Source organism: Cyrtonyx montezumae, unplaced genomic scaffold (genome assembly GCF_038088225.1).
Source record: "Cyrtonyx montezumae isolate F1298 unplaced genomic scaffold, pur_monq_1.0 scaffold_8, whole genome shotgun sequence".
In the NCBI taxonomy this organism is placed as follows: domain Eukaryota; kingdom Metazoa; phylum Chordata; class Aves; order Galliformes; family Odontophoridae; genus Cyrtonyx; species Cyrtonyx montezumae.
In genome coordinates, this window is record NW_027072089.1 from 103055565 (window position 1) to 103632280 (window position 576716).

The 576716-nt window shown below is 42.2% G+C and overlaps 13 protein-coding genes across 29 annotated transcripts; 8 read left to right on the forward strand and 5 right to left on the reverse strand.

Moving 5' to 3' along the window:
• Nucleotides 1-11986: 11986 nt before the first annotated feature.
• On the reverse strand, nt 11987-18399 carry METTL6 (methyltransferase 6, tRNA N3-cytidine). 2 transcript variants are annotated; one of them, XM_065753500.1, is made up of 6 exons: nt 18325-18399; nt 16670-17063; nt 15886-16020; nt 15381-15551; nt 13949-14090; nt 11987-12499 (listed from the first exon to the last, which is right to left on the reverse strand). In XM_065753500.1, the coding sequence occupies exons 2-6, from the start codon at nt 16949-16951 to the stop codon at nt 12336-12338; spliced, it is 894 nt and encodes a 297-aa protein (XP_065609572.1). In that variant the 5' UTR covers nt 16952-17063; nt 18325-18399; the 3' UTR covers nt 11987-12335. The 2 variants fall into 2 exon arrangements, with proteins under 2 accessions (XP_065609572.1, XP_065609573.1); XM_065753501.1 differs by lacking the exon at nt 18325-18399 and adding an exon at nt 18100-18119 and having other exon boundaries at nt 16670-17053.
• EAF1 (ELL associated factor 1) lies at nt 18330-39488 on the forward strand. The gene is made up of 6 exons (XM_065753502.1): nt 18330-18555; nt 21778-21872; nt 25174-25310; nt 28014-28180; nt 35952-36182; nt 37807-39488. The coding sequence occupies exons 1-6, from the start codon at nt 18453-18455 to the stop codon at nt 37851-37853; spliced, it is 780 nt and encodes a 259-aa protein (XP_065609574.1). The 5' UTR covers nt 18330-18452; the 3' UTR covers nt 37854-39488.
• An 8958-nt stretch (nt 39489-48446) lies between these two features.
• MTURN (maturin, neural progenitor differentiation regulator homolog) lies at nt 48447-311889 on the forward strand. Of its 2 annotated transcripts, XR_010623201.1 has the most exons (4): nt 48447-48608; nt 52538-52660; nt 57391-58679; nt 311877-311889. XR_010623201.1 is itself a non-coding variant. In XM_065753215.1 (3 exons), exons 1-3 carry the CDS (start codon nt 48447-48449, stop codon nt 57499-57501), a joined length of 396 nt encoding a protein of 131 aa, XP_065609287.1. In that variant the 3' UTR covers nt 57502-60328. The 2 variants fall into 2 exon arrangements, 1 of the variants encoding a protein (XP_065609287.1); XM_065753215.1 differs by lacking the exon at nt 311877-311889 and having other exon boundaries at nt 57391-60328.
• Nucleotides 100498-155951, forward strand: ZNRF2 (zinc and ring finger 2). 3 transcript variants are annotated; one of them, XR_010623200.1, is made up of 6 exons: nt 100498-101108; nt 129677-129772; nt 147990-148095; nt 148834-148911; nt 150058-150688; nt 155824-155951. XR_010623200.1 is itself a non-coding variant. In XM_065753211.1 (5 exons), the coding sequence occupies exons 1-4, from the start codon at nt 100682-100684 to the stop codon at nt 148889-148891; spliced, it is 687 nt and encodes a 228-aa protein (XP_065609283.1). In that variant the 5' UTR covers nt 100498-100681; the 3' UTR covers nt 148892-148911; nt 150058-150812. The 3 variants fall into 3 exon arrangements, 1 of the variants encoding a protein (XP_065609283.1); XR_010623199.1 differs by lacking the exon at nt 155824-155951 and adding an exon at nt 150936-151199; XM_065753211.1 differs by lacking the exon at nt 155824-155951 and having other exon boundaries at nt 150058-150812.
• Nucleotides 159730-184720, reverse strand: NOD1 (nucleotide binding oligomerization domain containing 1). 3 transcript variants are annotated; one of them, XM_065753185.1, is made up of 12 exons: nt 184643-184720; nt 177104-177451; nt 175105-175279; nt 172094-173897; nt 170411-170494; nt 169247-169330; nt 168248-168331; nt 165924-166007; nt 163769-163852; nt 162678-162761; nt 161368-161451; nt 159730-159918 (listed from the first exon to the last, which is right to left on the reverse strand). In XM_065753185.1, the coding sequence occupies exons 2-12, from the start codon at nt 177314-177316 to the stop codon at nt 159846-159848; spliced, it is 2853 nt and encodes a 950-aa protein (XP_065609257.1). In that variant the 5' UTR covers nt 177317-177451; nt 184643-184720; the 3' UTR covers nt 159730-159845. The 3 variants fall into 3 exon arrangements, with proteins under 3 accessions (XP_065609257.1, XP_065609258.1, XP_065609259.1); XM_065753186.1 differs by having other exon boundaries at nt 177104-177439; nt 184643-184716; XM_065753187.1 differs by lacking the exons at nt 163769-163852; nt 165924-166007; nt 184643-184720 and having other exon boundaries at nt 177104-177765.
• Nucleotides 186232-191844, reverse strand: GGCT (gamma-glutamylcyclotransferase). The gene is made up of 4 exons (XM_065752233.1): nt 191721-191844; nt 190557-190702; nt 188364-188499; nt 186232-186661 (listed from the first exon to the last, which is right to left on the reverse strand). Exons 1-4 carry the CDS (start codon nt 191832-191834, stop codon nt 186512-186514), a joined length of 546 nt encoding a protein of 181 aa, XP_065608305.1. The 5' UTR covers nt 191835-191844; the 3' UTR covers nt 186232-186511.
• Nucleotides 214853-231700, forward strand: ENTPD3 (ectonucleoside triphosphate diphosphohydrolase 3). Of its 2 annotated transcripts, none has more exons than XM_065751981.1 (10): nt 214853-214923; nt 216532-216652; nt 221297-221414; nt 224203-224353; nt 225121-225280; nt 226588-226818; nt 227212-227484; nt 227581-227691; nt 229110-229247; nt 231328-231700. In XM_065751981.1, the coding sequence occupies exons 2-10, from the start codon at nt 216533-216535 to the stop codon at nt 231559-231561; spliced, it is 1536 nt and encodes a 511-aa protein (XP_065608053.1). In that variant the 5' UTR covers nt 214853-214923; nt 216532; the 3' UTR covers nt 231562-231700. The 2 variants fall into 2 exon arrangements, with proteins under 2 accessions (XP_065608053.1, XP_065608052.1); XM_065751980.1 differs by lacking the exon at nt 214853-214923 and adding an exon at nt 215675-215788.
• On the forward strand, nt 233286-236105 carry RPL14 (ribosomal protein L14). Its single transcript, XM_065753214.1, has 6 exons — nt 233286-233344; nt 233761-233862; nt 234314-234408; nt 235086-235185; nt 235394-235447; nt 235996-236105. Exons 1-6 carry the CDS (start codon nt 233342-233344, stop codon nt 236080-236082), a joined length of 441 nt encoding a protein of 146 aa, XP_065609286.1. The 5' UTR covers nt 233286-233341; the 3' UTR covers nt 236083-236105.
• On the forward strand, nt 241892-251829 carry GASK1A (golgi associated kinase 1A). The gene is made up of 5 exons (XM_065752689.1): nt 241892-241978; nt 246997-247878; nt 251073-251195; nt 251385-251488; nt 251619-251829. Exons 1-5 carry the CDS (start codon nt 241976-241978, stop codon nt 251827-251829), a joined length of 1323 nt encoding a protein of 440 aa, XP_065608761.1. The 5' UTR covers nt 241892-241975.
• On the reverse strand, nt 266586-332653 carry POMGNT2 (protein O-linked mannose N-acetylglucosaminyltransferase 2 (beta 1,4-)). 6 transcript variants are annotated; one of them, XM_065753200.1, is made up of 5 exons: nt 332562-332653; nt 330600-330739; nt 314718-314826; nt 313211-313342; nt 266586-268649 (listed from the first exon to the last, which is right to left on the reverse strand). In XM_065753200.1, the coding sequence occupies exon 5, from the start codon at nt 268555-268557 to the stop codon at nt 266824-266826; it is 1734 nt and encodes a 577-aa protein (XP_065609272.1). In that variant the 5' UTR covers nt 268558-268649; nt 313211-313342; nt 314718-314826; nt 330600-330739; nt 332562-332653; the 3' UTR covers nt 266586-266823. The 6 variants fall into 6 exon arrangements, 4 of the variants coding, with proteins under 4 accessions (XP_065609272.1, XP_065609271.1, XP_065609273.1 ...); XM_065753199.1 differs by having other exon boundaries at nt 314718-314829; XR_010623197.1 differs by lacking the exon at nt 266586-268649 and adding an exon at nt 302125-303157 and having other exon boundaries at nt 313068-313342; nt 314718-314829.
• A 14502-nt stretch (nt 332654-347155) lies between these two features.
• Nucleotides 347156-382272, forward strand: SNRK (SNF related kinase). 4 transcript variants are annotated; one of them, XM_065753193.1, is made up of 7 exons: nt 347156-347360; nt 356065-356163; nt 357393-358086; nt 370538-370679; nt 372962-373174; nt 374263-374397; nt 378377-382272. In XM_065753193.1, exons 3-7 carry the CDS (start codon nt 357498-357500, stop codon nt 379593-379595), a joined length of 2298 nt encoding a protein of 765 aa, XP_065609265.1. In that variant the 5' UTR covers nt 347156-347360; nt 356065-356163; nt 357393-357497; the 3' UTR covers nt 379596-382272. The 4 variants fall into 4 exon arrangements, with proteins under 4 accessions (XP_065609265.1, XP_065609266.1, XP_065609264.1 ...); XM_065753192.1 differs by lacking the exon at nt 347156-347360 and adding an exon at nt 347631-347927; XM_065753194.1 differs by lacking the exon at nt 356065-356163.
• A 2884-nt stretch (nt 382273-385156) lies between these two features.
• ANO10 (anoctamin 10) lies at nt 385157-493718 on the reverse strand. The gene is made up of 13 exons (XM_065753198.1): nt 493691-493718; nt 492099-492248; nt 491294-491476; nt 490393-490527; nt 489292-489411; nt 486308-486877; nt 484614-484669; nt 483287-483361; nt 482224-482406; nt 477158-477349; nt 474636-474764; nt 420165-420281; nt 385157-387110 (listed from the first exon to the last, which is right to left on the reverse strand). Exons 2-13 carry the CDS (start codon nt 492235-492237, stop codon nt 387075-387077), a joined length of 1935 nt encoding a protein of 644 aa, XP_065609270.1. The 5' UTR covers nt 492238-492248; nt 493691-493718; the 3' UTR covers nt 385157-387074.
• Nucleotides 493719-510199: 16481 nt separating this feature from the next.
• On the forward strand, nt 510200-538284 carry ABHD5 (abhydrolase domain containing 5, lysophosphatidic acid acyltransferase). 2 transcript variants are annotated; one of them, XM_065753210.1, is made up of 7 exons: nt 510200-510308; nt 526315-526400; nt 526654-527026; nt 529742-529896; nt 532743-532854; nt 533408-533594; nt 535932-538284. In XM_065753210.1, exons 1-7 carry the CDS (start codon nt 510223-510225, stop codon nt 536019-536021), a joined length of 1089 nt encoding a protein of 362 aa, XP_065609282.1. In that variant the 5' UTR covers nt 510200-510222; the 3' UTR covers nt 536022-538284. The 2 variants fall into 2 exon arrangements, with proteins under 2 accessions (XP_065609282.1, XP_065609281.1); XM_065753209.1 differs by lacking the exon at nt 510200-510308 and having other exon boundaries at nt 526160-526400.
• Nucleotides 538285-576716: the final 38432 nt, after the last annotated feature.

Sequence of the window (576716 nt, forward strand, 5' to 3'; positions counted from 1 at the left end):
AATTCTTGTTACATTTCTCTGGGTTCATACATGAAGTGAATGGTTTGGGGGTTCTACCCTCTCCCACAGTAATGAGCAAATAGGCATCTGTTCAACAGCTCCCTTGTTGATTCCCAGGCATAACCCATCTGCTTGCCCCTACCCAGACTTCAGCCCTAAGTTAAGGAGATCTTCACAGATGCTGTAAATTGTTTAACAAACTGACCCTTTGAAAACAGTCTCTAATTCTTATATCACCATTTTTTGCCTTGTCTCTGCAGTGGGTATACCCACATGAGGAGGTCAGCAATTAGATGAGTCCCAAACTCACTAGCAATTCCTGCCCTCCTCCCTCTCACCCGCAAGAAAACTGTAACAGTGCCAAATCACAGCGTACCTAGATACTCCTTTCATATGTCTTACCATTACCACTAAAGGTTTATCTGTTTCTCCTCTGGCTTATCAACACTCTCAATGTTGATATTCCTGTTGATGATGTTGTACTGGTCTGTGCCCCAGAGGCTAACTCTCTGTTAACACATCCTATTTGCTTTAGAGAAGTCAGTCTACATAGCTTTGGCTGCAGCATTATTTACTTTTCCTTCCTTTCTGAAGCTCCCCACTTTGCAGTCCACACTACATGCAATGTTGGCACTAGCAAGTAATACAATCCACATGTGTTCTTGTATTCTTTCAAAAGCTGCATTTTCTTGGCTCAAAATGTTCACCACCTTTTGTTCTGTGAGAATCCAGTTTTGAGTTCTGGCACACCTTTTTGTGTCAGATCTCCATCCCTGCAGTACTTGTAATTTTCATTTTCTACTGCATCTACAGTGTTGGAGATTTGTTCATCCTTCATAAATTTCATAATTCGGTCTGGGCACTTTACTCCAGCTTGCAAATTGCAAGTCTACATAATTGTTTGGTTTTGCATTCTCTACTAACCTTTCTCCAGTTGCTTTGTCTCAGATCCCAATCAGTGTATCAGGGACTACGTTAACTACCTCAGTGGGAAAAACTGGTTTCTGAGTTTCTATTTTTATTTTGCATTCCCATGCTACTTCTAGTACTTGAAGGGAGCTTATAAGCAGGAGGAAAACCAGCTTTCTACACAATGCGATAGTGATAGGACTAGGGGGAATGGCTTTAAATCTAGAAGAGGGGAGATGTAGGTGAAGATTAGAAGTTAGAAAGAAATTCTTTACTCAGAGAGTGTTGAGGTGCTGGCACAGCTGCCCAGAAAAGCTGTGGTCCCCCATCCCTGGAGGCACTCAAGGCCAGGTTGGACAGGGCCCTGGGTGGCCTGATTGGGTGGGTGGCAGCCCTGCCCATGGCAGGGGGTTGGGGCTGGGTAGGCTTTAAGGTCCCTTTCAACGTAAGTCATACTATGATTCTACATTAAGAATATAAAAATACCTCCCTCTTATCTTTATTTGGTTCCAGACTTGAAGAGTGAAGCATGCCTCAAAATTCTGAGACATCTCAAATGATTCAGAACTATTGCCAGAAAAAAAAAAAGGAAAAAAGTATCTCATGATTGTCTTTGTTTTGGCTGCATAAAAGACCCTGTCAGTTGGCCTATTCCCTTCCAGAGAACGTCAGCTGTGGTGGCATTTTTAACTTTGATGTTTTCCCCGCTCAGAACAGTTTCTTAATTCATTATACTCCAGGTACCATCTGCTGAGCAAGTCACATGTGGCCAAGATGCCTGGACACAGCTGCCTTTACTCAGTGGATGTGCCCTAATTGCTTACCTGGAACAACAGGAGCCACCACATCACACAGCATCCAACTCCAACGGCTTGTGCCATGGTTTCTCAAGGCTATAATACCCCAGCACAGTCTCAGAGGCAGCTGCGACCACCGATTAGTTACGACACAGAACAGACATGCTCCCATTCAACTTCTGTGAAAAGAAGAGGGAGCAGCCACTCTGTAAGGCCTCCAGTTGCCTTTTGTTCCCAGTTTCACGCTAGGAATGCAACCATGAGGCTGGGATCCAAGCAAAGCACTATCAGAAAAGGACATATGGGGTACAGATTGTTACTCGTTCCACTGCCCTGTCTGGTGACAGGGAGCGCTGGAGGGGCTATAGAATGAAGGTTGGGATAACAGTGCTATCCCTAGCTGTGTTTTGGATGCAGCCTCAGTGAGTACATGCCAGGATAGTACAACTTGTTAAACAAAGGGTGGAGGACAGCTTTAGTACCACTCTTTCAGGTTTGTATGGCTGTTGGCTCTTAGTAGCTGGCATAGTGCACACACTGTGGAAAGCAGGTTTCATCCTTCACCCCTGCAGGTTGGCTGCTCTGAGATGCAGGCAATGACAAGAGAAATCTGCCGACAGAAACACTACAGTCCAGGTACCACTCAACATCCCTGCTCTGGTGCTGCTTCAGTTCTTACCAAAAAGAGATGCCAAGGCTGAACACAAACATGGTACAAATGAGGAAGTTCCATGGTGCCACAGCTCTGTGACACTCTAGCAGCCTGAGTTAACCTGAACAGGAATACCTTAAAACCAGCCCAACTACACCAGCACCCTCTCAGCTGGTTCTACCTCTTGTTCTGCTGCTCTCCCAGCCCGTACATGTACATGAATGTGCTTAGGATCATAGAATGGCTTGAGTTGGAAGAGACCTCAAAAAGAATCTAGTTCCAATCCCTGTGGCATGGGCAAGATTGCCAAGCACTACATAAATCACTGCATCAGACTGCCCAGGGCTCCATCCATCTTGACACTGAATGCCTCCAGGGATGGGACATCCACAGTTTCTCTGGGCAGCCTGTGCCACTGCCTCACCACCCTCTCAGTAAAAAGTTCTCCTCTAATATCTAACCCAAATCTTCCCTTTTTTAGTTTAAAGCTATTCACCCTTGTCCTATCACTATCTACCCATGAATGTTGCTGGATCCCACTCTATTGTAAAAAAAAAAAGTTAGTCCTGAACCAAGAGAAAAGAAAATGCAAGACAGGCACAGAGGGATCTGCTTCTCTCTCTCTCTCTTTTTTTTTAAACCAAATATGTTTTTGCAGTGCCAGATGATTAGTGTTTACAATAATTCAGATATTACATATCCAAAGGAATTACTGTTGCATAAAATGCGGTTGAGGCAGTTTTACATGTAGCTTATTAGTGCTGCCTGGTAGTGATTACATTAAACGTACAACGTTTAAAATGAGATGTAAAGCCAGCAAGAAGTAAATGAAATATTATTCCATTCTTCCTTTTAAGTGAGAGGGTTTGCTGGAGACAAAATAAGGATTACTACAGTAGCAGAAACTGCAAAATGGCAAACAAAACTACAGCTGAGTTCAGCACAGTAGTTAATGAAAGATATTCAACCTCTCTGGTCACCTGCATTTTATGTCACACTGAAGGAAGAAAACAGACAAATTTCTGTATGAATTGTTCCTAATATCTTTGAGGAGTTAATAAAATGTAATATTAAGGCACTGCATTTCAAAGCTTTGAAAGCTGTTATCTTAAATCACTGCAGTTTCTACGGTAACGGTTTAACAGGCATCAGATTACACAGAAACAACCTGTGAGTTGTCAGTGCAACAGATCACTGCCTCATAGGTAGAGGTAATTAGGATCCCAGCTGCCGTTACCAGCTGATGGTATTTCACTTTAGACTCCCTCACACTGTGCTAAGAACATTATCTCTCAGTAACAAGCATCGCTAAGATACTACTGTATTTTCTTTAAATGCCATTCGCCTCCTTTCTTGAAGACCCAAGAGCTATTTAAGTAGAGAAAAAGATGACTTAACCGCATAGACTAGACAGCTCGAGCCTTTTCGTATATGTAAAGCCATTACCAGCTCTTCCTACCGCCGCGTTAAATGCCGGCACGGCAGCAGAGAGCTGGGGTTAAGAGGAAGGTAGTGCTGTGGTTAGTGGCTACTGCCACCTTGCGACCAAAATTCCAAATGCCATTCTTGCACTCAGTAAAACTATGTAACGTAGCAGGTCGGGAAAAAAAAATCCACAAAAGCCCAACTTTTGCATAAATGAGTAACTTAGTGATAACATCTCCACATTTAGGCACAAAAATGACCTCTGTCCAGGCCAGATGGGAGTTTAACAAAACAGTCTACAGAGAAAGAAAGTATTTTACTAGTGGTAAGAGAAGCTATTCCTTCTCCACTGAATTGCAGACTATGCCCAGCATTAACCTTACTCAAGGAATATTCACCATATCATCTGCATGTTTTACTAACACTAACAGGCAAACTTTCCTTCCTTTCTTAAGACAGTTTCTTTCTTAAGACATACTACTTCTGTGCCTGGAGTTCAAAGAGCAGTGCAAGACAGTGTTGCACTAAAACTATCAAATATGAAGGAGCTTAAAGCTATAAATCCACACAGGCTTCACCAACTCTCTGTCCTCCCTACAGGTACTGGAAGGTTGGATTTGCTACTGTTGTGATCAGGAGTAGACTGGAAAGGAGAGATCAGATGAAGAGTAGCATTTCCTCTTCTTGTAATATACTATTTTTATAGCATCTGCTCCTGGCACCAACTGTTAACTAAAATACTTCTGCTGAAAACTGATACTTATTTTGTAGCCCTCATCAAGGCACTTTTTTTCCTATATAAATAAAGTCACATGGATTTTGAGTGTCTACTTCATAACTGTAGCAGAAATAAAAATAGAAAGACTTAGTATTTACACCAAAACTACTTACTGGTTTCCTATCACCATTGTTTTATTCCGATCATTCTTCCCTCCCCGCAGGGCAGAAAGACACATCCAGGAAAACAACAGCAGGGTTGGGAACAGTACTTGTCTTTTAAATGCACAGACTAGCAGGGTGGTTTGGTTTAGAAGGAACCTTGAATACCATTCAGTTCCAACCCCTTGCCATGGCAAGGGACAACTCCCACAAGACCAGATTGACTGAAGCCCCATTCAGCTTGGCCTTGAACACTTGATGAGACATTCACAGCTTCTCTGGGCTACTTATTCTAGTGTCTCACCACCCTCATAATGAAGAATTTCTTCTTAACGACTAATCTAAATTCACCCACTTTTACTTTAAAGCCATTACGTTTTGTTCTATCACTGCACTCCTTGAGTCCTTCCCAAACTTTCCTGTAACCCTGCTGAGGTCCTGGAAAGCTGCTATCAGGTTTCTTCTCCAGGCTGAACAAATTCAGCTATCTCAGCCTGTCTCCATGGGAGATGTGCTACAGTCCTCTGATCATCCTCATGACCTCCTCTGGACCCACTCCAACAGGTTGATGCCCTTCTTAAGCTGAGACCCCAGTGCTGAATTTAGTATTCCAGGCAGGATCTCATGAGGGCAGAGCAGAGGGAGACAATCACTTCCCTTGCCCTACTGGTTACCATTCTTCTGACACAGCCAAGGATCTGGTTGGCTCAGAAAGGTTGCAAGTGTACCTTGCCAGCCATGTTAAGTTTCTCATCTTCAAAGACCCCCACAAGGCTCTCCTCCTCAGGGCTGCTTTCTATTCACTCACTATCCATCCTGTACCCATGATGGAGATTGTCCCAGCCAAGGTGCATGGCCTTGCACTCAGCCTTGATGAACATTACGATGCTCACGTGGGCCCATTCTCAAGCCTGTCGAAGTCACTCTGGATGGTATCTCTTCCATCCAACGTCAGCAACATCTCAGTAACATCTCAGCTTGGTGTCACCCACAAATATGCAAAGAGTGCACTCAATTCTATTGCTCATATCTCCAATAAGGATGTTAAATGGTACTGGTCCCAACACCAACCCCTGATGAATGCCACTCATCACAGGCATCCATCTAGACATTGAGCCAACGACTACAACTCTTTGAGTGGGACCATCCAACCAATTATTTACCCACTAGGTGGTCCATCCATCAAATTTAACTCCTTTTCTGTTTAGAGACAAGAATGTCATGTGGAACAGTGTCACACAGCAGTGCTGAGCCAAAATATGGGAAATTATTTCTTCAGTTTCATTTTCACAGTAACTTAAATTTGAAGTAGTGAAAATATTGGTCTATATGCCTTAGTACAAGTGTGATAATGTCCCTTCTTCCTCTGCTTACCCACCTTGCATAATTGAACTGTTGTAATTTTTAGGACAGGATTTGTTTCTTTATCTCCACGCTTATAGATCCCAGAAAAAATATTGTCCCATACTCAGGTCTCCAGATAATACCACAAGCACACAGTAAACCTTTTTTAAGGGATTTGTTCAAAAGAATCCTCTTTGGATGATGCCATATTTTAAAATTGTCATTTGGTCTCCATTCACCCGGGTTTCAGGTACTCTCCTGTAGTCCTGTACAGTTTACCATTTTAGCACTTTATGTTACTTTCCACCTTTTGCAGTATTCAACACATTCACCATAAAAATCAATAGCAATAAAAGCTGTGCTAAAGGAAGGACTTAGAATGTTAAAGGCTCCAGGAAATGTCAAATCAAGGCACAAAAGCAAATTTCTCAGTAAGATTCATGCCTTATTCATATTTATGAAAGTAGTCAACAGTAACATATTTCCAACAAACAGCAAGGCTTCAGGAATCAAAACTGTATGATCAGTGCAGTGCACTTACACTACTTCTACCTGGGCTGCAAAGCCATTTGGCTGTCCCCAGAGCAAAGTCTGGTATTGCACATCTTCAGCTTTGTTTGTTGTGTAAATATCAGTAATGCCACAGTTGCAGCTACTTGCAAGCTTGACAGTCATACAATCTAGCACACAGTCATACAATCTTACATACAATCTAGCTTCTCTTACTAAATTTTTGCAAGTTACTCTTTTTTTCAAAAAAGAATTGATATCAATCTTTGGATTATTACTGCAGTGCTTCATTACACTGCCTGACATTGCACCACCTGCCAACAGATAGGCTGGCCTGGCATACGAAGAAATCATATTGCTGCTAGCGTTTACAGAGAAGTCTTGCTGCTTAATTTGTCACTGAAATTGCAGGAATGAATATTCAATCATTCACAAGATGCCTTTCTTTCATAGAAGTAGTAACACACCTTAGGATCTGTTGTAACCAAAATTCTCCCTTACTGATCTTCTATTGCTGACAAAATCAAAGAGCTCCCACAAGCAATGAGTTTGTATGGATTAAATACAAACTGTGTATTAGGGAATAAGATAAAAACTATTGGTATCAATTGACAAGCTTGTCTGGTCTTCAGTTGGCCTCTGTTTAAGGGATGCAGGTACTTTACGTTGAAGTCTATTTGTGGTATTTCCTTTCAGGTTATGTTCTTTTTAAAAACCCTTTATTTAGTGGCTTGGAAAGAGTCCTTCAAGTAAAATGAAACACTAATATTATTGTACAGAGAAAAGTCTGTCTTGAAGAGGAAGATTTTTCTGTATTTCTAAATACTCTGTTTCTCTGTCAGTCTCACTCAGTGCAGTCCAGGCAAGCCCAAAGGTTGGATGTTCATGCACTGAACCATGTCCCCAGGTGCCACACAGACACATCTGTTAAATCCCTTCACGGAGCAACAGCTGCACATGGCAGCACCAGCTCTGGTTTGGGTAAGAATGATACTTTGCCCATGGAGAAGTCTTTGGGTTTTTTAGTTTATTATTTTATCAAAAAGGAGTGCAAGCCATGCTAAAGGTGCTGGGGGGCATCCTCTTGAAGGGCTGACTCTCCTTCTCAGCACTGCCACACACACACCACCAAATGTATGGCACATTACATGTGTACTGCCAGTTGGCAAGTAGTATAGTGATTGCCAATAATATTTCAACCCACCCACACTGTGTGTGCCTGTGAAGACAAATGTGTTTAGTTATTGAGCAGAAAAGCAAGCTTTTGTATTTAATTATTAAACTTGTGCTTGTGTTATTTCATAAAACAACTTAATAAGCTAACATGTTCACTGTGGAAGAAATATCCAGAATACTTGCACAGTGCTGACAGATTTTGTAGTTTTCAACATCTTCAAGATGAAAATCATTTGTGCCATGTTTCAAATCATAACAGCATTCAAAATAAAACTGAAATTATGGCAAGCTTAAGTGATGGCAAATAATTTCATGCATTTTGATACACTGACTTACTGCAGTCCTGTTAACAGTGAAAAATAGGCAGTTGTGCTTTCTGTTTTGATCAAGAAATTCAAGAATAGATCTCAAGATTTCAAGAAAAAAGTACCAATTTTTTTTTTTTTTAGTATTTGCAGCTCAATTTTCAGTCAACAGAAATACATTACCTGCAAATTTTCAACTGGAACATATAGGAATGCAATCAGATATTTGATTCAAAGGAAATGCTGATCATACCACTCTGACCAGTTTTAACATCTGATTAAATGTCACCTTTCACATAAAAGCCTGAAGCCAAAGCTTGAAAAAATAAAAGATAGCTAGTAAAAAAAAGTAGGGCAGTAAAATAAAACCCTAAAGTATCAGCTGTACAACAGTCCCTCAGGTATGAAGTATTATAATCTACTGCAGACAGTTAAGGGTTGAGAAAAGGTGATTGTAGAAAAACACCAAATGGAGCCTAGATAGCAGGCAGGCTCATCTGCCCTGTGAATTTTCCTTCAAGTACCCTCCATTATTTCAGATGAAAGTTCACTAGAATACAGATGCTGAAACCTGAACTGGTGTTGATAGGGCACATTTAGCTCGACCAATAGCACAGCACAGAATGGCAGGAACTCTGAAAAAGCACTGAAGTGACGGTGAAGTATTAAGCATCTTACAAGTCAAGTGAGAAGAATAAACCTGGATTATTTTTCAGTCACACAGCTGCCTTTCTAAATCTTTCACTTCACGTATTCTACAAGAATATATTTGGCTATACCTGTGCCTTTGGCAAAGGCCTTTAAGAACAAATTTTCTTAAGACAATACTTACGACTTACAGAGGGGTAGATGTTCCTAACCTAAGGTCATTTAAAGAGATACACAAGATCAATAGTCCTCTGGAAAAATCACACACACTTTTCTAATGCCCTTGTGCTCCCCAGTTTCATAGCAGCAGTGTTTCTCCTCAATGCAAGCACAATGAATAGTGCCATGAGCTTGGAAAGTAGAGTTCTCTAATGAATCATCTTACCTGGCTAATAGCTTGTATCTGTGCAAGCAACATCTCTGTGCGCCTCCCCACGGTAAAAGCTCGCTGTCCGCCTTTGCTCTAATAGATTCGCTTAACATGTGTTGTTCAATTCCAGTAGAAGACACTGGAAAATCCCACAGACAAGAGTGATGTTTAGGATTCCACAGCTGCAGGAAAATCTTTAACCAGAGTCCACATTACTTACATCTGCCAGATAAAGCATCTAGCTCAGTTTAAGGGAAACCCAAAAGGAAGGTTTTCTGCAGGGAATTAATTCAGCCTCAGCAGTCCTCACTGACTAAAGACAACTTCAGCCAAAGAATGATCTATTTATTCATTACAGTAATGGCACAGTAGCTTGTTTGTGCAAGGTGAGCACAATTCAGTGCATGTAAATTTTTTTTTGTCAAGTCCTTACAAGACTATTCCAGGTACATCTGTCCTTATCATGTGCTGCCTCTGGTGAGCTTGCATGGGCTTGGTAAGGCTGAAGCGATCAGTGCATAGTGCTTTTTTCAGCACAATAGCAGACGTGCATCCCATCAGTTACCACATCTCATGTGATGACTTCTCAAAGCTCCCCCAACTTCCTCAAACTTTACCACAGTTAAAAATGCTTGCAATGATTTGGAGTGCATTGAAGGAGAGGTATAGAGACCAGTCACCTCAAAACAAGCTCTGCATTATGACAACTATAGCTGAAAGTCTTAGTAGAGTAGTGTAGTAATGAAAGCTATTCTATTTTTGAGGTCTGTCTGGAGATGAGACTAAATTACAAAAAGAAATACTACTACTACTTTCCTTTGAATGTGTCCTATACAGAAAGTGACAACAGTTCCTTCAGCAGAATTGTACTAAAATACTGAAGCTACAGCCACTAAATGGTGCTTTGTTGTTCAGGAAATGCTTAGTCAGTTCACAGAGGAAGTTAATTATTGTCTGCAGCTATGTCTTAAGATTTGACTCAAACTTGAAACTTCTGACTAATACTTTTTTAATATATGCCTATTTTTCAGTTCCTTTTGAGGAATGCCAAAATGCCGAGAAAGCACGGAAGGCAATCCTCCATCCTCATTTATGTGCCATGTCTCTAAAAGGACCAAGCATCCAGCCCTATAGGACATCTGGAGGTACAGGGTCCAAAGTGTTCTAAAGCTCAGGCTACATCCAATCACTTCAAAAGTACTGCACTGAAGATGAACATTTGCTGAGGGAAGCCACAAAATGATGACTGTTCAGATTATAATAATGCTTTCACTGTTATATACCCTACTAATATATATATTTTCCAATGTTACTAGACATTTATTACTCACAGCAGAAAATACTGATGGTATGCACAGTGGAGGAGTCAGTAATGCAAAAATCCCAGGATGATACTCTCCATAAAATAACGAAATGCCATATAATAACCATCCTCAAAGAGTCGTAAGGAGAACTGTGTTGCTTAATCTCTTTTCCCACTGAGACCAAAGTTTGACTGATTATACAATAAATCCAGCTTTGGGCTCATGGTAGCAGATAAGAAAAGAAAAAAAGAAAGAAAAAAAGAAGAGAAGAGAAGAGAAGAGAAGAGAAGAGAAGAGAAGAGAAGAGAAGAGAAGAGAAGAGAAGAGAAGAGAAGAGAAGAGAAGAGAAGAGAAGAGAAGAGAAGAGAAGAGAAGAGAAGAGAAGAGAAGAGAAGAGAAGAGAAGAGAAGAGAAGAGAAGAGAAGAGAAGAGAAGAGAAGAGAAGAGAAGGAACCAAAACGAACTAAAAAAGCTGTAAAGCCCTGAAACAAAGCAATGATCTGCTGCAAATTTATTTAGAACCATCTCAACTGTATAAGACCTCTGACAGTTCCCATTTGTTCAAAAAATCTGACTGGTTAACTTTGTAACAGTAGTAGGCTTTAGGCTGAAAAAGAAATTACTTCTTTCTCTCCATGCACAGAGCCTGTGTAAGTGCTGAAAAAAATTCATCATCACACAGGTAGTTTGTCAAAGATAAGCAATCACTTTTGATTCATAACAGATGCGTGTGACATCTAATAACACACAAGTTGAGTGGAGCAACAACCTGAGTAATTTATGCCACAAGAGATCAAATCCCTGCTTAGAGCAGAGCCACTCTCAAACAGGATGCTCAAGGCCTTGTCCAGTCAACTTCTGCATATTCCCAAGAATGGAGGTTCCTAAATTCTCTAGCCCTGTCCCAACATCTGCCTGCACACACATTCTCCATTCCTCCCACTGAAAAAAAACCAACAATGTAGTATTTCACTGAAATTTCCCTTCTTGCAACTTATGTGCATTGCATTACCACCTCTGCCAATTGCACAAGTCACCAGATACTTCCCCTGCTGCAGAGCAGCTGTTCAAAATGCAAGTTAAAGCTGCAGATGTTTTTGAGATGATATCATCCAAGAACAAGTGGCTCTGCAGCATAAGGGCCATCAAAGGGAAAAGAAAAATTTCCTTCAGGCAGTCAAGTCTGTGGCAGGCTGAGGCACAACATCAGTACACCTTTCAGTAATAGAAACAGCGAAGACCAACACTTTTCTGAGAGTGACAGAAGAGTTAAGACCTCTGCTCAGAAAAGGAGAATCAGAATACACAGTCAGTGTAAAATTAAGTACTTCTAGATTACAAATTTTTGTTCCAAATGGGAAACTGATCTGCAAAACCTCGACTGCTTTGGCTCAGCAAAGGAAGAACATATGAAATTAATTAGGGGTAAAGACAAATTGTTTCTTTAACGATTTCCTTCGAGCACAAAATTAGGAACGTATTTTAAATAAACATACATAAACATATCCAAATGCTGAGCACATTGAAAAGATCAAAACACTGAAGCAACTTAAAAAATAACTCTCACTCAGTCCATTTCATCTTGTACCTGATAAATTCTTGAAAAAAAAAATACTCAAAAGTCCTGCAAAAGAAGATGAAATACATTAAGAAGCCAATCATGAACAGAAGTGATAGAAAAAGAATGCTTATTTAAAAATAGCTTTTAATAAAAATGGAAATAACAACAATTGTGTCAGTTACTAATAAGAACTAGAACCTAAAATTAAACATATTTAAATCTATTTCATCTGATATTCCAACAGTGCTGCAGAGAATTTACTTTAAAAACAGGAATACAAGTACTCATTAGGTTTCCTGCTCTGCAAAACCGTCACACACTTTAATTAGAATTAGCATTAACATTTGTATTTCATAGCTGAGGATGAAAACCAACAAGAGAATACAGTCGTTTATGGTTTACCAAATAGGTGAGCACCCATAAGTAAACACTATGTACTATCACTGATGCTATTGCTAGTCAGCAAGAACGTATGTCTTACTGAATGGCTTTTGAAATTTGCTTTGAAGAAAAACTCTTGGAACACGCAAGTCTTCTTTCCTATTCACAGTTTCTCGATGCACATATTCATTGACCACTTCCTCATATCCCTCTGCCCTGAAGAGCTGAGACAGGAACTCTAGAAGAGAAAGAAAAATATTAAACAAAAAATTGTGTTTCTGCTGTTTTTAAAACACTAGCCAATGTTTTTACAATCTAACGTTCTAATGTGTTAGGGTATGAAAAACCACACCTTTAGATTTTAGTGCCTGTAGATTTCAAGCTGCTCCGTGCAAGCAGACTACTGCACTTGTACTGAATAAAATCAGTATAGGAGTCTTTTGGAAACACTGACTTAAGCAGAACAGCCCACAAAACTGTGACTTAACTGTTTTTTTCTAGACCTTCACACACCACTGCTCAGTAGAAAAAGGAACAAAATGGCAAAGTGGTTCTAGCGGTACCCAGTCTGCATTAAGTCAAACTGAAGGCATTTCTCAAAAACAAAAGACCTCCACTCAAAGCCTATCTCTATTTGGGATGGCAGAAGTGCCTCATAGACAAGGTGATCTATGCAACAGAGAGGGTTGCCTATACTACTGACTTGTCATGTTAGCTACAACCCAATATCCTTCTTTTCCCATCTTTTGCTTCATTTATTTCAGGTACAATTCTTCTGGAAATTTAAGCCATACTAAACTTGTGCTACTCAGTAGAAAACAAAGGCACACTCTCTTCTTCAGTACACAGGTGAATAATGGGCTTGATAATATTGCTGATCATGAGACTTAGGAGCCCCAGCACTACAAGAGGTGATGTGTTGAGAAGGGGAAAAGAGACTATCCACTTCAGCAGTAATGCAGTTTTATGTCAACCTAAACCCAACAGGAAGCCACATGGACTTGCCGTAAACAGTGTGTGTACATTTAAAATAGGGAACCCCCATTAATGAAATACTAATAAACAGCACTTCCTTGTGCATCAATTGAAATTTCATATGAGTAAACTGAATGTATCCCATGAAACAGAATTAGAAACATGTATTCCTTCCCAAATTCAACATTATTTCAAACAGTGGAAGAATGAATTCATTGTCATGGAACATCAGCGTTGTTAACTGAGGCCAGATACATTACAAACAGGCATTGTTCAAATAATTCTACAAGCTTCTCAGCCCTTCAGTCATGTTTCTGCTCTACAAATTATACACTTCATTGGCAGACTTCACCTTCCACACCAGGAATAACTTCAACATAAGTGCTTCACAAATATTTTTTATTGAATTTTTACTGAATTTTGTTCTTTTTGCCTTATGCGACAGATCTGAATAAAATCTAGCAAATTTAGAAAGCACTGCTCTTGTTACATGACAGAATATACATGAAGCTTGTAAATAAGTAACAGCTCCAAAAAGTCCTGCCAATCCTATAAACAATCTCCCATAAACAGCAACAGAAAGATATGGCAAATGAAGCACACCACCAATTGACAGTCACCTGTGCAAAAAAAACAACAAATTTCTGTGGGCATGTTAGCAATTCTCTGAATCAAAGTTAAGCTGAAGACCACAGAAAAGAAAGCATCTTACCTGCAGTAAAAAAATATGATCTTGTCCCATCTTGTCTAACATAGAAGTTTTCTCCAAGTTTGCTGCCAGATTTAAACCTGAGCATCGCATGATCATACAGTCCGTAGTCTCTGAACAAGACACACTTGCCTGGTTTTAATATCTGTCATGTGAAACATATAAGCTTTAATAAGATAGATGGATTTATGTATATATGTTTACATTTGCATGTAACTAAGACAAAGTATCCTAATACACTCCATACACAAGCAATATATATTTTGAATTCACTCCCAAAGTGGATTGCTACCTTTTAAAAGAATTCTTCCCCAAGAACACCACAATATGAATTGTCTTTAGATACCCATTTGGATACTGAACAATTGAATAAGCTTTTTGCAACACTCTTCAAACACAGAGGAAAGAATAACCTATACAGTGCAACAATAAAAATGAAGTCCTAACAGGGCACTTTATTTGCTGGCTAGTGTACTGCCTAGCACAGAAAACCACAATTATTCTAATGTAAGAAGGAAAAGGTGCAATATAAGAAAAAAAAAAGTGACAATTTTAGGAAAATGGGTTGCAGGTTAGGTGCTTGGGTTTTTTTCTTTAAAGTCCTCTTTGATAAAGGAGTCAAGCTGTAAAGAGATCAATATTTAGAAATGTGCAATCACAGCCCTTTCTGACTTGTGATATTTGATGCACGCAACCTTTCTACCTCAGCGATACCAGCTGTATTTGTTGGAGGAGAAAATGAATATTTGCAACTTGCAAATTTGTACAGAAACCTACAAGTGAGTTAAATGAGCCAGACATTTCCCCAGTGAAAACAGTAATTAGCCTTTTCAGGTACACGAGCTATGAACCAATCTCAACTTCAGAAAACAGCAGGAGGTACATGAAAAAAAAAATTGAGTAATTCTTTTTTTTTACTACTGATAATAAAATGAGCCCAAACACACATGTACATTTATATAAAAAATATGCATGTTGACCATGCCACTCAACAATCAATGTATGACTCAAGATCATCTTAGGAATATAAAATCGTTTGAATTGTGCTTGTTTTGAACTGCCCTGTAGATGGGCCTATCTTTGCCTATCAGCCAACCCAGGGCGTTGAATCTCTCTAGATTAATGATAATCTCTGGGCACTCCATTTCCAGGTCAAGTGGGTTTAGTATTAACAATAACATTCTAACTGCAAGTCACTCTGTATTCTGGAAGTCAGTTACGGTTTGCTCTCACCTATACCTCATCACCAGACATTTCAGCTACCCATGAACATTATTTGTACCACACAACCTGAAAGTCAAACTCACAGCTTTGAGATACCATTTTGTTGTGTTCGTAACATATGTTAGACCAGGATCCAGAATAAAATCATACTTTCAAGCTAAAGAGAATACAAGAGCTTTAAAGGCTGTAAAATAAAGTGTTAAAGAATTACCTTGTAAATGTTCTTCAAGACAAGATGCATTTTGTCAGGATGAATGGCAGAAAGCACAAATATAAGGGTGACAACATCCACAGAATCTGCTGGTATATTTTCTAGAAGATCATCTTTGGTAAGATCACACTGGAACACTTTGCATCTTTCAGTATCATATAAGGCATTTTTCTGTGGGAATGAAAAGAGCATGCTTACACGGAAAATTAGCAGCATTGCATCAGAAAAAGCAAAGAACAAATACCAAGGGAAACTTCCATCCCAGAGAAATTTTGCTTGTACTTCATAGCCAGCAGAAACATGGGATCGCTCCCAAAAAAGAGTCTTCAAAGCATTCATTCATATATACGATTGCAATACTACAAGTTGACATGGAAAATGCGGGTCTTGAATAAACCTGTTCTACTCTTCTTATAAAAAGGCAAGGGAAGCCTGTCACCCCATCATTTGTAACTCTATACATTTCTAGGGACGTCCTAAAAGTAGTTCCAAATATCACACCAACCTTCACGTATTCAACAGCTCTAGGAGAGAAATCACAGGCATATGCAAAAATATTCACATCTTCTTCTAAGAGTGGAAACAAGCAGTTTCCAACCCCACAGCCCGCTTCCAAAATGGTCAGTTTCTGACCTACAAACTGAGGGGGAAGAAAGAAAAGAAGTACATCATTTTTGTTTTCCTTGTGATGTCAGCAGAGTCACTGTTCAATCAGTACATAAAAAGCAATGATCAAGTTAAACTACCATTGATTCAGAAATTAAAGCGGCCATCCACTGGATGACCCTGAAAGAAGAGGAATCTTGATTTTTGCAAAATTACACATCTTTTTAGAATGGCTTAATATTTCTTAATTAACTGAGGGGTAGATGACTAAACAGATATTGCACCATTTCTGTCTTGTCTCATTCATATATAAAGAACAACAGATGCATATAACTATTCCTCTTAACAATGTTTTGCAATCAGCCTGTAATTCTGTGTGCTTTTCCTTAAAGCTGTGTTTTGAAGTGCTCCTACTTTAAACATCACATCACAGAGATAAGCCATCTGTTTAGGGCACAGAACAAGTGTTCTAGATTTCATTCTCAGTATCCATGTGGGTCAACTTTAAATTGATCTGATGCATCTGACTCTGAGGTGGTATTTTTGATATTAAGAGGGACTGCACAGAGCACTGCACACATAACATCTTAGAGTTTCCAAATTCATGGTTTAATCAGAAGTGTCATCAAATCATTTGAAAACAACTGATCCCATCTGTTACAGAGGAAGTGCACAAAGCTCACCTCCCGACATGCTTTTAATTCTTGAAACTCTCTGGTTGTCCAGTGTCTGTCTTTGAAGAAGTTGGTGCTGTTTCTTTTGTAAAACAGATCCCAATTCCTCTGTGCCTCTTTTTCCAGTTTCAGCTGTTTGAAGTCAGACACCAAAATCTGATCTTTCGCCAGTCTCTCTGCCTCTTCTGGGCTAAGGATTCTTGTATTATGGCCTTTTGATTGGAAAGCACCATCTTCAGTAGATGTTGTTACTGTGTTTAAGCAATCTGCTGATGTGTTTTCACGGGACATCCTAGAACCTTCAAACAGATATGAATACCAAAGACTCGAGAGTGGCTTTCTTCTCTTCAGTGTACATTTCTATCATTTAACTTAGGTAAAATATCCAAAGACCTAAAAGCAACTGAAAAAAAAAATAAAACAGGAAAAGTTATAATGCATATTTATTAGGACTTTATGGTAATCTATCTTACATGGTAGACCACAAAGCCATCTGATTTTTCTTAATTTCAGAACTCTTCCATGCAAGCTAATACCATGTATGAAATTCCACTGATGTAAAAATTAAAAAGAGATACTTAAAAGAGTCTACAGGTCTAGTTTTTGCATTGTAGAAAGCCACCTTCCAGGAGAAAGATGGTGCAGCTATAAACTTTTTGCACTAAAACTGACTTAAAAGGAAAGCCTTTGTTCTTGTGAACTCCAGCAACCAACACCTAAGAAGAATGTAAGTGATAAACAGATGACAGTCCCATTCAAGATGGTAAAACAATCTGTACCTGTGTTAGCATTTTTCCTTCCTGTTTTCACCTCAGTGAGAAAAACATCAGCATTTATAGCACTGAGTCACTTGGGCAACAGAGCAAAACCAGTGTGGTGATGAGAATGCCAGCAGCCAGCCTGTGTCAGCACTCCTTCCCTGCTTCTCCCCATGTATACACACCCCTTTTAACCATCACTGTTTGGCTTTTGTTTTGTTTTGCTTTTCCCAAGAGTTAAGAAAAACGGAGCAATGAAAAGAGCTCTGTGTAGGCTGGGGAGGGACCCAGACCCTACCCCTGATCATAGACTCACAGAATAACTCGAGTTGGAAGAGACCCATGGGGATCATTGAGTCCAACTCCTGGTTGCACACAGGACCACCAAAAATCCAAAATCCAGTCCAAAAACGTTAAGCTAGCTTTAACCTCTGCCCTTGCTGCAAACATCCAGAGCCAGGATGGCACAGTGAATTAAATCCAGCACGGCGAGGGAAGCGCGGGCAACGCAAGTATGTCAGACATGAATGCAAGCAACCCTAGGCAGGAACTAGCATCCATTTTCCAACATGGAAGTGAGAACGGAGCAGCAGCGCCTAACTTAACGCAAAAAGAAAAAAGAATAGAACGCTTCGCTTAGGCATCGTCTGTGACACAAACACAGCCACAAAGGAAACGAACCACGCGCAAAGGAAACCAAGAGCTGTCAGAACCCAGTCCAGCCTGACAGCGCTCAGACCGCGCATCCTCCTTCCCCTCGCCTCGTCCCGGCGCCCGCCCGCGTTACCCCCGTGCTGCCCTGCCCTCCCGAGGGCGGAGAGCGCGGGGGACCCTCCCCCGGCCCCGCTCTCCCCCCCCCAGGGTCCGCGGCCCCGCTCGGTCCCGCGCCCCTCGTCTCGCACCCACCGCTGCCGTTGGCCCCGGAGCGCTTTCCCGGCTGCACTCGGCGCCCGGAAGGGCGCGGGGCGGCAGCGCGCACTGCGGGCGGAGGAGAGGAAGGGACCGGCCGGGACGGGACGGGCGGGTGCGGGGCCATGAATGGCTCGGCGAACCCGCTGCTGGACAAGGAGGAACACCCGCTGCAACTGGGCGAGAGCTTCGAGCGGCGGCCCAAGGCCTCCTTCCACACCATCCGCTGTGAGCACCGCCCTCCCTTCCCCTCCCGCTTGGCCGCGTCTTTCCTGCCGCCCCTCCCGCGGACGAGCCCCCTGCCCTCCTCCCGTCCTTCGCGGTTCCCCGCCGTGCTCCCGGGGCTCCCTCCCCGCCGTCGCCCTTCCCTCGCTGCGGCTGTGCCTCCCGCCGGCACTCCCCACCTTTCTCCCTTCTCTCCTCTGCTCCCCCCCCCCCCCCCCCCCCCGGCAGTAGGGTGATGCTGGCTTGGTTGAAGGCTCTCTGAAGTTTCCCTTGGATCCAGCGTGAGTGGACGGCTTGCTGCTTGTGTCCCTGTATTCTCCCTAATGGCACCGCGGGCCCAGCTCGAGGAGCCGCAGCCAAAGAGACGGCAGTTTGAATTTAAAGTTCGAATGGAGGTGGTTGCTGCAGTGAGGAGGTGACATGTAAGCCCGCGACCCCTCCTCTGGTGATCTAGATAAGAAGTCACCTTCCTGGGAAGCAGGGAGAGATGGCTCAGGTGCGCAGTGTTGCCACATACGCGTTAGCTCTGAGGAATAGGAGAAATGTTGAGGCATGGTCTCGGGCACGAACAGAGCTTTAGAATAACTGAGACAGTCTGCCATTTCTGAAGCCACTGGAGGTTGTTCCAACTTTTCTTAGCGTTGGGCGTGTTTTGTTTCATGTTAAGGAGATGGTTTTGGAGAGGAGCTCATTGGATTTCTAGGGACAAGAAATTGCTATTTCATCTCCTATTCATCCCCAAGGAACTGCTATTGCATCCTTGCTACCTACTGCGGGGTACCTGCTTTAGCAGAGAGTTGGACTTGTTCATCTCCAGAGGTCCCTTCTGACCCCTACAAGTCTGTGGCCTAAAATGAGTAGTTAATCACCAGCAGTAAATGAGAATAATGCTGAAGTTGTATTTCAGTTGCTTTGTTTTTGGGTAGGAAATTTGTGTGATTAATAATACGAGTCCTGGTCCTGGGTGTGCAGTCTCGTGGCTTTATTTGTGTACTGTGAGTGCGTAATTTCAGTGAGAACTGGAAGGACAACTGTCCAGGTTGAGCTGGTCCTCTAGAAGATGATCAGTGCTTGGAGCAAAGCCATTTCCCCAAACAGAAGTCTCTGTCTGCTTAAATTTTGCATGGTTCCCCCCTCTGATCATACGTAATTCACCATGTTGAAGAACACCATGCCGTACGTCTGGTGTATTTAGCTGTTTACTTGTACCACTGAATGCTTCTAGCCAGCTCTACCACACCAGCAAATCCCCATTTATAAATCAAAGTTTTAAAATAGCCCAGCCATCAAAGGAGTGAGGATGCCACTGTATAGTGCACGAATTAAACTCAAGCCATACCCAGATAGCGACGCAGTGTATTTCTAAAACATGAAGTGCTTTCATAATCAAGTTCTCAAGGGGTTGCAAAGCCAAAGCACTTCAAGCTACAACCGAAAGAGTGTGTTTTTATTTCAGAAGAGCTTTTTATGTGCTGTATTTTTAGTCAGTGACATTCAAGTGAAATCTCTCTTGATTTTCTGGCTATACCTTTTTTTTTTTTTTTTTCTCCCCTCCTAATTGTTGATCTTGAATGATCTGTCTGGGAACTGAGCATTATATCATTCCTGTAATCCTCTTCATGCAAACTGCAGTAAGAGGATTTTGCGGGCTGGATTTGCCTCTGCCTCCTTAAAATGCCTTATTGTTTTCTGTAATGTTTATGAAATCCTGTACTGAAAAACTGGGTTGGAAGAGACATCTAAAAATATTGGACTTTTGGAGGAAGGATTGGGTTTTACAGCTGGAGAGGCACACGTGCACTCCATCTACAGCAAATCTAGTCAAGCATGTGCACCTACTAAGCTTTCTGAATGAAAACAATTTGTTGCACGTTTGCTTGGAATAAGTGTATTTTACTGATACCTCTGAAAGGAGCATGATAGTGATATTTTTTCTTTCATTTAGCAACTGTGCCGTTGAAACTCTTGATCCCTTTTTGGCAAAGATGCCAGCTCATCTACAGCTGGTTTGTTTTATTTAGCAAGCCTGCACATAAAGTAGGTGGGAAACAATAGCTAGAAATAGATTGCGCAGATGAAAATGAAAGATGTGATTTGGTCTGGCAGTTAAGGCATGAGGATTAAGTCAAGTGTGCCTGATTCCGCTTGTTGTGCTGTCAAAGTGAAACTCAATTAGACATTAACATCCCCTTAATGAGAATTTATTACAAGCTGTTTTCTTTCCCTAGCAAATGTGGTTTTCATAGTGGAATTAAAAATTATTTTTTTCTAAGATATTAATGTCTTAACTAATGCAGTAATTAAAAGCCTTGGTTGTGAGTGTAACTGCATATCCATAGATTCTAGAATCGAATGGATGCCTGTTTGAAAGAAATAGCTATCTGATCTTATTTCATTTCATCTAAATCCTCTGTCATGGTGTTATATGTTTTTTATGGCTCATCGCCGTGACAGAAATACAGAGGGGAAAATACTTTGAAGTTGAGGGGAAAATACTTTGAAGTTAAAATGTTCTTAGTTTGAATAAATACACTAAACACAAGCACATTATTTGGAGGAGAAAGCATTCCATATAATGCAGCAGGAATTCTTTAAAGTGAGGCTTGTTTAGAGCTGCAGCAGTTCCTGACTTCAGTGATGGTCTCCATCTGCAGCAGCTTTGGCCTTGCATGGAGCCTAGGGAAAGAAATCAGCACCTCCTTTTTTTCCCCGTAGGTTGAAGTCAAGGTCTCCTCTCAAGTAGGGGTTGTGGAAGCAGGATGTCTGTTAGTAGTCAGAAATACCACTGAGATTAAATGATCTGCTCTCACTAAATTAGCCTTCGTTGCAGATGTTGCAGGAGTCATCAGGTTTGGAGGTGGCAGGAGCCACTCGGGACCCTAGGTCTGGAACCTGGTACTCCTGTGGGATGTTTGATACACTTTTATACCTGTGTGCGACATCAAACTTCAGGAGGAGCTTGCTTTTGGTCTTTCAGACACAGTCTGGTGATTTTCTTCCACTTTAAAAAGCAAATTTCAAAACTGTTGTCATCAGGTGGCCAGAGCTGTGAGCATTAAGCAGGTTGTACTGGTGTATTATTCCACCCTGGGTGCAAACTACCGTATATTTTAACATTTCCTATAACCACCATGAATGTGCAGTACCTTTCTGTAGAGGAGAATTCTAAAGGCTCCAAATTCTGAAGATTCCCAGAGACATAATTGCTATTGTTTTCCTCCTTAGATGATTTTAAACCAGCATCAATTGATACATCTTGTGAAGGGGAGATCCAAGTGGGTAAAGGAGATGATGTAACAATCACTTTGCCGCATATTCCGGTAAGTAACACTGTCTCTGGTATTGGGTGTATTCCTGTTGACTCTATAAGAAATGTGCAGTGTGGTTCCAGTCTGCCCTATGTGTTATTTTTACTGCAGTCTTCTGTAGAAACAGGTGGGCTCAGTATTTGAGCAGCTAGACTTGCAGGATGTTGTGCCAAGGAAAGGGCAGTATAATTGAGTCTGTGTTGAGGGTCTCACTTGTAGGGCTCAAGTTTGTTCTTTTGATTCCTTCCTTCTTAGTGTTACTTTTATAACAAGACGAATTCTTTTAGCTATAGCCCTCTACCTGATTTCCTTCAGTTTTTTGTGCTACATCTTAAGAAACAGAAGCAAAGTAACTGTGGTTACTTTAGTCAAGATGTGATGCTCAGAAGCCACAGCTAGGCCTGTAGGCTTGTTCATGTAAAACATGCACAGATGGTTCCCTGCCTTTAGCTTTATCAATGGAAGCAGGAGGGAGTTTTCTAGTGAGCAGCAATCAAGTAGTTTCTCATCCACTTCCTCCTCAAATTATGCCATAAATATCTACTGGGTGAGGATGATGGTCAAATAGTAACAAAACAAGTGTTCAAACTGTTTATAGATGCAGCTGCAATTGAAAGTTTAGAGGTGGTTGTCTTACCAAAACAACAGTGATGCTGGGACTGGATTTGTTTACTAGCTGAAGATAATGCTATGTGTCAAGCTAATAAACAAGAATTCACAGGTACAGGTCAGTTTGGTGGTTTTAGGGCAGCACCAGTCACTTTGGAGGCTACATCTGAGATCCTTGTGGGACTGTTTATTCTAGCACATTGGTATTTTTAATCAGTAGCTGATGGCACTGTGATAATTCCTGCTGAATAAGGCTTTAGCCTGCTTCCCCTGCTCCTGTTTTTTGTATGGCTTTGGTCACGTTTAGGAGTTTGCATGCTTTCATTTGTCTATAAAAGTGGTGAGCGCAGTAGTGCTATTTGGGAGCAGGCAATGATGTGATTAATAGCTGTGGTATTTATCTTTGATTGTCTGGGAACTGTGCTGTTCATTCAGCTTTTGTGTTGAACAACATCACTTGTAATGCCCCTTTCCAAATCTTTGCTCTGATGAATTTGATTGTGTTCCCATGTGTATGAATGGCTTTCAGCTTGTGGTGTGCTCCAGAGGGGCGGGACCTAACTGCACTAACTGCAGCCACGGTGTGTATGTTGTTCTATGGAGGCATTGCCTATGCTCCTTAGAAACACGGGATATAATGAAGAGGAGTGAAAAATTTTGAGATCATTTCACTCTCACAAGGTTTACTGAACTTCTTGGTTCCTGCTTTCCTTCTGAGTTGTGCATCAGCTGGATTCAGATTCTAGCTTGTTTTTTGAAATTGCCTGTTCTCTGAGGATGTCTCTGTTGATTTGTTTAGTGGAGTTGGTTTTGTGTCCCTTGACTGTTTGAGTAATTTGGAACGCTATTTCTACTTGTGGATTTAGCAGCTTTAATATTTGATAAACAGTCTTGGTTGGGGAAATGAAGAATTTCTGTTCTCAAGCGTGAGAGTTAAGCAGACAGCTCTGGCTAATGTTACCTGTTTCATCGACCTTCTTCTGTCCTGTAATCAGCAGGATCTGGAAACCCCATGATAGGGATGAGTTAGGTAGGGCTTCTATTTCTGCTCATTTTTTCAGCACAAATCAGTCTTCTGTGAGTTAAGAGGTTCCTGGATAGCAGAATGATGGCCAACAAACTTTGATCAGCTTTTGTTAAATTTCTTCTTTGTTTCCTGATTTATTTGTCAAAAGGTAGCAGGCTTTGACTTTCATAAATGTTATTTTCCTCACTTAAATGTAGGAATGATAAAAATGTAAAATGCTTTTGAAGATGAGACTTTCATGAGACTTTGATGTTTTCTGAATCATACCTGTACATCTTACAGTGTCTTTGTTGGAAATTATCATTTTCCACCCTTACTGTTCTGAAGCCATTTTAGATTGAAACATACTCTATTTATGAACAGTGTTTGGAACGGGAATTCATTATGAATTGATAACGTTTGGTTGTATGCTTTGGCACTCCAAATAAATTTTATTCCCAATTTTGTTTGCTTTCCTGCCATTAATGTGTGAAGATGCATGTGAATAAACATTTGTAACATTTCTCTTGTGTTGAATAGCTAGCTGAACCTTCCAGAGAAATATGAGGACTCATAGCTGAGAATGTATTTCTGTATGTCTTGTAATGTCCTGTTTTGTTGCGATCAGATGTGTACCCATGCTGCTGTTTGCAGGTAGACCATAACAGATTCTGCCTCCTGTAACCCTAAAGCAAGGAGGATGAGCCAGTTTGTGTTTGAATAAACCAAAGCAGAGCAAAATCTCAGCAGTATCTGTTAGCCAGTGTGGAAGGCCATGTGAATTTGTCTTTATTTCTTCTAGGTCTAAGCTGTTAGATTTGTGTGGCTTTATGTAGTGTTGTGTGGGTTTCTGGAAGGAGTCAAAAATAATGCATTAGTTTATGAAAATATAATCTGGTGTAATTACTTAGCATCCACGTGCTAATCTGAGTTTGAAGAAGGCAGCTGTTCCTATGTAGTTTGTGACAGTTGCTTGTAATCCATCATGAAAATATTGCCATTTATTTTTAAAACTCAGTAGAATAAATATAAAGCACTTTAAATTGTTTTCAATTGTCTGTATATTTCTTTAGGTCATAGTTCTACTACTTGAATAGAATGAATCTCTCATTCAAAGCCAAGATTTCTAGAACAGAAATATCTGGTGTTCGTCAGAGCCACCTATTTATGTTCAGTTATGTTACCATTTTGGGAAAGAGAAATGTAAATAATGGTGCATGGGAACTGTTGAATCGTGGCCTGAACCACTGATTGATCACCAGAGGTGAGCACAGTGGGAACACTGGTGAAGGCAATGCACCTGTGTGACAGGAAGAGGTGGAGTCTGACTCCACCTCTCCCAGACCCCATTTAGAGGCTGACCATTGCTGGGGAAGTAATCTTTCTGTACATTATATTGACTACAATACCATTTGGCATTATTCATTCTGTTAACCATACAAATGGCAACTATGGAGAAGGTGTTTTTTGTCACTGTAGAGACGCATAAAATGATGAAAGGCATATTGCTATGAGGAAGCTGGTTGTACTGCATTAACTGTATTTTTCCCTTTTCATGAACAAGTATTTTCTATAGGAGCTGACCATTAACTGCTTAGTCTCCCAATCTGAAGAAATACATTCATTTGTGTTAGCGTTTATAAACTTTTGGATAGGGTAATATAACCAAACAAAAATGTGCTCTTTCTTTGATACCAGGGTTCAACTCCTCCAATGACTGTTTTTAAAGGAAATAAAAGGCCGTATCAGAAGGACTGTGTGCTTATTATCAATCATGACACCGGGGAGTATGTTCTGGAAAAACTCAGTAGCAGCATTCAAGTCAAGAAAACAAGGTAAAGCTGGTGACTGGTCTGAGTTAAGAGGGTGAATTCTTGCTGAAATTTCCTGCTGAGACAGTGTCTTTCAAACCTGGTCTCGATTATCTTTTATTTTTGAATAGTATTTGCTTACTAAACCTTATCAGCTTTATGCAGCCTATTATCTTGCCTAAAAATGCAAGTACCTGTTGGGAGCATGATTCCAAGAGTAAAGAATTTGTAAATTCTCCACTGCTGAAGGGACATAATTATAGTTTGCAGTGAAGCATCTCTGATGATTTGGAACTTTGGAAGCTGGCTGAAAGATGGAATGTGTTTCAGGATTCTCTGGTTGGTTGAAACAGATGATGAAAATACTAGGCTGTCAAAAGGACTGTTGGGCTTTATGGGCTTGTTCCCTACAGCTTCTGTGGGAGTCACGATACTTTAATAATACACTAGTAAGGTACAAGAAATGCTTATCACTGTATTGGATCAGTGGCATACTGAGTGGAGCAAAAGTCCAAAGCTACAACTTAAGAGGGAAAAAAACCCAAAAAACTGAAGAAATAATGGTTGTGAGATTTTGCCTGGAATTGCTAAGGCCAGAAATCTCTCTGACCCAATATTCAGTCTTGCTGCACAGATGCTACAAAGTGAGCAGCTGGAACGTTTTGGTAACCTTGCTGTTTTGTAAGTGCCTGAAACCTTTGGATTGTGTTCTTTCAGCACCACTGGACAGCAGGATATTAAGATCTAAAAGCAACTCTTAAACAATTCTGCAAGTATGATACTTTCTCTTAAAGAAAAAAACACTTTACTGCACTCTAAAGCTTTTAGCTGCCATAAGTAATAGGAATGTGGGTTGCAGCTTGTTAGGAATAGGATGGAAGATTTCCAAAAAACACCTTGAGTTAAAGGTAAATGGATGATAATGCTCCTCTGAGTCAGTAATGTAAACTCATGCATGTGTCACTCAGACTTGTCCAGTGGATAGGAAATCTTATATATGAGATTTGGATTCCCAGCAATTCAAATCCTGTTGACTTTGTCCAGATGAACCTTAAGTCAGAGAGGAGCCAAAGGAGTACCAGGAGGGCTTGTGTTCAGTGTGCTGTTTAGGATGCACTGAGTTTTGGCTCTGTCAGGGTTTTAACATTTTGGCTTTTCTTCAACAGAGGCAGGGTAGGAAAAAAAAGTTGGGGACCTATGTTTTGAGGAATTATGATTTTCAAAGTCATTCAGTATTCTGTCTCAGAAGTGGCTTTTTTTTTTTTTTTTTTCATGGCTACTTTGATTTTAACAACCTGTGGACACTCACTGGGAGCAGAGTTTTTAGGGCTAATATCCTGATTACATTCCTAGAGGAGTAATTGCGTTTTGTGTACATACGGTCTTCTGTAGTTCCAAGAATATAATACTGGAAACGGCCTTTTGCTTTTACCTCTCTCATGAAACAGTAAGTGTGTCCCCAGATCATGGAATAAATCACTAAATCATAGAATGGTTGGGTCCCTTCTAACCCATAATGCTCACCTGCCATGGGTAGGACTGCCACCCACCAGGCTGCCCAGGGCTCTATCCAGCCTGGCATTGAGCCCCTCCAGGGATAGGGCATCCATAACTTCTCATGGGCCTCACCATCCTCTGAAAATTTCTCATGAATGTCTATGTAAAATGTATTGATGTGATATGTGAAGGCTGTATTTCAGTGAGGAAGGGGTGGCTCTGTGCCTGTTTTTTGTGGTCACATCAGTGATTCACTGTAGCACACTGATTCTTTAATCAACACTGAACACAGTGAGTCAGATACCTGAAGGTTTAGGTGAAGTTTCAGTAAGTTCCACATGAGCTAGTTTAGCTTGTTTCTGGGTGGGATTATCTCGCAGGCACAAAATGTCACATTACTGAGCTGGGACCCTATTGAACCAAAATTGAGCTCTTGTTATTCAGGTAAACTGTTTCCATGCTAAGCTACATAGAGACATATTCCCAAAGGTTTTGTTGCTTTGTGATAAACACACCACATACTTAGACCTCGTTTCGGTGCCTCACAGAGGGACCTGAATTTGTTTTGTTTTTCTTCCAAGGGTATTGGCTGTTCTGTAGTCTGAATAATATTGCTGATTCAAAAAAGGAAATAACACCTGATTGGGATTGAATAGCTAAGCATGGCATTATCCTATATACAATTTCCCACTAAGGAAACATACTAAACTGTTTTTCTTAAGGGATAATAGCAGACGAATGAAAAATGGGAAATAAATGTCGGCATGCTGTATTTATCAGCAAAACAGATTGCTCCAGTCAGGTTGATGTCTGAGAGAGTTCACTTTGAAACTGTACAGTCACAAGTGAGAAAAGCATTTCTTTTGCTATGATAATGTTAAGCAGAGCTTTGTTATGAGTGATTTTTTTTAATTAATATAGTTGTTTTAAATTAGTGTGATTGCTAGTGCTTTTCTAAAATTACAAATATTGATTGCTAAATGAAAACCTTTATTATTCTTCAGCTAGTGAATTTGGCACCACTGAAACACATCTGGGTTTGAAAATGCATTTTTTAAGGATGTTGCAGCGTGTATATTTGCTGCTGAAAGCATGTGTTACTACAGAAACCTGTCACTCACTGCTCAGCTTAATGAAATGATGCTGTTCAAAGGAAGTCACACATGGATTAGCACAAAGATGTTGAAAAAGCTGAACACAGATGCACAATGTCTCTGGTTATTGTTTCAGAGCAGAGGGCAGCAGTAAGATCCAAGCCCGAATAGAACAACAGTCTGCCCGAGCATCTCAACCTCCTCCACAGTTCAGAGCTCCAACCAAGCCAGCAACTGGACCTAAGACTTCTCCTTTGAAAGATAATCCTTCACCTGAGCCTCAACTGGATGACATTAAGAGAGGTAAAGAAGGGTGTGTAACTTCCTGGGCTTGGATTGTCTTTCTTCTTTATAATAAAAACTATGGCATGTTAGTAATGTTTGGGTATTATAAGCTGATTCTTGACCATTGGTTTGTTGTCTCTATATCCCATCTTAAAGTGGATTATTTATTCTCTTTCGCCACCGTGTAGGTATTTATACTGCAAGGTTTTTTTTTTTGCATGAGAGAGCTTCCTCCTTGTAAATAATTCTCTCTCTTCCAAACTGTTTCTCTGATCTGGAAAGTCAACAAAATAAGTGTGAATTCAGAAGGTAGAAGTTACTGCAGCTGAATGCTAGACAGGCTGAATGAATGTCTTAGGCAACAGCAACAACAATTGCTGATCCAAGGTCTACTAAGGTGATCAAGTGACTTGAAAAAATAGTTATCCCTTTGTAGAGCAAGGTTGGGACCATTTACCAGGGGGATGGAAAGGCTCAGTGACTGTGTCCCCATTACAGGAACTCTTTGCCACGTCAGGCAGTGCTATTAGGGGAGGGATGAGGGAGAGAACAAACAAGCCTACTGCTTGCATTGCCATGACTCCTCTGTAGCTTTTATCACACCTGCCATATAGCTGCTGTACTTACCCTTCAAGTAAGTATCCTGATGCATTTCAAGGGATTATTGCTTCAACTGAGCTTACGCAGTGTTTTCTCTGTTTTTCACTGTGGGCAGGGCTCACTTTCTTTGCCTAAGTCCTTCCTCTCATGCTGGTGTTATTTCGCTGCAGTTAATACTGACAGAATGAGGAAGATCTTAAATATAGATTTTATTTGGTTCTCTTGGGCATCAGACACAATTATATTAATTTAGGGCTGTTCTTTTGACTAGTATTTTCTCTCTGGATCTCTTCCCTTATCCCATGTAGCTACTTCTACCTTTAGATTTAGCCTCACTTAATTTCCGAGCCTGTATGTTAATTACTTACTGGGGATTTTTTTTTTCTTTTCAGTTCTTGATAATAAGTAGGTGTCACTTTTATAGCTAAGCTGTTTGTGTAGGTGCTGACTGGTCTCAGTCTTTCACAGCAGTAGTGTTTTCAATACCTGGATGCTAGTCAGAAGACAGAATCAAGTCTGAGAGTCTATTAGCTACCGTTCCCTTAGCTGCAGTGCCATTTTTATTCCCCATTTAATAGGTAAGGAGGAAGATATCAGGTTATATATAAATTTTAAAAACTGAATCATTTGTAAATTTTAAGTGTCTTTATTTATGATGTATAAGATACTTAACCATGGGGACACACTTCTGCACATATACAGCAATTTGTAAAGGTCATGTTCTTACAGCAGAATAATTATATTTGTTGTGACATCTGTTCTGCAAATAACATTTTTCTAGCAGTGTAAAAATGTCTCATAATTTAGAACCATTCTGGTTTTTTTTGTTTTTGCCAAATGATTGTCTTCTATTGAAAAGTACCTCCAAACAAATAATCTGTTGAATTTGGTTTCCAAAATCAAGCTGAAGAACACCTGACATATACAAAAAATAGGATGCTGAATCGGCGTTTCATACAGAGAGTCTTTAAGGCTGAAGAGAAAGAGAGCAAATTCCTGGTCAGTTTGCTCTTTTTCTAAGCATTTCTCAACTTTTCAGCACTTAGTATCACTTCCACCATTGATTATCTAGAACATGGGTGTCCAGCTTGCCTGGGCCACATTACATGAAGAGGAACAATCTTGGGCTGTGTATAAAATACACATAAAGTTATATAATATATAAGTAACAAAACTTTTATTTTTATATATTTATATTAAAACAAAAAAGGGCAACAAAAACGTAAAACTAGTAGGATATTCTGCCTTGGTTTTGTGAAACTAATACATCAACGTCTGGCTTAATAACAGTGGTTGCAATTCTCAGTGAGTTCTCAATGTGTCCACCAGAGATTTTTGATCTAATTTTACTCTTCCCGAGCTTCATCCTTGAAAATAGTTGTTCACAAATGTATGTACAGCCAAAAATCAATAATGTGAAAAAGGTGTGATTATGAGGTGAGGAGTATTTCTCTCCGGTCAGATAGAACTTACAAAAGTCTACAAAAGAGACAGGATACAATTTTGTCTTTGACTGGTTGCAACTCTATATATTTCACTTGTAAAAATTTGCAGGTAATGAATTTATGTTGACTGAAAATGCAGTTGCAAATACACACACACACACAAGATTATTTTTGCAATCTTGAAACCTGTTTTCAAATTCCTTTATCAAAACCAAAAGCACAGCTACATATTTTTCAATGTTCACAGGACTGTATTTAGCCAATATATCAAAATGCATAAAATTATTTGCCATCACTTGAGCTTGTCATAACTTAAGTCTCATTTGGGGTGCTGCTATGGTTTGAAAAATAGAGCAGATAAGTTGGTTTTCACCTTGAAGACACGTGTTTAACTCATTAAAATGAGTGGTCAAATTCACAAAAAAAGAACAAATTGCAAACTGTTTTATATCTTTTGTGAACTTTTTGAAACAATGAAAATTACAAAATTCATCAGCACAGCTTGAGTATTCTGGGTATTTCTTCCAAAGTGAACATGTTAACTTATTAAATTACGTTACAAAACAACACAAGCCCAGGTTTAGTAATTAAATAAGAAAACTTAGGCGTCTGCTTAGTAAAACACATCTTCACAGGCACGTGCAGGTGGGTTGAAATACTATGGGCAATGACTGTGTTATGCCAAGTGGCATACACTTGTAATGTGCAATATGTACAGGGTTCATGTTGACTCTGTGTTTGAGGCAATGAGAGAGGCAGAGTTAGCCCTGCTCTGCACCCTGTGCAGTGTTCCATTGTTGCCTACTCAGTCTGTGCTTGAGCTACGTGCAGTCAAAATTGTGTGAAGTATCTCTAAAAATCAGATAATAATGTTAGAAGCTTACGATCTTATAGAGCCTCATTACTGGCTGTTCCAGGCCACAAGCAGCCTGCAGGTTGGGCACACCTGATCTAGTGCATCAGTGTTGCTAAACCATCTATTTAATGAGAAAGTACTTGGGAAAGGTAGGGCTAAAGTGATTCCACTGTATAATGAAAACAATTAAAAGAACCTAAATGTAGAAGCTGTAAATAGTCTTCAGTCCTTTAATGTGAATTTTTATGGCCAAAGACTTTCAATTTTTGAAGAGATTCTGTTCTTTCCATTCAAGCAGTAGCTTTCCCTGTAGTTGAATTAGCTCCTGTGTGTGAAACAAAACACATAAGGCAGAAATTCTATGTTTCTTCTTCAGTGGACACAGCACAGAACTTAAAATCCTCACAGGAGGTCACTGAAAACATCTCTGTGGGACTATGTCTGTCCCTTCTCCCAGTATGCCCTACTCAAGGGTGTGGTAAGACACGCAGCGCTAGTGATGTTCAACAGTAGTTTTAAGCCAAGCTTGGTGTAGTTTTTTGCTTACCTTCACTATCCTCAGCTGTGCAGTCCTTCAGCTCCCATTACAAATGAACAGGGAAATGGACTTCCAGGTCAGTCAGTCCTTGCATCCATCCCATTACGCAGCTGTCCAAATAGCAGTGCTTGAGGACAGAGCACACGGGAGTTAAACCAATCCTTTCCTGCCAGCAGAGAGGCTTTTGGGAGGCTTTCTCTAGGTTCCTGCACTAGGTGAGTTTTGCTGTGCAAGCTTTTATCTTGCCTTCCTGCCTGAAAGGAGGAACAGAGAGGGTAAGAGCTTATTGTTTTGAATACGTGGCTACTTATGATCAAATATCATTAAGCAGTGAATGTTTGCAAAGGTGCACCATGATAGTCATTTATGTACATTAAATTACTGGCATTTATGAGACATATTTGACCACAACAGAAATGTTTTTAATAATATTAACATAATTAAAGCATGCATTAACTGAAAAAAAAAAACAAAAAACCACACATAAATGTATATCTGGTTCGGAAAGTATGATTCAGTGCTTAAAAATCTGAGCAGATACTGTTTATTTAAAAGGCAGCTGTTGCCATGTATTATGCCACAGAACAGTATTTGTTTCTCAAGGACTTCTCGACCAAAATTGTTGCACTTCACTGTGAAGTACTGCCTCTTCTAGCTGCCATCTCTGCATATTCAAAATGTCAATGTCAAGTTGATTTCTCTCCAGCTTGCATACCATTATTAACAGTGAATATTCTGCTATGAACGTACGGCCTTATTCTCCCTAATGCTGAATGACACTATTCCCAAAGGCTCGAGGTATTCTTGCAGCCCGAGTTTAAGGCTTTAGTTAAAAATCCTGTATAGCCTATAGGATTTGAGTGAAGAGGAAAGAACCTTTAGCTGTGATTACTGGAAGAGATTAGGGCATTTGTTATAAAATGCACAAAGAGCCCTGCTGAGAAGGGCTGTTGAATGATTTTTTTTTTTTGCATGGACTGCAAGATAAAACAGTAAGCCATTTTCTTTTCCTGAAACCTACAGCTGTAATGCTAGAGATGCATAAGATTCCCCTAGCAATGTCAGCCTTTTCAGATGATGTAGACTCAATTAAGGCTAATGTTCAGAAGTATACTGTATGAAATGCTTCCTTAAAGCTAACTGCTGCACATCATAACTCTTGTCATCTTTTAAGCCTTGAAGGCTCATCAGCATGAGGAGCTTGATCTTGAGGCGGAAAAAATGGTCTAGAAAAGGTCTGACTTTTTCATTGTTCAGCTTAGTGTATAGGTACACGTATATACACACGCAGGTATTCTAATTGGAGGCACCACAAGGAAGCATTTAGCTGAAGGGTCAGTACCTGTAGCTGCACTAAGCATGACAGGCAAATCGAAAAATGCAAAATCTGACATTTTTAAAAAGGTTTTGATGTCATCATTGGCTCAGCCACATTAATGTAAACCATTACTTTTTTCTCATCTACCCAGAGATAAGACACTTAGAATTCTACATTCAAAGAACTAAGAGACAGAGTTCCTGAAAGGAAGTACAACAGCCTCTGTGAGGCAAATGTTGATTAGAAAATGGCTTTGAGCTGAGTTTCCACCCCTAACCACTGTCACTGATAACACCCTTACCTTTGCAGTCCTTACCCCTCATGGTGTTGGTGATGTTACGATTTTCCTGTGTGTGTTTGGGATGGTGCACCTTACTGCTTCTCCCAAGAGGTCATCTCTTTCCCTCCTTGTATTCAGAGCTTTCATGTGGGCTTTTCCTGGTCTCTTCCTCCCTAGCAGAAACCCCCATCTACTGCTACTCATCTCTAGGTTAGCTAGGTTTATCTTATTTTCCCAACCGTCAGCCTGCATCACCTCCCTCCTTCAGTTTTCTCCTCACCTACCATAGTGAGTTCAAACTTCTTGTTAAGACTTCTTTTTTCTTCTCTAGACTCTGGAGTGCACTTCTTGTTGCAAATTTTCCCTTTCACCACCTGTGTCTCTTGGACTACTTCACCATCCTTTTCTGTTGTTTATTTTCCCACTATTTTGTATGCTGCTTTCTGGATTGGTATGTTCTTTTCACATGTGCATACCAGGACACTCCTTTTTGGCCACAGACTCTGCCTCATAAGTGTATGTGTGTAATTCTCATTCATCCTTCTACACACCTGTAGACTCTTCTTGCCTCCTTGCAAACTGCAGTGTGTATGTGATTGCGCCTGCTATGATCCAGAATAGTCTTGCAATATGTTATCAACATTGTAACTTAGAGCTGACAACTCTTATCATTATTAAAAGTATGTATCAAGAAATTTTGTATCAAGAAGGCAGGGAAAAAAAGTATTTAAAGAAGTGCTTTTATTCCTGTTTTCTTCTCCCCTATGACTTTCTCAGCCTCCAACACAGAGAACATTTATCATTTGAAATCTTAAATAAGAGAAGGTAAGAACAGTGACTTACCAGTGCTAGTTTCTACCTGTATCAGACTCCAGCCATGAAATGGATTTTTAAAGCTTGTAAGACTGTTGGGAAGGACTGAGGAAGAAAGTCATTACAGTAGGAAATAAAAGCTTCTGTTGACCTAATCACGTATTTTTCTTCCCTCTTCCAATGGTCTCTCATGCTACATCTTAAAGATGAAGAAGTAAGTTTTGCTTGGCATACTAATAAACCACAAAAAACACTGTTGGTCGAGTCAGGGATCTAGCCTCAGGAAAAAGGTTTGAGGAACAACCCCATTATCACTAAATACCCAGCTGGAGTTAGTAATACAGTTGTTCTCTTTCAATGTGCCTTCCTCATCTCTAATTCAATATAGATGTAGCATTTGAAATTGAGCTCTGAACTTCGAAATTGAAAATTACCAGCTTCAAAACTGGCAACAGAAAAGTTAATTTCTGAAACCAATACCTGCTGAGCTAGGTGAACTCCTGCCAGCAAATAATGTGCAGACTGAAAACTTAGCTGTTACTGTAAAGTGTTAAGTAGCCCAAGAAAAACAGGTCTTATTAAACAACAGAATCACGGAATTGTAGGGGTTGGAAGAGACCTCTAGAGATCATCAAAGAGTTCCATTTGCTCAGATTTACTCTTGGGTGGGCTGAAGATGATAAGAATTAAAACTCCCATTTTCACATGAAGGGAGGGACTCATTTTGTATGCTCTGGCTTTGCTGTATCAGGAAGGATGTCCCTAGCTGTGCTTCATCTCAGTCTGAGTAACTCACAGGACTCATCTAAGGTGAATTACTCCTAGTGTTGGTTCTCCATTTGTTGGGTAGACATAACTGTGCTTGTGTTGTTTCTTCTTTCATCCTTGTTTCTTTGAGTTCTCCAGGGCAAGCAGTGAGTTCTTACTTTGTGGGTGTAGAACTGGTAGCACAATGAGAGCCTAAATTTTGATTGTTTCTTATACCTTGAATAACATGTCTGAATATTGTTCCTTCCCAGAAACGTGCGTATGTGAAGTAAGTAGTTAGATACACAGCTTTGTGGAAATCCTCTAACATGGTTTAGGACACTTGTAATCACAACAAATTTAACAGTGTGGAATGCTTTGCAACTCATCTTAGTGGCTGCTCGGTAACTGGTTATTTAGCCAGCACCAACTGTCATAGTATTCCACTATTCCTTTGCAATGGTAACTGTAAAGTGAGCCGTGACTGACTTGAATAACTTCCCAGTTTCAGAGTAGTCCATTTCTCCTGACTACTCGTTAGCTCTGTAGCAGGCTAAAGTACTGTCACCACTCCCCAGCGTGTGAACGTTCTCATCTGTTCTAGTCTGTCCCACTGCTAAATTATCTGATGTCATTTATCTGTTTCACAAGTTTTTTTAAAATGAGCTGTATGACTTTGTGCTGGAGCTGTTTCATACACTGTCTTAAGTCAAGGCAGTTTCTGTTGTGCTCATATGCCTGTTTTCCCCCTCTCTCTCTGCATTTAACAAAAGCCTACATGTAAATAGTGTCTAACAGAATTCAGATTCCTGCATGTTTAAATGCTTTTTTAAAAAATGGGCTTGTTGTTGGCCTGTAAAGCTCAATCAGAAAACGTGTTTAGTCTCTATATAAAGCACAACAATTTGTGGGAAAATAATGAAACAGGATGTGCTTTCATAAGTCTAAACTTTATAAATCATAATAACAGAAATGAGGATTTTATGGCACTGAACTTTTCTGTTCTTCAAATTCAGCTGGGTTGAAAAATGGTCAGGATGGTTTGGTCTTTCTTTCCCGACTCTCTCTTTCATATGAGCTATTCTGGTGTTATAAGTTGTACTTGACAAGAGTATTGCATTTTCATATTCTTTTCCAAAATTCCATGGGGCCTTATTCATGGTTCCAACCATATGAATGTCCTTTATTTCAGAGCTGAGAGCGGAGGTTGAAATTATTGAGCAGATGAGTAGCAGCAGTGGAAGCAGCTCGTCGGACTCAGAGAGCTCATCTGGAAGCGAAGATGAAAGCTCCAGCAGTGAGGGGGAAGAGCTAGCACGTGTTTCCCCTTCCCAGCCACCTCACCAGCAGTATAACAATAGGAATGCTGTTGCTAACGGCACCAGCAGGCCACAAGGAAGCAATCAGCTCATGAACACGCTACGTAAGTAAAGACTTCTGCCTTAGTACAGTGGGAAGCTGCTTGAGACCACTTATTTAGTAATCCTAGGGAGGTGTGCTGGCTGAAGCATGTGAACAGATTTTTTTTTTAAGAGAAGGACAAGATGTGTCTGAAGTTGTGGGAGATTGCTACAGTCTGATGTAAAGCCCGTGTGCATCAGTATGGTGGCCCCTGTTGAGCATGCTGAGCCTCATCAATTCAGGCCTCCAAGTGGAAAGAGTGGATGGCATAACATTAGTGCAGGTGGATATGGTGCACCAGAGGATGAGAATTATTTTAATGTGAAAACACAGATTAGGCTTTGTGCTGGATCGGGTTCGGTGCAGTTAAAATACTACATTTACAAGAAACCAAAACTTATTATTATATATATATATATATTTAATTTCTCCTGGGGCATGTTGGAGTACATCTCTTGGCATCCACACAAAGGAAACTAGTGGAGTTCAAATGCAGGTAAACATAAGGTTTCCAGCTTCAGAAGACAAATTCAGGTATCATACAGATGATATTGAAAAAGGCTTGCTGGAAAACTAGCAAAGCCAGTCAGTGTTTCTGCCAGTGGTGAATGCCTGAGGTGACGCTTGGGTGAAATCCAAAGTTCAGCAAAGTCAGCAGGACACTTTCCATGACCCTGTTTCTGGTTGTGAGCTGCTTCTTCCCTGCTTCTTTTGGGCCAAGGCTACAAAAACTGCATAGGTCATTGAATTTCCAGAAGTCTCTGACCCATGTAGGATTTGGGGGCTGTAGCTCCTTTTTTTTCTGCAGTGATTTCTGCCCTGATTAACATGACCTTGAGTATTCAAGTCACTGGTGACTGTAACTCAAATTTCCCCCAGAGTGAAAAAGAGATTAAGAAATCCAGGGTGTAGCTGTTGCATGGCTGCTCTGCAGAGGACTTGTTTGGGGCAGGGTCTTGGAAGAGCACCCAAAGGGCTGGGTTCAGTAACCCAGAACACAGGCATGATTACTGAACACTTTTACCCCATTACCTTCCCAGATTACAAGTGCTCTGCAAGACAGGCTCTATGACTTTGATCCACTTCCAGTCCTTCCTGTGTTGGATCTCTCTATGCACTTTGGAGGGCTGCCCTTGGCCTTCCTTCACCTTCACGCCCTGTATCAGCTGATTTCTGCCAGTGCCTTTCAGTTGCAATGGCTCTAATGTTATTTCTGGCTTACTGACGTGTAGAGGCCTTACACTGGCTACCCTATCAGCCTTAAAACAAAGAAGTTTATTTTAATAGGGTTAAGAAAGCCAGGGAATTCCTCAGTGCCTGGTCCCAGAGCTGTATACAGGAGCTTGGTGGGTGGAGGCTGTGGAATGCCTTCTGCAGCTGCTAGCAAGGGGAGTGCTGTCCTCACACTGGGGAGCAGATTAGGTGGCTCTGTTGGGCCTGAATCAGGCTATGTAAGGGCCCTGTGCAGTTCTTACTGCTCTTGGGCATAGGAAACAATTCCCTTAGACAGAGATGTCGTTTGCATTCGGTTCTTGTGCTTATTTAAATCTTCTAGCATACATGTGGCTGTACTCTGGTTTGATTGCAATTAAATGTGAGTTAATGCCTACCCACTTCTTGTGCTCTGTTGTTTTTGTTTCCCATAGGAAATGACTTGCAGTTGAGTGAATCTGGGAGTGACAGTGATGACTAGAGGCTGAGCTTTTCCTGCTTCTCTTATGTGTACATGAAGAACTAAATTACCTTCAAGTGATCATATCGCTTACAAAAGAGGATCTGGCACAGGAGTACTTCCATGTGTGGAATTTTAATAGAAGGAATGTGTAACTCTGTAAAATACCAGATGTTGAGGGCTGTTTTAATTTGCAAATTGAGTGTATATTTTGTGTATATTCTTATTCTTTAAAAGCTTTACGTAAGTATGTACAGTGGGTGAGACAGCATATGCCCCTATGTTCTTATCTGTTCATCATTTGTAAGCTTAATGTGTAACTTTATCATGTCATCTGAAAATTTCTTGTTTGTAGAAGATACGCAGTCCATAGTGGAAGATATTCATCCCATTGTGTCTTTGTTGGGGGGCTTTTGTAATATAGGGTGAGCATGAGCCAACAGTGAGTTTAAAAATACCCAACCATGCAGGACCTGGAGTGTGCACTGAAATGGGACTGTTATAAATTAAGCTTCAACACTAAGTTGATTTATTTGATTTGGGACTTCTCCAGTGTTTTTTTATTGCTATTTATGATTGATGTAATGGACATACTTTTCAATAGTTGGAAAGGAGAAATCATAAAACCATGTTCATCACAAATCTTGCTGCACCAGTGCCTTATAAGCAGATCTTTACGTGGAGCTTCCTGCCACCTCTCGTATAGGGAGCAATACTGAAACCTCTTCAGATTGCTTTTACAAAGAAGAGCTATGTTTCACATACAGGCCAACTGTACTCTAAGGGCAGTTACTCTAGCAAGATACAGGATACACGTCAGTCACCTGAGCACATCCAAGTAAGAACCAGATCAGCATTTTCTCATGCAACTGAAGCATCTAATTTAATTCAGACATTCAGTCTTAGAAATATATAGGAGCATGATTGCCAATGAAACTGTGATGTCACAAATAGGAGATGATGGACTTGGTGAAATGGTAAGACCCAGAGCCTTGTTTGCAGTTTCCTAAAGGATGCAGGAGGAGGAGATGGCTAAACAACCGTGAACTGCACAAGTCTCTCTCCCACCACAGTTGTGCAGGAAGACTTTAGTCCATACTATTTGTTGGACGGGATCTCCGTGCTGGGCAGAATTACACAGAACAATAAATATTTGCCTACGATGAAATTCACCCCTGTTTAAAGGGGTTTAAAGGGTGCTCAGCTGGATTATCATTAACTTCTTGCTCCAATGGAAACGACTTCTAGGGCAGCCTCTTAATTTTGAGCACAAGGCTAACTTTTTATACCCCAAATTCAAGAGATACAGGCTGAGGGACACTGCGGTTGTGGTGTAATCCAGTCAGAACTTAAACTGGACTGGATGCCTCTCCATTCTTAAATGTCTGCTTTGCACTGCTCTTGTCTGTCTAATAGTTTGTGTTGTAACTCCTGTTTGTTTACTGAACTCTTTTTTTTTTAAGGTATTGAAGAGCAGGGTGTCATTGGAAGGGAGATTTTATCAAATGGTTTATTTTTTTGCATTCGATAACATATTTAGGCATATTTTTGCATTCTTGTATATAATGTTTAAAAATAATTGTTTTTTAAAGTGTTTTATGATGTGGGTACATATTTTAACATACAATTATGAAATATACTTGATGCAAAGCTGCAGCTGATGTGTTTTGCTTCATGGGTTTTTTTTTTTCTGCTGCTCCTCTCCTGAGAGAAAATGTGCTCTGCTCTCGCAAGCTTCAAGCAGACTGAAGTTTTACATTTGTGAGGGAGACCTGCATGCTCGTTGGCAGTGTGATCAGTGCTAGGTCTGCTCCTGACTTCCCAGCTTAAGGTTTGGATGAGCAGGGAGGCATTTCTGTTACATTTCCCCATTACTGGCACTTCCTGCTGCGTTCTGTTGGTGCTATTACTCGTGCTTACGTGGAAAAGCAGCAGTGTAACGTTTTCATTGCCTCACTCACTGCCTGCACAGACACTCTAAAATCCAGGACGCGTCATAGGAATTTTACTAATTAGACATTAGTAAAATACATGGAACTTAAGAGGGTAAGACAACAGTGGGCTACACTGATTTGAGTCATCATTTTAACTGTGGTTTAAATCAGGAGGAAAGCTTCATTCATACAGACAGTTTCTGCCTTGCTTTGCATTTGTGCTTGAGGTCATGGTTTAGCGTTACCCCTCCCACTTTCTTCCCCTCCATGCCTATTGGCAACCACAGCAACATATTTCCACGCAGATACCTATCTCTGCAACATGACATTCAGTCACCCTTTGTGTCCCCTGGAGGTGCATTGGGGTGACCCATTTACAGCTTGTGAGCGTTTCAGCCATGTGTGTCACACACCCATACTGCAGCAAATGGCCGCACATTGGGCTAGTGAGAAACACAGTGACCCACAGCTCGGTCGTGGGTGTAAGCCAGTCCCTGTGTGTGGGACCAGCCTGTCCCCTCCCTCCCACTGTCACAAGTGGCTCCAGGTATCTTCTCTCTGAGAAGCTTTCTGGAATCTACACTGCTTGCAGGTACGTGGTGCGTTTGATGGAGTCAGCCCTGTGGAGATATTAGTGGGCAGTTCATAGAAGGCTGGCTGCCCCCTCGTTATGTGTTCCTTAATGAATATCCTTGTGTGTTAAAACTATTGCCAGCATGATGTTTTGACTGGGGCTCCTAAAGTTTGATGTCTCATATGCTGAGGAATTGTAAATGTTCCTTATCTGTTGGTGATTTGCAGTGAGTTCTATTCAGATGGAAATAGGAATGGAAATAAGTTGCAGAAAAGCAGTTCTTTAGAATTCTTGTAATTAGTTGACTGGGGTTATCTTTAACACAACAGAGAAATAAATTGACTAAAATACATTTTGATAAAACCTCTTAATGGAGCAAAGTGCTCCCAGTGTGTTCTGTTAGGTGCTACTCCTGCAGGATTTTAACACTAGCAGATCTTAGCACCTCAGGCTATTTTTTTACTCATAAAGTAGAAACACTTTGACAATTAGTTTAAATGTAAATACACAATGCAATAATCAGAATGGATTGAAATTAGTAAATATTTCTTCATGTTCATGAGGGAGCTGCCCACTGGCCTATGCCATATGCCTGCTTGTGGTTATCTACAAAAATAATTTGTTGGGCAAAGCTTTATAGTCTTCTTTCCTACTTCAAAGTCTATTTATGTGAATAAAAATGAAGTTCAACAATCCATGCATGTATTTCTTCATTTTTTAATTTGGAAAGTGAGAGAAATGAGGCCTGGAATTGCATGTAATTGAGAATATTTATTTTCAGTAATTGCCTGAGTTACTCAGGTTCAGCTGGTAACAATGAATGATGATGCATTGAATCCACCTGGTTATTTAGAGGTTTTTACTACCTTCACGTCCCCCAGTACATGGATAGGAAAGGAAAATAAAAGTAGTGTTGAAACAAAAGCTGAGATGTTTGGGAATTGTTGGGACAAACAAGTAAATTTAAAGTAGTTGAGTATCAGTATACTTTGTACACCCAAATCTTGTCCTCGGTAGATAAGCTGACAACCTAATTCAGCTTATGTGAGAAGGGTGGATATGAGGAAGAAGTTTGTTACAGTAAGGGCAGTGAGGCACTGACATGGGTTTCCCAGAGGTGTGGTAGATGTCCCATCCCTGGAGACACTGAAGGTCAGGCAGGACGGGGCTCTGAGCACCTGATGTAGCTGTAGGTGTCCCTGTACAATGCAGGGGAGTTGGACTGGAGGGCCTTGAAGGGTCTCTTCCAACTCAAATGATTCCATGTGAAGGGAAAAGCCCTTGAGCTGCTAATGCTTCCTGTGAGGATGTTCTGTCACTGGGCCTCGGCCTGCACTAGCTGAATGCACTTAGCATCACTATTACAAATAAAATTCACTGCTATATTGCAGGCCGTTAAAAACGTCTTGCTGAAGGGATGTGACCAAGAGTTTTGCTGAGACATTTGATGCTTCTATTTCATTTAGCACTGCCAGTGGGTTTCTGCATGCCCACATGTGACATTTTGGCCATTTGTAGGTGGAAGCAGGGGCTGGAAGGAGGCTGAGTTCTTTTTTCTGTGTGCCGTTGGATTGCAGTTGGACCATGTGTTTTAAAACGGTGCTGACTAAATGAGTGAGACAAATTATGGGATTTCTTGGAAGAAATCTTGTGTATTTGGCCGGAAATCCCACTGATTCTGTAAATTCTGGTACATCTTCTGGTGTCATATAGCAAAATGCCCCCAGTTGACCAAACTTTTTGCGCTTAAGGTCTTTGGCCAAAGTACTGCCAAATCAGAGCACTGCTGTACCATAAGCACCAAGGTAATGGCTGAAACTGCCTCAAACACAGGAGAAAGGATGCGCTCCTCTAGTTTAATCTGGGGGTTGGAAATGTTCCGATTTTCTTCTGTATAAACAAGGCTATGATTCCAGCTACTTTAACAAGACTTAAAACTTTCTAAATAACTGCTGCAAATTGGCTTTCTAAGTCACAGATAAGTAATATTTTCAAAAGTAACCATATCTAAGTTCCAAGGAGACTGCACTGACAGCCCAGAGCAAATACATTTGCAAATGACTGTTTCAGTCTGCCAGAAGGAAAAGGATCATATCACTTGGTATCAGCTTTGAGATTAGGTCTCAGAAGCCTGGATTTTCTGGCCTCAGGTTCCATTTGTGAGTCCATGTGTGTCATCTGAAGAGAGCAGGTTAGGATCATGTTGACACTCAGAGAAGCATGGGCTCTTAATTCATTTGGGCACCCTTGGACATCTCTCTCTGTTCCTCTTGAGTAGCATTTCCATTCAGAAGTTTAATTTGGGTGCATTTTTGAATCCCCATCATCTCCTTTCTGATTTTAATTCTCCTGAACTTCCATGAATATAGGCCCTTCTATAGGTGCCCGTGTGAAAACCTCCTTACATGAAGCAGTTTTCCACATTCTGACTTGAAGGAAAGCTTTCCCTGTGTGTTGCAAATAAGATATAATTTTCCTCTTCCACACAACCACGGCCAACCTCTGAACTCTGCCATGACCTCTTTGTAACTTGGGGGTTGGCTTTTTCTTCAGCATCTCTGACACCTCCTTAGCACTCTACTACTCCACCCTTTATAACCCTTCACAAAAACAACCAAGGGCATGCTCAGTCATGGTCCTAAGACAAGGGAGATCACTACATCCCACTGGAGGATACTGACTGAATCTGGCCTCCAGAGCACTCACTTCCAAAAACAGTTCTGCATTAACCCTGGCTTACTGCACACTGGCTTCTTCAGGTTTATGCAAGAGCATGCATGTCCAACCTTGCCTGCACTGCACTGAGCAAAGAGGAATTGTCTTGGGCCACGTATGCATAGGGTTCTATGAAAGTAATGCCTCCTATTTATTTCCATGGAAACTACAACAGATATAAGGAGTATAACTACTCATGTCCTGGTTTCAGCCAACACAGTGTTAATAGCACACTGCTGTGTAGTTGTTGTTGGGTCAAGCTACTGCCATGATGGCACGGGGCAGGGAGTAGCTGCAGGATGGGCTGGGCCGGGCCACGCTTGGGACGTGGCTGGGATAAAAGTTAAAATCCTTTACCTTGGGAATGGTGCCCAATTTCTTTCTGTGCTTTGGAGGCTGAAAGCAGCATCATAAATAATTAGGTGTCAAGAAAATAAAATCCCTAATTCATTATTAGCCAGTCAAGACACTGGGTCTTGCAGTTAATTAATCCAGCTCATCCACTCACTTTCCAAATGCCATCAGGAGACTCTGAGGTGGAGTAAATACACTATAGCTGTGCTTATGCTGGTGAGCAGTACAGCCTGGGAGTGTGTCCATAATGCAGGAGAGTGCTGAGTCTGCACTGTTCTCACCATGTGCCTTTCATCTGAGAGGAATCCACCCTGTGTGCCCTTTTCATGATGTAAACCAGAGCGTGGTAAGTGGGGATGACTGGGGCATTCTCTGTGTAAGTGCTCTATAAGACTGAGCCAGATCCTCTGTGAAAATGACAGGAGAAGATGCACATTAAGAAATACTGCTTAAGCCCAGGAGCATGACATTAAGCTTCATAGCCATGGTATTAGTATATGAATCATTCTGAATAATAACATGATTAAATAGCTGAGAAACTCACATTTTCACAAATGTTAAAACATGAACAACATTCCTGTGGAATGTGCACCAATTTCCATCTGACTGCTATGTGAGACACAAAGTGATTGCACCAAAGCCAAAGGAAGGATCCAGAGGTAGAGCTATGACCAGGTTAGCCACATATTTTCTTATTCCCTCCTATTACTGGCCTTGTATCCCTGACATCAGCCAAGGCTTGCCATTGCAGGAATTGCAGATAAATGCTGGATGCTTTGTGCTTTCAGCTGTTCAGGCTGCATTGCAGATGGACACAGCTCCTTTTTCTAAGGGATGCTCTGCCTTAGAACCACAGAATCACAGAATACCCTGAGCTCGAAGGGCCCCACAAGGACCGCTGAGTCCAACCCGCTGCCCTGTGCATCCTGTTCCATGCCCACTGCCCTGTGGTGCAGAGCCTATCCCTAACTCCCAGCTGCCCCTCCCCTGACACAGCTCCATGCCGTTCCCTCGGGCCCTGTCGCTGTCACAGACAGCAGATCTCAGCACTGCCCCTCCACTCCCTGTGAGAGCTGCAGCCACCATCAGGCCTCCACTCAGCTCCTCTGCTCCGTGCTGAGCAAACCCGGGGACCACAGCTGCTCCTCACACCTTGCCTTCTAGACCCTCCCTCATCTTTGTAGCTCTCCTTTGGGCACTCTCCATTATTTCTATGCCCTTTATGTCTTCCAATGTGACAGCAGTCACTGCTGGCACTCTGTTTTGCATCACTTCCCATGACCGTGTCCCTGTGCTGCTGCGACAGAAATCCACACTGTTTGATATCATTGTGGGCCCTACTGCCAGAGCAGCTGCAAGACGAGCTTGGCCAAGCTTGGGCCAGTGTCTGTGCCTGAGACAACACCCTCAGGGTACAATGTACCAGATACAGACATAGCTGTGTCAGTTTACACCAGTGCTTGCACTGGTAAGTTTTTTTTCTCTGTAGATAATACAGTCAATTTTCCTCTACTTCTGCCTTTAGAAAGAATGTAAATCACCATAGTTAAAATCACAAGGCCTTGTAAAAACCTGCCTGTGCCCAGAAAGCCAAGCGTCGGAGATTGCCTGGAGCTGAGGAAGAAGTGGCATCTTTTTCAATAAATTTACATCTCTAAATAGATGATAAGTGTTGAATCAATTTCCATATGTTTAAAATAGCAGAGCATTAAGTATTCTGGCACTTCAAGCAATCAGCTAATTTGGGACTATTATGAGAGTATCTTTTATACCAGCAGAGCAATTCATCAGAAAATCAGGGACAGTCTGCATATCTGTGCCCTTTCAATACCATAAAGGACAGCAAATTGACAAGAAATGTTATTTGTTTGCCTGAAGAGTCTATGGCATCTTATGACATTCGGGTCTTCACAAAATCCACTTTCATCTCTTAATAAAGCAAGTGATAACATACCCCAATTTGGCCACACAGGCTTCACAGGTCCAGTGATAAGTGATAATCAAAGTGTAGCCAACGATAAGTGAGAGCAGTGCAGCTATATGCTTAATGATGAAAGCAGCAGGAGCTGAGCCATGCTAACCTCTTTGCAGGAGGCAATGTGTGATGGCAGGTGCTGCCTGGTTTCTCCACACTTACCCCTGAGCTAGGCTGCCTCTGGCCACATCCAGCTGGTCAGCTCTGAGCACAGCTCACAGTTCTCTGCTCCTGCCAGCATGTTTACAGCTGAGATGAAAGAAATATTGTTTTCCAAAGGTCACCGAGTATTAAAGGTGCATGCAGCCTGTGCTTCAGAAAGCCTAAAGGAAAGTGAATGTCTTTTAGAATCAGTGTTTTTGACCTGGATGAGGGTAGGATGGAGACCTCACAATGGACTTTAAAGGTCAGATTAAAGGGAAGATGGATGGAAATATCTTCAGAGCTTCCAGTGAAGTGATCCACAGTGTCACCCACAGTTCGCTGAGTAACTAAATGTTTCCACTGCATTCCAGCACGCTGCTCACAAATGCAGTGTGCCATGCATTTAATAAATGCACAACACCATGCAGCCTGGAGACACAGCACTGACCTTGCACCACATTGCCTCAGCGTGGTACAACTGCATCATTGTATTCCCCCTCACATTTAGCACACCATCCTCCAGGTCCCAAAAAGCAGGGACCTGGAGGAGGACAGATTCAGGGTTATTTGGTGATATGTTTTTTATTTAAGTTCATGTCCTAGAAAAGCCAGCACCACTGGGGAAAGCTGCTCAAGTGGAATTTCCATAGCTCAGATCTTTGCTGTTCATCAGCTGACTTCTCACTGCCAAGTAAGTTCAGCCACTGACTCCAAAGGGGATGTCAGGATTTGGGGGAGCAGTGGGATCCTTATTTTCTACAGATTTTTTGCTCTTTTTGGTCATTTATAACTCGGGAAACCACACATTTCTATTTCACCATCCCTCCACCATTCGCTGGAGCTCACCCCCTTGCCCTTTCTGCATTTAGACCACAGCAGAAGGGTGAATAATGAGGGCCACAGGAGGACAAGCGGGTTACTACAGCTGGTCAGGCAAATTAATGCAAATTACTTGGCAATTCACCAGAAGTAGGCCAAAGAGGGCTCTTCATGAGAAAAAGAAAGGAAAATTAATCTTGGAGGTGGCCAGTCCACAGTCTGAATGTGTTGGATTCCAGAACTGTGGGAGCCTTCTGTTTCTTCAACTTGTTCAGCTTTCTGCCCATATCCTGAATCTTTCCCCCAAACCACTTAATGTCTTTGTGTCCTGGGAAGAACAAATCCCTCGCAAAGTGTTCCCTTCCCCACACTAAGGGTTGCTGGCTGTCAGCCTTCAGGGCCATGACCATCACCAAGGGGAGGGTTGAGGTTTTAGGTACTGGATCCTTTGCAAATCTCTCTTCTTCACCTTTCCAGTCCGTGCAAACTGCAGAAAATTGGTTTCATCACTCACTATTGCTGCTGTCTTGCACCTTTCATCCAACACATTGGGAACTGTGCTCTATAGTATTGAGATCAACACTCTTTAATACCTGCATATTGTGTCCAGTTCTAGGATTCCCAGCTCAAAAAAGACAGGGATCTACTAGAAGGAGCCCAGAGGAGGGCCACAGAGATGATAAAGGGCCTGGAGCATCTCCTGTGTGAGGAAAGGCTGAGTAACATGTGTCTATTCAGCCTGGGAAAGACAGAGGGGGGATCTGATGAATGTTTATAGATATCTAAAGGGAGGTGGGAGGCAAATGGATGAAGCCAATCTCTTCTCAGTGGTGCGTAGCAATAGAACAAGGTATAATTGACCTAAAATTTGAATATAGGAAGTTCTGTACTAACATGTGAAAGAACTTCCTTATGGTAAGGGTGATGAAGCACTAGAACAGGATAACCAGAGGGGTTATGGAATCTCCTTCTATGGAGATATTCAAGACCCTACCTGTGTGACCTGTTGTAGGATACCTGCTTTAGCAAAGGGTTGGACTGAACGATCCCTTGAGGTCCCATCCAACTCTTGCTATTCTGTGACTCTAATTCATCAGTGACATCAAACTAATGATGTTCAAGTGTAGGATTTTTCGCTTTGGTTGCGGTAATCCCAGATATGTACACAAACTAGGAGAAGAACTCTTTGAGACTGTCCCTGTTGAGAGGGGGCCTCGGTTTGATGAAAAACATAATGTGAGCCAGCAATATGTTCTCGCAGCCCAGAAAGCCAAACATACCCTGGGCTGCATCAAAAGAAGTGTGGGCAGCAGGGCAAGGGAGGTGATCCTGCCCCACTGCTCTGCTCTGGTGAGGCCTCCATGGAGAAGAGCATTCAGATGTGGAGTCCTTGGTACAGGACAGACATGGACCTGTTGGAGCTCATCCACAGGAGGGCCACAAACATGATCCCAGGGATGGAGCACCTCCCCTGTGAGGACAGGCTGAGAGAGCTGGGGCTGTTAAGGCTCCGGGGAGACATGAGAGCAGATGGGTGCCAAACCAGGTTTGGGAGGGTTGTGTGCACGCAAGCCCCAGCCCCATCAGCACCGTGCTGCTGTGCTCACATCGGGGTTTTCCGCTGGGCCCGGTCTCCTTGGGCAACGGCAACGGGACGGGGGATCCCTTAGTGTGCATCTCACCCCGACAGCACCAAGCCCAGCCCGGAAGAGCATCACAAACTCAGCGAGCTGTGGAAGCCGGGGCGTCACGTCAGACTTCCCGGCGTCACGGGCCGGGCAGCGCACCGCGTCGTGCGCCCGCTGCCAACCGGAGCCAGACGCACCGCTCGGCTCTGCGCGCCTCGCGTCCTCCCGAGAGCCCCAAACCCTGGATCGGCGCCGGCGAGACACAAGGAAACCCGAACAGCGATCTCGGGGGGGGGGCGGCGTGCTACGAGGCGCCCCCTCCCTCGCAGCCCGCCGGGGGGCGGCCAAGCCCGGCCCACCGCCCGCCGCCTCCCTTCCCACCCTCCCCCCCCCCGCTTTCCCCGCGGGCCACCCCGGCACCTCGGCGGGGCGGGGGCGCGGCGGGGGCGGACGCGGAGCGCGGCGGCGGCGATGGCTTTCGAGGCGCTGGCGGAGGCTGCGGAGCGGTGGTGCGCCCGCACGCCCTTCCAGCTCATCGCCGCCGAGGAGACGGAGCGCCGCATGGACTTCTACGCCGAGCCCGGCGTCTCCTTCTACGTGCTGTGCCCCGAGGCCGCCTGCGGAGACAATTTCGTGAGTGACCGAGGGATGGCGGACTGGGGGGGAGGGGGAAGAAGTCTTCGGGGCTTAGGGGGAGGGGGGCTGCGGGCCGGGGGAGCCCTGCCTGCCAGCACCGAGAGCTGCAAGATGGAGTCCTTGGCCGGTGTGGGGCGGCCCCGCGGGCAGGGGGCGGTCAGCCTCCCCCTTGCCCCCCCGTTCTCCTCCCTTCACCCCCCCCGGGGCGCGGGGAGTGATGCCCCCCCCCCCCCCCCCCCCCCCCCACGGACACACACCGCAGGGCTGTGTGGCAAATGGAGAATGGGCATGGATAAAATGGAGTCGGGATGACAGCAGGGCCGCCCCTGCTTGCACGCACCCCGGGCAGGTGCGGCTCCTCCCGCCGAGTTGGGTGCCGAGTTGTGGGGCCGGGGTGCCCGCTCCCGGTTCCCCGCCCCCGATGGGGAGAGCATCCTCAGCGCTGCGGGCTTCACGCAGTCGGGGAATAGCCCGACTTGGAAGGGAACCGTAAGGAACATCGGGTCCAAATCCAGTTCCTGACTCGCGGGTGAAGAGCTCCGGTTGGGCTCAGTTAAAGCACCGCATCTCCGATAGTTCCCGGCAGAGCGTTGCAGCTCCTGCTCATGCTCTTCCCGCAGACACTTCCCATGATCGGGAAATACTGAAGAATTCCCAGCCCGGCAGGTGAGTGGAGAGGGGTCGATGAGACAAAGAGCAGCCGAGTAGTTCAGGTCCTGGTGAGCGGGATGCGTGCTTGCCGGGTTGGGCCCTGAAGGAAGAGACCGAGGCTGAGCTTTGCATCTGTCCAGAGACATAAGGGACCCCTGTGCCAGGACAGCCCCAGTGTGACCTGTGCCCACCTGCAGTGTGGGCCCTGTGTGAGTCTGGCAGCAGGACCGGGCTGGTTGGGAAGGACCCCCTGTCTAAAGCCAAACCCAAGCAGAAGGGCTGCATTTCTGTCTTATGGCACTTTTCCTACTAACAAGACTTTGAAGGTAGGCAGATAGGCCTTGTTTAATTCTTTCCCTGTTGATGGTGTCAGTGCAATTAAGAACTGCTGATAAGCTGGTTCACCGTCGTTGTTCACCAGCATCATAGTTTATGCTCCAAGTGCACTGTGGGGGTCAGTTATGCTCCCAGCTCAGCTATCTTGATTTGCTGCCTTTTTGCAGTTCTACCCTACCCTACACTACCCTACCCTACCCTTCATGTTCCAAAATATCTTTTCCTTCTACACGCAAATACAAGCTGAGCTTCATTTTAAGGAGACTTAAAGTGGACCAGAGGACTGATTCTCATTTGTACCTGAGCCCCTTGAGTTGCATGGCTCTGGTAAGATGGAAGAGAATGACAAAGGAAATAATACACTTTGTGATCTTTCAGTCTTACAGGTCTTACAAAGGAGCCTCACATTTAATCAACATCTGGTGCCTGTTGTTCTCATTCTTTATGCCCTCATTTCATAATAATGTGACTTAAAAAGCTATGTAGGAGGTGCCAGTGAAGTCCGTGATAACTCACTTGTGAGGAAGAAATGATGAGCATGCTGAGTTTAAAAGAGAGGAGGAGAAAGACAGGGAAAGGTTGCCAAGAAGCAGTCTGGGAGATAAAAACAGGATCTTGTATAAAACCTGAGATCACAAGGATCATACGATTTTAATTTCCTGGAAAGGTGTCCATGGGCTGGGTCTCTCAGCATGCTAGGGGTGCAGATGACCCTTTTAGAAGCCCGCAGGCCCTGTCAGCACCTCCTGGATGCTAAAACTCACTGAATCAGCATTTTGGAAAGGTGAAATATGAACAGTTTAGCTCCTGAGGTTCACGGTGTTCCCAGAAGATTGATTGGACTCGTGTAGCTGTAACCAATGCGGGTGAGGGTTGAGGTGCAATTCCTTGCAGTCTTGTCATTTGTTTTGCCACCTTGTTATTGCTGATATTCAAAGTAGCCGATCAAGCAAATAAAGACATTATGCTACCTTGTTACAAGCTTTCCTGTAAGTATTTTGGAGCAGAGGTCACTAATCTAAGTTATTTTTCCATAAGCTGGTGGCAGGTGAAAGATTTCAGTGTGTTTGTGTTGCCACAGCCGAGGTTTTAAATCTGCTGGCGTGGAAATCGGTGGGAGCCTTCCTTGTTGCCTTATGATATCGTACGTATGTCCCTTCAAAGGCTGAGTGATGGATTTCTCAGGCTTCCTCCTTGTGCTTCATCATCTTATTCTCAGCTACTGCTGGCACATCCCTGCTGGAGACTGAAATGGGGAGACTGCAAAGTGAAAAAGACTCTGTAAAAACATGATAGGATGACGTGTGGTCAGCTTTCCCTGGGAAACAAACTAGCTATTAGTTATAAAAGGGCAAGGCGTGATTTTCATGGATATGGAAGCCCCTGTGCATGGATCTCATAGCTGAAAGAAGCCACAATCTAAACAAGAACCAGGATGTTAACAGTCATGATCATTCTGATCATATAAACAATTACAGCAGTTTAGCACAAGACACAAGCTGCTGACCTGTAACATTGAGGCCTCACATTTGGCACTAAGATTAGAAGTAATAAAAAGGTTATTGCTCGAACGTTAAGAAATTGTGAGCCAGACCTCCAAAATCTCCAGGCTGTTGTTACAACGTTGTAATTTGGAAAAGAGCTCATTGGTATTTTTGAAAGGGTTCATTTGAGTCCATTTAATGTACTTCCTGCCTTTTTAGGCCATAACAATCCCAAAGCCAGACTTTTTTATTTTTTTGAAGCAGGAGCTGCTTGTATGATTGTAGGACTGCAAGGCCCGTGGCTGTGAGATGGAGTGGGGTGTGGTGAGACCTGTGGTATGTGTTTCTGAGGGCTCCCAGACTGTCAAGAGATAACTCTGGGTGCGTGGAACAAGTAGAACCTAGTCTGTATGACAGGGATTTTTCTTAGCATACCATTTCCCTGCGGTTATGCAGGTTGAGAGAGGTCAGAAGCGATTGCTGCTTTTGCCTTAAGGACACAACTTCAGTGAAGTTAAGTAGTGTTTTCTTTAGACAAATGGCTAACTGTATCCCTGGCTCACTGCTGAGCAGGGAGGCAGCATGCAAGCCCTGTGTTGGGGATGGGTGTGTGTGGTTCTTGCTCTTTCTATGAGCATTAGTTAAGCTTCAGAGAAACGCTCTCCTGTCCCCACTGAAGCATAACCTACGCTGTTTATAGCACAGTAAAAAGCTGCACAGCACTTTGGGGAAAAGAATTGCCATGCAGAAATAGAGGTCTAAGTGTCTCCAACAATTCTTGCAGTATGACACTTCTCTTTGTAAGATAGTTCTGTGCTCCAAGACTTCACATTAAGAGCACGCATTAAATTGTTCTGTGAGCCACACTTGTGAGCGAGGAGCAGTGTTGTCAGAGGGTTCCCATCCATCAGCTCTCCATTTCAAACAGCTGCAGAGCAGAAGCAGCAGCATTTTGGGGACAGGCTTCACAGAGCCAGGCTGAGGAGCTGGCTCCTCTCAAGCAAGAGCAAGTGGAGAGGATTATCCCAAATGGGTTTATATGTGGCTGCCAAGGCCTAGAGTGGACAGACCTCTAGGAGAAGATTCAGCAGCAGGTTATGCATAGGAAAAGAACACCCAATGTGACTTCTGGGTCTAAACAGGACTAGTATCAAAGAAAACACGTCTGCTTGTAAAATGTGTTTGCATGCAAGGCACGCACCCTTTGTTGCCAGCGAAGTCATAAGGGATTTTCTCTCCTGGATGGATTTCCCTGCCTTCCATTTCTTGGTGTCAGTAAAATCAAAACTCCCCTCCAGAAGCCTGGCTTCTGATCCATCCCCCAGTGCAGGTCTGAACTCGGGGCCACGGTGTACTTTGGCAGATGTTTGTGATCCATCGGCTTTTAAAAACCCGTGGAGAGGCCAGTGTGGGCCCCTGTTAACGCCTCTTTCTTGTGCTGCTTTTGGCTTTCAGCACGTCTGGAGTGAGAGTGAGGACTGCTTACCTTTTCTCCAGCTCGCACAGGATTATATCTCTTCCTGCGGGAAAAAGACACTCCATGAAATACTGGAAAAAGTCTTCAAATCCTTCAGACCCGTAAGTGCCTCTGTTTTACTTCCAAGTGTTGTCAGTTGTCTGTGACTGTCAGTATGGCAACACTGGATGGAGAAAAGACACTTTCCTCCTTCAGCATCTTCTGTCATATACTGGGGTGTTAGCATGTCAGCCTCTATCAGACAATTGCAGATTTTAGGATGAGAGGGAATGGCCTTAAATCATGCTGGGGAGGTTCAGGTTGGACATAAGGAAGGGTTTCTTCTCAGGAAGAGCAGTGAGGCAGTGGCACAGGCTGCCCAGGGAGATGGAGGAGTCCCCATCCCTGGAGTGAAGAACCGTGTAGATGGGGCACTGAGGGAAATAGTTCAGTGGTATGGTGGTGATGGGCTGATGGTTGGACTAGATGATCTTAGAGCTGTTTTCCAGCTTTAATGACTCCTTGCATCTGTTCTGTGCTTGCGAAGAGGCTGAAGCAGAAGCTGGGTTCTGTGGGAAAGAGGCTTGTGTTTGGCTGGTTTGCCACTACTCAGTCTTCTCTGTCCTTGTGTAACACCAAGGTTTGGGTCGATGCCTGGATTTTGTCAGAGTGAAGTGACTTTGTTGGGCTGGCCACTGTGCTTCTTTTTTTTTTGCCAAACCCTCCTCTTGCTTAGTCTCTCTTTTGGTAAGGGTTGCTTAGAATAATTACAGTAAATTTAATAATTAAATACAACAATTGAAGCTTGACTGCTGGTAACTCGCTGATTTTTATGTGATTTGGGTTGTTTGTCTGAGCTGGTGCAGAGAAGGGTGGAGCTTCATTTCCAGGCCTATGCTTCACTTGATGTCCATGGCAAAGCTGATCAGAAACTCAACATGCAGGCAGCTTTCCCTCCTAAGTTTGTCTGACTGGCTAATCACAAAGACTGAGAATTCACTCCAGGTATTTAGAGTGAATGGTGTTAGGAAAACATGGGACCTCCCCATGTTGTGCCCCTTCATTGCCATGGAAAGCCACAGCTGGCTGACATGAAAGAGCTTGATTTCAATCCTTGAGAGGCTGGAACAGATGCACACTTTTCTTAGAAGAGACTGGAAATCTGATCCTTCAGTACAGCTGTTTATAATTGTGAAAACATACAAAAGTCTAAATATTCTTCCCAGAAACAATATTTAGCTCTCTGTTATTTTCATGGCTGTTTTCTCCCACTCAGAAAAGCTGTGTCTTTGAGGAGAAACTTGCATCAGTTTAACTAAGGAGGACTTCAAAAGGTCTTAATTGAATTGGTACAGATCACTTGCTTCATTTTAAACCGCATTTATTTCAGTGTAGCTTAAGTTGCTGAGAAATTGGCTTCAGTCAAACCGAGTTAAGCTACTCTTTAGGATAAAGAAGTTCAAAGCCAACGGAACCACGATGCTCGTTTAGCTTCATTAGCACGCCAGCTTTTACCCAGTGATTCCTGTAGCCAAGCTCACAAGTGGTAGTTGAACATCACATCTCTACCAAAGACATCCAGTCTTGATGTGAAGACTTCAGGTGACTGAATGAGTTCAACACTAATGGGCAGTTTTTCTTCTGATGATCAGTTATACTCTCGTCCAAAAACTCTTTTATTTATAATCTCATTTTTTCTAGCATTGCTTGCTATCTGTTGAATTTCACTGTGCTTTCATCTGCTCAAGAACACCCTCCATTACCAGAGCCCTCTAGTGGACTGCAGCCAAGTACCTCTTCATTTTCTCTGGCCTGTGCCACTAAGATTGTTCATGAGATTCTCCTTTGACTTAAGTTAGCAAGAGGTTTGCATCAGTGTAATGAAACTGGTTTTATCATTCAGTTTATGGTTTGTGTGTTGACAAGACTAATGAGAAATGCTTTTCCCTTACTGTAATTATTACAAATAGCACACACACAAAACCAGCCTTCACTTAAAAAGTGAAGTGTGGGATATATGGAAACAGTTATTGTGCACCTTCATGCCTTTGTCAGAATGAAACCAATCAGTACTGGGAAATATCTTTGGCACTCTTTCCCCTCATCCCCTGTCCTGTTTTGTTAACGAAATAGCCTTGCTGTGAGTGTAAAGGTAATGGTGCATTTGCATTTCTTCCCCAGTATCCAAGCAAAGCTCACTGTAATAGGAAAGTCTGGCAGATTTCAATTTGAAAGGCAGCATTTTAGGGAAAGCTGAAGATCAGACTGTGCTTTTCTGAAGCACCCCATGATCTTGGGTGAGATTAGCCCCTGAGAGGCTGAGAAGGAAGCAGATTTGTGGGATCTGGTAAGCACTTTCTTGAGAGGTTCTTCAGTGTGTTTCCAGCTGGACATCCAAGGTGATCAGGCAGTTTTAAATGCCTTTGGCAGGGAAATGAGGGAACAGGCAGAGGTGTCCATGCTTCTAAGCACATCCACCTGGAATCCTGTCACACTGAGCTGCAACAAGCACGTCACCTCTGTACAGCATCTCTTGGTGTGCTAAAGCTCTGTAGTGTACTTGGGTTGTTTTTCACTGTTTGCATGTCAGCTTCTGGTAGAAGGTATTGCTTGTTTCATGAGTCTGAGATATAGAAGCTGCTAGATTATTTTCATTAGGGTACTTAGAAAGAGTTAAAAAAGACATAAAGAAAAAAATCCCTGAGGGAAATGGCACCAACATCAAGAGCTTGCAGAGAACCAAAATGTGAGTCGTAAAACTTAGCAGCAAATTGCTGGACTCCTGCATTGTGCTGACCTTTGATCTAAAAGTCTGTGTCCAGGGTGGGGAATCTGCCATGTAAAAGCCAGTAGGAATAAGTAGCTTTAGTTCAACCTGTGCTGCTGCTGCTGGCTGTTGTTCTTATTCTCTCCTCTCTGCTCTCCTGTTTGTTCCTTTTGCCTACCTCTTTCCTCCTTGTTTTTGCTCTCCATTAAAGTCCTTTCCGATCAGCCATGTGGTAGACGTGGACCAGAAGCAAACAGGAGAATCAGTCTGGGATCAGCTCACACCACATCTGTCATCCTTTATAAAACGTGCCTAAGCTGAGTGGCATCACCCCCGACGTTTGCCACGCCAGGGAGGGGAGAGCTGTGTGTCCTCAAGGCAGGAGGAGGGATGCATGACAGACAGAGACCTGTAGGCTTGTGCACATCCTTTTGGTTCTCTTGTATGCTGTGGGGTTTTGTGCTAGTTTTACATACCTAAAAGGCTTCTAGTATCCATAACACCAAGATGGGGCTCTCACTCCTGTAGCTCATTTTCCTGCAAATCAGGGAGGAATTATAACTGGAGCTGGGCAAAAAATGTGATCAAAGTGCTTTCTGCTGGCTGATGTAAACAGAGCAGTGCCACACACAAATCTAATTTGAATGCACCAAATCAGTTGAGTGAAAATAATTCTGACAGATAAAAAAAGTCTAGAGGCCTTGCTTTTCCATTTGAAAAAGTGTTTTAATTTTAACTTCAAAATGAAAGAAAACCCCCACATCCTGAAAATGAACCGCATAGTTTCACATTCATGTTACACAGCTGAACATAAGATTTGAAAAATAGGTGTGCACAGAAATATTTCCTGTTTGTTCTGCTCTGAAAGCAAGAAGACTGGGGTCTCTCTGTAGATATTTTTAACATGCAAAGGAGGGGGGTTAGTCAGCAAATTCTCTTTCCATTTCACTGCCAAGAAGCCCTGCAACTGAAAAAATGATTTTCACACAGTGATGTTGAAGAGTGCATGTGCCCAGAGGCTAATTCTGTGTATTGGCTTCATATCTGCCAAATAATTTAGAAGGTTGATCTTGGGCTAAATCTCAATTAAACTTAAACTAAACATCTGCCTCGTCACAGCCTTCTCATTTTTGTGCTACCACCAAGCAAGCATCGCTGCCTTGATTTTTCTGGGTTTTGTCTCTTTTGAGAGACAACAGCTGTGTCACACTCCAAACAGGGTGTTGCACGTGTCTGTGCTGCTCGTCCAGCCCTGGCAAGCTAAATACACACTATTCCAAATAATGTCTGGCGCACGATTTTGCTTTGAGGCTTTTAACAGCTGGTAGTGCAGGATTCCAGTGTGAGATTTCCAGAACAGATACATTGGTTTGCTTATTATTTGGTTCATCTGTCTTCCTGACTTCTGTTGGCTTGGCAGCCTTTTGGAGGGGAGGGGAAAAGTTCAAGCATTTCTATTTGCTCCTTTTCCCGTGGCAAATAAATGCCATTGCAGAAACATGAGCTGTCAGATGGAGGCATCCAGACATCGACCAGGGAAGATGAGCTAGCCCAAATTTAATTTTCAGAAATATAAAGGGATTTGGGCAACTTTGAGCTGAGTACACCGTATTTCTTATGGAGATTGCTTCACCCAGCATGCCAGTCTTCATCTGGTGTAAGGGAATGAAGGGTTTAAGAGAAACGCTTAATGTGGTGGGATCTTCAGGGTTTTAGGGACACTGCACGTGGATTCTTTCTTTTTTGGAATTTGGATGGTTACTGAACACAATCTTACATAAATACTGCTACAGTATAACCATGGTTTGTTCCAAAGTTAAGCCACTGCCAGGTCTAAACACTCAAAAAATTGTGATATGACCTCGGGGAAAAAAAGAACAGAGCTCTTTGAAGAGCTTTGCTTTGATTTTATGTATCTTCTGGTCTCTGAGCTCTTAATTCGGTGTGAGGATGCATTTTCCAATCTTCCCTTATTGCATGATTTGAGATTTCTAAGAAGTGGCATCCAGGTATTGTGGGAAGACGTGCAGTGAAACCACATGAATGGGTAACTCACTATTACACCATATTTTCTCTTCTTTGCAGCTACTCGGGCTTCCAGATGTTGATGATGATGCGTTTGAAGAATATAATGCAGATATGGAAGAAGAAGAACCAGAAGCGGATCACCAGCAAATGGGTGTCAGTCAGCAGTAATTTTCAGAGAAGCTGAAAAATTGGGAATCCTGTGGTACCAGGTGGGGTCAGATAGTCCCACGTTAGGCTGTTTGATTTAAGCACATCACATGGGGATATCTGGCTCCCAGCATAAAAGTTTTATGAAATGTTTATTTAAAAAAAAAAAATAATCTGTGATGGGCTTTGCTAAGAAGTGACCTGAATTTTGCTCCTGCTTCAGTGGAGTTTCTATGGAGTTGTCTTGGTAGTATTCTGCCATTACCAGTCTAGAAGTAGTTTTGTTGCTGACTGTCTCCTTGATTTGTGTTTGACAGTAACGTTCACTGACATGAATGTAGGGTTGCCTTGAATGTAGGGACCGCAGGGCTGGCGTGCTGAGTACTCCTTTGCGTGTCACCTCTTGGGGGAATTGGTGCCAAGTGTAGATGCAACCAGCACTTTTCTTTTTAGTTCAGCAGCTGTGACTTGTGACTCTACCAGACAGAGCACCATACTTTGAGAAGTTTCTCCTTAAATCACTAGCTGAATAGTGGTCAGTGCTGCAGAAATGCACATGGAGGCTCAACTAAGAAAAAATGGGGAGTGAGAAGTCCAGGGGGTATTTGTGTCAGACCTGTTGATGTCATTTTACTGACACCTGAGTTTATGAGTGATCGGCTTCAGAACTGGGAGCAATTAGAGCTCTGGTATTGACAGTACGTATCAAAACGAACCTGGGTACTCTCACACCATTTAACCCAAAGCCAGATACTGTTTTTGTGCAAATTCAATCAATTAAAATCAGCCACTGCATATCCCACATCTGCATGAAAACCAGCTGTAAGCTTCACTATTTTTAAAACCTCGATAAATGACTACACAGATCTTGTGGCATCACCAACTGAAGTGCAACTTAACTTGGAAGCCATAAGCATATAAACCAGCTTGTAACATTATACTGGAATTTTTCCTCCCTCTGGGCCTTTGAGCTAATCTGGGCATTTCCATCTCTGACGAGGGGAGCTAAAATACTACCCAAGCAGGAGGCCCCTCGTATCTTATACCTACTTTGCATAGGTTTAAGTGGCTCCAATGAGTGCCAGACTGTGAAGATGCAGGGTCTCTTTATTTACATGCCTTTTGTACCGAAAATACAAGAATCAGAGTGATTCTGTTGTAAGACGCCTGTTTTCTGTGATTGAACAGTGTTTCTAAATGTATTCCTTTTTTTTCCAGTTTCTTTTTAAATGGCAAAATGAAGGTCACACGCTTCAAAAGCCCTTTTATACAGAATTAGCTTTATAAAAACAAAAAGTGAGCAAAGAGAAAATGATAGGACAATTCCCAGAAACAGCTCGCACCATTTTGAAATCCCCGTTGGTAGCAACATCTCCTTTTCCATAGACTTCTAAAAGACTTTTATTTTTCAAGATTACTTAAGAGAGGAAGTTTCCTTGGGGGTTTACATTTCTGATGATGGGTTGAGAGGTGCAGAGCACCTGATTTTTCCAGCCTGAGGCAAAGACCTTCCATGATCAGGATGGGGTGCGATACCTGATTACGCACAGAAGTGTCTGCAATGCTTTCAAAATTCGAGTTTAAGAATATAAAAAAGAATGGAAGAGAAACAGAGCTTAATGAAACTTTGTACATTCTTTTGGCATGCAGGCATAAACACGGTAGTTGCAACGCGTTTTCTATGGACTAGTGACGTGAGAACTGTGGCAGTTCATTGTTTAACACTGTGCAGCAGCAATAGGCTTTTTGCTTACAAATATAAAGTGTAAGAACAGTGGGTTCCATCCCTGCTTTAGGTCCCTAAGTTTTTGTTCCTCCCCGTGAAAAAAAAAAAGATGTCATAACCTTAGGAAGAGCCTTGCTTCAGGAGAAGCTTTCTTTGTAGCATCCATTGCTTTGGTTATAGCTCGTACAGATGGATCTTTTGGGGCTGGCTTCCCTCTGCTGCAGTGCCAAGCAAGACATAATTTACAGTAGCACAAACTATTGATTGAATTGTTAACGAGCGTTTGAACATTAATATGGATGTATGCGAACATAAAGCTGTAAATCATGTAGATATATTATTTTCTGCATTCACTAACTCACTTTTTCTGGAATGCCATGTGCCATTGGGGCGATCTCCACACCAGAGTGCAAGTGCTTGGGAGATGGGGACCGTTCTGCAAAGCCCCAACTACAGCCAGCGAGATTGTGTTCAAACACAACTCTGGAGGCTGTGTGAGGCTCAGGACAGCTGCACACTCGTGTCCCCCCTCGTGCTGCTAGGAGCAGAGTGTGCAGCCCTGCTGCTGAACTGAAGCACTGCCAGGCAACACTAACAATAAACTGGAATTTTATACATAGAAAACTTAAGTGACGTGTGTATTAAATGTGAATGAGCATTAATATAGAATGTATTTTATCAAAAAATACTGATTGCTTCCTTTGACCAAATACATTTCTGTATGATCATGTTACTCGTTCCATACTTAGCAAATGATGCAGAAGATGTGGAACCGGTTTCGTTGTATCACAAAGCATTTATAGGTTTTGTTTGTATTTTATCTTCACTCCTCTACACGTTGAGGTTGGTAGCTGTTCGGTAACTCAGCGAAGGCAGCACGGTGCCTGGTTGGGCTGCCAGACTGAGAGGCTGCACCTGTGAACAGATGCACAGATGCTTGCAGGTGGAGGGACTCGGTAGGAAAGTGTGGGCTTAGGGCTCTGCCACTGCTCTGCCCTGAGCTTTGGGAGGATCTCAGCAGCTGCGCCTCTGTGAAATGCAGTGGGAGCCAGGATTTGGAGACCACCCCAACCACCCGCAAAGTATCCGCTTATTGAACCTCTGCAGTGCGTGTAAAAACTGCTCTGGGCATTCCAAGGGCTTTGAGCTCAGCTATTTGTTCTGCTAGCAACCTGCCCAAAGAATACATTGAGATGATGAGGGAGGAAGGGCTGGAGAAAAGGCAAAGTGAAAGGCCTTCTCCTCCTCTCTTTCCTGGTGGTATTATTTGTGGTGTTGTGTGAGTAGGTCAGAGCGATGGGCGGGAAGCACGCAGTAAAAAACTCCAAAAAGGATTTGCCCACAATGCATTGAGAAAGAGCACTGGCAAACTATCCCCTCATAGAGACGCGGGAAGTAACACGCCCCTGAGCACGATGGCCTGATGGCAGCCCTCTTCAGCTCTGCCCAGGGCTGGTTCCCCATTTTTAGTGCCTTTGAAAGGTTCCTGCTTGTAAAAATGCCCCCTGGGAGGGCAGCAACCCAAGTTGGTTCTGCATTGGTAACCTGACTGTATGGCTGCTGTGTTTTGGTGCAGTGTCACGACTAAGGTTTGCTGGGTGAGGTGGTGACGGGGTAGTGGAGGTTCCTGCAACATTGCTTAGCAAGTGACTGGCTTTTTCCCCTCTGGAAGCTGGGATGTGAGACCGTGACAGGAATATTGATTCCAATGGCAGTATGGATGTTGCCCTGGAAAGATGCCAAACAGGACAAGTCCTCAGCCTTTCTGAGCTTGTTTTTTAATCTTTCACAAGGATCCAGCTTATGATCAGCTTTAGCTGTGGAGGAAGGCAAGGTTAACACTTCATCCATCGTTCCCTCGTGTCACGTCCATCCTTCCTTCATGTCCATCCTTACCCCACATCAACACTTACTGCTCCATCCTCAGAACGGCCCACTTCCAGAAAAGCAGAAGCAGACAAAGAGGGAGAAGAAGACCCCTCTCACAAGGGTGAGAGACTGATGCCTATCTAACTAATCTACCTTTTGAAAATCAGGCCCCTTTGAGGCTGTCCTGGCTGGGCATCTAGAAAGTGAGGTCTCTCTGTCTGCAGGTCACTGGTAAGCCAGCTGGCATGTCTCTTGCTTAGTGTTGGTTGGCTGCAGGCTCTCCATGGGACAAGGGAAAGCAGCAAGGGTCCTTTCAGGGGCTTTGGCTGGATGCCCCTTTCTGTAAATTGCTGAGCATGAGAAAATGCTTTATCTTTCCAGTTTTGGCAGGGCTTCCCCACCTCCCTGCAGCTTGTCCATGCAGGCAGCTGCGGCTGGAAGCCTTCATATGAGTGATTTGGGGAGTTGCACACCCTGGGACAGGCTGGGCTAGAGGTGGTCATTTCCAAAACAGATGCTGAAATGAAGAGAATCCCTAAATTTCCTCTGACAGGAAATGTTTGAAGGCCAGAATCTCTCACCTCAGGTTTTTTTCTGGACTTCTGAGTCTTGGTTGTATTGTTGGTATCTGATGTCTGTAGCAGGAGCACGCTGTGTGCTGCGGAATGAAACCTGTTCGCTTACCCACAGTCACTCCTTCAGTGTGCCAAATTATCATTTACAGGCCCTAGGCATGGCTTTTTTCCCTCATAGCTAAGGGTTGTTTTCTTTTTTTTTAAGGAAGGAAATACCTGAAGGTGCATCTGTGTTATCACAAGCCCCATTTTCCACAGAGCCGTGTAACACAGTGCTGTCCATATGAGCCTGGTCACAAATGCTCAGATTAACAAAAAGGGTGTTCCTTTGTCTGAAGAAACAGTCTTCTTCAAACCAGCTACGACTGGTGACAACAAAGCTCTCTAGTTTCATGTAAAATACATCGAACTCTAAAATTTCCTTTCTGCACTGACATGCTGCTGCTCCTGTAGGCAGAGATCTGCAGTAGCACTGCGTATAAAGGATGTCTGCTTTCATCTTTGGGGTGGCAGCCCTGGATTTCAGTCATTAACATCTTTTTGTTGTTGACTTTTCTTTTAACAATGCGGGGACCAATCAGAGCTGAAAGTGTCAAGCAGAAATAATGTTAGACCTCACCATGGAAAGATTGTCCTTAGTGTGCTTGCCACCATTTGTTTTTCTGACTGGAAGATCTCTGTCTCTTTGGGACTTCAAAGCTGTGAAACATGTTGCCAAAGGACGTTGCCCTTTTGTTCAATGCTTTAAAAGGTGTAAGCCTCCAGTGGAGCCCTGCCTGTTCTTCCCTTCCTCCTTCCTCTCCCACCACCGAGGCGTCAAATCCAACAGTGTAGTTACACCATAAGCTTGCCATTAAAGAGCTTACCAAACGCTGGTGACTGATGAAGTCTTTTCTCTATGAGCAAAATAATGGGTCCTGGTGGGGTAAAGCATAGCTAAAATGTGTGTGGGGAAGAGAAGGAGAGGCTTGTGTAAACCTGGAGCTTGCAGGTGCAAGGAAGAGAAAATGATTCCATCTGAGCTTTGAGTATTGCAGAGTAAGCCATGCTCTGCAGGACAGGATCCTGAACTGCCAGGACTTTCCATTTAGTGCAGAACATTTGCTGTCAGAATGTGGGAATTAGTGGTAATATTTGTGGATGAGCAAGTGTTTCACATTTCCCAGGTCCTCTTTTGTTTTGCACAGATTAGGGAGACATCTGTTCTAATTAACAGACATGTAACGACATTGAAATGAAAATAGGAAGCTACGTTCAACTCCTTTGCCTCTTTTTTTTTAAACACCGCCGTTTTAATTGTCACTTGGACATCTTCTCACTCTTGATTTAGTGGAAGGAATGCTGCCAATCATCGCCGTTTGTCACGCATCTCTTGTCTGTGGGTTGAAGAGCATTTTCAGCGGAAGAGCGAGTGCTTTAGTTTAGCACTTTGCCTTGCATTCTTGGCACTTGGTATGAACGCTCTGTGGGAGGACCATAGCTGTGATGTGCCCTGTAGTACTTCCAGAGCCCTCAGTGGCAGCTCCGAGGCCCTTCTGGTAGAGTGCCTGCCAGGGCCGGCTCCCTTCTGCTGGTGAACAATCGTGGCAGCCTCTTGAGGGACACCTGGGTGTGGTGGAGGCAGTGGTTGGGCTCTGCTACTGTCTTCTTACAGACACAGCTGCTCCTATGGAAGAGGCAATGGTCCTAGCAGAGCCCACTGCCTGCTCAGGTCAGCTGGATGGGCTTCTCCCTCTGCAGAAGCTGAAGTGACCTTCATCAGTTTGTATGGCAGCTCCCTGCTCACGTAGGCCTTAGCTGTGGGACAGCGGGTCCTGCTCTGAGGCCAGGGACCCCACTCAAGATGGCGGCTGAGCTGGGGCACACTGCTCTGCACAAGAGTCTGTCCATGTTCCAGCTCTCATTCCTCAGTTCAAGAGAGCAGGGCTTTGCCACATTTTGGCTCTGTCTCAAGGAGAACAAATCCACTGGAGGACTGTGTTGCCTCTATAATTCTGGCCTACTGTCTCCCAGCAGAGCTGTCAGCAAGCAGAACCAGTAGGGATTTGCAGTTACCCCTCCTTAGCAGGTTGGTGTGCTGTTTTAAGGAACACATCAGAATTAACACTACTTTACTCCAAGTCTTCACCTTCCCCCTTCTCTGTGAAAAGATTCATGCTTCCACCATTTGCTCAGTGAGTGATGAAATGCAATAAAAAGCGCATAGAGCTTTATTTCCTGCGCCTCGGTGTGCGCCTCTGTGCTCTTGACTCGGTAGTGTTGTTACTGTAAAGACCAAAGCCAAAGCAAGATTTGTAGACAAGGTATAATACCTTTTCTTAGCCAAACTGATGCAGTGGGAGAAGGCCAACAAATGTTCAAGCTCTGAGGTGCCTCTCATGCTGAAATAAGAGCAGCAAGTATGTGATACCAGGTTATACCTCTCTACAACAACCTTACCTTGCTTGGGTGCTTTTCCCAAGGGACTGTATCTGTAATGGTGCAGTGGAAGAGGGAGCATTTGGACCAGGTTTTAATAATTCCTGGCAATGTTCAAGAACCATGTGGATGTCGCGCTGAGAGACGTGGTCAGTGGGCATGGTGGGGAAGGGTTGGCAGTTGGACTAGGGAATCTTAGTGGTTTTATCCAACCTTAAGGACTCTGTAATTCTATGATTCTAGTTACAGTGGATGTCAGCTATGATAAACACAGACCGTCTGAAAGTTCAAAACGACCAGCTATCGCGGCGTTATGCTTTGGGGTTTTATAGCAAGCCCCTAGAGGGCAGCAGAGCCTAAATTTTCAGTCCACATGAGCGTTTCAGTGACGTTAAAAGTAGCTTTGCCCTCGGCCTGCAGGTGGGTGCTGGTGTGGGAGCTGGTGTTCGCACCTTCCTGTGCTAGTGGATCCCATCCTGCCTGGGACTGCAGCTGAGAAGACATTCAACCAAAGTGTTTCACTGGTTTTGAAATACAGATTAATAAATAGTCCTCTTGCTATTCATCAGGGTATCAACACTCCAGCACCGGGAGAAGCATGCTTTAAAAACAAGCCCCATTCACAAAAGAATGTAAGCAAAAGACTTTGAGGTGATGCTTAAAGGCCAGTGCTTGATGAATTTGTGGCCCCTGGAGATCAATACCTTGCCTTACCCAGTTTCCCTGCATACACACTGAGGACTCCAAGCTGTGTGCTTGGGTGACTTTGGGCTCATTCTCTTTCATGAGGCACAATAGCTCCAGGCTTTGCTTTTCCTTAAACTGTGGAACAGGTGTATCAGCTTCTTCCTTTCCACCTTTCTGTGGAGGACTGGAGAAGTGTGGGAAGCTGTAGCGAGAGCTACATGCCCAGGGAGGTGATGGAGTCACCGTCCCTGGAGGTGTTCAAGAGCTGTGTGGATGTGGCACTGAGGGACGTGGTCAGTGGGCATGGCGGGGGTGGGTGGACGCTTGGACGAGGTGATCGTAGAGGGCTTCTCCAACCTTAGTGATTCAGTGATTCTATTCTATGATTCTATCCCATCCTTCCAGGGAGAAGGTACGAGCACATGTAGCATAGCTCTCTGTCTTGTTACCAGTGGCTGGGGAGATTTTATGACTGCTGGCATCAGGATCAATGTTGCACAAGTGTAACCTACACTGCAGCTGTGTTTCGTATGGGTCCCCCTGTGCTGCAGGGGCTCTGCTACTCTTTGTGTTGGGCTGCTCCCAGCCTGCCTCACATGGGCTCTTGCTTTACTGTCATCCCTGCCCAAGACTGAGGACAGAGCTGTGTTTCTCTGGGACCTTCTCAGTAGCTGGGCTTGAAGCAACCCTGTATGGGAGCCAGACTAACCCATTCAGACTACATGGTCCCAGACAGCCACTCCCTGTCCTACATTATCAAGTCACCTTTCCACAATGACTTGGATAAAACTTTGGCACAGGGCACTTAGGCTAGAGGACACTGAGGAGACTACGAGCAATGAGTTCCACCCTGCGTGTGCCAGCAATCTCAGAGCTGGGCCAGAGCCCACGGAGACCCCAATTCTTACTGAAAACACTCTGCCTTTGAGGGGACACCTGGCACCAGCAGTGCATTCACTGTAGGACACTGCTAGTGCATGCATGGGCTTGGAGCTGGCGTCACATTCTTTAGCACTGCGTATTGTTATCTTGGTGGATGTGAGCTTGCATTCACCCCACGTACTGCTCGCCCCCTCCCCAGCTACAGCTGCAGGCTAATAATTGTGAGTGCAGTTGGCAAAAACAGCCTCTTTCTCCCCAGTTCTTCTCCTGGTCAGTGTGCCCAGAACTGTGACTGCCTTTTTCCCGGCTGTTTCACTGGCCACCCTCCAAGCACAGGGCTCCATTTTTCTCTGTATCCTTATGGATGATACACTCGCTTCTAGCATAGGCATCTGTCAAGAACTGAGGCTTGTATGCTTTGTTAAGAAGGACATATTGTGCTTGAAACAGAGAATTCATACAGAAAAAACAGTGCCAGTTTTTATCGCATCACACCATCCCTTTTGGTTAATAAAAGTCAGGAAAATTTTATATTGGCTTTTCTCAAGGGTTCTTATTGCTCTATTACTTCTTGTTTGCTGTGCTTCTTTTTGTCTCTGTAAAGCCTTTATCAAGAAGGCTGCTGTGAGTCATGCAGCAGCAATGGGGAGCGGCAGCATTGAGCTGTGCGTGCCAAGCCTGCCCGCCTGTGCCCTGGCTCTCATGATGAGGGCTGCTCCTGGGCCATCCGGCTCCTATGGCCTTCCTGGCTGCAGAGCCCGAGGTGGCCAGAACTCTCCTCATGAAGTTTGGTGTTGCTACTGGAGCAGAGCACACCAGGATTATTTACGCAAAGCGTAAATTGCAAACCACAGCCCCCTGGACCTTTCCTCACCTCCGGGAAACGTCTGCGCTTGAGTGCAAAGCAGCTCTGTGAGATAGCAAAGAGTTTTTTGTGGCTTCCCCATCTGCTCAGCAGCAACTCCGGGTCAAGTGTGGGGCTGCTTGTTTTTCCAGCTCTGCCAGATAGCAGGAGGCACCTTTCTGGGAACGACCATGCTAGGGCTCTTGCTACATTCCTTTGGGCTTTGTAAATGTGTAGTTTCTTGGTGGCGTCATCAACAGAAGGGAGGTAAGGCCCTACCTGCAGAACCGGTAATGCAGTCTTGGTCTGGCTTCATCCGTGCTCCCGGAGCAGTATCCAGCATGCAACACACGAGTGGTTAATTAGATAACTGGCCCCACGCAGTGTCCCTTGAAACAGAGATTGCAGCACAGCAGCAGATCAGCCAAGGCACGTGCCACCAGCCCTGCGAGACTGGCTTCATGAACAGCACACAGAGAGCTCAAAAAGGGACAGACTTTGCATCTCCATGCGCCTTGGAAACTCTGTATTCCATAAAGCAGCTCTTAAAATGGTAACAGAACTGGATCTTTCCACAGAGAAGGAGAAGATTGCTGCTATCACCAGTGTCCGTGTTAACTTTGCAGGCAAATGAGAATTCCTGAATTGCTGCAAGATAGTATCTGTCTCACCAACCTGTACTACTGCATAAAGAACTCCTAAAGATGTTCTGGTGAACTTTTTTCCTTCTGTCTTCATCCTGCATTGTTTGAAGGCATCACATTTCCCTTTAAGAAATAAATATCTCATCTACTTGGGTATTCTGCCATGGCATATGTGGGACTGTCATCAACATTAGCAGCAGTGACATATCCATCCAGGAGAGAACAATCTGCTTAATGGCTGAATGGGAGAGCTGTGTGTTCAATGGCAGCAGCTAAGCAGCTCCATGGGGCAGATGAAGCTGAAAACCATTTCAAAACAGGAAATGAATTTCCCCCTTTTTATTCGATGAGTCCCAAAATACCAACATACCACCTGATATCTGTGGAGGTCTCCTCTGTGAATGATGTATTTGTATGAGCAAACGTGCCATAGACACCTCAACGTGATGCCAGCTCTGCCTTTGTTAGTGACAGGTCCTGAGGTGATAGACAGCCCAGAGCCACATTTATCTTGGCTCCCCCTGCACCAGCCCAAGAACAGACTGGACTTACACACTCAGTTTCTATGCTGAAAAGCAGAAGAGCAAGGTGGTCTGCAAGAAGAGCGAACAGATGATGGAATCGTAGGATCATTTAAGTTGGAAGGGACCTTTAAAGGTCATCTAGTCCAACTCCCCTGCGATGAACAGGGACTCCTGCAGCTACATCAGGGTGCTGGAGCCTTCCCAACCTGACTTGGAATGTCTCCAAGGGGCATCCACCACATGGGACCTGATTTGGAGAATATATGCTACAGTGCAAATATCTAGTGATTCTCAAGGAGAGACTGAAATCTGGGTGCGTTTTGTCAGGAAACTGAGATGGGTTCTTCTTAAACCTTTGCTATTCCTTCAAGTCTGTGGCTGCAGATATGCACAAGTATGTTTCTTTGTCCCTCCCTACAAATTCCCACATCGCTATGCACAACAGGAGAGCTCTTCTCCTGTTTCCAGCCACCAAATTGAGTGCTGAAAAATCCCCCATGCAGGTTAGGTATGTGAGTCAGAACAAGTCTTCAGCCCTACAGCTCAAGTGGGGCATGAGGCAGTGAGACCTGACCCCCCCTAACACATCAGGCAACAACAGGCATCTCCCTGCAGCAGCAGCTCGGCTCTGCTCAGCTGGCAGCGCCCCAGGCTCATGCTGAAGCACAGGAAAAGTGAGCCAAAGGAGTATCATCCTCGATATGTTGCTTAAACAACGATTTCCCATATAAGCCATGTATGCTGCAGCTGTATATTCTACAGCCAGATAATTAACAGCTTGTTGATTAAGCCTGGGACGTATAATAAGTACACTGTGGCTTTTCCCCATCCCAAATAAGGACTTACTATGAGGGGATAAGGGATGATGCTGACTCCTGGCATGGGGTATCTCCAGCACAGGTTACCACGGGAGGGGATAACAAATCCCCACCACCACATCCTGCACGTCTGCCAGCCTGGTGCCTGCGGAGTGTGCTGGGGTCTCGCAATGTCCACGTGCTGGGAGCTGCTCCTCTGGCGGGCTGCTGCTGCCACAGGGCACCGAGCTCTGCCGGGAGCTCCGTGTGCACTCACTGTGTCAATATTTAACAGTGGTAATTAGTAACAGGCCGGGTGGCTCAGGAATTCAGAGCTCAGCATTTACCTCGTCCACCTCTACCATCTTCTGGGTGCGCAGGGGATATGTCTGCAGCAGGAGAGGCGAAGGCTTGCGTAATGCCACTGCCCCTTTATTTTTTCAGTAAGCATTATTCACAGGCCAACACAAATGCGTGTTCCCTTTGCTCTGGTGGCTCGTGACACCGTAAGCCTAGTAACATTAAGAACTATATTCTAGGTGGAAAAAAATAAAAGGTATTTTTATGGGCAGCTCCCCTTTGCTACCAGAGTGATTAAGGATTCAGCTCCAGGAGCCGGTGGCAGTGCAGCAAGCATCCTCCATCCTGGAAGACCACCCCTATGAGGACAGGTTGAGAGAGATGAGGCTGTTCAGCCTGGAGAAAAGAAGGCTCTGGGGAGACCCCAGAGAGGCCTTTCAGTATCTGAAGAGGGACTGTAAGGAAGGAAGGCGGACTCCTTAGCACAATCTGTTGTGATAGGACAAAGGAGGTTTACATTGGTTATAAGGAAGAAGTTTTTCACAATAAGACCTATGTTGGCAGTGGTTGGAAAAAAAAAAGCTGATGTAAGTGGGAAATTACAACAAAGGAGTGTTACACTCAGAGGTCTCAGAGCCCTGTGTGCTCACCCCTTCAAAATCCTCACCAGGCTTTGGGGTCCTGCTGGCACCAATGTGGACAGGTAGCAATGACCTCTGCTTGCAGCACACTAACGTTAGAGGAAGCAGGGAGTTTTGCACACTGCAGGTGCCACAAACCCTGGTGGTATCCCCACCTGTGGCTGAGAGGTGAGCCATACAGAGTGGCTTTACAGCAGCTGTCAACCCATTCTTATCATTGAGTCATTAAGGTTGGAAAAGACCTCTAGCATACCTAGTCCAACAGCCAACCCACCCCGCCATGCCCACTGGCCACGTCCCTCAGTGCCACATGCACACGGTTCTTGAACACCTCCAGGGACCGTGACTGCACCACCTCCATGAGCAGCTTGTGCCACTGCCTCACCTCTCTTTCAGAGAAGAAATTCTTCCTCATATCCCATCTGAAATCTGCAATCTGGTGCAATCTGCACAAAAGCAGGCTTCCATTCAGCCCCGCGGTGCTTACCTCTGCAGAAATTATGTTCTCTGCAGGGAAAACTTGTGACTCCATAGGTTCTTCCCACACAGCCTCCAGCAACGTACTTCCCTCACAGATCTTTCTTCACATTTCTCCCTCGGCGCTGCTCACTAAATGCATGGAGGCAGGTAGGATGTGAGGGGCAAAGTCACCCAAGCAGCACAGCTGGAAGATTATGCACTGGACAAGGGTAAAACCCCAATTTTGTCCATTGTTTTTGCTGTTCTGTTAAAAACTGGACTTAAAAACCTGACATCTGTGTCAGGTGCACAGCCTTGCCTTGCTCTTGACCATCTAGTGCAAATCCCTGAGTGCAGGGATCCTACAGAAATGCAAGGAAAGGTGCACACAGCCATAGTGGAAATTATCTCCAGAGCTTCTAATGAAGAATGAGAAAAGCCATATCCCCAAAGCCATGGGGTGAGAAGGTGCTAAGCCCTGCTCTAATTCTCCTTTTGTGTGCAGTACCGTAGCAGGATCAGGAATTCTATGGCAACCCAATTTAAATATGAAAATGTACAGAATCAGTATGAAAATTACTACACAATTTAGAGCCCTCGGTCCTGGTCTAGGGCTCACTTCCAACAAGCTTATGTTAAGAAGCAATTACCTTTGAAAATGACCTTATCAGGCCAAGAAAGCGAGGCAAATTTCTCTATTTGACATACTCTTCTGGCAATTTTGGTTCTGTTATGCTATCAGTGTATTCCATGCTGCATCTGCTATTACCGTGTGTTTCCCCAGAACTGTGCACAACCATAAAGCTTTCAGGCTTTGGGGATTTTTGCAGCTCAGGTGGGTACAGTTGGAAGCTCCATTAGCAGGAGACATGTAACCAAGAGACTGCTGACTGAACTGAGTTGCAGGGTCATCTAAATGAGGCTCTTCCTCCACAAACAGGAGAACTGCTCACTTTTTGGAGCTCCTGTCTGAAGCTGCCACACACTTCTAAGACAATTTTGAATCATGAAATCATAGAGTCATTCAGGTTGGAAAAGACCGCTAAGATTGTCTAGTGCAACTTGCTGTCAGCTCGCACCGAGTTGCCTTTACAAGGTGCAGGTTTAAAAACAGCAGGAAAACTTTGCAGAGCACCCAGTTCCCATCTATATACACTGGGTCCTGAAAGCTTTAGCATCTTGGTTTCCATGTCCCAGCCTCCAAACAAGCCATAGAGACTTTGGTGATTGCCAGCTGAGGGCAGAAATACATAAGGGTGAGCTTTTCATAAAGGAAAGGAGGCCAGTGCCTCAGTTAACTGCAGAAGGGAGCTGCAGTAAACCCAAGCTTTCCCACTACACGGAGACATAGCTAAGCAAGCGTTCATACGAAACAAAGTGAAATTAAAGAAAAAGAGAAAATAAAAATAAAAATACAGCAGCAGCACTCATGGAACTCAAGGGCACGGGTGTCAGGCGGCTCTGCCAGTGCCACTTGATGTACATGAGTGAACTGCACCCCCACGGACTGCTCGCTTGTGCACGTCAGACGAACAAGATCCTACGATGAGAGGCAGCCCCTTTGAAGGGCTGCCTTGCTTTTGTGCTTTGCTGTCTCTACGTGTCTGTCACAAAGCTTTATTATCATCGATGATGAAGAACTAAGAGGAAAAAAAATCTATTCAAGTATTGCATAGTCAAAAAATCACTTCCCTGGGTGTTGGAAAATCAAATGGAAGACTCCAGGGCAGAAGGGCTAATTAAAAAAAAAATCACACACACAAAATCTCAAAAGCCTGCTTTACTGTGAAATCCCTTGAGGGGAGATAAAAGCTGAAGGGAAGCACACGCTTGAATAATAAGGGTCTTAATGGGCTTGGTTCCATGTCTACTACAAAGCATTGATTTTGGATGCTCAATGAAGTTAGTTATTAGATTAGAAAAAATGATTTAAAGGGACACTGCCCAGATTTCCCTGTTGGAGAAGTTTGCATTGATGTCATAAGTAACCACTAATTTTTATGAAAAATAAAGGGGGCTGGAGTGAAAAAAAAATAATCCTTCGGTTGCCCAGTTTGTTTCATGCAGCTGGCAGAATATGTGGTACGTCTTAGCTTCACTGAGCCCACTCCTTGCACACTTCATTTCGTATTTCAGTCTATCCCTGGAAAAAGGCTGCAGGGCTGCAGCAGTGAGATCAGTGGAAGGCAAGGATTGAGGTGCTCAGAAAGAACCCAGATTACGCAGAGGGAAGAGGAGAGAAAGGGCTGAGGGGAAGGGGAGGGTGGGCACCAAAGTCTCATGTGCTGACTCCTGCAAACTCGATCTCTGTCTCTACAGCTGTTTCCTTCTAGGAGCCCAGCAGCCTTTGGGATTTTCCTACAGGGAATAAAAGATGGGACTTGAGTTCCAAACTTTCTATTAAGTTTGAGGTTTGGACATGTAAAGCGATGTCCCCTTGTTTAAACCACAACCTCAGTGTTGACCTCCAAGAACTCATTCCATACCTCTGTATTTGCAGGGGTGGAAGTAGGTGGGAATCAGACATGTCATTCTCAGGGCAAGTGTATTGTTTTGCTCAGAAATGGCAGATCAGAAGTGTGGCAGGACCAGTGACACACCTGAAGATATTAAGAATAGTATTCATCCAACCGTAGGCATTGCAGTGGAAATGTCTTATCTGAACTTGCTGGTTGAGCTCTCTCTTTAGTCATTGTGAAGCAGGTGAGTCATCTCACCCCAGAGCAGACACCTGAGAGGGCAGCTGACTCATGTCTTACAAGTACCTGCTTCTCTTCCTGATTATAAAGGGCAGATCCAATGGAGACATCTGTGTCGGGTGAGATGACTCCTATCTTGACTGGCTAGACTGCTGTAGGATGCAAAGTATGAAGTTAGACAAAGAATAACACATGCAGACTGATTAGTACATATCTATATGTTGCCCTATTTTCAAATTGATGAGAAATATTGTGTCTGATTGCTTTCATGTTGCTGGAGTGACAGTTGGGAAGCAAGGTTGTGAGTTAAACACTGTGGCCCAGGTTACATGGTTGCTCAGACCAGCTGCATGTAGTGGTCAGTTTTAGGCTGAGCACCTCTGAGAACCATGCCAGCAAGTGATGTAATGAAGTTCATGAATGTTGGCAAACCAGCAGGTTGCCCATGAGAGGGCCAGGCAGTCACCTCCTTTCTCAGCCCCTGATTTCTTCCTCCTGCCTCACCCACTCAGGCTGTGACAGTGACAGTGAACACGGGCTAATCCATAACTGGTGAGATCCAATGGCATGGGTCACTGCAGAGCTCATCCAGAAACTCATGTTTGGTGGTGACTCATGGCTCAGGAGGCAATCTATATATGTAGCATCACCAGAAACTCAGCCTGATTGTTAATAGCAAAAAGTGTGTTCTCTCCCAGGCTGGACATCTTACTAGCAGCTGGCAAGTTTATTGATCCCATTATCATTCCTGCAAATCAGCAGTAATTCTTGGATTCCAAAAGCAAACCTCTCACTGTGTCATCTACAAAGTTGTCTTTGGAAGGGATGAAGGATTCTGGGCTCACCCAAGATGACTGTATGTCTGACTCCTGAAATCTCTGTTCTCCTCCCTGGTTGTTAATCTTGGACTCTAAATAGCTGCCTACCCCAGCTCCTGCAAATGCTGCCAGGATGAGATTCTGGGTATGTGCTTCATGGACTTGTCACTAACACCAGATGGTCTTGCAACAGTTTTCTCAGGGTTACAGCCAGTTCAAGATCCCAGCAGCACTGGGATGTGTATCCAGTGAGGTTGGATGACTGGGATTCCCAAGCAATACCTCTACAGCTAGTTAGCTAGAGGCAAAAAACAGCTAGTGGCCAACATGACACATTCAGGGAACTCTAAAATACTCCTGTAGAGTGACCCAGCCAAAATAACAACTGGAAGAGGAAATCTTTGGACACAAACATCACAAAGACAAATCCATGATCACAGCTTTTGAGGCAGAAAGTACAGCCATACTGGAGGGCAGAAGAGAGAAGATGGTGCTGAAAGAGAAGCAGCTGGCCAGCTTTTCAGCTATCTAAAATTCCTGTGCTAAGCTTGTAGGTGAGCACTTTCCTGATATTTTCATGTGTCTTAAGGTGATATATTTCCATGTGAATTCAGAAAGAGTTGGCACATTGGTTAAAATTAGCTCCAATATATCTATGAAATGAGCATGATGACAACACCCATTAATAATAATAATAGTCATACTTGTCCTGGTTTCTGAAACGAAAACCATTTACCCATTCAAATATCTGCTGTTACCTCTCTTCATCAATACAAGGTGGAACCTGGTGCTGAAGCTCATTACAAGTGCTGTCCCAGGTAATCACACTGCTCTCTGAGCAGCTAAACAAATGAGTATTGAGTTCTGCAGATCTGTGTCCTATTTTCCCACATCTGCCTCCAGCTATGCCCTTCTCCGTACCCCCAGCTTCCATATAGGTCATCTGATAAAATACCAACATGTACAATGCTGCTTTTTTTCTGACTCCTGTGCTGAAGAAACTAGGATTACATAGGTCTGATCTCTAAATCACTGCTTATCCATACAGGTTGAAATCCCACCAGTTGTAGAAGAAGGGCAGGACAAAGGGAAGGGTCGCAATAGAATACATGACTGCAGATGGTGACTCAGAGACCGGAGGGGCTGTTGTGTGTCAGGCTGTCCTTTTTGATGTCTGTTGGGGATGTTCAGTTGTGAAGCAAATTCTCAGGTCACTCCTTCCCTGGTAACTGCTGAGTCCCACCTGTGTTCCAACCTCTGCAGACCTACATAACCAAGTACTACACCGCTCCAGTTTAGGGGCTATAAGTTTTTATGAGTGCTCACAGCCAGATTGTTTGGATCATTTTGCTTGACTATGCAAGTTCCCAAGCAGTGATATTATTATTTATATCTGTAAAGTCTCTCATTAATCTAAATCCTGCCCTCTAACAGAAAACATAATGCCTCCTAAGGGAGGAGGTTGCCTCTGAGTCACTGGCAGAACAGTGTGTTCTGTACTCTCATGGGCTCTCCACCATGTCTGGCTTTTACTTCTCCCTTTTTCTAGTTTTACAAGTCCTCTCTTGGATTGCAGTCATCCATCAGAGCATTGCAAGGTGGCAAGAAATGAGCAGGAATGTCTGGGCGTTCCTCTTATGGCTGTCAACCAGTATCAGCATTGACTCAGTGATCTGGTGCTCGTTCACACAACCCAGCAACACTGAAAATGAGTTTTGGGTATGTTTCAGCAAAGAAAATTGAGGATGTGGGATCCTTGCTTATTTTGGTAATTTTGAGGCTATTGGTCAGAGCTTACTGGGCACTGCAATATCACATGGCATGATAACTTGGCTAGCAATTCAGTGACTTGGCTAACGAGGAAAGATGATCTCACACTGCTCATGAGAAAGAAAGTCCTTCTAGCAGCATCCAGATGTCAAAAATAAGTGAGTGTGTGGCAGCATCTCGCTTGTGAAGTCCTGTGTGGGAAACAGCTATGTTGGGCCTGGATCCTGGGAATGGTCCCAAATGTGCCATGCTGCCAGCACAGGGCCAGCGCTGCCAGAGTTGAGAGCACAGTGTAAGCTGCTCCTTCAGATACAGCAACCAGGCTTGAGATTGCCTACAGTGTCAAGATGCACCCCAAAACTTCTTGCTGCTGAAAGAAACGGGCCATTGCTGCTGTGTTGTGAAGAGCTGGTGTTCTCCTGTAACCGTGATGAATGTCTCTAATGAACATTAGAGCTGCTCCCCGCCTAGATGAAGGCAAAGAGCACGCCTGACCAAAAGCATTAGCATCACTGCTCACTTTGTGGTGAGCAGGCCATTAACTCATTTTGACACTGAGAAAATAAGACTGGGTTTGTGGGTTTTTTTGTTTGTTTGTTTTACTGTTTAAGTTGAGAGAACTGTAACGAGATAAAGCATCATCTGGAAAAAAAGCTAATTGGATCTGAATAGCTTAATTGATGGAGATAGGCACCTACTTGAAACCCTGTTTTCTTTCTTTTTTGCAGTCTATGGATTTGCTGTTTCTCACAACCTGTGCAAAAAGTGAGCATGAAGTTACCCTTTGCTGCTCAAGTAAGGTTTTGTACCAACATGAGAAGGTGTAAATTATAACCTGCAAGGCTAGAAGGAGTCAAAGAGCACATGCCCTGTGATACAGTGCTGATATTGGTTAACTATGCAATTATTAATGATTGATCAGGAACTGGGCGCTGTCACTCTGTTAGGGCTGTTACTGCTCAGTCAGGCTATCAGTACATTCAAACATCATAAGCCATATAGGAAAAAATTTGCCATGAAGAAGTGAGGAATTTTTCTGATTTTTTACTTAGAAAAAATATATATATAACGTGGCTGCAACAGAGAATTCAAGTATGACAAAGTCAATTGACACCAACATTTATGGGTGTCATCTGAAGCAAAAAACATTTCCCATTTAACCTACTGGAATTATACTTGCAATTCATATTGATTTAGCAGATGTATCTACAGTTGTAGTGCTCTTGGTTACATTTTAGAAGTACAAAAGTGAAAGGAGTATGTTTATGTCACATTCCTGTTGCCTGTTAAAGCAGGAAAAAGATGTAGTTCAGCACACACGAGTTCCCTGCTGACACTATGGAGCTTCAGCTACCAAGTCAGTCTTTGTAGAGCTCTCTGCTCTTGAGGTGCTTCTGACTGTGTCTGTGGTGAGGGACTGCTTCACAGAATAGAAAGACTTGTTTGGGCACTTAAACATCAATAGCTGTGGCACTGACAGACTAGTTCTATCACAATGTTGTTAAGTTAGACATCATCTTAACTGTCTTGAGGGGTTTCGATTTTTTAAGTGCTGAGGGTTTATCCCCTCTGTGTTGGCCTCTTTGGATACCAGGTTTAACTTAAAGATCAAGATTGCATCTCGTGTTTCAAGTGCACAGCACAAAAACAAGCTCCTGTGCAGCAAAGCAACAGGACATCCACTCCCATTGTTTCCACGTTCATCAAGAGACAAACAAATTGATGGCTGAATTTCTGCCACTTGCTCAAAGTCTTCAGGGCCATCCTGGTAAACTGCACAGGAAACTCTACTTTGATTTCCTTCTTTTTATTTCCAGTCATTGTGAGCTATCAGTGGAAGAGAGCACTTGAATCTTGTTGTTCAGGAAATTTCCAGACACCATAACGAATGCCAAAGTGACATTGAACTGATGAGGTGTAATCAAGATGTTTTAATGTTCAACTCTGTTGAAATTTTACCCTCTGCAAACAAGCTCAGAATGACTAATGCTACAGCTTCTTGAGTCAACAGAGACAGCTTCTAACATACATGCAATATAACCTTGACTCTTGATTGTATTCTTGTTTTTCAAATACTCATATTCATTTCTACCAGCACCACCTGAACGCATTGATCCTGAATATCCTTAGCAGAAAAAATTTGCTAATTGTGCTGTGCTCTTGAAGCAACCTATCACTAAGAGGTTTTCCTTGAAATGCAAATGACACCTTCAAATCTGTCTTCTTTCCATAAATAAGTCTATTCTAATGATGCCAAGTGCATTTTCTGCTCCCCAGCGTTAATCCCCTGGCAAGTCTCCTCAAGCCTTTGGTGTAATCAGCAGTATCATTCTCAGTGTTCAATCACAGCTCTCCTCAATGAACACAGGCTGTAGTGGCACACACTCCCACACACCAGGGCCAGGCTAATGGGGCAGCATGAGCTAATGAGGCCTGATTTGATTGAACTCTGGAAAAATGAATTCCCTTCTTGCTCTCCTTCAGCAAATTTGGTTTTCATAGATATGGCAAAGAACCTCCGTCACTGTCTCTGTACCTCCACAGGTACAGATCACTACAAAATTCTGCCTGTACTTACACTGCAGTATCATGAACGTTGGCCAGGTTTTCTATTGCAATATGGGTGTATAAAAATGGACAAAGCATGCTGGTACAAGAAGACCATTTGTTCAGTATACACAAAAGCACTCAGGAACCCTTTTAAGTATAGTTGAAATTGCCAAGAGGCAAGCACATCCTAACTCATGATTTAGATAGGAAGAGTTGTAAACTCTGGGGCTGAGCATGCTCTTCCTGTAAAAATATGCATTTTATGAAGATCTTTGTTCCCCGCACCCTTTGGGAAATGAACAAACATTGCCACAAATACTAAATATTTCTGGCTACTTCATTATGACTTAACTTATGCAGCAAAAAGAAAAATTCATAGAATCATTGAGGTTCAAAAAGACCACTAAGATCATCTAATCCAGCCATCAATCCATCACCTGCGTGCCAGCTAACCATGTCCCTAAGTCACCGAGTTGCTGTGAGCTGTGGTTGATGGATTATCTGTGCCTAGTGCTGCTGTTGCTAGATGAAAATACAAAGAGAAACAATAAACTGCACCCCTGTGAATGATGCTGCTAGGTTGAATAGTTAGAGTTGCACTGTGTAAAATTTGCTGTCATGGTGGATCAGAGAAGGCAGTTACAACTAACCTTCTTAAAACTTGCACAGGGCTAACAAACTACAGTTCCACTGAGCCAAAATTCAGAAACCAGTTCCTCCTTCTTTCCTTTTATTTCATGAACACAAAGTTCTCCTGCAATGAGTGTCTGCAAACACCATTCTCATGTCTGTCAATGGGGATAAAGGGATTTAAGATAGAAATGGAGCCTGAAGGGGACAGCCAGCTAACCAGGAGCTGTACAAAGCATTCCCAGCAGATGTCTGCTTCCCAGAGTAAACAGGTGGTCTTGGAAAACAAAGGATAACTTAGCACTGCCTTGAAGCTCCTCTGCCTTGCCCTAAAGAGCTAGAAATTGCAAAGGTAGAGCTATCCCCTCAACCTCAGGCCAGGGGCCTGGCTCAGTAAGAACTGAGCCTAGTTTTTGCTTACATTAAGCCTGATTAATGAATACATGTAAGTTATTTTGCAAATTTGCATTCATGGAGATTAACACAACCCAAAGATGACAAAAGTAAGCAAATCAAACTCTTCCCCAGCAACCATTAAAGCTACTGCTTTTCAAATGAAAAATGTAGGACTGTGTTTGAGTACATACAAAAATAGGTGCTGTGTCTGTAAAATGTGCATTTGCATAAAAGCCAGCTCCTTTTCTGAGAGCTGTTATAACAGATAACTATAAAAATAAAACACACTGCAAATGAATAATTTAGAGATCTAATTTGTATGAATTCTCTTCAAAAATGCATGTATGTTGAAGGAGAAGGCAACTGACCATTAAAACTACAGAGCCATGAGCTCACCGTGGAAAAAAATATATTTTTAGTCAAATTAAAAAACAAAAAAAAGGTTTTCTATTCAAGGCTTCATATCATGCTGTATTAAATTATAAGGGTGAAAACTGGTTCTGATTTGAGAAGAAATGGCATAGCAAGATGTGATGTGTCAGAAATGTAATTGTATATTGCACGCTGATGCTCTGCTTGTCTTCATTTTGTTGGAGGCTGACCAAATTGGGAAGCTTATCATAGCCAGGAGAATTTTAACCCCCTAGAGTCCAGTCCCACAGCTTTTAGACACAGAATTAATATTTTCCCCTTGTGTCATCAATAAGGCAATTTTTGTTAGTTAAGAATTTACAGGAAATAAATCCCCCTGAGTTATAATTAAATACTGAGTATAGTTACAGCCACTGAGGCTGGAGGGGAGACCTCTCTCTGAAAATTAGGCTGTAAGGATAAAACCTGCAAAAACATTAGGAGCTGAGGTTGCCCAGAGAAGCTGTAGTGCCCCATCTCTGGAGGCACTCATGGCCAGGTTGGATAGGGCTCTGGGCAGCATGATTCAGTGAATGGCATCCCTGCCCATGGCAGGGGTTGGAACTGGGTGGGCTTTAAGGTCCTTTCCAACCTAAACCATTCTGTGACTCTATGATTGATTCTACTACAAAAATCATCTTTTGAGAGTCCTCCCCACTGTGAAAGTGGATGTTAACAGCAAGGAGGTCTTGCAGCTAAGCACATGCTGAGAATCTGGCTCTGAGTGCCGATAGCACCAGTCCCCATGTTGCCACATCACTGCCAGGAGAATTACTGACCCTGGTTCATCAGATCTTTTCCCTTCCTCCAGGGAACGTGACTTATTCCTAACACACCCCTAACCTCTCATGTAAGACAACAGCCTTCCCCTCTCCCAGTCTCGCCAACTTCTGTCATGATGGCTAAATCCTGCTGGGCAGCTGGAACATTGTATAGTACTAACAAAATCTTGTCATGTAGGAGGGTATTCCTTTTACTTGAATTTGGACAGACTTGTGTGCATAAGCTGTACCACTTCAGCCATTCCAACACAAACTGGTATTGTCAACCTGGAGAGGACGTACAGTTTAGGCATTTATGCTGCACTGAAGAGCACTGAAAAAAAAAATACCTTTCTTGGCTTTGTAGGTCATCTCTGCATATCCTTCCACTGTCAAAACAGAAAAATAACTCCTGAGTGGCCTATATACAGCAGCAGTGACTTCTGGCTGGAGAACAGACACCTGGTGAGCTCATATGTTGGAGGTCTGAGAGTTACAGGATGGTGTTGGAAAACTAGCAGTTCTTTCATATTTGTGCTCCTGTATTATACCCACAGTGAGGAGGACCTGAGAGATCCTCACCATGCCAAAAATCTCACTAGCTGTCTACGGTTCAGAAATTAGGTGATCTTCTATCTAGAAACTCAAAGTTTTAACTCATAATGCCTTACAACTGAATGCCAGTGCTCAGAAATGGAACTGTTCAAGAAAAACAGAATCATAGAAACGCTAAGGTTGGAAAAGACCACTAAGATCATCTAGTCCAACCATCAACCTATCCCCACCATGCCCAGTAACCATATCCCTCAGTGCCACGTCTACACGTTTTGTGAAGACCTCCAGTGACAATGACTCTACGACTGCCCTGAGCATCTAGAAAAGCCAGTTCTTGGTTCCAAAGCACTCTCACTTTTTTTCAATAAAGTAAATGATTATTCTGAGTAGGTGACAAAACCAAAAGCAACAAGAAAAAAAACACCAAACAATAAAATTCAGCATTTCACTCAACAAATGTCCTATAAGGCTTACCTGAGATTAGCTGATGAATGCATGAGCTGTTTGGTCCTGTACTTACTTCAACTCTAGGCTTTTCTTATTAACCCATAATATGGCTGTTCATTTTGTGCTGTCTACCAGGCTAAAAGACATTTGGTAGCAGATAAAAAAATTGAAGAAAAATTCAAGAGATGGCAGTTGTAAATTGAGTGAAGAAGCGACTCACTTTGAGAAGAGTGAGCTTTCCAGCCAGCGCATATAGTTGGAGGTCTAATGTAGCTGGTCATGGCTGTGAAACATTGACTATGAAGGGATTCTGACTTCTGGAGGTTCGGTACCGTGAGTTGGAGGGGAAAGAAAATCACATGGTGTACTCTTCTCCTGAATTCAAGTTGCCAAGGGAAAATATGAAAGAAAGATGCAAAACCTCATGAGACCTCTGGTTGCCTACAAATGGCTTTGTGCTTTGCACTGATATTGTTCTGAAAGTTGTCTGCTGTATGTCCATTTGGGTCTGTACGTGATATATGATACAGAATACAATTTTTAGATTCTGTAATGTTATGAGAGGAAAATAAACAACATGGAAACACCACTGTGCAGCTTATACAGAGTTAGTAAACATATTTCTCCAAGTCTTCATCTGGCCTTGACTTCACAGCGGAGTTATCACAGCCTACACTAGCTGAGGATATAGCCCACCAAATTACACACTGCCATGAAAAAGTGCTGAGTGGTACAGTTTATTTTCTCATTTGTAGGCCCTGCCAACTGGAACAGCCCTCTTCTGTCTTTCTCCATTTGCTGTCCTCTGAAAACATCTTTTGTGTTGTCTACAGACATTTCACATTTCCCTTGCCAAATATTAGCTTTATGGATGAGCACTTCCTTTAATTCCTTTTGAAATATCTTCACAATGTTACCTTTCCCCCAACACAATGTGCTTTGCTTTCTATTGAGCAATGTTGTATTGTTTTTAGGCGCAGTATGAGTTAAAAGAAAACAAGTCCGTTTTAGCAAACATTTGTGCAGCAAATGGGTTCCAGTGGTTATAAATAATAAAGAAAAACTAAATAATACACTCCTTCCTGTGAGTCATGTGTACGTTGGCTAGTTTTCTAAATTATCCTCCTGAAAAAAAAACTTTGCCTTGGTTGAGAAGACAAAAGCATGTTGTCCTATGAGGGTGCCTCAGAACTATACAGTAGCCTGTGAAAAATCATGGGTGTGCCAGAATGAGATGTTCAAACTGAAAACACCTGTGACAGATAGAGAATGCAAACTGTCTCACAAAGGCCTGTGCCCCTCTAATGAGGGCTGAAATTAGTTCGTTTACTAAATACATACAGGATGTTGTTCCTAACAGTCTAGGTGCAAAACTGCAGGAAATCTCCTGGGCTCACTCCATTCTTTTTAAGGTTGCTCACTCCTATCAAGACTCAGTGGCTTTTAGCTTTAAGCTTTCAGGCTTTGGACTTCAGGGCTGATAAAATGCTAGATTATAGCCTTACTTCCTCAGAATGAATGCTAACTTGTTCCCCACATGGCCTCACTGATGTCAGTGGGAGGACCTAAGAACTTGTATCCCCTTTGCTGTGATTGAGGGTGCTGGATTCAGATGTGAAATTGCCATCAGAATTATTTTCTTCTGCTTTGTTAAGGCAATAACTAACTCCCTCCACCTCACCTGAGCTATGTAGTCTAGGGAAACTGAAAAAGCTTTTCTATCATAAAAATACTATCTGCCTCAACCAGTGATGCACAGGGTACCCATCCCAAACCCACTCACTGACCCTCATGGCCTCGTTCTCATGGCTCCTGGGATCCTGCACACTACTCTGGAAGGACAGATTGGACAAATACTGGTCATTCATAGGTTCATAGGTTCATAAGGTTGGAAAGGAGCTACAAGATCATCTAGTCCAACCATCCTCCTATCACTATCCCTACCCAACTACTAAATCAAATCCCTTAGCACCTCATTCTGACAAAGACCATTTGTTTATTTTTCCTGGAACATCCAGCCATCATGAAAGACTTCTTCCAAGACATCTGAAAGAAAGCAACTTTAATGGTGTGGCTATGCCATGTTCTACCTCAGGTACAGCAGCTCTTTGGAAAGATGTCATTCACTGGTAACATCAGTCAGTACTGTTTGCTTCTTCCTGCCTCATCTTTTCTGCTTTTTGGGTAACTCCTGTCCCCTCAGGAAGCCTATAGGAACAACCACAAGTCCCTGTCCATGACCAGAGTGCCATGGTAGAGGGCAGTGAATCAACAGTCAGTTCACAGATGGCTTCACAGCACTGCTCTGACCAGGGGCACTAAGGTCCAGTGCATGGAATTACTTGAACCTTCCATTCTCATGGGAGTGTGGGATGATCAAGCAGCTTTTGAGTGGTCCTCAAGGTGTTTTAAGAACAGGCCTGTTTCTATGATATTATATAAGGCTTGAATCACTTAGCGTGAATAAACAGTGACTCAAAAATAAATTGTGAATGTAGTGTGCAGGGTAGATGATCTCGAACAGCAAACAAAGCAGAATTTTGATACTGAGACAAGCTGTTTCTCCCCTGGAGGATGTCATTTGATTCAGTCTGTGCTGGTAAAACTATTAGAGAAAACAAAACATATTGCAAAAGATCAAGAGCAGAAAAAAAAACATTTAAGCACAAAAGTAGGGGTAGCATTGAGGCCATACAGAGAGAACTCTTCTTTCTTGCCTGAAACACAAGTAGATAATCTGAATGAAGTGGAAACAAATGCACGATGCAGAAAGAGGAGCTGGGACTGATTTTGGTGGCTTCCTAATAATTGCCTAGCAAGCTGGTACAGCTGGTCACTAAGTACCATGAATCGTTTGCAGGCCGCAGCCAAGGAGTAAAGAGGACACAGTTCACTCAGATGGGCATACCTGCAGGGCTCTGAATGCTTGAGGTCTTCCAAAATCCATCACTTTTCCTCTTCTCATCTCCAGCATCTTTTCACCTCTGTTTTCTTCTAGACTCTGATATCTACTTGTTAGTAAAGTCAGTTTTTGCTAACTTCACAGAGTTAATCAAGAAGCAGAATTTCAGCTAGTTTTTATTTTATTTTACTTTTTTTTAACCTAGAGGAAATAAGTCCTAAGGATTTCTGGTAGTTTTTGATCTCCTCCTTCCAATGCTGACCCTTATACTGAGTAAAACAGAAAAAAAAAACTGCCTTTGGAAAAAAAAATATTATTGGTTGCTCCTGTGCCTTGATCCTATGACATATTTCACCTCCATTTGAGTATAGTGTCTTGTTATTGGAAGACTGATGGAATCGTAATCAGCTTATTCTAATGTACATGCAATTCACATCCATATAGCCAGCTATGGGCATCCCACAAAAATAAATCAAGTAAATCTGTACAATGGAAGAAATTCATTTTACTCCAAAGATATGCAGAGCTGACAAAATATGTCGAAGACCTCCACTAAAATAATGTATCGTGCATAGCAAACAGCTTGAAGAAACAGTAACAATCAATACACTGAAGACAAGATATCCAATACAGAGCTGTAAATTAAAGCATCCCTAATGCCACAATACCTCTGCAGCAAGTCTGACAGATCTGGAGTGCTTCTATGGATACAGACACCTCATACCTGAGATTATTACAACTTCCCTTAACCGACTTATTATAAGATCAGGAAGATGTCATTGAAGGGAAGAACAGGAGAGTGCATCTAAGGAAAGGTGGAAGGCTGTTCCATCTTTTATTCTATTAAGCTGTAGTGGACTTTCATCTTGAAATATACAGCCTCACTCCCAGTCATGAATATGTGTGCATGTGAATGTTTCAGAAGACCTACAAGCTTACCTTACTGGAGTTGTGTAGTTCTAGCTTACAGCATGATCCTTGAAACACTGGTCAGCTTGTTTTGCAACTAAAACACATAGAATCACCATATGGAGTTTAAATTTCCACTAAAGAACAAAAATGCACCTACCCATTGTGGTTGTTCAGGAAATCCCCCTATCAGGATCCAATTGTGCAGCGTTTCCTTTCTTGAGTTGGAAAAGAGCCTGAAACAATACCAAGCAGAGAGGTAAACTGCCCAAACTGCTTGTTTCCATTCAGGTTTTGACTCAAAACCCCACTGACACCATTATAAATGTCAACATTTGATACACAATACACAAATACTTTTCAGCAGATGGAGATGAATGGAAATGAAGCCAATATGCAGTTGAAGCTCAGTTCAGAATTACTGGGAGGAGGAGAATTGAGAGAGGAGGGATGCCAAGAAGGAAGTAGAGCAGAAACAGAGAAAGGAAGATAGGAAGGGAGGAAAAATCACTCCCACCAAGTTCTTCTAAATCAAGCATTGAGGTCTGAAAGAAAAATAAACAACACATTACTTACTGCAGCAAATGATCAGACTTAGCCTTCGCTCTTTATATAAAGCTCCCTCTGAGATCAGCAGGTATAGACAGAAGGCAACGTTTGCTTAGATCCATACACAGCCCCTCCTTCTCTGTCAGGCATGGAGGTTGTTCTCCACAGGATGCATGGGATGTCCCTGATGTCAGAGACAGCTCAGATTAAACAACCTACTGACCATCCATTTTGAATTAACAAGAGTAACCCATAGCATAAATCTCATAGCTGTACAGAAGCTACAGAATTGCCCTAAACTTCTGAAAGGGTTTTGTTCTAACTAAAAATTATGATTCTTCTAGATTAAACAGATGTGTGATGCTACCATTCATCACTCTGGCTGTGAAGGAATGAGTAGGCTTTTAAAAAACCTCATAGTTACACAGCAGAAACACATACAGTAGGGACAAAACAGCAGCAAAACAGTCCTTCCAACTTGCAAATGGAAACTGTATTTCTGGAATCTAATAAAATGAGAACTGGATTCCTACAGTCTAATAAAAAGATGCCAGAAGCAAAGGGTGAGAATAGATGCATGAGCAAAAGGAAAACTTAAGATTTTGCACTTGAGGGACCAATATACCAAGAGCTTACAGTTCAACACGTATCAAACATGCCCATAACGCAATTTTCAGGACCCCCTTGACATTTTCTTAAGAGGAGTTTCTATGAATTCCCTCCTTTTTTTCTGTTCCTATCTTGTTTGTGAGCTGAACATTTGCGTTTCTTTTCCTAGAAACAGGTGATTTTTCACCAAGTATCTGCATTTAAAGGACAAGTATATCAATTCATGATATTTGCTGCTCTTGTGTTTTTCTTTCTTTCTCTAAATACAGGAGAAGAATCTAATGCTCAGAGTCAACTTTGCTAGGGGACCCTTTTTCATGGGATCTTTTCTGCTTCAGAGCCATGGTAGCTCCTTTTTTATAGAGCAGATCGTTTTGCCTGCTTCTGGTCTCAGATTTGCTTATCTAGCCTTCAGCAAGCACTATGCATAGGCATAAGTCTGACAAACCTCATTTGTGTTAAGAAATAATTTTTCTGTTGTCATAGAAACTCCTGCAAGATGATCCAGGCATGAGCAAAAACGTAACAAAGGTATACTGACTGGTGCTTTTGCCAGTGAAATTCCCCTCGTTGTTTGTGTCCCACCAGTAATTTCCTTGCACCCAACGACAAAAAAGGATCTCATCTGGCAGCATTGCTGAGAGGGACAATTTGCCTGAGGGGTGACCACAGTGCCTTAAGGAGGCCACATTTCCCTGTCCAAAAGAGGGTTTGCAGCCACCACAGCTGTGCCATGGGGAGAAAATACTTGTTTTCTTTCAAAAAAGGAGCAGAACTGGAATAGAAATCCTCTAAGGCAATTGTAGAGACCTCCATGATACTATGGCAAGAGAGAGAATGCCTTACTTTCATTATGCCAGGGGTTTGCTTCCATCAGCAGGAGTGAATCATGCCCACATCTTAATGTTTGCACAGCTCTTGTTGTACAGAAACAACTTTTACTTCCATCAGAGAATACATTGAATGAACAAAACAGTAACAGGGAATAAAAAAAACTGATGACCATTGGTCATCATGACAAATTTGTGTCCAACTGCCTTCATCCAGCACGCTCTGTCCATTGTAATGACTCCCTACCTGATATAAATGGTCACTTGTGGAAATTTTTGTGCAACAAGAGCACTGAAACTGTGCTACAACTCTTGCACTCAACCTCAGAGATCAGGGGCATCTACACCCAAGACTTGCAATGGCAGTGAACATCTCTCATCCTTGCCAATGTGACTGTCAGACTGACTCAACTAGATTCTTTCCCAAGGGAAGTCTCTGAGCATCTGGTAGTGTTGACTTGGCTTTCAATAGGCTTTCAGCTAAAAGGTCATTGCTGTGGCTTCATGGCCTTACAAAGGGCAAAAGGGCAAAAATGTTCCTGCAAGAAGTCAGAAAATCTGTAACATTTTGTGCAGACTTGGAGTCCCTCTAAGCAATGACTGGAAGAAGAGCAAAAGGATTCCCGTCCACAGTGCTCCTCTGGTGCAATTAGTACTGGAAACACTCCAAAAAGACAAGGACATGGATACATTACAGCTTCTTTTTGCCTCTAATGCTGATTAATTGCAACATGTCAATAATTAGAAGAGAGTTTAGTGAACAAATATTACCTCTTTTTCTGCTGGTCTACTGTCAAGAAAGTTTTATTTTTCCCTTATTATTTATCATTTGAAAATATTTCCCAATAATGTCTCCAAGTTCTTTCTGATCTGAAGTTTGCTCATATTCCTTTTGCAGGTGTTGGAGACAGAGGCAGGTCTGGCATTGCTTCTGATTTCTGATAAGGTGAAAGTAGATTTTAGTGCTGGGTGTGCCAGTGAATTCCAAACGGATACTTTCCAGTGTTATCTGTAAAATGCATTTTTGTGGACTACCTATGCAGCTTTACCTTTGCTAACAAAGAAAAAGAAAGGCAGGATACAAGGAACAGGAAGACAGCTGAAGTATACTTGTCCAGGATTTTTTTGGATATTAGTAGGCATTTTTGATAGGAGCCCAGTTACAAGAATCTGAATAGAAAGCCTGATTATTTGCTTCTTTTCTCAAGAAAAAGGCGAGTAGGGGATGGAAAATGAACAGAATTTAATTATTGTTTTTATTATTGTTGCTAGATTATAAGTGCCGACCTGCCACTTCCTCCCTGTGTGCATATATACACATTTCTTTTCACGTTCACTGCCTGTCTGCAGCTTGTCTTATACACACATGTCGTTATGTCTCATTATCACATCTCATTCCCATGCTCTTTGTAGTGCAAAACAAGGTGTGTATTTGGCTATGAAAATGCTGGAGGGGGTGTGTGCATTTTGCATGGGAGATGCTGCATTATCATGTCAATCATTGCTCCTTCTCTTTCTTAGGTTTTGCAGATCAACCTTGGATGTGCCCCAGCTGGAATGCTGCTGGCACTGGAGAGGCTCAGATTTAAACACCACATTCTCAGCCCAGGTCCACTGTCTGTGATTCACATCCTGTTATCAAACAGGGACCCAGAGCTTTCTTCCCATCATGCTGAAAATCTGGTTTAGAGATAAGCACATTATATGGGTTTGCTAGGGAAGGATTGTCTTTGCCAGTTGAACCTTTACTCTGAGATCTCTCTTTTTTATTTTCCCACAAGAAAGGCTGTTGCGTAGTATCCACTCCAGCTACTGGAAAACACATAGAGGGGAACCACAGGGATCTAGTTCATTATTATGCACCTACTGATGCTGGATGGGCATGTGGCTCCTACATGATCCCGAGGCTTCTGCAGCAGTCAGTGTGGTCTTGTGCTCTGTCACTGTGGATACTCCTGACTTTCCTGTTGAGATGCTCCATTGTTTCTGAGGCTGTGGGCCTCACCTGGTCATGGGGAGCAGGGAAGTCCCTCTTGGCTCAGATGCATTACCATACAAATGAGGGGACACCCCAGCTATGCAGCTGCAAGGAAGGGCAGTATCTTTAAAAAGCACATGTAATTACACCACAAAACAATGATTGCAGGGAGCTTATACACCAGTTAAAATTCATACTGGTCAAGCTGGATAACACAGATCCCCATAGCTAAGAAGAATTCATTCAGTGCAAGTGGCTTACAGATTTCTCCTGGGATCAAGACATTGCCTGGGGCACAGCTGATGTATTTGCAGAGTAGTGTATCAGCAAGCAGCTGGGTTGTGATGAGCAGATAGATTACAGTGGGCAACTGAAATGATCCCCCATTTGCTTGCCTACGTGCGATCCAAAGGCCATCCCTCCCTGGGATGCACTCACTATGCTCTTAGCTGGGTGCTGTGCCCAAATCTCTGCTTTTCCCACATATGGAGACTGGTTCAGCTGAGCATGTCCTTCACACTGAGGTAGGCTGGGCTGCAAACTGAAATCCTTGTGCTGCTTACAATATCAACGGGATACTATGGAGAACCATTCAGTCCAATGACCATTCTGAATGAGACTATGGTCCCATGGTTCATTGAAAAAGAAGCACAGAGCAGCTGGGATTAGTATGATGCTGAGGGTTGTATTAGTAGCCACAGATATACATACATATATATTGTATGTATCAACTTCAGAAGTACTGCATGCTGTGCAGAAAAAGAGTTAACGGCCTCTTCTAGATCCTCTTTGATTTGTGGCAACAAACATGTCCAGGTTTTTTTTGAAGATCAGCATAAGGTCATATTATTTACAAGTGTCATTTTCTGTCCCCTCAGGTTCTCGCTTCTGAGATATGCCCGCTTGCTGGGATGTAGAACACATCTCAGCCTCACAATAACAATTGTGCTTTGAGACTGTCATTAAACAGCAGAACTGTGAGGCTGGCATATCCCAGATCTGGAGGAAGAGGATGGGGGAAAGATCTGCACTCTGTGAGAACCAAAGATTTGGAATATGTTTCAGCAAACATTAACCAATTGACCTGCCCATTGGATATTTGCTGGGCTGTGGCCTCACTGAGAGATTCCAAATTAATCACATGCCTCTTCAAAAGGTGTCTTAGTGAGGTTTTTTCTGCAGACTATTGGCATTCTTCTGGTTCTCTTGGACTCTCTGATGAAAACAATAGCAGGATTTTTAGCACATGTTAAAAAGAGAGGTGAAGTTTAAACACAAATTTCTGCACCGGTCTGGCTAAATCTGTCTCTCAATCAATCTCCTGGCAATTCCACTGCCTCCATGATCAAACCATACACAGAAAAGCCTTAAGAACTGAAATAATGAAACCCCAAGGAAGAGCAGCATATAATGAAAACAACGGGGCAGATAATTAAACTTCCAGCAATGATCTGAGCTGGCAGTCAACTCAGCCAGTCAATGGAGAGAGAGAGAGAGAGAGAGACCAAATTCTCTGCTATCTGTCTTTGGGGCCGATCAGTCTTAATGATCTTTCACCCTACCTCTTCAAATGTGTTGAAAGGTTCTACTCTGGCAGCAGGCAAAGCTGTTTTCAACTGGCATACTCCCCCTTTCTCCTTGGAGTTTCCCCCAGTTGATTTTTAAGAAGCCATTTGATGTAAAACCCAGTGTTTGCCTCTGGGCTCCCAGTTCATTCCTACCTCAGTTTTGATGCCCACAAGACATTTTAATAAGAATTCCCTACCTGAGAAAGCCCTAATATGCACCACACAGTGATGTTAATGAAAAACAGTATATGCTGTAGTATTTGATTCCCGAGACCTTGTGATTAATTTTGACAGCAGCAATAACAGTAGAACATTTACTTTACGTCAGCTGCTGATTGACAAAATATTTATCTAGTATATTCCAGTATAGCTCATACTCATACTCATTTAAATCCTCAGGTGAATTCAAAAGTGGCTTCTCTAGCCAATACAATCTCTACATAATTAATTGTTCCTGGGATCCATTTTGTAAGATACACCCAGCTCTACAAAAACTTGCAGAGTGTTTTTGCAGAAATGGTTATTGCATGCTCCGGGCTTTGTGGTTCTGCTTAGCAGCCTAACATCACTGACTTTTATTCTTGTAACTGGCACTTGCATAACTTGGACTACGACTTCTGTAAAAGCTCTGCATATCCAAAGCTCTTATTATTACTAGGATCCAGCATAAAATGTATTGACCTTCTGTGCTTATTAAGGTTCCTTTAACCTGCACTTTGAGATGCTTGGAATTCGCAAAACGTTTTGTCCTGACAGAATGATAAAGAGGTAGCGAGCTGAAGGGGATGAACTGAATCAACAAGAGACAAAGTGAATTACAAGTTGCTCAAGCAATCAGGCCAGATAGCTGGAAACCAAGGGCAAGCTTCCTTGTGACCTGTGCTGCTTCTCTCCAAGCACTGCATCGTTTTTCCAGCTTCTTCTGGGAAAAAATTCTTCATGTGAGTATTTTTGGATTCACCAGCAGTTTTATTAGTTTTTAGAATTCTTTTTCAGTTTTTCTTTCTTTCTTTCTTTTTTCTTTTCTTCTACTCCTTGCAAAAAGCATTTAAAAAACCCAGAAGTGCTTTAAGATCTCTCTTTCAACTTCATGAATCCAAGGCAGGGTCTGAGTGCAAGTAGCAGAGGCACACCAGTTCAGTGGGATACACTTTACAACAACTACGCGTGAATTTTGGACAGAGCAAATTAATGGATGAGGAAGCACGATTTTAATTGAAATATGAAGCCTGAAAGGGTTCTGGAAATAACAATTTTCAGATAGAGGGAAGGAGAAATACTCAATGTATAACGAGGAATTTGGCAGCAAAAAAAAATTAAAAAGAAATAATAAAAATAATTTAAAAAAAACCTCTTCAAATCGAGGTGTTTTTTATTTGTGTGTGTGTGCGTGAATTTTCTGAAGCATTGTTTTTCTCCACCACTGCTGACTAAAACACTGAGCTCCTCAAACACATTTACATTTTCCTTTGTCTCTGAGGACAGCCAGCTTGAGTTAGCTGTTCACAGGCAAATCCTGAAGAATAGGAGAGGAATGCGCATGCGGGATGGATGAAAGCAGCTCCCTGCTCCTGTCCCCAGCCCGGCAGCTGAGGGGTTACAGGCTGGCAGCAGCTCGGTTTCACTCGAATTTGTTGATCTCTCTGTGCCCCTCCAGCAACTCCAGGCTCCTAGTTGGGATTATGTCCATTACTGACTACTATCATACTGAAAAAGCATTGCTTTTAATATACTCTGCAATGTCTCTGAAAGATTAGGAACTAATGTCAGCTGAATGTGTTTACACTAGATGTTCAATTACTGCACCAAATATGCTCTGCAAAGTCACCTTTCATGTGTGCTTTGGGTCATCATGAAAGTTGGAAGGGGAAAGTTGGACAAGGACATGATAGGGTGACACCAACGTTGAGGTATTTTAAATTCAATGTTGTTAACGCGTACTTAGCAGTTTTTGTGCAGGTTTTCAAAGTTCATCAGGACAACTCCCTAAATTCTCACATTCTTCTTTCCTTTCAGTTTCTTTCCCTTTTCCCTTTCCTTTTTCCCTTTCCCTCCTTCTCCGTTCTTTTCCTCTTGTCCCAACTCCTTCTCCCTCTCATTTTCACAGGAGCACAGGTGAAGGCAATGCACCTGTGTGACTGGAAGGGGTGGAGTCTGGCTCCAGCTCTCCCAGACCCCATTTAAGAGCTGACCACCTGTGGGGAAGGATCTCCTGTTGGAGATCCCTCCTCTGTGGAGTTCTGGGCAAGCCTTGACCATCAGTGACAGGTGAGCCTTTCCTTGTTTACTGGCTGTCTTTATACCATCTGGATAAGTCATACAAAATATACTGTCCACCTCCATTATTTTCTGTGCGTGCTATTCTTTAGGGTTATTCACCCTACATCTACATTTTTTTATTTTTGCTGTTCTGTTACTTTTTATTTCTACAAGATACTCAACACAGCTTTGTGTGCTTTTGCTCCTAGTGATAAACACAGGCCAAGTTTTGCACCCTACAACTTTGGGCGTAAAATTCTGGCATAATTCCACTGATATTAACGGCATTTAAACTGACATCAGACTCTAACCCTACATTTTAATGGTTGATTAGCATGGTCTCAGCTGTGAGATAGTTTGTCTTCAGACTACACTAAGCCCCCATTAAATCAGAAAAAGGATGTTTCTGACTGAGCATGCCAATCATCACGGCTTATCTAGTGAGAGATGCCATATGCTTTCTCCTGCTCTATCCTTATTTCTGACAGCTACTTATGCTTCTCATGGTCTAATTGGGCCTGCCAATCCTCCCTGCTCATCCCAATCTGTCCAGCCCAGATGCACGAGTCTGAAACGTTTTAAAAATCTGTGTAAGGTTGTTGATTACAAGAAATGAAGGAAAAAAAATACAGCTTAGATGTTGTGATATGCTTCCTTCTATGTGGTTCTATTTGAGTTCAAGACAAATAAAGGATTGCAAACTTTAAAAGAAGGAACTGCATCTCAATACTTGGGCTGTCTGACTCTGGGGGTGGGAAGGGTACTGCTGGTAGATGAAGGCCATATTTCTTCCCAAAGCTTGCACTCACAGAGCAGCCAGGGCTAAACCTGCTATTTATTGCCTGCTGTGCTGTGAAAGTGGGAGGTGAGAGCTATCTCAGGTAGCAACAAGCGGCATCAGATACAGCTTGCTAATGTGCTGCAGTGCCCAGCACACTTCTAGAGCATCTCATCAAGAGTGCCTGGCAGGTTGGGACTTGTTCTTGCCTTCATGCAGAGAAAAAAGAAGTGCCCTGTACTTGGGAAGCCACTTGATGAACAACAGGATTCCCTCTGTGGAGCACACGTCTGCCAGCCGCTGCTGAACCTTATTGCTGCAGCTTGCCAGGAGCATGCTGGCATTTGGGCTGCAGTATCCCAATGGGGCTGGCAGAGCTCTGACATACCCCTGGGACCTGGGCCAAAGCCTGGGATTCAATGGGTAAAAAAGCTCATTGATCTCAGAGCTTTGGGATCTGTCCTTTTCCTCTTCTCCTTTGAGGATATATCCAATGCTTACATGCATATATCACTTCTGAAGCATAAGGAGCACTTGGTTTTAATCTCACATTTCCCTGGTGATGGGAAGGGAAGCGTGTTGGCAGCTGGCACTTAAATAATACTCAATACTCTGTACACTACTATTGCTTTTTACTACTCGATGGAAGATAAAAATTACAACAAAAATTCACAGATTTTGTTTTGTTTTTAATTAGTCTTTGCCTACCCTTAAAAGCATAGGAAAATGTTACAACACACAATTGTTATGTGTACATGGAAAAACGATGAGAATGTATCAAAATGGGAGGTGAAAGAATATTAACAACTAAAAGCCACTGCTGAATGAACAATCCTTTTCCCTAGAAAAAGCTTAGAAGAGAAGATTCTGATTTAGCAGGGGGTGGGATTCCCTTCTTGAACTGGAAGGTAAGAATGATTTAGATTTTTTTCATCCAGGTTCTACACCTTTTTGCTTCTTTGTTTCCACACTGGCTAGTGCAATTTTTTCAGCACTAGATGTCAGTGTGGACATATGATACCAGATTGCTTTGCATTTTTCCATTCATAAGAGAGGAAGTAATGACATTCAGAGTGAAACTAAGCCTCCTCAGCCTCATGATGTGCTTCCTACAAAACAGGTCTCTTCTTTAGTGCCTGACCTCCACAGGGAAGGCGTACAATCTCATACTGTCCTTGTTTTGGTTTAGTGCAGCTGTAAAAGGGCCCTCTTCATTTTGTGATCACGTCACATCTGGGTTAAAGAAGAGCTACTATGACTCTAGAGGAAAAGCTTTGTTGAGAAAGGAACAAAGAAAATGAATTATCTTGATAAATTGATAAATCTCCCCCTAAGGAGGGGATGTTCCGGTGCTCTATGCAGGTAGCTAACCCTGTAACTACATACTGTAAGGCTGAGCCTATGCATTCCCAATTGCCTAGAAGAATATTTTATCATCTAGAAATGTTTTGCTACTTCAGACTGTTACAAGCCCTAACTTTAACTGTTAAAGTTTCAACTTGAACCTGGCATTTTCTGAATGCTGAACTGAAACCAGCTAAGAGCAGAGCAACCCACCAGGAAGTGCGTGCTGGGCTTCCAAAGTTGTAAAAGAACACTTTTACTTTCTACTGTTGTTCATAGAACATTTTGTTTCTTAAATTGTTAAACTCCTGAGTCCAAATCATGAATGTCCCCATGCTTTTACTGTAGGGTCTTCCTCACTTTGGTGTCTTCCTCACTTTGTAAGCAGCAATTGAAAACAAGGACACTCCTGTTCCTGGGGAAGTACGTACCAGGGGCAGAGAGGAAGAAGTGGCATCACAATTCCCTACATTCATCTCTTACTTTCATAGGTTGTCTTCTGCCAAGTGGATTAGAGCCAACACAACAGACGGAGTCTTTTGCACCACCCTCATGCCTGCTTTATACCAGACATGGTGTGCAGCAGCCCAGGCAGAAATGCTTCTGACAGAGCATGGGAAGTGGAGCCCTCTGACATTCCTCCTGACTCAGTACAGTTGCAGCCGTGATCTAAGTCTTCTGAGAAGTCTAGTTACATGCTTTTGTAGTCTTTCACATGCACTCCTTGTAAATCATTACCCCGATACATACACTAGTAAACCTTGCTTTTAATATACCTCGAGGTCTTTACTGTCCCTTTCGTTTCAGTTGCAAGGAGTCACCACAATGCATGCATGACTGCCTAAGCAGCTGGGCTTAAAAGCCCTTTGAGGAGCTACCTGGGATGTTCTTGTTTCTCATTGTTAGGCATATCAGCAGCATACTGTAAGAAGGCGGCTATGAAAAATTAAAAAAAAAAAAAAAGCAATACCTCTATGACTTAAAACTATTAATTGAAAATGCTACCACATACTGTGCAAGAATGAGAAAATAAGATTTTCTTTTTCTCACAGATTCTGAGAAATTAAGGTAATATTTGGCAGACAATACAGAACCTGAAAGAATACAAATTGTACATGGCAAATCTAATGGCACGTGTCTCTACTGCCTGCTATCATTGCTACATATTTTGTTTTGTTATTGTTTCTGTAATTTCCATTTACTCACCTCTTTCTGTAGATGTCTAGCATTCAAGCAATGTACTGCCAATGAAAGATGTATCCTGTAAAAGAGGCTGTCTGCAATCAACTCCTGAAAACTGATTTACCTGTGTAATATCCACTGTGTCAGGATTTAAAGTGCTTTCTTTATTAGCTATCATGAATTGTTCAGACAGAGCTCTCTGTAAAGCCAAATGCTTCTCTAGGTGCAGAAGGGATTCATGGTCTGGCACTCTGAACTGCAAGAAAAAGCAAAGTGATTCAGGAATACACTTTGAAAGACTCCCATTATTTCCCTCTACAGAAATAAAGTGGGCTGAAGCCATCAACAGTCCTCCCCCAACTCCAAAATCCACATTCAGCTGGCACTTTTGGGCACTGATATACGAGAGATGAAAACAAGAGAGAGTAAACATACTTCCCATCTGTTAGTTTGTCCTCCACCCCCTCTTCTTAGAAATCACAGAAACAGAAGAATCAGCTGGATGGAGCCTTTACAGGTCAACTAATCCACCCCTGCATTTCCATACCCACAGATCTGTGTATTAACACCCAAGTAAACATAGATTGATGTCACTTCATATGAATCAGTGCAAATGTCTTTACTGTAGGCATAGGCACTGTCTAAGCCACTATTTGTCTTCAGTTATTGCTTGAGCACACAACAAAATGATCTGCACTGCAGCTTCTGAAAAAAAGATAGCACTAGGGGAGTGTAGAAGGTCACGAAAGGTCAGGAAGCAACACAATGGGATATGTGCAAAGGTGGTAACAAAACCCACCAAACTAACAAGAACTAACACAATTTATTACAGAGCCAGTAACTAGCCTGATGTTGCACTCAGATGGCAAGTTCTTATGAATGGCATCTGATATTGGGTATGGTTACCTACTGTGGTACACACTGGTTGCAATAATACAACCCTGTAGAACGGCCTAGAAATCATATTGGACAATACAGTTTCTAAGAAAATTGTTAGACTGAAGTGCATATCTTATTGTGCTACTTCATGGCGCATAGTAATGGAATGCACAGCACAGATTGTCATCTCTTCAAGTTAATTATTTCCACATCTTCTTCTTGTGTGAATGGTCAAGTCAAATGTCATTTTTAAGACTGTGTTATCCTTCCCATGAACATTAGCTTTCTGCACGGGTAACTTGTGTGTACAGAATACAGCATATTGTTTACAGTGTGACAGAAACTTCAGAAAAGCACAAACTTCAAACACGAGGCAGAAGGTTTTCAACAGAATCTTCCTAAAACAAGGACAAGCTTCCTCACAGTGAAAACATAAGTAACCACACATTTCCAGAATAACTTTAGGACCCAAACCTTAGAAGACTTTCAGAGCTGATGAGCTTTTTTAATCCATGAAGACTCATCGTAATGCAGGACTGTTTTTACTGCTTTGGTATAAGTAGATGCATAAATCTTCACAGGATTAAAGTCAACATGAACAAAGTGTTATTCAATGCAAGTAAAAATCTAAGATACTGGATAACAAGGTCTTCTACATCTCTCAGCATACCAGCTGGTTATACACTGGTATGAAAATGCTCCACAAAAAGATAACCTACCATAGGTTTACATGTAATTCACAATCATATGGCCAGGATAAAATGTGACCTATTTCATTCAGCATACAGATGTGGACATTTCTGAGGAGAGTGTGGTCTGCCAGATGGCTAAAACTACCTGCAGATGCAAGGCATGTGTACTTTGCACAAGTCTTAATTTATAGGATAAAACACTTCTGTTTTGCTTTCTCTATGACCAACCAAACACTTCAGAAGTCTCTGTTTCCAGTATCTCCGGGGAGTTGCTGTGAGATTGAGTTTATTTTAAACACCTGAAAAACACAAGAACGTAAAAACATCACTGTTCTTTTCCAACCACAGTGTGCATTCCTAGTTTGGTATCTGATCAGAAAATCCCCAACCCCTACTAGAAGCCTACCTTTGCTACTGGAAAATTATGAGTTTTATGATGTTTTTTCAACTCCTCTTTAGAAATGAGTAGCTGATCAATTCTGAACAGAATTTAAATCTCTAGCTGGCCTCTTTAGTTCACAGTCAGATGCTTTTGCCAAAGATGAAACCTTGCTTGACACCATGTTGTAATCATAGAATTATAAAAGACCACTAAGGTCATCTAGCCCAACTGCTGACCCATCCCCTTCATGCCCACTAGCCCATGTCCCTTCAGTGCCACATCTCCATGTTTCTTAATCTCCCTGTAAAAGCCACGAAAGAGTGCAGGAGGGCAGAAGGAGTCTGATCCATCAGTATAGCTCACTGACCAAAATTTAGAGCCCCGTTCCATTTATCAGCAGACATTTTCCAGGATGTGCAGTATTATGTATTTTTAGCTAGTTTTGTATGCTTAGGGCACACCTGCTGCTCGGCAAGTTTAGGGAAACTGGTGGAGAAACGGGCTTATTGCTTTCACTTGTTGAATGACAAGGTAGTGTGACTACAGCTAAAATGGAGGCACACAGACAGCTTATAACAAAGAATAGCAAGTGTATGTGCCTGTCTAAACCAGTTTTTTTCCACTATCCTGGAACAAGAAGGTTAGTTCCTATTTCATGCTTATTTAATTACGAATAAGATTCCTTAGATATGTTTCTACAAGAATAATAACAGCATTCTTCCATGTAGGCCTACAGAAGTTAATTTTTATATAACTGTGTACTTTCCACTGAGTCCTTGAGATCTGTGGAAATTTGGTCAGCAGCACTACGTTCTACTTTCTCTCTACACCATCGCCTCTTGCCAATGATTATTTTCTGTGCTAGGTAGGAAATAGAAATTTTTATGCAAACTACTTCTGGAGCATATTAATGAACAAATGGGTGGAAACTACAGTGCCAGGTACTTGCCTCTACAAGACTTACTGCTTGTAGATAGTCATTTATTAGAAGAAATGTTAGCTTGAAAACCTAAATGTACTACTGGGTACACAGAGTAAATTCCTGTATGTAGAAAAAAATCTATTCAACCATTAAGAAGAGTAAGCAGAAAAGATGAAGGAGACAAAGCTGGCTCAGAAGCACATCATGCTGCTCTTCTGAATATGTAGGCGTTCTCTGAGGTATGCGACCTGTTTAGATTCACACTTGATAGTGAGATCTGCAAACATTATACTTAAACGCCCTAGATGCAAAGCAAAAACAGAAGCCAAAGGAAAATCACATCTCACTGAGAACATCCACGCTTCCAGAGAAGGAAGCAGGGGCTGTCCTGTTGCTGTTTGCAGCTGAGCCCTTTTCTGAGAGGTATGCTATGCTGTTAATTTTCTGATATGCATCACTGAATATCTCTTCAGATGTCTTGAGGCCTTTTTTCCCGACTGGCTTTACTATTTAATTTTAAATCGAATAAAAAGTTAGTCATAACCAAACAGGATATGTTTAATACCTGTTCAACTCTTAGGGTCACCATAAGGAAAATACGAATGGTAGCATGGTACTGTGTAGCAATGCAGTATTTTCAAAGTGCTGTTTATCCTAACCAGTGGAGCCAGTGAGCTACTCACTGGTGGAGATGCTAAGAACACACTAGCAGCTCCTAGCACACCGGCCTCTAACAGGGTGAAACAGGCAAACAGCAGAAATTATGAGTCATGTCTGCAACATCCTTCGCCCAAGTGAATTCTTGGAATCAAGCAAGAGAGGAATTCCTACAGCAGCTTTTCCTTCTGTGGGAACTTCAATGGGATTTCTGCCTTCTAGATCACTGTACTACTGTTGGCAACTGCGATTTTGCCTCCTCCGCCGCTCAAGCAGTGGTGGCTCTTCTTGCATATCGAACTGCGGGCTGCACTGTGTCACAAAGCATCAAGTAACGAAGGAGAAAGGCTGGGGCAGGCCTCCACATCTGTCCACCTCTGAGAATGAACGTTCTCAGACGCACTTTGTGCATGAATTCAAGGACAGATCTGTTTTGCTGTATTAGTCGTAAAATTGTTTGGGGACTGTACCATAGACAGGAGTGCAGCTGGAGCCCAGCCCTGAAGGGGGCACACAGCACTACCCGACGGCCACAAGCTGCATGTGACAGCAGGTGGCAATCCACAGAACATGCAGTCACCTTGTGTGGCTGACTGCAGGAATCACGTTTGTGTCCGTTCAAAGCTTAAGACACTCAACATCAGGTATCATTAAAGAGCAAAGTATTTCTGCTCCTGCTTCATCTTGAGCAAATCGAGCCCGTGATCCGCACAGATATAATTCGCAGACACAACACCCAGCAACGGGGCTGCTCCTCTGCGTGAGGACAGCCCCTGTCCACCCTAGCCCAGAGCCGGCTGTTCCACCCCGGCACATCGCCTCTCAGTCCGGAGGGGACTCCGCTCCGGGAGCCCCGCGTCCGGCCTCGCCCCCTGCACCGCCCCGCACCTCGCGTGAGGAGAGGGGGCGGGCGCCTCAGCTCCGCTCCGCTCCGGGAGCCAACACCCCGCCGCGCAGGGGGAAGGAAGGCGCGGAACCCGCCGCCCGCTCCCCGCGCAGGGCCGCCCCCAGTATGGCGACAGCGTAGAGGAGCGGCTGCGCCGCGGTGCCCGCCCCTTCCCGCCTCCCTCGGCACAGCGCGGCGCGCCGCGGGCGAGAGCGAGCGGCTTCGGCGGGGCGGCTGCCGCCGGTGCCCCCCACAGCGCGGGATGGCGGCGGCGGGGCCGAGCGGCGGCGCGGCGGCAGGCGGCAGCGTGCCGAGCGGCTCACGGCGGCGCCCCGCACCCGCCAGCAGCGGCCGCGCCGGGACCGCCAGCTGAGCCGGATCGCGGCGGGCGGCTCTTCCCCCTCTCGGCACCGACGCACCGAGCGACGCGTTCCCGTACCCGGCGCCTTCCCCTTACGAGAGCAGCGGGACCATGGGCGCGAAGCAGAGCAGCCCCACCGCCGCCAACGGCCGCACCCGGGCGTACTCGGGCGGGGATTTACCTTCCTCCAGCGGCGCTAACGGGACCGGCGGGCGGGCGGCGGGCGGGCGCTACCCGCACCTGGCGGCGGCGCCCCACGCCGCTCCCGGCGGATCGGCGGCGGCGGCGGCGGGGAGCGCGGCGGGCTCGGCGCCCCGCAGCAGGTCCCTGGGAGGTGCCGGCGCCGCGGCGGCCCGCGCCGCGCAGTCCGCCTTCAACATCCCCCACAGCAGCGGCCCCTACGGCTCGCAGGACTCGGTGAGCAGCACCCCGGAGGAGGGCGGCCGGGAGCGGCCCGCAGGGGGCGGCGGATCGGCCGGCGGGCCCCGGCTGGTGATCGGCTCGCTGCCCGCGCACCTCTCGCCGCACCTGTTCGGAGGTAAGGGCGGCCCGGCGGGCGGGAGGCGAGGGGAAAGGGATACTGGGGGATGGGGGTCGGTGAGGGGCAGCCTCTTCGTAGCCGTCGAGGCCGGAGCCCGCCCGCTTCGCTGGGGGACCGCTGCCTCCCCGTGTTTGTGAAGAGTTGCTGGGAAGTGGGGGCTGAAAACTGAAAACGAACCCGCGGCGGCGCGGCCGGCATGGTTAGGAGGAAGCGGAGCCTCGCGGCCGCCGACTTTAGACTTTAATAGCCGTAATCACTGCCTGTGTAAATACTCCTGCCTACTACTTACATAATTAGAATTTAATTGGATCACGCGTCTCGGGCGTTTATTCTAAGATCGGACCAAGCCCCTCTTTAGACGCTGATTACTACTTGGCCGGGGCTCGTTCCTTCGGAGCTCTCGGGTTCTCAGCCGTGCGAGTTAAATAGAGAAGCGAAAGAAAGTTGTTATTTCCCCTCCGACACGGGCGCTGAGGGCAGCTGCCGGCGTTGCCCTGCGCAGACAGTCCCTTGGACGGCCGCGTACGAGGGGCAAAAAACGAAGCGACAGCTCGGGGGAGCAGAGGCCCTTTAAGACGTGCATTAAACCTGGGGCGAGGCTGTGCAGCTTTCTGTCTGTCCAGTTTTATTTATTTAGCTAGCGTAGGGTCTGCGTTTTACTGCCTGGATTCTTCCCTTTAAAGTTAAGAGCTTGCGTGGAAGCTGCCGGCAGCTCTCAGCGCTGCCCGTTCTAAAGGTCGCTCTTGGCGCTGGTCACCCATTCAGGTGCAAGGTGACCTTTTTTAATGGATTCGTTCTTTTGATCATGCCAGTACATACCACGGAATACGTGTGTTACAACCAGTCTGAATACCAGCGTGCTTCCCCACCAGCTTTATTTCGGGGTGGGCGGGACTAACATCGAATTACTGCGTTTCTGTATTGTGATTAATGGACTCGTGCATGGCGTTTGCAGCAGGCTAGGTTCTCTTCCCTCCTGTGATGTGACCTGTTGGCAGTCGGAGCCTGGCGGGGCACGCAGGGCTCTGTCACATGCCCACCACTGCGCTGACCTGGGGGCACCAGAGCTGTCACTGCCTGCAGCCAAAGCCATCTCCCTGCGCAGCGCTGGGATGCAACAGAGAGCTGCCAAGCCCTGTCATGTTAAAGGAGTATTTGCCCTGAAGAAAACTACTGCTGTCATAGCATTGAGCTGCTGAATAATAGTGCTTTGTTGCAGGGTTACTTGCTGTAGCATCACTATAGCTTGCTGGAGGTAGGTGCACATGTTTCTTTTAGTGAGCAAAAGATGCCCTATGATGATCGTTGTGAGGTTCGTGCTAAGCACGTTACAGAATATTGCTTTAATGTTGTTCGGAGGAGAAGCTTTGTTTTTTCTCCCTGCCTGAACATTATCTGACAGACTGCCTTGCTTCAAGGAGGGTCTGAATTAAATGTAAGTGCGGTCATGAGGAGCAATAATCTGCATAGGAAACTGGTCACGTGCAGGAAGGTCTCTTCAAAACAACTCTGAGCTTGATTACATTTGTTTTTATGGTAGGTCGTAACATATTAATTTCTACAGTTTGTCTTGTCTTTTACAAATCTCTGAAAACTGGAATATTAAAGGGGATGTAGACTGAGATGAAGCTGAGCTTGTTGCTTCTACTGGTGTAGAAGCGTGGCAGAGGTGTTTTCTCCATCTGCTCACTAATGAACAGGAAATGCCTTATGTTGGGATTTTAGTAGCAAGTGTTAAAATAGACTGTCCTTAGGTGGTCATGAGATGATCGTAAATCATTTTGCTTTTTCTGTTTTAAAGATCTTAGTGTTTCTTATCAGGATGAGTAACTGTTTAACTGGAATATTGCAGTGCTTGAGAAAAAGGCCTCACTTGGAGCACTCCTTTTCTACAATTTAAATATTCTGTGATATCAGTGACACAGCCAGATGACACTGAATGTAGGCATCCCAGTTTAGTTGCATGCTTTGTGTTTTCTCTATTTCTCACGTCAATTAGGTGCTTGGAATGAATTTTCCCAGTGAAAATCATAACTTGGTGTCCTCAGCATGGTGAAAAATAACTTGAAGGAGTTTTTTTGACCTAACAGTAACTAGCTCAAGCTTGTCTAGGTGTGGTATCTGGCATTTAGCTTGTGTATTAAATGCATGCTTGCATGCTTAAAGTACCCTCCCTCGTTTTGTAACTTGCAAACTGAATTGTTTCTTTTTGTCTTTAAAACCACCAGAATTAATTTGGAGAATTAGCATAGTGATTCTACTTAAATTAAAAAAAAAAAAAGAAGAAGAAGAAGTTGAACTGAATTACTGGCTATTTGTAGTTTTAGGGATACTGGTTGGCTTTATCAATCAGTGATGTGTAGGTGGGTGTTGCATTTGTTTGATTACTGTAATTAATTTACCATTAGTGAATTACGCTGTTTTGTCATTGTTACTGAGCAGCTTTATATACAGAAGAGGAATATATACATATTAGTTCTCTAATGTAACGTATTTAAATCCATTCTATTCTTATTAATGTTATTGATAGACAAATATAGAAAGCACTGTATTTTCGTATGTTAACATATTGGAGAGTATGATGATTTAGTTGCTCTGTTCCTTTGACTGGAATTGGAGTAACAGCAGCCTTGACTAGCTCTGAGGATCTAGTGGTCCTGTCTGACCTCAGGCTCGTGTACCTCATGGTCAAAATGTGATGGAGTAAATACTGCTATGCACCCTTGTGTCTTAGCTCAGATTAACATTCGCAGACAAATTGAGGCCTTGGCCTGACAAAATAAAATAGGAGAACATCAAACCGTGTTTAAGTCTCTGCTGCAGGCACTCTTGGAGCAGTCTTAGAGCACTAAGCAGAATGAGACCCAAACTGCATGAGATCTCATGACACTCCCAGATGAAGAGAACAAACCTACGCATTATGTTGAAGCGCTTTCTTGCAACACAGTGCCAAGTTCCAGTTTCCTTTAAGGTGATAACGCTGCTATCAGGAGTTTGAACCAGTAGTTTCCCGTTTTGTTCCTCTATGAGCAGGACTTCCCTTCTCTTCCAACCCTGAAGTATTTTTACCTTAAGAACAGCCTGCTAAAGAGTTGGTCTTGAAAATCCACAATTAATTTCATTTTTCCACTGCTTTAGGCAGTGAGTGTTTCTGCACAGAGTGTCAGCTGCTCCTGTAGCTCTAACAGCCTGTTTTTGTCAGTAGTGCTTGTCACAATCAGTTGGAACTGGAGCCTCTTTAAGAATTTTCTTTGTTTTGAGTAACTGCTGAAGAGTTACTTTCATCACTTGAGATGCTGATAGCTCCTTATGTCCCACTTGTTTTGTGATCTTTTTCTGGGCGGTCACAGCAGGGAGAGTTCTTGGTGAAAACACCTGCTAGAAATAGACTTAGCACTCAGAATTCAATTGCTTCTTGAGGATGTTTCAGTAAGACTAGAATAAAACCTTTAACATGCACCTTTATCTTAGAAGTCTCTTAAGAAAATCGGTGTATAAATGCAACTGTGGATAGCAAAAATGTTGCATTTTATTTATTTATTGCAATTTCCACGCCGGTTCTTCATTAATATTGATTGAGAAGGAAACTTAGAAGAATTAATCTCAGATTGTGTCTCACGCACTTTTGTATGATGTATAGGTAGATAGATTTTAAACGCATAATTATCAGGTAGACTTGTTGACATCTGTCAGATCTGCTTCAAGATTCAGAGTAGTAATTTCACATTAGGTTGCTTTTCTGTGTTATTAGGGGATAGAAGTTTGTGCTGGTCCAGGAAGCCTGCTTTGGCTGGAGGGTTGGACTAGATGAACCCCTGAAATTCTGTGATTCTGTGGTGTTCTTCTCTAGCCAAATAATGATCCAGTTTTTTTCATGAGGTATACCCTTCAGTGCAGGATTTACTGGCAGCCATTGACTGTATGTAATGCTTTCTGAGTAGAATTTTTCATGTGTTTTGTGGTAGTATTTGTTTGCAGTAATAGCTAGTAGAGGTGATAACTGAATCCTCCAGGTTATGGAAGGAGGTTATCTTCATCTTTCTCGTAGCTTTTTCCAGGAGGCAAGTATCTTCTAGTCCCTTCCTTGCCCTTCTCTCACAGTATCACAAAAGTACTGCTGCGTTGTGAAATCATGAGTGTGAAACTCCTAAACACTTCAGATTTTAGTGCAGTTCCTGTTTTGCCAGAGAACGTTATGGCTGCTAGGTCTTTGTCCCCTGACTTGGGAGAAGTGTTGGGAAGCACATTTTGCTCTGAGGCTTTTGGGATATCCTCTGTGTGTTTGTGATTTGTGTCAGGAATAGTGAAACTTATTGCAGTTTAACTCTGTTTTTTGATGTTTGAGGAAGGCCAGTGCATCTTTAGTACAGCACATACTTCTCTAAATAATCTTCCAGACATTCAGAATGAGGAAAGATTATAAGATTTTGGTTTAACAAAAGCTATTGCTTTTCCACATAAACTCTACCCTTTTCTTTAGGGATATCGTAACACTGCCATTTGCTATTGAGAACATAATAACAATAAAAATCTCATGTGCATTTTCAGATAGTTTTACTGTTGCTATTCAAAGTTCTTCCAAGATGGAGCATGATGAAAACCAAGAGACTGTGTTTGCTTTGGTGATTTGATTAGTTTCTGTTCTCTTGGCTGCAGCGGTGACACAATCGTATCCGTGTTTGTACACTTTGGGAAGGACAGCAATAAATATGAGAGGTTCTCTTTATTGTGCTTCTTGTAGAGGAAGGCTAAAATGGAGACTGTTTTGCAAGTTGAGACAAGTACAAACATATCTATACACATATGTACACCTTCACAAAAAACACAGATTGTCAGGGAGATAGGTGTGTGCCTTACTTTTTTCTGCAGTTTTACATATTAATTCACTGTAGAGTGAAAGAGAAGAGTCACTTCAGCACTTGCTGAAGATATGAGAGGTTTTGGGAATGTTTTAACATCCCATTAACTGAAATATGGGTTAAAAAAATCCAGTGTGCTAGGAAAGCAGTTCAAGGATAAATCTGTTGATAAGGAGCTCCTGAAGAACTCTGCTGACAGATGAGTTTGAGGAATCCGATCGCTTTTCAAGGACACACTGTCCTGTATTTAGTGGGATCTTCTGTTACTCATGTCTACATATAGTGGGCAACATAGAGCTCCTGACTGGTAGCAGAGACATAAACTGTCCTAAGGAGTAGTTGGAGGACAGGAGAAAGAAGCAAAAAGTCCACCACCACCGCCTGCCTGCCTTAGCCCAGTGTGGTTTTAGCCTTAAATATAATGCATTTGGACAAATGAGCTAAGAGAACTAAGGAGCACTGCCTGGATCTGCCAGTAGTGCTGGTGAATCCCCTGCATCTTGTTTTAGTTTCCTTTAGATGGAGAGAGAGCCAGGTCTCTGTGTTGATGAGTTTGGGGTGCCTGGACTAAAGGCTGAAGCAAGTGATGGAGTAGATTTGAAGGGCTGCTTTTCTTTTCTTCCTCCTGCCTGGTAAACAGAAGAGGTTAGAAGAAACCAAACAGTAAGAATGGCTGTACTGCATTGAGAAGAAAAACTTAAATAGGTAACGGTCTGAATAAAAGGATACAGCTTAATTATAATACCATGTACAAATATTTCTTCTGGCTGCCAGGGTGGCGATAGCATCTGACAGCCTTTAGAGTGCTAGTTCAAACAGTGCCTTCCTCTCTAATTTCTGAGTACCTAATCTAACTCGGGTGTCCTGATGGTGTGTCTCTCCTTGTGTTCCCGTGTAATTGCAGACTACGCTCCAACAGCCTTCCATGTCATTTCTTTGTCTTGTAAAGAAAGCCTTTTGTCACTGCTAAAAATTCAAAACTATTTTTAAAACACATTGCCTACCCATCTGCTTGGGTAAGTTCTCTCCTGTTCTTGGCAGCTGTTCATGGAAAAGTTCATCACGTAAATGTTCTTAATTTGCTGTCTTATCCTCGCATGAAACTTTGAGGAATAATTTTACGAAGATTTTTGGGGTAGATTTTCTGTGCTACTTGCAGATGCATGAACCAGACTTGTATTATTTTCAAGATTCTTCTGCAATGTGTTTCCTGCTCGTTAATGCGTTAATTAGTTTCAGGAGAGATCCAGGCTCATCTCTGCATATTCTGTTCATTTACTGTGGTAATGGAACACATTGTTCTTGCATGTGCTTAATCTTTGAAAAGGAATAGTGAAAAACCCTTAATTTCTCTGAATTTTTGGTTTGAAGTATTTTTAAAGATTTGTACCTGATAAATCAGAATAAAATGATAATAAAAACAATAAAAAAAACCCCAAAAACCTGAGTAAGACCAAAACAGCGTTTCATAAGCATACAGGAAATTATTGTCTGCTCTCTGCTTAGATATCTCCTAAACAAATGCCTATGTTCCCATGGCTGCCTTTCCTTTGTAAATATCATTGTGACTTTCATAAGGATGTCTTGGTGTGTGTCCAGAGCTCACTGGTGCCTGTTATTTGATAGGCTTCAAATTCCTGACACCTGCAAAAACGCAAGTGTAGGCTGTAGTGGGAATGAGGATTGTTCCTGCTTTCACTCAGCAGCATGTGCTGCTCCTGCTCCCTGTGTGTAAACTGCACTGTATCGACCTGGAGAGGAAGCAGAAAAATTTTGTAGGGCTTGGGATTGCCCAGAGAGGTTGTGGATGCTCCTACCCTGGAGGCATTCAAGGCCAGGCTGGATGGGGCTTTGAGCAACCTGGTCTAGTGGGAGTTGTCCCTGCCTTTAGCAGGGGGTTGGAACTAGGTGAAGTTAAAGGTCCTTTCCAACCTATACCATTCTATGACTCTCTGTCTGATTGCCAGATAGACTGCCAACTTGTGTGATTCTACTGTACCTCTCAGACTTATCCAGAAAATGACCTACCTGGCTTATTCTCTTCATCTTAGTTTGCTCTGTCTAAAAGTCAGACCACCCCAGACTGTGTATAGTCCCCAAAGAGTGGGTGTGCTGCATGCCATTGTGGATATTTTTAGTAGATTCTGGTTGCTGACTGACTTAGTGCGCTATAAATACAGTGTTCTCGTCTGGCATGCACTTTGCGTGTCTTCTAGTAACTTACAATAAATTCATCTAAGAATAATGTCAAGAAAAAAATGAGCTGTTACAATTTATTTGGCTTTCCAGGTTACAATTTGTTTTGTTTCCAGGTGTCACTTATATAAGGCAGTTATTTAGCTACACTTCAAATGCAAATGGTTTTTGAAACTGTCAGTATTTCAAAGCACTTCGTAGTTGGGCTGCCGTAATTAGTCTCTAAGTCAGGTTGATTTATACTGTGATGTCATTAGTGTTCTAAAAACTGAAGGTAGAATTTTCTAGATATTAGAGGTTAGTTGAGCGACTAGGGTGCTGTCAGTGCTAGGTAATGACACACCGTGTCAGTGCTGGCACATCTCCTGAATGTTCGTAATGATTATTCTCATTTTGTCTTTCTAGTGGGTTTTGGTGGTTAGGTATGACTTTTCATCAACAGGTGTCTGTCATGCTAGTGGTCAGCCTTTAAATGCACTTAATGACTGAACATTTTACTTCTCGAAAAATCTTTAGACTTGTGTCATTTCTTCACACTAAACAACAGTTTGCTCCAACATATTAAATTGATTTTTGAGAAGTGGACAAGAACTAAGCTTTATGAAGACCACTTGGGCTGACAGCAATATTGAGTTTGTTTGATCCTATCCACACAGGTATGCAAGTTTAAGCTGTCAGGAAGTAATAAGGTCTCAGAGTGGCTGACTGTCAAAAGCATTGTAGTTCTTAAATTCTGTGCAGTGTTGATTTTCTTTCAGGGTTTGGCCTGCTTTAGTTTTTGGTCACAGTGATTGTGACTGCTGGGTGATTATTTTTAAAGCTAATGAAATATTTGTACATTTTTTTCCCTATTGAGTGACATTTCCTGCATTTCCCGCAGTTCCTGCTTTTAGTAGGGCTAGAAAAGTCACGAATCTGAGAATTCTTGCCTGTTCTTTTCAATGCTTTGAAAAAAAAATTATTCTCAAAACAGTGTTTATCAAAGCTGAATATAACTTGCCTTATGTTTACTGTAACAGATGTGGCAATCCTTATCTTCAAAATCCTTATTTATATGTGAGTGTTGCTTGATCCTAATAGTGTTTTAGTGCTATTGACCTCCATTGTAGATAAATTTTATCATACTGACGAGAATACGAGCATACAGATTTTATATTTTAACTTGGTGTTTTGTTGGTGCAAAGTGCACACTGAACAATAGAGCTAGAAGTATCTGGGAAGTGTGTTAGAGAGGTAATTCCTGCAATTTGCTATCCACAGGTTTTTTTCTTCCCTATCTGCAATTGCACCAGCAGTTCATTAGTTAATGAATGAAAATGGCAGGCATAGCTAATGGGTGTAAACATGACATTAAGCAAGAGTGTAGCATGTTTTATAGGATGCTCTTGGCTTTTCAAGTCTGAAAAACTGCATAACCATTGTGATTTGGCAATTGGATTCCTAACTACATTGAGAAACAGGGTGCTGGGCTAATGTAGCTCTTCTGCCTTTTAATTCTTGAAATTACTCTAACTGATATAAAAAGCTGAGAATGGGAAGTTTGAATGTATTCTGGTCATCATGATATGATATAAATTGGGGGATATTCTTGGTTTTCCTTCCTTTACAAAGACCTCAGCTTGCAGGTTATGCAAGCAGAGGTCAACATAAGGAAGGCTTTCAAGTACTTGCGAGTAGTAAAATCTTTTGACTTGATTTAACATGATGTTTGTAAACCGTTTTGAGAATACATGCTGCAAATAAATACTGATTATAAGATGCATCTAAGGTCTCTTTTTTTTCTTTGTCATATCATGGAATTGGACTATTTCTCAGCTGTTTAACTTAATCCTATTCTTAATCTTAAAACTGTGTTAGCCATAGCATACAAGTATTCTTTGAAATACGTTTAAAATCAAATGTTTATATCACATGTGTGGCTGGCCTGACAAATCCACAAAGGTTCAATATGAAAATAAGTGATAAACATAAGTGCCCTGGAAAATATTTGCTGCAAAAGAAGTCCTGTGAAAGCATGCCAGATTTGTAAGTAAGAGAGAGAAAGTCTCCCTTTGTTTGCAGTGTGCTGGAAAACAATGGGCCTTGCTCTTAACATTATAAATAACTTTTCACATTAAAAACATTTAAATTGTTTTTAGGTTTGTAGGTAGGCAGTGTCTTTTCCTTCAGAAGTTTACACAAAAGGGTTACAATAACAGATTTAAGGAAAGGTAATATGTGAGGAGAATATTTTTTTGTTGATGATCATAGTGTTTGAAGAGACCTCGAGGATAATGGTTCCCTTCCAGCACTGAAATGTGGAATCAGCTAGATTTAGTCCTTTCTGACCAGATAACGTTCATCTGCTTTTTTCTTAATTTCTTAATGGAAAGCCATCTCATTTCTTGAGTATTTTATTTTGACAGCTGATGTTGCCATTGGAAAACTTTCCCCAGTAAGCAACTTTCTCTTACTGTTTCACAGCTGGTTCCCAATTCTGAATGTGCAAATTTGCAATTGATGCATATTTTATTAGGATAGTTCATTACAAATATGAAGGGCTCTTATATTGCATATAATTGCACTTGACTCCTTCTAGATATTAGATAGGACTTCAGCAATGCTTATAGTCTCAAAATATAACTGAAAGGACACTGTGCTGTTATGGTTTGGTATCTCAATTTTTGTATATACTTACTTGAGTTTAGCTTGTAGAAGGCTCTGATGGTCAAATGTCTGACAAAGAACAACCCAGGATGGTAATGAGACAGACAATATTTAACAAAAAAAATTGTCTTAAAACAATTCAATTGCTGCTTCTGTCGTGATTGTGTGCCGAGCCAGATCCAGGAAGTTTGATTGGTAACAGAACTTTTTAAAGATAAACTTGCTGAAGAGAGTTTTATTACATTACTATTTGTGTTGACTGGTGTATGGGAATGGTTAAGTCATGGCCTGAACTAATTATTGAGCACCTGGTGAATGGGTGTAGTGAGCCCTGGAAGCACAGGCAGAAGTAATTCACCTCTGTGACAGGAACAGGTGGAGCCAGGCTCCGCTCCTCCCTGACCTCATTTAAGGGCTGGCTGCCCCCTGAGAAGGATCTCTACTTGGTAATTGTCTCCTTTAGTGTGTTTGGTGAGCTCTGGCCCTTGGAATGGAGTAAGCACTTCCTTGTTTATTATGTGACTGTGATCTCTGTCTTTTGTGGGTGATCCTAAACTGATTTAAAGTAGCTATATCTACTATGGTCTTTCTCTACATCTGGTGAGCTTGAAACTGTTTCTTTCCATATAAACAGGGAAGCCAGCTGTAGCTTTTTTTTTGTTTGTTTTCAATTTCACGTGTCTAACTGGACTTGAAAAAGGCTTTCTGTAGCACAAGTATATGATTGTGACTGTGTGTGAAAGGTGGCACTAGTGCTGTATAGTTATAGGCAAGTTACAGTGGCTTTATGCTCCTCTGTGTCTCATTGACCTTTATGCAAACTGAAAGTAGAGTCTTTGCTTCTTTAAGTCGTGAACGTTACCTGAAGGGTAAGAGGAGAAAAAAAAAAAGCCTTTTAAAAGAACATGATTCTGATTGGCTTGACATGTATTAATGTATTTATTCGTGTCATCATTGTGGTGCCTACGTGCACTTCACAGCTTGTTTAACAAAATATTGATGATCAAGGAGAACTCCTTCAGTGCTAAGTTACTCCCCAAAGCCCAGCAGGGGCTGACCCTAACCCGCAGAAGCCAGCCTTGGGCAGCCCACGGCCTGTTCAGCACCTGCGCCCTGGACAGCTCCGGAAGGAGCCCCTTCAGGCGTGCCGCAGCCAGCGGGCAGAGCAGGTGCGGTGCCAGCTCCTACTTGGGATGCTGAGATGGGCTGGTGGCCTGCAAGAGGCTCATTTCGCCCAGTCCCAGCGGTACAAAAAGCAGCTTTGACAGCTCCCGCGGGGTGGGGTGGGCTGGATAAACTTTCTCTGGAAGACTTATTCTTAACGCTTTCAGCAGTCTAACTCGTACATTTATAGTTTATTTGTGATTTTGTTTATCCCGGGAAAGAGATTTCTTGTCCACTTCTATAGATATTAGCAATCTATTTTCCTTATAATTAGTTTACTTTTTTTTTTTTTTATGGTCTGACTTAAGAACTTCCTGCAGGTAGTTTTCACTTCCACTACAAAGTTTTGTCTATCTTGTTGTTGTAATTGGGCCTTGCTGCCTGTTTCCTTCCAATAAGTGGAAGTAGAAAAATTAAAAGCAGGTTATTCAGATTTTTTTGTTGTTGTTGTCACCCTGCCTGTCCACTTATCTTTGACACAGTATGATGTCCCTTTTTTAAAAGTGCGATGAATGAAATGTTTGACTTTAAAAGTTAAAATCTTGGAGAAACTACAAGGTATGCGGACCTGATATGTTTTGAATTAATGTTAGATAAATGCTTTGAGCAGTAGGAGACTCACTGAAGGATTAACCTTTTGAAATAACATTAGTTTTTCGTGACAAGAGGTTAAAATTCAGAAATTAGTATTCTGAAGTACTTCTGAAGAGAGATAATTTTGCATTCAGTAGTGCTGAGGTAACAAGATCAGAGCCATCACTTATGTTGAAGAAAAAGAACAAAACATGTAAGTATTTAATTTCATTTAATATCTTTCAAAACCAGGATGGAAAACACATCAATACTTTGATTCATGTATGAAAAGAGGATTTGTAAATACTTCAGTGACCTTTTTGCTTTCTTTTCGTGACCATGCTTGCTGAGAGCTACGTGGATTTTGGTTTTTGTTTTTCTCTATTGTTAAGTGCAGTTTATTTAAGATGTATGCTTTATTTCTGGCTTGCTGTTATCTTTTTAGAAATGTTGCAGGGTTTTCCTTAGGGGTGGGAATCCTAAAGTAAATATTTCTTTTTTTTATGCTGAAGTGCTTTTGGTATATTGCCATAACATTACACTAGCTTCTGTAAGAACATCAGTAGCTTTATTCCGTTTACTAATAAACAAATAAAGAATGAGGCCACATGACAGTGATAGGACAAGGGGGAATGGTTTTAAACTAAGACAGGAGAGGTTCAGGTTAGATGTTAGGAGGAAGTTTTTCACTCAGAGGCTGGTGATGCAGTGTAACAGGTTGCTGAGAGATGCTGTGAATGCCCCATCCCTGGAGGCATTCAAGGCAAGGCTGGGTGTGGCTCTGAGCAGCCTGGTCTGATAGTTGGCAACCCTGCCCACAGTAGTAGGGTTGAAACAAGATGATCTTTAAAGTCCTTTTCAACCCAGGCCATTCTATGGTTCTGTGCATTTCTTCCTCTCCATCTCAGCTTGAAGAAAGAGTGTGAATTTTGGGGAGAGAATGAGTTCTCATTTTGCTATTTCAGTTGTTTGAAAATATACATTTGAACTTAAACCAACCAAACAACAACAACAACAAAAAAAAAAAAGAAAAAAAAAGAAAATACCATAAATAAACAAAATCAGTGTTATTTTTCTCATTGTCCTGGAAAATAAGTCAGTTGTCACTAATATGGCAACCCAGTCCACAGCACTGAGGTTGGAGCTGGGTGATCTTTAAGGTCCCTTCCAAACCAAGCCATTCTATGGTTAACAGTTTATTGTTAACCTTATTTAGCATGGGTCCCTGCCATATGTCTGGGAACTGAGGCAAGCTATTGGGTAGTAGCTAGGTTTGCCTTCTACTTTTTGGTTTTTTTTTTTTCCCCTTAAGCTTACTTGATTGGAGGTGTTGTATATAACATGTTTAGATTTATAAGAAAAAGTTTTTAGTCATATTCTACAAGGTATTTCCCCTGTACTGTAGTTTCTTGATGTTTGTTCCCTGAGTAGTTAGAGAAATGTATGAAGATTGAATAGGGAATGAAAGAAAATTCATATTTGCTTGGACTGAGGGGCCATGGTTATGAGGTGGAACCCAGCATTCTACGTTTGTATTTAAATACATTTTATACTTGATTTAACAGACTAGCCAGTGGAAAAACTTAATATTTCTATAGGAGGCTTTCTTTTTTCTTACCTAACTTTGAATTTCTTTCAGTAAATCTGTCCTTGAGGGAATGGGGATTGATGATAACAAAGGTTATAATAACTGATAATTTTATAAATTGCTTGTGTACTAAAAGATTCTCTATTTTAAACAAATAAAAATAACTTTGTAGCTGCTCATATTAATACATTTGAGATCTGATTTTTTTTTAATCCAAATTCATCTTAAAGACGCAGTCTTGTGTATGTATGTTTTTTCCAAAATATTAATTGATTAGAAGACTGTATTGTTCATTAGTAATTCAAATTTATTCCAAAAGGCTTGCTGTTTTATTGTGCTGGATTGTACTACCTGCAGGTTTATGATATACTGGGCTAGATAACAACAACATACTTCAGACTTTATGATCTCAGTGAGCTTGAAGGTTGAGTAATGACGTAAGCATGTCTGAAATGTTTCTCTCTCCTTAAGAGCTTAAATTCACTTTTTTCCCTTGAAATGTTGCTACTTTATTTTACTTGAGTAATGAACTAGCTGATGGTATGAAAAGATCAGTTTATCTCAACATTTAGAACAACTTATATGAATTTTGTTGCACGGAGTCCTGACGAATGAGTTGGAATTCTTATTTTTCTTTCTGAAGGTCATCGTTATGTGCTTTGAACTCCGTTCCCTAACTTGACTTCTATCCAAAAGCATTTGTTTTTGTGTAAATATTTAATTCACATGTGTGTTATACAACCCTTCCAAATGCATCTTTGTTTTCTGATCACAGTTTTAGCTAAGGATCAGTTTTACACCAAGAGCAGAGTTTCAGTCCTTACCAAGTTTTGTGGAAAGTACCAGGCAAACAGCATGTCAGACTGAGGTCTTTTGTTAACAGAACAAGTTCAGCATTCACTTATACTCAGCCTTGAGCTGGAGGATCTCCCTGAAAGATTAGACAGCTGCTAGTCTTCTGTAGCCTTCATACTGCCCTGGGGAGATGTCTTCCAAAACAGAAACTGCTGTTGTAGATTATAGGATTAATAGAATGAATGGCACAATGTCTACACAGTTCTAGAAAGCAAAGAAACAAGTTTAAATGGTATTCTTAGTACACAGCACAGGAATTGTACTGAGCATTTTGCTCCTCATGGGAGGGGAAAGAAAAGCAAAAGAAAAACCACAAAACAACAACAGTGAAAGGAGATTTCTTTTATTGACAAATCTCCAGGTTTACTGATTTCTAACTTGATACAACTGCTGGAAAGGACCTCCACTAGGGTGAGGAAGTGTGTGGTTTTGTAAAGGTAAACAGGAATTCTCAGTTTCTTTTGGAAATTTCTAGATGTTCCTGAAAATGCTAGTTGATAATTATAAAAAAAGAATTTTTTTTTAGTTGCATGATAAAACAAGCATAGGCTGTTCTTTGTATGTCCATGCCTTTATACTCAGCAGTCTTTAATGTGAATTAAAGAACTGGAACAAATCTGTTTTTTTCCCACTAGAGTTAAATGGCTGATGTTTGGCTTGATCTCAGAAATTTGTTGGTGACCATAGTGTGAAATTTACCAAAATTGCTATTATTGCATCTTGTATCATATCACACTTGTGAGCAGTGAGCTTGCCTTCTTAGGGCATCTGTGAAGGAAGACGTGAGTACAGGCTGATGTCCATGTGGGAAGGGGGTACTTTGACATCCTGTCTTGAGTGAGACAGTTACCAATCAAGAGTGTAATGGAGGCATGTATTTTATAAGTGATTGACAGCGTCTCCTGTATACTGAAAGAGAAGCTCTTTTTAATATACCCCTTAGGAGGGAGAGCTAATTTGAAATGGCTGTGAATGATGTTTGTTCTTTGCAATTTTTAAAACCTAGTCTGTGAAAGGTAAGAAGTAATAACTCAGTAGGCAAATATTTAAAGGTAAAAAAATGTATTTGGCATGGAGGATGGGTCTTTAACTGAAAGTTCCTTTTGAGAACTACTGTGATGGGTTTTGTTTTTTTTTTCCATAGAAGATTTTGGGAAATTGAATTTTTTTCCTTTAATCCTAGAATGAAAGGCCACAATGAGAAACTTCAGGTAAATCTCTCTAATCATTTTGGTGTTAGTTTACTAGTACCGTTTAACTTGGGAATTTGGATCGCTAAATAATGATGGAAGGCTGATAAATTATTTTTAATGAATACCTTACTTTTTTTTTAACAACAACAAAAGAGAATGAAATCTCAGTTGTTTGGGAAGGACTATGTATTCTGTTATTAAATATGTATTATGGAAGATTTGTCTTTTCAGTAGATTGCTTGCTGCTGAAGTGTGTCTGTATCATGTGTGCTTTCTTCGTTATCTTGTCTTTTGTTCCAGAAGTTCAGTCTTTTTCATTTTATTGGCTGTGGTTTTGTTGTTGTTTTTTTTTTAACAGTGCAGATGTTCATTTCACCTTACTGGTCTTTGCCCTCTAGCTGCTGTTTTCATCGTATCAGTGTCTGACTTGTTTAGCCTCTGTTGGCAGGCCTGCTAAACCAGCAGCGTGCGGTGCGAAAGCTTAAAGCAATGCTTGCTCTGGCTGCCTCCTCAATGGTAGGCAGGCATGTACAGGAACGGACAACAGGAGTAGAGGAAATAGTGCTGCCAAGAGGCAAATGTGAGGTAAAGGAATGAACAAATAAAATGGTCAAGAAGTGTGCAGACTCACACTCTGACATTCTTCATTGTGTCTTAAGAGCTTTTTTTCTTTTTTCAAAACCAATTCTTTGTATGCTTCATTCCTTTTATTCTATTTGGTCATTGGTTTTAGGGAGCTATGGTAGAGCCTTGCACTCCCTTTAGATATTACTGTCCTAACCACAGCCTTCTTACGTGATGAGGCAGTGCTGATCTGTGTCATGGTTTGCTTCTTCCATTACCCTTGTCTCAGTGTTATGGTAGGCAACCAGACACTTTTATATATTGTAATACATAGAGACTTGCAAGAATCACCTGACTCCTATGTAAGCTAGGACAAGTTTTACTGCCTTTCTAATGCAGACATTGTTCCTATTGTAACCAGTGCTTTTCCTTGTCTACTATAGTATGTGGGTTCTGCAAGGGATGGGCTAATGCATATGTGCAAACAAATGCACGTGCAGCACGTGGCACACTGTGACCCTGATGTTATAAAGATGTTTTAGAATACTGGATATGATTGCTCTTAGCCTGTTGGGGGGGGAGGTAAAACTACCCTTTTTTACTTTTAAAAATATAACTTGCTAGCATATTGTAGTTTGATGTCATCTTAGGATTGAAACTCAAATCAGGTTGTGATTTTGTCTGAAGCTATACTACTTCAATAGGTGATGAAGCTTCTCTTATTCACAGAATGCTATGGAGAAGAAAGCACTGGAGGCACATACTTGTTTAAATGGAAGCCATAATTGGTTAAGTGAAAACATTTTACTTAATATGTTATTACTCAATCTGATAAAGTCAAAACGCCTGTAATTTGAACCAATTTGTTCCAATTGCAGTCTACTATATGTGTGTATTCTTGCATATGAGCATCTTCTTAGATTGATCTAGTTAATGTAAACAAGATGTTTCTGTTCTGAGAGTAGATGTTTAAAGTGTCAGTAAATAAATCTCTAAACAGGCAATTTTGACAGGTAGACTAATGTAGCAGATATAAATTAAGGAAAATATTCAGTAGGAGTCTCTACAATGATCATTTAAAGCAGAAGTGATGCACAAAATATTTCTTAACACTTTGTTCAAAAAGAATAATCATGCTAACTTAAAAATTGGCTTCTTATTCATGGATATTCTGAGAAAGATCTTGCAGAATATGGTGTGGGCATTACGTTATCTTTGAAAGATGAAAGGCTGGGAGTATAGGCAGATCTGTTGTGACTGACATGTAGACAGCATGTGAGTTAACAGCTTAATTTTCCTCAGCTTTTAGTGACAATGTTAAAGAAAACTTAGTTGGGAGTGTTACTTGTTTGTGGATTCCAGTCTGTCTTTTTCTGAACCAATTATGTCTCCTCTTTACTTTTACTTCTCTGAGGCATTCTGCATGCTTTCTTCACTTTGATATTTCCCTGAATAATATTAAAATGTTCTGTCTTAGAAATAGGTGCTTTTACAGTATTAGTAATTATAAACCTCCAGTATCATTCCTACTTAAAAACCTGCTCTCACATTTTATTTAACATTTGTTATAGAGTCTCTTGAAACTGTACTTTTAATAGGTAAAATTGAATAATGGTGTAATAAATTTAACTGCAACTATCTGTGATATATAATTATGCTGTTGAGATATGAAATGTTGTTTAGAATTTAAATATCAACTCCTGAGAACATCCCCTGTAACAATTTAACTTTTTATTTACGTAGATTCTTCCCAGTTGTATTCTTCCTAATATTTTATACTGACTTTTTTGGCATTGATTGGTTTTCCCCTTTTTTCTTTGTCACTGCTACCTCTATTTCTGCAGGAGCAAGTAGGTTGTTGGTAAGTATTTCAACTACATCAGACTTTACAAAGTTTTGCCTTAGTGAGGACTTCTTGTATCCTCACCTATTTTGGTAAAAACTTTGTAGACAGCAGACCAGTTGTCTGTAAATGCTGTGCTTTCTCAGGTCTCCATTATCGCCTTGTTTGTGTAGTAGAAAAATAGTTTAAAGATTCTCCAAGAGACTTGGTCTTCTGCATGCTTTCAAGCAGCATTCGTATCTGTGCTGCCTTCTCCAGGGGCTTGCTCCCTTGTTCCTGTCTGCTGCATTTCAAGTGCAGTGTTTTACTTTGTCTCTCCCATCCTTTTTTTTTTTTTTTTTTTTTGAAAGACCTTGAATGCATTCTAGCTAGTTTGCTCAGAAGACTTCTGCATCTGACAAGATGCTCTGTTTCACGTGTTCGGTTCAGTCATACTCATCAACCATTACTCAGCCGTTTTCACATCATACCTCTTTCCTTTTACTTCTCATTTTATATATATACATACTCAGCATGATATAGCCACCCTCCCCTCTCTTGTTATCATGCTTTGTGTAATCTTAATCAGATTTGTTGCTTTGTACAGTGCAATTTTTCGAGATTTTTACATCTGTGCCTTTTCAAAATCTAAGACTTCATTCTTTCTTCTGATCTTGGAATAGCTCTTCCTATGCTTTTAAATTGTGACTTCTAATGAAAGCATTTTCCTTAATCCAAGTGTATTGGTGAATATACTGACGTTATGGATGCTCTGAAGAATGTGGGGGTAAGGACAAACTGGCTTTTCTGCATAAGAATGTGCCACTGTCTTCGCCAAATCACTCAGTTGCTCCACAAGAGAACAGTAGAATGCTGTTACCCTGCCTGACTTTCCCAACTTAAATTGTGAAATGATGAATAGAAAGAGACCACCTTTTGCAGATATTGGAGGAAAACATGATTCCAGGGAATGAGATAAAAGTAAGGAAGCGGAGGGGAAAAAACAAAAACAAAACAAAAACTAAGCAAACAAAAAGACCCCTTAGTTTGGGAAAGACTAGGAAAGAGAGAACAGAATTTGGACCTTAAACTGTGATAGGTGAGGTAGGGAAAAAAAGTGGTGGGGATATGTAGTGTCTACTAAATAAGAGTTTTAAGTCATTTCATTTGCATGAAATTTTCAGATCTCTAGGCTGACTTGCAGCGAGTTATTTAGCATCATTTGGTATTGGAAAAACAAAGCTTGTTTTCCTAGTTAATCCCGCTTACAATGTGCAAACAGAATGTTCATCTCTAAAAACTTTGACTGCGTTTTCTGTCCATTTCTTTTCTGAATTATGTAGTTTATTGGACTCCAAAATGTGTCCAGGTTGGCTTAACTGCATATTTAGGCAATTTTGTTGTCCTCCACACATTTCTACAAAATTACTTCAAGGTAGCAAGAGCCTCACTTTTGTACACCAGCTTCTGAGGTGGTTAAGAAACTCATTTCTTCCCAGGCAGCTAGTGTCACTTGGCTAGTATAGATATATGTAGACCTCACACTTAAATATGTGTTCCGAAGGTCTGATGATGAGTAGACATGAGAAGGAATTTTTCCTTCGTTCCCCTTAAATCAGATTTTGGAAGGAGGTTATTACACCTATGTGAAAGAGAATGTGCTCATTTGGCCTTTCTTCTCACCCACCTCCCATTGCTATAGGAATCAGTGGTGTTATTTCGGGAAGATGTTGTAGATAAGTTTTTAGTCTCTGATTGAAAGGGCATTTATCATGCACAGCAATTTTAAATCATTTGGATTTTGACTGTATGTGGGACCTTCTCTTTACAAGACAGCTGAAGTTCAGTCTAACTCTAACGTTTAAATCTACTAAAAGCAACCCCCAACACAAGTTTATGTTCACGCTTGTTTTTTCTTAATTTGCAACTGTTCTATTAAGAAACTTGTGATATGGATCTGCTAGGAGATTTGACCTGTCTGAAACACAATAAGTTAAAGAATTAATGAATGTCATACAAGTTACTTTAAAAATAATTCTTGTTACAGTGCTTGTAAAGTTAAAAACACGTAGGCCTGCTTGGAGTTTAGACAAAGAAGGTATGAAGTCTGTCATCTGTAGGGATCTGTAGTCAGTGTAAGTGGTAGAATGAGAAGGGCAGTGTCCAACCATACACCTCCCCCAACACAGTTGGAACTGAGAATTCTTTCCTCCTCTTCTTTGTTGGGTTCTTGCATTGATCTAAAACATCAGTCCTATACAATTGTTCCTCTAGTAACAGCTATTCTTATTTTTACATTAAGAAATAAAAACAACTTTTCTACAGCTCTTCCTCACCTGCAGTTTTATCTTCTGGTTTGCAAGATATTTATCATGGGGGTTTCAACCACCCTCTCTCTCCTCTAGTGACTGTATTTATTGTTCTTCTGTTTCTAAAAGAGCACAGTGGTCAGTTACAATTGTCATCATGCTTTACATTGGCATTAGACTGTTCAAGTTGTACAGCTGATAAAGGCTTTACTCTTCAAGAAAATATCTTGTTCAATTCCTGTTCTTCATTCGGTACTGCATTATTTTTCAGTGATTGCCATTGGAGATCTCACCCAATTAACAGGATGCAGGGAGTTAATTTATGTACTAGGGTTGTCAGTCTGAGTTTTGTTTAGGAAAGAAGTGTTATGCAAACATACCTCCTCTACTTATTCCTTATTGGCTCTTGTAAGTTTGTCCTTAAGTGAAATGTTTCATGCTTGTTGTTCGTTTCTTTTTCCATTTCATATATTCTTCCCTTTTCCACTGAGTGCTGTGGAAGCTTTAAATAAGAAAATAGAAGATTCTGTTTTCATCAATAAATTCACAAGTGTATTTACTTCTGTTTTACAGCACAATAGGGGAGAAGGAAATGCTATAGCTTGTAAGTACAAATCAGTAAGTGCTGAGAAGAGGAAATTATTTGTTTAATCTGGTTTGGTTTTCTGAAGTGATAGTTTGGAAACTTTGTATTGCTGCCTTTGTTTCTCTATAATTTCCTACTTTTCTCTCAAACTGGGGGGAGTACTTTCTTTCTTTCTGTCTCCAGGAGTCTTTCCAGGTAGTGCTGTGTTCTCCCAGCTTAAACCACTGGCAGCACAAGGAAGGACAGAAACCAGTCTACTATTTGTATCCTTTCTCCCTCGTGAAAAAGAACTCTTCTGTATAAAATGACAAACTTCTTTCCAAGTAGTCACTTGTACTGGCAGCCACAGAATTTAGAAATCTTCACTTGGAGGGTTCCTTGAAATTGGTATTGCATTCTTTCTTTTTTAATCTTCTAACTTCTTCAACGTGGCTTTAAAAAAATGCAAGTTCTCTGTTCTTGAATTTAATGTGAATTAGTCTTCTTATACTCTCCTAGATGGTGAGAGTAAAGTTGACAGGTTTTGTTAGGTTTGTACATGAAAGCACGTTGCTTCAACAAAGCTTCATAGTTTTTTTTGTTGTTTTTGTATTGTCTTCCTGTTTCAGCTGGCTGGGGAAGAAAGAAGAGAACATTTTGTGGCCAAATAACTCTGACATGGTGTCTTGATTGGATTTCTTTTTTTTCTTTAAGTGCTACAAATTAGAGTATTAAAGGGTGTAACAGAATTTAGACTGGACCAGTGCTTTTGTTACTTCAGCAGAAACTGAATTATTTCCATCTATTTTTTGCTGTTCTTAGAATCTCATATGATAGTCCTTTACATGGTTGAATGTGAGAAGAAAAAGTTAGAGGCATTATACTTGGACAACGTGTTTGTTATTCCATTTGATATCCTTATCAGCAAACTTAGAGAGTATGGTCGAGATGAAAAAAGGCGGATGCAGAAATAGTAGGAAAAAAATCCTGTGTCTGTTCTAAGAGTCCAACTGAAATGGAATCTCACAGTGGGCTACATTAGAGATCTGTTTTCAGTGTTATTGGGGAGCACTTTAAAAAATGAAGTATAGTGCCAGACTTGTAGGATCTGGAGATAAAACTACATAGAATCCATTGCTGTTCTTGACATATTAGGAAAATGTTCAGAGTTTCTCAAGAAGCAAACAAACGAAAACCCACTACGTGACAAGTACTAAAACTGAGGGGAAATAAAACCACCACCAAAAAACTGGACCTGGCTAGTAATGGATCTGCTGAGGTTTTATGGATTGCTGATGGGTTGTGAGTGGAATGAGACAACAGTCAGTTGGTTTGTTTACATGGTAGGCATGCACATATGTAAAGGATGTATGTATCCTTCATTCAGTATCTAGTGTCAACTGAATGGCATGGTAGGTAACTAGTCATTTCTTCTTAGGACTTGGAAAGGCAGCCTGAAAGTTCTGCCCAGTTTTGGCAATGTGATATTTAAAAATTGGACTGAGTCCAGAGGACAGCAATAGAAATGAAAGCTGAAGATAACAGAGCCTGTGAGGAAAGATTAGAATAACTGCCTTTGTGCAAGCTAGAGGAAAAAGATGAGGAGCACATTTTCTAGTGTGCATTTTTTTCACACAGGACATTTTCCAAGTGTTTTCTGTGTCCACTGAACACATGAGAAGTTAGTGATCTCTTTTTGTATGTGAAAGCTGCCGGATTAGACATTTTCTTACTCTCTAGGAATAGCTGATCAGCACTGCAGGTTGTCTAGTGTGGTTGTAAAATCTTTCACTAGTTAGTTTTTAAGGGTAAATTAATTCCTCCAAGTACGTTTACCCAGTTTCACTGCATGGGATGAACTCAATGACCTCTTGAGGGCCTTTCTACCAATGTTTCTTTGGTTGCATAGGGTATTTTCCATTTAATGGGGAAGGGCATTTTGTTTTGTCTTAGCATCATTATGCAGGCTTTATTTGCATGACAGTATTCTTACATACCAGCATGCCATCATATTTACTGGATGCTGTGCCTCCAGATTGCCTGTACTTCTGTGAATTCTGAAGAACAAGTGCAAGTATGTAAGTAACATTTGTAAAGCTTCTTAATTCTCAGATTAATTTTATAAAAGTATGTGTATGTAAATCTTTCTCTTTGTTTATGACTTGCTTAAATATAAACTGAGATGGATTTTTCCATCTGCTTTGAAAACGTATGTATGTAAGAACTTGACTTCATTACATATTTATTTTTTTAAAGGACAGTATCACTATGCATTTAGTTTGGTTTTTGCAATATCTTTGTCCAGACTTTTCTGCTGAAAGTTTACTCTGATCAGACTGAGGCTGTCTCTTTGGTGCGTGTTATTCATGGTCACTTGTTGCTGCTGAACATTAATCAAAAGGAACATCCATTCTTCTGTGCAGGTTTAACAGTGCTTTAAGATTTCCTGTATGTGCAATTCTGAGACACTGAACCATATTGTCTCTAGAAGCTTGTTTGTTTTTTATTTTAACTTTTTTTCTCTTACTACTACAAAATTGGCGAATGCTGAAACGTTTTTAGAAAAAAAGAATATTACAGAGGTCAGGGAGCTTCTATCATTTGTTGGGTTGGTTTTGTTTGCTTTGCTGTTCACTGAACTGCAGGTGAAACAGTCTGTTTGCAAAGCAAACAGCAAGATAACAACAAAAGGTTGAAGTTGGTATGGGTACCGTGAGTGGCCACCCACCAATCTGTCCCTGCAGACAGTTTCCAAGCCTGCCAAAGAAGAAAATTATGAGTTCTGTAGATGTGGACACGAGAAATGATGGGATTTCTTGACTAACTGAAGATTCATTTGCAAAAGATGGCAAAGTGATAGATTCAGGAGGGAGAATTCACCTCTGAGAACTGAATTCTTTCTGTTAAGTCCCACCCTAGAATTTTCTAGTCCCTTCACTGCAACTTTGTTCTCTCTTTTCTTGTAACTGTACTTCTTTCCATGACTGTGGTTTATTTGTAAGTAATGTGTTACTTTCAGTACTGTGCTCAAGGTTGTGAAACTCAATGTGAGTTTGTAAGAATTCATCTGTATGGTGTGTCTTAAGCATAGTCTTGTTGGCTAGAGGTGTGTGCTAGTTCAGTTTTTGTGCTCAGTTCTTTCCTGCTGTACAAGAGGAAAATGGGAATGAAAGGTGGCTCTTCCCCAGTGTACTGTTTTATTGCAGGCAACGTCCTTTACAGAGTGAGAAGCAAGGGCGGCTTGGCAATGATATGCTGACCTAGCAGTGACCCTGATATAAGGGTGATAGTTGCTTATCTTCAGTGAAGATAAAGCATGTGTCCAACCTTTTAGCTTATCTGGGCAGGACTGAGGGAAGAGGAATTGTCTTGGGCTGCATATATGTAGGTTGCTCTGAAAGCAATGCCTTCTGTTTATTTCACTGGTAACTACAGTGGATACAAAGAGCACAATAACACTACTTGATAGAGAAAATTCTCAGCTACAAAATGCCTTTTCAGCACATTCATCCCTGTTAGCTGTGCATTTTCACCACCAAGGAACAGGAGCCTGTATGCTGTGCTTATTAAAATCTGCACCAGTGAAAGTGTCCCACTGAAATGTACCATCCACCTCCTCACTGTGCTCACGTCCATTGTTTAGTGTCCAGAAACATTCAACAGTCATTAATGAATGTCAGTGGGTGCCCTTTTTTCCTCATGGAGTAATTAAATCCCTCCTCGTTGCTTCATCTGCACTTCCTTGTCAGATGCTTTTCTGTCAGACTGCCCCTCTGCTGCCATCTTATCACATGGCAACACGTGACAGAGTATCAGTGGGGAGGTTCAGCCTCTACTGCCATACCACCAGAATCTGTCTGTAATACTGTGGGTTAATGTCATAAAACCAAGAGGTATTGCTTTCAGAGCAGCTCTTGTAAAAGATATTATATGTGCATAAGCAACAGAACTTTAAAAAAAAAAAAAAAGAAAAGAAGAGGGCAACAAACGCACACACAAAAGGCACTGAGTCGTTTGACCTTGTTTTTGTGAAACTAGTGCATCAGTTTTGTTTGATAGCAGTGACTCAAGGGTGCTCGAGCTCTCAAGGTGCTCATCAGAGATCTATGAAATTCTACTCCTCCTGTGCTTCATCTGTGACAATAGTTGTTCACAAATGTATGTACTGCCAGAGAGTAATGCGGTGAATAACGTGTGATGGTGAAATGAGGCTCGGTGGGCTGGGCCGTGGGTGGGATAAAGGATGCTGAGAAACTGTAACTTGGTAAGGGTTGCATTTTCATCTGAACTATGTGTCATGCCTTGTGCTATCCTTGTAAGCTTGTATCCTTGCAAGGCTAGAAAGTTGCTAATTGTGATTCAGATTTTTCACTGGACGTTTCACCTGCTACCACCTCATCTGGTGGCTGCTTCTACTTTGTCACTGAAATGTCTGCGAATACTAGATCCGTGAAACTCAGTGAAATGAGCCATGTAAACAATTAGTAGCTTTTAGCAGTTGCTGATTCTGAAGTAATGTGAAACTTTCATAAATTTATCAGAATTGTTTGTTGAAACTGGTGGTAAATGCAAACATGGACTATAGATGTTGGGTAGCCTGCTGGGCAGGGGTACAATAGTCTTTGTTCTTATGGAGTACTTAATTGTAAACTGGGTCATGAAATTGTTGCCTTCTGATTTGAGGAAGGATGGGAAAACACCAGCTTTTTAAAGATTTTTAAATGACATATTTAGTGGTAGATGTTCACTTATTCATCTTTCAGAGTACTCCAAAATGTGTAGTGTCTAACTTCGAAGTAATTTGTTGGTTGGGGCTGCTGAAAGAGCTGGAAATATCAATATCCTCCACATGGAACCTGCACTGGGCGTCTCTAGAGGATGACAGCAGTGTGAAGGAATGGCAACTGGGATTTCATTTGTCTTTAGAAAATGCTTCAGCAGATGCTGAGAGTTCAGGGTATTTTTTTCTACTGTAGTGGTAGTCTCTGGCTCACAGCTGATGCTAGTCAGTGGAAAAATATATTTTCAACAAAGGTGCCTTTACCTCTGGCTGTTAGCTTGGTCCATAGATCTTAAGTGTAGTGTCTTCTGCCTCTGGAATTCTTTATAGTATTCTGTGTACTAAGTACAGCTGTAGCAGTTGCATATCCCAGACTTGCTGTGTCAGGAGGGTGTCTTTACTTGCTTGCCTGTTACCTTCAGATCCCCCTAGATACTAAGCAAGTCATGAGGTACTGTTTTGTTAAATAAGGGACTGTTTACAGGACTTAAGGACATACAGTAATAGATTGTGGTTTTGGCTGGGATTGAATTAATTTTCTTCATAGGGGGTCACATGATGCTGTGTTTTGGAGTTAAGATGAAAATAGTGTTGATAGCACACCAGTGTTTTAGTTACTGAGCAGTGCCTTACAGAGCCGAGAGCATTTCAGTGAGGGGCTCTGGGGGCACAAGGAACTGAGAGGGGACAGGTCTGTGACGGCTGACCTGAACTGGCCAAAGGGATGTTCTGTACCATGTGGCATTGTGCTGAACAGTAAAAGCTGAGGTAAAAGAGGAAGGAACATTTGGAATGACTGCATTTGTCTTCCTGAGAAACTGTGATGAGATGATTACATGAGATGAGCCCCGCTTTCCTGGGAATGGATGAACATCTGCCTGCCCATGGGAAGGGAGCAGATAAATTCTTTGTTTTGATGTGCTTGCACATGCAGCTTTGCTTTACCTAGTAAACTGTTTTTATCTTAACCCACAAGTTCTTGCACTTCTACTGCTCTGACTCTCTCCCATCTTGCCTGGGGAAAGCACACAGCCATGTGGTGCTGAGCTGCTGCCAGCTAAACCACAGCACAGGAAAAGTGTATTCAGCTGAGTACTGTAGGGGGTTAGCCAGAAAGATCTTTCACAGCTGTCTAATTCTAAGCATAGTTTTAAATTAAAATCTTTATTGCTGTCACTGATGAGTGCTGCTGCTATTATTATTAGTAATAATATGTACTCAGTCTCTTTCTATTGTTATTTTTAGATTTAAATCTTCCATACTAGCACTCCTGGAAGAAGTAACATTAAAAAAAATAATTTAACTTTTAGAAGTGTTTCTGAAAACCTGTTGATTTTCCCTTGCTCTAATGCTTCTACGTAGGCATGCTGATGACTCTAGGGAATTGCTCAAAGGGTTCTGTCCAGAAAGCAGGGGCAACCTGTTAATGACTTTCCCACTGCTTAACTAGCCATAAACATAATTGCTAACCTGCTGTAATGCAAACACATCCTTCTGGCCCAGTGGGGCTCAGTCTGTATAGTATGAGGAAGTTGCATGCTTTTCACATCAGAATAAGTTGTCAGTTATGCCACATAGGAGAGTGTAAATAATAAAGCATGAGTTCTAGAAGGTTTTTTTTTTTTTTTGGCTTTACTAGACCTAAAAGTAATCAACTGCATTTGGCTGATAACAGTTGAATTTACCCCTAGGTCAGTTTCTGAAGAAAAATGTAGCAGAATGGTTATGGATGATTTTGAGTCTCCTAAAGATGAAGTTATTAATTTAGATTTTAGTCAGGTTGAGATGCAGCCCTGGGGAAAGAGATTACACATTGGCTGAAGTTTTTATTTATTTATCTTTTGACTGACAAAGCTGTCTCCAAATAAGTAGTCCCTTCAACCTGTTTTTCAAAATATGCAATTGGCTGTTTCGTGCTTGTGAAACTGTGGGTGTAACTTGTGTTAGTGAATGTGTGAGCTTGGAATATTAAGTAAATAGAGAGGAGCAATCTTTGAAATGAAATGTAGCACTGAAACAAGAACAAATAGATGTGAACCACTTACAACTAAAATGGGAAGAATCAGAGCTGTGTTTTTATCTCAGGAAGTGGTTTCAGAGTACATGTTCAGTTGCTGCTCTGAGTTCCTCATGTGCTACCAGTTGTCTGTTTTGAGTTGCTTCCTATTTAGCTGCACCAAAATCAAGCATTGTCTCGATAAGGAGAGTGCAGTGCTTCTAGTGCTAATGCTTTGGGTCAGTTGTCTCAACTAAGTCTGAATAATAATTAACAGTAAAGCTCAAAATTCTCAGGCATCAGTAACTTGAATGTGCAACATCAAGTCATTAAATAGGCTTGACTGAATCAGTTCATTGTGGACTCCTGAAAGTGGAAGTACAAAAGCATGGGATGATAAAGTAATAGGGAAGCAGACATAGATGTGGATGTTGGCGGGAGTCACAGCAGCCGCTTATATCTGTCACTGCTTTTCCTCGATGTCAGTGAAGAAATTTGTACCGAGTGTGGGTTTTGATTAGTTTTAAGTAGGCATTTTAGCTCTGTGTTGTCCTGTGGGTATACTTAACAGCTGTTATACATCAGGATCCCTGCTAGGTGTTTTTTTTTTTTTTTTTGCCCTCTTGTGTGTTGACTTTTCTAGCAGATCGAATTCAGTCAACTTATTTTTTGGTCATGAAACTTGGCCAGCCAATCTTATTCCTCAACTGTAAGACAACTGTCTTTGGTACTGACATAAATTAAACATTAGGTTGTTTTGTCATAGACTATTATGTAGTTGCATCACAATCCAGACTGTCTTTATTATTCTTTATCCTGCATTGCCTCAGGCTGTGACCTCACAAGCTAAACCAAGTTGTGCTTGGCTGGGATGAGAGAAGTGGAATTCAGTGCTACAGGAAATACTAGTGATTCGGTAGATGAGGTGACACAAGTGAGTTACTGATTTCCCTGTGCTCCAGACTGGTAAAGCGTGGGATGTAAAACAGAGACCCTTTGTTAAATTTTCATTGCTGATCCCAGTGAAGCCGTCGATTCAGAGCTCATCTAGTCCAACCCCCTGATAAAGCAGGTTACATGCTTTAATGGTTAAATGCTCCCTACATGTCTCATTTCTGTTTTGGTAGGATTGTTGCATTCTTCCTTCTGTACTAAATTGCACTTAGAGTTGTTGTGAAACTTTGTTTTTGAAGTGTTAACTTGTTAACAATTAGCAACAGATCCCTTGGCCAAAGAGCGGTCTGTTTTGAGGCCTTTTGAAGTCAGGGGGATTACTCATTCTTACTTATGTAAGAAATGTCAGATTAAAGATAAAAAGCTGAGTTTTTTTATTATTATTATTATTTGTCTTGAATATGTGCAGAGCATTTATTAATTTTGGCTTGACTATAAACATTTGTATGTATTTGCAACGTGGTCAAATGCACTCAACTTACTTTTTTTTTTTTCCCATAGGATTCAAGTGCCCTGTATGTTCAAAATTTGTATCTTCTGATGAAATGGATTTACATCTCGTGATGTGTTTGACAAAACCGAGGATAACCTACAATGGTAAGAAAGAAGTAAGCTGATAATTATTTCTTTATTTTAAACCTTAGAATGCTGATAATTTTTTGTTTAAGAAGATAATCAGGTAACTAATAGAACTGACTTGGAAGTGGTGAGGTTTTGCCTGTAGTTAATCTTTTCAAAATAATTCCTTTGAATGTAGTCTTTTTTTATAGTGTATGCTAATGTGATTTATACTGATGGCGTGTATTGCAAATACAAAATTATTCTTATTTGGGCATGTTTTATTCCATCTGTTCCAAGGTCAGATATTGATCAATGTCCATTTAGTGTCCATTTGAGTTATGTATAGCTTAAATGACCTCTCATCTAATAGCATATAATGATGAGATGTATCAGTCAAGTCTCCTTCCGGGGATATTAATAATTGTTGTATGAGGCACTCTGTGCTACTTATTGGTAAAGGATGTAGCCCTTACTTGAAGGAGCTAAAGAAATTTCACCTTCTGCTGGTTGCATATATGGTACTTCATAAGGACTGGTATGTAGGTAGGTCCTACCTTCAATTTTTTGTAATAGAGTTTAATGAGGCTTTCACAGGTGTCAAATGAATCACTGTGGTAGCTCTATTGTTTATTGATTTATTTCTTTGCATAGCACAAAGCTCTCCTAATAAGCAGCCTGTGATGTAAGACAGACAACTTCTGCAGCTGTTGAGGAACCTTCCTATCTGTGAACTCTTTGTCTTGGGTTGAAACTATGGTAAACTCTCAAAAAGGTTTAGGAAAACTAAGAATGAGCAAATCTTCCTGTAAACCTAGTACCTGCTTTGACAAAGTTGCCCTACCATCAGGAAATCCTGTAGATCCTCCTGAATTAATTACTGATTGTCAGTCATCAGATGTGGAATTTGTGAGAGCAGATATGATTAGAAAGGAGTTAAGCATGTCACAGCGGTGTGCAGCAAGAAGTTGAGAGGCAGTGGACAGAAGTTGCTGCAAGGATGACTCAGGTTGATTTTAAGGTGGAAAGCTCTCATAATGAGGGTGGTCCACCGCAGAAACAAGTGCCTTAGGAGGTTTATGCAACCTCTGTACTTGGAGCTGGCCAGAATGTGACTGAGCAAGACCCTGAGCAACTTAGACTAAGAAGTCCTTTCTAAAAAAAAGTCCACGTATAAATAACCTACTGTGCTATGGACTCATTGACTTCCCTGTTCCTTTGCTTTTATTATGTCTTATGTTGTACTCTGTCTTGGAATAAGTCTTGAAGGATGGTTGGGCCCATCTTATTCTTTGTCTGGATAGCAATAAAGCATCTGGGACACAGAAACAGCATTAACAGCAAAAATGATTTATAATCATATAGTTGTGAAATCCACGTTGAAGCTCAGTACTCAGGTAAAGTAAATATAGATTTATTTTTTTTATCCTGTTGTTGCAACATATATTTGAGGAGGTTGGCTTCATTTAGCACAGGGTTTTTGTTTCTTTTTGATCTGATGTGGTGATGGTAGGTGGTTGTTTTCTTTTAAATTTGGACTGAGCAGTTTCCTAGGTAGGCTTTTTGTCAACGGTTTACCGGGCAGGTTCAGCCTGGTTCCGTGACCATTGGGGCAGGGGACCCGCAGACCCACGCCTCAGGAAAGGGAAAAGGGAATAGGGAGGTGGGCCTAGAAACAAAACAGTGGGAACGATCTGAGGAGGAAACCTAATTCAGGAAGCAAAATAACACAATATACTGCAATATAGTTGGTATTGAGGCTAATAAACCAAATAAAATGAGCAAGAGAGAGTGTCCAATAAACTGAAGGCCTTACGCTAACGCTGAAGGTGGACAGCAGCGAGCACCCACTGCTGAGTCCATCCCAAAGGAAAGAGAGAGTCCCGTGACCCGCAGACAGTTTTTATCTTTCCCTCTGAGCAGAAACACATAAAAATACAAAGCATCGCACAGTCCTCTGGGGAATGTAGTTCTCTTCTGAGACAGGCATATCAGTGACCATCAATGATCCATGCAGCTGGAGCATTAACTCTTTAACTCCCAATACACCACATGATGTTATGATGTGGAATATCAATATATAACAAAAATTATAAAACCATGACACTTCTAGAGAACTGTGTACAGAGAAATGTTGAATGTAAGGGAGAAGCAGGCTAGTCAGCCCAGTCAGGGAGGGATAAGGCACTTGGGGTCTGTTTGGATGCAGCAGGAGGAGGCAGGCTGGCAGAGAGCAAGCTCTGGCTATAATCCAACTCATGAGATGTGCACAAATTACAAGCTGACAGACTGAAATCCTTTGCCCCTGCTGCTTCCTACATGAACATGCAAGCACGTTCATCTGGTGAACATTTTTGTCCAAAGAAACAGCCGTTGCGTAACAACCTCTTGGTACTGTTGGTTGTGTTCCATTGTATCACAGTAGTGCTGTATTCAACCTTTTTTTTCTTTCTGCATTGTTTCTCCCAGCTGGCCCACAATTAATTGGAGTTCTTTGAGGCCATCTTGTTATCTTTGTGTAGTTCTCTCAGTCAAAAAACAAAAAAAACCTTCTCTATAAATGAACAGAAATAAAAACTTCTGAGAGGCACCAGACACCACTCTCTTGATAATCTGCAACATGACAGAATTAGTTGTGGACAATACAGTATGAGCTATTATCTGAGTTACAGCAGTCTCATTCTAGGAAGTGATGATATACACTTGAAAGGAGAAAACTACTAAATTACATAAATTGGTTCGTGAGACTCTTACTGGAATTATGGTTTCATTCTCATAAGCCCCTAATAGATGTGTGTGCTGATCCTTTTAAATTACAGTTGGTTAGATTCCGGACCTGTGGACTAAATCTTAAATTGCAGTATATAGTTGGTTACTGATTTTACTGCAGTGTGAAGAAATTGAAAAATTGAAAATATGGCTTCAGAGTTGGGTATCACTCAGTAATTTGGGGCTTAGTTGTGATCCATTTGAAGAGACTAATAAAATAAAATAGCAAATTGATACCTTTAAGTATTTATACAGCTGTGATTACAGGCCTAGAATTGTATATGAATGTCTGAATGCTTGCATTTTTCCTTTGTTTTTGCTGTTTGCCAGAATGAGATCAGTGATGGATCTGTCTTTTTGCTATAAGCTACAGGAAGGGCATCTTGAATTTTGCTTGCAAGAAGTGTTGCTATTGACTTTTGATCTCTTTCCCAAAGGGAATCTTCATTTTCTCATAGTTATTTTGGGCTCTTGCTGTATATCCTCAAATAGGCCCATGTAGACATCATTTGTTTACATTGTTTGCTGATGGTTTTCCACTTCTATCTAGGAGGAGAAGTACTACTTATACTTGCTTTTCTCTCTTCATCTTGTATCAAAAGTAGCTGAAGGAAGCTTTATGCTTTTGGAGGTTGGAAGATGTTTGAAAACTGGGCAGTTGGATTGAATTGTGTGTGTATCTAATTCTGTACTAGTTATGTTTCCTAATAGTGTAAATGTATGAAGATGAATTGTTCTTTCTAGGAAATGTCAGTGGGCAAAATATGCATCTTGTGTGATTCTGAGACAGGCTTTTTTTTTAATGCAAGCCTAAGGCATGAAAAAAAATCACCGGAAAATGCCATTAAGACTATTTAGTCATGATTTGAAGGTGAAAAAATAAGTCTTTGCAGGCTATTTCTGATTGCTTTCTGAGCTACCTTTGTGTTTTGCATTTGGCCATAGGAAGAGACACTGAACAGCAGTTTGTGGCAGCTGTCTGATCTTTTTTTTTCACATGTGCTCAAAAATTTGTTTTAGTTCTATGCTGGAAGTTGTACTGATTTTCATATAAATAAATTAGTACATTTTATTAGCCTTATTTAAAATCATGTGACTTCTCTCCAACAGAGATCTCATTTCTTTCCTCAATTTGGTATGTACAAAGAACTCTGTTTTTTTTCTTTCCTGTGGAACTTTGTTCTGAGTATCTCTTAACCTCAGATGTGAACCAGTATATAGTTGTTCTGATACAAAAGGTGTTTAAATGAATTGTGTGAAAACATTGTGGTGGACAGTGTTAAAGAGAGGCTGTTTAAGACAGTTGTTAGTCATTAAGATCACTCTTCATAGTGTTTTTGCTGAGCTTTTGAGAAGCCCAAATAGGTCCTGTGCATTGCCAGCCCCAGGTTGCTAAAAGCCAGTTTTATGGAGAAAGTGGATTACTTGCTAGTTGACCTGTTCCGTTTGTTGAGTTTATTTGCTTTATGTATGTTTTTTGGTTTTTATTTGTAGAAAACAACGGCTAGTGTCTTATATAGCCATACCAATTCTGTTCAGCTCTTCCAGATGTACCATCTCTTTCTTTTCTGCAGTGGTGAGTGACATCACAGGGCCCACTTAGAGGCAACTCCCCCAAAGGAGCTGCTCACAGAGAGCCCTGTGCGTTGGCCAGGCAGAGCCATTTGCTTGAGTAACACTCAGTGCTTTGGAAACAACTTGCCTCGACCTCTGTGCTGTTGGGTCAGGTTGCATCAATACCAGCTGCTTAGAGGCTTATCTGGTGAAGTGTATGTTTTGAATGCATTTATTGCTTTGTGTATTTATGGTACGGGTACATTTTTTCATTGGAAGATTCATTTTTCATTGGAAGACCCAGGTGAGAGGGCTGCTGGTGACTTAAGGCAAACTAGTTGTAGCTGTTCTGCACATAATGCCGCTGAAGGAACCTCGCAGCTAGTTCTGTCTGAAATAATTCTGTTTGTCTTTTTGAGATGCCTTTGTTTGGTTCTCAGGACACTTTGTGAGACTTTATTATTATTAAAGGGCCTCTCTGCCAGCAGGGACTAGCAGGCTGGCAGCCTTCCAGCTGGGGAAGCCAGTGACCCCGGGAGCTGGGAGAGCCAGTCAGATCCCTGCCTCCTTGGCTGCTCGGCCAGCCGGCCTCTCCTCTCTCAAAAGTTTTCATTGAATTAGCACATTCCTGTGGAATATTTTGGGTTTCATCGAGTCAGCACTTTATGTCGGAACGTTGTTCTACTGGAAACTTTCTCAACGGGCCTCCTTAAAGCCCTGTGCTCAGGGTAGAGCTGCTTTGGCATCAGCACTGCTTTCACTCAGGCTGCTCTGTGTTTAATTCAAATATGGCAGTGGGTCTGATCAGCAGCCTGTGTATTTACCGGGGTTTTCATTCGTGAGAAAAACTCACATTGGGCTGATTTTAGAGAGACAACGTTAAGACATCCAGTACACAAGCTCCTGGAGGATTTTTTGTTACCCGAAGTAACAGCTTTGCCATTTTTTGAAATTATAGTAAGTGAAATCTTGAGCCTTATCACACTAAAAAAGGTCAGAGTACCAAGCATCATAAACAGCACTAATTATGCGTGTGATTTCACATTTAAATTTTGCTTGGCTCTGTTTTGAATGGAGAACTAGTATGTGGGAAGACCTCAATGGGCAGAATAATGAAAATGAAGGTGGCTTTACTGTAAGGAGGACACAAGTGAAATTTGATGTGCTACTCTTGTTCAGCAACTTACCTTGCCTTTAGGGGTGTTTGGATCTAGTGCCATGCATAAGTGGCCAAATATTCTGGTGCTGTCAAACTGAACTCAAGTTGACTTGAGCTACAGCAGTGCAACCTATTGAAGTTAGCAAGGGAGCAAAACAGGATTTTGTCATGAAGGGTGTAAATACAGTTAATTCTAAAACAGTTGGAAAGAAGAGGAGTGATAGTACTGCTTGGTATTTGAGGCCTGCATGTGTGTGAGCTTTAGAATTCTGAACTGGCATCTGCCAGGGCAGTGATCTTGTTATAGAAGTTATTGATGTCTGTGTGACAACTACAGCATGTGCATTTTGATCAATGAGAGAGTCTGGCATAAATCATCCAAAGAACTAAATACTTTTTTTTTTTCAAATATTCTTTGGGAATTTGACTTTTTTCTATCAGAAGTTATAATATTTCTGAATTTGTGGCTGTTTCAAAATCTTTGGGGCAAGCTACTTTTATCAGAACTTAGCTTACGTTGCTCAGTAGAAGGGAAGAGAGATTGCACCTTAGCATTTGGACCACTGAGGTCTGTGATTCTGGTAGTTCTGCCTCTGCAGTGACTTCATTTACTTGGTCACGTCTGTGCTGAAAAAGTAGAGGGTGTATTTTACTCAGCTCTACTCTTTCCTGATGCTTTGAAAACATGTCTGAAGAAAATGAGAACTGTTATGAACTTCAAGTTCATGTCCCTGTTGGGATTCTCAGGGTGTGAGACCATACCCTGAAGGACCTTGCAAAAGGGCATGGTGCCAGTCTGCCTGGAAAAGCTTAAGCCATCCTCCTTGTCCTCATCCTTTAATAGGACTAGACTTTCAGCAAAGCAGTACAAAATAATACCAAGGCAAAGCAGTTCTTTCATTCTGAGATTCAAAATTCTCCTTAGAATTTTACTGCTCTTCCATTTCGAAGTTGAAAAATTTCCTTGCCCAAGAGTTTCTAGGTTCTTACTCTGCCCTAGGTGATTCTGCACTCTGTCCTTGGGGGTGTGTTGAGACAGGCAAAGAGCACGCTCTGCACAGTAGTGTCACAGGACATGAACAGACACCTAGCCTGTGTCTGCAGTTAAAATAGTGATGTTTACTCCTATTTTGATCATGTGTACCCACGAAAGCCCTCCTGATTATGTAGGAGGCTAATTCAGTTTCTCTAATGCTTTAAAACTGTTTCCTAATGTGTTTCTTTAAAATTATTAGAGCTGTTAAACATCTGTTGAACTTTGAAGATTTTGTTTTGTGTTATGATGGCAGTAGAAGAGCATTACTGTAGTAAAATAATAATTTCAAACACAGCTGTTCTTCTGTGAATTGGTGTAATATCAGCTCAGACCTCATAACTTGTCTTGCACGTTGTTACAGTTTTGAGGAGGAAACTTGTTTTTTATGATCTTGATTAAAATATATTGATTACTTTGTACTTCCTCTGTTTAGGAATTGTTTACCTTTTCAGCAAGGAGTAAACTTTCACTGCTTTTCACCTTTGTGGGGCTTGGATTAGCTACAAAAAGTAGACACAATCAGGTTGCAGTGCGGACCTGCCTCCTGAAGGAGGTGAGACCTACTTCTGTAACCCCACGTCAGCCTCAGTGAGTGAACTGGGTCAGTCTTGGGTAGTACGGAATTGGAGTATTTTCAGAGGCTGCAATCACTTATCTTTCTTCCGCACCCAAAAGCTGTTAACTCTTTGCTACAAGGAAAAGAAAAGGCAAACTGTGTATCTCTAACAGGGTGGCTGCGAGGAAAGCTCCTGAAACTGGAACACAGTGTAACTGAGAGGAAAGTGCGTCAAATATCTGGAACAGCACTTCTCAGAACTGCAGGCTTCCCCAATTATCTTGCTGAGATACAATCTTGGAGGCTCAGTGGTGGTGGTTTAAATACCAACGTTGCTCATTAGGTTAATCTTCATAGAAGAGAAAAGGAAGCACGGTTTTTTAAAGTAGCTATCCACTAGTGCAGTTTGGGAATGCTTAAAGTACAATACATTTTCTTGTCTGTAATGAATTTAAGTCAATGCATTTGCATCCTACAGAGGAATGTGCAACTTCAGGACATCAGACATCACATCCATTCATCTTTATACTTTTCTTCAATTTGTCTTGAATGCTACTGACTATTTTTAATGAACCTTTGGGGAGAAGGGTATTTGTTGAGTGATTGTGTGCATACTTGCCTTTGAGCCAGGTATAAATCTGCTAGACTGTGCTTCCTGTGATGGAGCCATCACAGATCACCCTTGGCCAACATAATGTCACCTCATACTTCAGCTCTTGAGAGTGAGATGACAATTTTTTTCTCAGTACATTGAAGTTGCCTTTATATAAAATACATACATATGCCTTGGGAGTATTTTCTATGCAGCACTGAATAAATACAGTAGAGCTTTTGACAACTATAGAAAAGCCAATTTCTGAAAGGAGTAGGGAAAATGGGATCATTCATGCTCTGAATAGCTCAAGTTGTTTCTTTCTCCTCTTACAAACTATTCTTAATCTCAGATACTGTTGTTGTCTTGCTTTGGTACTGACAGTGCTGCTGAAGTCTAGTGACAGTTCATGTCCCAGAAAATTGTAGATACATCTGTGAACCAGTGCTGCAAAGAACATCTGCATGTGAAGAAAGGAGCGATTCAGATCAGGTTAGAAGAAGACTTGATATCTTCTACTGTATGTCATTGTGCTTCTGGTGTTATACAATGGCAGTGCAGTGCTGTGTGCAGCAGAAAGCTAAGGAGCAGTTTTGTTAGCTCAATAGCAAATGCTCACTGTGCTGTGACTGTGCAGCATGTGATCCAGGCAGATAGGAGCTACCTTCCATGTCTTACACTTAATCAGTCTTTAGCTTTGAGAGGTCATTTGGAGGATGTCATAAATCGTGTCTGCAACTGCTGCAGTCTTGTGACTGCTGGGAATTTAGCTTCAGGGAAAATAATGTTCCTAGCTTTGAATGGTAATTCTGCAGTTTGTAAATCTCATACCTCCAAAACCTTGAGATTTTACCTTACCTTTTTTTTTTCTTTTTTAAATTGCTCTGCAGAAACAATCCTCTTGAAAGTATTCCTCTTTTCCTCACCGTGGAGAGTAAGTTTCACTGACTGGATGCTGAAACAGAAGTACTTGAAATCTTATGCTTTTAAAACTAAATGCCAAATGGCATCTCATGGAGTGATCTGTGTAGGAATTCCATTGTATTTTCTTCCCTAGATTCCATACTCTTTTACAGGAACAGATTATTCACAGTCTGGTGTTCTGTTTTTTTTTCCCCTAAAGTAATTGCAAAGCACTGAGCAGCACTCCCTCTTGCTCAGAAATGGCCCTAAGGGCAGATCAATTGAAAATGCAGCCTGAAATGCCATCTGTAAGGGCTTTTGATTTTTCCCTTTGGATTAAAATCTTGCTTAAGAACTTGCTCCCTTTTGATCATTTAAATCGTCTTGTGCTCCTGACTTGGAGACTCAAAGCATCAATGATAAAGGAAAAATAGTGGGAGGGTGTTCAGTGCTAAAGGCTAACTTTTCCGAAATACTAAGACTCTGTGATTGTCATAGAGTGCTCTCAAGTCTGAGCTGGAGATTATCACTGCTTACATAGAAAAGTTTACTAGCTTTTCAAGCATTGACAGTGAAATCCAGTGATTCTAAACCAGCTTTAAGTTCACTATTGACGGTGATTACCTTGACTATATACCCACACAGATGCCAAGTAGTAGACTATGCTACCTAGGATAGCAGGCTACTGTACACCTCCCTGGAGGAGCCTCCTTGCTCTGTAAAGTTTGCATAACTTTGTCTCACGTGGCCACAGATTTGTGTAGCTGCAGAAATAACCCCAATTCTACCACACAACTGAAACAGGAAAAACTTCATTGATAGTAGGTCTACTGCTGAACTACATTAACTCTTCTGAAACTTTCTCTTTGAAGGTGTAATGCTTCGGTGTCTGCTGATGGAGATGAATCCAGTTCCCTTTGTTGTGGTTCATTGGGAGGTAGATTCTCAACGGACAGTTTGTCACTGTTCAGGAGGTCATTGTCCATAGGCTTCACGTCTCTGCTCTTCCCAGAAGGTGGCACTTCTTGATGGGAGGAGGATGCATCCTCCTCCATTTGAGGAGCCTCCTCAGTGTGTCCTGCACAAGGGTGGGCAGACACTCTAGAAATAGCCCTCCTTTGTCCAAGTAATTTTGACCTCAGAGTCTCTAGCCACTGAGTGACTGATGTTCCAGCCTCAGTGTCTCCCTGTTTATAGGGTTCAGAATAGAAGGTGGTTTGTGACACCATGGCAGAATGATTTAATAGCGCCCTGTGGTTATGAAAAACAGTTGTATTGAGGGTGAGATGCTCAAGGCCTGAAAGTTGTCCTAGTTTTGAAAGAAGGGTGGTAGTACTGAGGGCCCCTTTCCTGGGATAGCATCCCATGCTGTTTTGCATGAAGAATAGCTTCCTCTTAGTCACAGGGATCATCGAGGGCTGTAGTCTCCTCTTCATCCCGTGCCTCAATCCCTTTGAGATGGTAGAAAGTGATAGTAGGTCTACTGCTGAACTACATTATATAACATAACCTCTCAACCAGGAGGGTTGAGAGGTCCCCACTCACAACCCAGCCATTACTGATGCTCTCTAATAGTTTTTTTTTGTGTTCAGATGTGTTTTAGGATCAGTCTTTTATAGTAAAACTGATGTAAAACAGGAATACCTTATAGAAGCAGTCTGACTGTTGTGAACAGAAAAGGAAAACAAGTTAAAAAATTACGCAGTGATTGTAACCATGTCCTGTATTTGTGCACTGGCATCAAACATGCAATTTTTGCATGGAGAAGAGTGATCTAGGTTCTGCTGGGAAGGGCACCCTGTTGGCTTAGCACCTGGCACTAGGGTTAATCAGCCAGGATTTATACCCACTAAGTTTTGGCACCAGAATTTTCATTGTGTGGTACTCATCGTATCTGCTCTAAGAATAGCATCTTAGTCAGGCACACCTGTTTTTTCTCTCCTTCTGTAGTTTTGATCTTTGTCTCATGGCCTCAGCCTTCATGGCATCTTCGTTCATGCTCTCTATGCATTCATTTTGCATCAGATCAAAGCGAACTCTGTTCCAAGCTTGTAAAGGAATGAGTCAGTTATTTGGCCACTGTTAAAAAGACCTGGGAAAACTCAATGTGCTTGGGGTACCTGTAGGAAGAGTGGAATAAGAGCCTGAAAAAAAAAAAAAAGCAAACAGCTGAAGTGAATAATACTGCCAACTTTGGGGGAAAAAAAGTCACATTAAAGTAACTAACATTGCCTGGAGTAGGATGGCTACCTGTAGCTGGCCTTTGTTTCTGCTTTCCTTATAGCCTTTGAGCACACTGTTTCCATACCCTTTTCTTCCGTAAAGGTTTCTAATCTGCCTGCCTCCTCTACATTGTGGTAGATGATTATTCTCATAAATAACTTTCATTAAGCCAGCAGGTCCCCATCAACACCTTCATTTTGTTACAGGCCATTACTAGAATGGAACTTCATTATTGCTGTGTAACGATTTATGTTTTATTTCTGACCATAGTTTCAGCGACAATTAATGCTTGAAATTTTGTTTTTTGGAAAAACTCACTTCTGCAATCATTTTAATCTCCTTTCACATTGGGAGAAAAGTAAGCTTAAAGTCATTCAAGTTTCCAAAGAAAGAGGAGTTTCTCTCCTCAGTGGGGATCCTTTTGTACAGTCACAGCAACATCTTATATTTGCCAGATCTCTGTCAATTCAGAGCTTTACTTATCTTGATCAGAGGCCACTGTGTTCTGTTGTATGTACTTTGCCACGTCTGTTTCCCTCTCCTAGTCTTTGAGTGTTATTGGTAATAGCATCCGTGCTTGACTGGCAAAGTTGCTTGCTTTAACAGAATACAGCATGATAGTTAAGTTTTCGTTATGGCTGTAAAGCTATTTGCAGGTAACGGTCTTTGTAAGGCCTACAAAAGGAGTTCTTCCCCCTCTTACCAACTGTAGCAGTATCTTATCTTCCTTCTCAGATTTCCAAGTGATTTACTTCAATAAGATGATTCTAGAGATACAATCAGGCATAAAACTCACAGCAGTTGTTTTCTTGTGATTTTTTTTATTGTTTTTTGTTCTTAAGTTTGCTAAATAAGTTATATTTGCAGCACAAGGCCAACTACACTTCAGAATTCGCTTGCATTACTTGTTCCTTGCTCTGGCAGAAACCACATGCTTCAGCCACTTTTGGTTTGGATCTCTGGGTTGTGATCCCAAGTTGTCTTCAGACCTTAATTAATTTTATACCTGTCAAAGCAGTTTCTTACTGCTTGTGTAAATAGTAACGTATAAGCAGCCTCTAAGTGCTTGGATTTATTCATCAAAGATAACAAGCATTGTGTAGCCAAAACAAAAAAAGATCTACATGTATGGATTCTGCAGCGATGATTCTTGTTTACTTCTGTAAGTTTAGTTCATCCAAACTAACTCTCAGCTCTGTAAGAAACAATCCTAACTGCTGCAAACTCCTTGTCTGTCAGCAATACATGCCAGTTGCCTCTGGCCTCTTACTCAACCACTTCTCCTGTTGTAGCATATTTGTGGTACAAGATCTTCTTTGATGGTAAACTCAGCCTTGAGAAGTGTAAATCATTCTTGCACAGCGGAGCGAGGAGGAGGTATTTCCCCAGTGATAGTTCCTTGCAGTTGTTTTTTTCTAAGGACTCTTGATTTTGCTGCCATTTCATTGCTTGTGGGTTTGCTAGTTTTAACTCCTGGCACTCAGAATTAATGCTTGAGAGATTGTGATATTGATTTAAAAAAAAAAAAAAAAGGAAAGAAAGAAAACACTTATTTTTGTTCCATGAGCTTCAATAAATATTTGTTTTGGTTGTTTCAGACTGATAGGCACTTGGGTGGGTACACCATTCATGATGGAGTTGGACTGCAGGGCACTAGCTTGGTCCTGCAGCATTCAAGGCTGACGTCATCCCTATGGATGGGAAAATATTTAGAAGTATTTTTATCTCTCAGGGGTAGTGTTTCTGAATGGAGGGGAGAAGTCTTGAGACCAACACATCATCCTAAGGAAGACTGTTCAAGAAGTTCACCCTTGAGTCACTCAAAACATAACTGTGAATTGGTTTAGCTGGAATGGGGACAGTATAGAATGGACAGGTCTGGCACAAAATCTCCTTACGTCATGTTCTGGAATACAAGGATGTTTCTGGTTCTGATGCAAACAGATGCTCATGTCTAGACAATAATTTGAAAGGTACTTAGAAATATGGTGAACAGAACTTGTCATTAGAAGTCAGTGCAAGAGGAGAAAGTTGTTTAAGCATCCCGGGGATGATTTAATGTTAAATTAAATTGCAGGCAGACTGATTAAATAGAAGTTGGAAAGACTGCAGTTTTAAGCAGATCTTTCAAATTCAATCAGATAATTGTCTGCCAAGCAAATGTTAAATCATGGTGGAAATACATAGTCACTGTGGCAATTAATCTCAAGACAGGAGCACGAGGCATGTCCAACTGGGCTAATAAAATTTAACTTCAGTGAGTACCTATTTGACCACAGTACTCTCTCTAGGAGGTGCATAAATATGATTTGAGAAAGCTGGTATGCTGATGAAGTGAGCATAGGATTGACTGGCTGTGGATGTTGCTGTTTGGAGCTGAGAAGCTTTATTTCCCAGACTACTTGGCCTTTTATCAAAGCCTGGCTCTCTATTACAAGTCTTTGGGTGTGAACAGGAGTATGTTAATCGGATGTTGCATAAAAGCCTTATTACTTATGACTTGAAAGTGTTTTGCCATACTGTATCTTGTATTGAGACGGCAGATCCTGAATTGTACGTAGATTTACATTGTGGCTGCTGAGGTAAACTTCTTTACCAAATAACTGTTTTCCTGAGTGCACAAATGCCTTTCCTCTCTATTATTTAGTACACCTGATGAGAATTGTATCAAGGTAGCTAAAATCATATGGACTTTTTGGGAAGCATGATGAATAGAACTTACGTCTATTATGTTTTCATCTTTGTTCAGTGAGAAGTACTTTTTCCACTGCCACACACACCTGATCCTTACCTGAGTGAAAATGAGGCATCTAGTTACTCCTTGGAATTGTGTTCTGAAAGCTGAAAACGTTGCAGAAAAATCTAAATCTAGTACTTAAACATTTGAGTTCAGGTGAGAAGCAGTGGAACTTTTCCAGCTACTGCCCTGTAGCTCAGTGAGGTGTTTGGTAGGAATATTGCAAATTAGGCCTTACTCTGCAAATATTTTCCTTGTGGCTTTCACTTTCCTCCTTTTGTGTCTGTGTGTGCTGCCTCAGTACAATGCTGGTGTTTTAGGAGAGGGGAGGGCTGATGTGTTTGTGCGGGAAGTCTTTTATGATGGATATCTGTGTGCAGTTAACTTAGTATCAGACCAGTACCGAGAAGGTGAGAGACAAAGGGCAAACAGCATAGCTTTCGGACTTTGTAACGAGCTGTCGCATTGCTAGCAGTGAAGAGAGAGATGCTGAATATCTCCCTGCCCCCACATTCACCAAATATTTTGTTTGTACTTAAGGTAATACCACATTTTCTTCAGCAGTCTTCAGAGAGGTTATTTTTTGTGTGCACTGTCGTACAGAAGGCGTTTCTGAATTGGCAAGCTGTGCAGTGGTGCTTGAGGTTGTGTTTGTTGGAAATGCGTGGAAAGTGGCAATGTTTATGTAGTTGAGTAGCATGGCAATGTTATTTTTCAGTGGAATAAGAAACGTGAATGCTACTCACAGCTTCAGCTGTGCCTCGCTAAATGTGCTGATGGACCCTATAGCTTAGAAAGCTGGGAGAGACAAAATCAGCATCTTCTGCAGTGATGACTGCACGATCATCTAGGGCCTGTTGAGCTGGACAAATCAGCTGTCCTTCAGAGAATCTGCTGTGACTTTTTTGGCCAGCAGCTGACCAGGTCAGCCAGAAATGATCCCTAGCTGGAGAACGCTGAGTCAGGGATGTTCCTCTTGTCCCACCTCAGTACTGAAGCACAGTCAAAACAAGTCAAAGAAACATCTTGCTTTCACAGTGCTGAGGATGGATAAGGAGAGAAGGCTTTTGCTTGCAGCCAATATGAAGGTGTACATACAATTCCTGAGCTGCCTCAAAGAAGAGAGGAATGAAACACAGCAGTTCTAAGGTGATAGTTACCCAAACGCAGCCTTGGTGATTTGCTGGTTTCCTGAGTCTAGGGCTATCTCTGTCTGTATTTAAAAACAATAGCAGGAGCACAAATTGTAATGACTTCATCCATAGGGTATGTATTGCATGTGCTTTCACAGTTCTCATTTTAAAGACAATTTCATCATAGGCATTATCTATAACTTTAACCGTGGCTGAGTTGGCAGATTTGACTGTTATTGAATATATTCTTTAAAAGTTCCAGAAAATGTTTTTAATCAAATTGATGTGCAGCATTGCCAGGATGATGATTTTATTTCAGTATCGCCTATCTTGCTATAAATGCACAAATGGAATATAATCTGTTTTTCAATAGAGACAGAAGCAGGATTATGAGGAAAAACTAGCGACAACCAGAGGTAAAAACACTAGTAGTAGGGATAGAGGAGGAAAACATACTTGTGCAGAAGCAGAAGGAAAGTACTCTGATCTGCCTGATGTCATCTTTACACCAGTCTTCAGCTAGCGAGTGCTTGTTGCAATGGCTGGAAGGTGGAGGAGTGTTTACCTTCTGTTTGGTGCGAGGCAGATGGATGTGGGTGTGTGGTGTTTGTGTACGTATGCACGTGTGGGAGAAATGGAAAAATGTGGCCTCTGCTTATTTCCGCTTCCCACTTCCATTTAGGTAATACACTGATAAGAATGTTTTAAATATAGTATTGTTGAAACCTCAATAATGTTCTTTTTTCTTTTTTCTTTTACATCCTCTTCTTTTCTTTTGTCTGAGCAGTACCAAATTGTGCTTGGGCATTTATAACAGTTAGGTATTCAGTTTCTTCAGTACTTGTCAGCTCTCTTGCATGGGAGCCTGGTCGCTTTCAAAAGGTAATGAAAAATGCAAAGTGCTAACTCTGTGTCATTTAGAAGGAATAGGAGTATTGAATCCTGCTAACAATTTTTTTTTTCTGTGTTCCCAAGGCCACATTTGGTGGTCCTGTCAGCCTCCACAGCAGCTGCTCCTGCCGGGGCTGGGCCGAGCACAGCCTGCACTGCCCCCTGCCCCACAGCACAGCATCCCAGAGGCAAAGTCCTGGCCAATGGCAGGGAGGAAAGGCGTTTGCCTGGGGCTTGGGTGGTAGGGCTCGTATTGGCAAGAGAAAGACCAGCAGCATCTGGGGAGAGAGATTATGGGAGCCCTGGAGAGAAGGGGAGTCTCAGTCACACCAGGGCTGGTGAGAGATAAAGATGTTTAAATTGGCATCTCGCCCTGGTGTTAGCTGGAAGGTCTTGTTAAAACACTCAGCAGGAGTTCTGACTCTGCGCTGTAAGGTCTGTGGGACGTGTGATGAGCCAGGTCATGCACAATAGAGAATGATGTGAAAGCAGTTCACAGAAATGTTTTCTTTTGTAAATTATATTTTTCCTGGATAGCATTTTAATTTTTGTCATCAAAGCTTGACTAAATGCTTCCGTCTTGAGAGAGCTGGGGGGGGGGGAGTCAGGGAATGAATTCACTGGAGGAACCTTAATGCCATTTTTATTTTGGGTACCAGTTGCTCATCTGCTTGAAAATAACTCTGGAAATTTGACTTCTTTTTTTGAAGTATGTATATGAGATATGCTTGTATTATTAATGGCATTTCTTCCAATAACCTGGCTGTGGGGAGAGTAGATATGCTTGTAGGGCTTTTGGCTGAGAGGCATTTTAAGAGGGTGGTGTCTGAGAGCATCAGGCAAAGATTCCTATCTCTGTAACAGGACTGTGCTGTCTCTATAGTCTTTGCCTTCTGGTGTCAGATATTAAAATATGTTTTCATGCAGTATAATAGTCAAGGAAGCATTTACCCTTTGCACCCTCTTCTGCACAGGTTGGGACTTCGTAGCAGTAGATGATTTTAAGAGCTTTTGCATTGTGTCAGATGGCTTTCCTTCTTCAGTTTTTGAATCCTTACATCTACAGATACTTAAAAAACAGCCATTTCTTAAAATGATGCCTACAGACAATATTACCATGCATAAAATACAACTATTTTCTTCACTGTAATGTGTGTGTATTGTTTATTAGTTTCTCCGGTGTTATTTCACATATCTCTGTTATGATGCAGCACATTTAGCATTATAGAGTATTTTAAAGAATAACCAATGAGGACTGGCATGGAATGAGTACTCTTTTAGAAACCCAAGCACCTGAAGATAGCTTGCTACGATTCCTAGAGAAACACAGTAGACCTGATTTCATGCCTCTTCTTGCTTATTCCTGCAGTGATGGCTTTTTAGTTGTATTTTTGTCATCTTCTGTGTGTTTGGTATGCCACAGTGATGAGTATTGGAGATGCTTGAGAGCATAGCTTAGGACTGGTGGCTTCTCAGTCATACCAGGAAATAGTAGTCCTCATAAAGAATCCCTTTAGGTTCCTTTTTGTTAAGAAGGGGAAATTTTTCCCCAAAAGCTGCAGAAATTTGAACATGTGGACTCTACTCCAGCCAAGTGCACACCTTTCTCATCTGCCAGAGATTGCTGTTTGCTACACCGTCCTTTTTTGATAGCTATCTGTGCACTGTGTGAGGGTGCTGGCTTCTGGTAAACTGGACCTGATGTCACCTCTTGCTTTGTATTGTGCCAAGAATGAATTCTGCATGCTGTATTCTGGCTAAGAGCAGTGTCAAAGAGAGAAGATTTTTATTAAAAACAAACAAACAAAAAGTATTTTCCCAGAAACTTCTGTTAGTAAGCCAACTCTTATGCATTCTTACTAACTTACTGTCTCCTCATTTCTTATGGGATTTGGGATGATGCCAAAAAAATTAAAAAATTAACTCTAGGAATGTAGGACCTTCAAGTTGAAGGTATGGAATACAGGTGCTGGAGGGGCTGGTTAAAGTTAGAGAAAGACAGATGTGTAGAAGAGAGATGAGTAGGAGAGAGCAGAAGAAAGCAAATGATAGGCCAGGTGATTAGTAGGAGGAATTTAATAAGATCTGTGCCTAGTTAATTAACTGCAGTGTCTTGTCTGGAGAAATATGGTCTTCAGGCTGGGACTTAGCCTCCATCAAGACAGCCGAACGTGGGGAGGTGAGGATTGCCAAGCAAAGGGTGTTTTTCCCTCCCCCAAATGAATCCTCAAAGTCCTGGTGCCTCAGTAGGTGCCCTATGGATGATGGTGCTGGCTTTTCCCAGTGTTTAGCTCTTGGACTCAGCAGCGTGTGTATGAGGCAGCTGCCTGGATCAGAGCTTATGTTTCCCAGTTCAGATCAGAGCAGTCTGTGGTGGGACGTGCATCTGCTGAGAATATAAGCACTCAAGGATCACTGACTGCTCATCCCCTCTGTGTGGTTGTCTTCCTGTAGGACTTCATTCTGAGTTACAGCTGTGTTCAGGCAAGATACTGAATCATAACCATATTTTAATTTGAGCTGTTGAGATGTCTGTCATCAGGAATCTTCTGTCATATGGCATGTGTGACCCAACCTCACCTTGACAGCGCTTTCTGCAGGATGAGAAGCATCTTCTGTAGCTGCACTTGGTATTCTGAATAAAGAACATTTTCCTTGTGGTGGTCTGCTTTTTGACTGTTCAACTTTGTGCTCTTTCCTCAGAGGATGTGCTGAGTAAAGATACTGGGGAGTGTGCAATATGCCTGGAAGAGCTGCAGCAGGGAGATACTATAGCACGGCTGCCTTGCCTCTGCATATATCATAAAGGGCAAGTATTCCTCACGGTGCATGTATACACATCCAGGAAGTTGCATTTATAGGGTACCTTCACTAAAACTCAGTTGCCTTTTATACTTCAGACAAACAAAAGCCAAACAGTAACCACTCTGAAGACGATTTTTAAGTGACATCTTTCTGCATCTTCACCAGTTTGAAAAATTACAATAGAAGGAGCTCTCACTTACGTGGAAAAAAGGCTCATAACACTTCTACGGAAGGGGTGGACATCACAGCTATGGAGATTAGGTTGCACATACTTTTGTAATAACAGACTTGGCTAATGCCATTAAGCTGAAGAGGGAGTGCTTTTTAAAACTGTTTCATAATTGTTTTCACTACAGTGTGTAAGATGTCAGTGAGTGATGTAAACGAGATGATAGTGTTAGTAATAATCTGTGTATAAAACCTGGCTAATAACTTGTAAAATGCTTTCCTACAGATTTTACCATTTCACATGCATAGTTATTTACCAGCGCTTAATATTCAAGTACAGCTGTGCTTTGGGGTTATTACATTTTCTATGAATGATGAAATATTCCTTCTTTTGAGAACGTACAAAGACGTAGAGTGCGTAACATTGCATGTGTGCCTATGTGTATTTCTTTGTTAACATAAAATCCTGCTGTAGATGGAAATAATGAGAAACCAATTAACGTGCCTTTCTTACTGCGAAGCATTATTGGGATATTCCTGTTAATTGCTTTCATTTTTGTCTTGCATCCGACAGCTGCATAGATGAATGGTTTGAAGTCAATAGATCTTGCCCTGAGCATCCGTCAGATTAAGGGAAGATTCGTGTTCTTAGGTAATATTTATTTTTAGATATGTGCATCTTAACAGTATTTCAGTTGATTTGAAATTACTCTCGATGCTGTTTTCATAATTTGTGAATTTGCAGTTCTGAGACACATTAGCAATATTAAATCAGTAAGTAATGACATACATTACAATATATAAAAGGGTTTTGCGTCCTTTTACGGCGTGGTCTGGAATAATGCATTCCAGTTTTAGTGCTGGAAAAGTGGCAAGTCAGTGCCAGTAAAGCTTTAGCATTAACTTTTAAAGAGTAATTTTTTCCATGGAAATGAAACAAGATCAAAATAGCATAACCGTACGATGTTGGATTTATTTCTGAAAGAAAGCTTTTGGAATCATTAAAAAAAAAAATAAAGGTGAAATGAGGCATTTTTCAAAATCACTTTCATCTTGATGCATTCCAGAGCGTTAAAAAGTTAACATTTCTGTCCAGCCCATCCCACAGAGGTTTGCATATTTCCAGCTTATAGTCGTTGTTATCATTTCAGATCTGCAGTTGGTGTCAAAGGTTTAAAGGATAGGTTTATCCTTTCAGTTGGCTAGTTCTGAATCTTTACCTGGCACAAAACACCAACGCTCATCAGAATTCTTACAGGAACAGATATCTGAAATTCTGGCCATTGGGTGGAAGTTGGCTTTTCTTGTTTTGCTGAAGATGAGAATCATCGTTGTAATCTGAAGACATCATCGCTGGCGTTCATCTGTTCATAAGTTTCACTTTGTGTCCTAAATCTACATTTCAGGTCTCATAGCTGCGCTATGATTGTTGAAAGGGTAGCAGAGAAAACCTGAGGGAAGGCATCCCGTTCCTGGGATGACACTTTACAAGTCAGGGTGGTAGGAGCTAAAACTAACAAACAAAACCACCCGTGCTCCGTATTGCCCCCAACAGCTGAACTGTGGAAGAAATCCACGTGCCGTTTATAAACACATTTGTCTCTGTAAATGCTCCTAGGTGTCTAACCTCTGTTAAACACAATCTGCTTTCTCTTTTTTGTCCTCGCAGCAGTTATGGTGATAATTGAGGCCTTAAGTAAAAGGGGAAGGAAAATAGTGTTCGTGTTCGTGCTGTTTCTGTGTGTTAGATACTGAAATAGCTGAAATGCTGATACTTTGTCTTCTGCTTTCCTAACAGCTGCTTCCACCAGTCAGAAAACATAGGAGATCTGAGGTTCCCTTGCTGAACACAGCGTGCCTGGCCTGAGAATAACTGTTCTTTGTGGCTGGAAAAGGCAAAGATGGACAATGACTTGAAAAAAGCATTGCGGACACCAGTTACTCGCCAGTAGTGCTCAGTATACCAAACACTCATGCAAAGGACACACAGGGATTTTGAAAATGCTGCACATTCTGTAACAATCTACTCCCCCACAGACGTTATTGACACAATTTTGTATTGAAGGCCAAAGTTCCTAATTTTCAGCCTAACTTCTGGTTCTGTGAAGAAGCGGGTTATTGGACACGTTTCCTACTGCTCCCGGTGGAAGCGGAGACGTTCCATACGTGCTATCTGAGACCCTTGCAGGAGGGTGGCCCCATTTTCGAGTGGGAACAGTATCACCTTCTCCTTGGCTGAAGAAGAGTAAATGGCAAACTGAAGTGTGATCTGACAGCGTGACCGTATTTACTGAATTCACACCCTATTTTTTGTTCTTCACTTTTACAAGAACAGAAAGCATAAACTTCTCTGCACAGGAATACTATACGTCAACATTTTCTAATTAAACCTTTGTCACAATGCAGTCCAAAGAGTAAATCTGAGACAGGTAACTAATTTATATTGATCCGAGCTATAGGGATTGTTGAAATCTGCACACTGTATTGCTATTTAAGTACATAAAACTTCTCTTATACTGCTTGTGAGTAAAACAAAACAAACAACAACAACAAAAGCAGCAAAGCAAAATCTTACAGCTATGCAACTTTTTTTTAGTAGGAAAAAAAAATGACAGATTTTAAGTGCTGCCAGTTAAGGTAATTTGTTTAACGGGTATTTTTTTAAAAATGTTTCAGGTAATTATTTTGTTGTACTACTCTCATCTCCAGACTGCCTCCTGAGGTGGAAATAACTGCAGAGTGTGGGCACAGCAAGAGGGTTTTTAGTAATGAGCATGGGTGAGATAACATCGAGGTGGGATTTGTGTTCAATTTTTAAAACACGTACGTGCAAGTTTTTCTTTGTTTCTTTGTTTGAATGTTTTGGGTTTTTTTGGTGGCAGGATTTGTAGTACTTTGCATCTAAATAATCGGTCTCTTCATGTGGAGGCTAACATTTCACAGCGTGGTTTGTTTTCTTCTTTGAAAAGGCACCTGTGTTTGTTTAATTTATTATTATTTTACTGTATTATGTTGGTATAACCAAGGCTCCGTGAGAATCTCTGGCTGTCCCCAGAGGGCACACCAAGTACAGCTTGTGGACAACTATTAGTTTCCATAAAGTATCACAGTTCAGTAAGGGAGAAAGGGGGAAAGGAAAGAAAAAAACAAACAAACTGGAAGAGCTATCAGGGCTTAGAAGCATACCTTTGACATTGAGAATTAATCATAGCAGTATCTGAACTTCACAGTACAGGGAAGAGTTTCTGAGTATTTATTTGTGACAGCAGTTTTAGTGGGTTTCAGTAGCGAAAATAAACTGCACACTTCAAACGTTTTTCTTGTACATACATAATTCTGCTGGTTTGGATTTTGTTTCAGTACATATTTCTTCCTATTACTACTGTGATTCATATCCAAAAGGGCAAAGAATGGGAGCAGCTGCTGCTATATGAGAGAATAAGTGCAGTGCATGTTAGTAGACTCCTCTGTCTTGCTTGCAGAGCAGTTCTTTTCTGGCTAACAGTTTTCCCTGAATTTTGCACTGTTCAGTGCCAGTGTTATGCTGCAAGAAAACCCCTCCAAACTAGATAGAAACTGCACCCTCAGTTAAGAAATCTACGTTTCTGGGCTTCCATCACCACCATCACCAGTTACAGCTGAACCTGTAACAGTGGGGCCCCGCTGGTTCTTCTCCCACTGAAAAAGTGAATACATTTTGTCACATGTACAGTAGTTCCCTGTACAGTTTCTTTTTTAGCCAAGAAACGTTGTGTTGCCTTGTATTATCACAGGGGGCGGAGGGTAGGAAGAATTACAGCACCTGTAATACTCACGGTGGTGTTGCCTGCAGGCCCACTTTTCCAGTGTTCTAAATTGCTACTGTCTTCTGAAATTAAGGATGTTGTTGCGTTTGCATTGATCTGGTGCTTGCAGTTGGCTTCGTGCCTGCAGAAATGTGATGTGTAAAGCAGGTAGGTTAGTGTTCTGGTGTCCTGTGCTCCAAGGTCATAGATGGTCTTTGGCTTGGGGATTAAGTAGATAGATATTATAAACGTAAATCTGTTTACAGCTGAAGCTCGATTTTGGTAGTTCATATTTCTAGTTCATTTATTGCCATTTTGAGCGCCTGTATTTTCCGTGTTCAGATGCAAGTAGATGGCTTGAGGACCCAACAGTTAGAACTGCTGTCCCACGCTTGTGGCATGCATTTCAGACACTGGCACAAAACTTGAGTGTGGTTTTGCTGGCAAAGAGTCTGCTCCTGCTTCCGTCAGCACAGTAGAGCTGCAGTACTTCAGACTGTGTGAGGAACTGATAGAGGGGAATAGCTTAGGTGCTTGTTTTGTATTCTTGGTATCTGTAAATCTCTTCTGAAAGCCTGTGGAAGGTTTTCCTCTATCAAAATGCGTAATACAGACCAAGCCAAAATGACCTGGAAGCAGGAGACCAATGTTTGACTCTGAAAATGCCTGTGGAAATTCACCTTTGTAAATGTTCTGTCACCAGCTGCATTGGTCGGTTGGAGATGACAATGCCATAGACATTGCTCATTGTAGGCAACACCTTCATCTTTACAGCCTCCTCACAGTGGTCCCGGGTCATAGTGCTTCAGAAGGGAAAATAAACACCAAGCAAGTCTTGTGTCTCCATCAAGGAATACCACACTTGTCCACAAGAAGCAATAACTTATATTTCAGTGCGATATGCTTCTTTGCCTGTAAATATATTCGGATTGCCAAGTCTGTGCTGTTGCAGAGTATTTCAGTCATCTGAACTATATCTTCCCTAAGTAAGGGTGTAAAATAATTCCCGTACTCAGGTCTGCCGTGAACATGCTGACGTGCTGCTTGCCAGAGGGGACGAGTAGACTCAACGCTGTCCTGAAGTGTGAGGTTTTTTGAGCTTGTAACATACCTACGTATCTTGGGTAGCCATTTGTGTTGCGAAGCTCTTAGTGGAGGAGGCCATGGTTTGAGTTGTGTGTAGCTGTCCTCCATGCCATGCCAAGAAGAGCCACGCTGCTGTCAGCACAGGGCACTGATTGTCCTGTCTCTTTCAAATTGATATCTAATAACGTTTTCCTTAGGAAGTAGGTAAGCTAATTTTCTTTCCATGTGTACATTAGACATTGTGAGTTCAGTGACAGGGAAAAAACTTGAAGCACACCACACGTTTGTGGTATTTTTTTGAAGAATAAGGTGTAAAACATGGTCTTATTTGTAATCAGTTTAATTTTTGTATTCAAGGATGAGTGTACTGCCGTATATCAAAGTGGAAAATGTAGGTAAGGTACAAAGATGCGGGTGGATACTTGTGACCTATTTCTGCCCCTTCTTCTCCCCTTTTACGATGTAAATGAGGTTTTACAGCTTAGTTGCTGGATTTATGTATTAATCCTAGTTCCTAACACTAGAAGCAGTGCTGGCTTTTTAATTAAGTCTTTGCTGAAAGTCTGAGGTCTCCCAGAAGACTAAAATGTTAGCAAATGTGGAAAAAATACATATATTTTTTTCAGAAACATGGACCTTTGGGTTGCTGTTTATAGCCAGCCAGTGTCTAATAGCTGAGATGTGTTTATGGCTGCTTTCAGCACGCTGCCTTTTCCATTCAAGGGCTTCCAAAACTTGGTGCATTTCTTCTGTGTTCCGCCCAAACCCAGGGAACCTGTTACCATCTCTAAGTAGACAGCAACGAAGCTCATGCTGGTTTTGATGAAGGCCGTGTCATCTTTGTGAATTGTAGCTGCTTTGTTACACTGAAAGAATATTTGTGTGCGGATTCAGTGCTGCGGTTTTGTATCTGCTGATTTTGCACGTGCAGCTGCGATCCTGACAAGAGAGTAATGCATACCTGGCGATGCAGAAATGCTACTCCGGGATCTCCCAGCTCACCTGTGCCAGTGGAAGATTGTCTCATTTTGAAGAATGCTGTATCTTGAGACTCACATTCCACTTCTCCAAGCTTAAAAGTCATTTTAGTATGAATTTCCTTTTCCTAGCTGAAGACATGCTGCGTTTTAGGGCTGTTATCTTGTCAGTCTTTGGAAATGCTTTCCATTGACGACCGCAAAAGTAATGGAGGAGGAGACTCTTTAGAAAAGGAGGACTTGTTACAGGTTTTGCTACAACGCAACCGAACGTGCTTTTTTCTGTAGCAGCATCATCAGCTTGACCCACTTTATGGCACTCAAAATAACACGTGAGAGAAATTCACCAGAGAACGGTGTTTTGTTTCCTAAATATAAGCTTCAGCGATGTTTCTTCGGTATAAATTCACACGATTCTAAATTCATGTTTGAATGCATTTTAGCCTATTGCGGGTGAGGGGTGGAACCACACAGTTTTGAGTTTCAAGTTGAAATTGGTTCTCTCGTGAGTGCCGTGCTGCATGGTCCATTGGCTTCCCAAGGCACCGCGTAGAGCTCTGTGAAGTAATCTTTACTTGTGTATGTCAGAGCTGATGGCAGGTCAAGCTGTAAAATGAGCTCGTGGTGAGGCATGATTTGCTGAAGACTTGCTCGGATAAACCATCACAGGAATTTGCTGCACCAGAAAAAGACTGGACTTGGTTCTGGCTTTGCTCTAGTAAGCTGCCTGCGTGCAATAACGAGAAGGCAGCGAGGCCACTATTTGCCAATCTTCCTGGCAGCTTTTAATCTATTTATGTTTGTTAGAGAGACTTTTGCCCTTGGGTATGCTTTGGCAAAGATTTTTGCAATGGTAAGTAGGATTTGCTTGATTCTGGCACTCTCAGATGTAAGTAACCCAATGTTACAAGTACATAATCTGTTGCCGAATCCCATTCTTCTCGTTTCCCCTCAGATCTATCCTTTTCATTGCTAATCCATTATGTGTAATTGTAAATTCTTTTCAACATAACTGGTCACAGGCTCCCAAGGTGTGAAATGCTAACGGGAGGAGATGGCAAAGTATAATTTTGTGTTCTTCCTGTGTGCACGTGATGCTGAAGCACTCATTACCGTGCAGTCCGAAATTCTCTTTTAGCTGATATTGCCAAAGTACTACAACTTCTGAGGAAGAAAGGAGGCGTAGCTGTGCGTGGGGGGGGTGTTTTACTGAACTACTTAATTTTAAAGGCTGAGGCATCACACAGAACAAGTGGTGCTCCAGCATTCTCCTTATCACTCGATCGAGAGTCTCGCTCTGCCTCCCTTCCCACTTGGCAGGCCACCCTGCTGCTGGAGGGCAGCCCACGTCCCCCTTCCCTATGCTTCTTCCCAGCCCTGCCCGCGGAGCCGTGTGGAGCTGCGTGCTGATGCCGAGTGGTAATGGACGAGATGTCTTCCTTCGTTACCCTGAGCGGAAATCAGAATGTAATTCGCAATGTCTGATGTCAAATGTGCTCTTTTGTTTGTTTGTTTGTTTTTAATTGAGCAGTATGATTGCAAGTTGACTTCAGTTGTTCTAAGGTACTCTTTTCAATGGTCTGCCAGTACGTAATCATGAATGAAAGTATTTTTTTATTGATTTTTTTAGGTTGTACGTTAACATTCCATTCATGTAAAATATGTACAAATACATGTAATAAATCTTTTGAAGCACAGCTCTCCCCGCACTTCCAGGTGGCTTTTGTTGTCAAGTCCTGCTGAACGTGGCAGACCTGCTGCACGCCTGTGCTGCAGAGGAAGGAGGAGCAGTGGGTACCCGTGGCTGGAGGAGCAGTAGCTGTGGACTGCAGGTAGGAGCCAGGAGCCCTCCTGCCCTGTGTGGGTGGCTGTGGTGGTGCCATTTTGTGAGCTGGGGTGGGCTGTGGTTGGCTGGTGGCAGATCTGGCAGTCCTGAACAGTGACACCGGGCTGCTCCGGGGCCACCAGTATGGCTGCAAGCTCTTAGCCTGCAGGGCACCATACCAGTAAAAGCCAGTGTTTGCTTCCTGATCCATCATTGCTTTGAGCAGCAAGGTGAGGAAAATGCGTGGCCAAGGGGGATAAATTGGGGAGAGTTCCTGTGGTAGCTGGAGCTGGATAGAGACATCTTCCATCCTGTTTCTTGAGGTCCTCGTGCTCCTTGCAGGGCTCCGCATGGCTGAGCAGGTGCAGATGTGCAGCCCTGTCCCACCTGGTGGGCAGCTGTGCCCGTGCACCGCAACAACAGGCCCCCTACGGGATGGAGCTTTCCACCCTTGTTCCATAAAGCATCTGTTTTGTGAGGGGGATGAGATCAGGGATGCGCGGGGGCGGGGAGGAGAGTTCAACATAAATAAATAATTGTGCGAAGCTCCTCGTCGTGGGCTGACGCATGATGACTCACTGCTAAAGGCAGCAGAATAGAGACGGCGTAGGGACGGCCCTCGGCTGAGCTCGGTGGGGGCTGCAGGTGCTCGCTGCCCTCCAGCCTTGGCCCCTTGTGCTCACAGCCACGCTCTGCATCAGGCTCCTGCCCTGCTTTTCCTTCTCGCCCTGGTTACCGATGTCTTTGTTTGAACAAGTGTTTAAATTTTAACCAAGGCGCTTCTCCCCTCCTCTCCTGGCTGGTTCTGTAAGCAGGCTCCAAATGGTAGGAGAAGGAAAACCTGCAGCCTCTGTGGGCTTTGGCACCCACTGTGGGCCGTGTGGTGGGGCCTCATCACCCTGCTCCCTTGCCTGGGCCACCCGGTGACCAGTTCAGAGGAAAGCTCTTTAGAAGCCACCCGTGCCAGGATTAACATCTGCTGGAGTCGGGATTAAAGAGCCTGGCAGGTAACAGGAGCAGGAACGCCTGAAGGCTTTGTTTGCTCCAGCCCGAGGCCTCCCCACTGCTGGGGCTATTGCAGCTGATTAAGCCGCTGCCTCCTGTGCAGGCCCACCCTCAGCACTCATGTGATAGGAGGCAGCAGTTCATGGTTTGCCAAGCTTTGCTCGAGGGCTCTTCCCCTGAGAGCTGCCCCCCCACCATATTCCAGCAGCTCTGTGCACCGGATGCAAGCAGGCAGGGCTGAGTGCAGGAGTCCCAGCTGCTGCTGTCTGGGTGCTCCTGGGCTCTGTGGCCCGCTGCGACAGGGCTGTCTCTGCACGCAGCCATTCCCAAATGAGCAGTTGCCCTTTCAAGTTCTGCTGTACACCCCAGGGCAGGTTACTTCAGAGCTTTGCAGCTTGTTGGCTGACAGTGAGGAATGGTGCACCAGTGGCACGTAAACATGCAGTGAGAGGCCTCACCTGTTCTGACCCCTGAGAAACCGTTGTCTATGGCTCAGTGCTCTGAGTGAGGCTCCCATTTTCACCCAGCTTGGTCCTGGTGTATTCTATTTTGACCTACTAAAGCAAGAGACACCTTCTTTGTGTGCAGCCACTACTGTTTGCTGCTAAGAACCATTTCACTAGCTGCTAAGTCTGCGGCCCTGTGCAAGGCTCAGTAAGTGGCTGATCTGTCTGCAGCAGCCAGAATTAGCAGGACTGCCTCATTCCTGCCTCATTCCAGCCATGGGTCTGCTTGGCAGTGCTGCAGCAAAGCCAAAGATCATGCAGGGACCTGCTGGGGTTCTTAATGAAGTTGTTTGTTGTAGCAGAGGACAAGTAGGAGAAACAATGCTGCGCACAGAGAACATCTTAGCAAGTTAACTTAAGTATTTTATACTTGTGTCTGAATTTAAGTACAAATGGTTCTCACTGTAAGCCCAAGATGTAGATCAGAAGCTCTCTACAAATAGCCTGGTAAGACAGCAAGGAAAGGATTGCAGCCCCCAGTGCCATGCCAACTCACAAAGATGCTCAGGCTGGCAGCTGCTGGTTCCTTCAGCTCTGGTCATGAACTGATGTGTGAGGCTATCCTTCGCCCTGGGGCTGCTCCTGCTGAAGCAGCCTGAGCAGTGCCCAGATCCTGGGGCCAGCACATGCAAGCTCTCGCAACCTGAAATCTGCTCTGAGATGATTGGGTGCATCTGGCACACTCCCTGGCACCATCATCAGTGCTGGGCTGGGCCACAGTGGGTTTGCTTGCTCTATCTGCCAGCTCCGAGGCTGCCTCGACCTGCTGCAGCCCAGGAGACTCTCATGTTCTCAGTAAACAAATGGCTCAGGTGGAGAGACCATTTGTGTTAGCTGGCACAGCCTGAGAGCATCACCTTCCTGTCTGCCTCTGAGCTGTCAGTGCTGACAGCATAGGCAGGGAGGAAAAGCCACTGACAAATAATGACTGCTACACATATATATATATATATATATATGAATATAGCTGTGAGTATTTCATAGTACGTTAGGGAGCTGGAGAGAGTAGGCAGAACTGAGGGCTGGTAAAGGTCTGCTTCCAGGCAGGAGGAGAAACTGACTACCCAGGAAGCCTTTTGTGTTTGTCTTTGCAGCAGGTTTGGGAAATGGGATTTGGCACTTTGATGGAAGAAGGTTCTTCTTCCAGCCCACCAATGTTCTGTGGGAGCAGCAGCAGCCAGAGAATTGTTCTGTAAAGTTCTTGGCAGTGATAGTAGGGGAGAAGGGCAGAGGATGGATCGTGCTTCTTCATTTTTTGGTTCTTTGTGCACATTGTGAGGTAGAATCTGAGATTCCCTTTATGAAGGGAATCAGAAAACAATCCTGAAAAAACAAACAGCCTGCTTCTCTTTAAACTGCTTACTTTTTACTTCCTAAAGTTACATTCCCTAAGCACTAATTATTTTGGAGGGGAATAACATTTTCTTGCTGATCTCATAATTGCTATATGCCCCTCGCCTCGTGCTTCCCAATGCTTTAAGGACCAGATAAAAGGGTTTCCAAGCAAATCTTAGTGCTTCTCTGTGTGCATGTGTTGCTGGGAGAAGAGAGATTGCTACCTGACACCGTTGCTTTTCAGTCCTTTCTCCCCCTGAAGCCAGGCAACTTAATGTTGGTGTACTGCCACCAGCACCATGTCTAGGCCACAAGCCAAGGCAGCGCACAGCCTGCTTAATTAATTTGTCATACACATCTCCAGACCCTCTCCCCAGAACAAACACTGCTAGAATGGGGGGGATAAGGGGGGAAGTTTCTGTGTAGCCCTCAGGAAACGTCAGACAGAAGTGTTTTACTGCCTGTATTATGATTTTACAGCAATGGCAGCAAGGTTTTCTGCTTGTATAACAGAAAATATATTGGCTTCAATATGGAAAAAAGATTATGGAAAGTAATCAGAGCCTTATGTATCCATTTCTCCAAAAAACACTGCCTACAATTGCTGTAAGTCAGTGGGAAAATGAGGGTCTAATTTCTAGGCAGGAGAGGATTCATGCTGGAAGAAGCATTGGAACCACACAGCCTTTCGAGGCAGTCTATGTTTCCATTTGGACTATCATTTTCAGTTACAAGACAGATAATACTGTGAGCTCGCCCAGCCTGAGCATCTTGCACCTCTTCTTGCATGTATATGTGTACAGATTCATGTATATAAATAAGTTAGAGATTATTTACAGCAGTGTATAGAATAAATCTGAGCTCAGTTATCAAAATGCACACACCTGCCCCTTGTGTTCGTTCTGTTAACACTTTGTGTTCCATCTTCAAAGCACTGTACAGACATTATTTATTTACCAAGGCCATTTCCCACTCACCACAAAGATTAGGGAGAGCAGCTGTAATGCTGCAATCTGAGTGTGGCAGTTTCGGTAACACAATGCTTGTCCAACTGGGGAAGTCTTCACTCAGAAGCAAATGATCCGTTCTTCACTTTCAAAAGCTTTGGCTTCTTCTTGACTTATCGGGTTCCCATTCAAACTGTTGGAGAGAAGGAGGGAGATAAAAGGGATGTGAAAGGGAGGCAGTGACTGCTGCCCATCCTGTTTTTCCAGGGTTTGGAGCAGAGACTCATGCAGCAGTGCTGAGTGAGCTCAGTGCTTCCTGAAGGTGTGTGCTTGGGAGTGGTCAGGATGCACGGCTCTACCAGAAATTGAACTGAACCACTGAACTTTGTTAAACTGGGACTGCTCCCTATATGGGACACCTGCTGTGTGCATTGCAGCATCACTTCTGAATGCTGAGTGGATGAAGGGCTGATTTCTTGAGCTTACTTGGAGAAGTTGAGGCCACAGGCAATATGGGTACAGGAACGTGGTGCTGCCTGGGGCCAAATGGAGACAGCACTGCTGTGAAAAGCAGCATATGGCTAACAGGAGTTTATACTGTCTTCACAGCCTTTGAGTCTTCCATGACAACAAAGGAAGAAAGCTCTTAAGTACCTGGACGTGATTAATGGGAGATGACCTTATGGCAGAATGTTCAAATCTAGACAGATTGGTATTTACACCCCTGAAAAGAAGGGGCCCAAAATGTGCAGCTCCCAGGAATGCTACTAAACTATGGAATGTATGAAATGACAAGGGTTAGAAAGCACGCCTGTAAATCCAACCAAGGACCAAAAGAGAGGCTTCAGTTTGAAAACTCCCAATTTCTCAGGTGGGTATTGCAGCCTCTTTGGCAGCTGGCAGCAGCCTTTGAAAGCAGCTTGTTCCACATCCCTTGGGAGCCCTCTGTCAGACAGAGTGAGTCACTGTCTTTCTGAGCAGGAATTCAGTGTCCTTTCATTAAAACAAATACGTGTTTTTAAAAATAAATTTGACATACAGTAACACAGAAGCGGCAGTGCTAAAACCAGCTCTGCTCTATTGACTCCTGAGCTCCCCGAGGTGAGAGAAGGAATGTGGTGCTTGGCTCTGTGCCCTGCCACGCACATGCGTGACTGCCTGATGCCTGCCTAATCTAAAACAAGCAAATCTCACAAAAAAAAAAAGTTAATCTCCTCAGAGCTTAGCACTTCTCGTGCGCTTGGAGCACTGCCCGAAGAACTTCCAAGCACAAATAACACGAACCAAATTAGTGATGCTAATTAAATGTAGCCAGCTCCTGCTTGTTGGGATGGAGCTCCTGAGAGCAGCTTGGAAATAAATCACAAAAAGCAAAACCTGGCTGCAGCTCTGAGCCCAGTTCTGCAGATACACGCGTTCTGCGAGTTGGTGGTGCAGGCAGATGTGAACTAACAGAGCTGCCTGATACAGGGGGAAGTGTTTCAGTGACAGAGGCTTTTTACCTCTTTGAAACTTGCTGGAACTGCAGCCCCTGCCCCACAGAAACTTGCTCTTTTCTTTAAGGCAAGAAGGTTAATGCCACGTGTGTTTTAAAGGGAAAGAAAGTTTTAAAAAGTGAGCCTTTGAGGAGGGGAATCTTTACCAGACTTCTTTAATGGCTGCGTTCTCCTTGAGAGCTTCGCTGAGGTACTTCACTCCTTTGGCTGTAATTTGATTCTGGATCAGCCTAAAAAAGAAAGCACTTGGTATCAGCCCGGCATGCAAGCTATTTTACAGCACATGCACAACCTGAGCTCAGCTTGATGTGGAGGAGCAAAGCTGTCAGTTTGCCACAGGAAGACAGTTGTGATTTCCATCTCTGAGGAGGGTGCGCAGTGCTTGTCAGATGCCTACAGATGCACTTTCAGAAGCAGAGCTCAGTATCAATTGCTTCCTTTGAATCTCACATGTGGCAGTGTTCTGGAGATACTGACCTGACGTAGCTGACACATTTCTGCTGAGAACCCTTTACTGCTGGTATGAGATTGCAGTGTTTGGGCTCTCTGAGACAGACTGACTGCCCAGTGAAGCGTATCTGCAGCTGTGCATGAAGAAATCAAGCTCTTCCCATCTCCCCTTGTATTTGCAGGGTGATAGGCACCAGAACTTCTGCTTTCACAAGAGACCACAAGTACCCCACCCCTTGGACAGTACTTTCCTAAGGGCCTGGGCTACAATTAACACAGAGAACGCGACGTGTGCTTAGCAAAGGTTTTGTAGAAGCCTGTAAAAGGACTCTGTTTATTATGTTCTCTCAATCACTTGGGATGAATGGATGGCTGTTTGTTTCACAGCCCACATCTGCCCGACCCCATTCACAGACAAATTATTGTGAACCTCTGGATGAGGAGTGCCAGCGCTGTGGTTTCCCAGAAGTTTAACAAGTATCCTTGTGACTGCTAGAAACAAGAAGCTCTGCTTTCCCAGGGATTTGTGTCTCATGGCTAAGTGTCTTGTGACAGTGAAAGTGCCACAGAAGAAAGCATCAACCAAATGGACACGTGTTTTGTGTAGGTTCTTGGTTGAGGGGTACCAACCGAGCTTGCTGCTTTCACAGCATGATGATGAATAGGAGAAATCATACTAAAAAACATTACCCTGTGCTAAATATCTGCTAGTATTCTTCTGAAATTTACGTTGGAGGCCAGTAATGAGCTGCCACAGATAAACAAAGGCAGCTGTGCAGTTCAAAAGTTACCAGGACACACAGCCAGCTTAAGGTTTTCCCTGTAAGAAAGCAGGTTCAAAACACTAGACAGCAGCTTTATTAACTTTCCATTAAAGCTGTCTACAACCAGTCAGCTGCATCCAGACCATGCACAGAGAGTGTACTGTGACCTACATAGACTTGGAAGGTGAAGTTTTAATGCGGCGATTGCCAAAGAGACTGTGCCTCTGTGGAATGTAACTTACCATAAATGCACCAGTTTCTTGTTGATCTTCAGCATCTCTGCAAAACTCATTGCTGCCTCATCATCCAGCTCATTTTTTGTCAACCTAGGTGGGAGAGAAGAGGTTGACTTTAAGATGCTATTGTTATTTTTCAGTTTCCTGTTTTTCCAGCTTGTCGGCAACTTGATTTTAGAAAGCCAAAGCAGAATGTGTGTGCTGTTTCTGCCCTGAGCAGCCTCTGAAGTCTGGACACACAGACATGCTAAAGAGAAGCCCTGGGGTAAGAAAGACAACACGAATGTCAGCTCTTAATTTCTCAGAGCACTGATGTGGTTTTCTCACAGTGTTGAAGTAACTGAAAGCTGCATGAAAAAGATGGAAAGGCAGAGGTAGCACTGAAGACATACACAAACTGTGAGTGATGGGGACAGCAAGATGGAGGAAGGAGAAATAAGCATGAACCAGAACTGCAGGGACAAGGGGAGCTGAGGAGCTCAGGATCAGGCACAACAAAAGCAGAGGCAGATGGATTAAATCACTGCTTTCAGGCAGTGGACTGCAGAGACACCAAGAGAGTTCTGCTCCCATCAGCCAAAACCCAACCAATCTTCCTAAAGTTACATACAGTCGTACAGAACCCCTCATGCACGCTGCTTCCACTGCCAGAGGAAGAATGCCCAATAATGCTGGATGGGACCCTGCCTGGGGCCTGAGAACAGCACTGAGGAATGCAAGCTATCCTCAAGCTCCCCTGTCATGGCAAGAGAGCAGTGAAGCTGGGCCTGGCCTCACCTGAGCACGTTCAGTGTAAACGGGGGTGTCCTATACCACCATACCAAGACCTACAGGAATGTAATGAGTCCACGTTACAGACCCCACTTCCCGTGAAAGCAAAGGTGTAGCAGTGCTCCTACAAGCAGGAAAGCTAATCTACTGCTCATCAAAGGATATACCTTGATGATCTCCAGAGGTCCACTCTGCTCTCTCTGATTACAGTGTGCTGGTACTGAAAGTGCAGGGGTGGCAGGAGGGAAAGAAGGAGGCGGTAAAATTAGGCTGCAGCTTGCTCTGGAGAAAGAAGAGAAGGAGAAGCAGACTACACCATTGATTACCAGAATATTCTCACGGAGTTGTTGTGCTGCAATGCTTCAGCAATGCTTTTCCCCCCCTCTGTTGTGATGCCATTGAATGCGAGACTGTGAAGTAAACAGATAGAAAGGTTTCATCAGCAGCCAGTGTTGCTTGGCCTTCTTGCTATCAAATTCTGTCACACAGACCTTAAGGTTTGCTGTCAGCAAGAGCAAACTGACTCTTGGTGCAGCTGTGATTTTGAGAGCTGTGGCTCTTAGCAAGGTGAGTGTGGTGCTTTGCAGAACACAGGTTTGTATGCACATTTATCATCCCAACTCCCTGTGTATATCAGGCACTTTTTCCTTTAGGTGAGATGTTCAGACACTGAAATGCCCCATTCCCCTTCCAAACACAATACCTTCTGTTGTGCAGGGAGAGAGAAGCCTGTCAATGCATGCTTTCCATTACAAACCACAAACATTTCTTAGCCTGCCCTTCATTCCTTGAATAGACACTGGCAAAATCACCCAGTTAAACTTACTTATGCTTCAGGCTTCAAGAGTTCAAAAAGCATTTCCATCCTTAGAAGACAGGCCAGAGCCTGAAAATAGTGCATGGCCTCAAAAAAGAGGCAGAAAGGGGATGAAGTGGAACAATGGCACAAATTAAGTGCTAGCACATGTGTCAGCATCTCTGCTAACTTCAGCTGAAACCATATATTCTCTGCCTAAGCACGGCAAATGTATGGAAGTAAAACATTATATCAGGGCCCAACTTCACCTTTGCATAAACCTACCACAGTTATCTGGAACTATCTGTGCATTCAAATAATAAGGCAGGATTAGCTCTGGAAAACCAGAAGTGAACCCCAGTGCAAGCACACTGCAGGGCAGAAGGTGCACCTTGCACCGGTGCCAGCAAAACTGGCTCCAGCCCGCGGCTGCCCCTCCTTATTTTTGCAAGCACATTTGTCAGTGTATTTGTCTGAGAACCCCAGATGCAACTCAGCTTTGATTCAGATTCAAACTGTTTTCTTTCAAGTCTGATACAGCTGGATGGCTTCTGCAATTAGGGGAAGATGGCTACTTCTGATAGCTTTTAAGTTTAAAAATATCTAGGTCACTGCACCTGTTCAGCTTTTAATTTTTTAAGCCTGGCTGTATGCTCACGGAAAGGAGGACAAGATACCAGCTCTGAAACGGCAGCTCTGAAGAGATCCCGAGCTGCACAAACCAGTGCCATGTGCCACCTAGTGGGGAAAGCCAGGAGCCTCCTCTCGTCCCTTACGTGGAGGCAGCGGGAAGTGGGAGAGAACGACCCCAGTGCCCTCAGCTGTATGCAGGGACTGCTCAACAGCAGCAGCAGCCACAACGCACACCTCTAAATCCCTAGTCCGGATCTGTAATCCTAACAGGGAAGCTGCTGCTTTTACACTGCTGGTTGCACCCTATGCTGTGCTGGCTATCTTCACTCGCTTTAAGGCCTCCAGGGGGCTGCTTAGAGAGAAATTACTGAACTCCAGCAAGAACTACATTTCATTACTATGTTCAGGTTGGATATTAGGAAAACTTATTCTCAGAGAAAGTAGCAATGCAGTGGCACAGGCTGCCCAGGGAGGGGTGCAGTCACCGTCCCTGGAGGTGTTCAGGAACTGTGTGGATGTGGCACTGAGGGACTGGTCAGTGGGCATGGTGGGGGTGGCTTGGCAGTTGCACGAGGTGATCTTAGAGGGCTTGTCTGGCCTTAATAGTTCTATGACTCTATGTCCTAGTCTTTATCCAAGCAGTGCATCCCAAGTTACTCTGGTAAAACTGCTGTATCTTCACCATTGCAACTGCTAACACTGAGCTCCCTGGAGCCTGGTTTTCTACACCAGCTGGTGCATCCCCTCTGCTAATGCTCCCAGCCCAGAATGACACCAGGTGTCTTCACAAATGCCAGTACCTCTGCAGCATGAGGAAAGGAGGTGCAGACAGAGGGAAGGATGCCAACCTTGCAACATTTTTCATTTGCTTTATGGCTGCACAGGGCTTTTCAATTCAAACAACCTGGCTTCTTGCTTGCACCAGGACCCTGTTAACAGAATGACAACCGTAGTACCAGATGGCAGCCCAAGCTAACACTTGGTTCAAAGAGCCACTGCTTCTCAGAGCGCTGGGAAAGGCAGCTCCATAGCAAGTTCAGCTGCTGTTTTACCTCACGTTTGTCAACCTGGGGTGGTTCCTCAGGGCCTCTGCAAATGCCTTCGCACCTTCGTCTCCAACCTGATTGCCCCACATCCTGATGAAGACAGGAAACCAAGAAATATCAAATGCATTGCTCTACTGCCCCTCAGCACTGCATTATCTTTTTTTCACCCCATGCATCCCCCACCATTATTCCCCAAGCTCTGAGAGTTGCAAGAAGCCTGGCATGTACCACCTCACTGAGCCAGGCCTGTTCAACTCCCTGCACACTGCACCATCCACCTCTCGGACTCACCAGTACCAGAAGGCCACAGCACAGGAGCAGCTCTAGGAGACAGCCAGCCTGCTGCAGCCTGAGTGGTTTTAGGATTATCTTGCTGCAATAGGTAAACCTTCTGCAGCCCTGGACCCCTCTGGGATAAAGGAGTCTAGTATTACTCTACAGGGACTTTTTATACAGTCTGATAGGACAAGGGGGAACAGTTTTACACTAGAAGAGGGGAGATTAGATGTTAGGAGGAAATTGTTTACTCAGAAAGCAGTGAAGCACTGGCAGAGGCAGCCAGAGAAGCTGTGCATGCTCCATTCCAGGAGGCACTCGAGGCCAGGTTGGATGGAGCCCTGGGCAGCCTGATCTGCTGAGTGGCAGTCCTGCCCATGGCAGGCTCTAAAGTCCCTTCCAACCCAAACCATTCTGTGGTCCTATGATTCTATAATACAGAAGTACAGCTGCACAGGGACTCTTACACAGATGGGTGACTTTCTGAGGTCTACTGTTCAGTAATCTCACCACTGCCCTCAGAATAGTCCAGTAAAACAGTTGTAATTCAGTGTTACACCCAGTGATGTCTCCTCTCTTCCTAGCTGACCAGAGAGGGATCAGAACCTCACAGGCACTGTATGACCCTGGTCTCTTCTATGCATTTCTAAGGAATAGTATGTCTAACAGCAAAGCAACCCTATAACACAAAGCACTAAGAGAAGGTAACGTGGTAAAAGCTGCAGAGATTTGATCAATATCAACATTTAATCTGGTCAAATTCTGTCAGTGCAAACCAACAGCTTTGACAATTCACTGTGTATTCGGAGGTTTGAAAGGCTCTTTGCTGAAGTGCTCACACACGCACACACACACACACATTTTTTATTTTACAGAGCTCTTAAGAGGTCTTGATGGCTCAGAGCCACACACAGCTTGATGGGTAATTAGATGGCAGCTCTTAAAATCAATTGAGCTTTATGCTATCTAAACACATCTATTTCCAGTAAGATCCCAAGAATTTCCTTGTCATTCAGATCAAATGCAGTTTGTTATATAAATGCTGAAAATACCAGTTTAAACATGGCCACCCAGGCTATCATAAATCCATTTGGAGGGACTATTTCCTCCAAAGGAAAAAAAAACAGAAGTCCTCCACTGAAATTACAGCAAGCATAAAGGCACAGAGCCATCTGTATACAACAGAAGCGTGCACGCTGTTGACTACACTTATGAAATCTTTCAGAACAAGAAAAATAAAGGCCAAAATCTGATTGTGCAAACCTGATTTTCACGTCTAAGTGTTCTTGGGATGATGGCCAAAGAAAATTTTTAATTCCTTTCATTATTACATTCTAAGACTGTTCTCCTGCAGAGTGGAAAGAGAAAATGGGATTTGCCAGAGGGAACATGCGAAACTCTCGCATCTCGCATCAATCCTAAGAAACAGGGCATGGACTAAATGTTTTCAGTATGACCTCCCTCCAGTAATAGCAAGCTCTCCAGGTTAGGACAGGAGGATGATGTGGAATTCCTTTATCACAGAATCACAGAACTGTAGGGGTTGGAAGGGACCTCTAGAGATCATCGAGTCCAACCCCTGCCAAAGCAGCTCCCTAGCCCAGGTTGCACAGGTATTTATATTCCAACAGATCACAGATTTATCAGGACTTGATGCAGAACATTCAATACTCCTAACCTTGGCATTCCATAGCTACATTGCCAATAGACAAAAAAACACTCAGACCTTTGAAAATGACTAAATATCTTTACAGCAGCTACTATGCAGCTAAGGGGAGCAGCTATCTTTATGTTCTGCCCTCTTGTTAGTTTTCTCTCCATCAAGGCTCCATCAGAACAGGAAAGAAAATCACTGCATGAACAGGAAGAACTATAAAGCATCACCTACTTTCTCTGAGCAGAAAATGTGCTTGTGCTACTGCACCTGTTTCCTCTGCTGCCACTGAGAAGGAAGGAATGGGAGGAGGAAAGTAAGAACGAATGAAGAAAACCCAAGGAATTCATAGATGTCTTGCCAAGACCAAACCCAGAGTTCTCCTTACCACTGAACTTACCCGATTTCAAACATTGTCTTGTTCTTCTGGATGGCCTGGGCAAGGCACTTCCCTCCTTCACTAGTTATTTTGTTTGCTCCTATTCTGCATAAAATACAAGAGTTGATGAGGTACATCACTTACAACAGAACAGCTATTAGAACACCAGCTCATGAAACAATACAGGTATTACTGTTAAGTCTTGATTGTGGTGCTAAGTATATCAGAAATAAGCCTTAGGAACTGATCCTGAAGGCAAGGCTCCCTGGCCAGCTCTTAATATAGCTCATAATACCAGCTGTTGCTGCAGAGTACATGAATTACATGCAGCGTGTTTCATGATGCCACAGGGAACAGAACATTTCTTGGTAGCACAGGTTGACAGCAGACTGCAGCTGATGAGCACAGACTAATAATTTCAAGTCTTTTTGTTCTGAGCACTGGCTACAGCCCCGGTGTAGATCAGTGCAGCACTGATGGTCCTCTACAGAATCTTTCCATTTTTTGGCCCACATGGGATCATCAAGTGGCTGGAGTTCAAGAAAGAGGTAAGTCTCAATTGCATATACATTACTGTAAAGAACAAACCAAAACAAAAAAACCCTCAAGCCACTACATTTGCATAGATTAAAACTGGTTTGTCTGACTCACTTCAGGCACATGAATATGGACTATATCCAGGCACAAGGATGCCTGACAGAAACTGTCTTCCAGCGGGCACTGTTTCTGGTGAAAGTTATATGAAAGTAACACAGCACCAGTGAAAGAACCAGATGCTCTTGGGTTTCAAAATTCTGCAAATATTTCAAGCAGGAATTATGTGGCTAGTGTTGGGTTTCAGAGCAAGTTAGCAGTAGAACAACGCCAAGAGCCCAACAATCCCTGGCTGCTGGTTGCTACATTCACACCAGCAGCTGATATTGCTGCAGATACCCCTATGTTCTGCTGTGGCCAGAACATAGTGCTTTATCTTAATTTTGATACTGTGGAGTTATAAAACAAAACAAAAAACCAACTTACTTAACATATTCAAGGCTTGAACATTCTTCAATGAGTTTTGCAACGTATTTGGCTCCAATGTCAGTGATCTGATTGTTGTATAAGCTTAAAGAAAAAAATCGTATTGGTAAAAACAGGTTACTCCTGCTGTCACTTTTATATTTACAACCTGGGTGATTTATAATGCACAGACAGCATCCATCTTTTTTGTAAGGCTCTGTATGCATACACAATTGCTTGTACTTCTGTTCTGATATATAGTTAATATTGTGAAGGCCTAGATATAAAATACAAGGAGACTAGACTTTAAACAGTGAAAAATATTTATATATAAGCTTTCTAATTACAAGGTCCTCTCAAGCAAACAAATCTTCCCTTTATTCCCATGTTAGTATAGAAATAATATTTAAAAAAATCAGAAGGAAAAAAAAGCACACCAGAAGAACACATGTTTGGTTTTTTAAAAGCCATAAGATCTCCTTACAAGTATTCCTGAAGAGCAGACATACTTACAGAAAGGCCCTGAAGAAGGAGGGAATTCTTGATGCTCATGATCACTTTTTTTCAAAAAAGTCATTTTTATTTAGCCTCTTCACCAAAAGTGGGAAGCCAGCACTAACACGCATTAGCATGATTAAAAAATAATAGTTTTTTTGCTACTTTCTGTATTAAAAGACACGGCTACACTAAGAGGGAGCTGTAAACATGACAGCTAAAGCAGCATGAATCTTGTCCTCACTTCTACTAAGCTATATCTGCTTTGCATAGCTGAAATAAATCAGTTTACAACTGAGAAAGCAGAAGGCTCTGGCTACAAAGGCAGCTACAGATATATCCATATGCATGCACATGCACACACAGAGCTAGCAGAAGCCTTCAAGTACAAAGCTAGCACACCCACACAGATCAGTAACCTGGCAGCAGTTCACTCTGTGTTACAGGAAGGCTTGACTTGAGTGGGAGGCCATCCCTTGAGGCAGTGCAATGGGAGAGGAAGTTTTTGGTCCTTTTCCTGGTGAGCTGTTGCAGGACAGAAGCTGAATCACGTCTGACACAAAATGCTGCCTGCTCATGTTCAGCAAATGAGGATGTACCTTTGGTTCCCACCCCATCTGTGCTGTGACAGCACTGCAGTTTTAGTTTCTAGTAGTAGTATCTAGTGCTTCACTCCCAGGTGGTACATACCCCAAGTAAGACACAATTCGGTACTTGGAGAGTTCTTCATACAATATCCTTACTCCATGATCTGTGATCTGATTTACACTGAGCCTGGAATGAGGGGAGAGAAAACAGAGTTTGCATCAACACAGAATACATGTGTTCATCACCCATGACTTAATGAATGACTGCAGGTCTATGCATTCCCCTCAATAGGTTCTTACCCCACATATTAAAATCAATTAAGGGAAATGTGAACTCAGAACTACATGGTTCACTTCAAAAAGAAAAGAAAACAAAAAGCCCCAAATCACCAAGGCAATGTTCTGGAAGTTGTCTATAGGACTAGAAACAATAAAATGCAGAGTCAGAAACCAGAGACCAACACCTCATCCTCCTCCTGTGTGTACTGTGACTGAAGAAATTCCACTTGACACCCAAGCAAAAGCAAGCTTTCCAGACCACTCTTACAGCCTTCTCTGGGTACCTAGTGAAAGCCAGGCATCTTGGAAGGCACAACACAATCAGGATCCAATTAATAAAGGCTGTGAAAACCTCTGGCCAGGAAACCGAACTGTCCTATGGGTATGCTAAATGTTTCTGATTTATTGTCCCAATTAGACACAAAACAAATCAAGGTCAGTCATCGAATAAAAACACTTATTTTCACAGCTTCTTTTTCACTACACTCCTGAAGCTTTTTCACCTTGGCTGAATGGACAATTTCCTGGGAAGCATTCCAATTCTGTCAAATCACATGATCTAGGAAAAACTGTCCCAGTGATTTAGACTTGCTTTGGTTTCTTCATAAATGCTGAAGCTGAACGTTCATTGCTAAGAGCTATTATCACCAGCAGACTCCCAGGCTCTTGCTGGTTAGTACCTTGGTCACTTTGAAACGCACCCGCACAAAGGAGAAATCACCATACCATTTCTACAGATCAGAGCACCCTGCTCCTTTGAAACAGATAGTAAAGCTGTTAGAAACATCTCATTTTAATGACCAGAAAAAGTCATTAGCAGGACAGAACTCTTAACATCAAAAGAGCCACAAAGACCTCCCCAGCAGTCTGTTTTGGTGCTGGAGGTGGTGTGAAGCTCACAATGCTCATGGCATGATCATGCGATACGGACAAGAAATACAATACTGTTCTTTTCTTCTCCATTTTGTTTTGAAGACTTGAGCCTTTTTTCTACAAGTTTCTTATTGCTTTCTTTTGAGCGGTCAGTTGATTTGCAGTCAAATTGGGAAACCATTTGCTCAGGCAATCTTTAGATAATGGATGAAGCCCTTCTGTATTCTTTCGTTTCCCTTATGCACCTTCTACCATAAAAATCCTCTTTTGAGAAAAAAAATTACTTGTGATAGAGCTAACTAAGCCTACAGACTTAACTAATCCTGTTGGTTTTTTTTTTTTTTTTTTGAGTTTCAAATTCACTTGCCCCTGCTTCTGTTCCTGCTCCTGGCTGAACCAATATTCCAAAAGACCTGAAAGTGGCACAGTTGGGGATAGTCAAATCTCTAATCCAAATCTAGCTGCCTGGGGCTATTTCAAGTTTTCGGTTCCTGCTTTCAAGGCCAACTACACTTTAATTTCCAGCAGCAATGAAAATCCTCGTGCTTTTTCACTTTCAAGATAGATTCCCCTAGCCCAACTGTTTATGGAAGAAACCAAGGATGAGAAAGACTCTGCTTGCACAGACTCCTACCTGATCACTACAAGCTTGCTGAAACACGGTAACAGCTGTTTCACTCCGTAATCATTGATGTTGTTGTTGTCCAAATCCAGAGCCAAGTGCTTTTGAAAGTGATGCATGACAAAGGAAATAGCACTGCAGTCAGCAGAGTAGGCATTGCAGTATGTAAGCTTGATGTAATTGGCATGCATGCGTTTTGCAGCCAGCTTTCCCACTTTCTCACTTTGAGTCTCATAAAGACACCTCAGCATCCAAACAAAGTTTGGCTGAACCTGCATCTGATTGTATTTCGAAATCCTGGACCGAGTGACACCCTTCAGATGGGATTTCATGCTCTCTCCAAGGTATGTGATGAGTGTCTTTCTCTTCTTTCTAATGACTGGAAGCAAAAGTAAATGTTTGAAGAGCTTCTCCTTGGATCTGGAAAGCAGTCCACAAAGAAAAAGGTTGGTAAAATGGAAGTGGTCATTGTTTCGGAAAGGATCCTCCCCTGTGAGTGGTTTCTTCAACCAAGGAACATGAAAGCAAGTACGTTGGGCTGTCTCAGCAGAAGAGCATTCATTGAAAAACTGAAGTAACTCCTTAGTCCCCACTCTCTCTTCAATAACTAGGAACAAAGCGGTGAAAAAAGACTGAAGGGTTAAGTGCAAGAACTCATAAGTGGACTGATCGTCACAGCCACTATAACCTTTAACTGTCCTGAGAAAACCCAACTGCAAATCTTCTTCAGAGATGTTCGCTGACGAGACCTCCTCTTGCTCAAAGATAAAGATAGAGTTCCCCATCCCTTTGTATGCAATTTTACCCAAAGCTAGAAGAGTTTCCTTTCTTGATTTGAACACCTCTGCTTGGCTCCTGGCATTGTCCTTCAGCAAACTTTTTTTCAGAGACCGGTTTAAATGGACTTCAATCATGAGCAAAAATACATCTGTCAGTGTAACTGTACAGTCTGGAAGCTCATGGCTGTCAAACATGGAATGGAAGTGTTCAAAACATTTAAAGATAATCCAACAAAATAAAGGTACTGAACACAAACTACGGAGGCTGGGGTTAGCTTCCAGCTGGTTCAATACTAGCATTCGTTGCCCCACATCTTTAAAAAACATGGCAGTGTATTCCTTCAGGTTATCGCTGGAGAAACCACGAAGGAACACTTTCTTTCTAATGATATTTCTTTGGATCTCAGTTCCTGTCCGTGCTGTGAGAATTTTCTTGGATCCCTTAAGAAGCTTTCCTCTGAGAAGGCTTACCAGCAATACCAGAGGGTGGATGGGTTCATTGGGTGAACACATCTCAGGAACACTGCTGAGATCAAAGTTGGAATAGATCTCATCAAAGCCATCAAATGTGAAGAGAACTTTATGAGGGAACTGCAAGATGTGATGGAATACCTCTGTGGGGTCCTGATCTGGGTAGCAATTGTATCTGAAGAGTAGGTCCTTCAAACATACGGCTTCATCTTCCTTGAAGCAACTAAACATTCTACATCGGAAATGGAAGAAAAAACTGGCCCCTATATCCAACTGTTTCTTGGCCCAAAGACTTTGTATCTTTTGCAGCAAGACAGATTTTCCAATTCCTGCATCGCCAAAGACATAAATAGTCTCTCCATCTTCATTTATTACCCCAACTGCATCATCAAAAAGGGCTTGTAATTGACACACTTTACCCAGGCTCTCATTGGTAAAATTGACCATCTCCATAATACTGTTAGAGTAGATTTCTTCAAGCAGCATCTCTTCCCTCTGAGCATATGACATAACAAATTTGGAGTCCCGTCCCAGTTCATATCTGAGTTTTTGGCAATACCTGCTAACTAAAAAGACAGTGAACTAGTATTATTACAATGACCATACTAAAAAGCCTATTGAATGAGATAACCTACCTCTGTGGGAAGTCTGAGGGATAGCAAGTTAAAACAATTCTTACGCCAAATCAGTTTTTGGCAGATAACTTCTGTGTATTCAGGCCTCTATAATAATGGAAAATTCAGATGTTTAACATGTGAGTCACCATTTTCTGAAACCCAGCCCTGACTCCAAGGCACAGCACTGCATTAAGAGGCTTCTATCTTTCAGCTGAGGCTCAAAGTCAAGCCCCTGAAGCTTTGTTAGAGGCTGTTTGCAAAGGCAGGGGTTGTTGGTCACAGGTTAGTTCTGGAATTGGCTGTTTCACTCTATTTATATTCTACTGTGATTCAAGTAGGTGGCCATTCTTTCCTAATTTGTTTGACATTTTTTTATTATTGCAAATAGAAAGCACGTGCTTTAAAAGCAGGAACCTCAAATGATTTTTTCTAAACTGACACAAAAAAATGAAAGTCCCAGTTACTGTGCAATGTTGACTCATGTTACTACAGAAACTTTACCTCAGATGAGGGCAAAGTACTTCTTGTATTTATACAGTATGAAAGACTTCTCACAAGGAAAAGACACATATTCCTGCTACACTTTAACTGACTTTTAGTATAAGTCATCATTTAGGAGTATAAAATAATTCCGGTTGGAAGAGACTGTGGGATGTCTTGAGTCCAACCTTCTGCTCAGAAACAGGACCACCTGTGAGATCAGACTGGGTTATACAGGGCTTTGTTTAGCTGGGTCATGAAAACCTGAAAGGGAGGGAAATGTCACAGCCACTCTGGGCAGCCTGCTTCCTTGGTCGACTGCCCTCACCATGAAGTATTGGTTATTCCAGTGCCAAAATATGACAACGTTCCTAACAAACTGCAAGAGGCCTAGAAAATACTACAGCTGGCACAAGGTGGATATGTCATCACACTGTATATCCACAAACAAATGCAAAAAGAGCTTGACTTTAGCAAAACAGGACACTATATCAACATGACTTGTGTTATACAGCATGCCCTTTAATTATTTGGCTAGCACTGCTAGCAAACACAGCATGTGCACATTCATTTTCTAAGGCTGTGCCTGCCTAGATTCATTTACACTCACGTCACCTGGTTAGAGCTTCCAAATACTGGAAGTTCTAAGGAAAGGGAGACAGACGCATGATCTTACCTGGATCTGTATTTATGACAGGTTTACTACAAATATTCTCTGAAGGCTGGTAACCTATTTTGTCCAGCCAAGGCTGAAGTTCATAGTAAGCATCAGTGACTTTCTGCAGGACACGGATGAAATATTCTGAAACTTCCTCTCCCTTGCTTTGAACCAAGTCTAGAATTTTGCGAACCTGAAGAAACAGCACAAGAAAGATGTGTAGCATTTTGTCACAGTTAAACGGGTAGTCTGTGTAGGATCCCTTTTGGACTGAAAAAAGACACGAAACCAAAACTGGTGCTTCAAAAAAATTCAATTCAAAATCTAGTTCTGAATTTTAAGCATAACAAAACTCATTTTCTGTTTGTATTGGATGTTGCAAGAAAGTCAGCTCTGCAGGTTAAGGTAACTATTAACTTGTAGTTAAATCAGATGCTAACCAAAACCAGCGTGCATAAATACTGCTCCTCAAAAGGGAATCTAAAGGATTAGCTCAGTCTGGCAGACTGTATTTTAAATCCCAGTCTGGTTAAAATGAATAAGAAAGAAGGGATTTCTCAGTGCCCTACATTCATTCCTCTGGTTTGTAGATACTACAGTCACATTAGGTTAACCTGTGGATCCAGTGGGCAGAACCCTCTCTAGATCTTAACACAGACCAAAAAGCCCACAGTTGTCTTTCGGTTTTGTTTTTATTTAACACAGCAATGGGCTATCTCTGTACAATGTACTTGTTGCCTGCAACTATTACTAAAACTAATGGCTGCTAGACAGAGTTGCAGTTCAAGGCTAAGAGATATCTTTAAAATCAAATCAGAGATTGACCTGTGTGCAACAAGTACATGGCAACCTCAGTGCAGAACCCTCCTTGGGACAGGGCTTTGAGGGGTCCCTTTTGAACGTCTGGATCTTGTTCTTGCTGAGAATGAATCAATAATTCAGTCCTAAAGCAGAGAAAGGATTTGTTGAGACTATGGTCTCTTGTGAGCTTAAAGCAGGGTGAGGTACATAGCACACAGCAAAAGCAATTTCTTTTGGACAAATTTGTATGCTCTAAAAGGCAATTTTCAGAGAAGCTCCCACAGAGTCCACTTATGACTGTAGCCTGCTCTCTGTTTCTGCTCCGGCTCCTGATGCACAGCCTCCCACAGCCTTGCTACAACACTCATGTATATTATGCTGACTGAAAAGAAATTGAGATGATCGTACAGTGTACATTTATTCAGCTTTGAGCCTGTACACAGTGAGCAATGTGTTACCACTTCAACTTGACAGGAAGAATGATTATTTTATGAAAATCTGCGCTGTTCATGAAGTCCAACGTCTGTGATTTTTTGGTGATTTGTCTGCCTCTAATTGTGACACCATTCTGAAGCTGCACAACTGGTCAGGGAAACAAACTAAGAGCTTATTTTAAGCCACAATGCAAAGTGCAATCGTGTACATCTGAAAATTTTCTCTTGTCTAAGGAACGGGAAAAAAAGTTTGCTATTGATACCCAAAGATGATTTACAAACCCAAATGTGCCAGGCTGAATCAGTTCTACAAGCAAACATTTATAATGTAAGCAGGACTTTTACAGAGAAGGGAGATTAAGCTCACAGACAACATGCGTGATGAACTTCTAAAATAATATTACATTTCCATCTTCTCCTCTAAAGTAGGCTGATCTGTCCCTCGGCATCCACAAGTAGATTCTCCTTGTAATACTCTGCATGATAATGAAGGCTTGTGAGCATCAAAGCCACAGCCTAACAGCAACTGTGGTCAGCTCCTTATCAGAGGGCAAAGCTGCAACTCAGGGGACAGAAGAGCAATTATCAGTCTGTTCATTTTTGCAGCTGCCAGCGGGCTTCTAAGCAGTGCCAGCTGTGCTTCTAGAGACACTTGTCCAGAAGGAACAGGGTGGTGATTGTCAAAAATAATAAAGACTGGGAAAGACATTAAGCCCATAAAATCCAACAGTAAGTTGAGAAAATCCAGAAGTTAAAGCTGATTTGTGGAATTAAAATAATACCTTATCTGCTTGAGTTGGAAACTGGACAACAATCTCTGCATCTTCAGTGGAGAAGTACTCATTGTTAATCAAGTTGTCAATCAAACATTGGGTGTGCTGGATTTTACTGACTAGAAGCTCTCGGTACACCTTCAGCAAAGCAATGAAGGATGGAGGACTTGCCAGAGGTTTTTCCACAGATGTCTCCAAGTTAGCACAAAGATGGCCTTCCATAGCTGAGATGGCAAGATGCTGCTCTGCCCAGCATCATCTTTGGCAAACTGTCTGTCTGTGGTGAGGAGTCAGCTCGGGGTTAACTTCAAGGAAACAGGCCATCTGTCCTTCGTGTTGCTGAGCCTGTAAAATTAACTGCACAGAACATCAATTTAAACGTTACCCTCTTGCACATACATCCCTCCATTGGCCGTTTAAGAGCACTACCAATCTCTGTCAAATACCATTACCAACTTAATTAAAACAAAAAAAAATCTATCCTTCTCAGGTATTTCCATTCATTTTGTTCCACTTGAGAAAAAAAATATCTACTGCAGACAGTCTCTCCTTTAATATACACACTGCAGCTTGCCTCTAACAGCATTTCCATATGTGTTATTAATTGCCTGTTAGTACACAATTGAGTATTTTTAATAGCTTCTCCTGTTTCAGTGCACAAAGCAGGGCATCCATCCTAACATGTCTGGACAATAGAATAAGTGGAATAGAATTGTCCATAGCGATTAATTGCGTAGGAAAAATTAATTTATACTAGCAATTCATTTTGCTTTTTGTTACAGCAGATGTTTCTGTGTGAAATTTTGCCAATAAGATACACGTCCCCAGAAGCGAGGCCATGTCAACTGAGAGTCTGAGCTAAAATATGACAGTTTTGCTAATCCAAAATGATTTGGTTCAGGGCAGACTTGAGAGGCAGAACTGAGGCTGTGAGAAAACCACTGGTCAGATGTTTCTCTTAAGGAAACCAAGAGCAAGGTGATGCCCAGTGTGAAAATGCTACTATAGTTTTAAGAACCAGCATACCACTTAGGGGCACAGAGCACCTCATACCTCTTCAATAAAACACTTGATTCAGACAGAGTGTAAAATGGGGAAAATGCCACAGCGTTGCTTTAATTTGGTTAACCTTATCAAATTCCAATGAGTACCCATTAAGCCAAAAATACAGTCTTTCCAGATCTGAAGAATAACAACGCTACAGAAAGGTCTGAAACTAATGATTTTAAATACACAAGAGCTCATCTCCAGTGATTCACACAAAAAAATCCCTACTTGAGCCTGTTGAGCACAGAGTTGCTGAATTTCAGACTCTTCTGTATACCATGAGCTGTGCCTGGAGGTTGGCATTCCAGTTCATGCTGGTCTTCAAGCCACCTCCACAAGCAGACAGGGAAGAGATTGCATGCTAATACAGTTTGTAATGAAGCTATCAGTTTGAAACCTCTGCAAACACACTTGTGTACCCAATATCCATCCACGTATGTGCACCTAGAGACGCACCATGACTGCTCACCCCAACAACCTTCCCACTGCTGAAGAAGTTTTGTGTTGAAATAGTGCTCATCAGCATGCCTGCTTTCTCCTTGCCTTCAAATACACAGGCTGTTTGTGCTTTTGTGCTCCAGTCCAGCTCTTGGGAGCTCTTTGGACAGCTATTATTTCCATTCTTCTTTACAAGGCATATAGCAGTAGGAATCAAGAACAAGACTACTACAGCATTTCTGAAGTTTTTTTTCCAACTTGTTTCCAGCCAACCTAGCCACATAGAAGTCATGAAGTTACGCTGTAATTGCACTTCAACAATAAGTTAATTCAGATACTATTTAGGCACGGACCTAGTACATACAATTTCCAATGTAAAAAGATGACTTCTTGCAAGAACTTGCATGTTAACACAAACTACTGGCACCCTGCAGTAACAGGGCAAAAAGTACTGTTGCCTCAGCAGGCCAAGGGATAGCTGGAAGAACATTTTTAGATTCTGATTATAAACATATATAAAAAAAAAGAAAGATGAAGTCCTTCTTCAACAATTCAGCAGAGGTCCCAGGACAATGCCAGCAAACTTCCTTGCAGCTCTCCCCTGACAGGGTGTAACTGAGGCCTTCCAGCTCGCAGATTATTCCAGGTGACCTGCTGCTGGAACAACCTCATCTCTATGCATTTTCCATACCAGAAGCTGCAGTCTGCATCACTGTAGCTTCTCCCTGATGCTGGAGGAAGACATGATTTATATTCCTGCTGCATTTTAGTGATACTGGCTGTGTACACTGAGAACCACGTAGCCTAGCTCCTGTGATCTCCAGAGACCAGTAGGTTGCATCTTATGGTTGCTGATCTGCACAGATGAGCTCCACAAAGGCAGAGACCAGGCAAATCCGCAGAACAACAACTCTGGGACACAGTCAACTCAAAAGCAACAAAATTATTTCAGCCAAAGGGAATGGAAGCAAGTGATCTGACTTTCTAATCACATGACTGAGTGACTGCAGCTCCTCAGACAAACTAAGCTTTCACTGCATCATCCACATGACCCATCAGATGAAGTGGCTGATTTCTGAGTCACTCGGCTTCCTAGAAGCCACGCTGGCACACCTCTCAGTTTAAGAAAACTCATTTCATAAATGAACTCTACCATGAAGACCAAACAATGCTGAAAACATCATTTACTGTGCAGCTTTTGCAAGCTTTTAAAGAGACAGAATCACCTTAAAAACACAGGCAATAGAAACATTAACCCTTTTCTGTACTGCCCCTACCCAACACCTGCTTCCTTTGGTTGTTCTAGGACCATATTCTTTCTTTTTAGTTTGACAACTAAGGCAAATTCCCAGGAACCAATAATACTGAACCAAGGTACTGTCAAGAATACAAAATAAATAGTTTCTTTACTCTTTCAGATCCATCTAAAAAGAAGATAAAAAATACAAAAAAATACAACAAAAAGACAAGAACAAGGAAAACATGGAAAGATCAGGTCTTAAATAAGCCTCCCTATTTGACTAAGTCCACATTGGCAGAGAACCTGACTGCTGTTGGAAGGTGAGGTCAAACACCAGGGGAAAAATGGAGAAAGAGCAGAATATACAGAACAGTGAAGGCAGAGCTGGAAGGAGAAAAATACTTAGTATCAGAGAAAACAGCATTTTTCACTGATGTCTTTCAGTAAGAATAATGGAAAACCTTCACCACCTATAGACTAAGAAAATGTCAGGGCAGATGAACACTTTAAGTGATATTGAAACAAAAACAGTTCCTGGCACATATAGCTAACAGCAGGGCAGGCACATGCATGCTTGTAACAGTGTACCAGCTTCATGAAGGAACTTCAGGTTCTATCCAGACTGAAGCCAACACAATAATTTCCTACCATCGCAGTTCCAGGTGCAACAGCACCTAAAGTCCTCATCAGTGTGAAAGATGTGCTTACTCCTTCAGAAAACAAAATCCTGTAGGATTCTGACATACATCATTCTGCTTGACTAACTTAAATTGTTTGGAAGCAGGAGACCAATGCATAGATGCTATGAGATATCAAACTTATCTGCAAGTCCATCATCTCTCTATCTGACAAGAGTCCCAGCTTCCACAGCGTGGCTGTTGGAGTGACAGATGACAGGGTTACAATGCACCAAGTCTCCTATTACAAGGGTCTATTAGCTTTACAGTGCTAGAGTATGTTTAAGGGCAAACACTTCTGTGGCTTAGAAAAGGGTGCTGAAAGCAATCCCTCGCTAGACCGTGGAGTTCTCTCTCTTATCTTGGGCACTCCAGTTGCTGGATTCAATTCCAGCTGGATTCAATTTCAGTCATGGGAAAGCTGATAGAAAAGACTGAGACATTCATTAATGTCAAGGCACCTCAGTGCACTAAAAAATGCCTAAACAAAGACACTGTTGAGACCACTGCCTCATTTAGCATCCATTCCATTTCTGAAAGGGCCAATGAATTAAATCATTTCCTGAAATCCACCCTGAGCTTCTTACAGTCCAATTAAGATATCACTAAGTTACAACAAAGAGAGATCAGCTGTTCTAACAGCTACAGCTGAACATTTGCATTGAGATTTGTACAAATGGTATACACACAGGGAGAAACTGAAATAACTGCCAGTTCTGTGAAGTCCCCAGATGAGCAGAACACTAGAGGAAGATCAGAGAGAGGCAGGAGTGATCATACCCAGGCAAAGTAGGGGTCTGTCATGGAGGGACAAGGGGATGGGCACATCTGAGGAAAAGCTCCCTGTCTGGGACTAGAATGGACTTCTTCCTGAGGGAGAAAGAAAAAAATAGTGGTTTACTCGAGAGGCTGCCAATGATGTTGTAAGGAAATTCAGGTAGCCTCTCTGAGGACAGCAGTCCAGTGAAGAGGACAGAAAACAGACCATCAGGAACTAAAAAGAACCAGAAAGCAGAGTGCTCACCCATCTGCTGCAAAGGCAAAGAGAAGTCGGAGGACAGCCTTGGCCAAAGGAAGAGTCAGCGGGGATGGAAGGGATGTCAAAAGCAATAGCGAGACTGGCAAGGGATGCTTATGATAAGCCTCCAAAACAGAATAACCAAGAGGAAGCAAGATGGGTATCAGGCCAGGAATTAGGAGGGAAATGAAAAACTGAAATGAAATTTGTCAGAGTATCAGTGCTTACGGCAAGCTTTTATGTAATCCGTGTCAACAAGTGGCAGCAGTGCTGATAGCTTCTGAGTGAAGGTATTGGCACTTCCATCCAGTGCTTCTTCTGACTTCCCTTTATGTAAAAATCCTCAGCATTGTGTAAGCACACATACAGTTACCCTTGTCAATCTCATATCCTCTTTTCACTAAGATCACTTACTTTCCTTCTAACAAAATTGCTATGCTTGCTCAACTGCCAGCACTGCAAGTCCTCTGGTAGTGAGGAACACTCCCTTTTATCAGTAGCAATAGCATTTATTACAAGACCTTACTAAAAGGAAATGTTGTAGATAAAGGAGTTGAAGGGTCTTAATAGCTGAAAATAATTCCACATTTGGGTAAACTGAAGAATTAATACCTCACTGAGTCGCTTGCTGTTCTAAGACAATGGGTTATGATGAAGCCATAAAACCCACAAGAAGAGTGAATTAATTAATAGCAGTCATTCAGAGCAGCTGATTTACAACAAACACGAATACTTACGAAGAGATGAAAACTAATAGTAAGCTTCCTCCGTAGTTCTGCTATTCTAGCAAAAACTGTTCCTTTAAAATCTCTGTGAAATGAAGTCCCAAGCCATAGCACTAGCTACCAGCAGCCAGGGGCTGGAATATCTTCAAGATTTCACAGCACCCTATAGCCAGATCTGGCAAGGGCAACAGCTAAGTATGAACGCATACCTCAGTGCCACACAAGGACAAGCACAGTCTTGGAGAGACCTTCCCATATTTGTTGGCACAGTCTTCTGTCAGCAACATTAAAAGTTACTCTTACAGAGGTGGCTGTAGACAATAATGCTTCCTTCCCCTCAAAAGTATGAGCCATTGTGCCTTCAGGTTCAAAAAACTGGTCAAAACTGACTCCTGGGAAAAGCTATTTTATAGTAATAACTATCCAACGGCAGAGTCATGACAGCAAAAGGAGAAGTGGAGATCATGGCATGTGTTCACATTAACCATGATAACCCTGGTTCACTCAGGCCAGTCTAATCTCTTTAACTGCCTCTGGGAGAAACTGAAAAAGAAACTGATTTTACCAATCTTATTTCAGGTTTAACACAATGTCTTTGAATACAGTAGATAAAGGAGAGCTTACTTCCACTCAGTGTTAATTTCAGAGCTGTTTCTAATTGTAACCTCACCTTTAAAAGAACTATTTGACGTAGTACAAGAATAGTAAAAAAAGTGCAGGTTCTAGAACCAAATGGGCATATGTGCTACATGAAAAGTCCACATGTTTTGATGAGATATGATTTATTTATTTCCCAGGGTTTAAGAAAAAACAGACTTTATTTTGGCATCACAAATGGTGCTGTAAAACTAGAGCTTGCACGGAGTCCCTGTACTGATCTTATGTGACATTCTGTATCTATGGGTTAACACATTCATCACATCGACCATTAAAATCTTTGGGCAACTATAATCAATACTACTGAATATCAATAGTTGTCCTGGGAGCCATACATCAACATCACACAAGTGTAAATCCATGACCACACAAGCACAGAATCAGTGAATGGTAGGGGCTGGAAGGGACCTCCAGAGATCATGGAGTCCAACCCCCTGCCACAGCAGCTCCCTAGCCCAGGTTGCACAGGTAGGCGTCCAGGTGGGTCTGGAACGTCTCCAGAGAGACTCCACCACCTCTCTGTGCAGCTGTGCCAGTGCTCCATCACCGCACTGTGAAGAAGTTCCCACACACGTTTCTGCAGAACTTCCTATGCTTCAGTTTGTGGCCATTTCCCCTCATCTTATTGCCACTCACTGCTGAGAACAGTCCAGCCTTGCCCTTTGACTCCCGCTCCTTAGATATTTATAGACATGGATCAGATCCCCTCTAGGTCTTCTTTTTTTAAGGCTGAACAGACCCAGGACTGTCAGCCTTTCCTCATAGGAGAGATGTTCCATGCCCTTTATCATCTCTGTAGCTCTCTGCTGGACTCTTTCAAAGAGATCTCCATCTTTTTTGTGCTGGGGAGCCCAGAACTGGACACAATACTCGAGGTGAGGCCTCACCAGGGCAGAGTAGAGGGGGAGGATATAGCTCCTGTAGCTCTGTGCTGCCCTGGTGTCACTGAGATCGGTGCCTTTCAGTGATTTCCCCCTACTCTCTTTGACTATTAGTGCAAGCTTCTGCTCCAGCTGTCACCTCCAGCTGTGTGAGGGGCAACAGATGATAAAGAACACAGAAGGAATTATTTGTGACTCCAAACTGACATACTCTCATTTCCTTTCCATTGAGTTTCAGGAAAGCATTTAATAAATAAGAAGTCATCGCTACTACAATGTAAAGGAATATCCTTCAGTCAGAGAAATCTTTGGGAATGGAGGACAACAACTTCACAGAATCATTAAGGTTGGCAAAGCCGTCTAAGATCACCTAATCCAACCGCCTATCCACCCCCACCATGCTCACTGACCACGTCCCTCAGTGCCACACACACACGGCTCCTCAGCAGCCCCATGGACGGTGACCGCACCAGCTCCCGGGCAGCCGGTGCCACCGCTCTTTGCTGATGATAAAGCAGCGAGGCCTCAATGACTCCAGTGCGAGTCAGTGCACGCAGATGGATCCTGTCAAGTTTACAAGTAAACTGCACTTCATGTCTGTACCAGCCCTGTGAAGGACGAGGCAGGCGGGCTGAGCGATTCCTTCACCCCTCCCCCGAGGGCTCACAGCCCCTTCCCCAGCCGCACTACACGGCCGCAGGAGCACGGAACCCTCTTCCACCCCGCAGCCTCGAGCGCAGGCAGAAACTTTGATTTCTGCCCTTAAACCTTCGGAGTCCGGCCCCAGCTCTGCTGCCGGACGTCCCCGTCCCACCGCCCACCCCTCACATGGGGCCATGGGGCCCGGCCCTTCCCCTGCACTCACCGCGGCGCGGTCGGGACGGAGGGGAGGAGAAGCGGAGCAGCGCTGCCCCCGCCCCGGCCCTCAGGGAAGCAGCTCCCGCCCGCACTCGGTCTCTCCTCCCCGGCGGGAAGCGGCTCCTCCCCAAAGAGCCATCATCTTTCTTTCGTAAACCTGCCCTTCCTCCCCGCAGAGCCACGCTTTTCCCTTCGTTAACCTGCCCTTCCTCCCCACACAGATGGCCGAAGGCGTCTTCTTCACAGAGGCCGCCGTTCCTCCTTCCCTGAACCGGAGACCTTCCCTATCCTGCACGGGCTCCCGCCGCTTTCCTCAGCAGGAGCCATCAAGTACCCACCATCATTTCCGTCCGCTGGGCCAGCCAGCTGGTTATTTTCCATTTTCTTCTTGCTACAGTAAAACATCCATTTAAAAACACCCAAGTAGCCCGATGAGGGTGAAGTAAAACAAGCGGCTGTGGCATTGAGGCGCTGACCTGCTTGTTTTTCTGCCCTCTCTTCTGCAGTTGCATCCCCAGGAAGCGCAAAGAGACAAAGAAAGTTTGTTACGTTTCCACATCACCCACTTTATAGCTTAAATAAGAGACGCTGATATTCCCGAAGAACACATTTCAAAGGCCCAGGGGAGGTTTGGTAACTGCATTTTCATTTACTCAGGTTCAGACTGGACAACACTAATACAAAAAGTACCGTGTTTTAGTGCAATTGTGGTGCACAGCTTTAGGAACAGCCCTCATGTTGTACGTGACATCAGGACAGCAACTACACGTATCCCTGGCAGAAGTCCACATGAGTAAAAAATACACACAGAAGACACAGTAAGTTTGCTACTTTTTCTTTTTTTTCCATCTAAGCAGTCACACAGTGACACTGATTATATCTTATGGCAAAGAAAAGAAGTCGTAGTTCAGTAGCTTCACATCATACAGGTCACCAGTTTTCCTCTGTCATCTTCAGATAAGGAGCTGCCACATACCATAGACTGTGAAGTAATGTACGTGTATTGTAAGTGCCACCAGTTTTGCAGATTGTCAATGCTGTGAGAAAAAGGCAAAATCTGTTCATCTATGATTTAATAGACAAAGCTATGATGCAGATGCACCAGGATTAACTCACAAGAGACTTGGTCTGAAGTACAGTGACATCAGCAAGTCTTAGATAAGCAACAAGACAGTTAAAAATAGTAGTTAAAACCACAGAATTATCCAAAATTGATTATTTAAAATCGGTTGTATCTAAGTAGTTGATTATTAAAAAAGAGGAGGCTGTTAAATGTTGAGTAAGATCCTTTGCTGAACACTGTTTTCAAGCCTGAGTCCCCATTCATGTGAACACTTAAAAACATGGAAATAGTTAAAATATTTCTCTTTTGTTAACTACATAAATAGAAACAGTAACACCACAGTTTCAAATAGGTTGAGCTTAAACCTTCGTGAGAAGCAACAGAGAAAAAAGTTCAGTATAGCTTTAGAGTGCTGAGTAGATTCAACAAACTTCTGAAAATCTTGTCAATTTTGTTTACATTTATGAACAAAGGGTCTGATCCTGCAGCCCTTATTCCACAGAGGGTAACACATGCAAACAGCTAGCAAAACGGGCCTTTTCTTTTTAAAAGAAACAGGACAGAAAGCACAAAGTTGCATGCAGAGCTGCATAAGAATTACAGAAAGCCAATTTACAAATCTGCATGTACTTAAGCTATAAATACAAAGTGAAGAAGTTGTCAATGTCACTGCGTCTCCAGACTGCAAATTATGTCTAACAGTTTACTGTACAGCAAGCTCATCCTTTCTTGATAAATTACAAAGCCACTGATCAGCACAGCAAGGAGAAGGATCTAACTCAAGGTGAATGGCCAAGCAAGCACAGAATTATTCTATGCAAAATGTATTTTGTTTGCTTTAATAGCAGCTTCAATTTCTTCTAGGATTGGCACTGATCCTGCATAGTTATTCGTTTCAATAGCTTCTAATTTCTTCTGGTACTCAGTTGGCAAGCCATTCTGTTTTGCACCCATGCAGATAACCTATAGAGAAAAAGGAGAGGAAAAAAAAAGACTTCAGTAGTAATGTTAATAACAGATCCCTCAAAATATTTACTGAAACAGAACGAATCACTTAAGGTGAAAAGGGAAATCCAGGTACTGCCATGGTGTACTCCTAAGATTTTGAAATGCTACCATCATGCTCAAGAAGCCCCAATTAAGTTTTCATTCAGTAATTCAGGTCAAACCCAATGCACAACAGTGAATGCTTAGGTAGGTTACAGGAGTAACAGGAATTGATACTTAGCTTAGTGAAAACAGATTCCTTAGTTTGTTACTGCAGCTAGGAGCCAAGGCTTCAAAGACACACTAGCAAGCTGTCAAATAGGAGTGAAGGAGATAAAATACACAGACTTTAAAAGCTGACAGTATTGCAAATATTCCTTCATGCATTCAACATCCAGGATAGCCAAGGATGAAGTGCCTAGAAGCGATTACCACAGAAAGTACGCAATAGATGGATGCACCGTGCAGTTGCAGTCACATTTATACATTTTTAGCCCTCTTACCTAGTTAACTTAGTTTAAACAATAAACCAGGGATGGGGGGGAGGGGGGGACGAGTGAGGGAGAACAGCCTACCCTGACAACAGCAGGAAGGAACGTTTAACTGGATAAAGTTGCCAAAATTGGAAGTTTGCTCTTGCAGTATACTTGGGAGAGCTCAAGTGCAGCAACAGACTCAATGGATTCCCTGAGAAGCCCTGAAGATCTGATTCGACAGGAAGCAGGAAGGGAAGGGGAAGGTTTGTGAAGCAGCAAAGCCTGCTTTCTACGCAAGCTTTCTCTAAAGAAATCCTGCAGCAGCAGAGCAGGTCTTTGCTGTGTTCCTGAAAGATGATTCATGGGGTTCACTTCCTTAGTTCAGATAGGAAAATGAGATTTAACAGACTTGAGCCCTGTTTCTTTGCTTTTGGTTAAAAAAAAATATATTAATAATCCACAATGCTACAGTGACGTCTATTTGCAGTTGCTAATAACTGCAGAATTCCAGACATGCAGTCATGCCACCTGAGGCTAGATCCTCATCAGATCTCACAAGCTAAGCAGGTCAAGCCTGCTGTGTGACTGGATCATGTGTCTCCACAGTCAGCGAGTTCCAGAAGTGTTGAAACACTTTTGCCTCGCCACCATCAAGTGAGAATCCTGCAGTGCCCTACAGTGGTGCTGGAAATCCTGTGATCTACTCATGATGCATCTGGTAAAAATGAAACAGGCGAACTCACGTATTAGAAAATAGCTAGATAATTTATAAGGGAATAGGGATAACCCATGTCATTGAGACTACAAGCCAAGTACTGTGTTCTCCCCACAGAAGTTTCCCTCTGTCCTAGAATTATACTCCACTAAAGTGGAATACGTTAATTTCTTAGTCCCAGACAGAAATTTGCTGAAAACTGGCATCCTTCAGAAATCCTTGTGTCAGTCATCACTAATTCACGAGTTAAATAGAGGCTTTGTGCAAAACAGAACTAGAGCAGATAATAATACTGATTTAGTACATCTTTACGAGCTAGTAGACTTCTGTAAACATCATTACACTAGTACATTGCACAAGGATTAAGTTGTACCTTAACATCAGAATTACTCATGCCTTTCATCCACTGCAAATAGAGTACTTACTAAACAGGACACAAGTACTGCATTATATATTTCTGTTCACCCTCTCCAGATGCAACACCCACCTTTTTATACTGGGGAGAAGGGGGACCACAAACATAGTCTTTCATCTGGTAGCTCCGACAGGTCAGAACTGTTCCTTCTTCAGCATGGATATCAACTTCTATTGGGACATAAATGCCATCTTCAACTCCCTCTTGCCTAAAAATGACATATGTTCCTTTCATGCCCAGTAATCAGTGTGTGGATAACATCTTTCAAACTGTGCAATTAAATCTATACATTTAACATAATCCAGGACACTGACCTGCACTACTATCTACATTTAAGAAATAAAGCAGAACATACTACAGTACTTTTTTGGCAAACTACTTTCATATCCAAAAATCAGTTTCTACGGAAGAAGTAGCATTCACTTTTGTCATTTCAGCACCTTAAGAAAGATGACTAGCAGCTAACTTGCAAGACTAGAGAGTACTGCTTGTCAGTCAGTTACTGTGCAAATCTGGTAATCTACAAAGAGAAACTCAATCAAGATCATCAGATTACCTCCTGCTCAGAAAATTAAACATTTGCAAAGTTTTATCTTGCCACTGTGTGACATTTGAATAAAAAGAAACTGGCACAGCTCTTGCAATGAACATTCCAAAGTGAATCATCCAAGACAACCTTTAATTTGTGCAAGACCTGTGCAGTAACAATGAGCTAGTTTAGGGAAAAAAATATATATATATTTCTAACTAGTAAAATCCTGCCATCTTAGGAAATTAAAGCAAGTACAAAACCAAGGCTACTTTTTGATTTAACCATTAGCATTTAGCTACCTATGGATGTCTGAAGAAATAGTAAGAGGTAAAGACAAATACAGGACAGAATTTTGATATCACAACTAACTTCTCAGATGTGTGGTACCATGATTTCTAACACTGCTTATCAAAATGTTGTTTTGACTAGTTGTCTCTTTCAAAGGCTTGCTATCCACTGCAACGTACCTAATGTACATATCAGGGGACACACTATGGGGATAATTAGGTTAAGTGCAGGGAGGCACTGGAAGCTATAAGAGAAAAAATAAAAAATAAAAACCAAAAAAGTTAATTGAGAATTATCTCCTTGTGCATGGCCAAAGAATCCCAGGTGTTGTTTTAACCTGTTTTGCAACACCCAGGATCTTCAGCAGTAACACACGCATGCTCATTACAGTTGGTTAGCAGCAGTTCTTAGAAGAGAACTATTTACAAAGCTGCTATTTGCCATTGCAGGGAAAGTTTGTGCAGACCCCTCAGGGAAGTGACCACAGCAGCAAGCCTGCCAGAGCACAGGAAGAGTTAGGGCAATGCTCTCAGGTTTAATTTTTTGGTAGTCCTGTATGGAGCCAGAAGCTAAATTTGGTGAACCTTATTGGTCTGTTCCAATTTGGGATATTCTACAATTCTACTATGATTACAAAAGGCAAGAATACATCCTGTTTTCATCCATTTCCAATTCACCTTGTTGGCACCAGCAAGGCAGCTAGGAAGAAGTTAGTGTCTTTTTGGTGAAGTTATAGCATTCAAGACTCTAGCATCTTAGCTAACATTAAAGGCCATCCCCTCTCTAAAAAAGTCAGGGATCAGCAATTCCATGGTGTGTAAGCAACACTTTTTGAAGTTAAAATATAAAACACTGACCCTAAGGGGAAGAACATAGTGCTACTATCAAAGCAGATACTGCGAGATAGGATCTTTAACTGGTGAAGTTTACACTTTGGGAAAGAATGATAATTCAATAGATTTTAGTGTGGGTCAGCAGGGGCTTGGTTCCCCATCCCCAGTTGATGAGGAACCAAGTAAGAAAGCAGGGACATGTGAAGCTCCCACCAGCCAGGTGCATGCTATCTAGATGCCTTCTTTGGAACTAACACTCCTAAGCAGAACGTGAGAGTGCTTGACTGTGCCCCTTCTTGGTCAACAGTTTGTTATCTTCCAGGTTCACTGCAGGCAATGAAAAGCAAGTTGGAGCTTCAAACTTCATAGCCAAGATTATACATACCTAGGTAGCACAGTAAAGCCATAGCCAAGGTTGCTATGGTACCAGAAGCAGAACTGTGTTAGCCTAATGCTAACACATTGCACATATTAAAATATATGCACATATTAAAATCCAAAGCATCTTCTTGATCGCAGCAAAAGCTTCCATGCTGCTGTTCACACAAAGTTACGGATAACTTTTGAATTGCTCTCTAAAGTAATAGAAGACAGCAAAGTTAAGTCACCTACTTATCCAGTGAACTTATATCTCTAGTGTTCAATTTCCACACTAATCCCCACACTTTGTCTCCAGGGCTCTGAGCAATGGTAGCTGTACCTCCATGCCAGACAGAACTTGTCCTGCCTTGATGATGGCCAAAAGTGAGCTTAAAATCCTGCAAATGAAACCAGTGCAGACAATCAGTTTCCACTCCGCTTAAGATAGGGGCTGTTATCTGTTCTTGATGGGAAAAGGATAGCTAAAGCACAGCCTACAGGAAACCAGCTGGAGGAACTGATAGTCATGTAGGCAGGATCTCATGGCAGGCAGAAGTCAGCTTTTTTCACCTCTCCAGGTGGAAAGGGACAAAGGGGAGAGAGATGCCTGCTGGAAAACACTGCTGGCAGAAATCTAATCTGCAGACACCTAACTATTAACTAACAATTTCTAGTGGTAGGAGTAAAGGGGTAATAACAAAGCTTCCAAGACAGGGAGCTTTGGGTCTTTTCCTCATTCTCTGATAGAAGAGCCCAGACAGGAAATACCATTTGCATATTTTCTCACATTTTATGCTGTATCATCATTCAGTTGGAACGCTCCTGGGTACTTTTAGGTTGAGACACATGCCTCCTTGACTGAGCTTTACTCACAGAATGGCTTGGGTTGGAAGGGAAATTAAAAGTCAGCGAGTACTGCAAGTCAAAACATTGCTTCAGAATTGTTTTTTTTTTTTTTTTATCTCTTTTTTCTTACCGGCAATACCAAATGCTGCCATATAGGCAAAATAGAACAACTTTTTCTTGCATTTACTCAGGGTCATTTCACACCTGACCTCACACGGGTCTGAGTTTCATTCCAACTTGCTATACAAAAGTGTAGCCCGAGCAGCACAGAAGGGAAAGAAAAGAGCTTTAAGGAAGACTGCCCGAGCAAAGGGAAAACAAAACGAAGTGGCAAAGGCAAAAATGATTAAAAAAACAAGCAGAAAAAAGAACAGCAACGCAACCAAAAGAAACCTACACAGCCGCACAGCTTTGCTTACACGTATCCGGGCTCTGATCAGCACTGACCGGCTGTAAGGACCCTGGACAAGGCCCCGAACCCGACTACTGCTACTTGGCAGCCCTAAGGACACGCTCCCGGGGAGCCCGCTGCGCTCAGCGCGCTCCCCTCGACTCCCTCCCCGCACGCACCTGCAGGCGGCCCCGGGCGCAGAACGCCGCCGAGGGGTTGCGCAGCAGCAGCCGCTCCCGCAGCAGATTGCTGCCGTACGCGAAGTACGGGACGCGACCCTCGCCCGCCTCCATCGCTCCCGGCCCGGCCCCGCAGCGCCGCCCCCGGAGTGGGCGGGGCCTGCCCGCAGCGCCGTCAGCTATTGGCTGACAGCCCGCGCGCCGCCGTACGTCTCGGCGGGATGTAGCGACGTGCCGGCGGACCGGAAGGCCGGCGGCGTGCTGGGCTGTGTCAGCACGAGGTGGCCAGCAGGGGGAACCGCGGGCTCCTTTGCCCTCGTGGGGCCGCGTCTGGACGGCATCGGGATGTGGCACAGCTCAGGGTATGACTGGGCAGGAGAAAAGTGAGGTTGGTCTCGAGGAGCTGCTGTGCAAGCCTTCCTGCTGCAGTGATGGCAGTGAGCACACAGCAAAATACTGCATGTTTCTCATGTGGGAGGGAAGGAGAAGGGGAAAGAAGGGAAAGGGAAAGGAAAGAGGGAAAGGAAAGAGGAAAAGGAAAGGGAAAAGGAAAGGGAAAAGGAAAGGGGAAGAGGAAGGGAAGGAAAAGAAAGGAAAGGGGAAAAGGGAAAGGTGAAAGGGGAAAAGGGAAAGGTGAAAGGGGAAAGGAAAAAAGGAAAGGAGAAAGGATGAAAGGAAAAAGGATGAAAGAAAAAGGAAAGAGGAAAAAGGAAAGGAAAGAGGAAAAAGGAAAGGAAAGAGGGAAAAGGAAAGAGGATAAAGGAAAGAGGAAAGGAAAGAGGAAAGAGGAAAAAGGAAAGGAAAGAGGAAAGGAAAGAGGAAAAAGGAAAGGAAACAGGGAAGGTAAGGGGGAGGAAGGGAAGAAGGGAGGTTTCCTCTTGCAATTTGAGATTAAAATTGCAGGGTTTTCTTGCTAGTACTATATTTTGTGCTTTTACTGGCCCAAGACTTCATGCAGGGCAGACTGTTAATAAAGACCTTGACTTTTGATGTTAAATTAGTGTCAGAGCCACTGATTTAAGCCCTGTGCTAACCTCTCTGCTGCCCCAAACAATTCAGAGCCATTGTTTCCTCCCATTGTAAATGCAAACCCTATTCTCAGCAAGCACTCAGGAGCACGTCATATCTGGGAAGCTCCTAAGGATTGGGTACAGGGGAAAGCCCTGGATGCCCACTGGTGCTGTACATTGTCCATGGAGGAGATCAACAGGATCAACACAAAAGCAGGATTTTATTCCTATCAGGCTTTTATCCCTAAGCAGAATTTACTCCTGAGTCCCCCCATATCCTACTTAGGATTTTAGGATAAGTGAAACCTGCTGACATATGTGGCAGTCATTCAGTATGCCTCCCTGCCTCGTGGCTGTCACAGCATGAGCTTTAATTAATACTGAGAAAGGAAGAACTTGGAGGGATAATAAGGGCATCCGATGCAAATGAACCACTTGTGCAGTCCTCCCCACAGCTTTCCTCTCCTCCTCCAGGAGCCCTGGCAGGATGCGCTCTGCAATTAGTATATCGGTGAAATGGTCCCCATTGCTGCGAGGTGGTTATTATAGCTGTGATAGCTTCTTGATATGATGTGCAAGGTCTGGGGGGCTGCCGAGATTTTATGTTCATGAGAATGAATGCAAATGATTTTACAATGTGTTGTGGTGTTGCTTTGCTTGTTCCTTCCCTAAGAGACCATGAAATCCTGTGCCTGCACAACCTCCTGTCCTGCTCAATAGAGCATCCTGGGGCTCCTGACTCCTCCAACCAGGGGGAGTATCTGTCATTCACTGTGCAGCTCTGTTTTCACATTTCTGCAAATAGCACATGTGATCATTTAGGTGCGACGAACTGTTACAGCACCTGTGTCTGTGCATGCTTCCACCTGCCTTGTCTTGGCTGTGGCCAATGCCAAAGTGAGCTTGGGGCCCACGTTGAGGCAGCCCAGAGCTCTCTGTGGCTGCAGTGTGCTCAGTGTGGTCCTGAGGTGTCTGCAGGTCTGCACCTTTCAGGGTGGGGGAGTGAGCACAGGAAGGGCCATGAGGTTTATTTGCGGTAAGAGGAGAGTGTGTATCTCCTGGAGCCTAGGTTTGTGCATGCAGACCATGATGAGCTTCTCCAGTTCCTTCTGACTCTTGTAGAGGCAAAACATATGGGATCTATTACAAAAAAAAAAAAAGACAAAAAAATAATGTACTTGAAATCTGGAGATATGAAAAGGGGGAGATTGCTTTTGCAAACAGATCCCAGTGTGCAGTCATGGTGTGCAGCTAGCTTTAGTCATTTTGGCTCATGCAAACGTCTGCAGGTACTTGCAGGTGTGTGACTTCAGCAGCTAGTTTGAAGACCTTGCCAAATATTACATCAGCTTTCACATGACCTAGTTTTGTACTTCTTCTTTTGTGCTGCCCTCTCTATAAACACTTCTGTGCTGTTAACCTTCAGCCTGCAGAAGATATTGCATGGCTCCAGCCCTTCTGTGGGGCCGTGTCTTGTAGCCAAATGCTTTCTTCACCAGATACATCAGAGATGTAGTTGTCACATTTGTGATACCTTAAGTATAAAGGCAGAGAAGCCACCTACAGGCTACACCTGCAGATCTTCATTAAAACTGATGGTGGTGCTCACATAAAGTCGCCCTTTCTTCATTTTGTGCCTGCACTGGTGCATGGCCAACAGGTGAATTTCCCCCTCTGAGTGCAGTTATGGTGCCCAGGACTGTGAGCCTGGCACACAGGAAAGCCAGCTGTCAAGAACTTTGTTGTGCTAATCACTGTATTGCCTCATCCATGCTCTCATCATTTCTTTGCTGAACAGCAGCCACAGAGAGCTGGATTATGTTTCATACAGCCCCAGATGCTCTATTCTTTTTTTACTGTGGAAGTGCAGCTCATCCTATCCCACCATGTGGCTATTCCACTGTACACACATCCTTCCATGCCCATCCCGCTGACTTCTGAGCAATTCCTGCCAAACCTGCAGGGAGGTACCATTCTCTTTGTGAGATTCACATCGTTGTGTGAATTATAGAAAAGGACTAGTTGGGCAAAAAATTGGTCTCAGACAGGTGAAGGCAGTTTTGAGGACAGTCACTCTTAGTGAAGGAGAGGATTGGCAGCCCAGCTGCAGGAAAGCTTCCTGTAGAAGTTTTACGTTTATCAGTTCTAAGGGGACAGCCTCTCAGTCTCTGAGCTCAAATTAGCCATAAAATAATCACTTGGTTGCAATATATGAATCCAAAGCCACTCCGTCTGAGATTCAGTGCTTTGTGGGGGCTTGTTCTTTAGACAGAGCTCTTCTGCATCAGAACTTTTCTTGCCAGATGAATGTCAGTGTTGTAAGGAGCACTGGTGGCTGAAATTCATCCCCAGAGCACATCTATTATTCACAGGGTTTGTGAAGTGCAGGGACTTACAGAAGTCCCATCCTGATGAGGCACAGAATGGCTGATAAACAGGAGAATAACAGCATTTTCTTCCATGACACATGTGGCCCTAAGATCCGTCTGTACGGATGCACGTTTGGTAGCTGATTGAAGTAGGCTTATTTCATCTCTGCCCACATAGGAAGCCCTGATTTGTTTTTATTTTTCCAAGCAGTCAGGAAAAAAAAAATGTTTTCAGCAAGACAATGCAGGTCCTCATTCCTTCCTTACGACTCACAGGAGAATTAGAACGTGGGTAGGGAGGATCATCTGTGGAGCTGGCATCTTGTGGGAATGTCAGTTGGTGCTGCCTGCGCAGGAGAACAGCGAGGTACAGGAGTACATGCAGGTAGCAGTTGTCTCTGATCGGGTCAGTCAGGACTGCACTGTTCAAAGGGCTCCTCCGGCATTCCACTGCACCGAATGTTCAACTGAAAAAAAAGCTTTTTATGAGTGCTAAGGGCATCTGACCACCAGGTGCCACTCTTGCTCCACAGGGAATAGGGTGATTGTAAGGCCAGGCGTGGTTTGCAGAAGACAAAACAGGCAGACATCGCTGGTTTTGTCCCCGTATGGATTGCACCAGACATCATTTGTTTTGTCCCTGTCTGGATTAGACTGAACAAAGGGATTCAGTATTTACTTTAAGCACAATAGTTACTCCTTCAGATTTGGCTGTGGAGTTCAAGCCAAAGGTTTCTGCTCCATAACCAATCTGCTTCCCAAAAGCTGGTGCCTGGTGACCAACTGGAAAGGCTGGAGTTGAGATTGTACTTATAATATGATATGCACATATTCTGAAAATCAGGTCATTTAAAGCAGCCTTTGCTCCATCACACCGTGGCAGAGATGACCAAATCCTGTAGTTAGCATTGCAAATGCAGGCTATTCGTACCGCCACGAGTGGGGAGGCTGCACGGTTGGACAGATAGGAATTTCTGAGTTGTAACTTCTCTGCCTGCAGTTTGTTGCACGGATACTCAGTGTGCAGTGAATCTGCCGCAGCTTTGTGTCCTGGACAAAGCTGCAGGAAGTAACATTTGAGATGATCTTATCAACGCTTGTATCTACAGGACGGGAGTCAAGTGGATGGGGCCAGGTTCTTTTTGGTGGTCCCCACAGATGCAACAAGGGGCAACAGGACAAAACTGCAACACAGAAAGTTTCATCTGAACATGAAGAACTTCTTCATAGTGAGTGTGATGGAGCACAGGAACAGGCTGCCCAGAGAGGTTGCAGTCTCCTCCTCTGAAGATATTCAAGACATACCTGGACATCTTCCTGTGTGACCTTCTGTAGGGAACCTGCTTCAGCAATTGGACTCAATGATCTCCAGAGGCCCTTTCCAACCCCTACAATTCTGTGATTCTGGGCACGGTTTTGTGCATATGACGGTTTCTGTCATTGAGAACAGAGTCCTCAGTTCAGTTATGCGTGAGACTGATCCCTTCTGGAGCCACAGTCACTGCCAGCCTTTCTAGGGCCCCTCGTATGCTTTGGTTTTCATGAAGAAAAATAGGATTCCTATCTGCTTGTAACTACAAGAGCTGCCCTTCCAACAGACCCAGGGGATGGCTTGTGGGATGCTGTAACCACTCTCATTTTTCATGATGTAGGGGGCAGAAAGGCTCAATTTGCACTATTCTTGGTTTTCCAGTCTTGGCTGATGTTTGAGTTTGATGCACCATGTGGACTTCACATATGACCATACATGACATCAATGAAGTCCAGTTTTCCTCTGGTTCTGCTTGCCCTTGTTCCCCTTTCCTTATCTCTCCCCGCTCTTAGATGACTCATTAGAGCTGTTTTTAAGATTAAAACAACATCTCACTCAAGATCTCTAATCAGATCTCTTCTCATTTCCCCACAGGTTTAACAAGCCAGACATTGCCTGTGTCTGCTTCAGCTGGAGGCCCTTTTTGTTTACTGGTTACTGCTGTTTACCTTTTCTTTTCCAAGATCATGAATAGAGATGTCAAAAGCAAGGTCATTGGGGGCTGCTGATTTCCAAATCCCGGAGCAAGTGATATTTCAAGAACAATTCAATTATGTGATTATGTTATGGTCCCTTACTGGGTTTTCTCAGGGAACTCATTCATCACTGAACAGCAGGTCTCAGCTCCCTGTAACACTCTAAAATCAATCTCATGGTATTGCTGAAACCTTATTTTAATATCTTTCACAGTAATTGCTTAATCATTTTCTTGAAGTGGCCATCCTGATGTATTTAATAGCAATCAGGTTTTTCAAGAGATTACCATTTTAGGACACGAGATAAAAAAAAAAACACACATCAATCCAGATACCCTGAAAAGGTGAGGAACTGAAAAATATGTTGAAAAATGTCAGCCTCACGTTGAGACTGTTCAGTTTTTTGGGGTTTTTTGAGTGGTGAGTTAGGTGACTCTGACAGGGCTGATAGAGGCAAGGAAGGGAACACAACATCCTGACTTCCAGGAAGGGTGGTTACTCCACAAGGACTTTGGCAAGTGTGTTTTCAATGTCCCTCTTCTGGTGTACTCCTTGGAAGGAAGTGATCAGCTGAACTCCAGAGCCAGATTTAGTTTGCTGCCTGTCTCATGTGCACTAGTGAATCTGTGCTCCTGCTAGGATGGAGTGATGTGGTATTTTAGTTTATTTCTTAGGGGAAAAAAGAGGCATAGTCACAAGTAGACCAAGTCACTGGCTTGGGGTCCTGCTTCACAACTGATGTGAGTCATTAATGCAGGAGAAGTAAATAAGTTGTGACCTTGCAAAGAATGTTCAACTGCAGCTGTTTGTATGAGGACAAAAATCTGCTGCCATTGCTTTGGTAGCTGGAGAGTTTAGGGCAGCTGTTATCTGTGTGCCTGTGCCGGTGATAAGGACTCCATCTGGCTCCAGCAGTTTTAGTTTGCAGGAACAGTTTTCACTGAGCACTTTTGATTTGTATCTAGAGCATCTAAACCTTTCCACAGTCCAGTCTGCTGGCATGTTGCTGTACCTGCAGATTTGTTTGCACCTGCAGACTGCCATACCTGTTCTGCAGAACAAGATCTTCCTGCAGCGAGAAGCACTCATAAAGTGTAAAGCTGCTGTAAGAATAATCACAACTGCTGATCAAAATTTGCACCTTATATTCTCCACTTCCATCCCTTGTGGTTAATAGTGTGGTAAGGCAAATGAGAAAGAAAATAACATTCCGTTGTCCAGCTGGTCTCCTTCAAAGGGCTCTTTGCCCATTGCTGAATCAGGAACCAGCTGATATTTCATAGCACACACCCTGGATCTCCTGCCCCTCTGCAGGCTTCTGACCTCACCTCCCAGCCATGCTCCATGCGCTGACATGCTCGGGGAACCACCTTGGTGGGTGCCATGAGCACGCTGGTCTTGCACCCGGCGTAGTGCCTCTGGGTGGTGCAAGAAGTGATAGAAATAACTGCTTGTTCCCCCTGACACAGAGCTAAGGAAAGTACAGCATGTAATCTTGTTGTCACCCCACGAAAACGGGTGCACATCCAATTATGGAGGCAGACTTATCCTTAGTCTGCCTGGATGAATGTCTTTCCAAAAGCAGAAATTCTCCTCATGCTGTTCTGAGTGTACTGCAGTCATTGTTCTTTGCTCTCTTGAGGGTTGTACCTGCTCCTACAGCTAATTTAAATTAGCTGTCTCTACTAATTAAGGCATCCTAATTCATGGAAAAATACTGAGCCTTTATCAGGCACTTCCTGGCCGGAATACAAAGTGAGAGACCAGAGCTGAGCATGACAGAGATTGCTCTTTTGCTTTAAATAGCTTGCTAATGTGAAAATGTGGTTATAACCAACCTCTCATGAGGATGAAGCTATCTTCTTGCAGCTATAGCCCAAGTCTGGACTGTTTCTCCATTTCTATTCAAACTCCCACTCCATGCAAAATGGTGTTAACTGAGGAAAAGCTGTTTTTTGTTTGGGATGGCTTGCATAAGCAGAGCTTTAAGCAGAGGAGAATGTGAAAGCAATGTTATTCACTTCCCTTAGAGGGCTGACCCTGAAAGGGGATGGCAATCTGCCCATCTGCCTTCCAGCCCTGTGGCCAGCAGTTGGCTCAGAGGTAGCAAGGAAGGAGAGAAGGGAGGTGTCCTTCTGGTTTGCTATTCTCCTGAACACCCCACACCAGCTGTTTCTCTGCTGCCCAGGCACATCCAGCTCCCAATAGGAGTTGGGCTGAGCAGCAGGGGTGTGAATGCCAGAGTCCCAGGAGCTCTCTGACCACCAAGAGCAAAAAGAGGAGCGTTTGGTAAGCGCACACCAGTCTGTGATGATACATAATTTTTAGAGGGCACATTCAAATAAGCAAAGTGCTTACTATCCAGTTTTATTAGCTTAGAATTTAATCGCTCTTGCAATTGAGGAAAAAGACTAGAGTCTGTCTTCTAATTTAAGCAGTACAAATTTGCCTATCCTGACACACTACTTATGTGAAACTATGTACCTTTTTCTCTTTCAGAGAGTAGCCTTATCATCGTTTTCATTTCCTATTGGAACACTAAGTGATCCTTTGTATTGTTCCAATGGATCATTTAAAACAAGCAGTAATTGTGAAGCCCCTCATTTTTGTGATATTTCTTGAACACCTAATTCTTCTGCTGTCGCAGATCCAGTGCTCTTGACTGATCAAAGTTGGAGAATCTAATCTTTTGTTCACAAAAGTGTTTGTAGGATAGTGCCATGATCTGTTCTGTTTAGAGAGGGAGAGGAACGAGAAAGCACAGAATCACAGAACACACAATGGTTTTGGTTGGAAGAGACTTTAAAGCCAATGAATCAGCTTTTCCACTCCAAACACACATGGAATATGCTCCCAAGAGTATACTGAGTGCTTTGCCTCCCTCCATGACACACACATGCACAGGAGTGTTGAGAGCTACCTTCAGGATCAAGTCAAAGAGGTGCAGCCAACAGAACGTGTCAGTCTGGGTGAAGGAAGGAGAATGGAGCTAATCAGATGACAATGATAAAACCAGAACATAAGGCTAATCCATTGTCTTTCAGTGCTTGGAATGGGTAGTCTCCTCTGGATGAACTATTAGAAGCTCCTTTTACTGTGCTGGATTATTTAAAACTCAGTCAATTTTGCAGAACATTCCCTGGGAATTGTATTTTAAGCACTCTTGTGGCGAGCATAAGAAAATTTGACAGAGGTCATTTCTGCCTTGTTTGATATTGATTTCTGCCCGATGAGAAAGCATTTTAACTGGGTTACAAAGTGTTCTTCCCTGAGATGTTTAAAATAGGACCGAGGAACCATTATGATATAAACTAATCAGCTGGACATTAAATTCAGAGATGATCCTGAAATTGCTTAGACATTGATTCTTTGTTATCTTTTCCCATGGAGCCATATTGCTCGATTCTGTTATCATTGAACTGCTGCCAGAAGAAGGAAATTTCAGAGAGCAGCAGCACTACAGAAAACTGAGCTGTTGTGTTGTTTTTTGTTTGTTTGTTTTTCCCACAGAAGATGGTGTGAAAATTCTTCTGAGTATTTTAACAGTAAAGCATATGATCAGAGAAATCGTAACTTTGGTCCATTTTTACCTCTTCTCAATGGAACGGTGTTATTACTCATGATTACAAAGCCAGTCAGTAACAAGAGAATGGGTGTTGCAAGTACAGCATGATACTCCTCTCAATACTGTAGAACAAAGACGGCAAATTAAAAGAAATCAGATTATCGATCTACTCCTTGAAAGTCCCATTGAACCTGTCCATGTAAAAAGGTCAAAACTGGGACTTCTCTTCCCTCTTTTATGTTCATTCCTGTTTGTTCAGTGTCTTTGAGAGCCTCAGATGAAAGGAACAATCCACAGCATGTACAGTGTTGACCTTAGTCAATCCCCATAGAAATCAATTGGAAAATCTTTCTTGGGAGCTGGACTAAGCCTGATATTAATCAGAAGCTTCCAAGCCTTAAGTAGTTGTATCTGCCCTAACGCAGCATTGCCTCTCACCCCAGCCCCATTTTGATTTAAGTCTCTTTTTTTTTCTTTTCCTGGAAGGTCTTACCATTTGTTTCACATTTTAACACGCCAATGACATGAGGGCAGCAAAGCATCCAAGAGATTGTGGAAAATGTTCTGGGATGTTTTCTTTATCTAAATATGGTCAGGAACGAAGAGAAGGTCACAGCACAGATATGAGTACCTCGGTGTGATTCTGTACAGTTGAGATGTTGCAAAAATAAACATACACAAAGAGAGCTGATGCATTGAATCCCCATTCTTTGCTGCTGAATGTTGCTGTTGTATGGAGAAGGGAGCTCCCTGAGGTCCAGGATCATGGTTCCAGGCAAAAACCCACTGATGCAAAGGAAAATTGCCTTTTTGCTGGAGGGGTGTAGGATTCCATAAAATCAATCTACAATCCACTCTGCGGAAGATCCTATGCTGATCTAAAGTGTCTGAGAGCTCTGTTACTTAATATCAATTGAGGGTTTTGGCTATGGATTTTATTTTCAGTGGGAATTGCCAGGGGCTCTGCAGTGGCTAATTGCTGCAATTCTCTATTAAGCCCTCTCTTTGGAAAGGATATTTATTTCTTTATGTTCCTTCTTTCTGTCTTCCAATTGCTCTTGCTAACTCTTCTTCTTCAAACAGGCTCAGCTCTTCTGTTCTGCTGGTTGACCACTGCTGATAGGATCCTTCCTTCTACAAGCTGCTGGCTTTTTGGTTCCTGGCCTTCTTAGTGCCTGCTGGTGTGTGTCATGGGCAGTGCTACGGCAAGAGCACCAGGAATAGTGACTGGGATCTAAAAATCAATCACATGGAAGGAGAACTAGACTGGGGAAAAATAGAAGAAAAAAGCAACAACAAAAAACCATGGGGAGATGTCCTCTCTCATCTTCTGAACGAAAATGGGATATATAGAGAGGTGTACACAGAGCAGGACCAGTCACACTCTCACTTAAACTTCTGCCCCAGAAAGTGAGCGCTGGTTTCCTTGTGTTTTGCAGTACCTCCAAGAGCATGTTTTGCCAGAGAAGTCACAGTCCAGCAGCAGTCCACTGCACGAGATGACAAATTCTTCGTGTTGTGAGCATATCAAAGAAATGTGTTTTTAAATTGACCCCAACACCTTAGCCTAAATGACACTCCAAAATCAACATAGCAACTACTTGGAAAGAAGCAAGATCTCTGTGTTTTGTAGCTTGGCTTACCTTTGCTGCCTGGGTTTGTTATTCTCAGCATTTGCCTTGAATGTGTTAAGATTTTCTCAATCCCCATTTCAATCCTGAGCCTATATAGGCAGTGTTGTGGATTGCTTGGCTGCATTTTGAGCACAGAAGAGCTGAGGTTATCATCTGAAGTCACTTCCGCTGCTTTCCAAAGACTATGAAGTATCTGGACATCAGGGGAAAAAGGTGTTCAGAGGCATTGCTCTGTCCTGGCTACATGCAGACTACTCTTGATCTAGATACAAGGGCCAACACACTTACATACATCTTCTGAGAATAAATATTTGCAAGGCAAGTATTTATTAAGAGATAAAATCTTGTTCATTTATTTAAAAATAGACTATCCATGGTATTGCTCTTTCTAAGGTTGGAACAGATGGCAAAACCAGTGTGACCCAAAAGTATAGACCACAAGCCCTCAGCAGGAAATGAGGCTCTGCCATAGCTATTTCCTTGCTACCTGAGGGCGTGCTGTGGTGCCACTCTTTACTGTCCTTGCTCAGTCAGTGGTTAAGGGTAGAAGTCCAGAAATCCAGGCTTGTCTTTTTTTCCTGTTAAGGTCCTTCTTTGAAACTGGCAGTGGAAAATCTCATCTGATGGCAGGTGTTTTATCCTTTTTGCCAATAATAATGTGAAAAGCACTCCCTGACATGAGAGTGACAGATGCATTTTGATCCTTCTCCGGGGAGTCGCATTCACACTTTCCATTCCACACAAATGTGTTGTAACCAACAGGCTATAAACCACTGTCAAGGGATGGCTGGGAATTATTTTCCATCTCTCCTGTTGTACCATTCCCATTTTTGTACTTTAATTCTTGTTTCTGTGGAGTGATTTGATATCATTCAGCGCTGAACTAAGCTGAAATGGAACAGTCTGTTTCAGAATGAAAATTTTGATCTCTCCATTCTTGTGTTAAATTTTCATCTTCTACCAGCAGACTGATTTTCAAGAACACTCTTAGGTGGGAAGGTTTTTAAAAGTTTCTGCTGAGAGCAAGACCCTGGTCAATATTCATGTTTTCAAAATACGGAGAATTCCAGCATGTTATTTGTGTTATGAATGATAAGATTCTTCATTTGTACTCATTTGCAGCTTTAGAAAAGAATGCGTCTTGAGTCACAGAATCACAGAACTGTAGGGGTTGGAAGGGACTTCCAGAGATCATGGAGTCCAGTCCCCTGCCAAAGCAGCTCCCTAGCCCAGGTTGCACAGGTAGGCGTCCAGGTGGGTCTGGAACGTCTCCAGAGAAGGAGACTCCACCAGCTCTCTGTGCAGCTGTGCCACTGCTCCGTCACTGCACTGGGAAGAAGTTCCCATGCACATCTGTGTGGAACTTCCTGTGCTCCAGTTTGTGGCCACTTCCCCTCGTCCTATTGCCACAAGCAATCTTAATTGTCACCGAATAAAAATAATAACATGAATTCATTGTATGAACTGTTGCTTGAGTTCAAGTCATTAATTAGCTTCAGTGTATGAAAATATTCTGCAGAGAATGAGAGAGGATTTTGTCTGAGAAGTTTAATTTTATAAAATTTATGACTGTTCAATTAAAGTCAGTGGAATTGAGTTAATAGAGAATTTGACCTCAAAAGGATAAATCTCTCTCATGTTTTCTTTTAGCAGAGTTTCAGTAGATCAGTTTGTTTGCAGGCTGTCAGTTTCTAGGAGTCAACTGCATTTGCTGTGGCAAACAATGAGGGGATAATTGCAAATAGCAGAAGCTCTTTTACATATTCTTTTCTGTCACGTCTGGATTTTCTATTTCTTTCTAGAGTGAGTGTGAAGATTATCTGAATTAGACAAAATTGCCCTTGTGACTTATGCAGCTTGGAAAGTGTATTGAGATGCATGGGCAAAAGGGATGAGATAGTGGAGGAGAAGGGAGAGTGGATGAAATAACTGAGAGCAGTTTACTGTGTATTTTCTGTAGCTTTTATCTTTGAAACAGTAGGTGCCATCTGAAAGCTGCTTCTCGTATTACCAGGTTTCCATGCCCTTGGCAGCAGCACAGAGGTCGGATGTTCACACAGAACTATTCATTGGTGACCTCTCTGATGTGCTGAACACAAGCACACTTTTCTTTGCCCTGGGCATGCTGTACTTCTTCTATTCCCACTTGTTTCTTCAATAAACCTACTTACTCTGTCAGCTATAGAAAACTGCCCCTGGCCTCATTTTTGCAAGCTGCTTCTTTGTCTCAGTGTATCTCACAAAGGAGTCTGGCAATTCAGCAGATACATTTTTATTTGAGTGATTCCTTAATTTCCATCCCATACCTTTGGCAATTAGTGACAGGAGTTTGGACAGCCCCTGGGGGCAGACATGAAAGCAGTAGGTGTAGTGTATATCAAATTTTGACCCTTTCCAGGTTAAAGCAGAAAGACACCAGAAAGGAATCATTGTGGTTCTGCTGGAATTTTGGACTTTCCTTATATTTGCTTATAATTAGGATGAGCCAGCACTAAGCTACTTCTGCTGGACTTTTCTTATGACTCTACGCATGAATTAATGCAATTTTCTCTTAGGGTCAGGTTTTTCAAAGATTCTGTGCAGCAATACAAGTGTAAATAAATTAACATTATGTTTCTCAGAGTATATACGCTATAGGCTGGTCTTTAACTCTTTTTTTGGTCTTAAATTCTGGCTATGAAAACCTTCAATTCGCATTGCTCTCTTATGTGTTTGATCCTCCAAAAGCCTCACAAGGCTATACCTTTTTTGCATATATTAAATGTCACACGTAGGAGTGGACAGAGGACCTGCAAGATCAGGGTCACAGATCAGGTCCAAGGCAAGGGTCAACAGCCAAACTCCTAAAAGGACATTAGATTTCAAACCCAAGTCAGAAGTCTCTGCCAAAGTCTGTAAGCGATACATGTAAATAAGCTGATAATGAGACAGTTTCACAGTGTGTACATTCAGCTTGTGCAGGGAGCTAGTAAAAACACTTTTCAATCCACTGCTCTCCCATTAAGCTTCTCTCTTGATTGCTCGAAGCACCCCATGAAAAAACATTTCAGCCAAAGGAAATGCCCACGCTTTTCGCTATATGCGCAGCCATTAAGTTCTGCAAACATCCGTTCTGTTTGGCCATGGGAAGGATGAATAGAGATTTTTTCATAAAAGAAAATTGTATGGTAGCACAAATGACCAAAACGGGGAAATCTCTTTTCCATGGAAAGTGTCCACCCAGCATATTGGATCAGAGGTTTGTTCAGTGATACACCACTTGTGGTTCACACCAGCAAAAAAGATGCAAGTGCATCCTGAGCAAATTTGGAGATGACACAAGCTGAGTGGTGCAGCTGACAGGCTAGAGGGAAGGGATGGCATCCAGAGGGACCTGAACAGTCTTGAGAGGTGGGCCCATGCCAACCTCATGAAGTTCAACAAGCCCAAGTGCAAGGTCCTACAGCTGGGTCAGGGCAATCCCAAGTACAGATTCAGCTTGGGCGGAGAATGGCTTGAGAGCAGTGGTCACAGCCACAGGTATTGGAGTTCAAGGAGTGTTTGGACAACATGCTTAGATACACGGTTTGGATTTTGGGTGGTGCTGTGTGGAGGAGCTGGACATCATGATCCCTGTGGCTCCCTTCTAACTCCAGATATTCTGCGATTCTATGATTCTCTATACCATTCTGTCTTCATAGTGTTGTAGTAAACCACAATTTAAATGATGCCTTACAGAGTCTGAATGCCTTTTATATTGTTATCATAAAGAACCAACAACTCCCTTCTGTTTGCAAAAAATCATCTTCTAGGATGAAAGGCCAGCTGCCTGTAATTAGTATGGTTATTATAATCATTATAGGCTTTTCCACTCCAATCTGCACTTACACAACTAGATTTAGGAATTCAAAACAACAACACTGGAGTATTTTGAGTTTTCATTTTACATCATTATTCTAAAACAATCTAATCCTAAGTAGTAGGTGAGCATAAATACATCCTGGAACAACTACAGTTGTAACACTGAAGAAATACACCTGGTTTTATAGAAGAATTAAGCACTGTCTCATGGAACTAAAAAGGACCTATTGTTTGGAGGTTTCTCTTTGCTGATCTGGAACTTGGAGAGGCAAGATGATTCTAGCATCCGAGCTGCTACTGAACGTTTAAGAAACAGGCAGACACCTTGTGGATTTGCCTGCTGCACATCCACATGCTCACAAAGCGATCAAACACATTCAGGGACAGTGAGGTCCACCAGGGACTATTAGATCAGATATGACATCTGGCTCAAGAAGTCTCCAAGGCCTGAGATGGCAGCAACTCAGAGGGTATTTTAGAGGAATTAGCCATGTGTGGTAACCCGGTCCCAAAAGCCTTCTCATAAACATCTGTTCCTATCCATGCTCCGGGACAAGACACACTGACCTTCTGTCTGATCCAGTATATCTCTTAGTTCTTTTGTATTTGTACTGGGAAAGCAGGGTTGAATTACTGAGGTGGTGAAAGAGAATCAAACTCAGAAAGATAGCATTAAAGTATGCATAGGCAGGCTCCTGAAATATAGCTTATCAATGTTGCTTAGTGGGTAGAAGTCAAAATGAAAATGCCTGTTTGGCAGCCTCTCAAATTTTAAATGTTTCATATAGAAGGTTATGTAAGAAGCTTTATATATACAATATAATATGAAACTGATTTGTTTTTGGCAAATAAAACAGATTGCAAACCGTAGATCAGATGTGTTTTTATGTGGGTGATGATTGTTTGCACTGATGTTAAGTGACCCCAGGGAGGACAACCTTTGTGTACACAGGCAGGTCAGGTGGGCTAGGCACATGTGCAGCTCCACAGAGTCCTATTGCATGCTGAGTAGTGTCTTTTGTCACAGTTCTGTCCTGTACCGTGGCCAAATGAGGGCTCTGCTATTCTTGGCACTGCTCCTCTCCCACTTCAAAGGTAATCCCTTCCTCAGAGATCAAAGAACAGACCATGACTGGAGGAAAACAATGGGAAGTGCCACATCCATTGTCACAAAGCAGCTGGCAGGGGTTGAGACCCTGCCATTATCCCTGTCAATTAAGCAGCACTACCAGGGTTTGAAGACAACTAATCTGAGCTCCCATGACTGTAGCAAACCAGTGACTCTTAGGACCTCTAGCATTTGATCACCTGGTACTGAGCAGTTACCCAAAAATTTTTAAAATCAAGCCTTCAGCAGAAATAGTTCATGGTACATTTCTTGTTTCCTCTCTACCTCTCTCTGAGTCCCACGAATTCCTTCTCTCACAAAATAACTATTTTGTCATTGTCTGCCCCCCCTCTAATGTCTGGTTTACTCCAAAGAATTTGCTTTCAGAAACAGCCTACCTTCTACCTAAAATCCAATAAACTGTTCTAGATTTGTCTTTAGCTTTGAGGCCTATTGGTGCTATTTTGGGTCAGAAGAAGGCCTGTTTGACTTAAAAGCTGTAAAATTTCTCCAACTATCCCATCTTTCTACAGAGTTCAGTACTGCCACTACCGGACACAGTAGACCACCACACATATGCTTTTTTAAGGAGAGGATATTTAATTGAATAATTTAATTGAAGAAATCTGCCACAACTGGAAACATTTTGGAGAGAAGCTTCCTATGCTTGAGTCATTAGAGGAGAAATACCATTTTGCCAGAACAGCATAGCCAGTGGGAAGTGCTGAAGAAGACTGGGTGAAGGTCAAGGAAAGACAGTTAAGAAGGAGAAGAATGACTGCCATGTTGAGTTTGGATCTGGAGGAGGAAAGGCAGAGCAGGGCTCCACTGACCTGACTTGGGAAGACAGGAAGAAATGAATACCTAGTCAGACTGGCATCAGTTTTTGAAGTATTTGTAAGAAATCAGCACCCTTCTTATCTTGTGCTCATACTGCTGTTACAGCCAAGCAAGTAACAGCAGTATTCTGTCTGAGAGACAGCACTCTTGGGCATGAGTAGCGCATATATCATCTGCCCTTAAAGTGTCTGGCTTTACTGTCCCTGTACAACTACTGTGGCTGACAGTGGCCCTTGCTTATGACTGACATAACAGTCTCAAGCTGAAGGCAGTATCTCTGACACACAGATTTTATATGGTCTTTTTCACTCGTGACTATTCCCAGTGCAGACTTAAGCACAAACCTACCCAATATAAACCAGGTTTTGCCCTGAGTGGGATCATAAACCTACCAACCACCTAGGACGATGTATGTGACACGCCTTTACAAAGGTCATAAATATTCAGGGCACCAAAAATGGAGTATGTGGATATGTGAAAAAATAAATATACCATTCTGCAAAACATCAAACAAACACATCGGCGCTGACACTGTTACCACAGGAACTACTATGTGTTTAAATGCAACCCACCCATGACACAGTCCCGTTAACGATGCTCTCATCCCTGCACTGCCTGTTCTCAGTCAGACATAAGGTAATGAAGGTAATGAAACAGGGTGAGGATTGTAGAAATACACACCAACCAACATGCATCTCTCGCCTTCCACCCAGCCCAGCTTTGTAGTGCAGTGAGCAGGCACTGATACCCTGATACTGGGTAAGAAAGCACTTTTCAATCTATCAGAATCAAAATGGTGATATATATACATTTATTCATCTGGTGAACAGACAAGCTTTTCAGTACAGGCTGTTTTCAAGCAGGATCTACATAATAGTGAATCTCCACATAGAAATGTCTGTTATAATCAGTATTGCAGGGATCACTCCACTCTCCTATGTGCTGGCTCTTTTCTCCCATGGGCTTTTTGTTCTACGCAACTGACTTTAATGACCTTAATTGCATTACTGAGCCTGTGAGTGGTCCCAAACACTCGTGGTTTAATGTCAGCGTATAGAAAGTGACAAAAAGAACTTGTTATATAACTTCAGGACTAGTGAAGCAGTGCAACAGTGAATAACAGTTTTGCAGGTGGATTTGAAAAGAACTGTAACAGAACTTCTTTTCATCCACAGATCTCATACTCAAGGAGATAATCTGAGAGAGGAATTGCAATGGAAAAGATTTTATCTAGGAATTTTAGAATTTCTCAGCCAATTTGATCCTGGATGAATACAAAAATAGATCACAGAAATGCTGCTACGAGGACTTCTTAGTGTTTTTTCAAAACATGGGGGGGGGTGTACCTATTCTGATGTCCCCCTGCCATTACTTCTGTACGGAGAAAAATGCAACATTACTGACCTAGATTGTCAGCCTCACAGAAATACTCCACATTCAGCAGCTTTTTTTTACACAGCAATTTTGAAAGGATTAATTCCCACTGAGTTGTTTCTGGAACGTATCCCCATTCACAGGAGGTTGCAGATTTGAGTACAACAGTGAATTTACTGTGTAAGTATAGCATTTCTTTATCAGCCTTCTGTGTCTAGTTGTTCAACGATGTAATAGAGATGTCCAGTCACAACCTGTGCTTGCAGGCATGGTTAAACATCTCAAACAAACTGCCTGTAAATCTCTGAGCTTGGCTTGCAACTAGAGAGCTCAGAGCACAAGGAGGGTGGGAGAGTTTCTCTTTTTCCAGCAGTCCACCATGACTGTCCAACAGTCTCCTGCAATGGCAGCAGCTAGTTTGGCTTTACTAAACCAAGGCTTAGGCAAAAAAGACAAAAGGCAGTGCATTTCTGCCATTCTAGCAATCTGCTGCCCTCATTATGTGACTGTTTTGCTGTCTCCTACAACTTGTCCAGGCTCGTAAACACAGTGTCCCTGGGGAGGTTTAAGTGATTAAAGCAGCTCTTGATTCTTTGGACAAGAGATGCAAGGTATAAAGCTTTATGTCTCAGGAAGGGAAATAAATAGATCAGAAAGTATTTTGGTTCATCTTCAGAATTAAATTCTTATCTCACAAGATGATGTTGACCAGAAAACTTTTATCACAGTTATGTGTACGACACGAGATTCAGAAACTGAACCTTAGACACATCATTAGCTTTAGAGCTGTAGTCAAGGAATAAACCAACAGGTAGTTGTCAAAGGGATTATAAAGAAGCCATCACTGAAACTCTGAAATAGAAAATACAATATTCATATCCAGCCACTACTCAAAACAAAGAGGGACAAACTGAATTTTTCACACTGTGAATTTGCTTTGTTTTTTGTTCGTCCTTATTGATGCAAAACTTTAGATGCTTTTAAAGAGGATGAAAAATGAGTTTTGTAACTGTGTGCTAAAACTGCATCTTTAAACTCTGAGGACAATCATGTCTAACGTTCTTCAAATGTAGATTTCAGACATGGTTTGTGATTTCTTTCATTGTAACTCTATAATCCTAGCTCCATAAATTACCCAACTAGCAAGGTATGTTGCAATATGTAGAACATTCACATTAAGCAATCACAAAAAGAGCTTTTTGTCTTTGAATAAAATGTTAAGCATATAAGTGGCAGGGAATCTTCCTTTAGTTTTCTATAGTTGAGTCAATATCCAGACCTCTGTTGCCCTAGATTGTTCCAAATTCTTAAGATGGCTCCGCTTTCACTGACAGTTCTCACAGTTGATCTTGTAATAGAGTGGTGAAAGTGAACAAAGTGGATATCTTGGGTAAAGTGGTCTTTGAGCACAAAATGCTGATGAAAAGTTCTGGGAAGAAAGTCTCCTGGAAAACTGATAGAACTGCTGAAGTTGAGCTAAAGGGCATCATGCCCTTTAACTGATATGAACATAAATGTTGAAAAAAGTAATAAAAACTTACACACATGTTTGTTCCACAGTCTATGGGCTACATGCAGCTTGGCCAAGCCCACCCTGTGTCCCACCAACTTCCCCACTGAGCAGCCTGGCCCAGTCCTGGGTGTGCACTCATCACTCAGCAACAACCAAACATTGGTGTGCGACTGGCATTGCCTGGGCTGAAACTGGAACATGGAAAGGGCACAGTGCAGTGCTATCTCAAGTGATGGCAAATAATTTTATGTGTTTTGAAATACTGACTAAACACAGTACTGTGAACAGTGAAAATTATGCAGCCTTGCTTTCCATAAGAGATTTCAGAATATGTTTCGAGATTGCTGAAAAAATCATCATTAGACTCCCATCTGTATCAAAGGGGGAAACAGATCCTTGCCCAGGAGCTGACCGGTCTCATTGAGTGGGCTTTAAACTAGGGATGAAGGGAGAAGGGGATGAAATGAAGTTTGCTGAAGATGAGCCTGAGGAAATTATGATGGGGTTTGGGGTGAGGCCAATGGCTCAGCTGAAGTGAATCTATGCCAGTGGATGTAGCACGGGCAGCAAACAGGAAAGACATGGTATAGTGGGTAACATTGGTGTTAAGTGGACTGCTGGACTAGATGCTCTTAGAGATCTTTTCCAGCCTTAATGATTCTAAGTTTTTATGATTCAATGATCTTCTTTTTTAAGGTATATTTGTAACTCCATTTTTAGTCAACATAAATACATTACCTGCAAATTTTGAAAGGGAATGTATAGATTGCAATTAGATATTCTACTCAAAATTCTGATCACGTCTCCATACTAGACCTGTCCTAGAAGAGAAATATCCCTCGCCTCACAGTCACAACTTATTCAGTCATCACTTTTTGGCAATACATAGATTTGTGAACAACTATTATTCAAGGATGAAGGACAAGAACAAAGTTTCATCAAAAATCTCTGATTAAGAGCTTGCTAAGCATGGCAACCACTGCCACTGAATCAGACCGATGCATTAGTTTTACAAAAGTAAAATCAAATATCCCACTACTTTTATGGTTCTGCTGCTCTCTTTTTAATTAATAAAATATATTAAAAATTAAAATGTTTTGTTACTTATATACACTAACTACATTATATATTTTACAAGAGCTGCTCCAAAAGCAACGCCTCCTGTTTTATTACGTTGGCCACAACATCAGAGGCAGATGGTGGTGCTATCGCAGCAGAGGCTCAGCAATATTTAGTTACACATTGTCGCCGTGCAGCAGATGGCAGCAGAGGGGCAGTCTGACGGGATGGTGTCTTACGTGGAAGTGCAGATGAAGAAAACGTGTGGAACTAAATTCCTCCATGCAGAAAAAAATTGCAACCATTAACATTTCTCATTGCTTGCTGAACATTTCTGGAGACCAAACAGTGGATGCGAGCACAGTGGGTAGTGCATTTCAGCAGGGGTGACACCTCCACTGGTGAATATTTTCATGATTGCAGCATGCAGGCTCTTGTTCATGAATAGCAAAAATGCATAGCTAGAGGTAATGACTGTGTTGAGAAATAGTGCTCGGTAGCTGCGAATCTGCTCTATGAAGGAATGTTATTGTGCTCTTCGTATCTGTTGTAGTTTCCTTGGAAATAAATAGGAAGTGTTACTTTCAGAGCAACCTCCATGTATCCAACCCAAGACAATTCCTCCTCACTGAATGTGATACAGGTGCACCAAAAGCTTGGACACACATGACTAAGGAGGAATTGGAGAATTCCTCTGTTTACGAGACCTTGCAAAGAATGCAAATAAAGGGAGGGCAGACCTTGTTCCTGTGAACTGATGAGGTACCGTGCAAAAAAAAACCAACCAGATTAATTGCAGCCACCACTATCTTATAACATTTCTCTCCACTCTATCTCTCTCTCATCAGAGGATATTCTGAGTCCTCTTAATATTCCACCTTCAAATGCTGTATGAGCTTTACACAAGGAGCAGATACAGTTCTGTTGTCTCTTGAGATGTATAATCATACATCCCCTCTGCTGCTGTCTCTGTATGGGGAAATGAAGCAGTGTCTGCTCTGTATCCTGTGTAGATGTGATATGATAAATGCATTGCAGAATGTATCTGTCATGAACACTTTACTCATGTCCGCAGTATTTTAGTTTCTAGAGATTTGCTATTGATCTTAGCAACTGGTATTTATCTGTGAATCTTCCAATATCAGTCACTTTATTTTTACCTCGCATTTTATGCTCAATGCCACCAGAAGAAATAAACTTTTCTGTGGGGCAGCCAGCAATCCAGCTCATTTGTCATTTTTAAATGGATGCCTAAGAAAGATTTTCTCCAAGCAAAGTGAATCAATATAGTCAGTTACACTAAATGCATTAAAACAAGGATACCTGGAGGGGAGAAAAAAGATATTACAGCACAGGAAATCATGATGGAGAAGTGTGCAGGCAATGGGCATGGTGAAAGCTGGGAAAATGGCAGCACGTTTAGTCTATGCTTTGAGAGTGAAGAAGGGATGAAGGATAAGGTAAGGGAGCTATAAAATGAAGGATAGGGCTGAGGAATGAACTGAAAAGCTGAAGAGATAGGTTGAGGAAACAATGAAGATAAAGTAATTGATCTGAGAACCAAGTTGAATCAGAGGAACTGATAGGACAAGAGCTAATGGCTTTATGTTGTGCCAAGGGGAGGCTCAGGTTGTTTTGTTCAGGTTCTTCTCAGAAAGAGTGGTAATGCAATAGAACAGGCTGCTCAGGAAGGTGGTGGAGTCACCATTCCTGGCAATTTGCAAGAAAAGGGTAGATGTCAAACTGAGTGATGTGGTTTAGTGGTATGGTGGTGATGGGTTGACAACCATGCTAGATAATCTTAGTGGTTTTGTCCAACCTTAATGCTTCTCTGATTCTGTGAACTGGTGAAGAAACTGGCTACCCACCGTGCCACAGATGCTAGGCCTGGAGGGGAAATCTTAGCTCTCGACCATTCTATTTGGGACCTGAATTCTGGACTTTAAAAGCAGCTAGGGAATTTCACAGCCCATACCACTTTTGTCGCTATCATAGCTTTAGTCACAGAAATAAATGTAGCAAGAAAAGCAGCATGTACAATAGCCCAGCTCTTGGAAATGGTGCAGAAAAGAAAAGAATCTATCCTGCCTGTTTTTATATAAGTACATGAATACTTTTGAAGGTAGAGATTTGCTTTCTTTGCAAATAGTATACTTTAGACACATTTAAAGGTTGGTTGCAGAACTAGCTGGGATTTGGCACCTCAACTTTTTCGTTCTGCGTCTGGGCGGCGGCCGCGCAGAGGGGCGGGTTCACGGGCTTCCCGCCCAGGGCCGCCCGCTGAGGGGAGGGCGGTGGGGCGGCCTCGGTGCTCAGCGTCCCTGTATGTGTGTGTATGTGTGGATGAGGGGGGACGTCTCACTGTGCCGCAGTCCCCGGGCGTTCTCCTCACAGGTTTCAACGCAGGTTTGAAAACATACTGTAGGCTGTTGGTTTTTCTTACTGCTTTTGTTTTAATTATTATTTTTAATTCATCTGTTTCTTTGCATCACCTGTGGATCGCTTCTAAAATAAACGCTCACGCACGCGTATCTCTCTGGTTACAGTGGTTACAGTGTGATGAAAGGTGCTCCTAATGCGTGCCTGCCTGCTCCGTGTATGCACGGTGCTTACCTGGGTGTGGGCAGTACGTCTTTATGCTGCAGCTCGCTTCTGGGTGATGCTTTCATAATGGCACGCAACTGCCTTTTGATACTTAATTGAAATCTTATTTGTCTTTTTCCTTCCAAGTGCGGGGATGTTGACCTGAGTGAAGTGCTTACATGACAGCTGCTTACACCACGGAGTGAATGAACTCGTTCCCCTCCGCTGTCTCTTCAGATTTCAGTGAATGAAGTTGGTATTGCTGTGTTTCCTAGCCCACGTGTGGCTTGGGTGAACCCAGGTAAGGTTAAGCACAGCCTTGTAATCTGATCCAAATACTTAAAATCCTAAAACACCTTGCACAATTCAGATAAAGAGATATCTGCTGTGATGTGATTTCAACAGAGCACAGAGTGTAGGTGTCCTGACACAAAGGCTGTCACCTATGTTGGCATTTACAGATTATTCTCTTCTGAAGTTGTCTTGTTGACAAACAGGACAAAATTGTATGATGAAGGTCTCATGAGAAGCTACATTACCCAATATGCTCCCTGACAAAAAAGGGTTTTTAAATAAGAAATTGTGTCTGATGAAGGCAAATCCCAGTAGCAGGAAAGCACATGGGAACTTCAACAAACCCACAGTTCAGTGCCCTTTGTATAAAAAGTTATAGCAAAAAATCTTTCAGCAGACATCATGAGGTGTTTTTAAGTGTTGGTAGTATAATTATTGCTTTGCCTTTTAGTGATGCTTAAATTTGTAAAATATTTATTTGCCCAGGATTTAGTGGTGTTTTTTTTTTTTTTCCTTTGGTAATGACTGTTCTTTTCCAGCTCTGAATGTCAGTGCTTTGACCTAGGACTGAATGCTATAAACTGGGTTGCAAGTAGGTTAAGTCCTCTCTCAGACACACTTCAATTATAGCTAACACAGTCTGAAGAACTCACGGCACTTGAAATATGGAAGGTGTATGAAGGAGCACTTTGTTCTATTCTTCTTCCTCAGCCCTCTGGCTGTGGTTGGAGCAAAGAAAACAGGCAGTATGCTGAAGGTACAGTGGGACTCACCCAATTTCCCATGGCCCTGGAGTGCACACCAGATCTGACCTCCTGTCCTCAGCACAGGCTGGCATTCAGAGCTGCTGGAACAGCCACCAGTATCCACCAGTAAGGAACAATTAGGAGATGGGAGTTAGGATACATCATGCCAGGCTAATTTGATATTCTATGCCAAAATAAATGGATTCTGAAAATGAGGCAGGCAGGAAAGTTTTCCTTTTTCTGTTCTTCTGAAAATTGCCACCCTGAAATTGCTTGCCACCTCCCATTTCTTTCATTTTCAATCCTTGTGCAGCATTAACTACGTTAATGTTTGTTTGCACGTGAGTCATGAACACATTGTCAGTTAGAAGATATCTACTTTAGTGTTCTTAAAACTTCCTTTGTTTCTTGCTAAAGCTACCTGTGTCTAGTACAAACTGTGACCTAGGAACATTCAGCTGTATTCAGCAGCTGCCCATACTGTGCTGCCACGGCTGTGGTTATGTCTTGGTTATGGGCATGCATAAGAGTGTTGAGGGCATACCAGTCTCATCCTGCTCATTGGCCTTGTTCCCTGAGGCAATGGGAGATGGTCAGCATGCATCTACATGTAGACACTGTGGGAAATGAGCATACTGTCAGCTTGAGTGAACTCATGCATCTTGAATATGACGATGTACATACACTTCTATAGAATGACAAATTGGTGATAACAAAACGCTGGGCAGTTCTTAATTAGAACACAGAATTTTCATGAAGTTAAGGAAATGAGATTGTATGGGGAGTCTTGACTGATTCAGAGCTTCAGGTATTGCTCACAATCTGAATCCTATAACACTATTTAAGTGTTCCCTTTTTTGTTGTTTCAGGATGCTCACCAGAACACTGAGTGTAGTTGCCCAAGTGTTCCTTCTTCTAAGTGTAATTCTTATCATTGCTATTGCAGTGATTCAGATAAATCAGCAAAAGATTCTTTCCCCAGGCCTTAAGGTAAGTAGGCAAGAAATACCTATTCCTTATTTATTATTGTTACTTATGTAAGGAAGGAGAACTGTATTTGGAATTGATAAATTGATATTTAATAATCATCAGTTCGAAACCATGTTTTATGGAGTAATTCAGGTGTGTTTACACCCACAAATTAATTGTTCTTAATTATGCCTCTGTCACTGGAAGTCTGAGGCTGAGGCAAAATGAGGACTGGCCAAGATTGCAGTGGCAGAGCTGGAAAAGGATTCCTTGACTCATTGTCTACAGCACCTGGCACACAATGTCTTCTCCAAGACTGGAAGGCTAAACAAAGGCCAAACAAACAAAAAATGCCACTGTTTTTTTTTTTTTTGTGTGTGTGTGTGTGTTTTGGTCTGAAATTAGAAGCAATTGTAAATTATTTTTGAGATTATTCAAAATTATTTTGAAGTTATTTCAGGTATTTCCTGTAGTTAAAATTCTATTCTCAACCACATTTAGGAAGCTCTTACTGAAATCATCGAAAACTACTGCTGTGGATCATAAAGCATTTGGGTTGTAAGCATGTACTTTCTGATTTACCACATGTTGGGACTTGATAGACACTAAGAGAAGCGAAGTTAACTATGTAATGGGGAGCACAGCAAACTGAAAAAGACAAACTGAAATAATCTGGGAAGTAGGTTCAAACTTTGCCTTGTGCTGCTGGATTATGCATCTGAATTCTTCGAAGAGAGAACAACTGAAGACAGTGCTATAGAAAATAGCCAACTCTGTAGTAATTAGAGTGCAGTCCAGCATTCTGAGTTTTTTGTTTTTCTTACAGCTACAAGCATATACAATTTGTCACATACTTCTTGAAGACATTTCTACCTTTCCCTCTACATATTTACCTGTGTAGTTCACATAGTAATAGCAATAGGCTAGTATCTCACTATACTTAATGAGCTTATGATTGCCTTTGGTTTGTCTGAATCAGTTTTGGGCCTAAAATCTGTATTCTGATACCAGCTTGATGTGTTTTTGTGGTGTGGCAGGGTGTATGTGCTGGCACAGACACAGTGCCTCAAGTTTACTCCCTGTTGTGACCTGAGTCTCTGCTTGGAACAGTCTTACATCCTAACAGCTTTCACTCAAGGCAAAACTACGCTAATGCATAGGCTGAAGACTCTGTCTAAAATACAGCCTTGTGTTTGTCATTAGTTTCAATTCAGAATTACAAAGCTGTTTACTTTACTCTTCAAGGAAATATCAGACCCACCTGGATTATTGGGATGTGGTTTATTTGGGGAGGTCTGCTTCCTGAGTCACAGCAATTTGTTGGCTGGTTCTGGAGAAGTTCGGCAGTTCTTCTGCTAGATGCCTTGGCTTTGGATTTCTTTTGGGGCTGTATGCCTGCCTGAGGAGAAAGCTGCTGTTTATATGGAGGTCACTGTGTTTGATTCCTGAGATACTGAGTCGTTTTCAGTGGATTATTAACACTTGCAAGAGAATTCTTCAGGAACAGAGGAAGGACCTTGGTATTGAAGTCAAGAAAACCAGCTAAGTAACCTGACATGCCAATGAGCTGTCAAGCAGGAATTCCCTTTATTACAGCGCTGGGTGCATGGGGATCACTCACCAAACATGCACACCAAAGAAAGAAATGACTACCTCTTTAAAGGCATAGCACGCACAGATCCGTTACATCCCAAGGACATGGGCAGAAATTGCAAGAAATGATTGACAACTTTGGTGGTTGTGGGATTAAAGCTAATATTCGTTTTTGCAGTAAATTTCCAACCTTTCAGAGAAGGAGGTAGCCCGAACTGGTTCCCACTGATGTTATGTTGAGCTGAGGCATCTGTTTTGCTATTTTATCTTCAAAAACAGGACACCTATTCAACTTTCTTATCTTCTCTTGACAACAAGTTTTGCAGCCTCCGCATTTCATTCTTGAGCCTGCGTTTATGCAAGACTCCTGTCCTTCAGCTTATATCTGCTCAAGTTGTTCTCACAATATTCTCATGTTTCAGTATGCCAATATGAAACTCTTCAGTACTTATTTGATATGATGGAGCCTGGAAATGGCAGTGTCCTGAAGTTTGTGGTTGGTGAAAACTAAATGTGGTGGTAATGATGAAAAAAGCCTTCCCTTTTGTAAATGGCCTTATCACAGAATCTTAGAATATCCTGTGTTGGAAGGGACCTAACTGTTGGCTACACACAGGGCCACACAAAAGTTAGATCATATACTGGAGAGCACTGCTCAAACGCTCCCTGAACTCTGGCACTTGGAGTCATGCCCACTGCCCTCTGGTGCAGAATTTTTCCCTGACCCTCCCTTGACATGGCTCCATGCTGTTCCCTTGGCTCCTCATGAGCAGCCAAGTGTGATTTGACTTGCAACTTGGACAAAAACATAGCATCACCAGAGCATTTAAATTTGACCAGTTTGTCTTGGGTAGCAGACAAGGCATGTAGAATTCTCTCCCAGTTTTAAAATGTATATTTGTGTTTGTTTTTGTTTTTCTTAATTAAATATTCATTTCAGCTCTAACATCTGGCACACATCTCAGTAATTGCCACTCCGTGGGACTGCACAGACCACTTGGCAGGGTGAACTCACACATGTTCTAAGCAGCTTCAGGAGCCATCCTGAAATATATCTAAGAGTCCTTTCAAAAAATGAGTAGCTTTTTTATGAAGGAAACAAGAAGCTGTATAGGAAAAATTGGAGGGAGAGAAGGAGAAGATAAAATTGTTAGCTGCTCGGATAATTGTAATGCTACTCTTTAGGATGGAAATCTGTTCTTCAGGAAGTAGGCTGGGAAGTGGAAGTAAATATTGCAAGAGGAGGATGGAAATGGGTCTAAAAGCTTCACAGTTAGCTGAGGTAAAAATACTTCCATTATCTCCCAGCTGTACTTTGGCATGATAGCGCTGAGAATAGCTAAGTTAATAGCTGCTGCTTGGCACTCCGAGCTGTGACTAGATTTAATTAATAGCCCTTAAGTAAATTTACCATTACTGTGTTATGTGCCTGTAGTGCTCATCTGTCTTTTGAGGAAGGGGAATACACTTGAAGTGTCTTTGCTAAAACTGTGCTTCAGTGGAACCTGACGGCACAGCAGATTGATGGTATCTGTGGAACCTTTCACCTTGAAGATGATCAGGTTAAACATCATCTGAGTAAATATGAATGGAATTTTCATTATCTAGCAGTCCTCTGGGAAACAGACTAGAGACTGGAGACTGATACTACTGATAATTCTTGGGAACAGGAGCTTGTAGGATTACAGCGGGAAACTGAGAACTAATGAGATACAGAGGCTAAACGGTGTGCTACCTGAAGCAGCGATCTTTTTTGGACATTTGGGGCATCCAAGGCAGGCCATGTAATGAAATTAATGAGCCTGATCCATCTGCTTTTACTGCTTTGCAGCCAGATGGAGGCTCTCATGTTCCAGTGTTGTCAGGCTCCTTCTGTCTTTTTTAAAAGAAAAAAAAGTTGACTGAGGGATGAACCCTGTAACATGCAATTCTCACCAGCTTTATGATTTTGAAGAGGTGACAGCTAAACTTGTTTTCAGGGATGGCAAAGGGGATAAGCAGAACAGCAATCTAGTTTCACAGAATTACAGCATAGCTGAGGTTGGAAGGGGCCTCTGGAGTCACTTAGTCCAACCACTGTTCAAGCAGAGCTACCGTGGACCTTATCCAGGTGGCTTTTGAAGATCTCCAGGGAGGAGACAACACTCTTTCTGAGCAACCTTTACCAGTGCTCCACCACCTTCACAGCACAGAATTGCTTCCTGATGTTCAGAAAGAGCAACTTGTGTTCCAGTTTGTGGCCATTATCTCTTGTCCTGGCACTGGGTATTGTCTTCTTTGCAAAACCCCTTCAGGTATTTATACAAATTCACACCTCTAAGATTCCTCTTCTACATAGTGAACAGTCCCAGCTCTGTCAGCCTCTCCTTACAGGAAAGATGCTGCAGACCTTTGATCATCTTGGTGACCCTGCACTGAACTCTTTCCAGTATGTTCAGGTCTCAGAGACTCCCTTTTCCCTTCCTGTTGTCTCTCACTCTGGCACAGACTATTTTCAGAGCCAGATTCTCTGGTGGACTGCCTAACCACTCAAAGGAAAACCTCTATTGCACAACTAGAAAAGAACCATTCATCATTCTACCCATGGATTACACCCTTTTACCTCATCACTTATGTCTTTATAGATCCCTTGTCTATCCTTAAATCTAAAGCCTGTGCTCTGGTATCAAACCCATCAGTGTCCAGTGAATTAAGCTGGGGTAATGGGAAAGCGATTCACAGTGCTATCTATGCACGCAGCATGAATTTTAAACCTGATGCTGAAAGGAGATGAGCAATTTCCATTTCCTATGAATTAATTATATAATATATTATATAAAATATATTTTTATATTTATATATTATATAATGAATTTGTTGTATATAGTATGCTGTTCGTTTTTCACCCAGATTTATTCTGTGCTTTTCTGTTAGATTCCTGTCAAAGCACCTAACACTAGAATTAATATCTTTCTACTTTTTACTTTCTAAAGTGTTTGATGACGTGAAAAAGTACAGCTTCATCTGGGCAATGGGCGTTTAGGATGTCACTGTTGTCTCTTGATGTAATCTTATTCTCTTTTTTCTCCACAGTATGGAATAGTCCTTGATGCTGGATCTTCGAGGACTACAGTCTATGTCTATGAATGGCCAGCAGAAAAAGAAAATGATACAGGAGTAGTGAGCCAAACCTTCAAGTGTGATGTGAAAGGTGAGCTCAGGTAGCAGTTCCTTACTTCTTTGTAGCTTCCAGGAATTGGTTATCTGGAAGCTTATACTCTTTTTTCCCACTGGGTTTTTTTTTTTTTTTTTTTCCCCTTTCAGTACTGGAGAGTGAGAACTGTTAAGGCTGTGTCTGTGTCTGTCAGCATTAGTTCTTCAGTTGTTGCTATGGCAGGGTGCATTATTTTCCAACAGCGAAAATTAAAGCTAAACTTGGTTTACTCCACTTCATTGTATGAGTGGTGCAGACAGAATTAGATTACAGAGAGTCAGGTCTTTTAAATGCTTAGACCTTATACCCTGAAATCATTTCTTTCAGAAGGAAAGTATAAAGTATATTTTAAAATAGAAATCTTTGAGAAGAGTTGGAAATTTAGCCTCAGTTAGATGTTAGGCACTGATGAGGGCAAAAATGGATGTCAGCTATGCCACTGGAGTTTGAAAAATTAGCTTTTGGTTTTAAAAAGCATTAGCTGTGTTTTAAAAATACTTCTGCAGGTTGAGACAGATTGCCTAGAGAAATGAGTTTTGTGCATCCCATCTGGAATTATTCTGTGGCTACTCTGAAAGAGACAAAAGAGGGGGAATTATGAAAGGCGTGAAGAAAGTGAACTGGAAGAGCTTGTCAATTCTAGATGACAAGGGAGAGTCTAATGAAATTGTCAAGTTAAACAGCTATACTGAAGGACTGTTTGTAACAATGTTATAGCTGTTTCAAATGCAAATATACAGGTCTTTAACTCAGGAAAACCAGTAGTTGTACAGTGCTCAAAGATGTCCCCCAGCAAGCACCGCTGGCTGCCTGCCTTTTGTCTGAGGTTTTTACACTGATCCCTCTCAGAGAGAGGACACTAAATGAGACTGACTTTTGCTCAGACTCCAGTACAGTTAATTAAGTGTGTGCTCTAGCAATTTGTTGTGGATTGCTTCATAATAACATCTGAAACTCTTAGTCGATTGCAGTGACATTTGACTAAGCTTTCAAAGATACCAAAATTTCATGCATCTGTCAGAGGTGTAACTTCAGAGGTTCATAAGGTGACTAGATAAGTGGCAGGGAATAGTTTCTCAACAGCACCAATCTTTCAGTTACCTTCATTAAACATACACAGGGCCAATATTAGAGCAACAAAGGAAGGAAAGCGAATGTAATGTGCACAGAAGAAATGTACTGTCATGTGCCCGGTGTTTTGTCCTTACAGGCTGCAGGAGTGGCGGTACATTCTTCTAGTTTATGTCTTAACTCATTAAGAATGTTGCCTGTAGTGAGAAAGCTGCAGTTCCTATTCTCCTGTAAAACCGACAGGGAAGTATTTTGTGAATTTAACTGGCTAAACAAAATATTGTGAAACAGGGGAGTCCAAATTGCAGTGAGCTGTTCAGGTCCCGTGGGGCCTTAACCACAATCAACCACAGCACTTCTCATCATCCAGCGTATAAAATCAGGTTCCACTGCTCCAGTGTTGGGTGAGTCTGCTCTGGAGGAAACAGAGATTTCGTGTTTTGTGTTCCCCAGATGAGCTGGGGAAGTGCAGTGCCAGGAGTGTCAGGTAATGTGTCTTTATCTGTTGGTAGCCTTAGGCACTTCAATTGCGGGGCTGGTTCTGGGCCCAGCCAAGAGGCAGACTTGCTCATACTTACTGAACTTGAAAGTCAACTAATTTGTAACTCCCATGGTGTTCTTGGGATTTCAGTTCAGACAGTTAGTTAACTCTGCCCTGTCTGTTTGAGCCAGCCCCAAATTAAAGCCTTTTCATATAGTGCAGGTCCTGGCCAGGCTCTAATCAGCAGCAAAGGAGGCTGTACTGAATGGATAGTTACTGACCTGTGACCCACTCTGCCTGTTCTGAACACTGAGGAGTAGAGGCTCTTGTCCCAAGAGAGTGTATGGCGAGTGTGAGGAAACAACAGCTGCTGAGGGTGTGAAACAGCAGTTGCTCCTCTGTTTTTCTGGGTTTCACTATGTGCCACTTCCTCAGCTAGGGAATTTTAGTAAGGAACGTTTCTATTCACACTCAGGTTGAACCTGTCAAAGCTGAGGTCCTGCTGGTCCTTGGAGTGTTGAGTAAGAGAGGAAAGACTTCCATTTGAATTATTCAAATAGTTATGCATTATATAGCACAGTGTGACTCTCATTCCTGATACCAGAAGTTTGGAAAGCTGTAAAATTCTTTGTAGTTGAGGCACAAGCCTAAACTTGCAGCTCTGTGACATCTCTGAGCCATTTTTGTGCGTGTCTTGGAATTTCAACAGCAATTAATTCCTTGTAGAAGCTTTTTTATTTTTAGTTGAAAGCAGTGAGCTGTAGAGGTGCCATGGTGCCCACAGAAGTTATAGCAAAACAGTTTAGGAAATCTTAGTGCTAAGGTATGTAAGGAGGCATATGCATTACTTTAACATATAGGAGAAATTTCACATCCACTAGACATCTCATTTTCTACAGCATCTGCTATGAGTAAACCTATTTTCTTCTCACAGTGTTGTCATTATGACATTAGGAGGTTACACTGTACGTGCATCTTAGGACATGCATGGCACTATAGGTACATATGTATACACATACAAGCAAGAAATTTCAAAAATCTTCTCTGTCATACACAGCTTAGACAGTCACTACATTGTTTATTCCTTCAAAGTAGTCATAGTTTTCAACCATTCTGTTGTTTGCAACTACAAGAAGGAGGAGGGAATCTTTTTGTCATAACAACTGTTTGCTTAATTAGGTTAATTTGTACTTGGCAAAGCAGCATGCAATCAATGTACTTGTTTTCTTTTAGGCCCTGGTATATCCAGTTATGAGCGTAACCCAGGAGCCCTTGCCAAACCTCTTGATGAGTGCCTGAATAAAGTCAAGGAGAGAATCCCAGTTCATCAACATAAGAGCACTTCTATTTATCTAGGGGCTACAGCTGGCATGAGACTACTGAGGTACAGTGGAAATTTGAACTCTGCATGTGTACTGCTATAGCAGTCTGTGAAGAAAGAATATGAAAAATGTACTGGACACATTTCTGTCCACTGGAAATTGGTCATTTCAAAAGGAAATGGAGCCCAGCCAATTGAATTCAATTATTTTATTTTATTTTTTAATAGGGAAGGCAGGACCATATGAAAATCCTCTCTTCTAAAACCATTTTGGAAAGAAATCCTTACTTAACTCTGGAGAAGGCAGAAGTTTAATTCTCTCTTTCAAAACTATCTTAAAATCAAGTGCTAAGTAAACATGATGTTTGTGTGTATCTGAGGGCAGCAAAATAGCGAGACACTGCAGAGTTTTCTTAGAGTGAATGTGATGTAATTTGGCTTTTGGGGTCTGTCTATGGCTTCAGCTGTGGCATAAACTCTTTTCTGTATGTTTGGTCTCTGACTAAACAGAGTGAGACGAAAGATTTCAGGACTGTTCTAGCCTGCAGCTATCATGTAAGCACTCAATTCACTAAAAAAAAGTCTGTTTGAAACAAAATACTTATGAACTTGTATGATAAAGTGTGAAGTTTGTATATTGTGGGTGAGTTGCTGCTGCTGTCATGCTGGGTGCTTGGCTGTTCCCTGTAATGAGTTTCCCCTTTAGGCTAAAATAATGTCAGTTTTTATTAGGTGATTGTATGGGTTTTCTTGAGTTGCTAGGCAGTGAAGACTAAACATGGAATTGCCTTTCCAGATGCTCAGTGTCTCATGTTTTGTGAATTGCTTAGGTTGCAAAATGAAACGGCAGCCAACGAAGTCCTTGCAAGCATTCAAAACTACTTCAGAGCACAACCTTTTCAATTTAGGGGTGTGCATATCATAACTGGGCCAGAGGAAGGGGTGTATGGATGGATAACAGCCAACTATTTAATGGGCAATTTCTTAGAGGTGTGTGGAAAAAATGCATGCTTTTCACTGTTCTCTTTCTTATAAATGAGAAGTTGGAGAGGGTAAAACAGTATTGAGATGACCAGCAACTGATTATATGTGTTTGTGGCAGTTGTGTGCTGCTCTTAGCATTTATTGCATTTCTTCCAGATAGCCTTGCAAGGATGAAAATAATTCCAACCAGAACTCTGAGTATTGTTCACTGTCCTGTTCAGTCGTGGAAATCAGTGAGCAGGAGCTGGTGATCCAAGTGATAGTTCATGGTGAATGTGTTGTTGGTTCCTGCTAAGTTAAGAAAACTGAATAGTAAAATCACATGTTCTGGCATGGTTTTTCTCATTTTATGCAACAAAAAGGGCTTTATGAACGTTGGGGTGATGTCAGTCTTCTACCACATTAATTTTAGTAACGAAGATCTCCATTTCCATATGACAGATTCATGAGGACTACTGAATGCAAGACATTTTGAAGCCAGTTTAGTATAGAGTTGTGCAAAGACTAAAGTGTGAATAGGCTGGAGCTAGGAGTGAAATTCTACTATGGGCTCTTAAGGGGAATCTATCATTATAGATTTTTCTCATATGTACGTTTCTTTTCCCTTCTTGTGTTTACGTTCACATCATCCATAGTAAATCTTACTGCAGTACATATGGAGAGAATTATTAACACAGAAAGAGTACTCTGCACAGTGACTGTGAGGATCAAATACAGAATTTGGGGGATGCTTTGGGTAATAGGGAAAAACAGCAACTGAATGGAACAGATTTATTAACAACTGAATGGAAGAGATTTATTGCCACTGCAGTTTCAGTGAAGGAAAAGTACAGATGAGGGGTTCACATTCCTTTGTCTTTTATGATTATTTCTTTTTTTACTCTTCTTTCATTATCTTTTTCTGTGTGATCTTATAGTATTCTATTCCTTTAATAATTCATCTTGCCTTGAAACAAGCAAATTTGCATGCTAGTTCCATTCAGATCTCCCAGGTACCCAGACTTCAATTTCCTGCATTCTAGTATAGATATTGATCTGGCTAGTCCAGTGCTTTGATTATTGTGCTTTCCTCAGTGTTCAAAGCCATGCTGCATTACATTTTCCATCTTTCAAACTCTTTTTGCTCTGTGGGAGTACCTCTCACTTACTTAAAAACAACATCTGCATGTTCTCCTCAGAGCTAAGATTTTTGGGAAAAAGTGAAGGACAAAGAGGGAGGGGAAATCTAAAAACGTTGTTATAAGTAGAAGAGCTGGAAGGGAGAACAATCAGATGATACTACTAACTAGCTATATTTTTATTTTTATTTGTAGAGAAACCTTTGGAGGACGTGGGTCCATCCATACAGAAAAGAGACTGTGGGTGCACTGGATCTCGGAGGAGCTTCCACTCAAATTTCTTTTATCCCAGAGGACTCTCAGGAGAACTTCAATAACACCCTGCAAGTGAAGTTGTATGGTTACGACTACAATGTCTACACTCACAGCTTCCAATGTTATGGGAGAGATGAAGCTGAGAAAAGGCTTTTAGCATTGTTGCTCCAGGTCTGTTTAGGACCATTTGCTATGCTGCTCTTGCAGCTGTTGAGTAATTGTCTAAGCAGGTTCTTAAGGCTGGGTTCTCTCTCCTTTGGTGGAGTTTGGAGACCCCAGTAAAAGCTCTGTGTTGCTGTGGCTAAAAAGCACTTAGGTTTCAAAGGTCTCCGTATTTGTTAAATATTGCTCTGAGTTTTGTAGCATTAGACAGTAAAAGCTCAACGAGTTCTGTAAGTATTTTACTGATTTTGCTGATGATAAAGAAAAGAGTCCCTGTGAATTAAAGTGTTCATCCGTGACAGAGAAGAGAACAAGAACACATGTATGTGGGTTAAGAAGATTTCTGTACTTATCGTCATGTTAGGTCTTTCTTGCTGTTGAATAGTCTTTGTTTTTCTTCAGAAATCAAGCACCAATTCCAGTGTGGATAATCCATGTTACCCTCAGAATTACAAGACTGCATTAACAGTGAAGTACTTCTGTGGCAGCCTTTGTACACAGCCTCTGAGACCAACAAACTATTACCCAAACCAATCTGTAATCTTCCGTGGAACAGGAGACCCAGGTCTGTGTCAGGAGATGGTTTCATTATTGTTTAACTTCACTACTTGCAGAAACCAGGAGGACTGTGCATTTAATGGAATCCGTCAACCAAAAGTTAAAGGGAATTTTGTGGTAGGTTTCCAAACTAGCATTTCTTTTTGGACTTTCTTGCTTTTGATTTCAGTAGTTCTGAAAGTAACAGGCCTTTCATCTGCTCCTTTTCTATAGGCTTTCTCAGGATTCTACTATACAGTTAATGCTTTGAATTTATCTGGGCATTTTTCTCTATCTGATTTCAATTCAAGTATGTGGTTTCTCTGTTCACAAAGCTGGGCCCAGGTAAGTGTGCTTTATTTAGTTTGTTTTGTTTTTAACCTGTGGAAGAGAAATAACAAGAAAATGGACTGTTCAAGTATTCAAAACTTTTCAGGTCTATGTCAACATTTGTTTCCCCACCATGCTTCAAATCAGAGGCATTACTTTCAGAGCAGCCCTCATACTTGCTGTAAATGTATTCATTCCAGGGAATTGGAGATTGCCATGATGGAAAGCACTTAGAAGGCTAATAAAGCAGACCAGTTGAAACTTGAAAACAGAACTTAGCTAGGTATTTATTAACAGCACACTTCGGTCTTGCACACTGTCAGCAGTATCACTATATATATTCAGAGCACTTAGTAGCAAACAATTGTATTCTGCATTTTTCAGCAGGTGCACAGTACAACAGAACTGATGCAATATAGCTGTAATTTGGCTTAAATGGGAGCTAAATTTGGCTGTGAAGTATTTGTACTGGTGGAAGGCAAATCGATTTTTCACAGTTGTCCCCACAGAGTTCACTTGAGGAAATGGTAAAAAAATGTTAATAATAGTAAGAACAGTAAAGCAAATTGGCCCCAAGTGGCAATCCAAGACCTTTTCTGCACTGTTTCCACCCAGCAGTTTTTCATTTCCTAGCGTACCTGATCTGTCTGGGATGCTTTGTGTATTCTGTGACACACTGGTGCTGCTCTTCTTGTAATTGCTGGAACTTGGAACTGGAAGTTCAAAGCACTTTGCTTGGGTCTGTGAATTCCAGCTGATACTCACCTTCAAAATGAGCATCTTAAGTTAAAATTGAAACCCAGAGAGCAGTCCAGTGATAAAACTGTACTCTGTAACTTGCAGGCATCTTTATTTGATGGAGGTTTAACTCTGTGTTTTTCTACTCCTGTAATACTCCTCATGCTCTGATCTCAGCTCTGGAAGTGACAACCTAAGATAAATGGATAGACCTGTATTAAATTTGAAGGAAAGTACTTCAGATTAGCAAACTAGCTCCCTGTTTGCATTCATTTCGCTGCATTTCCTATTGTAATTTACCATCATCACAGCTTGAGAGCTGACTGCCACACACAAGGTACACTCTGTGATCCTCTTAAAGAGATTTGTGGCTGTGGTTTACTACCACAGTTTTAACCACACCATAAAGATGACATGGAAAATTTAGGAACCATAATATCCTTGATCTTTTATGTTCAGTTTTATGTTTACTTTGATTATTTTTTACCACGTAAGCTCATGATAACATTATCAAGGTGCGTTCACTTTAAATCTCTGTGTCTAGTTGTCCACAATTTTACTTGCTGTTTCTAATGTATTCTAATTAGAATCCAAAGTGATGTTGGTTTTGGTGTTGTTGTGTTTTGTTTTTTTTTTGGCAAACTATTTGTTTTTTATGATTCACTTTCTTGTTTTTTTTTTTAATTTGCTTTCAGATCCAGTATATGCTACCTAAATCTGAAGAAATATATGCTAGATCCTACTGTTTTTCAGCCAATTTTATTTATTACTTGCTTGTACATGGCTACAACTTTGATACAGGAAAATGGCCACAGATACACTTTCAAAAGGAGGTGAGTAATAATCGTTTCTTTGTAAATTTTAATCCAAAGATGTCCAGAAGAAAAGAGGAGATGCAGCAGCCTACAAAAATATTATGGTTGTCAGCAGCCTTTGTAGACAATTGTTAAATGTTATGCATAAAACAAAACCACTTTTCAAGCTCAAAACCAATTTCAGCCTGGTTCCAGAGGCTGCAACTTAGTGATGCTGGCTACATTCTTTTAAAGAGCATTAACAGTGAGTACAGTATCAAATATTTTTAACCTTGCCCCAGTTAAGGTACTGTCTCACTTAAAGCCTGAAACACTCCAGTCAAAGTCAGTGAGCTAACCCTGCTGGGCTGAAGAACTCCAACCTTTCTGTCTGCTGCCACAGCCTTGGGCAAATGGGCAGAGATGGTTTGTAATCAGGGGATGAAACAACTAGGGCAGCCATCATCCTCAGATGGCACATCCATCTGTGCTGCAATCTGGTTTTCTGGAATAAGAATTTATATTGATGGAGTATTGGCTTGGATATGGCAGACAGAAAGCTTAAAACCATGTTTGTGTAATACCTGCACTGTTCTCTTCCCTGACCTCCGATTTTCTTCCTGAAAGCCAGAATACTTGGGATGAAGTGGTATACATTCATTCTAAAGCTGCTGCTAAGAAATCCTTGTTTCTAGCTCAGAAGGCACGGCCCACTATGTAAGCCTGGCTGTTACATCAAGAAATATGGTCTCTGCAGTACTCTGTGACTGCATCCTTTCCTCTCTGTTACTGTAAAACCTCACCCCAGGTTCTCTCTTGATCTCCATTGAGTCTGGAAATTTTTCAGCACATGCATGCAAAAAACAACGAATGAATAGTTGTAGGTCTTCATCCAGAGAGCTCTTAAATGCAAGGTATACTGACAAGCTTTCACTGAGAAATCATAAGTAGTGTTTTCTGAAAAGTCATACTCTACTACTGGCGTACTGAAGAATCAAACAGGATTATCAGGCTTTATTTTGTTCTCTATTAGCAGCCTTGCAGAGGTGGTTAGATTTAGCCCTTCCACCAGGAAATCAGCAAAGCTTACTCTGGGATCTTAATATGGACCTGTAAGGGGTGGATCTTTTTTTTTTTTTTTCTTTATAACATGTTTTGTTGCCCTCTGCAGGTGGGAGCAGCCAAACCCAGCAATATTTTTTCTGTATTTAGCCAAGACCATAAAAATACTGAGCAAAATGGAAACCCAAAAGGCTTATTTGCTACCTACAGTTTACACCAGGGTAATTGTGAAAGTCCAAAAGAAAGACTGCATCCTCTTAATCAGATCTGCCCCTCAAAGAACTAAAACTAGTCACATCTAATGAAACAAAGCTGTCCCAGAGACGACAAAAGCACATTTGCCCAGCTGCCTCCAACAGTACACATTTAGAACTGTGGAGGTTTTTTAATGGACCATGCCATAAAAGTATATTTGCTTTTATTTAGTGTAAGCTTAAGAACCGTAACACGATGCTAAGATCTGTGCCAGATGTAGAACTGGAGAATCTGCAGAATTTCTGAATTCCATAGTGAGAGGTTTTCCTTCTTTTGTCAACGAAAAATCAGCTTAGTCCATCTTACTGCTTTGCTCAATCTGTTGTATTTTAGTTCTTGTTGTTGTAGCTTTTTCTGTATTATTTAAACAAAAGATATTAGGATATACACAACTATAGAAATGACCATGTATTATAGATCCTTGTAGTCCCCTACAACCAGTAGGACTGCTTAAAGTTGTTCAGTAACACTGAATTTACCCTGGCCTCCTCTTTGTTCATGTCAGTTGGACTGAGAGTTTTTTATTTGCTTGAATTAAATAACTTCCTAGGATTTGGATAAAACAGGGAAGTAATTCTAAGAATTTGCACTCATGCTGATTCTTTATGTTTCCTGCACATAAAATCCCATAACAAGTGGCTGTCAGCTTGTATATCACCCATCCTTGTGATCAGTTTGATTAGCATCCTCTTGAACTGGAAAAACAGAAGGGCAGTTTTCCTTGATAACTTGCAAGCATAAGCAGTTCAGCTCTTTTCTTTGAAAAGTATATGGGAACGGGACTCTTTTGTCTGTATTTCAGGTCGGTAACAGCAGTATAGCGTGGTCACTTGGTTACATGTTAATTCTCACCAACATGATTCCAGCAGAAGGCAAGCTGATCCAGTTACCTCTGAAACCTTCTTTGTTTGCTGGGCTCCTCATCTTCCTCACTGTTATGGCACTGTTGTGTCTTTTCTTCCTTGTTTACTTGTGTATTGTGTCACAGAAACAAAAGGTCATCAGTCGCGTTGAATATGTATTTACTCCAGAATGAAAAGACTTAACTGAAGACTGACCAAAAAATTCATAATCCCATCAATTTATGTAGAACTTTGTATTTGAAAAACATACTTAAAGGCAGGTGAAAAGTCCTGAAAAGACCAGAAGCATAAATAAAGGAGACAAGAGGCACTGAGGAACCGGTGATGTGGTGAATGGAGCATTTGTGAAATATTTTAGCAGCTGTTTAGTAAAATAAAAGGTAAAGCATAAGCAGGCATGCTGCTTTGCTAATTCATGTTTTAAGAGTCTCCTTCTGTCAGACATATGTGAAGTTTTGCTCATTAATTTTGTGCTAACTGGTAAACTGAACTGGAGATGTATCTGATCAACGGCAGCAGTTGTTTAGGACAAAATTTAAGAATGACTGAGTGGGAGAAGAGAACATAGTGGCTGTTCTCGTGTGTAGTGCAGACACAAATCCCCCAAACAATCCAGCTTCTGAAACTGGAACAAGCACTGGGTAGTCACATGAGCTGACAGGAACAGCACAGCTGGGAGCAAATTGTTTCTATTGCTATTCCAAACAGATTGATCCCCACCACGTTAGGGTGTAATAAATTACCAACATCCCTCAGGACTGTCAAGCCCATCTTAAAGCTGAGCTGTATTTTTAGTACTGCAGAGATCTCACAATGCCTCTGTTACAGCACGTAAGATTCGCTTTGAAGGCAGAAGTAAAATCTTTCCAGTAATGAAACCAAATTTTAAATGTATCACAATTACTTCCAGAAGCCTGTAGAGTTTTCAGGGTCTTTCTGTAATAACTTTGACAAACATTTTGGGCAGTTTCTCCTTACGTGTATTCCTCCTAATCTTAGACACAGTCAGTACCAGCTTGTCACGTACGTATTATTTTGACTCTCTTGGATCTTCTGAAGCATTAATGTGAGTAGGCAAAAAAAAAAAAAGTCGTGGAAAAGAATTCTGCCAAATCCAGTGCCATCTTTTCCCTTCGTACAGTGTCTGTTCCTCTTCATATTGACTGTTCCTCTTCGTATTGCCTTAACACAGTCTGTGAATCAGTGATGGGGACATATCCTTAGGGCTTTGGAGTTGACACGAGGGGATTGTTGTGCTGTTCAGGAACAGCAAGAAGAGAAAAAGCACCTCTACTTCCAACCTTGTGCCATCTCCTTTTGCCCAGATTCACTATCTGCATGGAGCTGTTCACCCACCATATTCCCCATAACGTCCTACAAACAGCTGCTGCCAAACGTAATATATTCCTTTGCAGCCTCTCAGGATTGCTTCCCCCTGCAGGAAGTTTCCCTTGCTTGCATCATTGCTTCTCTGAAGGGATGGCAGCCGAATTCAGCACCTGTTGCTGGCTGGCTTAAAGCCCGGCAGCCTTTATAAGGCCCAATAGTAGTTCTTATGGGTAGTAGTTTCCACACAGATGCTTTGCTTGTAAGAGATCGTACATACACTCAGCATTCAATTCCGGTACCACATAACGTGTTTTCTATCCCCGCACCGTCTCCCACGCGCGGATGGATGGTTTGAAAAAAACTTCAGTATCTTTTTAATAATAAAAAAAAGCTTTAAGACTTTTGCGGGACTGGTGGCTGCCACGCCTTGCCGCTAAGCTCTGCGCGCATGCGCGCTGGCACGCCGCCGTTTCCGAGCGGCCGCGAACCGGGGAAGGCGTTCCACGCACGCGTGCTACGCTCGGAGAGCACCGTCCCGCCTCTGCACATGAGCAGTAGCGGCTCGAGGGCAACTTCCGGCCGGCGTGGGGCCTGCCCTTCCCTTTCTGCTCGCGGGCGGCCATCATGGTGCGTGCGTGCGGCTGCGGGTCCGACAGTGGGGCCCGGTGCCGGCAGGGCCTCCCTCTGCCGTTCTCGCCTGCTTGCGGCGGCCGGCGGAGGTCTGCCTGCTCCTGGCCCTGCGGCGGGGCGGGGTGGGAGCCGAGCGTTGGGCTGGGCGGGGAGCAGGCCGCCTGACGTGAATCGGAGCGGGCCGCGCGTGGCCGCTGGGCTGCGGTTGGGGGTGGGGGAGGTTTATGAGGGACGATTTGGGGGCTGTGGGCGTTTGGGGGTGCCGCGGCCTCGCCGAGCCGCTCTTCCGATCGCATTCCTCCAAGCGGGGCTGGAGCGGGTGGCTGCGGGCATGGGGCCTGTGGGCAAGGAAGGGAATGAAGAGCTGCGTGGGGAGGTGCTGAGTGCTGACTCGTGCTCCCTTCTGACCTTAGGTGTTCAAACGCTTCGTCGAGATCGGCAGAATCGCCTTCATCTCCTTCGGGCGACATGCGGGCAAGCTGGTGGCTATTGTGGATGTTATCGACCAGAACAGGGTCAGCCCAGAGCGCTTTAGTTGTCTTCGTTCTTTGTGAACACCTTGAGCACCGAGGCCTTGTGTATAGAGATTAAAGGGAGTTTTCTGCCAGATTCTTAAACTTACAGTAGCAAGCTGTACGTTCCTCTCTGCCATCTTTCCTGAGAACAAAAGTGGCTGAGTAAATGCCACCTGTAGTCTGAAACTTTTGAGTGGAATGGTACTGATGTGTGCTCAAAGTAAATGCCTGACAGGCATCCTGAAGAGCTGAAGAAAGATCTTACTGAGTGTGGCTTTTAAGTTTTTTTTCCAGATACAAAGATGAGCCTGCAACACTTGGGTTATGTGCTCAAGATGTCATTCCTGGTTTTGCCTAAATAACATTTATTTTGGTTTCAATTACCGGTATCAGGGAAAGCTGAGTGGAATATGATGGAAAAAACACTTTAAAAAGTAACTCGTTTTTTCAGGCATTGGTGGATGGCCCCTGCAGTGGTGTCAGGAGACAAGCCATGCCCTTCAAGTGCATGCAACTGACTGACTTTGTTCTCAAGTTCCCGCATAGGTGAGTTGTTTGCTTTTTTTTTTTTTGCCTGTATAAAGCATATTGTCATCTGCTGCCTAAGTTATGTGATCTGATGAAAGACATTCATACAGCTTTGTCAATATGTTAATGCGTATGTAGCTAAAATTGGGCAGACCACATTATAACAGCTGAACGTGGGTAGGTTTCCTTTATCACCACTGGTTGATAACTGTTGTCCAGGAGTAAAGGAAATGCAGCCTGGCCTAGGCAGCTTGCAGATAGGTGTAGGGTGCAAGGAGTAATCGGAAGCAGTTGCAGTAGTACTGTGTGGCTTTGCATTTGCTGCCACTTGTGTCACTTTCAGATGTTAAATATTCCCTCTTTGCAGAACTGCGTGGCTGATCTCACTGTGCTCTCTCCAGTTGAGTTGCTACCTGAGATTCTGTAACTTAGAAACAAAAATTGCTGTTTTTCTGATTGAGAAGCGTTGCTGGCAGTGTGAAATCTCCCACAGATTGAGTCCTAGTAAAGCGTTCGCATAACAAAATTAGAATGCCACATATATCTCTGGTATAATGGACTTAAAGTGAAGGATTGGTTTCTGCATATGAAGGAGTGCAGAAGGATGATCTTCCCTTGTGTGAAATTTGATCAAATAGCATCAGGGTAATTTTTGTACAGATCATCAATATAACTACTTGTCTGCTTTCATACAGTGCTCGTCAGAAGTGCGTGCGTCGTGCCTGGGAGAAGGAGAATATCAATGAGAAGTGGGCAGCCACACGATGGGCAAAGAAGATTGAAGCCAGAGAAAAGGTATGGGTTTCAGCTGGATGTGTAGTGCGCTTTGTACTGCTTCTGCTCGTGAAAATACAATACATGAGGTATTTTTTCTTGCTAGGATTAAAAGTGGTCAAAGTAGAGATCAAAAATTGCTGTCTGTCAGCTTTAAGTTGTCTTTGTGCTGTAAGAGTAACTTGTGTGTATATGTAGCACAGCCTCACCGTTGCTTCTTTTCAAACAGAAAGCCAAAATGACCGACTTCGATCGTTACAAGGTTATGAAGGCAAAGAAAATGGTAAGTGTTTGTGTGGTTTCTTCACAGGGTTAATGCTTTTAACTTTTACTTTCAGAGTCACATACGGATCCTTAGTAGCCTTGCTTTTACAGTTAGCTTGGCTTACAGGGTGACAAAACATTGGGATGGCTTGAATTTGTTAGATCTTTGGTCAGTCATTGGTCAGACTTGAATTCACGTGGCCTGTGCATCAGTCTTCTGAGTTGTAGCTGAGGTGTTACCTGCTGCAGAAATGAGATGCCCTTGTGTGGATGCAGTTAATATTTCATTCTGTAATAAACTCCTTGCACCTGGAGTGCTGGGGTGCCTGTGTTACCAGCCAGAATGATGTTTGCTGCTTGGTAGATCAGAACAGTTTTAGGTGGAATTTGACATTTTAAATGAAATACTTGGTAAATCCTTTGACTTACTGAAATACGGTCAGATTAGCAAAGGTTTATTATTGGAAAGAGCAGAATCTGAAAGCTTAGAATTGAAGGTAAGGAATAATACTTTTGAACTGTTATAGTTTCCATCTGATTAATGGTATATTTTTGTTGTTTTTACAGAGAAACAGGATCATTAAGCATGAGATTAAGAAGCTCCAGAAGAAGACCACTAAGAAAGTCAAGAAGACAGAGAAGAAAGAGAAATAAAACGAGCTTCTAGTTATGCATCACTTTGTGTCCATGTTCTGATTCTTCAGAAATGACAAGTGCTAAAAGATCTGATCTAAACTGTAATCAAGTTCACTTCGCTTCTGTTGTCTGTCTCGTTTGTTGGGCACGAGGGTTTCACTGGAACACACAGAAGTGTTTTGTTGTGTTCTGTTGACCGTACAGACCACGCTCAGTACTCTGTACCCCTGGCAGTTTGAAATGCTGTTTAGTCTTTGCACTTCAACATCCACATCTCAAAATGTCAGCGTCTTCCATGCTTTCACATGTGTGCTCTGCAAGGAGTGGGTGTGTTTTCCTCATATTAAACAAAGAAATGGTGGGTCTGAGATCTCATAGTAAAAAGGCAAGTTATTTTTACATTCAGATATAATACAGAGGTGGGGGAATATTGAAAAATGAAGGTTGTAAGACCTTCAAGCACATTGTCAAATACGTACTCATCTACTGTAAGGCCAATGATGTGTGCCTTCAAAAATGAGTGCTTCTCAATAGTTAACGTGCCTGGTTTTCTTTTAGGCAAAACTGGGTGTGTTTCCTCAAGCACGTGCAGTCAAGCATGTGATTGACATGAGTGTTGTAACTAAGGAAGAAAAGCCTCAGCAACGATGCAAATTGAGATTAAAACCTGCATTCAAGCATCTGGAGATGCTGAGTTAAATCGGATTACAGCTTGGAGGAAAGAGTAACAGCAGAATGTAGCAGTTGGGTAAGTGCTCCTTCTGACAGTGTGGTGTGTGAGCTGCCTGTGCTGCTCCTTGGAAGTGATGAAACCTTCCTGACACTGCCTGTGGCCGTGCATCCTGTCAGAGGTCTGCTGCCCTCAGCAGCGAGCCCTGTGCCACATGTGCTACAAGGGTGGATGGATTTCACAGCCACGCAGATGCAGAAATAAGGCACAAGGATGGGTTTGGTTTTAGTGCTTCCCACACGATGGCAATGTTTGCTCTTCACAGCACCTCCTGAGGTAACTGCTGCCCTTGCATACGCAGGAACGGTGCCAAACAAAGGCGATGGCACAAATATTTGACAATGATGGATATGCTTATCCACATCTTTATTTTGCATTTATAGTTGACTGAGATGGAATTTATTGGACCGAGGCAGCATGTGCTTCTTTAATTTACTTTGTGGAGTGTTAAGAAATTGGATGTGCTGTTCAAAAACAGCTTAAGGTGAAATTCCAGTGTTGGAAGTTCCTATCAGGAGGACGTGTGGGAGCAGAGAGGGTGATGAGCCCTGTCCCATTTTACTACTGGGGTTGGCAGGTAAGTACTTCCTAAGCTGCAGTCAGTAGCAGACAAACCATCTTGGTGCTGCCAAGTCTGGGAGGTGTGAGCAATTAGAAGGGCAGAGCTGGGGTCCCTTAGTGCAATCTACTTCAACCTGGTGCAGCTGTTGTGCACTGCTGGGCCAGCGCCTCAACTTGCCATATCTGCTGCTCACCACAATGGAGGCTTCATTTCAGACACTGACACCATCGGCCTCGTGGCACAAAGGTGTTTCTCGGGACGTTTTGTTCTGTGAAAGCTGTGCTGAGCCCTTTCCGTGCCTGCTCTGTGTGCTGTGTTGGGGAGCAGTGCCCTTGGTGCAGATTTGTACGGCAGGATCTTGTACAGATGCTCTGCTGTGCTATGTGCCTTGGAAAATGAATAGTGTTCATATTTAAATAGCAGGGAGGAATATTATCTGTGAGATCCGCTGGAGCTTTACCTGAAGACACCCAGCAGGAGGGCACAACATCTGAATGCTTCTCACAATAGCTCAGCAGTTAGGACTTAGAGCCGCTGTTTGAACCTCATGTTTACCCAAGCCATCAAACAAAAGAAAGGCTGCACCTCGCTGAGTTACTGATGGATGCTGTGTAAAGGTGATATGAAGAATGGGAAATAGACTTGTGGGCTTTTTCCTTTCCATCCCCTTTTTCTCCCCCATGGAGCTTCTGAATAACTTTAAACGGATTTTGAGGGGTGGGGGTATCTATTATTTCTACTACTTGTCTTATTCACACTGCATATGTGAGTCTTAGCTCATCCTGGCAGTCTTTGTGGATAATGAAAAAAATTAGAGGGTTTATGGCATAATGAAGCAAATTAACTCTGACTAGCTAAAAGTGGCATCATTTTTGCTCTGGTTGCTCAAAGCATTTTTCAGGGCTCAGAGGGAGTCTTGCAAGGTGCTGCTTTGTGCAGGTCCTCGCCCCATAGGTGAGCAGGCTGCCTCAGCTCCCAGCCACCTGAATGTGACCTAAAAGAAACAGCTATTCTTGGAAGGTGCAGGGTGGGTGCAGACAGCAGTGTGGTCCTTCTCCAGCATGTGCAGCAGCAGGACCAGTGCTGCTATAGGACTCCCCCTGCTCAGTCTCTTCAGAATCTCTTTCAGACCTTCTGCCTGTGAATCTGTCTAATCCTCAAGCCTGCTCACACTGCCCTTGTTTATAGCCTTGTCCCAGGAATTGCTACGTGTTGGAATTTGCTCTATCCAGTGCCATAAACCAGTCTCCTCCTATTGAGGACTGACCAGTGCTTGAGGCAGGAGCTGCTGACCATCGTGCATCCACTCAGCTGTGGGTCTGGAGATGGTGGTGGCAAAATGCTGTTTCACAGGAGTCCATGGAGGCTCAGGTTGGTGAGACCTCTGCCCTTGGCAGCCTGTTCTATGCCCACCACCCTCTGGTGAAGAACCTTTTTCTAATCTGACTCTCCCATGATGCAGCTCTGTGTCGTTCCTTCAGGTTAAATGATGGAGATAATAAGAATAAATAATAGATATCTGAATGTTCAGATTTAAATAGTCACAAGAAAGTGTATTTTTCTGATTAACCCAAGGGCTCTGGAAGTCTTAACAACACTTTGTGTCTCCCTCTGTGTGCACCTGGGTGACAACAGCAACCAGACACTAGAGGTGGTTGTGGGAAGCATGGAGTCTCACACCTAGGGATTGTCTGGCTTCTCTGCAGATGCTGCTGTGCTCTCTGGCACTATGAATGTTGTTTATAAAGATGTTCTGCTTCAGGATGAAGCCCTCTGACTTTTGTCTTGAGTCAGTAAAGCTGTGACAAAAGCACCTGACAGCATTAATGCACCCTGATGATCTGGTTAAGGCCTATTTATGGAAATTCAGAGTACTGTAGGTGACCTGAGCAGGCTCACGCAGCCACAACAGCAATGCAGACATTCTGAGAGAGCAGATATCAACTCACAGATAAAAGGAAATCTCCCATCACCCGTGTTTTCCTTGCATCAGGGAGCTGGGTTGTATCCCCTTTAGAAACAGTGGCCAGGGCTAGGGGCACGCTGTGCCCTTTTACAGTGGCAATGAGGGGTGGCTGCAGTTTCAGGGTATCCTCTATAGCCTGCTCCTTAGTGGTATCAAGGCCCACTGCCAACAGATACAAGAGATAACAGAAGAAAAGAGAAATCTGAAGGCTTTCTGAGCAGCTCATTTGTAATCAGGGAGTGATAGGCAGTGATTTATATGGGTAGCGATTGGGTCTCAGAAATCCATTCAAGCTTATAATTATCTTGGTGTATGTGGAAAGTTGTACTCATGGCTCCTCAAATCCATTAGAGCCTTTCATTTTTCTAAATGGGGAAAAGATGCCCTTCAACTTTAGCTGTTCACCTTCTCAGGGAAAGAATGTCTTTCTGGACCTTGCTGTCCTCTCTGAGGTCTGTACCCACCCTGGTAAAAGGAGTTCTGCTCCAGCTCCTGGAGCACAGAGGGAGAAGATCTCCAAGGAGGGGACCGTACAGCCTCTCTGGGCATGTGGCAGTTCTCTGTCATCTGCACAGCAGTAGAAATGCTGTCTCATGTTCAGAGGGAGCCTCTTGTGTGCCACTTTGTGTCATTTCAGTGCCGGGTTCTGCTCTTTAAGAGGGAACTTGGATGGAAAGCTGCACAGAGGAAAAGGATCTGGGGGTACTGGTGGACAGTTGGCTGCATGTGAGCCAGCAGTGTGCCCAGGTGGCTAAGAAGGCCAACAGCATCCTGGCTTGTATCAGGAATGCAGCCAGCAGGAGCAGGGAGGTGATTGTCCCCCAGTACTTGGCACTGGTGAGGCCGTACCTCGAGTGCTGTACTCAGTTTTGGGCCGCTCACTGCAAGAAGGATATTGAGGCCCCAGAGCATGTCCAGAGAAGGCAACGAAGCTGTAAGGGATCTGGAGCACAAGTCTAATGGGGAGCAGCTGAGGGAGCTGGGATTGTTTGGTATGGAGAAGATGAGGCTCAGGGAAGACCTGATCTCACTCTACATCTGCCTGAGAGGAGGCTGTGGTGAGGTGGGGTTGGCCTCTTCTCCCTGCTAACAGCGATAGGATGAGAGGGAATGGCCTCAAGTTGCACCAGGGGAGGTTCAGGCTGGATATTAGGATGAATTTCTTCCCAGAAATGCAGTGTGCAGTGGCACAGGCTGCACAGGGAGGGGTGCAGTCACTGTCCCTGGAGGTGCTCAAGAACCGTGTGCATGTGGCACTGAGGGACGTGGTCAGTGGGCATGGCGGGGTTGGTTGGTGGTTGGGCAAGGTGATCGTAGAGGGCTTTTCCAACCTTAATGATTCTATGAATGATTCCGTGATTCTACAAACTTGCAGAAGATGTGACCAGGCCTGGTGACCACCTGCAGCATCCTGCATCCCACTTCCTCCTGCAGCAATGCCCCATGGACTCCTCTGGACCATGAAGCTCAGGTAGAGCGAGGACATATTTCTTTTTTTTTGTTTTTCTTTTTGCAGGGTGAACATTGTTAAATAACTTCTCAGTTGGAAGGAGGAAGGTGTGGAAATGAGGAAAAATTTTCTGAGTGCTGAGGTTGGAGCATCTGTCTCTAGGCTCTGGATTTATCACCTGTTTGACTGCTGATCCCTTAAGTCTGCCTCCTGCAGCAGCCTTCTGTGCCTGTTCTGACAGCACCTGAGGGCGGTGGGCATGGAACAGGCTGCCCAGGGCTGTGGGCATGGCCCCAAGTGCTGGAGTTCAGGGAGCGTTTGGACAGCACTGTCAGACATTGGGTTTGGGTTTTGGGTTGTGCTTTGTGCAGCTGGGAACTGGACTCAGTGGCTCTGTGGGTCCTTTCCAACTTGAGATGCTGTGATTCTATGAACAGTCATATAGATCATAAATCATTATATGAATGGTGCCAATTGATCTCAATGGCAAGAGCACCAAAACCAGCTTTTAATATATGAACTCTTTTCAAGTTGCTCAGAAATCCTCTCCCCACCGCTCCAGGTGTCGGAGTGGCTCCCTCCTGTGCTGCTATTGAATGACAGCAGAAACTGTTAGGAACCTCTGAAAGGCATTTTTGGGCTCCCACAAACAGACCTGGGGCTCACATCGCCAGGTGCAGTGCTGTGGGACTGGTGGGGTCCCCAGGCTCTGCCTCTCCCCTGCTTGTCCCAGCTCAGGGGCAGCGCATGTCACTTCACCCTCCTCTACCTGCACCTCCTGGATCAAATTGGTCCTCCGTTTTTAAAAGAAAACAAGGAAAAAAAGCAGCAAGAAGGGCTTTTATTGTGAAAAAGAGACTCTTCAAACGCTTGCTCCCCCCTTCCCAGCCTCCCTGCTCCCCCCACCAGGAGGTGGGTCCGGGCTGCTGCCGAGTTGGAAAACTGGCGGCTGGACTTGGCCAGGCGTCCTCGGCACAGGGACTGCCGCCAGCCCAAGGGGCACGGGGCAGCAGAGTCTGGCCTGGAGCCTGGGGAACAGGGGACGTGGATCAGCCACCCAGATTTTATATTTACATATATATATATAATGTATTTAATATTCTGTTTCTGGACGGAATTGTTACTGGGGAGCAGTGCCAGGCCAACTGTGACCGTGTACAGTGAAGCCCACGAGGAGCAGCGCACCCACAGGCACTGCCAGCCATGGTATGGTATGATGTGGTATGGGGGCTGAGCAGGGGGTGGGAGGAGGTGCTGAGCCTTCCTCAGAGGCAACAACTCCATGGGATGTGATGGTGAGGATGTCCCCCAGCTTTCCCCATCCTTTGGGGATGAGTCTGCAGGGAACTCTCCCAGGGCTGGGGCAAGCAGGCAAGGCTCCAGCATGGGTCTGTCTTTGTTGGTAGCTCAGGAAATGCATACAGCAAGTTGTGAAGATACCCACAGGCAGTTTCTTGGGCTGTGGTACTGCTGTCAGGCAGGGTGATGCGATTTGCCTGGTGGTCTCATGGAAGAAAGAGTATTTAATTATTGTGAGAGAGTGAATCTTTGTGTCAGTGTCACCTATGTCACTAAGTCCTGGGAGGTGTGTGGCTGTGAGAGCCAGTGTGTCTGTAGAGGCAGCAGTGCTGGTGTGTGTGTGTGTGTGCTGGGAGACACAGCACTCGGTAGTATCCATCCCACCACTTGCATGGGCTGATCTGAATTTCCCAATTAACAATCTTCAGCAAAAGGATAAATAAGGAGTGGGGAGGATGTCACACCTCTAGGGACCAGAAGTGATTCCTCCCCACAAAGGAAGAAGCAGGGCAGCTCTCCCCATGCCAGGCTGCCCCTGCAGTGCTGTCTTCCCTCCCAGCCCACACTGTGCAGCCTTTCACAGTACCTGCAGTGCATGCCAGGTGCTGCTGTGTTCTCCCTGCTGGAGCAGGGCATTTGCTTTCCATCTGGATTTCCATTCTCTCATTGCAAGGCTGGGTTTGATGTTGCTGTTGTTTTCTGTTGGTGAGTTCACGTATCTACTGATTTCATTTTCAATTGAGGTTTGATCTGGTCACTCATATGCAGGTTAGTGACAGTCAAGGGGACTGGCTTCCAACTGCACCTGAGCTGCTGGTCCTGTTGCTTCACCTGTGGAGTAACCCTAAGCAAGACACTCGGATGATTTCTGACTTCTCCCAGCTTCTGGCTTCAAAATCTACCAGCAAGGAATTTCTTTTCCATTCTTCTCCCAGCGCAAGGCACTATGGCTAAGAGGTGCTGACTGCAATTTATTACTGCTCTTGCAGAAATGCCAGATGCCAGAACTGCCCTTCCTGCTTCACAGACTCAATGCCCTGTGGCTGCTCACCATGCCCTAGGACAGTGCCCACTCACCTGGTGTAGTGTGCTGGAAGAAGGAAAAGCGAGAGGCAGAGGCAAAGCCGGACAGGGAGCAGATTCCTTCCCCTTTAATTTTCTGCATAGGGACTGAAGGAATGGTTTAAATTGAATGAAATTATTACCTTCCTGTATTTGAGGATGGGCACGTCTGAACAATTCTGTTTTCAATCTAGCCTGGGGCTGAATGGCCCCGCTGTCCCCCCACTCCTGGCTGCAACTGTGGAATCCCACGAATGCACTCCTTTGCTCTCCAGGAAGAAAAAAATCCCTTGGAGCAAGTGAGGGGAGATGGAGCCAGCCCACTCGCACTGCCTCTGCCGAAACGCACTCAGAGCATTCTGAAACCAGTCTATGAAGGCTGAAAATCAAAAGAGGGTCGACATTCACCCCAAGCCCAGCCACAGGGAAAGTGTAACCCCCAGTAAAACAAATAGAACTGGATCGGTTCCCAAAAATGTGTGAGAGAGGTTTGGCAGTTCTTCAGGCACTCATCGACGGGATTGGTAAGCTCACTAAGAGCAAGAAGGGAACAAAATTTGATTTCATGTTAATGTATTCCTCCCTGTAGCCCATGTAGCTCAGAACACCCTGCAAAAAGATGTCACTTTCCAGCGCTTTGCTCTTTGCTGCCATAATGAAGAAAGGAGCTGAACCAGCTCAGGTTCAGCTGAAGGAGAACAGTGGTGATGAGGCAAAGCTGGTAAGCAGCCATGGGATGTGCAGGAAGAATCTTTGAGGTCAGGGATGCCGTGAGGACAGGGACCTGTGGTGGCTGCAGGCTCCTTGTTGCTGTCACTGTCCTGGCTTTGGGCATGCCGTAGAAATCAGCAGTGCAGCTGAGTCCCATGCTGCAGCTGGACATGAGTCATGAGGAGCAGGGATTCTGGTTCCTGCAGAACGCGGGGAAGAAAGCGCGTTGTTCCCCACCAGAAGGAAACCAGCATGCAGAGGCAGCGTGTGTGCAGGATCAGAGGCGGACAACCCCAGCATGCAGTCTGCAGACTGCTGCCCTCCTCCAGAGCATCCTCTGTGTGGCTCCCACTGCACAAAGGCAGCACTGTTTGAGACGTGCAGGCACACGGGGTGCAGATGTTGCACAAAGGCAAGCCACATCTGTTCTGCTGGGGAAGGGGCCCCATCTTGAAGCTTCCCCACACATGTGGGAAAGCTGTCCTGTGCACATCTGGGGTTCAGCAGGGAGAGGAAGCAAGGGGAACACAGCAGGCAGCAGCAGGACCACAGGGCTCAAGCTTTAAGCATAGAAAGTTCAGCATCCCAGAGACTGTTTGCACTGGTGGTGCTATGTACTGATTCTAGGAGAAAATTGGTGGAATATGTGTTGCACTGTAGATAGCATCAAGATGGAAAGTGCTCTTTCCATCAGTCACAGAGCTGAACATTCCCATGTGCCAGCTGGGAAGGTTCGGCAGAACAGACCCAGCAACTATTGGCAGCAGATCCAGCATCCCTCTCCCCCTGGGTTGCTGTGGCCCCTTTTGTATGTCTGGTGGGGTCTGAAAGGTGCTGGGGCTGCCTCGGGGCCATCTTGGTAAAGCCCCACTTGGCGAGCCGTATATCTTACAGGCAGGATGACATAGGAAGGCACTCAGCACTTGAATCATGGGCACTGCTGAGGGTTTCCTTCAGCTCATGCTCTGGCAGGGAAGATATTTGGTCTCTTGGCTGCTGAGAGCATTCCTGTTGATAAACTCATGCATTTCCCAACCACAACCAAAAGGATGGGGCTGTGCCCCTCCTGGAGAAGATGCCATGTGGGGAATCATGTGGATGTGCCCCTTTCAGCCCCATGTTTCTGGGCAGCTGTGGTGAGTGCAAGGCTTTGCAGACTCTCCTGGGAGGGTGAGCAGCAGATGAGGATTTCTGGTGGCTGTTCAAGTGGTCTTTGTTAAATTGGTCACGGTGGGCTGCGTTGCCTGCTGTCCACACGGTCCTGTGGTTTATTTGGCAGGCTTCAGAGGAGAGCGGGTATGAATCTCTCATTTAAAGGCCGTGTATTTCTATGGCATCTTTTGTGGTTTTAAGGCTGTTTCTTACATTCCTGGATAATGAAGTTTTGGGTTTGTTTTCTTTTCTTCCAAGCTCAACAAAGCCAATTTGATGCACTTTGGAAAGCAATTGAAAACAGGCTTCTCTGCTGCAAATTCCGCCAAGGTTCAGGCACCCTGGGAACAAAGCGTCGAGGATAAAATCCTCTGACTCACGTTCAGAAAGTCTTTTATCTCTCCTGACGGCCTTCAGGAGTCCAGGTTGTGCTGTATGTCCATGCGATGGGTGAGCATATGCGTTGTTTGCTCCTTGGAGTCCTGGAATGAGCAGCACCTCTCTGAAGCCTTTTTATGGGTTTATAGTTAGCTTGCCTGCTGGGAAATGTACCTAATTTCTAGAGAAGACGTGCTGTACTGTCAGTTCGTCAAGCTGGCAAAGTGGAGCACTATGTATGGTTTTCATTTCAGGCTGAATTGTAGCCATAGCTTCAAGTGCAGCATTTTTTACAGCATGAACTTGGAGAAGTTCTCTTTGGAAAAGGATTTACCCCAGGCTTGTGAATATAGCACCATTTCTGCAATGCTGTATCATCTACGTTATTATTAAATTAGCAGTATTGACTGCCAGAAATAACATAGAGGATGTATTCACACTTTTTTTTCTCCTATTACTGACGATGTGGCGGGGAAAACTAGGCTCCACAAGCTGAGTAGGGAAAGGGCAGTGGTGGTCCAGGCTCACACTGAAGAATTTCAGGCTTAGCTGTAACTTGCATTGCCCAAAGCAAACCTGCTCAGAGTGAGGACAAAACAGTTTTGGGCAGTAAGGATGCTTCAATCACTCACTCTGCAAACCAACTTGACATTAAAAAAAGGATAATCATTACCATCTGTTTGGTTCTCTGTGGCCAGTGTTGCTTTCCCTCACTGGATTAAATAGATTCTTTTCCCATGGCATTTTCAGCGTTTCTCAATGACTTGTGTGCACCCTCAAGGGTGTGAATTTACCTAATTGAAGGCGGTCTCAGTGGCTGTGCATGCACAAGTGCTATCTGCACCATTAACGTAAGAGTTTCCAAGTGCATTCATGAACTCTGATAGCAGCACTTAAGCTCTGATTTTAGGAATGCACAAAGCAGAGCTGTTGTTATTTGGGTTTTCTGGGGCAAGGCTCTGAAAAATACTGAGATGGGTGTGAGATTTCTGAGAAATTCCTCTTTATTTTTGCCGTGTATTTCTAACATGGATCTGGAGGTGTATGGGAGGAGGCCCGTGTAAGCTGAGTGTGAGCAAAGCATTCCTGCCCAGAGAAGCTATGGATGCTCCATCCCTAGAGGGGTTCAAGACCAGGATGTAGGGGGCTTTGGGCAACCTGCTTTAGTGGGATGCATCCCTGCCCATGGCAGTGGGGTGGAACTTTATGATCTTTAAAGTCTCTTCTGACCCAAACCATTCTGTGATTCTTGTGAGCTGCCTTCTGGAAGACTCTCTAGTTGCTAGCTCTCCCCCCTGCAGCATTTCAGCTTTTGCTTTTTCAAGATTTCACTCTTACAAACAGTTCCTTATCCCTTCCTTGGCAGTATACTGTCCCACTATGTTCTGCTGTGGATATGCTTGTGCTTCCAAATCAAATAACTGCAAAGCAAAGAGGAACCAGGCCTTGTTCCCAACTTATCGTCTCAAGCTTTGCTGACAAATTGCTGGGTCCCAGCCAGCAAGGTGGCCTTGCAGCAGTGTGGGTGCTGTGATACCTTCAACGGCTTTAGAACAAAAGACAGACGTGGTGGCTTAGCAATGCAGAGACCTCCTGATGACTTTCTTTCTTTTGACCCGCAGGCCCAACGACCATGGAGAAGGACGGGGCTGAAATACCCTTCCCTAGTGGCCCTGGTGGTCCTGCTGTCCCTGGCCCTGCTGGCACTCTCCTACCTCCCTTCACCACCAACTGGGGACCATGGCCGGGCCCCTTTGCCCCATGTGGCACCAGCATCTGCATCACTTCTGCGGGCACCCCGGCCCCGACGAGATGTGGACATCACCCCATGTGGGGACAAGCCCTCCAGTCGGGGGATAAAAAGACACGTGGGGGAAGGACAGCGGCTGAGAGAATGGGGTGCCCTATCCCGTTCTCCTTGTGTAGAGCAGCCATGCAAGTGGGGTGGCTCGCCTCAGGAGGACAGGCTGTGTTTTGGTGGGACGGTCCCACCATGGCTCTCAGAGGATGACATCCAGAAGATGAAGCTGCTGACCCACGGCCAAGTAGTTTCCAAAAGCCGTGTGCCGGCCCATGGGCAGGTCCTGCGCATCCGCCTGCATGCTGATGGTGACACCCAGCCTGCCAGCCCAGGGAAGGACTGTGGGGATGGGCGTTGTGGGCTCATCAAGCGCCCCACAGACCTCTATGAGGTGGTGGCCTTCCACCTGGACAGAGTCTTGGGGCTGAACAGGAGCCTACCTGCTGTGGCCCGCCGCTTCTCCAGCCCCATCCTGCCCTACAGCTACACCAACAGTGTCCCTCGGCCCCTCATCTGGTGGGCACCCGATGTCCAGCACCTGGAGGACACCAACAATGACCAGAACTCCTGTGTACTAGGGTGGCTGCAGTACCAGGAGATGCTGCAGTCCCACAGTGTGGTCCCAGTGGCAGGAGACACGGCCTGCGCAAGCATCCAGCGTGGTGAATGGGGACGATTGGCACTCTTTGACTTCCTCCTGCAGGTAGGGTTTGTGCAAGGGAAGCTGACATTAACACTGCATAGGACACCAGGTCCTCCTGCTGTCTCACGCATGTCTTGGGGAGAGCTTGTGGTGAGCATCAGTAATCAGCAAGATGCTAAATAAGAAAAGCATCCCCAAAACCTACACTGGGACCTGCTCCTGCTTTTGTGGCAGCACACTCAGTCCTGAAGCAAACATGGCCTTTCAAGGACCACAGAAACCTGTGGAGAAGACACCCAGTAGCTGAGTTTGGCTCTGGATGGCTGAGTTTCCCAGACAAATTTCAAACCAAAGAGGAAATTTTTTTCTGCTCAGCTCCACGGATGTCATGATTCTGTGTCACGAATCCTCCAGGCTTCAAGCACAGGCAAAGTCCCTTTGACAACAAAAATAAAATCACCGGGCAGCTTTCCTTCATCTCCCCATCACAGCCACAAAATGACGCAAGTCTATTTATTTTTTTCAGAGTAGGCTGTCTTTAAACAAAACATATTTATTTTTCACGCTCAAAAAATGTTCATTTGCAGGAGGCTTGGGTTTCATAATTGCTGGCTTTTTGGAGGACATGAATGTCTGCTCTCGCATGGTACAGCTTCATCCCAATGTGGCTTCCCTTATTGTGCATCACATGTGTGCTGCAGTGGCTCAGGACAGGGCGCTGCTTGGTGAAGGCAGCATCTCTTGCACCTGCCCTGGGGCTTCTCTGTGCTTGCTCCAAAGATGTGCTGCACTCATGAGCCTTTGTGTGGTAGTGCCTTCTTTCTCCTCCTCAGTGTGAACAGTGCCTCATCTGCTGTCTGGAAAATCATAGCCTGTGCTGTGAGATAGTACTGCACATCACAGGCAGGTATCATGTATCACAGGGCAAAAAGGGATTACTATGGAAAGAAGAGCTGTTTAGGCAGCTCACAGCTGAAATTTTGATTAGTAGACAAGGCGAAACTATCCATAAGGGCAATTATATAGAGAGATACATTAAAAAATAGAGGAAAAAAAAAAAGATGATTAAATGTGTGCTATCATTACTCTTTTTAATTAATTTATTTCTTTTTTTTCACACACTGACCATTAATCTTTATAACATTGGACTATGGCTGGCAGAGGAGGAGCAGACGTGGCTGGGCTTGGAAATATTTTAGATGGAACAGCCAAACAGATGAGATTAACCAACTCCTTTCCCTCCCCCAGTCCCAAATCCTATTGAGCACAATGGAAAAGCTGAGTCTCCAGAAGCAAAAACCATCCAGTTTTAAGGAGAATTTCCCTCAGAGGGTTGAAACAGTGGAATGATAAATCAAAGAGCAATCCAGAGATTTTTTTCTTAATAGCTCAAATGGAATCCTCCCATGTGGAAAAGTCACACGAAGAGGCATGAAGCCAGCAGGATGCTGTAGAAATGAAATTTCATCCTTCAGAAATGGCTTTAGCACCCTGCAGTACATACTGGAGAGTGAGAAGCCGTGAGCTTTGAAACCTCCCGTGCAGCTCTCAGCCAGGCACTGAGATTTTCATTGTCTTCTAGAGGGTTTTAAAATGTGTCTTTTTCCTGTATGCTCTCCCTCTGCGCTTCAGAGCATTTTGCTGAAAATAGGGAATGTAGAAACTCAGGACTTCATTCAAATGCTGTGGTCTGGTGTACCCTTCAACAGGGGCCATTTGGGATGAGATGTGAATGTAAGTGACACAAGGAGAGCTGCTGGAGTACAGCTGGTCAGAATTTTGGCCCACCTCTCAGGGCTTGTCTGAGACACCAGAATCAGCCTCCAACTATACACCTCGTGGGTCTGGCACCAAATATCCTTGGTTTCATATGTCCATGGCAGACTGGAGGTGGCTGGGGGAGGGCAGAGCCCCACTCTGTGCATGCAGTCCCCTTCCCTCTTCTCTTGGGCTTTCTTCAGGCACTCTCCAGCTTGACTCCCTGCCTCCAGCTGCTGGGATTGCTGGCAAACTTCAGAAGGGTGCTCGGAAAGCACTGACTCATCACCACCACCATAACCACAGTGTCCTTACCGCAGTGTCTCCTTCCCCTTCTTGACGTCTTGGGCTCAGGATTTCCATACCCTTGTGGCTTTTGAAGAGCCATGCTGGTTTATTGGGAATCTGGCCCAAAACTTCTCCCGACCATAAAGATCACGGGCTATTGTGTGGTGCCTTGGGGACTGTGCAGAGCTTGCTTCTCCTTGATACATGAGTGCATTTAATGTCTGTATAAATCATTCCTGACTGTCTTCACCTTCTGCGCAGACTATTATTCTGCTATGAAAGAAAACAACGCTGCAGGTGAGAGAAATTGGTGTGCTGAGCTTTTTAGCATGTGGACAAAGGAAATGTATGGAAGAAATGTGATGTTTTCTTTCATTTCAATGTGTTTCATGTCAAAAGGCACTTTAGCACTTTAATGGGTAGCTCTCCCGGTGGAGAAATGCCGACTGGAGTGCTTCATTAAATGTCAGGAAATAGAGGGATTTGTTAAGGAGCTCTGGTGTGGGACTAATCTGTTTCTTGCAGGGTTATGGAAGTAATAGCCATGGAAAACAAACCTTGCATTTCCTGTGGCATCTTCCCCAGTGCATGGCTGTGTTTTCTACTGGGCCCTGTCTCAAAGCACTGCTTGTTAAGTTTTGCTAATTACCAGAGTGAGATGAGCAGGCATCACTTGTAGGTTGTTCACCCTTGACTGTCTCCAGTCCTGAAACTGTTTCAGGAGCCTCCATGCTCCATGAGCTCCTGGCTCAGGCCCAGCAACCCAACAGCCTTTGTGCTGCAGTCGGGCTGCTCACTGCTGAGTTTTTCTTGCCTCACAGCCTTGGCACCTAGCAGACTCGTCTCATTGTGTTTATTTTGCATTCCCCTTTGTGTGTCCCTTCCCTTCATTTCAGCTGCATGCATAGCCCACTTGGTCTGTGCAGGTACGGCACATGGTATCTGAACTTCAACGGGAAAACCTATCATTGTCACCTCTGTCAGGCTCTTCTCCAGTCCCAGGGCATTTTGCAAGTCATCTCACCTTCTGAGTGCTTCTCTGTCTCTCTCATGTATTGGTATAAGCATCTTTTCCACTTAAGGACCACTGAGGATCCTTAAAATCACGTTATTTCCATCTGAACAAGAAAAGCTCCTTGTGAGAAACGCTTAGGACCTGTGCATTCTGGGCATCTGCCCCCTCTGAGGACCTCAAATATCTCCCACAGGTTCATGACCGCCTGGACCGATATTGCTGTGGATTCAAGCCTGATGCCTCTGAGCCCTGCATGGAGGAGATGCTCCATGAAAAGTGTCGAAACCCATCGGAGCTGCTCCTGGTGCACATCCTGGTATGTCTCCAGCCCTTGTGACCCCTTCTTCCTTCCCCATGTCCCAGAGGCTGCTCTGGACAAAATATATGGTGTGTGGGAGGTGCTGGCAGCTGCTGGTCCTGCAGGCTCTCAAGGCTAATCAATGCATTAAAAAGCCAGCCTAAAACACTAGGTAGGCAAGCTTCTCCTTCCCAACTCTGCTGGCAGGTCCGGAGGAGTGATCCATCACGGCTGGTGTTCATTGACAATGCAGGCCGGCCACAGCAACCAGAGGCAAAGCTCAACTTCAGGCTGCTGCAGGGCATAGACAGGTGAGATGTGCAATGTGTGAACACCTGGTGGGATATCTCCTCCCTACCTCCTCCTTCCTCATGTGCAAGCTTTGATGATTTCTGGGTCAGTGTAACTGATGGCAGTCTCCATCTCCCTTTGTCATTTCAGCTTCCCAGAGGCAGCTGTGGCCACGCTGAGGTCGGGCTGCCTGGCCCACAGGCTGCTGAAGTCACTGTATGTGGACCGTGAGCTCTGGGAGAGCCAGGGAGGTGCTGCAGGGCTGTGGCCTCTGCTGCAGGTCCTGGAGAGGCGAGGACAAATCCTGCTGCAGTACATTCAGGAGCACAACTTGACTGTGGCGAGGGACACACTGCACTGAGCCCCACCATGACGGGTCGGCCTCAAGCCCGCAGTGTCTGCAGCGTGCAACTGCATGTGGGTTCTTGCTTCTCCAAAAATGTCTTTTTATTAACCCCTGTTGGTAGGCTGGCCTGGAAAAGGGGTTGCAGGCTGTAGGAAAGAGGAAGAGGAGTCTTTCTGAAACAACCAGCAAATGTTTGGAAAGGCATTTAGCAAGATTTATCACACAATGTTCTCAACGTGGAGTTTTCAAATAAGGCAAACTTCTGTGAGATTTTGGGTGTCTCCAACCTCCTGTCTTCCCCAGCATCTTTGAAAAGGTGCCCTTGACTTGTTGAACAGACTGGAAAGTTCGGTAAGGATTAACGCAGCAGAGAGGCTTGCACAAGGCTTTTTTTTGATGATGCCTTCATTGTTCCCAAAATAATATAAGTAGAGAGTCTGGAGTGGGGTGGGGAAAAGCAGAGGGAACCCTACTAATCAAGGACAAATCACCAGAGCTGAGCTCTGCCTTTCCCCGTGGTAAGGACAACATGTGTCTGATGTTTGCATTAAGCTTTCTCTAAGGCTTGCAAAAAAATCTCACCAAACACCCAGGACAATTTCAGCAGAAGGCAACTGAGTAGAGGATGCCACATGAGCATGCTGACAACAAAACAGAGCCCACCCCACCCTTCCATTATCTTCCAGCACTGCCTGCCAGCCAAGCAATGGATAAATTGGTCCTCAACAGTCAGGGCTGAATGCAGAATGAAGTAGAGGAGACCAGCATGGGTACTTGCACATGCTGCTGCCCCATTGCCCTTGCTCTGGAAAAACTGTCCACCCGTTCAGCCAAAGAGGCAGAGAGCAGGCACTCATGCGGCTCCTGTTGCATCCATCTCAGCAGTGTGTCAGGTTTAGAGCCTGCCAGGGGATACTTTTGTAGCCATGCTGATAAGTGTAGGCAATTACCTTTTCCTCTTGCTTAAGAGAAGATGAAGTGAGGCTGGAGTGACATTAATCAGCGAGCATGAGTGCTCTCAGAAAGCATTGGCACTCAGCATCGCCTGCGTCTCAGCATCCTGAGCCCCAGCAGCACTTTGCTGTGGTTCTGCCCTGGGGTTGGCACGGAAAAGCCTGTCTGCCATCAACATCTCCTCCTCTGCCAGGATGCCCTGGTGAATCCCATCCCATGAGAATTCATTATGAGGAGGTGACCTTAGAGTGTAAGAATGGAGGAGAACAAAATAACTCATCCTGGATCCAACATATCTCATCCTTAATAATAAATGAGACTGATAATCGTAAAATAATATAATCATTAAGGTTGGAAAAGACAAGATCATCTAGTCCAATTGCTCACCTACCACCAATACTCCCCACTAAATTATGTTCCTCAGTGCCACATCCACACAGTTCTTGAACACCTCCAGGGACAGTGACTCCACCACCTCCCTGGGCAGCCTGTGGCAGTGCATCACCTCTCCCGAGAACAAATGTTTCCTAAATCCAACCTGAACCTTCATTGCCCTTCTTTGGGCATAATGAACATGATGAAATGGAACATAATGAAATCCAGAAAACACACCATGGAGAGCTCTATGGTGGCTGTGGTATGAGTTTGAATGCACAGCACTTAGGTCATAGTCTTTTTTACTCGTTAAAATGAGGAACTTCACTAAAAGAGAGTTTGTCATCCCATGAAAGCCAAGTTCTCTGTGAGAAGAGAGGGAAAAAGTATTGCACAGTGACTAAAGTGGCTGGCTTTGCTGGGCTGAGCAGCCTTTGCTGTGCTTCTGGTTGCATGTGCTTGACCTTAACACTGCACGAAGTAGTGGGGATCTTTCTAGCCTTTTTGCACTTCCTTGACTGTAACATGAGTTTGCTGGCTAAGCACATGTGGGAACATCTGTGAGACTGAACATATATATATATATGCCTGAATATAAACACATAAATCTGCCCAAGATGTACAAACAAGGTCTCCTGTGACCCTTGGCATGGAGACTCAGCGACATTGGCATGAAGCATCCCCCAAAAGCATTCCACCTGGAAAAACAGAGGAGGAATGCCCGTGGAAGAAAGAAAACTTCTCCGAAAGACCTTCTTGCAGCATTTGCAGACCACTACTTGACCTGCCCACTGCAGCCATAAGGCACCAAAACCTTCCACCTTCACAGATCTTGCAGAGTATCCCAAGTACCTACTGAGAACCATGAGATCCCTGCTCATGTGAGGGCACACACGACCAGAAGGGAGCCACAAGCCTTGGAAGCCCAGCCCTGTGCAAATTTATCGTTAAATCACCGGATATAAAAATAACCTGCCTTTCAGAAAGCAATTTATTTATGATTTAGGTACTTGCTTAAATATTTATGTGGAAAAGGAAAAAAAGAAATACACCTCTCAGACATAAGAAAATCATCGTAGCAATGGCTTTAAGATTAATGGGAGCAAATTAGCCTGACGTTTTATTTACATCCAGCAAAGAAATAGATAAACTCTCCTCGTGATGGATTTTCTTCATTAGCGGGGAGAACGCCTTAGGTAAGATTTTGACATTGTTTCCTTCAAGTGGTTAGACAAACAGTTTATCAAAAGAGTGTAAAATCATCGGGAAATGAAGCAGATTAATGATCAGTAGAGGGGAGATCATGCAATTTATGACATAAGTAGCAGCATCACTGGAGCCTAGGAAGTGGCTTATTAGATAAGCAGCGTATGCCTGCACGCACAACCCGAGGGCTTTGCTGGCACGGCAGATTTACAGCTCATGGAAAAAAAAGAGTCTGAAACAGTGAGGCAGTGCTTGGCTTTTACCAGGACTGGTGCTCAGCTGAAATATCCCCATAAAACACCATGTCGGCTCACAAGCAGGGCTGCCCCAGCCAAGCTCACGGGCACAGCTCTCAAAACTCATTTTTGTGTCTGAATGACAGAAATTGTGAAGCAGCCTCTTCCCCACGATATGCCACAGCCAGACCCCACAGGCATGTGCTTAGGTCAGCAAAATGCAGAGGAGGGGCTTTGGTGTAATGATGCCCAAGAAAGTCCAGTTTAAATGGTGCCATAAATCTCCAAGACTCCAAGTTTTGTCTCCAGCAGGTGGCATTGGCTCTACAAGAATCCAAACATAGAACCACCTAGGTTGGAAAAGGTCTTCAAGATCACTAAGTCCAACCATCAACCTGAACTACCAAGTCCCATCACTAAACTATGTTTCTTACTTTCACGTTCACACATCTCTTGGATATTTACTAGGACTGGGACTCCACCAACTCTTAATCCAAATATTATCCAAAACAGATCCAGAAGATGAGTTCTCTTAAATCTGTCCTTCTTACCACACCTACCGTGCTACTTCCTTTGTGTCTCTCTACTGTGCCTTGCCCCTTTGCCCCTGCAAAAAGAGGCTGACAGATGAACAGGACTCATTCAATCATGAGAGCTGGTAGCTGGAAATGTGAATCAGAAGCAGTTCTTCCAGATAAGAAGGTAGATTATAGGGATACACATTTGCATTTCCAGAAGCTGGGATCATCTCCCTACTTCCATCAGTGATGGAGATTAGCAGGAGCCTCCAGTACACAGCCTGTGAGGCCACTCCATCAACACTGACACCAACTCCTATTTCATCTAGTAACTATTTTCATCCTTTAATCCTTCTCATTTCTTGTAATTTGTGATGTCCATGCAACACCGGGCATGGTGGGGACTTGTGGTACCCATGGCATATCTACCACAGACATCAAGCAGGAGGCAGGGAAGAGAAGTCTGATCTTTCCCTAAATCCATGAGCTCTTGCCTCCCTCTCATGCCTTGCTGACAGTTCTGTGTTTTGTCACCGATATCCACTGACATCCCCCCAGCAATGCTTCCCCAGCCATGTGTGTGCTGCTGGCTGAGCTGTCTGCTACTGCAGGCCTGGGAACAGCTCTCCCAGTCACGCTTTTTGGGCAGATTTTGCTCCATTTGATTTTTTTTTTTTTTTTGCCGTATCCAAGAGGATTAGTATAGCGGAACACAGTGGCACAGGCTTTGCTGTGAGTATTTATGCAGGTGTGGGATTTTAATTGACCATCCTGGCTGCATCACGTAAGTCCCAGGGCTGATTATGTACATAAACAAATGATTTTTTTATTGCTTTGACCTCACCTGAAACAAGTTCTTGGCTCCTCTGAATTAAATACATTAAAAAAGTGGATCTGTTAAGCCGAGCAGCAGATTTGGGTTTCTAGAAAGTGCTGACTGGATACCAGGAGGCTGAGATTGCAATAATTGGAGCAAATCTTCTTAAATAGTTTTTGTTCAGTTCAGCAGGGTCTGCCAGCTCTGCTCCTTGCCCAGAGCAAATAGCCTGGGAGCAGGGAAGTGGCAAGCATATTCAGGATAAAGAGACATTTTCTACATTTCCTTGAGAATGAGAGGGAAGTGCTGGTGCAATATGTTTGTCTTAGGTGAGAAATCAGGCATCACGTGGGAAGACCCAAATAAGCATAAAGAGCTCACTCTTGCCATTTAAGCTGAAACTGAAGGCCAAGGTTGCAAAGATCAGGTGCCTCTTTATCCTCGCTGCTCCTGCTGAAGGCCAGTGCAACTTGATGAGCAGCAGCTCAGGAGTGGGCTGTCACAGCTGGCAGGTGGCCCCTGCTCATCTCAAGCAGGTATGCATACCTGAGCACAGCCTTTCTTCCCCTTCTTGTCATTCTGCTCTGGAGAAGGGCTTGGAAGCTTGGCATGGGGATTTCCAAATGGTTGGAGTCCAGCTGGGGGGTGAGGATGGGGAACAGCACCGCTCTTTCTGCATCCAGATAAAAGACATTCATTCTTCAGGAAAGTCAGGACCTTTAGGCTCACCAGTGTCAAGCATGCAGGCACAAGTCCACAGCATATGGGGAAAGAAGCTGCACAAGACTGCCCTGCTCTACTGGTGCAGCTGCTTGTGCTGGCATAGGTCAGTGAGCTGCTGCCATGAACAGCTGGAAAACTTTGCAGGGAGCTGGTGCAAGTAGCCATCTCCAACCTCCATCATCCCCAACACCATCTACATCACCACCCCAGGGCTTGAGAAACAAGCTTCCCAAACTCCTATTTTTTTTTTCCCTACAAGGAGGAGTATACAGTAGGGTCAGCCTGATTCATGAGTTCCCATCTCCCAGCTAGCCTGAGCCTAGAGACGAGCAGTTTCCATGCTGTGGTTGAACAAAAGCACACACACAATGAACTCCAGACAGTGTTTTATTTGCAGAGCAAACACAAGTCGAGAAGCTAGCACTTTCACTGCCTGGATGCCCTGGGCTGCAGACACTTGGCTGGAGAGTGGTAAGGACTTGCTTCAGCATCAGCCTCCACCTGTTTTTTGTGCCTGACAGATGATTTTGTAGTGGGGCTGGTGTCTGAGGTTGAAGCAGCAGAAAGGCTGGTGTCAGTTCATGGGGGAGGCTGAGCCTGGAGAGAGATCCCAGTGTGAGCTAAGAACGGTTTGGTTTTGGGGGAAGGGACCTGTAGTAATGCCATCAGAAGCTCAGGTGCAATTAAAATAGTGTTTACTGGTAAGGGAGCAAAGGGAAAGCACTGCTGCAGAAAGACAGCTTTGGAGGCAACTTGAAGAAACACTTTCACTGTGATTCCCCAGCTCTGGTGTTATCCATGTCAAAATCTAATAAAACATGGATGTTCCTTGAGCAAACAGCTTTTAAGACTTCAGAGATCCAGGCTCATAGCAGCTGAGAGAGACTACAGATGTAATTTTTTGGTCTTAAGCAAAAACATTAGTCATTACCTCCAGCTGAGCCTGAATCATTGATTCCATAAAACCAATGGTTTAACAGCCACCAATTGCAGATGATGGGTTGCTGCCCAAAGCTGGAGGCTCAGTAAGGACAATCCCATGGGGACAGCTGATTCCTACGCATGCAATTGTCTCACCACACCTCTCCAGCACCAACATGAACAGCATCTTCCCTTGCCAGCCTCCACATGGCTGGAAAATGAAGCTGAGGCAGGCAATGTGGAGTCACATCAGCCTGCACAGCCTGCTGCCCCCACCAGCCCCACATTGGCCTTCACGGCCTGTTGCCTGTACCACTCCCACACGCACGTCACCAGAGCCCCAGAAGGATGCTGGCACTGCCCAGGAGGAAAAGAGGGCAAAGAGGACTGGACTTTGAATTAATCACTCCAAAATGAACTCACTCCCTTGTGTACATGTGAGGATGACAAGGCTGATGGATGGTGCAAGCGGAGGTGTTGATGTGAGTACCTGCAGGGATATGGGCAATGAAGTCATTTCTCTGTCTTTGCAGAGATGCAGCCTTGAAGGTTGTCTCCTTTATTCTGTGGGGACCACAGGATGCAAAAAGCAGATGCCATCTGTCCAGTGTGCCTTGTAAATCAGATTTTAATCATGCTGGGGTGAAGGCTGTCTGCTGCTGCTTTCGCTAACCAGGTCTACAGGAGTTACTCTGTGAAATTTACATTTATGGGATGGCTCAGTGATCAGGGCTCCAGCTCCATCCCTAGGAGACTGAAACACAATCTCACCAGCTCTCACTGATTTCCTGCCCTGCTGTGGGAAACCACTGGGGCTGTGTGCACAGCGAGCAGCAGGGACTGCACCGGTTGCACCTCCACACTCAGCTCACAGTCCCCAGACCCCTTACCTCTGGTTACCTCTGATCTTCCCACCTGTCACATCCCACAGAGAAGGGATTGGCACTATTCACAAGGGGCTGGATACCCCCTGTGCCGTGGGTCCTGAGGTGCTCGGGGAACTGGTGTGGAAGCACACTGTAGGATTGTGTCAGGGGCTGCTGTTTGTTGCTTTCAGTTACAGTGGATCATGTAGGAGAAGGCCACAGAGACACGTGGCACATTGCCATGCTGTCTGATCTTGTGCAAGCTTTCTGTGATTCTTCAAGTGAACATAGTGACACTAAAGCAGGATGCTGAGGATGTTTGAAAACATTCTGAGCTTTCCTTATCCCCTTTTTTCAGTCATCATGTTTGGAGCAACCATTGCCAGTGCTACTGGGGGAGCCTGGCCAGACCTCTCACCAAAGGATGTGGGATGGCCCAAAAAAAGGAGCAGGATGGGGTTATTCTAACACAACCTTATTGGAGACTGGGGAGCAACAACCAAGGTTGGCCTTGTCTGAATATCCCTGATGAAATCCTTCACCAGCAGCCCTGCTGATGAGCACATTCATTTCTCCCTTCATTCTCTGGCTGCAAAAGCAGAGAATTTCAAAATGAAATGCTACAGAGAAAAAAAAATAAAAATCATTGGTCCCCTGAGACACAAATCACAGCTACAACCCCATGTCAGGAGTATGGAAACAGTCTTTCTATGTGTTGTAGGAGGCTTGACAAGTGGGAAAATATTTCTCAGCTGAGCATTCTCCCTCCAGTTTGGACTAATAGTTTGGCTCCAGTTTTAGCTAGAAATTTCCCCCCTTCCTGTAGCAAACACAATTTAAAATGCAAGTAATCAGAGAGAGAAATTATTTGCTGGCTGTTTTGCACTGCATTCCTTCCCTGCATAAGGCATTCCTCTTTTAAGAGCACTTTATCTCTCCATGGCTCCTCTTCTCCAGACTCCACAGAGGTGCCTACACCAGAATATGCAAGGAATTGAGATTTCAAGGTGCAGCTTAGTGAACGGCTGCTATGTGGAGTTAACTGAGGAGGAAGCAGCCCCCAGCTCAGGGACCAGCCTGGGTGTCTGAGGAGTGCCCAATGTGAGCCACCTTCCTGTGCCAGTTCCTGAGCATCACCTCACAGTCCACTGGGACACAGTTTGGGGAATGGGAAAACACAGTGAGCCCAAGCAGCACCACCTTCTTCTGAAGCCCTAGCATTGCAGGTGGGGGTCCTTCGTCAGCTGAATTGGAAAATTAATTATCCCCATCAGGGAGCTTCAGAGTGAAGTCATAAATGGATCCCTTCCACAAGCAGTTTCCAATTTGCCCCTCTGCTGAGTGCCTTTCTAAACAAAGCAACACTCAGAGAGTATCACACACCGCAGAGCCCTGCCTGGACCTGGCCCAGCAAGTCTGGTTGTGCCCATGTCAATTGCACAGCTTTCTGCTTTGGTCTTCTTCCTGGTGAGCAGTTGCATTTGAGGGCCGGATTTTTGTTTATTCCACTGGAATCTGCACGGTTATTTACATGAATGCAAAGAGTGCGATAAAAGCTATCAAGCCAGAAAAGGAAAGAAAAAAGCAAGAAGAAAAAAGCTGTCTGGTGCTGCAATTGGATGCACTGACTACACCTGCTTGTACTGTGTCAAGTCTTGGCACTTTGCTCCTGAAACTGACGCTTCCATGCTGTCGGTAACTCTTTCAGAAAGCTTAGTGAGATGATATGGGACTGGCTTTGCAGGGCTCCCTCTGCCAAGCAGAGAGCATTTCCAAATGAGTCACACTCATCTGGCCCAGTGCAGCACAAACTGAGGGGCATTACTGCTGTGCATGTGTAATTTTCTTCTTTCCCCCCTGAAACGAGACTGCTTTAAAGGCAGCTGAGAAAGCAGAACCAAAATCCTTGCCTAGGATTTTGTGGCTTGCTCGTGCACAGCGCTTACCTAAGCAGCCTTCGTCTGAGTTAATGATGAGGAAGAACCAAACTGACCGTGAATACGCTCTGCTCTGTTTTTTAGGAGCTAAGCAGGATTTACCAGGGCTATCAGCTGTACCCACTCAGGTGAAGCCTCACAAACCTGCTCACATTCCGGCTGCAATGTCTGAACACCACCAAAAACACAGTTCTTCTCGAAAGCATTTGTGGGGCCCCTCAGTTCAAGCCAGGGGTTGTCCCTTGGAAGAGGAACTGAAGGCTGTGCTGTTGTTTGTGTTATGGCCCACCTTGTCTCTTACCTGAGGGCAGGTGAGCCCAGCAGGAGCACAGAATGATGGTCATGATAAACCCTGAGTTTTGAACCAGAGCTTGCTTGAAATGGGTCCTATCTCCAGGAGATGATGGCACCTATAAGACAAACACGCACCATTGAGGTGGAAGCCAGCTGTTCCTTGCCAGAGTTTGCTTTCACACTCAAGCTTTGCAGCATGCTTTTAGGGAGAAAGGCTGCCCTGAGATTCTCATGATACCTCTGCAACACATGTGGGGGCTCTCATTTCCCCACTGGAGGACATCCAGTGGGAGCTGCAGCCCTCCCTCTGGCCTGGCAAAAGGAAAACTGTTTAAATGAAACACTGTTTAAACAGAAAGCACCTTCTAACCCCTAGGGGATTATTGAACAATTTGCTTCAAAACTAGTTTTCAGAGGAAAGCTGGCATCTGAATTCCAATTTTCAATTAATATGGTGATCCTCTCCCTACCAGACCTTTGCAGGAGGGAGGGAGGGAAGAAAAATTGCCAGAGAAAAAAAGCTTTTCCCACAGGAGCAGCCAGGATGTGCAGCCATGGTGAGCATCCCCTTGGCGCTGCAGCTGAGACATCCCAAACTCTGAACTGTTCATGCAACAGAGAAAAGCATCTTTCTCTGTCTGAAGGGAACAGATTAAAAAAGTTGTTTGTGAAATACAGATGCAAATGGGAGTTCTGCCTCCTCCTTTGGTTGTTTGCTCCTGGGTGGGTGCACTCATTGGTGTTTACCTAAAAACCGGGGAGCTTTGCAAGAAATTAGCCAGGCAGCAGCACTCCCACTGCTTCACTCTTGTGGCAGGAGAACCCTACAGAAACCAGGCACATTCCATTGAAGGCACTAAAGAGGGGTAGCCCAAGCTCCTCACCTTGCCCATATGGTGGTAAGCTACACTGGGAAAAGCAAAATGTGGTAGAGATGCCTGGATCCAGTTGCACCTTCAAGGGATGGAGAGGGGGACAGCAGATATAAGGAGCAGTAGGAAGTGGATGATCATGAAAATGTCACGTCAACAGAAATTTTCACAGCAGGAAAATGCTGGTGATGGCACTGCTGGGATCCCCAGCAAATATCTCGGCTCATCTTGAGGGACTGTGGAAGCCTGCAGGCTGCCTCATCTTGGCCCACCCTATACCCACAGCCAGGGGGATGTAGGAGGTGGCTGCTGTCGCAGGCAATCAGGATAACCTCTGGATTTGTAGGAGCAGATCCACAGAGGGTCTCTGTGTCAGACAGAGTGATAAAGGCAGTGGGTTCACTTGTAGGTGCTGCAGCATGCGTACGCAGAAATGGCTGGCCCAGAAGGAAAAGCCAACAATTTGATTGAGCTGTTCAAATAAGCAAAACAAAGGAAATAACAAAGGAAAACTCAATTAAATTTTAAAGGCGACACATTTTCAAATGTCGGGACTGAGCAACACTTAAAGGTGACGACTGTTGCCAAGGTTATTTGCAGAAAACAAGGCTATTTGGTTTATTTCTTTGAATGTGCCAACAATAATTCAGTAATCAGCATGTTCTGGAGGGATGATCTGAAAGGCAATAAGCAGGGCCGGGCTCTCGCCCCGTGCACCAACTTGCCAAGCCATGCTCGGCTCAGTGCTGCTGCCCCATTAAGGCACACGCTGTGGAGGAGGTGACTTATCTTACATGAAGATTGCGATGTGCTTCGCACACACACAGATGGTGATGCTTCTCCTGCCACCCACGGCACAGATGGACTGTCAGTCATCACACTGAAAGCCATTCCAAGAGCGTTTCTACCCCAAGTCCACTGGGAAAGAATTAAGTGCTCCTATCCACTAAAAATATTGTAGAAATAAGTCTGCTATTTATATAGCTCGGCAGATGAGATACAGCAATAAAGCAGAGACGGTGAAGTCACCCTTTGGTTTAACACAAATTAAGTCCTGCCTGCCCCTCCACTCCCTATGAGAAGCTGCAGCCACCATGAGGGCTCCCCTCAGCTCCTCTGTCTGGGCTGAGCCAACCAAGGGATGTCAGCCACTCCTCATACGTCTTGCCTTCTAGACCCTTTCCCATCTTCACAGCCCTCCTTTGGACACCTTCTAATCAATGTATGCCCCTTAATTGCGGTACCCAAACCAGTACACAGTGACGGAAATGAGGCCACACAGCGCAGGGCACAGCAGTACAACCCTTTCCCTCTCCCAGCTGGCAGCGTGGGCCTGACGCACCACCCCAGGTATGGCTGACCATTTGGGCTGCCAGAGCACACAGTAATACAAGTTTTGCACCTTTTCTAAGGAAGATGGACAAGGTTCCTACTACCTCTTCCTACCCTGAGGTGCAAAACCTGCATGCAATGACCCAGGTGGAAATGTGCACCAAGAGAAGCCAGAAGCGGGAGAATTCCAGAAGGCCAAAAAATAAACCGAACAGTAACAACAAGAATATAAAAGCAGTAGTTTTGCTAAGTGGAAGCTAGCCTGAAAAAAATTTATGGTCGGTATGAGCTTCCCTAGATGAGGTTTACAACCTGGGAGGATGTGAGAGGCACTGAGAGGAAAACGTTACTCGAGTAGAGTGCTATCCCCACTGCCTCTCCCTGACAGACAGCACAGTGATCTGCCTCCATGTTGCTCGCAGCAGGGGGAGCAAGCTCAGGCCATGCAGCTCTAAATTACTCTTCATCACATGGAGGACAGCTTTGCAGCTGATAGCTCCCTGGAACAAGGCTTGGAAAGACATGCAGACGATGCTGATAGCCTGTGTCCTGCCATGTGCCAATCTCAGAAGGACAGTACTAAAATAACTAAAATATACATATAGAACAAAAGAAAACATGAATTTTTATTATTTCCTGAGGAGCTGGCGTACTGGTGCTTCATAACTATTCTGACATGAGCTCCCACAGGTGACCATGTCAAATGCCACCTACCAGAAGGTCTCCCCACTATTTGATTGTACAGGTTTCTCTGCAGTGTGACTCAGTGAGTTCTCAGCCCTCAGTTTGCACTATTCTAGCCTGCTCCTTGCTCTCTTCAGGCTACACCAATGTGGCAGCTGCTCTTCCACTGGCAAGCAAACGGACAGACCTAAGCATCATCCATAAGTTCAGCCCCCACAGCACACCCAGGGCAGCTTGGATCTGAATGTCTTTGGAAATGTTTCTACTCCTGGACATTCTGAGGGGGTCTGTAAGTTTAGGTCTATAAGCCACTGAGAATAACACTAGCATGAACACAGGATCATGCCCCCATACAACCTGTGGCTGCTGCTCCAACGCTGCACACCTCACTGTGAACTGGTGAATGCTCCGTTTGGTTCTTCCTCCTCCTCAGTCGTGCTGGTGAAGAGTACTCCTGCAGCAGCTAGCTGCTCCTTGTGCTTCAGCTAATTAAAACGAGATAGGAAATGGCAGCCAGAGGAAATCCTTTTGGACAATTCGTTTCTGTAAGCATGCCCAGGCCAGGCAGCAGTGAGCTTCAGCCCAGCTTGCTATTAGCATCCTGCCCTGCCCCGAGAGGGTTTTGGATTTAATCCCAACCATTTCTCTTTCTCCTGGACGGTGGAGCCAGACAGCACCACTGACATTACTGTATTTGCTCTGGGAGCATAAACAAATGATGTGGAGGTGGAAGGTGTGAGTCTCTTGTGCAGCACAACTTGTCAAAAGAAGCCCCCTAAGCTTGCTTGATTAATAAACGCTTTTAGAAATAGCACAACGCAGCTCTTAGCCCTGCCTTCCTGTGTGTGTGAGAGATGTATCCCCAGCTACTGTGTATGAAAAACCTGCTTTTTTTTTTTTCCCAAAACTTTAAGCAATGCCAGGCTAGCATTCCTTTTGATCAACGAAGTGGCATTGACGAAGTCCCACCAGGTCTTCTTGAAACGGGAAGCCTGGAGGCTGTGTGAGAAGTGAGGGAAGCAAACAGCCTGTGGGACAGGGGAGGATAGGGAGAAAAATGGAACAGACCTGCAGATGGCAAGGTTATTAAAAAGAAAGAAAATTCATTACGATAAGATGCTAGCACTCCAGTGCAGGTCTTGAGGTAGCATAAATCAGCATAACATTACCATGCCCAATTGAGGACAGCTACAGGCTGGGCCGTGTGCTTCCAGCGTTGCACGCTGCAGGAAAGCAGGAATTCAGGGTAAGTCAGCAAGGCTCTGGTACAGACAGTCCCATACTGAGCAGGTGTTGGAGGCAAATAGTAACATTACCTTCTTAATTTCTGTGTTCAGCTCCCTCAGAATTCAAAATGGAAAAATCCTTTGTTTCCATCTCATACAGCATTCACAGCACTGACGAGGAAGACAGAGCCTGAATGCGCATTTTTGGAAAGCACATTTGATTATCTTCTGGAAGAAGGAAGACTCTGAATACAAGAAACTGTTTCAGGCTCAAGGGAAGAGCATGGAAACCCACATACATGACACTATAGCTCTGTGGGCAGCTTTGTAGATGAGAACCATTAGGATACGGGAAGAAAATCATTCATGTGCTGTAAGCAATCTAGAAACATTAGAACAGCACACCAGCCAGTGAGGTGCTGGGAGCCACGATGGCTTTCCCAAGCAGCCCCATCTCACATCTGTCTCCTTTTTATGAAGTTTTCCTCATCTGAGCTCTGATGTATGTGCTGTGTGACATGCAAGCAAATGAAGACTTTAGGACACAGCACAGATACTCACTTCACTTCAGCAAGAAGACCACGTTGTCCTAAGAAAACAACAGGACTGAGGCACCACTTTAAGATATCAGGGCAACAAATATTAGCGGGCAAGGCTACAATGGCAAAGCAAACGCAGACTTTGATAGACTTTAGGATATATATTTTTTTCCCTTAACATCATAAAAAACCTGTTTGAAAACAAAATGAGACATAATGAAAATGAATTCACAGAAGCAGCAGTAGCCTGAAGGTCCAATGTTGTACTGCGGTGTTTGACTCATTTTTCAACCCTCCTGTTCCTTGTCTGATTTTTGTACCAATGTTGTTCTCCTCCTCTCAGTGAAACTCATATTATAATCCTGCCTTGAGACGCTCACCTACCAGTCCATCACTCAGAAAGCAAGCCATTCATCCTACTGCTCAGACATCTATCCAGACCTTGGCAGGACAGCAGGGAGCAGAGAGAGAGGACAGCAGTTCTCCTGTTGCTTTAATGTTGGTTGTAAGCTATGGAGCGGGCTAACATCCATCACCAAAATACGTTCACACTTCTGTCCCTTCCTTCCTCTCTCCCCCAAGACCTACACCTCCAGCACAGAGCTTTCTTTTACTTTTCACTCACCCTAACGCAACAGCACGCATGTAACCACCACTGCCTGAAGCTACCTCCTTTCCCTCCACCATCACATCAGCAAAATCTGTGCCCAGAAAGCTTCCCCATGGGTCCTGCCAGTTACTTAACAAAGCGTGAACCTATTAGCAGCTCATCTCAACAGATGACACTGACCACTAAGTTCTTTTACCCATTCCAACCTCCCACCCGCTGCTCCAGCTTTTCATGCTGGAAGCAACATGCTACTCTGATGGGACAGTGTATAAGGCACATGCAGTTACATCTGATTTTAAACACAGTGCTTGACATTGTTGTCTCCTTCAGTCAGTATAAAATAAAATAAATAGCTACCCTATGCACATTTCATCACGGTGACAGATAGATCTATCACAATATGCATTTCGACAGACAATAAAAAGCAAAAACGCCACTGAGGTTTACGGCAGTTTAATGAAAGCTCTCATACCAAATCCTTAACTCAAACTTACAGACAGTTATTGAAAAAAATAACTTACAATGAAAAAGCTGATAAGAATTGCCCACCTACCCACGGAATTAACTGCAGATTAACGCTGTGCTTAGAGAGTCACCACACAATAGAAACAAATTTAAATCACGACTAAGGTACACACGATTCAATTCCATTCTCTGGAACCTCTGCAAGTTCTCTGAAGAACAGAGTTGTTTTCTTTCTTTATTATTATTATTTTTCCTAACACTCACTGGAAATAAATACCATTTAAAGAACACATATACACACACACACGGAGTGCAGTCAAGTGGACACTGAGGCACTGGTACAGTTTAGTCCTCTTCAGCCCTCTACAGCTACAAGATTGTCAGTTTTAAACCAAGACAGCGCAGAGGGCAGAGCTGTACAGGTAGTGCACAGGTTATGTACTACACAAGAGCACATCTGCAAAAGGTCCCAAGAGATTTTTGTTGAAGATGCAGCGTATCCACACCAGGTATATTGTGAAGGGCTTAATGTTTTCTGAGAAGGTGTGATTCTGATGGGACAATATATAAGGCATGTAAGTGTTTTCCCCTTGCTCTTGTATCCACACTTCATATTTCACCTCTCTGACCTTCAGATACTTTAGGTTCCAGGGGACTTGCCAGGACACGGAAAGCCTAGCTTCACTCGTGCCCTGGACAGAGGCTTGACACCTGGCATCCCTCACTTTGCCAGGGTAGAGGCTACCAGACCACTTCTTCTTGGGCCCAGGCTTAGACTTCACAGTCTGCCTGATGACATGGATGAGAGAAGGGATGTCCACCTTTGTGTCCTGGTAGGCACGGAACAGCCACTCGGGGTTGCGGCAGCACAGGTGCCGTGGCACCTCCGTGCTCTTAATGATGCGCTCCTGCTCGGCTTTGTCGAGATGTGCAATCCCACCCTGATCCCAAGGTCTGTCCGGGTAGGTAACGGTGTTTTCCCTGGCGGTGTTCTGCCAGGCAATGTACTGCAGGTCCATGCCAGGAAGTGTTGCCAGGGTTTTGTAAGGGGTATAGTGTTCAGGGTTGATGGCATAAGGAAAGAGCTCCACCACCGTGGCACCTCTTGGCAGGAAGAGAGACATCACTAATTGGGCCCCATGCATGCTGACCAGCATGGACGCGTTGCTGATCAGCCGGACGATGTCAGAGAACGAATGCTCCTCCAGAGAGACGGTAATGGTTTTCATCTGAAACTCCTGGGCGAGGGCCAGGATTAGTTCTGCCTCATTTAGGATAAGTCTGTTGATTGTTCGACTGAACACGACGATGTACTCCTCACTGGAGCTTTCTTCCAAGCTGACGTTCAGCTTCTGCATCATGAATTTGGTGAACTGTCTGATCTCGTTACCGGAAACCAAGATGTTAGCCTTTGGCCCTTGTGGCTGGACAAATCCATACTGGTACCAGGTGGTGATTTTGGACAGTCCCACGTAGGATTTGGTAAAGCAGAGGAGCCTGCCCAGGGTTTTAAGCTGCTCCCTGAGGAGCGGCTGCTTGTTACTCAATAACTTGTAGAGGTCAAAATGAACACCTTCACTCCACCCTTCCATGAAGAAGAGCCGTGTCTCCGGATCTAAATCAGTGAACTGCTGCATGGTGTAATAGATGGGGAGGAGGTCGTCGTGAAAGACGTGCATCAAGTTGTCCGGGTTGAACCTGTTAGCAATCAGTGCCACGTCAGGCACAAAGACCGGCTTTGGCATAAACTTCAGCGCAGCAGCGGGCAGCTCCACAAAGTTGAAGTACTGCGTGTTGTGATCTTCCACCGAGGAGAGGTCGAGCAGAGCCGGCTGGAACCTGCGGGAGCCCAGGTTGGGCAGCATGACCGAGGAGTTGCTGTGGAAATAGATGAACTCCTCGGCCTCAGTAGAGTAGCAGAGGGACTCGAAGCGGCAGATGCGGTCGGTGTGCATCCTGCCGGTGCACACCATCCTGGTACCGTCCTCCTCAAGGGTCTGGAGAGCTGCATGGTAGTCAATCTGAACCTGAGAGAGCTCCTGGGACTGGCGCATGAGGACCAGCTCCTCTTCGATCATGAAGGCATGCTCTCGCAGTTTGATGTATTTCCACAGCACGGTACCAAGGACAGACACGAGCAGGGCATTAAACACAGCTGCTATGTTCATTCTGTAGTCAGATCCTAGCAAGATGACAGGTGGGGAACGCAACAGCGGGGGAGAACATCATTAACACTCCTTGACATGGTGGAGGCAAAGACCTGTGGAAAATAAAATAAGAAAGGAATCATTTAAACATCAAGCTTACAGACTTGCTGTAACTCATACTTCACAGATTATTCAAAAGGGGATAGGTTTTTTTCAGCAATTTTTTCCTCTTCGAGGGGAAAGGTATGCCAAAGCAGTACTTGAAACTGGAAATAACACAAAAAGAAACAAAAGAAGCTTCCCTCTCTCATTTCCATTTCTACCCTTGTGGAGAAGACAAAAAATGTTGAGGATGAGCTCTATGCAGCTTTGTTAGAGAAAAAGGCTCCCTGGGACTTTGGCTTATTCTGCTTTTTCACAGACCAGCCCAACAAGAAGAGGAAATGAAGCACCAGTCACTGGCCACTGAGACAGGCCATAGCCACTCTGCCCCTCACATCAAATGTAATTAATAACAGATAATAACACTACAAGGAGCATTGCCACAAATCAATTATGACACATTCCATTCCAATATGAAGTGTGAACCGGTGAACATAATGCACAACTTTCTGCTACTGGGGGGTGGAGGAGGACCAGAGAAGGGCAACAGAGCTGTGAGGGGTCAGGAGCACAAGCGGGATGGGGAGCGGCTGAGGGAACTGGGATTGTTCAGTCTGGAGAAGAGGAGGCTCAAAGGAGACCTGAAAGGAGGCTGTGGAGAGGTGGGGATTGGCCTCTTTCCCTAGGAAACAGTGACAGGATGGGAGGGAATGGCCTTAAGTTGCATCAGGGGAGGTTCAGGCTGGGTATTAGAAAACATTTCTTCTCAGAAAGAGCGGTGAGGCGCTGGAATGCACAGCCCACGGAGGTGGTGGAGTCACTGTCCCTGGTGTTTAAGGAAAAGGTAGACACAATACTTAGGAACACAGTTCAGTGGGCAGTATTGGTGGTAGGTGGATGGTCGGAATAGGTGATGTTAGAGATCTTTTCCTGTCTTAATGATTCTATGACCCTATGACATGCCGCTGTACTAACTGCTCTGCGGGAGACTCCCAAGTCACTGCCATTTCTTTGGCTACAATCCAGGACTGAAGGCTGCCGGCATTTTCCAGAAGAAACAACGGCACAGCAGAGAAGAAGGCTACACTCTTTACACAAGGAACTGATGCTTTACTGACGTAATCAAACCTTCATTTACTGAGGATGTCTGACTTGCACCAGCGCAGCTAATCCTTACAATAAAGGTGGTAAAATGTTTCCAGCACTTTCCTCCCATTCCAACCCAAGAGTCTCCCCTGTGCTGCTCCATGGCCTCCCTGTTTCTTTTCCTGTTACGTGAAGCCACTGTTTTCTTTATAAGCAGAAATGCTACTGGCTTGTATCAGAGCATTGATTATATTTTCAACTGTGAACTTCAATTGAGATATTGATTCACCTACAGAATTTATGGGCTCCGATCTTCATTATGCATCAAGGTTCACTGCTAGTCAGTCTGTAGATAATAGTGGTCATGACTCATGAGGAACTATAAGAAGATAAATTTCTCATTGGTATATACCTGATTAGTCTGTTTCTAATTGCAGTTTATAAAGAGTGCAATTTGAATTCCCTTTGATGCAAGTTTGGAGGGAGGGAAAAAAAGCAATAGCTCAAGCACACGCTCTGCCATCCCAAGCAATGGTCTCTTAGCATTTTAATCCAGAGACACTTTTCTTATATGCCAGAGTGGAGGAAGACAGCAAGGCACATTTAGGACGTATGCAAACACTTCTCTACTGCCAAGGGAGTTCTTTTGTAAAGAGATATTGCAGCTTAAATGCTTGATCTTACAATCTGATTCATGCAGCTTGGAAATGAATGGAGAACCATTCATGGAATTCAATAAGATTCAAAAGAATCCCTATAGCCTGTGGGATCCCTACAGCTTGCAGGATCCCCATCCTAACTAAGAACTGAAAATACCCGACAGACTGAATAATGCCATAGAAGCGATTGCTAGCTGCAAGCCATGAAGATCCTAGAGGTAGACCCTGGGGACCTTAGCAACAAATTCATTTTGGAGCAGCTTTAATGACTCAAAGGAAATAGAAATGAAGCCCACCTCCTTTGGCAAGTAGCCTGAAATACTGGCTTGTTTAGCAGCTCCCTAAAAGGGAACAGCAAATTAAAAAGGTGCTATTTTTACTTCAGCCATGATAAAGGAAAGGAGAAAAAAAATGGTCATCAAATCACCAAGGCAGGATCATCTCCCTGTACCACTCCCAAAAGATGCTCTTCTTAATACTGACTTTTCAGCCAGCCTGTAGCACTAACGGCATAAAGGATCCTAACTCTCAACCTTAATTTCCTTGGCAGCAACTTAAATGTGCCACAGACACCCGGCACAGACAAACAATGGCTGTCACATCATCTCACAATCTTTTCTCCAGAACAGGATAACTGATGCTCCTGATGGCTCTGCAGTTATCAGCCATGGTCAGCCTTGAATAGAAACCTACTGAAGAAAGCAGGGCATCACTTGGTGTGCTTTCAGGCCCAACTAATGCAATCAAATTCTCAGGAAATTCCCGGCAATGTGCCCGGGTGGCCAAGAAGGCCAACAGCATCCTGGCCTGTATTAGAAATAGTGTAACCAGCAGGAGCAGGGAGGTGATCATCCCCCTGTACTCAGCTCTGGTGAGGCCACACCTCGAGTGCTGTGTTCAGTTTTGGGCCCCTCACTACAAGAAGGACATTGAGGCCCTGGAGCGTTTTCAGAGAAGGGCAACAAAACTGGTGAGGGGCCTGGAGCACAAGTCTTATGAGGAGCAGCTGAGATTCTCTGGCATTCTGATATCACCCAACTCTCCATGTGACATCTCCACTGCACGCCTCAGCTATTGATTGTGTTGGTTTCAATGGCTTCAGCAGCATTATCAAAGAAAGGACCAAACAGCTTTGTGGAGACGAGAGTTGCAAGAACTTGGCAGGGGAGACTACCACATGGCCCTTTTATTATTCCAGTCTGGCAGGGAGTGTGCGTTGGCGAGTGCTTCCATAGGCATTAGAAGCCAACGGTCATAACACATCACTGACAGCACCTGCATTTCATGAGCATCTCGGGGGTGGAGAGCTCCAGCAACCATTACAAATCCATTGAGCCATACAGCCTATTCTAATGTTTCACCCCGATGGATTTGTTCCCCTCCTTCCAGCCCCAAGGGAAGGGCGTAAGAGGCATTTCAGAGATGCAATGCAACGGATGTGGCTAATGTTCAGAGGTTAGCTCTTTTCATTTCAGACTCTACTACGGCAATACCTGCTAAATGGCTACAAATGAACAACTCAGCTTTTTAATAAAAATCACCTGTTAGCCCTCCTCCATCTCTTCCTCAGCTGCAGCTCTTTCACTTCCTTGCATCTTTGCTAAAGTGCATGTGCTTTACCTGAACAAGTGTCAGGAACAAATATTAAAAGCTAGCAGTGCTGAAGGAATTCATCTTCATTCTTGCTTCTAGCTGCTGATTTGTAAATCCTGGTTCGTGCTGCTTAGCTGAGAGCTGCTTTTGATGGAACTGAACAAGGGAAAATGGACAACAATGGGCTATCATAGGCAGAACTGAAAAGAATTTCACAGGTACTCAGGGAACAGTCTTCAATCTTTGCCTGTTTTCTCACATTTTATCATCCACTACTTTTTATTTGATGCATGCAGTGAACACCACGGAGAACTAAAACCTCTGGTCCCTCACGGAGCAATAGAACACGAGCAGCAGCACACCTTGCCACCTGTTTGCTCCTGCACACCTAGGAGGGGCTGCATCAGAGAGGCAGAGGCAAGCAATCACTCTCCACGTCCCCTGAGGTGGAAATTCATCAGTTAAGTGCTACCAACAGCAGTAGTTCTGGCATGGGGAACCTACCCGGTAGGCAGCAGGTAACTCTGAGACAGGGGAAAGCATTCAGTCTTCCACCTAAATGAAGCTGATTAGCTATAAAAGCTACTTTTGTTACTAAACTTCCTTTACAAAATGGGTCTAGAGTTGTCACCCGCCTCCCACACTTGCCACTGGAGAACGTTCTGTCGGACAGATGCACTAGTGCTTTCCCTAAACTCAAAGACCTCTGTGCTTCGTTTCTTTCTGCACGTGTCAGCACCTGGATTGGTCATACTTTCAGCTGCCCACATACTACCCCTGTGCTGGAAGTGCTCACCATGTTCTCCTTCCTTCAGCTTCATCCTCTTTGCCAACTTACTTCTCCAGCACTGAGCACCGGTAAGCAGGCAAAGACTTCCAGAGCACGTGTCTGGTGGGTTCAGTGAGGATTGTGCCACTTGCAGGTCACTGTCCCTGGAGGTGTTCAAGAACCATGTGCATGTGGCACTGAGGGACGTGGTCAGCGGGCATGGCGGGGGTGGGTGGGCAGTTGGATGAGGTGATCATAGGGGTCTTTTCCGACTTTAATGATTCTGTGATTCTATGATTCTGCCTTCTAAATGCTGGTCATCTGATGTGCTAACCAACCCCAGGAGGTGGGAAAGCAACAGGAAGTGTGGATGGCGAAGCTGTTCCTCTCTTATTAACATGTAGAAGAGAGCAGAGTGGGTGGAATTGGAGAGAGGAGTTTCTACTAATATGCAGTTGGCATAAAGGACTGCTCGGATCCATTTAAGAGATGAGTTCTGCTGTTATTTTTTCCTTATGAAGCTAGGGCAGGATGAATCACTACTTAAAAGATATTAAAATGATGGACAATGTTTTAAACCTCTCGATCATTTCAATAACTACTATTTAGGTAAGCAACTGGGAGAAAAGCTACAAAATCCAACACAACAAAAACCCCAAATGCCACAAACATTCACAGCTAAGGCCCCAAAGCAACAAAGAGCTTGATTAGAAAGTACAAGGGTCAGTAGCAGGTCTGTGGAGGGACCCCCAAGTCCTGTAGGACATGACCATACAACAGGTTTTACCTGTGTCTACTAAGGCCTTCTAAAGCTCTTCTTACCCAAGCATTTGCCAAGCAAAAGATCAATTTTCCAAAGTGATAAATGTCCAAAAGAACAGCTGGGAGCAGATTTGGGTGCTCCTGGCATGGTTCAGGGAGGGAGTCAGGGCAGAGACCTGTGGGCAGTGTAAGGGCAGGGGACCCTGGCCCCTGTGGTATCCTAGTGGATGGGGTGGGAGCAGATATTCCCTCACTGAGGGCAGTTCCCTCATTATTGCTCCCTTCCCTCAGATCCATCTTTTTGCTTTTTTCGAGGCTGGCTTTCCAAGACCAGCATTGGAAAAGTAAGGAGTGCCAACAAGACAATAAACACTCCCCCTGCAAAATGTCTTCCACTCCTTCTCTCATTCGTGATGCAAGAGACTTAGCTGAGGATGCGCTATATGTAATACATGCAGTTTTAAATACCTCCTTCATTCATACTGAAAGCAGAAGTTGCTAGAAGGCAACTCTCCCAATTGGAAGGAGGGGGAGTTGGGATTCGACAGCCAAGAACCAACTGGCTTTTATTCTCAGCTCTGTCACAGATTTCCTGCAGAACCACCAGCAAGTCAATCCCCACAGCCCAAAAGGCTGTTATCATCTTATTCACTGTATTTGTTTAATGAGATACATATATCTTTCACAGTACATATCACATTAAAGAAAGGATGGTACACTGAATGATTGATATCCTGGAACATATTCTTTGCAAAAAGCAGCCAAGTGTAGAAAGGCTGACTTTTTAAACAGGAAAAGAGCAGATTCTTGAAGGGAACAAATGTGGTAGTTAAAGCTACAAATAGCATTAATGAAGCCTGATACAAAAAGGGAATATGAAAAATAAGAATACTTCAACTCCATACTCTCAAATTAAATTTAAAAAACAGAACTTTATCTGGAAAAAAAAAAAGAAATCAAACCAAAACGAAACACAACTGTTTTATAAAAGCTTCAGCTGTCCACAGACGGTAGTAACCAAAATTAGGTTTAACTTCAGCTTTTATAGTTTAATAATTTAAGTCAGGAAGATAAAGCAGAACTGTAAGCCTTTCTTTGACAAAGCCACAACCAAGGAGTCTCTATACCGTGGTCCCTACTGCACACGTATGTTCTGTAGGAACAGGACATTACTGGTGGCTAACGCACACCTACCACTTGTGCTTATGGACTGAAAAGATCTAAGTTTAATTTAATTTAATTTCAAGTCAGTGGTGGCTGGAATAGGAAGATTCAACCTGACTTTCAGGCTGACTAGAAGCCATCAATTTAATATTTGTTGAAACTGCTGTCTCTCGATCTAGAAAAGAACATGTAAAAATAATAACTCTAACATTAAGCAGTCAATACATTTAGAAGTAAACCACAAAACTGGGCTTGAAGTATGTGATGATAAAGAATATCTCTTGGGCTTTTAAGAGCTGCTTTTCCCAGATCTCCATTTCAGCCAGAAAGACATGACCACTAAATCCCTCCCCCAAAGGAAAACTCTGACCTCCAAAAACTTCCCCCACATTTCTGATGAAGATAAAACAAGGCAGAGTAGGAGACATAAGAAAAATCAGCAAAAAAAAAAACCACACAAAAAAACCCAGAAAGTATTTCTCTCAGCCCCCAAACCTTTAAGGTTTGTCTGACAGTCCCACAGCTGAAGATGAAAACTGAAGGTTCTCAAAATAACCATGGTTAGACAGAGGGGGAAGCTTAACAATGATCTTTGCACATTTGAGTATGCTACCAAAACTTATCAAGTAATGTTGGTAATAAAAGCACTGGCATAAGAGTTAAAAGTAAAAAAAAAATAAAAAAATCCTTTTGCCTGGTCCCTTGCTTTTAGTCTGTAAGGAATACACCTTTGTGGAAAACAAAAACGTGTCAACAGTTTCATCTTAATCCAGTGGTCTATCTAAAGCAAAGACTGAGTGGGGGTGGCTGAGGGTAAAATTTCCCAATGCTACAGAAGTGAATTTAAAAGAATATGATGCGAAATCCTGTAAGTACCAAATAAGATGAGCTTTAGTCACTCCAACTATGCCTTTGGGCTTTAGATGAAACTTGTTATTTCTCCACATGCTACCTATCTTCTTTCCTCCCTCTCTGATGGGAAAAGTACCTGTGTTATTTGGAGACTGGCACTGGTACTTAGCAGCATTTACAGCCTGAGCTCCCCCTGCATCCCTTCAATGTGGTTCTGAGAGCACTCCTGTGTGCCACAAATTCTAAGCAGGGGTCGAAGACATTGGGAGCACAGCACGGCCAAATAGAGCAGTGAAAATTCTTCCTGGGTTACCACAAGCCCTACAGTACCGTGACTTTAAAGGAGGGTAAAAAAAAAAAAAATATATATATATATACATATATATCCCAACCCAGTAACCATCCTGTAGGAAATAAATTTATGAAAAAACACAGAATTTTGTCCAGATCAGAGATGTTTTCCCCATGAGACTTTTTGTTTAAAAAACAATAAAGCAAACCTCCAGCCAGACAAAGAATGACTACAAAGACATGGGATTATAAAGGAACTGCTGACCTCCTTCCCCCTCCTTCCCGTGCATGCACAACCACAGAAGAAAGGTTTGCTGTAAGTGTGTGCGGGGACAGGGAGAGTCAGAAACCCACGCTGAACCCCTCAGAAGTACCCCGCAGCCAGGAGAGCCCACAGGACTCAATCCAGAGCCGAATGTGATCAGCACAGCAAACAGAGCACAGTTACAACAGCACCCAGCAAAGAAATGCATTCATTCAGAGCATCTGCAACCTTTTTCATCCTGGAAGTACTATCGCTAGTAGATCAGTGTTTCAGCACATGCACGCATACCTGGTGTTGCTAAATAAATGAAATGCTATCCAGTGCCTCTCTTTTCACGGGTGAAAGGAAAAAGAAAAATAAGACACCTTAAAGCTATGTTTTGCAGGGGAACGAACACTCTCCAGTCCTCTTCTTTCCCCACCACCAGAAAGAAAGAAGGAAAAAACCTGCATCCCCCAGCTCTCGGCACAGTAACTGTGCACCATCTGCAGACCGAGCTACCTTTCTCCCCCAGGTCTGAGCATGCTCTGTCTGCCGGCAGTGTCCTATCGCTCCAGCTGGCTCACCTCAATTTGTTAGCCTCCCAGAGGTCAGCCTTGCATGCAGGATGATTTGCTGCAGTATTCCTGCAAATGCCCAAAGGGCGGCCACGCTGAAACAAACCGCCGTGCCGCTTTGCAAAGCTGAGCGTGGCATGGGAGGCAGACGGCACACGGGTCCGGGGACGCTAATTTTAGAAACCCTGCTTTTGGGTGTTATTAATGCCACTGCTACTCCGAACACTTTGCAACAAGGAGCACAACAATAGCAAAGAAAGGGAAAAAATTACCCCTTGCTGGAGGATGCGAAAGCCATTCTGCATGCTTTCTAGCAATTCCCTTGGCACTAAGGAAGCGATTTCCTAGCTGTGATGGTCAGCAAATGGCTTAGTATTGAACAACGCTGCGAGTGTCCTCCTTCAGAGATGTAGGAAACCCTGGTTTTGAAATGAAGTTATCTTTTACAGTGGAAAAAGCCATTCCTGAATACAAAGGCATAAACATGAGCCAGGGCTTTTTAGACAGCATCTTGCTGCATTCAAGCTGAAGGTCACGAAGACAAAAGTATCCTACACCAACCTCAGCAGCAGAGCTGGAACCTGTGGGCACGGAGCAGGTTCTGGGAGGTGGCAAACAGGGCAGTACTGATTTTGAACATTTCAATTCCTAATCTTGCAACCGGATCTCCATGCAGGACCACAGAAGCGCCCTGGTTCTGCCCACCAAAAAGCCCACAGCAGGAAATCATATCCCTGAACAAAAACGTGGCTGTGATCAGGAGAAGCATCCCAGCCCCGCAGGTACAAATTTGCAGACATGTCACAATGAAACATACGAGGCGGGACGCATGATACATCTTGTTGATTATCTGGGAAGCTCTTTTCCCTTAAGAGAGACTTAAGAGGTGAAGTAAGAATGATGAAAAAAGTTCTTTAGCACCCATGTGCATGCACATGTCTATACAGACACCCTCAGATGATCACACAGAATAACCACCTCAGATAATCTTGCATCTCCAGCTTCTTACTCTCCCCAAAGCATATTGGAAGTCATCTGAGAGAGGGGATAAACGGATTTACTGCATCTGTTGGCTCTGCACTATGGAGTCACACTGCATCAGCTGGTTGCTGTTGACCAAGTCTGCAATCCCTCTGTCCATGAACAACCCCCAGCTTAACGTGGGACAGCAACCCTGAAAAACTGTTTGTTTCCATGCAACAAGGCAAGAAGGCCCTGGCAAATTTGTCTGCAATAAGTGACAGGTGGTAGGCATTTACAGGGTGGTGAAGAACAACACCTTTTGAATCATGTTCACAGTAAAGCACGATACAGAATCACAGAAATAGTAAGATAGGAAAAAGTCCAGGTTGGACGGGGCCCTGGGCAGCCTGATCTAGTGGGTCGCAACCCTGCCCACAGCAGAGGGGTTGGAACTAGACGATCTTTGAGGCCCTTTTCAACTCAGGCCATTCTATGATCACCTAGTTCAACCACCAACCCACCTCCACCATGCCCACTAACTCATGCCACATCTCCATCTTTTTAATCACCTTCAGGGATGGAGACTCCATCACCTCCCTGGGCAGCCTGTGTCAGTGCCTCATCACTCTTTCCTAGAGTGTTTCCTAATGTACAGCCTGAGGCCATTCCCTCTCGTCCTACGAAGTACTGCAATACCCTAAAAGCTTGTGGGAAAGGAACCATCAGAGTCTTGAGTGAGTCCCCGGGCCTCAAACCCAAACAGCACCAGCAGTGTCACTGCTGAGGAAGGTGAGTGTCATCCAGCATTGCATGTGCCTAGAAATACTATAATACCTCAATATTTATAACCTTGGGTTTCTGAGTGCCATTTAAAAGCCAAGTGCAGAAGAAAAAATAAACTGAAAGAAACAAAGGATAAACCCAAATAATATTCTGCAAAATTGACAAAAGATTCTTCACAAAGCTAGACCTCCAAAGATGAGCCTGCCAACATGATGAATAAACAGAACTGTGCTATCTACTAAACTAGGGCATAACAGAAATAAAACAGACATTTTCTCATCTGCTCTGGTGTGCCACTTTTAAACCTCTACATTTTTTGTACAGAATAAGTAAAACGGTTCTGCTCAACTTAGAAACATTAACATCCACTAGGATTAAGAGGACGAGGTGTCATCTACTTCAGTACCCCATTTTCCAGCCTGTTCCCCCTCCAGGAGGGCTCTGAAGGACAGCAGGAGCCTATGCCAACCCTCTACCTGAAAGAGTCCAAAAGGGACACAGCTTGCTTGGGGGAAATACACAAAAACAAGGGCGTACAGAAGAGATCCCCAGTGCTGTCAGCCAGTCCCATTAGAACTAAGGATATCCAGGGCTACCTTCCTCTTTTTAACTCAACTGCCCTCTGACCTCTGTGAATGCAAAGCTTCAGCATGCTAGGCGACAAGCCAGATGTTTTTCCTCTGAGCTTTCAAAAATGACATATTCGGTGAGATTTGTAGTTGCTTCCACCTGAGAAACACCTTGGTTTTGTGTTCTCAGAACTACAGAAAGCCCCACTGCACAACCCAGCTTCACCGATGCTAACAGGAGCTTTTTCACTAAGTCCACCTCCAGTTAGGGACTTTATTTGTACCACAGCCCAGAGATATCATGATGGGCTCCTTTTTTAAGTTATGCTTCGACTCTAATGGAGAAGGAAACACAATACTTACAGACTGGTCTTTCATTAATGAATAAGCTCCCCCACTAATGATGTATTTGCATAGACTTCACAGGTACAATTTCTTGTGTCATGTTTAGTCAGACAGCTAAATCCCAGTCCTGGAAAGGGCTTCACAGTCAATCTGTCATACCACTGTGTAACTGAACTAAACATTATTTCATTAGAGAGGGGGAAAAAAAGCAAATAAATCTAACTACTCTGAAATTACAACTAATTGTCATTTACAACTGCACTATAATGTACTAAGCGTGGCAGCCACAAGTTCTTCCCAAATAATCAGCACTATCAGCCTACTGCAAGTCATTTCTGAGCCAACACAGCCTATTCAAACCCCATTAAGAGTTTGATAAATATTTAATGGACCTCATAAAGTCGCAACCTCCGAAAACATCACCACAATAGAAAAACAGTTAATATTTTTGGACTCCTACAAAGCTCTACAGCACGACCCACTCTTGTCAAGCTAGCAAAGAAGTCTGAATAGACCCCTCTCAGTTTAGGACTGACAAACAGTGGGTAAGTTGTTATTTACTGAATCTCTTGCCTCGCATGTATATGTTGCAGGGGTGCCTGCGTCACTCCAAGTTACGACATTTATTATTTATAGGCCTAGAAGTACACTCTACAAGAAATTGTTCTTCCTGCAGTGCTTTTCAGCCAGAAGTACATCTCAGTTTGAGAGCACAAAAAAAATCATGCCTGAAAAGAACTGACAAAAAAATGTCCTTGTGTTAATAAATATGCAAGGAGACAAAGGCAGCACTGGGTTTCTGGACACCAAGAAAAATCAGGACTCCACACACAGAAGATGACATTTTGGTTCTTCACAAGGTAGCATTAAAGCTGATGTCAAAAGGCCCAGGATTTCAGCCGATCACCAAAAATTCCCCAGCAGTGATAACAGTTTGACAGCAAGAGAGGCATTTTCTGCAATGTAACTCAATGGCCAAACCCCACTTTGCTCAACTGATTTAAACAAGATATACTCCCAAGCTTATAAAAGAGACTGAGATAATGATAATTCATGCTTGCAAGAGTAGCTTGGCAAGTAAACAACATTTGCTTAAGACAGACATGGGTGAAACACTGTGAGACTCCTGGGTTTAGGGAAACAGAAAGGCCTCACCATGGTGTTTCCCACAGCCCAATACTTGTTAAGGACTTTTGTTGAGGCAGTGGTAAGGTCACCTGCCCTCTCTCAGACTATAATTTAGGCCTCTATCACCACATATCACCCAAGAACCATACCTCCCGTTTTACAGATGGGAAGATTTTTTGCAAAGGGACCTGGCTAAGACACACCTCATCAGAAGCCACACATATGGGGTGCAGGTCTCTGGGAAATACCCACCAACCGTCAGACCCTCGGGTATACCCCAATGCTGTGTGTATCTCCACAGACTCCAGGGCTGAAGACAGAAGGAAAGGCATAGTCGTCCAACCACTTGGCTTGCCTGGACCACATCGAGTGAAGAAGAATCATCTTGGGCCAAGTATAAAATATATAATAAAGTTAATGCATATAGCCAAACAAAGCTTTTGTTTTATTACATTATTTATTAAAGCATTAAAAAAAGCGATATAAAATGAGATATTTGACCTTGAACAAAAAAGGTCTGTCTTCACAAGCACGCCTGCATGGAGGTGGAATATTATTATCAGCAATCACTGCATAACTACAAGTGGCACAACACATGTAACATGCAATGCACACAGGCTTGGATTCAGCTGTGTGTGTTGGTGTGGGAGGCAGTCAGGCCTGCAAGAGGCCCCTGAAGCTGGAAGTCCTGTCAGCCTGAACTGTGACTCCTGACTTCTGAAGGGTGGAGAGGAAGAGGGTCTCTTCCTCCTGCCTGCTGAAACAAACAGGGCAGTCACAACTAGCAAGTCTCACGGATGTCTCAGGATATGAAGATGATATTACACCACAACAAAAAGCAGCTCTTAAAAGCAAAAGCATCCTTGAATTTGACCATCTTAGGTGAGGGGGCTGAGTATATAAAAGAAGATAAATAATGGAGAATAAAAATTGCCTTTTAGGCTAACAGAATTCTCATGCACTTTGATGGATCTGTATGGGAGAAGAGCTAACAAGCACGTGGAAGTACACAAAGGACAGGGGCTGAGATCTTCAAGCACTTCACTGACTTCTCTGGATTGCGCACTCATTTGTGAATGGGCTGCAGTTCCTCCAGCACTGATTAGAACATCTCTGCTTGCAAGCAGGATTACAGCAGCACTGCTCCCTACAGCTGCCTGTGCCCTGAGCTTCAGCTTTCTGCTCTGTTCAGAGACTTTGTCCACTCCTAACAACCATGGAGAACCAAAAACCACAAGACAAAGTTATCGTACTTCACAGAGAGAACTCCATGGGGAGGCTGTAATAGCACCTACAAACCCGATCAAAATAGCAGTTTCGATCCAAGCTGGAGAGTGCGCTTCAATTAGGCAGTCTCTGACAAATGCCTGGAGGTGCCTAGCACAGCAGCATGACAGGAAGGTAGTTCAGAGCCAAGGCAAAGGAGAAGCTAAATCAAATCAGGGGAAATAAAAAGATTTACTGCCATTTTGAGTCCCCAGATTGCAAATAGATTGTTCTACCTCCAATGCGCCCTTCAAGCACACCTGTACAGCACAGAATCCCATCTTAAAGGGATGCAGCCACCATGTACCCCAACCCCATTCATATCATTGCAGTGTAAAATTAACAGCTACCAGGAGCACAGTATTCCTGAATACCACAGCATCACGGAACCGTTTGAGTAAGAAGGGCCACTTGGAGGTTATCTAGTCCAACTCCCCTGCAATGAGCAGGGACACCTACAGCTACATCAGGTGCTCAGAGCCTCGTTCAGCCTAATCTTGTCTCCAGGGATGGGGCAACCACCACCTCTCTGGGCAACCTGTGCCAGTGCCTCACTGCCCTTATTATAAAAAAAAAAAAACTTACTTCAATATATCCAATATAAATTTCCCTCTTTCAGTTTGAAGCCATTTCACCTTGTCCTACCACAAAAGACTGTGCTAGAGTCTGTCTCCTTCCTTGCAGCCCCTCTTCAGACACTGAAAAGCCGCTCTCAGGTCTTCCCAGAGCCTTTTCTTCTCCGGGCTGAACATCCCCAATTCTCTCTGCCTGTTCTCACAGGGGAGGTATTCCATTCCGTAGGTAACCTCCCCTAGCATAACCATGTAGGATGACACTAAGGCAGTGCAAAGCATGCATGTTCTGGGTTGGTCCTCGAGCTGCCAATACTCAAGGATTAGGTACAGAACCCAAGATCTCATGAATCACCTGAAAGAACTCAGAGCAAAAAGTGTGTTACCTGACAGCATAGGCCACAGGACTGAAAAATAGCTTCCTGCCAATCCCCTAAAATTATTTTTTGATTAGTACTTAAGTATCCCAGTCTGATTTCCCCTGTAGAAAAGAGCAATTCTTATCTCGCCTCTCATCTGATTTCGGTACCATCAGAGGTCCCGGCAGGGCAGTAGCAGCTCATGGCTGGGGGCCAGGCATTTACCGCTTCAAATGCTGCTCTGAGGGCCACTGCTGCTCCTGACAAGGCGGAGAGAAGAAAGCTGTATGAATCATCTTTCTCAGCTTCAAAATGAACCGCTGCACGCAATAGGAGAAGTGTGATGAATACGCTGAGTTACTTGTACAAAACCATGCCAAGTCCTCCAGGTGTCATACACAACAATTTACAGTTCAACAACTGGGAAGAACTTCTTCATGCCCTTGGCAGACAGAAAATTGACAGGACAATTGAATCTAGGCTTATTTATCAAGGGCACAGTAGCGAGAGAACGAAATTCAAGCATGATCTGAGAGGTTTTTGTTTAAGACTTACCGTTCTATTTATTTCAGTAGTAACAACAATAAGGGGTTAATTTTCGCCCTGTAAATCCTACCAGCAAATCAATCTGCATTCCTCTGCAGCACTCCCTCTCACCCCACCTCTGTGGAGGTTACAGCAGCCACATAAATAGCTGACGTGACATTTAATAGACACACGAGGGCAAAACTTTCTGAGGAGAGGCAGATGTTCCACTGGAGAGAAACATCTGTAGTACAAAGGTACTAGCGTGGTTGCTATTCACTGGAGGCCCTTCAGGGACAGGAGGATCCCTTCCCCAGCCTTGCCTCAGCAGTTCATTTCTGATCCCTTCCTTTCCACCTGCAAGATCTGCTGTGTCTGTTGAGTCAAATGCTGAGTCAAGCATTTGGGAAGGAGAATCTCTTAAAATAATAATTAAAAGGTAACCTGACTGTCACTCAGAGAAGAGCAACGTAAGAATAATAAACCAATTGCTGCTTAAAACAGCTGCATTTGGGAACACCTGACCCTACTGCTTACATGCAGCTCTGGATCCACATGCAAACATTTGTGAAGTCAAGGAGAGCAGCTGCTTTACACAGCATTTCAAGACATCAAAGGCACCGCCAGCAGCATCTCTCATCAAGATGTGCTTCTCCACCTCTAGACTTTCCTTAGCATTGCTGCTGACACAGCCTTTCCCTGCAAAAGCTGTCAGGCCATTTCAACAGCCCTGCGGTGTTACCCAACCACAGGCAGGGAAGGAGCAGGCCAAACCCTCTCACTTGCCAAGAATCACCAAGATGAGCCATAGTGAAAACATACATACTGTCAGAGCCATTCTCATACTGGACGCCCACTTGTACAACCTGCTGTAGGGAGCCTGCTTTGCATGGGGGTTGGACTAGATGATCTCTAGAGGTCCCTTCCAACCTCTACAATTCTGTGATTTTTGGTGACTGGCTCAACATTCTTAACATTGCACAAAATAACCACTGTTTCTTTACCATCGTGACAAAATGCACTAAAACAAAATTCTTCTTCTCTAATTTACTTACATACATTCAATGATTAAAAACAAGCATGTATTGAAGAGCCCTGTGTTCCAATGGGACAAAGATGTGCGCATAGATTTAGCAAGGCCTGAGAGTGTTCCTTGAATGAAGACTTGACTTTGCGACCTCTATGCCATGTATGACCTATACGTGTACATATACGTGCATGTATGAATACTACAGAATTCAAATAAAAATTACAATTAATATATAGTCTATATATTGCTCAAAAGATGATTGATCAGTAGCTCTATTAGTTTAAAAAAGTTATTCCAATAAGCTGCTAGCTACCTGGATAAAGTTTTATACACAATGGTAACACAGTTAGAGGCCAAGAAGCCATGAAGCCATATATAAATGTGCATGAAACTGTCCCAGATAACCTTACAGGAAAAGGGAAGGGGAAAGCAACTCCAGTCTCCATTTTCTATTAATTCTCACATCTCTGTGTGAACATGGGTAATAACCTAAGTAGTAAAGAACAAACAGCCAGAAGCAAGGAACAGGGGTAAGAACAAATCATTAAAAAGTGATAAGCACCAAGGGTCCTAACTTAGCTGTAGGCTGTAAAAATACACACACACGAGAAACTACCTCATGTCTCCTCAAAATGAATTTGGTCATATACTTTTAGTGCTGAATAAGTGACTGCCTCAGCATGACTCCAGCGTGTCTGCTAAAAAGGACGGTATTTCAACTGTGTGTGGAGGTCTGCTTACTTACTTACCCTGGTGTTCCTCTCCATCTCTCTAAAAGAGGAAATTACGCAGCACGTTAATTTCTGTGCACCTTTTTATTTTACATTCCTCCTCCTCTCCCCTCCCTTTGCTCCTCCCATCCACTGTGAATTATGAAGAAGAAAATATGGGTAGTTCACAACAAATTTGAAATACATTCCCAACGCAATTAATAGTGCCCGAGTCTGGTTTGGCTCACACAAAGTGAGCTTACGATCATAGAATCACAGAATGGCTTGGGTTGGAAGGGATCTCAAGGACCATCAAGTTCCAAGCCCCAGTGATAGGGCAAGTCAGTGCAAAATAAAAAAGAGGTCGCAAATTTAGTATCACACGCCCTTCTGGAAGAGACCTTTTTGGGTGAAAGGCTCATGTGCCCAGAGAACAAGCACTGGAAATTATTCTTGCCAGTGCAGAGGGATTTCAATTCACAAACCATTAACACTCCAATCCATTTACTTTACAGGGGGTCAACTGGGAGAGGGGAAAGAAAGCAACAGCAAACTAAGACATGAAGCAATTCACAGCTAACCCATTTCCAGTCCATCAGAAACTCATCAAGTGACTGCCCCATGCAATGGACTGCTGTCATTCTGTGCCTAAATTCCATTATCTGCTTGCTAGAAGAAAATGTAAGACCCATCACATCCAAGCCATTGACAATGGAAAGCATTCCACTTCAGAATCACTGAGGCTGCTTTTACCCAGCTTGGCAAATTTTTCTTGTTAGGCCATAACGAGCAACTTCCAAAACAATGTACGTGGAAATCCGAGGAAAACTTCCTTGCACATGCTGAAATGCAAAGGTAAGTAGTCTATTATGACTCCAGTGCTTCTTGTGAAGAAGAATTAAGACAAAGCAAGGCTGTTCACACACCAAGCAAAGTTGAAATGGAAAATTCTAGAATTAGCACTCACTGATTCATTTTGCTAGACTAATATATTGATCCTTAAACTAATCTACTGATCCTGATTGATGAACAAACAAGCTAAACAAATCAGTTTCATGCAAGCACAGTTCTAGCATCTACGTACCTCTGTGGTAAAGATGGGTTCCCTGAAATAGAAGAAGCCTATGCCAAGTTTACACAACAAGAACCTCCAATCAAGAACCCAAATCTCACAATTCAGCTCTCTTTGCTCCTTGAGTGAAGAACAAACTGACAAATAGAGGTAGCATGCTGTTTACATGGTAATTGTTCAGTACCAAAATTGCTTCATGTTCACTGTCTCTGAAAAGCAGAGATAGATCGCAATCAAATAAATTGTGAAGGTGTGCCAGTAACATTAGACCTTCACTGCTACTGCACTCCAGTAACGAGGCAAAAAAGACACTAATAGCACGTACAAAGAAATCTTTGCTACTGAAAAACCAAATTATATTTATTACGAGCTACATTTTCTCCACTGAACTTTGAGTGACATCAAATCCTTTTTTTTTTTCCCCCACAAATACAAGACCACTTCTGTTGCCAAACCACCTCTTATTCCCCTCATCCTTAATCCCTGTCTCCATACAAGAAGCAAGCAATCCCTATTTAACATCAGACCTCTCCATTGCCTCTGGATCCAATGGTGTAGAGGAGTCTGGCTGTTGATGCTTATCTAAATCTCTGTTTCAATTCTATAGTCAAATGCCAGGGAAGAGGAGGACACTTGCATGGGGGCTTTGAAAGGAGAAGTCATAATGTTTTGTGATGGAAAAGGGAAATGTCAGTAGGTTTAGATGTAAAAATTGTGCAGCAAAGATTGTCATAGGTATGACAAAGCAAACTTGTGTAAGACAGTCAAATGGCAATGAAAGCTGCAGGCAGGATGGGAAAAGATGGTGAAATGCTTCAGCTGCTGAGGGAGAAAGCTTGAAGGGCTAAAGTGACAAACAACTGAGCTCTTCATTTACACACATTTCTAAGAAAACTCCCAAGTTAACCCAAGTTACACTCAGGCGTTTCTCTCACAAAAAAAAAAGAACAGAATATATGAAACATGAAACTGAAACAAAGGGAAGGAAAAAAAGAAACTGGCAGGAAAGTAAGAGAGCACAAAGAAGACACTTTGACAAAGAAAGCATAGCAGAAGAATGCACAACCTTCAAAGACAGCTCCAAAGAAAAAAATACCAGAGTGGGAGATTATCTTTTTGATCTGCATCAATCAGTAAAGCACTAAGGAATTTCCAGTGATGACCCTAAGACCTCGTTGTACTGCACAAAGTAAAGAATATCACTTAGAACACAGGAGATGGATATGAGAATTGCAGTGCCAGCTGCAGTGTTACAGGACCAGGCAGAGGTAATTCAGGGAAAATAAATGATGCTATAAAATCAGCGCATCAGAAGCAGTCGGTCCCCATATCTCTTCTGAAGGCTCAAGGACACGTGAGGGATGATATCTAATTCAGCACCAAAAAAAATAAAAAAAGAAATCAACAATAAAAATATTTCCATCTGCACACATAAATGACATGCCCCTCCTCATCAGAAGCTCAAGGGGACAGAAGGCTTCACACCAACAGGCAGCATGCAGACAGCATCCAGCTCACAGAATACGTTGCTTCCTCGGGAAGAAAATATGCCAGAGAAAAGAGCAAGAAATGTGTTATGGAAATGAACTAAAAATGGAAAAGAGAAAGCAAAGCAGTCAAAGGACAACTGGAGTAGGGAGCCAGCTGAAGAAAAGACTGACTCTGGTCACTGAACAGCCAGCAGCAGACAGGAAAAAAGAAATTCCACCTCTGGAAGCCTTTGGAAAATTGAATTTCTGAAGCCAGCAGATGAACATATGGAGCTTCTGTCCACGGTTCTTTTTTACACTGGATAAGAGGGGAAGGGGCTTAAATTCTGTAAAGTCTGTAAATCACTGAAACCCTCTACATATGCCATGCACTTCCTTGTAACATTCCCAGTCTCTTCTTCAGGAGTTGGACTCAATGATCCTCATGGGCCCCTTCCAACCTGCGATAGTCTGTGATTCTGTGGTACCACTTCAGGCCCCTCATGCTGAACCACACCATGCCAACCTACCCCAGACACTGTGTTATGATGACCTTTAGCAGGTATGGGCAGGGCATCAACGTGAGAAGGGGAAGTGCACATAGGATAGCAAACAGCAAACCGTAAGGGTCTCATCTACATCAGTTCACACTACCAAAAGATTTTCCCATAGCAAGGTGGAAAACAGAGACATTCCTTTCTGCCCTCTGATAACTTCGCTGTAGAGCATCACCAGCAGGCTTGAAGCAGAAAAAGTCAACTTGCAGACCATGTGACAAGAGCATTCACATTAAATGTGATCTCAGGAAAACTGACAAGGGTAAATCCAGGTGCAATTCCACGTATTTCAGCCTAGATGTGGAAAATTTGCAGTACTCAGAGATTGTGAAGGGCCTGGTTTTATCAGCACTATTTATATACACTTTCTTGGTTCCCTTTAAGCATATTGTTTATACTGTACACACAGAATAAAAATGAAATGCACAGCAGTGCATCTATGCATCACAGAAATTAGATTAAGCCAACAGACTGGAGTGCCAAGTGATTTTAAAGACAACAGATCCTTATTTTTTAAACATTTTTCTAAATTATATATGGGCCGCGTAACCCTCCAGACAAATGAACAGTGATAAATTACGTTCTGTCTCTAGCCAGGCACTTCAAGCAATCTCCACCCTCCCACCTCCTCGTCGCATGAAATAAAGATGAAGCACTGCAAATGTCAATCACACTGCAGCTCCACTTGGCACCTGCTCCTACCTGAAACGACAGAACAGACGTGTCAAGATTTCCATCCGTCTCCACTATCAGCTGTTGAAATTTTGGCTGCAATGAGCTCAGGCACTCCCCGAGAGGGTGCTGGCTCCTACATGCCCGACACACTTAGCGTTATGGCAGACCGCAACGCGTTCCTCTCACAAGTTTCTCCCAGTGGGATTGCTCTCCTTCCAGCTGACTTTATCTTTTTTAGCTGGACAAGTGATTTCGGCTGTGTCTGCGGGCTGCGCTGCATTTAACGAGCAGCACAGCGTGCTCCATGACCCGGCTGCTCCCCAGCCACACGCCTGTGGGAATGCTGCCTGGAGCACTAAGCCTGCTGCATGTGCTTGAGCACATGCAGCCCGTTTCTGACCTGCTTCATTACCCTTTTCCCAGCGAGTTCACTCAGAGTTAATTTAATGTATTTAAGGACTGAAGACCAGCCTTGGCTCCCTGCAGAGCTATCAAACGTGTTACAAGCAGAGAACCTGGCTGTATTCCATCCAAGGGGTTTCCTCCAAAGTCCACTTCTGCGGATAGCTGAGCTGATGCTCGATAACTGTGAGAAAAAGGCTCTGTGCTACACAGCCCAGCACCACTGTGGAGCGCTGCCGTAGCCTCACACTGACCCTTGCACGCCCCAGTCCCTCATGTACAACAGCACAAGTGCTGGATCACTTCCAGCTGGCCTCATCCAATATTCACCAAGTACACTGCTGCAGAAGATCACAGCGAGAAGCACTGATTGTTCTTCCTTGTACCCATGCCCTCGTGGCCTTGTCACCTTAAAACACCTCCATACAGCTACAGAAGGGAACCGATGTTCAGGACAGGAAGCGGCACTAAGGACAGACTACTCATGCCCCAACACTGCCAGGAGGAATGAGGAGAGGCAAGTAAATGCATTCCAGCTTCTTCCTTGGCAAACCCCCTCAGCTTACGGGTCTGGTGTCTTCACCTTCAAACCTCCGTAGAATTATGATTTCCCCTTCCAAGGGCAAATTCCAACTTTGTCAACATCTGTGCTACCAGGAGGTCCCATACAACCACGTGGGCTTTGGGAGGGAGAGGGAACAGTCTCTGTTCATAACTCACACCTGCATGTGCAATCCCACAAACACTCCATTCACAAACACCTGCGTTATGCTTTCTACCAGTACAATACAAACTAAGATTTGTGTTTAAACACAAATCACTTCTGTACTGATCTAGCCAATCTAAAAATGAAGAACGATAACAAGCAGGGAAACTTATCTCAGCCCTGCTCTAATTGCTACTCAGAGCAATCACAGCAGAAAAAAAAAGCAGAACAGAAGATGAACTATCTGTAGTACATTTAGATTCTGGTTTACACAATATAGCAATATCTTTGTCAGCGTGTAGGGAAATGCAAATATACTGTATACCTTTGCATAGGAAAAAAAAAACAACAAACACAACATTTTCTGCTTTCATTCTTTGAGTAGTAAGCCGTCGAGAAAAAAGTGGAGCTATTTCAGAGTTGCTTACTGCTTTGGCACATGTGATCTGTCTGCAAAGGTCTGCAAAAATCTTACTCATTTTCCTACAGGATGATTAAGATTTAGAATCATGGAATACCCTGAGCTGAGCTGGAGGGAACCCACAAAGGTCATGGAGTGTGGCACCTGGCTCCAGGTCCATCCAAAAATCAAACCGTGCCTGAGACTGTTGCCCAAGTGCTTCTTGAACTCCAAATGAGGATAACAAGGTTTAGGATACTGGGATCCTATTAAGAACTGAAGCATTTTGAGATCTACTTTCTAAAGGAGCATGGGGGAAGAACTGAAAAGTAAAGGAGGAAGGGAAGGCTGCAATTTGAATAAGTGTGAGAGTGTCTACAAATGGAGACACAAGGACTGAAGACGACTGAGGAACCCAGTGTCAAATTAAAAAAGAGATCAGTGACAAAGGTAGGAGTGGAGTAGAAATCTCTCAAGTTAATTACAGTACCTTAGGTCCACTTAAATGCACTTTAAGTGTATTCATTCCCCTTTCTTTGTTTCAATAAAAAAGTCAACCATAGGCACCACAAATTAAAACCCACCCATCAGAAGCAATCAAGGCTACATTCTAAAGGCTAACTCTGCCCCACTCTTTTTTCTGCCAGGCTTCCAGCTTCCCATCTCAGGACTGTCAGCAGCTGTCAACACATCATACGAGAAACTCATCTGAGCACACAATATAACTTGATAGGCAATACATCAGAATACCCAGATGTGACATCGGCAAATTCCACCAGATGGTTTTGGATCATATCCACCGATTAAAAGAAAATGAGACCAAAAAAAAAAAAAAGAGAAAAAGAAAAAACTCACCTAAGAAGGAGAAAAGCAGACACACACAAAACAAAAACCAAACAACTCCAGACCAGAATAAGATAGAAATAGATTTGGTATATGCCCTGTTTCCTCTTTTTATCCTATCCGTTCCAGGCAATGAGACAAGCAACAGCTCCACCTCTTGTCCTCACCAGCTTGTCCTGTCATTAATAGCAATATGCATATTTCATCCTCCTACCCTAAGAGGAGGTGTCTAAATAAATATGTCACTGTTAAAAGCAGCACATACTAATAACGACGGTGATTTCCAACTGAGAAAATCTTCATGTTTTGGTAGCCAGGTCCTGCTCCAGCATCTACATGGTCTCTAGCTACACCAAGCTGCTCAGCCTGCAAGTAGCTTGCGGACTTCTAACCCATTCCCATTCCCCACCCTACCCAAATCCCTTTTGCTCTTGTACGAGGGCTAATCCATAGGCAATGCTTCCTACTTTATTATGTCACTGCCTGTCACTGCCCAGGTGAGACTTTGCCTTCCTCCAGTTCTTTCCCTGCCTTCATCACACGCTTGCAAGTGTATATTTTGCTCCATGTAAAACAACTGTGTTTAACTGGGAAAAAAATATGAAAGATCCCTGTCCTCGCAATTATACAAACTCTGAAGTAAAAGACATTTAGTCAAATACCGATTTCCATAGATTTGAAATAACCATTTTCTTCCTCCTAAAGAATTTATTTCCATTACATGCTTTTTAGGTTTTGTTGTTGTATACTGGTGGGGTTTCAAAGACTGCAGAGGAACATAATTACATTTTCTGGCACTTCAGAATCGAATGTAAGTGTTGTGACAGCACATAATAGTTTCTTAGAGATATCAACAGGCATTTAGCTCAAAATGTATGCTGTGACTAAATGCAAACTGGTCAACACCCTTTTAATGCTTAGAAGTTTTTCCATAAATACCAGACGAAGATTTTCCAAAACATCAAATTTCTAGAGGTAGAACAAAACAACACGCCATTTAAATGTCTTCAGCAGGAGCACTGGTGAAGGCATAAAAATACTTTCTATGTAATAAAACTGGTGAAATGCCAACTCCTTCTATTCTGATATTTAATTATTTGATTAGCAAAGCGAAAATGCTGCAAACTGAAGTCCAACAATCAGCTGTTTATGTTATTTATTTATAGGCACTTCTATAGTGCTGATTGCCATAGTAACCAGGAACCTTTTTTTCTCCTTGTTCAAAGGAAAAGTTGTAATTTTGAAATGCGATCCTTTGATGTCAGAGCACTGGTGACCCTTGCTACAAACACTCAGGCAGGTGCTCAGAGAACATGAACAAACCTAAGTGAAAGGCGAGGTGACAGAAACAGGAATAAAAATGAAAGAAGGAATGAGAAGTGAGCCACAAAGAGGCAAAAAGGGCTCTCTGATGAAAATTCCCGGTGTACTTGGTCCGACAAGTTGTGATCTTCCCTGCACTCTTCTCTGTGACAGCGTGTGACTTGTTCATGAAGCACAATTCAATTAATCAAGAGCTATCAACAAGTCCCCCGTTTACGCTGAGGACACTGGTGAATACTCTCGAGCAAGGTTTGCTACGAGGAGAGCAGCTTACAAATGAGGCCAAGGGGCAGGGAGTAGTCAGGAACTCGCTTTGACTGCTGCACACTTCTGATCCCCCAGCAATTAGCCATTATCAAATTCGCACAGAATTAATAGACCTTTTCAAAAATACCATCTGCTCAGAAAGTATCAAAGAAATGAGTAAATTAGAATATTGCTGGTTGCATATACCAATATAAATGGAGTTACTAGGTATGCCAAGCAACTGCAGCTCCCTCCTGATACTACCGCTATGCACAAACACGTTTCCAGATCCTCAAAAAGACTGAAATTGTTTTGTATTATTTGTCTGGTTGCTCCCCAGCATGCAATGAAATAATTATAGATTACACGCACATATACTAAATCTTTACATTAGGCCGGTGGTCATTTTGCAGTCTCTTTTAAGCTGTACCTTATATAGGGCAGAAGTTGGATGTGTGGCAGAAAGTGACAAGCCCTTATCCTGCTAAGCACCAGCCGGCATTGCTATCAGAGCAGGCCAGTTCTTTTAAAATGGACTGAAGAAGCTATTTTTCAAAACACCTAATAGCATCAGAGAGGAGAATCTGATCTCTGCAAAGGTGAGTGGTGAAGCTCAGCATTCCCAGGAGACAGCTAATGAAACCCAAGCTCGTCAGGCCCAGCCCGTGTCCAGTAATTGCCTTTGAAAACTCGCAGCTTAAATTCCACCATGCTGAGTTCAATGCCATGCTCACAGCTCTGAGCACGGGAAGAGCTGAGGGCTGCCTAGCAGGATTGAATGCGAGCAGCTGCCTTTCTGCTGCCTGCACAGCCAGGCCAGCCTGTGTGCTTAGCAGGAAAGGAAAGAAACCTGCTTTCCCCTGCATCTCACACCAGCACAGGGAGAGGCAGCTTCAGGGATGGAGGCAAGAAGGTGTGGGAGCTGATGATGCATGAGGGAATGCATCCTAATGCAGGAGGAGAAGGTCTAGAAGAGAAGAGTCCCCGTGGCACACATCCACCTGGCTAAGCCAAGCCAGAAACCCTCAGCCAGCACTCCATACCAACTGGGCAAAGTCCCTCATGCACTGCTGCCTCCGGAGGGTGGATAGAAAATGGAGGAAGTACTGGTGAATGGAGTTAAATCCATCCAGCGACCAGTCATGGATGTTGTTTTCAGATATGAATATTGCGTCCTGTCCTGTTTAAAATCTTTACTGATGATCTGAACAAGGGCATTGAGCGCACCCTCAGTAAGTCTGCCGATGACACCAAGTTGGGAGGAGGTGTTGATCTGCCTGAAGGAAAGGTCCTACAAAGGATCTGGGCAGATTGGATCGATGTCCTGAGGCCAATTGTATGAGCTTTAACAAGACCAAGTGTCAGGTCCTGCACGTTGGTCACAGCGACCCTATACAACACTACAGGCTTGGGGCAGAGTGACTGACAAAGCTGCTTAAAGGAAAAGGATCTGGGGGTATTGGTGGACAGCCGGCTACATATGAGCCAGCAGTGTGCCCAGGTGGCCAAGAAGGCCAGCAGCATCCTGGCCTGTATCAGAAACAGCGCAGACAGCAGGAGCAGAGGTGATCATCCCACTGTACTCAGCACTGGTGAGGCCACACCTCGAGCGCTGTGCACCGTTTGAGCTCCGCACTGCAAGACGGACATTGAGGCCCCAGAGCATGGCCAGAGAAGGGCAGCAAAGCTGTGACGGGTCTGGAGCACAGGTGTGATGGGGAGCGGCTGAGGGAGCTGGGACTGTTCAGCATGGAGAAAAGGAGGCTCAGGGGAGACCTGATTGCTCTCTACAGCTGCCTGAAAGGAGGCTGTGGTGAGGTGAGGGTCAGCCTCTTCTCCCAGGTGATAGCAATAGGATGAGAGGGAATGGCCTAAAATTGCACCAGGGGAGGCTCAGGTTGGATACGAGGAAAACTTTCTTCTCCAAAAGAGCGGTGAGGCAGTGGCACAGGCTGCCCAGGGAGGTGGTATAGTCACCATCCCTGGAGGTGTTCAAGAACTGTGTGCGTGTGGCACTGAGGGATGTGGTTAGTGGGCATGGTGGGGGTGGGTGGGCAGATGGAGAAAGTGATCTTAGAGATCTTTCCCAACTTTAATGATTCTGTAATTGTGTCCACTACAATCCTTTCTAGCCCACACACCCCCAAGCTTTATGGGTCCTCAAACCTTCTCTGCCCACTGCCTCGAACCACGTCTCAACTCTGCAGTGCTCCTGAGTGACAGCCACAGAAATCTGTGTCCCAGTTGTGAAAGGGCAAAATTCTGTTTGCACAGCTGAGAACCTCTGATGGGTGATGGGGCTCCAGCTCTGTGGCTTACTGCTCTCCTCTTCACGATTCTTCCTGCCTCTCTCCACTATTTCCTTGAATAACCTGCTCCTCCACCACCCGGAGAGGCTCTGGTTGGAAAAGCCACGTTAAACAGAAAGCAGGGCTCTGGCTGAGAGAAGTCACCCTTGGCTCTGTTTATTTGAATAAAATGATGGTTTTACTAGAGCGGGATCGTACGCTTTAAAATACCTCTCAAAGCCCTCTCTATGTCAGAGCACAGGCCAGATATAAACCTGCTGAAAGAAAACCCTAGGGAACAGTAACTGAATGTGGGCTGCTGTCACCGGGACCTGCTTGAACCAACAGCACTTACAGAAGACTTCAAAGCAACATTTACAGCAGAACAATGGGAACAAGAAAGCCCAGCTGTCAGATGATTTAAGAGAGCCTCAGCAAGTTCACAGTGAGATGTGACTCAGGAGCCTGAAAATATAGCCAGGAGAAGACTTGCATGCATTCCTCCTGTTTTGTGCGCTGCTTAATAGAGTGGGTTCAAGGAAATTAATCCCCAAACATAAACCAGGTACCCAGGGTGTGTGTTCACAGCACACTCCACAAATATTGGAGGCTGAACGCCAGTTTTTATGATAGTTAATTAAACACAAAGGGAAGTCTCTGAGTAAAACTGCCACCTTGGAATCACAAACCATACCCAACATGCTCCTGCAGAGAAGCAGAATGCAGAGCAGGAATCCTATATCGAGCTCCTGTGTTTGGTATCCACCACACTTCAGAAAGTGACACTGCAAAATGAACACGCTGTCTTTTAGCCGATGTGTTAGCATACATCCCATGAGCCTGGGAGGGAAGGTCGTCCCAGAGGAGAGCTCTTCTGGCTCTCAGCTCAGGAGGGCTAACACAAGCATCAGCTCAACCGCTTTAAGGGTCGAAGACTGCTATTAAAAGGCGCTGTTGCTGCTGCATTACCAAGCTCAACAGATCCTCCTGAATCAGCAATCACCGTGATAAAGTCAGCATTTGTCAATAGTTATCCAACTACGGCGCTGGTGTGAAAACACCAATATGTTCCCTCGCGTTCGCCAGTTGTTCAGATACAGTCATTATGATCAGCACCAGAGCAGAGCGCGTCTCCACGCGTTGCTGAGGCAGCAGCCATTATCCTCAGTGCACTCTTAGGCACTGAGTTAACCCGGGGGGGACGGGAGGGAGCGAGGGGACGCGGTGAGCGCAGGCACACCTCTGAGCAGGAGCTCGGAGCGTGCAGGTGCAACGCATCCCAAACTGACACACGCTGCGAAAACTTTCCCACCGCGCTTAGTCAGCGCACGGTAATTAAAAGGGGCAGGCGGCAATGAATTCAGCATCCGCGCCGACTGGGGCCGAACCCAGAAGGGCTGAGCGAGCTTATGAAGCCGCACGCAGGTGTGCGGGGGAATCCCTCAGCGCTCGGGCACCGGCGAACATCGTCAAGAGAACATAATTGCACCCTTGCTGGACGCGGTATGCCTAACCCCGCTGCACCTGGGCAGCTCCCACGGAAGCCCGTCCCAAGCACGCCACTCTCCTCATACCCGCTCATCACCCCCGCCAACCCCTCGGGCTACTTTCGCTCCCGGATTGGAAGAAGTCTCCACGATCCGCACCTCCGACTTCGCCCTGTGCAACCCCAGCGTCGGCTTCTCCTCCCGCGGCCCCTCCCCGCCGATCGGCTGCACGGCAGGACCTGAGCCCGAGCCCGGACCCGGACCCGGACCCGGACCCGGACCCGGACCCGGACCCTCACCCCGCTCTCCGCCCTCCCCCCCCCCCGACCGCCGCCCGCCGCCCGCCGGCGGAGCCCGACCCGCGGCTCCCCGCACCATAGCGCCCCCCTGCGGCCGGGCCGCGCCGCGCCCGCTCACCTGCCGCTCTCGGCACCAACGGCTGCACCCGACCGGCCCCGCCGCGCCGCCCCTACCGCCTCCTCCGGCGGCGGCGGGGGGGGTGGGGGAGGCGGGAGAGAAGGCGGGCAGCCCCTCGCCCGCCGTGAGCACTGAGCGGGGCGACGGCGCATGCGCGGCGCGGTGAAAGGCTCGCTGGGAACTGTAGTTCGCGGAGCCGCAGGTGCGGTGGCAGCCGCAGGCCTGGGCTGAGATTGCTGATCCAGCATGGCACCGGGCACCTCCGTGGCCCTACTCTCCGCAGCAGGACTGCTCAAGGAACTGATCAACTTTCAGGACTCTTGCTTTGCCTCAGGCTGGAGACAGCATCAACAGGAAATCAGAGCAGTATATAAATGCACCACTCAGGAAACCAAGCAGGTGCCTCTGTAGATGCTTACATCACTAGCTTTCAAACGCCTTGCACTCTTGTGGAAAGCAGTAAGTGCTCTCCGCTTTCTTCCTGAGGCATGATTCATTATCTGGACAGGGCTGACCTGTGCAGAGAATGGGGTTTGGTGGCTGGGTGTGGTAGGACAGCCCTTGGTGGAAAGATGTATCAGCAGCTGGAAGAGTTAGATAGATGCCAGATGGGCGAGTGGAAGGGAAGGCTGCCTTTAGGTTTTTTATAGAGCTATTGTGTGTTGATTTTTCAAAAAGAACCTAGCCAGGCTGCAAGGACAAAACACCGCTGTGATCTGACAGAGCAGGCAGCCCTTGAGTCCAGGCTGCTTGCTTCCCCACGTGTCTGAAGGACAGAGAAGCTTAATGAGCTGTGAGTGACACCTTTCTCTCTGGAAACGTTCACGTATGTCCAGTTGGCCCTATGGGGTGCCCTGGTGTGTGTTTCTGTGCAGCGTTGCCTCAGCTCTTTGATCTATCTATTTACGTACTCTCCTGCCTCTGCTCCCTGTTAATTTTCACCATTTCATGTTTGCTGCACCAATATGCATTTGGTGTGCATTTGAGCTGTTAACATTTATATGCCAGGAGAGACAGAACCATTCATACACGTTGTTGCCAGAAACTTGCTGGGATTGAGCCACCTGGATTTTTTAAACATGAACTTTGTAAATGATTAGCTGGGTGGGCGTGCATGAAACCAAGGGTTGCAGCAGCTTGTGTGCGGTGTAGTCACAGCTCAATAGCACCTGTGGGGCGGCCAGTCTGTATGTAAAACTCAATTTTGGATTAACATCAGTGATTCAAGTTTTGTAAAAGGTAATTTGCAACATCCATGGACTGTGCTGCTGCCTGATCATACTGCCAGAGAGCTCTGCTTCAGCCAAAAACGTCAGTGAAACCATTTGAGACTAAAGGCTTTGCACATTAGCTCGGCATATTCAAAATGCAGATGGAAGAAAGAGCAGAACTAAGGATTTTGAAAGTGCTACATGCCTCAAACTTCTCTTAGAGATTCGTGTAATTTGTTGAAGGAATTATGTATATTAATGTCATTATGATGCAGGTATATGAATGTGTCTGGATGGGATAGACACTTTGTTCCCTCCAAAGAGCCAAATTCATTAAAATGTCTCTTATTTGACAAATCCAAGCAGCCACCCCACTCTCTGATGTGCCTGACAGCCAGTAATAGTTGTAGCATGATGAGTACTTAGCTCCAATATCAGTTTTTCACATGCTGATACCTAGTACGTGCAAGAGTGAAAAAAATGAAATCAAGAGTCTGCTGTGGCTGCTGAGCAGCACTGCCCTGAGGTGAGCGGTGTGTGTGCTGGGGTGCCTCATAAAGGCAACTGGGATGATGCAAGCCAAGGAGTAGGGACTTGCTGGTGTTGCCAAGGAAGTTTAAGGCTTTGCTTCTTGTGTTGCAGGTAAAATGAAGTAAAAAGAGTACATGTGCTGTTAAAGCACATATGGTAACTATAGAGAGACTGGAAAAACTTCTAAGAGTGTCAGTTTAGGCAGTCCACTAATTTAGTTAGAGAGGTCAATCCAAAGAGAACAAACTAGAGAGAACAGTCTTGTTTTCTGCCCCAGCAGTCCGATCTCACTGACGAGAGAACAGCATGAGGCTTGTGTGCTGGAGAGACAGCAGAGCTGGAGGGAGAACAGCTCTTTTCCAGCTCACCATGGAGCGGTAACAGCTCCTGATTAGTTTTGAAGCAGTCTTCTTAGGGGGATAGAGAACTGTTAAATAAGCAAATACTTCCTTTGTTTACCTTGTCATTTAGAAGGACTTGAGAAATAAGGAATTCTCTCTGTTAAGAGAACTGTAAATAGATTTGTGTGTGGACTGGCAAATAGGTCTTTCTCTTACATAAAGAAGATGACTTGTGCTGACCCAATACCATGTCTAATCTCCATGTCACGAAGAAGGAATAGGTAGTTACTAGTGACAATGAATAAAGAAGACAGGGAAATGGAGAAATTCAGTGACAGTCGTCATCGATAGATGTGCCAAAAGCTTGTGAAAGCTCCCTTTGTATGATAAAGTGAGTGTCACATGAAATATTAGCAACTATCCAGAATTGGGAAAGTGTGAAAATCGTGTAGCTGTATAAATTATCTGAGACACTTATGCCAATTATAGACTTGCTGTGAGGAACAGAGACATTGGTAATCATGACAGCGACTGTGTTTGAGTGTCATGTGAATATTCTCAGGCAATTATTCAAATCAATCATTTCTTGTCTGGGTAGGAAGGATTCATCACTCTTAGTACCTCACATCACTCAGCAACTGAATGGATGATGCTTCACTATTTCTGGTGCTCTGTAATCTGCCTGCTGTAAATAACAACACCGGGATACAGCTAACTGCTGAGGTGGAGAGCTGCAGTAGAAATGGGAGGAGGTGGGGCTTGAATCCCATGCAAATGCTCTGCAGATGCAGAGCTGCTAGCTTCTTCTGCACCAAGTGTTGCCCAGCCTAGGGGCAGTGGCAGGAGAAATGCTGTCTGCTGGGAGGGCACAGGGGGAACACTGCTTTTGCCACATGGGATGGATGGGACACCTCCAACCTCAGTGCCAGTCTTTTTGGCTGTTTACTCTGGAGCTGCCTGTAGCCCCCTCCCCACGGACTGCCTCTTATATGTGTGCTGCCTGCAGGTTTGCAGTGAGGGCAGCCCCTGCAGAAAGGTGCAGGGATCACCCACTGGGCTGTGCACTCCCAAGGGTTACTCCTGAATAGGAGACACTACAACAGATGTGCGATGCTCATGTGTATGCAACAAACTGTTGCAAGCCAACATCTGACTGCTACGGGGTGGACCTTTGGTCTGAGCTGATGCAAGAGCAACCTTCTTATGCATGTTTCAGGAAGTATAATTTAACAGTTCATGCTGCAGGCATTTTTTTTGTCCATTTTATCCATTCCTCCTCCCACTTCCTATAAGCTGCTCATCCATACAAACTGATTCCTTTCTATACTCAAAAGAGGATGAATAAAGGCTACAACTGTGTCTTCACCAAACCATAAGCACCCGATTTTGCAAATTAAATGAAATACCATTTCCATGGCATGTAAACAGTATTTACATGGCTAAAAGTGCCAAGGTGGCATGTCAGCTGGGCTTCAGTACCATGGGGCTACCCACTGCTGCTAGAAAAACAAAACTAACAACTGTATTGAGTGGTAAATTGAAATATCATTTGTCCTTTAATAAAATAACAAAACAATTTCTTCACTAAGGAGTAGTTTCCTTTATTTCTCTATGCATTTGTAAAGCAGTTAACTCTTCAAGCTACTGCTAACAAATAGTGATGCAACGTCCTCTACTTTCAAAAGTTCCATCTCTTGTGCCTGAGAATTTCTTTCCCTTAACCCTGAGCTCTTCAGGGATAGGATTTCTAACAGTTCTTTCTGCCAACTTGTGGTTAGTAGAATATTTGCCTGACTTATTTTTATTTTTATTTTTTTTGTGCCTGTGTTATGGCTCCTAAGTTTCCATCTGTACCTCTCAGGGAAATATTTGTTGCTTGAGGCTAGAATGTGTTTTAGGATGCCTAATTTGAACAGGTGGCCATGTCGCTGTGTTTGAAACTAGCTCGTATGCTGGAGTTTAAGCTGCTGACATCTGAAATCCACTGAGCTGAGCAGTCCTTTGGCAACTGTCTTCAACCATCTCCTTCATGTCACCTGTCTGAAGTTGGTGACTGTTGACATTGGTGCCGAGCCAGCTCACAGGAGAGAAGTTCCTTTTTTCCTTATAAGAATGTTTCTGTTGCAGGTCTCTGGAATGCCCTCTGCAGTTCTAATTAGCTATGGTGTCCTTCATTCATTAACACTTTGAGGGCATGCGTCCTCTTTTTAGGAATGTATTTCAGGTGTAAGAAAAGCAGTTTTATATCTCACACCTCCATAGCAAAGGTTTGAGGTATGCGTATAGGTTACCATTCCTGCCAGCGTACAATCCATAGCCTAAATTTTATTACTTTCCTTTAATGAGCATAAGGCAAATTCTCTCTCTGCACTTTGTCTCCTCACTGGGGACCAGGCTGTGAGGGAGTGGTGGAGCTGGCTGTTCTGCCTGTCCAAGTGATGCTGATCCAGAAGGCTGCCCATTTTGGGGGTATTTTTATCCATGTATTTGGGGCACAGCATTCATTTCCTCATGTTCATCTCATGAGAAGGCAGGGCAGCTTTGATACAGCAGCATTCTCCTGACAAAGCATAATCCTCCCCTCCCTTACTTTGTGCTGGTGGAAAAATCATCTCCAGATGAAGCAGCCATAGCCTCCAGGGAAGGAGAGCTGCCTTCCTCCTTCTCCCTCATTTACAGATGCCACATCCCATCTCATTTATGTTATTAAAGTGATTTCCGTGGGGTCACCTTCTGCTTCACGCCTGAAATGATCTAGAAAATTAAGCTCTTCCTGCTGTGGCATTTGGATTTCAATTGTGGATTCCAAACCTGCCCTCTCTCCTTGATTCTTTGATTTTCTACAGCCAGCAGCGGCATCAGATGTTGATAAAAACAGCTCACAGACACATCAGCTCATGTGATGTTCCATTGAGTGAGGTGGATGATAACAAACATGCAGCACTTCGGGCCCCCACTGGGCCTCTCTCCATTTTCTTCACAGAGAACCTAACCAACCTGCTGTGTGGAGCAGAAAAAGGTTACATCAAATGAACATCTGCACATTGGTGCAGTGATGAGCTTAGGCAGTTGCACCCAGTGGTGAAACAGCTTTAATCCTTTTTCCACATGCAGAAATTATGTATCTTGTAAAGGGATGCTGTCATTAAAGTCAGACCTGACAGCTGGTGTGACATCTCGTAGGTTTCATCCAAACCAGTTCTGCACAGGTGAGCTTGGCAGAAAGCATGTGGATCGTTGGACTCGATGATCCTTATGGGTCTCTTCCAACTGATGTGCTTTGTGGGCATGAATGCTGCCAGGAATGAGTAGTTCTTGGTGTGGGACATATATGATGCAGTAAACATGCAAACTGATTCATGGAAGTGGATTCCTTCCCTTGAGCTTGATTCTTTGCAGCTGTTGGTTTACCATTGGATTTCTTTATTAGCAGCCTGAAAGAAGCCACTGCCATGCAGAGAGCTGGCACAGCCAGGGGTTACATTCACCAGCAACATAGCACTTTAAGTGTTCAAAAGCTTCAAGTCCTCACAGCCTGACAAAATTAACCTTTGTAGCATCAGTACTGGGCTTTCTTGTGTCTCTTTCCATGTCAGATGGTGCTGGCTCCTTTCTTGGAAAGAGCACCAGGTGAGGAGGCCTGAGGGGCTTTTCCTGGTGCTGCTCCCTCAATGAGGCTGGTGCTCCCAACTCATTCCAGTCTGAGGGATGGCACAGTCCCTTGCCCTCTTTCCCCATGTGGTGCAGATCTGACTGCACGACAGGGGCTTTTCTCCTGTTTCCTTCTTGGAGTGAATGCTCCACAGGGAAGGCAACACAACAGAAATAATTCCAGCTCTTGCGTAGTGGCTCCTGGCTAAATACACAGCTGTTTACAGACACATGGGACCATCTGTTCAGTCTGCCTTGCAGCATGTCCTTCTGCCCAAAGCAACCCCAGAGTATGGACGGGGAGTGAGATGCTCTAGGCAGAGACTCCAGAAAGATGAAAAGTATTGGATTAGCATTTTTGTCCCATGTCTTTAATAGAAATCTTTACTAAGAAAAGCCAAGGCATTAAAAATCTCATTTTGGGCCAAAGATGAATTCCAGCTTTGAGTTTAAATTCACCCTTCCTGACAACCAGAGCATGAAAAGAGCCCATGCTAGTCCCATTTTCAGGATGTTAGTGTCACTTAGATCCCCCTGCGTGTGAATGAGCTGTACCCAGAGCCCAAGCACAAGCCCTTGGTGGAGTGTTGGTGAAGGTCATGTCTGAAGATGTCTTAATTAGTTCCAAAGTCAAAGATCTACAAAAGAAAATCTGCCCAGAGGAGAGAGACTGAGTGCTGATAAATTTGAAAATTCAAAGGTGCCTGGATTTCATCTCTTCTGAAAATCTGAGTGTTTTAAATGTAAAATTGCAACCACTCTTCTGGGTGTAAACCTTGAGATGTGTTCCTACCTTGCAGAAGACTATATTGCTCTTCTTCTATGATGCATAATGATATTCAGCATAGAAAAGAAGCTGCACACAAAACTCATCTGAGCTATAAACATCCTAACTCTGCTGAAAGGAGCATTATTAACACTTTTATGCCACAGATCATGTCTTCAAATAGCGAGTGCATCTAACAAGATGGTTATGGTGCCATTCTCTCAGCTGTGGCTGTCACGCCTTGGCCATAAATTCCTATTAGGTTTACCCAGAGGAGCGGGCTTCGTGCTCTGGTAGGCACTCAACATGTTCATGGGCACAGGTTTTCCTAGAGTAGCACAAGAAATCCCAGACAGCTCTCCGAGAGCAGGCAGCCACAGGCAGTGATGCCCCCTGCTGATACTCCAACAATTCGAGGGAAAAGCCGTATCTCAATTAGGAAAGGCAACGGAGCTTGATAGAAGGACCAAAACCCATGTAAGGAGTGCAGGCACTGAGCTGTGCAATTAAATGCCTGGGTAGCACTGAGAAAAGGAGCTGCTCAGAAACATTCAGGCTTTGGGAAATGGATGGTTATGAAACTTCGTTTTTCAGAGTGAAAAGCCCAGTGGGGGAGTTAAGCTTTCAGCACCCGTTTCAGTTACCACAAAGCAGTGTGGGTTGTCCCCTGTGGGACAAGGGCATCCTGTGCATGGCTAAGCAGGGCTTGCTTGTGGAGAATTCTAGCAGTGTGCCATAGCTAAAGGGTAATCACTTATGGGAGGACAACGTCTGCTTTGCTAATTTGGGCTCATGTGATGTTCAAGTGCTGGGGCCAGCCCAGCAGTTACGATGGTTTCCAGCCAGATGCTGCCAGAACATTCACTGCCTACAAATCCCTAATTGTAACAGGTTTGCTGTCACTCAGAGCAGCCGTGGAAGCTGGACTTGTTCTGTGTTACGATCCATTATCACCTGAATAGCATGCGTTTCTGGTGCTGCCAAGGAAAAGCGTTTTACCTTTCATACCCCATATAGGAATTAAACACCTGTGTTTTGAAAAGGAAAAGAATGCTCCCATTTCTGAGCAGAAGGAGCTGCCATTAATTCCCTCTTCTCCCCAGGATCAGCTCCATCTCCCCTGCTGCACCTCCCTGCAGCCTGCTCATGACACACTGCATCCACATGCATCAGTGGGGCTGTCCAGGAGCCACAGCACTGCGAGGAGGAATTTGTCTGAGCACATCATATTCTGTCCCACATTGCATACATTTTGGAGGAGGGAGAAAGAGCCCCCACTGCCACAGAAGCAGCATTGTTCTGTTGTGTCCCTGGTGCCTGAAGTAAGGATGGTGGTGGAAGCCTCAGGGCCAGAGACAGGACACAGCTCTGGTCCTACCTTTAGGTCAGTTGTTTGTTCTTATACACCCCACAAACATCTTCCCACAGGCCTGAAAAGTGAGGTTGGGTTCTCCTTCCTCCATCCTAAAACACATCTTTGTCTCAGCATGCCCTTGGGAAAGCATTCAGACAAGTGAAATCCCGTTTCCTTACTGTGCAAAAAACACCATGATGTTAAAACCCTTGGCTGTTTCTTATGCTTTTATCACTAGGATTTATGTCAGCAAATAATGTGAAAAATATACTCAAGTGGTAGTTGTGCAGCCATCATTTCTGCTCCAATCAGACCGCATGTGTTTGGATCTGACACCTTGTACACAAGGGAAATTGGCTTTTGATGGAAATATTGCTAATATGCTCTGCTAGCATGCTGTGATTAGCATGGAGGGTTTGCTGTGATGGAACACCATGTGCTAGAACTCCATCCTGTGTTAAAGCTCCCTCCTGGTACACGTACACACAGTTACACGCCTAGCACATCTCTGTTCGCTGAATGCAGGAGAGGAGGTGACACCAGTAAAGCAAAGCAGAAGTTTTGGACACAGAATGAGGATTGCAAAATGAGTGCCTCCTTCAATAACATGATGTATATTCCTCCCCACACACTGTATGGTGTGTGTATATTAAAACATCTCCTCAAATCTGTCTATTTTTCTATTTTTGAAGTTGTTCAGACTTCCAGGTGTTCTTTCTTTCATTGTGCAGCTCGCGCTCTGGGCAGCATGGGGCAGGGCTGATCCCAGATCCCAGGTTTGTGCATCTGTAGCCATGGTAACTTTGTGTCTGCAGCTCCCCTGAGCTCCTGCAGCCCAAGATGGACAAGGGAAGCACTCGTGCCCAGCAAGCTCCCCTGTCTGACACAGATGTCACGTACAGGATCTCTTAGGATACATCTTTTAATTACTATGTTCTCTTAATTACTCCTTTTGATTTCCCCGGTGAGTTGCCTTTCTGTAGTTCTGTGACTCACCATGAAGCCAAGTTAAACCTTTAGTCAGCAGTGGGAAATATCTGTCCAAGACCTATGTACCTTCCCAAGGACAGCTGAGCTGAGGGGGTGGTCAAGGCAGGGGATTTTTAGGGAGAAGGAAGAATGGAGGCTAGGTGTGGGCCATGTGTTCATGCCCCTCTCCAGCCCCCTTTTGCCCTCTCAGCACCTTCCTGGCTGTCACTGGGGTGCAGAGGGGACTCATCTGTCTATGGAACAGAGTGATGGAGAGAAGGTCTCAGATGCGAAGAGGGGAGCTGTGAGTGTGTGTGTATGACTCACAAAGACAGAAATCTGTACAACTGCAGTCTGTGGCCCCACCAGAGTAATGAATTAACCTGATCCCATCTCTGTGATGGCACTGTGCTGGGACCATGTTGGGTGTCTTGGATTGTTTGCTCCTTACTGCGTGTCCAGAGATGGGCAACAAAGCTGTGAGGGGTCTGGAGCACAGGTGTGATGGGGGAGTGTCTGAGAGAGCTGGGATTGTACAGTCTGGAGAAGAGGAGGCTCAGGGGAGACCTGATCGCTCTCTACAGCTAAAGGAGGCTGTGGCAAGGTGGGGGTCGGCCTCTTCTCCCTGCTAACAGCAACAGAATGAGAGGTCTCAAGTTGAGCCAAGGGATGTTCAGGTTGGATATGAGGAAGAATTTCTTCTCTGAAAGAGAGGTGAGGCAGTGGCACAGGCTGCACAGGGAGGTGGTGCAGTCAGTCCCTGGAGGTGTTCAAGCACCGTGTGCATGTGGCACTGAGGGACGTGGTCAGTGGGCATGGTGGGGTGGGTGGGCAGTTGGATGAGGTGATATTAGAAGTTTTTTCCAGCCTTAATGATTATATGATTTGGCAGCCATGCTGCTAAGAGCTGTATTTTCTCTCATCCTGCATGGCAGCTTAATGAGAATTTAAAGGAGTGCCACACATTCTCCCACTTAAACTGCAATAAACACAGGCAGTAACAGCATTATTTCTCTTTCTATACCTGGGTAGCAATATGTCTTCTTTTCATTAGGCCTTTCTTTAGTTCACTGTCACTGTAAATATCTGGGCAGAAGCTGAGCACATAGAGTGTGCTATGGAAAGCAAGGAGATGGCTTCCCTGGCCTTACTGGCAATTCAAATGTGGTGGGGAGTGTTGGTAGGTAAGAGCAGTGCCCGCAGAAAAAAGGTGCAGAGCTTGTGGACTGAGGAAAAGTAATTCAAGATCAGTACTACTGCATTTCTGGCAGAGGGCAGCATTGAGTTTTTTATCGTACCCAAAAAAGCGTATCTATGCTTCGCTCTCAGGTGATCACAGAGTGTAGAATGAATATGAAGGGAAAACAAGGTCTTCGGTCACGACAGAAACAACGATGTCACTGCTGTCTGCTTCCAGGGATGCAACCCAAAATAGGGTTGCCATGATATCTGGAGAAGGGAGGGCAGTAATATCCCAAGCACCCATCAACTGGCATCCTTTAGCTGTAAGGATGGACTTTCTGCAAAAACTTGGCAGGCTGTAGCTGTTCTGCAATTGGCCGTGCGGAGCTAATAGCACTCATAGCAGCCTACGCACTGAGGGGCATGCTCAGGAAGAAGTGAGAGGCAGAGGTGCACGAAGAGACCCAGGAACAGCCCTGGACCTCATGGATCTGGCAGCTTTTTGCCTATAAACATGAGCAGTGTGCTTTTTGCCAGTGGCATTTCAGGGAATGGAAGTCTCTGGAGTTATTGCTCTGTTGCGCTCAGGTTTTGGAAGAGCCCAGGGAGGAAAACCACATGGAGTTAAAGCAGAAAGTCTGGGGGGGACAATCTGGTGGATTATAGGACAGACATGGTCTCTTTTTCTCCATTAGAAACAGGTCTCTTTTTTCCTCTCCCTAGGCTTTGGCTACACCTTCATTTCTAAGAGAGACGACTCAGTTACCATATACAACTGCTGAGTTGTATACAACATGAATTTGAATGGATGTTTAGGAAATTGCCTACATAAGAGGCATTTTTCAGTGAAAGTGGGTGATTCCCCAAAATGATGCGTGTACATATGTGATCTGCTGTGTGTGGCACCTCCCTGTAGGCACTTTCATTAGAACTTTGAAAGAAGTGCTCCGTATTCCATTTGTGGCCCGTCTCATTGATATTCATTCATTCTCTAGTGGGCTTAGTACCGCTGTCTGCACGGGAAGAAAAAAAAGTCATCGTACCAGACAGTGAAATAGTAGGAGGAGGTGATTCTCTTTAAACTTGTACTAAGAGTGAAGGTAAGGGTTTCTTTGTCCTGAGCCTGTGTATGGGGAGGCTTTGGTACAGCAGCTGCCAGAGCAGGTTTCAGAAAGAAGCTGACTGGGAACATTCAAATGCTCTGACATGCATCCACAGCTCTTGGTATTGCCTTAACTGCAGGAGCCCATGGGGACAAGGCAAGAGGGTTTGGAACATCAACCAGATCAAACAAACAGCCTTCAGAGGAGACATCACCCTGCACTGATCTCTGTCATTTCTGAGAGTCCCTGTAAGCAGTTTTATTTGTCTAAAACGTGGCTGACTCTACCCAAATATTGACATGCCTCCGGAGTGGCTTTAAAAATATTTAGAGGCCTTTGGTCATGCGGAGCGGAGGTTTTCAAAGGAGCACGAGTCTTGCAAGATGATACTAGCACCTGTGTCACACGGCTGCTTTTGGAAATGCTCCCCACAGTGGTGTGTGTGGATGTTATCCAGCTGTCCTTGCAGACAGGCATTGTGCAGGCCCTCCAGGGCAAAGGATATTTGGACAAGGAAAGGGAAATGAGGATATTCCTGCCTCACCCAGTCCCTCATTGCTTTAGGAAGGATGCAAGCACATTTAAAGTTTCACCTAAAAGCTAAGTGAGGCAACACAAATTATGCACGCTTTATGGGTCCAGCGTTGAGCCTGTGATTGCTCTGCTTCATTTACTCCTTGCCTTTCCTCTGTCCACCTATCAGTGCACATCTGGCTCCAGGGGTTGGAGGTGGCTGAAGGCAACATGAGCCACACCGGTCTCTTATGTGCCTGAGTTGCTCTAGCTCAATGAACCAGTCACCCTCTGGTTGACTTCTGACAGCTTAAATTTGAAGTACTCGCATTTCCCCAAGAAGGAGAGGAGGTAGGCCACTGTTATCCTTCAGGCACCGTGCGTGGATTGAAAGATCAGAGTCACAAATAGCTCAGCCAAGCAGAGAGCAATGTCGACGGCACTAATGTGCTGCTGTGTATCAGCTTCATGAGTACTGAGCTTTGGTGAGGCCAAGGCAAGCAAATCTGTTTATCTTCTGTGCTAATCCAGAATAATGTATGGTCATAAATCTTATGCTTAGAATGGGAAGAATCCCTTTAAAGGTAACAACTGCTTGCAGTTTTGTTGCCAACACCCTTTAGTGACCTGCCGCATTCCAGTAGATATTTTTAATGCAGCAAATAGCAACGACCTCATTTCTTAGGGTAAAACACAAATTTCAAACAGCATCAAGCATGCTGCCTTTTGGGATGCTGTGTAGAATAAGCATCTTGTAAGCACAAAAATGAAACAGAGGATGCATTCTTATTGCATATCTTGTATCTCACCTCAACACAATCATTGCATTTATTGAGTGCTGATAACATACTGGGTGGCTGTAGAAGCAACCAAAGCAAATCAGGCCACAGCATAGCTGTGATACCAGAGGAATGGAAGACAGGGCTTCCTAGGGAAAGCATCTGTCCCCTCTAGTATTAGTGACAACCTTTTTAATTACTGAGATGCTGGAGCTGGCAGAGGCTGCAGAGCGGATTGGCTTGGTAGTCATTTAGAAGAGGCCCAGCTGCTGGTGAGGATTCCCGTGTAATCATTTTTCAACCGGATAGAGGGAGAAATAAACTCTTCCTGTATTTATTATTATTACAGCTTGTCAATTATGAAGATTTATTCATTCTTGCTGAGCTGCCTTGAACCACAGCTTTATCACTTAACTATTGCTGCTATGACACTGTTATATATGTGAAAATATAAATGGAAGGCATGCTTTTTGAACCTATAAGCAATTTATCTTCCTAAGTTTTGACAGCTCTCCCCATGTACACATAACATGCTGACCACAGCATTACAAAGTCCTTTCCTCAGGTTTGACTCAGCAGAACATCTTAGCACGCACATCATAGCACGTTTAAGAGCGTTTAAAGTGCAGTGAGACCTATCTTTAGCATTTTCCAGAGCATTAAAGCCTACTGCATTAAACAAACTTGTCCATCAGGCTCACGTGCTAATGGGCACACATTTTAACTCTTTGAAATAGGATTTTCAGAATTTGTAAGTCCCATCTTGCTGTGCCACATCCTGCATTAAAGGCAGGTTGACCAAGCTGTATAGGAAACATGGGGAAGCAGCTGCCTTGCCATTCAGGAAAACTCTCCGAATCACGTTCATACATGTGGTATAGTTTAGCACACGGATATTGTTGTCTGGTCTAAGAGGAGGTATCTTGTGATACCATTTTCCTCAGGATTGTGGATGTTTCTGCAAGGCATTCTAGGTCCTGCTGCTGGTAGAGACAGAAATTCCTCTTTTTATTTCCCTCCCCTCCCCTAAGTCACCACCTCACCAGGCAATTAGCTTTATTTCTACAAATGTTCCTCCCCCTTTATGGATTTTACTTCCCCAATGTATTTTTTAAAGGGACATACGAAATGATAAGAATTATTACTGCTGTAATCCCAACTGAGCTTTTTGCCAGTTTTGTGCCTGCAGCTCTGCTGTATCTACTTGAGGAACGTGGGATGTGGCTCTGAGGAGGCAGCCAGCCCCAGGCCAGGCTCACACCGGGCGTTTCAAAGAGAAACACATTTGCCCAAATATTTGCAGCAGGACATTGTTCTGTGGAGGATCTTGCTGTCCAGCTGGGCCTGCACACTGTGTTTATTATGGGTGCACTGAATGGAAAATATTAGCCTGTAGACGACAAGGGAGGTGTGCAGGGCTCAGTGATGGGTGGGTTCAAGCACCAGCCTCCTGCTCTAAAAACTGCAGTGTTGTGTAATGAGCATCCCACTGCTTGTTGGCAGGCAGACTCACGAGGAGCGTAGGGCTCGTCTCGCCTGGTGGTATATGCAGAGCTGCAGCCTGCAGTGTACCTGGTGTGACAACTCAAGGAGATGCACTCAAGGGAAAATCACAGCATGTGGTGTTCACCTTGGTTCAGTTCTGTAGTGCTTTTTGTATGTGTTCCCCTCCCCACAGTGGATGTTAAGATACAGCCAAACCTTGCTCGCTCTGCCCTCCCCGTGCCATCTGTTTGCGATCCAAGGAGCTGGCAGCCCCACAGGCAATGCTCCCACCACCTGCTCCCGCTGAGCCTTCCTCCCTTGGCAGCTCTCGCCCTCACTGTTCCACCAGTGCATGCAGGATTCATTAGGAACTGGCTGCAGAGATAGATTGTGGCCTCAGACCTGAGCCAGGGCATGGCAAGCAGGTGTAGGCCACCCCACTGCAGCAGCGGGGCTGTCTGCTCATCCCTTCCTCAGCTCCTGTCCTGCGGTCAGCCAGGCCGCATTTCCTGAGGCTGGGACCAGCTTCAAAGTTTTCAAAGACTTCAGACAAGGGAGAAAACATTTTGTAAAAAGTATCTCTAGAATCTCTTCAAAAAACCATAAACAATCACTGTTAAACATGCAGATGGGAAACTTGGCCTTCCTCCCATCACTGACAAACACCAGGCCTGGCCAGGGCTCTGCAACCCATCACTAAGCCAGACTTCTTCAGCAAGGAGGCTACATTTTTAGACACTCAAAACACTATTAAGGACCAAGGATAAGTTTGCTAAAGCTGTGGATGTGACCGACCACCTCATGTCCTTCTCCGTGCCCCTGACGGGGACGCGGTGGATGGTGGCAGGGCTGGCTCTGGGATGACCGCTTCTTTCCGCTGGCTGTGCCACGCAGCTGCCTTTGTCACTTTGTCCTTCTTGTGGATTGGAAAACACGGCTGTGCTTCTGTTGCCAAGCCCAGCAAGAATGTTTAAACTAAGCAGCGGATGTGATATTTAGTTGAAATAAAGTAAAAAACAACAACACTCTTTTGTTTTATAAACCTGAAGATTTGGCTTGGGTTTTCAGACCGTGCTCCTTCAACACAAAGCAAATACAGCAGAAACATGACAACTGGATATATTAGCAGCCTGAACACTGCATTCAGTTTAAAGCTATGTGTTATTGCAAGTCTGAAATATTATTTCTGCTGCATATACAAAGTCTCGATCTTTTAACAGATTTATTCCTTTTTCCCTTCACACCTCCCTTTCCTGCACACTCGGTGCTTTGCCTCCTGCAACCCTTGCCCTGGTAAATCCTCAAGATTTACACAAATAATAATTTATCAGGCACTGGGTGGGAAGGTTCTCCTCTCTTCTGGTACGTGACATGTCTCAGTTTGGTGCCCAGTAACATCTACACTTTGTGGGTCTGCTCACTTAATAGCATGTTGGGTACAACAGGTCCTGTTCTACACCAAGTGAAAGACCCCCAGTGGGGTTTCTGCCTGCAGAGAAGTCAGGCACACCGGCCCCAACACAGCACCTAAACATCCATACACACATCTGTGGCAGCACCACCCTTATGGCCACAAAGCACCATGCAAGCAGATGGTGCTGTCGTAAAACGGCAGTAATCAGAATTATTTACATACAGAGGCAACCCCTGATGCTGTTAGAAATAAATGAAGTGGAGAGGCTGAGGATAGGAGCAGCCCTGGGGCCTGCACTCAGGATGTATCATGGGAAGAGGAGGGACAGGGCCAGGAGCCTCACACTGGCATCCACACATTGGGCTCAGGGTGTAGTATCACCTAAAGCTTGACTTGTAGCCTTCCTCTAACAGAATCCAAAGCAAAAAAAAAAAAATGCTTTTATTGAAAGACAAGGGCTTTAAGAAGCAACTAACGCTTCTTACATAGCCCATCCACCAGCAGAGTGCAGGGAACGGTGAGGCACTGGCCACTGGGACCCCATCAGCCAAGGGGTCTCCAAGGCAGCGCAGCCCACAGGGGCTGTCTACTCTTTCCTTACACACTGAGATCTTGAGTAGTTTCACTTCTGTGGTTTACAGTTCACAATTTATTCCTGTCTGGTTTAATTTGCACCTCTGACATTAAAACCAGCTCCCTTGCTGCCACCAGGCAGCAGGTCTGAGCACACAGCTATGGGGTTGCTATTTTTATGGACATGTGAGCTTAGCTGAGCTCAGGGTTCACTGAAGCATTCGTATTTCTCAGCCCAGAGCTACAGGAACAGTGAGCTGCCAGGTTTTAATGAAATGTTTTTGTTAAGGGTCATCAAACTGCACAACAGGATGGCATCTGAAGACCCCAGATGAGGAACACAGGTAGCCCAGGCCAGCTGTAGATCCCTAGTAGGGTGTGAGAAAAGTGCAGATGTGCAGTATCTTTCTCAGGGCAATCCTACCTGATGGTTCAGTGTTGGCCATGTGAATAGCAGCACTTGAGGATTCTTCTTTCTTGAACTTGTCAAGTTGCTTTCTGAATCCTTACACAACTGGCATTCACAACATTTACACCAATATCAAATGCAATGACATGCTGAAATACCTTTTTTTCTTCCTCTTTCTTCTTCTTCTTCCTCTTCTTCATCAATTTTCTCTGCCACGTGTTGTATTCCAGTACATCATGTCCCAGCTCTCGCTGTTTCATGCCTTTTCTGGCTGCTCACTCAATGGGGAGCTGAACAAAACAAGTACAAAAGGAGGCTATGGCAAAATTTGCACTGACATTTGTCAACATTGTCCTTATTTACTGCTAAGTGGAATGTGGAATGTGTCTGATATTTATCAGAGAAAAAAAAATCACCTCCTACCTCCTTTCTCCTGATAAAAAAAAAAAAAGGGGGGGGGGAAGGGAAATAAAAGCAGTCTGGGAGCTGCAATGCCCTCTCTTCTTGTACCAAAGATGCTTATAGCCACTTAGAGCAAGTGTAAGCCCAGATGTGCAGCATTCACCCCAAGGAGGAAATGACAGTTTCTTCAGTAGTTCCTTTCTCCTACTAGTTTACTTCTAAATTCTCATCTTCGCAGCCTCACATCTGATGTCCTGGGAACTATTTGGCTATTGCAGTTACACCACTGTGGACCTTTTACATCCCAACAGTTCCCGTGTGAAAGCAACAGGGGAAAGGGAAGGGTTCAGTGCTCCCCCTATCCTGCCTCCTCCCCTGAGGACAAATGTCACACCAGGAGCTCCTGCTCAGATGGAAAATTGTGACGTGAACATCGATCTCCCTTTCTTTTCATGTGTCTTCTCCCCTTTCCAGCTCAATTTGTGTCCAGCTGTGTAATACTTTAGGGAAATGTCTATTGCTGTAGACAGCACTATCTACAGTGCTGTCTATAGACATCATTTGGATGCATAGGTGTATTTCCTGCATGCATGGGTGTTGTGGTGTGTAAGTATGCATATATGTAAACATGTAAGTTGTTCTGAGTGCTGCACCTGTGTATTTATTATGCATGATAATGTATGGCATTAAAAAAGATAGCACGTAGATGCAATATGTAATGCAAATATCATACGCAAATATTTATTTACTGTCACAACAACAGTGATGGAAGATGCTGAATATGACTCTCGGCAAATCCATCAGCCTTACATTTTACATTGCACACTTACTCAATTTGCTGGTGATGGCACAAGCAAAACAGCTGTCATCTATACTTTGTATGGAAGCAGATGTAATGCACAGAACTGTGAGCAGGCCAATGCAGTCCCTTTTATTACCCATGTTAAGGATGTCAGACAATTTATTTCCTAAAGGCTAACAGCAAATAATCTCTTCTCTGTGAAATGAATGTAGGCAGATTGAGGTGGGGCCAGAAAGCAATTAAATGTATTATTAAAGCAAGGCAGGAGATTGTAATCGTACATATGTATATTATGCACATACATATATAGAAAGGCAAATATGTCTGCAGCAACCTTTGGAACCAATATTCTAGTCTGAAATGCAATAAGGCTGGAAATTAAATGCTTATCTTCTTTTGCTAATGCGTAATCTTTGCCTTTAATCATCCTTGCTAATTATTCCACTGCATTGAGCTCTTACCTTTCTGAGAAGCTGCAGATTTCATTTTGCTGTGGTCAGAGGGTTTCCAGACTCTGTGGTGTGCTGGGGGTGGGCTGGCTGTGGTGAGGTGGGGGTCGGCCTCTTCTCCCTGCTAACAGCAATAGAACAAGTGGTCCAGTGTTTATGTTTCGATAATTCTGTGATATCTGGTTCCAAAAGGCCATGGGTGACCCTAGTGTGCACAGCAGCTGTGGGCACAGGACACCACTGATCTATGGGATTGTCAAACCAAGGGAGAGGAGTGCTACATTTGAGCCCCCCAGTGCCTTGGAAAGTACTGCTGTGTGTCTTCTCACTTGTCCTTCACTGAGCTGAGCAAAAGTGTTCTGACCAAACATTTCACTGTCAGAGATTGCCCTTTTACACAAAGCAAAATGCCCTGTGTATTGATTTTGACAAAATCACACTTTTCTTTGTTTAAGCAAACAGGAATAACGGTGTTCTGAGCTTATTATAACATCACAGATCTGTTGTTTCATTGAAAGCCTTTCAGTTAATTCAGAATACACTTTTAAAATCAATTTTTAATTCCAGAGGATACTTGAAAATTTGTTATTTACTTTTGGATTAGGAGTGTAATAAAATGAAGAAACTCTGAGGATGAAAATCTTCCTGGTAATCTCCATATAAGCTGCTGTGACAGTCATGTGTCTATGTGTTTGCTTTGGGGCTCTGATGCAGGACAGGCCTGAGATTCAGACTATTAAAGTGCAACAAGATACTAGCACAGCAGCTGGCACTGTGCTTGGGGACCTGACAGAGGTCACTAAAAACGATGGCAACCCACACCACTATAAATAAATGTACTTTCTCAAACTAAATGGATGCTTTTGATGACATGATAGATTTTGGTGGAAGAAATAGAAAGTGTTTCTCTTGGTATCGCATGACAATATCTTAGAAAGCAGAATGGCATGAAATCAATGTGTCAATATTAAATTAAGCAACTACAATCTGCTTAACGTCTACATCTTTAAATATATCATGAATATATAGAAGGAATCATCTTCTCTTGTGCATATTGCACACAGACTTCAGGGAGCATTTACTTTGTCTCATCCTGGTTAATGCTGTCCTTGACTTCTCAGAAGAAAATCTGGTCTCACTGCCAGTGATGCCTCTGTGTTGCACAGAGGTGGCTGGTGCACTGGTGAGAAAAAGAAGACATCAAAATCACCATTTTGAGGTAGAGGGTAGGAGTATCTGCTTATAGCTTCCCACACCCCAGTTGGCCCCAGGGACCAGGGAGCTGGGTGCTCACCCCCCTCGTGAGCACAGGGCTGCTGATCTGGGGTCTGTGGGGACTCATGGGCACATCCCTCCTTCCTTCAAATGTTACAAGTATATCATTGACTTAATAACCTCCTGCTTGTGTGCCACGCTTTGTATCCTCTCAGGTCATTCATTATATGCCAAATAAACCTGGTAGGTTTATTAAAGAGAAAAAGCAATTATCCCATATTTACACTGAGGAATGCAATTAGATTCTCAAATATCAGGCATCTCTTTTTAAACATTGCTTTCTTGGCTGGTATCTTAGCAAAATCCACAGGTTCAAGAGATTTTGAGGGAGACGTTGCTGAATGCCAGCTCACTCAAATATCTGACCATGCTTTGGGTAGCACTGTCGCCAGGCAGATCTCTCACACTGAGGGCATAGCTGTGGGAGCTCTTTTGGCAGCTGCAACTCCCCACCAAGGAGCTGTGGACCCCCTCCCTGAAGACCCAGAGACTGCGAGGTGGTAACACATGGCAAGGTCGTGTCCTGAGGGCTGTGCTTACCAGGGAAAGGCATTGCCAAAGCTTGTCGGAACCCAGTATCTTTGTGCCATCTACTCCCCTGACAAATCTGGCAGAGGCTGGCCAACAATGCAAGCAAAGCGGTGGGGAATGCAGAGAGAGTGCGAGGCAGCGCACTGCAGGGCTGTGTTTCCTTACAAACTAAGGCTAAAAATATCAGTGACCTTTCCAGGCTCTGTTTTTCTGTGGTTTGGAGCAGAGTTGTGAAATTTGGCAGGTGCGAGAGGCCTTTGGGATGTGCCTTCTGCTGTTCCTGTGAAAATCTTCACAAATTTGGGCTAGGTATATGCCTTTGGAAAACAAGGCCATATGTTAAGACGTGTGTAGGAACTTCAGCAATGCTGTGGTGTTCCCCAATAATTCTGTCACTGAGACCCTTGCCCTCTCCAGCTCCACATCAGTGCTGGATGTGGGGTCTCCATCCTGATGTCCACAGCCCGGGGTTCCTATACAGATACCACTGCTGGCAGCGGGAGCACTGACCACCGCAGAGCAAAGGAATGCTTGGGGTGAAATAATCCAAGTTACATGGTTTTGCTGCTCAAATGTTTGAGGGGAGGGAGGGTCTCCTCTTAAGATCTGCCAAGGTGAGGAAGAGGGTGTTTTTCTTCACAATAGATTAGACATTTGCTTACAGGTTAATAAAGCCCCTGGGAGATGCCTGCTTGACACTGGCCAGACAGGACACGCAACAGATGTGCCCAAGGGTTGTTAGCCATGCAGAACTGGTGTGGCAAGCAGCAGCAGGCTGTGGGCTGGTGACATCAGGACATCCTTCTGGGACAAGCCCAGTGTGCTCTGCATCCAGCACAGAAGTGATTTCTGTCTGCTACTAGCCCAAGCTAGCAGGGCTGAAGGACAGTCAGTCTGAAGTCAGGGATGAGCTTCGAGGTGTTGGGTCCCTCCAGGCATGACATCCAGGGTTAACCAGGAGGTGCTCAGCCTGGTGAAAGGGGCATGGTTGATGCCCAGGTACGTGGCAGGCAGGTGGTGATGGGGAAACACTCATGGCAGACTGAATGAGAATGGGAAGGAAGAGAGTGAAATTGGATGGAAAAGTAAGGAAGAGGTGGGGCAAGGGAGCAGCAAAATAATGCATTCAGCTCTAGCTACCAAAGGGGATTTCTATCCTATACACTGACTGTGGCAAGAGCCTTCATTTTCAAGGGACTGACCTGCAGCCACACTCTGCCAAAGTAGATCACTTAACTGACCCTAAAAGCCCCAGGTGCCATTGAGGTCTCCCTGGCTGGCACGTGGGCTGCCTGCAGCGGGGGCAGCAAGAGCCCATCTGTCCCAGTGGGGTATTAGCAGAATCAGGGCCGGCTGTCCTTAATAAGCAAGGGAAGACTTTGCTTTCCAGATTAAGGATGGCCCTGCAGTGTGAGCAGCTGCTCCTGGGTCAGTGCTGGTGCTGGCAAAGTAGAGCTGGGGCAAGCTTTGCAGAACCCACACAGGAGACATTTTCATCCCAGAGCACATCCTGGGGCCGTGGTCCTGCTGAGAATCCAAGTCCAAAGACAGATGAACACAGGGACAGCGCAGCAACTCTGCACCCAAATTCAGACTCCATCTTAATGGAAAAGGCTGTTCTATGAAGGCCTTTCCACCCCATTTGTGATGATGCAAAACCCTTCTCCTCGTGTTCATGGCTGGCTGACAGCCCTTGTGGCAAATGCATCAGCTGCCTATGCAGGACAGAAATCCTGGAAAGGTTGGATGCAAATTTAGCCAAGCCAAATGGCACGCAATTTTTCCACAGTCCGCTGGCAGAGACCACTGGTTTTCAGAAATATCTGTTCTTTTAATAGGACACATTCATTAGCTTGCTATTTTTAAAGAGACAAAATAGCCTTGGAAATAACGTTAGCAGCAAACCTGTCAGTCCTTACCAAATGAGATTCGGACACAGCCACGGGGAATATTCCCCGGTGGGAATGAGGCAAAGGCTGCAATGCAGAACTTCAGTGGCTGTCACCGTAACTTCAGTGACACTGCAGACCCCAGGGAGACACCTTTCTCATTTCCCGGGATGAGAAATGGAATACTCACAACAAGCAGTTCTTCGGTCGCACATTCCCTGAGCTTTTCATCGCTAAATAACCTTCTTATCTACCCTGGTACATATGAAAGACATGAGATAGTCCTGGCCAGCCATGTGCAGGATGTTAGTGCTTTGGGATCCTCACATCTGCCACATCCACCAGGGCAGGACCATGCAGGTGCCACGCTCTCCACCCAGTGCCTGCAGCCTCCAGGCAGAGAGCCTCAGGCAGGGTGAGCAGGGGCCAGGGGGACCCAGGGAGATTCTGGATCAGTTTTGCTCATGTGCCCAGCAAGAATAGGGTTGGGACACCACTCTGACCATGTGTCATACCTTTCAATGCTTTTCTGCTGCCTAATGCTTTGCAACCTAAGGAGCAGGCTAATGCTGTAACAGATGCAGCCTGCCTCCTTCCCCAATCCCCTTACAGGAAGAGTTCATTGGGAGGTTAATAGGATGCTGAGAAGAGAGACTGATTAAAATTAAATGAATCTAAATTGAATTAGGGGAAAGTCAAGCAAACCAGTCAGTTCATAAGATTTCATAGCTGAGGCTTTAAGAGGAATATTGTCAAGAAAGAAGAGATCCAGCCCCACAAGTGTTCCTGCCCATGCATCACCCAGTGCAGGGTCTGCCCAGCTCACAGAACCAGTCAGGTGCAGCCAGGGCACTCCATACTACCTGACAACTCGCAATTCTGGCTGCTGCATGGTGACACAGGGTACGAGGGCCGTGCCTGGCAGTGTGCGGCTGCAGTCATGCTGTATTTGTGCTTTTTTGTTCTCTCTGCTTTACACTGCACTGGTGTGACCTTACTTTGAGCGCAGGTTTGGGCATCACAGTATAAGAATGACTTAAAACTATGAAAGAGCATTCAAAGAAGGTCTATAAAGATGCAGGAGGGTCTGAAGGGCATGACCTGTGGTGAGCAGATGAGGGTCCCTGTGTTTGCTCAGCCCAGAGCTGAGTGGAGGCCTGATGGTGGCTGCAGCTCTCACAGGGAGCAGAGGGACAGCGCTGAAATCTGCTGTGTGACAGCAACAGGGCCGAGGGAACAGCATGGAGCTGTGTCAGGGGAGGGGCAGCTGGGGGTTAGGGACAGCTCTGCACCAGAGGGTGATGGGCATGGAACAGGATGCACAGGGCAGTGGACATGGCCCAAGTGCTGGAGTTCAGGGAGTGTTTGGACAGCGCTCTCACAGACATGGGGTTGGGATTTTGGATGGTCACGTGTGGAGCCAAGATTGTCAGTGGTCCCTGGGGTCCCTTCCACCTTGAGGTATTCTATGATTCTGTGACACTAGGCATCTAAGATTGGATCTTAAACTCCATAGTGTTCAGCACCTCCTACCATGGAGGTATTAATTTCAAGAAGGAACAATACATATGCAAATGTACATTAATGCACAAAACCTGAAATAAGACATTCACATCTACACTGTGATGCACTAATCTGGGCCTACTTACATTGACACAGATGGAGTGAATTATTGGAAGAGAAAAAGCACATCTGCTAAATGTTATTGTTTAATTAAGCCATTAGCAACTGAAAGACAATAACCTTTAAATTATAGCATTTTACATTTGTCTTAGCCTGTGGTACTTAGATGGTTCCCACAGCACTTGGTGTGTGCTGCATTCTTCAGTGCTATTGCTGTCAGGACACCCTGAGAGGCAGGAAAAAGAGCTTCTGCCCCTGCAGATGGGGAGCTGAGCTGCTCGGCCATCAGCCCCATTGGAAACCTGAAAAAAAAGTGCTAGTCTGAGGTTCACATCCTATTGGGAAGCCTTGCAGGACCTCAGGTCAATTGTGACCTGCAGGCGAGCATCTGCACCCAGTGCCCATATCTGGCAGTGCCCATAAGCCCCAGCTGTGAAGCAGTGAGCACACGGCTGCTACCTACCTACTGAGTTCTGTGCACACAGGCTAAGAAATTGGCAATAATCCTTTATTAGAGCTGCAGGCTTTCTCTGGAAATCTTATTCTCCTGTCCAATTTTACAGCAGATGAATTTCCAAGCTGCAGGGAAACTTCTTCCTGTGATAGGGGACAAAATGTCTCCACGAGACACCTTACCAATGAATTTATTACAACATGGAGGGGAAGACGCATGACCTTGTCTTCCCAGGGGAAAGAGATGGCTTCCACCCCAAGGGACAGCCACACACCCACTCTGTGCTGCCCATCCTCACAACATCCTCACCTTCAGAAGCAATGTTGCAATTTGGCAGCCCTTGCTGCCAGCCCAAACCCCGCCCTGCGTAGCCCTCCTCCTCATCTGCTGAGGTGCCAAAAAGGAGGTTGGGTATCTCCCTTTTTCTTGTCTTGTTATTCCTATAATAACGTTTGGATCCTTTGCCCGAATTTTACAGCAGTCTGGAGAGCTTAGAGATACTGAGCATCCAGAAGCACAATAAAGCCAGGCATCCATAAAGGAGAACCCATTTAGCAGCTTTATCGTGAGGAAGAGGTGAATGAGATTAGCTCTTATCTATGCACAGGAATCCAGGCTTCATTAGTTCTGCTGCCCAGGCAATGCCCGACTGCTGCTGTGATGGTAGGTATTAGGGTCATGAGCAGTGCCATAAATAGCCAATTTAGCTTTTATGTGCCATTTGTACCAGCTCTGCCAACAAAGAGACACATGATAAATACAAGTAAGAAATGCTTTCAGCTTTAAAAATAGAAATGTTTTTCAGTCTGTACACTGCAGGAGGAAGGCCTGACTCTGCTCACACTTACGCAGGCAAAAAACAAAATCAGCTACAGAGAAATGAGTTGAGATACATACTGGCTGGTCTCCGTAAATGCTCAGCAAGCACTGATGAATGTCAGTGGGTGCCATGTTTTCCACATGGAGAAAATTCAATTCCACCCCTTAGCTTCAGATGCACTTCCATGTCAGACTGCCCCTCTGCTGCCGTCCGTCACACAGCAATAACATGTAACGCAATGTTGGCAGGAAGGTTCAACTCTACAGCCACACCACCAACTTCCTCTGACATTATGGGCCAACATAATAAAATAGAAAGCATTACTTTTGAAGCATCCCCCATGCTTCTATAAGAAATGGTGCCAGTGGCAGCAGAAAAGGCCTTTTCTCTTTTAAGCTGCTTCCTATCAACACTGTGCAAACGCCTTCTTTTATGCAACGCAGTAATCTTTTAGGACTGTTGAAATTACACTCTTGCTCCTTGAATCGGAGCCGATGTCTTTCAGGAGCGAGCACAGATGTGTCTCAGAGTGGAAAATCAGTCTGAATGAAAAGTGAAGAAATAGAGAATTGTAGGGGTCTGAAGCAAGCTGGCAGAGCACATGGGAACGTCCCCAGGGTGCGGCAGGAAGGGAGCTGGAGGAGCCCTAAGGAAAGCAGCAGCTCTGAGGCAGAAATCCTTTTCCCCTGGGACTGGATCCCAATGCTCTGCTGTCTGAGGTGGCCGTCAATTGGAAACTAACCCAAAGCATTGCTCCTATCCCAGAGTGGTGCATTAAATAATTGAAAAATGAATAATTAAATTAAAAGAGGATTATTTCCCACAAGCAAGCAAAAAATTGCTGTCTGCAGGACAAAGGGTCATGGCAAGACTTAATTTTCTGCAGCTGTTGGCAGCCAGCAGCAAAGGGATGTAGACAACACCCACGGTGGGCAGGAAGGGCCCCCACACTGCACTGGTTGTTTGGCTCCCATGTTTATCCCTAAGCAGCATTTTCCCGGTTTCTGAAGAAGGAGGAAGCGAATCAGGAAATACGGGACATGCCCTTAATCCTGAATGTCAGCCTTGGCCCTTGGCTCATGGTTAGCTGCTGTACGTCCTTGTAGGATACGTTTCTATGTTTAGTCCTTTAGCATTTGTTTTACTGTTGGCTGTGAGGAGATGGGCACACGAGCTTTGTTCTGGCACTCCATAAGAACGATATTTAATGGCACTATTATTTTTTCCCTAAGATTTATATATCTGAGTGGATGACACATTGCAACAGTCTGTATTCCTCATGAACTATAGTTAAAAATGAACATCTCTCTGCATAGGATAACAATACCATAATGTACTTGCTCTCCTCACAGAAATTTAAACGAGGCTATGTGCTGGGTGAACATGGCTGTGACTGGACTGTCACCAGTGGGGTGCCTATGCTTGAGTCGTAGGATCCAGAAGGACATGCAGCATTGCGAGGGGCAAAGCTGCAGCCCTGTTGGACCCCCTTCCTCCCCCTGCTCCATACTCATTATCATGTATATCTGAAAACCACGAGCCCAGAGTTTCAATAGAGGATGTCTGTGTATCATCACAGAGGACAACTTCTGTGGGATGCAGATTTGAGAAGGGGAGGGAGGAACCTGCTTGCCAGAGCCTGGGCAGCTCTGTCTCCTCAAACAGAGCTCCAGCAAGCCAGGCTGGCCCTCAGCAGGAGGGAACACGCAGCAGCACAGCAGCTTCTCCCTCCATACAAGGAATGGAGCAAGAACTGTAAAACCATGCCCAGCACCACAGCAGAGCCCTGTGCTTCAGCAAGCACACTTCCACTGGGACACTCTTCCTTACTTTGGCAGACAAATCTCCAGCACTCTTAACATTTACTCAGATCTGAGACCTTCGAGGACCAGCCATCACTGATGTAAGAATAACACTGGCACACACAGCAGTTCAAAAGGCAGTATTCATGCAGTACTCAGCATCAAGGGTCCTTTCTGTTTCCTCCCATCGGCATACCTAAGAGCCTCAGGAATCCAGTGGACATTCCCTCCTGCCCCGAAGCCTGCCCAGCACAACCCTGCAAAGCATCCTTGTCCCACTTTGCTCTGACTCCAGCTACAGCCACAGCAGGCCCAGCTGCTTGAGGGACACTGTGATCTGAGCCATATGGCAGCAGCCCCCAGGGGACAGCCTTCCTGCAACCAGTGGTCCCAGTGCTGTTTTTAGCCTGTGGGAAGAAGGGGCTGATCTGGGGATGGGGAGGAGGGAATTCAGCTTGGGCTCTTTGGAGAGGTGTTTGCTTTACCTTGCTTGTCAGGAAGTTTTTGCAAATGTGTGTCAGCCCCTATGATTTAATCAGCCAGCACTGGGCCTTTTCATCTTCAAAGCCCTGCGGGACTGCCCGGTTGGAGCCTCCTCCCATCGACCAGAGGGCAGTGGAGGGAGTGGTGGTAGAGAGCAAGGATTCAGTGCTCATTGCTGTGAAACAACACAAGGCTTTGGTGTTCACTGCTGTGAAACATGGACACCTGGCCTCCGTGTTCATCACCATGAAACATGGACACAAGGCCTCTGTGCTCACCCCTGCCCAACCCTGACACCAGAGCACCAGCACTGGGCCAAGCCGAGTCCCTGCCTGCCTGTGTGACCCATCCTGGAAGTGAGTGGGTGCTGATAGAAAGGGAAGGCCAACAGGACTAACACAGTACTCCCTCCTGGTATACATAAAAAATGAGAAATTAATTTTTATGCCCAACACCTCCCCTAATGATTTAAACTTTAAATCACGCTTATTGGCTCGCGGCATGTGCATTGTGCAGGGCTGAGTTGAAGAAAGGAAATGCCTTGAAGATCTCAATCAGGATTTCCCTCCATACACGCGTTTCCGGACCTGCTGTGGCAGGGCCAAGCAGGACACTGCTTCCATCCAAACCTCGCTTCCAGTGCCAAAGGTCACCAGGAATGGAGGAAAAGGACAGCCCTGCTATCGAACTGTTAGCTGGAGTGAACAAAAAAGTCCTATATCCCGAGAGCAACAAGGTTTCTGGTGGGTTGCTCAGTGTCAACGGAAGATCAATACATTCAAGCCTGGTTCGAAAGCCATTGAAGTGCAGAGGGACTCCTCCTTCTGTGTCAGGGGGTTGGATCAGGTCCTCTGGGAGCACCTACTGTCAGAGACAAGAGTGGCCATATGGACCAGAGCTCAAACTATGTCATAAGAGCATACGGCAATGCTTCGTGCAGGCACTGAGAGAACTACTCACCATATGCTATTGATCCTCCCTTCTACCTTGTGAAATGTTTTATATACTGTACAGCAGAGGTAAAATTTACCCAAGGAATTTAATAAACAGTATCACTGCAAAGGCAGCTTGCAAACTTTACACTACTTGCAGATTAAAAGTCATCCGCTCCCTAGCGATTTCTTCCTGCACGTACCAAAGAAGTCCAAGCATGGATAAATTTAACACAGATGATTCTCATTTTTACTTCTGGAAAACGTTACCCTGGCAGATCTCAGAGTCAAGCTATACATCTGTCACTCCCTCCAGTCAAGTCCTTGGGAATCTATATTTATAGTCCTAGGTTTTGTACAGTTAGAGCCTGTGCCAAAGCCTACTGCAGTCAATGGAAATTTTGGAAAAAAGCCTTGGAAATGTTTTAGAAAAGCACAGTTTTGACTAGAAAATGTTAAAATGTTAGAATATGTAGCCCCCAAAAAAATCAAAAACATTTTTTAAACATTTCAAGGAAAAAACTATGCGGCAATAGGCTTCCTATAGCAGATTGAGTGATCAGCTGTCGATGTGTGCTCCAGAAACTGCTTGGGAAGTAGAGATTACTTGAGCAAAATGTGTAACCTGCTGTGCACAACACCTGGTGCTGCCTGAGCTCTTCAGTGCCTGAATATCTGATTAAGGCGAACTCCAATCCCAATTTAGCCTACCTTCATGTTAAACCAACACCAGCCTGTAGCTTTGTTATCTGCGCTTACCAGTCACTAAGGAGTCAGGGTGGTATGCACATTAATAAGTGAGGTTTTTCTCCCTTTCTAACTTTGCAGAGAACAATAGAATTTCCTGCAAAAATTCTTGGCCAAGCACAATCTTCCTCTGGGACTCCACTGCAAAATAGCAGCATTTTTTGGTACGACCGCAAAAATGTCAATGTATCTTTAGTCCTGGGCTTCTTCAGCTTTGTTAGAGTTCCTCACACCCTTGAAATTTGGTATGGAGGAATCCAGATCATCAGATCTGCAGATCAGAGTTGAAGGTCCCACCAAGGGGGGGTGGGAACAAAAATAAATTTCCTATGTAGATGTCCCAGTCCCAATATTTAGGTACTTCTCTGATGAGATAGCAAGGTCAGAGGTGATCCACTGCCTGTGTCTTGATGCTGCTTATCTGGTTGGGTACAGCTTGTCTATTGCTAGAGATAGGTAAAATGAATTACTCTTCCTCTGCCACCCCACCCCACATATCCAATAGTTGTACATCAAGTAGCTCCTCCGCAACACGGGAATCCCAGGCATAATTTCCTCTTCTTTCTAAAGAAGTACAAATATGCATGCCCTAGATACATGCTGTAGCTACCAAATAACAGGTTCTATCCCAGGGAGGTGCTTTATGCCCAAAATAAAACAGGGCCACTTGACAGGATTTGTTAGGGTAGTCAGAAGCTGTCAGGAAGTTTTGCTGCAACTGCTGGGAAAAGGAGACCGACGGGGAGCATGTTCGTGGCCAGCTTTGTCAGACGGTCCAACATCCCAATTCCTAGCTCCCTGTCTCACACTCATGCTGTCTTTTTAGATATTTCCTTACAAATTGTGTGCAGCTTCAGCTCTTCTTCATATTCTTTACGCTGATGCTGTGTTCTTGCTCCTTTCACATGCCATCCCTTGAAGTTCTCTTGTATTTTTGTCAACATACACAAAAGCAACAATTCCCAAGTTTCTGTGTGCTTTTTCTATCTATAGCAGGCTAATAGCCTTCTCATTGCACCCAGCACTCTGTTAAGTGTGAAATCCCACTATTTTCAGCACAGAAAAAGTGGGAATTAAAACGGGGAATCCTCTCATCGTTCTTTAGCAAACTGCAGTCTCTGTGCAGTGTTTGCATGCTGTGCCATGTGCTGGCCCTTCACGTGCAGCAAACAGCGCTGATGTTTATGGAAAGCCCTTCGTGAAGTTAGTAGGAGGAAAACCCAGCAACAAGAGCTTGGCACCACTTTAGTCCCATCTGAGCCCTGTTTTGATACAGTGGGCACTGCCAAGGCTCTTCCTGCCTGCTCTGCACAGGCACGAATGGCAGCCTTTGATTCCCGGGTGGCACTGGCTCCAGCCCTTTGCTGTGGCTTTGAGACACAAGTGCATTGTAAGGGCCTGGCTGCAGTTCTTAGGAATACCAGCACTCAGGGCTCTTGGAGCAGCTGCATCTTTATCCTCAGCATCTGAAAACCACTTGTATTATTAAAGTGGAAGATTTCAGAATTGGCACTTGCCCGTAACCACAGGTATTTTAAATATTTAGCAAAATAAGATAGCAGCCTGGAATGGTTCTTACAGGTCCCAGGCAGCTCTTAGGCAGGAGGCTAAAACCCAGCGTCAGCTCTGTGAGAGGTCAGAACTGGAAGCCATTCCTTCCCTCTCTCAGAGAGGGCACAGACACCACGCTCCCTAAACCACAAAGAGTCCTCAACAAGCGTCTTGCTTAAAGCTTTTCATTTACTTGTACACAAAATGCTGCCAGACTCATAACCCACTTGGGGTTCATAATGCAAAGTGGGAAATAATTGTCTGGGGAAGTGGCTGGATGGTGAAGCTCCACTGGTGTGAATAACCAGCACGATTACAGGGGAAGGCAGCTGCCTGGCAATGCTAATGGGACGCTGAGCCTTTAACTATTAGATCAAAGTGCGAATGTGTCCCACAGTGGTGCTGATTCATGTTCTTGGATGTCCTATGGACAGCTCATTCGAGCTCCCTAATTCATCACAGCCATTGAAACCAAAGGTGCTGGAGCCCCTCACAGACAGAGATGCTTCTGTTGGTCCTACTAGAATCCCATCTACACCTTTGGAAACATGACCTTACATGGCTCCTCCAGAAGGGCCACTGGTACAGCTGACACATGCCGTCTCAATTTTTGGCCAAGGACAGAGAAAGCATGAAGATGAGAATCTGATTTTAGCACTCTTGTCAATTATTTATTCATGAATGCTGATTTATTCATCAAGATGTCTGCCCTCAGCTGTGATTTAACAGCTTTGCTAAACATGGTGTTTCATTTAAGTAACAAGGAACTTCACGCTGGTCCTTCATTTATCTAATAAAGACCAGCAGGGGTCCTTATTTAATAAGGACTGCAAATGGACTGATCTGAATTCTAGCTTTAATAGACAATACTAACAGGAAAGATTATTTTCCTCTACGGCAGGAGCAAACAGTAGGACAAGCATTATGAAGAAGTCAGGCTGACTGTCATCTCCAAGCCTTTATATCTATTTAGGTGGTCATGTTACAGTAACAAGCAATTTAATCTATACAAAAGACAGATAATGGAGAGGGAAAATGAATGACCTTCCTGACCCATAACCGTCTGCCACTTGATTGCCTGAAACTGTGTGGAACCACAGTCAAAGGATCCAGCTGTCCCTCCCAGTTCTATATTCATACTGAACATGAAGTAATTAATTTATTGATCAGAGACGATATATCACAACTATCTCCTATTTAGATAAAAAATAAAAGCATTTCTACAGTCACCCAATGATGAATCACCAGGACTTTACACAGTGCAATACATGCAGCAATGAAGACTTGTTGTAACATTAGATATGGCACAGCAAGCCTAAACTGTGATAAGAAATTCTTAGTCCAAGCAAATTCACTCTTCGAATTGAAGAGTTTCTACTAGATGTTGCTCTTGTATGATAGAATGGGTAATGCTGGCCTCCTGGCAGCTCCAGAAGGACAGAATAGAGCGGGGTCAATGTACCTAGAAAGTACTTCAAGATTTAATAGGAAATCAATAACAATAAGCAAGATCATCTGATTTTGAGCAAGTCACCACAAACAAGACTGAGCTGTGGTAAATGGCCATGGTGCAGTTTTAGCAGCTATGTCTCTGCTGATGTTCTGCTTCACAGCTGCCACGGTTCAGGTGCTCAGTTAAGACTACATCCATGCAGCCTCCCCCTGCCATGGCTGAAGGGAAGGAAAGAATCAGCAGCTCCAGCTCTGCTGCAGCCTTTCCCCTTGAGTCCATGCTGCTTGGGTGAATGCTTGCCTAGCTCTTCCCTCAGAAAGGGAATAGTTACAGTAAATGGCCCTAAGGGGGGAGGAAATGCTCAGACAAACCTGCCCAGCAACCAGATGAGGCCGGATAGAGATGTAGGGATTAGCAGGGAGCTACAGGTGGTCACCTCTTAAGCTGGCCATAAGAAGACATGCACCCATGACAGGGCTTGTCAAAAAGCAGCAGCTCAGCTATGTAAGAAAACATCCAAAGCCACACACTAACCTGCTTTTTCCACCGTTGAGGTGTTTTATTGACAAATGCTACAAGTCTGGAGGAAGGACAGCGGAATGGAATAAAGTGTACTGACAGTGAGAACCCACAACAATTTGCTATGTGTTTTGCATGCCTTTTGAAGTGCCACTGTTTTTCTTCTTAATATGTTTTTTTCCAAAACCTGGCTTTTTACTATGACAGCTTTACAGTGAGACACTGGTCCAACATGCTGACATTGACTAACAAGGCATAGCAACAACCCAGCCCTTTCATACACTTTACGAGTACAGTGTGTTACTGTTAAGCAATATTTGAAGAAATACAAGGCGAAACAGTTCCCAGGAAGATCTGGATTCTGTCTTCATGCAGCCATAGAAATATATGACAGAAGAATAAATCCTAATAACACCACTGATGATTCACCTAGCCAGGGAAAGGCTAGGAGACCAAAGCTAAGAAATGCCACACAGAACACAACTGACCTTGCTCTTTGCTGTTAGTTTGCTCTACTTCTGTGCTGGCAGGAGTTGTTTGGTAGCATTGAGCAGCATAGTAGGGTGAGAAGATTGCTAGTTTGGCACCCAGTGAAGAAAGAGCAGTTGCAATTCTCACTTAAGAAAAAGTTGAACCAGTGATTGCTTTAAATGGGTTTAAGGTGGGCAGCACATGCTTCTGGGACCACTCTAAACCCCAAAGCAATGGCCCATTGGCACTATCAAAGGTCTCCAAATTTCTCAAATAAAACAGTGCTAGATCTCTGGAAATGGACAGATAAAGGACTCAGCTCAATCTCCGCTGACATACAACCCTTCCTTGCTGCTTTGTAATGCTTGTGCCTTATACAATTTGCTCAGCTTCCTCCATCCCCCCCTCGCCTTGCTCAGAGATGGAAATATTCTGCTGGCTTGTGTGCTGCAGCAGCTGCTCCTCTTGACATTTCTGCTGCGGGCTGGGATACAGACCTACGGAATGAGCACTAATGAAATAGCTAATATAACCCTTCCTCTCCTTTCCCAATATTTCATGTGAAATAGATATTCTAATTTAAGCAATTGTTCCTCTGAGAAATCTTCCAAGGTTAGCAGAGGTTCAAAAATAGTTTGAAACAGCAACAACCAAACCAAGACTGCTCCAGGCTTTAATTTTCTTCCAACAATTTTTGCTGTTTATTACTAAGGAGTATGAAGGCAAATGTTATTTCCAGCAGGTGTCCTGCAGGGAATGTTGGACTATTAGTTATTTGCTCCCACTCTCTAGATGGGTGCCCAGGTAAATAGAAAGCTGAATTCTAGCACTGCACATTTCCAGGATGTAGCACAATAGGAGAGCGTGATTTTTGGCCCATGGAGTGCATTTGCAGCTCAAAATGTTTCAGGGAGGAAGTGTCCTTTCAGAAATGAATTGTGATACATGATAGAAGACCCAATCTGAAGCTTCATCTGCTGAAGAAAGAAACAGTGCTGTTTTCTGGATGGGAAAATGAATACGGTGATGGCAATCTGAAAAGAGGCTTACACTTGGCAGGCAATTTCTCTAATGGGACTGCAAGAGCTGCTCATTAGGAGTGTGTTAATCACAACCAGTGACCACCAAAATCTCTGCAAAGATAGCCTCCATTAGTTCCCATCACAATGAAAATGCATAGCCCATGCAAACACCCAGGTTGCTTCAAATTTCACTGAGGTCAGTGGCTAACAAAACCATCAGCATCACACTAAGCAAACTTGACAAAATAAGAACAAAGCTAAGTGCCAATCAGTGAGGTCTGGGAACAGATGTCTATCTCAAATTACCCCTTTTGTTCATTACCTGAAGAAGCGTGGGACACTTGGTTAGTAGAAATTGCAAATGCAGTCAGGTATGCTCTCAGCAGTGACACATCCAGTTTGAGTTCTGGTTGTATTGTGCAATAATTTCTTTAGGGAAAGGTATGTTACAGTTACAATTACCTGGAAAAAAAAAAAAAAAAGATAATTAATTGACATACACACTCCATCTTAACAACTAGAAAGTGTTCATTCCTGGCACTGGGATGAGACAGCAGCCAGCTTGTCCCAGGTCATTTCACAGCTCTATTAATCACCCATGTTTGCTCCAGTGGAAGACATGCTTACTGCAACTGCTTTGCCTCATGCCTGCATACATTTTCTTGCCCCGATTCTAGCATAGCCTGCAGGGAGTTTAACGTGGGCAAGTTGTACCATGCAGATTGCAGAGGCACACAACAACGTTGCTTGGCCAGCTCCACTAATATCATCACGCTGCATATTGATACTGCCTTTTATGCATGTATGTATTTCAGATCCCTGGAACAGCTTTCCTACCACTAACTCAACAAGCAGAATATTGATGAGATGCAAGATTTAACCCATGGGGAGCATTTCTCAATGCATGCAGCCCTGGTGAAGGCTTGCTGCTAGGTTGCCACGAACCCACCTTCAAGGTTGGATTGCCACAGACCTGTTTTCCACCACTGGCCTTTTTCTGTATGCTGATGCCCTCTATCCAAAGCCAAATCAGGGCCTGGGATCGCCAGTAGGAATGTACCTATCTTGGACATGAAATGTCTTACTCTAAATCAGGGGTTGCAGCACTGAATATCCAGGTGTCACAAACCTCAGAACAGAAGTACGGTACAGTCCATGGATCCCACAGCCTCTATCCAAATCCTCTCTCTCAGCTTCCTCCCTGAAACCCATATTTCCCCCAAGATCCAGTATTGATTCCTCAGGCTCGACCTATAGATTATAAATATCCCCATCTCCCACATTCCAGTTATCATTTTGTGAAAAATCTGAGGAAACACAGAGACACAGCTAGATTTTATATGGTTGTAAAACAGCTCATTAAAACCCAACCGAATAGAAATGCTCCCCAAGCCTCAACCCTTGTTGAAATGTGACTTTCCTCAGTCTGTTGCTGCTCTACTTAGGAGTCCCTAGGCATCCACCTGTGGCCAAGAAGTCAAACAGACAGCTCAAGGCACATCTGCTGTAGGAGCGGCATCCCTTGATACAGAAACAGTCCAGCCCCGTCCCCATATGCTCATGTTTTCCTGTGCATCTCCTTCAGGCTTCACCCAGGAGACGTTTTAAACCCTCTATTATCACCTCTTCATCTTTGCCCAGTTGCTGGCAGCTTTACAGTGCACTGGCTCCTGGAAATAGGGTACTGGTTTGCATTAGGAGGCCAGGACAACACACAGCACACCATTCAACAGTAGCAATGCAGAAAGCCTTGGCACTTTTAACATTAGGAGACATCGCAGCTGTAAACCTCTGCAGTGCATTTATAAGGCTGTGCCTCTCACATTAGATTTTAGGGACCAGTCTCACAGCAGGGAAGAAACCATTTTCTCTCTCTGCTCCTGATAATCAGCCACTGATAGAAATCTGTATGGGACTTTTGCCAAGGGAAAAACAATAGCCTGTGTAAGCGCATCAGCTTGAATGGGTGCAACCTATTGTGTGTCATCTGCTTTGCAAATCCTTACAGAGTGTTGGGGATGGGCAAGCGCACCAGAACCAGAATACATGGAGAGGAGAAGAGAGTGGATCTGTTTTTTCCTTAATCAAAATACAATGCTTTCCCCTGGGGACAATGGAGCTATGGAGATAGCCTTGCGACCAGCAGCTGAAGTTTAGAGCAGATCAATCCCGGCATTTGAAGAGAGCTCCACGAGCACATGAATGCTGTCAGCATGAACCTACTAATTCATTGGAACAATTTTGTTGTCTTTAAGTGTCAGGCTTCTCTCTGTCACATACTAACCATTACATGATCCTGAAGATTAGACTAGGGGCTAGCCAGCAAGTCAGACATCCAATAAATCCGGTCTCCCCGTCAGTTCCAGAGGTGGAAGAAACTTCAAAAACAGGAAAGAAGAAACTTCTAAAACAGGAATGAGGGTAAATGAAGCCAGGCCCATTTCTCAAACATTAACTTGTTATTTGTGAGACTTTCTTCAAAAGAAAAGGCATGAAAAAGAAGAAGGGAAAAGTTACATATTCTTAAAACTGAGAAAGCTTAAGTTGAATTGTGACAGGAAAAAAAGAAAGTTCTGTGCTTTGAGCATCCTGCAGGATAACACCGTTCTACAGGCCAACTTCAGACCATAACATAATTTGTTATTATAGTGTTTTGCTAAATGTGCTTGTCCACCCTCTTCCAGCTCCAGCTGTAAAGGATTTTTTTTTCATATGCAATCAAAGCACATTTCATTATGCTTATATGGTAGCAGAATGCCCCTCAATTTTACAATGAAGTTTCAATAGTTTAAACAAAACTCCAAATTTGCAACTGCTCATAGTGAACGACTGAAATGTATTTCTTTATTTGTCAGTTGCTGCAAATCAGTCATTATGAAATCAGAAATTCATTGCAGAGCAGAGTATTGTACACAATGGGAAATGTTCCACGACCAGCAAAGCATACATAATTGGTTTAATCTGATTTATTTTCTAAGTGTCTTTTTCTTTCTTCTTTCAGATTCGGGAATGAGTTGGATTTGAGTGCATATCTCATGTCTTTACTGCTTGAAATGGTAAAGAAACAACAGCTTTTCTGTGGCAACTGAAGCCAAAGGTCAGCCTGCCTAACTTTGGGAAACGGGCCAGGTCTTGTCTATGTTTTTCTCTCTCTCCTGATATCACTCTCATTTTGTGCCAGGAATTAGGATACTCATCTTCTCTAGGTAAACATCAATTTCTAAAAAGGGGAATATAATTGCACAGAAGAGGCTATGACATGCCTTGGGATTAGTGAATGCCTCCTAATTGAGCTTTAGTGAAAGCGGCAGTTCTGGCATTATTTTTATTCACCTTGTGGAAAATTATTGGAGCATATTTCATATAATTAGGATCAAGAATGGATTTGGCATCACTTCCAGCAAATGCCCCTGAACGCTAATCCAGTTTATTTGGCACTACTGCCAAAGCTTCTCTTGTGGGGAATACAATGACAACAATTAACCTGGCAGCGCAGATCGGGAATGGGAAGTAGGAAGCTGTGTTGTCTTTTATCCACACGTAGAATGAATTGTGACCTCATACAGCGACAGAGCACCAGTGTCTTTAATTTATTTTCTTCTGTTTTTCCTTCTTGAGGTGTCCTAAGGAGTCTTCTATTCTCTTTTTTTTCTCCCCATCTAACTCAAAAATCCACATTTTCCTGCTGTCCAAGAAGGCCTGAACAAATGGGTACATGGGTCCTATTTACGGTGGCAAAGTATTTTAAGATTTCTGGGTCAGGTGCAGTGACAATTCATCCACCAGTAGATTTGTTTCCTTTGAAGTAGCCGGATGGATGACAGCGCAGTGAGAGGGAGGAAAACCAGCCCTGCAAAGTTGGTTTGCAAGGAGGATGTTTGGAAGAGGAGACTTTCACTAGAAGGAAGACAAAGAGATTAGGTATTAACCTGGGAACTTAGATACTACAAAGCTGGAGGGCTTAGAGAGATTTACAGAAGCACAGGAGAACTTGATAGGAAGGAGGAGCAGAGCAAGGACCACCTGGAGAAAAGATCGAGAAGAACCCTTCAGGGAGCAATGTGAAGAATCACAGAACTGTTTGACGTGGAAGGGACCTTTAAAGGCCATCCAGTCCAACTCTCCCGCAATGAACAGAGACACCTACAGCTAGGTCAGGTTGCTCGGAGCCCGGTCCAGCCTGACACTGAATGTCTCCAGGGACAGGGCATCCATCACCACTCTGGGCAAGATGTGCCAGTGCCTCACCGCCCTATGTGCTCAGGACGCCTTAGACTTAACCCTAAGCAGCACTACTAAGTGGTGAGAAAATGCAAACAAGGAAGTATGTATACTGCTTCTTGATGGTGAGGTTTGTTTTTGCTAGATGGATATATTTCCTTCACCAGATCTAAGATCACAAAACGTGCCTACTATTATTGTGTCTCTGACCATGGCAGTAGGAAGTTCCACTCAGGCAGATTCAAGTGTGGTGGATCTGTTTAGGAGTACTCCCCAAACCTGACTCCTTGTTTCCGCCACTAGCAAGGTGAGAGAGCAAAGCCTGCAGCATCCAGCCTGGAGCTCAGGGAAGGATTTTGCCTAAGCTACTGAGCAGCCTGAGGGCATCAGCTGTGGACCTGGATCGTAGGACTTCTACACAAAGTCCCACTTCCTCTGGTGTGGAGACAGAGAGAGCCTGCAGCTAAGGAGGAGCATGCGAGAGAGGCTGAGGAAAATGCAAGTATTGTGATGTGCACGGGTTTGGAGTACCTATGAAGACTGCAGGCCTACTGCAGCGAGCCCAGGTGTGAGGTCCTGGTGGGAGGCATGCCACAAGCAGCTGCAGATCACAGGATCGTATTTCAGTCCCATTATTAAAAGTCCTTCAAAACACAATGGGGATGATGTTAGGACTACGCCCATCCTTTCCAAAAGCCTGGGAAAACAGAAGAGACTGGCAGCCTGTCCTACACATCAACACCCCCTCCCCGCAGCCCCCAAACCGCCTCAAGCAGTGCCAAGGCTAAGAGCCCCTCTTTGAAACCATTCTTCTTTTGCTTTGAGCTCCAATCTGTGCTCTGTCCTTTTCTTTGACAGCAGAAAAGGGATGCGGTAAGTAAATCCTGTGCAAGCTGTTCACACTGAAACTAACAGCTGATCCTGTAAGACTGCTGCTCCCAGAAAACTGCTCTTTAGTAAGAGGGTAGCCACGTGCAGCTCCCAGGCTGACTGGAAATGCAGCCCAACGTCTATCTTCTTGTGCCAATTTTCCTATCCTGTCCTCCAAAATCTCATGTATGAGCAGAGAGGAGTAAAGGACAGGACAGAATCACAGAATGAGAAGGTTGAAAAAGGCCTCTACTATTAGCTCGTCCAACTGCCAACCCACCCCCACCATGCCCACTGACCATGTCCCACAGTGCCACATCCACACAGTTCCTGAACACCTCCAGGGATGGTGACTGCACCACCTCCCTGTGCAGCCTGTGCCACCGCCTCACTGCTCATTTGGAGAAGAAAATGTTCCTAATATCCAACCTGAACCTGCCCTGGCACAACTTAAAGTCACTCCCTCCCGTCCTATCATTTTCTGGGAGAAGAGGCTGACCCCCACCTTGCCACAGCCTCCTTTCAGGGAGCTGTGGACAGTGAGATAAATGGCAGCAGCCATCTGTGGCTGGTCCCTGTGTCCCCCATGTCACTCCTGCCTCTGTCCTTTGCCCATGCTCCTCAGCACCTACACCTGAGAGGTGAGACAGTGCTACACCCCATGTAGGGGACATTCCAGTTGTTACCTAGCAGCTTGTGTGAAATAATTTTATTTTTTTTCACTGGTGCTGTTGTACCATATTTTTAAGCTCGGAGGATCCATTCTTGGTTCAAAAATTTTGGATGCCCACTTTCTGGCACTTTTCAAAAGTCTGGCTGGAATCCTTGATGACCTCTCTTGTCAGACATTGCACAGCCCTCTGAGCAGTGGCAGCTAATAAACTGCCTATGCTGTAATATTTCATGAGAAGAAAATGGGGTGTCACCCTTAACAGTGAATTTTCTTCTCTTTTTTTTTCTAAAAATCCATGTAATAACATTTAGCATGGCATAAATGTGCACCTCACATTTTCAGCCGCAAATATTTTTACCTCACACTAAATTTCAAGTTGAAAAATAGGGATGTTCTCTGTCAGCACAAATAGAAGTGAAAGATAATAAATCACTGACTTGTAAACTGCTGCTGAGAATCAATAAAATGTAAGCAGCAACAAAACAGAAGGTAGAAATACATTAAATATGAATGATAAGAAAGAAGAATATGACTGGAAAACGATAAGGCCATGTATTTTGCTACAGGAGACAGAGGTGATAGAGGATGGTCCTGGGCTGGTAAAAGAGGTTCTTCACCAAAAAAATCATCTGACTATGTATCCCTGTCCACTCTCTCTGTAATGGAGATAGAATATATCAAAAGAGTGTTGACAACTTTTAGAAACTTTACACATCGCTGATTGCAAATGAAAAGGTAATGCATTCTACACATGTTCCGGCTCTTATCTCTCCTCCAGGGGAAAGCATTAAAGCCTCAGCCTGCCATGGAAAATGTAGTATTCAGACATCTGTGACCAGTGTGTGTAGAGAAGACAAGATAAGGTGCATATCAAGCCTACATCTGTGACAGAGGTCCCAGAGTCTCTAGAGGCAGATGAATGAATGCATATGAAGACTGACTGAAAATATTCTAATTAAACCTTTGCTTTTCCCAGAAGCATTTGCTCTCTAGCAAATATTCTGTTTTGAAGGAAAAGCTTACCAAGAAGATTTAAACCAATATCCAATGCTTGTATTTTTTCTGAATCCTTCTTTTTCTTCAAATAAATAGATAGCCTGTTCTTGAGCAAAGATACATTAATGACTCCCTGGAGAAAGTTCAGCTTGCTGGTGGAAGGCAGTGGGTAAGCTGTTCTGGTTGCAGGACGACATTGGGAGCATGGGCTGTGAGAGAGATCTGGATCTTTGAAGAATAACAAGACCTGAGTGGTAGTGGATAGGTAAACTGGAGCATGGGTACTTCTTGGTTGAAGTGGCCTGCCAGTAACCGTAATTAGATGGAAATCAGCAGTATCAGGCATGAGCCCACTCTGGCAGCATAGGTGAGAAGAATAAGGAACAGTTTCAAGGCTTCAGAGCAAGGCTCTTGAGTTTTACTGCTATAAGTACAATCAGCTTTGTATGGCCAGCAATTCATTTTACTGCTTTAGAAACTTAAGAATAAAAAATGCAAATGCACCTTTGATGTGCTGATTACTTCGGGATGTACTAAGCCAAGAACAGTGGCAGTAATGAAATGTCTCCTGGGTGTCTTGGAATGTTGCAAGAGGACCCAGGAGAGGTTCCCTGGGAAACCAGAGATGAGCTCCAAAGCATGTGCAGGCTTGGCCTGCTGACAGCCACCCTGCTCTGCTCTGAAAATGGCTGCAAGATGGTACACAATTCTGAGGGCAGCTGGTAGGGCTAATTGTGAAAAGCCTAAAGGAGGTTGGGATACATTTGCTCCCAGTTGCATAAACGTTCCAAACTCTAGGACAAAGAAAAGACCGACCGCTGGCTGATCCAGAATGGGGGAGAGGGGAGAATAATACTTTCAATTAATCTAAGTATTGATCTTAGTCCCAGATTCTGCTGGCCTCAATTCCACCTAAATCCCTGTGCCTGCTGTTTCCCATTGGCTGGCACCCCAAAGCTTCTGATTAATTATTGCAGGGGTCTGAGCAGGGCTCTGAGCACAGAGGCACCTGTGTCTGCCAGTGCTAGGCACAGAGCAGGCAGATTTACGTGGAATTCAATTCAGAGAAAACTGGGCATTAAGGCAAGACTGTACCTCCAAGGTGCTTGTAATGCAAGATGCCTACAGATCCCATGCTTGTCCTGCCTCCTCTGAGGCAAGGTAACCTGTCTACCAACTCTCTTAAAACTTGCCCCATCTTCATCGGGTTTGCTCAGCACCAGTAGAATCACAGGACGGATTGGGCTGTAAGGGACCTTAAAAACCACCCAGTTCCAACTCCCTGCTCTGGGCAGGGCATCTCCCACTAGATCAGGCTCCCCAGGGAGCCAACACAGGGCCTTGAATGCTTCCAGGGATGGGGCATCCACAGCTTCTCTTGGGCAACCTGTTTCAGCGCCTCATAGTGAAGAACTTCTTCCTTTTATCTAATCTAAATCTACCCTCTTTCAGTTTAAAGCCATTACCCCTTGCCCTATCACTACAATCCCTGATAGAGTCCCTCCCCAGCTTTCTTGTAGGGCCCCTTTAGGTACTGGAACACTGCTATAAAGTCTCCTTGGAGCCTTCTCTTCTCTAGGCTGAACAACCGCAGCTCTCTCTGCCCGTCTTCATACAGAATATAAAGACAACCATTGCATATGGTCTCCTTGGCAGCACGATTCCCAAAATCTTTGCTGATCCTTTTTCTCTTCCCACAGGGAACGAAGTCCTTTGAGAAAGGGCAGAACAGTGAATTTTCCCATGAAATTATGTCAGGTGTGACATGACCGAACTTTCCAGTCACGTTTCCCTGAAATTCTACTGTTAGAATAAGATCCTAGATCCCTCAAACACGACAAAGCAGTCATGGCAGTATTCAAAATGCTCTCGGTGACTCAGCAGTGAGTCCTTCCCAGTGACTTGTAGATCAGACAGCCTAAAGATCAAATATTTGGGGAGTGGGATGTTTGAAGTGGAAAAGGGTCTGCCAGGCATGAGCTTCCTTGTGAAGTTTTGCACACATTTAAGAAGAACTGCTGTTTTAAAACTCCCATTTCTTGTTATGAGATAGGGCAGACAGGTGTGGCTTTAACTCCAGCACAAGTCATAAATTTATTGAGCAGCTAGATTAGCATAATTGCTTGCCTAGTCATCTAGCATGCAAAGTGCAAAAACAAGTATCATAACAGTTTTATTACATGTACATGCTTGTGTTTCCTTGGGACACAATAAAACAAACAGGTCGGTAATTTTAAAACGAGCAGTAAAAAGCTAAACCACTCAATGACTAATATAAAGCAAATGTTGAAGAAACGGTTTCTTCAAGAAACTTCTTCCAAGCTGACCTCCAATGATAGTTTATGGATATATGAAAGAGAAGATATGACAGAAAGCATTACCTGTCAAAATGGCTGACATTTGCGTTTGCTTTTGTGTTGTTTCATTATGAAATACACTTCACCACAATTTATACTCAGCGGTATAAAACCATCAGGTGTGATCCCAACTGGAAATGTTCTAAATGGGTGATTGGTTGAGAAATGTCCCCACCCTTTCTTAGTTCAAGCAACAGATAAGCAATGTGCCCCTCAAGCAGAGCATTTAGTTCTTGCAGATAAGACTGCAGAGCTCCTTTTGAAGAGCTTACATATTACTGAATTGTAAGTGTTTTAAATACATTTCTGACAATTTACTATGATTTCAGAGATATGGCATAAGATAGTAAGTTCATTAGTAGAAACAGGAAAGGTAAAAGATCTTTGATGTTACACCAGGATGCACCCAGCTGTTAAATGAAGTAAAATAATCCGTTGGGGTTTGTTCGCTTTACAGACAGCACACTGTGGATGTTACAGCGAACAATGGGAGCTGTGAGCAAGATGTGGGCAAAGCAGTCTGTCACATCCTCAGATTGATTTATAATAATAGGGTTACAGTGACATGAGGATAAAACACAGCAAAGCATATATTCACTATGAGTAATATAGGCTCACTTATACATTATAGTACTATTAAATAAATAGTCTCGATCATTTTCTGAAATACTTCTAGAATGAGTGCAGTTGTGGTGCTATGGCACACATACTGCTTTGCGGGCAGCTATCAGAGAAACAAAACTCAAACCTAAAATAAAAACAGCTTTTCTTTTTACTGAGTTTCCAATCTTCCAGCTGATGGAGTGAAGGGAGTTGAAATCTCAGACATCCCCCTGGTTTGGGTCTAAAGAAAGTTTTCCTCTGGAACAAAGAATAACCAGAAGAGTGGCTTCTTGATATAACTTGTTCAGTTTCAGCCCCCAAATAATCTGGTTTCTTTTGATTCTCTGCTGGATTGTTTGCAGGAAAAGGCTCGGTACAACTTCAAGAAAATGTCAACGTGGTTTCAGAGATGTCAGCAACAAATCCATTCCAGCTATAAAATTGTTTCTGCAAGAACACAGAGAAATCCATGCATTTATCTTGAAGACAATTCCTTTAAACAAATGTTCTAATTAGGAACCACAACATCCTATTTCTTTTTTTATACTCTACTTGTAAATAGACAACAAATGTTGCTGAGCAAGAGAGTGTCATTGTCTAAACATGATGGAATTTAAAGTTCTGCATTCAATTATGTTTGGGGGTTTGCCTTTCATTTCAAGTTAAACCTGGAGATTTTGAAAAAATGTGGCTCCATTTCTGCTTCTCTTTTCTACAGAGAACATATCCAAGCTGCCACTAAGAGCATGGAGATCGTCTAAAACATGGTAAACCTCTTGGTTGTTCAAATAATTGTGCATTGTATGAACAGAGATATTTTGCATGGCTTGAGTTTCCAACTGCTACATTACATGACAGATCTTTTAAACCAGACATTTCCGAAGTCACACGTCTATTTCTTCTTTCCTTTTCTTAAGACACATCTGCTGTGTAAATGGTTCCTTCCTTCCTTAATCTCTCACAGAGACCTCAATTTCTTGCACACCTACTCAGCAAAAGCAAAAGTCATTATAAAAACACTGGATTTTTTTTATTCCAGCCTGAATTGAGAAATTCTATATGCTTGCTAGCAGCTTTGTACATCAGAAATCTGATAAACTAAATGCATACCATTCTTCCCAGTCCACCTAAAGAAGATTACAGAAAAGAAGAATGAGCAAAAAGAAAACCACCCAGCAAAGTAGAAGGACGGTCTCCTGACATTTAAGACACAGGCCAGACTGCAGCTGAGTTGTAGGTGGATACAATTTCCACAGTGCTTGTAGGGAAGCACAGACCAGGGCTGGAGCTGTGTTAATTCTCTGGAATGTGCAAAAAGTCTGTTAGCACTGGAGAACTGTGCTGCCTTTCCCTCTTCAGTCCATGGGATGAATTCAATCATGCTGCTTTAACCATTTGCTTTTACTGCACTAGCAGAGGTCATTCTGCACTACAAACAGATGTGAAGGTGAATATGGCATTCACCAGAACACTGAGTCCCCCCCCCCCAAAAAAAAAAGAAAAAAAAACACCAAAAGAAACCACAAACCCCCAAACCAACAACAACCCCTGAATGTTTGTTGACATGAAGTTTTGAACTGTTTCATTTAAAAATGAAGATGTTGCACTTGTGAAAATGGCACCACTGGCCTTTCAGGTGAACATCCATTATTCCACAGAAACACATCTTGCTGTGTAAAACATGATTACGGCTGTTCCATGACTACAATTGCCCTCAGAGGCACAATTCTCAAGCTTTCCTTCCAAGAAACGGCTTCTTTTTAAATCTGTGACATTACTCAGTTGAGAAGCATTTTTACAGGTCTTTAGCTGTAGGACTCCATGTTAAATTGTGTTATTTTCTACAAAGCACCGCATGTGATTGCTTATTCCTCTAAGTGCACGGAAGGAACTATTGCTGTTTAACCAGGACTGTATATTCCTAAGGACCCTTTAGTAGGCAATGTGTATTTGATCAGACTTAAAAATAAGTAATGATGATAACACTAAAAAGGCATTTCAACATTTGCTTTTTTGGTCTTATGTCACCTACTGAAGTAGCACTGTGGAATATAGGTCACATTCTAGCCATTAGCACTTACCACTTCAGTAGCAAATGCTAGAGTTAAGTAATCTGTCAACTGATCAGAATTCTCATTTTAACACAAATCAGTTGTGTACTTTTTCTTGTGGCAGGAATCACATGACTGCTTTCATGCGCTTCCTACCATTCAAAACCCACACTTAATGAAGAAATTTAAAGAATCCTTTCTGCCATTTGTTTTCAGTGAGCCTTTCACCATAGATTTATTCCTCAGAAGTTTAAGGAGAATTTTTCCAGACCCTGCCTTCCCTAAGTATTCCAAGGCCAATGCCACATTCTTTATTCTTCTGCCCTGGAAATTTTTAGTATTTGGTTCATATGAAGTCTTCGCCAGCCAGCATGATACCTGGATGAGGAAACTTGGCACTTTGTTCCACATAAAGGCTTCATAACCTTTCGCTTTCTCTTTTGAGTCAAACTCATGACTACTATGAAGTTACACATTAGCACTAAGAACACTTTTCTTCTGGGATTGACTCACATTTTCTTATTCCAGCTCTCCTGGAAGAGTTACTGGGAATCCCTAAATAACTTGGGCCAAGCCCAAAACCATAAGTGAAAAGGAATGCAAATCACCAACTTTAGAACCACTCCTAACTTTACTATGTTTAATTAGTTTATCACCTAAACACTAATGGCATATCCACAGAGCTTGTGTTTTTTCCTTTCCTTGCCAACTCATACTTTTTTGTCCTTTCCAACTGAGCCATTGTGAGGCCACTTCACACCTGACTTCATTCATTATTCCAGTGCTTGATTTTCTTTGAACATCCTGTTCTTTTCTGAGTGAAGTGGGAGCTTGTGTCATCGGCTTACAGGAGCCTGATGTGGGACAAAGGTATCAAAGGAACAGCGAAGTTTCTGAATGGCAGCTCTACCCTTGACTGCATTGACTGATAATGATATTAAACAGGGCAGGTCTCAAAACATTATGGTATTCCACTTGCTATTGGCCTCCAGATAGAATGCAGCCCCTTAACCACAGCCGTCTGATCCCTGTTATGCGACCAGCTTTTTGACGCATGCGGTTATCCATCTGTCCAGACCACAATGTTCCAATTTGAGACAAGACTGTGGGAGATGGTGACAAAAACCTTACTGAAGTTAAGGTAAATGATACCTGCTGCTCTCCCCTCTTCCACAAATCCACTCACTTTATTATAAAAGGTGATCGGGTTGGCGAGGCATGATTCACCCTTGGCAAAGGAATGCTGGCTACTCCTCGCTGTACCCACATATGTGTCTCAGGAGGACATGGACTGCCACGTGGGCTGTAGTGAGGCTGACCAGCCAATGGTTCCCTTTGGCTTTTTTTCAAGACGGTTACATCTGCCTTCCTGCAGCCACTGGGGATCTCCCTTAGTGTCCGTGACCTTTCAAAGGTAAGTGCAGCCCAGCAGGGACATCAGGCAGCTCCCTCAGCACCCCCAGACACGGCTCAATCAATCCTGTGGATGTTTATGCACTGAGTTCTCCAATGTAATCACTGGCTTGATCCCCATCGATTCCTGCCTGTTCTCCTTGAATCCAAAGCACATAGACATAGGAGACTCTGCCAGTAAGTCCAGGTGAAGCTGGCTTTGAGTATTGCAGCATTACCTGTTTCCATTGTTATAAGATCATTTGCCCCATTCGGGAACTGGCCCACATTTTCATTTTTCAGTCTTTATCTACTGAAGCTGTGGCAGAAGCACGTCTTGTTGTCCTTGAGGTCCCTGCAGATCTCAACTCTAGCTGAGCTCTGATCTCAGAAAATAGACTGTATGTGATTCCTTTGGATGTCTGTAGCAGTTTCTACTTCACCCCAGAAACCTGCGTTTGCTACTCTGATGATAGAAATGTACTAAACTTTCAGATGTAAGTGCTGAGACTATTAAGAAATGTAATAGCTGAATGTCCTCCACAACTTTCAGTATAAATTGTACTCTTCTCTATCTGTCCAAAGGCAGCTGCTTTGTTCTGCTTTGTCAGGGAAACTGTTAATAATTTAATAATGAAAAGGAATTAATGAGGCCTATGGATTTGAGCCTCATGCTCAGATTATCCAGTGTCTAATGAAGTGTGAATTTTGACTGAAGCTTTTTCTACCCTGAGGGGAAAAAGCCACTCTCATCCATGCAGGTTCTCCTGTGACTAATAAAGGGTGAGCTCACACTGCAGCTTTTGCTTTACAGGGAGTACAGGTAGGGTTACTCTCTTGTACCTAGCCCTAGTTTTATGGCACTTAAGAAAACAGGTAATTCTGGAGAGATCTACCTCTTTAACTCAGATTTGACCAGCTGGTTACGAGTTCGTAGGGAGAACAGACATACTGACAAGCCTGATCCAAAGTCATTATGTAATTCTCATTCACAATGAACCATCCTCAAATTTTTCACTACTTCACATTTCAAACATCTCATCGGAGAGGTGCAAAATAATTTACACTAGGTATCAGCCTAATTTTTGAAACAGAGGAACTGACATGATAGATTTTTTTGAAGAACACATCCCTTCTTACATATTGTAGAGCAGACTAACAATTTCACGTGCATTTACATACTCCATGCTTTCCACAGGTGACTTACACCTTCAGTACCCTACATAAAATAATGTAGGGTATGTGAGCCAGAAAGACTCTTGTAAAAACAAATACTGTCTACCATTTTCTGTCTATAGTAGAAGGCTGATTTTAGCAAGGAGGAATGTTGTCTGGTCTGATTTGGATGCATACACACCATGAGCAACCTCTCGTATACTCGAGGCCACTGCTGTCACCTTGCCTAGACAAATACACTCAGGCTATGACTGATGAATGAGGTGTGTTTTTGCTGTGGCATAACTAACACATATTAGCTATCTCATAAAACCAATGTGGAGACAAGGCACTGTACTTTTACTGTGAGGTAAACCAGTTGAGGCCAACCAAAATCAGAACTATGGAGCTGACCTCCCCTAGCTGTAACTTGTCCGATTTCACAGGCACGTAGCTATCACATTAAATCTTCACTGCAAAAAACCTCACAAAACCAAAACAAGGCTGTGCCACTGAAGTCAAAGCCCAGTGTAAATGACCCAGTGTAAATGTGATGGGAAATTTATGTTAGCCTGGCAGAGGAATGATATTGGTCTTATCCCAACAGCATGCAATCTAGTGTAGGCAGAAATAAAACTGCCTGGAAAAAAGGCAAACTAGCCAGTGCTGAATTCCAGCCTACTGCAAGTGCTAGACTCCTGCCAGTCCCTGTTGTCTCCCCTGAAGTGTTGCAGACACCCTTGACTTTCTCATCCTTTTAGACTCACATATACATAACTACAAAGACTCATCCCCTTGAGTAAAAGAACTACTGTATTATACAGTAGTGACTCAAAGTACAGTAACTCACATCAGCAGTATCGAGGGCAAGAATATTCTGGTTTTTATTTCTGTGAGTGTATCCTTTTCCACTCACCTGCTCTCCATTACAAGCAAACACACAAAGGCACTGAGTGGTTTAGAACCTGAGTACATCTAAGTGTGATACGTCACGAGGCAGCTCAATGGATAATGTGCTTTCTAAGAAATAGTAACGAAAAAAAGGCAGCCTTTTAGGCCAAAACATTTTGCAAAGGCGAATTAATAGCACTGAACTGAAGAATAATTATAACTTTAATATGTACACAGTCTCTGTAAGACTGCCTTCTCCAAGATGCAAGTAAAACATACAGAAAAACAAGTGAAATTATAGCTTTTTTTTTTTTTTAACTAGAAAGGGAGATAAATAATCTGGACTTAATTTTTACAGAATAGGAGACATCAGGCTCCATCTGGATGTAGCGGATTCAGAAATCAAAGAGATGCATTTGCAAACCTTTACAAACTGAGACCTGAGAAATCAGTGGTGATTAAGTAGTCAGAGACGATGGGCTGGTTATTGTCATCTCTTACATCAGGTCTGTGTTGTGAATCTAGCAATCAACTGTGTGTTATTGCTGAAAAATTGGTGTAAGAGTGGTAAATCAAGCCTACCGAATGGTGCAAAGACCAAGCGAAGAAATTCTCATTCTGCTTAGAAAGCAGTGATTGGAATCAACACATCCCAGTTTGACCTGTTATTTTTCTCTCTCTCCTTTGGAAGTTTAAAACATGAAATCTCAAGGCTGTTTTTTTTTTTGTTTTTTTTTATTTACATGTGATCATACCGTTGCAGTTCAGTAACCCGAACCATATTTACTACTTTGGTTTGTTCACAAGTGATTGGTTTTAACGCAAGCAGCTCCAGGTTAGTCCAGTTCCCCAGCTACGCAGTGTAACATGGGCTACTCACAAAAGGATGGTATCTGTGTTTTGTCAAAGCATGAGGAAAACAGAACGACAATTACTAAACATTTTCTTCAAACTGGACTTCAGTACAATTAAGTTCTGTATACTCCCACTCCACTTACCTTAAGCCACTTCTATTTGAAAAAACTTGGCTTTGACACGTCACTTTATAGGCTTTCCCTTTCATGGATATTCAAAGAGTTTGTTTCCTCGCTCTTCTAGTTTAATCCTAGCCCTGATGCTGAGTGATGGCTCTGCTCATAACCTTTAGCATACAGGAGCTACGCGGTGCTAAACGAGCTTGTGTTTCCCTCTGAAGCACCCAGCAGAGCCACACACCGGCCTACTTTCCCCTTGCCCTCACTACCCTCCCTTCTTACACCACCCAGCCCTTCGATGGCGCGGGACAGCTGAGGGGCTCTGATCCCGCAGACTTCACCTTCTCCTCATCCCTCCCGCGGTTTAATCCCCTCACTCCCTTCTCCTTTTGGCCATTCCCACGGCTGATGTTTAGAAACTGGAGCCCGGGACGGGCAGGAAGCGACCGATCCTACCCCGCTCTCGCTAAGCCCCTCGCTCCCCTCCCGCCCCGCTCCGCTTTCCCCTCACGCGTCCTCTCCCCGCCCTCCTCCCATTGGGTCCCCGTGACGCCAATCGCACCGCGTCCCCTCCGCGCAGGCGCGGCGCTCCCGCCTCACGGGCTCGCGCGGGTGTCTGCTGGCTCCGCCCCTCCTCCCCCACCCCCCCGCTCTGCTTTCCGCGAGCCGCGGCCGTTGTTGTCAGTCGTGTTTTGGAGCCGCCGCAGCGGCGGGGCCCGGCTGAGCGCCCGTCAGCTCGCGAGTTACCGCAGCCATCCTCCCCGAGCCCCGCGGTCCGGCCGAGCTGCCCGCCGCCGTCTCCGAGCCTTTCTCTCCCTCCTCCCCGCGCTTCCCCGTCCCCGCGGGCGGGCGCTGCCCATGCAGAGGGCGGTGCGGGGCGCGGCGGCCCGAGGAGACGCCGTAAGTTGCAGGGCTGCGGGGACGGGGCCGGTGCGGCGGGTCCCCTTCCTCCCCTCCCTCCTCCTCCTCGCTCCTTCTATGGCGGCCTGGGCCCTGGAGGCGGCGGCGGGGCCCCGAAGGTCGTCGGTGCGGCGGGGCTGCGGGAGAGGGCCGTGACGGCGGGGCCCGGGTGCCCCCGCGAGGCTGTGCCCTCTGTCCCTTCCCGGCTCTGCCCTCCCCGTGCCCGCGGGGTCACTGCGCGGCTTTGCCCCCTCCGGCTCCGCCTCGTGTTTTGCGTGGGGTGGGGTGGGAATAACGAACGAGCCCTTTCGAAAGCGCTCCGTTTCCGGAGCCCGTCCGATCGCAGTGTGTTTGGGGAATGACGGTGCATCTTACCCCTCGGAGCCAGGTGCGAAGCCAACAGGTTTGCGCAGAAAGCGAGCTGGAGTCTCGTGCTGGGAGCTGGAGCACGCGGCAGGCGGAGACCGAAGGCGCAAGCATCCCGCCGGCTGTGTCCGTGCTCGTATCGCTGTTGTCAGCGCATCTATTGCGTTGGGGGTGTGCTGTAGGAATCGGTTGGCGAAGTAGGTGAGTCCCGGGGAGACCTCTGTGCTGCCTGCTAGATGCCTTGGGGCACCCAGCTGGATCTGCGCTGGTTGGGTGTACTTTTGCAGATGTTCGTGGTTGATTTAAAGGCTCGGGGGTAGTGAAAGGACAGCTGTGTGTGGTATGCTGGTCTTCGTAAGTCGGCTGAACAAAACTGTTGGAGAACATCCAATAGGGAACAGCTAGCGTTGGCCCGCAGACGGTTGCAGACAAATGTGACCTATGTTTGCCTTTGATGTTTTCATTGGGAAGTGATGCTGGAACACCTGTGAAGGAGAAAGCTTTACTTGGATATAGGAATTTAAAGAAAAAATTGAAAAGAAAAAGCTCAGGGCTTTTGCTTATGCATGGACTGTTTTTTGCCGATCATCTTGCTTTTAAGAGCCAGCTATGAGCAGATATGCAAAGACGTGGTTTCCTCAATGGTACCATCGCAGTTCCTGGAACAGCTGAATTGTATTGTGTGACTTAGAGCCATCTAGCATGAATGAACTGCAAGCAAATCTGCTTACTCCTGCCCTCTGTAGTGCAGTCACTACTTAGTCATATAGGCTGCTCTTTGGAGTTGTTTATTCTGAATATATTTAGATCTCCGTGCTCTGGGGATGGACCAATTTAATGAATCTCAGCAAAATGAAATCTATATGAAAGCCTTTACAAGCAGATGATGGCTGTGTTAGAATTAAGCAGTTTTTGCAAGGCATGCACCATTAAGAACTGGGTTAATGAGTGTTTCTTTTTTGAAGTAGCTGTAAGTACAGCACAGAAAATGAGAATTCAGGTGGTGATTGTTTTGGTACAATTACTTTTGCTGGGAAAGAAGGAATGTGAAACAAGCGTAGAAGGATTGATGATCATTGCTAACTAATGCAGTCAAATTTTACCTTGTGAAGTGTTGAAAGGTAAATTGGAATAGACTAGTACTTGCTTTTTAACTTGGTGCCTGAAAAATCCATATTTGAGAACTTAACAATAGAAGGTAAGGGGAAGAAGGTCCGGTCTCGTCTCAGTTTTTTTTCCTGAATGTTCTAAATAGCCAGGAAGGGGGGTAGAACGGTGCTTCAGGTGACTGGGAAGAGGAGCTAACCTGAATGCTGGGAAAGCATTTGGTAAACAAGGCATCATCTAAGGCAGTACGTGCCTCTGGCTGTCTCGAGTGAATTCTGTGGTCCACAAATGAGGGTTCTAGCAAAAATAGTGGGAAGGGGAAATCACGTCAAATGTAGGGATAAACTGTCAATAAATATGAAGCAAGGAGGTACAGATGAGTCTCGTCTCAATCCAAAATTTCTGTACAGGTTACTGATGTTCCTCGAGTTGTCTTGCTTCAAGAACTGGTATTCCCATGCGGTGTGGGTGGTGTGGCACAGTCACTGTTCCCTGTTGCACTGTAGATGCGTAGTGTGCCTTATGACTATTTTAAATAGCATGTTAAGACTATGCATGTTAATATGGTATTGCAGATACCCATCTACTTGCAGTAGTCATCTTCCTCATGCACTCTTTTGACCAACCTGGTCTCTTTAAGGTTCTACTTCTGGACTTTGTCTCATATTTGAGACATTTTGCAGATGTGCACCTTCAGTGTATCACTGCTGGTTTTATCTTCTAGCTATAATGCCAAGCTAGTGCTTTTGTCTTGCTTCGCTGCCTGTCCTGCTTTCAAGGGCACAGTATCCTGGTGTAGCTAGCATAAAATAATACAATGTTTTTTTCCTGTTTTTCTTGCTTTCAAAAATCTGCTGAAACGCTTTAAAATTTCTTGATAAGCTTCTGTTCGTTTCTACTCAGTAGTATTTTCTCATTATGTCTTAAAAATCGACGGAACGTGGCTCAGATCAGGGACACTGTCTCTTGCACGTAGTGCTGAACTGCCATTTGTGATGAGTATACTAATATTAAATTGCATAAGCTGTTAACTTCAGTAACACGTGAAGTTCTGCACATCTTCCTTGCCGTGGTACTTCCAATGCTGCAGCTTTTGAAGTGATGCAAAGGAGCTGCTGTTTTAATACATGTAATGTTATGTAAGTGGATTTGAAAAACTGTATATTCACTCGCAGTTCTAGGATGACTTACCCTGGCAGAGTTCTGGTATGCAGAAGTTGATTGAGTTAACAACGTTAAGAACTTAATGAAGTAAAAAGCCCACGTAACTCTCATGCCTGTTAAATATGAAACAAAGTGATTGCTTTCTGAAAAAAAAAAGTCAAGGTCAGAGTTGTGTTGTACCCTTTACAATACTGGGGCATGTGTGCTGCACTGATTTTGCTGGGCTGTTTTGTTGGCATCAGTATCCTGTCTACTTACTAACTTATGCCAACGTTACTTGAGTGATGAGATGATAGTTTAGATCTCTGTAATAGTTCACTTTGGAGCATGGTGAATGTTTCATGTCTGCAGGATCGGAACTTAATAAGGGATGCTATGAGGATAAGGCATTGAAACTGAGTAAGTATAAGTTGTGATAGGTGCTGTTTTGCACAGTTTAGGCAGTTGGTGTCCTGGTTGGGAAATAAAAGCATCAAGTCAGTTGGAGTACTCTAATTATGCTACCAGATAGCTTCATTTCTGTAGCATTTTGAGCTCAGATAGTTCTTAATGGTTCTTAACGTTAATATAAATGATTGCTTGTAATAGATGCTAACAGTATGTGCACATTTACTTGGGAATACTTGGAGATAATGTTTAGTGATTTCATCTCCCTGAAGACAGAATAAAAATCATGTTTGTGATTCTGAATTTCAACAACAAATATTAGTTGTTTAAACAGTAGTGATTTATTAATGTTAAGCTTTGCTAAAGTGCTCAGTGGTTAACAGTGGAAACAACTTTTGAGAGTTCGTGAGCACATCTGTGAGGTGATTCTTCTTTCTAAAAGAGTCCAGAGTGGTGGGATAGAAATCCGTTTGGTCAGGTTTCTGCCAAGTCTTACGGTAGGGTTTTCTGGAAGGGGTGGTGCAAAGTCCTGTCTAAAAGATAGTGATTCCATCATGAATCACAGCAATTACTTCTGTCTGATGCGTGAAGAAATTTCTTCACCATTTTCATGTTCCTAGTTAATTTTGGGAAGAAGAACAAAGGGAAGCACCTAGAATATCAAAGTCAAGGTTGGAGAGGTAGTGTAAGTTGGACTTTTGAGTTAAATGCCTTCCATGAGTTATTTCTTCTTGCAGTGTTCTTGAAATGCTTGCTGGCTTCTGTGACCTTTAGACTTTATTGCTATCAGATCCTGATTGATAAAGTTTATGGAGGTGTGTAATTAAAATATCTGTGTTAATTTCCTATGACTGAGAATTTTTCCAGCAAGTCCTGCAGAGTGATAATTTTGATTATATAGCTTGATAGTTCTGAAACAAAGTTTTATAACTGATTTAAGGATACAGAAAGTACTAGCAGATAAGAAACTTGGAGCAAGCACTCTTAAAAGAGATGGCTTTGGTATCGTACTTTACAGAAGGCAGTTCAGGGGAGGTGATCGTTTGAGAAGGTCTGGTGTTCTTCTCTGCAATGAGACTTTAAGAGCAGCTTTAAATCTTCAGTGGTCTGTAGTTTTCTATTTGTTTAGCTGCATACTGGACTTCGAGAAGAGGCATGAGAGGAAAACAGACATGGAAACAAACTGCTTTTGCAGCTGTGGTTAGCGTGAAGACTTGAAAGAGTGGAAAGCTTTTGCTGAGTTTATCAGATCCGTAGGGTAGATTGCATTTGTCTTGTCTGTTACCTCTTCTTAGAAACGGAAAGCGCTTTGTGAACAGTAGTGATTATCAGCATGGTTGTGAAAGTATCTTGGGCTCTTAAAACATTTCACAACTAAAGGCATCTGGGATCACTGCCAGTGACTACTTACAGTGGTTTGTCCGTGGGTCATCATTTGATCCCTCTCAATGCATCTGCCCCCATAATAGCTATGGCATCTAATCTGTGCTGAACCCCGACTCCCTCAGCCTGTCCCCATATGAGACATGCTTCAGGTGCTCTGATCAGCCTCACGGTCTCCTCTGGGCCTGCTCCACCAGTCCTTGCCCTTCTTGTGCTGGGCACTGCACTGCTGCATGGGGAGCTCATGGGCGTAGAGCAGGAGGATTGCTTCATGCTCTGGTTATACAGACTCTTAATTCTTCTGGGGCTGTATTTTTCCCTAATCTTTAACATTAACCACTCACACACCATACCTCACCCACAAAACTTCTATTTATAGCTCCAGGAGCATCGTTCTACAGTTTGTTGGTCTGTCAGATACTTCTGCATCTGACTATTCTCCAAATAACGGGCCTTAGAGTTGGAGGATTCTTATTTAGTGTTTTGTTACTTCTAGTTTAGATTCTAAGAAGAATTAGGCCGAGGCATTAATAGCTCTGATGCCTGCAACCCATTCTAAAAGAATAAAATGCTAACACTTCACTGTGTGCTTCACAAGTGCTAAATGGCAGAAGTTAATTAGCAGCTGGCAACTCATACTTTTTCAGAGCAAAATTCTGAATACAATTTAGAGCTAGGGAATGCTATTAATTTATGCAAATTAATTTTATTTATAATTGGAACATAGGGCTACCTGGTAACTCTTCTCTTTGTTCATCCTCATAGGTGTAGCCGTGCTGCATGGTAGAGGGATTTGCTGCCATATCTTGATGTTTCAGTAAGAGTGCTGTGAGGTGAATTCTGCTGCTATGGGAGCTAGTGGTGAGAGCTAATACGAAAAAAAATAAGCGTAGTAAATTTCTTGAGGTGTACGTGCAGTGTTGTACTGAGGAACTTGTCAGGAGTGGGAGGGTTTATGGGCTCTGTCATCGGCAGGGAAAGGCACAACTACATGCAGTCTACAAGCGTATCAAGTGCAAAGAACGTGTAAGATAGCCTTGTTTATATAAGGGCAGAGTTGTCAAACCTAACCTCCCCACTTTGCTTTATCTGCAGAGTGTTTGGCTGTTGGGCAGCTGTAGGTTGCTGTTTCTTTGTGTACCTTTGAATGGTGGTTATGGAAGCATGGGTCACGAGAAAAGCTTCTTTGCTGGGCTGTGACACTTGTGTGTGGAAGCAAAGAGGTAGCACAGGTGTTCCAGATTTTAAGTCCCATATTGTACCTTCCTGTTCAAGGGATATCAGATACTGTGTGGTTTTACAAATTTCAAATCCTGTGGAAGAAATGGGTCATGACCAGTTTTGAGAGAGCGCAGTATACATTAGCCATGCATGCTCTTCAAGCTTCACTTATGCATCACTTCATACCTGTTCCAGGCGTGTTGGCTTTCCCTTATCTAAGAGAATCAGTGAACAAAAGCTTCGGGAAAGCAGATTAGCACACTGTAGTATCCTCACACATAAAGGGTGGCTCATATTGATGTGAAAATGGATCATCTTTGGAGACATAGATTAGTCTGTGAGGTTACTTTGCTGTAGGATAGCAGTTAAACATTGGTAGGAAACAGTGAAATAATATGAAAAAACCTACTTGCCAAGTTCTTACATTGTGTAGATACTTCCTTTGATATACACTAATAACTCATAACAACTTGTATAAGTTGCTTTGAGTCAGAAAGTTACTTCTGTATCTTTGTGGTCAACTTGTGCCAAATTTTGATTTACAGTTTCCAGTTAGAATAGCAACATAAGTCTTACTGTCAACATTTATTTATTTAGTAAGTAAATAATTGGTGTAGATGCCCTTATTCCTCTGAGACAAAAGAGACCAAAAGGAGAAACAGAGGGTGACGTTTCTGTAGTCTTGTGGATGCATACAACATGTACATCCACAGAATTTGTCACCTTAAACTCCTTCTACAGAAAATAATAACGTGCTCTTAAGAAATGATTCATTTGGTCTATTCTGCTATCTGCTTTGGGGTGCAATTTGTTTGTGATTCTGTGTGTTGACTGAATCTCCATTTACTGCGAATGGAGACAGGGATGGTTAGCTCTCTTGAGGGATGAGTGCCAGTCAAGATTACATCAGGTTTCACATCTGTTAGACTGATAATGGAGGGAAGTTTTTGCTTTGATAATACTGTAATGTTCCATTGAAATGGAGCCCTGAATCTTTATTTTCTAAAGTAAGAAGCTAATATAGGTAGTAAAGCTAGGTGAACTAAGCTGGCCTTGCATGTAACGTATAATCTAATGGAGACTTTGTGGAAAGGGTGAGTTGTTTAAAGAAACAGTAATGTCTCTGAAACATGCTGCTTTTTCTAAACAGACCTGTTAGACATCAATTCATACACTTCTAGAGATGACTGCATTGCTGTGCCATTGTTCAGTCTCAGATGCATCTAATATTACAAAACTGCTTCTGCAGATCACTGCTACGACATCTTCAGTATTTGTGAGATGGGATGCATACAAGTGTTGCCCTGAAAGTAATGCCTCCTTGTTTATGCTGAGCTTTCCCACCAGTATCCCGTTGCACGTTGTTGCCATGTGACAGATGGCAGAATGGTGTCTGATGTGGAAGTGGGTATGAAGCAAGGGTGTGGAATGGAGTCAGGGAAAAGTATAAATATAGCAACTGCGTTATCTTAATTAGACTATTTGCGTTGTGACCAAGCTTTGTATATACTGTCACAGTTTTGTCTCCATTTCCTACTGGCAAACTAATTTTACTGTAGCATGTCTAGCAAGCTTGTGTTCAGGTGTGGGAGCTTCAGCTCTGAGCATTTGTTTTGAAAGCACAGAATTAAAAGTTAGTCTTTTACTGAGCCTTTATGTTAAACTGCTAATGAATCTATATTAATTTCAGCTAATGAGACTGCAGCATTAATAAGTGTAGTTTAGTTTCCATTTCAGTAAGCTTTTATCCTATTGATTACTGTCTGGCATATTTCTCTGTGGCTTAAGCATAACTGATTTTTGCTGGAATAATGTTGGCAGGTTAATGTTTATGAGTTGTAAACACGTAGTTTGTACAAACATTGCTGAAAACGTGCCAAGTGAACAAAACACTGACGTGTAAATCTTTCCTCAGAGCTGGGTGTTGTAGATAGTTACATTCAGACAAATTACATTCTGTCACATCTGGCTGGGTTTGCTTTCTCCCATCTGCAGGAATGGAGCCTTCTTAAATTTGGAAGAAATGCTAATTCGAAATGAATTGAGCCTTCTTTTGGTCGGTCATCTTTGCTTTTTCCAGTACTGAAGCTTTGGTTTTTGCCGTGCAGTAAGAAAGCTGTGTTTTGTGTGAACAAAATGTGGGTATCTTTGAATCTGGGACTTGAAAGGAGGTCTCTCTTAAAGCCATATCTCCTCAGAGACCTGTTTTATGGCCTGAGTCAGATTTGTAGGTTGTGATGAATTCTTCTGAATGGAGGTTTAAATCTTGAAGTTTGACTTAGTTTGACTTTATTTAGGCAAGGAACAGTCTGTAAGAAGCTGAGTGCTGCAGTATGGTGTTGATAGCTTCAGTATTATAGAAGGTTCTCAAACTCCAGAGTAATTCAAATTAAGATATTAATATAGGATGGCTTATGGGCTAAAACAGATTTGTGTGGATGATTGATGTTCTAGTATAAATTTTAAAAAGTTTTTTCTTCATAAATAAGAAGAGTCTCGTTAGGGTGTGGTTCCTTTTTTTTTTAAATCATAGAGTGGCTTGGGTTTAAAGGGACCTTAATTACTGTTTAATTCCTAACCTTCTGTCATGTGCAAGGTTGTCACCTACTGGATCGGGCTGCCCAGGGTTTTAAATGACCGTGCTCCAGGTGTGCTAGGAAACTCATTTGGTTTTCACTATTGCTCTTGAGTTTTAGATGTTTTGTTGTATTTTTATGGATGCGTGATCTGGCTGTACCTTGAATAGTCAAATCCAAGAAAGGGAAAATATTTTTTAACAGAAAACTCATTTGTTATTTCAGCACTAGATTTTGATGCTATGGTTATCTGTGAGTGAAATAAAGTTGTTTTTGGAAGAACAGCTGAAGCAGAGTGCTTCATAGCTGAATAACGAGGTCCAGTAGCACAAAATTCATTGAAGTTTTGTTCTTTTTAAAGCTTCATTAATATTCCTCCCAAAACAAACACCAGAAAATAACAACAAACACCCCATGTTTATATAATTGTTGCACTTGCTCTGTTCCTTGGTTAAATTTTGAGGTTTCAAAAGCTGATTGATTTCATTCAAATTTTACAGGGGTGGAGGTGTTGAAGTGAATTCCCACAGACTTTATGGAAGTAGACAGCTGGGTAGAGAAGAGGTTATACCATGATTCCAGCTGGGAGAAGCAGTAAGGTGAGCTTGTTAAACATCAGACAATCCTCACAGGACCCTAAGCTTGGAATGGAATACATAGGAAATCAGGTTCATTAGTTTACTGCCTGTGAAATAACTTGTGTAGCAGGGAGTGTTTTTAATTTAATGCTTAGGTTTCTGACTTGAGAATAGCTAATGTCAGGAGCTGTTTGCTTGCCAGCTTCCTTTTCAAAGCTTTTCTTTTTGAAGTTTTGTTTTGAAACTGAGAAAATGTATTCTAAAAAAGAAAATATAAAGAGCCGTGTTTTCTGTTTCATTGAGTTGGCCGTAAGCCATCCAGTTTTCATATTTCTAGGTGCTTTGTGCTCAAAGTGGAATGAATTGCTAGCTTTTGGACAACTACAGATTGTAACTTAGATTGAAGTTTAACAAGTGCAACAAAAGTTTTTAGGATATTTTACATAGGAAATAAAAGGCAAATAAGGCATGAAACCTTCTAAAACAGGTCTGAATGTGAACGTTTTGTAAAATGGACCTTATCTGTTAAAATGCATGCTGGATTTAGTGGTGAGCAGGAATTCAGCACAAATTGAACGTCCTGAGTTGTTTCTGCTTTTTTTTCTATTCTTCTCCTGACTTATTGCCAGGGTTGCTGAACAAGCTTTTTATCTCCAGTTTTTATAAATAGTCAAAATAGTTAACCAATTTTTTTTTTGGTAACCCAGATGTTTTAGCTTCAGCTTTGTAAGTTTGTGGTAATTACAGTATTAGTTGATAGTACTTAAACTCACGTTTGTAACAAAATGAAGTTACGTCAGTTTGTTAAGCAGGAGTTCATGCTGCAACGTGAAAGAGTAAGCTGAAATCTAAGATAAATCAAATGTTTTCATGTGAATATTCTATGTTGTCCAGCTGATTTCTTGCCATTAAAATAGCCAGAAGAGTTGTGGATTCTGGCTGTGTCAGCGTTGACAGTCCTCATAGTGCTGATGTCTCCATGTGTTTCTTAAAAGAACATGAATGCTACCCAGTTTCAGTGAAATTTTCTTAACACACTGTTGAAATTCTCTCTTCAAACATACTGATAATGTGGCTTCAGAAATGTATTGGTCAACACTGTGTGTCCTATCAAACTCTTTGCAAAACCTCCTCAAGGTCTCATAAGTAATATGTAATAACATGCCTGTGTGACTTCGAGAGAATTACAGGATAATGGTTTTGCTTACTTTCATACAAATATATAATCTTGTCTCTCTGTTTTTTTTCAGGCGTGCTTGGCAGTGACAATGGACTATTTATTTGCATCAGATACTCTTCTATGAAAAGGTCACAGTTCCAAAGAGTTTAAGCATTATTTCATCATCTGAAACAGAATGGCAGGCTTCAAACGAGGATATGACGGAAAAATTGCAGGATTGTATGATTTGGATAAAACTTTGGGCAGAGGACATTTTGCTGTGGTCAAACTTGCTCGACATGTCTTTACAGGTGAAAAAGTAGCAGTAAAAGTAATCGACAAGACCAAACTGGATACTCTAGCTACTGGACATCTTTTTCAAGAAGTTAGATGCATGAAACTAGTGCAGCATCCCAATATTGTTCGGCTGTATGAAGTGATTGACACACAGACAAAACTGTATCTAATCTTAGAGCTAGGTGATGGAGGGGATATGTTTGATTACATCATGAAACATGAAGAAGGTCTGAATGAGGATCTGGCGAAAAAGTACTTTGCTCAAATAGTTCATGCAATATCCTACTGCCACAAACTGCATGTAGTTCACAGAGACTTAAAACCAGAGAATGTGGTCTTCTTTGAAAAACAAGGACTTGTGAAACTAACTGATTTTGGCTTCAGCAACAAATTTCAGCCCGGAAAAAAGCTTACCACGAGCTGTGGATCTCTGGCATACTCTGCTCCTGAAATTTTACTGGGGGATGAATATGATGCACCAGCAGTGGGTATGTCCTCTTCAATTCAACAACTAATCTAAATGTGAAGTACCACGATGATGTACCGCTCTGATTTCTGTTTCAAGATAATGCCATATGTGGAAGCCAGCTAATTGGTGGGGAATATTAGTTACAGGTGACATAGTGTTGAAGTATCTCTATCTGAAAAAGTTATTTAAATTCTTTTTTTATGGACTGATACAATGTGTACGTAGTAGATAACTTTAATATTGATATTAAGGTGGATGCAGTACATCTATTTGAACTTCCTTTGTTTGAGGACATGCCTCCTTTTCAGGAAAGTACTTGTTATTAATTTATTTCTTTTGTTTAGTTTAGCCATTTGAGAATGACCCTGTGAGCCCATGCTACTTATGTGTTCTGCTGTTAGGTGGTAGGAATCCATTTTTAGTATATATGTACTTAGTTTTAAAATGAAACAAGAAATTAAGAGCAGTGTTAACTCCGCATTGCCTCTGTGCTGTTTTGTTTGAGAACTGAAAGTAGGAGTAAGTTCCTAGTTGATTCCCAGTTTGGAAGATAAGAGTAGCAGCAGCCATGTGTAAGTTGGCCTTCATGTTGTACCTGGATAGTGCGGTGTGCGAGACTAATACAGGACATTGTACTATTCTTTTAGGCCTCCTGCATATGCTATTAGAAGTAACTTCGTTGTATTTTTTTTAATACTGGCAATAGTAAGTGCTGCTGTGTGGTCATATCTGTTGGCTGAGGTAGCATGGACCACCCGTTCAGGTACATAACCTTTCCAGTAGCTTATAGTAGTCACAATATTTCTTGTGCTTGTGTGCCTGTTATCGGGTACTTATAGTCTCTTAACGCTGGTGAGGATTGGGTACACCACTGTGCTTAACATGTGATGGTTTAAATTTTCAGACTTTCAGTGTGTCCAAATGTTGCTAAGCTACCTCATAAAGGGTAAGGTTTTTTCATAGGATGACAAGAGATATTCCTGCACACTGGTGAACTACTGTTCTTGCCTTTTTTTTAAGTATAAATATTTCCAGTTATTAGTTCTTATAGTCTAAGAAGAAAGGATAAATTGAACCCTGTTACCAGCAGGTGGGAACAGTGAGGTCGGGCTTGAGAGGAATGGGAGTTCAGGATAGGCTTGTAGGAGATATAAGCTTTGTTGGAGTGTAAGTTAGGGCATTCCAAATATTGCACACAACTTTGAGGGTTACTTCTAGAAATAAATGTTAAATGAATACTATATTTTAGGGCATTACTTGGAATGCAGAAACGTCATTTGCCTGAGAGATATATTTCTGGCACTCAGCTTTGAGAGATGCCTTTCTTTGTCTTGGAGAGTTTAGAGAACTGCCTTGAGTCCAAAATCTTTGACTGGATAGTCTGAATTGAATGGTGTTAATAAAGCATACTTTGACCTCTTACTTCAGTGTAAGAATGCTGACATCATAGGAAACATTCCAGTAATTTGTAAGCAGTTGAATCAACTTCTGAATGTTAGTAGTAGAAGAAAATGATTAAATTGACTAATAGAAAAGGAGGTGTCTAGCAGTCTGGCTTATTGTGGATTGATAGAAAAACTTAGCTGACAAAGAATTTCTAGTGTAGTTTAAGAGTTCTAGTTAGTCTGTATTTCCCAGGATATTTAAATACATGTCGGTGGTCAGTTTTTGCTTGCTCCCTGGTGTACAGTGCCAGTTACTTGATACTAGATCCTCTGCCCTTGTCAGCAGATTGCAGAGCTTCTATTCTAACTTTTTTTAGTGACAAAAAACAAAATGCCTCACAACTTGCATTTATCTAAATTTGTCATTTAAAAAAAAAGCAAAAAAAAGCAAAGATATGGTATTGTTATGAGACTTTGACAACAGTGGCATTTCTGATGTCTTAATCATATTAGAATGACTATAAAGGAAAATACCACTTACATATTGTTGCTGCAAAGAGCTGAAGTATTCAGGGTGAGCCTTTTATTAAGTTATATGCTTAAAATTATGCAAAAGCTTGCTTTATGGGATGCAACTGTTTCAGCTAGTTTAATCTGTCCTTTGTGATGCTACTTAAAAGCTTTCACACTTGAAAAGACACTACCTAGTTTAGCTCTGTCATTTCCTTCTGTGTTTAGGGCTGCAGTTAAATGATGCAAGAAAAGCATTAGGCAACGATCATACATTCTCAAGGCTTTTTAAGATCTGAGTGAGTTAGATAATGAGAAGTTCTGTTGCTTGGAGTTTTCCATGTTCTCACAGCTTAAAATTTGTTGTAGTCAGTGTGGGACTGGGGTTGTTTATTTAGCATTATTGAGTGCAGGCCTCTGAAATGGTACTGCAATACGCAAATAACATTAATTAGTGATGGGACCTCCAGTGTAGCAGTCTGTCTTCACAGCAACACAAAGAGACTAGTGGGAGATGTTCATAAAAACACAGCTAAGGATATTATGGTTACTTGAACTCAGTGCTGTTTGGCTGGCAGCTCGGAGTCCAAATCCATTTTTCTGCCTTTTGTCAAGTTGCAGTTTGCAGGGGCCAGCTGCATTGCTTACAGACCCACTCTGTCACTGCTGGAAGGATCTTGGGCTCTTCTGTTTTCTTTTTTGCATCAGGGATTTGCAGGGGCTTATTTACTTATGTGGTGCTGCTGGAGTGTGCGGACATTCAAAGCTTCAGCCAGGTTTGCCTTGTGCCTCAGCACTGCTGAGCATGCAGCTGACCTTATCTGGCCTGCATGAAGCAGTTCTGATGCTTCCACCCTCATATAGCACTTTATTCACCAAGTAAATGACTGATGTAAGCATCGTGGCCAGTGGCTGTTTACAGTGACCTCTTACCCTATGAAAATGCTGAATATAAGATTTGACAGGCTTGGCTAAAGGGGGAAAAAACAATAAGACATTTGTAAGCCGTATATGGTATTGAATCGCTTCGCATACCTGACAGTGGTTTTGAATTCTAGTAGATTCAAAACTGGATTGCAGCCAAACATGATAGAAATTAAAAAAAAGAAGAAAAAACTCCTTCAGCAGCTTCTTAATGATTGTTTTCTTTTCTAAAACTCCTAATCTTACATTGCCACATTTTTGGATAGTTGGGTGTATTACACACTGAGGGTGCAGAGAGCCAAAATAGCAAAGTATGTAGCTGCTTCCAGCGTGTGGTTTTCCCCTTCCGTTTTGCTTGCATCAGTGCAGAGCTACCCATTCTTGTGTGCTGCACTCTGTTGCATGGCTGCCCGTTTGATGAACTGATCTGGTTAGTTAATTTGACAGAAGGCTGTTAATTTTTGTACAGGCTTGACTTCTGCCAGGTTAGCAAACAGAGCTGTTTGCTCACCCAGCGTTGGGCTGGCAAAGAGGAAGCGATGGGAGCTTGAGGCTTGCCCCAGAGTTCTGGGGGAAGGTGATAGGACCTTTTTAGCAAGAAGTGAGTTCAGGTTCAATCAGCTCAGCCTGGCTCATTTGTCTTCACCTCCCATACGAGAGAAGCTCATTTTCCTGAGAATGACAATCATTCATCAAGTAGCATTAACAAAGAGTATTTTATGTTCCATGCCAGTATCCAAGTGAAACTACTGAGGGGAAGCTGTAAGGATAGACTTACTAGCATAGCTGGATTAGGGCCTGGGCAAATGATGTAGCTGTGCACGTCCCTGTTCACTGCAGGGAGTTGGACTATATGATCTCTATAGGTCCCTTCCAACTCTAAAAGATTCTATGATTCTACATCTACTAAGCCCTAGCTTAAGTACAGGGATGCCTTTGTTCATCCCACTGCATTCACATGTGAACTGTTTTCAGTATATTTCAAACTGCTGTGGAGAAAGTATTTATCATGGTGGAATCCATGCCTGTGGGATAAGCTTCATTTCTCGTCTCTTACAGTGATTCAGATGACTTACATTCAGCCCATGACCAACTAATTTGGTAACAGATCTGGTGGGACCTAATCAATGCTGTACTACTTAGTTACAAATGGGGTGCTCCAGTTTTGCGTGTTACATCATTCATGTATGAAGCTGTTTGTTTTTGTAAGTAAAGTAAAAAAATATTGAATGTGCAATGAAAGCCTTTGGAGAAAAGATGGTAGTCACAGAAAATAGGAATGGTATCAGCCATCATGAGCAAATTGCCTTTAGTGCTTATATTTAAAAAAAACCCTGAAATGTGTGTATAAATATTTGCTGGATCAGCTTTGATAGGCACAGTGTTTTTGAGGGTGTTTTATACAGAACAAAGCTTACTCTACTTTTAACTAATTCATTTTTGTGTTTTTCATCCTGGCTAACTTTCTTCTGGAGTGCTAAGACTGCAAGGTCAGTTTGGGCAGAAAACTGTGTTTCAGTGGAGAGTCAGTAGTTCTGGGAAAGTGGCTAAGCAACAGAAACCAAAAGAGAATGCATTTCTAAATGCAGAGTGGATAAATCAGTAGAGCAGACTGTTCTGGACTGAGAGCAGTGCTGTGTGTTCAGTAAAAGGTTTTACTGAAGGTTTGGGGTTTTCTGATTTGCTCGTGAAGAGCATCAACAGTTTGTCTTTAATAGTTGTGTGCAATCAGCAAAAGCCAGGCAATTATCTTGAGGGTAAAAGTAAGCAGTAGTTGCCAAACTGAATGAAAATAGAAATCCTTTCCAAAGACAAGAATAGCTACTGATGAGCATGTCTTAGTCAAATAAAATAACATATAGAACAGACTGTTTCATCAGACAGATAAGCTAATTATGAAAATAATTTGCTAAATGCCATTTGCTATTTATGCTCTTTTTTATGGAGGGATAGGGGAAGGAAGAGATTTCTCTTAATTCTGTTGTCTATGTGTTCTCATAGCTGTTTTAATTGGATTTGTGGAACTTTAAAGCAAGAGCAGCTGGTTCTGCCTGTAAATTTTGCTAATGTTGCCACTGATGGCTGATGATCTCGGCCTTGGCCTTCTGCGTGGGAGAAGTCCCATTTTACAAAGAACTTTACAAATAATGGAGTTACCAGACAACAGCATCTATGGGAAGTGGGGATGTCAGCATGCAAGCTTATTCAAAGTAAGAACACAATGTTAAAGAGCGGCAGAAGGGTTCAGCCAGTCGCTAAAGATGGAACATCTAGCAAAAATGTGATCTTTGTTCTTTACCCATGCTCTTCAGACTTACAGTTTGTCTGGTGTCATCATCATCAACAGTGTGTTTCCAGCAGCATAAATCTACATGTGAGGTGTACAAATGTTAATACTGCTAATGCGGGCTTATTCTATACTGTCTTTTTTTGGCATTTTTCTTTAATGCAAGGGATGCCAATCTTCTGAGCTCTGTCTGTGTAGGGAGGGAAGTACTTGTTATCCTTCTGAAGCACCAACGTATCACCACTGTAACAAGTGCCACCGAAATGCTGATTAGTATGATAACAACTTTGCTCCTTTTTACCTCGGTCACGTAGCTTACGCAAATCTTCCTGCAACGTTTGTCATATGAGTTTGTACTCTTTAAGCTGTGTTCTGCCTCTTCAAACAATTGCATGAAATTTTCTGCAGGTTTGAGTTTGTGTTCCATAGCCTATGCTGGGGAAAAAATTATGTATATTTAAATTAGTAGCAAGCACCCTCATCACTGTTACCCTTGTGAATGAGGAGCCTACACTTAGTCCTGAGCCCTGGGCAAGTTGTGCTTCTAAATTCCAGTCCAAATGAAGTAGTTCAGGGTGGGTGTTTGTGCCTACCTTGAAAACAGCCTTGAGATACTGTCCAGTTGCTGTCATCAAGAATGCCAAAGTGTGGGTGATTTTTACAATAAAGTTTTCACACTTAGCTCTTCACAGAAGAACTTTATGTTGAAAGAGACTCAACATATCAACATTCAGGGCTCATCTTGAAGAGGACCCCATGAATTTGGCTTTCTTCACAAATTTCCTCTGAAGAGGCTGTGGTGATGACATTCTCTTTAATATCCTAACATGATTGGAGGGACAAATCCAACACAACAAGTGGCAGTTGTGGTCCATTTCCATCCTTCGTTGATACTGTCTGTCGTTACCTTTGCAGTTGTAAAAATGAACAGCAGCTACAGTTCAGATAATGCTGTTCCGATGTTTTTGTTTGTAGGAGTGGTTGAAAATTTCCCAGTGCAGTGACGGAGCAGTGGCACAGCTGCACAGAGAGGTGGTGGAGTCTCCTTCTCTGGAGACGTTCCAGACCCACCTGGACGCCTACCTGTGCAACCTGGGCTAGGGAGCTGCTTTGGCAGGGGGTTGGACTCCATGATCTCTGGAGGTCCCTTCCAGCCCCTACAGCTCCATGACTGTGAACATTCTTATCTCAATAAAGGTTGATCTTTTTCATTGTGGGTTTTTTTTTTTACTTTAGTGGCTTGTCATGCAAGGTAGGTGACATTCAGCTGTCTCTTCCACACTTCTCATTGGAGTGTTTACTCCAAAAGCTGACTAAGTTACACGTTTCTCTGTAGAAAGAACTGTCTTACCACTTGAACAGTATATGCTGTGCAAACTGCTCAGCAGTTTTGCTTCTGCTAGAAGGAGAAATTGTGTTCCCATGAAGGTCTCAAATAAATAACTTCATTAAGGGCACTCAATTTACGTAGCTAAATGCAGATGTATCTGTTGCAAAAGGAGGAGATTTTTAGCTTATGATCACAAATTCACATAGCATGTGTAAAATGTGACAAGTGTCTGACTTGCAAGGGCTGGTGAACATTTGAGCACACCCCTAATACTCAAGTTATTATGCCACAAAAACAGATCTTTCTGAAATGCACAGCACTTGTTTTAGGATTAAGTGATGACCTTCAGAAAGCAGCAGTGTCTTAACGAAGGAAGCCCAGCTCAGTGGTTAAGCAGGTGAATGTGGGCACCGCTTGTGCAGTGTACAAACTTGAGCAGAGCAGATGCTTTGAGTGCCCTGCATTTAAGGCAGGCAGGGCTCAGGCAGCTAATGACGTCCTTTGGTTTCCATGGCAGTGACTTCATGTTATGTAAGGAAGTTGCGTGTACACAGTCCTGGTTGTCATGGCTCTGGGAATCCTGCTCCAGCAGTCCTTTCCTGAGCAGCAGCGTTTAGTGGCTTTAAAAGCAATGAAATATCCTTGAGTGCAGTTGGCTAGCTAATGCTTTCAGAGTCTAACCTCTCATTTTACTCAGGATGTAACAGTGACTTCGTTAGTAGTGCACCCAATGTAAATGCTAAATTGCCTCTGAAGATCTTTGCTGTGCTTTTGAAAGAGACCCAGATTTTTGACCACGGCAGCATAATGAGAGTAGCGTGCCTTCTTTCAGTGTACTAATATGAAGTTTTGCATGCAGCACCCCAGGCCTAAATTCTTCTTTCGCATTAATTTTCTGGAGAGAGTAAATTAGTTAACATCTGGGCAAGAGAGGAGTGAGCAATCTTGAGGAAGCTTACTCTACTAAGAGTAGTAGGAAAACTTTAAACTGTGTAAAAAGAAATGTTTGTGTCTGCTCTTCTGAAAGTGAGTCTGTGTAACCCTTCGCTTCCCTGTGTCCTTCAGTTGGGAATCTCAGATCAGAAATGGACAGGCATGTGAGCTGCAGGCTGTGGAGAGGAAATGTAAGCTGCAGACGTCTTCTATTCCTTGGCCCAAACCAGAGAATTGTGCTTTCAAAAGAAAGCAGCCTGTTCCCTTATTTGCTTAATGTATTGCAATATATAGATAGCTAACTATAACACAGAAATACCATGTTTGGTGAGCTTACTCCAGTACCTAACAGTTCTGGCCAAAGTCTTATTTTTTGGGGTCTTATTCTGCTTTCAGATCCCTGCTGGTGCAGCCCCTTTGTGAGCCAGTACCATTCTGTGCCTTCTCACTGCTTTTGCATGTATTTCTGCAACTTCTAAGAACGTGTGAAACCAATAAGCTCTTTCAGCTGGGGTTCTTCCTCCGTGTTGACCCAAGTAAAGAGAACCTTCTTTTTAAATGAGGGTAATCCTTATGGTATGTTTTTTGGAAGTGTGTGGAGATGTAAAGAAAAATTTCTGTACCTGAGAACTTTGAGTTATTTTTCTTTCCCGTCCCCAGTTATTAGCTGGTCTAATAAGAGGGGTTCTTTCTGGAGACCTCGCTTTGCTGAGATGTCAGGCTCTTATTCACTGCTGCCACAAGGTCTTTCTAATCTGTACATATAGCTTCCTTGGCAGAGCTGATGCCTCTGACAAATCAGAGCACTGGGTCTTGACTGAAGCTTTCACTCAGTTTGATGATTCTCTCCTTTTCTAATAGTATAAGAGCACTCTCGGAGGTTTAGGAATAAAGATCAGGATGTTGCCTGCTCTGCAAGTGGAAGAGATCTCTCTGCAGAAGGAACTAATCTGCTTTTGCTATACCTGCAGCGTGAGCAGAAATGAGCAGTACAGCATCAGAATGGACAGCATGTAATAAGAAGTGTTGATAGTGGCGAGTTCAAACAATCTCCATCTTCCCTGGGACCCTTAGGGTCCAGAGAACGGACCAGTTTTCTCACAGTTAATTGGAATTCATAACAGAACAGCTCTGATGACAGCAATAGAGGACAGTATGGCAGAGAACACTCCTGTGTGTAGCCAGGAATTGTATATTGTTTGGGGAGACAGTAACATGCAGTCAACCAACTTTATAACAAAGTAACCTCCAATTCAGATCGTAGTGATTACTCAAAGACAACCACTCTTCAAGTTCTTACCTAAATGGGACTGCTTTGGAAACAGCGTTTTCCAAAATGTGGTGTGGATATTACACGAAGTGGGAGACCAAAAGCCCATGTTTCTAATGCGACAGAGCACTTCCGTTCTTCCCTAAAATTGGTGCTGTATATTTTCTGAAGTTGACAGAAAAATTTGCATCTGTGGATCTCCAATGGAGAAAAGTAGAAAGCGCAATTATGGTATTGAGTTTTTATCTGCATGTGTAGAATGGCTTAAGATGAGTAAATCCATTGTAAATGGCAATACTCCTCGTGGTTTGAGTTAAATGACTGCAGTATTGTGCTGAACCTCCCCAGATCTGATGGAATTGAATCATGTTTTGGAATAGATGCTTGGAAGGCCTCTAAACCTCACATTCTGAGTCGTGCTGAAAATGAGGAGAGCAAAGTGTTCAAACTTAATCGTGTGTTGGGATGGTTCTAGGGCCATTTAACTTAAAAAAACAGATACTTGCAGTTAAGATTTCTAACCCTCAGCTGTAAGCGGCTCTAAGATACATAAAATAAAACTTGTAATATTGCAGAATGTGCAGGAATTTCTTTCGTCTCTTCAGGAAACGTAAACATAGAGAGATCTGCCAGCAAAAATCCTGTTGTTGAATGAAATCCAGTGTTACACTGTAATAACAAGGTACTGTTATTCCCCTGCATACTCGTTGAGGATCACACACAGAGGTTGTCTGAATACTTGGAATAGTCTGCAGTGTTGAATAGTGCAGTTCTTCACGAAGCATTTGTCTTTCTCGTTCTTGCAAACGATCGTGCTTCAAAACTTCACTTTGTTTCCTGTTTTCTGTCAGTTTTTTACCACTTCCTTTGCACTTGAAATCATCCTTTTTACGCTGGTGTGAGGAGAAAAAGATAGTGGTGACTTTAGAGCAGAGAGAGACAACCTTTCACTGGTTTAAATGGAGCATTCCAGGTCAGCACGTTGATGCTATCAGTGCTGTTATGGTTCTTGCTGTACTGCTTAATGCTTCCACCTGCCATGTGCTGTTCTAGATGGGCAAAAGGAAGCTGCTGGTGCAGTGAGACACTAAACGCACTGAGTTTGGTTGTGACTAATGATTACTGCGATCAGATTGTTTTTTTAAGATCTAAAGAACGTTGCCTGAAATACAGAGTGACAAAAGACACAGTGAGATTGGCCAGCGCTCTGTTTTTACAGTCAGAAAAGAATACAGATACTTCTGCATCAGTCTGTTACTCAAGCTGAGCTCAGGTCACTTCTAAATAGGACAAATGCTGCAGGAAGATTTGCTAAATACACTGTCACTGTTTTTTAGTAGAAGAATCAAAGCCCTTAAGTCTTATCCAGATTTGCTTAGTGAGGCTACAGCAACATGTGTGTTTCCCATTGCATTTCTAACGTGCTAACAAGGTGCAGTAGGGCAGAAAGAACCTCACTGATGATGTTGCCTCATTCTTTAAAGTGGTGAGTTGGTCTGGCTGTAGTTGCATGTGCGTTTCAAAGAAGTAACTGCATCTAGTTGAACTGATGCAGAGAGCAGGCTAGGGCTTATTGAGAGGCTGCCTATGGAGGGGCTGGGGAATAACTCCTGAAAACGTCTTAATACAGCTGCAGCCATCCAAGCACTTAGCTCTGCTTCCGTAGATGAGGAGATGCTTTCTATAATGTAATGCTGGAGAGCTTGTGAAGGTGGCCCCAAGTGGTTGCTGTGGCCTAAGGTCTGCAAAAAGAAAGAGGGAACGTGTTAGGTCTGACAGTTATGACTTTGTTGTTTTCACATGGATTCTGCTTTTAGACTTTCTGATCCTTTACAAGTACCTGTACATACATGCTTTAGTATTCCAGAAGTCATTTAGTCAGTATTTGTCATCACATATCCTTCCAATCTGAAATTTAGACAGTATATATATCCAATGAAAGCCAACCACACAGCTGGTGTGCTGTGTCACTGCTCCTGTGTGCTAAGCAGAACGTGGCTTGGGTGCTGCTGCCTGAAGGAGAGTGCTCTGGGGTGTTCAGTGTGCACTCACTGCGGCTGAAGCACTTGGAAGTCAGCTGGAGTTTCCTCTCTGTGTGGTTTCATGGAACTTTAATTGTCGTCTCACTGCTATTTTTGTTCTCTTCTCGGGACTCTTCCAATATTTTAAGCTCGATTTCTTGGAATCTTCTGTTCTAGCTTTTTGTGTGCTCATTTTTAATTTATGGTTTAATTATTTCACTCTCCAGTACTTTTTTTCCTTTGGCTTAAATCTAGCCAGTGTAACTTTATTCTGGCAAACATAATTTATTCTGTAATTATAGACGCTCTGTGGCACCTCCCAAAACACTTTCTGCTGAAAGGAGGCACCAAGCATTTTTGGGGGGCACTGGACAGAATGCTGACAACACAGCATCGATTGTATCGCAAAATAGATGCCTTAGGGAAGGACAGAAATGGAGGAAGGGTACTGATGTACAGAAGAGGGCTGTGAATGGAAATGCATGATGGTGCCGGGCTTGGCATGCTGGCCTCAAAGTGCTCGGCACATACAGGATCGAGGCCCTAAAGTAGCATAACAGAAATCAAATAATTGCTGGAGTTAATAGCATACTCTTAGTACAAATTAGAGCTCTGAAGAAAATTACCCTGTAGCGTGGCTTTTTCTCTCTCAGCTAAACCATACGAAGAATGTGTTGTAACTGTCCAAATGAATAATTGTCCTAGGGATGAATGCATGTGATTTACATTCTTAAACAAAACCGTAGCCATCCTTCAGCCTTAAATGCACGTTGAGCGTTTTGTGTAGGCCGAAGAAAGCCAGTGCACTTGGGCAGCTAACGGTGTGGTTCCCTCACAGCTCCTCCAGGACACAGCTGTGTGCTTTGCTTCCCGTAGCCACTGCCAGCTGCTCTTCCCTCAGGAGCTTTCTGCCTCTTCGTTTATCTGTTCCCCCGCTTGCTTGGTTTTACTGTGCAATGCAGGGGTCCAACTGCTGCTGGGATTCCCACAGAGTTGTATCTGAAGTTGAAGAACATTCTAAATATATGGTGTATATTTGATTTGATTTCTTTGTTGCTTAAGTTTCAGGCAGCATGCCATCTTTGTCGCTGTCTGAATTGCCTGTATTGAATGCAGTGAGACTTCTGAAATGTTTTCTGCTGGGCAAACTTTATTAAGATTTGAAGTTAATGTTAGCCTTTCCATACCTAGAAGTGCTTCTTTTTCATCCTGGGTTTGTCCTTTCATTAGGGACCAAGGAAATAGTTAAATGCTTTTTAAATTAGAAAAAAAAAGTCATTAACAAATGACTTTTTTAAAGAAGTCACTGCTACTGAAGGAAAAATAAATATCTGATGCAGTCTCGTTATCGTGACTTTTTTAGAGTTTCTTACTGCACAGGGTAACAACTAAATAAGACTGAGAATAGTTTACACTGATCTGTTAGAAAGGAGCATGCTTTGAATACATATCTCCCTTTATAATCTGTGCCAACCTGTGAAGGAAAGCATAATAAATTCTTATCTTCTGAGCGACCCGGTTATCTTCAGCTTTAACTGATGCTTTGCTGTTGAGGATGTGTAACAGTTTGAGATGCATCACATCTTTTGAAGTATTGAATTCTGGTTTTTTTTCCCCCCTTCATAAGCTATAAAAACAGTCAGTCTGTGGAACTACTGTATTTTGTACTTCAGTGGTATTGCAAAGCCCATAAGTAATGGTGATAGTAGAGTACAGTAGTAAACTCACTATGCATCTCAGTAATACCTCACAGTTTTGATGGTAATAATGTCTGCTTTCCTACTTTAAACCATGAATTATGTATTTACAGATATATGGAGTTTGGGGGTCATCCTCTTCATGTTGGTATGTGGACAACCACCGTTTCAAGAAGCAAATGACAGCGAAACTCTGACTATGATAATGGACTGCAAATACACGGTGCCACCTCACGTGTCCAAAGAATGTAAAGAGTAAGTAGAGTACCAAAGAATTGAAAGCACTCATAGAAATGGATATTCATTACCTCTGAGAGTCCTCATGTGGATTTATCTATGTGGGAACATTCCATGCCTGCTACTAAAATACTGTGCCTACTGTTTGCTCTTCTGTAGTTGTTAGTATTTCCTCATGTCGACTGAGTAGTTTCTTGGGCAGCACTATAGCATCCTTTTAATTCCCCTGTCTGTTCTTAGTAAAGGTTAATCCTGTGATACTCTTTTTTGCCAGTAGGCTTTTCCCACACATTTGTGAAACAGTTTCTTTATTCATTTGTCATCCATTTCATAAATGATCAGAGAAGGTGCTCAGCGTTGGTTGGCTTTGGCCTCCATTCTGCTGAATAAATCACAAGGTGTTACCCAGAGTACTTTGTGGCAGGAGCAGAAAAGGTAACGGTCCCACTGGATTTCACTTCAAAATACAAGTTGTGAAAACCCAAGAATATCACAGTAAGTTTTGCTCATCTCTTACTGAAATGGAAGCTCCAAGCCAGTGTTCTAGGCAGTCACAGGAGAAAAACCAGCTATCTGCAGACACCATATGCTGCTTGAAGATCATGACTCATTTTGATGTGATGCTTTTCTGCAGTACTTACTGCTGCTTTATTTTTTTAATATATTCCAATATTGGCCCATATGGTAAAGATGAATTAATGAGATCATCAGTCCTTTTACTATAAATCAAAGTCAAAAGACTTGAGGAACACCTAAGATTCTGTTCTTTGTCAGAAAAGGAAATTTGTTATAACTGTGGTCAAAATGACCATTACACACATCACCTGTCATCTGTGCAGTCCAGGAATGCATGACACTCTGTGATAACAGGTTTTTGTATCTTACAGTATTGGAAAAGCTTCTAGCAGTGGTCTCAACAACTTAAAGGGGTTTGCATACAAGAGTAGGTTTAGAACACAATATGGGAAGAGGCTAAAAGCTCTTATTAGTAAATTCTGTTGGAATAAATCTCATGAGATGCTGCATACGGTGCTTGGGCCATGAAATTCCTGTTTGTTGGATCCTTTTGCATTATATACTAATGCTAATTTGCTGAAAGGCCCAAGTGGATCTGTTTCTGTACATACCTAAGTGCTCTGAAGGCTAGGTTTACTTTACAGCTGCCTAAACCATGTGCTTTAAGTGAAAGCATTCTTGATGTTTTGGGCTGCATAAGCAAGCCTGAAGCAGGAGGCACGTGTGGTGCATTTGCGGTGCACTACGTACCTTACTGCTGGTGTTTTACTACAGGCATTAAAGAGTCAGACGAACTGCATAGTTTGTTCTGTCTGTTGTAATACTTCTATAAGTGACATCTCACTTGGATAACTTTCCAGTAGAGGCAGAGTCCACAGACAGTGAGTATATGTGACACTCTTTCCTTACAGTGCAGTTGTAGGAAGTCTGGATTAACTTCCATTTTCAACTCCCTGTCTCACACCTAAAGTTGCAGTTACCTCTGTGATCAGTGTGGCCTTGCAGTTTGAAGTTGCATGGTATAATATGATATAGTCAGTGGAGTAACTCAGGCCTTACATGAGCAATGCAGAACTTCCCTTCTGTGTAGAAGCAGTAGTGTTACATCCTTGTTCTTGTTCAAAGCCACAGATAACTTCCCCCAGCATATTTCAGGTTGCACAGAGAGCTTTCATGTACAGAAAGCTAATGGAACCATGATGTACTACTAATCATCTTTTCTGTTGACTTTAGGAATGTAATTCCCTAGCAGTGCTTGCAAGCACTCAGCATCAGCCTGTTAGTATGTTTGTTACTTCATCCCAGGTGTTGTTTTTAAGGGTGGAAGAGATCACTCTTTTCACAGATAGAGAAGAATCCAGTGCCTTATAGGCGATCTCAGAATAAAACATTGCCACTTACCTTGCCATTTCGCAATCTTGTTGACAGCAGCAGTAGTAGAAAATGATATTTCTATTATTGTACAGAGCAGCCTGCAGGCCATCTGTCACAGCTGCCATATAAACCTATTTAAAAAAACAACAGTAAATCAGATGTTAAGAATCTAAGCATAGCAAATGGAAACTGTAGTGTTTATGATATTTGTAGTTTTTAATAAATAAATAGCTTCAGCTCTGCAATATTTGGAACGTCTTTGAGAGTAAATTTCTTACTGTGCTGCTTACTGTAGAGACTTCTGAGGACCTACATGGGCTGACAGCAAAGTTATTCCCAGCACTGCTCTTAGAATGGCTGTCTTTTAAACATGTGAGTGCATTTTGTTTAGATATATTTTTTATTCACAGTCTGATTACACGGATGTTGCAGAGAGATCCGAAGCGAAGGGCGTCTTTAGAAGAGATTGAGAACCATGCGTGGCTCCAAGGTGTTGACCCTTCTCCTGCAACGAAGTACAACATTCCTCTTGTGTCATACAAGAATCTGTCAGAGGAGGAACACAACAGTATCATACAGCGCATGGTTCTTGGTGATATTGCAGACCGAGATACTATAGTAGAGTAAGTTCTCAGTGTTCTATACATGAAGTTCATTTGTGCATCTGTTGTCATATGAGATTAAAGAGTGCCACGATGATGCGGGTGTTTCAGTGTTTAAATACCAAGCCATTCAGTTATCAAAGTGTTACAGCCTTGCTCTGAGAGGATTCTGGGATGAGAAATACTGAAGTGGATCCAGCCTCAGGCAAAACTTCAAGAAAGCGTTTTGAACAGTGTTCATTTCCTGAAACAGTTTGCAATCTTGAGCAAATTTGCTTTGAAATCTGTGCTTTGACTTATGCTGCATATCTGCAGGAGTTATGCCTGTCCTCATACATAGAGGTGATACATTCCAACATTTTTACTATACCTACGCTTCCATACACCTGAATTTTTGTAATTGGAAATACCATTTTTTTTTACATAGATAATGCAAAGTTGTCATGGTCACTGGATGAGTGTACTGAAAAAGCTGCATGGGTTTCTTCTAACAGATTTAAAAACCCAAATCTTTACAGGATTCAGTACACAGAAAGAGGATGTAGCTGGGTTTTTTTCTGTTTGGCCATGTTTGACCTGAGAAAAACTTCTAAATCGTTAACGTTTGGGAGGAAAGGGAGAAAATAAATGCACTAAAACAGCAGGGTCGCTACTGAAGCTTTTAGCTGCTGGCATCCTTTATGTTGGGATTCTGAATTTAGTTTTATCATGAAGTTAATGTGACAGCTGTGAAGTAATGAAACTTCTTCATCCGGTTGCTGCAGAAATGAGAACTTTGGCCCAAATGTGCCAATGGGAAAGCCTGCTGCTGGTGCGTAACACTAATGAAATAAAATTGTATCATTTAAAGTATGGCCAACAAAGGAAGAACCGATTTTTTTTAAATGATGCTCTAAAAGTATCCTCGTTCACCTGCAGTGAAATGATGAGACCCGTTGCCTCTTGTTTTGAGTAAGACCAAGACACAGTTGTGAAGGTGTCAAGAACACGGCTGTGTTTTCCCGGTGCTGTTCCTACTGTGTGAAATACAGCAAGGTGTGCAAGCTGCATGTCCAGTGTTCAGAAGCCACTGATGTATGGTTTTATTTTGCGTTCCGTTCTTTCCCTAGGGCACTGGAAACTAACAAGTACAATCACATCACTGCTACTTACTTCTTATTGGCTGAAAGGATTCTGCGAGAAAAACAGGAGAAAGAAATTCAGACCAGATCTGCAAGCCCTAGCAACATCAAGGCACAGTTCAGGTGAGGATTGGAGAATCTGAATTTCTTCTTTTTTTGAAAGTAGTTGCTCAAGTACTGGCTTTCAAAAATGTGTCATGTGCTTATTTACTGCCAGTCTTAAGTGTGTTAGAGTGAAGTGCTGTGGACACTTCAGAAGCTGTTCATGAATCAGTTACCAGCGTTCTCAGTTTCTACTGTTCTTAGGAGATGGGTAAAGAGGCAGCAGGCTTTCCTACCTGTTGGGAACAGGCGTGCTCATTGACCTTCAGGTCCTCATAGGAAGTTAGTGTAATATCCCTGGAAAAAATCAGCTGTGTTATCCTTAAATGTGGTGAGGAATTACTTACAGATGAGAAATCGCTCTGAACTTGACACTAAGCTGTAGTTGTTAGCTTTTGGTTTTGATGGGCAGAACACTCTAAATCAGGATTAGGGGAAACTTCTTCAGGTTTTTGTGTTCTTTTTAATGACATTTGAGATGACTGTTATCTAAGGTGAATGAATGGTCAAAAACTTCATTTCAGTCATCTATTTAAAAATATTGCCGTAGAATTCTTAGTTGGACAAAAACTATTTCAGCACCTTGGAATTTTGAAAGCTTCAGGTTGGTGAGAGGCAATAAGACAAAGGGAGGAGAGGAGAACTCTGCCATGTAATGAGCATTGATGTGTGCAACCACCCACTCTCCAAGCATCATGTATTTTCAGCTACAGAAGCATATGCTTAAATAGTGACTAGTTGCCAGTTGCACGTTGAGGCATATGAGTTTTGAACAGTTACTTTTCTTAAATGCTTTCTTTTTAATTTGCTGAGTACGTGTTAGAATACAGCAAGAAATCTGCTGCTACTAAGAAAAATCTTTACTGACCATCTTGACAATCTTTCCAGTGAAGATGGAGGTGGTACTGAGGCTTTTCCATTAGTATTTGTCCTCTGACCTCCAGTCTTTTCAGAAAATTGCCTTTAAGGCTTAGGTAAAATGTTATTGTTAACTACTGTTAGCAGTAATAGCAGTTGGTAGCTAATCTCTTAGTGAGAGAAGAACACTAAAAGCTTTAGTTGCTGCTAACCTTCAGGGTTTGTTAACGTAGCAAAGAAAAAGACAAGACTGGTCATTTGTGCCAGAGGTGATTTTGTGTAACTTTCATGCAACTGAAATTGTATAATAGGAGTGAAAGAAGAACACGAATGCTGTGATTCCCTTCTGCATATCTGTATTTTACTTGGACTAATCGATAAAAGGTACTAGCACCTCAAATTCAATCCATTAAAAAAAAACTGCTCGTCACAAATTAAAGGTAAGCTCACTGGAGAACAGGTTCTAGATGCATCATGTGCCTCGAATGTTACCCTGGATTTAGGCTGAGAATTTTGGGGACTTAGATGTGTCACATCAGAATATCTTTCCATCTACCTGAATAACGAGTTGTTTCAGAATCTTAGTGGTTATTAACAACATCTTTGTTGTCTGGAGGTGAGACTGCACCCTGTGTTGTGTGCTAGATAAGACTGAAATCTCCTTGCTGCACGCAAGGGTCATCTCTCTACGTCCACTCATGTAGGAAACATTATCTTAGCTGGCCTGGTGACAAGTGCTTTAGAAGAGTTATTGTTGCAAGCAAATACAGGTTTTAATCTACAGAAACTGAAATGGTCTAAAGCCTGTGTTACAGAGCTTACCTCTTTTCAAGGTCAATTCTGTATGCCTTTTGCTCAGCAGTTCTCTCTATCCTCTTATATCCATCAGTCTCTTCCACAAGAAATCCAATTAGAACATCAAATGTGTCCAATAGTAAGTATTAGTTATAAAACAAATTTCAGAGCTCAAATGAGTTCTAAACCTACAAAGTCTGCTTTTAAATTGTTTTTTTTTCTTTGTATCAGTATCACTTTTTTGGTAAAACAGCTGTTCCAATTACATGAGGAACTAAGATACAAATTTACTGAATCTGATTCTTGATATGATTTTATAATGGAGTAATTCATGTCTGCCTTAGTAGTATGAATTTTCTTTGCACGGCAAGCAGATCCACATAAATTGATGAATTCTTGCCATAAATAATCTCAGGTAGCATTCAGGTTACTCCTGCGTGATGGTTCTAAATTGAAAGTGTTTATCTACAGTGACCTTATGGAAAGGACGGTAGCGATACATTGATTTCATTTTGTGAGTTCAGAAGATGTAAAAGTTAAAGCGATGAATGTGAATAACTCGCAGTGTGCAGTTCTCCTTCTGGCCCACTCCCATCAGACCTACCAGGGCACAATGTGGGGGAAGGCAGGGAGGTAAGTATGAGCTACTCTGTGAGATACAGGGATACTGTAGTGAGGAGATCTGTTACCTGAAACCTGCAGCACTCCAGGACAGGGGTCTGTGTGGCTTCTCACCGAGTGGACTGCACGGGTTGACGCAGACCTCGGTGCTGCTGGGTGGTGGCAGCCAGCTGCTGTTGTTACAGGTGTCCTGGAGGATTTTCATCTTGTTAACTGGAGCTGAAGGCTGCACCTCAAAGCAAAATCTGCAGGTAGGGTTGGAGGGTTTTGAGACTGGCTTTAAGAAAGTGGTCTTCTCTGAAGTTGATGCAATTGGGAGGATAGTTGTGAATTGTGGAACTCGAGCAGGTGGGCATCTCATACTTGAGGATTCTTTTCTATCCAGCAGTTACAGAGGGAGCCTTGAGCAAGTGCAGTTCCAGTGCAGATGCATCTATCAACTCTGAACACTTGAACATCATGGGGTCACACCTGATTTGAAACTTCCACTCTGCTTTCCTGCCATACTTTGGTTCTAACCTGGGCTGGAGAGTTTTGCAGCCCCTTCTGGTGCCATGCCCCAAAATAGGGTTGGTGATGTCTTGTGACACATCCATATGTGAGCAGAAGTCTCTTTCCACTGCTTCTTGTGCATTGTGGTAGATTATTTTAGCTAATCACACAATGAGGAAACTTCTTCTACCTTAAAGAGACTTCTTGTGACATTAGAAGAAAATTCTTACACTGTACAAGAAATGTGGAGCTTCTGCCCTGTGCGGCGATTGAATTATTCAATGTTAAGGTGGTGTTCTTTTGGATCAGGCTTTCAAAATGCAGGCAGAGAGGGAAGACTGTCGGTCTTTGTTCTTAATTTATTGTGCATGTGATGGGGAGATTAAAGTGCATCTCAGAAATTTGAAGTAAAATATAAATCATTAGACACCAGCTTAGACACTAAAGAAAAAAGGCATCAGCTGCTGGTGGTAAACCTGGTCTACCCTCAACTGTCACTTCTTCAGTTATGTTTTGATTTGAGATTGACACTCAGTATATGCTCGTAACAGTTTGAACTTTGATTATTCCAGTTTATTGAGCAGTCTGAATCCTGAATTTATGCAACTGCAGTATTCCAGTTGTTGAAGTAAGGTGGAATAAATGTATGAGCTTGAGGCATATGTTTGGAAATTAAGGATGACTGTAGAACAGAGCTTAGTCTGAATGAAACTTAAATAAGAGAATGCTCCTTCTGACGTACCTTTTAATCCTCACTTGTGTTGATTTTAACCTGATTTTTCTAGTAAGAATACTGGGGGAAAAAGCAGCAAAAGCTGATATTCCAAACTACTTCTATTCATCTTGTACCCAATCCACCTTGCGTCTCTCCCTCCTGGCACTGGTGTATCTGTACCTACTTCAGCTTATTTTCTTGGAAATGCAATTATTTAAAGCTTTGTATTGCTTGCTTCATTTTCTGAATAGCTAATTTTTCACATAAAACTAAACTTCTAGACGGTGCTTTTGGAAAGATGGCATTCCTTTCAAGTAACAGCATTTCCAAAGGAGTGTGCATCCCGAGAACGTTTTCTTCCGTTACTCAGCACTGCTCTTTGCAGACCACACAACTGAGCAGGCAATCTGTGTGGCAGTACTTGAGCTCCTCTCGAATAGATCTTAAATTAGCTCGTGTGTTTTGAGGTGGTCACTGGGATGTGACTTTTCTTTTTATCTTTCATACTTATTTATGTAGGCAGTCATGGCCGACGAAAATCGACGTACCCCAGGATCTGGAGGATGACCTCACAGCTTCTCCTCTCTCCCATGCAACCGTCCCTCAGTCTCCGGCTCGCACGGCAGAGAACGTTCTCAATGGTCACAGAAGCAAGGCCACTGGTGATTCAGCGAAGAAAGAAGAGATCCCCGAGTTAGCCGGGCCTGCTCTTTCCGTAGTTCCATCAGTGAGCTTAAAACCTACTACGAGCGGACGAAAGTGCTTGTTCAGAGTAGAAGAAGACGAGGAGGAGGATGAAGAAGACAAGAAGCCTATTTCTCTTTCTACTCAAGTTGTTCTACGTCGAAAGCCTTCAGTTACAAACCGTCTTACTTCACGGAAGAGCGCACCAGTCCTCAATCAGATCTTTGAGGAAGGCGAGTCGGATGATGAGTTTGACATGGACGAGAACCTACCCCCAAAGCTCAGCAGGTTAAAAATGAACATTGCCTCACCTAGCACAGTGCACAAGCGCTACCACAGGAGGAAAAGCCAGGGCCGCGGCTCTAGTTGCAGTAGCTCAGAAACAAGTGATGATGACTCAGAAAGCAGGAGACGCCTCGATAAAGATAGCGGGTTTACGTACTCCTGGCACAGACGGGATAGTAGCGAGGGGCCGCCTGGCAGCCAGGGAGATGGTGGTGGACAGAGCAAACCGAGTAACGGAAATGGGGGAGTAGACAAAACGAGCCCAGGAGATAACAGCAAGGGTGGGGGGAGCCCCTCCAGCAACTCCAGCGGTAGCACCAACAACACTTCAGGTTCCACTCGGAGATGCGCCGGGTCTGGAAACTCCATGCAGTTGTCGTCCAGAAGCGCGGGGGAACTGGTGGAAAGCCTGAAGTTAATGAGCCTTTGCCTGGGCTCCCAGATTCACGGCGGCACTAAATACATCATTGATCCTCAAAACAATCTGACGTTTTCCAGCGTAAAAGTACAGGAGAAATCATCGTGGAAAATGTGTATAAGTTCCAGTGGAAGTGCCAACCAGGCTTCTTCGTTGGGCAGCCTGAAGTTCTTTTCTGACCAGATGTCAGAGGCGGCAAATGAATTGGAACGGATAAAGAGCAGGAACTTGAAAAATAACGTGCTACAACTACCTCTCTGTGAAAAGACGATATCTGTGAATATTCAGCGGAACCCAAAGGAGGGCCTGCTGTGTACCTCCACTCAAACCAGTTGTTGTCATGTCATTTGACAGCAGCCTGACTTCAATAGCTTGATCTATTTGACGGCATCTTCCTTCCTGTTCAGAGCTGTGAACACCTTGTCACTGAACCCCCTTTCGTTGTCTTAAGATTTTTAAGTGGGCTTTGAGCAGTTATTTATTACATTTTAATTTTGTGTTTGCTTGACGATATGACAATGCATGGTCTTTGCATGCTGCTAGCCATTGTATCTTTCTTTTTCAACAAAACAATATTTTATTGTGTACTTTTTAAGTTTATGATTTTACTATGGAAGATCTGGATTAAATTAAAATGACTATCTGGATCCTAATGTAAATGGAGCACTTAGAAGTTTCACGTTCTGCACTTAAACTAGAGAGGGAGAAGCTTTTGTTCGCTTGTGAAACGTTAATTCTTGTTCTGACCTTCTGTGATATCTAAAATATGTGATATGTGGCATACTTCTATGTGTCTGAAACAGAACCAAAGCAATAATGTTTTGATGCTGAAAACTCTTCGGGGAGCTTTCAGATGTTCCAAGGCTTGTACAAAGCAAAGGTGCACTGAAAATTAGCGATCTTGAAATATGATTTTAAACCCACACCTATTTGTCTTAAGTTACGAAAGTTACGGCTCAGAAATCAGACTGAGGAGATCTCGTTTTGCTACAGGCAGTTGTGTTTTGTTGTTGGGTTTTTTTTGTTTCCAAGAAGCGAGTAGATGTGTGAGGCAGCTTTTTTCCCATAGAGATATGTTAATATTACAAGCAGACAATCTTTTCTAATATAACAAAGGTAAATTATTAAGTCTTGAGTTTTTATGTGCTAACTGAAAATAAAGTATTTGTATGGATTACTTTTGTTATTAGTATATCATGACACCTTAATATGTTAGGTTTTTACCTTGTGAGTTTTCCTCCCTATCCTCTCCCTGCCTCCTTCAGATTTCAGAAGGCAGTAAGGGATGGAAAACCTTTAATTGGGTTCAAGTTGACGTAGTTACTGTCACTTACATTTTTCTCATTATCAAGTCAGACTCTCGTAAGGCTTAAAGTACTGCTGTTTGCCCATTCATCCACCCATATTTTCCCTCAGTAATCATGCTTTTTATTAATATCACTAAAAATAGCATATAGGAAAGTATTTATTTTGCAACCATTTGCCTTCCTGATGGGTGTCTCATTGCCACGGCGAGGTCTTCTTTTATTGTCGTCGTGTAGCAGTGGGTATGTTTGACAAGATAAGTAAGTTAACTTGGGGAATTTTATTACCTAGATAAAAATATATTGTGGATTTCTAGGTTGGGGAAGGGCAAGAATGTTTTATTTTTTCATGCTGTGCACTGGGTCCTTCTGAGCAATGCTAGTAAAAGCAGTGGTATGATGTAGCAGCGCCCTGGCCAGACATGAGATGTCTGAGAGGAGTTTACATTGTTGAGCATCTTGTCACGTCGCGGAATGTTCATGTACACTGCGTTTCACGTCTGCTGTGGAGTGAGTAGAGCACCAAAGAACTGCATTACACTTGGCTGTGATTTCTACAGCTGATGACAGCTCTTCTCAATTAGTAAGAGACTTTACTGAGAGAACCTGAATTGCATGGGCTATCCTTACTGGCTCGCCTAGCCGGGGCTTTCACATTCTGCTTCCTAAACAAGGACGTGATGATAAGCGTTTCTCTTTTAATTAAGTGAGTTTCAAGAGAGAGCTGCGGTTTAGTCAGTGTGGCATTTATAAATGAAAAACTGCAAGAAGAGATGTGTGGGTGAAGCCATAGAACATATTTGCTTGACGTTTTTTGAGCAGGGATCTTATAAAGGGCCAGAATTAAGATGTGTGGTTCACGGACAGTGAGCGTAACATCGAAGTAGGAGAAAAGTTTATAAAGGGCATTGGCAATAAACTTATTTGTTGCAGCTTTTTTTTTCCAAGCATTGTAAATACTCTTTCCTGATATCATGTACAGCCTTGGAATGGCACCTTTTAACTAACCCCAGGTGTATTTTGTTTCCCATGTTTTTATATACAAATGTATATATATGGTGCTCACCTTAGGACAGCAGTGTTGACCATTTATGCTGCATAGTTGTATTATAGCCTTACTAGCTGTGTATGGTTGGTTGACCTCTGGGTGTACAGATGTTAGTCTGAGTGGTGTCCTTTATCCATCTGTTGATAGGTGAATGACTGTGCATGTGGTGTACGTTGTATTATGTCGTCATGTAAAAGGAAGGGCGAGAATAACCACTACATTAAGATAATATTGGACCAAACTATTACTTAGAGCGAGTAAACAGTTTCTTGTACCCCTTAACGTGTCTTTACAAGTTGCATATAGTTACAGTAGTGTATAAATTAAATATCGTGGAAAAACAATTAGTCTTGTATTTTTCTGTATGTGTGTATATATTATATATAAAATAATGTACCTCTAGCAACTTCATCTGTATTTAAGATGTGACAATCTTGACACAGGATTTTAAGAGTAGCAGTATAAATAAGCAGAATTAACGAACAGAAATATAAACATTTCTCACCACGAAAAAATTTGTGTGTGTGTGTGTGTGTGTGTGTGTGTGTTCGGAGGGTACAGAAATAGCAGCTGATCTTATTGCTTCCAGCAGTGTTTGGCTTTTTCATTGTATAAAAATTCATGATGTGTGACAGACATGGAAAATCCAGTTAATAAAAGTACTATCTGGACTGATACGTAACCTACGCTGTGCATGGCAGTGCGGTTTGTTACTCCCAGGGCTCAGTGTGTGAGGGCAGCACATGCACTGCTCAGCTCAGCATGCTGCAGGACAGACCTTCAGAGCAAAGGGTGCTGGGAAGGACTTCTGGCTGCCGACACTGGACTGTCACTTCAACGTCACCCATAACTGGTTGCATACCAGTTTGCCAGGTCCATAAGTGGCCTGTTAACTGATTTGCTTCTAAAAAAAAGGTATGTGAGCTGAAGTTTCAGCAGGGCGGAGGGCGTGCCTTTAATCCAGCCTTAAGCCTGAACTGTTCTTCTCTGCAGTATAAAATGGTAAGAGTAAAAAAGAAACCGCCAAAACAGGGAGTAGCAGGGCTTGCTGTCTGTGCACAGAATGGGGGTAGCTCAAGACAAAGCTGTTGTTTCCACCTCACCCATGGAAGAGACAAAAGCACCCCATAAGATGCTGCGCTGTCTCAACGTATCCTGTCACAGGTAGCGGGCAGCCAGGAGCTAACACTGCTCACACTGCAGCTGCTTCACAGCGTACTCTGTACAACTGAGTCCCATGTTGCAGTGTCTGGGCTGCCATGTGCTGGCAAACATCTGCTCCTGAACACTCGGTCTAAAAGGAAGTATGTCAGCACAGAACTGAGAACAACTGAGCTGAAATACAGGCACAGGCTGTCAGTGTCATCACTGAAAAACCTCCGTGCCTTAACGCGTAGTGAGTAGATCAACGCTTGTTTTGTTTTCAAGGTACTGTGGAAAGCATTTCAGTTTGAGGGGAGGAATAGCTGAGCCAGTAAACAACAGAGCCAGCCCATGCTTCCAAACATCTCTGCCAGTGCTGCCTGAGAGTGCCTGATCGCTGTCTGTATCTGTCTGTGCACGTAACCGCTCTACCCTTCAACAGATGCCTCTCTGGTGACTCAGGGAAGAACTGTGCAAGCAACACCTCATGGGAGAAGAGAGAGGCCGGGCGTCACAGTGTGCTAGGCTCCATCTCTACCTGCACAGGAGGATGAGCCACCAAACAGTGGATGCGAGCACGGTGAGTGGTGTGTTTCAGCCCTAACTGCAAGTCACCTCCACTGGTGCAGAACTTGACGAGCACGTGCCCCCCTGCAGGCTCTTGTTCATCACTGGTGAAAATGCACTGCTAGTGCTAACTTACAAAATAAGTTGTTTGTAGCTGAGAATGTGCTCTATCAACTAGTGTCACTGTGCTCTTTGTTGTAGTTTCCAGGGAAACAAAGAAGAGGCGTTACTTTTAAAGCAGGCTACATAACTATCTGCAATTAGTGCATTAGTTCCCAATCAGCTATTTGTGTGAGGATGTACCTGCAGCCTTTGGGAGATGTGACCACTGCTGTGGAACAGCCAAAGTCTGGTGGCAGGAGCAGAGGAGCCCTGGGCTTTAGCAGGGGAAGGTGCAGCCGCTCTCTCTCTCTCCCCTCCTGTTTTTAGGAGAAGAAACAATCATGTCTTATTAACTGGTATGTGCAGGTTTCTTTCATCATGAACAAATAATGTGCCAGCCAGTTATACCAAACTCGGATGGCAGACTAGAATGCCCCAGAGTGACAGGAAAATGACAGAAGACAGCTGGGCACCGTGACAGCCTTTCCAATGGCAAAGTTGACACGAATAAGTCGGAGCAGAGCAGTCTGTCACTAACGCTAGCTCACTGCTTGCAATACAAGGTATCTGAGCAGTAACAACATAACCATACTTGGGTCAGTACAAGCATGACTTGTTTGTTTAGTTGGACTTCAGCCAGCTTATTCATCAAAGTCACGGAAGAACACTGTTTTGGGGGACAGCCAGGACACCCTTCTTAGGAACAATGTTTTTGTGGCTGTCTGAGCCTGCCCTGCTCTGATGCACAGATTGGGACTATGCTTTTGAGGCTGAAACTGCAACTGCTTGTTAAAGGTTAACTTACCTTGCCCTGTTTGCCTAATAATGCAAATGATACCAATTTCTAGGAGTTGAGAACCCTGAGATAGTGACAGATTAAAGTCTATGACAGTCAAAGAAAAAAAATTGCACTGACTTTCCCAGGCAGTTAGAATTGTCCTGTGGAAAAAGTACGTGGTTTTTTAAGGGCTTCGCTAGTCCCTGAGACATGTCATGTCAGATCTCCCCAGCAGCTGATTTCAGCAAGCTCTTGTGTAACATCTTCCTACTCTCTCTTGAGAAATACTGGGCTGCAGGAGCTAAGGAGGGACAGAGCTGTTTTTCTCCCCAGGCACTGGCTGCAGCATGCACTCAGGTGGAGTGCCTGAGGCCTGGGAGCAGTTCAGCTCAGCTGCAGGCCTGCGAGCCCAAAAGGAAGGGCTGAAGCCTGAGCCAGGGCTCACCTGCAATGACAGATGCCATCCTCACCATGTTTTAAGTCAAGCCACAGGGTGCAGGAAGACCCATTCCCTCTAAGGCAGGAGGCCATCAGGCTTCTAGGCTGACTTAGGCACCAGGCTCTGCTGTCAGCTCCGCTCTCCACCCCTTGGACAAGAACACATGGGCAAGCTACTCCAAGGAAAGTGCACAGGGCCGTTAGCAGCAAGGGTGCCTGCTGGCTTTGCTTACTTACTAAGTCCTAAGTGAAAGGTAAGACTTAGTTCAGAGTATGTTAAACCACCCAGAATTGCTTGCCTGTTGAAATAGGAACTTTTCTACTGTCCTTAGGTTTGCAGGAAGGGCTGCAGGCAAACAAGGCCAGAGAGAGGTCCTGAGTCAGCAGCCTGCAACTGACACCATACCTGAGGAGAGAATTTTTCCATCACCGTTAATTTGTGATTGCATTTATCCTTAAAAACACTTTTCTGTATTGTTACTGTTGCCAAGTAAAATTCAAACTCTCTGGACCAGAACAGGCTCTCCCACGTGCTCACGAACCCAAACAGGCTGCTCCTCCAAAGCCATCCTCCATTTCTCCCTAAAGTCTGAGACACGAGTGCCTTTGCTCCCCCGAGCCTTGGATGTGCAGCCCTTCGGACTGGGAACAGATGCGCGTTACACAGCTTGCAAAAGGCAGTCACCACTAAATACCTTATTTATTCTTCCTCATGTTTCAGGAGCAGTTCAATGACAAAATACACCACATCACCATCCAGGCAACAGATCTCCATGAACCAGAAACACTCTGTCAGGATTTTAGCATCACAGCTGCTGCACAATGAGTTCTCCAGGACAAAATACTCCCTATACCATAAAGGATTGCCATACTCCTTCCTCACACGCCACAGAAGTTGTAGTGCCTCCACACCACCGGCCTGGAGGCAGAGAATCCACCCAAGGAACATTATCACCCCCATTTCTACGTAAGAATACTGAGCACAAGTGAATGGATTTGCTCAAGGCAAGGACGGCTGCCAAGGCTGCTCACGTCACCACGTACCCAAATCTTACTACGGATTTTCCTGTTAGGCTGCAGAAAAGTGGAGAAATGCAATGACTACAAAGACGAGTACGAAGTCAGCTTTGGGAAAGCAGTTACTTATTTCTTTCATGTGACTACAGCTGACTCCTTTCCCAGCCAATCCTGGGGTGTTACCACAGATGGCCCACACAGCTGCCATCACAAACCTGCACACTCTGAAAGCAGTAACAAGCAGCAGATAACAGGTTCCCATCACAGCAGCTTTTCCAGGCTCACATCCCAACAGGAACCCTCCCCCAGGTTCCTTGCTGACCATTCTGACTGGGCAGCAGGAGCCAAACATGGGGGCAGAAATCTGCAGCAGTAACTTCTCCACACACAACCCCGCAAGTGGCATGCACAGGTACAGAACATCTACTGCAGATCAAAGGCACAGCTGGAGAATGTAAGGTACCCATGGTTAGGGGAGATTTTGGACCTGTAACTGTCAGAAAGCAACGAAATGTTAAGAAAAATGACCGTTTAGTGAAATGCAAAGGGGAGGAGATGGGGGAGTGTTCATTGGGCACATGGGTACAGCTGAATCACATTTAATTGCACTGTTCCTGCGAGTTCATTTAACCAGAATAATCATGAGTACAACACTGGTTCATGGCCCAAGGAAAAGACACAGAAAGCAAATGTAAATGAGAAAATAAATACACCAATATCTGCTGCTTAATCTTCATAGTGTACTGAGCTGCAGTCTGTTTCTTCCTGAATGCTTTCACCCAGCATCGAAGAAGACTTCAACTCGCTCTTATTTGGGTAGCTAGCACAGAGGAGCACGTAATGCTTACCTTATAATATTTATGTTTAAATATTGCTCAGGTTATATAAGGAACAATGATATTTCATTACATAATGCAAACTAATTTGCTGTGTGCAAAATGTAGCTCATCAGCAGTGTTTGAAAAAGAAGAAAAAAAGGGAGGATTGATTAACATCAGAAAGGGACAAAGCAGGCCATAGGCCTAAGAGGCAGTGCACTGAACTAAGCACTGCTCTACCTTTTTCTTTCTGTTTTCTTTCACAAGGTTACAGCTGAAGTCTCCCTGGGGCTTCCAAGTTCTGTTTTCCATCAGTTGAAGTGCGGTGGGTCTGGCAGCCTTCAACCAGCCCTCATGCAGGCCGGACTGCTTGGTGTAAATGTCAGCTCCACAAACTGGGGTACGTAGGACAAAGAAAAAAGGGAGTAGGAGAAATGATCTCTTTTTCACAACCTCAAGCAGTGAGTATTTACCAAGTATCACGCAAGCAGGTGCAACCTGCAGATATGTAGGAAAGCACAGTGCACTCCAAGAGCTACGCAGAGTCATAAACAAAGGCTCAAGGAGTGCCCACGTCCACATGTGACTGCTGTAGTCATCTTCATTCCTCCGTGTTTACTCCTTCAGTGACTCAGCTGCGAGTTTCATTTGCTATGAGAGAAAAGAGAGAAAAAAAAAATACCACAAACTCAGCCATAGTACGATGAATTAAATCAAACTTCACATCAGAAAGATGCTCATTGCAGTGAAGGACTGTGATAGGCACAAAAGAAATTTAAAAATATTAATCATTCATTAATACAGCAAATATTTGTTGTGAAGATGTGACCACAATTCACTTCAGCAGTGGGAGAACCTATCTACTGCTCACATGGTGTGCAGTTTTAAGACACATTCTTTGTAGATATGAAGCGTTAGTTCACTGTTAGATCCGGTTCTTTCTTTTACTCTCGTATTTGATTTCATAGAATTGGCCCAGTAAATACAGGCTGGTAGAATGACAAACCCCTTTTAAATATCAAAAAACATTGGAAAAGGGGGAAAACCACAAATACAGTGAAAGCTTTCATTTGGTTTCTATCCCACAGCGTAGAGATGTCAGAGTTCTGTCACACATCACCTTCTGCCTTCCCTTTGCTGCTACTCTGTGCCTGAATCCATTCCAAAACTTGACTCCACACAGTAAAACCCACCTACAATTACTTTTGTTACCATTTTTAATCTGCATTTCCATGCCATCTATAAAAGAAGCAAAATTAATCTGTGATACAAACATTTATATGCTTCTCCATGGCAACAGCATAGAAAAAAAATATATAGCACAGTGGAACGCAGGAATACAGATTCCTCTTCTGCATCCTGATTCCCTTATCTGAATAAATGCCTGTGTAAAACCACAGCATCTTAATTAAAGTGACTCCGATCCCTAACGTAAAGACATTAGGGAGATACAGAACATAACCAAACTCAGTTAATGATTTATCAAACTCAAACTTCAGTCACCAATTTAAGAAACATTTTCTCAAATCCTGAGCATTGTATATGGGGACTGATCAAAAAGGTCCCTTCCAACCCAAACCATTCTATGACATGCAGAACATAGAAAACTGTTAAGGGTACTTCTCCCTGATTTCTCCTCTGCTCACCAAATTCTGGGGAAAAAAATCCCAGCAGCAAACAAGCATACAACTATTACTGAGGACTAGATGACAAACCCGGCCAAAAATAGTCATGAGAGCAACTACTGCCATTGACTTCTGAAGGCCCTCCCAACTTTCTGCTAGCACGCCGTTAGCCCGTAACCCTCTGCCAGTGCATTTTAAAGCTGTCCAAGAAACAAACACATTTCCCAGATTGCTCAGTGAGAAGAACAACTTAAAATAGCAGTGCTTGCTGCCACGACACACGCAGCCCGGACACAAGCAGTCCGAACGCAGTCACTCCCATATTTCAGGAAATGAATCAGAGCAAAGCGAGAACCCCACAAGCTGTGTATTCCATTTTGACTTCAGTCAGTCCCGTGACACCAAAACCTCTTCTGCAATCCCCAGCAGCAGGGCTCCCCTCAGAGATACTTTGGCAAGCAACGCAGGGTGGCACGGCTCAGCTACACAACTCCTCGCCAAGTTCAGGGTGAAGTATTTTTTAATTTTCTCCTCTTTTACTCTCTCTGAAAGGGAACTTCTTTTTTTTTTTTAACTGGGAAAGTCTTTTTCTAGGACACTATCCAGGAAATGGAGCGTATTTTTACTGATTCCAGCCAGAGAATTCGCAAGGTCACCTTCCCCCTGATGTTCCCAACAGGACTTTTGACAAACATTCCATCAAAAATGCATCTCTTTATAAGTCAAGTATTATTATAACCACCTAGGACTAGAGGAATTAAGAACTCCTAATTCTTGCTTTTTAAACCTGCTTGGCACACCACAGCAAAGGAAAACAAGCACCAGGTGAGCAGTGGTAGGAGCCCGCATCCTCTGCCCGGAGCTGTGCCATGCAGCACAGAGCCAGCCCCATGAACTGCTCTTGCTTTATCAATGGCTGAGGATCACCCACAACAGCTCTGTGACCCCCAACCCCACAGGCTCATGCCCACCTTCCAGCAGTGCTCCTGCACTACTACAGTCATTGAGTTTGTTGTAGGGGGGTCTACAACCAATGCTCATTCGTCATAGATTGTGGAATGTAGCTTAGGGTGCCAGCACAAGCAGTGCTGAAGTTGTGCTGCAGCCTCATGGGATGTCAGGACTGCTTCTATGGCACTGAGAATGCCCTGGTTGTGAGGTGAGCCACCCCTTAGCTACTCCTCTTACTGCTGCGTGTGGTAACACAAACACAATTTAACCACAGCCTGAGGAAAGCACTTTTTTTTTTCTTTTTAATTTACGAATTAAAATAAATGAAAGCAGAATTTAATGACTCGCCGGTTTGGTGCTTTTCCAAATGTGCACTCAACGTACACGTTTGTATATACGAGCAGACACAAACAGCCATACAGCTAAATGTAAGAAGACAAAGGCAGATGTTTCTAATCAGCAGCTCCAACTGCTGGTTTTCCTGCACTGGCCGTGCTCGCCCCTTGCTCACTGCTTAAGGAAAGTGTAGCACTACATGCAATCGTTCTCATTTTCTCAAATCAATTATAAGGAAGCAGGATGGATATATATACTAATTATTCTTTCCTAGTGGTGTACAGTTTCAAAAACAGTTTCAAAAACAGTTTCTTAGGCTTCAAGCTGTTTATGACAACTGTAAGAACGTTACCAACATTAATAAGTACTAGCCAGCTACAGACAAGGGAAATGAACACCTGCTTCAAAACTCACTCAGACTCTTCCACAACTAATACTTTACTCGGTGTGGAAGAGTGAGAACTTATTTAATGGCAATTTGTTGGGTACCGTGGCAGAAGGTTGTGGTAACTGTTTGCCTAGAGGCACCAATCTTCCCTCGGGGTTGTGGCAAGCAGCATTTGGCTCTGCAGAGAATGGAGCCACGTTCCAGTGACCTAAGATACAAGTGCCATAAGAGGAGATGATAACCAAGGCTTGCTTACAGTAGCAATAAACATTGTCTATTCCAGTACCTTCTCATACGTGAATCCCGGGCTTGCACTATAGTTTAATACAATACTCAACAACCCAGCCAGCACAACCCCAACATCTTCTTGAATGCAGCTGATTTCCAGAATACAGTTCCTTCCTCCCTACCCAAATAATATTTTAAAATACTTGTTCTTTGAGACTTCTGAGAATAATTTGACAACTTTCTTATTGAGAAGAGCCAATGGAGCATTTGGAGCAATGCTCCAAACTAGTGGAAACAGCCCTCTACAAAGGAAAGCCACGCATGAACATTAAAGAGACAAAACACGGATTTTTGATGAGGAGGTGAAAGAATTCTACATAGAAGATAACAGACGAAGAAAAAAATGCTGAAATGCACTGCTCTCACGAGAAGGATGCTGTAAGCAATTTCAACCCAGCTCTCCAGGGACTGAAAGGTTACTGACTGATACAAGTATTATTCTCCTCTTCTCTAAACTGGAACATCATGGTCTGAAATCAGCACTGACCAATCTTGTAGAATTCCTACAGATCCTTCCGGGCTGAAAAGTTTTTATACTTATTCCCGCAGGACTGGTGACACAGGAGTATGTCTGCACCCTAGAAATCTTGAGTAGGAATCTATGACAAACAGCAGTAAGGAAGAGCAAAAAATAGTTCCCTTCCCTTTTACGTATGCCTAATTCACAACAGAATACTTAGTACAAAAAGCTAGTGTTAATGAAACAAGTTTGCAGAATTAGTGCAGAGTCAGGGAAAACTCAGAGAATCACATAATACATGCCTTGGAGTGTGTGATTAATAGTGCTGTAAAGCCATAGCAGACAAAGCAATGCCATTTGTAGTAGATATTTTCAAGACTTTTTTTTCTGATCTACTTCATACTGTCTCCAATTCAAATTGTAAAGCATTAATTAATACTCATTATAGTATTCTCACTGTATTAGTCACCCTTTGTAGCTCAAAAAGGTAGAGGTGTTAATAGAAGAAAATACTACCACAACACTATCTAGTACAGCTTCAGAAGTATGGCTTATGTATTCTTCTGATCCTCAGCACAATTAAATTATCTTATCTTAGTTTATACTTTTTAAAGTTTATTTCTTTCACTGTTTCTGAATGTGTAATTGCAAAATGAGGAAAACATCTGAAGAGACACAGCCCTGATCACATCCCATTCAGAGGGCAGACCGAGCAGTGACTGGAGAGCAGTGGCTGTATATCTCACATCCCTGAACCTCCAAGTGCAAACAATCCCCCCCCCCCACTGCTGTAAAGGGGGAGCAAATCTGAGACAGCTTAATTTAAGACTGAATATGTATAAGTCTATGGGGCCAGATGACATGCATCCCAGAGTGCTGAGGGAGCTGGCTAATGAGGCTGCCAAGCCGTTCTCCATCAGGACTGTCAGGCAAAACCCACAATGCCTGGAAAAAGGGAAACATCATTTCCATTTATAAAAAAGGAAGGAAGGAGGACCCAGGGAAGCACTGTCTGGTGAGCCTCACATCTGTGCTGGAAGATCATGGACCAGATCCTCCTGGAAGACATGTTAAGGCACAGGACTGCACAAGAGTAGGCAAACTGAGACAGACAGCATGGCTTCACCAAGGGAAGGTGATGCCTTACCAATCTGGTGGCTTTCTGTGATGGCATCAGTGGACAAAGGCAATGCAACAGATGTAATCTACCCAGACTTCTGCAAAGCTTTTGACATGGTCGCTCACCTTCTCCTTATCTCTAAATTGGAGAGATGTGGATTTGAAAGGCGGACAAGGAATTGGTTGGAAAGTCACGTGGGTCAGGGTAATCCCAGACAGGTATACAGACTAGGAGAAGAACTCCTTGAGCAGCCCTGCTGAGAAGGACTCAGGGGACCTGGTAGATGAAAAACTTAACGTGGGCTATCAGTTTGCACTTGCAGCCCAGAAGGCCAACAGTATCATGGGTTGCATCAGAATAGGAACAGCCAGCAGGGTGAGGGAGGTGATTGTTCCCCTCTGTTCTGCATTTGTGAGGCCCATTTGGAGTACTGCATTCAGGTCTGGAGCCCCCAGCATAGAAAAGATCAAGCTTTCAGAGAATGAGCAGGGCCACGAAGATGATCAGACAGTGGTAAAGTTCTGACACAGGTTTTCTAGAGTGGTTTTGCATGCTCTGTCACTGGAGATGTTTAAGGCCAGGTTGGATGGGGCCCTGGGCAACCTTATAGAGTACTTGATCTGGCAACCGTGCCTGTGGCAGGGGTTTGGAACCTGATGGTAGCTGAGGTCCTTTCCAACTCAAGCCATTCTATGATTCCATGAGCTGGCCTCTGGACACAAAGCCTGGGAGGACCTGGGCTGTAGGCACAGGCCTCCCCTCACACGCTGAGGGTTTGGCCCAGAGGACCCCACATAGTTTCCATTCCAGTGCTACAGACACCAAAGCCCACACGTTTTCCAACAGCCTGTAACAAATTCTGCTGTACCAGAAATGAGGCACAAAATTAAACTATTTACTGTCACAAAAAGAGTACAGGAAACACCAACAGCAGCAACACAACTCCTCATAACTTGTGCTCCAGCAGGAAATATGCTGCAAGAAAACCCTCAAAGTTCTTTCAAATCGAGTTACACCCCTCACTAAGGAAAAATACAACACCTAGAAACCCCACAGCTTTCTGACAATGTCTGGCACTTCATTTGGGTACATCAAGCCCAGCCTCACAATCCAGGCCCAGTGCTTGGTGCTCTCCCCAGTGGCAGCTCACGCAGCATGCCTGCCCCATCCTGAGCACCGCGTGTTCCAGGGGTGACTTGGGCACACGTTTATTTCCTAATTTGTAAGTGTCTGTAGCAGTGCTGAGTCCTGATAGTTTCCAAAAAAAGTGTAACAGCAGCAGCAAAGGTTAGCCCTCTACGCAGAGTGCTGATTATGTCATCTAGATTGGACTTCAACCCAAATTCAGGCACTTTTTTGGGAAATTCCTATATACGGCATCAATTTTGATACAAGAAGCAGGTAAGATGGAGGGCATGTAGCTGTGCTGTATTGTGTTACCAAACACAAAATGCTGGAAGTACAATGCCAGAAATACTGAACTCCCATCCACCCTGTGGCAGGCAGCAAACTGCAGCCTGAGACTCATGTCAGATGATATCAGAGAAATAAACAACCCAGCAGTATAAATAGAAAATATTAAAATACTTCTAAAGCATAAACCATGTGGTTAGAAACAATTTTCACACTAAGTGCTGGGCAGATAAGTAGCAAAAGCAAGTACATTTTTTAAGGTCTTATTTTTAAAGAAGGAACTCGCCTCTCAGTTCATCTGCCACATCAGCACGAAGAACAAGGTTAATTGTGGAATTATCATTATCACAGTATTAACAAAACACTGCACTCAAGGACAAACTATTACATATTTAAGTTATTTGGTAAAAGAAGAATACTTTCAGTTCTGAGTTTAATGGGCTAAGCAACCAAGATCAGAAAGCTGGCCCTGCCAGCTCACCCCATTTGTTTTCCTCCCCTGTAGAGGTTCTCCTGTCCTATCTACTTGTCCTGCCCACATTGCTTCCAATACCATTTTCATTCTTGTATTTCTCTTCAAGGATAAGTTTTCTTCTTCTTCTTGCATTTTATATTCCTTACATTCTTGCATATTGTCCATTTACAGTCTACTAAAAATAAGAGCTGGTAACCAACTGCTAGTTACAAAAGATTTATTATTACTCTGAAGAAATCATTTCTACCAATTTTTAAACGTAACAAAGGTTCCTTTGCCAGTACTGTCAGAATAGCACAGCTGGCAGAACTCATTTTTGCACCAAAGATACCTACAATGAGGTAAATGCGCTGCCTGCCAAACATCCATTCCTAGGAAAGGCTTCACATGACGAAAAAAATGCACCTTGTTTTCCACTAAGCACAAGTATTGATCAGTTATAGCTACTGACTCATGCTTAAAAATACATTTAAGTCAATACCTGTCTGACCAGATAAAGCCACATACCTAGTTGGATAAAGTCAATTACTCAAATTGGTCACAGTGGATTTATGGTTGATTTGGCTCAGTAAGTTCTTGAGCTGAACACAGGCAGAGGATGGGAAGAAAAAAATAATAGAGCATTACATCATAATCATAATACATAAATACATGTGTCCTGCTCTTCACCTTCACTCTGTCCTAGGCACCTGCTTAGGGCCTGGCCTAGAGAACAGCCTGCACGTAGACATAGCTACACAGACAATGGGCACACGTGGCTTACTGACCTTCACGTTCTCATTTATGATGCAGAATTCCTTACGAGCCACTAGTCTCAGAAAACTGCAGAAGATTGTCTAGCAAGCATGTATGAGAGACAGGATATGCTTTGAAACAGCTTGCAGACAGTTTGAAAATGAAGTAAAACATTGATTTGGCAGGTTCATAACTGCGTTTCCCCAAGTTGATGAAAGTTACTGCAGCTGGCATGGTCTTAAATTATAGGAATAATGACAAATTTAAATATTACTTTGCTAAGCCTATAGTAATTTTAAGCAACCTAGCAAAAAGCTCTCATTTACTCCATTGAAGCCAGAAGTTTTTGTGCTTCCTAAGTTGTGAGTGGATAAAACTCTCTTCCTTTTCTCCAGCAAACCAGTGGGAAGAAATCCTCTTTGCTATGGGTTAGTTACTTCTTTTGCACAGGAGTGACACAGTGCTCTGTTGAAAAAGCTTGTTTGTTTTCACTAGAACAACCAGGTCATCCTTGGTTACATTGGTGAGCCAGTGTGTAGGACTGCAGTGCCCCATACACTCCATTCAGCCCCTGATTCACATGTAGCTGTACTTCTGTTAGAGACTGTAATGGCATTTCGTACTTTTCTATAGGCAATTCCTTCACCAAGATTTATGAAATTATTTGGCAATAAAGAGAAACAGAAAATTAAGGATACATACAATAGCTACTACTTTTGTGTGGAAGAGTTGGAAATTTAAGCAGCTTTGTAAAATGAAGATAAACAATGACTGTAGATAGGCTGAATTATAGGGATTTAAAGGATACAGCATTCTACCCCTTGTGGACTCCCTGTCCTGTTTTCTGCTGTCCTAGCTGCACCCCCTTCCTCGGACTTTCACTTGCCATTTCCTTAATGGCAGAAATGGCTCCTCGTGCATCCACACCCAGAACTGGTGAGGGGAAGGCCTGTTGGCAGCGTGCTGCAACCTGGCACTGCTCCACAGGGACAAGCACAGGCCTCCTCCCACCCCGTCCTGCTCTGCTTCTCAAGGGTGGGAGATGGGGAACAGAACTCCAACAGCTCTCAGCTGCTCTGCGGGGCTGCATGAGGCCTGGCAACAAAGCAAAGCCAGGAAATAGGCATGTTGGACAATTAGCAGCTGTTTGTGTCCAGCCACTGTTCTAGAGCAGCCTTCTCTTGCCAGAGCAAGTGCTGCCAGCTTCAGCATGCATGCACTGAGTTCAGCCATTGTGATTTGTGTCCCGTTGCCACAGTAATTTAACTCTAGCTGACCTCAAGGCTTTGCCTTTCAATATTTCTTACACACTGTGAAGTGCTTTGATGGTACCCTGGGTTACCAGGCCCATCACACACCCGCTTCTCAATTCCAACCTGTTGCAACAATATTATGGTGGCACGCTGGAAAATACCTAAAATGTCTCTTCAACACATTAGTCGTAATGCATTAAAATGCTGTGACCTTTTGCTATAGAAACACTGTACGACATCACCACTTGTCAGAAAATGTACTCTGTCCTATCCATTTTGTAGTAAGACCTATACAAAAGAGGTTGCTACAGCTATCAAACAAATCAGATTTTAAAAACACTCCAGCAAGTGCTGTCAAAGGACTCCAAATAAATGTTCAAGGCATCATATGATTTTGCATCAGTGAAGTGAGTTAATATTATCCACTGAGTCACTTATTTAATTCACTGTGAATTGATGTGATGGTGTAAGCTGGGAGGTGAACACACATTTCCACAGATCCTTCAGGGCAAATCAAAGCAAACAAGCTGGGGCAGGGCAAATAATTACAAAATATTAACAAGCTGAAGAAATCCATTTTCTGCACTTTGAGCTTGATGGTATGTCAGTACTCACATGCTCACGTTTCCTATCTGGCACTAGACACAATGCTAAAACAAAGAGCAAGAATTCCATATACTCTTAAAGGATCAAGAGAACCACAAAAATCATGGCAGCCAGTTACACTCCTTCCTAAAAAAATAATTAATAATTCATAACTGTAGCTAAGGATTTCCTCAATAAACTAAAGCAAACACCTCCCACATGCTAAAAAGAGAGTACACAAGGTTTCATTATAACAGGAAATAACAGTATTGTTAGTGGTGTAAATGAATATATCAAAGAGTAGAAGAAAATGGAATTACAGGCTGTGGTTTATAAAACACCATCACAAGAACGCACCTACAAAAGGAATTCAATAGCATCCATGCACTCAGATCTCCCCTCTCTCCATTTAGCTGTGTACTGCCTATACGTATTAAAAGAAGGAAAAAACTAAAGATGACTTCTACAATGATGGCTCCAAAGGAATGAACAGCCTCACAAAAATGTCTGTATGTCAAGAGGCATTCTCAACAATACTAATCAAGACTGATGGCTTCTCTTTGCTGTATACTATTCTGTTCTGCTTGTTTGTTTTTAGCTTAAGAATTCCCTTGATGCCTTCTTCATTAGGAACCTATGTAATCTGTAAATGGGCCAATGCTTCCCCCAAAATGTTATGAAAAATTCTCCCCTTCAGACCAGCAAAGGGTTATTTAGCAGACAACATATTAAAAAAAGAAAGCATGAAGCACTAACATGAAATATAAATATTTTTAAAAACGTTACTGTACGTTGCTAAGCATTTATCTTCAAATAATTATGTTTTAATTTTACTCTAAACGCTAACTATTACAAAAGGACTTCCAGGAATTTTAAGAACTATGTACAATTAGACTGATGGAAGAGAAATTGACAGGAAAAGGGAAATTATCATCAGATATTAAATGGATCATTCTGCTCCCCTCCCTGTTCAGTAGGAAAATAAGAAAAACAAACACCAATTTAACACAAAATGGAGAATATCCCATAGAAATAAATGTCCTCTTAGTTCCTAGTGCTCTGAAACTCAAGGACATTTGGAAACAAGGCCACTAACAGTCTTTTTTCAGACTAAAGGAAAATTAGAAAAAATAGAGAATTACTTTCTATGTATTAGAAAGAAATTCTTTACTGTGAGGGTGGTGAGACACTGGAACAGGTTGTCCAGTGAGGCTGTGAATGTCCCCTCCCAGGAAGCATTCAAGGCCAGGCTGGATGGGGCTGTGAGCAACGTGGTCTAGAGGAAGGCATCCCTGCCTATAGCAGGGGGCTGAAGATAGGTGATCTTAAAGGTCCCTTCCAACCCCAACCGTTCTATGATTATTATGCAAATCTTCCTCAAATAGTCTCACTGCTTTTCTACTCACAATGTCTCATGCAACTACATAACCTGATTACTTTTTTTGCTACCATTCGAACCCAGGCTGCTGTTTTACTGACATTTACTGCTTGAACTGCCTTATTGACATTGAAGATGTCCATAAGGATATTCCCATACAACTTCCTGCAGCATCCCCTTCCACAAAGCACTGAGTGTAAGGAGTTGAGCTGAAGGGTGAGGCTGAGTTGGAGTTATTACTCATTACTGACAAATAAAAAGAGAAGCAGCCAGTAAAAAAATGTGAAGAAAAAACAACAAAAAAAAAGCAATTAAAGACTTAACATGAAAAAGAAGCAGGCAGGGACCTGATAAATAAAAAATGATCCAAAGTGTCTCTAAGCAGATGTAGCCCTGGTCAGGACAACCAACCTGAGAGGTGATAAGAATAATTTTTAAGGTCACAAATGACAATTTACTCCTGATCTCATCTCAGGGCTTCCTGTTCTGACTGAAAAGCACATCAAGTATTTTAACTACCTACAGGATAATCGTCTTTCAGTAGTACATATTTCAAGTACTCCACACAAGTTTCCTACCAGCAAGCTGTAAAAGAGGCTGATACAGACACAGCACTCCATTTGCTCCCTGCCACTGTAAAAATAGAGAATGCATGAATAACACAGGAAAAAGCTTTAGGTCAAGCAAGATTGGCTCAAAGACTGTGTTTAAATAAGGGCAGATCAATGGGACTAGAAATCAAAGGAGAATCAGCAGCATCAAATAAGCCAGGGCAAACTGGGAGGAAGTGCTATACCTACCTCCCTGTGTTGTTCTGGAGCCCTGACCTGTACTTTGGCACATCAAAGAAATTCCAGGTTGACCTTTCCTGAGTTGTGACAAAAACAGCTACTGAAAGCTGAAACAGGCCAACCTCTGAAATGGCCTGATGGCAATAAGGAATTGCCAGATTTACATATGGTGACCATTTCTTGTCTTTCTCTAGCTGCAAGACTGTAGGTAGAAGGCATACAAGAAACAGAAATTTGCATTTCCTGTTTTTTTTGTTCCTTTCTTCTAATGCTCTTCTGGTTCTCAAGAAAGGAGAAGTCACCTTGGACACAGTGAGCAGCAAGAGCAGCAGCAGCCCAGGCTTCCTCCTGCCCCAGGTACCAGCTAGAGCTACTACTCATCATGGTGACAAATCCGCTCCTCTGCAAGTCTCTGAGTCAACAGAAAACAAAGTGGGACTGCTGCTAATATACACCTTCCCTCTGTATTTACCATGCTATCTGCTCATCCTCCTCCTGGTTCATGTTTAGGTTAAAAGATATATTTTAGCAGTGGTTCTGACTGTAACTATTTGTGACCCTGTGTTGGAACCAGATACACAAATTCAACTGATTAATGAGATGATCCTAATACTACTTAATACAGAAAGAGAGTTACAGCTCCCATTAACAGTAATTCCAAACTTTTAACTGTTCTCCACAGTTTCTTAAGCTTCTCCTGGAAACAACAGGAATTACCACTCCCAGAAAGTAACTGGATGAACTAATTAATGGTTTGGCCTGATAATTTCAACATCATCAAATTATAACTCAGGGTGTGTTCCCTTGCAGAAAGGTGTCCTCTTACTGCATGGGAGCCTCATTTACTTACTTTCAGTTTCTCAACTTGTCAGATCAGCTCAATTCTAGGTTTGCTCAACAGCATTTCCATCAACCCAGAGCCAAATCTGTCTCACGTTCTATTAGGATCTCACCTCACTGCTAGCTATCAAATGAGAGCTAAGGGAATGAGCCTTTTCAAGACACAGACTGATTAATTTTGCAGCATCCCTAAGAAGGAAGCAGGAAGGACCAGGAGTCACAAAAAGCTTATCTATTCAGCTAGTTTACCTCTCCTTTAGATTATACACACCTGAGAGTACTCTAGCTTTTGATAAAATCCATCAGCTTAAGACAAAGCTAGAAAGAAACTCATCCTTTCAGGGAAATGGGCTTTCACAGTCTTTCAGTCTCTTACAAATAAAACATACCACACCATGGATGTGGTATGCAGTTCTAGCAAAGATTGAAGAACTGAAGCAAGCTCACGAAAATCTCATAGAAATCTCAAGGGGGAAAAAAGAAAACAGCAACTAAACTTCATATTCTCCAAATGCTTGTTGGGAAAGCAAGGCTTTTTTTTCCCCCTCAATACATTTTGCAGGAGATACAGCCTTGAGCAGTTCACAATACACCTAGAACTGGCTGAATAACATAGGAAACTACAGAAGAGCACAATGCTTTGAAATGATTTCTGAAGTTCTGCTTGCTGTCAATAGGAAAATAAATGAAAACAGGCAAAAAAGATTACTACCTAGTACCTGAACTGATAACATACTCATTTCCAGGCCTGCTTTTCCACTTAATTTCCATTTATTTTACTAAACCTTTATAATACAACAAAGTTTATATAAAGTATCTGACCAGAGACCTAAATTCAGTTATCTTCCTAGTGGCTTCTCTAAGCTGTTTTGTAGGAGCCAGCATCTAGAAAGGCATACTTTGGTATGCAGAGACTATGCAGTGCCCCTGAAACTTCCTGACAGGCCGCTTCTCGGAAGCAAGCAGACATTATCTCCCCAAAAGCCCTGCTCTGAAAGTGCTCTCCTTTGCATATCAGCCAGCAATCACCACATGCCACATTACCTGTAATGCACATAATCGTACATCAGAGAGAACCACTGCTGAGAGCTACATGCAGAAAAGCTCCCTCTTTTGTTTGAGCACGTGGCTATTTGTTTAATTGTAGGATGTGTTCTGTGTACATCAGTGAATTTGTTTTTCGTGCAAATTTTTCTTTGAAAACTTTGGTATTTTGTTTATCATCAACATAATATTGCTTTCATGATGTGGCAAAACCAAGTCTGATACACATGCAACGATGCATACGTATGCCAGTCTGTAGGAAACTTAGTACACCCCATGATTTCAGAATGTTCCTGGCAGAACCTTACACTGATTTGACAAAAACAAAGTGTCAAATGCTTCAGTTTGAAGCTTATTTCAGGAAAGGAAGGTTAGGAAAACTCCAGTGACGTCTGCTTTCTACATCACCTCAGACTACATTTCAGTGCTTTATAAGATGTTCTATTTTGAACAGACTTTCTTCTGCATGAATAGTCACTAAGGGCCATTTGCAGACTGGAAAAATATATTTCTTGCTGTTCTTACAAAATAGCATATCATGAATTAACTAGACAGTGGGCAACAAGAATCTAAGACATCCCCCACACTAACCAAGAAGGATGCTGTGTGCTAGTTAAGCCCTGACATGCCCTCTGACCCCGACTAACTTGCTTTGAATAAAGCCTCTCACATTACTCAAACGTCAAGCCTTGCTGCTTTGCCACAGAAGCATGTAAGACTTCAAATGCAGCAGAAACACTGCGTCTGTGGTGCACCACAGGAGAATCAGAGACAGGACAGGCAACGTTCATATGCTGACCATTATGGACATTCAGGTTAAAAAAAAATAATAACCCTTCATGAACACACAGCAGGCCTCATTTGCTCCAGCCAGTGTACTCCTTCTTTTGCTTACACAATGAAAACCCCTCATGCTAATGCCACTCTAACCTTCTTTTACTCATTTTTCTGTTTCATCACTTCACGCTTTGATCATTCCATAATTCAGCTACTGTTTCATTGAGATGGGCTATAACAGATTTGCTGGCAGGCTGAACTATGCACTGTTCTGTTCAGAGTGGAATTTTCCCCAATCCTCTTCCAGAAGCAAATCGGATTTAAAGAGGAAATGTAATGAATGTATCTTACAGGTCCATTCCAAGCACTTTATGATGCATCATCCTGCTCTGAGTTTCTCAATTCTCTAAATACGTGCCTTCCCCTCAGGTTTGTTCTTATGTTTTCATAACATTCTGCACAAACAAGTCTCCACTTCTAGGAGGTCTCTTACCAGCTATCCTCACGGCAGTTTCACACTGAGGATGCATGTGAATAACAAGACACAGAGTCTAAGTACTACTTTGCTCATCCAGCACCCCCAGAGTTTACACATTCCCTGTCACCTCATGCTAGAGGGGAACAGACTTTGAACAAGGTAGATGGTAAATATTCATATTGACAAAACACTTCTGACAACTGCAATTATTAATGGGTAGCTTAGTTTTCTCCCTTCGGTGCCTGTCCACATGATCATTCACACTGCCACAGACTCAAGCAGCACCCTCCCACACATTCACACTTGATTAGGAGTTAGATTTGAGTCTGTCAGCTGAACGGCTTACACAGGACTGCCACAAACAGCTTTGGTTCTGGATGTCTCTTCAATGGAAGAGCTGGTAACAGTAGCAAACAACAGGGTTACTTTCCCCACATCGGGCTACCGCATTTCCTAAGGGTAACACTGTTTTGCACGCTGTCTGGAGTACCTGGCTAAGAGCAGGTGAGCGGCTCTTTGCAAATTGCGGCGACTTGCTATCCAGTTAGCTTCCCTGGTAATAGTTATATATCGAGTATAATTATCTCCAACAACCAAAACGTCAAATAAATAAATAAATAAAACCAACAAAAAGACAAGCTCAAACATTCCAAGCACCTGTGCGCAGTGTAATGAGCAGCTGGACAAGCAAACATCACGCATTACTGTGCTGCTTGAGTTGACAAGATGCATTACTACGAAATAAACATTAAGTAATTATTCTTTAAAGCTCAAAATAGCGCCTGAATTTCAGTCGTGGCAAATAACTGCCTCCTAAAACATGCAGTTTACACAGTAATAGCGTGTCTCTTCAAGGCCACCTGAACCAGATGTTCAAAGCACAGTGGCCACGGGCAGACCACGCTTTATGTTTCCAGATACCAGCCCATTTCAACAGGAGCTGTCCATTTACAGAAGTCTGGAGGATACTGCCTTCTCATTGTTTGAAAATCAGTAAGCTGAAAGTCAGGGAAATAATCAGCAGCCTATCACTGAAATTGTAACACAATTCCTTCTATCGTGCAGTCAGCGGCTGCCAGATGTTTAATCAAGCCATATGCACAGCTGTATGTAGACAGAACATAAATCCCAAGGAAATCAGGCTTCATTAGTTCTGCTACTCATAAGCAGATTGTGGTAACATGAGTACATGAAACCAAAAAGTTGAGTGTGTACGAAACCAGGTCCATCTCCTTCACAGTATCTGTCCTGAATACACTTGAGAAAAATGTTTTCATTCCCTTGCCTGGTAAATAACCTGTGTTTATCAGTTCTGTTACTTTCACTCATCTCTTAGCATACAGGTATTGAATTTTCAGATTTCTTTTCAGATGTATCTAGAAAAGACTGCACGACCATATGGAATATAATTTTTCTCCTTTTCTGTCTCTGAATGAAAGTTGGCATTCTAAGAGAGCAAGTAATAAAGTTTAGAACATTTAAACAAATGAAAGCAAACATATGACAGAAGGAAACTGTCAGCAGCAACAACAAAAATCAGAGTAACTACAGCTTACTGCTTTGATAAACTTGAAAACACTCACGCTTTATAGAAATTTTGCTCTCCAAGGAGCCAGGAGAATAATATCTGCCATGGCAACCGAACAGAGCAGTCTTCTGGCACCTTCTGAATGAGCGTTTAGGAGATTAATTCAATACTCCGAATGATGAAAGGGCTCTTGAGATCCATAACTGTCTCCCACAAATTACCCTTATTGTACAACTGGATGTTTAGAACAGATTGCACATTATCTATATTGAACTAGAGCTTTCACAGCAAATTTATACGAAATAGATTAAGCCCACATGATGTGTCACACTATTTTCACCCACTCTTTCCAGTGCATTTACAAAAATGGGTATTTTATTAAATGGATCACTGCCGTTTTGCAAGATTTATTTTTAAGTTTATTTATATTTAGAAGCTATCATAAGACTTTTTTCTACGTCCTAAATTTCAAATTTCTGAAACACATGAAAGTATAAAAAGTTACAAAAATAAATCACAACGTAGTATATACACACAGGAGAAAGACTACCACGAAATGAGCTTTATGATTTTTAAGCGTTTCACATATATAGTAAATTGAATTGATGATAAATCTCAGTAATAGTTACGCACCTTCCTACTCAAACCATTTTTTTTTTCAGCAAATGCAGCACCCGATGGACATGAGACAGCTCACTGAGGACAAGCAGCTCTCAGACAGCATTTTAGAGGAGTATATTAAACATCTAGCTGCGTCATCACAGTCTAAATTACTATGGAATCCAGCCTCCAACGATTAAAGTAATTTAGTATTTTGTTTACTGATTCCTTTATATTGCAAACAATCATTCTGTACAACATTCAAAATGGAAGAAACCTGTAATAAAAGAGGATTTACAGTGCAAATGCATTTACAAACAATTTCAGCGTAAAATATATAGTCAGCTAGTTTTAGGAATGCAAAAGCACACACTGTCTCATCTGAGACTACTCTAACAAGACCTCTGCAGCACAGCAGCATCAAAGATATGGTACTTCATTGCTGTATCAAATGAGTATCTTTCCAATTGATAGCAGTTACAAGTACCTAGACTGCTATGGAGGAGATAAACCTAAGTATCAGTCTTACCCAGTCAGATCTAAGTTACTCCAGATAATAAATGGAATTGATTCTGGTTTGTATTTGTCAATTGGATCACTCAACGTGATATTAAAAGGCTCCCACTAAATGCAGGTGGTCTCGTTCTCCTGATCTCTACTAACTTCTTACACTTTCTTATATAATAGTCTTGCTAACTACTACTTAAAAGGCTTTAAGATTTTATTAATGAATAAAATATTAGATTTGCAAAGTGGAGAGTCTAAAAACCAGGATAAACTAAAATAAAGTTAGTACATGCACAATTCTTAAAGCAGCATTGAAATGAAAACTTTTAGAAGGCCATGCATCGTCTGTAGTGTGCAACTTCCACTGGGTAGCTCTCAATCCACTACATTATTTCTAAAAATCTCAGATTTGGATTTTTATCTCATTAATGTGTCTTATTTTGGCAAAATCTATACCTCCAGAATTCAACATACGTTGGAGAAACAACACAAAAACTAATGATTACAGCTAGGGTTGTGAAGATTCAAGTCTTACGCAGTACTACCACATATTCATAAATGAGACAACTCTTAATTTACATCACCAAGTACTGATGATGTTTGTGTATCTGAAATAGCAAAGAGTATGTAACTCAAGGAGTAACAGGTTCTAAGCAGGAAGTACTTGCTTAGCCACAGAACAGCAAGATTAAAAAGAAAAATTTAAGTAAAGTAGCATCACTCACTGAGTATCATCTAACTTATCAGAGACTGAGATAGGAATACTGAAGAGGAACAAAAGAAAAGAAAGGAAAAATCATAGTGCAATGCTAAAGGATGATCCAGAGCACAAAGAGCAGAACCATGGTTTGGCAAGTTTCCTTGCTTCGTCCCACTTTAAAATCACCATATGCCATTAACAAGCCTTCAGTCTCCATTTGGGGTTTGGTGAATAAGGCTGATAAGTTTTAAAAGGTCTGTTTAAAAGACTAAATATTTTGAAAGAAAACATCACAGGAATAAAATCTGTGGGCTACATCTCCCAGGGGCACAAGGCTAATGAATCTAATGGAGTTAGGCCGATTACTGAAGCTGAAGACTTTTGTGCTTCAGAAGTTGTAAAAAGTAATGAAGTGAAACAGATTTGTACATTTCTTTACACTCAACAGGACAGCTACACAGGTTTTACTACCTATATTTTAGAAAATGACTGAGGCTTTCAAAATCATTACAATAGCTCTCAAAGACGTATAGCTGCTGATTATAAAGCTCCAAAAGAAACAACTATTTTCTGTTTAAGAAGAATTAAATAGGTTGAAATTTCAAGTTAATACTTCAGTGGAATTAGAAACTGTAATTTGAGAATTCTGTCCCACAGGATTTGCAGAAGTACTCACATTATTCAGTAAATCGCTCCTTCCTAACAGTACTGCCTCAGTATCATTATTATCCAAACCTACTGTTTGCTTTACAAACAAGATAGAGAAATCACAAAAACGTGTTAAGAATTTTAATGTGCGTATTCATGAAATAAAATGTTTAATTAAAGAGCAAAGAATAATCTGCAAATACGTAACCTCTACCAATAACAAATTCCTTTGTTTCCATGGTGGTTGAATCTTTTCTGCCTGAGTCTTTACACCTGCATTCATCCCTTCCTCTCTACATTAAAAACAACAGCAAAACAAACCATAAGACCCCACAAATACGTCATTGTTAACCTTTCCAATTTGTCTCTTCAACCATGATCAGGTATGAGTGAGTCATCACAATCATGTCCTCCTGGGGGGCTGAAAGCTGCTCATTACATCTAAAAGTAATTAGATCTGGCAGAATACCTGATTTTTCACTATGTCATCTGGAGTCTAATTTTTGAGTACAGCATAAGATTCATAGGTTCATAGATACATTAGGTTGGAAAGGACCTACAAGATCATCTAGTCCAACCATCCTCCTATCACTATCCCTACCCACTAAGCTACTAAATCAAATCCCTCAGCACCTCATCTAAACGCTTCCTGAACAGCGCTAGGGATGGTGCCTCAACCACCTCCCTAGGCAGGCCATTCCAGTGCCTGACCACTCTTTCAGAGAAAAAACGTTTCCTCAAATCTAATCTAAATCTTCCCCGGCTCAATTTGTGGCCATTCCCTCTTGAAAAAGAAAGAAAGCAAATGTACTAGAAAATATTAGATAATCTTAGCTATAGATTCCTCTTGTCTAGTAGAGAAGTTAAACATGCAGCATGAACTGTAGACTTTGGTATTGGCTTGGGAATATACTTTTTAGGAATGAGTTTCTCACAACTGGGTGAAGATGTACTGAAAGCTGTACACCACATTGTGAAAGTTATCCAGATACTCTGAATGAATGTAAGATTTATCTTTAGTAAGACGCTTTCCGAAGCTTTGTCACTTAAGCACCTTCCATGTCCTTATGCTGATAACCGAGTGTTGCCTTGGAAACAAAGACTACTGCCTATCCTATTCATTTAAAGAAATTCAGTCAATTTGAAATCAAATTTCCAAGTGCTAATGTTATCCTTGCCACAGGTACAAAACTTTTAAGAGTAGAAGTAGAGGAGTATGTTTGTAATAATTGTTCTGTTTTCTCAGTTCCCGTCTTCCAAGAGTGTACCTTTAATGTTTTTTTTTACTGCTCTTTCTAAACTCCATTCTTCTGTGCTACTACTCTGCAGGAAACTCAATCGCATACTTTCTTTCCTTCTGTATAAAAGGGTGATTAGGATAATAGAGGAAGCAAACAGTGGGAAACTGAAAGACCTTTAGCTACAATCAAATACATAAGATATAAATAGTTTCGGTCCTAGTGTTCTTTAAATTCAGCCAAGAAAATTAAAAGCAAACAAAACAACACAACCAAACAAACAGGATAAGCAAAAACCTATACTCTCTATTTTTAAGCACATATCTGTTTGTTTAGATAAAAGGACATGCAAGAAGATGAGAACCACCACTCAAAGACATTCCATTCAATCATTCCAGTTAAGTCACACTGTTAATACAGCTTAATAAAAGACACAAAGAGACAGCACCAAGCAGGACCTTTAATAGAGATGATACATTTTCTGAAGCTCAAATTCAGCCTCATGTTAATAAGCCCCATTACTCACCCTTGGATAAACTATGATAGATCTCATTTTGTCCCTTACTTGGTCAAAACATAAGGCCTTTGATTCTGAAGTAGGTTTTACCTTATGGACCAAGCTCGTAGTTAGTGCCAATCAGTGGAGATGTTCACTCTTTACACTAAGGCACTCATCTCCAGATTCTGTGTGCACAGTTAAGAGAAAGAAGGACTGGATTTTGGCACAGATCACTTGCAACTTGAAATTAGGTTCCTGTGTTGAATTACCTTTCAGAGGAATCTCCTGTTCACCTTCCTCAGTCAGCAGGGTTAACTAGCGTATCTAAAGTAAAGTAACCCGTTATACCTATATAATTTTCAATGTACATACAGCACTGAGGATTTTTTCTTTATTTGCTTTCACTAGAAACTGTACTTATATTTTACTTTCGATTTTGCTATGTTAGTAAATCATAGTAAAAATATATATTCCTAATTGCTTGTAACAGTTTTGTACTGTTCAAATAATTTTTCTTCCTCTCAAACAAGAGCATCCTGAATTCGTGCACCTCACTTCAACAAAACAGGGTGTACAGCAAGGGTCTGTACACATGGATACAGCAGGCATCAGGATTGTCCTTAGTACAGAAACACTGTCCATCATCCAACAGAAAAAGCAGCTAGCATCCTGAGAGTACAAAAATGCAAGAATTTTATCCAGTAACACACACCTTCTCAAAACATTAGGAATATCAAGCTTATTGCATCTATACAATGATGCTTCTGTTGCTATTGAGCCATGTTTGGAAAATGACATTATCCTCCCTCACACTGTTTACAGATTCACACTACTTCCGTAGGTTTTGTGTTTTGTTTTTTTTGAGTCAAACAGTGACAAAGCACCACCACATGGCATTCAATCATCATCCAGGCTTCAGAAAACACCATTCACACTCAGCCAATAAAAAAATTCACTGGCGTGGCCTTCTCACATCTGCATTTCCTATTCCCCAGGGAGTGAAATTAAACCAGTCTCCACTTTAATATACCAGGCTTTAACAGCTTCAAATAAACAAAACATGTTCTCATGACCAGCCTAGCCTTCCTAATCAAACCACACAACTTTTTACCATACAGGTAAAACTTTATTTTCACATAAGCATTTGCACCATTAAAGACATAAAACTGCATATATACCAAGAGGGGGAAAAGTGAGTATTTAAAAAAAAAGCCTGAAATAATTAGTAAAGTCCAATAAAAGAGAATGATTCACTATCACAACTACTATTAAAACCTTCACTGACAGGCTGATTCGGTATCATCAAAACACAATAATAAAGGGCATAAGGTTACGTACACATCCATATGCACATGCAGGTGGGTAAGGACAGGTATACATGCACAGGAATCAGCGTATTAGGAAACATGATGCACTTTGAATAGATGCAAGAGAATTCAGAGTTAGCACACTCCAGCAGATGAAGGCAGGAATCTCTCATTTTTTCTACCGTGAAGACACTAATTACTTGATTTTGGTATCAGTGTAAAATTAAAAAACAAATGAAGGCACATCTTACAGGCATGTCATATGCAGCCACCTTTCCTGTCACTCCTCCACCTCCTTCAACTTTCAATTTCAGGTTTGAACATTCAATCTCGTTTACACTGCGCTTTCTTTTCAAACCAGAACATTCTGTTCTCATTGAAATGAAGGCCTCCAGAGCAGAGTATTTTGAGTGCTATAACCAAAATGTATGTATAATGAGGGTAAAGTAAACGCAATTTAATCCATTTGAGAGGCCAGGAGATGGTATTGAAATACTGAGTATTATGATGAGTGAGCAGCACAATTCAGAATAGATTCTTTTCTTCCTTAGTTCTTTGTTTGTATCGTAATAAAATCAATATAAACAAACTGCCTAGTGGAGCAAAGCTAGCTTGGGTACTTAAATTACTTTTTTCAGACCATTTCTTTTCCTGGATTAATTCCATTGTCACTGTGTGTACAGCTATTGAACACTCATAGTGGCAAATAAATGGATGTTTTCAAAATACTCACTCTACAGGGACTAGAAATGCCTAGCAGCTGATTAGAGTTCAGGGTGAACTTTGCAACAAGGCAAAGAATGCATTTATTACATCAAGTTCGTGAAACTCACTGCCTTACAGTGTCTTTCCCATGGAGGTTATAAACATTAAGTACAACAAAGAAATGCAGAACTGAGAACAGTAGAGGAGTCTACACACCAAAATGAATCAAGACAAGCACCCATTCAGAATAAAGTACACTAGACAGAATGAGACAAAAATTGGTACAAAATTTGACAGATTGGAGCAGGAAGGAGAGGAGACTACTTTTATACCGAGTTATCCCCATAAACTACATGTATTTTATAGTCATGCTCTCTGTCAGATAAAGTAACAGTCTGCCAGCAGATCAATGCCAGAACTAGAAAGTGGAGCAAATGTGATTGTCTCTTGTTAAGCTACAAAATAAATACTAAAGAAACATTATTTGCTTTTAACTTTTAAGTAATACCGAATGGATCGTGCTGTTGATACACTTGACATTAGTATGGATGTTCTTAAGTCCCAGCTCTAGAAGGAACAACTGGTTCCCCACTTCTTCAGCAATTAGGAATCAGAAGGTTGCACCACTTTGTTGAAGCAGCAAAGAATTAGTGTGCATCATGTAAGTAGTGCAGACAACATGTCCTGAAGAACAACCCACTACTTAGTGCAGCAGGTAAATTATTTGTCTTCCTCAAGCAACTGTACACATTGCTCTCACTCCCAGTGACTAGCCATCAGCTATCATGTGGGCTGGAGGTGTGTGAGAAGTGTTCTATTTAAACAGTACAGAGACTGTGGGCTGGTTTCACAGGGCAACCATCATAGACACAAGAAGTCAGAACAGATTTAAGTTTTTTCCTTGAGGAAAAAAAACTCAGTTTGTACTATGCTAACAAAGCAAAAAGGGGCTGCTTATAAACTAAGTAATGCACAAGTTCCATGGCACTAAAGGAGGAAAGCAGGCTGCAGAAACTCCTGCAAAATATTTCTTCCTTTATCTAACAGGAAGCTGTGATTGCTCTAGCACCAGCCAGTAGGTTGACCAAGCAGCTGTTATCCAAAGGAGGTTAGTTTTTAACATCAAACTGCCAACAGACAGAACTGCCTTCATTTTACTTAGCAAGCTGGTCTGAATAATTTTGTTTTTTAAATCGACAAGAAGTTCTAAACTATAGCTGAACTGCCCCCAGCTCTGACAGTGGGCTGCATTAACCCAACTGTCACATGTGGGACACAACAATGCTGGTGTGAATGCAGTCCTGCAAAGCAATGTCTGGCAGAGCAATGTGGCTGCAGGCTGGACCTGTAGCAGAGCACTAGTATAGTATGCACCATGGTAACTAAGCCCCAGGCATATCCTGTTTGCTCAGGAGTTTCAAGACTTCTATGCTTGCAGGATACAACATCCAAAAGATATCTGTAATAAAAACAAAACATTTCATCTAGTTTGATGATTGACAGGTACAAAGGCTTCAGCTTAGCTTGATACTGAAGTAAAGCGTTCCTGGACAGAGAGGAAGGGATTCTGATCCCAACCTGTTTGGCAAGAAGCCACCACAATGCTCCATTAGTGCTTGGCCTCTGGAACTCGAGTACATAAGAGGATGCTACTTCTGTAAGCATCAGTGCTTCACAAGACCGTGGTAGAAATGCTTCTTGCAAAGACCCCATGCCATCTCACATACGATTATTCAAGGAGATTTTGAGATGAGGCCAACAATGAAGAATAGAACTTTTTTGCATATTCAGTTGTTATCATTTCAGTAGTTTCAGGAGAAAAGAACATCTTGTAGAGCTATCACTTGTTACCACTACTGAATACAACCATCTCAGCTATTTGACTTGTAATTTAAATTAGACCTGGTACATGGTCAAGAAGGTGCTGCTGCTATCTGACCAAAGACCAAGAGTCATGCTCATTATCAAACACCTTTTGCTCCTGCTTTTAAACAATGATAAATCAAAAAGGCCTCAGCAGATTTTCCTCACCTTAACTTTTCCCCCTTAGTGAAATGGCCATTTTTCTTCCCTGCAAGTGAACTCCAGTTCAATCTCAGAATTTTGCTAGTAGTATAAAAAAGCTGACAAAAGCTGAAGTTCAATTCTTCTTACCAAATTAAAAGCAAAGAAACATTTAATACATCTGTATGAGAACAACTGTCCCTTTTGACTGGGCCCAAAGACTCCCTACAATTTCAAACAGTACTGAGAAGATTCCTCTGCATATGAGGTTTTATAGATGAGAATGCTCTTTTAAACTGATAATCATTTAAGAAATTAATTGCATGTTATTTTGACTGATTTTGTTGGTCTTACAAGTCACTCATTTCTTTGGAACATATCTATGTACCTCTCGTGTAAAGCCACTGGTCCTGTTGTGGAAATAATTCGGATGCATATGTGCTCAGTGTGCTGGTTTCAGGCAAACTGCAGCTCATCCCGGAGGAGCAGCAGTGACCCAAGTGCCAGGCAGCTCTTATGTAACGGGCTTATGCACCTTATGTAACCTCCCCATACTGACAGCCCAGCGTCTCCAGGATGTCTGACCACTCGACAGCTCCTGCTTTCCAGCCCTGGCACTACCTGCCTTTTAAGGAGGCACCTTAAAAAACAACCTACTGACAACTCCTGGCCTCCCTAGACTGCCTGCGTTAATGGCAATGCACCAGCTAGCAGCAGGGATAGAGGAGCTCTCCAGTTTCTAGACATTTTCATACATACCCCTGCAAATACATCCAACGTTACAAAGTCACAAATTATTCTTCCTGACTGGTATCAGTGCAAAAAAAAAAAAAAAAAACCAGAACACTCTGCTCTTCGGAATGTGTTCTATTTGGTTTCTCTAGAGCATTTTCACAGCACACAAAGGTTAACCTTTTCAGCTATATTTGCTTAGGATTCTTTACAGCTCCCAGAAAACAGTATATGTAAAAGCAGTTTTTCAGAAAACTGTGAATGTAAACTGTTTGAAATCACACACTGATTAACAGAAGTGTTAACTCCTAGCACATCGTTATAACAGAACATCCTCCTTTATCACCACTATTGTTATATTTACATTGGCAGAACACAAAAACTATTTAGCTGGAGCACACCTAAAAACACTGGGCAGAGGATGCAAGATAATTCAACCTAAAAAAGCTAAGAGGCTTTGGGCATTAAAACAGACCCTGAAATGTTTTATCTTAGTGAAATAGTTCTGCCCTGAAAGCTACCCACTATGATTAATATTTGCTGGTAAACATGCATGCAGTACAGGAGCAGGTAGAGGAGTAACTTTTAAATGCATGTATTCCAACAAAAAGTGCTTGTAATCAGTTGCATTTTTTCAATGATTGCCTATTGTCCCTATAAAGAGGCTGCTAAGAGAATAAAGGAATACAGCAGTTAAAAGGGAAAGATGTAACAAGTGTTATGCTGAAAGCACTGATACAATACTTCCTTCTACTATAAAGTTATTAGAGTTTGAGAGAAGGATTTCTAAATGCCTTGGTTCCACGTAATAAATGTGACTTTTAGGTTTAATGTCTTCTCTTGATGTGTTTTCATGTTGCTGTTGTTCTACAAAGAAACTAAAAGTCACGTTATGCTGTGCCATAACCTGCATACAGGCAAATAAGGACATGAGATCAACCACCAACAACTTTTGCGTATCTCATCTCAACAAACCTAAAATCCAGACTTTTCAGGTTTTCTGATAGATCTTCCCAAATCTGGTCATCTGCTTGGCTCCTGCTGTGCCATCAGAATGGTAATACTGCTTCTAAGCAAGAGGGTTCTTCGAATCACTTCACATTATTTGGCCATTTATACACAGAGGAAAAGGGGAGTTGAGTTAGCAAAAAACCTTGAAGCACATGTTTTGGTTAATTGTCTTAACATAAATTTGCAGGCATCATTAAAAAGTTTTAAGTAAATCAGGCAGTAATATTTTTCACAAAACTCATTTATATATATAAATATATATATGTGGAATATATATATATATATGTATATATGTGTGTGTGTATATATATATACACATATACATACACACACACACACATATATACATGTATGTATATGTATATATATGGAAACTCAAATTCACAGATTCCAGAAGCCAAAAAAGACCTCAGTGGTAATTCAGCCAAACATCTCCTCTTGTATGCAAAAAGCTAATGAATTTTTTCCACCAAGTCTGATTAGAATATGTTAAGTCAACTGCATATAATCAACCCATGTCCTTCACACCAAGAATAATGAGTTGTAGCACTTCTTGCCAAAGGACATTGCAGATCCTAAAGCTAAACATGGTTCAAAAGGAGAAAGAGCAATGTCACGGAATAGAAAATCATTGAAGACTCCTATATACAAAGGAACTCAATTAGGTGTAGAAAATTAGAATCAAACATCATGAAAAGGTTGAAGACTTCTAGAAAGATGCACATCTGCTCTCCGTGTTTTCCTGTTCTTTCCTAGGCATCTGTAACTGCAGGTATATACAGCATGCCATCTTTGATAAATGTTTGCTTTGTCCTTAACGCAGCAACTCCTCATGCACTCCATTTCTAATCTGTTCTAGAATTAATCTGTTTTCACAGATACAAAGACATACCTGCTTTATGAATGAATGCATTCAATCTCTAATAACAGCCACTGGGCCACATTATGATTTTCTCAAGGGAGTTGAACACCAAGCCAAGCCAAAACCCTAATGCAATATGTTACTCAGCTGTGGGACCTGAGTAGCTCCTATGGGACAGTAATTTGACTAAGAATCAATCCTTTGCATTGCCTAGTAGGCAGGGGACCCAGTAGAGCACCTCAAGAGCCAGAGGCTTTTAAAGCCCAAGAGCTTTAGCAATGCAACCTATTTTTTGTCTAGCATTGGAGAAGAACAAGCAACAATTCCACCTATTGTCAACTAGAGAGAGATAAGATTTAATGTACTAGATACTGCTCATGCCTGGTTTATTTGCATGTGTATAGGATGATTAAAAAAAAAAAGCTATAGCCTACCTGTTCAAACATAGCACCCCTTAAACCTACATGCTTATCCCAACAAAATAAACTGCAAAATGGGGAAATACAGAATGAATGTAACTCTCACCTTTATCTTGTCATCTAATAATCACCTCTCTCAATGTATTTTCAACTATATAAACTCTCAGGTGCTGGGGGAAGGTACAGAGTTGGATAACAGAGGTGAGGGAAGGAATGGTCCATTTAAACACCTTTACAAAGTATCTCATGTTGAAAGTCAGAAAAAGTATCTGTATAAGGACTGCTTAAACATAAGAAAAAAGTACTACTTAAGTCATGTTTATAACTTATTATTCATGGACATTATGCAATCAAAACAAAATTTACTCATAAAACATAATGCTATTCTTCTTATGCTATTCAGACAAGAAATTAAATTTCATTTCATAAAAAAAAGTCAATGCATATGCAGCAGACTTGCCTACTTGGCATGCCTATTAGCCACCACATCGATGTGGAAGTGCTGTTTTTCAGGCAACAAAAACTATAAATATTCAAGGACCACCAGGAAGCATAAAGGTATCTCATATTTAAATGAATAAAAACCCAATGGCTGTATAGGCAACATGCATCATATTTGAAAGCTGATCTTAGAGCTGCCATGATCAGTCTGTACAGCATGAACAAAGACTGCCATAGAGCAAGTGCCATCACTAGCAACACATCCACAGAAACCCTTTTTCCTTCTCCTTCTCTTTAAGGAATTCTGTGTACTGCTTTCCATCTACTCTCAAAAAGAAAATCTGAAATTTTAACAACAGATGTCATTTTGCCTCTTGCTCTATTCCTTTACCTTCTCAATACATGGCACATTATTGAAAAGCCTGTTACTGCAGAGACATGAGCATCCTTTTGAAAGCTGGTTAACAGAGTTCTTGAAGTTAAATCTCACTGTGCATTTTACTCTCATTCACATGGAAAATGGAAAAACCTCTTCCCTTGTATTCAAACCAGTTCATATATTACTGGGAACCCCTCTGGGTTCTGAAACTACAATACTGCAGTTGCATCAGGCTTTCAGCAGGAATAATTTTAACCTAGATTTGTCTTATCCCCTTGCCCCAGGTTTCCTTGTTGAGATCACACCCTGTCAATGATCTGGGCCATCAAACAAAAAGCGATAACTAAAGTGATTGATATTCATTCCAGCACCAGGCTCTAGCTCATACTTGAAAAAGATGAAGTGAGTCATCTTTCCAGAGTGACTTAACTGTTACAGAACAAAATGGACAGTTTCACCCCTGGCAACAGTCACAGAAAACGAAGGAATTGTTGGAAAAGAAAATTACACCTTCTATGAAGCTAGGAAAGCTCAGAACTAGGAAGACTTGGTGCAACCTCACTTTCAGCTGGACAGCCATAACTGGGAACACAAAGACTTCCTGTCCCAAATTAATTATGGGTTTTTGATTTTGTCTTATTCTGTTCGAAGGACCAACATTTATTCTGTTTTTGCTGACACACTGATATTAAAAACATTTTCCAAAGAAAGGACCAGCCTGGTCTAGTGGTTGATGACCTTACCCACACATGGGGGTTAAGGCCAGATGATCTTGAGGTCCAGGCCATTCTATGATTAAGGTGTTGATATATATATATAAAAAAAAAAATATATATATATATATATATATATATACACACACATAGGCAAAATTGCGTGAACACAGTCTGCACTCCTGTAGGGTATAAGTCTTTGTTGTTTAAAAAGCTGTGTATGAAAAATATAACTAATCTTGCATTATATTTGCATTATATCCCTGCAGCTACCAAACACATGCAAACAGTACATTAAGAAATTTTGAGAGGCATTCTGACTACTCACTAGGGAAAAACTGCATTTGCAAAGTTGAATTAACAAGTTTGGGCTCTAAAAAGCAAAAACAAAACCAGCAAACAACAACTATTAGTAATAGTTCAATTTTCACATCAGCTGTGAGTTACATCTGGTCGCAAAAGCCAGGAGAGCCTTTAAAAGAATGCAAGCAGATATTTTCGCTGGAATAAGTTAGACTATTTCTTCAAAAAAATACCATTTTTAAGGGTGGTTTTGATAGGTTATTTTGGTCAAAAACATAAAGCAAGTGATTCATTTCATCCCATTCTGTTTTAACTTAAATCGATCAAATTCATCATTTTAGCTGAAGCTTCACCAGGCTTTCTGACAGGCTGCCATCCAAACTCTTGACTAGCTGAATGAACTCTTTTCAGTCACCTCTCCTCATGACTGACTGCTTGTGTTTGCTCAGCATTGCCAAAAAGCACAGAGCAAGCTTCTACTTTTTGGATCAGCGGTGTTTTGAGGGCAGTCCTGAAGCTACAGATCATCCTTTTCTGAGCCCACTAATTCCAGTAACTATAACGCTGAATGAGACAGTAATGCATTGATTTGTTGCTGCCTTACAAAAATTGCCTTCATTTCCCATTTTTCAACATAAAATAGCACAATGTTTAATGCTCACAATTCACACTCTCCCAATGTTAAGCTGTAAAAATGGCTCCCATTCTTCTCCTCTCAGGAAAAAGAGGACATTTCTGTGGCTCACTAGCAGTTCAAGCAGCTCTATTGGCCCATCACAGCCACAGTCTGAGACACATGACATGCTAGTAAGTGGAAAACCTACCAGAACAGCTTCTTGAAGAGTTACAACAGGGAAGCATAAGGGTCTTGTGCACTGGGGAACACCTAAGTTAATAGTATTTCTTTGGGAAGTTGTTCTCAGAGATGCTTAAGCACAGGCCAGTGGCCAGAGGGGCCAGCACTTTCAAACTTTGTGTACTCACCTCAAGAAAAGATGTGAGTAGTGCTACTGTAAACCTTTTCCAGGGGAAACAGCAAGGTCTAGCCACTGCTGTCAACAACAAGAACACTCAGCAGTTATCAGAGCTGCCACAGTGCAGTGAATTGCAAAGGTAAAGCACTGAAATTGTGATTTTTATTAGAGAGAATAGTAACTCTTACATGCCAGAATACCTGTAACAGCAGGGTGAAAAAGCCAAAGCATTCCATATGACTGCACCTAGGCAATGAGACAGCAGGCTCCTGGTCATTCTCTCATTGCCCCTTTCAAACAGAAAAGCTAGTTAATTCACTATCATGTTTTGAAAAAGCCTTTAGTCATCAGAGATAATGCTGTGATCAGTCACAGCTTTTTCCAGATCTTGTATTTCCTGGAAAAGGGACTGAGACTGCCAGGTTCATTTTCAGGAAAGGGATGACACTGCTTGAGAAATCCTAGAGTATATCACGCCTACCATTGCTTTGGAAATGTTGTTTTTCTGCTGGAAATCATTAAGGAGCTCTACCAACATACAAACACACCCTAAAGCAATGAAGTAACTGCTTGTGGAGATTCAGAACATGCTACAACATTAAGCAGTTGTGAGCAGGTGGTATGACCACCACAGAAGATGCAGGATGAGAAAGCTTTCAGAACTAACACTGCGTAGTAGCTGCATTTTGTGAAAAGATATCCTATTCATCAATATTTAAAGCTTTATTTTTCCTGAAAAAAATACCTTTTTTTCTATTGCTATTTTGAAGTTCTTTTCATATTTCATGCTCAGAAAGTAAATGAGCATGAAAGTGATGTGAGCAATCATTTTGCCTCAGTTTAATTCTCATTTGGTTTGCTTGGGTACACTGAACTCTTTTGTCTATTCATTGTCTATTGTCATTAAACTTTGACCTGTCCAGAAGCCAAAATGCTTATCCATGCAGCTTTCAATGTTACTAGAACATTGCCCCAAAAATGCTAGCTGCAGTGTTCTCATGCTAGTTTTACAGAACTAGGACACACTCTACAAACATGGTCATTCCTGAACCACCCAAGAATGAACCCAGTGTTCTCTTGCTGCTTGCAGCACACCTTTACTTGATCTCTTCCTTAAAATAGGAAGTAGATCAAACAACATAGCACACTTCTGCTCTTCCAAGAAATAGATGCAACAGAACTGTGCTGTAAAGCACAGGGAGAGGGCCTCGTGCACCTAACTCTGCTTTATAGCTAGGTGCTTCCTTACAAGGGATCAAAATGGTAGCTGACAGTGCCTATTTCTCATTGCTCAGCATCCAAGCTTCCTTCCAGGTGACAAAAAAGCAGACAATTTTAGAGATTGGGATCAGGATTGCTCCTGCTCCTCTTCCAACAATCACATACCATATTTTTCTGAATCCACTGTTAAAGAGCTCACATTGCATTTATTATCTTTCACCCTTTTCTCCCCTAAAAAAGAGTTAGCGTATAACCAGCCTGAAGGATAACTGGAAAATCTGAAACAAAGTCCCTAGATGGAGAACATTCCCCAATTAGGATCAAAAAGTTGCAAGGATTTTGTCTGACACTGACCACACATACTAAGAGTATTAAAAAGTGTTCTCAAAATAAATCAAATTATTACAAACTACTCAACAGCCTCAACATAAACTGCATAAAGAAATGTTTAAGAAAGGCATTTCAGAACTTCCTAAAAACCTTTCTTGCCTGAAGTTTGAGAACTTCAGAACTGTAATGCTCTTATTCCAATATAAAATGTTGGTGTTTTGTTGTTGATCTTGTTTTGAATTAAAGCATTTTTCATCATACAGTTTTTAACAAGCTTTAATGATTATCATTCGTCTCTATCAATGAGCTGGAACACCACACTCCCTGAAATCCCTTTCAAGGAGGTACTTAGTCTTCATATGGATTTGAACACTGAATAGTTACAGTTCAACTAACCAGGTTGGAAAGCAATTATCTTAGCATTAATGAAAACGTGAAAGTGCTCACCCTGCCTGAAGTTAAGGATCCCAAACATAATCAATAGAACAGTTCCAAGCAGCTGTATTAGCTTCTCTCTCCAAACATTATACATGGAGCTTAATAATCTATTTTGGCATCTTAGAGATTTACAGCCTGATACTGTTAGCATCCTTCTAATAGATATATCCCAAGACAGTGGTAGTCCAAAAGCTTTGGAAAAAAAAACCCAACAACAACAAAGATCACTTTTAATGCAAAGCTCACATGGTAAAACACAATGATATGCGTGTCTAGACAGCATTAAGAGTGTTGCACACTTCCACAACAGTATATAAACCAGTTTCTCTGCAATGTGATACCATAACACTTTTGCCCCAGACTTCTATATCTGTTGTTTTAAACAGTTAATTCTGTTTATTGACATTTTTGTGTGATTAAAGCACCAACTAGGGCACCTAAAAACCAGCCAATATTCTTCCCAAATACTGCAAGAAGACTAAAAGTAATAGATGAGAACTGCCAGGCTTCTGGTTCTTACTGAAATTTGGATTAAGTCCTGACTGCTGACATATATACTCGTGTTGAAAGAGACTCAGTATATATTCCAGTTGCAATGTCATAATCAAAGGTGACTGTCTTCGCTTGAGCTTAAGGTTCCTGTGGATGACCTAGTTTTGCCTGCTTACAAAATGCAATCAGAGAAGGAACAACTGAAACTGAATTGTAGCCCTGCTCTTTTTAATATCATCTAAAAAGCACAGGAGATCCATGACTAGCTCCTGGAAACTTCACACCAAAGTATTAGAAAAAGGCAAAAGAAAATTATCAAGGATTAGATTCAACTGTAATCTGAATTTTATTTGTTACGGCTGATTATAGAAGACATTGCTGACCTCAATAGTGATGTTCTTTGACCATCACGTGAGAATTGGGTTTTTATAACTAGAGAAAACAGCACATATTTTTCAGACTTAGTTTGTTAGTTTGTTCCTAACTAAGAGATCATTTTGTCACAAGCAGCTATAGCAGACATTCAGTTCTACACAAATAGAGGTTACACAGCAGCAGCTGGAGCACACAAAGGATATGCTTAATACAGCATTTAAGGAATCTCAGCAACCCAGAATTTATGTATTTATTCACCTAAAACTAAAACAGAATCTCCTCAATTTATCTTTCCTTCAGGCCACCAAAGCTTTCACTGCTATATGTGTCAGTTGCTCTTACCTGTTGTTTGAGAGCCTCTAGAGATTCAAATTCCAATTTGGCCAGCTTTATCTGGATCTCTCTTGGTTTATCAGGAATTACAAATGCCATGACAAACTTTATTGCTAGTAGCAAGTGCTGAAAAAAGAGAAAAAAAAATATTCTATAGAGTTTGAAGCATATTTTTGAAGTGCTAATAATACATGTAAAAACATTTACTGTGACAAGTACACAGATAACAGATAACATACTATAACCATGGTTAGCCTCAGCTACTCTGTATTTTCTCTATTTACACTGATTCATAATTCGAACATGAACATATATTGTTTAGTTTATTTTCATAGAAATCCTACTTTCACAGTGATCTCTAAGTTTCTAATTTAATTTTGTATTTGTTATTCCAGTAAAACAGGTAGCTCTTTAAACATTTTACTGGGGCACAGAAACTGAATTACAGCACACAATGATTTATATACGTGTGTATATAATACATTTACATACGCAGGACAGTAATGCATCATCAGTGAGAACCTGAACACAGATTAGGAGGTTAATGAAGCATTTTAAGTGTCTGCTGTGTAATGCAGTGTGTAATACCATACATTTTAAAATGCCATGTCAACAGTAAAATATTCTACTTGCATAGAAGTTTTCTTTTCCCACTCAGCATAATGGTGTCCCAACAAAAATGCTGCAGCTAACCCTAAAAATTTTTTTTCTTTAATAGGAGAGCAAATGTGTTTTTAACTACTTCAGCATGTGAGGAGCATTACTGTGGCATGTACTGAACAAGGCCCAGTAAAGCAGTACCCCAAAGCTTTTTTTGATGTGTTTGTTTTATTCCGGTATATACCTGTTTTCCACTTATAGTGAAGATTGCCTTTGACACTCTTCCAGAAAACAGAATTTCCATTCTAGCACAACCAATAGCCTTTAAACAGACAGACACAGCCCCAAACACAAAAGCAAAGCTTTCCATTCAGAAAGCCTTCAAGCCAGAGAGTGCTAGATAGTAGTAATACAAATGGGGAATAGTCATCATTTTTGCCTGCCTTATGCCCTGCAGATGACTGGATTAGATGGACAAGGCTCTATTAGCTACAAACTGCTCAGAACCAATTGGGATGCCTTAATATGTAAGGCTGTGATGTCACCTAATTTGAAGGACTTAGTAGACAGCAACAGCTGTTGCTTGGTAACATCTTTAAGAAACATATAGATTGCCAAAATGCGTCCTGCTTTTCTTACTTACAAAGTAGAGTAATATTAATAAAATTGGGAAGGTAACTGACAGAAAAGATGAATGTTGGTCACTGGACCCATACAACCTCTTGAAAAGAAAATGTATCTAATTTTATTAGCAGCTTATATTGCATTTTGGAACTGCCATCCAACTGAGGAAATGCAAGTCATTCTTCAAGAGAAACTGAAGAAAAAGTAGGGAGATGAGTAGTTGCATTCATTTTATCATTCCTATTTTGTACTGATTTCTTAATGCTGTCGTACTATAATTCCTGTAAATCAGATCAGGAAAAGGAGCCATCTGCTTTTAAAGAAAAAATGCCTTACGTGAGTAGAATAAATCTCCAGAACAGACAGCAAAATTATCCTTCGTAGCATAATGTTACATTAACACTGGAATGAATGTATTATAGGAAGAAAACACTATTTTATCCCAAGTTGTTACACAATTAGTGTAAATGTATCCATCCAATGTTAGAATCTCTTCACAGAGCTGATTTTGGCATCTTTTTAACCCAGGTTACAAAGCCAACTACTATTTCTCACTGCAGCCATCAGAAACCAATGCTGCTTCCAAGAACATGCCCCTCATAACAATTTCAAGAGGACTATTTCACTATGAGCAAAACCAAGGATAACATTAACACAAGCTGTAAGCTCCTGATGCCAGCAGCTAAGTCTGCCCCACCCCCTCCATTCTGCAGTCTGCCAAATGGGCACAGAGAGAAACAGCAACGAGTCTCTCCCTCTTGGACAACTCGGTGCCATCAAACTCTCTGTGGTCTTGTGCCAGGTGCTTCCAGAGCTGGAGGAACTATTCTGCTCTGCACAGCTACTGACAAGAGGAGAAGCAGCAGCTGTGTTTTGCAGCAATGTGTCCCCAACCTTCTCTCTTCTAAAACAGAAAATGCAAATTAAGGTTAAATTCATGGAATTTTGAAGAGCTGATTTGATTTCTATAGTGGTCTGACTGCAGCAATTCCTGTCAAAATCTACTCAACTGGAAGAAATAAAAATAAAATAAAAGGAAAAACAGAACAAAAGCAGTAGCTGCATGGCTGGTTAGTCAACACAGTCAGCTTGGAAATACTTTAATAACTTTTTGTAGCAAAATCCTCTTCTTTCTTTTTTTTAGAATTTAATAATTAATCAGTTATAATGAGAATCTGAACACTGTCCAATCTACAGCCAGTATGTAGTAAGAAACAAAACTGACTACTCACTGTATGTAGATATGACATTCTACGTGAGAACCAACACAATACTTTCAACCTCAGTTCTCCACTGGTGAAGGAAAATGCCTTCACAAAAGTAAAATGAAGTATCACTGCAGGATCATGTTATTGTCACAGCCAAACTCAGGGAAATCATCACAGTCTTTGCCAGCATTCTGGATCACCGTATTCTGACATTAAACTAAACCAAGATCAAAGACAAAGAACAGACCAAAGGATAAACTTATCTTCTTTAGGGACTTGTATCCTTCTGAGAGTAGGAAAAATGGGGAAGGGAAAAATAATTCTGTCAATGGAGCAATACAGGCTAAGAAAAATTTCCATGAAGTACAGGAAGCTCTATTAAATTAAACTGCCTTTAAAAGCAATAAGATAAATTTATGAGAACATATTTCTGCAATATACATAAAGAGAAAGCTTGAGCAAACTTTTCTTCCCACTCTTAGCCTGAACAGGCTTCACTAGAAGCTCTGTTGGGCAGAATCATCACAGTCAAAGGACCTGAGGAAAGGCCTCTCTTCTAATACTTTTAAAACCTCGTGTCATACACATTATGGAATTTTCATGAAATGTAAATAGAATCTGACTTAGGAAAAACAAAACAAAAACCCTTTTGCTATCACCTTCCAAGTTTTGTTTTATTTATTTCATGCCGGTCCCATTTCAAGGCTTCTTCACACAGTTTGAGGCTGTCTTCCCCTCCACAGACATACATATACACACATTTACAACCCAACCCCTGTCCTGATTTGCACACATCTCCTTTTTATTCCTGAACAGGTATAACCCATCTCTCCTACACTGTCATGAGAACAAGCTTCCTCCTAGCTGCCAAAACTCAGGGAAGAGCCCAAGAACAAACTGTAGTCACCCGGCCTCAGCCTTCACACCTCTTGCCACCCTAGCTCTGACACTGCAACATCCACTTCTGCTCTCATCTGGAACACAGTCAGGAGAGGGAACGCTCACATGCTTGCCCCTGATGTGTTCTTTCATGTCCTGAAGGGAGAGTTTCAGCCTGCAGTGAAGAAAGATGCTGCTGGACAAAAGCTTACACAGGGCAGCAGTGCCATTCCTGCTGAAGTCTCCTATCTGATCTCATTACAGCTTCTAACAGTGCCACTTCTTGTGACATGGTGAACATACACACACACAAAGAACCACTGAGGCTGCCTGACAAAAACTGATAGCTGTGTTTATAGCAGAACATTAGGCAAGTAGGACTGGACCAAGCATACATAATCTACACTAGCACGCTTATGAAAGCAAACATTCATTAATGGACTATTTAAGCTCATATTTTAAGCATATCTGTAAATATATTTATGTATGGAAAAACAATTACAAACATAAAAGTACAAGATTAAAAATAGAGCAATTTATTGATTCTGGGTCTTAATATTCAACAGCTTAATCACAATGCATATGGCATTTACCTAGGGCTGCTATCACGTGATGTGTACCAAACTCAACTGCTCTTAGAGATGATTGCTGCCTTGCACAGTGACCAAACATTTACACTTTTCCACCTGTTTTAATTAGTGCAGAAAACCTTACAGGTAGAAATCTACACTGAAAAAGACACCAGACATGACATACAGCTCTGAGGCATGTTTCAATCATTTAAGAAGTACGAAGCTACACCCTGCGAACCAGCATTTGTTTTGTTCCTGTTGCACCAGCAGGACTGACACACAGCCCTTTCCAGTCCAGTCTTGGCTTTATGCCTTCATGTTTCCAGCAGGTTACAGCCAAAGTAAAGGGTAAAGCAAAGAGGGGAAATAAAAAAAAAAAAAAAAGAATTAGGAAAAAAGGTGATATTTCAGACATCATCTACAACATCTCTTGGTGAAGAAGCTGATATAATGGGTCTCTTTTGCCCTCAAGGATTACAGAAAACAGTACAAATGTGCTCTAAAGGCCCAGCTAGAAAGTAAATAAAGCAACCCAGTATACTTTCTGAAACATGGTGCTGTTCTTTGAAAGCCTTAGAAAGAATTTAAGCCAGACACAACTTTCAACACAAATCACCCATGGCAATCTGTTAAGTAACTATATTCTGCAGTGCACAGGCTAGTGAAGCTGAAAGCACAAGTAATCCAATCATTGCATAATCATGACTTTATTTTTACCCCTCTTACAGCACATTGTTTTCTATTCAATTAACTCCAAAACCTCATTTTTTTTCTATTTATTTATAGATTATTTCTTACTCATGTTTCAACCACAGCTGCTATCCATTGCATTTGGTCACTACTGAACAAAAGCAATATCTGGTTTTATTAGTCTTTTTGAGAAGATTTAGATGTACAAAGTCCTCCACAATTTCCTCCAAGGTAACAGTTAACAGGTAAGTTTCCTAAAAACTTTATAAAAATGCAAAGTACACAAATGAGCCTTTCAGGAATGTTCTAAGACACAGCTTTTCTCACATTTGTCTCCTCCTGCACTCAGTTCTAAAGATGTGAAAAAATGCTGCAGGTGTAAATTTGTCTTGGAGCTTTCAAGTATTTGCTAATGGCTGATTCTGCAGTAACCCAACAATCTTTAAAGCAGCATGATAATGCAACAATCTCTGTGTAACCATTTGATAATCCCGAAATGTTTTGGCACAACCCTTATCTCAATTTATGGAAAGTGTTTAATAGGAACTGGGATAAGAGTTGCCAAAAGCCGAATTAGCTAATGCTGAATGTAATGAATAGCAGAGCTTTGATTGTGCTCTGAAGTAAACTCTAAGTGAAAAGTGGAAAGAAGGATGCCCACAGAATTCAAATTGACAGGGTGATTAATACTAAGCCTTATGTAGCGCCTCTTAGCTGATTGCTAGCATTATGCATAGGCTGCCATTCTGACAAGTATAGTTTATTGTCAGAATACCCTCACGTTCCACATCAAGGAAGGGAAAAAAAGTTAGGTATTTGCCATTAATCTACAAAACTTATACTTCATTCTACCTCTAAGCCACACATTTTTCTCCATGGAAAAAAAAAACACAAGTAAATTATAGTCATTGTAATTATGCACTCTAAGGATTTCTGTTTTGCAGAACTCTGAAATTCATCATCCATTGCACAGCTGGATGACCTGGGATTAATAAGGAGACATGAAGCATTACTTCTGCCATTTGGTTCGAAATTACTGTAAGTCAGTTCAGTGCTCCTGATTGTCACCTACTATAGGCATCACAGTTCATGAGAACAGTTTGTTCCTGCTTCAAACCTCATTTGCCTTAGTTCAAGCCAAAGTGGACAGGTATCTGCCAACTGAGTTTTGGACAGCTCTGTCAGTTCATGTGTGTACATTTTGACATATTTGAGTCTGAGACAATCAACAGACTCTTCAATTTGACATTTTTATTCAATTTATGCTAGGAAAATTGACATTTGAATTTAAATTATTTTAAACATTGACAGTTTTGTTTACTGCCTTGACAGTATATAGCACAAAAAGAGAGGTCTCAGCCAGCTGTTCTGCAGAGATGATACACACCCAAGCTTTTACCTTTAATTGTAAGTTATCTGACTAGATGAATCTCATTTTAAAGTTGACTTTTCATCTCTCCCACAGCTATCTCTAGCTGTGCATACAACTCTAAGCGTGTTTTCAAAGATGTTTCACAAGAACATTATTTCTTCTAAAAAAAAAAAAAAAAAAAAAAAAGAGAGAGAGATCACCACACAACACAGAGTTAGAAACTACAGAACCATTGACCATAGAATATCCTGAGTTGGAAGGGTCTCATAAGGATCAAGTCCAACACCTGGCTCCACACAGGAGTTGCCAAAATCAGACCATATGTCTGAACAAATACAGTTTAAGTTAAACAGTATTTTACTACACCAGATGCACATTTTCAATGAAATATTAGTAATTTAAAAATAACACACAGTTATGCATTCACATTTTATGCATTCATCTATTGTAAGTAGCATGCCTTCCTCAATGAGATCTGCTCTAAAAGTAATACCTTTTATTTTATTATGTTGGCCCAAGCTGTCAGAGGTGGATGGATGTTGGTGATATGGCAGAAGATGAACCTTCCCATCAATATTCCATTACATTTTGTTGCTGAGCAACAGAAGGGCAGTCTGACATGGAAGTGTGGATGAAGCAAATAGGTGGAACTAAATTCCTCCATGTAGAAAAAATGGCACCCATTGACACTGACTGATGCTTGCTGAACATTCATGGTGATCAACCAGTGGATGTGAGCACAGTGAGGTGTGGTGCATTTCAGCATGGATGACAGTGGGTCATCTCTGCTGGTGCAGATTCTGATGTGTGCAGCATGTAGGCTCTTGTTCATTGCTGGCATATATGCACAGCTAATGGTGGTGACTGTGTTGAGAAAATAGTGTTTTATAGCTGAGAATTTTCTCTATCAAATAGTGTTTGTGTGTTTTTTTGCATCTGTTGTAGCTTCCACAGAAACAAATAGGAGGCATCATTTACAAAGTGACCTATGTACTTGAAGCCTGTGAGCAAATTTAACAGGACACAGCACATTTTTTAAATCTGGACCAAAAGGTGAGTCATGCAATGCTAAATAATGAACAAAATGTCACAGCCAAGAGTCACTAGAGAAAAATAATGGTATTGCAATATATCGCAAAATAAACTGCAGATTAATTAGTCTCTATACCAATGCAACTTTAATGAAATCCAATCAGTTTTATTGTATGCATTTCAATTATCTATAATCTAAAACAATGCTATTCTGTAGGAAGAAATTAACAATTTTCTTATTGGAAGCTCATCACCTTCATTTTTCCTGTAAAGACTAGAAGGTGATGTATTTTCTTCTAGAACAACACAAACTCTAATAATCCTTTTGCTTTTCAATAAAGGTCAGAAGAAATGCTTTGCATTCAGTTGAACTATTTTAATTAAACATTGCAGCAGGTGTTTGGCTATGTTGCCAACTCCTCAAAGACCTGCATAAAAATCATATATTTAACAAAATAAAGACCTGTGTGTCCTCAAGCTCTCTTTATCTGTTTTCTCTGTGAATGGGTTATTCACAGAATCGCATTAGACTTTCTTTCTTTTGGAACAATGTTACCTGCCCTAGCTATAAGAGAGTTCTTCATCAAAACTGCTGGATGCTAGCCATGCAGTTCTGAAGTCAACTTTTATTGCCACAGCAGATCTGTTCAGCACAGCACAGCCCTGAGTTTACCCTCAGCTCCTGACCAGGCTCAAACATAACTCAAGCTCACAAAAAGAGAACCTTCACCTGTGAGTCAAATCTACTTTGAGACAAGTTATTGTAACTAAAACAGATCCCTTTGTAGGTCATACCCATGCAATCAAGTTTTTCAGTATTCACTTTTTTCATGCCCTCTCGTTAAGCAGGTAACGATACGGCACCATAACTGCTTAATTTCTCAAGGAACACAAAGTCCATCTTAAGGTGCACATTCCAGAAGAAAAATAGGTGAAAATAGAGGAAGAGAAGAAAAAACACTAGTAGTATGCACTGCTGGTAGGTACCAAGCCATTTCATCAGCTGAGAAAGCAGGTGATAACGTGAATCCCAGTGTAAATACTGGAAAGCCATAACTCATGCACAGTGAGATACATACAACTGTGCCAGTACAGTACTGCCATTCAGAAGTAAACAACTTCCATCAGCATAATACAACAGTTACTCCTTCACAAATTCTGTGGGCACATGGAACATTCCCAAAACCTTCACATCTGAATCAGAAAGATTCTCATGTTAAGTTCTAATGTATAAGGAAGAAGGAAAACTAGCAAAACAATAACAGCAACACACAGCACATATTCTCACACACACCCCCCCACGCACACCTGATAGAATCACAGATACATTTCTATTTAGCCATTCTTCTGTACAAAAGAAATATTCCCAAGGTATTCAGTGTAAGAACTAGGCCTGTCTGTACTTGCAGGTGTGGATTTTTGTGTGACGTAACAATTAAAGCATTATTTTCTAACATTGTGAATTGTCTCAATAAATCTCAAAAGATTAAACATCTGCCAGATAACAGGCTCTTAAATCACTTTTTTTCCCTACCATCTCCCTTAACTGGGAGAAGAAATATCAGCATGTTTCAAACATAGGCCAAAGAAAAATATTGTCAGTCAAACAATATTCAGAAGGAAGACCTTCTAGCATGACATGAGAGTACTATGAGGAAAAAAAGTTTATTTTTCTTTCAATTCATTAGAACTTTACCATTCCCTGACAGTACTGAATAGTCCTGGGTTAGACAAGATGGCTTCACCATAAATAGCAATTCAAAATCCATTCCTATGATGAATCACTTTAGCATCAAAGACATCTAGCTCGCTCAAGCCAGAAAAGATATTACTAGTCAGCAGACAAACAGGGTGAAGTTGCATTATTTTGCTTGCTTTCAGTGTGAACAAACACGTTACCCTCTCAACTCAAACCTGAAAAAACATCTGGAATCTTTTCAGAATTTGTAGGGATGCCAAATGTGAACTAGAAGTGCCAAACATGTACTGCATTTATTTTAAGTGTTCATGCAAACAATAACACTTTTAAAATATTATTTGATCTTTTAAAAATAAGTTACAATATTTCAGGTACTGCATCACTGAACACAGTACATCTATATATCACCATAAATGATCCTGGCTAAGGTTTCTGTAAGTTTGTCATTGCTCTGGAGGGATGGGATTTTTTGTTTAAGTATCTTTACAACTTGCTGTGTTATATTTCTTTATTTTTACCTGTCTTCTCAGGCATACAAGATGGTGTTAGGTAAAGATGGTACAAAACAAAACAAAAAAATCTTGGGACCAGGAAGACTCCAGATTGTTCTCAAGACCTAAGGCAGACTTAAGCGCTATTATTCTTCCAAGATGAACACTGAGGCTCTGGAAGTACATAAATTGTGATTTTTTTTTTTTCTCATAAGTTTGTGTTACCTAAAGTGAATACAAAACATGTTTAAGAAATCTAAAATAGGTTCTCTAAAGGAAAGAACATAATTACAGTAAGGTCTCCTTAACTTTATCATTGTGACATACAACCAAGGTTAGCTTTACAAACAAACGTGATACAGTGGCTTTGATCAGAGAGGTACCTTATCCAGTTCTGAGGTTTGACTCCTTGATCTCATTAAGGACATGCTTGGTTGCGAGGAGGGGTAATCTTTATAAGAATGTTTTGCTTTTAAAGAAGCACAAGCTTCATTTATCCATGGTTGGGTTAGAAGCTCAAATCTCTTTCTTTCAATTCTTTTTATTCCCCAGCATGCCAGCAATCTTATTTTCATATAGCCTATTCAAAATTTTTCCCTTTGTTTTATTATTTTTAAAGCTTAAATATATAAAACTGACCTTTATTCTTAATATAAATTCTTCATGCTTTTAGAATATTGTCAAACTTGTTATCTCTAGGAGGGCTTGCTGCTGTGCCAGTCTTTTGTGTGCTTTTAGCCAGAGAATATGCTTAATAGGATGGATTACTGGGTTTCTCTGATCCATCTGTAAGTTGCACGGCAGCTCTCAACACGTTGCCTCTGAAAATGCACTGCAATGTTGTTGTTTTTTTGTGGATCAACATTCCTAAAGTGGTATGCATCCGGGGACCTCAGCTCTGTTCCATGTACCTGACGTTAGAGTGAGAATACAGTAAATTACAAAGGTAATTTCCAGTATTCAGGTAATGAACTTGCCAGTCCATGAGTGCATAAGACCACTCGTATGTATCCCACACAGCAATCACATATGTCTTTATCCTCTCCAAATAGTAGATATTAACAGTTTAGCATCTAGGATTATTACAAGAAATATAACATTTCAACCATTATACTTTATTTCCCATAAGAATTTTTATAAATTAGAAGCACTTCATATTCAGTAGCACAATGGCTTACATTTTGTTTCCATGTGCTGTATGTCTTCCCTTTCTACATTTTCACACAGTAACAGCATTTAAAAGCAGGCTTTTCTGAAGATGTGATACTGTTTGTAACACAACACATATGTCCATTTTTCAGGATGCATACTTTTATCTCAAAAGAAGAGAACAGAATAAAGGAAAGACAAATACTTACTTCACATCTAATACATATTTTCTTTACCCACAACGTTTACATATGCTTTCTGAAAGTAAGTCTGGCTAGACTGTCACTGGGAAAGAAGTGGCTCTTAATTATTAACCTGCAAAGACAAGTCATTCCTTCTATATGAAAGTGGTTCCAACGATGCAATACTATACCATAAGAGCAAGGTTTTAGAATGGACCAACATTTTCCAGAATATTAGCTTTTTTCTTTCTTTTTAAAACAAGAACAAACAAACAAACAAAAAAACCCTTGAACAATTATTAATAGTTTCCAGTCATGATGGTGCAGACTAGGCTCCCCTGTTCACTAACTCAGCTGAAGCTTAAGCAGTGCATTGGCCTTCACTGACTGCAGAGCATTCATGGCATGTAAAAAAAATAATAACACCTGAGAGCAGCAGTCTTCCCACTAAGTATACCTAAGTGTGCAGAGCGGGGGCTTGTGTTGCATGAAGACAACAAGGTTTGTCCAGGTACGGAATACTGAGACTACAGTACTGGGGAATGTGTGAGGAAAGGTTCCCATACATGTTCTGAAGTGCTCAGTTGCAATCATTTTAAAATAATTGTATGATGATTAAAGATCACTGGGTTATCAGTGAATAAAATTATAATCTCCTTCATGTTTTCTGAATTCAGCTAAAGGTAAATAAATCAAATCACTCAAAGCTCAATCTTCAGTAGCTCAGACACCCTTCTTAATACCACCGAATATGATAAGAAAAAAAGGTCTTTAAATCCATTTTATGATGAGCCTTATCAAGAATCTGGATGTACAATTAGGCCAGTGCATTAGTTACACTAATTCTAGGGCTCTTCTACGTTCTGAGAATGAGAATTTATTCTTTTTTTTTAATTTTATTTTAAACATTTTTATATTATTAGCTACTACATTAATACTTCAGCACCCAGATAGTTCAGCTAGAGAATCCAAACTCTGCGTGAGATGTTTAAGACAGTTATTTCAAGTGCTTCAGGTCAATAAGCCAATACCACTGCACTTCTGTAAATGAGGCCAGTTCTCATGAGGTTTTACTGATAATTTCAGAAATACTAAATTATTCCTTTTATGCTCGTTGTCTTTCCTAACACTGCAGATTGCTAACAAAATGCTCGTGTTTCAAGAGACTATACACAAATACAAACCTGAACATATATTCAGCTGGAAAATGAAGTTCATTCTACATTGTCATCTCACTGTTTGCAGAACGCAACAATTAATTTAGAAATGAATTGATTTCCATGTCAAAATTAAAACCAGCATTAATTACAGAGCAAAATAGTTTTTAAAAAGTTATCTTTCGTTTACATATTTCATTATTTTTTAATGCAAATAGTTCGAGGAAGTGTGTGCCTCAGCCAAACACATACATTCTCCTTTCACAGCTAAATTTCTGATACACCAAGGTCATGAACACTGGATTAGAAAGCAACAGAAGGACCACCCTTAGGAGAATGCGTTGTTTATGCTCAAACAAAAGTATCTAAAAATATGAAAAAAATACAGAAGAACAGTATTAATGACAGCTAAAAGTATTGTCTACATTCAAGATCAATATGGAGTGGAAATTAATTTTTGAGCAGTTCCACTCAGATGCTTAGATGGACCAGTGCCATGATGAAGAAAGATTAAAAATGATCTTACAGACAAAGCAAAACCTTACTCCAGACATAGACCTGGCTCAACTGTTCTCAAAAAATCATGCAAAGGGAGCTCCTGGCTAGTTTATATGATGCTGGAAAGCTATTTTTAACCTCTACAGCATAAAATTCATGGATGGAGAGAATTTGTAAATAAAAGAAAATTACAAAGATTTCACAGCTCAGAAAGTTGAAAGGATTTTGCACTGAATTATCAGACGGGAAAAAAATAGAATTATGACTTTTTACAAATGTTTGAAGACAAACTGTAGTTAATTTAAGACTTCAGTGTGCACTTCTTAGTATGATGCACTCGATGATCTTTATAGAACATCCTAAGTTGGAAGGGACCTATGTAAACACTGAAAACAATTAAAAATACATTTTCAAACACAAGCGCAGAAAAAAAATTCAAAACAAACCTTTTAAGCATACATCTTGTTTTCTCACTCAGGCACCTTCTCAGACACACGCAGTCTCCAACATTTTTTAAGATCTGTCTACCCTAACATCAGAAAACCAAATAAACCACAGCCTTGCACATGCCAGATTTATACAAGTAACTCCATCTGACTTCAAGGAAAGCATAAAGCATATCATACCCAGCAGGAATTTCCCCTTAAAAAGTGCAAAGCCCCTTTAAAATCTTGTGCTTCACTGCATATTCAGTTTGTCTGCACACCAGTAGGTCTCAGAGGAGCCTGAGACTATCATCAGGCAATGATAAAATCTAGAACTATAACGCTATTTACCATGACTATACATGAATCAAAACACAGCTTAATCCAAGTGTGATAGGATCCCTATGAGACAGAAAGAGCTCAGTGAACCATCACACTCTTTTAATGAGCAAATTTCTTTCTGTCTGTCCTAATCTCTACAACAAACACCAATCCATAACTCTAGGCTCTCTCACAGTATGACAAGTAATTGCAAAAAGATAACAGTGATTCCTCTGAAAGAAGAAAAGGGGATGCAAAACAAATGGCTAATAACACCCCTCCTGTGGGATCAGGTTATACTGTAAATGAACACTTTTTCCAGTCTAAAGTCACAATGGGTTACACATGAAGCCTCTAACTTAATATATTTTATTATCAGTAATATTTTTATCCAGCTTAATTACTTCATGTTGAACAAACACCACTCAAGGCAACAAAAATAAACAAGCTATTCAGATGCATAGAAACAGAGCTTGCAATTACCCAGGTTTAACACGCACACAGACCTTCTGGTTTTCCAGAAGAATAGCAATGTGCAGCACTTTGTTTTATTTCTTATGCTGCTCACAACGTTCTTTAAAAATGTTTTCACAATGTGTTTTAAAAAAGATAAGCTTGCACTAGATTTTTTTTTTAATTATGGATGCTCCCAAGATTTCGATACACTAAGAGCTTTCAAAAATCATGCACACAAAATATGCCGAAATACACTGCTCTCACATTTTCCTTTTTCACTAAATGTAAATTAACCTCTTACTTGCAAAATTTTTCAAATCTGAACTTCTCATCTAAACATACCTATCAGAGTTATTTCCAGGGTAGTTGCTCACATTTGGTAAGAATTTGAGGATAAGCAAGCAACTCAAAGATTGTGTCATGCAGTATGTTTCCTTCAACTATAAAGCTAAACACGTACATTCGGTAGTGAAAAATCTTAACAAGAGACAGCATATTAGGGTGGCAAAGGAACTTCTGAAGTCAGCTATAAATAAATGACTATAACTTGGCCACCTCAGCACTAAACATGTGTACAGTTTGACCATTTCACCTCACCTCCTCACCCCATTCAAATAAATTGAAGGTGGAGGAGAATATGTTGCTCATTAACTGTATTACTACAGAACCAATCATTTTCTCTACTACTCGTTTTAATTTTCACTCATTCTTCCAGTTTGAGATTTACAGCAAGTTCTTCTTGGGTAAAGGACTTATTTCTATTTAAATTCTGACAATCTGCAGGGAATGCAGCAAAGACTTTTTTCATCTTCTTCCAGCAGCTGAGAATGGAGGATTATTTTTTTAACCTACTTATTTTAAACAATTGCAGATATTTATAATCTGATTTACAGCACACACAAGGAAACACTTTTAAAGAATATTACAGAAGTCAGAGCTAAATAACATCACTAGAAGTGACTTCAGTTGCATTGACTTTGTCATCACTGAACAGGAAAAAATAAAGTAGCTATGCAATCAAGCAAGTCTATGTGACATTCCACTGAAAACAAAGTATCTTCTGTCTTTTTGGATAAAATTAATGAGCTCATCTGAATTATGCAGAGACCAGACCTTCACCTTAAAAGCAAACCAAACTGGATGAGAAATCATGACAGTCTTAAGTTTACAGTATACATACCGCACCACGTGTACATTATTGTTTCACATATTTTACAACCATTAACTCAACCATTCAGTGCAAGGAATTGGGGCATGAGGTAGTTCAATTGAATGACACTTTCCAAGAAAAAAATAGGAATAAGATAAGAAACACCTCTCTGAGAGTGGTCAGGCACTGAAATGGACGGTCCAGACAAGGAGTGGAGTCACTGATCTTGGGAGGTTCAATAAATGTTTAGATGTTATACTGAAGGACATGGCTTAGTGGGAAATAGTGGAGATAGGTGGACAGTTTGACTGGGTGATCTTAAGAGGTCTTTTCCAACCTTGGTGATCCTATGATATCAAATAAGAAGGATGACACCTAAGGTCGCCTACTCTAATAAATTAACCTTGTCTCACATGGAAACAAGAACCTAGTCATTTTGCATTCTGTTTTGCAATTCATTTTCTGTCTCACTGTGTATGCTTCTGCAAAGAGATTAAACCTTGATGCTAGCACCTAGGACACTACTTCTACTGAACAGTTTATCAGATATCACTTTTTCCTTGTTAGATAACATGCCCTACCAAAATTGCTTCCTGTCCCTCTTGCCAACTCTTCTTCCATCTCAGCTCATCTCAGGCCATTTAAATTTTCAACACTCCACCTCAGCACATGCTGGAAGATTAACCTCTATTAGACTTGACACAGCAGACACAGTAATTTTAATTTTTGTGTGGCATTGCGTTCATAGTAAATAAATAAATAAATAAAAATGAGAAGCAGCACTTCTCAAAGAGCTCTGGTACTTCTCGTTAATGAAAAGCAGAGCTCCTCATCTGAAGGCAATCTTCTGGCTTTAACAGATATAGAGGAGTCTCTATGCATTCCAAGTAAAGACTCCAGTGTCTCCTTATAATCTAAACAATTGACAAGAAAACAAAAGAAATTATAACACTAGTGATGAAATATAGAGGTCTCAGCAGCTCTCAAGCGCTTCTGAAATCAGTTAACCTGTACAGGGTTAGCTGCTTGGCTTCTAGATTTTCTTTTTTTTAACAAAAATTCTGTGACATTCTGTGGATCAAAACAGCAATTTAATTTTCCTAGCAACACTTCCATTTCATGCTTGTATTTTTATCTTTGTTTAAATATATACATATATATATATATATATATATATATGAGAAGCACTGACCAATCTGAAATCACCTGGCTAGGCACTCACAGTCAGCCCTCAGGAGATCAGGTGCTCTGATTAAGCATTTATTGAATGGGAAATGAGTAATTCTCAGTCCAAACAACACCTTCTGCTCATCAGCAGCTACAAGTCAAAATAACTGCTCTGCAGGACACATCCACTTTAGAGTCCAATTGTTATGAAGTTCTGTATTTCAAGGATAATAAACAAACCAACCCCACAACTTACTTCATGACCTAAAAACATTCTGCATTGATATACACACACTCACCTTCACACTGCCACACATTTATTTTATACTGCAATCCCAAACTACTACAATTTTTTTTAATCTTGCATCTGATCCTTGAAATTAAAACATCTATATGCAGCAGTCCGCTGATAGTATTTGTCAGCAGAATCAAAACGTTCACATTTAATGAAATGAGTCTGGAATGGACACCTCTCCACGAAAGGGAAGCCATACAATAGAATTATTGGAGCCACAAAAGCATGACTTTCTCTTCATAGAAAATTATTTCTTCCCTTCTCCCCTCCCTTTTTTTTTTAAACCAAATTGAAAACTAATAACACAATCTTCTGCAATAGTCTCCATTGAAAAGAGGAGGCTGAGCTTTGTTCAAGGAAAGCACTTTTTATTTCAGAGGAGGATTGCATTACAGTCACTATTGTGTTCACCAGGAAACCAAAATACTAATTATTTGGAGGAGTGGTGTATCTACTATCTCCTTTTATTCCATTCTTTATGGAGGGATAAACACACAGGTTAGGGCTTCCTTTTCAGAAATCCCAAAACAATATTAATGTAGAATAGCCTATGTATTATTCAAGTGTTACAGATACTTCATGACACATTTTGTAATATTAAACAGGGGAGAATAAAAAACTAGATAAATTAACACATGGGATATAATCTGAGTTCTTTGTATATACAAGTGTCAATCCCTTGAAACAACTTCAGTAGTTCACTTTTTAAAATAGTTTTTGTTTTACTTCCCCCCACCATGAAAAGTATTAGTGCAATTGGGACTGTTTTCTTGCTTTTGAAAGAGTTTCCGGCTGGTGTCAGAAGGGGCTTTAAATTTGTATCTTAAGAGTGACTCCTTTGCAGCAGCATCTGAAATGTCCAAGAGGAAACGCTGCCAGCCAAGTCTGACCAGCAGCCAGATAGGTCAGGAAAGGAGTTGCATAACCAAGCAGTGCAGACACAGTTACTGTATCTAGAAAATAATACAGTGAAGATTCTAAACTAATAAAGCAAGTGAACTGTGTCTAAAGTTCTAAGTGAAAACATACCAGTTCAAAGAACAGAAACAATGACCTACTTTAATCTCAGAAAAAAATATTTAGGAAGCTAAAGGTCCCTTTCTTCATTCAGAATGGCAAAGGCACCTCAGTACAATAGGGAATGACTGCTCGTTTTGTTTTGCTGCTCCGGTAGTTATAAATGCCATGTGTAAGGCACTGCTGCTGCTTTGTTAGCATGAAGTGACAGCTGAGAAAAATGATGCTGCTAAAACGTGTGTTATGAATATACAAATAGGTGAGAGTCAATTGACTGCTGCAGACAAGAGTCTAGACATTTAATTTAGCAAGTGCTTCCCCCTCCCTTCTTCTCAAGTTCAGCAACCCTCCAAACCTACAAAGTCTTACCAAATAATACCTCAAACACTGCGCTTCAGGAATTCTTTTGGTAAATAATGCTGTAGACATTATTATATCTCAAATGCAATCAGTATCTGAAGCAGCAGCATTGATTTCACTGCCATTACAAAGATTAGTCCAAGGTTTCTGAGCCTGCTGGGACACTGAGTAGTCATCTCTAGACAGCCCTGCTTTGTGCACACAGAATAAAGTGAATGACTGACAGTACCATATTTCCTATCAACCTAAGAAAAAAATGTAGATGAGAACTTGGATATAGCAATCATAAAAAATGTAAAGAGTAACTTTTGAGAAGTTTCCTATTAAAGTATTTTTAAAAACTCTTCAGCCATTTTAATAAGAGCTTCTGAACAACACTGAAATGTGTACTGCATTTCTAATAATTCGTCTGTGTTGGTATGTATACCTGCTGCTGCAAAAAAAAGCCCAGCATGCAACACAGGAAAAGAGTTCAAGCTTTGAAAAAAAAAAAAAAGAAACCCTCTTCTTACATCCCAGCCTTTTGGCTTGTTTAGAATTTACCTGCATGTTACAAAGTCACTTATTTAATTAATATCTAAAAGATGTGGTTTCACGTACTTAATGCATTCTTGGGAATGCACTGGCATTATATCCAACTGATTTTTTTCACATGTAATAGAGTATCAAAACCATGATTTACTCTACCAGCATTCTGGTCTTTGAGTACTGATCAAAGCAGGGTGGGTCTTTTTAATTTCCTTTCTAGGGCTTGGGAGTAAGTTTTTCCTGTCCCACATCCCATTTTAATTGTTTCAGTTGTCTGAGAGAAAACAAGAGGTTCTAGATGGCAGATAAATTCATGCTGACAATTACCAGCCATTTCTGCATTTGTGGTGTTTCTATTAACTTTCTAATAATCCTCTTCAATACAGTACTGGTTTTAGCATCTTCCAAGTTTATATAAAGCACAAAACTACAAAAGAAAAAAAAGAAAAAAAAACATAGATTATACATAAGATGAGCAACCTGAACTGGAATCAAGAGCTACTCGTCAATAGCGCTCTACATCTGATAACTACATCAGTAAATTCTAACAGAATAGTCCAGTTGCACAGTAGAGCACAGTTAAAGGTGAAGTTGGTGAGGCTATCATAATAACGAGTACTTACTAACCACAGAGAATTATACTGTCTGCCACACTCAGTCTCACAAACCACTTGCATGCAAATTTCCAAGTCCCAAAAGGAAGGACAAGACTGTCTCCATAGTGATGGCTTCCATTACTAGGCCAGGTATTGTTTCTGCTACACAGCCACTTTTTTTCCCCAGGTATTTACAATCACAACTCAGTTTCCTGAATAAATTCATGCCAGAGTAACTTTTTTTTTTGTTTATGGCATAACATGCAACCTACAGAAGACAAGAAAGAGTGGATATACACATAGAAGTACCCCAAAAAGGATGTGATTCAGACACAGAGCACAGCACAGTAGGTTTATGTCATTAGTGCCGATTTTATGCCCGAGCCACAAGTTCTCATCAACACCAACAATTAAGAATTAGGAGCAATCAACTCGCATTAACATAACATGCATCACGTTAACTCGATATTGGTTTTTGAGGGCATCATAAAACTTAGCTGATAAAAAGCAACTATTTTGATAAAGCATGTTTACTGTCTCTGAAAACAGAACTTGGTTTTACATAACATTTTGAATAAATAAACCAGTATGATATCAATTACATAGGCTTAAAACTCAAGATACATGATAAAGCTCAAAGATGTCATGAGAGGACAACGGCTCCTTTTCTACAGCAGTAGATGAACTATTTCCTGATTGCACATATTCAGATGATGATGGGTTGGAAAAGGAATGAAACAATTTCAGGAAAAAAAGTAGTAAAGCAGAATCACAGAATATCCCAGGTTGGAAGAAACCTGGAAGGATCATCAAGTCCAACCCCTGACTCCACACAGGGACCACAGGGTGTTATTTAAAAGGCTGGTTTTGTTAGCTGGCTTCCTGAATTTCTAAAATATTCAATAAAAAATAAATACCAAGGAGGGGTCATACACCTCCTGTGTATGCCTTCAGCAAAACACGCCTAGCATCTTTTTGTAGTTGGACCTACAGAGCTGCTTTTGGGAGAATGCTGACATTGCAAAGCGTCACATGAGTACACAACTACTCCCTTGCAGTAGCCATGTTACTGAAATCACAGAGCATTTGCAAGAAATGGTGATAAACTGGTTCTTAGCTAACACAAACTCCAAAGTACTGTTTCATTCTGCTATAAAATGCTTTTCTCTAGAAAATGCTCCACAGAAAATTTGGAACTATTTTTTTATACAATGTGCATCACAAATTAAAAGGCTAGTAAGCTTTAAAAAGCACTGTTACATACACTTCTTTTATCCCTCTGTGAGTTCTTCAACCACACACAGTAACAGGATCTTACTGCTGGGGTAAGATGATTTGGATTACTTCTGTTTTTTCCCCTGAAAGAAATAAAACCTAAACAACAACAAAAAACCCCAAAGCTATAACTACATTTCAATAAATACCAGTCTCTATCAGAGTCTGGAGCTGAAGGTGTAGATAATTCCCAAAGAATAACAATAATAGTAAATAAAACAACAACAACAACAAAACACCCACTACCTTACTGATTTTGTAAAATCACGCTGAGCTGTTGTATGGGAACTGCTGAATCATGGCCTGAACCACTGATTGATCACCTGAGGTGAGCACTGAATCAGCCACAGGAGTACAGGTGAAGGCAATGCACCTGTGTGACTGGAAGGGGTGGAGTCTGGCTCCACCTCTCCCAGACCCCATTTAAGGATTGACCACCACTGGGAAAGAATCTCTCGTTGGAGATCCCTCCTGTGTGGAGTTCCAGACAAGCCTCAACTGTCAGTGACAGGTGAGCCTTTCCTTATTTAGTGGTTATCTTTATTCCATCTGGATAAGCTATACAAAAATACATCGTCCACCTTCATTATTATGTGTGGGTACTATTCTTTCAGGGTATTCACCCTACAGCTGTAAATTAGGAACTGACAGCAGCAACAGCGATACATGGAAAATATTAAAAAAAAATGTGAGCTCTATGAAAACATGAAGGAAAAAAACACCCAAAATTAAAACTGGGAAGCATACAATTCCATGCAATCAAAGAATCTTTCTGCAAGTAGTTTATCACGTCTGGAAGGATACCTTCCTGGTAAACACTAAGAGAAAAATATAGAGGCTGTTTAGAACTGAAGACCAGAAAGTACTTATTTATTACCATCTTGACACTTGGTGAAAAATTTAAGGCACCAAAAAAAAAAAACCAACAATCAGGCAGAAATTCTCCATAGATAAGTACCTGAGAAGCATATACAACCACTCAGATACACATACACACAACCATTTGAAGAACAATTATATCAACGTTCAATGTTTGCCTCATTGCCTTATAACCTTACATTTTCAAACTTCTAACTAGAGATGCAGTGGTAGAATTAAAAGGAGAAAAGCAGATGCACATATGTGAACGTATCCTCGTGTTTTTGAGAGATGGAAGATGAACTTATAAAGTAAGGAATGATTCAATGCTCTATTTCTAGCAGGCTTAAATATTGTTCTTAGTCCATCTATTTTTTAATAGAATTTTCTCTTTTTAAAAAGTTTGGCAATGTATGAGAAAAAACAGACATCTAAATAGGGAATAAGCAAACATATATTGAACTGTTTGATTAGTTTACCTAGAAATTATATGTTCTTATCTCACTTTTCCTATTCTCCAATCTCCAGGCTTTGACTGTAAAGCTTGTGAAAGTCCACATGTAAAAGCAATTCTACATTAACAAACATTTGATGTTGTTAAAGCCAGTACATCAACTACACTTACATTATACTGATAGAAATAAGAATCCTAACCGTTTTGGTCTGGTACTACATCTCTTAGTCTTGCTTACCAAAAAAAACAAAGTATGTTTAGAATCACAGAATATTCCAAGTTGGAAGGGAATCACAAGGACCATCAAGTTCAACTCCCAGCTCCACACAGCTTCAACCCAAATTCAAACCCTATGTCTGAGAGCCTTGTACAAACACTTCTTGAACTTCAGTAGTTTGGGGCCATGTCTAGGAAGTGATAAAATTGCAATGAGACCAGGGCACTGATACAGAAATAAGTCTTTTCATTTACTGCATATGACAAAACAAAAAAAAAGAAAACTTTTCAGAGCAGTCAAGGGAAATGCAGTATCTGGAAATGGTCTAAAAGATCAGGTACTGAATGGGGGAAATCAATATCTTGAGAAATGGTAACTCAAGATAGAGATCTGGGTACTGATTAACAATCATTTTAATGTTATTCTTTGGACTGTATGGCAATGAAGCCCTATGATACCTTACTTCCCTGGTAAGCAGAGGAATCTGGAAGATGCATGATACTTAGCCTATGGTACTGGCCTCAACCAGTACTGGAAAAATCAAATATTTTTCAGGCTGATGTTAGAAAGTATTTTGAATTTATTTTTAAGAGCTACTCTGTTTAGGAAAAAATACAGTACAGTAGGTTATAAACCAATAAAGCAAGTGAAGCATGCCTAAAATTTTATGTGGAAACATACCAAACCAAAGAAGAACACAAACATCTATCTATTTTCATCCTGCAGAAGAAATAGATCTAGTGTTCCCTATTTAAGGAAAAATGTCACGAAGTAGGAAAAGCTCACAGAAGGACCATCTGAATAATCAAAAGAATACAGGAACAAAGTAAAGAAACCTTTATTTACTAAGGAAGAAATTAAAGGGTAATTAGATTAAAGTATGCAAATGAGACATCAAAGGCAAAAAAAAAAGCCTAAACTTAAGAGGCAAAGAGCTAATGACAAGAAATTGTAGGAAGCCAACTTAAAAATAGACATTTTCTTAAGAATTGGAAGGATGATTTACAGTGGAAATTACATACCAAGGATCACAGTTTTTACTATTTCTGTAAAAGTATGCATAATTTTCAGCTTTTTCTTTTTTCCCTTTTTTTTCTTTTTGAGAAAAAAGAGCATCCTGTAAGCTCTAAAGCTTTAAAAATCAAGAACTGAAACCATGTAACAAAGTCATGTCAATGGTAAGACAAGCAGTGTAGTTCTTTCTGACTTGAAACCTGGCATCTTTAGAAATACTCAGAACAAACCTAACTGGGGGCAGCCCTGCCCACAGCAGGGAGGGCTGGAATTAGAAGATCTTTAAGGACCTTTCCAACCCAAACCATTCTATGAAATAAATTACAATTATCTGAACAGTAGTACCTTATGCACATGTGTTTTAAGCTGAAAACCCATTTTCAAAATTGCCTTTTGTCCTCATGCCAATATGAAACATTTGCATTTTTAAAAGTAATCTTGTAGCTTTTGAAAGAAATTTGGTATCACAAGGTGATTGATTAAAACCATCCTATCTGCAACATTTTTGAATAGAGTATAAGTAGCTCAAACTACTCAGTTTTAGACAATTATATAAACAAATACTTGTAAAAATGTTCTGCAGAAGCAGAGAACTGATTTTAAACCAAGAAAAATAACGTAGAAAAGTAATATTATCTTTGTCAAACTTGGGTTAATATTTTGAAAAACACCCAGAATAATATTCACCTACACACCACATACTCACCGAATTCCTATTTATCTGAAAGTCAGACTCAAGAGATCATGATATGTGTCAAACTGAATCCCAGAGGACCAAAACAAGAGGAAACACTGATTATTCCATTTCAGCTCCAGTCACCTCATTTTACTGATAATTTATTTGAAGTCTACCGTAACTCCATTATAAACCAACATACCAAATATTGCATGCTCACTCCAGGACAAGCAGGTACACTCTCCAGAGCAGCAACGTCAAATTGAAATTGTAAAACTGTACAATTCCTTGCATGCTTTTCTAAAACAGTAAGAAAATCTCTATCATTTTACTGCAGGAGTGAAGGAAATACCCTCCATTTTAAGAGCAGAAAGCATTCTGACATTGGCATTTTGGTGCTAACTAAACTATCAGCCAAATTTATAAAATGTGTGGTTTTGTGATTTCAAAGGGAAGAATAAAAAAAAAAAGCAGCTATTAAGAATGGTAAAAATAATAATAATAAAACCCTTGGATCTAATTAACAGTGAAATAAGCTGTCCTTTATCTGAGACTGGGAAGAGTGAGAACAGGCTGAAAATGATGGCAGTAGGAAGGAACCAACACTGGGATAGCAGCAGAATGAATAAACAGGCCAAGAATTCAGACAGTCTCCTACTAAATGACACCAAAATAAGTTTAGTATTTCACTTGTTTTATAATTGGTTTTTCAGTTAGATACAGGACATAAATAACCAGTTGCCATAAATTAAGCTTGATGATACAGAATTCCTTGCAGTTTGGAGAAGAAAACAGCTGAGTGTACTGCACCAATCAAGGAAGAGCTAGTTCTTTTAAACAAAGTATATTTCCACTCAAATCACAGGAATGTTTGGCACTGGTGAAATTTCAGAGATTTAATTTGAAATAGGTGGTACTGAGCAATGGAAATTACAGGGACTTATTTATTGTCCTGTTTTGTTTGTTGCATATACTCGCTCCTGACCTCCTCCACAAGCTTCCGTCAAGCTTCTCAGAGGATTTGAAAAGAATTTCAAGTAAAGGACACAGAACCTGCAGAGAGACCTCATACAGAAGATGATACACTTCACAGGATGAACTGTGAACTCAATCACATGCAGCCAGCCCTTACTGAAGGTAAGAAAGTAAAATGAAGGTAAGTTTATCAAACCACTGAAAAAGATACCTGACAGCCCTCCTAAGACGATATTGCCTCTGAAGAACATAGCAAATGGCTTAAGCACAAATTCCACTGATTCACATAACATGAAATAAAAAATAAAAAATAAAAATAAAAACCAAGGAGCACTTACACAGAGCATAAGGGTGGCAAGAGAAGACATCCAACATGCCAGATGGCTTCCACAGTTAATAGGCTACTACACCTCAAAAAAGTTGGGTACCTTAAATTCATTTTAACATGTATAGGGTTCTGACACTTCCAAATATACTTCTAAACTATACTTCTATATTATTCTTCTACAGTCTGTTAGTAAAGTACACAAAAGAGGATATTTTCAAAACAGAGGAAAATGTGAGTGCAGAGGAACCTATAACATTATTTCCTGGAATGATTTAAAGGACCTGCAACAAACAAAGCATTCATTCTTTATTCAGTTCCCAGATTAAGGGATTTATGTGCAAGCAGACCTCAACAGCACAGTAAACAGAAATATTACCAACTTGAAGGAAAGGATGTTAGCGTTTCCTTAATTTGGCATGAGAGAAAACAACTTGCAAGGCAAACAGGAGAGTGTTTCAAGATGAAATCAGAGAGGAAAGAAAAACTGAACATATTGGAGCTCCCTAACAGAATTCAGGTGGTATTGTATGCAGCTATAATTGGCAAAGGTGTTTTATTTTTAACCTGTAGAAATGTGACATTAATCAAGAATATGATATAAAGCATCTGTGAATTAATATGATAATTTCTAACTGCTGCTTCTATGAACAGCTTATTCTACAGATAGAAACTTTTCATGAAATATAAGACTTGGAATTTGCATAAAGCCATCAATGACCTTCCATAAATTCCTTTGGAAACTGAGCCATCTCCTTTCTAAAAGAGGTAAGGAGACTGAGTCATCCATTATTTCTCTATTAGAAGTGGCACTACAGAACTGTAAGAGCCTTACCACGCTTACTTTGAGAACTGGAAATTAACTAGCAATAACCTCCATGGGAATAAATAATTAAGAATAGTTCTCTTCCATTCTTCTTGGGTGAGTGGAAAGGGGATCATTCAAATATTTCAAAGAAAATTGACCTATGAAGTGTCACAGTATCCCTTTCAGGTAACTAAAGATAATTGCCCAGTAAGAAATCAGGCCAGTCTGAACCACTTCTTGTCTACATTTCTCTCAGAATTCAAGAATAAACTTATGGAATAAATCAGTCATAAAAATGACAGTATAAAAGTAGAAACACACAATGATTTAACATCTGGAATAGTTCAATCCTTTGGAGATATTTTTATTGTGGATTTCCAGAGGTTAGTCCATACAATCATTAAGCACTATTTAAACAGACTACAATTTTTAATCCAGATGGAAAAGTAATATTCAGGCTCATTTTCTCATACCACTATAAAATACTGTAAGATAATATCTGTTCACTTTCTTCTTTCAAGTATTTTCCATATGCTTATTAATTCTACCCTTGGCTGTTTTACCATTTCATAACATGTAACTGCTAATAATGCCGCAGAAAACCAATCTTACCCATAAATTATCTATTATGTAACTTCAACAGTTTATGTTGGACTACCTGAATTAGCACTGCTCTGTAAACGTGTATTTAAGTCACAAAACATTTCAATCCTGTCTCTCCAAGAAACTGCCAATGTGCAGATGCAAATGTGGACTTGTATTTATTTTGATAAACAAGTTATTTATTTTATGAATTGCTTTCTTCTGACTAAGTTAATGTCATGGGTCCCCGTACTACACGTGAAGAGCATGTTGGGAAAAGCAGTTTGGGTCCTTCCAGCTTCTGGAGAGGGCAAACTTCTCCGTGGAACTGCTTTTGTTCAGGGACCGGGGTCTACCTGGTGGGTGATATTCAATGTGTACCACAACGGAATTTAATGTGGGGAGAGCACCCTCAGTAATTCAATGTATATATGTATGTTGTATATGTTTATATTTAATGCCTGTTATTGTTTCTGTGTATATATGTATATATTAAGCATGATGTAATGATGTTGAATAAGGGGTGGAGTGTCATGGTTTTATGATTTTTGTTGTATTATTGATATTCCACATCATAACATCATGTACTGTATTGGGAGTTAAAGAGTTAATGCTCCAGCTGCATGGATCATTGACGGTCACTGATATGCCTGTCTCAGAAGAGAACTACATTCCCCAGAGGACTGTGCGATGCTTTGTATTTTTATGTGTTTCTGCTCAGAGGGAAAGATAAAAACTGTCTGAGGTCACAGGACTGTCTCTTTTCCCTTTGAGATCGAGCTCAGCAGTGGGTGTTGCAGCCATCCGCCTTCAGTGTTAAGGCCTTTGGTTTATTGGACACTCTCTTTTGCTCATTTTATTTTATTCATTAGCCTCAATTCCAATTATATTGTTATTTTGCTTTCTGATATCTTACTTAGTAAATTAGCTTTTGTCCTCACATTGTTGCTGCTGTTTTGTTCCTAGGCCCATCTCCCTTTTCCCTTTCCCAGGGCATGGGCCCCCTGCACCAACTGTCTCAGAACTGGGCTGAACCAGCTTGTAAACCACTGACAGTTAAATACTGACTGCAACCTGGTCTAGGGATCCTGCTTTGGCAGGGGAGTTGGACTCTGTGATCTCTAGAGGTCCCTTCCAACCTCTGTGATTCTGATCTAGATATTCCAATAACCATTTATTTTCTCTATGCCATGAACTTATGAATGGAGTTCTTAAACACCAGCATACACATTGTCAGTGTTTAAAAAAAAACAAAACGTTAACATTCAGGCACAAATACATGAGTTGCTGTCTCTACCAATGTTTCAAATGAAATTTGGGACCTCCAGCTACACTGCCTTTTTCTCAGTAACCTCTACAACTATCAACCTCTATTATGTTTTATTAGGTACCAAAATCTAGAAAAATAAAGGAAGACAATTAGTTGAAATAGTCACAAATCAGCACTGCAGAGTTCTTCAAAAATAGAAACACATCTCAAAAGACTCATCTCAATATATTGATTATAATGGAAAAGAGAAGACAAGCATTGCTGTTTGCAGTAGTTATCACTGCATTATCTAAAAATAGATAACTCAATATGCCCTCTTTGCAATCAATGGACCCAAGACTGCAGAGGACGTGGACATTATTTATTTAACTGCGAGAACAGAACCTGAAGTTAGATGGGGTACAGACAATGAGAATGCTCTCCACAGTAAAGAATAATACACAACACTACTAGAAAACCTCAACAAACCAAAATCCAAACAGTGGTAAGAACATGGTGTTTTTTTTTCCCCTTTCTCCTACATTCATGCATCTTTTATTTATATATATATATATATAAAATATATATATAAAAAAAAAATATATATATATATAAAACAACTATATGCAACACTAGTTACAAGGCCATTCCCACAACAGTATGCAAATCCTCATTCATTCAGAAACATCCAATCTGAATTTCAGTCCTCTTAGTTCACGTAATTCTCTACGAACTAGTTATTTTCTGTTGAAGGACCCTATTATCATACAGGGTTTATGTTAGTTTACACTCTCCACTCCCTCTCTAAAACTTGCCACAATTCCTTAGCTGAGCTTCCCTATGGGAAAGTTTCCTTAAACTTGTAGGTAATAAAAAAAATGGACAGTAACAAAAATGGATGTGCAATATCTATGATTTTAATAAATACACTGCATTCCATATCTTCCAAATTTCTCACCTAATATTTATTTTTAGGCATCCGACTTAATTATAACGATTTTTTTTTCAGACAGAAGAACATATGAATGACAAGAAGCAATGCTGTGCAAAAAGTCAAAAATCCTTACTGCACTGTTGGGTGACAGTGGTTACCAGCTGTCATACACAAGCCACAGGCACAAATTCCAAGCACCACCCAGGAATGACTCTATCCAGGCATGTTCATTGCAATAAGATGCATCTGTAAATTACCACTATGGTAAAGGAGTAGCATGAAGTGGGTAAATATAATTGTTTCTATTGACTTTTAATTAAAATCAACTAAACTTCTATTTAGCTTCCAAACAGACCTCACACTATCTCATCAGAAGTTGCAATTGCTGTCCTTCTATCTTCAGCCAAGAGAGATGATACAGTTTTAAGAACAGAAAGACGATAATCTTCTTAAAGCAGGAGAAAGCAATCATACTTATCTGCAAAATAACCGTGTGGCTCCTAATATAGCATAAGTTAGCTCTTATGCCAAATTACTTTATGCTTTAGTAAGCTCTCATAACATATTAGATAAGAATTTAAAATTAAATGGTTCCATGCTAAAGATACACATTCTAGAACAAGTTGTTTTCTTCTATTTTCCTGAATTGAAACATAGACAGTTAAAGCAAAGATTAGTTCTGCCATCCAGAAAGACAAAGTTTATGTGAAGCTCAAAACCAAGCATCACACCAACACACTGAAATTTAAATTGCATTTGAAATTACTGGAACCCAAGTTTTACAGCTGTTTTGGTATAAGTGAAATTGATAAAATCCACATCTGTCAACTCAGCAGTTTTGTATTGCAGTAAGCCAAATGTACCTCAAAGGCAGAGAAGTTCCAGGCTGGCAGCACAGGCTGTTACATACAAAGCATATACACACTTCCACAAATTAAAATAAACCAGTATCTGAAGTCTCATTCCACTTTCTGCCTGGCAATCTCTTTTTCAAAACAAAATCTGAGAACAGAAGGAAACAAAAACACTGTTTTTTATATCCTAAAATTAAAAAAGACAAAGAAACCAATCAGTTCCCCCTTTCTGACAATTACCACTGAATTACTTCATTCATAGCTTGAAAGATGAGCAAATAATTTCAATTTTTAGTACTTGACCTGAACACCACTCACAAACGCAGATAGCAAATAATCCTCTGTTTTTCCAAATATCCAATGAGAATCTCTGCCTGACATCATCCACCTGTTTACTTGAACATTGATGCCAAAAATATATTTGGATCTTTATCTCCTGAAGAAATAAGACAGTACACTTCTGAAGCAAAAATTGCCCTCTGAAAAGTCACACACCTCACTGCAGCCTTCCAGTATTTAAAGGAAGATTATAAACAGGAGGGAAATCAACTCTTTAGATGGACAGATAGTGACAGGCCAAGGGGGAATGTTTTTCAACTAAACGAGGGGAGATCTAGATTACACGTTGGGGGAAGTTATTTACTGAGAGAGCAGTGAGGTTCTGACACAGGCTGCCTAGAGAGGCTGCGGATGCCCCATCCCTGAAGGCATCTGAGGCCTGAATAACTACCAGACTTTAAGAAACCAATACATGAAATGGTTCTCTGTGGATTTAGGGAAAGTAAGTTCATGTTGTCAGGTTAGATAAGGTATGAAGGCTAGGATATATAAGCACTATATACAGAAATAGGCACAAAAAAAAAGGCAGCTTGGGCAGCAGAGGAAGGAAAGAAAGTAGCTAGAAATCAGAAATCCAACTCCATCACAAAAGAAGTGAACACTAGTTCAACAAAAATTATATGGCCCTCATTAACCAATGTGTTTCTGTTATTCATAAGAGGAAAACATAGCACTGGGAACACCATTTAACCATATGACAGAGTAATAGCAAGAGAACAGTTCCACTGTGGTTATTTCTTATCCCTTCTCATGCTCTCATGCTCCTTTAGACATAAAATAGCAAAGAGGGTCTCAGTAAGCATTTCTTCCTCTTTAAGACAGATTTTTTTTTTAATATAATCATGTAGTGCTTTGGAAGTTTCCCTTTCTCTGTAAGAAAAAAATTTCTGCAAGAAAAATGCACGTAAGACAGGTACCTATCTAGCATAATTCAATGCTTCAAAATACTTATATTGAACATTTTTTTTTTAAGCTTGAGATATGGGAGAGAATCGTGTTATCACATGTAATCAGTAATTCTATTACTGAATATTCCTGTAGAGAGACACGTGGGAGAGATGACCAGAGATCTGCCCACCACTTATTTATAACTGTTCAAATCACTATTTGCATGTGTTCGTCCATTTTTTAGCATCCACTCTCTTATGTACATAAATATACCAAGAAAGCAGTCAATGCAATCGCTCGTCTTATACTGATACAATCAAGAAGGTGATTTTTGATCAGATCCCCCAAGCACTTTGTGTAGCTTTTGTTACAAGCCATTCCTGAATTACTCCCTTTAACAGCATGTGGAGGTGGATAACCACAAACAGTTTGTCACTATTTGGCAATAAATTGCTGCAGGACCACACCAAGTTAGAAAAATAAAAAAGATTCCAGAGAGCAAGAAAATGGCTTGAAAACCTGTTTCCTGAGATCTCAAGAATAGCCTCACACATGTCAAATAACTCAGTATTAAATGCATAAAAATGCAAAAGACTCCTTACCTTTTCCCTACAATCATCATCCCCCAACCATCCCAGTCTTTCCACAGAGAACTCAAAAGCCTCTTTCACCTCTACTCAAATGCTTCTGTGTTATCCTCCTCATCATATACTTTGCACTGGCATCTAGATTTACCCAAGACCCACGCTCTGTACTCACAGCTAAGACTCTTCCTCCACTCCCTCCAAGAAGTGAACTTTTCTGTTTTGCCTTCAGCTAAAACAAAACAAACACCTGCCCTGCCTAACCCAGAGAACTCTGGAAAGAGTAGTGTTGACAGCAGCATCAGGCTGCACACTAACCAGAATTCACCATCTTTTCCCTCACCTTCAGGGTCTCCTCCACACAGCACTTCCTCCTCTGCCCTGCCCACCTCACAGGGGTTTGAAATTGAAGAACATTAGAGCTGCTTTTAGAAGACTATGAAAATAAACACTACTGTGTTACTTTAGAACAATACATATAAACAACATCCAGTGTCCTGTCCTTCGAAGAAAATACAGAAGAAGAGACAGGTGGATGATGATAGCTTCCCCCAGCATACCTCCAAGCAAACTGCTTCTTCGCAGCTTCTCATGCCACAGGCTCTATCAGCATCTTTGGCTTGGTCTTCTTGTCCATAAAAGTATTTGAAAAATGTAACTGAGAACATATTATCTCTTGAGACCTGATCACTGTGCAGCACTACTAGAGGGAAATGGACAAAAAAATGTTTTCATAAAAAAAACCTTAAACCATCAAATTTGCTCTATATGTCTGTGAACATGTCTTACCATGGGACTTACCCTAACAACATACTCAAAAAATGCATATTACCTCTAAGCAACTATTGCAAAAGAGCTTTGACAGTGCCGATCAAAGGTGGCATTTCTGTTTCATCATTAGCTTCCTTCAAAAAAAAAAAAACAAGCTTGCACAACAATTTACTTCTTAAAATATCTTCTAGATGTTAAGATAAAAAGACTAATCTGTGCTTTAATATAGAAATATATTAAACCTGAACTGCAGAGGAAGAGAGCAGCTAAATTAAACCCACTGGGGTTACTGGCTCTGTTGTTTTGCCTGCTCTGTTTGTTTTTGTTTTCTTGCATGTGGTATAAATATTGAAATATTTGGCACAAAAATCTTCTGAGTATACACAGGAGACTTACAGAGTCAGTTCAGTGTCAAGCAGAGGAAAAGGAGAGCAAATGACATCCCGTCTGCTTATGTAATATTTTCCAAAGTTTGCTTCCCACAGTTGGGAATCCAAAATAGCATCTCAGCTGCATTATAAAAGCATTCAAAAGAACCTAATAATTTATCAGAAAATGAGTACATATCAGATAATAAAAAGGACTAAATTAATTCCACTGTACCAAGTTCTAAAGCCATCATAATACATTTTTCCAAATACTTTTAAACAGGAGAAAACATGCCTGCAAAGGGAAAATGAAGCAGAACAGAGGCCTCTGTCAGACCATTTATTTGTGCTTAGGAATTTTCCCATCTGCTGAGATAATATGGTGATGCACACAGGATGACTACTTACCTTAGTACATGATTTAAGCACGTTTTTTTCCACTTAAAATGTGTTACGTACTCAAAGGATCAGCAGCCTAGTTTTTCTGCACTGCAAACTAGAATGTGCCTACCCAACAATTAAACAGGTTTTGTTCTACTCAGAAAGTTTTTCAATTTCAGGTGAAAAAACTCTGCTGAACAGCTTTGATGACTCTCATTTCAAGTCATTACAGACTCATTTTTCTTCAGAGAGCAAAACCATTATTTTCCTTATTCCAGCACCACAACTATGTCATTGCTGACAACAAATATCTACCTGTTAAAACTATTTTATATCAAATTCCATTGAGTTTATTTTTTGCATCCCAAACATCCTGTCACTAGGGAAACATCTGTGGGCAGGAATATCAATTATGTCTGGGGAGGTAAAAAAGAAAACATGTAAGAATTTGCATGAAGAAGTTTTTGAAAAACTCCAGAAATAAAACCAGTTTTCAGAAATATTCAAAAGTTCTCTGTTTCAATGTATTGTTGCTGTTGCTTTTTTTCCTTCATTTAGTGTGTGACATGAAATACCCCTTAAGATTATCCTTTATCAAATATATTTTCCACTGACCTGGACTAAAATACACCCCCCTCCAAGAATACTAAGGAACTTCTACAATGAAAAAAAACTAGCTTAACATGGATAAAACGCTAACGCAGACAGAATTTAACAATTAACAATAAACAGGAAGAAACTGTTTTAAGCTCTGAATACCCTGGCAATTCAGCAGGGAGAAAGGGCAACTTCCCAAATAACTAAATGCATATTAGAAATGTTAAGCACTTGTCTAATCATGAAGTGACACTAATATGGGATAAAGTATGAATTCATACAGCCAGGGTTATTCCAACATAATTTCTTGCAGATGCTTTTACATTGCTTTGGAGGCCTGTTAGATTCTTGATCCATGCAGTACATTGGGATAATTAATGCACTGCACAGTCACACTGCTATTATTCTAGCTCCCTCACATTAGAAGTCAGAAACAAACCAGAGCAACAAAAAGAAAGATGAAGCAACTCTACAGTTTCAGGTAATGGCACTTGTCCAGACAAATTTTATTTCTCCCTCACTTTAAGATTCCTTTTGCAGCTAAAGGTGTAAGTAACAGAATTTATTCAATACTAGAAGCATAACAATATTTTAAAAAGAACAATTTTAACAAAGTTAAATGGCTTTTATTTTTATAATAAAAATGTTAAGGTTCTGTAAATTGTTAAAATTCTTAATGTGAATTTTAAAACCAGTTATCTACTCATTTTTATACTTCCTGGATTTCAAGGTTATTTTGGAAAAAGAGCTATGAGGTAACTCCAGAAGAAAGACAAAAACAGCCACCTTTCATGCAGATGACAAACAATCCTGCGCAGTACAACACTGAAAGTGATGATAACAATATATTCCTGGATGTACCCTAATGACCCTGTAGGACAAAGCCAAGTCACTAGCATGATAGCTAATAAGGAACTTAGTTCAAAGTGCATGAGGCTATTCAGTAAGAAACAAAAGTATTCCAGAAAGAACTGAGTGCCTCAAAAAAGAGACATGGTTAAAGAACAAATCACTACAACAAAACAACATACACAGAAATGTATTTTATAGATGTAAAATGTCCAATTCAAACAAAATCTGACTTGTTTTATCACATGGGAAGATGAAGACAAGGAGTTACCAGTGTAAAACAACAAACTAGAACTTGGAAATGCTGTTTGAAAAAAGCTCCTTGTGAGTTACTCCTGTTTAGTACCCAAAAAAAAACAAAAAACACTGCTATCAAGAATGCACTACCTCTTTTCTCCCATGTTTGCACAGGCAATCATCACTCAGCAGAACAGTGCTAAATGCAGTAATGGATTTGCATTAGTACATTAGAAAATGCCAAGTACAAGAAAATCTAGGGAGTAAACACATTCAGAAAATAAAAGATGAAAGATGCAGTTAAAAAATTGCTGCTAATTTATATCTCAGGGAAATAACACATATACGGACCATAAAATTATCTTTCTCATGATAAACTCCGTTTTTGTAATTAGCTCTTCCCATAAAGTGGCTCCTCAATCCCACTCGCTATATTTTCTCCTTGCTAACAAGATGTAAGCATAGTACCTCCCTTTTTTATTAACCTTGTCTAATTGAGCACCAGCTTGACAACCTTAACTTCTGTCTTGAGGATGTTTCTCCCAGTTTCAACAAACTGCCATTAGTATAACAATTTGGAATAGTTATTGATTACTGTTACACAAATGAATTAAGCTGAAGTTTTAACATAACTTTCCATAATTTTAAATGAGAAAGAAAAGCTTTTCAGTCAGGGTAAAATAGGCTGAAAATTCATTAACACAGAGCATTATCGATTTTTCTTTTAATAATTCACCAAAAAATTAAAAAAGAGATCTGTTTTGATCTGTGTATAATTCTTCACAAACTACTTTCAATCAACAGTGAAATATCTGTACGTTAAAAGTACATAATGTTTCAGTGATCAAACATAAATTTGACCCAATACATGAAGTAACTAGTTCTGTAATGAATATATGGATGTTTAAATTCAAATACATGATCAGATAGCATCTCTAATATATACATTGTCAAATTGCTTGGACACGAGCATCTGATGTGAAGAAACTTTCCAAATAATACTATGAATTAAAGGGCACTGTAATAAGTTATTTCCATGCAACAGCAAACTTCTATCCTCTAATTTAAATCCTGAGAGTAGATCAGCTAGCTAAATTCACTACATTGCTTCTGTGCCACAACTCTTACAGTCATTAATATAATGCAAATTACTTGGATCACTCACTGTGTAGAGCTTCAGTAGATAAGTATACATTTCCCAAGTACTTCAGCACTCTACCATGTTCTGAGTTTTTCCTTACAGTAATTTCCCAGGTTAGTTATTCCATGACAACCCATACAGGATTTGAAGGTCACATTCCCTTGATTTCAAGTTAGATAAGCAAATATATGTAACTTACAGTAACTCATTTTGACTGATACAGATACTCTCACAACTGATAAGCAGTGATGCTGCCCCTGACTATGGGATGGAAACATACAGATTGAACTAGTTTTTCTGAATCAGTCTACAGACTTATTGCTGGAGGAAGCCAGCACGAGTTCTCCATTAGTAATATTGATCACTTTCGGCATAGGTTCCAAACTATGGGAACAAGGCAGCATTAACTGTACTAAGCTGACCAAATTCCAGATAAGGTATTTATACTACTACTGTTACATCAGTGAGGTACGTCAGGAATTTCAATTCCCTGTTTTTATTTCACAGATGCATAGAGCAATCCTTAGCTCTGCTAAAAACAACTCCATTCCTCAGGTCTTCCCCACCGCGAAAATACAGAATTAGCGATTATGGTTTAAACCAATTTCAGGATATTTAAATGTTTAAATACAATTTATATATTTAAATACCATTTAAATATTCCTGTATAAAAATACACATACTTCTGTTCAATATGCAGGTCACTCTGAAAGTAATGCCTCCTATTTTATTACGTTACCCAAGACATCAGAGATGGATGTTGGTGGTATGTCAATGGAGGTTGAACCTTCCCACCAATATTCAGTTACACGTGGTTGCTGTGTGACAGATGGCAGCAGAGGGGCAGTCTGACACAATGGCATCTGGCATGGAAGTGCAGATGAAGCAGAGGTGTGGAACTGAATTCTTCCATGTGGAAAAAAATGATAGCCACTGACATTCACTGATTCTTTCTGAATGTTTATGGCAATACAATAGTGGATGTGAGCACAGCAAGGTGATACATGGTGCATTTCAGTACTGGAAAGACAAGCCACATTGCAGGCAGCCATGCACAGTCGCACAACAAAATGAACAGCATCTCAATGTGCTCATCCATGTATATCAGCTACTGGTGGTGACTACATTGAGAAATACTGTTTAATAGCTGAGAATTTGCTCTATCAAATAGAAAGAATACAGTGAAGCTATCTGTTGTCATTTCCATGAAGATAAATGGGAGGCATTACATTTGGAGCAACTTACTTCCAGCTGTATAAACAGAAGAACACATACTATAATCAATTATCACACTATTTGATTATCAAATTCTGAAAGCTTGTTACTTCACAATTATTTCTTCAGTTGCACTTAAGTTGATCAAAAGTATTGACAGCTAATATCCTAAAATAAACCAGTTTTACTAAACAATACAGCAATTCATCAGGAAATAAAAGCACCAAGGATGGACAAGGCAAATCAGTACCTTCATTTACAATACATGATCCCCTCAAGCAGGAAAACCAATTATCAGATAAAAATAGATCATTAATAGGATTTCACTGAGAATAGATTTAAAAAACAACAACAACAGAACCCACTTATCAAACATATAACAAAAGAAAAGAGTGGAGAGGAGACTACATAAAATTGGAAAATTATAAATCTAGAATTGGTTGCCAATGATCTCTGGTAGACAGCAGGAGGCAAAAACACTGCAATGAAAAAGCAAGATAAAAGAAAAATCCTTTAAGCAACGTAGCATTCTCCTCATATCTCAGTTATTAGAGAAATCTTAAAATAATTCCCAGTACTTATTGCACTCAGCACTAAAAAGGCCTCTCCTGTGCAAAACAAAGGCAGTTTTCTGCTGTGTCTTCATATACAGCATAGAATATAAACTGAAGTCTACATTTAAGTATGTGTCCACAGAGATTGAAAAGCAGAGATTAAAAGATTTCCAGAAGTCAGCGGATCAATGTTTAAGTTATTAAGGGAATGTCTGGAACCTTGGATCTGGTGGTGGGTCTGGATGAAATTCTAATTTGGGAACATATGTTCAGTACTGGCTAATAAAAACATCTGTATGTGTCAGAACTTAGCTCTCAAAGTCTTGCTAAACTGTATGTTCATTAGGAGACACGAATCTGCAAAAATTGTCTGTTCCAGATATACTTTACATTTACAGCAAAAATCTCAGCATTTTTATTTACAGCGTAATATTTTTTCTTATTACTGTTACTAATACTTAAACAGTAAAAATTGGAAAGCTGTGATATAATGGAATTTACATGTGTAAATGACAGTATATTTCTTGAGAGATTTAGAAAATTAACAGCTGTTTTAAAAATTATGGCAAACTATTAACTGATATGTTAATTTGTTCTAATAATTCCAAGCAGAAGGGCTTTGATCTAGACCTTACTTTCTCCAACTTAGTACATTTACACACTTAATACTCTCTATGAAAAGCGCCAAGTATTGAAATAACTCACATACACATTTAATTTTGAACTTTTTTTTTAAATAAATTCTTTCTCCCCAAAATGCTGAGGCTGAGTACCTGACAAACTTTATCTCTCAACAATTCACGGGAGCAAGGAGTATTAACTCAGCATACAGTAGTGTCAGAAAGTAGTGCAGGAATGAAAAACAGAATGTGATTCTTCCTCTTGAGGTAGTAGTACCTGTGCAGACCAAAGCTGCTTTGGATTCTTACTCAGCTGTTCTACGTTTTCTCCTACAGACCATTACAGCAGTGCTCTTTCTTCCCATAGACATTAAGATAAATATTCAAAGGAGCACCCCTCCTCCAGATATCAGTCAGACTCATGAACAATGGAGGCCAAAACTGTGGGATGCCTGGCAGCACTAGGACAGTAGCGCTTGACATTTTACACCTCTTCACAGATGCAACTAGTCTCCAATGACCATCTCAGAATACTGTGAGTCCTTAAAATACATGAGCATATGGATCTACCTAAATCCAAGTTGTTATCAGTACCCAAACTGCCATATATATTGATATTCTTTAAATAAGGAATGTCTTTTCAGTTCTCTCCAGAAAGATTGGAGACAGGCCCTTCTGAATCTCTTTTTGCTTATCTCATAGCTATTTTGGAGTGGTTTGAGGAAAACTGTATATGTTCTAATATGTTGAGAGCAGTTAGGGTCAAACCATTTTTCCCCTCTCATCTTTTTAACTGAAATGCTCAGAAACAGTTTACATTCCTCTACTCAGTATTTATGACTGTCTCTTCCGCTCTGAAATAGAACTGCAGCCATTGTGATAAACATACTGAGAGGTTATCTAGTTACAGCAGCTTTTCTTAAAGCCCTGCACATCCTCTGCCAAAGTTCAACCATGCAATCTCCACTGAAGGCTTATTTTGGTCCTGCTTTATGGTTTTCCTAAAGTCATGGACAGCGTTTCATCTCTAACGTCATTAGTCATTTATTTGTATTTTCTCACTCCTCAGTCTGACTTTAAAGAGACTACATTTCAATAGATGGTTTTGTTGGACATTAAAATTTCACTTTTTGCTGAGGTAAAAGAATATTGTACTTCCTTTTCTTTTTACAAATTTCAGTCACCCCAAAGTTTGACCACGCTACACCTAGCCCTGTGACCTGTACTCATTTGCCTTCTATCTTCTTCAAATCAGACTAGGCTGTATCTGAGCACTGATATGCACAAACAGGTAGCACATTCAATACATATTAGACTTGAAATAAGCCTGTATATTCCTTTTAAGTCATATCAGCTGCATTCCAAATCTGTAAAGAGTTGATGAAGTATTTCATACAATGAAAGTACTGTCATTCTTTCTATCCAGAAAGCTAATGCCAAGCAAAAACGTCAGGGATGAAAAAACTGCCATCCTTTGTGCCATACTGTATTATTTTTACTTCCAAGTAATGCAGAGCCAAATACTTTCTATTTAGAGCGGGAAAACTAAAAATCAGTATATGTATCAGAGCAATCTGACAATTTTAAGAATTCTTATTCTCAAAATATATTTAAAGCATAAAGATAGTTCTCACCGAGCTAAGAGAAACAGACCCACCAACAATAAAGCAGAATCTTTATGAGCCAGCTTTGCAGCTCCAGAGACAATTCTGCAGCTGCCACAGCAACCAGCAGAGAAGCCAGCCAAGAGACCAGACAAGAAGGCAAAGAAGAGGTCAAAGCTTGAGAATCAGACTTGGCATTGGGATCTTACAGCTGTCAGAGACACTCAATGAGAGAAGTCACTGTTCTCTACACTTCTTCCACCAAATGCTTGGGATGGCAGGAAATGGGGGGGGAAAAAAGCCAACAAATCTACAGCCATTAAAAGCCAAGACAGTGCTGAAAGGCGATACATGCCACCATTTGTTTTGCCACAGCATTGCAATAGCAAGACACTATGCCAAATGACAAGAGTCATTTGCAATGCAATTCTGTAGTAGTATGGACTGTTAGACCTCCAAACAGATGGCTTCCTCTGAAAAAGAAATATCAATGAACAAAATGGAAATAAAAATTAGATGACTATGCTTTTCTTTCCTGTGTTTTTCAGTGGGAGTAGTGTGGAAGAGTATTTTGCTTTTTAAAAGGTGATGCTTTTTTCTTTTCTTTCTAACACCAAACCTTCTTTTAAATTCCCCATTGCATACCTACTACCAGCACCAGCAAGAACTCTGATATGTTATCAACACGATTTAAAACTCACTAAACAAAATTAGCAGGACCTCTAAACAAAAGAGCAGAATCAGACAAACTTCAGTTTCAAAGAAGTTAATTATAAGAGCATATGCATGCAAACCCCTTGAGGTAGCAGCAGTTTTCAAGAAAGCTGTCTTTACAGATTCTGTGCAGACAAGCCAAGTAACTGCCAAATAATGTTTAAAAACAAAAGGAAGACTCCTAGAAAGTGCCAAAAGAAATGTATTTGTGATTCAGGCTTTATGAACAGAAAGAAAGAGGATATTTGCACTGAGATTCTCACAGGCCCTGTGAATGAAGCACATTCCATACTAAGCAGACTCCCAAGGAAGTATCTTGCATATCAGCACAGACTGTAAAGATGAATAGAAGTTCATCTGTGACCAAAAGCAAAAGAAAATTAGAAATAAAGTCAATGCAATCAACGTCAAAAATGCATGGCTGTATTAAAGAGGCTCTTTAAACATAGTTAAATATTCAGTCAAATATGTTTTTAAAGAGTTTTGTTATTTATTTGAACTTTCTCCAGTGTTCTCTTACTCCATAATCAGCCTCTATGTCTAGCTATAGATTGAGATGTAAACTCTCATTTCACTTTCTGAACCTAAAAGAATCAGCAATATCAAATTCCTAGTTCATAACATTCTTAAGTCCATGGTATGTTATCTATTTCTTCAGTACCACAATCCCACATCTCTGCTTTTCTTGGATCATGTGAATCACCAGAAAGCTGTATTAAGGCAACCTTCTCAAGAAGGCTTTTCACTGTTATACAAATAAGACCTCTAGTGGTTAAATAAACACAACTACTACCGTATTTAGAATTTCTAGTCACCTCTTCTCCAAGATAAAATCTTATGGTCATAGTATCTCCCAACTAGAGTTCAGCCACTAAAGGCATATCTGCAGAGTTCTTTTGAAAGCTATCCATTCAAGGTGATAAACTTACTTTATCTTAAGCCTGAGTGCGCGGCTTAGTTGTTAAGTGCAGGGACAGAAACAATCAACAAAGAACAGAACTGTCAACAAAGGTACAAAAATAATTTCGTATTTTCCACATAATAGAATTATAAAGATTTTAAGAATATATATATATACACACATAGATGATGCACTCCACAGGTAGGGTGAATACCCTGGAAGAACAGTACCCACACAAAATAACAAAGGTGGACAGTATATTTTGTATGGCTTATCCAGATGGTATAAAGACAAACAATAAATAAAGAAAGGCTCACCCAGGACTCCACAGAGGAGGGATCTCCAACTAGAGAACCTTTCCCAGTGGTGGTCAGCCCTTAAACGGGGTCTGGGAGAGTTGAAGACAGACTCCATCCCTTCAGGTCACACAGGTGCATTGCCTTCACCTGTGCTCCTGCAGCTGACTCAGTGCTCACCTCAGGTGATCAATCAGTGGTTCAGGCCATGATTCAACAGTTTCCATACACCACCACACCAGCATTTAATCATAACCCTTTGATTACCAGAATCACAAGTGAATGCTCATTTTCTTTCTAAGCTACTGGATTTTCTTGCTCTTCCTCATATATATACTTCATCTAGTTTTAAACTCCAGTTCCTACTTGAAAACAGAAACACCACCAACTCTGACCTATGTTTGTGGCAATGATTTGCATTTGGATTGGCAAAGTGCTGCCAAAGCATCAGAAATATGATCTCAAATAGCAAATTGACTTCAAACATTATCAGACCTGAAACTGTCAAATACTCTTAAATACTATGTTGACAGAAAACACTAGCACATAATAAAATATCTGAATTTAGGTTAACAAGTATGGGTAAAATTCTGCAATCCACGTACTTGCCGCCTTCCTTTATTGCAGCAATCCAGAAAATTGTTATTCTGCTAACAGTTGTCCAAAGGAATCATACACGCAAAAAAAAAAAAAAAAAAAGCAACAACAAGAAGAGCTTTTAAAACGGATAGCTCATCACTATTTGTTTTCATAGTTCAATCATTGTGAATAGATACACATTTGTACATACATAGCAGTTCTAATGAAACAGTATCTTATGTTCGGCCACATTTAGAGATTCTGCTTTGTTTTTAATGACTCAACAGCTCACTGACAGCACCCTGATGCATTTGCAATCTTACATGCTGTTATAATGAAAGAGACAATGCCAGAAAAGTTCACTTGCTACCCTTCGCAAAACACCGCTTACCTAATTAAACACCTCAAACCTTCCTGTTTTGAGCAGAGGCCACCACAGCCTATCAGGTACAATACAAAATGAAGACTTCTTCAGAAAGTGCTAACAAACCTGGTTTTTGTTCTGGCAACACAAGAACCAACTAATTAGCTTTTTGGACTATGTAAACATTTCATGTGTAATTTTTACATTTCACATGCGTTTTAACACAGGCTTGCCGTGACACTGTTTATCACAGAGAAAACATTGATCCTGATGAAAAATAGTGTATGGGAACACAATAAGAATGCTCTGCATTGGAGTCCCACCTTGACAGAAACAACCTATGTGTGAGGCAGAAACCCAAACACTGGGTTGTTGTCTCAGGCTCTTCACAGTTTCAACACTGACTTTCCAGATGTAGCTACAATTCTGCAATGTTATACTCATTACAAAGGTGTCTATGACAAAGTATAATTTCAGCTATAGCTGGCTGTAGGCACAAAGAATTTAACATGTATTTATCTTTTAAGTCTTGACTTTATGACAAAAGGAAAAATCTAAGCTATCATTACATGTTAAATATTGTATACGCATAAGAACATAGTAGCACCAGCAGAACATCATTAATATTACCGCACCACGGCAAAATCTCTAGACAATGTGCTAATGAAAGGTGACAGATCAGCAGGCTTCTTTTGTTTGAAACAGACATAGGAAAGCTGTAAGTCTTCTACCAAACTTTAAAAAAACACAATGCAACTTTTTACATATTAGCCACAATTTCTTCGTGGGATCAAAAGAAGCATCTGTCTCACTTTATAGCTTGTAAGACAATGCTCGCTGCATCTCTGCAGCTCAGATGTCTTCAGAGGCAAGCTGAGCAATGATACAGCTGCAGTTCTTAATACAATGTGACACTGCAAAAGAAGATTCAATCTCTTCTCCTTTTTCTTCAGCATTTGTATTAGGAAGGCAATTCTAGTAAATAGCTTCCCTGGCTAAACTTTGTGAAATATATCATCAGCTGTATGTATTCTGACACTTCAGAACACATTTTTCAACATACAGCTTTTGACTCACTGCTGTACGCATTTTATTATTTTCATTATTATTTTATTTAAGCTGCATATCTCAGACGTTAACCTATAACTGGGGAGGGGGCAGAGAAAAGCAGTCTGCCACTATGGTTTTACTCACTCCACCTTCAGAATCAGGGAAAGAAGGAGGGAAGGGAGGAAATTCACAGAAAAACAAAGCGGTACAAAGCTCGACTGACACTCAGCATACTCAGAATTCAGAATTTCAGCAATGCCAATAAAAGGATCGTGCAGTGGTCAGAGAAATGTGGTCACTACTACCTAGGAAATCAGCAGTTACATTCTGTGCTACGTGGGGCTTTCAAGTTATGCACTTAACCCAAACCTGAAGTCATAAAAAGGACATATCCAAAGTCATAAAAACGACATATCCAAACTTAGGAAGATCAATCAATGAACTTATTAATATAATGATACAAAGGAAGTATCTGAAGTCAATAACTTATTTGATAATACATAATTGTAAAAAAAATTAAACATTTATTTTAAAGAAGTTTATTCCCATTTCACCTAATCTTAAAACAAGTTTCACACAGGATAATTTACAATGGTTACAAACTTCTGAACAAAAGCTGAAATGCAGATAACCTCGAGTACTGCAAACAGTATGAGATAACATTTCAAGTTTAATAATAGACATCCTAATATTTGATATTGGTTTATCTGTAATCCCCTTAACAAACCCACAGTCATATACACTCACTTTACATCTTATGACAAATCCTCTGACTAAAACTAACCTTGATCAAACATATTACAGTTTTGAATTCTCAGCAGCTTCTAACTGAATCTCCTTTGTAGAAATTCACTGTAGAGATTCAGCTGATTACAGGCACATATTAGCAATCTCTCATGACATCAAGAGCACCATTCAAGGCACCGGAATAGAAAGCAGCAGCACACCAGGCTCCTTGCACACTACCACAGTTAACAAAAAATCCCTCTGAAATTTTACACATCACATCACTCATTTCTGATCAGAAGTGTGACATTCTGGATTGGCACTTCCTCACAGTATAAGATAAAGACTCAGTGCAAAAATAATTAAACCCCATCTCTTATGACTTTTACATCATACCGTGACTTATGATCAACTTCAGTCTGCATTCAATAAAACATTTGCATAGAAAATATTTTTGCAAGTCTGCATACAACAGCTTTTCAATCCAGTTCTGCATTGCAGAATTTAAGTTTCAGAATCAATTTTCAGTTAACTATGTCAGGTAGTTTTCTGCACTTAAAAGAAACCCAATAAACAACATCAACAGAAGACCAACCACAAAACAACCAACCAAATGAAAGAGATTTGTTTTTATTTCTTTTTAATAAAACTATAGTTTTAAAAGCAAATTATGCTTCTGAACTACTTCTGAGGTATGGGGAAAAATATAGCAGCTAATTTATCACATTTTTAATAAGAGATTGGAGGAGATTGGAGAACTCCTGCTGTATTTTTCCAATAAATGACTAATTACATTTACTATATCGAGCAGTGGTGTAACAAAGGCAGTAAAACTAATACTAAAGTAGATCTTAACACACTAGACCACAGAGCATTAGTAGTTATTGTAGAAAATAATAACAAAAAACAAATTATTCTGCAAGTTTCTAGATGAAAAATATGCAAGCCAAAACATCACATCATTAAAACTCTCTGAAGAGAGATGTTCCTATCTAACAGACAATGCAGAGCCACCAACACAAGAATGACTGGATTTCTCCAGCCATTGGAGACACTTCTATTTAACTTCTGCTCTCTATTTCTTTTCTAGTTGCAGCTGCAAAACCCTCATTTTCTACCCTTGAGATTCCCTTACCTGCTCAGAGTTGTTCATTTTCACTCAGTCATCCTGAAGATACAAATGACAAATTGGATTTATCCTCAAATGGTACAGAGTTTCTTCTTTTTTATTTTAAACTAAAAGCCTCCTTAGACAAAAGAGTTATAACTTTAGAAATGGGAAGAACATCAAAATCCCTGGAAAGGGAAGGCTTGTAACAAAAATAATAATAAAAAAATGCCATTGCAGACTGCATCACAGATGTATGGCAATACAGTTTCTAGATCCTATTAGCCTCTAGCAGATGCTACTATCCAGGCTTTTTCTGACAGTTATGGATATCACATTTGCAAAAAAAATTATTTAAATAGTTTAACTGAATAAATTAATACATTATTTACAAAACAATTCAGTTTCATGAAATACTAAGCCAACCTTTGGGATAGATGTAAAGCCAGGTGACTCTGAATGTTCATACTCCATCCTGTCATTAAGTAACTAATAAACAATCTAGTGGAAGGTAAACGATGAATATGAATAGGTATTAACTTGGCTTTTGTTTGACAGCTCCCACTTCAAGTCAGGAAGCGGTACATTCTGATCAGGTGTGAGCTGAAAAAAAACATTTACACATGAAAGGAAACCTCTTTGTGGGCAACGTTAATTTAAGTGGGTTTTAAAGAGATCTGAATGACTGATTCTTATGAGTTCTTTAAAATGTCTTGTAATTGTCTTTAAAGATCTATTCTGTATTCACACTGCCTTTTGAAGTTGTCTCATTTTGGCAACTGTACACAATCCCAGAAGGAAAGGAAAAAAAATTCCTATTCAGTCATCCCCTGTTATTTTTCCAGATTGACACTTCTGAAGCATTTGTTAGCATACTGAAGGAATATGCTCTCTTCCTGGAAGACTTCCCGAAGTATGTTCTCCATCATCCTTTCTATTATAGGCATGGCTTAAAAATACAGTACTAAGTACCAAATTATGTTGAATTCATGAGGAAGCACAATTCCAGAAGACACACTCATGACTACTGAAATTTGTGAAGGAATCCACACGTGTTAAAATGTTGCTGTGATCCTTCTAGAAAGTTCGTGTCTTTTAGCTGAGTAGCACCTCATACATTTTGCCCCGTTCCTGCTCCCACCTGGCTGACAGCAAAAGATGACTGATTCCCTTTTTGCTACTGTTGCTGCTCCTAAGAAGAGTTCTTAAAGTACTTCCTATGGCACTGATTCCTCAACCCCCGCTATCATTTCACACCCACGTTGGCAGTGTCTAATTTAGAATTACAAGACCTTACATGGAAAAACACAACTGAAAAAAAAGCGCAGAGTAAAGCTAGAAAAATCCAGGGTAGAACCTACACACGACAATGACTTATTAAGGCAGGATGAACAGTAGTTGCGTAACTTAACTAATTTTTTATTGCAAAATACATGAAGTTCTTTTGAAAAAAGTGGATACGCCATTGTTTATAGACATTGTACACTTCCATACACAGGTCTGGCTATGTCATTTCCAGTCATGAGTAGACCATGGAAAGGTTCACACCACAGATCAACAAAGTGTGGGAATTAATTCTGAGGATACACAACTACAAATTCAGCTATACAAATACAACCTCTCTGTCCTCCCTTGGAATTTGGCCTAGATAAATCAATGATCTGACCTAGCTTTGCCATTTTTTTGCACATAGTGCTTGATCAATCTGTTGAAAAAATTTTGTTTAAAAAAAAAAAAAAACAAACCTTCATTTCAAAATGCAACTAGATTACTTAATAAATAGATGTTAATATGCATTTTCATTTCTATAATACCAGAATGCTAGGAAATACAACCAGTATCTACAAACTCACATAGGTCTAAGAACCTTTTTCGTGTTTGTTTTCATTTATTTTGCCACTAATTAAAAAAATAATAATAATCCAATAATAACAACAAAAGCCACATGAGAGGGCAATAAAAAGAACTGAGATAAAGTTTGATTTTGGAACTAAAAACATTATATGTTAATGTACAACCAGCAAAATTGTCATTTTTTTGACCTCACTGATATGGTTGCAGGAATTTGGTTCAGCAGTGAGCATTTTACAGAATTTTAAACAGACAGATCTATAAAACCCTTCCCCTTTGAGAAGTTGAACCTTTCAATGAGGTGAGAAAAAATCTGAGAGGCAATCTGTTCCCCTGCTAGCAGAATATTAACATATCTAAAATATCTGACATCTTTACTTTCAAACTAAACCTACAATTTCAACAACAATTTGAAAAGTACAGTTTAAACAAAGCACATAGAAATTTGAGATCATTTTTAGTTTTTAAATGTTGTCAAATAAACTGAAGGATCAGTACACTACATTTTTTCGACTGCAGTAACCTTCAGAAACTTCCAGCAGTTGTTTTTTAACCAATGCTACTCTGCAACTTCCAATAACTTCTCACTTGGTTTCAGCTTGAAATTAAACATCAAAAACTGTCTTTATGGCTCAGAATTGCAAATCTAGGAATAAATGGACTTGCAGTGGCTTACCTGTCTAATATAAAATATAAAAATAAAATGATCATTTTGTGAAGTATTAAAAATGAAAGCATACACTTTTTTTTTTTTTAAGACTTTCAGATTTGATTTCCTATGCATATTAAGCTGTTCACTGCTGAGAAATTCTCAAATGGAAACAATATGTTAATTAAAATCACCAGTGGCTTGGATTAACCTTTTTTAACATGCAGAATTAGTAACAACGCAGAATTATTTTACGTATGCAGACGTCAATGGACCAAATAATGTAACAATTTACATAAAGTACATTTTTCCATTAGTCTTTCTACATCTTCCTATTTTCATCACAATAGCAGGCACAGATGGGTGCTGGCTATAATATCTGTGTTACTAGAATAAAATGTCTGATGAGTAAGCTTACTAAGTATTTTCCTAAAAAAGATCTGTAAAGCTATCAGTGTTTTACAGCTTATCATTAAATATTTCAGAAAAAGAACCATATATATAGCTTTCCAATTAATATTTATTCAGATGTAATATTTTTTTCCTGCAGTTAACTTCTTCACGTCAAATCCAACTGTCAGTCAGGAGTTCATTCAATCCACACATCAAATACCTACCAGTAAATAGGATTTATATTTGTACCTGAATACTAACAAAGTACTCAAGTTGAAAATAAAGTAGCAGTATTCCAACTTGACCCTATAAATGAAACACCCTCAAGCAGTATACATGCATGCATACAAGTATGCATTAGTAGTATGAAAAGGATATACTGGCACAGAAAAGCAGAAGCTAGCAGATAAGCAAATATCTGAAGACTATTGCTGAAAAGTTTCAGCAGCAAGAAAGCTAAGTGCTGTCCAAGTGCCTTCAGAATTGTTCACTAATTTTATCTGATTAAAGAGCAAATACACTGAGGACAAAGAAACAATACCCATTGCACTGAAAATCCGGATGAGGCCAACAGGAGAAGCACCAAGCTTACAGGTTTGAAGAACCTAGAATATGAAGGAACTGGCTCTGCTTAACTTAGGAAACAGAAGGCTTTAGGTGGGAGGGAGTATCTAACCAGTCTTCTTCTACCTAACAGGTAGTTTTGGAGAAGGTGGAGCTGCTCTCTTCACAACAATGTGCAGTAAAAGGACAAGAAGCCTTGGACCACAAGCTGCTTCAGAGGGCTTTTGCCTTGCTATAAGAAAAAAAAATGTCTTTGCCATAAGTACAATCAAATATTGGAAGAGGTTTCCCAGATAAGCGTGGACTTTCCTGTGGGAATATTGCCTCGGGGCTCAGCTCATTCCAAAGCTGGTAAAAAAATCAGACTCCTGACCATGAAACCCTGTAGGAGATGATCAAGAAAGGAAGAAATGAAGAAACAAGGGATGTAGTGAAGGATTCTTGGGTGCCTCACAGTCGGGCATTGCTTTGTTATGTGCATATTGATAAGAATTCACTAAACACTTGCTGCTGTTTAGCAGGATAGTCAACCAATGAGCTGTTAGTGGAAAAGTACTGTCAGTAAGCATAAAGGTGTAAGAAGAGACACTGTTCACAATAAAAAAAATATTTTCCTCCGACTCCTTGTCTAAACCCAGATGTCTATGTGGTCTCCCTGCCACACCTTCCTTCACTGTAAGTATTCAAGTTTTAGCTTAGCTACCTTATCTAGGTTCCTGCTTTCAGCAGAACATTGCACCAAATAACCCCCAGAGGTCCCTTCCAATATAGATTACTACATGATTTCCTATGTGACACTCTGCAGCTACTCTTTTAAACTAGTCTGTCACAAACATAGAAATGATTTTGGGAAAAAAAAAACATTTTATGCACAGCTGTTTTGCTTGACCTCGAATTCCATTAGTGTCGATGGATATATATCTGTATACACAATTTCAGCACATTTTTCTCCACTTTTTTTCCAATTTCTTTACTACATGAAGTTGGCCAATATATGAGCATATTTTATACAACTGCTGAATCCCATCCTCCTGAATCCCCCATAAAAAGAAGTTATTTGCTTCACACATGTGGAAGGCTACAATAGAGAACCATGTCTCAGTCCCACCCTGCCACAATGCTATTCACATATTTTATTTCTAAGAAATATGCCATCCAATACAGTACCTTAAAAAAATAAAATAAATGACTTTTAAAAATCAGCATCGCAGGGGTTGGAAGGGACCTCAAGAGATCATCAAGTCCAACCCCCCTGCTAAAGCAGGTACCCTACAGTAAGTTGCACAGGTAGGCAATCCAGAGGGGTCTTGAATATCTTCACAGAAGGAGATAATTATGCACCCCAAGATACCACTGGCCTCCTAGGCTGCAAGGGCACACTGCTGGCTCATGGCCAACCTGCTGTCCACCAGAACATCCAGGTCCTTCTCTACAGAGCTCCTTTCCAGCAGGTTAGCCCCTCAACTGTACTGATGTGTGCGGTTATTCTTCCCCAGGTGCAGGACTCTACACCTGCCTTAGTTAAACCTCATCAGATTCCTCCCCACCCAACTCTCCAGTCTGTCCAGGTCTTGTTGAATGGTAGCACAGCCTTCAGGTGTGTCAGCCAATCCTCCCTTTATCACCAGAAGAAACACACTGCACTGAAATTCGTTTCAAAACATGTCAGGATTTTTTCTGTTTGTTTTCTAAGACTATTGAGACTGACAAGCTACATAAAACCTATTTAAGAAGTAGATTCAAAATATCTTCAGTTGTAGTCAGGATGCAATGTGTACCAACTCCTTCTGTTATCTTGTAAGAAAACTATGATGCTACATAGAACCAGATAATAAACATTCTTTCTCATCTACCAGAATCCAAACTACTTGGCTCTGGTAGTGTTAACCAGGTTCTTTGGTATATTACTTCAGAAACAACTGCCAACTTCACTGCTGAGACAATTGAGCGTTAGAGTAATCACATTAAGAGCATTCAGAAAAAGCTTCTACTGCACACTAGGAGACCTTTAATGAAGAAACACAATCAAATTGAACTCTAGAGAAAAGCAGGTGTATCAGACAACTCTCAACAACTCTGATTTTGGATTAAACAGAACATCACTAACTTTTCAGCTTTGTTAATAAACTATGATTCCAGATTTTTACTCTTTGACAAATGGGCTCTCAGATCTTCTTTACAGAGTATTAAAAATAAACCTTAAGAAAGGGATAATTCCCCTAACTCTACTGCTCACCTCTTAAAGAAGTTAGAAGCTTCCCAAAGCTCATAAAGATACACTTCAAGCCTTATGAGGACTCTATGAAATCAAATCACTATGACCCAAATGTTTATTAAGCCATATTTACCACAAATATTTTAGCTCTATCATTACACTACAATCCTGATTTTTATCTATACCCGAAGTAATTGCATTTTTCCTAAAATCATATTTGTAAACTATAAAATTGTATTTTATATTACAGCCATCAAAGTGGCCCTCTGTTACTCCTGAGCATTTCCAAACTCACCCCCAAATGCCTTTGTGTAATGTAAAACAACCAGATTACATTCACTTCTGCATAAGTTTTCCATTTGAGTGCTAGATATAAAATGAGTAACTTTTGGAGTTTTGCACATTGGTGCAAATATTTTACAGCCACTGTTTCAAAAAACTCCTATTAACCATTTAAAACAAAAACAAAACACAACCACTCTACTACTAAGTGTTGGACATATAACTGATTACTGGAACTCAGCTTTCAGAGTAGACCCGAAAGCAGTTTCATTATCATTCTTCTTTTTAATTTACACATTCATAAATTTTATGTAGTCACCATGAATAAAGCTCTTCATCATTGATTTTCAAAGTAAAAACAAAAAGTGTTGCTGAATTGTGGTTATATCCTGTTTTAACCCATGCCCTCAGCAAATCACCAAATTTCTTGTGATTTTTTTTTCCCCTCAATCCTGTATAAGTTATTGGCAACTGGGAAACAATTTCACAAGAGCACAGTCATTTACTTGCTCAGAGTTCCTTACTTGCACAGGTAGTTCACAATGAAAATATGCATCTATAGTAGAGCCTGAAGAACTAAACCAACTATGTAACTAAACTCTTATAAAAGGATGTTAATAAGGGACTGTTGTTTCCTACTTTAAGGACAGGTATCTAATTCTTTGTTTGAAAACTGCACTTCCTTCACTCACTTAGCATCCATCCATAAGTAAAAGAGGGGAGTTTCATGCTCCAGGTTCAAACTATGTTGCCATGGAAGCAGATGTTGGATTGATGAAAATAGGTCAACTGTTCAAAAAGGAAAATCACTGTTTTAATACTCCAATATTATTAAATGTTATTTTAATGCTTAGTATTATTTATTAACATCTGCATATTGATTTATTATATTTAATTAGCACTTGCTTTGGAGATACAATATGTATTCCCACAAAATGTAGGCAGCAGTAGAATCAGTGCTGTTAATGAAAAATTATTTCACATAAACCTGTTAAGAGCTTGGTATAGAATGTTCATAAGAATACCAAACATTCTTCTTCACATCTGTACTGAGTCAAATCTTTCCACATAACCATATTTTCATGTGAAAGAACTTTAGTAGCATTGTTAAAAACACTGACATTTTTTGAGAAAAAATAAAATTCAGGTCATCGCTACCATCTATGCTTAGCTTGGTAAGAACAGCACATTCTCTGTTTAGCTTTGCATCAAACCAGGTATAAATATTCAACTGGAGTCTCAAAGACTTACATCTGATAAAAATATTAAATGACAGCTAAGATTTAAGTAGGTTACCCCATCCACCGAACACATGAAGGGATATGTAGCCTACAAAAAAGTAAGTTTCTTGTATTCCTTAACATCTTCACACTGCCTGCCAAACTGTTAATGTAGCACAAATACACCATAAAATTCCCACCTCCATCTGGAGCAAACACCAGAAAGTAAAATAACTCATCTGTATCATTCTTCTGCACAAAATCTCTACTAGGTGATCTAAAGAGCTCTTTTGTTGACAATCTGGCACAAGCAACAGAATTTTTTCCTATCCTGACAGTGATGTACTTAAAAAGCACCAAGTCTGTATTAGAGGCTTTGTGTAATGCATTCTCCTTCTGCATTGTTTCTACAACTAACGTGCCCAATAATTTTTAATAATATAGAAAAAGTGCAAGGGAATAGTGTCAATAACATGAGATTTGCATTCCTTTCCTAGGTTAGGAATCTTCCTCTAGGTGAAGCAAGATTTACAGGAGAGATTCCACGGTGCTCAAGTTCCATAAATTTAATCCAGCAGAAACATACAGCACTACTATAAAGGGCAACACTGCCTTCCACACAGCACTGTTTCTGCCCTTCTCCCTTTCACCAGTAAACTGGATCAGACAGCTCTGTCAAATCAGTTTCCCGATCTGATTCATCATGCACCAGATAAAAGAAAGTGCCAGTGTAACAGATTAAATAGATACTCAGGAAGAGAAGGCAAAAATATACCATCTCCTTAAGCTACCAAAAGTCATGCTGCTGCTGAAACCGACTGCAGACCCACAGCACCTAGTCATTCTCCCTTCCTTCCTCTACCTTTTGAAATCAGGATTTTAACTTGAAATACATTCAACGTAACTACTGATAACAAAACATTACTGTAACTGAGAACATCTGTCCACACAATGGAAACTGCCTTCAACAGAAGGAAAAATTATACTTGTTGGAGTCACTTTTGTAATTTTACATATAGATATATTTAGAGTGTCTTTCACTTTGGAGAACTCTTCCAAATGATACTTTTGTACCTGCTGTTATAAATCTTGCAAAATTGTATGACTCATGCTACTCTAACTCTTCAGAAAACAAACCTGTGAAAGTGTGAAATATTGTTTAAAGAACACTGCAAGACTGTCCCTCAGGAGACTGCAAAAGTTTTAAATTTCAAATGCATCAGTTTTGGCATTGTTCATAACCAACAATATTTAAAAAGTCATATGGCTTGTTAGGCTGCAGACTTTTTCATATTCCTCAGACAGTGAATAGTTTATAACAGCAGAAAAACAGCAGAAAAAATTAAACCAGCACACTGAAGTATTAAGCACACTGGGTACCTACAATTAAAACTATTTTTTAAATGTATTTTTGCTGACAAGCACACTATTAAGTATATTTTTTTCCTAATAAGAAAATGAAAAGTTGACTTCTCTATAACCAAATGGTTCCCTTTACTCTCTGACTCAGCTAGCATTATCCTCCGTTTGTCCATTCATACAATGTAGTTTGCTCTAGATGAGTAGCCTTGTCCAAGTTGTTTTTTGATATAAAAACATTCTTGTTTTCTCTCCTTTCAGTATTAATTTATCTTTTCTCTTCAGACTTCCTTCCTTTCATTTATTCCTTTGTTTTATTCCCCTTTCCTTCAGATTTATAGATAATGTGTTTGAGATACACTGTTAAAAAGAAATCCCAAGAGCTACCTAATTAGAACACAGGAATTGCACAATGGTACAGGATCACATATAAGCAGAATTAAATTGAGGGATAAAAAATTCTTCTATTCTCCTATGGCCTATCAAGAAACAGAGGCCTGCTCAGAGACCAGATGGACATTAAAATTTAACTCTGGTTACGTTTAGTTGCACAGTTTTTGTGGTATTACCTCTCTGGATATACTATCCAGCAATCAACTAATCAGAACACTGCATTTAAATTGTCTGATTAGTTTCACATTAAAACATTTCACTGAGGCTAATGTCAATGTTCACACATGCATAATAGAAAATAAATCTATCAGGTTGTCTGTAGACTTCAGAAAACTGGTTGATGTGTGATTAATATCTAGAGTTAACGGCAAACTTTAAGCAAGCGCATAACTCACTGCATAACCCACAATGTCTATAACAGCCACAGAGAAGCATTATAGAGGCTATACCTCAATAAAGCAATCCAACAACTATACACAGACAACACAAAAAAAAAATAACCCAACTTCCTAAAAGCTAAGATAACATTGTTTTAAAATTATTTAAATTTCTTGCATTGTAAGAAATTTCCAATAGAATGATAAATAAGGACAACGATCTACAATCTGTTACAATAAAAATGGCCAGTAATCTGCCTGAAAAGAAACTTAAATGTGTACTACATAGAATTAGGAAAATACAAAATTAAAACGGTCTCATAATCACTAGTACTTAGTCCTTGCACATCCTTGCTTCAGATAAGCCATTATGGGAAACATTCATAAAAATGAAGAATGTATTGTGAAAGTATAGCAACAACATTCACAGTACATGAAAGCACAGAAAATAAAAAGCATGAGTTTTGACACTTATTTGACAGGGAAAGCTTTTAAATCCTTTTAAAATAAGAAAAAATCTACTTACTGGTATAGTTTCCACTGTTCTTCATGTTGCTTCCTACTAAAACATATATCTGAACACTGTTTGAAGTCAGACTTACCTCTACCAATGCCACAGTCAGAACAAGGTCCATTTTTGAGTCCGGGAAAAGGGCATTCACTTGTGGAGACATTCCAATCAGTATGCAGTTAGTAACTACTGATATTACACTCATAGTTTCAAAAGCCAACTGAAATGAGACACAAACAGATTTATAGTCATGACAGTTATCTCTGATTCACCAGTCCAAAAAGTGCTCTATATTTTCTCTCTCTCTATTAAATCCTCGGAAGACCTCTACTTAAAACTTGTTGTTGTTGTTGTTCCATCATTTGACTTCTATGATGTAGACTTAATTTGGTAAGTCATCTAGATGATGTCAACCATAAAAACAGGCAACAACACGACCACAACAAGGCTTGTAATACCACAAAGCACACCTGGCAAATCTGAATTTTTCCGTAATCTAATGTATCTGTGCATATGTGTATTTAAAGACCAGTAACATCCTAGATGAAGGTAATATCAAATCCCTTCCTGAAAAAAAATCAGAACAATCCTCAAGGGAAAAATAAATAAATAAATCAGACAAAAAAACATGTCCAGAAAAGCAATCTTAACCTTGGTATCTTTGTGACTCAATCTGAATGCACAAAAGATTGTGTATTGTTCTACAGTTAAACTCTTGCACATGTATTGCTTTCAAATTAAAAGAAAAACAGCAAAACTAACTGTCCCAGCACTCCAGTTTTGTTTTGTCCATGTGTTAAGCGATCAGAAAATGTAGGGATGGTTCAGAATTTTTCTATCTAAAATACCAGTTTTTCAAGCTGAATGCAGTTGTTGAATTTACTGAAAGAAAGGCTTACATGTAAGCGCATGCAACTTTGAGAAGCTCTTATGTATAAAGTTCCCACAAATGCCTGAAAATATAGTATGTCAATTACTTTGGCAATACGATTACTTATTCCAATAACTCATTCTCCTGGAATGAGAAAAGCTGATATGGAAAAGCAGCAATTATTACAATGAATTAGCAGAAGTAACTTTCTCCTTGACAGTAAGCTGTTGACTCAGCTCACATTACAAAATAATTCCAGTATTTCTTTAACAGAAATATTTCAGCCAGTGCTCTAAATTCCCATGTAAAACAGATTACTAAAATCAAACAAACTACTAGTTTATTCTGTCCTTTGTCCTCACCATGCATCAACAGAAAACTTAAACTAGACTACAGATCATCTCCTAGACCTTTCCTCCAGCGTGCTTCACATCGCTGTTACAGAAAACTTACATATTTTGATATGACTGACTATCCTTCTTCCTGAGTTTGGAGGACTCCTTCAGAGCTTTTACTGATCAGAATCAGTTTACTAACAGTCTACTCATAGGTTCATAAGGTTGGAAAGGACCGACAAGATCATCTAGTCCAACCATCCTCCTATCACTATCCCTACCCAACTACTAAATCAAATCCCTTAGCACCTCATCTAAACGCTTCTTGAACAGCGCTAGGGATGGTGCCTCAACCACCTCCCCAGGCAGGCCATTCCAGTGCCTGACCACTCTTTCAGAGAAAAAATGTTTCCTCAGGTCTAATCTAAATCTTCCCCGGCGCAACTTGTGGCCATTCCCTCTCGTCCTGTCGTTATTTATCAGGGAGAAGAGGCCCACCCCCTCCTCACCACAACCCCCCTTCAGGAAGTGGTAGAGTGCAATAAGGTCTCCTCTGAGCCTCCTCTTCTCCAGGCTAAACAATCCCAGCTCCCTCAGCCGCTCCTCATAAGACTTGTGCTCCAGGCCCCTCACCAGTTTTGTTGCCCTTCTCTGAACACGCTCCAGGGCCTCAATGTCCTTCTTGTAGTGAGGGGCCCAAAACTGAACACAGTACTCGAGGTGCGGCCACACCAGAGCTGAGTACAGGGGGATGATCACCTCCCTGCTCCTGCTACTCAGGAGGTCCCAAACGAGCTGGTGCTAGCACCATCACATCAGTAAACAACTGGGGTCATAAAATCCTCAATCAACTTCTAGCGTGAATCTGTAGGTTATAATTTAGATTACTAAAACTGTAGTAGATTACACCTCTATAGGAGCGTACAGCCTCTACACACAGACTTCAGCTATTTTAAAATTAGTCAGCTTGAGTACCAGTAACCATGAGAGCACAACACAGCCAAGCGTGACCCAAGATTTTAAGTACCTACCTATCATTCTTCAATTTTCTGAAACTACATGAGATGAGCTACATGCTTCTGAGATTGCACCAGATGTTACCTGTTCCAGAATACTTTCGCTATCAATTACTAGGCAGTACCTGGCAGCTTTGCTTTGCTGTATTGCAACAGAATCACAACGTATATGCATACAAGGACTAACAAAAGGATTGGCATTCTTTTCAAAGGCAACTGAAAATTACACATGGTTGAAAACCTCACAAAATGTACTACAGTGGGATAGTATCATAAGATACTGAAGATGACAACATACCTACTAAAAAGCAGTTGATGGTGAAATGCATAGCTGTGATAAATTTGGTGAAACATCATTTACATTAATTAAAAAGAAACAAACAAAGATTACCTGCCAAACACCGATATTTGCTGTAGGTTCTGCAAATGGACGCTTGTAAACTCTACACATCTTTAAGGCATCAGAATATATCTCTGTGATGTTGTTTAACACTGCAAAGACAGCAGCCAGTGGATAAACACATGAGAAAAGACTGACATAGCCAAACTGTAAAAATAACTCCAAGTAATCATCGAAAGTACCCTGGAAAACAGAGGGAAAAATTAAAAAAAAAAAAGAACAACTTTTACCCACAAAAATACAGGAATATGTGGAATTAATAATAAAGCAATTAATAATACAGCTATAAACATAGTTCTTCACGTCAAATCATCTGTTTGGGGATGACCAGCAGTAGGAAAAAAATACATCCTCTCAAGTAATTTTTAAAATAATAAATTTTATAAATTATTAAAAACATCTTAATACGGGGAGGCCAAGGTTTTTCCTTTTGCCTAATGCACTTTCTGTAATGTTCACTTATCCTTATTACGTGAAGTGTATGAGGTAATTGTATTAACAGATTCACTCTAAGTTCCTGACTATCCCAGTAAAACAGCATCACTCATGTAAACAGGCAGAACATTTTCCTCACAATCTCTTATAAAATAGGCCTAGAATTTCAGACTGTCTAGGAAAGACCTAACCAGAAACATAGGTTTTTAAATAGGGAACTCTTTTCTAATATTGCTGTGCATCTATTTCAAATGAGTAGGTCAGAATTAATTGCCTTCTTGAAGGCTAAAATAACAAAGTGTAGCACTGGCATCTGAAAGGAGCAATTAATGCAAACAAAAAGCCCTATTCTGGCAAATCTGCAATCCATCCATCTCCTTATTTTTGAATCAAGAATTCGGGTACTTGAATGCTGATTAAGTATTCATATGTTGGTTTTTATATATATTTACATACTAATTTTGTTGTATTAATAATAGTTTTCTATGATTGCAGCAATTATTCATGAAAATGAAGAATAAGCCAATAATTTCTAAAGAAAAAGGACTGATTTTGTTCAGTGTGTTCTCTGAACAAAGGGTGATGAAATATCATAAACTACTTAAACTAGGATACAGCTATTTTGTATTCATCCAGACCCACACATTTTCTTCTCTCTCAAAATGAAATAAACAAAACAACAAAATTAACAATAAAGACCAGACAGTAACAGAGATTATTACAGGAAATACAACATTAGACTTGGTTCCATGCATCATAAACATGATTGTCTAACCGTTTTGCTGATGACAGTAAAACCAACTGCCACTTCTAGCACCTATTGCTCTTGTTCTAACAAACACGCAGTAGAAGCCAGCAAGCTCAGAAATCAACATGGGCCACTAATTAGCTACATTCCTCATTAAAGCTCATTTTTATGCCTCACATACGGCTAGGTCTGCTCTGCAGACTAGACTGTAAGGAGCTATGTAACAATTTAAAATCACTGAGATCTTTTCCACAGAGATTTCAAGTACGAACTCTGAATTTTAGCAAGATCTTCCTTAGGGACATTTCTGCAGCATCACTCACTGGAGTGGCAGTCACACATTTGCCCCTGCTATCAGTTACATGTTTCAAGCAAGGAGCAGTGTGTCCCTTTATAATCCTCCTCCCAATAACTGTACAGCATTTCCACTGCTTTCTTCTCATTTTCTTCCTCATTACCTACTGACCTTTCAGCACAGCAGTCTGAAAATAAAATAAGCATTTACCTTTTCCCTACTTAATTTACAACACTTTATGAAGGAAATATCTGACAAGATGTTAAAAAAAAAATCCAACTGTATTATTATCACTACTATCAAACCACCTGCTGCCCTAGCCACAGGAGCAGCACAACCTACGACATCAAGGAAACGGAATCAACAAAGCAACTCAGGATTCAAAATGAACCAGGAGTGAAACAGGGGTGAAATAGACTACATGATGAAGCTTTTATGCTTCGTATCAGGTGAAGGGTTGAAGAGACACAAAAAAGGGTTTGGAGGAGAAAGCAAGGAGGGCAAATATAAAAATGAGAATTAAATATTAGAGTACGTGAAGAAAGGAAAAGGAAAGAAGAGCCTGAAACACAGAATTCTGTCAACACTCCTGCTGAACTACTCAGTTACTAAACATAGTCAAATGCCTCCCCCTTGTGACAGATGTAATTTTAGAAATACTCTTTTATGCTGACAGCTCAACACTTAGGAACAAACAAGCAGTATAGTACTGTGTATTCATAAACATAGAACAATTAAAATGTTTAGATTAAAATTAAAATCTAAGGCCTTGAATACACAGCTTATTGAACTGAAATTGAGGCTAGAAGCAGGCAACTCATAGGCAAAGTCATGACCCCACAACTGACCTATTGTTTCCCCTTGGAAAATTATTCAAGGTATGACCACACAACAGGTGCAGATACATCTGATATGCAAGAAGCACTGGTCAGCATGATTCAGACACCACACTGGCATTGTATGTGCCAGCTCAGAACTACAAGTCAGATAAGGTCTAGGAGGCAGAGCTTATTTGGTCAGGCAAGTCAATGCCTGCTGCCAATTCATAGCCCTTAGACCTGTGCTGGCATGTTTTTAGGCTCCTTGATGGATCACGCTGATTTCCCAGTTCGGACACTAACTCAGGCATATCTGCTGTGGTCTCCTCTGTAAGACAGGCATGCTCTCTGTCAAACTACCTCACCATACATAGTGACAAATATCAACACACCCAGTGGAACATTCATGCAGTTTTTCAACTGCATAGGTAGTACTTCTTCCATTTTCCAGTTCATGGTACTCCCACATTTCAAAATAAATTTCTAACTCAGCTGTTCTCTACCTTTTACATAAAAAGTACATTATCTACATCTAATTCTTACTGTGTAAAGGCATAAAGCATTAAAACCCTTGTGATTTGTGTTTGCAGCATTTGATGCAGCAAGCTGTCAGACACTCTGTAAGGCCTTAACATGTTGACTCCTTTAGAATACCGAGTAATGAACTGCACAACATGTGTTAAATACAGCGAAACAAATCAATCAAATTCAAATCAAAATTAAAGTATGATAGAGAAATAATATACTAAGCAAGACCTATTTCAAGAAAATTTACCAGCTTAAGGTAATAAGGTGATATAAATATATCTTAAATCTTAGTGGATTGTGAGAAGGAAATCCTAAAAACAACACAGATAAAACTGATAATCTGATGCTGTCTTGTTTGCCATGAGCTTACTGACTGTGAAGCCATCAGAAACTGAACTAGGAAGACAGCATGAATGCCAAAGCTGTATTTTCAAGAAGCAAGAGCTTCCAGTAGTAGTACTGGCCTGAAGAGTTGGTCTCTTGCCTGCTTCCATTTCTTGACCCAGGCAAAAATACTGTCATAGGCTATAGCTTAATTGACAGTTTAAACTAGTATCAGTGCAAAAACAGAAACACCTTTTCATCTTTTCCCCACACCACGCTACTTATCCTTGTACCTTGGAAACTGGGGGCATGTTACATGCATCCCCCTTTCTATGATAATACTGGTTTAGGCAGCTCCTTATGCAGTTGTTTCTTTCCCACTCCCCTGTGCCAGCAGCATAACTATTTACACACCTTATCAGATCCAGTGCACCACAAAGCTGCACAAATCGATGACGCTGAAAATAAGCTGCTGGGCCAAACAGTCAGAATTATTTAGGTTGCATTGGCTAATGTACTTATCAACTAATTCTTACAGTAGTTCGCTGTTGTCTCTGTGAATGATGACTGCCAAACCCAACACAAGAGATGGTCAGAAATATAGCTGGTATTAGTAGGAAGAGAGAAATGCAGAAGATAGCAAGTATAGCAGTTGGGGCTGTTCCAGGACTGCATTGTCCTGGAACATTTACGGGACCAAGCCAGAAGGTGTAAACAGGCTCCAAAGAACAAGAAATCTCTACTGAGTGTTACACTTAGAGAAATAAAGAAGCAGAAACAGTGGGCAGGGAGAATGACAACTAAATTGGGCATCCTTAAGAAAACAGGAGTACCTGTTTTTCACTGGAAGTCTTTCACTAGAAGAAACAAGCACATTTCTGCTGCTTGTTCCTTGTTTGTTTGTTTGGTCCTAGCCTTACTACTAGGGCTAAAAATAACTCAAAAGACAACAAATGGTATAAAAAGATGACTGTTTCAAGCATAATGAAAGGCTTATGCTCTGAGCATAGTAACCCATCTTTTCCCCCCACCACCCTAAATTTTAATAGTTTTAAACAGCCTCCATTTCTTTCCTTTAAAACCTTGACACTTGTATGTTCCCATTCCCACAGCTGAAACTGATGAATTATTTTTGCAGTTATTTTTCAGCTGGATTAGTTTTTTTACCTGATTCACTGCACCTTTGTATGAAGAGTTTAGCACAATCAACAAACAGAATAAGAGAAGGAATATATTCTGAACAAGGAAATTTCTAAACTAGATCTGGCCTCCCAGAAGTGTAGAAAAAATATACTCTCAACCTTCAGCAGAATAACACTACATAATCATTGCTTCAATTAGGCAGGTAGTGCTACTGATAAGAATACAGGTTTCTAATTTTAACAGTGTTCCAACTAGTATAATACCTATTAGTAAAACAGAACACGTTTTGTGCAAGTCCGTTAATATTCTTAGAAAAGAAACTCTATCTTCCCTACCTTGTACCTGGTAAGCATCAAAAGTTCCAACACATAAGAATAGAATCTAGACACCAGGGTTTCCCTTATGAGATATAATTTGGGCACTAGGAGTCTACAAGTGTAGCTTATCCCCCAGTGAATTGACAAAAATCGTCTGTTTCAAAAGCAACAATTGCTATCACATTTTATAATGAGAAACAAGCAATTCCTAACTCTGTTCTGCTCTTTTGTTTCTTAAAAAAAAATAAAATTATGACTTGCTATGAGGACAAAATATACTTATTATGTATTCAAAGTTCCTTCTGAAACAAAACAGCTATTTCTACTCTAATGTATTGTGTTGCAGCTAACTACAACTTAGTTCACTTTTGACAACAGAGTCCACTTTTTAGCAGCATATAATCTAACAAACTATGTGTCCAAACAGTATATGAGTATATTCAATGTACCAAATAGGTGCCCATTTCTTTTTCCAAGTTCACTTGTTCACCCAATGACAGCTCTGTCCCTGTTTTCAGAGAATGTGTGTGCTTCTTCATCTTCTTCACATGTCTCTTCTGAAGCCAGTAAGGAAGCAAAGATTCTGCAAACTGATTGAGGATCTGTGACGTTATCAACAGAGTGGCCAAGCTCTAAAAAAGAACAATGATAATAATGAATAGACCTGCAATAAGTCTATGATCATTTCCAATTTTGTGTGTTCTGTTAACATTGCAAATTGTTTCACTACAGCAAAAGCAGGCCAGTAATAACAAAACTAGAAATAACAAGCAAGAAGCATTGCTGCTGTAGTTCCCACTCATTGCAATGTGCTGAAAAGAACTAAATAGGTCTTAAGGTATTTAACTATTTTGTGGATCTTCATGTGTCTTGGAAACAGTATAGAAAGTTCAAAGAAGGCTAAAGACAAACACTTAGCATACATCATTTATCACTAACATAGCTAAACAATGGTCTTTTAAAAGAAATACTTTTGATACTTCCAAAGAATTATTTTAAAATAATAAAAGTTTCTTCAATCATAGGAATAATTACTTTTACTTAACTTTCATGCATTGAGTTCAAGCAATATTAACAAAAGAAAGCTGATTTAAAATACCAATGACAAATTATTTTTGCTTTTATTTATTTTCAGTTTCTTACTGTGATAATAAACCTACTAATACTCCTATCCTCGAGAGCCTCTCAGTAAGAACACCGTTAAGAAAAGCACTTTCTAATGTAAAGAAAGAAGGAAATGAAAATTCTCCAGCCTCGTCTGTTTGAGGGAGTAATCAATTTCTTTTTCTCATCCACAAGGAGAAAGAATAATTGCTCTACACTACTCTGTTATAATTCTGCAACTGTGCAAGATGAATTGAAATATGGGAGCTGTATTTATAAGAAAATACAAACTTGACAACAACAATACACACGCATATATTTAGAAAAACAACTGAAAAATAAGTCTTATTTCAAGCAATCCTTCATTTTCCTAGATGCATCATGGTTTTTAACATTCAAGTAACTCACCTGTCTCAGAAGTTTCATATCAAACAGCACAAAAGCAATGTAGAAGAGTGATGCAAAACAATTCAAGAAGTTGAACTGAAAGCAAAAATATCTGTTGTTATTATGCAGGCAGAAATTCATGGCCTGAGAAAAAAATGCAGAGTATCATCTAACAGTTACCACGACTAAATAGCTTCCACACAAACCGCCCACTAAAAGAAATTTATTGATCTCATATATTTTATATTATTCATTTTATTTATTTTATTTTTTATTATTTTCTATTTTACTATTATCTATTATTACATTTAATTGTTTTATTATTTATATTTATATTATATATATATATCATATATTCACTTACATGACCAAAAATAATTTTGATCCTACTCAGATTTTCATTAAACTACTTTAATGCCTTCCTAAAGCACAATATACAATGAGTTCCGCACTGAAGTTATGAAAGGTGAACACTTCAAGCACCTGTCACCTTCTACTTAACTTCCCCAATTTGGCACTGATATTAGTTCAGGGTGATGCCTTCTTTGAAATAAAACTTTTAACAACATATATTTGTTGGAAGACATCTCTTTAGATAGGTATAAGTGTTCCTTGATTGATGTTAGCTTTACGTTTAACCAGTTCAAGAGGTTTCATGACCAAGAAAAATATTCCCTACTACTAAAATGAGAAATAAATCACAGTACTGTACCTGAAAAACCATAATCAAGCACTGAAGTAGAAGAAAACTTTTCTCAAGATTTACAGAAAAGTCTTTTAGAATCAAAACAAGCACCTAATCCTCTTCTATACAGTTTCTACTATATACCTACAAATGCAAAAGCAACTTAACTCAGCGGCCCAAGGTAAATATAACAGTATATACTATTAGCTGTACACAAGCAGAATAATGGACATGTACATCCAGTCTCCTCTGATCAGTTGGCTGAATGTTAGTACAAATGCAAGTTAATGTGGGAACTTCTTAAAATAAAGTTGAAGTGTTGCAAAAACCAAAAGGAACACTTCCCAGTTCATGCCAGGACCACATCAATCAAGAGAAAAACTTACATATCCAGAATCATAATGAAAGAACAATCAATTCAAAAACAACAAACCTGTGCAATATAAAACAAGATATCTATACAGCCTAGCAGTCACAGAAGCACAGAACTGTAGGGGTTGGAAGGGTCAGATCATTGAGTCCAACCCTCCTGCCAAAGAAGCTCCCTAGATGAACTGAACACTGAACAACATAGAAAGTCAAGGAAGGAATGCTGGGAAAACACTACTGAAACACATAACAAGCTCCCTTTTTAATTAATCTTTTACTCCTCATACTACTTACCACTAAAACCTTCAGGATTAAATGATTCTGATAAGAAGACTCCAGTCTGTGATTTTCTAAAATATCAACAAAATTCCTCATTAGTAAACAGCAGAAGCACATACAAAGTACTAAACATTGTTATAAAAAATATTAACATTTTTTTCCACCAAGAAATAATTTTAGTAGTAGTATATGAGGAGCAGTTCCCCCAGTAACTTACGGCAAAGATAATTTATACTGTACCAGTTCCTCACTTGATCTATTATGCCAATCTGATACACAATGTTGACAGTACATTTTGGGCTACAACTCTGCCATTTTTCCTACTGCAAAGGTTCTATTTTTGTCAACGTCTTTCTTTCTTTGGGGAGCTGTTTTTTAATGAAAATAAACAACAATTACTCTTAACACTCAACAAAATGTGACAAGTCATTTTTCCTTTGGCTGAAATCAAATGCAAAATTAACTGGAAGACATTTCGAAAAATTAACAATACTGGATCTAATTTAAAACTACTTAAAGTTCAGAGAAATACTCCTATCCATCTCCAATTACTTTAGATCAGGACATAAGTTGTAAAGCAAGTCTGAAGTACACGAAGTTTAACAGATGCATTACTAATTTTAAAACTAAGATTTTCAGTTCTCACATAATGCACTGTCAGAAGCTGATGGCTGAGGAACAGTGTTTAAGTGAGAAGGAAAGGGAATTGAATTGGAGATCTCCCATTTACTTTTGTTATTATGTCAAACTTTTAAAGTCCTGGTTAAGTGGTAACTAAATGAAAAGGCAGCACATTAGGAGGAGCTATGTCAACACAGCTAAAACAAGAGGCTGTCACCTACAAACCTTGTTCAGGGCAGAAGAGTAGGCCTGATGTGTGGAATATGCAAGTAAGTGGAATTTTAACTCTCACTTAATTATCAGTTCTCACGATAAATGGGTGTAAAAACACCCTGGACTGTCAGTTCAGAGACTGAGTCAGTGGTTCTACAAGCATTTTTTTTTTTACTAGCAGCAATGGCAATGCACAGATCCTGCAACTTCTGAGGTTGCCAGCCCCACACTCAGATTATTTCCTATGCCCTGCCAGTTCAGCTGCTTAAGTCAGATCTTAGCTGAAAATATGTCAGATGGGAGACAGTCAGATGAGCTCCTCATCCTCATCCTTTTCTGTGAGTGTCCAAAGGAAAATATTTTGATAGGAATGTGAAATCTCAATCTTCATTATACATATAATATGCACAGACATTACTGTAGGAGAATTTCGTTAATATTTTTAGTTTTTATTATTATTATTATCTTAGTGCCTCTGTCCTCTGCAATGATGTATCAGAGCACAAAGATGTACTTATCAAACTCAGGTGATGGATGCCAGAACAGTCACCTATGCAGTTTACCTCTAATCTCCTACCCTAACAATCTCACCTCCTTCCTGGGGCCAGCACTATGACTAATGTAGCCTAAGAAAGAGCTGATTCAGAGAAGGGATATTTCGGCACCAGAGAGAGGTTGAAGAGGAAGGCATGATCATCCCATCTGCTAGACTCAGACCAAATTAAATCAAGCATGAACCTGCAGTCTTGTAACATTCTGAATAAATGAAAGAAGTGAAAATGGCCAACTCTTTTTATCCCATAGTAAAATAAGACCTAAACATTTGTGATTCTAAATTATAATGCAAAAATAAGCATAACAAATAATTTTCTTACCCCATGATGTTAAGAATTCTGCAGCATACCTATAGATACGGTTCATAATTTCAATAACGACAGCATATATGATACTGGGCACATACAGCATCAAGCTGCTGAAGGTGGACTTATTCTCCTCATGATAATCCAGAGCCCACTGTTCCAAGTCAAAGTAAATCATCATCACGTACAGTGAGAAGTAGAGGCAAAGGCACACAAACGGTACCGACACCAGATAAATGCGTAACTGTCTCTTAATACTTGAGTACACCGGTTCCTCCTTCCCAGTGACAGGATTGATACCCAAAACACCGTGGAAACCTGGCCTTGGTTCTTCAAACTGCCGCTTCATCAACAGCGTCCCCCAGCGGTATGTCATCACACAGCAAATCCGCTTCCAAACTTCCAGGATCACAGTGGACCACAGCAGGTTGAATGTGGCAAACATCACGTATTTGTCATAATCTTCCCATGCAAACACATAATAAGGAATTCCAATGACAGCCATTGGAATCAATGCAAACGTGAAATACTCTAAGAAGCCAAAGTAGAGAGCAATAGTTTCACCAAAGTAGGAGCGTATCTCATCTGCACAGAAAAACAAATCAATTAAGATACTTAATCAGTATCATAAATATCAAACTCGAATGCAAAGTAATCCCTTGGCCCAAATTTTAGCTGCCTAATCTGTTCTTTCATTTCTCCCTCTCCTACATTCCAAAACCATAGAAGGTCATTTGTGTTAAGTTATATAAATACATGCATATATTCACATTGTAGGGAAGCCAAATGTCTCAATACCTACAGTACCTAAAGGAAAAGAAAGACCAGGGTTCTTAAATACAGAGCCTATAAATGAACAGCCAGGACGGCACCTAAGTTTTTTATACCAAGTGACACCTGACTTCTGAAATTCTCAGTAGCATATGCAGACCTGGGAACCAGATTTGTTTCAGTTTGCACAGCGTCAAAAGAACTAGATGCACTCCGCCACCCCTCACTGAACTAAAGGAAGAGATGGAAAGATGTACTGAATTCTTAATGACATCTACAAATGCACCGAGGCTGAGATATTCTCTTTAGTAGACAATCGATACATGAAATGCACAATCATTCTCACTGAGGTTGTCTGCTCAAGTGTTCTAAAGGTTTGGAAAGCGTAGTTATGACAGATGCACTATCCTCATGGAAGATAAGATTTCACTTAAGTTCCTACTAACAAAAAAATTGAAGAGTGTTATCCACCATAATCTAGAAATGACATCAGTTATTAAGATTTAGAAATAACTAGCATACCAAGTTTAGAGTGCTAAAATCTGTTTTAATCTTTGTCTCCCTGGAAGAACAGCCCCTTTATATTTGTGTACCACTGCAATGTATTCACCTGCATAATAAAATATCATGGCCTCCTAACTGACACTGTACATGTACTCTCCATAAAAGCTAGTGCTTGAAAAGCTCACGTGCAAAGTCAGAACATTCTTATGGCATACAGATTACAGAAAACTGCAGCAGAAATTCGTAGCTGCCAGTCAGATCAGTCTCTGAAAGCCAAAGGGAAAGGCAAACAAATTGAAGAATCAGTATACCAAGATCTTCCTCAATTAATCAAAAATTTATTATTAAATGAGTTTGAGCAGTCCACTAGCACCATTTCACACCCCACATGCACAACATAAAAGAGAACCTTAAATTAGTACATATAAAACAGGGTTTGTGGGATTTACTTTGAGATTTTGTGTGTATTTGATGTTATTAATAAAGAACCTCTCCTGTATAAACAAGAGAAAAATCAAGAGCAGAATCCTCTAACAGTTGTCAGGAGACAGGAATTGAGCCAGATTCTTAACTTCTTTAGTTCAGGGAAGAATCTCAAGTAGTTGCTGACCAAGAGACTATTAATCAGACAAGCTTTTCTTTTTTTCCTTTTTCATATAAAGTTTACAGCATTAGAATTCAGAACTTAACTCTCCTCATTGGCAGATTAAAACTTGTTTTCATTTTAAACTTGCTCAGTGTATATAATCCACTCAACTGAATCTAGCAACCAACTACTCACACTTTTGAAACACCTACAAACCAAATTAGCTTTGTGAATGCCAGACACTGAGGAGATTTCCTACCAAAAGGAAGTTTGAAAATAAATAGCTTTGGCTTGGTCCACTACTGATTTGCTGACAGGTAAGGAGACTTCTGTTAAAAGCAGACTGCTAGAACTGTACTGACACTGAATCTGCAGACTAAGCCACCCCTTTCATGTCTTGAACTCCTTCAAGGGGCTACCTAGTGAATGCAAGAAGAGAAAAATAACAACTGCCCAAACAGCAATGGGCCAAATTTTAAAGCTCAATATTATAAGAGATGATCACAGGGCATTTGAACTGCAAGCTCATCCTGCTCTGCTTGGACCAAAGGCCCAGATGGCACAGAACTACAGCCACAAGAAAGAAAATCATTAAGAATCAAGGAACAGCAGCCTACACGTTCTCTCAGGCTTCAGCTTCACTCCAAAAAAGTTGCACTGCTAGTCATTACAGCAGAAGATTAACCCACAGACACTTTAGAATCAGGAAGAATTTGATGAAGTGACCTTGACTGCACAGGTCAGCAAATCCAAAAAGGTTGTAGTCAAGGAACCACATACAAAGTATCTTCTCGGTTCAGAGAGAAGTAACAGCAAGTCTAAGTGAACTTCAGTCCACAATGACCAACAAAGCAACTTGGGCAGAAAGGTAACATTAGAGAAGGTGAACTGCAGCAAGAAGCTGGGAAGGTGACAAGGTAAACTATTTGTGAAACAGGGAGGTGACAAGGTAAATTACTAGTGACAACTTACTTCTAGTTACAATACTTACTTTCTACACATGACTATCATTTTTATAGAGGCTAAATAATGGAGTAGTAGTTGGGAAGGACCTTTGGTCTGTTCACACTAACAGAAAAGAAAAATCCTCCAGAAGAAACCTTGCACTTTATTTGTAGCACAGTAAGTGTTCACATACCTAAAGGCTGATAGCCAATTTTGACTCGGCCATACCACGTGTGTCGGAGCTTTTTCAATTCTTCTCTGTCATGGAGTGGGAAAATCTGAACTAGAATGCCATTGGTCAATAATCTTCTCACTAGAAGGAAAAAGAAGTATTAATACTCTCTCCGAAGATAAGAAAGTTGATGTGAGCAAATGGGTTACATTACAAACTTAAACCTGAAGTTTTCTTGAATTTTCTTAGGTGATTAAAAGTAATAAATAAAAACACAGTTATTAAAATGATATCTGGATTCTATAAAAGAAACTGTCTCCTAAGAAACTGTAGCATCTCTGCCAATACACTAGTTGAAGCTGCCATAAAAATATTACTTAGGGCACACTGTCTCCAACATTTGCAGGTCATAAATCTACTCTTGGAACAATAAATATATGCCATACTTCTAGCATTCTTGACTCCAAAAAGAAGCAAGTAAACTTACGATTGATAAAATATTTATTCATGAACAGGGATACATTTATTTCAGCAACTCCCTGTGGCCTTCCATGTAGATTTTGTTAAAAAACAATTTGGTGGTTGTTTTTTGTGTTTGGATGTTTGTTTGTTTTTTAAGCAAATATTTTGGGTACCAACCATGACAGGATGACATCAACTCACTTGAAAATTTATTCAACTAAAAAGAACGTAAAGCAAGAATATCAGTTTCATAGGAAGACACGGGTTGGAATGGCCTTCTGGTCAACTAAGAAGTCCAACCTAAGCCTACTGGTCCAACCTCCTGCTCAAAGCAGGTCCAGCTTAATTCAAGCTGTGCAGGATACTGTCCAATTAAGAACTACATTTCTTCCACCATCTAAAATCCTGTTCCAAAACAGGATTTTTCTCTCTGTAAAGAACATTTCCTTAATATCTACTTGGAATTTCCCTTGTTATACTGTATGTCCATTGACCCTTGTTCCACAACTGTGAAAATCTGGGAAAACAAGATAAATTAATAACGTGATTTAACATCTCAAGAGTTTATCTTAATTGCAGAAAAATTAAGAATTCTTTTCCACCTTGAAGACTGTCCTAAGTCAAGAAACTGAGATACACGCCACAAACTATTTTGCTTACCAATTGATTTTCCTGGATATAGCTTTGCCTGTGGATATCCAGGGATCATTTTTTCATCTCTAGCTCTTAAATTTTCAAGCTCATGTTTGATGATATACTGACATTCTGACATTGTAAGGAAATTGTGATTGTCATCTAAATAAAAAAAGAAGGAAGTATGAAACTGTGCAGCATAATAAGACAACCGAGGCAACAAATAGTTATCACAAAAGACCAGACCAACAAACACATTTTAGAAAAACCTCCATTTTTTTTAATTAACACCATAGGAAGAAGTTTTCTATAACTAGTACGCATTGCCTCTGCATTTTGATATTTTTTTTCCTTTGAAAATTCCCTAATCGGGACATCCTCAAAATAAATGAGGAAAAAATGATTTCTTTTCTGCTAATCATGCCCAAATTCCATTGAATGACTCTGTAGTGTTACTTAACTATTCAGTTACATTTAACACATAATTACAGAAGAGCAAAATTTGTCTATTTTCTCCAGCTAGTTATAATAGAATAAAACTAGTTCAAAACCAGCTCACAGGTGTTAATAAGAATTTAAGCTGCAACGTTAATTCATAATATTGATAATACTGCACTCAATTTTATCAACTGTTTTTTCTTATGTTCTACAGAAATCTTTCATACAAATAAGAAACTGTCTGGAATATATATAAGCATGAAGAAATAAGCAAACAGAAGATACATGAAAGGAAAAAAATGTTAATTTCACAATATGCTATGAACTTCCAGAGGTAAAAATGAGGATTTTGTTTCTAGTTCATTCTTACTATTTCCTTCGGCTGTTTCCATTCCAACGGATAGATAAACCATGAAAGATGTAACAGTGAAATTGGTTAGAAATCTACCCATAGCTTTGTAATGACACAAGATGTTTAAATAATCATTACCTGCAAAATCTTTGAAAGTTTTTCTGCTGCTGTATGTGAAGCTTCTCATTGAATTATCATTACATTCTTTCACCAAACCCACAGTTTCAGCTCCCAGCAACAGCCTTAAGTGGGAAGCTCCAACTAGATAAATATTTCCATCTCCATTTTCTGTAACCAATGGTTTAATCAGTAGTTGTGCACCTTTGAAGCAAAAGAAGGCAAAATATGAAACAGAATACATAAAATCTGTGTCTAAAGAAAATCATGTTAACACCACCAACAGTCATACACTGTGCCTTTCAAGAGAAAAATAAAATTTCAAAGGAATTAAAGAAAAAGTAAATAAACTAACTTTAATTCCTGGAAGTATAATGGAACAACAAGAAATGAAATATTCTCTGTTCCAAAGCATACAAGCTAGCAAAAAACTAAAAGACAACATGAATTTATCCAGACTAATTTGCTTCCTGCTAACTCAATTTTGCTTTATAACAAGAAGCCAAGGCCTGAAGACAGAATAACAGATCTTCATTTTAATAAGACTTATAACATCTCTTAGTCAACAAGAGAAACTCATTCTAGAGGCGAACACAAAAAGTAATTAAGAACCTCAGTTACATGAGTTTACTCTTGTTTCACCACTAAGGTGGAAGGATTCTAAACTTCACTCTGAAATGATACTAAGCAACTTCAAAAATGCAAAATGGAATGGGACTGGTTAAACAACGATCACTTTTATCATGAATCACAAGAAAACTGATTTTCTGCCTGTTTTCACAGCCAATCTATCACAAAGCGTTACAGAAGTTCCTATTATACTCACCTCCATTTGCCTTTTTGTCCACTATTCTTTTAGTGAACCATTCTATGGTTTCCTTTTTGGTGCCTTTTGCAAGCTCAATTACTACCAGAGGCCTGAAGTTAGGCTCAAAAGTATCCAAGAAAGACCAGGTTTCCTTCATCTTTTAAGAATCTGTTAAGTACAAAAACAAAACAAAAACACCAGTATTTATATATATATATGATATCAGTATAAATAACACAAGACTTTAATATAGGGAGTTAAATATATCCATGCTTAGCAAAGTGGCAGATGCTCATTTGTGTAGATCAATTGAAAAGTGTACTACAAAGCATTTGAGTAATCTCTCTGACCATCACTTAGCAAGATGCTACCAGTCTTTTGGGGCATGTATACCTCACTCTCCAAACATGGAAACTGCCTTTGCTATGTATAGCAAAGAATTGGTTTTTGAGAAATTAAATAAATAAATAAAAACAAAGTAATAAGGAAGAACTATCATCAAAAGCTCCAGATTGCAACTTCCTACAGCATAATGACTATCAGCAAATTAAAAGACTAATAGAAGAGAACATTAGTCAAACAGCTATCTAAAATAAGCATGCTTTTCCTAGCAAGAATGCAAATACATTACAGATCTTATGAAGCTTTAACCAAGCATTCCAAGGAAACTTAAAGAACCTCTGGTAGTTGAACAGGGTACTTATCATACATGGAGGGAAATTATGCTCATAGCAATTAAATGATTTGTTGAAAGTTATAAGCCAAGTGTTCTGTGACAAAGTTCAGCTGTAAAGTACTAAGCAACAGCACAGACTATTCATGTATAATATCAATCACCCAACTTAACTATTCTGTTGACACTGTGCCTTCAGTTCTTTACAGACACAATTCTACAGTGATAAGTACATGATTCAGATTTACAGCTCTGAACCAGAGCATGCAAATATAACTAACATGCATTAGATTAATAAAATGCTTCCAGAAGATTTCTGATGCAGATGTGTACAACAAGCAGAGTGAGTCAGAGAAAGGGCAATGCCATCACTGTGATAATGCATCGTAATCACGATGCCAGTGATACACTGCATCATCACAAGTCATTCCACCTTACTGCATCACTTTTCATAGTTGTTCAATATGCGTTTCTACATATGTATGAAGATAACCACCACACTGCGCATATTTTATTTTTAACAATGAGAGACGCCGGTCATCTTTCAATATTCCGCACATCCCTTCAGAGGAGCGCTTCTGGGCGCCCCAGATGCGGGCTCACACGGATGGCTCAGCCTGGCTAACGGCACACGAGCTCTGCCCAGCCCACAGGCGTCAGGCACAGCCACCACCGCCCAGCAGGGTCGCCACCACCGCCCAGCAGGGTCGCCACCACCGCCCAGCAGGGTCGCCACCACGTCAGGGCGGCCCAGCAAGCGGCCGCAGAGCCAGCCCGGCTCCCTCAGCAGCCCTCTCGTTTTCAGCAGCCATAAAGAGGCCGCCCCAGCCCCGCCCGGACCCCCGGCCCGTCGCTCTCCCCGCCCCACGAGCCCCGCAGGGTGGGCGGACAGGGGCAGGCTCCTCCCTCACGGCCCCGCCACCCGCTCCCCACTCACCGCCGGCTCGCGGCGCCACATCCGCAGGGCGGGGCTGGCGGCAGGAGGCGGGCGGCAGGAGGCGGGCGGCAGGAGGCGGGCGGCAGGAGGCGGGCGGCAGGAGGCGGGCGGCAGGAGGCGGGCGGCAGGAGGCGGGCGGCAGGCCTGGGCCGGCTCTCCTCCCATTGGCGGAGCGGTGCTGCCGACCCAGTCCGCGTGCTCGAAGGAGTGAGGCCGAAGAAGGCCCTTAGTGGTCGTGAGGGGGTGGTCTGTTGTGCCACGCTCTTTGTCGGTACTTGGAATAAGTAATTCCTTTTGTGCGGACCGTGAACTCTCACTGCATCCTTCTGTTTTGTGCACCCTTCCATTCCATATTGTCTCCTGTCAAGCCAAGGCTAATTCTGGAGATCAAGCTTAAAAATCCTGCACTTCAGCCTGATCACAGAATCATTAACAGTTGGCAAAGCCCTCTAAGATCACCTTGTCCAACTGCCCACCCATCCCCACCATGCCCACTGACCATGCCCCTCTGCCACATCCACACGGCTCTTGGACACCTCCAGGGACAGTGGCTGCACCCCTCCTTGTGCAGCCTGTGCCACACTCTTTCAGAGAAGAAATTCTTCCTAATATCCAACCTGAACCTGCCCTGGTGCAACATAAAGTTGTGCCTGTAATTCCTTCTCAAGACATTTATCTGCAGCAGAGGAGCACTAAGTGACCACACAAGACGGTTCTCTCACAGCTTCATAATGATTTATCAGCTAAAATGAGAGCGGCACAAGCCAGCTGTCCACATGCTGACTTCATTAGTACTCATCCACCAGAAGAGAGCTGCAGGACAAAGCCCCCGGATTTGGAGTTTATTGAGAGCCGATGTACAGACCCAACACAATGGAACAGCTGCCAGAGAGAAAGCTTTATCCTTCCTCTAGCATCCAGCTATTATACAGCATGCATAATATTTTCAGATGTTTGGAAATATATTCACATTTAAAGCACATATTTTTTACAGAGAAGAATAGGGTTTATACAAAACATCAGTTTCTGCTACTGAGTTGTTCTATTCCTTATAGCCTCAAAGCAGTGAGGAACTAGGGCACCTGGGCAAGCAGAGATTTGTGATTACTTGAAATCCAAGTACTACATACTGCACTGGGTAGTAACAGATAAAACCTGAATCAGGTAGTTTAGGCAGGATGCATTAGACTTTCTAAACTGTCTCAGTCTAGTCTAGCTCCCAGTGGATTAACCATGCAGTTTATTCACTGTTCAGCATCTCTTGGCTGTGAAAACTCTTCCTCCAAAGATAAAGTGGAAATAACAGGGACATGGATTTAACAAAAGGGGATTTTTAGACTTACTGTATACTTGAGCTTTCTGTATTTGAAATCTGATTCCAGTGCATCACATCAGAATCCTCCACTGCCTCTGTGGAATTTGGTCTCTGTCTTTGAGGAGCTGTATGGCTTTCTTGTCCTGACATCTGAGCTGATACCTATTTCACATCCGAGAGTAACATTCCATTACCCAATTTTTTTGGCCCTGTGCATAGAGTCATTCAAAATCACTGCCGTTTTTTGTACTAAAATCGTTGCTCCCCTTGATAGGGTCATTTAATGTCAATATTCCTTGACGATCCAGCCACATTTCTCAAATGCCGTCTATCCACTAGGTGTCACATTCTTGCTGTGCAATGAATTCTTGCAAGCACACTACACGCTTTCTAAAAGGTTCACATTTAGCTAACTCATAAAGATTAGCACATAACCTCACGTTTGCAAAATGACAGTAGAATTCGTAATTACAGGGTGGGTGTGCCTACAGAGTAATGTGCATAAATACACATTACTGGCACAGTGGAGACAGTCTGATGGCAAAAGGTAAACTACTTTGTAACAAGTATGTTCTGTTCCAGTGACTACAGTGTTTTCTTTAGGATTAGCTAATTAAAGATGGATCAGGTTTGCCCACCCTAAATTGCCAACTGCACTATAATTATAGCTAAGTATAATCCCAAGCTTGCATCCATCTGTTGCTGCAGTCCAGTCTTGTGATTGTTAGCTGCTTATAGCATTTTCATGATCTGCCTCTGTCAGTCACAAAGCAGACTACAGCCACAGTAAAATTTGATATGGTCAAATAAATGAGATAAACTTTTGCTCTTATTAAAAGTCACGCATAGGAATAACCATTCTCTTAAGATTTAACTTTATTTAGTGATAGAGGAATAATAGAACAACTAAGAAGCAATTAACAGCAACACATTCTTCCCATTCACAAGCTAATGACATATTGATTTCAGAGTAAAATGGATGGTGAGACTTCTAAAGTTTAGAGTTAACCGGTAATTACATTTTCTGTAATCAAATTTATCTATTTGTTACAGTGAGATTTGGTAACATTTCATCCATCTTCAACTGCTATTTTTGTTTGTTTGTTTTCTTTGTTTTTTGTTTATTTGTTTCTTTCTTTCTTTCTGGTCAGATTATACAGGATTATACAGGATTTTTCCAGCAGTGCAATAAACATTATTAAAATGCTTTTATTTTCCTGCAGATGGAGAGGAAAATATTTTTCTGGCACTATTTTTACATCCTGCTAGGAATTTCCATGGAATTTCCATATAAATGTGTTCAGGCATTTCCATGGAATTTCCATATAAATGTGTTCAGGCAGACCAAGCATTGTTGGCATCCAAGTGTGCAAGCTTTGTTTCATAAACACTGACCAATATGAGGCTGGTCAATTATAATGTGCAAGGTACAAGGAAGATAGGTCTCTTCCACTTTCTGCTGGGTCGAGCTGATTAGAAATACCTAATTTTATTCCAGGAACCTAATCCTGAACTAGGTCATGAAAGAGAAAAAAAAAAAAAAAAAGAGAGAGCCCTGTCCTGTCAAACCAAATGGAAGTAGCATAAGAAGAGGAAAATCTGCCTACACCTAGGAGAGGCAAGAGAAACCACTCTCATTTACTCACAGGTAAAAAAATCTACAGTATATATAAATCATTGACTATATAGGAATTAAAAGACATCAAGATTCAAAGTTTATTCCACCTGGGCAGAACCTATTTGGTGTATTTGTTAGGCCAGATGTACCTCAGAGAAGTCCTTGACTGATGAGCTGCTTTAGTAAGGAAAATTATGCTAACTCTTAACTAGGTTGCTAAGTTACGATCACAGTGGAAAGAGCTTATCCAAGATTTGGGAGAGGCGAGTTTAGGAAGTCAGTGTTTAGCAAAACCTTCTCAGAGGCCACTTTCAAAGTAGCCCTTGCCAAAAGTAACAAGGTGATAAGTTAAGAAAAAATAATAACTCAGAGGGCTCTGAATTAGGAATGGTCCTGGAAGGACTGAAGAAGTTAATTGTTCCAGTCGTCTTTCACCTGGTGTGCCTGAATTCAGCTGCTTTTCAACTGCTGAACAACTGCAGACTGAAGCTTTCGGGCAAACCAAAACAAGACAACACTAATATTGTCAGCTGTTCTAAACAACAGCAGAGGTGTGCATGGTGAATTTAATTGTGATTGATAAAATATTTCATGTGTTCTTACAAACAGTTTCCTGAAAGAAGCTAGATAAAATGCATATGCTACATCTTCACTGTATCAGGTCTGTTTAACTTTTAAGTAGCTTGAAGCATAAGTTAGGAGCTGGCCTTTCATGGTGCTCTTGATTGTGAAATGATGAGTCGTGTAAGCTTTTATAGCCAATACTTCAAAACACCATAAATTAATTTCTCTGAGGAAATGCATTGGCTTATCCAGTTAGGCAAGGACTGTAGCACTGGCATACTGCTGTCAAAACAATCACAGATTTGACGGCTGTCCAACAGGTTTAAATCTAAAGACTCTGAGCTCCACTTTCCTTTCATACAGAATACGCTGTTGTATTGTATGATCTATTTACAAGTCTGTATATAATTTCTCTGCTTTCATGCTGTCTGCTAGTATGACTTGTACATCTGTTTTCGTATGACTGTTCTCACCAGTGTTTGGAATATGACAAAACTAGTTAAATCCATTAAAGTAGAGATATGCTATTTCCATTAGTTCCTATTTCTGAAGATCCAAGCTTGTCATTACTACTGATGTCAGTCTAGTTTACATACTATTTTTACACACTCACAAACATAGCTTCCCCTTCATTTTCAGACAGACCTCATTGATGCCTGCTGGCATTTACTCATCCAAAGTTCCAAAATAGAAATAAAAATCACAAGCTTTTAAAAAATAGCTCTCTACTTTAAAAAGCTGGACTTTTTAGTCACCAAACTTTGCAAAATTAACTCACGTTGGAACCTGGCCCCTTAAGAACTATCAACACCATGAACAAAATACTGAACTCACTAAGAGTAGTGTTATTTGAAATTATCAGTGAGTGAAAGTCTGCAGAACAATAATTGAAGTAATTCTATCTGTTGAAGGGGATGAGTCAAAAGAGAAATTATTTTGCTTGTGATGTCTTCTGCAGGCAAAGTAGTATCAGAACAAGGAGGTGTGCATATGTTATTGTTAAAGACTGTGTGTGCTGATCTGCTTTTTGTATCTAGCTAGATTCTTCCTGAATACAAAATCTGGTAGTTTTCCACCGTCTGAGTCCCATGTGTCGCAGTGCTGTCATCAAACCTTCAGAGCATGGGTTAATAAAGATACATGGTAAATTCAGTCAGTTCAGGGGAACACTAAGCACTCAGTGAAACTGAAAAAATGTTTAACCTGACCTGTCTGCTCTAGTCATAATTTTAGAAATATCAGAGATATTTCTACCATAAATTCTGCCTTATTACAGATTAGAAATTTATCATTATTAGTATCAAGTGCTCTTCTTAAAATTTAGTACTCTAATTCTGTTCGGAAAAACTCTGATTTTATCTTCAAGATCATTGAATTTGTCTTTTATTTCTGCAGCACATAATACTATAATTTGATTTGAAGCACACTTGTATCAAACCTAGTTTTAACAAGTCTTCAGTGAAAATCATTTCCAATCAGTAATTAGAAATGATAGAAAACATGAATTCTATTTCTGCTCTCATTTAGATCCTTCTGAATCAGATGTCTAGTGTTTGTCAAGATAGAATTAGAGACTAATATAGTTCTTGCCCCATTTTGAGCTACGGGAGGACCAGCTCCTTCATACTTGTTCTACAGTGAAATAAATTAAGGCAAAACAATAAATTAAGAAGGAGCCTCTATTCTCAAAATCAAACATCAAGTACAAGTGAAAGTTAAGAACAGATTAACAATACTGTCCTTATTTATTTATTTACTTTTCCCTGAGGGATTGAGAGGCATGTACTGAGAACAATGCATGGGATGAAAATTTTCTTTTGCATTTCTTTCATTTCCAGGAAAAATTGAATTGTTTCTTTGGTGTTACGTTACATAACCAAGAATCTGTGTTCAATTCAAATTTAGCGAGAGCGACAGGTGTCTGAGTACAGAGTATCTTTCTTCATCCAGCCTGGGTGCAAGTGGGTGTATTTAAAGCTGTATGTGAGTCACAGCAATCCCACTGGTGTTGTATGGAAGGTCCTAGATCTCATGGGAACATAATCCATTATATGTTACTGCAGTGCTGGGTGGATGGAGGGCACCACAGGGCCACACACTGGTGGCACACACCGTGACTATACTGAGCTATGTGGCAAGAGCCCACTCCCTCAAAGGTCACATAACCTAGGCAGGCTCCCTGGGCTAGCATACAAAGAGGGGTGGGCCAGCAATACTGCCAGAGAGACATACATTTCTTGGCTGTTAGAGAAAGCCACTTCCTCCCAGGCAAATAAGACTGAAGTCTCTGAGAGTAGACACAGTGCTATACTACCAGCACTGGTTCCCAATATTACATCAGGGAACTAAGTGATGAAGGCTAATGCTGAGATGTGAAAGGATCCTTTATTAAATCCACACCTGCAACAGTACCTATGATACTTTCCCACTTAACTGTGACAGAATTTGCCTGCTCTTCTCAACATTCTGGAAATGCTGTGAAATACCATGCGACTGTCAGCACTCACTTACGTTGTCACTAACCCAAGTGAGAGTAGGAAGCAGAGCTGGTCCTGCATCCCAGCTGAGTCAATTTGTCTGAATTTAAACTCTTCCTCCCAACTAAAATCAGTTTATTCCACGTGTCCATAAGTAGTCACTATACCAGTGCAAGAGCTCAGGTATCAAAACAAGACACTCCCTCTAGCATTTACAAATGACTGGGCTGACAGGCTGCTTTTAGTGCTGTGTAACATTGTGTTTAGAGAGATGGCTATCCGCATGCCACATAGGCACGACCTGCGGTGTGTGTCTGGAAATGTGGATCTGTGCAACAACTGGTAGAACAGGCTGCTCTGGGCCCATTCTTTCTTAATATGGTTGTGTACTCTGAAACCATTGAGAACGGATCTGGTTTCAGAGCTTTATCAGAGTAGTTTCAAACTCACATTAACCTAGGTTTGAAACACACCAGTATAAAATATTCAGCACTCTGAAACATTTGTGAAAAGCAGGAAAATTGATAAGGGAAGAATTAGGGCAAGTAACGGCAATATCAAGATGATGCAATTAAAGTACTTCACACTGAAGGTAACAATTTGCTTGGCAACACTAATACACTGTGCTACAAGACTCCAGGTATCAGCATCATCTCGACAGAAGAAAAGCATCTTGCAAGTATACTTAGTTTTTCCACACCTCTTGCTTAGGCAACTATTAATAAGATGTAACACTGAGTTATCCAACACCTTTTTTTCCTTAATATTTAGCAAAGTAATTAAACATGCATCCCTTTTCATCTGACATTTTTAAAGTGGGCTTTAAGATTCAAAGGTGTGAGGCATTTTGCCTTTGACAGACAACAGCTGTGCCTCTTTTATTTAAATGGTCTTTCAGGAGGTCTCAACACGCTCCTGGCTGTATGATCAAAGTAGTGTTGTGCAATATCTATTATGAAAAAAAGCCGTGATGAGTTTGTAAAAGAAATTTAGCATTGATTAAACAAAACGCAGAGCTGTTACGATAAGATGTAGTGTCATCTGTGAGGCATTCTTTTAATGATTTTTTATTAATTGATGGAGATTTTACAGATTATTCTTCCTGGACACGTATATTATCTTCCTGCACATTTGTCATATAGGTCTGTAATTGCAGTTTTGTTAGTTGGTTGTTGGTTTTTTTTTGTTTTTTTTTTTCCTATTTGGTTATCATGGGGTAGTTATTTGTTCAGTTATTCACTATGTGTGATTATTCAGCTCTGAGGAACACAGTGGATAATAAAGCTAGTTCCCTTTTTTTTTTTTTTAATTCCAAAAGTCACATAAATGTATTTGCTACTTTAAATGCACACATTTGATACAGGAGAATTTCAACAGCATCTGAACATATTTGAATAGCAATAGAGAAATTATAGTTTCATAAAAAAAATGAGAAGAAATAAGCATTTAGCTGACCTTTCTTCAAGTTCCTTCCATACTAGACATAAAATCAAGCAAAACTTTAATCAGATTAATGTACCCAGACAACATTCTGAAGATATATAATGTAGAATCTGTTCTTGCTTACACTGAATAACTCAAGCATACCTGATTTTTAATGTGATTTATCTGTATTGCCTCCACTGAGTTCAGCTTATGTAACTAGAGTATAAGCACTTGTATTTATGGGGCTGTGTGTAAGAGCTCTGACACATCTAGATGAGGGATAGGTTCTTCCACACTTCTGCACTTGAAGCACTGTCAGCAAGAACTTCCTCTGCTCCAAGTGACCTTTCAGATGACACTCATAGAGATCATCTGCATCACTGAGTGCCATTAATACAACCTTGGGCATCAAAACCTCCTGCAGAGGGCTTCCAGATAACAACACAAGCCTGATAATAGATCTGCAGCTTTCTGAAACAATGAAGATGCAGCAGCACAGGCCACACGGCATATTATATGAATAAGAATACAACTCACACAAAAACCTAGCAAATGCTCAACCACCCTGTTCTACGTTTTTTCAACTTCCAGCAAACAGTGACTGAAGGATCACCTGCTGAGGTTTGCACCTGGTCATCTATCTTTGAAGGCCACCAGCAGACAACTTCCACTGCCCTGCCTACTCCCACTTTTGTAGTACAGACTCCTCAGTCCCCACAAGTATCACACTCCACTACTTCTGTCCCATGAAAAGTACTGCCTTCTGATTGTTTTCCATATGTTACACAATCCACGAATTACTCTGACTCTTGTATTGTGAGAATATGTGAATATTTGTTTCTTGTTGCCTTCCACTGCTTTTAAGATTTCTTTTATGTTGCTTTAATTGTTACTCTTCCAGGGCAAGCATTCTAAACTGTATATATGTCTTGGATACTATTTACTTCTGAAGGTCTCTGTCACCCTCCCTTCAACATTTTCCCATTCTACTCTACATTTTTCAAAATGGTATAAGCATAACTGCACTTAGGAGTAAAAATACCTTAGACCAAATCAAAATGCTTTTTATTATTATTACTATTATTAAAATGCTTATTCTTTTTCACTACTTTTACTAGCCTAGGACTAAAACAAAAAGATGAATTGTACAGGATGCTTCAGGAATTAACTTGCAGCCACAGCACAAATATAGAAAGAAAATTGAATTGAATATCTATCTGTTGATAGATACATATTGGTATTCCTACAGGCTATGTAGCGATTCGCCATTACTCAGTATAATGGTGTCATTTTTGTATCTGATTATGAAGAAAAGCAAGACTAGCAAGCTATTTAACATTACACAGAATATACTACATACAAAACCACAGACACATTCCCCGTTAAGAATTACAATCAAAGACAGAAGTTCTGCTGCAACAAAGGTCTCAGGCAAACCAAAGGTTTCAGACAAACCGAATACATTTAATAACCTGAAAAAATATTAAATTACAATCCATTTGTATCACGCAAAGCATGGAAAAAAAGCAAGACAAAACCTAGTGTCTCACTTAGAAGAGGGAAGTGTATCCAAGCAACAGCATCAAGACTCAAAAGAAATAGGTCATGTGAAGGGAAGCACATAAATTTAGTAATCAAATGTATATTCAACAGCAAAGATAAAGGTTAGTAAAATAACATCAACATCAAGAGAAATGAAAGAAACTAAAAGATTCCTGATCAGAACCTTTTCTGAAGCTAGAAGATATCTGAAAAGAAGTTCCATGGCAATTCATTGAGTTAAATTTCTATGGAGCATATAATAAAGCAGATTTTGGTCCCCTTGTTTGCTTTTCATCATCTTTACTTCTGACACTTGATAAGAGCTCATGTCAGTCAGGTGTCTGCATACATGCAGGCAGATGTCACGATGTGTGAAGATGCTGGTATGAGAGTATAATGTCAAAACATTATCTAACATCACAAGGTCTTGCAGACAGCTTTTGATCCAAATTAGGCCAACGACAAATCTCCCCTAGGTTATGTAGAATCATATCCTTCATTTAATGAAAAGGTAAGATCTTTGGCATCCCACCTTGGATGAACTCAGTTCAGCTGAAGAACTTGTTCACCAAGAAGGATCTTACCCAGAAATGTGAATGACAGCTAGCTGTCTTGCTGTGCAGATGTGGTCACACCAAAAGTGTAACTCTGCTCCACCAGCAGGTTAGAAACAATGAAAGTCTGTCCCTTCTTTTTTTTTTTTTTTTTTTTTTCTCTAGAGAATGCCCCTGAGTGCTCACAGGTGGTATTTGTTGTAATAGTGGAGTTTCTGCCACCTCAAATGAATCAGTTCTGCCATTCACAGAAGTTATTTCTTCTATCATTGAGGTGCAGGTTTTCCCACCCACGGACAAGCTCTGAACTCCATTGAGCACTCCTTGCCCAGATCATGCAGATGTGAGCTGTGAAATAGCTGAATTAGGACCTCAGGTGGAGCTTAGAGATTCTGGCATCCAAAAAAACAAAGGGCTACCTCCAGGAGTAGCGGAGTCATTTGTCCACTTATCCTACTTAGCCCAAGGCTCAGCAAGAGCTGTAGCCCAGGGGTCTCTGCCTCTCACAGCACCACTCTGTCAGTGAGGGAAGCAGCAGCCTCAAAGCCAGCCCTCTCCTGAAGTCCTATAAAAAACACCAGTGGGAGAAACAGCACTTTTCCCTCAGAAGTGTTTTCAGCCAGAGGAAAAAGACACAAATGCAAAATTCATGGTGGCATATACTGTTGCACTTTAAACATGAGGATTACATGAATGTGTATTTACTTTTTAGTATCACTACATTCTGTAGATGTGCTGTCTCTGGGAAATAGCCATTGACTTTGATCTGTGGGCTCTGCTGAAGATAATGAACGAAAAAGGATTTCCTAATCATGCAAGATATGTGTTTACCAATAACTTAAACAGTGAAAAAATACTGTCTGAGATCTAGACATGTCTGTCAAGGCTGGGGTAGTAACTAAGATGTGTGTTATAAAGGGTAGCTATGTGGTTCAAACGTGAATGAAGAGGTTGAGTCTTGTTTGGTAGGACAGTTAAGTATTTGTTTGCTGCAACAGCCTATCAAATAAACAGAAAAAGCAGGAAAAGTAAAGCCACAGAGAAACATTTGTATGACGATGAGAGAAAATCAAAATAATAAACTGTAAGGAAACAATTTTCCTCATATTGTTTGATATCTCATCTTTTCAGAGAAGTAGGATTTCACGTGCATTCTTTGTAAATAGAAAACAGTGTATGACAGATATAACTGGGCTGTCTGTCACTGGGTTTCCTAATTTGAAAAATACTTGCAAGGAAGAATCTGGCCAGCAACAGAGGCTACCATGTGGGGAATAAAAGTGTTTTCAAATGAACTTTAAGCATTTACTAGTTTTGAAAGGCTTACAAAATTTATCTTTCTATTAGAAAAGACAAACTTCAAGGAGATAAGTATTGTCCATTCTACTACTAGTTACTGCTACTCCTCAAAAGAAGACTGGAAATTCTCAGAGTTGGAGATTGCCACATATAAAGTACAGTACCCACGGGGCGCTTCCTCTCTTTACCAAAGATAGATGTTTGGAGATTGTTGACCAATCACGTATTACAACATAAGGATTATGGTTACAATACAAATGTGCCTTTATGTAAAGAGAAAACTACAAAACATTGCACAAGTTTTTATTTACAGCCAATAGGGTTAGGATGTGATCAGGATTACACCAGAGAAGCTGCACTGTTTTTCATATGTAACAATTTAACTAGGAAGGGAATCATGACAGGGATTTTAGGGGACTGAAACCTTCCAAATATTATCAGCTGGGGTGGAATGGACTCCAGGACACATGATGGGATGATGAAAAGTAATGGTGGACAGGATTCCTATCCAGGCCAGACCAATCTGCCACCTCAGTTGGCCTTGATGAAGTTAGAAACAATGGAAACATAGGGATAATTGGTCGTCAGAAAACCATATTCTTAGTCACCCTGCCTGAAGGCAGTACCACTACACCTATGAAATTTCTATTTATAGAGGATATGATATGTAAGTAGCCTGTTCTTGAAACCTCAGTGTCAGACTCTGACTACTTCTGGCAGTCACTGTTTTCAATACCTCTTCCTTTGAAGAACAATTAATCTAATATTTAACCTAAAATAACTTAGGTATAATTTCAATTGTGCAGGTTATTCCCATGTTGTCATAAATTCTTACATATTTGTGGACTGTCATCACTTCCCCTACTCCTTCAGTTTTTCCTGTAGGTCCCTTTGCATTCTGGTTGTTCTCATCTAGACATTCTTCAGGTGGTCCACATCTTTCTTGACACGTAACATCCAAAACTGGCTTTACAACTGCTTAACAAAGCAGAATTACTTGCCAAGTCTTGTAAACTCTAATCCTTATAATACATCTCATCAGGCTGCTTATCCTTTTTTTTTTTTTTTTTTTTTTTGCAATAACAAACCATTGTTGACTCATACACAGTTTGTGACCACTCAAAGCCAGAGTTACTATTGTACTGAACTGCTACCTAACCAGTTTTCCCTACCAGCTGATTATTCCTGTCTAAGTCTAAAGCTGTTTCAGCTGAACAGCTTTCCAATTTTTTTTCATATTTCTAATTGAAACTCATTTTGTATTCTGTCCCTGTCTTCCTACATACTTAATCCTTTCCTGTCTGATACATTTGTGACTTCAATAAGGATTTTAGCTTTTATAAACATAATTCAGGCCATTAATGACTAGCACTGGGTGCTGAATCTGTGCAATCCCATTTGATGTACACACTGCCAGTTTGGTAGAACACCACCCTGTTACTCTGGGTTTCCAAGCTTTGAGGGTACCTAATTGTTTATCAATGTAGAACACACTTTATTAATTTGCTTAAGTGAATCAAATTAAAATGTACATGAAAATCGAGATATATCACATTTGTAGATCTTCTCTATCCATAGAATTAGTCATCCTGTTATAAAGGCAATTGAGACATAATTTCTCGCTAACAGTTATTCTTTGTTATATTTCAGCAGTGCACAGGCATATTTATTTAACTGTTTTCCTAAGAATTTATACTTATTTTATTAATCTACTATTTCATTTTTCCTCTTTTCTCTCCACCCTTCCCTTCACTGTACTCATCACTTTATAGCCTCCCTCCTTCCTACCCAAAAACCATACATTCTCAAAGATATTGATTAACGACGCTGAGATTCTGTCAGCAAAATCTTTAAATACTCTAGGATGAAATTAAAGAGGGATATAAAGTCAATTTGAAAATACCTGAGTTGAGTAAGTGCTCTATCCTTTTCTTAGCTGAGGCTGAAGTCCTAACTTTTACTGTTAGTGCACCAGTTTCCTGACTTCACTGAAGTTTAGGAGATACCGCCTTTCTGACACCATTAGTTTTCTTGCTTTACAGTTAGAGAACCATATCTACCTCATAGTATATTTCTAGACTGACTCTCTTTTATTAGCCTGCTAGTTGCATTTTATTTTATTATTTTATTTTATTTTATCTTATTTTATTTTATCTTATTTTATTTTATTGTTTGTTTCTACATCAGTTATTCTTTTATTCTCAGCTTCAATATCATAAGTTATTTTTTTCCCTTCCCTAAACGTTTCTTTCTTAGTTTTGAGTAATTTAGCCCAACTGGTTTCTTAACTATACTTTCTGCCTTTCCTTCACATTGAAAACCTGTGTTTGCCTTTAATATCATTCCTTTTAAGAACTGGCAGCTCCTGTGAATTCACTCTTCCTTTTACCTGTTACACAAGCTTTTTAGGGAACTCCTAACATACAGTTGTACAAGTTTGTTTTTACTCTCCATTTTGGTCCTGCAGATCACAAAATCTGCTGCTTCATAGACAGTCTCATTTAATGTCCACCCTGACCTTTTCAGCTAGTTGCTAGTTGCTGGTTTTAATAAGCCTTCTTGCTAGGTGTGGACATTTCCAGAAGCCCTGAAGGGCTCCAGCTTGTATGGTCATATAGGTATTCATATTCACAGATGAGAAAGACAAAACAAAGACGTGGCACAGGGAGACTGCCTAGATTACATGTCCTGTCTCATACTGAAAGTCTTGATGTCAGCTCTGAGAGCTAGCACATATGACCCAGGAAGACAAAATCATAGCACCCTTAGTAGCAGCACCTTTCCACCCACTGGAAAAAAAGGAGACTGTGTCTCTTCCCAGCCACTCCTCTATCCAGGAGGGAATTTCAGGGTAATCACATGTGAGTCATACACACTGGAATAGGCAAGTACAACAAGGTGGAAGTTCTGGCTAGCAACACAGCTTGTCACGGCTTCAGCTGTTGCTGGTACTGATGTATAACAGTAAAGACTTATCACCCCCCTGTGCAGTACATTTACTTCTTGGAGCACTTTTTTTTTTGGCCTTCCCACAGGTGACTCTTGCTCACAGTTACACAACTTCCTACCACAACTGCTGTGGGTGCATTTTTAAATCATGCAGGAGGGGCTCTGAAAGCAAATGTATCTCCTTTTCCACCTGGGCTACCTGGAATGCAAGGTTCAAACTTTCAGCTGGAAGTCATGCATGACCTAAAACATGGAGAACATGTGGAGTACTCAGCTGGAAAGGAGGAACCTGTGAGTGCAAGAAACAAAGGGCTTGCAGAGGCTTTATGAGAGTGAATTGCATGCTTGCTGAAGCACCACAAGGATGCAACTGATGTGAACTCTGCTTCTGAGCTGGGCTGCCATCTTAGTTGTTGCTTGCAAATCATAACAGGCACAGTATATGATGCTCCTTTTATTAAGCTTATCTTTTTATCTCTCTCATATAAAATACATCCGTAAGCAGACTTCTTCCCTTTAACGTGTACATATTTGGCATAGTCAACCTTCCTTAGGGTTTTTGATGAGACAGATTTTAGCAATCTATCCATGTTGTTGTTTGGAAAAGAAAGATACTAAGTGGGTCATCATAAAAAAAATGTGGATGATAAAGACTATTTCATGTTTCATTGTCAGTCAGCTCTAGCTGAGAAGCAGTTACTTCTGTTGGATCAAAAGTAGGATTGCAAGTGTAGAACTTAGAGAATTCCGAGTATTTGAAATATATTGACAAAGAAAATAGTACAACTCCAAATTTTAAATGACTAAGAATAATGGTAGTTACTGTGACCTGACCTCTAATATAGATAGTCACAAAAATAACTGAAGTCATGAAAAAGCAAGATGACTTTGTCACTAAGACTTCTGTAATGTTATCTGGAGTCTTTCTTTAGCACGGAGATTGATTTTTCATCTCAGTACAGCACAAGGAGGATTTGGGAGGTCAGATGGATTGCTTTTCTTGTCCCAGCTAAGAGAACTTGTGTTTTCCTCTGATGCTAGCATGAAAAAAAAACATTTGCTGGGAGGGAGGGAGGGAGGGAGGAAGGAGGGAGAGAGTGAGGAAGGGAGGGAGGAAGCTGTAGGTATAGCAAGGGAAGCAGACATTTGTGTTGCTTATATATATATAAATAATTTTATCACTATGAAAAACAAATATCTTTCAATTTTAACCTCATCTATGGTAGATGATGGGATCTGAAAATAAAATTCTGGCTTATAATAGCAACATACATCTTCTTAAAAATGAGTGGCAACAAAATCATTCAAGAAAAAGAGACTGCTAAGTGGAAGTGCATTACTTGTATGTTTATGTTCCTAAATGTATAAATAGTGAGCACATCTGTGACTATCACTGAACTGAGATCACAGAGATAGTAAGGATGGAGAACCACTCTGACAAAGACAGGTTGAGTTGTTCAGCCTGGAGAAGACTTCAGGGAAACCTCACCGTGGCTTTGCAACAATTAAAGGGAGCTTATTTCTAGGAGAGACTGCCTTTTTTCATTGATAGTGTTAGGAGAAGAGGGAACCGATTAAAACTAAAAGAGGGGAGATTTAGATTAGATGTTTGGGAAAATACTTTAATCAGAGGGCAGTGAGGCCCTGACACAGCTGCTCAGAGAAGCTGTGGGTGCCCCACCCTGGAGCACTCAAGGCCAGGTTGGATGGGGCCCTGGGCAGCCTGATCCGGAGAGGGACAGCCCTGACCATGGCAGGGGTTGGGGGCTCGGTGGGCTTTAAGGTCCCTTCCAACCCAAACCATTCTGTGACACCACGACTCCACGATTCTATGATTCTAGAAAATGTTTGTGTATAACACCTGCATGTTCCATGCTTAAATCTTAAGAGATTTCAATGTATTGTTCCACTGAAATGAAGAAGACATCATAGCATTCAGGGCTGTTGTTTCAGGCTGTTTGCAAATTCCAGAGAGCATAACTGCAAAGGTTTGCCAATGATCATACACTTCTACATTCAGAGATATTTGTATTTCCAGTAAATAGAATATTTCACAGAAACAATTAACAATAATAAACAATTATAAAGAATAACTCTCCAGAGAAATGTTTGATTACCAAACCATTGTGACACAGCTAAACAAACTGTAGCTGAGATTGTGAAACGCTAACCATCACTGCTGTTAAAACAGAATGGTTTTAGCCTGGAATAATCCCAGCCATTACTGAACTGCCATTACAACTTTTACTAAAGCAACTTTTACTACAACTTCTGAAGGGAGGCTGTGATGAGGAGGGGTTTGGCCTCTTCTCCCAGGCAACAAATAGGATCCGAGGAAATGGCTAAGAGTTGTACCAGAGCAGTTTTAGGTTAGATATAAGGAAAAACTTCTCTCAGCGGGCGGTCAGGCACTGGAATGGCCTGCCCAGGGAGGTGGTGGAGGGAGGTGGCGGAGTCGCCATGCCTAGCAGTGTTCAAGAGACACCTGGGTGAGAAGCTACAAGATATGGTTTAGAGCTTGTGGCAGCAATGGTGACGGGAGGTCGGCTGGGCTGGAAGGCCTTGTAGGTCGTTTCCAACCTTGTGATTTCATGATTCCACGAACCTCCCCTGCGCTCTGCTCCTACGCAGGCAGCACGCAGCCGCGCGGGCGCGCCCGTGGCTCCGAAGGCTCGTCCCCGCGCGCCGCTCTAGCCGCCGTCGCCGCCCCGCTCTATGGTGTGGGTGGCGGCGGCGGGGATGACGCAAGGCGACGGCGGCGGGCGGGGAGGCGGAGGGAGGGGCCCGCGATGGCCGGTGCCGCCGCCGTCGCGCTGTCCCTCGCCGCGCTGCCGTCCGCCGCCGTCATGGCCGAGGAGGAGGCCTCCAGCGAAAGGTGAGCGGGACGGGGGGGGGGGATCTGTAGGCGCCCGGATCTCTGTGCGCGCCGCTGCCGCCCGCTCCCGCTGCCGGCGGACATGTCTGCCGGCTTCCCGTCGCCGCTCCCGGGGAAGAGTTCCGCTGTGCGCGGCGGCTGCGCGCCCCTCCGCTCTCTGCCGGCCGCTGTCCGGCTGTGCGCTGTCAGCCTGCCGCCGTGGGCTGCGTGCTGGGCGAGGGGGCCGACGGCACGGCTGGCGGTGGCGGAGCCGTGTGCCTTTCCCGTCGTCCGGAGCTGCGCTGCCAGCTCTGCTCTCTGCGCTGACTACTTTCGTTTCTCTGTCCCAGCGTACACTTGAACCAGAATAACACTGCCGCACCTCGGTGCCCTGCTCTGCTTCTGTCCGTGTGCTGTTTGCTGCCGTACGCCTTCTCATTGCCTGTGTTTGATTTATATATTCTCCATACCCTTCAGCTTCCAAGATAGAGCTGTTTTGATACCCATCTATTGCCCCAAATGTATTTTCTCCCTTCCCATTTCCCACTATAAGGATATCCTATCTGTGCATCTGCTTAATTCGTATGTCTGCTGATCTCTTACTCTTTTATGGTCCTAGGCCCAAAATGACTTGAACAGAATAACTGTGCTGTAGTCACACATGTGCTATATACTCTCTATCAGATGTATAGATGTGCTCTGTATATACTTTTTATACAAATGTTTCATAATTCTCCATCTTTTAAGTATCAGGTGTTGTCTGTCATTGGTAACTGTGTGGAATGCCTGGGCCCCCATGCATCACTTTTTCTTTTCCCTCTCCCGTTTTTCATGATATAGCCTATTTATTTAATTCCCCTAAAAATTCCTTAACAACTGGCATGACAGTTGTGTTGCGCATACGTGACTCCATATCCAGCATGCTGTTGTTGCATGTTGTCATGGTACATGTCTGTTCCATCACCTTTCCAGACTACCTGGATTCTCTGCCTGGTCCTCTGTTTAGTCTTTTTTCCAACTTCTGGATATGATATTTTATCCTAGATGATGTACCACCTCGGTCTGAGCAGAACTGGGCTATGTATATTTTCCAAACTCCCTGTTGTGCCTCTGCAACCATATTCACACTGCTCTCCTTTCAAGTATGAATTTCAAAGCTTTCTCTTTTCAGCACTGTGTAGTTGGACTAATCTGTAACTCAGCTATTTCTTCCTTTCCACAAACATAAAATAACTTTTTCATTAATAACACGGATATTTTTTTACACTTTCTGCATCATTTCACATCTGAGACCTCAGTTCTCTTTCTCTGTTCTTATCAATTCACATTCATAAAATCCATCTCACTTGTAAAGCCTCTTGTTGATGATTTACAGGTTTTCTGAGTAAGAGCCTTAAAATAGCTCTGCCCCAATTTGTTGTGTTTATATGTTCATTCAAAACGTTAGCCTGAACTCTTATTTGCCTGATGTGATCACACGAAGTACTGAGTGCTACTAAGGGAGTGCCAAGCACCCCAAACTGCAGAAACCTGCCAGGGTTGCGGGAGTGTAACATGACATGATCTGGAAGTAGGGTACATCATAGACTGCATTTTCAGAGAGGTTTTTGATGAGTTTCTTTACTCAGCTGGGTAGCTTTTAAAAGAACTTGGTTTTCAGGAGCTGTCAGTGTTCCTAGCTGAACAATCATGCCATTTAGTTGTAGAGTCTTGCAGAGTAAGCTCCCAATTCAGTAAAGTCTTCCAAGTCTTCTAGGATTTCTAAGAACAAGATCTAATGTTTATTTACCATGAATTCAGAAAGTGCATTTGCTGTGATGGAATGTTAGCACTCTGGGTTGTCAGGACTCTTCTTGGCCTTTTCCTAGTTCTAGCCAAAATTAGCATTTCTGCTACTTTGCAAGTTGAGCAGAACTTGATATCTGGAGATTTGTAAATGATTGAAATATGTTACATTCTTCCAAATTCAAAGCTTTGTAGCAGTGGGAGGAAGGCTTATTATATGCCATTAGAATCCTAAGTGATAAATACAAAGTTAATTTTATGTGCTTGGAAAAAACAGTGTGACTCACCTTGTTATGCAGTTTGCTGTTTCTGAAATCTAGTAACTGCCTGAGTGTGGTGAAGATAGGATAGCAGTGCCTCGGTTACTTTATACATCTTGATTGAAAGGTATTCAGGAGGTTGTCCTAAGGTAGAATGAGAAGATTAACTAAACAAACGTTTTACCCTCCGCTGTGGAAGTGATGGCTTATTTAACACGGCACCTTCTCATGATGCCCAAACTTGTTCACAACCTTGAGCCTTCTCTGTGTAAGTGACAGAAGCAGACTCCTACCTGTGAGGCAAACAGCTGCAGTAATCTTTGTGCTCCTATTGAGCTCACACTCACTCTGAATTCGGCAGGACTGTTTACAGCTTGTGATGTGACTGGCATTGGCAGCTATGAAATACATGTATATACCTGGAAGTAAAACCCTGCACAGAATACGTTTTTTCTTCAAGTAAGTAATATGAATGCTGATTTTTTTCTGTGCTTTTGAAGTGAGCTGCTTGATGAAAGAAAAGACAATGATTCATTGGGTTTCTTAGAGCCTATACTTGACTGCGAGTAGGATGGCTCATAGTGATATCATATTGATATATTAAAGCATATGCTGGTTACATCATCTAGCTTTTAAATGCAGGTGGACTGCTGAAAGCTCATTCCTCTTTCTTTCCTGGGTGAAAAGAGACATTCTAAAGGCCCGTCCTACAGCACACGTGACTAACAGCAGGTCTGGGACCTACAGCCTCCATCTTTATAGAGACAATGAAAATGTAAGTGCACTGTGAGAAGCTTGTGCAGGAAGAGGTCAGAGAATGTTTGCTTCCTCTTTTATGATTTTGTCTTTTCAGTGATAGGGTTCTGTGGATCATAGCTTCATTTGTGTACTCATCTGAAAGCGTGTGTGTGAGGTTTTCAGGTGTCCGTAGGATTGCTTGAGGTTTTTTTGTCCTTGTGTGATTTTGGGAGGGGAATGTCTACGGTCATCAGGAAGATCTCTCTTAACAAAATGATCATGGCAGTGTGTGCCCTGTCCTTACACAAGAAGGAATCTCCTCTTAGTGTCCCCTTCTGAGGCTTCATTAGTGCATTACCGAATAGAACAAGAATGTTCTGTTTTTCCAGATAGGCATATAGAAGTTGATTATTTGCTCCACTCCTTTTACATAGTACTAACTATTTGGATTCCTTGACTCATGTTTAGGACAGGCAGTTAAAGAAAAATTTTTTATGCCTTAATTTTTTTTTTCACATTGATCCTCCACAGTTCTGTGGGGTATATTTAATGTTGTGAAGTGGATTTTCAGGTAGACGTGCTTGTACACTTGCCTACCCGCTCTCAAGTGCCCTTAGCGTAGCAGGAAATGAGGGGATAGGTATGCTGGCACACAGCTGTTGGAGAACCACAGTGCTGGCCAAGATCTTTGCGTGAAGTTGAGCCCTAGCCTTCTTTCAGTTTAACAAGGTTTAAATATCACAGGTTGGACACCGCACAGTTTTTTTGCTCCACTCTTCCTGAAACCTGTTCTTGTGAGAAAAGGTGATGCTAGCACACTCCAGAAAGCTGCAGAAGGTCTTACCTCCACTTTTCAAGCATCACTGAATTCTTTCAGTGGTTCCTTCCCAATTGAGAAACACTGGCTCCAACCAATAATGAAGTGCGGCACTCAGTGTGGTTCCCACTGTCGCTACCAGGCATGACCATCCCAGGTTAACGTGTGTTATGTGTGCTTGGTGTTTCCAGCACGTGAATATACATAGAAGATCTCATTCTTCTTCAGTGATTAACTGACTGAGTCATCTGTTATGACAGAAATCCCTTTTAAAAAAGCCTTTACTCGGTCTGGCAGTCATCTGGCTGCATTCCTTACAGCTGAGAAAGAAAATGGGAAGTGCTGGGAAAAGTAGTAATTAGACAGTAGCTTTTAATTTATGTTTAGGATCTTGCTTGCTGGGGGTCAAGCAGGTTGAAGACTCAGCATTAGAAAGCCTGCTACTGAATGTGTGGAAAAGCAGAGACTTGACAAGTACCAAGTGACAACTGTAGTCTAGGAGTTACTGAAGTGGGATTACAGTACCTGTCAGAGAGTGGATCTGTAGTCTGGTGGAAATGAAATTATGGCCACAAATCCAGATGGGCGAGCAGCTGAGGAGCTGCGGCTGGATTGACTGTAGTATTGGTTACTGTGGATCTTTTTCTGACACAAACTTTTGTCAGGATTACATAGTTTCAGCTATATTCTAAGCTTTTCTGAACCTGTTAGAAGACTGATGCTGCGCCAGAGTTTATTTTAGTTAGGTTAATTGGGCCATACCCTGTAGGCCTCATTTGAGACTGCCCCTTTGAAAAGAGCTGTGTTTGCATCAGGAGAATCTCTGCAATCTGCAAATTTTCTGAATATTAATGAGAGAACCAAAACTTTCCCACTTGGTAAATTATTAAAGCAGCTTCTTCTTTTCCCCTCATATTTGTCTTTTATTATTTTATTAAAATTGTTTGTTGAGGAAAATTTAATTCTCTTATTTTATAACTTTTGAGTATCTTGTGACTCTGATCTTTCAGAATAGGTTTTTCTCCATAATTTGTATATTCCAACAGAGAGAAGAGTGTATGGGAGGAAAGGTGAATGTCTGGGTTTACCCTGGCACTGTAAGATCCAGATGAGAAGTTGAACAGCAAGGGAGAGGTCACTGGAGAAGAGAGATTTGTGAGTCAGTGAAGCTGTGTAATGAAATGAGGTCACTCTGGAATAAGGTTAAGAGGGTAAAAGAGGAGGATTTTAAAGGTAAAACCTTGAGTGACGCTAAGAAAATATGGTGAGGAATGGTGGAGTAGGAAAGTGGTCTGAATGTGTTGTAGTTGAGAACTCAGGGTCATTTGTGACTGCAGAATAGAGAGGAAAGTAAAGCCCCAGAAAAGTTTTCTGTAATAAAAAGCACAGAAGGATCTGTGCCCACTGAGAAAGTCCAATCATGTTGAAGTGAGAAGGAGAAAGGTATTGCAGTGAGGAAGGAAAAAAGAAATGGGATGGGTCAGTACTGGCAGACTGTGGCAGAAGTGTCTTTCTTGGTTACATTTAGTATAAGTTGTACTGAACCTAAAGGCTCTTTAACTGTATCATAGCCGTCCATTATTGGACATTTGATGCAGTGGCTTTTTACACTTACCTTCCTAGCTCTTTCTAAAGTTACTCATACATTTTATTTATTCTTATTTCTAAAATGTTTGCAGTGTAGCATGTATTCAAAAGATTCTTTCAGTTTCAGGAGGAAGGGAGGGATTGTGCGTTTCTAAGAGTTATCTAAATAGTTGGCCTGAGATGTTGAATACCAGTTCTTGAAATATGACATAGGCGACTTCTGCCCTGGAGGTGGCTATGGTAAAGGAGCACAGTGTGGAAGCAGTTTTAATGGTGTGCAGTGAAACAATGCATCCTCAGTGTGTGCTTACATTGGAGATGGGCTGTGTGGTATCAGTGTGGTTTGTGTATGGTGTGCTTGGAGTGAAGTAATCGTGGGCTTTAGGTAGTCTTTTGTATATGTTTCTAATGTGGCTCTTTATGGAAAAATAATTTACCTGTGTCCTGTTTAAGTTGTTATCTAAATTGTGAATAATACAGTATGGGATATAAACATAAGTTATGCAGGGTAGATCCTGGATGAGCAGTGGTGCAGATTTATGAGGTGGTTGTTATGCACAGATCATGTTACTACTCTGTTTCCAACTCTGGGACAGTCTGAAATGCAAGCATCTGACATGGGAGGTATTAGAAGGCTGACAAGTAAGGTTGAAATAGTATTTAAATGTTGAGCTTATGCAATATCTGGAGGGCAGTGAGAGTACATCAGTAGACAGATGAATAAAATGGAGGTAGCAGAAAGTTATGTAATATCTGAAGGACACCAAGAGGAAAGAAATCATTTTCTTTATTTCAGTTATGCATTTATTCCCAAATTCTTCATTCAGTATGCCTTACAGTGTGAAACGCTGACAACCATGTCATTGCCATGTCCTATCACATGTGAATTTACTGTGGAGGAGTCAGAAGGGTGTAGGTCCTCGCTGGCAGCAGAGCTGCGTTGCACACACAATCTCTGTCACAAGGTGTAGCAGCTTTCCTGCACCTTACATGTGCCTGAGGTACAGCCTGAACGTTCAGGTTGCTCAAGTGCATTTAAACAGCATGGTCAACTTCAGCATCACTGAAGTAGCCAGAAAATGCTCATCATTTATCATTTCACCTTATCTACGTTCTCAGGTTAATTCTGATCAGTGGTAGCCCTGTGTAGCACCACTGATCTAAACAGAGACAGTAATAACATTTGCTTCTGTATTTTTACACTAATTTTGATGTTGGCTGTTCTGGACGCAGAGTTCAAATTGCAGTCAGTACAAGAGGAATGCATTGTTTTTCCCTCTGACCTAGTGTGGCAATAATCTGCAATAAACCACCATGGCCTGTTTGTTGGGTTTTTTTTGTTTTTTTGTTTTTTAAACAGAGCTGGGATACGTTACATTTCCTAGAAATATTCTGCAGAGTTTCTCAAAACATTCTATTTTAATGATACTGAAGTATCCAAGAATTTCACAACATGTAATTGCGTGGAATGTCTTTGGCTCTGTGTTTGTCTAAACGGAATTCATTTCATCCGAGGGGGAAAAAATGCTTTCCTTTTAACCCTCTCACAGCACTTCAATACATTTTTTGTCACCTCATGAGAGCAGTAAGCAGGCATTCATTGAGGGATTTGATACTTCGTTCCCATGCCTCATCCTAATTCTTCCTTCCGAGTCTTGCCTTCGCAATAAGCACCTCAAGGTCTTTCTCTGAGGACTGCAGTATTCTTTGATCGTGCTGTGCTTATGAAATGAATATGGGGAAAAAAAAAGACAAAACACAACTGATGTTTGTCTGCAATTACTAGAACATAATTTTTGTCCTTGGAGCACTCATTCAAATTGCTGTTATGGCCACTGCATCTGATGTCTGCTGTACGTGCAGAGGGTCTGCCCCTGGACGGAGAGTCCTCGCTATGACACTTATTGCACATACACTGCGCGTGTATGGATGATTCTGCTCAGAAAATGGGAGTGGGGAAGGACATGCTGCACCACGGGGGCAGGAAGGAAATGCTGTAGGAAGGGTTCCTGAAGTTGGTTACGTAGTTAAAGCTCTCCTCAAACCACATCTCCAGTGTTCCCAATATGTCCCTGCGCAGTGAAGTACAAACTGACTTGGGATCATATTGTACAGTCTGTCCATGGCCGCTCTGACCTTAAAGTTTGCCATCCTCTGCCTGACTGGGGCCTTTTTTCCCCAACCCTATAGGTCTATAGGCATAGGTCTGCTGGTTAACTGCTTCACTTCTCTGACAGCTGGGAGATTTTGGGTTAAAATTATTTGGCTTAAAACAGTTTATGCTCAAGCACAGTTCCTTTTCAGGCATCAAAACTGTTGGATAGAATGGAGGGAACACAGAGCTTTCAGAAGTGATCTGCTGACAGCAGCAGCGGGCCAAGATTCAGGCCTCAGATCTCCCAGTTCTCTTCATTGTAACCCCAGCTGGAATAAAAGTGCAGAAGTAGGAGTGTCTCAGAGATGGGCTGGCACCTGAGCTTTCTCATTTTAGAAACTGTCTCTTCTTGTCATAACAGACAGCCACTGGAGATTAACTGCAGTTAACTTTATCTAGCAAAGGTTTAAGTCTAAAACATTTTTATTTACTACATCTTGTTCTCAGTTTTATACAGAACATTGCTTGCACATGATAAACATATTTTCCCTTTTTTTTTTTCCAAATTTATTTAGAAATTGGAGTCCTTTTTCATGATAATCCATAATACTTTCTCTTATCTTCAATTAAATGTGCTTTTCTTTGTAGTTTTTACTTTATAGTTAGTAAAATATCACCGTTACTTTCTTACTCATCCTTTGAGCAGAAGGAACATTTATTTCAGTCTTTAATAATAAGCTTCCTACTTCTCTGCATTTAGCTTTTCTCTATCCCAACTGTCCTCCTTGTAGCAAGATTTAAGCTCTGTTGTAACTAGTACCAGGGTTGTTTGTGCAGTTTTCCTGGATTTCAGATGTGCATAGTTGTTGAAATGCTGAAGGAGACTGCTGGCTCATCTGAAACTGTATAGGAGAACTCACTGGAACGTGCTCACAGATGTAGATCCGCAATGATTAAGGGACATCCTAATTTTACTGATAGTGCCTGATGCATTTTACATTTCTTATTCAGTACTAGTCATTTAGGATTGTGTTACCAAAAAGAAAGATGTTACCACATTTTAATTCAGAGTCATGCAGTCCCAATACATAATCGTTCTAAAACTTTCTTGAGTTGAAAAGAGTTGCTAGTTCTGTTTCTCCTCAAGTTTACTTTTCAATTTACTGGGGTTTTAAAAACACTGCTCTTTCACACACTAGTTGGAAATAGGTTTATTGTATTTTTCACCAGAGCTTTTTTTTTTTTTTTTTTTTTGTTAAACATTCTACATAAAAGGAAATTTCTCCTGGGAGTAAACAGAGAACAAGATGGAACTTGAATATAGTGAATGCTGGAGAGGAAAATATTTTTCTGTACTTCAAATGGGATTATTATTTTTTTTTTAATGCAATTGCAGCATTGCCAGTAAGTGATAATAAAAGAAGCATTAATTTTTGCCACAATCAGTCATGTTAGAAGCACTCAGTGTTCTGGTGTTGCAAGGCATTAAATTAATGAGATGAGAAAGTAAAGTGTGTTATAATTTAACGCTGAGACATAAATTAGCCAGATGTCAACCTGCTACTTCTCTCTGGTAGTTTGACTCAAATTCCTATTTTATTATGTTGTCTTTAACTGTTTCTTTTGCCTTATATTGTTTCAGGTTTTACCTATTACATGTGATTTAGTATCCAAAACCAGAATATGCTCTGAAAACTTGGTACTGATGATGGCCGCATCCTACTCACCTCTTAGATTTTATATTGACTGCTGCTGATGCTGAGGAAAATGCAGAAAGCTTTCAGGAAACAGTCTTATTTCTGCTGTTTCTCAAAAAGAAAAAAAAGATGCATCATAAGAAGGGTCTCTCTTGGTAGTTGCTCTAAAGCAACCATATAATCTGCAATATAGTGTATTCTTAAAGCATTATAGTGAGAGACTCTTTTAAATTGGCACTTTACCCTCAATTTGATATATTGAACTCTTTCCCTGTAGTGAATATTTATAGCTCCTTTTCACTCCTGTTTTGCTCATTTGTAGTATTTGAATAGAATCATGTCATAGAATGGTTTGGGTTGGAAAAGACCTTTAAGATCATGTAGTTCTAGCCCCCTGCTATAGGCAGGGACACCTCTCACTGCACCAGGTTTCTCAAAACCTCATCCAGCCTGGCCTTTAACACTTCCAGGGAGGTGGAAGTGTTGGGTAAGTATTTAGAATTTGTTCTTATAAAACATGAGCATGATAACCTCAATTCAGGACAGCACTTGCTATATGGCTAGTTCTGTTGAATATTTGAGCATTTCAATGTGAGGAAGTTACTTGAGAACATAAAAGAATGGTGGTGCTTATTGTATTTAGATGTGAAAAAGATTGCAGTTCTAAATTCCTTTGCTAGCACAGTACTGCAAAAATACTTTGTGCAGAAACAAGGAGACAGTCTGAGCAGTTTTACCACTAGTTTGCACTTGTTCTTCTGTTGCAGTTCTTTTTATTTGGAACTAGCTCAAATCAACTGACGTTTGTAATGATCATGCTGGCAGGATGGCCAGAAAATCAGAACGCCCTCTCTCTGGGTGTTAGGCAGAACCAGTATAGCAAATTGTCTGCATGCATTTGATGTTGTTTTCTTCCTTGTAAGTAGCTGGAATTACTTCTGAGAGTCAGGAGAGGAGAGGTTTAGGGGTTTTGAAAGATCAGCTTGAATCTAATAAGCTTTAAGGGTAAAGCTTGAAATGATTTACCAGGGAGTTCACTCAGTGCTTCAGCCTTTTTAAGTTTTTGAGCTTGTTCCACAGCTAAAACCTTGGTTGTTCACAACGTTGCCTGCTGAAAATCAATAAAAAATACTACGTTCATTTGTTGAGTGTAAGACAAAAGCAGATATGCGACTCTGTTGCTCTGGGATTTAGTTACATTTTTTACTTTATCCTTTGTGAATTGTTGTGTAATTGTTATAAATGCTGAGCACTGATTTTTCTCCTGGTAGAACTTTCAAGTCCAAATGATACTAATGACCCAAAACTATTCTTGACACTTCTGTCGCTGATGCATATTTCAGTGCCTCTTTTCTGATTAGTACTGGGAGTTTTAATTCCTTTACTAATTTCAAAGTTGGTAGCCGAAAGTAGACTTTATATTCAACACTGTCAGAAGATCTCTCAGTGGCAGTGATATTTGACAAATCCTGTAGCAAATGGCATTATTTAAGTCTGATTTCATGGAGTTCTCTCACTTAGAGAATTTTTCTTTTCCCATTTTGAAATATACGATACTGTTGGAAGTCTGCATGAGAAGAATGCCTGTCTTGAATGATTTTCATCCACCTTCATACACCTAAGTAACAGGAGTAGCTACATTACGAGCTTGAAAAGTGAGTGAGCTCCGTGTATGTTCATATCTCCCAGACAGAGTTATGGACAGCTTCTGTTGGTGCAGTCATTGAGTACCTTCATATGATACAGCTTCATTTCTGTGATCTGCCATAGAAGCCAGGAATCAGGTAGACTCTAAGCTGTTTTTAGTGCACACCTCAGCTCAACAATAGATGCTTACAATCCTGCAGCATTAGCTAAGCTTGCATGAGCTTTCTGAGGAGTATGCTGAATTTCTAAGCGGACACAAATCCATCAGCAGGCTTGCATGTGATTGATTCTCACCAACCTCAGTAGGCTTAAACTAGCTGACAGAATGATAGTGTTTGAGTTACCTATTTGCCACATTGTTCATCTGATCTGACCTGATTCGTGGAGGTGGATGGGTGGATCACACTTACTGTGCCTCTGCCTCCACTTGATGCTCAGTTCTTATGAAAGTTCCCCTCAGGCAGTTTAAGCTGTGCTCTGACAGCAAATATTTGATTCAAATTAACAGTCAAGCAGCCGAGGGAAAGAAGTATTATCCTTTACACAATAATAAAGTATTCTTTACCCCTTAGATTTCTGCAGACAGTAATCATTACTTATTTTTAATATCCATACCATTTATTATTCTTGTATGCATAAAATATGTTTTATAAATGAAAATGCCTCCTTTGCTATGACATATTCTACCATCCTCCAAATCCTAGTCACAGCAGCTTGAATTCACTTACATACGAGATTCATCCAGTCAAGGCGACTGCAATTGAAAGGTGACTCAAAAACTTGTCTACGCTGTATTTCTTCATTGACAGGGATAAGATTTTCAGTTTTCTCAAGTTAGAATTACCTTGTTTGGATGAATAGTTTTTTCCTCTGTCTTCAAAAGCTGCCGGGTGAACACTGTCATATCAGAGAATCACAGAATTGTAGGGGTTGGAAGAGACCTCTTTAGATCATCTAGTCCAACCCGCTACCAAAGCAGGCTTCCTAGAGTAGGTTGCACAGGAAAGTGTCCAGGTGGGGTTTAAGTATCTCCAGAGAAGGACACTTGACAAATACAGTATATTGGGTTTGAACCAGGAAGAGTAGTAACATTCCCAGTCATTACTTGTAAGGATTTTTAGAAGGAAATTGTGCCCATTAGTACCAGCAAAGTTTACCAGATGTGCTATTTGTAGATAAGGAACTTTGGTCTGACTTATCCAGTGACCGTGGTGGATTTGTGATCCTACTGAGCCTTGTCTGCTTGGGAAGGCATTCCATTGGACTTTCTGCACTGCTGGGTCCTGCTCAGCCTCATATGTCTGGGAAAATGTCAAAAAACCTCTGTGTACACCTCAGTGAGGCCTTCACTGATTGTCTGATGTGAATGGAGCTGCCTAAAAAGCTATCTGGCAAAATACATTTAAATTGATCAATTTATAGCAGAGATAATTAATATCTCACCCTGTGAGGCAAAGCAGGATTGCTGTATGTGAGTTACCTAACACTAAAAATTCAAGTTAGGAACGTCTCTTTCTTCTTATGTAACTTCCATGGCAGTCTCCTGTTCTGAGTGGTTCACAACCACCTGGGCCTCGCAGTAAAGGAGGACCGTTTTACTTAGTTAAGCAGCGTTTCTGTCTAATTAAACCATATGATGTGTTTTCCCATTGTTAGTCTTCCATCGCATGGCAAATAATGGTGCGGTGAGCACTGTCTGTTCATACAAATTAAGCCAACAGCTGACCGTCATGGGCCAGTTGGGTAATGTGATGTGTAACCCCTGTTACGTACAATTGCTATAAAACGATAGAAATGTGGGTTGGCAGTTGTCAGCCCTATTTCACATTTCTTCATACAGAAAACAGCTAAACCCAGTGGATTTCCTTAGTCCTCAAAATGCAAGATTCCTCTGTTGCATTTTCCTTCTTTCTGAGGAAAGACAGGAAGGAGAGTGTGTGGTAAGTGGTAGGTGATGAAATCAGAATGCAGTCTGCCTCTTCTGGCAGTGGTTAGCTTGCTTGCTCTAGATGTGAAACTACAGCTGGAATCCTTTGTTTTCTTTCACATCTTATCTCCATTACTGGTGAGCAGTCTGTCTTGAAAGAACCATTGTTTCTTTTTTTATACTACATAGCTATTTTAACTTAATACCGCAGTAGTAAAAATGAGAGGTCATGTAAGAATGACCTAAGTTGACATTCTTGTGTTCTTTTAGGAGACACATTTAGCACAGATGTGCAAAACAAATTGTACTTTTGGAAGGCTAGACTGTGCCTATAGCAGAGAAGTGATTAAGTGGATGAAATAGTTGATTTCTTTCTGCATGTGGAAAACATCCAGTAATAGAATCAATTGTTTTTCGGAGGGGGAGCAGTGGAACAAAGGGTTAAGTCTTAAATACAGGTAACTGCGTGTTTTCTTTCTTGATTTTTTTTTGGTCACATTTTGACTGAATTTCCTATTTACTTGCTGATTTAGTTTAGCAAGTATAGTAAGTCTGAATTACATAAATAATATTTATTCTGAGTGTTTCATAGGATCATAGAGTCATTAAGTTTGGAAAAGACCTCTAAGATTATCTAGCCCAACCATCCATCTATCACCAAAGTTTCCCACTCAACTGTGTTCCTTAGAACCGCCTTTCTTACTACACATTTCTTGAACACATGATGACTCCACCACCTCCCTGAGCTGTGCATTCCAGTGCCTCACTGCTCTTTTGAAGAAGGAATGTTTTCTAATACCCAACTGCTAACTCCCCTGATGCAACTTAAGTCCATTCACTCTCACCATATCACTATTACCTGGGAGAAGAGGCTGATCCCCACCTCGCCACAGCCTCCTTTCAGGCAGTCATAGAGAGCAATCAGATCACCCCAGAGCCTCCTCTTCTCCAGACTGAGCAATCCCAGCTCCCTCAGCTGCTCCCCATCAGACTTGTGCTCCAGACCCCTCACCAGTTTTGTTGCCCTTCTCTGAACACGCTTCAGGGCCTCAATGTCCTTGTTGCACTGAGGGGCCCAAAACTGAACTCGAGGTGCAGCTTCAACACTGCCAAATACAGAGGAGTAATCAACTCTGTGCTCCTGCTGGCTGCACTATTTCTAATATAAGCCAGGATGATGTTGGCCTCTTGGGCCACCTGGGCACAATGCTGGCTTGTGTTCAGCCGAGTGTCAGCCAACACCCCTAGATCCTTTTCCTCTGCACAGTCTTCCAGCCACTCTGTCCCACCCTGTAGCAATGCCTGGGGCTGCTGTGACCAACATGCCAGACCCAGCACTTGGTCTTGTTGAACTTCACCCCATTGATCTCAGTGCACTGATCCAACATGTCAGATCCCTCTGAAGGGCCTTCAACCCAGACGCATCAACACTTCCTTCCAACCTCATGTCACCTGTATAAATTTCAGCTTGCCAACTTAACTTGCCAAAATTTTCATGTATGTAATGTCTCTTCTCAGTAAAAAGTTCAATATTTATAACCAGCACTGATAATTAACAAAACAAGTGATTGGACATCTATGCCAAAACTTCCTCATTCTGGTACAATTTTCTAAGTATTTTTCATGGGTATTCAGATGATTCCCTACTGAAATTCTTGGATTGTGGACTGAAGTTTTCGTTTTTTTTTCATTGTGATCATATTTCTGCACTGTCTTCATGCTGACATGTAAAAATTAAGCATTTCCTTAGAGAAAGTCATTAAAGAAGTTTCTTTGCTAAATCAGTGATTTCCTTGAGAAGAAATATTTTGTGTAGTTTTGGCTTGAGGGCAATAGTGGCTGGATTTTGTGCTTCTGACTTGAGAATTCTGAATCTAGATGTGTAGTTCAGCACATAAGTAGCTGAAAATTATCCTTAAAAGGCTGGTGGTCTAACTAATGTTTAATAAATTACTGGAGTAATCCATAATGTTGTTATGCTCAAAATGGATTTTTTTTTTCCTGGTGAAGTTGCTTTTGGCAGGTGCCAGCCTTAATCTCATAAAAATCTTTACTTATAGATATCTATTTCAATGTGGCAGCAAATCTTGGCTCTTGATTTCTTCATGGACTGCAGGAGGCATCTGGGCAAACACACAGCCTTCACCTTGCCAGTGCTCCATTTGTGTGCCATCAACGTGATTCCCATGCACCTGTGGTTTAGGAAAGCTATTTACAGACCAGCCAGACATCAGCATGTTTCTCAGAAAAGTAAAGAATATTGAGTAACAGTGGCATGGCTGATTGGGTGATGAATCCCTTTTTGATCAAGTACGAGTTTTTTTCTTTCTGACTTCCCCTAGGTCCAATGCTGTTTGCAGTTGCATTGTGCATTCTTCCATTCCAGAACTGTATGGTACCACTACCTTAAGTAATCTCCCTCTAATATGTTGGGAAAATGCTCTTTGGATAAGGAACTTGCAAGGCCAGATCGCTAATTTGGTATCGATGCACTCTGAAAAGGCTGAAGAATTGCACACCAGTAATCTTACAGTCTTTATCATTGATTTTTGTGCAACTAATACTTGCAGCACACAGTCCTGAAAACGTTGTAACCAACTGGAAAGCAATTCAGTGTAGGAAAAAAAGCACTAAAGAAAGTTGAGTGTGAGTTTGGTCTCCTCATCCTCCTCTTCTCCATGCAGAGTAGTTCAAAGTCCTAAGTAGCAACCTTTGCACTGAAAGGCAGTCTGAACCAGTCTGAAGTCAGGTGAGGGGAAGGAGGATTCCATGTTATAAAAAAGGAAAAATTACCCCCTATTTGCTTAGTCATTCCCCTGCTCTCATGGTCAAGAGAGTGCTACAGAGATAGCAAGTGACAGCTTGAAAAGGAACTTCTGTGAGGGGTGCTGGAATGTACTGTGTAATTTTCTGCTGTGACTTTGTTTCTAAGTTTGTAATAAAAGCCCAAGTGTTTTTCTTTGCTAAAGTAAACCTGTTTATTTTTCACTTCTAAAATGTATTTAGTATCTGCACCTTAGTTCGGGTTAAGCTGGCAGGTTGCTTTTCTGTAAATTGTGGGTTCATGCCAGGAAGCGCTTGTGCAGGCGGAGTTCCAGGGGAACTTGAGAGGAATGTGGAAACCCCGATGATTGTGTTTTATTTCCTGCCAACCTTCTGGGGTCAGTGTGAGGACTCCTGTCTCCAGGTTCTCAGAAGCAGTCTGCTCTGACGGAGATTGACAAGTACACTCTGATAAAATACAAACAGGAGAGGTACAGCATGCTATTTGAAGAGCACCTCTGATCATTGCACCACTTGGTAGAAGTCAAGAGAGTGAATGTTTCTTCCTATGGCTCACTGCAGTCTTGTAGGATGTGCAGAAAAAATGGGTTCTTTCAAGAAGAGCAGTGGAAGACACTTCTTAAAACCCTTATGTGGTGCAGAACGCGGTCATCTTGTTCAAGAACTTTACATTCTCTATTGCTGTTGCAGGTTAGGATGGTTGTTCAGCTGGCTTCCTGCTTGGTGCCCCACATCGCTACTGCACCTTAAAGAAGCTGAGGATAAAATGCTAAAATGTAAGTCAGGTTTATAGCTATAAAGAGATTTTCTATACATTTCCATTAAACTAACCAGAAAAGTTTTTAAATACAACTTCTGCATTCTGCTGAAATTAGCAGATTTAGAAATCTGTTCCCTTATTTATAGTACTCGTCTGAATGCTTTCTGCTTTGAAAGGGAGGTTCTATTTCTAACAATAGTCTCCACAGAACGTACTAGTTTACCAGTTGTGTCTAACAGTGTCATTTGTTTTGCCCACTCTTTTCCCAGGCATTACAAGCACATACAATAAGCGGTATGTGTATCTAGCTAATGGAAACAAAATATGGACACTGACGTTCTCTCCAGACCTTTCACGTAAAACTCCACTTGTTCTGCTTCATGGATTTGGAGGAGGTGTTGGAATGTGGGCTCTCAATTTTGAAGAGCTCTGTGAAAACAGGACCGTTCATGCTTTCGACCTCCTGGGATTTGGACGAAGCAGTAGACCCCACTTCGATACTGATGCTCGGGAAGCAGAAAATCAGTTTGTGGAATCCATAGAAGAGTGGAGAAAGGAGATGGGGTTAGAAAAAATGATTTTGCTTGGACATAACCTAGGTGGATTCCTGGCTGCTGCTTACTCATTAAAATACCCATCAAGGTATGTAAAAATAAAGAAAAGCTGCATAGTGAATTTTAAGCAAAAAATGTTAATTGTGCTTTGTTTTCAGGTGAATAGAAATAAGCAGATTAGTAAACTTGTTTCTTTTGTTTACTTTCTTCACCTTTTGCTTTTATTCTGTACCCCCTTGCCATGTAATAAGGCTAAATAGCAAAGATCATATTTGTGTGTTTATGCTTTGAGGCATCTCTGATCAAACCTAGGTTTGTGAAAACAAAAGGTAGACCTATTCCTGCTAAATGTCCCATTATTATGGCAAACAGTGAAACTTCTGATTGTAATTCTGCCTGGTAGTTTATGTGTAAAGGCGTGCAGTCAGCCTGGTGCCAGCAGGACAGTATGAAAACAATTCTAGTGGCTGTTTGTTTTAATTGTCTGTATGCCACTCCACATTTTTTCTGTGAAGAGTAGTCCAGTTGCAGCAGTGCTTTAACTACATCACATCAGCTTTTTCTGCACCACATCGTGGTAGACAGCTAATCCATTTCTTTACTCAGAGCTCATAAGTCTCTTTTTCAATGTAGCCTGCTTTTATAGGCAGAGGTGAGTGAGAATCCCAGAAAGTGATCTCAGTTAAAAGATATGAATATAAGTCCAACTTTGCACATCATATGTCAGATTCTGTACTGTACAGAATAAATGTTTTACATTAGTATCAATTATATGTACACCTTTCTCTCTCATTTGAAGATCTTGAACTAAATCCATGCATAATTTTTCTCCTAAAACACTTAGGATAAGAGTGTAAACCTCTTATCCACTTGGGTATAAAGCAACTTTTAGCTGACTGAAGGTAATTGCTTGTAAGGATTGCTTCCAAGTTTCTTACCCCTTCTTCTGGAGCATCTATAAATGGCACTGTCCCATCCCTGTGGAGAGGGATATTGTTTCAACCTTCTGAGGACTTACATTGAAAGCGACACTTCTGTGTTTTCATGCTTCACTGCGCATAAGTTGGGGTTAATTTATTTGGGGGTGTTTTCTTTTGTGCTCTCACACTGTTAATATTTTGCTGAAATTAAGCTAACACCATCAAATTATCACACTGACTGATAGGATCTTAAGGCAATATTGAATCAAGTGGTAAATATAGCACAGCTTTCAATCAGATTATCTAACAATTCATTAGAAGCTTAAGGGATTCTAGTTACATATTGTTAGGAAAGTAGATCAGTTTCTCCAAGCTTAGATGATCTATTAATTTACTGTATTGTACCATATTGTGCATGGGACATCTGAGGATACTAATCCAAAAAGATTCCCATTTGGAATATTCGTGAGTGGTGTTGGAGTCATGATTTTCAAATACTGTGACTTCTGGACTATTACCTTTGGAATGATTTTTATGGCCAGCTTCTCCTTATCCCAGTTTATGCTTCAGGATTGATTACCAAAAGAAGGAAGGAAATTATTGAGAAACAAAACATGACAGAAATCTCACTCTGTTTTTATGTATGCATATGCTGTGTTATGTTTAGTAGCATATTTTGCACACAGAATGTGTAGCTGTCCTGAGCAGCCCCTCATGGCTTACGCTCCTTAGCCTCTAATCTCTCCTGCTTGGTTTATATAGTTAAATTCTACCCTGGCCTCTGTTAGCATTCTTGTTTGCTTCTGTGTGCAAATACGCTCATGGCTGAGCTGACAGCCCAGAAACATCTTTGTGAGCTTAATCCTTTTCAACCCCTCATTTCAGGCACACATTTTTGGTTTCCCAACTGATTATAGTCCAGGAATAGCCTTCAGAATCACTTCTGAAATCGTTTTAGCCACTAAGAACTCTTGCTGTATTAAATAACTAATCTTGTGGCTTTGAAGGAGAAGGAAGACATGAAGAAGAAAGTAAAGATGATGGAGTATGCGTACAAAATCACCTCAAATATGCAAAACTATCATTAAAAGTCACTTTTTCAGGTATAAGCAGTATCTAGGACAGTCCTGTTAGAGTAGGTGTTACTATGGGATTAAACAGAAAAGGATGATTCAAGTCTATCAAGGCAAAATATTTTTTTTTGCTTGAGGAGGACTCAGCACAAAGTGACTGATTCATTGTGTGTGCTGGAGACTCCTGCTGTACCCTCTGCTGAGATTTGAGTGATAATTTTATAAATTGTCTCTCTGGTGTTTATTTTATAAATTTAAGTCAATACAGTTAGAAAACGTACACTGTTTTGGATCTGTCTGGCCCAGTTCAAATTTTGCTTTGATAAGCATCTTTTTCAAATTAATTGTGTCTGTTCATAGAGATCAACAGAGATCTTAAAGGGCTCGGAAAAGAGTGATCGATATCTAAATGTTTACTTAAATGAAACAGGTACCATTCCCTTTTTTTGCTCAAATTAAACTGCTCTTTCAGATAATGTAACCCAAGTGTACAGTTCAGACCATTTCTAAAAATAGAAAAAAAAACCAAAAAAACATTTTTCTCAAATGCATATGATAGTGGGAATATGTTGAATACTGAGTTTCTATTTTGACATGAGATTCCAAGTTTCTGGTGTTTCTATACAGAATTAGTTGCAATCCATCTTTCTTCAGTTAGCATTCAGATGCAAAATCATCGAAGGATCAGAAGGGTAGTAGTGTGCTGTGAACAGAAGTGACTGCATCAGATTGTGTAATCCACTGATAGCAAGTTTTCGGCTTTCTCATTCAAAGGAAAATTAATGTACTCTGAACCTTTTCTGCCAACAGGGTCAAACATCTTATCTTAGTGGAGCCGTGGGGTTTTCCAGAGAGGCCTGACAATGCTGAACACGAAAGACCAATTCCAATCTGGATCAAAGCACTGGGAGCTATACTGAGTCCATTTAATCCGTTAGCTGGGCTGAGGATAGCAGGACCCTTTGGTGAGTTGTAGCTACTCTTAAAACCTGTTGCTGTTTGCCCTAAGCATAAGCAAAGAGTGGATAGCACATTAAGATATGCTTTGTTGGAAGCTCCTATCTCCTGCAGAAAATATAGTTGGAGGAGAGGGCGGGAAGGCTTGAGGAAAAACAAGCTCTTTTGTACAAGAGAACAAGATCTTTCTGTTAGAAATATCGTGTGATAATTTATAGCACTTAACGTGTTATAATGAGGCAGATTGTGTAGACATCTTCAGGAGAAACTTTACAAAGAGGCAGTAGAGTGGAAAGGTTGTCTGGTTGCCTTCAGTCACAGTCCCTTTAGATTTCCTTCTAGCTTGACTGACAAATAGTGTTTCCAAATTTGTTTAACAATAGAATGCAATTTCTCATAAATTCATTTGTCTTTAAGCCTGAGTTTAGAGAAGTTGAAACTGTGTTGCTTCCATCAGCCATTTTCTATTGCTCTAGCAAACCTTGTGGGTCTCAGCAGTGTCCTGTGCTTAAGTGGCAATCTTTCCCTATCACTTCATCTCTTCAACAGCTCTGACAAGACAGGTAACTTCTGTATACCCTTGTACTAGGACTAGGTAAAGATGATGAGAATACTACAGATTCGGTTTATAGAGAGAGTAGGGAGAAAGACATGAGGTTAGATGGTAAGCTGTTCATTTCTCTTTGTATTACCAAAGTATCACCTGGGGAGGCTTGGAAAAATATATCCTTCAGACCCCTTACAAGTTATAAATAACTTACAGATCACCTTGCCATCATTTTTACTATTCAGTCTGAAAAGAAACAAGTGGCATTTCTAGACTTTGTCTAAACCACATCTATTTCTTAAATCTCTTTCTATAGAGTATGAATTTAAATAAGCTGATATATTCAGCTATTTTCAGAAGGACGGCAAAATAAGCTTTTCTGACAAGGAAAGTTCTGTATTTTAAAAACTTTATTTTTGAACTAAAAATGCTTTCTAATCTGGTTAACAAAAAAAAATTGAAGGACGTTGAGTGATAAGCACAGATTTAATGCAGTTTATCCAGTAACAACTGTATGTGTAAATCAATCCACTTGAAAGAATTCAAAGCTGAAGTTGTGTCCTGCAGTAAGTAAACCCAGTTAAAACCATGCTGTGGAAACAGACCCTCTGTGTCCATGTATCCCCAGCATAGTCTTGGTTACAGATTGAAGTTGAGAGCACTGCTTTTCAAAATTTTCCATCTGTTTCTCACTCCAGCTGATGAAAAAGTTTGTTATTGTCAACTAAATGTGTAATTAAGTGATTCATTGCTCTTAGGGAAGGGTAACTTAAACATTGCTGTGGGGTGGGCATCAAACCCAACCCAATAAAAGTATCTAAGTTTCCTTCTGTGTTCAGATGTGCTTGAATTGCTGGGCAGGCACAGCTGTCTGATCCTCAACAGAAAGCTGGTTGTTCCTGCTCAAAGTTATGAGTTAGACACTTGCACGTGGCCAGGCTTTTCTGGGGTATCACATGGATATTTAATCAGACTTGAAGGCAAATACCTAAACCTGAAAAGTAGAGTTGAGAGAGATCTTTTTCCCTGAGGGCTTTCCAGTTAGTTTATTTTCAGAAAAAGAAAGAAGTCTGGAAGTTGAACTCTCTGTAGAGAAAGTATAGGTAGTGGGGCAAACTGCAGGATGTTTGCAAAATCTTGATCGCTTCAGAAAGTAAATCTCTGTTTCATAAGCAAATTGTTTTATCTTGCATTGTATTTATTTTCTAAGTTGATTTAAAGCATACATAAGGGAGTGTTGTAGTAATCTAATCCCAAGATTACAAAAGCATAGGTTACTGTGACAAGGTCTACATAATAGTGCCAGGCCTGTGGCCAGCAGCAGGTGGGAAGATATGACATCATTGCAATTGCACAGATTAAGAACAGTATTTTCAGTAGATAAACTCAAGTGGCTCAACTGTGAGCCAACATCTGCAGAGGTAAATGATTGGCCTTTTGTGAGGTTCTTGTCCTGAAGATCTTTCTGGTCAGTTTGAGGAGGCATATTTCTTAAGGAAGTGATTCAGAATGGGAGCTTCACTGGCCTTTGAAAAGACATGCCTCTTTTCTTTGGCTGCTAAGAGAGGCTGGAGATAATAGCTTTCCTAGCTTGATTCTCTTATTTTATAGAGTCATAGAATTGTAGAATCACTTAGGATGGAAAAGACCGTTAAGATCAAGACCAATTATCAACCTAATGCTACCAAGACCACCACTGACGTCTTGAACTCATGTCAAAATTTCTACACCTGTTTTTCAGCATGAACTTCTGTTATTTTACCTAAATGTTAGTTGGATGAACTAGCTTCAGAAAAAAAATATAATTGTGTAAAAAAGGAGTACAGATTTACATCTGAAGAAAAACAGCTTAGCTTTTTCAACAATACCTTTTTGTTCTGAGGTGCAGAATGCTTTTGGTATACACAGTGCTGGCAGAGCAAGGAAAAGGAATATGCTGGTATCGTGTAAGAGTGATTTTTTGTTAAAAATCTATCCACTTAGTCCCTTTGCTGGTCCCCTTTGCATTTTTTCTTCTATTGCTGTAGTGACCATTCACAAACATTCCCCATATGTGTTCAGTAGGAATTGAATTGACCTTCTTGGGCAACATAAAGTTCTTCAGAATAATTATGTTTAGCTCTTACGTGCCACCATGTTTTATTAAGACTTGCAAGTGGTGAAATAAAGTGTTGTTTTAGAAGTCATCAAAGTTAGCCACAAGTTTCAAGGGTAGATGTTTTAAGGGTTGCGAAGGAATATGTTAAGTCAATCTGATCAAGTTTTCTCTTTCAATTCCTCCTATAACAGCGTTTTCTGTTTTGACAGGTCTAAGCCTTGTTCAGCGTTTAAGACCAGATTTTAAACGAAAATATGCATCCATGTTTGATGATAACACTGTGACTGAGTATATCTATCACTGCAATGTACAGTCACCCAGGTGAGTGCAAGTTTCAGTGTTCTGAAGTCCTACTGACAGCCTGCTGCTCCCTCCAATGGCCGTGGCAAGTGTGCACACTTTTTTTTTTTTTTTTTTGTAATTGTAACATTTACTGTATTGATTAAAGACAAAAAATACCTTTGCACTTTCTGTGAATTTCAGAAACTGGTAGATGTAGAAGCTGTCCTAGTTCACTATTTTGCTTAAACTACCCGTGTTTTAGTTCTCAGAATTGGAGTGCTATTTTTTAACCAAAAGTTGTTATAGTTAATAAAATTTTTCTCTTTAAAAACTTTTAAAAATTGGGATCTCATTTTTTTAAGTGTTGTCACCCAATACTGAAAAAAAAGCACCAAAAGAACTATATTGAAAATTACTTGAAAACCTTGAAAACCTTTGTTCCTTAACAGTCAGAAATCCCATCCCCATGCACTGTTTTGTCTGTATTATCAGAAGGCACAGATACTTGAATTCTTAGTCAGGTATAGGGAAAGGAGAAAAGGGAAATATAATGGAAATTTAATTACTTTCACCCTTTTTGAATGCCTTGAAGTGGTGAAACAGCTTTCAAGAACATGACTATTCCATATGGATGGGCAAAAAGGCCAATGCTGCAACGGATTCCGCAAATGGATCAAGACATTCCTATCACCGTGGTTTATGGGGCACGTTCATGCATAGATGGCAATTCTGGCAGCACTATCCAGTCTCTGAGACCAAAGTCATATGTGAAGACAATAGTAAGTGCACTTTTTAAGTGGTTGCTTAGTTTGTTGTGTGAATTTGTTCAAAGCGTATCTGTGTGGTCTTTATACCGACTATGGAAATGGTAGCTCTTTGATTTGTGGACTGGGGTAATAACTTCTGGTTTCTTTAACAGAAAAAGAGAAAACAAGTTTTAGATTAAACTAAAAACAGGCAGAAGCCTGTTTTTCCAGAGTATGAAAAAGAAAGAAAGTTCTAGAAGCTGAATTAGATCTTTGAACAAGATCACTCTTCATAAAATTTTTTGCTCTAATGTGCTAATACAAATAGTTTTTGTGTTCACTGATAGGTATCTACATTTTTTGTCTGTCTGTTTTAAACCATAGCAGTCTTGAGTATCTACAGATACATATGATGTAGTCAAGATGCTCTCATGAAGTGTTTAAACCAGTTTGTGTAACGCTTCAATTTCTTTGTTAAGAAAGTGGTTGTTACCTGTTGCTTAGGTTCTTGGAAGCATCTTTAAGTCATACAAAAAAACCTGTTGTCTTTGGAGCATTCTTATTTAGAGGTATCACGTTGTCATTTCAAACATGCGTGCCTGCAACTCAGTGCAAATGTACACACAGTTTTTGTTGATTCCTATGAAAACAAACCATCTAGGGAGCTGCTTTGGCAGGGGGGTTGGACTTGATGATCTCTAGAGGTCCCTTCCAACCCCTACAGTTCTGTGATTCTGTGATTTTGGAAGTATTTCTCATGCATTGTCACATCTGCCAGACACAGAAATTGAATATGCATGTATGTTCCAATGCTATGATAAAATGTTTGAGTGCACTAGCTGCCTTCTTGCTGATGTCTAGTCATAGCTGGACAGAAATATGTAACATGTGAAATTAACTTTGACAAGTCATTGAAATAAAATTTTGTAGTCTAGATACAGGTGATATCAGAGCTGGAACATGGAGAAAAGATGTTATTACTGAACGACTTACACATGTTAAAGAGCACAAATACCTTTCATAAATGTGAACATCCAGATCTGAAAGTGCTGCTTTACTGCCTAACATGTAACATGAATTAACATGTAACAAAAATTCACTGTTAAGAGTCATACCATACATAACTAGGATAAACATACATCATTCAGGGAGGCTCTTCTAGTCTGCACAGTGGCTGTTTGAAGGCACTGTAGAAAACTTCATTGTATACCAAGTTAAAATTTTGTTATGCCAAATACAGATTGTAAAACATAAATTGGGGTGGTGGAAATTATGGAGACACTGAAAGATATTCACAGCCCTGTACAAATGAAGGGTTCTCCTGAGTCTGATTTGCTGGAGTGCACAGGGATTTATTGTATGTTATTTCAAATTATTTTTTACTTTGATTTGTTGTTGCTTTTTAAAACACTAAATTAGCCATACTTAAGACAGTGTGCTTTCATTTAGAGACTTAGGAGGGAATGTTTTAATGGGGGGAGTAGATTTAAATACAAATTAATCTCAAACTGAGTATAAAATTACAGTAGTCAAGTACCTTTGATCTACAGTATGATGATGACTTGCTTCATGCTAGCTTTGGCAGAAATGCAGTAACCACCATGTGTCACGTTACTTAAGCCCTTATTTCACAGCAAGTATTTAAAAAAATTAATCTAGACCAGAAATACTGGGTATTTTTCCCCATATATTGCATCATTTGGATATGACTTTTCCCTGCTTTACACAATACTCATTGGGAGGACTGAAATGTGCTTCCACAAGGCTAGGGAATCCTCAGCAATGTAAACCTCTGAATTGGTGATCCTTTGTCCTAGTACATTCTTTTCTGCATCATTTTGAAAATAAGGGAATGTAAATGTTTAGAACCTGTCTCCGCTACAAACACTTACAGAACAAGCTGCTTTGCAGAACTGTTTGAGCAGAGAAGAGATGAGAGTCATTCAGAAATTTGATATGTACAGTATGTTCTCCTCAGTTTGTTTTGCGGTGGCTTGTGTTTACCTGAATCTTCTTTTCAACAGGCTGTGCAATTGCAAAGGCAGTGGTTTTACCCTTTATTCCTGTTCAGCAGAGTTCCTTTGAGGGGTGAAACAAACGTCTGTTTTTTCCTTATGTACGAAGTCTTTCGTTGGTTGTATGGTACCACCTCCTGGCAGCAGTTGTTCTAACTCTGTTAATGCACACTGGGTGCAATATATCAGATTCAGTTTTAGAATTGTTCTTACCAAGTAATCTTGTAGCAGCGTGTAAAAGCCAACATTGGGGTCTTCATTTCAAGGGGGAATATTCCTCACCTATCTCAGTATTTATTGATGTGTTTATGACATTCTTGTCCTTTTGACCTGTTTCTTCACCTTTGTCCTCCAGGCTATCCTTGGTGCAGGTCATTACGTGTACGCTGATCAGCCTGAAGACTTCAATCAGAAAGTGAAAGACATCTGTGATTCTGTGGACTGACCCATCTTCTGTCCTTTAGAGTCTTACACTGTAGACACCACTTAATAGCAATACTCTGTAGGAAGTGACTAAAGAATGCGGAGCTAATGCAGCAGGCTCTGTTTGCACACTGTTTCTTCTAAGAAGCGATTTGCACACTTAAACCACTGAGTGCCTTTTGGGCGTAGATAGGTTTGAAGCAAATGTTGTACAGTTTTATTTGAGATTTGTCTTTAGACTGTTGACCTGCCATGTACTTACAACTTTTTAATCTGGGATTTTCTTTAAAATGCAATTGAATATTGTTCATGTGTTGAACTCCGTTTAAAGATGCTGAATTCACCACTAACACAGAGATCTTTATCAGTATAGATATAGTGTATAAATTGTGGTTTTGTTTATTCATAAACATTCGTATTTTCTAGTTGATGTTTCATAGCAAGAGTATGAAATTGTGTATTTTGTTTATGGAATCCAGAACTCCATATACGATATTTTAAGAGCTTGAGTTTGTTTTTTTGTTTGTTTTAAATTGGAACGATAACAGCTTATGAAGCTGATTTTGGGACGAAGACAGGGCCAAAATAATGAGCAGTGGTTATCACTGAAAAAATGTATGTTAATTTGTCAGGAATCAGGACTCAATACTAGGAAGTCTCTCTTCTCTTTGATTTTATTTATGTTTATCTCAAGGCATCCTTTTCCACGTGTGCAGCTTTTACAGAAGCTTCAGTTTGTAATAGTTAGTGATGTCACCAGTGCTCATGCTTCCATAGATTTTCTATGTAGATTTCAGTGATTTAAAGTACAGAAAATGGCTTCTTAGTTGCTCTATTTTTAACACTTCATGATTAGTGCAGGATTCATTGCTTGCCTAAACCTAACAACTGTAGAGAAGCAGGCAGGACAATTTTTACTAGGGTAGGGAATGGTCATCTGGATAGTGAGCATCATTCCCCTTTTCTTTAGATAAAACTTGTCATTAAATTCAGGATGGGGAGTGGGGCAGGCACAGAGGGAATCTCTAATTGGCACCTGTGGCACATTAGTGTGTTCCAGCTAATGTGCAGCCTCCTCAAAGGAGGGATTATTACGGGGACAAAACAGTACCACTGTAACAAATTGTAATTACATGTTTTGGAAGTTCTTTATGTAATTATATATTTTAATGGAGTATTTTGAAATCAGAGATAATAATGTCTCTGCATCTTTTTGAAACTGTAGTTTGGTGTTAATTCTTCACAAGGTTTGTACATTGTATTAAGCTAGAAGACAAAACAAAAAACACCTTTGTCTCTTTAAAGCCAAACTCTATAGTGGTTTGTTTTTTAACAACAGGTTTACTTGAAACTATTGATCTCCCTTTGAATGTTCAATTGACTGCTGAAGAATTCTCTACTTTTCTACGTAGTGGATTCAAGTTAATGATTGCAACATCTTAGGGCTTGAGGAGAATTTTGTACATTTCTGCTCACATTAAGGAACACATTTATGATAAAACAGGCAAAGATACCCAAAATCTTCAGGAAATACTCAAATTATGTTCCTAGTGGAACATAATATTTCTTTCTGAAGGAGATGGATATCTGTGTGGTGCTATGTAACATCAGATGGTCTTTGTGACTGCCTTTGTAACTGCTAGCACTTAGCAAGCTAAGGATTTTAATTAAAATAAATTATTATATTCAGTTAATTTTTCACTTAAATGATGCCAGGATTTTTAAACAAATTTCTATGTTATTTGCTAAAATTTTAACTCTAATATGGAGAATCAAAATAACCGATTTTTGAGTATAAGCTACGAATGGTCGGCCATGACACCATTTAGGTGGATGCCCTCAGTGTGCATTTTTTTCACACTTTTGAACATCTGATTTGCATTTATACACTTGAACAGTTGCTTTAGTTGTTATAAATGTGAAAATATATTTTGTCTTCCAAATAATAAAAGGTGAAACAATTGTTGGCATTTCCGGATAGCACTTACTGATGGGAATTCTGGATTCCACATCAAAAGATGAAAGTAGGGGTAAAAATTGCACGTGGATATGAATATTCTTTGAAATATCCCTTGCTTTTTCAGCTTGTTGTACTAATAAGAATTATTGCCTAAGTTTTGCACAATAAAAGTAAAAATCTAAAATATTGTGTTTGATTAATGTTGACATGATGTTGCTTTTGTAAAAATGTGTATGTAATTAAGCTGTAGAAATTAAGAGTAATGAGTGAGTTGAGCTAAACCATCCAAAACACATTAAAAATATTATAAAACTTTATTTTCAAATGTCTCTGTGTTCTAAGGATTGCCTGTTAGATACAGTACTAGAGAGGGAAGCATTTGTCAACAAGCAGCTGCAAGTTCAGGAAGCTGCTTGTGCACATAAAGGAAATGTTTGTTGGTCACCTTCCGGGTAGTACAGGAGTGATGTGGATCTGCTGGAGTGCATCCAGAGGAGGGACACAAAAACGGCCCAAGGGATGGAACGCCTCTCCTATGAGGATGGGCTGAAAGAGCTGGGTCTGTTCGGCCTGGAGAAGAGAAAGATGTAAGGTGACCTGAAAGCGTCCTTTCAGTGTCTAAAGGGGGGGCTGTAAGAAAGAAGAGGACAGGCTTTTTAGCAGGATCTGTTGTGGCAGAACGAAGGGAAATGGTTTCAAAGAGAGGAGGTTCAGATCAGTTATAAGGAAAAAGTTATTTTACAGTATGGGCGGTGAGGCACAGGTTTCCCAGAGAAGTGGTGGGTGCCCCATTCAAGGTGCCTCCATTCAAGGTGCCCCACTCTGATGGGGGGGTACCTGATGTAGCTGTAGATGTCCCTGTTCATTGCAGGGGAGTTGGCCTAGATGGCTGTTAAAGATTCCTTCCAATTCAAACATTTTTATGATTCTGAGATTCTGTTGGATGCTCCTGTGACAGTCAAGGTAGGATTTTTGAACCCTGTTGTGCGCAGCATAACTAATAAAAGTTACTATAATAAACATAAAAATAATCTGAACAGGAAATGGATGATGTATACTGAAAAGAAATGGAAGCTTGACCTTTGGGTACAAAGAAGCTTCTCCAGAAGCTGAGAATAGGTTTCTCTTGAAGGTCTGACTCAGCACGATGAGCAGATTCCTAAAGCCACTGTGCAGAACGCTGTCAGCTCTTGGTGCTTTTTCATTAAAGTGCTGTAAAATCCTGTTCTGGCATCAATACTAAGACAGCTTTGTATTGGAGGCCATCAGCATAACAAAAAGAATCCAAAATATTAATAAAAATCCAAGATGAAACAGCCCAAGTCTCCAGGACGCACTCTTCTTCCTAAGGTTGTTGCGATAAAAATTTATTAAAGTAACTTAGTAATATTCTGTTTGCATGGCTGAGTTCGTCTTGTTACTTATTGAACCCTGCCAGATTAGATTTTAGTTCTGAAAAACTGATTTTCCAAAGCTGTAATTCATCGATAAGACTTTATAATAAAACATTCACAACCATCATAAGAAAGTCCCTGTTTGTATCTGATCGTAAAATGCAGTTGAGTGTATGAACCTGGAGGCACGGAGCGTGGCTGTGACTCCTGACAGGAGAAACACCTCTTCTGTCCTCTCGTTTCACCTGCATCAAAGCAGTGCTGGCATTTCTTCCCAACCCTTTGTATGCTTTGTGTTTTAAGGTTTGTGCTGCGCGGATGTGCCCGGCTGGCTGAAGTGCTCTCCATGGTCCCTCGTGGCTCCTCAGGTTTCCGGCCACTCCTCATCACTATTGCTCAGGTTTGTGACTGGAATTAAGGCAAGATTTAATATAATAACCCCCTCCAGAATCAGTACATGGACAAACATACCCAGAAATGTCCATTTTGCTAACATTCAAGGGGAGCCTACAGAAGTCAATAGGTAGCTCCTTAAGGCCTGGAGAATGGAACAGGCAACGGGTCACCTGCTTGTTGCAGTACTTCCTGCTCTTTCCTGTTAGTGGAGCTGCACCCAACAAGCCTGTGTGCAGTGCCCTCACAGTGACTGCCTCCCTGGGATCCCTGCATTACTCTGAATGGATGTGAGCGGAGTGTTACCCCAAGTGCATGCTGAGAGCTCGATGCGCAATAAGCTGTTGCAGAGGCAGGATCTCTATAATTAACAGATCTATTTCTGCACTTCTGCATTCCCCTAATTCATGTGCCAGTCACTGTGTACATGTAGCGAGGTGAGACAGTTGCTTTGTAGCTTCCTATATTTAAACGCACGCCTGATACCCAGTAGTGTTCCTGCTCTGAGCTCATTTAAGGACATTTGCATTCACTTAAAGCTCAGCTAAAGCTGGAGCCAAACAGCCTGGTGGGTGCAGCCTCAAACCTGGAGGAAAGAGCCCTCTGAGAGGTTCTTGTGCTCCTGGGAGCTCACAGGGCATTGGGGCTGCTGGCTCTGGCCAGACACCGAGCTGCTGCCTGTGGCCACGCAAGCAGTCAACTCTACCTCACGAGTGCCCTCAGCAGATGAGCTGATGAATGCAGTGTTAAGCAGAAATAACCCTTCTGTAAACACTCCATAGCTGTAGGGGCTGGAAAGCTGTGCTGGTGGGCTGTGTGGGGTGGGGACTTGCACATGGTGCTGCTGGCTGTGGGGAGGTGAGCCAAAAGCAGCCCCTGGTTGATAAGATCCTAAAGGGTTAGCTGCATTTGGTGGTGGGGTTTTTTTTTGTTTTTTCTTCCCCTGGCAATATCCGGGAGCAGATGTAAATCCAACCAGGTGAATGCACCCAAGCCATCATCAAGTTGCATGTCTTACAAACAGGCAAACAGCTGCAGAAGCTCTCCAGCGGCTTTTGCAGCATGAGCCAACTCCTGGCTGAGATGCACATACCCCCTCTGCCGAGTGCCCCCACCCTGTGATGCCAGTTCTGGTGCCTTTTCATATGGCAGAAATGAGTTCCACACAGAAAGACTGGAGGAGGAGCACAAATGAGCCTCCACCAACACTCTTACAGTCCCGGAATGAGAATACGTGATGTTAAGAGGAAAAATAGCTATGACAGAATTATTAAACTGGGGGCAATCCAGAGGCAGAGAAAGCTGAAGATGGGCTGTGCCCCGAGCGCTCATCGACAGAGGATGCTACTATAACGAACTGGGGACAAGCACTGCCTCCCTCCTTGTTGCTGTGCACCACCAGACACCTGACTCCCTCCAGCAGGAGGGACTTCTGCCAGGAGGGAGCACTGCAGTGCCCATGGAGCATTGCAGGACACTAGAATGCTTGTGGTGGCATTTAAACTAGTTTGCAATGCCATCCAGGTGGGAGATGCCCATGGCACCCTACCTGTCCTGCACACTGTGGGGTCCTCATGCCCCATTGCAACTTGATTTGGGTGAGGGAGGATGCTGCGTGGCACAGGGAAAGCCAGAAGAGTGCCAGGAGGAGAGAGGGGTGTCTGTAGGGCTGGAAGCCCTATAGCGAGCTCCCAGCAGGGCTGCATCAATGGAAGCTCTGCCGCTGGGGAGGTGTGGCAGGCACGCACCTGTGTCTCAACAGGATATTAAAAAGCAGAGATTATGAAAGCAGGGCACGAGGCAAACTGAGCCTTTATCTCCTTCCTGCAGCTCCCGCTCAGTGGAGGGAGCATCTGCAGTGTCCTCCTCCTCTGTCATAGGTCCATCCCCACCTGGTGAGGATCAGAGCATCATGAGGGGCAGAGGGATGGGGTTAGCTCTGCCGTGGAGTTACCAGCTGCCCAACCCAGTCATTGCTTATTGCTGTTGTCCCTGCCCCACAATCTCTTTCCCCCGTTACTCCTCCCTCCTAGTTTTCCCGTCTCTTGATAGAGGTATTTTTAGGTCTGTAAATTACTTTTCAGATCTACTCTAAATTTATCTCCCAGTAATCTGAAGGGAGTGGGATTCACGACTGCAGGAGTGGCTGAGAGCGGGTGCAGCGCTTTGGGTCTCTTCCCCATGGCAGCCCCCTTCCTCCTCCTCACCCTCATCACCGTGACCATCCCCTCCTGTCCCTACCTGGGGGCTACGCTCATCTCCAGCAGCAGCACTGGGAGTGCAAAGCCGAAGGGCGGGTTCTCAGTTGTGATGCAGCCCTAGAGGCTGTTGTACCCGCAGAGATTCCCGTGGGAAAAAAATAAAATAAAATCAGAATGTTTCTGAAAGATAACCGAGAAATTTGGTGTTCTTGAAAACCGTATCACAAGCCTCAGGCAAAGGCAGGAAGGGACTCAGGTGCCTGCCTCCCTGCCTCACAGCTCCTGTAGGGTGCACAGCTAGGAAATAGCAAAACTTCCTGGTGCTCCTGCAGAGCTCAGAGCCCTGTGATGTGCTTCCATCTCCTCCCCACAGCGTGAAGGACAAACCTCCCCTCTCCCTGAAGCCAGCCAGCCCTCAGCCCCTCCAGAACTACCCCTTTCAGAAACCGGTGCCAATGATTTATCTCCTGGCCTCGGCATGGGAAGCCTGGAGCTGCAGGCACAGCCGCGTCCCATCACTGGGGCTGTCAGGGTGGGATGCTGACATTTCCATCCCTCCTTGTCCTTCCCACTGGTGGGGGATGAGGAGGAGAAGAGGCAGGAAGGGGTTAACGCTCTGCCCGTCTTCAAGCAGGAGGCTGCCTGCCAGTTTTAGGAAAAGCTGCAAGTCATGCTGCCAGGGCAGGGAGGAGGAGGAGGCCTGAAGTCGCCGGGATGCTCTAAGCAAAGTGCCGCAGTGCAAACCCAGCCCGCTGGCACAGTGTGGGAGAGGCCAAGCTGGGGCTCTGCAAAGCACCGCTGCCTCTGGGTCACTCCTCTCACCCCTGTGTGGCCCCATGCTCTCCTGGCCCAGCCCCAGCACCCGCAGACAAGAAGCACGGGGCTGTGGGTGAGGTGGTGACAAAACTCCATCCTTAATTCCCACCTCTGGAGGTCCCACCCTAGGGAAAAAATCCCCCCCCACCCCCAATTGCTGGGGTCCTCTTGGATTTTGTTGCTTGGCAGCATGAAAACCGTGCAATTAAAGGCGAGTGAAAGCGACGATGTAATTTCCTGCCTTGCATTTTTACATTTAGAGCACATTACAGCCGGCAAGACCTGGCCTTTTGAGGGAAGCTTTGGTCAATTAAGATTAGCTGTCATTTTGCATTTATTACCATCATTTATGAACCCTCCACGCTGCCAACAGGCAGGAGGAGAATATGGCATGCAGAATAAATAGATAACTGGTGGGGAGCTCATCAAGGCCCTGACTTCAGCCCCCTTCATCTCTGGTGTAGCACTGCCCTGTGAGTCAGCGTGGGGCCTGGGAAGCCATGATGGCTGCCGCCCTGCTGTTAGGCCCCATGCACAAGGCTGGGGGACTGGCACAGCACTTCCATGTGCAGCCCAGTCGGGGTGCAGGGATAATGGGGAGCACCCAAGGGTACCCCTCAGTCCTTCTGCCCCTGCTTTTGGCAGTGCAGTTGCATAATAGCAATGTGACCTTGGGGGGGCAAGCCAAGCTGCTCTGGAATGCTGGGCTGGATGTGGGGAGCTTGTGTAATGCTGTACTTCTGGCAGGCTGTCACTTCAAAATCCAATGTCCCTAATCAGTTAGATTAAAAAATAACCACTTCTCCCCTCTGCTACTGCAGCACTGTTTGAAAGGCACGTGTTTCTGGGAGAAAGGGGGTTACATCCCTACATCTCTTACACCAATGCGTACCCATTAGATCTGGAGAGAAGATGGAGCTGCTCACTGCTCAGAGGCCAGCAAACCAAAAGCACCATGAGAAAATGGAGGATTACTGGGTCCCCACTGCCCAGTGCCTTCTTCATTGGATCAAAGGATGTTCCTTGGTGATGGGCCATGCAAGGCTTGCAGAGGCACAGGTCTGAAGGGCCAGGGAGCCCTTGTCTGCCTGCCTTACCTCTTCACCATTAGAGACTTGTGTAATTATTTTCCATGCCCTTGATTTCAGACACCAGCCAGCACTGAACTCTCAAGCAGCTGATGACAGGACAAAATCAACTTGGAATGAAACTGATTCATCTCTGTATCCTGTTCTACAGTCTCACATCGCTGGGGACTTGGGGGGACTTTAGGCCGTCAGGAAGGACTGATGCCCTTGCTTTGAGTTGTGCTTATCCCTAATGAGGAGCTCCCACACCCTTTCCTTGGAAAAGGAGCTCCCATAAGGTCCAGGTCATGAAATAAAAACTTGCCCCTTGTTGTAGCTGATGATTATATGTGACTGTAGTGCATATATTACGTATGAAGATAGCCTTCCCACAGGCTGGGATGATTCCTGATAGTGACACCCATTTCGGAAAGCTGCGGACAGTTGATCAACTCAACTCTCACATGCAGTCTGGGATCCTTTCTCACTCTGAGACCCACAGAGCACAAGCACTTGACCCACTGAACCACCCAGGTGACCTGGGGCATCCTATTTCCAGTGAAGGTCTGTGCAAAACCTCAATATCTGTTCTATCTCCTCCTACTGTGGCATACGGACTACAGATGGAAATATGCATTGTTTTCAGAACAGCTCCCCTTCTATCATCTTTTCCTCTCAGTAACACCTCCTGCTTGTTCTTTCCATCCTCCTTGGAGGCCCTCTGCCATGCTGGGAGGCTCAGTGGGCAGAGGTTTCCCTGTTCTCTCAGCCAGGCTGCAGGATGGACCCTTGTTTTCCTGTTAAAGCCCTTCAGCTCTTGGAGATTCCAGGAAAACTGAATTTGGGTGCTGGGAGATATTCAAACCAAGCCAGTGTGTTTTACATGACAGAGATGTTGCTGATGACTACAACATTTATTTGCTCTCAGAGAAGGCAGTAAGGGACTGATACAGATAGATCGGATCTCTGGCTGAATCACACACTCTGCTCTTTTGTGCAGAGGATGAATTTTCCAATAATTTTCAAATAAATTATCTAATTTGCCTGAGTTAGAAGTACTCTGAAAAACACAGCCTTTGACAAATTTAGCAGCGGTCTTTATACTATTTCCTTCCCAGGAATGCACCAGAGGAAATTGTAGATTTTTCTCCAGCCTTCCCTGATGGAGAGAGCATTTCTCACAGACATTATGCACAGGCTTTCAAGGGTCTGTAGGTGTGCTCCTGCCTTGCTGTTGAGCACTGGGACTTTGTCAGCCTTCAGGAGGAGCAGGCAACAACCACTGTACCAGAGATTGCCCTATATCTTATGGGATCAAGCTTTCTCCTGGGACAACTAGGGTATCCTCAGACCCCAAAGGCTGCCCAGAGTTGAGAGCATCAGAAGAAGTTATAAGGGAGCAAGTAGATTACATTTTGGAAATCAGGCTCACCTACAGTCAGACTAAAGGCTTGCTGAAAATGTCATAGTTACCTGATCACTTCAGTGTCACTAAGGGGCACAGTTAAGGTTTGTCTGAGAAACTGAATACACAACTCCTTACACTGAAAAACTGTGTTTTCTTCTTAAGCTCCTACCCTGGACTGCAGCTTGGGACTCTATATGGGAGGAAAAAAGGGTAAGCCACCTGGAGGCTGACTGTTGAAAGGGAACCACTCCACCTTGGGACCTCATGGGATGTGAAATGGTGGTTTCAAACCAGTGGCACCCTCCTGTGCATGGTCCTGCCACCACTTGTGAGCAATGAGCAAAATCCCTGGGAGGTGATGTCCCACCACTCAGAGCTTCTCAATTGTTGTTGCCCATACAGAGCCAACCATGCTCTCCCACTGGATTTATTTTAAGGAAAGAAGCATCTTAGCTTCTGTTTGGTGGAGTTTCCCCTTCTGGTTTGGATTGGTGGGCCCTGAGGTTGCACCCCAGCTCTACACATCCAAGGAGCGACCCCACATACCTGCTCTGTGAGCATGAGAGCTGACCTCCCAAGAAGGCAAAGTGCTGACCACAGTTCTTCTCTTCCTCCTCCTCTGCTTGCGCTCCAGCAGTAATGCACATGTGCTTTGTCCATAAATATATTATTTTGTGTTCCTGCCAGCTCAGACTAATAGGGCTAATGTTTCCTGAGGAGCAGCCCAAAGCTACATTAGCCGCAGATGTTTGATTGATTTAAAACAAAGAGCCCAACCGCCAAACTGCTCCATATGGTTTCTCTTCCTGTCACTTTGCCTGCAGGGTTATCTCTGAAATGCAATTAAGGTGCTTAAAAGTACATTTTCAGGAAGATGCAGAATTGATGAGGGTGGGTTTGCCGATGGGTGCCTCCAAATTGTTAGAGCAGGAGTGAGGAAAGTCATACCCTGCCCTTAGCAGCTGCACACATGGTTTTTCCACTTACATGAAGATCTTCAATAGGAGGGCAGGCCAAAAAATGCCCCTGTTGTCAAAACTTTGCCATGGAAGTACTTTGCCAGTACTTGTGTCTCCTGATATTTTGCTCATTTATTATTGAAGTCAAATGTTTCTCTAATTAGGTATTTGCTTGGGATCTTAAGTGCTGCAGAGATTATGTTCAGCCCCACCTCTCCCCTGCTCTCAGGGCACTGGAGACAGAACTCATCCCATGTGCCTCCACTGAAGGCCTGGCTCTGCCCACAAGGAGGTGCCAGTCCTGTCACAACACCGGGACACCTCCAAATATGTGCTGCACACCAATCTCCAAAGGGTGGTGGACATCTCTCCATTCCAATCCCACCAGGAGTACGTCTTTGAGAGGCCAATAAAAAAAAACCATCATTTCCCAGTCTCCATCTTGCCATAGAATCATTAAGGTTGGAAAGACCACTGAGACCAACTGCCAGTCCACATGCCCACTGACCACGTCCCTCAGTGCCACACACACACAATTCTCAAACACCTCCCACGGACAGCAATTCCACCACCTCCCTGGGCAGCCTGTGCCAATATCTCACTACTCTTTCTGAGCAGAACTTTTTCCAACCTGAACCTCCTCTGGCGCAACTGGAGGAAGTTCAGCCATTACAGGTAGTGGTTCCACACGCTGCATGTTGAAAGGTCTCAAATACTTTGCTTTCTGAAAACAGATAGCCTACTTTCATGGCAATTCCTCAGATAGGTGCCTGACATTTGGCATCTTCATCCACATCGTGGTGCCTAAGGTGCCCTGAGGGACATTCAGGACCTCAGAAAGTTTGGCACTTTCTGGACTACTTAAAAAACAAAACACAAACAAACAAACAAAACACAAAAAAGCCATGGATTTGAGCAGAGAATCCCAAGCGATCATATAGCATTAATTCCTTTTAATAGAAAACAGGAATAATTACATTGCAACAAGTCTGAAGATCCCTAGCAGCAGTAAATACACAGCAGCTCCTGTATAAGCAGAGGATAATTATCTGGTGCTCAAATGATTCCCAACTAGACCTCTGTTAACCTTGTCCTTACCTCTTTCAGAATTAAAATCCCATGGTAATTCATCATGGAAATTCTTGGTAACGTCAAGTATAATTGTTAAGTAATTTTCAAGCACGTGTAATTACCGTGCTCGATTAATCTCATCATGGGTCTTAAAACCAGGTTGTCTAATGGGCCTCAGATCTAAATAAACTCCCATCTATATATGTATATATATATGCATACATGTGAACCTGATTGTACAGGAGAGAAGGAGCGAGGCCCTCAGAAATGCATCCTTCTCTGCAATCTGCTTTATTTCCCAGTGAGGCTTCAGCAGAAATATTACCTCGTTGTGGTATTGTCCCTAAATTCACATGCATAACCAACACCATCTGAATCTCCACAAGCATTTAAAGCGAAACGATTCACAGAAAACTGACTGTACAAACAACACTATATTGCACCATGTTTATTTTCTTACAAGGGCTTCCAGAGCAAATGTTCTTCAGCTGCAAACAAGAGGAGAAGCTGGCTTGCTGTTTTTGCCCATCCTGCAGAATCAACCTGAGATCTGAAACCTCAGCTCTTTTTCTCCTTTTGGCTTTCAGCCCCAACTGGGGATGGGAAGCGTGGATCAGATTAGCCTATCCTGCTGCCCTGGAAGACTGGGTCCCTTTCAGGGTGGATAAAGAGCATGCTGGGGTGAAGCACTATCCCAGGAAACCTAACAGTGCTGCATGAGAAGATCATTAGTGACAGGCTCTGCTAAGCACCGAGATCAAGAACTCAAGGTGCCTGGGGAAGTGTTAGACATGATGAGCAGATGGAGTCATCTTGTGCAACACAAATTTCTGCCCAGCTGTTTGCAGTACTCTGCAGACTTTGTCTCTGGACTTGAAGGTACCTGCAGGAACCCAAATACATGACTTGGAAATCTCAAAGCAAGACAAGTGTTACTGACTCCCAGTCTTTAGCACTGAGCAAGTCCTTCAGGCGTTGAATGAATTTTATAGAAATCTCTCAGAAGAGCCTGTTGAAACACAGAGAAAAATACACTATGAAATTTGAGAAAAGCATCTCAATGCTTCTGTAAAGAGAAAGATTATATTTTCTCCTGCATTCTGCAGCTTCACATTTCCAAAGAGGGTTGAATCTGCAATTTTGTGGCATTTCTCCTTTCTTCTGAGAAATGATCTTTAAAGAGAAGCACCAAGAAGGCTGCCAGCTTGGCTAATGCAATAGGAGCATCACATGCAGCACACCTCCCTGCAGCCACTTTTGTTCCATCCCTCCCCACCCCTGCAGACACTGAATGGCACCTGCCCTTTAATGGAATTTTACTGGCCCTGGGCAGTGGGACAGTCTTGCTGCTGTGCTGCAGAGGATGGATGCTCTCCCTGCCTCTCTATCTCTGAGAAAACGTTGCGGAGAGCCCTGCACAGGAGTCTCCTTTTTGGCTGGAGAGCAGTGGATGCATCCCTAAGGACAAGGTGGCTTTGAGCAGGAGGAAATGTTGACATGGAGGAAGGCTTGTTGATGAGAAACGGTGTGTCACTGAGATAGTGCTAGCTTTGGACCCTTCTTTTATTCTTCTCCAAGCTATAGCAAATTCAGTTGGTTCTCGGAGCTGCGCTTTATCTCCCCTTTGGGAGGTTTCTGGGTCAGCTGTATTAAAATGCATTTATTCTTAAGGGGGTCAGTAATCTGCCACAGTAGTGATGTACGAGTGAACGGGGAGAATACATAAATTTCTGGCCATGCAGAGAGAAGAATCCTGGAGTTTTGCTATCTGTAGAAATGGAGCATGGGCTCTGTCACTTTGTGTCACGACAGCAAAATTAAACAAATGGAATCTGACAGTCGGAAAAGAAACAAAGGACTTCTATCCAATTACTTCCAGAAGAATATTAAATTATGAGGGCATTCGCTTTTGTGTTAGCAAATAAGTATTTAAATGGACCGAAAGTCCTTCATATTCTCAAAGTTGAGTTTATCTGCATCCGAGATGCTGGGGACACTGACTCCTGGAAGGGAAATGGAGGATAGACAGAGATCTTGATAGGCAATGTCAGCTGACACATGTGGGTGGCACAGCTGGGAATGGCATCACTATGGGTGTGGAAGGGAAGGGAAGGGAAGGGAAAGGAAAAAGGGAAGGGAAGGGAAGGGAAGGGAAGGGAAGGGAAGGGAAGGGAAGGGAAGGGAAGGGAAGGGAAGGGAAGGGAAGGGAAGGGAAGGGAAGGGAAGGGAAGGGAAGGGAAGGGAAGGGAAGGGAAGGGAAGGGAAGGGAAGGGAAGGGAAGGGAAGGGAAGGGAAGGGAAGGGAAGGGAAGGGAAGGGAAGGGAAGGGAAGGGAAGGGAAGGGAAGGGAAGGGAAGGGAAGGGAAGGGAAGGGAAGGGAAGGGAAGGGAAGGGAAGGACAGCTGGGGCATCTTCTTTAGGATGCCTCCATCACCACAAGTGGAGCATCAACTCAAGGGTATCACAAAAGCAAAGAGTCACCAATCCAGCAGGAGGCCCTGGGCGTCCCAGCCAAGTTCTGAGCAGGATCAGACACAGGGAGGGTCAGAAGTGGCAAATCAGCCACAGCCAGACTGCAAGGACTGAGCATCTGGTGCTGTCTTCATCATCAGAAAGTGAGTTGTGTACACAGAGCAGGACTTTGGTGAAGGCAGATTGCTCAGAGGAGCAAGCAAACCAGAGTGCTGGCAGCATCAACACTGAGCTTCTGGAAATGGGACAGCTTCAGATACAACCAATTTTCTTCCTGGAACAAATATCCAACGGGGTGTGAGTTGTTTGCAAAGAGTATAGCAAGGGACAGGAGAAAACCAAGCTTAAGCTGCATGAAAGTTCAATTCGACCGTAGAAAAAGTCATGTGGACCTGCGGCTTTTTAACAAGGAGGACAGCAAAACCTAAAATAGTCTGTTTGAGGGGTGGATTATGCAAAGGCTTCTCTCAGAAGGGATACAGTTAGGAAAGACAAATCCCACATCCTTGCAAGCTCTGTTGTGTTTGACATGCTGGGCTGAGGCGAGCGGCCAGAGCAGGCTACACCGAACCAAAATGCGTCATCAGGGAGCAAGAGTGTGAGTCAAAGGCACTTTCCCTTGAGTGTGCACAAGGAAGAGGAAGGTGAAATTGTCAAGAAATATCAAGATGCTCATGACAGAGATAAAGCAGACAGCAGTGAGCAGGGATGGGTGACAATCACACATTTCCCCAGGATGCAGGTAATCTCCCAGTGTCAACACTTAGGGGATTGACCTGCATAACCCACAGCCACATCCCACAGGAGGTCACCTTTGGCCTGGACCGAAAGGAAGTCACCCTGGCCATGTCCAACAGGAAGCCAGCCTGGCCTGTCCTGCCCAGTTGGGTCTGGGGGCTGAGGATCAGTGTCCCACAGCACACAGGGCTCTTTGTCAGGGAGTCCCAGGGGGTCCAGCTGCAGTGGTGGGTCTTGGGCAAAGGAAATACCTTGCTGGCCATCAAGGTTTATGTGCTCTCATAGCAGCAACAGTCTCAAGCAGCAGCCTTGGCCAAATGTGGGGTTGATTTATACGAGTTCTGCCATGTTATCGCTGCACATATGAGGTGAGCAGCATCTCCGTACAAGGAGAAGCTGCATGGAGCTTCTTTGGATCATGGGCTGGTTGCAGTCAGGTTCTTCTATTATCAAAGTCTGAGGCAGGGTGGGCAAAAAGAGAGAAGGCCAAATGGCTTTGTCACATACACTGCTGTAAGTCCAGAGTAATCACATTAAATATAATGAGCCTCCACACTTCCTTCCCCACTCCCACTTGGGAACAGTCATTTGCTGCCAGCCAATTCCTGCCATAAATGATGCTCCTACCTAACAAGTTGGCAAAAGTCTCCTGGCCAGGAGCTATGGGGAGAAGCCCCTACCCTTTTTGCCTCCTCTTCTTCCTTTTCCTCCAGAAAATAAACCCTACACTCCCAGGGGTACTACTTCACAATTTGTTGATGACAATTTTATGAGAGAAGACCACAGGCATCGCCCAGACACCTATAGACCTTTAGTTTGGTGTCTCACAGGCCTGGTCCTCGTGAGGCAGGCCATCTCCAGCCACCATCCCTTGAGGTCTTCCGAGCTGTCCCCAGTCAGGAAGCCTGCTTGGGGAACTGTGGAGCTATGCCCCATGATTTTCACATTTCCATCTATTAATTAGATGGAGCAAAGGAGAGTACTGTTGGCTCACAGGAAGGCTACTGAAGCCCTTTGGGGACAGCATCCTGCACGTCTACAGCACTTTTCCTTCTGACAGCACAGGGTGAACTATGCTGGCTGTAATTGTAATCAAAGTTAATTGGATCCGGGTGTGTAGGTTGCTGAGCAACTGGAGACATTTATACAGAGGAGATGGGGACATTAATCATGTAACCTCCAGGAAAGTTGGGAGGGCAGTTACCTAACTCTGGTGCTGCCCACAGATCACAGGGAAATGTTGGTATTTGTGGTACAAAAGCTAAGGAGAAAGCATTAGGGCTGTGCCTTTCTACCGCAATTAGGAGAGATTGGCTCATGTTGGGAACAGAGCCCTATATGGATGCAAAACATCAATGGCCAGCTTTTCAGAGAACAAGAAAACGGCCAGTTGAGTTGGGTCGTGGACCAGGATGGGTTACAGGTGGCCACTGCTGAACTCCTGCTGTTAGTCTCCCACTCTTAGATGACAAGTAGGTGCAACCATGTGTTTGGCACCAGCGGCTGGGAGCCAAGGCCCCCAGTCAAGTTGCTCCCTGCAGCACTCAGTAGGAGCTGGCCGTACCCAGCCCCGCTGTGCCATCATCAGGGCCATTTGTGTAATGAGATGATGCTAGGAGGTGGCTTGTCTGCTTGGCCTGGGGGGAAGGGATGCTAGGGGCTGATTAAGTGCTGCTGCAGGGGAGGGGTCCTGCCTTCAGCACATCAGCAATCAAGGAGAATTTTTCCTTCACTTCTTTTGTCTTTTTATTTTCTCTCTTCTAATTAGTGTTGTTTTCTCCAAAGGCAAAGAGTTTTCATGGAATCTAAAGGCCTCACAGTGCACTGAGAGAAGAAGGATGGAGAGTGGGACAAAATATGGTAAGACCCCAGGTACATGGGGGGACTCCTAACCCCGGCTACCCACTCCTGCCAAACTCCTCCAGCATCTTGTTTTCTAGAAAAGTAGACACAAAGCATCATGTAGTGACAGTCCCAAAACCTCCCTCCCTACTCCTACCAGTCTGTCCCATCAGAGCAGCAGCACTCATGGCTTTGACCTCCTTGGCAGCGTGGGGAGAAGTGAGGGGGTGTTCAGCTCCTGCCTTGATAGTGCTGGCTCTGAAACAGGAGCTACAGGGAAAAAAATGGATTCTTCTGTTTTTTTTTTTTCCTTGATAAACTGGCAGATCTGTAACGGCGAGGAGGAGCAGCTTGCTGCTTTTGCAGGGGATCACAGCTTCTCAAAGCAGAGCTGTGCTTTGGTATGGCTGAGCCGCTTCAAAGCTTGACAGGTGATGGGACAGAAAATGAAAGGTTCTTTTAAACCCAGGCCAGCTTTCTGCAGCGCCTTTTAGCACCTCATTGCCTGGCAAGTGGTGCTCAGAGCGATGGGGCAGGAATTAGGAGTTAATCCACTCCGAGGGTTCTGGAGAGCAGTGTGGTCCCTGTCCTTCACAAGTGAGGTTCTCCTGAGGAGCTGAGAACTCAGGATCTACATACAGTTCCACAACTGCTGCAGGTGGGGTGTCACCATGCAATGGTGGGGCTCGTGCTGACCTCTGTGGTGGCATGCTGTACACATACCAGCCAAGGCAGCAGATTCAAAGGCTGGTTCCACCTCAAGTTTACATTTATCCCAACGTTACAGACATTTTTAGTCATCTTTTTTTTTTTTTTTTTACTGTAAAGGAAATATTAATTTCATGCTTGGCTTGGCTCTCAAGCAGTGTTCTCCATCCTGCATCCCAATGTGGCTGCTCCACCAAGCAGAAAGCTGGCCTGGGTTTAAAAGGAAGCTGCAGGGCTCCACCACAGGGACACCAACATGCCTCACCTCCTCCCTTGGCCTCATGGTGGTATCAGCCCTGACTGAAGCATCGCTCCCATGGGCTTTATTGTGTGTCTTTTCAGAGTGTTATGCTCTGGGGGGGGCTCAGAGAGAAAAATTCCAGTGCAGGCAGGTGGTCTGGGGCAGTTTGGGGGCTGTTCCTTATGGGTACCCAGCTCCATGGTGCCTTTGAGCACCAGCACCAGCGGATTTCACCACTGCTTCCTGTTTTATCTTATTCTCTGAACTTTTAATGTGCTTGCAGAGCCTCAGCTGGCCCGTTTGCAGATTTGGTATTAGGAGCTTGAAGGTGCTTATAAAAAATCCCAAAATCTATGCAGCCAGTTTGCTCAGGAAAATATTTATGTTTTTGTTAGTTTTTCTGATTGATGTTTATTCCTAACACCTTTCTATCTCTCTGATCTTCTGAAATGTGTTTCTTGAAATCAGTAACTACACAGAAAGTAAATACAGAAGCAGCAGTTTCAGTAACTGGGTGGGTGTCTGCAGATTTATGCTGACATCCTGCAGTGCCTACAGCTGAATTAGGAGTGCCACTGAAGTTTTTGTGTCTCCTGCTTTCTTCATTCTGGCTTTAGAGATGGAAACATAGCAACACCTGCACAGAAGGAGTACAGATGACATGTGTATGCATTTAGTCTATAATTCTCATTTATTCTCTAAAACAGGATATTGTTGAAGTTACTGTTCCAGAAATGTCACCTGTATTTCTCTCCTACAAAGGTGAGTGTGTATTTGTAATTTTACTGCTGACTTTGGATGAGTTTTATCCCCAGACATTTTCAGTCCCCACCAAAAATTTATCTTTTCTCCTATCAGTGTAACTGAGCAGAAGCTGTCCCATCATTGAGAACTTCCTTGTTCATCCCTGCAAATACTTTTACCCACTTGTTACTTCAAGGAAAAGTAAGCCAGAAATATCTTTTTTCTATTCATCAAAAAAGAAATATATATATATATACCATTAATAACATCCATAATTCAGTATCTTTCAGGGCCAGAGCTCAGCTTCTCTGAATTCTGCACACAGCTCCCCATGATGCAGCGACACAAACAGCTCTGAGACTGCAGCACTCTGCCCACTGCTCAGGCTGTGTTTTGCTGCTGTTCTGAGTTCCCAGGTAAGAAAATACACTCTGCTACGTACATCTGTGAGCCACAGCAAAAGGCCTTCCAGGAAAACATAGGAAGGAAAGAAGAGATGTTGGTTGTTAAGTGAAGGTGGGGAGCAAAGCAGATGAAATTGATAAAGTGGAAGGCTATATTATTCACTCCAAGGCTCCATTTAGTCCCCCTGCCCTGGTAGTTTCAGCAGAGTGAAACTCTTGCTGGAATCAATACTGCTATCATTTCATGAAATTACAGTGGTTTGAACAGAAAACTAGTCATAAATCAGCTTCATGCATGGACAGCTGGAGGAAATACTTCTTGCTTTGAAGATTTGGGTGCTTCAGAAGTAGCAAAGAAGAATGTGACTGCCTGAGAATCCACATTTGTTGCATTGCTTGGAAATATGAGCTGGTGCAGCATAATCAAACAGCATATGAGTCAAAATGGCAATTTGGAAGAGGGCAGTACCTCCATTTTAATAAGATTTAAAGTTTCCAGGTTGTGATTTTGCAGTGACCTAGTGTGCACAACTGCAGTGAAGCTTGGGTATTCTGGAGATAGATCCCTCGCTCTGAAGCTCCTCAGGTATCCATTCAGAACTGATATATTCTACTCTTGCTTGGTTAAATCCCACAGATTTTGAGGGATTTTTGCAGCCCCTCTCTTTCAGCCCAGTGTCCTGATCTACACATGGATGGAGCCTTTCCAGTCCTTGCTGCTGGCAGATATTGAGCCCTCACTGCCAGGATGAGGGACTAAGCCTGGATACTGACCTTATCCTCACTGCTCAGGAACACACAGTAAAGATCCAGAATGCTTTTTTACCTATGTTTACAGAATATGTTTGGGTATATTGTAGTGTTGGTTGTTTTGTTATTTTGTTTTGTGGGGCTTTTTTTTGTGTTTTTTTTTTCTGCTACACAACCAGAAGCTCTGTTTTAAAAGATCTGGAATTTTCTTTTAATTTTGATAGATATTTGGGGAAATTACCCAGTAAAATTTGAAATCATTAAAGAGAGCAATCATAATTATTTGATAAATGGCATCATTAAATCCATGACACAATACAACATTGCAAACACAAGCACAAGTAAATATTTGTGAGGGTATTCACACTGGATTTCCTTTCCTGGCATTCTGAAAAGCTCTTTTATTATCTCACAACAGAATTGCCAAGTCCCTACAAATGTTCACGCATCATCTGCAAACAGAGAGGAAGAAGGTTGTTGCTTAATAAAATGTAGCTCACCCAATGAGGGGACAGGGGGAACAACATATGATGCAAACAGCCAATTAGCTGGCTCGTGTACTGATGACTAACAGCAGCCAATTTGTTAACAAGAAGCAAATAATAAGCTGTAATCAGAACTAATTCAGACAACTGAGGCTAATAGACACGTTTACTTAAGCCATGACCTGTTCCTTATTTCTCCAACTTGAAAACGCAGGCTGAGCATGCTGAGTGAGCTCTGCATTGCAGGCAGTTCAGTTGGTTCTACTTCCAAGTGTTAAGGAATTTGGAGATAGAGCAGCTCCAGGCAGTCGGGGAAGGAGCTCCTCCAGCACCCCATAGCCTGCTCTGATGATGGGAGAGAAGTGCCTGCATCTCCACAGAAGGTCTGAGGCTGGTGGTGGCCCCGCATCCTACTCCCAAGGGTGCCCCTGCTGCATGGGATGTGTTGGTGCTGGCAGAGGCATCCACTGAAGGAGGCGTCTGCTGCTGGCAAAGGGGTGAGAGCATAACGACAGGTTTTATAGCTTATTTGAGGCGGTCATGCTGCAGGGCAGAGGCATTAGTAACAGCGAGTGGCCAGGAGGCTTCCCTAATGCCCAGTGAGTCAAGCTCCAGCGCACTGGAGCTGCATCAGGGAGGCAGGAGCCGCTTAATTAGACCAAAGCAGCTGACAGCAACTGCTCTGTAAATCTTTCTTTGTCGCCTCTGAGGCCCCTGGCCCTCTGCGTCTTAATACTAAATGATATCTCAATGATGGGAGGCAGAGTAGGCAGCAAACGTGCCTCTGACATTTGGTGCTGGGAGGGGGAGAGAAGGTTTTGTAGGGGATGAGCCCTCGGGTTAATGGTGCAGGACTCCAGTTCTCTCAATGCATGGGTTTCTTGAGGGAACGCCAAGTAGTGATTATCCAGAAAGAGTCAATTCCAGATGGAGCCCAGGACAACACCTTCCAGAGGCTTCTCCTTCACTGCTGGTGAGCCACTGCTGCTGGGACCAGTCTTGAGCAGAAAAATATTTGGATAACAACGTAAAGCAGCCAGGAACAGTGTTTGTATTCTGCATGACAGTAATATAGGTTTGCCTTCCTAGTCTAGGCAAGCTCCTGTGTGCCTGTCAAAGAAATTAGGACAGGAATAGAAGTACTCTGATGAAATCTGATGAACACTGAGATAAGGGCTATTCTCCCCTGCCATTGTTTGGCTAAGGTATATTAAAACAAATGTGTGCACATAGTCACATAAAACAACGAGCAGTAGGCATTAATTACTTGCAAATTGCAATAAAATTACATCTATTGTACATCAGGAGTGGATCATGGCTAATAATCTCACAACAGAAAGAAGCATCTCACTGCTTAAAGCAAGCAGAACCCTAAATATCCTTTCTTTATTAGAAACGAATCATAGAGAAATATAGAATGGCCTGGGTTGAAAAGGATATCAATCACCCTGTTGTGGGCAAGGTCGCCAACCACTAGGCCAGGCTGCCCAAAGTCACATCCAGCCTTGACTTGAATGCCTCCAGGGATGGGATATCTACAACCCCTCTGGAGAAAAAGGACATTTCAGATAGCATTTGGGGTTCTCTTGCTAGAGAGCAGTTTATTTGCTAAATATTTACAAATTTACTTTGCAAATTGTCTGCGGAAATTGGTCTTGTAGTCACTTCTTACCACTGCTAAGTGCTCAGGACCCAGCAGCACTTTGGATGAGTTGGATTTGCCATGCTTCTGGGGGCATCAGACCCCATCTGGTGGAGTCTTTCCTACCCAAGTTTTCTTGCTGTGCCATAGAAGGTCGAAGCTGTGAGGATGCTAGAAGGATGGCTGTCCAGTTTTCTTCCATGTAAAGCATTCAGCAGGTACAAGTCATTTGGGCTGATATATACATACATGAATGAGGCATACCACACTGCAGTGTGTAAGCCATTACTTCCTACTACCTCACACATCATTTTTTCTTGCTTGTTCATCATTAGTCCTATATGAAATGCTTTGCAATCAGCTTGTGTGTTAAACAATAACCTTTCAGGGCAGCCTTGCTTAGGAGGACACAGGAAGATCAAGTCCTCTGCTTTAGTGCAGTCTCTTTTTGAAAACCCAGTGTGCTTCATGGCAGTACATGCAGCCATGTGAGGACATCAGCTTGGTACCCCCTGGAGGCACAAAAATCAGAGAGTGAGAAGGAAGCAGAGGGAATTCCTGTCTGACCTGGCTCAAACACAGCCCCATGCCACAGCACTGGAGGGGCAGTGGTGAGAGCTGGAGGAGGGAGTAGAGGGTGAGGGATGTGGGGACTCCTCATGCTGATGCTGCAGAAGATTATTCCCTACTGCTCCCGGCAACTTCAAGGCACTTCGCTGCCTGGCACAGGAACAGGAAAGCCTCCAAGGCACCTGAACAGCCCAGGACTGAGGCCAGCTGCCTTCTACAAACAGGCTCTCTGCACTGACAGCCCTTCACTACAGCTCTATGCTGAAATATCACTTGGATAGCAGCAGTGAGGAAGTGGTGCTGGTCAAGCAGCCAGAGACACTGCATCAAAATCTTCCAGGAGAAAGTTGTTTTTCAGCCATTTCCATGGCTCACCCTGTCCAGACAGCTTCACAGTGACAAATTGTTTTCCCTACAAATGTCATTAAGCAGCCAGCCTTTCAAGGCAGATAGACATCTCGTGGCTTCTTCATCCAGACGCAGGCAGGGCAGGCTCGGCCAGCTCAGGCTCCGCCAGCTCAGGCTCCACAGGCTGCAGAAGGGAGACAAGGCCACAGCATTTTGTGTGGCTTCAGCCTCCTCTCAATACCAAAGCTTAATGGGGTGGGATTGCTGGGTGCTGGCCAGGCTGCAGCTCTTGCAAGTGGTGCAGCAGAAGGAATCATTATGAGATGAGCCTGGGCTACAATGGCCATGCCTCCCAGAGCCAGTGTACCTGAGGAAGGAGGCATTGCCCAGGCTAAGGTATATTTTCTCTCCCCAGTTGTTCTCTCCCCAGTTCACTCTCTGCACTAGCAGCCCAACCGGCTTGCTGAGTGGTCACTTGGTGAGTGCTGGTCTTCAGTGGATGTCCAAGGGGCCATGAGTAGATTCTAATGGAGTCCTGATGAGCTTCCTTCTTAGAATGATAGAATCATTGAGGCTGGAAAAGACCTCTCAGAACATCGAGTTTGACTGCCAAACCATTCCCACCATGCTGCTGACCATGTCCCTCAGTGTCACATCCACACATTTCTTGAAGCGCATTTCTTGTGTCAAATCATTAGTGGAACTTCGGTATTTCCACAGGGAGAGACTGAGAGGTACCCAGTTGCTAGGCAAAGCTAATATATACAGTTCTCAGGGCAATGTTAGGCACATTGCAGTAAGGTGTTTCCTTTTCTTTAAGGGATATTGCTTCAGAAGGGCTGGAGTACTTTCTGCTGACTCTCCAGTGCCATGTGGGAAGTGACATCTGGATGGCTTTGCACCCAAGGGTTTTTTATGGTCCCTGCCTTGAGTTAGGGCAGGAGGCCTCTGTCAGTTCCCACAAAGCACTCTGCAGTCACATTGCAGCTCCAGCAGGCACGGATTTTATTTTTGGTGCTTGCTCTCCCTGGGGGACCTGCAAGCCTTCCTGGTGCTGGAGGCAGTAAACAGAGGGGAAGCCTCAGCAAGTGAGTGTTCTTTCCTTACCCAATGATTTGAAATAGTATAGGCAGCACTGGGGTGTATCTGAAGCAATCATTATATTTCCATAACTTTATCTGCAGAGGACGTAGGAATCACAATGCAATCAGTGCTATATAGTTTAAAGTGGGGCTGAGATGTATTATAAAGTCAGCTGCAGAAAAGAACATATGGTACAGCTTGCCACTCTGCTATAGTATTTCTTCAAAAGACTTTTTCTTGCAAAAATGAAGACATTATTAGTCAAATTGTAAGTAGCCCATTTCCATTTTTAGTGTACAGTCTACCCTCTGAGTCACATACAAGATCAGCAAATGACAGCTGTGAGACTTCTAAAAGCGTTTTTTTTCCTTCTTTTTATACTCTTACAAATGTTTCTGCCAGTGTGGCGAGTCCTCCCTCCTCTCCACTTTGCAAGCAAAGCACAGACCTGGCTGTGCCTCTCTTTCCTGCTCAGTCCCACTGCTGGTGGTAAGCAGTGTGTCCCAGTCATACCAGGAGAACATGCAGCATGCAGGATGGATGCCCTGCTACCTAGTGCAACTTAACAGCACATCCTTCTGCGTGGAGGAGTAAGCAGGCAATGCTTCTCAGAGGTTTGTGGGAAAACCTGATGAAATCATGAATTTAGTTACTAAATCCTTTCCACCTACCGTCTTACCTGGAGGAACTAAGTGCATCTAAGTTCCATCTCAGGAGCTGGAGGGCTATTTGCCATCCTCAGTGAGACTTCGGCTCCTCTTGAGGTGTGATTGCTTTGGTTTCTAGTGCCCGTGGTGTCTGTTCTTGTTACAACGTGTTTTCTTTCAGAAGCCGCTCGTCAGGATCTCTCTGCATAGAAAAAAGGTCAAGGTTATTTCCTTGGGGAAGGAGGGCAAGAGGAAGGTCAGAAAACTGTTTAAGCAAATAAATAAGGCAGTGAATTGTCAGAAAAGTATTGAAGCAGAGCAGATGGGCTGTATTTGAGAGCTCGTTTGCATCACGAATACTTTAGCATCGCCCAGGTTTTACGTAAGTTTTCTCTTTAATATTTTGATATTGTTCGGTTGACTTTGTGCTCCCTTAAACACACGCACGTGCATGGAATCTTTTCAAGCAGATCAAAATCAGAACCAGGTAAAGATGGTGCAGCTACAGCAGAATGGATTTTTCTGTATGTTTAAGATGCTCCAGGCAGTGCGTGCGATTGTCCCTGATATCCTTAGAGACATATCTGGCAGGGTGTATTTAGTAACTGAGTATGTCAGAACTTTTATCCACACTTTATTTATATCCTGAGAAAAATTAGGGGCTGAAGCTTCAGTCCTGCCTTGTTTGGAAGGATGAATGTCAATTGTGTCTGAGGAAAAGAAACATCATTTCCTCTTTGAAGTACTGAAATAATATTTGGCATAAGGAAAACTGTCATGGAGCCTATGGTATTGCACGGTGGAGATGGATAGAAACTGCATCATCAGAAAAAGGACTTCAAGCTTCATCGCAACATTTTGCTGATGGCACCCTTGTGCTCTTCTCAGGCTGAGTCAGCAGAACGACATTCCTGGTTCATTTCAGAACGGCCGAAACAGGACATCCACCTCTTGAGCACAAGAGGTATGCTCTGACCTCCTCAGTGCCCTCTGTGCTGTGAACACTTCACTCACGGGGTCCGTGCCCTGCCAAGATAGATGAGTTGATCAGTACGTGGAGGTCAAGTGCTGGGGGCCAGGCTGTGGTAGAGCTGCTGAGTACAGTGCGGTAACTCAAATTACAAATGTCCCTGGGCGGGACGCACGTAGTGAGGGGCATGAGCAAGGGTGGAAGCATTCAGTGCTGTATGAAGAACGGATGTTGTTTCAGTATGTGGAAATGGAGTGAGGGTGAGAATCCTGCACTGACTAAAAACTGTGGTTTTACTGCAGGTGGAAAGCAAGCTTTGGATTTCAGTCCTTTCCATCTTGTTACTGGTTCTTAGATCACACCGGACACCAACAGAGATGAGCTCTGTCAACAGCTGCACACGTTTACCAGCCTATCCATCAACCCCTTAAACAGCCTGCTTAAAATCCTTTAGAAAGAGATGGTAAATTGACCCACAGCTTTTCAGAGTGTTTGCTGTGCCTGTCAGCCTCTGGATAAGGGTGAAGACAAAGCAAATCTCATGATTTCCCGCTGCAGGCTGTGCTCCTCCCCACACATTCCCCCAGCCACCATCCACATCCCTGCCTTACTCTGCTGTGAGGCTGTTGGGTAGGAATCTGCACTGCTCACTCTGCTAAAGAGTAATGATTGCAACGCACCTTTCTGCAGCAATCCATTTCTTTGTGCTAAGAAGGCACTCGATGGCCAGCTTGGCTGATTTGCAGTAGAAGAGAAAGATTTCAGGAGATAACTCACTGATTCACTGGACTCACCAAATGAACTGAATCTTATTGAGGAGAGGGGTGTCCAGTCTTCATCTTAGTAGGCTTTTAAGTTACCTAGAGGTAGCTGTAAATGAAGCTGGGAAAAGGTTTTTTTTTGCAGTTGCTTGTGAGAACACCTGCATCCTGAGCTACTTTTCCCTGAAAAAAAAAGAATTCAATGTCCTGGATTTAAGATCTCAAGTGTGAAAGGAAATTATGGCAGTTTTGTACAAATGAACCAGCACCTGAATTTGACTGCAGAAGAGGAAGTAAGCAACAGAAGGAACTATAATGTGAATTATGCATGTGAACTGGTAAAGAAAGTACAGCTGAAAACAAAAGATCCTCAATTGCTCCCAAGTTGTTGGAGCCTTTAGCAACAGGTGATGAACAGATTCCCCATGTTACGGTTCCAAAGCAAGAGCCAAAGCTTATACACTCAGACCCACCTTACCTAAAAGAGCTTTATGGCAGACAAGTGAGTCTGCTCCTATGCACCCGGCCTTACTGGAAGCTCTCAAGGATGGAGAATTTGCCTGGAATTGAACCAGCAATACTCTAGGACACAGGGCTGAAGCCTTTCACTCCTGGCACTCTTTGTTTTCTATTTGTTTCTTTCCACCGTGGCTCTTTGCTCTAATAGCTCAGGCAGTTGCTTTTCTCCCTGATGGAAAAGTAACACCGTATCTGCAGGATGTACCTCCTTCACATGGCTACACTCAGTTACTCCTTTTGCAAAGGGAGAGAGCATACAGAATAAACTATTTTGTGTAATGCACTTTTAACACAAGCGTTTACTGCTGTTGTTACCTTTTGTTCAAGACAGCAGATCTTAAATAGCAAAGAAGACATTTTTATCTGCGGAAGGGAGAGATACAACAGGAAACTGTAAAGGGGGAGAAAAAAGATACAACATGGGGCTCACACTGTGAATGGTGTGAAAGTTTTACATTGCTATGACGCCTATAAGTAGCTGTGTAAAACAAGAGCAGCCCCCAGTGCAAATACACCTGCAATGTGAGTACAGGCTTGTACGTCCCCCTTTGGTACGGAAACAGCGAAAGCCATACTGGCAAAAAGTTTCTCGTACCAGAGGAACAGATCTGTGCCAAGACCTTGCAACTCTACTGACATAAAACCAAACAAATGGACAAAAAAAACCCTTTCATTGCTTTCCTTCAAAGTGAATTTTTTATCCTAGCTTTTGTGGCTTACTAGTCATGACACGTGTATACTCTTCCAAATGAATGGACTTGTAGGGATTTATGCCACATGGGAATCTGAGCCTGCAAGCGTTCACTTGGTTACAGCAATCGCTATAGAGTGACAGGTTTTATTCTGCTTTGCAAACTATTCTGTAGCTAGGTATGGTGCAATCATGCAAAGTGTTGGCACAGTGCTCACCGCAGCCGTACAAAGCTCAGCTGTGCCTCCACGCGTGCCTTGAACTCCAGGCTGGAAGGGTCTGCTTCTCCCATGTCAGAAGCCTCTTCCCTTTTCTTTGTCTTCTGCCTTGTTTTCTTCCCTCCAGCAGACAGAAGATTTGTTCATTTCCCATCCCTGCCTGCTGAATTATTCATCAGAAATGTTCCTCTGGTATCTTCTCGTCTGCCAGGGAGCTCATAATCCAACAACTCCTCTTTGGTCTTGACTTGCAATCAGAGTAATTAGTAACCCATTAAAGGTCTCAGCATGCCCATAGCATGGTGTGCAATTCAGGAGCGGTTCCACTCTAAATCTGAACGTTTATCAGCTATAAACTGTTGTGAAGATCAACAAATCTACAGTGAGAGAGACTGGGGTGGTCAGGGTAAGAGTTTATGGTCAATCCAGTGAGGTCACTGAACTGGCACGTCTGTTCAGGTAATGAGATGAGCTCCCATCTGCTCCTGCAACCTGGATGAGACAGTGTGACCAGCTTCCTTCACAGTCTGAGAGCTTGTTCAGCTCCCTGGATGTGTGGAGCTTCATCCTAGCAAGCAGCAACCTGTTGTTTTGTTTTGTTTGTTTGTTTTGTTGTTTGTTTGTTTTTGTTGTTTGTTTTCTGTGAAAGAGCTGAAAGAGAATGTGAAGAACTTTCTGTGGTCACTGATGCTTCACTCAGGTGCCCTGAAATCAATCACAAAATGGTAAGAGGCTGTCAGCGGACAGCAGTGCAGTAGAGCTTGGCTGCTCATCCCTTCAGTGGGCTTGTTGAGCCTGTCTTGGGGAAACCCACAGAGTATTTGCAGGCATCTCATGGCTGCTGCTGCTCAGGACCAGCAGCAATCCCACTCATGTCATTAGAAAAGTGCAGTGTTCTCACTCAGGAATGACAGATGACTCCTCCAGTCAGCAAGCTAGCAGCTCCCAAAGGAAGGAGGTGCAAAGAGGAGATCCTTCCTGCTGCCTCCTGCATTGGTGTCTAACTGACCAACTCTCAGTGTGAGGTGACATGACCTCAGTGGAAAAGGTTGACATAAACAGCATCCTTATAAACACCCCCTGTAGAAAACAGGTACATGGATTTCCTATTCTATCTTTCCATCTGCACTGGAGGCTTAATAGGTCAGAACTGGGGCAATTTATCACTTTCCCCCTGTCCTTTGCCTTCCTAATGTATTGGAGATGCTCTCCTGTGCTTTTGGGCTCTGCCTCCGCTAATGTCTCTGGACGGATAATCTGTCGAGAAAGAATGTGTGAATTATTAAATCAATAAACACTGCTAACCTTTCAACTGTGTCCATCAAAAGAGATCTCCTCACCGCTGCAGCAAGCGCTCACTTGAATAGATTGAAAGCAAAGTGTTCTTATTGCATATGTCAAACATGGCCAGAAAGAAACGGGCTTCCTCTCTACAGAGAGAGCAGTGGTGCCCACAGAGGCTCACGGTGTTTTCCTCCTAAGCCCCAAGCCTAAGGGATCCTCACTAAGGGAAAACACAAACCCCAGACCCATTGTTTTCTGTAGGAGATTCTCCCACGTTTGCTATTGCTGCTGCAGGATAAGCAACCACGTTCACACACAGCCAAAATCAAACACACAAATAATGCACACAATTATTTTAACAACTTTGGATAGACTTTGTGTTCTTGAGTGCTTAGCAGTCAGGCTGCTACTAAACATTCCTCAGCTCTCACAAAGGCTGAGGTCTCTGATAAGCACGCAGAGCCTCAGCTTGTTGTGAATATCAGCAGGAATTGCATGTGCTTATCTCATTATACGGTTCTAGGGAGTTTTTATTCCGTCTGCACAAGAGGTATCTGTTCTCAAAGCAAAATGTGCAGCGTGCATCTGTAACATTGACTGTGGAGAGGAATTCTGCTCATTCAGGAAATGTCTCCCTCCTCCAAATAGCAACTTGTTTGCTCGGCTTCCTGGAATACACGGGAACGATCTGTTAGTAGGTCGTCTCTCTTGTGTTAGGAAAACATGATATGATTTGTGTTTGAGGATCATCCTGGTTTATATACCCACAGGAATTAAACCTGCTTTCCAGAAGCTATTTCCAGATAATACCAGCATACAGCCACCAACTTCAAAAGAGCAAATGCACTGCTTGCAGCAATGAGTGAAAATATTTCTCTCTCTCAGCAAAAGAGATCCCAGAAACATTTATTTTAAGCTGTTGTGAGGGCCACCCAGATCATCCTAAAGCCTGTAGTATTTGTGATGTTTCTCAGGGAAGCACTACTCTGAATCACCTTTATCTCACAGGGTGAATGGGCCAGACCCACAGCCTTTGTGTGCGTATGACACGAGCTTCCCAGCACCGCAGGAGAGAGGTTCTCAGGAACAGCATTATCAAAGTTAATCCTTCTGGAGTAAAGCACACTAAAGTCCACTGCGGCTCTGAATGGTACCTGCAGGCAGAGGTTGCAGCAAGAAGTGTTTGGGGTTGCGTTTTTCTCCCTTCTCAAGTTCCTGTGCATGCTTATTCCCCACCAGGAGAGTAACCCCCAGAGCAAAGCACAGCACAAGGCACACCACCTATTCCACTGTCTCACGCCAGCACCTGCTGCAGTGGGCTGCACTGTGCTGCACTGCACAGAGCTGCCCTTCCTGGCTTGGCTGGATGCAGGACATGGGGACACGGCAGCTGCTCAGGATGGCTTTGCGCCAGAGTGACGCGCCGAGCCCTTAGTCATAGCCTGTGCACCTTGCAAAGGAAAGCCTTTCAGCTCTGCTGGCTGGGCCAGATGAGCAGTAATTTGTTAAACTGGTGAAACAGCAAACAGAATGGATTAGCAGTGAAGCAGCAGTGTCAATGTGCCAGGTGTCTCTCAAGCTGGTTTGGAACAAGTTAATGAGGGAGCTTCATAGAACCCATGCCCAGCCATGGCAGGACCCGCCCCCAGGATGGTATATGAGACATCTCCTCTGTCCCTGCAAGGATAATCAATGACTGTGTCTCTCTTTGAGTGGCCCCATCCCTAGCAGGAGCTTGAGTCAAAATGCAACAGCAACAACCAGGGGAGCCCACTGGTTAGGAACTGCTGGAGGAAACCCACAGTGGTCACTGTGGGATTTGGGGGTGTGCACTCACTGCGTGCTGCGCCCACCATCAGAGTGCTTTGAGCAGCTGGTGTGGTGCACTACAGGGACAGAGGGGCTGGGCAGTGCAGAATGCTGCAGCTCACACCGAGACCTTTCCACACCCTCCGAGTAGCAGCACCCCCAGGACCACCCTCTCAAACAAGGGAACCACGGGAGCTACGTGCCTGGCTGCAATAAGGAGCGGAAGCCAAGAGCTGTATAATATTTACATTTAATACAATCCACTGACATCTGACATTTTTCTGGTAAATTTTACTTGGGCCATAAACACTTCTGGAGCACTAAGTAAATTTTAACCGCTCTGATGGTCTTTCACGCTGGTGTGTGGTGAAATGTTTTGCTGCCTTCACCCCTAAACCTGTGTCCATCCAGATCTGTCACAGAATCACCCATGAGATTCGTGCCCGCACACCCCTGAGTGCCAAACACAGCTCTCCAGAGCCCTATGTCCTCCCCCAGTGGGATCAAAGTTGGTTGCTGCATGCAGACTGCCCTCTTAGCTCCGGCAGCACTGCGTGTTCCTCCAGCAACTGGTGCCCTGCAGGTGTAATGGTGTCACCAGCGGGCATCTCTTAAAAAGCAATAAAAACTCAAAAAACGGGGAAAGAAAATTAATAGCCAAGCAGTCAGTCAACCTCTGTTAATGAAACAGAAAGCGGAGAGACAGCGAGGACTCGAGTTGAACACGATGGCTCCAGTCCTTGTCTCGAGTCTCTCCCCCTGCAGCCTTGGACGGGGTCCAGCAGAGCCGTGCAGTATCTGAAACAGTTACCCGACCCTGAAGCTGGGATCAATTTGTGCTCTGCAGACTGTTCACTTTTTTGTTAATCCTCCCCACGTTATTTTACATCTTGTCTTCTCTTACAGAGAACAAGGGTTCACGGCACTGCCAGGGTGACTAATGCTGTGGCCCCCCAGGAGCAGGGGAACGTTGGAGTTGCAGCCAGGTGCGGGCATTAATGGGCTCTGGTGGTGCTGCCAACATAGAATTGCTGTAAATCAGGCTGAGCCAGGTGGAGACAGTTTGCTCTGTTTTGAAGTCCATTTGCCCTTATTGCTTGTTCAGCTCCTTAATGCATTAATGATAAGATGGCATGGAGAATGCGCAGCAAGGCTGTTGGCCCCAAAATCCTGAAGTGATGAATCAATGCTGCGTTTATCTGTGCTGGGAGCAGAGGAGGGGGCTGTAGGTCTGGCTGAAGGCTGAACAGACACTGGGGGTCTTTTTTCCCAAGGCTCCTTTCCCTCTGTCCAGTGCAGGGGGCTGAGCATCCTTACAGATGGTAGGCACTTGTTGGCAGAAGGCTTGGAGGAGTCTGCAGAACGCCTGCACTTGCTGCCTGTCCACATGGGTATATTTTTATTTGTGCGTACCATTGCTTTTCAAGTGCCTTTCTAGTGAGAAATGTGCTGCATTAACAGAAGAATGAGAGCTGGAAAGCTACTTCTCAGTGATCTGAGGATGGGCGAGACCAATTGTTTTTCCCTTCTGGAAAATGAGGTTGTTGGGTCTCTGAGCCTCAGGCCGTGCCCCCACAGGCAGCTGATGCTCACCAGCACTGGTCCCCTCCTGTGCTGCAGCTTTCCAGAGCTGGCTGGGGCCTGACAGGCTTCTCACCCCTGCAGCTTCCATCTGGAAGCACCCAGCATAGCAAGTTCAATCTTCTAAGTGAGAGAAGCAGGCATTCACACAGAGACAAGCACCCGTGTGATCCTGACCTGACATCATTTTGCCCCATCTCCTCTTTTTTTATCTAAACACCAAGAAGCTGGAAAAGCCCAGACAGAAAGGGCAGAGAAGCACAAATCTCTGCCTGGCTGTTCTCCTCCACTTCATGCAGATGAAGGCCACAAACCATTTCTACCTACCCAGCAAGCAGCACCTACCTCCAAGCCTCAGGGCACGCCTCACCCCCGTCTATGTCACCAGGAAGCAGAAGAGCTGGCCTGGCCCCTGCCAGCCTGATTTGGTCCCTCTCTCTGTGGGGTTTTTCTCCTTGCCTGGGAGAATCATGACCATCCAGCTCTGCTCTGTTATCGTCAAAGAATGCAAACTGCCTGGATCCCTGTATTTTTCTCCAGCATAAAAGGCAGCCCCAGTGCCCTTGCTCTGTTTTGCTTTTGAAAGATCTTTTAACCATTGCCTCTGGAGAGACTTTATGTGCTGGATCAATCTGTGCTTTGAGCGTCATGACGCACCCGGCATGACTCTGCAGTCTGGTGTCACCGGTGATAAAACTTCTTTATTTACTCTGTGAGCCTCACTGAGTGGCACACATTGACTTTCCTGCACATCTCAAACAAGCTCACCATAATCTCTCCATAAATGAAGCTCACCTAAATTACATTTGTCCAGCCTCACCCATGTCTTCCCATCGCACAGCTCCCAGCCTGGTGTGGCTCTGGGGATTCCCTCGCCCCCCGGTGCCCAATGCTTCACAGCCCTGGAGGGAGCAATTCTCTGCACTCCCATTCACCTCACTGGTAACTATCTTTCCCCATAGATCAGCCTGTTCAGCCTTATCTCTGTTTCTCATTTATGGTTTTTATGCTCCCTCCCATCCTTTACAGAGGCATCTATTAAGGGAATTAACGTTATATTTTCAGCCTAGTGGGGGAGGACCATCATTTTTTTGAACAGTGAGATGACATACATCTATGTGATGGGTATTTTCTGAGCTATATGACTCTTGTACTTACTTTTATATCTGTTATCACAGCTGGATTTCTCACTGATTTCCTACTAATTACCCCCCACCATCAACTTTGCTCCTTAAATTGGACAGGAAGTTCTGGAAAAGGTATTAAGCTGTTTTTTGTGTCCTATGCAGTTTTGAGTACTAAGAAGCTACGTGAGCAGCAGGATAGAGCTTATTCAACATTGGCCTGTTTTGTTTGTTTGTTCATGCCTCTCTCCAAGGCTTCTGGCACTGGGCTTGCCCAGTATCCTATTACCAATAAGCTGGAAAACCTGGCTGTTCCTGTGATCCGAACAAAGATGATTCTTTTCACGGATAAATCCATATCTGTGGTGTTGGTGGGCTTTTTTTCTCCATTAAAATGAAGAACTGAGACCACAAAAAGGTTCACAGATCCTCACTCCCTTCAGTTACATGCAACAGCTTGAAATAGATGATTCGTCTGGAAAAGTCCACAGTACTTCCAATTTATGTCCATGCCACGCAAGGCTTGCTTCATCACTGCTGCAAGCACAAGACTTGCAGTGCAGAAGACCAAAAGCTACACAAACAGCAGTAGGCTTCAAGTAAAGAGCAATGAAGGACACTACTCATGTCCCTATGTCCCCACACCAGTGGGAAATTTGTCAGCTGAAAATGTCCAAATGAAAGATGAATTTCAATCCTTACAGTACTTCTAACTGTTCTTTGTCGTCTTTTGCCCAGATGACTTCAGCTGTTCCATAAATCACCACAGCTCCACCGAAGACAAGCAAGGCACCCAGACGTGCCCTTGTTCAGAGATGAGTGATACTGAGTTGTCACTGTCAGATCAGAGAAAGAGGAAAAGACTTTTCCTCCGTCAAGGTGGGAAGTCTAAATTCATGCACTCAAATCTCCACAAGGGTATCAGAATAAGTGACCTACTCTTAAACAAGGCAGTTGTAATCTCATTTTTTGTGGGCTTATCTAGCAAGGCACATAAATACCTTAAGCGTAAGCACAATGAAACATAAGCAGGGTCATAAACATTGGTAAATCAGAGTCTACTCATCAGATCGGGATTGTAACTTTGTTCCTTCACTTGTTACACTGCAATGGACTTCGCATCCGAGCGCTTACTCTAGTTTGAGCTTCTGCACAGAACAACATCATTTATGCAGTAATAAAACCAGAGTTTACTGAGCAAAGTGCTTTTCACCAAAGTGTTGCAAAAAGTATGGATGGAAAACATAGCTTGTAATATATAATACTTGGTGCACTGGAAAAAAAGCAGGCCTCTCTGTGCAAATAGGGACCTCTCACTGTATGCCTGTTATATCAGGGCTTGGTTTTCAGTGGTGGTCTCCCCACCACAGGTGAGCTGGAAGAACACGGATTAGAAGTGTGTGCCCTTTTTAGAGGACTGATTTCTTTCCTTGGGAATGCAATCAGCAGAACAATGAAAATAATTCATCAGATTAAAGTACGAATAAATCCTGTCCTGACAATTGGATGTTATCATGTTCAATTTCAACTTAATTATTTTTGTATTTAATTACAGAACAGTTAATTGCTTCATTTTAATTATGTATCTCTTTTAATTAGATTGAGGTTAAAAAACATGATAAGGTTGTTGCTGCCCCACAGGCCTTCCACTTCCCTTCCCTATCCCTCATGACGTATCGGCTGCTTCTCCTCTCTTTGCTGTTACCTTCCTGCACCAGCTCTCTCTTGAATCCTTTGTATTTACCCAAACTCCCCTCCTAAACTCATTCTCAGTGAGCTCCGTGCACAGGTAATGAGAACTAGGAAAAATCTGCCAGTTTGCCAAATAATGAATACTTCAGCTGTCTTCATTCCACTAAAATGCCTGAAAATACAAATAAAAAGTAAAAATACAGGGAGAGTACAGGCAAAAGGCAAATTAAATGATAAAATAAAGTTAACTGTGGACATAGATTTTACTATGGACTAATCCCATCCTCTTAGCTATATCGCCCTTTACAAGAGCATGCACTTCTTCTCTGTTTCTCTGGCTATTACGAATGGCTCTTTATGGAAAAACCAAACCAAATCTTGCTTGGGGGACATCTTCTCCAAGCAAGATGTCTTGTCTGCCCCTGTCAGGTGTGTCACAGCCTGTTCACCCAGGGGGCTGAGGACACAGACCATCCCCACCTATGCCTGCTATGCACCCGGATCATTTCCTGGATTACCCTATGCTTGACAAAATGAAGTTGATGGGTCTCTTTGCACCACCAGAAAGCTAACAAGACTCCTGAAGTCAACGGATATCTTTAATACAGTGGAAGAACTCATCTTACCTGCACCAAGAGGTCCCCAGGGACAGCACCTTACTTCCAATGGCAAACAAGGTTTGGGAAAAGGACAGTCAGGAATGAGCATGCCCACCATGATCACCTTGCACATTTTTCTAGTACTTACTAACCAAGAGATTTCCTGAACTAAAGGTTGCATTCAGCCATAACATTGACAAGTATATTTGTTGTATGTTGGTTTTAACAAGTTTTCTTAATTCACTTGTGTTTGGAAGACCACATCACCTTGCACTGCCAAATTCTCTAAATTAAAAGAACGTCTTGCAAGAAAGGTTTTATGGAGGGGCTTGAAGTATATAGTTTTTATTGATCTGATCTCTAAAAATCCAGTTTTCTCCTAAAACTGGTAATGCCTAGTTAGGTGACTCCATAGGTTTCCCTCCCAAGAATTGGAAAGGTGAATAACCACTCCCTGCATTCCATTTCCCCACTGCTCATGCACCACACACACCTTCTCTCAGGCTCCCCATGGGGTAGAGTCCTGCTCTGGCATGTCTTTACCTCGCAGGGAAGCTGTTTTCTGCTTAGTCTTTCACACTGGCCATTCCCTGAAACTTTCTGAGCACTCACTAAGCCCCAGTGATCTGACTTGCCTGTGCAATGCAACCCATTGAGAGCAGAACCAGTGCCTTCCTTCATCTGCTGAGAAGCTAAGCTGTTTTGTTCCTTTTTAAACTGCCTATTTTCCCCCTTTCTACAGGGGAGTTCTTCATACTACTGCTTTTTTGGTAATCACAATGTTGTGCAAAGCACTGTATTTGTTTTCCATTTCAGCCCATCTGGATAACTCTAATTTCAGAAGAAAGATGCACATCATTGAAATATTTATGCCATGCCTTTGAAGAAACACACCTCACATTTCAAGAACTTGCCAGGCTGAGGTTTTTTAGAGCTATTTAAAGCTGTGGATCTTCCATTCCTTCCTGCCACGAGAAGAGATGTGTCTTTGGGATCTCAAGGTGCTGGGGACAAGAGGGCAGCCCTGCGGGTTTGATCTCAAGTTGCGCTTTCCTCTGCCACCTCCTCACCCCAAGGGCTGTATTAATCAGAAGGTCCCACTGTCCGTAGCCCGTCTCTATTTGCATCAGCTGATGGCAAAGTGCTTTGCTGCCGACAGGTCCCACAGTAAAGGATGTCCCACAACTCCAATGTAGGCAGCTGCCATCAGGAGCTGGAAGATAGGTCAATCTGGCACAGTGCCTTAGTTTGCAGCCTGGGACTGTGGCAGGAGTGGGAGAGGAAATGGGGGTATGGTGTTGTCATGAGGGAGCCAAAGCGAAACACTTCCAAGCCACCATCTCAGAGAGCTCCTATCAAGTGCTTTATTTTTAATGCCTCAATTTGCTTTCCTCTTCTTGATTGTAATACCCTTCTTGAACTTTGCAAATAAAATGTGCTTTCCCTTTTGATTTTTGTCATCATCTCTCTGGCAAGGTATCAGACTTTTAATTCCAAGACTCCAATCCCCCATACCTCACCTGCCAGCTGGGTGAGGAGTTAATGAAATATTTCTTCTGGATCCCCCGCTCTCCCTTGATCCAGCATCATGGCCGCAGACCTGGGTGAGGTATGGGGGATAATTCACACTGCCTCCTCTTCTCCCGACTGAGAAGTTCATCAGGGCCCAGGATGAGTGAGTCTGTTATGACTTGGATTATACTGATCTCCCTCCATTCTGCCAGAACTCCTCAGGACTCATTGCCCGGTCCCTGGTCCCCATTGCACTGGACCAAGTGCTCACATCTTTTGGGGTTGGCAAGTAAGAGTGAGTGATGAAGCCACCATGCAACACACTGGCCAAGCAAAGTCCCAGCTGTAGCAGAGCTGATCCTGGCACAACAGACAGCTTCTCCAGATGTAAGGAGATGAGACATCATTCTCAGGAGTGTAAAGATGTCTGTGAGGGCACTTAATTGAACCAGTGTCACTGGAAATGATTTAGATAATGATGGATAACGTCGGCTTGTGCTGTTGTTTCAGTTACTGGAACAAGAGGGAGGAGAAAAGAGCAGAAATAGAAACAAATGGAAGAAAAATTTCTACCAGATGTCAGAAAGAGGGTTTTATTTTTATCTCTCTGCTTTCCTTTACTCAGAGAGCAAACAGCTGGTGCCACCAGAAAAGCCCTAGTGGCCCTGCGAGTGCCCTGTATAGCCCTGGAGGCACATGGACCCAAGAACAGCAAGGCCATTCCACTCCCTTCACCTGTTACCTAGTTGGGAAGTAAGGTGATGTGCATGGGCTGCCTCAGTGATGCGGCACCAAGAAGAAGCACTGAGTGCATATCCTTGGTATGCCAGCAAGGCACTTGCACGGGGTAGGGAAAACAAGCTGAAATCTGAGCTCTGCTGCAACTGCTGTCTAAACTTCCATTGATTTCTGGAGGTTTCACTCCAGGGATTTTGCATTTCCTTAGCTGATGCTCCTTCAAGAGGGCATGTGCTTTCATTTGCCGCAGCTGTCACCACTCCATGGGAAGGGATGCTGATGCTGCAGCCCAGGTTTTATGTTCTTGTACCTCCATTAAATATTAAAATCCGGCCTGGTGAAAGAAAGCACAGAAGTACAAACCACTCAGGACTGCCTGCCTTGCTCTCACTTGCTGGCTGTGCTTTTTCTGGCAGCCAAGCCAAAGGAAACACAGGCATGGTGAGAGCAGGGACTCTCACTTCAGAATCCAGAACATGCATGGGGACAGGGGAAAAGCCAGCTCTGCCCTGGGATGGCTTTGATGTACACGGCAGAGGACAAGCCAGACAAGCCAGCCATCCGTGATGGAGAGTAGGCCGTAGCTCAGGTAGCACATGTGATCTTGGTCACCACTGAGACAAAAACAGGGAGCATCAAGAGCATCTGGCTGAAGGACCTGTGGGCTCCCAGTGGTGCTGGGGTTAGCCTATTTCTGGCTCACTCTGTGATAATGCAGCTTGTGTTTTGGATGCTTGCTTGCACTTAAGCCTTTTAATCACTTGTTCATTAAGAAAAGGTTTTCAGGACACCTTGCTGTGAGGCAGCATCTCATATCCCTCTGAGGAGAAAAAACAGCCACTTAGTCAAACACTCAAAACACTCAGATCCTAATGATAGAATAGTAATGAGAGTGAAGTGTATTATCAGCTTAATGATAAACTAAGAGATCTGGCACCCATAGCACGGGTTCACTCTTTAACCCCTGTGAAGGATGCAACCGATAGAGGCTGGAAGATGGATTTCCTGCTGGCAACTGGACCAACCAAATTGCATTTTAAAATGATTTAGTGATGCGTTAGAAGAGCGATGCAAACTGGTGAGAAAAATCCTAGACCTTCCTTGTGATGACTCATGTCATAACAGCATCAGAAATCAAATTTACAGAGGCCGAAAGCCTTATAAGATGCCTGCTTCCTGTTTATCTCTGTGCACATCCATCTAGGTGGTTAAATCAGTGTTTCTTAAATTCTTTGCTGGAAGAACCAATGTTTTCAGGCTGATGTGCAAACGAAGGCAGCGACCAACACCACCTTATCCCCAAGAATCCAGGGCTCAGGGCCGAATCCTACGCCTGCTGGTGGCTTCAGTCACAGAAGGGAAAGCCCTGTCTCCTACGTGCAATGGCTGAGCAGACATTACAGTTCCAACTTAATGTAATTAAGCCATGAGCAAGAAAATGCAGGATGCAGTGTTTATGGGTGGGAGAGGTCAGAAACAAGCTGCCCAGGGAAGTGGTGTAGTCACTGTCCCTGGAGGTGTTCAAGAACTGTGTGGATGTGGCACTGAGGGATGTGGCCAGTGGGTATGGTGGGGGTTAGGATGGAGGTTGGACTTGACAGTCTTCTCCCCTCCACTGCCCTGTATTAAGGAGTCAGAGTGACAAGAGGCAGGAGATAAACCTGTTCTCTTCAACACGAGAAGTAGGAGGAGAGAGGAACCAGGTTTGGCTTTGACGCAGGATGGCTAAGACGTCACAGGAAAAAAGAAGGCAAGTGCTATGTTCAGCGTTTAAAATAATATACTAACAGAAAAATCACATTTTGAAGGCTCTATTTCAAGAAAAAAGCATAACAAAACCAACATAAAGCCCTAAACCCTCTCCACGCAGAGTACTTCATGGAATAAAGGTGCACCAAACCAAAGGCTGCCTGAGAAGTATCCTCTTGCCATTGCTGAGTGCCAGCACTCCAAGGCCAGCAGCAAGCTCCTTTGCAAGGGTCAGTTCACTGCTCTGATTGGAATCAATGTGCTCACTTACTCTTTTTTCAGTCAAACTGTTTCATGTTGAATTTATCGGGATTTCCCTGTTCTCCTGGACATCACCACAGGGCAGCTGAGGTGCGAGGCATGTGGTTGCTTGTCTCATATTTAGCACAGGCTCTGCTCTGGCCTCAGGGAGATAGGGAGATATGCCTGTGGCACCACACATCTACCAGCCTCATATTTGCCAAGAACTGGTGCAGTTTTACATACTTACGTACACAAACGTATTGATCGGTCATGCATAGAGCGAAACCTAATGCAATACTGCGACAGACGCTGCCAGATGATTCAGTCTGCAATTGCTTTAGCAGATTCCTTTCCTGACAGGGTGAATAATTTCTAAACCATATAGATGCCAGCCACTTGGAGTGATTTGCCTTAAAGGGCACTTCTCAGCTACACCAAAAGGCAGAGCACCCAGCCTTATTGCAGCTTTGGTGAAGGCCTGGGGAGCCTGCAGACAGCTAGCCACAAGTTCAGGGCTTTAAAACTCTCAGTTTCTTCAAATGCAGGACTATTTCTCAGATATTTCCATCTAGAGAGCTTGGAAGTCTGGCCCATCCACTGCTGAGCCACTCAGGTAATGTCCTTTGAAAACCAACCAATGTGCACACACATAGTGAGTGCATAAGTGATTGTTTAAGATGGAGAACTGGTCTGAAGTGGTAAATTCAGCCAAAATGCTTCTTAAAATGCAGATGGAACTGAAATGAGTACCCAACACGTGTATGAAATTCTTCACATAGCTCTAAGATGCTGAGATCGCTGCATTTTTCCCAGAGCGGGTGTTTCAGTTTCTCCCAGATTATGTGGTTTCAGGGCCAAAACAGACCTTGTGATGTTTCCTCAGTTGGGGGAAAAGTGTGCTGTGGCAGAGCTTAGTTTACTGCACCTGTAGGCACTCTGAGCAGCCTCGAAGGAGGTGGTTTAAAGATGATTCTAATTCAGGGTCCCCAGTTACCACCCCTACCGGAGTGGGTGCTGTGACACAGAGCTTGGGGCACGGCCAGCATCCTCTCCAGAAGATGTGATACCCACGCTACAGGGACATCCCTGGCAGGAGGGACTGAGCACACTGGTGACTGTCACACTGTTGCTCATCTCCCAAGATATCTTCCCAGAAACGTTGCTGATGCCAAATAGCACCCTGTCACCTCTTGTCTCTGTGAACCACTTCTTGCAAAAGTGTCCAGTTGCAGAGGGATGATGCACATGCACAAACTGCTTGGTAAAGAAGCATGTTTTCTTCCAG

Excerpts from the sequence above, each read along its gene's own strand:
- METTL6 (XM_065753500.1), bottom strand. The coding sequence starts at position 16,951 with ATGTCCCGTGAAAACACATCAGCAGATTGCTTAAACACAGTAACAACA. Across the intron at positions 16,021-16,669 it reads AATTAAAAGCATGTCGGGAG|TTTGTAGGTCAGAAACTGAC; the intron begins GTGAGCTTTGTG and ends CTTCCCCCTCAG. Across the intron at positions 15,552-15,885 it reads GAGCTGTTGAATACGTGAAG|AAAAATGCCTTATATGATAC; the intron begins GTTGGTGTGATA and ends TCATTCCCACAG.
- EAF1 (XM_065753502.1), top strand. The coding sequence starts at position 18,453 with ATGAATGGCTCGGCGAACCCGCTGCTGGACAAGGAGGAACACCCGCTG. Across the intron at positions 21,873-25,173 it reads TCACTTTGCCGCATATTCCG|GGTTCAACTCCTCCAATGAC; the intron begins GTAAGTAACACT and ends CTTTGATACCAG. Across the intron at positions 25,311-28,013 it reads ATTCAAGTCAAGAAAACAAG|AGCAGAGGGCAGCAGTAAGA; the intron begins GTAAAGCTGGTG and ends TTATTGTTTCAG.
- MTURN (XM_065753215.1), top strand. The coding sequence starts at position 48,447 with ATGGCTTTCGAGGCGCTGGCGGAGGCTGCGGAGCGGTGGTGCGCCCGC. Across the intron at positions 48,609-52,537 it reads CCGCCTGCGGAGACAATTTC|CACGTCTGGAGTGAGAGTGA; the intron begins GTGAGTGACCGA and ends TTTGGCTTTCAG. Across the intron at positions 52,661-57,390 it reads TCTTCAAATCCTTCAGACCC|CTACTCGGGCTTCCAGATGT; the intron begins GTAAGTGCCTCT and ends TCTTCTTTGCAG.
- ZNRF2 (XM_065753211.1), top strand. The coding sequence starts at position 100,682 with ATGGGCGCGAAGCAGAGCAGCCCCACCGCCGCCAACGGCCGCACCCGG. Across the intron at positions 129,773-147,989 it reads ACCGAGGATAACCTACAATG|AGGATGTGCTGAGTAAAGAT; the intron begins GTAAGAAAGAAG and ends CTCTTTCCTCAG. Across the intron at positions 148,096-148,833 it reads CTCTGCATATATCATAAAGG|CTGCATAGATGAATGGTTTG; the intron begins GCAAGTATTCCT and ends TGCATCCGACAG.
- NOD1 (XM_065753185.1), bottom strand. The coding sequence starts at position 177,316 with ATGGAAGGCCATCTTTGTGCTAACTTGGAGACATCTGTGGAAAAACCT. Across the intron at positions 169,331-170,410 it reads CGAATTGTGTCTTACTTGGG|CTTATACAACAATCAGATCA; the intron begins GTATGTACCACC and ends TTTTTCTTTAAG. Across the intron at positions 159,919-161,367 it reads GCAGCCATTAAAGAAGTCTG|TTTGAATGGGAACCCGATAA; the intron begins GTAAAGATTCCC and ends TCTCTCCAACAG.
- GGCT (XM_065752233.1), bottom strand. The coding sequence starts at position 191,834 with ATGGAGGCGGGCGAGGGTCGCGTCCCGTACTTCGCGTACGGCAGCAAT. Across the intron at positions 190,703-191,720 it reads GCGCCCGGGGCCGCCTGCAG|GATTTTAAGCTCACTTTTGG; the intron begins GTGCGTGCGGGG and ends TTTCATTTGCAG. Across the intron at positions 186,662-188,363 it reads CTTCTCCCCAGTATAAAAAG|GTTATCTGCATGGGTGCAAA; the intron begins GTGGGTGTTGCA and ends TTTTCTCTATAG.
- ENTPD3 (XM_065751980.1), top strand. The coding sequence starts at position 215,700 with ATGGCCCTGGAGTGCACACCAGATCTGACCTCCTGTCCTCAGCACAGG. Across the intron at positions 216,653-221,296 it reads TTCTTTCCCCAGGCCTTAAG|TATGGAATAGTCCTTGATGC; the intron begins GTAAGTAGGCAA and ends TTTTCTCCACAG. Across the intron at positions 227,692-229,109 it reads GTTCACAAAGCTGGGCCCAG|ATCCAGTATATGCTACCTAA; the intron begins GTAAGTGTGCTT and ends ATTTGCTTTCAG.
- RPL14 (XM_065753214.1), top strand. Across the intron at positions 235,186-235,393 it reads AGATTGAAGCCAGAGAAAAG|AAAGCCAAAATGACCGACTT; the intron begins GTATGGGTTTCA and ends CTTTTCAAACAG. Across the intron at positions 235,448-235,995 it reads TTATGAAGGCAAAGAAAATG|AGAAACAGGATCATTAAGCA; the intron begins GTAAGTGTTTGT and ends TTGTTTTTACAG.
- GASK1A (XM_065752689.1), top strand. Across the intron at positions 247,879-251,072 it reads TCTTTGACTTCCTCCTGCAG|GTTCATGACCGCCTGGACCG; the intron begins GTAGGGTTTGTG and ends TATCTCCCACAG. Across the intron at positions 251,489-251,618 it reads CTGCTGCAGGGCATAGACAG|CTTCCCAGAGGCAGCTGTGG; the intron begins GTGAGATGTGCA and ends TTGTCATTTCAG.
- POMGNT2 (XM_065753200.1), bottom strand. The coding sequence starts at position 268,557 with ATGAACATAGCAGCTGTGTTTAATGCCCTGCTCGTGTCTGTCCTTGGT.
- SNRK (XM_065753193.1), top strand. The coding sequence starts at position 357,498 with ATGGCAGGCTTCAAACGAGGATATGACGGAAAAATTGCAGGATTGTAT. Across the intron at positions 370,680-372,961 it reads GTGTCCAAAGAATGTAAAGA|TCTGATTACACGGATGTTGC; the intron begins GTAAGTAGAGTA and ends TTTTATTCACAG. Across the intron at positions 373,175-374,262 it reads GACCGAGATACTATAGTAGA|GGCACTGGAAACTAACAAGT; the intron begins GTAAGTTCTCAG and ends TTCTTTCCCTAG.
- ANO10 (XM_065753198.1), bottom strand. The coding sequence starts at position 492,237 with ATGAAGGAAACCTGGTCTTTCTTGGATACTTTTGAGCCTAACTTCAGG. Across the intron at positions 486,878-489,291 it reads AATTGGCTATCAGCCTTTAG|ATGAGATACGCTCCTACTTT; the intron begins GTATGTGAACAC and ends TTTTCTGTGCAG. Across the intron at positions 484,670-486,307 it reads AGAATTCTTAACATCATGGG|AAAATCACAGACTGGAGTCT; the intron begins GTAAGAAAATTA and ends TTGATATTTTAG.
- ABHD5 (XM_065753209.1), top strand. The coding sequence starts at position 526,160 with ATGTTTCTTCCTATGGCTCACTGCAGTCTTGTAGGATGTGCAGAAAAA. Across the intron at positions 532,855-533,407 it reads TGCAATGTACAGTCACCCAG|TGGTGAAACAGCTTTCAAGA; the intron begins GTGAGTGCAAGT and ends AATGCCTTGAAG. Across the intron at positions 533,595-535,931 it reads AGTCATATGTGAAGACAATA|GCTATCCTTGGTGCAGGTCA; the intron begins GTAAGTGCACTT and ends TTTGTCCTCCAG.